The following is a 576,716-nucleotide window of genomic DNA, read 5'->3' on the forward strand; positions in this document are numbered from 1 at the left end:
CTCTACAGGATGCATTTCCCAAAGTACAGGAAGGGAGAGTGCAGGGTGAAACCCATCAAAACCGAGACAACATTCCGTAAGTTACAGAATTGTTTATTTATCAACAAAAAAAATGTTCATTTTGCATGCTATTGCACTATGGTGTCTTTACAATGAACAAAACAATAAATAAATGTACAATGAAATACTTTACAAACTATGTACATAGTTACAGAAGTGTTTGTGAAATATTGCACAGGGTATGTGGAACACTTGATGGGCTTCATCATGGGCGAGGTCTTTGTGGACCAAGAAGCATACAGGGAGGAACTCCTGAAAATAAGCATTCCTCCGGACCTGTCCTCAGAGTTTGAGCACCCAGAGAAGGAGGAGGTGATCGCCAACTATGTGTCTCGCTTCAATCCAGGGGAGGCAGTTTGAAGCCCACGTATTGTCCTTGGCTGTCAGGAAACTCCCGACGAACACGCAGGACCACACATGACTGATTGACGACCCTTATTCTGCGTCCAAGGAAACCCCAACACCAACTGACAAAGCTCCTGTAGGCAAGATACCTGTAACGACTAAAAAAAACATTGCATTAGTTAGCAGGTTACATAATCTGTCAGTTCTGTCAAAAATGCAAAGTGCAATTGTCATATTTCAAGGAAATATGTTTTATTTCTGTTTTCTGTAATAAATATATTTTGTAATGTATTGTGTGTATGTTTGATACCTGCTGAATTTGCAGACAATAGCCATACATAAAAAGAAAGACAACAACAATTGGGGCATGTGTTGGTGTGTAAGGCCATTAGTGACCTATGAACATAGACTAACATCTGCTTTTGCTGATAAAAACGGTAGCCTGTCACTTCTCATGAACCCTGGGAAAAACGAATAAGTAGCCTAATAAATAACACGTACTGCTCTATTCCCCGGAGCCGTAAGGCCCCATGGTCAGCTCTGTAGATGTTCAGTGCGTTCTGAAGAGAATAAACATTCAGGCACACCGGGTATAAACATGGATGATCAATTATGCATTGAGGGATCTCCTCCAGCTGCTGCAGACGTCGTGTGATCTATAATGGTAAGGTAAGGTGAGTGCTATGCTAGCACAGTCGCTAGCATTATTCGTAAATGAGTGAGTAATATGGCATACTCGCTAGCTCATTTGTAAATAAGTTAGTAACACGGTGACATATCTACAGGCCTTTCTGTAGCTTAGAAATGTTACCTGTGGAATCTCCTGGCAGCATACTCTGCCTCAGTTGGCATTGCCCCACAATTTCCACACGCACACCTATATAATTAATAATATAAGCTAATCAAGTGCTGTGAATCTAGTGAAGTTTTTAAATGCAAGCAAATGTTAAATATTGTAAAAAGACTGGCTTTATGTCACTAAAAATTACATTACGTTTACTTCGTAACAGGCTGAAAAGGGTCAAGGCTAATAGCCAAGCCTAATATGACACGTAGCACAGATGGAGGATAAATACATTGATTTAAAAAGTTAACAAACCATTCAGCAACTGCTTGCAGCATTCGTGGAGGTGTTTCTACAGGTGGCTCCTCTTCATCTTGATCTGGGTCAGACTCTGGGTCGAACATGTTGGGCTGGAGTGTGCCTCTGTAATCCGTCATTTTCACCCAAGTGGTGGAGGTTTTCACGTGAAGAAAACGAGCAGCGTAAACATCTGACAGGTGGGGCGTGGCCAGCAATAGCTTATTTGCATAAAAGTGACGGAGCCCTAAAACGGCTCATTCTGAAAAGGGACTGAAGCTGGCAAGAATTAGGCTGCAGAGATCTCTTTATGTGAGATTGATTTTGTGCAGAAAACTTTATGAACATGTTTTGTATGGCCCATAGACCTATTCTAACTTGTTTAAAAAGAGGTATAATATGTCTCCTTTAACATGTTACGGTGTAAAACTCTTTCCTCCCCTTTAGCCCCCTCTGACTTGACCACAGACAGGTATATCAACATTAGGCTGTGCAACAACCACATATGTGACATGCTCCCATTTATCCTCCAACTTCCTCCGTGCTCTAGATCTCTTATTCAACACAATCACCCTCTGACCTGGCAACAAGGGCTCCCCTCTAACCCTACGATCAAAACCTCTCTTCTGAGAGGCCTGGGCTTTAGTTATCTGTTCTTGAGCATGCTTATAAGCAGTAGCCAACCTTTTATGGTGGTGATGCACCCAGCTGCCAGTAGTCCCTGCAAACCCATCCCCATTGCCCAACATTACATCTAACGGCAGTTTAGCATGTCGACCAAACATCAAATGGTAAGGGCTGTAGCCTGTAGAAGGGTGGGGGGTGTTGTTATACGCCTGCACTAATTCAGCCACATGATGGTCCCAGTCTTCTTTCTGGACATTGCTTAATGTGCCCAACATGCCCAAGAGTGTCCGGTTAAAACGTTCACACTGGCCATTCCCAGCTGGATGGTAAGGGGTTGTGTGAGACTTATTGATACCATACAATGTGCATAATTCCTTGATGACACTAGATTCAAAATTGGGACCCTGGTCTGAATGTAGCTGATCAAAGCCCCCATATGGCTGAATGAAGTGCTTCCAAAGCACCTCGGCGGTTGTCACTGCAGTCTGATCTACTGTGGGTACAGCAACTGCGTACCGGGTGAAGTGGTCAACTATGACCAGCACATTGCTCATTCCACTTTGGGCAGCCTCTAGGGATAAAAAGTCAACTGACACAATTTGTAGAGGGTAGCTGGTTTGTATGGACACAAGAGGGGCACTTACTTTGGTGCTGGGAGTCTTGTGAAGGTTACACCTCATGCATTTGGCGCAGTACTCCTTTACGTCCATGGCCACACCCCGCCAGAAAAAGCGTCGACGGACCAGGCCCAGCACCTTCTCTGCTCCCAAGTGGCCTGCTTGGTCATGCAGCCACTCCAAGACCTGCGTCTGCAGACATTGCGGTACCACCACCTGCTTCACTTTTTCAAAGGTCTTAGCATCCCATATCCCTCTGCATAGCAGTCCTCGTTCCTGGCAGAGGCGATCCCATTCTCGTAGCAGGGCTTGGGTCCCCCGGCCTTCTGCTGCTCTCTCTTTTGGAGAGGGTGCTTTTCCTCTGTCCTGGTAGATCCATAGCCGGGAGACGTCCGGGTCAGCACGCTGGGCCCTCCTCCAATCTAAGAGCAAGCTAGGACCGAGCCAGTCGCCCCGCTCCATCTGCACTGGTGTTCCCGCACTTAAATCCTCCTTCAGCTCACCTCTCTCTGGAACAAAAGCATGCATACACGCCTGGACCACCTCAGGTTTCACACTCACCAGCCCATCTGCAGGAGCAGCCGTCTCTTGTTCTTCCCCATTTACAGTGTAATCCGTAGGCCACCGCGACAGGGCATCCGCATTCCCATTCATCCTTCCTGGTCTGTAGCGCACCCCAAACTGGAACCCCGCCAGCTGGGCCAACCAGCGTTGCTCAACTGCACCCAGGTTTGCAGTGTTCAAGTGGGCCAGGGGGTTATTGTCTGTGAAAACAGTGAAGGGAGACACAGCAAGATATTCTCTGAACTTTTCCACAATGGCCCATTTCAGGGCCAAAAGTTCTAATTTGAACGAGCTATAATTTTTGTCATTTTTCTCTGTTGGGCGGAGACTCCTACTTGCATATGCAATTACTCGCTCCTGACCATTCTGTACCTGAGCCAACACTGCCCCAAGTCCTGTATGGCTGGCATCAGTGTACAAAAGGAATGGCAGCTGAAAATCTGCATACGCCAGCACCGGTGCTTCCATTAGGGAGTCTTTCAGTTTCCGGAATGCGGTCTCTTGTGCCTCCCCCCATGCCCACAAGTTGTTACCTGAGCCAGCTCGGGTGCGCCGTTTTGATGTACCCCATAGCAAGGAATTCAATGGGGCTGCAAGGCTGGCGAAGTCTTTTATGAACCGTCTGTAATATCCAGCCAGGCCAAGAAATGCACGGAGCTGGGTAATATTCTTAGGAGCTGGCCAGGCCTCCACTGCTTGTAGTTTTCCCGGGTCTGGTGACACACCCCCTTCTGTAATTACATGCCCCAGGTAGTGGACTTTGCTCTGAAAAAGGCAACACTTATTAGGCTTTACCTTTAATCCATAGGTTCCAAGGCGACTAAAAACCAAGTCCAGATGGGAAATGTGGGCCTCAAATGTAGGGGAAAAAACAATTATGTCGTCCAAGTACAGTAATAAAGTCTCAAAGTTCTGATCACCTAGGCAACTTTCAACTAGTCTCTGAAATGTTTCAGGTGCATTACATAAACCCATGGGCATCCGATTAAATTCATATAGGCCCATTGGGGTCACAAAAGCAGTTTTTTCTTTATCAGCTGGGTGCACCCCCACCTGCCAATAGCCGTGTGCCAAATCTAATGTGGAGAAGACTTGAGATTTCTTTAATGATGCTAATGATTCCTCAATTCTAGGAAGGGGGTAGGCATCTTTATGAGTGACACTATTAAGCTTCCTGTAGTCCACGCAAAAACGAAGGGTGCCGTCCTTCTTTCGTACGAGTACTACAGGAGCTGCCCATGGACTACAACTCTCACTAATGATCCCGCCCTCAAGCATGTTACTCAAAAGCCCCCTCACTTCTTGATAAAGTTTTGGTGGAATTCGACTATAACGATCCCTGATTGGAGCTGAATCTCCTGTTGGAATAACATGCAAGACCTTATCAGTATACCCATAATCCTCATCATGTTTTGAAAAGACCTTTTCATGTTTATGAAGGAGCTGAATAATCTTTTGCTGTTGCTCAGAACTAAACTGTGATGGATCCAAGGGAACCTCTACAGGCCATGGGGATGTGCTTACGGATTCTTCTTGGACACTAGTTTGCCTAACCCCTACCTCCAAGGTGTCGTCATCAAGTGGCCTTAATTCTACCTCGCTGTGGAGAATAGGTGGACATAAGTCAACATGAAATACTTTGCCTATCAGACAACGTCGGAAAAGGGTCACTGGGAATGGTGCTAAATTTAAAACTCTGACCATGACCCTGCCATTAGCCACTGTACTCAGTGAGCGCGCCAAAAGTAGCTGCCCTGGCAGCCCGTTTTGTTGTATGGGTTCCACAAGGCCAGCATAGTCCTTACCATCTGGGCGTGGGCGTGCACAGGCCTCTAACACTACCTCTGACTGAGCAGGGATTGTCGTACGCTTACCTTGGGGCCAGTAGACAGTGCTCATCTGACCGGAGTCATCAGTGAACTTAAGTATACTGTCAACCATGGAGAATGTCTGACGCCAAACCTTGGCCTCGGCAGCACTAACCAGGTCTGCAGTGTCATTTTCAAATTGAGTCATTAGAAATTCTCGACAGTCTTTAATGACATTCATACCAATTAATAATTTGCTGCTACCAGATTAAATTTTTGAATTGGTGGGTATATTTCAGTCCCCTCAGAGGCAAAATGTTTCCTAAAATAGCTTTCAGTCAATGTAGTTACCTGTGATCCAGTGTCTAGCAGGCAAGGAGTCCTCACGCCCTGTATAAACACATCGACAACTGGGCACTTTCCAATTAAATGTTCTCTATTTTGTAATTGGCCACTAGAAAGTGAACCCACTGTTTGGGCCTGCACAGTGGGTGCCATCAGTTTAAATGATCCTGGGACCTTTCCTGGACTCTGCAGCGTCTCTCAATATGTCCAACCTTTCTGCATTGGCGGCAAATGGGTCTCCCTTGTTGGTCAAACTGGTCTGAACTTCGTCTTCCCCCAATAAAGTCATACTTTGGTCTTACATCAGTTTGTAATGAAGTCTGTGAGCTCTCTCGTATTTCCTGCAACATTTCCTTCATTTCCCCCTTTAATTTCATTAGCACCTCTCCCTTAATCTCTTCAGCTAGTTGTTTTGTATCCACTGGTAATCTATTTTGAGTCATCTGCACTGCTGCTGCCATTGCTTGTGTTGTATTGCTAGAATCATCTGCATGTAGTATGGCCTCTCTTTTAATGTCAGCAAAAGGCACATCAATTGATGCCCTCACCATGCCCCAAAGCTCTCTACGCAATCCCCCATCCAATAAACCTGAAATAAACTGATCGCGCAAAATATGCCCCCCAGTGGTGCCATCCCCCCTAGCTGCAAGACGATTACTCATTTCCTGCAGTACCAAAGCAAACTGGCGAACATTCTCATCTGTTCTCTGCTTACGAGTAAAGAATTTTGAACGGAGACTAGCAAGTGGTGTTGTATCCCCATAGATACCTTCTAAGAAGGATGTAATAAGACGTACTGTGGCTCGCTGAGATACTGGTAGGGCGAGGACCTCTCTTCTTGCTTCTCCTTCTAAATTACTTATTAAGGCAGACACCTTTTGCGCTTCTGAAAGAGGATACATGTTAAACATTGTTGTCTGTGCTGTGAGCCAATCTTGAAAAGTATGATCGGTATCCTGTTCTCCCTTAAACTTTGGGCACCATGGGGTCCCCATCATGACTGGAAACATAACCATATTTGCATTCTGGACTGTACTTGGTTCCTGTCTTGCAGGGCCAGGGGGTGGCTCAGTGACCTGTTCTGGGTTTGACATTTTATTTTGATCAGTGCCCAATGTCCAAACTGCCGAAGACTACGCCAAGTTGTAAAGGGGGCTACAGCGGAATACACTGCCCCCTGCAGGTTTCTTTATTTGAACACGGGCACTGAGCAAAGGAAAACACCAGTCTATTAGCTATATAGAAAATAGGTTTATTGTACAATTAATTTCACATAGAAAGTTAAAACATTTGGGGGGAGAGCAATAACTCCAGAACTCTGGCTGTTGTAAAGTGCTATGTGCGGAGTCATAAATAATTAGGCTACATGAATTTAAATAACAACTATGCCGGACCACCGGAATAAAACAGGTTATATAAGTTAGCAGATAATTACACATAGAAAGTGCACACGTGCTCAATGGAAATGACAGTTCATCTCATATCACAGTTCATCACAAATTCAATCATAAAAACGAAGGTACCGAAACCACTGTGCAAACACTGCAACAAGAAATACTTCACAAAGGCTACGTATATCACCCCCTCATTCCCGGCCACCGCCAAGGCTCAAATTAAATTATTCAGCACCAGAAGGAGCGTTTGTTTTCTCTCCACCCTCTCTCACACATATACCTGCCGGGGAGTAGGCCTACACTTTCCCGGAAAAAGTACACAAAGAACACAGGATTAATACATGAAATCACCAAATGACTGCTGACTCCGTCACCACTGCTGTCGGACGTGGGGTTCAACGAAGGACATAAAACAGAATAGCGATCGCACTAACAGGGCACAAACTCCCTAATTTAGGCCTAATGGCACTTACCCCGAATGATTGGTCAACCACACCGACGCTGAAAGGATTGCCCACGTCCCAGCACGGCAGCCGTTGGTTTTAAACTCAGCAGTACGCTGTCCCTTCCTCCTGTTCAACAAAGACCTTAGCCATTTATCCCATCCCTCATTAACAAATGCCGCACAGGTGCGCTGCTGCATCCACCCCAACACCACAGATCACGGGACTGGACCACGCCCTCATCCACAGCAACTATTGTTGCAACACACCCGCTTACAATAGCCTATCTGAGACGGTGGTCTGGTTCAAATGAGTCAAGTTGTGAAATTGAGAATGGCACTATGACTAAATCACTATTTCTTTGTATTGTGAAATTGAAATGAAATATGGACTATTGCAATCAATAATATGTTGAAATTAACTAAAAGGAATCAATTTCTATGAAAAATCTCTGTTGTGTGCGTGTGTCAAGTTATAGCCTAGGCCTACCATGCGCATACTGCGCAAAAGTGCCACTCGGGCCTATAATGTATCGCCTTTAGGCTATGCGCGGGATGTGCCAAGTTTTATGAGATAGAGAGACCCCCTTAAAGACAAGACCTTCAGATATGAGAGACCCCCTCAGATTTTTAACTTTGTTGTTTTCGTGGGAGCCAGTCCTCACTCTAAGGGAGCTCGGCTCCCTCTGGCTCCCACGTAATTTGAGCACTGGCGCAGCGACCGCGGCAGATCTTTCGCAGAGTAGCCTAGGTCAAGCTGTCCTGAGAAATCCCCTCGACCAGATGTCAGAGTCCCAGGGCAAAAGCTAGCCATAGCAAGCTCCCAATGGACAAACGTTAACGACATCAGCTGGCTTGAAAGCAGTAAAAATTACTTAGAATAACACAAAAACTATCAAAAATAACGTAAATAAAGAGAAAAAACATTTAACTAGACAAATCAATACAAAAAATAAACGTGACATTACATAAAATTACAAACATTACATAAAAACAAACAAAAACATGATGCCAGACGGAGCGGCGTGTCTCGCCAGCGTCCACATAATCTGTCAACATTGTTTCCTGGGTTACTCACCCAAAATATGGGGAAATTTCAACATTCATCTATCTGTTGCTATCCCTCTGCTGACAGCAAGAATTTGTACTACAAAACTGCTGCACTAACTGAGGTGTGAAGCAAGGTCTAACTTGACTTTGCTTACAGATTGGCATCAAATTGTGCTCTCACAACAACCACGCCGTTATCTTAAATAGTACAGAGACTGACAGGTCCGATGGTAGGGCTATTGTTATGAGAGCATTAAAATCCGGGATATTTTACGAGAAAATATTAAAACGGGAAGACAGCGGGGAAAAGGTTAAAATCTGGGAGAAACCCAGAAAAAAAACGGGAGGGTTGACAGGTAGCCTATACCTGATGGTGCGTTGAGGCAATGATGATAATTGTCTCATCGGCTAGTTTAACTTATTAAATTACATTACATACATACAATTACATTATCATTATTATTGGGGCAGCCGTGGCCTACTGGTTAGCGCTTTGGACTTGTATCCGGAGGGTTGCCGGTTTGAACCCCGACCAGTACAGCACGGCTGAAATGCCCTTGAGCAAGGCACCTAACCCCTGACTGCTCCCTGAGCGCCGCTGTTGTTGCAGGCAGCTCACTGTGCCGGGATAAGTGTGTGCTGAGTATGTTTCACTAAGGGCTTCTACACACAGTTGCGTTCCGTCAACGCATGCCAGTGGGTGTTCCCGATGGTAGCTATGCAAATGACTTGAAGTATAAGCTGGTGCCGTCCGTCCATTGGCTTGATTGGCCGGTGCCATCCATCGGTGCAGCAACAGCTGAACTAATCAATGCAAGCGACGGGAGCAACGTGACGCAACGGACCCACAATTCAGTTCGGCAACGGATGACGTAAGCCCATGTAAAGTGAACGGGATGCGTCTCCAGCACTGCTACTTATACTTATCTCGTGTCCTCTATGGTATGCTCGCAATTTATAAATGGTCAGTAGCGGGAACCGGATAACTCCGAAATCTCCTCTAGCCTTAGCTTTGTTTCCTTTATTATTTCCTTTAAAAAGCTTCAATTCAATTATTAACAATGACAAGGCACCTAGAACCTGCCACTTTCTCCCTCTCTCCTCTCGTGCATGCTCAAGATACGCTCCCAATTAAATGGAATAGCGTAACGTTCAAATTAGATCTGCTGCATAGTGGAGATTGAGAGGACCCATATCATCATTGCATGTAACATGCTGTTGCTGCATTTTTGATGTTGTAAATGTTCAGAAGAATGAAAAGCAGTTTTCACAAGTAAGTGATATGATGTTTAATTATTTGTGGAAAATCATGAACTTCTAACATCTAAAGACCATAAAGTTGAGAAAATGTCAACATCACAATAAATGGAGCACATGCAGGGGCAACAGTAAAACCGCATACATGTTTTATTATTTATCCCAATTCAGTTGCAGCATACTTCAACTTACAGGACCGGCTGGTAAGAGTCACCGTGGCTATAATGGCCCATTTCAGCAGATATCTAGACATGTAGTTGAACCTAACCTATCTAATCTGTGCAATTGCTTAATTCTATTTTGAGGTTTGGCTGGTTAGTGTTTGTCATCATGGCTTTAATGATAACATCATCTTTCTTGTAAGTCAGGCTAGAGCCATTGGCTTTACCTCTGATAAAATCTTCATGGTTATCTTTGTACATTTTACTATAAAGTTTATAGTCACAGTTTGTGTCCCTGTGAATGATTCCCACTGCATACCAGTTAGAGTAAAGATGAAATTCAAAGGGATTAGAGAACATGACGGCGATTTTCGTCTCAGCTTGCTTAGACGATTTACTCCGCAGATTGTAGGTGAAGACTCCAACAGACCCACCGGGTGTGTGAAGACTTTTGGTATACAGACCACTGCCGCTTTGAGAGGGTCCCAGTTTTGATGGCAAAGGAGTTTCACAGTATCCACTGTAGACATATTCTCTGGTCAGAAAAATAATGGAAACATTTCAGTTATAAAATAGAATATATTATAGTAGCACAAAACTAGGGGAAACGTTCCAATGTATCTTCAAACAACACTGACATCAACGTTCTCATCTGACTAAAGTGAGGCTACAGTACCTACCAAAACTCATGATTTTAATGTTATATTAAAATTTATTATTATTATAATTATTGATACACTGTGACAACAATCCATAATAGGCAACCTTGGTTCAGTCAGGGTGTAGGTGCTGTCATTTTTTATCTCAATGGTGCACTGGCTATGTGTTTGTGCTGCGCCCATGATGTCTTACTGCAATGTAGGAAAAGACAGAGAGAAAAAGAGAGAGAACCAGATTTACATTAGAGATTAAATAAATGATAAACTGCCTTGGATCTCCTGTTAAAAAAAAGATGGAATGAAGGTGTTATAAGCGGTGTAACATGGTTTCTAAGCTAAAACTTTTTTTGTCACATACGCTAGCGGATGGTGAGGTGATGTAGCTGTATGTGACAAAAAATGTTTTAGCTTAGAAACCGTGTTACATCGCTTATGGCACCTTTAAGGATACATTGTTTTATCTTTGAACAAATGTCCCCAGAACATTCCCTGAGGTCTTAATGCTTATTTTTGTCAAAATCACCTTTAGGGAACATTCCTTGAAGGTAACATTTTTGTATCACATATCAACATTAGTGAAGTAGATCTGTCATCGTGTCATAACAGAGCTGATTTTGATCTGACACGTGCCTTTTGATCTGACACTTTTTTTCATTAACGGTCAGTCCTCGTTCAGTGTTCCGCGGAGAAGCACTAGGGGGAGACGAAGCACCCGCCAAACGACCCAAAAAGTGTTGTAGAACCATCAGAACGACTCTCAACCTGCATAATTAAGGTCATTTTTACTAAAATGGTTCCATAGGGCTTCTTTAAGTTGCATATTTAACAATTCTGTGCTATTGGTCTGTATGCATATCCATGTTTGCATTGCACTGCTATACCCCCCCCCCCCCCAGAAAAAAAAAAGTATTTTTGTTGAACATATGAATTTCTTCAGAAAAATACTACTATTAAAATATTATTAGTTTGAAGTACTAGTATAAATGGTGCACTGTCACTTTAAGGGCATTGAGTCTACATTTACCTTTTTGCCAGCTCCATTCAAATATATGGCAGATAAACAAACTATTGTTTAAACAAGCATTGTTTGTGCTACATTTATAGCACTATATTAACAATGATATGCATAATATTAAGTTGGTATAAACAGCCTTCATTGCTTTGGAAATGGAGTATTTGATGATAATGCTCTCGTCGGCTATTTTGAATTGATAAATGAAACGAAACTTGATGCGACCATGTGACTGCAACTAGACTACGTGACACCTGACGGTGCGTTGAGGCAGGGATAATTGTCTCGTTGGTTCCCAATTTTTACTTAATAAATGAAACGAAACTTAAAGAAATAAATACCAGTGTCCTCTATGGTAAATACGGCCATGTGACTGCAACTAGGCTACGTGACATAAATTAAACGGAACTTGAAGAAAGAAATACCGAGGACATTATCTCGGTATCCTCTATGGTACGGCCATGCTCGCAGTTTATAGTCAGTAGTGGGAACCGGATAACTCCGAAATCTCCTTTAGCCTTATCTTTGTTGCCTTCATGATTTCCTTTAAAAAGTGTCTTATATCAAAAAGGAGATATCAATTAACAATTTCAAGGTAGCTGGAACCTGCCACTTTCTCTCTCTCCCCCTCTCTCTTCTCTCGTGCCCGCTCAAGATGCGTTTCCAATTAAATGGAGTACCATGACGTTCAAATTAGATCTACTGCATAGTGGAGATTGAGAGGACCCATATCATCATTGCATTGCATTGTTGCTGTATTTCGACATTGTAAATGTTCGGGAGAATGAAAAGCAGCTTGAAGTAAAGCTGCGGTACTTACTTATTGGCTAAATGTTGGTGCCTCCGACGCACCTTGGTGCCCTACACACAGTGCGTGATGTGCGTGGTAGTAGCGGCGGCACTGGTGGCGCGCAATTTTACGCACGGGGCGCACCTTGAAACAGTGTATACCCCTGCCCGAATTCAACCCTTCCCATAACGTGTAGGGTGCATTGTGCTTGCTAGATTAGTTTCTTTTAACTTGTCGGCCAGCCAGCCACGGTCATATGACCTATATTTCGAAGGAAAATTGACTGTGAACCACAAGTGTGAAATCATGTACGTCAGCCAATTAAAAATGGAGAGTGACGTCACCAGACGAAATAGCTGTACCCCCGAAGCTCAGTGTATAATTCGAACACTGGACATCAGTGCAAGTCTACTCTAAGCAATGACAAAATGCAAGCATGTGTAATGTTAAATGTGGGCTATGCCCTCCCAGAATTGTCACACCTCATTGTCAAGTTTAGGTTTCGCTTTGATATTTCTGCTCCCAAACATTCTCACCCTCTCAATAACTAGGCCTATCACACGTTTTTGTGAATGCAATTGAAGATAAACTGTCAAAATCTGTCAAATTTTGGGAGATCCATTGTCACATTCATCTACAGTGACTTTGCGAGAAGATAACTCGCATATTTTATTGCATTGGATCATTTAATTAATGGAAACATTGACCATAAGTGCTTTGTCGAAAATATATTGCTTTTATTTTGTGCAATGCTGTAATGGAAAATGTAATGGAAGCTATATATGATCAAACCACCCACATAGCCTACAAGTGTAGTCCCATTATGCCTGTCTGCGCTGTGTTTTAGAGTCTTATTTGTAGACTAGTTACTTCAGCAGTTAAAAATCAAACACCTATAAAATTCAACAGATATAAAATGAATGTTGAATACAACTCAGTAAAGAAACTCACCGTTTTTACTTTATGTTGCACGCTTTGAGGGAATTTCCTTGAAACTGAGGCACTGCCTGTAGAGAACTGCACTTGTCACAGGAGTTTGAACTTAGCATTCCAAAAGTGAGGTAGCTTATGTAAACGCTCGGGAAACAGTGAAGAGCAAGAGCCCTGGTGTGATAGGCTGGTTGCTGTCATGTAACACAAGCAACCAAATGAAAGCAACCACAAGAAAGCGGAACGCTGTTAAGAGCGAGAAACGAGAAAAGAGAACTCTATCCCTTCTATTTTCCCCACTACTAAAACATAACGTCCCTCTTTGTCCGTAAAGCAGTCTTCCATTTCAAAAGCTATGTGACCTTTAATTATTATTGCTACCCCCCTTTGTTTTGTGTTGTAAGTACTGAAATATACTTTACTATTTGTTATTTTCTTTAGTTTCTCATGTTCCTTTTCTTCCAGATGAGTTTCCTGCAAGTAGATTATGTCTGCATTCTCCTTTTGCATTTCTAACAAAATTTTCTTCCTCTTAATGACATTGTGTAGTCCGTTCACATTTAGTGACACTATTTTCAGATCATACATGATATAGCTTAGATGTTGAAATACGATTTCCAGTTTTCTCTACAGTATACTTTTTACCCCTGTCTTCCAATTTTTTACTCAATGAAAGGCTAAAATTGGAAGACAAAGTACTTTGTTTAACACTATTAGTATACAACAGACAAGGCCCCAAAATGTGGTGTTGATGTACGAGTCTATGTGTATGTGTGTGAGTATGTGTGTAAGGATGTGAAGGTTGAGCAAGTGCCAGTGTGCATGTGAATGTGAGTAAGCCATTAATAATAAAGCAAAAAAGGAAAAGGAAGATTGTGACAAAACAAATAAACAAGGACTTACATATAAAAATCAGGTTCCATCTGTACCCCCTCCGTGGAAGGCAGTAACTTGTGGTGATTGTTGTAGCAGATATCATTGGGATCAGGGTATCAGCTAACATTGTCAGCATATCCCAATTATGTCAGCTTGTGTATAGGTCCCCCACCCCCCTTAAAGTGTTAACAAATTAGGCTAATTTTGCAGGTTACCCAAATTTAACCTTTTCTGAATAGAATCAGAGCCCATCAAAACAAATTATGTAGCTTACCCAGATATACTGTTCTTTTGTCTTTATATCTCAAAGGCACAAACATCTCAGAGACACAATTTCAGTATCCAGCCATAATTAAAGTATAGAGTTATTTAAAGTAATATCAAACCAAAATATTTACCAAGCCAAACAGTGCCATACTATTTTCTTTTAGCCTCACACATTTTTATTATATATATATATATATTCAAATTATTATTATTAATTTTTACAGCAATAATCATTTACCTTCGAAACCATAGCATTCCCCTGTCCCCCGCCCTCCGCCCGTCACCCTCCCATCCCAGGTGAGATAGCAAAGAGAAAAAGAAAAAACGAAAGAAAGAAAGAAAAAGAGAGAGAAAGAGAAAGAGAGAGAAAGAAAGAAAGAAAGAAAGAGAGAAAGAAAGAAAGAGAGAGACAGAGATACACATCCAGTCACACACATTCTCACTCGCACAGTCTCACACAAAACAGATCACATACACACACACCATTTCAGTCATTTACCTTTGAAACTATACTAGTGCCCTTGCTTGCGTACCCCCCCATCTCATCACAGAAAGACTAGAGGAGAGAGGAAGGGAGACAGAGAGAAGGCTGCACACACACTCACACTAAACCACACAGTCACCCATGCACACACACAGCATTTGACAATGTTGTGTAACGCTACAGTCATGTTAATCAAACTGAATCTGAATCTGAGAGAAAGAAAAAAAAAAAAGAGATAAAGAAAGAGAGAGGGAGAGAGAGAGAAAAGCAGATCGAGCGAGAGAGCGAGCAGGCATTAACAGTAGCAACAACAAAAAGTTAGTGTAAACTACGTAGTCCCTCTCTTCTTTTGGGAAAATCAGTCCAAATCAACAGCCTTCTGCATAGTTCAATGTCCTTACTCTATTCTGTATAGTCCTCTCTCATTTAAGTCTTTAGCTGCTATGTCAGCATTTGAGAAGATTGTAGTTGTTCCGTCACTGTTAAAGATTTGCAGCTTTGCTGGTGCCAAAATATGGCTCTTGATTTGTTGTGCTTTCAGTTGTTGTCTGATGGGTTTATACAGCTGTCTCTGTTGCCTTACTTGATACGTGAAATCGTGGTCAAAGAAGATCCGCGCTCCATTACAAATAATTTCGTTCTTTCGCCATGCTGCTTTCAGGACCTGTATACTATCCCCCAGACATGGGTCTGGAATTCATGATCACATTAATAGATTTACTAGTTACAAAGACTAAGGGAATCGTAATTTTGGCAGGGGACTTAAACTTAGTTATGAATTCTAAACTAGACTCAACAAGCAACAGGCAACATAAAGCAGAAAAGAATGCTAGTTTATTGAGGAAAGCATGCTCCGAGTTGGGGCTTGTAGATGTGTGGAGAGAGCTCCATCTGAACAAAAAAGAATACACCTGCTACTCGGGAAGACACTCAGTTTACAATAGATTAGATTATTTTTTTATGTATAAAAACAATGTAACTTTAGTTAAATCATGTCAAATTAGTTCCATAAACATGTCAGATCATGCTGCCATCTCCCTGATATTGAAACTGCACTCTAATAAAGGTAAGTCTTTGTGGAAATTAAACAACTCACTTTTACAAGAAACAATATTCATAGAAAAAATTAAAAAGGAACTAAAACAATATGTGGAATTAAATGACACGAAGGATATAGACCCAATCATACTATGGGAAGGAGCAAAGGCAGTAATAAGAGGTATTATCATTTCTTACTCCTCATCAAGAAAAAAGGCAAGAGTTGCACTGGAGAAACAGTTAATTAAAGAAATTAAGATATTAGAGAATAGACACAGTATAACAAATAGTAAGAAGGACAGGTTGGAGTTGAAAGAGAAGCGAGTAAAATTAGACAAATTACGTATGTTTGAGATAGAGAAGTTAATGCAGTTCACACAACAAGAAAGATATGATGGTGGGCCAAAGTCTCTGAAAATTTTAGCTTATAAACTGAAGAAACAACAGAAGAGGGCACATATAACACAACTAAATACAGATCAAACTGGAATGGTAACTGATAAGGATGGGATCGCGGAAGAATTTGCTAAGTATTATGAAAAACTTTATAAATCAGAGACAAATGGAGATAAAGAATTTACGCAGACTTATTTAAAGAATCTTGAAATACCAAAAGTAACACAAATAAATAATTTTGAATTAATAAAGACAATTACAATTGAAGAGATAAATGAGCAAATACAAAGTTTAAAACTAGGAAAGTCTCCAGGAGATGATGGTTTTACAAACGAGTTTTATAAAGCTTTTTTCAAGATCAAATCAGTCCTCTACTTGTAAGAGCTTACAATTATGCATTGGCTACTGAAAAATGGGCACAAACGTGGACATCATCTATCATTACTTTGATACCTAAGGAAGGGAAAGACCTCACAAAATGTGCATCCTATAGGCCGATATCATTATTAAATACAGACCATAAAATAATTACATAAATTTTAGCTAATAGGTTAAAACACACTATTGCAGACATAATAAATACTGATCAGTGCGGTTTTATTCCAGGACGCCTCCTGACAGATAATGTAAGACGAACACTGAACATAATTGATTACGCGAATCAAAAAGAGAATGAAGAACTCCTTCTGATGACTTTAGATGCTGAAAAAGCTTTTGATTTAGTTAGTTGGCCTTTTATGTTTGCTGCAATGAGGAGCTTTGGATTAGATGATAAGTTCTGTCGATGGATAAAAGCAATGTACACCAGCCCTGTTTCTTTAGTAAAAACAAATGGTACACTATCAAGACGGTTTCCAATTCAAAGAGGCACAAGACAAGACCCTCTCTCTCCACTCCTCTTTACGATATACATTGAAGTTCTTGCAATAGCCATAAGACAAAATAAAAACATTACAGGGATAGTAATAGGGAAGGAAATGCATAAATTAGCACTTTACGCAGATGACATAATACTTTACTTGACCTCGCCAGAAAACTCAATACAACATTTGATGGGAGTGATTGAAGAATATAGTAAAACCTCAGGATATAGAATAAATAAAAGTAAATGTGAAGCTTTAACTATAGGAATGCAAATGAATCAATGGTTGAAAGATAGCTATAACATTAAATGGGAAACAAAAACTATAAAGTATTTAGGTATTTATATAAGTAATGATTTGAATGATTTATATAAAAACAACTATGCTTCTTTGGAATTAAAGATAAGACAGGACCTAAATAGATGGAAATTAATTCCTGATGGAATATACAGTAGAGTTGAGACAATTAAGATGATGGTACTCCCACAATTACTTTTTTTATTTCAAGCACTACCAATCACACTTCCACCAACATTCTTCACTACATGGACTAAGATGATTGCAAATTTCATTTGGAATGATAAAAAACATAGAATCAACTTTCAGCTATTAACACAACCAAAAGAGAAAGGAGGTTTAGGGACTCCACATATACAAAACTACTTTTTTGCGACACAAATTTTAACAATGAGGAAATGGATGAGCAGTAGCACTGAAATAAAATGGATTAATATTGAGAAAGAGCTGACAAATGGAGTAATTGGAACTCTGCCTTTTCTAGGAAAAGAGACACAAAAACAATACATACAGTCATTCTGCATTGGAAATACCATAAGGAATTGGAAACAAATGAGCAAACGTTTAAAATTTCAGACTGAAAGTATACAACTTAGACAAATGACACAAGATCCAGACTTTATAGCGCATAAAACAGATAACATTTTAGAATCATGGGCCAATAAAGGACTAACATTATTTGCACAGCTTTTTGAAAAAAATACAGTTGACACATTTGAAGCTCTATCGGCAAGATATAGCTTACAGCAAAAACATTTCTTCAAATACTTACAAGTTAGAAGTTATATTAAACAAAATGCAGAAAAGGAAACCAGAAATGAGGTATTAACTTTTTTATTAGAAACCAGAAACAAAAGTAGTGATGGACTCGCAAGTGCTTATAAGATATTGCAAAAAATGACAAATGTAGAATATAAAGCAAAAGAAAAATGGGGAAAAGAGCTATCTGTAAACATATCAGATGAGGCCTGGAGTGACTCTTTAAAAGAAAACTTTAAAACAACACAGTCAAAACACTGGAAAGAGTTTGCATGGAAAATAAGCCAGAGGTACTTCACTACACCTGACCAATGTGGAAAACACATTTCAGGAACAGCTTGTTGGAGAGGATGTGGTGAAGGTAAGGCAAATCACACTCATATTTTTTTCTCATGTCCGGTAATAAGGTCCTTCTGGGAAGAGGTAGGAAGAGCTGTTTTACACATCTTTGATTTAAAAGAACCCCTTACACTAGAAAACTTTTTAGGCATTGGCATAAAATCCAAGATTAAAGCAAAGTACTGCAAACTCTTTAATATCCTGAGATTAACAGCACTTAAGCAACTCACAAGGCTATGGAAACAACCAAAACAACCTGTAATACTTATATGGTACAATACAATAGAAAAAGTTTTGGAAATGGAGAAAATGATACTAAAAACTAGAAACCGTTCAGAAATACCGAATAAAACTTATCCAGAACCTATACTTAACAAAATAAATAACTACTTTGAAAATATATGTGTATAACAGATCTGCCTCTACAATGACACTCATACATACTGACACTCTACTATGACACTCATACAGGCGCACACTCATGCACACATGCATACACTTACATACATGACCACAGGTAAGCCAATACATTTATGTTTATTATTTAATTACTTATGTTTCGTATTTATGTCTTTGTCTCTGTCATATGTTGTGGATGCTTTTCTTTTGTTGTGATGTTCCTTTTGTTTTGTTTATGTTTTGTTTTTGTTTTTTTCCTTGTTAATGTACTGTAATGTCTGTCAATGATTGTTTGTCAATGTTCTGTTTTTTGTGTTTTGTTTCTGTTGGTGATTGTCTATTTTTTGAAGGGCAAAATGTAAAAATGTTAAATAGTAGTGCAGTAGAAGAAGATCTGTCATAATGATTTGATTGTAAATGAAAGCACTACATTTAAATAAAGTAATAAAAAAAAAAAAGAGCACGTCATGTGGAGAAAGTTAAGCAACGTCAATTTTGGAAATAATTATGCTGTTTTTTGTTGCTGTTGCGAACAAAATATAGGCCTACTTATCCTGACCAACACTCCTTCACGGTGTACAAAGCCTAGAATCGCGCAAGTTTAGTGCAATTTCTCAATATATGTGTAAGACGTGGACAAATACGTGATAATTAGGTAAATAAATCATTGTTGACAACACGTTGGTTATATTATCGAAATGAGTGCATGATGACATGTTGTTTGACATTAAATTGCCTAGTTTTAAGCAGTGGGGTATAGTACTACGGAGCTCGATTAGGGTTAGCGAGGTAGCCTATGTTGCACTCAAAGCCAGGGTATGCTGTGACATGAAAGTGTCTCTGTTTTAGCGTCGCTGTATCACCATGGTGTCATGCTGTCAACCAAACCTGAGGGGTATTTCACAAAACCTAGATAAGGGATTTTTTGGTTATCCTGGATGAATTTGGGGCAGCCGTGGCCTACTGGTTAGCGCTTTGGACTTAGCCGGAGGGTTGCCGGTTCGAACCCCAACTAGTAGGAATGGCTGAAGTGCCCTTGAGCAAGGCACCTAACCCCTCACTGCTCCCCGAGCGCCACTGTTGTAGCAGGCAGCTCACTGCTCCGGGATTAGTGTGTGCTTCACCTCACTGTGTGTTCACTGTATGCTGAATGTGTTTCACTAATTCACGGATTAGGATAAATGCAGAGACCAAATTTCCCTCACGGCATAAAACGAGTATATAAACTTATACTTAATTTAGCCTTGACGCGGTTTCACAAAAGAGATGGCACATAAGTTACCATGGGGATTTAGGGGCCGTCTACACCACTCCGGTTTTTGTGAAACCGGTGAGTTTTTGTTATCAGTTACGCCTTGCGTGTACACGACCCTGGCAGTTTAGGAGACTGTAACCGGAATTAACTTGTGTGTATCCCACTACAAACCACAGCATTCCCAATAAGAATCACAGCAGCAAGGCGGTCACCTTATCACATCCGAGAAGTGCCCGCTGTCCACCTCAGATCCCGACCCAGATAGCAAAACCACACTGGGGTGGATCTGGCCCACACCTACCGGAGATGGGTCAGCGCTGGCCCACTCTCGTACCAAAACAGTAAAACCACACTGGGGTGGAGCTGGCCCACACCTAACATTCCATCCGCGTCTGATCCGTTAAACGGCCCAGTCCCGTACAGGAGCGGCTTAGATCCGCGTACCAGATCGATGCCAGCTATATGCCTTATTTCGGCATTTATAGTTAGCCTATGTTTAGTCTATCATTTAGGCTACCTTATATTTAATTACCCTACAGCCAGAAGCAATAATCATAGGCCATCCACAAAGTATACATTTCAGAATATAGGGCAATGGAAAATTATTTTTTTGTAACATCTATAACGCCAATAAAATGTGATGGTAGGCCTATGATGTGAATGATTGCATGAAATTTGAGCATTTGCTATTTTTGGCTGAAGAATGTAAATGAGAAAAAAATGCACAAAAAATTAATGTTATCATTCACATCATACAAATGTCAAGGTTTGGAATTGCCCTATAACAATCATAGCACGTGTTGCTTGCTGTAGGCTTGCTGCATAGCCCAATACCCCATCAGAATCGAAGAAAATGTTTACATTTAAAAAAAAATCTTTATTTAAAACATCACATGAACATAGAACAATTATTCCAACATTTAGCTGGCTTCTTTCATCGTGCTGGCGCTTGCTACGCCCCCCTCCATTCAAAACATGAACAAAAAACATAAAATCCAAAATGTAGCTTCTTCTTGTTCTTCACGCTGGCGCTGGCGCTTGCTACGGCCCCCCTCCCGGTCATGCGCCAGTGCGAACCAGCGTATGGCGCACTGGTGGATGTCAAGTCAAGTCAAGTCAGTTTTATTTGTATAGCGCATTTAACGTTCACAGAGTGCAACCCAAAGCGCTCCACATATAAGACATTGTCATTGACACATAGACTAACAAAGACAATAGCGGACGGAGCGGCGTAGTCGCCAGCGTACCCGTGACACCAAGACAGAACTACATTTAAGAAATAACAAACGCAAAAGATGCCGGACGGAGCGGCGTAGTCGCCAGCGTACCCGTGACACCAAAACATACAAGACAGACAACAAACAAATTAATAAATAAATAAAAATGAAAAATAAAAATTAGTCCAATTTCCAACCGGCTGAAAATGTCAAAGGGCAATGATGACTCGCGTGAAACTGCGCACAGCTGTGTCTCCACAACCGATGCATGCAACGCCAACAAAGTTCTTCATCTCACTGGTAGTCTGGAGATAACGTGAACGTTAGGCCTTGTTAGTCTGGAGATCACTGGAAGCATAACAGTCCGAAGTCATGGGCGATCTTGTAGATCAGCAACTCGGTGGACTTTTAACAGCGACGTAGTTGGTCCGTAATGCAGAGTCATTCAACGTTAACGTTAGTCTGCTCAATCCAGACTCCAGGCAGTTGGCATGGCAGCTCACTGGTCAGAAACAGCTCGGCGGCCTCGGCAGATCTTTCGCAGAGTAGCTCCAGCTGCTGTCCCGATGTCTGGATGTCTGTGTCTGTTGCCTGGGCCGTCACTGGACACTTGCGTACCGCTCTTATGGAACAAGATTATACGTTAGTGTGCACTGTACTGTAGGGCATCCTATGGGCAGGCAATATCGGTTTACATTATGCTAAATATAATTTATTATTCACCCTTTCTTTATTTTCAATCAGTGATGAAATGTTGATCGGTAAAAAATAACCGAATGTGGGCTTAAACTAGGCTAATTGTATTGTTAGACCATGAAACATGACACCCCTATCGTGAAGCATAGTCACATCGTATAAAAACCACAGGTAGGCCCTAAACGGTAAAAAAAAAAAGATCATCCAAAAGCTCGGGCGCAAGTAATTTTCGGCTGGAATATTCTAACATACAACATAGGCTAAGTGTTAATAGAGCGGTTCCCATGGTAATACTTCATTCACAAGTGCACATTAAAGGAGCTATTTACAAGAATCTCCCTGCTCGAGATTCAGAGATCATTTTATAGCCGGATAGAAAAGTAAATGATAATCTTTTGACTGATTGATCCCGCTCGACACATAGATTAGGAAACTAGTTTTAATTATAGCTCAGTTATCATATAGTTGCATCATTGATTGATTGTTCGTAACCTAGCATAGGCCTAGGCTATAGGCTAGCCTACTTAATGAATTATGTGTCACGAAATGCATTATAGAATCACGAAATTAGTTTTGTGACCTGCTAAAATATATTTTCGTCAGCAGTTTGCGGAATTAACTGGCCAGTGGGTAGCATTTAGAAGTGGCCACTTCATTCGCGCCTCCCGTTAATCACAGAGATCCGTGAAAACAAAGGAAAGCCCTCTATTTTGACGGGCAAGTAGGCATAGGCCTATGCGCGCACTCCAGCGAGGCGAGTGATATGAGCTAGGCCAACAAGTCGCGATTTATTAGGCTATCCAATCGCTATACTGTTTTCATGAACATAACAGGAATTCACTTCATTCATTGTTTTAAATATCGTTGCTTAGCCTACACACGAGTTTGTCAGTTTCACTTGCACAGACGCGCATAGACTTTGAATGCGCACTCATTGCCAATCACTGCCGTTGCAAAGCCTCTGAATGCAGTCAGCAGCCCTGTTTACCGGCAATGCTACAGCGGACCTCGTGGCGAAAAATTGCAATATATTTCACGCAGCTCTGTGAATGAAGTGTCACTTCTAAATGGACCCACTGGCTAATTCATTCCGCAAACTGGTGACTCACGAAATGTATTAGCAGGTCACAAAACTGATTTCGTGATTTCAAAATCGGATATTTCAGGCAGTAAAAAGTCCCGGTAAGAACCAAACTAGATTTTGTTCAAATCTACACACCTATGGCTACTGAAAAATGTAAGATTCATTTAGCAAATGTTCTTTTGAAGTATTAAAAAAACATCGTTGTTTTAAGAATTTTCGAACGAAATGATTGGTAATTAGCACGTTTACAATAGCTGCTAGCAGCAAATAGTGGCATGTGGCAAACAAAAACTTAAAGCAGAAACTTTCATAGTCCCATTTCACACTATATTCACCATAATCACACAATTGACAACGAAATATAGTATTAAAAAGCAATATACGTACCCCCCCCCCCACAACGTTTTTTTCCCACGATGGAAATACCATTGTTCCTGGATAGTGGACAGTTGCTAATGTATTTTTTTTAGTTATGTGGTGAATCTTCCATTTTAAGACAAGCCTATACTTTGTTAGTGAATTAACCATTTTTGTGTAAGCTACTTGGGTGTGTTCAATTGTAAGATTTAACAAATCAGGATTTAATAAGGAAATTGGCAATGGGCACCCCCACAAAAGTTTTATTTGCTCTTTTCCAACGGTTTCTGGTGCCTGTGGCTGTAATCCGTGGTACTGATGAGGGCCAAATCAGCATCATGTTTCTCAAACGGACGGACCTCACTCACTTGGCGCGTTCGGCTCTGTTCAGTAAACCAGCGTGAGAAATATGCATATTCTAGAACGTTAGCAACAAGTCCAAGTTTAGAGGTGGTCTGGGTCCGTATTACAGATGTGGGCCACATCAGTGAACTGTCTTTGTGGAAGCTTTGGTTCTGATATGGTAAGTGGATCTGGGCCAAATCTGCTGACTGTTAGAAAACTTCACTACGGTCTAAAAAAGGAATGATCACCTTCGTTATGCCTATCACCGAGACCATATGTCAACAAAGTCATGCCCATGACCTCCGGAAGCAGAACGACTCGAGCTTGTAAATAGCGGAGATTGCTCCCGGTTCAGTCTCCTACCTTGAGCGCCTCAGGATGGTCCGAGCGACAAGGATAGTGACGGTCATCCCTCGGTCTCACAGATCCATAGTTACATGCGTAACTTACGATCTGTTTCGACCTCACTCTGACCGTCACTACGGTCTAAAAAAGGGATGACACATACCAAAAAAGTCGCGAGGAGCTCTAAGCTAACCATTAAAACCTCGCTCGGTCACGGACATGAGGGCAGCGTCGCCAACTGGAGCTGGGCGAGTGACGTCCACCCTATAAAACCTGGTAAAAGTGCAAGGCGTCGCCCATGAAGCCGCTGCACAGATATCGCTTGCTGGTACTCCCCTAAGGGCAGCCCAAGATGTAGCCATACTCCTGGTGGAGTGAGCCCTTGTACCCGAAGGGGCTGGCATTCCCAGAGCCCGGTAGGCATGGGAAATAACCTCAACCAGCCAATGTGACAGCCGCTGTTTGGAAAGCGGTAGCCCCTGCTTCGCCGCTCCATAACAGACAAAAAGTTGAGTGTTCCCTCCTCAACGACTGTGTACGGGCCAGATAAGCTCCCAAAGCCCTGACTGGGCACAGAGTTAGCAACTTGTCGCGCTCTGCCTGTGAGGCAGCAGACGGCTGGAATTGGGTCAGCTCCAGAACCTTGTTGATAGACTGCTGACTTAGAACCTTAGGCAGGAAGGCTGGATTAGGCCAAAGCGACACGCCAGTGCCCCCTGCCTGCCACCTCAGGCAGTCTTCGCTGATGGAGAGGGCGCACAGCTCCCCGACGCGCCTGGCCGAACAAAGAGCCAGGAGAAAGCAAGTCTTCAGAGACAAAGATCGCAGATCTGCATCTAAAATGGGCTCATACGGGCCTTCAGTAAGAGACATTAAAACAGTGGGCAAATCCCAGTTTGGTGCCCGCAAAGTGCGAACTGGACGCAACCGGCGGGCCCCTTTTAAAAGCTGACCAATCAGTGGATGCCTACCCAAGGGCCTGTTATCCGCATCCTGGTGAAAGGCTGAAATGGCAGAGGCATAAACCTTCACAGTACTGACCGCCTTGCCTTGATCCAAATAGGACTGCAAGAAGCGCAAAACTTGAGGCACAGGGCAAACCGCTGGCTCAAGACCCAAGCTGGCACACCAATCCGAAAAGATCCTCCACCTGAGTGCATAGCAAGCTCTAGTAGAAGGAGCCCTGGCGTTCAGAGTCTCCTGCACAGACTCAGCTAGCTGTTCAATGACGGAGTCTGCAGGGGCCAAACCCACAGGCGCAGGGCACCTGGGTTCGGATGTCAGATCTGCCCATCTGCTTGGGACAGAAGATCCGCCCGGCAGGGTAACTGCCATGGCTGACCCTGCAGGAGCCTGAGAAGGTCTGGGAACCAAGGCCTCGCCGGCCACCGTGGAGCAACCAGCAGAACTGTGTGTTGGCCCTCCCTGATCCTCCGCAGGACCTGAGGTACAAGAGGGGATGGAGGAAAAGCGTACAACAAGCCTGTCGGCCAGTCTTGTGACAGAGCATCCAGGCCCAAACTGCCTCCCTGTCCCACGAGAGAGTACCACTCTGGGCAGTGAGTCGTTTCCGCTGACGCAAACAGGTCCACTTGTGCAGTCCCATACTGAGCCCAGACCTGGCTGACCACCTCTGGGTTCAATCTCCATTCCCCCGGGAGTGGCCCGGTCCTGGAGAGAATGTCGGCCGCCCTGTCCTCCACGCTCGGAATGTGTACTGCCCTCACTGAAGCCAGACGCGGCCATGCCCATGACAGCAACTCCTCCGCCACCTGGAGGCACCGCCGGGACCTCGTGCCGCCTTGGTGATTGACATGGTACACCGCCGAGGTGCTGTCCGACCTCACCAGAACATGTTGGCTTCGCAACCCTGGCAGGAACCTCTGCAGGGCGAGATGGATGGCCTTCAGCTCGAGGACGTTGATGTGCTCTGATGTCCAGGAGGGCGGCCACACGCCCCTCGCTGACAGCCCTTCCCAGACAGCTCCCCAGCCTGTCAGAGAAGCGTCTGTCGAGACGACTTGCCTCTTGTGAGGAAGGCCCCCCAGTGGAACCCCCTGGAGTAAGAACCTCCTGTCCCTCCAAGGACGCAGGGCTCGGATGCAAGCAGGAGACACCCGCAACTTCACATGCCTGTCGTCCCTCGGGTGGAGCTGAAAGGCATTGAACCAACACTGCAGGGGGCGTGCCTTCAGCAGGCCCAATGGCAGTACCGCAGCTGTCGCGGCCAGTAAGCCCAACAGCCTCTGGACTTTGTGGGCGGTGACCAGTCTGCCCAGCCGAAAGCCTGTCAGAGCCTCGGTCAAGCTGTCTGCCCTCCGTGGAGTGAGAGACGCCGTCATGCTGACCGAGTCGAGGAGGACACCAAGGAAGTCCGCCTGCTGGCGGGGCTGCAAGTTGCTCTTTTTCCAGTTGACCGTGAAACCCAGGGCCTGGATATGGGTCAGAACTGTGTTGGTGTCGTGCACCACCTGCGCTTGAGATGGGGCACAAATTAGCCAGTCGTCCAGGTACGGTAGGATCTTTAGGCCCCGGACCTGGAGGGGGGCTAGCGCGGCTGCCACCACGCGAGTAAAAATTCTGGGGGCCAGTGAAAGGCCAAATGGGAGGACCTGAAACTGGAACACCCTGCCTTGGAAGGTGAAGCGGAGGAAGGACCTGTGTGCTGGGCAGATAGGGACGTGGAAGTACGCGTCTTTTAGATCCAGAGACGTAAACCACTCCCCTTCCTGGATGGAACGAATCACTATTCCAACGTGGACCATTTTGAATGGCAGCACTTTGAGGTACTGGTTCAAGGGCCTGAGGTCGAGGACTGGCCGGTAACCTCCGTCTTTTTTGGGCACAATAAAATATTTGGAATAAAACCCAGTGTGCTGTGCGTGCGGCGGTACTTCTGAGATGGCCCCTTTCAGAAGCAACTCCTGGACCTCCTTGACAAGCACGGAATTTAAAAGGGGGTCTTTCACAGACGTCATCTTGACCCCTGAAAACGTAGGGGGCCACCGTCGAAACTGTAGGCGGTAACCGTGAGTCACCGTAGCCACAACCCAAGAGTCTGGCACAATCCCTTCCCAGGAGGTCCTGGACAGCTGGGAAGGGCAATCGACGGGCAGCCCCGGATCCCTAGGCAGGACCGCCACTGTGGCCTGCACCTCTGCCTGCGCCCCGTCGAGGTCTTCGCTGTCCTCTGGGCCAGGGAGTTGGGGCTGAGCTCTGGTCTGGTGCACGAAAGCGCCGGTCCCGCGGGGCAGCATAGTTGATACCTACCTGTGGTGTTCGGGCGGGCTGCCACCGCCCATACTAACCTGATGCTGCCCTGTGGGGAACCGGAGCCCGCCTGTGGCACACACGCTGACCAGTTTCTCTAGAAGCGCCAGCCTGTTCCACTCTGTCCAGCACCCCCTGGGAGTCTGGATGGAACACATGCCCAGGCACCACGGGGAGACCTAACAGGTCTGTCCTGATGGCATCAGGGAGAGAGGTTTGGGCAAGCCACACCTGTCTACGGCACAGCACCGCAGAGGCCATAGCACTCCCCACATCACGCGTCAGCTGGGAGTGCGCTGACAGTGCGGCATCCACCAGGGCCCTTGCATCGTGATCCTCCGGGCTCATCGTTTTTCGCAGAGCCGCCAGAGTGATAGCCAGGGCGTTGCCCATACGGGCTGCCCGTGCTGATGCGTCAAAGCAGTGAGTGATGAGACGGTCCGTCTTGGCACACTCCTTACGCGGGCAGCGTGGATTGGGAGATGCATTGGCAGGCCCCAGGGAAGTCCAGGCGGCGATGGACTGCTCGACCGGTGGCATATCCCCCAGCCCTGAGTCGGCCGGATAGGCAGCCTTCGCCAGCTGACGGCAACCTGGATTGAATTGGGGGCGCTGTAGCGACTTACCCCATGCTGTCCGCAGCACCTTCGTGTAATCCTCTGCCACGGGTATACAGGGTGGTGGGCTGCTGTGCGAGACGCCTTCCCAGACGCCCCCAAGGGAAGCCATGTCTGGCATAGGGGCCTGAAGACCCAGGATCTTGGAGGCACTCAACACCCGTGACATCAGGGAGCCGACAGGGACCTCCCCCGGCACCGTGGATTCATCAGTTGGCTCCACCATGTCTGAATGCAGCTCATCCAGGAGGCCGTCCCCGCTTACGTCCTCGATCGTAGAACGAGGGGCATGGAGTGACAGCACATCCACATCGCCCAGATCAACATCCGCACCATGGCTCTCAGGCCTGGACGGGGAGAGACCTCCCTGGCCAGGGGGCAGAGAAGAGGATGACGTGCCCTGGAGACCCTCCAGCCTGTCCATCCTCCTAGCCAGAGCCTGGAGAGCTGAGAGGATCTGAAGCGACTCCGTGCCATCACCCTCGGTCACGGCAGCTGGAGCCGGGCGCTTAGCAGGTCCAGGAACCTCCACCTGATCATGCCCGGAAGGGGACTCATGTTGCCGTTTATGCTTACGGCCATGCCTATGAGAGTGGGATGGTCGGTCGGGTGAGCGCCGCCTGTCCCGTCCACGCACGTGGCCACATGCCTGGTCAGCCCGGCGGAGCCGTTCCTCCCTAGGAAGGAAAGCTGCGCTGCAGGGGCTGTCGACATCCTCCAGGAGGTGGGCGGCCCCAAGGCAAGCGGGACACTCTCTGTGCCCGTCATTGGGGGCCATCGTGGCCCTACAGACTCTGCAGTAGTGTGCCGCCATAGCCTACCACAGAAAAACACAATGCAATACAACACAATACAATACAATACAATAAGGCACTTACCTTGGCCGTACAACGCACTGGGTCTGCAAGCAGCAGCCCGTAAAGAGATACAGCAGTGGTGTAATACAGTACACGGGTGGCCTGAAGCAGCGTGCGGACACGCTTAGCAGGCTCACACTGGCCCAGCTAGCTGCGGACAGCAGCGACGGGGTACACAACAGATACACAAAGAAGGCAGCCACCAGTGCGCGAACGCACGCGCCGACGTACACCAGTACCAGACAACTGGAAAAAAGACACACAGCAGCCCGCACCTCGTGCAAGACTGCACCTAGCAGACACAAACAGCTAAACTTACCTTTTGCAAGTAGCCTAGCACACAACAACAAAGCTAACAAGAAGCACACAGTAACATTAGCGCCTAAGCGGCCGAGCACATACGCGCTGATCAGGCCCACACAGGTTCCGGCTGCCAGAGCAGTAAACAGAAAAAATAACGGTGGCCCACGCCAGTGCGCGAACGCACCCAGCAGGCTCACACCAAGCCCAACTAGCCACGAACAGCCAGATAAGGTACACAGTAGTTAACAAAAAACAACCCGGAAACCTGGCACACACAAAGGAAATAACACTGAAATGCAGGCTCACACTAGCCCCTCCGTCGTGCGGTATGGGGCGAACTCAGGAAAGGCGTCAACAAGTTAACAAAGTTAAACAAAGTTTCCTGAACACACAAGGTTACTGCACATGCAGACTAACAAACACAGTCAAGCAAGAAAGCAGTGAAAGTACGTACTCACGTATCACAGGTCTCAGATGAGGCGATCAAGGTGAGAGACTGTACCGGGAGCAATCTCCGCTATTTACAAGCTTGAGTCGTTCTGCTTCCGGAGGTCATGGGTATGACTTTGTTGACATATGGTCTCGGTGATAGGCAGAACGAAGGTGATCATTCCTTTTTTAGACCGTAGTGACGGTCAGAGTGAGGTCGAAACAGATACAGCACTGCTTGGATTGGAATGCTAAGCTGAAAAGTCTAACTGGCACAGATCTGGTCCATAGCCAGAAACCGTGTGTAAGCTACGCCCGGATCTAGAGGCTTTTATGCAGATCCGGTCCAAAGGTAATTCCTATCTGGGGAGAAACGCATAGGCTAGAATTTGCACATTGTATACAAATAAATTAACGTTCCACATGCATAATAAAAGAGTAGGTTTCGCTGCTGATTACCTCGCCAAATTGCACAATGTCCAATCCCAAAAGAGAAGGGAAACCCTTCACAAATGCCCTCTTAAAAAGAGGAAATGCACTTCTGTCCCGACACTAATAATTCATAGACACGGCATGATACAAAAGCTAAAACACATGATAATTCACAGTATGGGAAAACAGTGGCTGCGACGTCCTACAAAATCCGCAATCAATCAACGGCCCTCGAGGCCAAAGGGCTTCTAAGTGCACTAAGGTGCCTGTGAACTAACCCCGCATGTACTCGCTGAAAATCGTGTATCCACTCTTGTCCACTCCCCCTGCCTGACAGCTGATTCCAATGCGCATTCTACCCCAGCGGATGTCATCATTTATGCTGCGTGACTCTGGGTAATGAAGTCCCACTGGCTACACGTAGGCTGCACATTTGAAATTTCACATAGCAGTCACATACCTTGAAAATGAACTTTATTACTTTAACAGATTAATTGAAAACTGAATTGTCTGTAGTCAACTTATTTCATGTGACTGCTTAACAAACTGTTTCAACAATGTTTTCTTCTACGCAATTCATGCAAATTAAACGTGAAGCCTCTGCACGGCCGGCGCCATCGACTGGTCTGGCATATGCACTACTGCACATTTAGCCGGTTACACCTCTGTGTGTGCACGCAAGGTTTTTCTTTACCGGTGTCGTTAAAGGTGTGAAAGCGGTAAGAGAAAATTCACCCGGCGGTTTCTTGTAGATGTACGTACCCTTATTCTCTGCACCTAGCCTGGTCCCGACCAGTGGGCTATACTACAAATCTCGAATAGTGGGTTAGCGAGGTATGTTGTGCTCAAAGCCAGGGTATGCTGTGACACGAAAGTGGCTCTGTTTTAGCGTCGCTGTATCACCATGGTGTCTTATGCTGTCATCCAAACCTGGTCGGGAGCAGGTTATGTACTAAGTTATAGCTCAAATCGTGTAAAACTACAACCCACTGACCAATCAATTATCTTGAAAAACAAAGCTATCTCACGTGTAGGATTCTGTCATATATCTTACAGGTGGAGCTCCTCCTCTATAAACATTTTGGATCTTGCATGCACTTTAATAGTGTTGTGCGTGCAAATATGCCACTATGGACGTGCATACCATACAACATCTGATGATGACAATCGATTTATTTGATGTTATAGGCTAGACACTAAAAATGACCGCAGTGTAGATTACGCTATCGTTCATTAATGCGGAAGTAATTGTTTTTTAGTATAGGCGGTCTTGTGCGTCTCCACGTTCCACGATTGGCCAACATCATCCCAATACCGAGAACGCGCACAGATCTCAGCTGAAAGCCTAGTTTGACAAATATATCACATAACTGCTATAGTACAGTAGTATCACTTAACTTATACCCCTGAGTCAAGGCTTTGTGTAGCCTCGATATGTCTAGATAGCTTAGATATGTCTAACATGCTCCGTAGTATACCCTACAGCAGCGGTTCCCAAACTTTTTCCCCCGCGGACCACCTTCTACATCCTGACTCGGCTCGCGTACCCCCACCATCCAACACATAAAAAGTAACACATTCTATTGACGCATTCCAGGCATCGTTGTTTAATTAGCCGCCCTACATGATAACATAATCAAAATGTGCAACTGGTGTATGAGCTCTCACGTTAAAAAAAACAGTGTGGAGAACCACATTAGAATGGTTAGGTAGCATCTCACTGCAAACCACGTACTGTGGCTTTGGGCAGTCTGTCTCCCAATCCACGTGAAGCCTATGCTATATGCCTCATCATACTTTTGTTTTCTTCGCGCAGTCTTTTCTGTCTCGTTCTTTCTTTTATCCCCCTGCGCTCCATCTCCACCTTCATTAGTCTGCCCCCCATCCCATTCCATCGTTACCTGTGTCCTGCTCTGTTTCTCTCGCTTCTCCTCTTCGATCGCTTTAATTAGGCCTTTTGGACAGTGTCCCTGTTTTTAGCCAGTTTTCCATGTTTACACAGCCTTCTACCTAGCCTATACTTCAACGAAACTAACACGCCAGATATTCTGGCTGCCCGCAGGAAATCACGTGTAGCCTATTGTGTGTAGCTTATTTTTTAAATGAAAACATACCCTATTATAGAGTTTACAAATGATTTCCTTTAATTTCACGTTTCCATATCATTATAACCTGATTCGAAATTATATATTATTTATGAATTAAATATAATATTAATTAATTAATCATTTTTAACTCCTTTCCGCCATTGCCCTTTTCATCTCGCGTACCCCCTAGTGGCAGCTCGCGTACCACCGGGGGTACGCGTACCACAGTTTGGGAATCCCTGCCCTACAGGTCAGTCTCATGTTATAAGCTATTTGTTTCTTTGAGTCTGGGTAACTCATGGCATAAAATACAAACAAATACGTGATAATTAGGTAGGCTCTACGGGGGGGCAGCTGCCATCCCTGGGACACAGTCTTGCCACCCCTGTTGCCACCCCATTTATAAATCAGATAATATTTTTTTAAAGTAGATTATATTTTATGTTCATACTGTTGAATGTTGAAGGTCAATGAGACCCGCACCACACTCCTCTCAAACAGAAATCGCTGATTTAGAATCCCCTGACAATAGTTCCACCCATCACCATCAGCGCAGCGACCCCCGCGAAATTTCACAAGAAACAGCAGGCTGCACAACCATGTCAGCTATCTGTACAAGTAGGCATGCCGGCGGCACGGGGGATATGACACCTGCAGTTTTGAAGAGAAGGCTATCGTCCCCCTCACTTTTGATAAGGAAAAAAAGCTAGGCCTACACGCTAAATTATAGCACATTAACAGCTGTAGCTTACTACAAATCACAACCATCTCTAGACTGCACAAGCTCACTTTCACTCTGCTAGTAACAGTTGGATGTCTTAAATGTTTGATCAGTTGTATTGTCTTAACCATCATAAATTAAACGGCTACTTGCTTCTATATCCTGCTCTTATTTTGTAGGCCTACTTCTACCTGAAATGTTTGATCAGTTTGTTTGAACAACCATCATAAACTAAACGGCTATCAAGCATACAGTAGGCCTACTTGCTTCTATATCCTGCTCCTCCCGACGTTAGCTATTATTATAGTGCATGAAAATGCACTGTACTGTTCTACCTAGGCATTTTCTTCTTCTTCTTCTTCTTCTAACGCAGTTAATGCAGCTTCAACCGTTTAACGTAGAAACTTCATTCAAACTATGTTACGTAGGTCTTACTTAGGACATGTGGGCTATGTATTTTTCATCTTTGTAACTTTTATACTTTTTCAACTATTAATTAAAAACTACTCAAAATTTCCCCATAGACATAACATGGGCTGATGACATCACAATAGAGCCGTTAAAGGAGAATTCCGGTGTGATTTTGACCTAAAGTGTTTTGAAACATGATACCAAGTGTGAACGTATGTCTCATAGCCCATCTCGGCTTGTCCCCTGCACTCCGAAATCTGGTGCTAGTTAGCCGATGCTACCAACAAGGCGGTCAATGGTGGTGCCTCGGCATCGGCATAGCCATGCAAATAAATCACTGTTTTACACCATTTACGAGGCTCAATGTATCTCCACACTTCATCGGTAGACTTCCAAGGGCCCTGACATTTAAAACGAGACATTGAGAACTTCGAAAAAGCACTGGTAGTTTACTTACAAGACGATTTATACAGACAGTATCTTCTCGAAGTTTAGCGTTTGCAGCCATCTTGAATTTAGTCACGATAAGTCGAGCGACGAGTAAGAATGAACAGGTATGATAAGGGATCAGATTCCAAAAATAATTCCGTGGAAATGCATGGATTCCAGTTGCTGCTACTGGAAGAAACTGTAATCCATGCATTTCCACAGAATTATTTTTGGAATCTGATCCCTTATCATACCTGTTCATTCTTACTCATAGCTTGACTTATCGTGACTAAATTCAAGATGGCTGCAAACGCTAAACTTCGTGAAGGTACTGTCTGTATAAATCGTCTTGTAAGTAAACTACCAGTGCTTTTTCAAAGTTCTCAATGTCTCGTTTTAAATGTCAGGGCCCTCAGAAGTCTACCAATGAAGTGTGGAGATACATTGAGCCTCGTAAATGGTGTAAAACAGTGATTTATTTGCATGGCTATGCCGATGCCGAGGCACCACCATTGACCGCCTTGTTGGTAGCATCGGCTAACTAGCGCCAGATTTCGGAGTGCAGGGGACAAGCCGAGATGGGCTATGAGACATACGTTCACACTCGGTATCATGTTTCAAAACACTTTAGGTCAAAATCACACCGGAATTCTCCTTTAAGCAATTAGAATTCTATGGCAGGTGTTCGGGCCAGCTGCATCAACTGCCATTCTCAGGCTTTAAGCATACAAACTGGCCCTATTAAGACTACACACCCTATTCAACTGCTTCCTCTGCCAAAAACTGTTTCAAACTGTTTCAGTCCTCACTACAATATTTCACTGTTAAACAATTTAACCCTTTAAACTACTGAACTTTTTAACTGTTCAGCCATTGTAACTGTTACTTGTCATCAACTATGACTCCTACCCACTGTAGCTAGTTAGCATGGTTAGCATAGTTAGCATGTTAGCATTGCTAACATTTTTAGCAAAACTGCTAAAAATGATTAGCTAAGTTAGCTAAGTAACATGGTTAACATAATTAGCATGCTAACATGTTAGTTAGCATTTTTAGCAAAACAGCTAAAAATGATTAGCTAAGTTAGCTAAGTAACATGGTTAGCATAGTTAGCATGCTAGTTAGCATAGTTAGCATAACTGCTAAAAATGATTAGCTAAGTTAGCTAAGTAACATAGTTAGCATGTTAGTTAGAATAGTTAGCATAACTACTAAAAATGAAAACATTAGCTAAGTTAACTAAGTTAAGTAACTTGGTTAATATTATTATCTTTGATAACATAGTTAGCATAACTGCTAGCAAACATTAGAGCCATTCCAACTGTCAGTTATCGTCAATTATCTACCTAAATAATTTAACCATTTAAATTATCCACCTATTTAACCGTTCAATCATTCCAACTATATTAAACCTTATCTACCAAGCAAATCATTTAACTATATAAACTATCCACCTATTTAACTGTTCAGTCATTCCAACTATATATTAAACCTCATCTACCTAGCAACCAATATAGTTTGTTTTTACTCTGTATGATATTTTACATCATATTTTTTGCATTTTCATGCACTATATTTCCTTCAGGAAATGCTTTTCTAGTTATAGTGCATGAAAATGCACTATACTGTTCTTCCAAGGCTTTTTCTTCTTCTTATAACGCACTTAATGCAACTTCAACCGTTTAACGTAGAAACTTCATTCAAACTATGTTACGTAGGTCTTACTTAGGACATGGGTGCTATTAATTAACTATTAATTAAAAACTAATCAAAATTTCCCCATTGACTTAACATTATGATTATGACATCACAATACGGCCGTTAAGCAATTAGAATCCTATGGCAGGTGTTCGGGCCACCTGCATCAACTGCCAGTCTCAGGCTTTAAGCATACAAACTGGCCCTATTAAGACTACACATCCTGTTCAACTGCTTCCTCTGCCAAAAACTGTTTCAAAATCCTCACTACAATATTTCACTGTTAAACAATTTAACCCTTTAAACTTACTGAACTTTTTAACTGTTCAGCCATTGTAACTGTTACTTGTCATCAACTATGACTCCTACCGACTGTAGCTAGTTAGCATGGTTAGCATAGTTAGCATGTTAACATTTTTAGCAAAACTGCTAAAAAATGATTAGCTAAGTCACATGGTTAGCATAGTTAGCATGTTAACATGTTAGTTAGCATAGTTAGCATAACTGCTAAAAATGATTAGCTAAGTTAATAAGTCACATGGTTAGCATAGTTAGCATAACTGCTAAAACTTATTAGCTAGGTTAGCTAAGTCACATGGCTAGCATAGTTAACATGTTAACATGCTAATTAGCATAGTTAGCATAACTACTAAAAACTAGAAAAGCATTTCCTGAAGGAAATACAGTGCATGAAAATGCAAAAATATGATGAGTTCATATGGTTAAATTATTTGCTTGGTAGATAAGGTTTAATATAGTTGGAATGACTAAACAGTTAAATAGGTTGATAATTGAAATGGTTAAATTATTTAGGCAGATAGTTGACGATAACTAACAGTTGGAATGGCTCCAATGTTTGCTAGTAGTTATGCTAACTATGTTAAAGATAATAATGTTAACCAAGTAACTACGCTAACTAGCATGCTAACAATATTAAAATGTTAACTATGCTAACCATATGACTTAGCTAACCTAGCTAATAATTTGTATTAGTTATGATAACTATGCTAATTAGCATGCTAACATGCTAATTATGTTAACCATGTGACTTAGTTAACTTCGCTAATAATTTTTAACAGTAATGCTAACTAGCATGCTAACATGCTAGCATGCTAACTATGCTAACCATGTGACTTAGCTAACTTAGCTAATCATTTTTAGCAGTTTTGTAAAAAATGTTAACTAGCATGCTAACATGCTAGCATGCTAACTATGCTAACCATGTGACTTAGCTAACTTAGCTAATCATTTTTAGCAGTTTTGCAAAAAATGCTAACTAGCATGCTAACATGCTAACTATGCTAACCATGTGACTTAGCTAACTTAGCTAATCATTTTTAGCAGTTTTATAAAAAATGCTAACTAGCATGCTAACATGTTAGCATGCTAACTATGCTAACCATGTGACTTAGCTAACTTAGCTAATCATTTTTAGCAGTTTTGCAAAAAATGCTAACTAGCATGCTAACATGCTAACTATGCTAACCATGTGACTTAGCTAACTTAGCTAATTGTTTTTAGCAGTTTTGCTAAAAATGCTAACTAGCATGCTAACTAGCATGCTAACATGCTAGCATGCTAACTATGCTAACCAAGTTACTTAGCTAACTTAGCTAACTAGCTACAGTGGGTAGGAGTCATAGTTGATGACAAGTAACAGTTACAATGGCTGAACAGTTAAAAAGTTCAGTAGTTTAAAGGGTTACATTGTTTAACAGTGAAATATTGTAGTGAGGACTTTTATTTTGAAACAGTTTTTGGCAGAGGAAGCAGTTGAACAGGATGTGTAGTCTTAATAGGTCCAGTTTGTATGCTTAAAGCCTGAGACTGGCAGTTGATGCAGCTGGCCCGAACACCTGCCATAGGATTCTAATTGCTTAACGGCTCTATTGTGATGTCATCAGCCCATGTTAAGTCTATGGGGAAATTTTGAACAGTTTTTAATTAATAGTTTAAAAAGTATAAAAGTTACAAAGCTGAAAAATACATAGCAGGCATGTCCTAAGTAAGACCTACGTAACATAGTTTGAATGAAGTTTCTACGTTAAACGGTTGAAGCTGCATTAAGTGCGTTAGAAGAAGAATAAGAATCAGAAGAAGCCTAGGAAGAACAGTACAGTGCATTTTCATGCACTGTAATAAGAAGAATCATAAGAATAAGAAGCCTAGGAAGAACAGTACAGTGCATTTTCATGCACTGTAATGATTAGCTAGGTTAGCTAAGTCACATGGTTAGCATAGTTAACATTTTAACATTGTTAACATGCTAGTTAGCATAGTAACTTGGTTAACATTATTATCTTTGTTAACATATTTGCAAACATTAGAGCCATTCCAACTGTCAGTTATTGTCAACTATCTACCTAAATAATTTAACCATTTAAACTATCCACCTATTTAACTGTTCAGTCATTCTAACAATATTAAACCTCATCTACTTAGCAACCAATATAGTTTATTTTTACTCTGTATGATATTTTACATCATATTTTTTGCATTTTCATGCACTGTATTTCCTTCAGGAAATGCTTTTCTAGTTGTAGTGCATGAAAACTTTTCTAGTTTATGTTTAATAACCAACTAGCCCTCGCTACTGCTTCAACTCGTTTTCACTCATGAGTAGCTCTTACACCACATTTAACACACTATCCTAGCCAGGGGGTCCTAAACAAACTGGGAATTTAGCTATCTTACCATTTCTTGCCTTGTTTAGCTGTATGTTTTGGATCATTGTGTGGTTTAATGGTCCAATGCCGCCTATTGGGGCAGGTCTCTCGGCAGACAGCCTGATCTTCTCCAAAATTCTCAATTTGCCCCTTGTTTTAGTGTTACCGTTTACTTTAAGAAGTTCACTAGGTCCCATTGTCTGAAAAACGCCCAAAACTAATACATTTCTATAGCTATTCTCCACATTGTGGATGGTGTTTTGATGGTTGAAATGTTGTCTTCATCTCAAAATGGATCACTTGGTCATCTTGGATGCTGATCATGGATCACTCTTCTCCAAACATGCACAACTCAGCTAAACCTTTATAAGGGGACACATGGACAAAGAATTTAGCTTTCGCTGATTTTTTTTGACCCATGGCCTGAGATTGGCATAAAAAAGAGGCATTCAATTCCAATGACACCATGTCCATTTCAATTGTGGGGGTTAGAAAAGTAATCTTTTGGGATGTTTTTCAACTAGGGGGACCTGGTGACCAGTGGCGTCATGCCCATTGACATTAAGGGGGCACGTGCCCCCTCGGATTTTTCCTCCCTGATCATTTTTTTGATCATAACTTTGTTCCTATTATGCTCCATAATAAGCCAGAGCCTGTAACGACTCAAATGTGTTCTTCTGGATGTGTAATAAAGACCGATCAGCAGCCCTTTTCCTACAATTGGTGTCTGTGTATGTTGTACGTACAGTTACAGTTAACTTTAGGCTACAGTTTGAACAGTTGAACTGTTACAGTTTAAACCACAATCAATGGTGTTGAAGTGGTAAGTAGGCTAAGCAATAAAAAGTAGTGGAATTATTTGTGGTTGACCTGGAAATTTTGACTTGTTGATCAAAAAGATAGAACTATGGATTTGATGTTGGCAGCGAATTCAGAGCATTAGAAGCTATGTTAACGTTAGCCAACTTTGTATCAGTGTAACGTAGCCTATAGGCTACTTTTACAAATATTATATTTGGCTAATATAGACATATGCTCTGTTTTGTCTTGTACGTGACAAAGTCTCCCGGTTCAATTGTTTCCAGTTTCATAGAAACGAGGGTGTTAATTTTGCAGTAACTACAAAATCCAACCAAGTATAGGCCTACCAAGGCGCGTGTTGATCAGAGGCGATTGCTCTAAGACCACAGGGGCAGCCTCCTCTAAATTATCACGGAAAATTGCATCAAATAACACTATTACATTAGCTTCTAGCCTACTATTCGAACTAGAACATGCTGAAAACATGTTCATCTTCATGGCTAGTTTGTTCAGCAATAAGGTTTTGTCGGTCATTTATCGTGATTTCGCACCCGTAATACATTGCTGTGACGACACGATCCATCAAAAAACCATGCAAAAAACCCATAGACGCTCGGCTTCACTGGACTTTCAATGGCACTTACAGAGTGGGCTGATCTCAGTGCAGAAAAGCTACACGTTTATTGGACAAGCGCCACAAAATCGTCATTTCCAGGGAAGCCAGGCGTCTCTGGGAGTGAATAGAGCTGCACAGTCCCGCCCACAGCCGATGCCGGATGTAAAAAGTCAATGCAATTTCTCCATTGACAATTGCGGTGTAAGCCATAAAAACTTAACTGCACGTGGTAGACTTAAAACCAGCTACAGTTGTACTAAGCGATTGTATATGCTCCTATAGACACCAAGAGTTCGTGGGGCACTAACCTTGTTTTGAGATAAATGCCTTTTATTCGCGATCTCTTGGATAAGTACTTCATTACCCACAATCCTGAACAATCCCACAATTCCACAGTGATGCCTCTGATTGGTGGAAAGGCCGTTATGGTCATAGTCGGTCATAGTTTGAAACTTTCTCAGCGGAAAAATATTGACAAAGATGGCGGAGTTTTTTACTGCCTATGGCGAAAATCTTTCTTGACGAATATTGGTACTTGTATCAACAAGGATTGGGGTTTATACATCACACGAACTTAGTCAGGGCCAATACACTATCAAATAGACCACTGTAAATGTTAGTTTAAACACTCAAACTTTTCAGGTAGGCTAGCACTAGCCGACAGGCTAACCTTTAGCATTTCCGACATTGTATGTCATTACATAATGCAGCTAACATTAGCCTACATGCTGCAACACAGGTATGAATATTATGTTTTAGTGAGTGTCCAAAGGGGTGAAAGCCACTTTAAATCGGGTCACATTATTGACTGTTGTGTGTCCGAGAGTCAGTTTGTGGGTTTTGTAAGGGTCAGCAGCATTAGGGACAAGACCTACAAAGTTGTGGCGAGTTAAGCAGGGAGGTTGGTAACGTTAATGCTGCTAGCAGTGCTAGTTAACATTAGCTAGGCTACTGTAGCCTTCATACTGTATGATTCATATTAATCATTAACCTAGGAATACTTTGTGCATTTAATGAACATTTTTGTAATAATTCACGGCAAATTAATAAACTGAATATGGTGGTCCAAGAGCAGACCATGCATCAGCCCGACTGAGCAGTGATGACAGCATAGGATGAGTCAGGTAGCTAACGTTACGAAGCACTGCCGTTACCGCTTTCACACACACAATATAAAATACACGATGATAAATATAAAATTCAATATCAAAACACTATTATTTACACGATTACTCCTGAAATAACTGCTATTAACTGCACATTCACTATATAAAAATCACTGTTTGGAGGAAAGGGTTTGCATACTGTCGCCGGTTTTGAAATGATTTCGCGCTGGTTCGTGCATTGCTTATATATTATTCAGTGAGGCGCGGTGGTTTATGGGATGAGTAGTTCCTTCGCTCGGAAATGAAAATATGTACACAGTCTTGTACCTTTGACTTTTTTGGATTTTCTCTTCGTTTTTTCACTCGAAATGATATGTTGTATGCTTATGAGTTTTGCCGTAGCTGGTTAGCCTAAGACATGCTGTAAAACTCTTTAGATACGGATTTTTCCAAACGTCAATGGGACAAATGAATGGAAATCTTACATCCGGCACCTAACCGCGTTTTGGCTGTGGGCGGGACTGTGCAGCTCTATGGGACAGTGGGATGGCCTGGACGCCGAGCTTCTGTATGATGATTGGAGGAACCGTCATAGCTGGACTCTTTTTGATTGACAGCATATGTCGCGATCTGACAGGAAGTGGTTCAAGTTCAAGGGATGCGTTATCGTTAGTGTTGACAGGTGAAGTCGAGAGGCAAGGCAAGTTGCAGCTCAAATTCTCATAATTTGGGAGCAATACAGTCGGTTTCTATTTGTCTTTGTAAATAGCATACTGTAATGTACTCAATATAATGTAAATAAAACCGTAATGTGGAGTTGCAGAGTTTGTGACTTACTTTTGTTTCAGTTGTGTATTTAGGCTGTTAGATAGCGCCAGAGCCATATAAAGGTACCTTTATATGGCTCTGGGTAGCCATGGTGTATAATGGTGTAGGCTACATGATGCCATGCCAACTCTATAGCCTACTGTTTGGCCTATTCTGGGTTTTGGGATCATTTTTGCCCTCAAAGAACAATATAGCACCTTAATAATATTAATTTAATAATTGACCAGTTTTATCAGAGCTTCCCCTGTTCCAAAGAGCAGCAATCGCCACTGGTGTTGATGTTTCTCCACTTGTTCTCTTCACGTATCTGGCAGCTAATCCATGTAGTGAAAAGGGATAGGCTACCCGTTCAAAAGGAGGCCTCAGTTGTTTTATATAAATAGGATCGCTATGACCGTGATGTAGAGGGACAAGAAAATAATAGCAGTCTCTCATGTATCAGGTCAAAATTGCTCATGATTTGCAGGTACCAACTTACAAATGAGGTAGCTATTGCTTGCCATACTGGTAATGAAAAATATATTACTAGTAGTAAAATATTCAAATATTTAGTGTTAACCTTACTCAGCACTGAAACCTGTCAAACTTCTTTCAAAGTCCTTCATCATGTGAATTAAGATTAAAATAATTTAATTTCTGAGCACCACAAAGTCAGACCTCAACACCTTTTTTAATGTAAGCCCCCCCCCCCCAGAAAGAAATCCTGATTGTGCCCCCCAAGAATTTTGGCTTGCATGATGCCCCTGCTGGTGACCTTCTCAAAGTAAACGGTAACATTAAAGCAAGAGGCTACAATGAGATTCTGGAGGACAAGATCAGGCAGTGTGCAAGTCAAGAAATGGTTAACAGAGAACAATGTAATATTTTAGAAGGGTATGAATAATTGTGGACACGCCATTTTTTATAAAAATGTAAAAAAAAGATACAAATGCTTATTTGTTTTATTGTTATTTAATAGAATTGTTCTATTCCATGTTTCTACCACATTGTCTTACAACCTATTGGCATGTGGCAGTGTCAGATCAAACATATTGGTCAAGAGAAAATCAACATTAAATCAATATTTGCCAGGTGTATGAATAATTTTGTTCTTAACTGTACATGTCTGATTTGCCTCTCATCCTGTGTAATGTAGTGTAGAGAACAGAACACATTCAATGAAATCCGTAGAATTTTCAAAGGGGTGAATTCCTAGAACCTCATTCACCCCTTTGCCACCCCAGGAAAAAATCTCTAGATCCACCACTGCTTGACAGGGATAATTCATCAAAATGACCTTGTGACTTTCAAACCATGAAGGGGTAATAATTGACATATATCATGAAGCAATACAGAGATAAAAAAATATGAACTAGTTTACTGAGTGTAATAAACCTATGTCGTTGTCCACCTTACAAGTAAATCCCCGTGTTCATAGTTTACGCAACCTTGTTTCACTTGGATCTCTGTTACCAGTATATGATACCGTGAAAAAAGAAGAATGTAGTTGACTAAGATTTGGCAGTACATTCGAAAAGTTTTCAGGGTAAGGTAACAAAATCTGATCAGATCTGGTGTAGGTAACAAAATAATTTCTGTAGGATTGACAGTGCCCAAGAGCACGGTAGCCTCCATCATACTTTAATGGAAATATTTGGAACAACCAAGTCTTCCTACATGTAGATCTGGACGCCCAGCCCAACTGAGTAATCAAGGACAAAGGGCCTTGGTCAGACAGGTAACCAAGGACCTAATCAGAGACCGTTGATAAAGCGAGATGATTCATAACAGATTAATTTCCTGCATTGTCCGCCGTCACCAGTATTGCCACAGGAATAAAGCATTTAATTGCAGTATTGCCTGGCAACTAGTTTTCATACATGACATTACCTAAGATTAGCCTACATTAGCTTATCGTCATGACTTGGTGAACTGTGTTTTTCCTACAGTATGTGTTTTTCCTGATGCATTCTACTGTCAGGGACTGACGCAAGAGAATAGTTAGATGTTATTAGGGCCCGTCCAGTTTCACTCCACATATTGTGTTGATGTAGCCTAGTTTATTGTAAAAGCATTAACTTTCTTTCACAGTGTTTCCTCTTCATTTTTTAGTGGCAGCCACTGCTTCAGAATTAGGACAGGCACACAATATTGTCAGGGTGCATCAGGATATACGTGCCCTCAGCTAGCTGGTGCTCACATCATTGCAATTTAACAGTAATCAGCAATACCAATCAGCGGTACCTGTCCTTTTATTCCAAAAACATTGTTTTTATAGATCTCAGACTTGTCTCCACAGATCATTTTATCCAGAGTGCTAAATTTAGTGGTATTTGAGTAGTGGTATTTTCCACAACATGCCATCAAGAGCTTCCATTTACTGTACCATAGGCTATGGTGCGGTATGTTTGTCAACAATATCGCAAAAACTACAGCTACAGTGTTCGCAAAACTTGGTGGAAAGGTGTAGTCCAGCTTTGTGCAAACCAAAAGCATACGTGACATTGATCAGTCAGCCAGCCAGAGTAGGTAGGAGACGCGGCAGGGACCAGTAAACCAGTGGTTTCCTGTGTAGAGAGTTTGTTTCAGTCACTGAAAGGATATGAAAATGCAAAACATGTGATGTTAAATAATAAAATAGTTAAAACAGATAATGCAAAAGTTAGGGCTGCATGATTATGGCCAAAATGATAATCACAAATATTTTGATCAATATTGAGATCACGGTTATTTATCACGATTATTCATTAATTTTTTAGTGACATATATTTTTTCCCTAAACACATTGGACTTGCTATCTGGCACAACCATTTACTCCCCTAAATTACTGCAAATATAGACTTGGCTGCGACTTTTGAACAGTTTTTGTGCGTGCTACTTTGTTAATATTTGGGGAGACTGTGGGTGAGGGGCTGCGACTGCACAGCCCAGGCTGAAGTGCTGTGAGCAAATGAAGGGCAAATGAAGGGCAAAAACAATATATTTAAGGCCGTCACACACGGCCGGTATTCTTTCAAACTGGGCTACCAGTCCAGTTATGCTACCACGCAAGCGCAGTGGAAAAGGAAACTCACAATCCACTGTTAGAACTAGAAGTTACCACTTACTGTAATTCATATTTCACATTTGACCTATGAACAAAAAAAACTAATTTTAAAACAAACTCATTAGTAAAACAAGCACACATTTTCTTGATATACATCTTGCAACACACACACACTTGATATACATCTTGCAACACACACACACACAATACCCCCCCACCCCCCCAAGTGTAAGCAGTTGTACTGAGGTGGTATTAATTTTTCACCTCCACAACAAAAACATTTTCATTCATTTTCATCAAACATTGTGTACAGACCAGGGGGAACAAGTCACAAGAAGTTTGCTATTTGCAACAGCAGACTATATTGCGATATATTGTGTATTTTTGGACAGTAGCCAAAAATACATAAACATGCATAGTGTAGGCCTACCTTTAAGTGATGTTCCGAAATAAAAGATGAACTTTGCACTGACAGAAATTTAAACTGTAACTGAGATCGAGTGGAACCTAGCATAGGCCTACTTCACTTTGTGGTGGCACTGGCAGACAAGCGAGCGGGTGTGTTGGAGAGGCCAGTATCAGGGCTGTCTTTCAATACATAACCCAAAAAGGCCAGTGTAAAACATTTCATTCCCTTTGCCCTTCAGCAAATACATTTTGCCCCTTTTTGTGCGTTGTAGATCAGCTATGCCACCAAAGAAGAAAAGGGACATACAAAGCTTTTTCATTATGCAAAGTCTAAGCTAGGCAAAGTAACCACACAAATAAACTGGCAACTACAACTGGTAGCCTTACATGACCAGGCTTTCAAATGTGGATTCTACTGTGAAAAAGAAACAAAATTTAACACAAAATTTGTATCTATGTCAAACCTAAGTGCACGGACAAAGTTAAGTGTTGATTTACACGGACAAAGTTAAGTGTTGATTTATACGGACAAAGTTAAGTGTTGATTTACAGACGATCATTTTTTGTTCAGTGTAACTTGTATTCAAGCATGCACAATTGAAATGTCCAATATATTTCTTTCAAAGCTCATAGTCACTTCATGTCTATACAATTCAGATCAGAAATAGCTTTTAAAAAGGCAAAACATCATCTGCTGATGGAAGAATATACTCTTTGCAACTCTGCGCACTCTCCTAGTGTGCCGTTACAGAGGGTTTAACCTTTTGGGTTCCACACCTGACATAGTAGAGGAATAAGGGCCGAACAGCATTGTCTCTCAGGCCGTAGATCAGGGGGCTCAGGCACCGAGGCAGAATGAGAACAAAGAGAAAGTTCACGTAGCGCAGGTCCATGAATAGACGACTGCTGCTGCTGGCCATAGCCAAGGCTCTTTCTATGGTTCCAAACAACAAACTGTTGAGACAAAGAACTAACTGACCAAGGTGCAGAAGGACTGTTCTCTGAGCTTTCTTAGCAGACTCTTTATCTGCTGAGGCAGATCGAGCTGCCACTATAACACTGATATATGTGAAGACGATAATGGCTGTCACAGCGACAAAGAAAAACCCATTGAGCCCTTCAAACACATCTCTCTGCCATGGTGCGAAAATAAACCTCTCTCGAGTACAGTACATGGAGTCTTTAAAAGATGCGGGACTCACTATCAGTGCATATAAGATATCTATCGCAGGACTTATGCAGCCTAAAACCCAGATTATGGCAATCGATACACCTGTCATTTTCTGTGTTGCCATCTCGCTGTGGCGTAAAGGGAAACAAATTGCCACATACCGCTCAAGAGACATCAAACCAAGGTTTAAAACAGAAACACGGGCTGTAGTTGCAGATATGACAACGAACAGTGAACAAACAGCCTTAGGAATCTTTTGCACATTTAAAGACAAAATATAGAGCAGTGATACAATCCACAATTGAACTGTGTCATTGCAGAGCATGTGGGCAAAGAGGATATAGCGAGGCAGCTCTCTAAACACAGGCTTACTCATGAGAGTGTGAAACATGATACTGTTGATGCAGATGAAAAGCAGGGACATGAGAATGGCCACAACAAGTTTAGACAGCGGCCCCTCATTCAGTTCCACCTTAAACATCTGCTGATGCACCAGGGAAGAGCCTTCACTGGACTGATTGGTCGAAGCCATGGCTGTATATCACTGACAATCTATGCAGACTAATTAAACAAAACAGTGTTTCCCACAGAATTGAATTATATTTGTGGTGGTAGGTTTGCAGAATTAACTTGAATGCAACAGTTTTTAACAAATTAGTGCAGTGTGGTTATGATGCTAACCAGATTTAAGCACAATTAAGTACAACCTGGAAAATCATTGTGTGGTGGTCAATGTTGATATTGTGGTGGGCTGCCACAAATCAGTCAATGTATGGGAAACACTGCAAAATATATCTTAAATAGCTATCAGTATTTGACATTGAGGTTGGACAACCAATTAAAGGAAAGGAGTCCTGGAAATGTAATTAGTTAAAACAAGCTCTATCTTAAATAGACATAAGCTCTATATTAAATAGACATAATGGCATAACATTGCAGTGGTGTCTTTTGTAATTAACAATATATTTGTTCTCAATGATTTTTGTTTATCTTGCTTACTTTGTACGAAAATGTTCTACTACCTAACACAGTAGTCCTCTGAGGGATATCAAATCGTGTCGCATTATGCATGATTTCTGATACAACAGTAGAACAAATTACAGACTGAAAATGAACAAAGTGGAATATTAAAAAGCCATCTAATAAGAAAACTAAATTCAAATATCTAGATGATCCGTGTTTCTACGGAAAGATCTTAAACAGTATTATGCATAGCTTTTCATACAATGAGGCATCAAAGCATTCCAACTGACAAATGTGGCTTAATGTGAAATGTCAAAAGCCACCAGATTAAACACTCTAAAACTGTGGTGAAAATATCATACATGCCCACATTCATAATGCTAAAATTGCCAATTGTTCCCACAACCCTGAGAATGATTAGAGTACCAGACATCATCCAACCCAACCCACCTGGTGAGTCCTTCTGTGTTCATTTACTTTTATAGGTATCTGAGGTGTGATGCTGGAGGAGTGGGTCTTACTATCTGCATCCCAGAGGTCTTTGTAATCATAGATTATATATTACATAGATTGTGTTTACATGCACATCAGTATCCCAGTTATGAGGCTTATCCCGGCTTTGGTCATACTCAGCATATGGTGCTTACATGAATATCAGTATAGGCCTATCTGTTGTAAGGCTTATCCCGGCTTTGGTCATACTCAGCATATGGTGCTTACATGAATATCAGTATAGGCCTATCTGTTGTAAGGCTTATCCCGGCTTTGGTCATACTCAGCATATATGTGTTTACATGAATATCAGTATAGGCCTATCTGTTGTAAGGCTTATCCTGGCTTTGGTCATACTCAGGATATAGTGTATACAGGATCGATAACTTTTTTTCAGTCAGCTAGGATAAGATGTACTGTATCTCCTCCTACACCGTTGTTCCGATTCCTACAGAATTCAGAACATATCATCTACAGACCAAGTATAACAGATTGGATCTTTCTGACATTTGATTTTTCGCCCAGTTTTAAGTTTTTAAGTGTCAATTAACATTTGGGGAGTGGCCTATAATGATTTTTTGCCTTTATCTGAACTTAAACCTCCAGTCCTATTCAAACTTGGTACACATAATCATTACGACATTCTTTGGACACACTGAATTTTGTGAAATTCTGTCCACAGGGGCGCTGTCAATTTCTCCAATATGTCCAATCTTATCCAAACTTGGTACAGACAATCAATGTGACATTCCTTGCATGGCCACAACATTTCAACATTTCATGAAATTATGAGGGGGGGGGGGGGTGCAACAGCCACCGCACCAAAACAATGCAGCCATAACCGTATAGACACCACATTTTCACACACATTTTCACTATAGGTCCACAATCAATGCATGATCTCACAAAACAAAACAACAGACCCATTTCTAACCATAGGGGGCCCTATAATAAGCAAATTTACGTTTTTGCTCATATAGATAGATAGATAGATAGATAGATAGATAGATAGATACTTTAGTGGTCCCCAGGGGAAATTTAAGGTCTCAGCAGCATACAGACTGTAACGCCGGTTCAGCCTGCGCAGCCCTCTCTGTCCCGTCGGCTGCGTCGACCACGCCCACTCCAGTCCTGCTCCGCTTCGCCAGAGTTCTAACCACCTGCAGTCTATCACCTAATTAGCCACTGGCTTTAAAATGACTCTGTCTCCCTTGCCTCAGCATGAGGTATTGTTTCTCTTGGAACTTACTAAGCTGTGTGTATATAGCAGTATTGCGAGATTTGTGACTCTATTGTTCTTTGACCTTGTTCCGTACCCCGACTACGATTCTTGGACCTGCGATTTTGGATTATTTGCCTTACCTGTGAAACCGTGTATGACCTGGACTGTACCTTCTGACCCCGACTCTTGGACTTGTGTTTATTGGATTGTTAGCCCTTTACCTGTGAAACTGTGTATGACCTGGATTGTGTTACTGGATTTTGCCACTGGATTTGCCCTTTGCCTATAAAAAGTCTTCTCCGCATCTGAGTCTCCCTCGTATTCATCACACAGACAACACAAATACATTCTTCAACAGCAGAAAGAGTAATTAAAGTATATAATATAAAAACACAACTAAGCAATAAGGACAGTAGAAGATAAAGAATATGCTAAATATACTAAAATACAAATTATACTAACACTTAATCTAAATCAATTCTAAAAACAGTATCCACATAGTGGTGATTAATCAATCAGAGGCGCTTGCAATGACTGAGGCAGGGACTGAGCCTGTGATTCTCTGTGCATAGTAAAGTAAGGTAAGGTGCTCTGTGTGAGTGAGTGTCATGGTGATAGTGCAAATGAGTAAGTCCAACAGTGCAACAGTGCAAGAATAAAGTCTATATATCTATATATATATAACTATTTTAAGAAAAGGTATAAGTGTGGCCACAGTTCGGCTGTGGCATGGAGGGAGGGGTTATGCATATGTGCTAATGTGCTAATATAGCACGCAAACAGTGAGGCAGAAAGACAGTGGTAAAAAGTGGCTAGTGGACAGACAGTATCCAAACATGGAGGGGGTGAAGAGGCAGACAGACTATGCAGAGCAGTCTATCTCTCCTCTTTCCTTAACAATGGCCCTGGGGACAAATGACTTCCTCAGTCTGTCTGTTGTGCAAGGCAGTGAGCGAAGTCTCCAGCTGATCAGGCTCTTGCTTAACAATAGTGCTGTGGAGTGGGTGACACTCATTGTCCAAGATGTTGATCAGTTTGTTCAGGGTCCTTTTGTCAGATATTGAAGTGATGCACTCCAGTTCAGCTCCCACTACAGAGCCAGCTTTCCTTACCAGCCTGTCAAGTCGCCCCGCATCCTTCTTCTTTGTGCTTCCTCCCCAACATACCACTGCATAGAAGAGGACGCTGGCAACAACAGACTGGTAGAACATCCTGAGGAGCTTGCTGCACACATTGAAGTACAGCCTGCTCTGCCCTTTCTTGTAGAGTGCATCAGTGTTGGCTGACCAGTCCAGTTTATTGTCCAGGTGGAGACCCAGATACTTGTAGGTGCTTACCACCTCCACATTGACCCCATCAATGGGGACTGGTAGCAGAGTGGGCCTAGACCTGCGGAAATCCACCACCATCTCCTTGGTCTTTGAAGTGTTGAGTTGAAGATGATTGAGTTTGCACCATTGCACAAAGTCCTCCACCAGGCTCCTGTACTCCTCCTCCTGCCCGTTCCTGATACACCCCACAATTGCAGTATCGTCAGAAAACTTCTGCATGTGTCATGACTCGGTGATGTAGCAGAAGTCAGATGTTACAGGGTGAACAGGACTGGAGAGAGCACAGTTCCCTGTGGCGCACAGGTCTGACAAACTGTGGTCGCTCGGTCAGGTAATCTGTAATCCAGGTTACCAGGTGAGCGTCCACACCCATCTGCAAGAGCTTGTCTCCCAGTCTGAGGGGTTGGATGGTGTTAAAAGCACTTGAGAAATCAAAGAGGTTTAACCCTTAGAACCCGATTGACGCAAAGTGCGTCAAAAAACACACCCTTTCTTCTCTGTTACATTGCTCCGGAACGGTTCATCGCAGCGAGATGAAACCTTTATTGCACGACAGAGCAGAAGTGGGGCTTTCCAACGAGACTAAACACTTGTCTGTACGATCAAGTATGAAAATTTAAAAAAATCATGAAATTAAATCAAATTGCATCATATTTACAGTCTATACTTCTCTGCATTCACCTGCACAAACATTACTCTAGTTTGAATTACTCGCGAACCCGTGATCGCCTCGATATGGCAAGCATATCAGATGAAAGAGGGGGCACAGGGCTATCCATTGGTACCATGTTTATCGATCCTTCTGGCTTATAAAACCAGACGAAGTGACTGCAAAATAATAACGTCATGTACACAAACCAACGCTGCACACTCATTACTCTCGTTTGAATTACTCGCGCACCCATGATCGCATAGATATGCCACGCATGTCAGATGAAAGAGGAGACTCAGAGCTATAATTTGATACCAAGTACATCCTTCTGGGTTATAAAACAGATGAAGTGCGAGCAAAATAATAACTTCACATAGCTGGACTTACCCCACGTTTTTGTCTGTTCTTGTGTCTGCATGGCATCCAATTCAAGGCTCACATTGCATCCTAATTTGTTCAACAAATAAACACCTTTTTTGCCTTTACTTTGTTCATGGCAATACAGTAAAGAGTTGAGAATTATTATGACTGCATAGACACAGGCACGCAGGCTAACACGCAACCTCGGGTCAAGTCAGGTCAGATCAGTTCGTGTCACAGATATGGAGCGCAGAAAGGTCATTTTTCATCACTAAATAAAAAATGGCATTTATTTCCGTAAATCACACAGCAAATATTTCTGTAAATTGCTCAGCCCCAGAGTATCCCTCCAACATGGCAATTATATTGCCCGATTCAGGACAGTCTGCCCTACACACACATGAAATGCATGTAGAGCTGTGAGCTTGCTGTGGTGAGATACATGTCGAAATATAAGAATTTTTATAATACACTTTTTATATTTTAATTCTTTAAAAATCTAAATAAAATCAATGCTAGTATTAATACATGAAATGATGGCAGATCTGAATAGCCTAAACTCTCCTGAAAAAAACAATATATAATATATGTGTGTGGCACTTACAATGACCAGAATAAATCCTTATGAATAAAGGTAGTGAAAATGCCCTAAAAACAGCTTAGGGTTCTAAGGGTTAATGGTCCAATGCCGCCTATTGGGGCAGGTCTCTCGGCAGACAGCCTGATCTTCAACTCCACCCCTTGTTTTAGTGTTACCGTTTACTTTGAGAAGTTCACTAGGTCCCATTGTCTGAAAAACACCCAAAACTAATACATTTATATTCTCCACATTGTGGATGGTGTTTTGATGGTTGAAATGTTCACTTCATCTCAAAATGGATCACTTGGTCATCTTGGATGCTGATCATGGATCACTCTTCTCCAAACATGCACAACTCAGCTAAACCTTTATAAGGGGACACATGGACAAAGAATTTCGCTTTTACCCAGGGACATGGCCTGAGATTGGCATAAGCATTAAATTCCAATGACACCATGTCCATTTCAAATGTGGGGGTTAGAAGTATTCTTTTTGTTTTTCAACTAGGGGGACCTGGTGACCTTCTCAAAGTGAACAGTAACACTAAAGCAAGAGGCTACAATGAGATTCTGAAGGAGACCTGCCCCAATAGGCATCATTGGGCCATAAAACCATACAATGATCCAAAACATACAGCCAAACAGGTCAAGAAATGGTTAACAGAGAACAATGTCATATTTCAGAAGGGTATGAATAATTGTGGACACACCATTTTTTATAAAAATTTAAAAAAAGATAAAAACGCTTATTTGTTTTAATTCCATGTTTCTACCACATTGTCTTACATCCTATGTAATGTAGTGTAGAGAACAAAACACATTCAATGAAATCTGTAGAATTTTAAGTTTTGAATCATGTCCATGCCCCCCCTCCTGGAACCTCATTCACCCCTTTGCCACCCCAGGAAAAAATCTCTAGATCCACCACTGCTTGGCAGGGATAATTCATCAAAATGACCTTGTGACTTTGAAACCATGAAGGGGTAATAATTGGCATATATCATAAAGCAATACAGAGATAAAAAATATGAACTAGTTTACTGAGTGTAATGAACCTATGTCATTGTCCTCCTTACAAGTAAATTCCCATGTTCATAGTTTACGCAACCCAGTTTCACTTGAATCTCTGTTATCAGTATATGATACCGTGAAAAAAGAAGAATGTACTTGACTATGATTTGGCAGTACATTTGAAAAGTTTTCAGGGTAAGGTAACAAAATCTGATCAGATCTGGTGTAGGTAAGAATTTCTGCAGGATTGACAGTGCCCAAGAGCACGGTAGCCTCCATCATACTTTAATGGAAAAGATTTGGAACAACCAAGTCTTCCTAGATCTGGACGTCCAGCCAAACTGAGTAATCAAGGACAAAGGGCCTTGGTCAGACAGGTAACCAAGGACCCAATCAGAGACCATTGATAAAGCGAGATGATTCATAACAGATTAATTTCCTGCAGTCCGCCGTCACCAGTATTGCCACAGGAATAAAGCATTTCATTGCAGTATTGCCTGGCAATACTAGTTTTCATACATGACATGACCTAAGATTAGCCTACATTAGCTTATCGTCATGACTTGGTGAACTGTGTTTTTCCTACAGTATGTGTTTTTCCTGATGCATTCTACTGTCAGGGACTGACGCAAGAGAATAGTTAGATGTTATTAGGGCCCGTCCAGTTTCACTCCACATATTGTGTTGATGTAGCCTAGTTTATTGTAAAAGCATTAACTTTCTTTCACAGTGTTCATTTTTTAGTGGCAGCCGCTGCTTCAGAATTAGGACAGGCACACAATATTGTCAGGGTGCATCATGATATACGTGCCCTCAGCTAGCTGGTGCTCACATCATTGCAATTTAACAGTAATCAGCAATAGCAATCAGCGGTACCTGTCTTTTTATTCCAAAAACATTGTTTTTATAGATCTCAGACTTGTCTCCACAGATCATTTTATCCAGAGTGCTAAATTTAGTGGTATTTGAGTAGTGGTATTTTCACAACATGTCATCAAGAGCTTCCATGTACTGTACCATAGGCTATGGTGCGATATGCTTGTCAACAATATCGCAAAAACTACAGCTACAGCAGTGTTTCTCAAACTTTTTTTCTGGGGACCCACTTTTTAAAAATGACAGACTATCGCGACCCAACTCGTGACTGTGGTAGTTAACAAACTTTTTCTTTCATTCCCCACTTTGATCAAGGGGGCATTCTCGAGCCCCACCTGTCCCTCATCGCTCTAAGAAAGTGGTAGGTCAAGCTTAAAATTGTCAAATGTATTGAAATAATGACAAGTTCTAAATATATCCTCTTCAACAGAGTTAAAATCAGCTGGTGCTGCAGATATAATAATAAATAAATACATAACACACATATTTCTGTTTTCCAGCAACATATTAGGAAGCATAGGCCATTTTACAGCATTGTACAATATATTCAATGAAATACCAACATGCTGCATTAAATGGATCCATAATCCAGTCATACTGAGCACTGCTGGTTGGGAAATATTTTTGAAATAAACTTTGCAGGGATTTGATGTAAGCCTACTGTCTCAAAGGCATAATACTGTCGCGATCGAGGCGCCTGTACCATACTCAAGTTTTTTTGGTGAATGCAGTAATCTTATTTGCTAGGTGAGGTAGGTGCTTGTCTTCGCCTTGTAACTGGACATTTAACTCAAATGTATCGCTAAGATATATCAAATATATCGCTAAAATAGGCCAGCTTCGTCAAGAAATGTTCATTAGTGAACGTGCTTGCAGATTCAAACATGCGCTCTTCCTCCAAGAAGAGGCGACTCGGAGCTCAAACACGCGCGACAGCACTTTACCTCGGTGTTTTTGGCCACTAGCTTGGATGCGTGTGTGAGATGCCTCATTAAATAAGAGTTGCTCACAACGGATGTCGACAAAGTCTTCGCTTCTGGACATAATGTAGCCTACACATTACATGAACGTTCTTGCCTTTGACCACAATGAATTTGAAGTAGTGCTTATATCTCCACCTTGAAAATGCCAACTTTTCATCGGATTGCTCCTGACCTCTGCTGTTTCATCGAATCTCTACTTTAGCTGTTGCGTGTGTGTGTGGCGCGTGTGCTGGCAAGTGTGTAAAAACACTGGCTCTGATTGGCTATCATGAAACACGACTCTGCCTTAGCCAATCATAATCGCTTACGCCGTTATTAACCCACCTCCTCACTAGCTGTGAGCCAGGGGTGCGTTCGGATTACACAGTTTATTTAATTAATGCAAAGTAAGTAACGCACCGCATTTAACGTCCAGTAACGTTAACGGCGTTGTAACGTTGTAAAAAGTAATTAATTAGATTAGCCTACTCCGTTATTGACAAATTAACGCTGTTAGTAACGCCGTTATACTTAAACGCCGTTACTCCCAACACTGAAAATAACTCATTCTATTGAAGCATGATAACAAAATCAAAATGTGCAACTGGTCTATGAGCTCTCACGCTAAAAAAAAAAAACAGTGTGGAGAACCACATTAGAATGGTTAGATAGCATCTCACTGCAGACCACGCACTGTGGCTTTGGGCAGTCTGTCTCCCAATCCACGTGAAGCCTAGGGCTATATGCCTCATCATACTTTCGTTTTCTTCGCACAGTCTTTTCTGTCTCGTTCTTTCTTTTATCCTCCTGCGCTCCACCTCCACCTTCATTAGTCTGCCCCCCATCCCATCGTTACCTGTGTCCTGCTCTGTTTCTCTCGCTTCTCCTCTTTGATCGCTTTAATTTTGCCTTTTGGACAGTGTCCCTGTTTTTAGCCAGTTTTCCATGTTTACGCAGCCTTCTACATAGCCTATACTTCAACGAAACTAACGCGCCAGATATTCTGGCTGCCCGCAGGAAATCACGTGTATTGTGTGTAGCTTATTTTGAATGAATACATAGCCTATTATAGAGTTTACAAATTATTTCCTTTAATTTCACGGTTCCATATCATTTCATTAATAATGATCATATCATTATGATTGAAATTTCAAATTAACACTGTAGGTCCCAGGCGCGCCTGCAGGTGTACGTCCGTACGCACTGTGCGTACCATCAGGCTCAACAGCGAGAGAAAATTTCCCTTGTGTGTGTGTGTATTCACACCAAATTGGCCTACCATACCTTCCCAAATATGCACAGTATCCCATTAGTTGCATGCCATCAGGCTATTTACCATTTTCTATTACGTAAAGTTAGTGAACACGTTATCGAAATTAACGTGCACACATTTTGTTTGAGCAGGAGAGAGAATACGCACGCAGGCATGCAATAAGCTACTTGTTTTCTTTTACTCGGCTATCTATATACAGTATGGTTATCAGCACACAATGTTGAGCTAATTCACTAACTCAATACTCATCATGGATATCACAAGTTTTAAACAACGAAAACAGAAAGGATGGAGGCAGCAAAGCTAGGAGTTATTCCAGATGGACAAGAACAAGGTAGGCAATCGGTGTGCTTGTCAGAACGTTAGACTGCACTAAAGCCAGACGTCACGTTACTAGAACAAAACTAAAGGTAACTTTAGCCTGTATAGGGCTGTATCAAGTTGTCCAAATGAATAGGTCATTGTAGACGTTGTCGTTGTATTATTGCATGTGGATGTTATGCTATGTAGGCTACTTTTTTGCTGACTGACCAATGCACGGACCAATATTGTTCACGAGTGTTTTTTTTTTTTTTTTTGCGGGGGGTTGGGGTGATGGGTGTGCGTACCATAGCATTAATTCCTGCAGGCGCCCCTGGTAGGTCCTACACCTCTCCTCCTAAAATAAATGGTAGGCTCTACCTGTTTTATGCTACTGGGCCAGGATTGTGTAGGCTACAACACTAGTTTTACAAGCGCACACACTAAATGGAGAGCTAGGGTTAAAATGCAGACTGTGCCTTTAAATTAGCTACTTTTTATCTATCAGCACAATGCTACAGTAGGCTATTTCCACTAAATATTCAGCTCAATATTATGTGCAAGACTAATGTTTACTAAGTATGCCAAAGCTTTGATCTCTTAGCACTGTCACCATAATGTTACGTTTTGTCATGGTGAGATGGCATCCCGAAATATGTTTTAGATGACATGGGGTGCAAGGTTCATGGAGGTCAACGGTTGGACAAACGCGAAATGACAAGGTGTTAACTAAAAATTTTTTTTTTTTTTAAGTATTTTTTTTTTTTTTGGGGGGGGGACTTTTTATGCCTTTAATTAGATAGGATAGGATAGTGGAGACTGACAGGAAGTGAGTGGGAGAGAGAGTCGGGGTGGGATCCAGAAAGGACCACGGGGCGGGAATCGAACCCGGGTCGCCGACGTACGGTGCAGGTGCCCCAGCCAGTCACGCCACTGCTGGGGCCTAACTAAACAATTTAGTAGGCATAAGCCTAAGAGACAGGCTTTGTGGTTAAAACTATGAAAACCAGTAACGTCACTGACCAATGATATACTTCCTTGTTCAACTTTCATTTTCAAAGTTAAAGGAACCATATGTAAGATTGTGGCCAAAACTGGTACTGCAATCACTTTCAAATTACTGTAGAGCGGTGTATCCCCTCCCCCTCCCCCCTGACACGAGGTTGCCAACACACTACTGAGGATGCCAAAACACTACTGACTTTGTGATTAGTAGATAGGTAGAGGGTGGCGCATCAGGCCAAAACACAACACAACATGACAAAACACAACATCAACATCAGTTGAGGGCTGCAACTTCACTTTTTAAATGACAATATCCTGGCCGGACTACTGTTGTCAGTGATATAAGTATTTGAAATGAACATGATTTCTTAATGTCTAGTGACATATCAGGGCCATTTTATGATTAATTGAAATACATTTCTTACATATGGTTCCTTTAAGAATAGCACAAGGTTACGAGTCTGTGCACTCAATTTCATTGTACTTGAACAATGATATAACGAAACATCCCGAAAATGGGTTTTCCCATTGTTGAATATGAATCGTGCACATGAATTATACTTTAGCCACTGACTGTTAGTTATTTAGGCTACCTTAAGTTAGTATCTTGTAGTCACAACAAACAAACAATCTGAGACATTTTCCTGTTTCTATAGTCTGTTTATGTTGGCTATTTGTGAATGTATCTGCACAATGCAAATTAAAAAAAGATAAACTATGGTACATTTCAATACTCTTCATCTAATGACATAGAAAACATGATGAATTGAATCCACATCCTTTCACTATGTGCAACTTTATCCATTTACCTAAACCCGTGAGACTGAAAGCTAATTTCGTTCACATTCTTCTGAAAGTGACAGGCACTCAATTAGACATAGCCTATACACCACTAATGTGATGAAATTAAAGAATGAAAGTGTATCATAATAATTTAAATATCAGTATGATATATGTAATATGTAAATATGTTTAGCTATTAGTAATTAAATGCAGATCATAAAATAATATACATTATTAACAAAATATATAAAGTATATGAATTCCAAAATAGGAAATAGGAACTTATGACATAAGCCATCACTTTCTATGTGTGTGTGTGGAAGGTCAATCAAAGTCTAGGATCACCACTGATGTGAATGATCACACAATATTCAATATTTATTTCATGATGCTGATATCATGAAATAAAGCTCAATCTAAAAAATAATAATAATATGGAACCTATATCATCAAATAACACTACATTTCACATATAACTACATCTTATTGTGTGTGAGTGTGTGTATATACTGTATGTATATAGATCACCACTCAGGTGTAATATAAGGCAAGAGTATACTGTAGGCTGATTAAGTATGCATAAACAGAACAAAAACATGATCATGCACTTGCCCAAAACAGCCTGCTCTGTCCCTGGGCCATGATCTGTTTTATGGGATCATATTGGGATGCCAGACACTACTGTTGAGCCTTCTGGAGGTGTTGCAGGCCTTAATTCAACTAAACACAGATGATGGAAGGTGCCTGCTTGGTAACCCCAGTGAAAGGCTCTCAGTGATGCGTTGGTTCTTTGGTTGGGCATCCAGGCTACTGGCAGCGCATGTGGTACAGTGAAGGAGGGCCGTTACAGAGACTAGGTACAACACGCAGCGCATTTGTGACTGCCGCAAGCCAATGTCGTTGTATCCTGCGCCATGTTGTGTAATGTTAGATAGACTTGGTTGTTGACTGGCCCCTATGGGATATCCCATACCAACAGCACAAGGAGTGTAACACCTCTCCTGTGTATGTTTCTATTATATCATAAGTCCATCTGCTAATAGAAGGATATACTATATTTTATTGAAACAGTCTCCTAGTGTGCAGTTACAGAGGGTTTGACCTTTTGGGTTCTACACCTGACATAGTAGAGGAATAAGGGCCAAACAGCATCGTCTCAGGCCGTAGATCAGGGGGCTTAGGCACCGAGGCAGAATGAGAACAAAGAGATAATTCAGGTAGCGCAGGTCCATGAACAGACGACTGCTGCTGGTCATAGCCAAGGCCCTCTCTATAGTTCCATACAACAAACTGTTGAGACAAAGTACTAACTGACCAAGGTGCAGTAGGACTGTTCTCTGAGCTTTCTTAGTCGAGTCTTTTTCTGCTGAGGCAGATCGTGCTGCCACTATAACACTGATATATGTGAAGAAGATGATGGCTGTCACAGCCACAAAGAAAAACCCATTGAGCCCTTGAAAGAGAGTAACTTGCCATGGTGCCATAAAAAACACCTGCTGAGTGCAGAACATTGAGTCTTTAAAAGATGCGGGACTCTGTACCAGTGCATATAAAATAGCTATCGCAGGACTTATGCAACATAATACCCACATTACAGCAATTGAAACAACTGTCATTTTCTGTGTTGCCATCTCACTGTGGCGTAAAGGGAAACAAATAGCCACATAGCATTCAAGCGACATCACACCCAGGTTTACAGCAGAAATGCGAACCATGGTCGCCGACATGAGAACGATCAGCGAACAAACAGCCTTAGGAATCTTCTGCAAATTTAAAGATAAGACGTAGAGCACGGAGACAAGCAGCATCAGAACCGTGTCATTGCAGAGCATGTGGGCAAACAGGATATAGCGAGGCAGCTCTCTAAACACAGGCTTACTCATGAGAGTGTGAAACATGATGCTGTTGATGCACATGAAAAGCAGGGACATGAGAATGGACACAACAAGTTTAGACAGCGGCCCCTCATTCAGTTCCACCTTAAACATCTGCTGATGTACCACGGCAGAGCCTTCACTTGATTGATTGGTCGAAGCCATGGCTGTATATGATTTACAATCTATACAGACTAATTAAACAAAATATATCTTAAATAGACATCAACATTTGACAGAGGTTGAACAACAATGAAAGGAAATCTCAGAGTCCTGGAAATGCATTGAAATGCACCAAATGCACTTTAACAAGAAGTTACAACAGCCTATTGTATGTTTACACACACTTAAAGATTATATATCAGTAGCTTTTTCTAAATTATGTGTAATAGTACCCTCAGACATGAACATAAAACACCAAAACCTCATAGATCAATGAGTCATGCATAATGTAAATCATTCTGAGAGTTTTCCTCTTAGTCTGTTAAAGTTTTCCTCTATGTAAAGATGTGTGTATCTCATAGGCTGCTCCCAAAGACACCATGGGCTGGCCAGACGGCACCAGTCATCCTCTGAATAAAGGACACATCCAGTCTTCAGGTGGCAGTGTTCACCCGGTCCTAATCATGAGCATCTGTGGTGAATCTGATTATTGTCAGTGTTAAAATCCCAACCTGGGCCTAGGCCCTGCCCTACACATACTTCCTCCGCCCCCAATCAGGGACGCACGTTGGGCTTCTAAAAAAATATCCCCCTTTTAAGATATTAGTTATGCAGTGGCTCAACTACCAGGTGCCATGATTGATGTGCCTTTGAAGCGGCAGAGGTCTCCACTGACAGTTTTAACCTTTCCTCGCTCCTCAGTCAGTAACGGCTCCTACACACAGTTGCGTGCGTTGCAGTGCTGGAGATGCATCCCATTCACTTTACATGGGCTCACGCAGGGGCGTAGCACCAAATTCTGGGCCCTATGCACAAGTGGTGGCCATGGGCCCCCCCCCCCAACCAACCAACCACCGGCTGTAAGCATGAAGGTAGTTAGGAAATGGTTTCCCTTCCCTGTCTTTTGCTGTGATTTTATTTGTTTTTTCTTTGCTCGCCAATCTGCGTACTATTGTGTCTCTCTCTTCATTCGTCAACTTCTCTGGCCATAGTGCTGGATCCTCAGGCAATGGCATACTCCTTAGCACTGCCCTGACTGCTTTCTGACCTCTCTTCATCTCTTTCACTTTTTTCAGAACCTTCTCTGCTTTCACTTCCTTCATCCTCTATCACATCTTCTCTATCTACCTGGACAGACCCCTCTACAAGCATAAGCATATAGATATATTAGCAGGCAATTCTATGGATGTGACTGAACATGCTTAATATTTAAATATTCTGTGTAAAATTTCCTAAAATTTCATTTTTCATTTGCTTCATAAAAACATAAGAACATTTTATTTTTCTGATGGTTGTGGCAAAAAAATGGTCTATTCTAGACTAGACTACAGTGAAAGACAGAGCATGACAGTGTTGCTAAATATACATTGCAGTAGGCCCCTATAGCCTTTCGTGTGATTTCATTTTAAACTATAGGCTCACCTTGTCTCAAGTCCACATCAGATGATGAGAGGTCTGCTGCTGCTGCATCACCCTCTGTGACAGTTTCTGAAACTGAGTGTGATGTGTTTCACAAGTTAGCTTTGCTACTGATTTGACAGCCTTTCCTCATGAACCTATATAACATTGAGCCTACTAAGTTAAGCTATTAGCTCATACTAATTTTCGAATTAGTAGGCTATTGAAATGTTGTGGTAGGCTATAAATCAGGCATCATTTTATTTCTAATTTTGTGTTAATGCTGTTTTAGCACTGATAATCGCGGATTCGCGGTGGTATTGAAGTGTTTTGTAACCTTCAGGAGTTCATTTCATTTGTAGACTATTGCTTTCACATTGGGCTCACCTTTCTTGGGAAAGAAGGCTGTTAACACTTGTTTTCCCTCATTTCTTTTTTTCTCCCTTTCTTGCCTCTCTTTTCTTTTCTGGGAACCGGATTTAGCTTTCTTAGACTTTCTTAGACATCTTCACACCGTGACCGTCTGCATTGCCGCTTCGGCAGAATGAACGTTACTTCAAAAATGCGCCTAGCAGGGGAAGGCGGACTGAACCATTTCGTGCAAGGGAGAGGGTGCCTGCCCTCAAACAATGTTGGCTTGGACACAATTTAATACATCAATCAACTGAGGCATTTACCCGAAATATTTGCATCTATATTAGTAAATAACATTTATTAAGATCTTTAAATTAAGGAAATTATTTATTATTAAGGAAAATAAAATTCAACTCCTTAGGGGCCCTCCCCCCACTTGGGGCCCGGGTAATTTATTCCCACTTGTCCCCCCACTACGACGCCCTTGGGCTCACGTCATCCGTTGCCGAACTGAATTGTGGGTCTGTTGCGTTGCGTTTCTCCCGTCGCTCGCGTTGAGAAGTTCAGCTGTTGCTGCACCGATAGACGGCACCGGCCAATCAAGCCAATCGACGGACGGCACCAACCAATCAAATTACGGTTATACTTCAAGTCATTTGCATAGCTACCGTCGGGAACACCCGCTGGCATGCGTTAATGGAACGCAACTGTCTGTAGGAGACGTAATACTCACAAGCAACAAGAAGAGCACAGCCATCCCAGTCCCAGAGAAACCTAAATGGCTGTCACCTGCTTGCACTCACCTCGTTATTAAGTGCTTTGAGTGGATAAGCAAAGCTCATATGACATCCTTCCAGCCCAGCCCGACACCTTTAGACTCACTCCAGTTCACCTACAGGCCAAACAGGTCCCCATGCAATAGCATTTGCACTCCACCCTCCCACCTGCCAAAGAAAAGCCTTTATGTGTGGAGGCTGCTCATAGAATACAGCTTATGGCCTCCTTACACCAAACAACTTTGACAAGATTTGGGAAAGATTTTTGAAAGTAGCTTGTCCTGGCTACTAGCGCCCGTTCACAGAGTGTCCCATTGCAAACAACTCCCCATCCCGTAGTGGAGCCCATAGGGTCCCCTGCGCAAAAAAATTGGGGGGACCTTTTCTAGAGACAAATACTGTATTTGAAATGGCTGTATGAGCAACAGCCCCTGTGGTAATGACTGCCACAGATGCCATTATGCCTAAAGACCTCTGGCAAACAAGAGAAGTCATCCTCTAACCTAACCTGAACTGGGCAACACAAGACCTGATGGTCTTCACCCTCTGTTGACCTGCATTCTCTGTCCCACAGGGGACTACCTGAATAGCACCATTTTGTAAGAGAGAGTTTGTCTCCATTTGCAAAAGGGGAATTTCCTCGTGTGGGACTACAGACAATATTGTCGTCAAGGGTAGATGGTGAGCAGCTGAGTGAGCAGCTTGGCCTGGTACCTCTGAAGCAGTGGCGCAGTGTTGATGGAGTATGATGGAGTATGCTGAACCCTGCAAGTATGCTGAACCCTGCGAGTATGCTGAACCCTGCGAGTATGCTGAACCCTACAAGTATGCTGAACCCTGCAAGTATGCTAAACCCTGCGAGTATGCTGAACCCTGTGAGTATGCAGAAAACCCTGCGAGTATGGAGAAAACCCTACAAGTATGCTAAACCCTGCGAGTATGCTGAACCCTGTGAGTATGCAGAAAACCCTGCGAGTATGGAGAAAACCCTACAAGTATGCTAAACCCTGCGAGTATGCAGAAACCCCTGCGAGTATGCTGAACCCTGCGAGTAGCTCCACTTCTGCCTCACGTTTAGTTATCCTTGGCATCATTACAGCAGAAAACTTGTTTAGTTATCCTCGGCATCGTTACAGCACAAAACTCGTTTAGTTATCCTCGGCATCGTTACCGCACAAAACTCGTTTAGTTATCCTCGGCATCGTTACAGCACAAAACTCACAGGAGGGACTTCCAGTCAATCCTGCCTCTGCATGTTCTCTGCTCAGGCAAACAATGCATCGTCAGCGTCATTCTCCTTTCTCCCTGTGCCTACATTCCAGGTACATCTGTCTCAACATGCTGAGAAAATTAAAAGAAGGTTAGAAGATAAAATACAGACCAAGTTCGCTCTACCGAGACCGTAAAAAGACCAAAGCGAACAGTTAACTCACATTAGCTAATCAGGCCATCAGTAGACTTGCTAAGAACTGGCAAGATGGCTACAACCTTGGTAATTAACTTCCAAAGTTTGCTCCAACTCGTGGCAGAAGTTAAGCAACGAATGTCTCGAAACTGAGAAAGAAAAAGGCTGTAAAAAATAATTGGGTGAAAAGTATGGCGTCAGTCATGACTATGGGTCAGGCTTCCCATGTGTTAGACTCTGTGAAAGCGACATTCTGAATGCAGCTCAGGAGAGGTGTATGAGGATATGGGGCACTTAGGCCCTGTCCCCATCTCAGCTTGTTTGTTGAGGTGAACTTCATGAAAGATGCGTCTTACAATAGGCTTGATATTATAATAAATTAGGAGATGTAAACGGAACAGTTCTAAAAAAACACCACTGCTCAAAGTCATCTCCTCCTAGACTACGGAAAAGCGGCCTTTTTATCCCAAACAGACAAGCCTCCACCAGGTGTTTCCCAAGTCCAATTAGGGATGTTAGCGCCTGAGGGAAACGAAACATAAAAACAAGCCGAGAGAGCACACTCTTCATACCAGGACTCCAGTCTGGCCAACTATGCATATGACAATGTTATAAGAACTGTCCCTCATATAGGAGCCAGACCCATGATAAACCTGAGGGATTACTATACTTTAAGCAATGTTGTAGTTAAGAATCTGGTGTAAAGGTTCCATGTTTATTGTGTTTTATTTTATTTTTTTCAAACCTAACATTCAACCCCACAGACATATGTATACCCACTCAGTAACAGACAATAAAGCCCTAATCAGTCTTTTAGCAGTGCTTGTGCATGAACTAATTCTAGATCATGAGGTGTTTTGGAGCATTGGTGAGTGCAACAGAAACCTAATGTCTTTAATTGTATTTTCCCTGGGAAGGTGCTCTAAGCGATGTTGGGTAACCTCACTCCTGTTGCAAGCAAAACAGAGAGCTAGCTCGCTACTCCCCCCATTTCCGTCCCGTGTAATTGAAACTCTCCTAAACATGCATCTCATTGGCAATTGGCTGGAACAGTTTGTTATGTTTTTATGGTCCAGGCTAGGGTGGTTCACAAAATTAATTTTCACCTAATTTTGCCAGATCGCGTTTTGTCTTGTTCCAATTGGCATTGTAAGCATCTGTACCAAAAGTGGAGTCAATTGCTGCACATTTAGGGGTGGCACACGTTTTCACAATATTGACACACACACAATACATGATGTATTGGTATCCGGATAAAACCATTGCAGATGCTGCATTGAAGAGCATTGGATGACATTTGTGGTATCTGTCAGAAGAACTCGTCGCCCTGGCATTTTTTGATGCTCAGCTCACCACCATTGGTGGTGGTTAGTGAGGTTCCCCCTTCCCTGTGAAGCGCTTTGAGTGTTGAGAAAAGCGCTAAATAAATGTAACCTGTTGTTGTTGTTGTGTTGATGTTGAAGAAAAAGAGACAATGCTGAGAAATCTTGAAAGACGCCCTGGGAAGATGCTCAAAAACTTGATGCCAAGTCTTTCTTCCACAAGAGCAGTACAGCTACCATCTCTGGCCTCGTCACTCGCTGCTCAATCCACTTCTTTGAGGTTCTTACTTAAGGCCAAATGGATGGCAGAAGTAACCCTGATGATGTGAGGTCCATTCTCACAGATGAGAATCTGCGTCAAATAGTTAATTCCTTGAAGTTCATCAATGACAGCGCAGAGAGAGGTATTGCCCTTATTAAATGCTGTCAACAATCTGTGCGAAACGAAGTCCAAAAGCAATTTTTGCTCCGTGTTGTGCAAGGACACAGAGATAAAGTGTCAAAGAGAACAAAGTCATCATACAACGAATAGTGTTTTAACTGTTCTAATGTTACTCATTTAGTATAAGTACAGGGAGAGATTATTAATGACCATACTTATCTTTTATTTTGTTCATGTTTCTGGTTCCTGCGAAAGTTATGCATTCTTAGGTTGAGCAATTGTGAAAAAGTGTGCCACCCATTACTGGCGTCCTATTGGCTCAATTTTTGGTACAGCTGTTCAAAATGTCAATAGGAACAAGGCAAAATGTGATCTGGCAAAATTTGGAAAACTTTTACTCATACCATTATATTGTGAACCACCCTAGTCCAGACTGGACCAAAGTTTTTGTTGCCGTTTTTGGAGCCTGGGCTATCCACAGAGACTGTGTTTTTTTACAGTGTCAGGGCAGGCAGCTAGCGGATGGTGAAGTGATGTTTGCTGTATGTGACAAAAAATGTTTTACTTTAGAAACCGCGTAACTCACTTAGAGCACCTTTAAATATCACATCACTTAGAGCACCTTTAAATATCGTTTGTTTCAATCACAATGATTTACATTACATAACATTACATTACATTTGGCTGACGCATTTTAAACCAAAGCGACTCAATTTCAATTCAATTTCACAATTTCTGGCAGTGTGTAACAATTATGTATCACCTACAAACCTCCTTTCAGTGGTTTTGTAGTCAACCACTGCGTTTTCACAAAATACCTACATGTAGAGCATATTTGAATGTCATTATTATTAATAGTATTTTGTATTGAACGATGCATCTCAAGACATACATTTAACATAAAACATAGTGAAATATGTAATTTTACAACAGAATAACACTTAAAAAAACATTTATGAAGAAATATCACACTTATTCATATGAACATCCAATTATTAGCATGAAATCCTACAACTATACCAAATTGCAGACTCAATAATAAAACCCTATATTATCAGTCTTTGATATGATAACTGCCAAGTCATTTTTGGCTGAGGACAAATAAAGTGAAATATATATATATTATTATGATTATTAAAAACTCATACATACTATAATCCAATTTATCTACAGTACATAGGTAGGATGAAGAATGAAATGATATTAAACCAGAACACAGCAAGAGGATAAAAGATAAAGGATAGTATCACCTCAAGCTGCTGAAAGCCCTTCTTAGTGTGCAGTTACTGAAGGCTTCACCTTTTGAAATCCACCCCTGACATAGTAGAGGAATAAGGGCCGAATAGCATCGTCTCTCAGGCCGTAGATTAGGGGGCTCAGGCACCGAGGCACCATGAGTATCAAGAGGAAGTTTATGAAGCGCACATCATGGATAAGCGTACTGTTAGATAACCTGGTTAACAACGTGTTGATGGTGCCGTACATTAGACTGAGCAGACAGAAGATGAGCTGAATGAGGTGCAGTAGGACTGTTTTGAGAGCCTTCTGGGCCGAGTCTTTGTCTCCAGACATAGTACGCGCTGCCACTATAACATTGATGTAAGTGAAGACAATGATTAATGTGACTCCTGCAAAGGATACTCCATTTGCCGCCTGGAACATCTCTATTTGCCATTTATTTCTTACGAACATCTCTCGATAGCAAAACATTTGTCCACTGTAAAACATGGGATCCATGATCATCCCGTAAAATATGTCTATCACTGGGCAAATTGAGGATAGCAACCACATGACACCAATGGCAACAGCGGTGCCATTCTGTGTTGCCATCGCACTGTGGCTCAGTGGAAAGCAAAAGGCTACGTAACGCTCAAGCGACATCACGGCAATGTTCAAAGCAGAATTGCGATAGGTGACCGTTGATGCGTAAATGATCAGTGCGCAGGCGGCTTTGGTGACCTGCACGAGATGCAGCACCATGAAAAAAAGCAGGACAGTGAGGGCCATCTGGACGGTGTCGTTACAGAGCATGTGGGCAAAGAGGATGTAGCGAGGCAGCTCTCTAAACACAGGCTTACACATAATGGTGTAAAACATGATGCTGTTGATGTAGATGAACAGCAGAGAGACCAGCGTGACCACGGACAGTTTTGTCGCCACACCATCGCTCATAAGCTCCTTGAAGATCAGCTGCTCTAGGAGTTGGACTTCCTTATTGGTCTGGTTATCCATGAGGCCTCGCAAGTAAAGACGCAGATTTAGAACTGATTATCCAGTAGGTCTGACAAGCGAACACAATACTCAGGTGTAGGACAGTTTCCAAATGGTTGTTACTTTGATATTGTCCCAGTCACACAGATTTATGAGTTTCATAGTGGCGTATGGTGCAGTGTTCAATAGATCTTTGGACAAACATAGAAAATGTGTACAGAGTATTTTTTGCAAATATACTGATAACAATTCTAGCCACCCTGCAGGTAACATTGATCAGTAACACCACATATACTCTTATAACAATTTGAATTAACATGGCAAAAGTTTGGTTTGACCTGAAATCCAAACAGTGATGAAAGTGTCACTATTTACAATTTAAAATAAACATAAAATAAACATTTTCAGACAGCGTTCAGTACTTTTACAGTCAGCGCAGTGAAAAGACGTCAATATGCTGCACATTTGGTCCAGTAAGTAATAGAAGTTGTCCTGTATGTAAGTAGTGGGAGTGAAATGGACGACCGTTGCGGCCTGCCAGAGAGATAGAGAGGTCTGTTTTATCTGTGCTGCCCTCTGAAATTTATAGGCAGCTGGTACTGTACATGTCTATGAGTGTGTGTGGGTGTGTGTTTGCATGGTTGTGTGTACGTGTGTGTTTGTGTGTAAGTGTGTGTGTGTGAAATCACATCCTGTTAAGTGTCCATGTGTCTTTCAGCGGCCTCTTTAGCAGGTGCATGGGTCTACTGAGGGGTTTAAGGAATCCTTAGAGGGCATGATAAAAAAGCCCTATCTATCAATCTTTCTGTCTGTCTTTCTGTTTATCTATCTTTCTATCTACAACCCAAATTCCGAAAAAGTTGGGACACTTTGTGAAATGTGAATAAAAAAAGAATGCTATGATTTACAAATCATGTCAACCCTATATTGAGAATAGTTCTAAGACAACATATCAGCTGTTGAAGGAGAGAAATGTAGCCATGTCATGGAAAATATAAGCACATTTGGAATTATACGTCTCAAAAAAGTTGGGACTATGACAAAAAAGGCTGGTAAAGTGGTGTAATGATGAAGACAACATAATTCTAAATTATACATCATAAAATCTGTAATTCTACAACAGAATAACATTTTGTGTCTTCAGGCATACATTTCTAATAGCATTTATGAAGACATAATAAAATATAGCCGCAAACGGCAATAGCAGGCCCGAGCACCTGCGGTCCGCAACACATGGTATTTCGGAATCCAACAATGCACTCACATGTGGTGCATGCGTCAAATGCACGTATCTGATTTGTGTGCTATTTGTTTTTGCACGTTTTATACATTGGAAACACTTACTCACTTCCTGTTGGATGTGATGTTTTACACTAATGATATTCACTAGGTGGCGCTATACACAAATATGTGGGGTACAATAATGTGCTTCCAAGTAACCAATTTATGACAACATTTTCTGATATGCTGTGCAACAACTGACAAGCTATCCTAAAAACTCCGTCAGCCTACCCACTGGGGTGGGGGGGGGGGGGGGGGCATGACCCCCCTCCCCTTATATTCATCTTAGGGAGGTCCATATCCCTACCAACTGTTGTGTGTGTGTGTGTGAAACTATTTGCTGACCACAAGACTCAATTACATAAGGGGGCACTATGGAGTCCCTGGGACACTTGGGGCCAAATCTCTGTCCCAGAGTAGGGGAGATATGAGGGATGATGTGGTTGCCAAATTTCATGATTTAATGCCAGTGGGAACCATTTTGACACATTTTGTGTTTATTCAGCGAAATATTTAAATTCATTGTGTCACCATTTCGACACATTTCAACATCAACAATCCCTTCTCTAATTATCATCAACAACATCTTGACATCATGTATTCTAATTTTGATATGGTTCTGATCAGGGCTTGAAAACGAAATTATTTTTCAAACGTTCCGTTCGGAACGGTTCAGGTAGGCCTATGTTTAACGTTTTCGTTCTTGCATGTGTTCCACCACCAACATATCGGTCCTGAACCGGTTCGGAACGCAAAATATCGTTCGTTCTTAAAGTTCCGGTAGTGTTTAGCGGGCCTATCAAGTCTAGTTATATGGACTTTACCTTAGAATAGACCAATGGCATCAAAAAGGTGCGAGAGTGCTACACGGGCCTCATACCGACCTAATTTGGCCCAGGATGAGTTAGCTCTGATACATGCAATACACATTAAGGGTGAATTCAATTGTTTACGCAAAAGGCCTGAGGCACCGAAGTAGTTTAATAGTTACAGATTACAATTTCAAATAAAAAACACACGACTACATAGCATCCATTACATGTGAAAACATTAAAAATAATTTTATTAACAGCCTGCAGACCAGGGTAATCTAATATTACTGCATTAACATCAACTCGCATGGAATTATGGGAACACTCAATGCGCCTCTTCAACCCTCTGCTGAAACTGCAAGCGTAGATTGCTTGCTTATAAACTCGCACTGCGCAGAAACAAAACTTAATGTAGCCTAACTTATTTAACCGTGCAGAAACCAAATAAAATCATTCATATGCATACAATCCCCAATATGCGTGAATTAGGGCATTAGAAGAAGGCCATCTTACGAGCCTTTCGTTGTGCAAAATCGTCAACGATATTCCCAATATTTAATGCTCTGGCTCTCGTATTTTCAATGGACAGGATAGTTAACCCACTGAGCCTCTCCTGCCCCATGCTGCTCCTTAGGTAGGTCTTAATAAGTTTGAGTTTGGAAAAAGATCGTTCAGCTGTTGCCACAGTCACAGGCAATGTCAGAAACAACATGAGAGCAGTACACACTTCCCCGAATGTGGATGTTACACTGTCATAATCTACCGCAGCATTTTGGCAAGTTGAAAAATAGATGACTTCTGATCTCTGCTTTAAAGCAAGACCTGAATGAGAGGAGTTGTGTTGGGAATGTCGGTGCAATGTCCCTGCTATAATGGTCTGACAAACGTCTTCCCCACTAACACAAAACGTTAAGGGAACGTTCGGTAACGTTAGTGTATGGTTCCCTAAAGGGTAGTTCGAACCAAACCAAAAACTAACGGTTAGGGAACGTTACCTAAGGGTTCCTTAACGTTCCTAAACGTTAAGGGAACCAACCAACCAAAACGTTCTCCTGTGGTTGCACAGTACCTTCACACAACGTTCCCGTTTGGTTGTTATTGGTTGTTTTTGGTTGTTCTGAGTGCTGTTTTGACATGTTTATTTTAACCAGCTCCGTTTAAGTTTTTGAAGTAGGCCTATACAAGGTTTGCAGTCACTTGATATTCACTAAAAATGATTGGCCTTATGTAATCAAATTAAGATAAGGAGTAAGAGAATATATTTATTTTTAGGCTGATATCAATTTTGCTATAAACAATACGTTTGTGCTTGATTTCAGTTTTGTAACCGTATGAAGTGAAAATGCTTAAAACACGAATCTATCAATAAAACAATTTTCACTTCTACATTTCACATTTCTCAATATAAAAGTCCAACCGTTACACACCCACGCCAGTAGGGGGAAGACAACGCCTGGTCTGCATTCAGAACCGATTGCAGTTTCACGTTGGATTAAACAAACAATAATACTTCGGTAAATAAAATATAAAATATTTTTATAATAGTTTTGTGCTATCACTAGAATACATTCAGAACATGTTTCATTTGTTCCTGTAGCCTACCATTACCATTTTACATTCACACATTTTACGTTATTTGCATTCGATATTTGCATGGATTACACTCGTCTTGAATTCGATCTCACGAAAGTAAGTGAAATATGTTACAGTTTCATGATGTAGGCCTAGTGGTTGTAATGCAAGGGTTTGAGGTTTAACCTTAAGTCCTTTCACTTGTAGGGCTTTGTTATATTCTGATTCTGCCAAGTTTGTAATTTACCAGAGCACATTGCTCGTTCGTCTTTGTTTGGACTGTTCTCAACGTGTTATGTTTCGCAGCATTGTATGATTTGTGTCATTGTGTTAACCTGCTCGCGTTGATGTTACAAATAATAGCACTAGGCTACCGTTTCTTTTAATTAGTTTTAGTGTACAGTCAGTCCTTTTAGCCAAGTCACTCGGCAGCAGTGGTGTAGGCTAGTGGATATAGGCCTACTGTATGTAGCTGGATCTAGGCTACTGTGATGTAGGCTAGTAGTTAGCTGTAGTGGGTAGGCTATACTGTGATCAACCCCAAATGTATCCTAGTATATTATAAGTGGGTATACTGAGATGGTGATGCTTTTTAAGTGGGTATAACCTACTGAACAGTCCTGCATATGTAGGCTACACTAGAGCCATAGAGATGGCTATAGATAATGTGTACACTGTCGGCGGCCATCTTGTAGCACAGTTGATCGGATAGACGATTCAAGTGAATAGACCTCTGAATTTTGCCTTCAAAAAGCTGAGATCCGGTAGCCTATCTTTCAATTTTTGCTATGGGAAAATAACATGGGGAGAGAATTATTGCACTCTCCCGGGGACGAAGAAGTCTGAAATGCAGACATTTTGCTCAACACACGTTTGTCCTCTGCCTTCGAGTGGTAGGCTAACTGTGATCTTCAACAGGCCTACGTTAAGACAGCAGCTTAGATTTTTGCTACCCCAGACCTAACTTGCAATGTAACTTGTCATAGGTAGTTAGGTTAAATTAACACCCTGATCTCCTTATAGGCAAAGATGGCAGTTTTGATTCCTTTTTGTAGGCGAACTTCAGAGGTCTGTTGGGAAGCATACAGGAAGGGGCGGAATGTGTGTAGTAGGCTATACACAGCTGCCATACTGGCTTTACAAACTAAGCCCATGCATTTCTATGGATGCTGTGTCTCCCCATTAGAAATTCTCTGGGCTACAATACAAAAATCAAGTCAAAAGCTGGGCCAAATATCCAGTCAAGAAAATCTGGTTGTGTACAGATGACTGATTGCTGCAATACTATCAATAATAGTTTTCTCTATATGGAAATACTGCTTTGCTCTACTACTGGCTCACAAAAACTTTGTTCTCTTAACGTAGATTCATACACCAAAGCTATGGAAAAATGTCAGCGGCTGATGGACACTTCTAGCATTGAGGCGGAAGAAGATGCGAGCGTCCACAAAAGGCAGTGCATGGTCACGTGATGGTAAGACCTCTTAAATACAGACTACATTATTTGCACAATTCAAATATTCTTTTTGCAATCAGTGCAGATTGTATGGTCTTTTATTTCAGATGAATCCATTCCGCAAGCAAGAAAGCATTCCAGGATGGTGCGTGTGCCTGGAAGCCCTGTCTGTAAGTTAACATTTATACATGTATTATTTAAGAAAACCAGTTGAGTCATATTTCCTACCATGGAACTACTGACATTCATGTTTATTAACCTGGTGCATATCATGTGACTGTTCTGATGTATTTGTCTCTTCCTGCCTTTTTTTAGGTCAGCAGATGTCACTGCCTCCACCACCTGCATGTGAGTGTTTCTTTTTAGCGATTGTTTAATGTAACAGCATAGGTTTATCTTTTGCAAATGTCATGTGCAAGAAACCTACCATAAATTAACTGACCAATATTCATATTTACCTTCTTTTTAGATGAGTCAACACCACACAGGCAACCAGCTCATTGCCCAGAGCTGGATGGGTCTATTATAACGCCTGCCACTTTATCTTGGGAGTTGAAGGTACAGTGTCTTTGAATTTTCCATTTCCAAGTAAATACAATTTCATGACCAGGAACTTGAGAGTAACTAACTTTTTTTTGGTCATATTTCCTACCATGGAACTACTGACATTCATGTTTATTAACCTGGTGCATATCATGTTACTGTTCTGATGTATTTGTCTCTTCCTGCCTTTTATTAGGTCAGCAGATGTCACTGCCTCCACCACCTGCATTTGAGTTTTTCTTTTTAGCGATTGTTTAATGTAACAGCATAGGTTTATCTTTTGCAAATGTCATGTGCAAGAAACCTACCATAAATTAACTGACCAATATTCATATTTACTTTCTTTTTAGATGAGTCAACACCACACAGGCAACCAGCTCATTGCCCAGAGCTGGATGGGTCTATTATAACGCCTGCCACTTCATCTTGGGACCCAGTTGAAGGTACAGTGTCTTTGTATTTACTTGGAAATGGAAAATTCAATTTCATGACAAGGAACTTGAGAGTAACTAACTTTTTTTTGTTGTAAACAGCACAAGTGACTCATCACACAGAGGGAGGTGGCTTGGCCATGGAGACGGAAATAAGAGGTAAGAAGACTCACTTAATTTGTTCACATATGCAGGTATATAATGTATTTAACAACTAAAACTAACACCATCCATTTTTCCATAGCAATAAGGACAACCATTACCGCATGGCACAGCGAATGGACGCATTTGAGGAGAAGATGGATGAGCTGCTCATGCTCTTAAGGAGCTCCCAGTCACCTCCCTCTGCTCCAGTCGATGACATATTGCTGTCGTCCTGTTTGACAGTCACTGAGCTGCAGGAGAGGTGGAACAAAATGCCCTCCCTCCAGCACTTGTACTCTGGGACCTAAGCGGGCAGAGACCATCACCAAAGACTCCACAAATCCTGCACACACACTCTTTAACTTCCTCCCCTCTGGCAGGCGCTACAGATCCCTGCACACAAAAACAACCAGACACAAGAACAACTCTTTTCCCACTGCCGTCACTCTCCTGAACTGCAGATAAGTGGGGTCATCCCCACTTTGACCGTTTACCTGCCCATTACATACTTTATCATTCCAATATGTGTCTTGCACACTACATTTGCACTATTACTTTGCACTCTACATCACACTCCATGTGTACTTATATTGGTATTATGTCTTATTTGTATAGTTGTTTTGTATATTGTGTTGGTATCTGCCACAATGTATATTGTTGTCTCTATTGTACAGTATGTCTGTCTATTTGTTGAATGTATAGAGCACCTACCAAATCAGTCAAATGCCTTATGTTAATATACTTAGCTAACACTAAGTCTAATTTATATTGTTAGGCCTTTTATATTGTTTTTTTTTTGTCTTTTGATAATTTTATATTAAAGTTATAAGTTCCATCGATTTTGCCTGTTCATTCTTTCCTGCTAATATATAATAATGCATTCCTGCTCATGCTGTTTAAAGTAATAATACAATTGGTATGCAAAGGTTGAAATGTTAGGGCAAGGTTCCCTAAAGGTTGCAATATTTAGGGAAGGGAACGTTCCCTAAATGTTACAACGTTTAGGGAACGTTATGGGAACAGTTAGGGAAAGGTTTCTAAAGGTTGCAACGGTTAGGGAACGTTAGGGGAAGGTTTTTTAAAGTTTGCAACGGTTGGGGAACGTTAGGGGAAGGTTCAGGGAACGTTTTATATAACCACGTTGTATAACCAACTAACGTTTCCGGAACGTTCAGCAAACTTTCCATGGGAACCAAAACTTACTCAAAAACTAACCTTCGGGGAACTTTTGGGAACCAAAAACTAACGTTTCCGAAACCAAAAACTATGGTTCCCAGAACGTTTTGGAAACCATAAATTGTTAGCTGGGTTGCCTTAGTTCATCATCACCTGCGAGTTGAAGGGTCATAGGACGTAAAGACTCAAACACATGACAAGTTTCCCGCATACTTGCAAATCTTTGGGAGAGCCGACTGATTATGATGTCCAGAGTTGCGTTAAATACCTGCACTTTGAAGTATCTCTCTGCATCGGTTAAGCGCTCATCTTCCGATAGTTCGTCAAAGTGACGCTTCACTTTCCGTGCTCTAACATTTTCAAATGTACTCTGAACCCCCCATTTATTTGCGAGCGTCTGCGCTGTAGCCTTGGCCTGATCAAAGGCACGCCGGTAGTCAGAAAGCCAGAAAAATATTTCTGGATACGTGCTAAACTCCTTACCTGGTTGTAGCCTAAGTTTTATGGAGATCTTCAAAGGCTTACGCTATAATTCCAACCCTGTTTATAAACGAACCTGTCTGTTGCTGACAAGGCCTATCTCAAATTTCCCGTTTAACTCTTCTACATAGAATAGGATATAATTGCGCAAACATTTAAAATCCCGACTTTAAAACGACAAGGCGTGGACAGGCAAAATAGGCTATTACGCATAGGCTACAAACAATTTCCAAATCAGTTTCAGTAGCCTAGGCCTACACTACGAGCTGGCCTAAGATCCGAAAGTGGCAGACGGATAGGTTACATTACTACAGCAAGACAAAATATACACATTTGGACCAAAGGTCCATTTATTAACAGTGTAGATGCGGGCTTGTTTTTCGCACAACCGGAAATAGTCTCCCTGACATAGGATATGCTTTTGTGAAATTTTATAACAGAGAACGAAAAAAAAACGTTATTAACCGGTTTTGTGGATTTCAGAATAACGTTTCTGTTCCGAAACAGTTGAAGACCATTTTGTTTTCGTTTCCGTTTCCGCTCCTCGTAAAATTCCGTTTGTTTTCGGTTTTCGTTTTCGTTCCTTGAACCGGTTCGGAGCCCTGGTTCTGATGAACCACCTAGGAGAAGTGTGTCAAAATGTATCATGTGCCAATAAAACAGATCTATGAGTCTCCCAGTCATAGTGATATATTGTGCAATACATAAAAGATTAACAGTAAATTATTACATTTGGACAAAAACAGATCTTACGTAAAGCGATTTTTTTATGAATATGCTAATAACAATCCAAGCCTCCTGACAGGCAACTTTAATCAACAACACCACATATACTATTATTACAATTTGCATCAACATGTCAGACCAAAAATGGTTCCCCAAAAGTGTTGAAAGTGTCACTATTTGCAATCTAAAATAAACATAAGTGTCCAGACAGTAGTTAGTACTTATGAAAAGAGCTCAAGCTTCTGCACATTTGATCCAGTATGTAAGTAATAACAGTGAGATTGCCTGCTATTTTAGTCCGCCAGAGAGACAGAGGGGTCTGTCTTCACCCACACTGCCTAGGATGTTTATAGACAGTTGTTACGTGTGTATGTATATGTCTGTGTGTGTATGCGCAAGTGAGCGTGTGTTTCTGTGTGAAATCATACCCTGCTATTTGTCTGTGTGTGTGTGTGTGTGTGTGTCTGGTGCCCCCTCCTGGAGGAGTAAGGTTATGGCTGGGACTGCTGAGGGCCTGTGCAGGTTTCATCTTCTGAGGGCATGTGCTCCTTACAAACCTTTGAGAGATCCCTCCACCACCCTACAGGCACTCCATGTCCTAACTGCACGTGATGGAGGCGAGTGTTAGCAACAAAATCGTCTTGAATACATTGTTTTCAACTGAAATATCCAAAGTGGACGTGACGCGTGCAACTCAATGCGCAATGTTCTGAGCAGAACTTTTGTGGAACACCCCATTGTTTTCCTTTTCTGTCACTCATGCTGTTCTGCTATTTTGAAGGAGAAGTATGATGCAATAGAACTGCATGTATAATGGATTGAGTTTGGACAGAGAGCACTCAATGCTACGCCATAGTCGGATGCTTGTATGCAGTTAGAATAAGATGACAGACTTTAGGGCCCCAGCGGCCACCAGCAGCTTTCTCCACAGCTGTTCAATAGACCTCTAAAGTTTGCCTACAACCCAAAGCTACCATCTTTGTCCATACAAGGAGATCTGGTATCTTGAGATTTTTCCTATGGGAAAATAATATGGGGATTTTGAATTACCGCACCTGTTAAAGCTACATTGTGTACTTTTTTGAGTTAATTCTTAGCAAAAACCCATTTGTTCTTTCAAAAATATGTGCTCATTCATGGGTAATTATTTCCACTTACTAATCAAAGTATTCTCGTAAGTGTAGAATCTGCTATTCCAAATACCTACGCGCGAGTCGCGCAAATGGCTGAATCCATGTTGCGCCTCCATCTTTGAAATACATTCGCCAACGAGGGACATTCCTGGAAATTCAGCTCCGCCTTTCGCGCTTGTAGGCAACACTCATTGCATGATCAGTCTACTCGCGACTGCCGGCAGATTTGAAAGTCTGTTGAAAATGGAGGATTACAACTATTCTCGAGGACATGAAAAGGAGTCGCCAAGGAAGCGAAAAAGAGAATTAAAACGCCAACGCGACCGGAAAAACAACAGACCAAAGTCAATATTGGAGTGGCTTTTCTAAGATGGAAAGAGCTCGTGAGGAGCAAGGATTTTAAAAGGGACGCCGAAATTGCCTGCTTTCTCCTCGACAGGTAATTTGGCCTATTCGTGTAAACCAGTGGTCGCCAAACTACGGCCCGCCACCTCATTTTGGGTGGCCCCCCAAAACATGTCCGTGGTATAAAGCATCTGCCCCGCATGGGAGTATGACATCGTCAAACTATAACCTCCGTATAATTTCCCCCATTCATTCTCTATAGCGAGTCTTAACAGTACACATGTAATACTCTTTTTGTCCACTGGTGGTTGTTTTGGCGCTGTTTCGCGCTTGCCATCAAAAACGGAATGAAATGTAGGCCTACTTGCAAACAATGTAAGAGGCCTATGCTGACTGAATCAGTGCTCAAAGTATTCTAAAAGTTTATCAATTAATTGCTAATAACTAACTTACTTCTATTCAAGTCATATTTCTGGGACTTTCTGGGATAATTATTTCTATTTTTTTATCCACTCGTTCAAATGTTCATACAAATTCACAATTCACAAAGTTCTCATAGGTGAGTGAAAGTGGTCATTTCAGATGTTTTTGCCAGCACTTCATAAAACTCTCATAGTTTGAGAACTTTAAATTATTTGTAGGATATTGCTTGTTCACAATTTGAGCTGTGTATGCAAAGACACAGAGTTCAGAGTTCACACATTTTGAATATTTCATTTGAGCTACATTTTACACTGATATGGCATGATGGCAATATAAACACAGCTAGCAATGGTATTAAATTACAGTAGCCTATGATAAAATGTAATGGAATATTCAACTAAGGTAGACTGTTCACAGCACTAAGCTATTTATGGTTACTGATATACTCCGAGTCTCTGGCCCTCTATTAGAGCGAGGCATTTTGAGCTGGCCCTCGAAAGAAAAAGTTTGGGGACCACTGGTGTAAACATACAGTCTATGGTGTAAATTCGAAGTTTTATAGTTGCTTGGCTTAGTATAGCATCCCAGCTAACAATTTATGGTTTCCAAAACGTTCTGGGAACCATAGTTTTTGGTTTCGGAAACGTTAGTTTTTGGTTCCCAAACGTTACCCTAAGGTTAGTTTTTGAGCAAGTTTTGGTTCCCATGGAAAGTTTGCTGAACGTTCCGGAAACGTTAGTTCTTGGTTATATAAAACGTTCCCTGAACGTTCCCCTAACGTTATCTAAAGGTTGCAAACTTTAGAGAACCTTCCCCTAACGTTCCCTAACCGTTGCAAACTTTAGAAACCTTCCCCTAACGTTCCCTAACTGTTCCCATAACGTTCCCTAACATTTAGGGAACGTTCCCTTCCCTAAATATTGCAACCTTTAGGGAACCCTCCCCTAACATTGCAACCTTTGCATACCAATTACTTTAAACAGCACGAGCAGTAATGCATTATTATATATTAGCAGGAAAGAATGAACAGGCAAAATCGATGGAACTTATAACTTTAAAATAAAATTATCAAAAGACAAAAAAAACAATATAAAAGGCCTCACTGTTTATATATATATATATATATAAATTAGACTTAGTGTTAGCTAAGTATATTAACATAAGGCATTTGACTTTGGTAGGTGCTACATTCAACAAATAGACACACTGTACAATAGACAACAATATACATTGTGGCAGATACCAACACAATATACAAAGACATAATACCAATACAAGTACACATGGAGTGGGCTGTTGAGTGCAAAGTAATAGTGCAAATGTAGAGTGCAAGACGTATATTGGAATGATAAAGTATGTAATGGGCAGGTAAACGGTCAAAGAGTTGTTCTTGTGTCTGGTTGTTTTTGTGTGCAGGGATCTGTAGCGCCTGCCAGAGGGGAGGAAGTTAAAGAGTGTGTGTGCAGGATATGTGGAGTCTTTGGTGATGGTCTCTGCCCGCTTAGGTCCCAGAGTACAAGTCCTGGAGGGAGGGCATTTTGTTCCTCCTCTCCTGCAGCTCAGTGACTGTCGAGCAGGACGACAGCAATATGTCATCGACTGGAGCAGAGGGAGGTGACTGGGAGCTCCTTAAGAGCACGAGCAGCTCATCCATCTTCTCCTCAAATGCGTCCATTCGCTGTGCCATGCGGTAATGGTTGTCCTTATTGCTATGGAAAATGGATGGTGTTAGTTTTAGTTGTTAAATACATTATATACCTGCATATGTGAACAAATTAAGTGAGTGTTCTTACCTCTTATTTCCGTCTCCATGGCCAAGCCACCTCCCTCTGTGTGATGAGTCACTTGTGCTGTTTACAACAACAAAAAAGTTACTTACTCTCAAGTTCCTTGTCATGAAATTGTATTTACTTGGAAATGGAAAATTCAAAGACACTGTACCTTCAACTGGGTCCCAAGATGAAGTGGCAGGCGTTATAATAGACCCATCCAGCTCTGGGCAATGAGCTGGTTGCCTGTGTGGTGTTGACTCATCTAAAAAGAAATTAAATATGAATATTGGTCAGTTAATTTATGGTAGGTTTCTTGCACATGACATTTGCAAAAGATAAACCTATGCTGTTACATTAAACAATCGCTAAAAAGAAAAACTCACATGCAGGTGGTGGAGGCAGTGACATCTGCTGACCTAATAAAAGGCAGGAAGAGACAAATACATCAGAACAGTAACATGATATGCACTAGGTTAATAAACATGAATGTCAGTAGTTCCATGGTAGGAAATATGACTCAACTGGTTTTCTTAAATAATACATGTATAAATGTTAACTTACAGACAGGGCTTCCAGGCACACGCACCATCCTGGAATGCTTTCTTGCTTGCGGAACGGATTCATCTGAAATAAAAGACCATGCAATCTGCACTGATTGCAAAAAGAATATTTGAATTGTGCAAATAATGTAGTCTGTATTTAAGAGGTCTTACCATCACGTGACCATGCACTGCCTTTTGTGGACGCTCGCATCTTCTTCCGCCTCAATGCTAGAAGTGTCCATCAGCCGCTGACATTTTTCCATAGCTTTGGTGTATGAATCTACGTTAAGAGAACAACGTTTTTGTGAGCCAGTAGTAGAGCAAAGCAGTATTTCCATAAAGAGAAAACTATTATTGATAGTATTGCAGCAATCAGTCATCTGTACACAACCAGATTTTCTTAACTGGATATTTGGCCCAGCTTTTGACTTGATTTTTGTATTGTAGCCCAGAGAATTTCTAATGGGGAGACACAGCATCCATAGAAATGCATGGGCGTAGACCTCAGACCTCTGAAGTTCGCCTACAAAAAGGAACCAAAACTGCCATCTTTGCCTATAAGGAGATCAGGGTGTTAATTTAACCTAACTACCTATGACAAGTTACATTGCAAGTTAGGTCTGGGGTAGCAAAAATCTAAGTTGCTGTCTTAACGTAGGCCTGTTGAAGATCACAGTTAGCCTACCACTCGAAGGCAGAGGACAAACGTGTGTTGAGCAAAATGTCTGCATTTCAGACTTCTTCGTCCACGGGAGAGTGCAATAATTCTCTCCCCATGTTATTTTCCCATAGCAAAAATTGCAAGATAGGCTACCGGATCTCAGCTTTTTGAAGGCAAAATTCAGAGGTCTATTCACTTGAATCGTCTATCCGATCAACTGTGTTGCAAAATGGCCGCCGACAGTGTAGCCTACTATAGCCATGTAATGCCGAAGAGTAGTTAGGAGACGGGGAGGCTGGGATATCGTTCCAAACTCCGGTTATTTATTTCTCAAAAGGATGTACAGGCTAAGGTACGGGTAGCAGGAGGTGTCCACTACAAAATAACAAACTGATATTGATAAATTACGTCTCAATCTCTTGCCATTCACTCTCATCGGCAGACAACACAACGCAACACAACTCACTCGCACGTAATTCACTTCTACTCTGACTAAACTTACTAGACGTCTTAGAACCCCCTATTCTATTCCCTCCCCTTATCAATCGCTAACCTATCCGAACCCCTAAATATTCCCTCCCGGACACCTCCCCCCAATCAAAACACATCAGAACTTATTGACACATTCTATGACACAGAAGGGAGAGGGAGACACAGACACTCTCGCACGCACACACACACACACGCGCACACGCCGGGAAAACAGAAGACACAGGGGAACACAGGGGAAAGTCCAACACGGGGCAAATAGCCTCGGCGCTACACTGCCCCCCCCCCCTTTAAGTTCCTCGCCCTCGAGGAAAGATGGCCTCATCAAAGCGTCGAGGCGGGCGAAGCCCTCTCCTGGGCCTCAAGCTATACGCAGGCTGATGTTGCTGGAGCCGCTGCGGTGATGTCCCCGGAAGCACAGCACCAAGGGGCGACACAGGAATGTCGTCCGGTGCTGCCGGTCTTCGGTGGGCGCGTGATCCCACGTCCGCGAGCCGGTGAGCTGAGCGCCTACGAGCCCTCTCCTCCCTGTGGTTGTCAGGCGCAGGCGAGAAGGAGCACGCTGCCGCTGGAAGGCCCTCACCTGCTGGTCTCCGCTGGGGCCGACGCCCGTGGGCCCTCTCCTCCCTGTGGTCGTCAGGCACAGGCGAGGAGGAGCACGCTGCCGCTGGACGGCCCTCACCTGCTGGTCTCCGCTGGGGCCGACGCCCGTGGGCCCTCTCCCCCCTGTGGTCGTCAAGCACAGGCGAAGCGGGGTTTGGCCAGCACAATCCCAAGCCTGGTTGAACCTGGTTGCCTCCAGGTCCACCTGGCGCTGCGTGTTCAGCTCCTCCAGGTGTTCCTGGAACACTCCCAGGGACCAGGGCAACGGGATGACAGACCTCGCCCTCCTCTGAGGTTCCCCACCCATCCCCTGGCGCTGCGTGTCCAGCTCCTCCAGGTTCAGGGCAGTTCACCCCAGGGGAACGACGCGGACTTCCACGGACAAAGGGATTACGATCCCCTCGGTACGGAGCCAGCCTATCACGGTGGAGGACCACACACCGCGCTCCAGGTCTTTTACGGATGCGATATGTCACCTCCCCAACTCTCTCTACCACGTACGCAGGCCCGTCCCACGCTGAGTCGAGCTTGGGCGACCGTCCTTTTTTCCGTTTTGGCCCATACACCCAGACCAACTCACCCACAGTAAAGTCACGTCCTGCACTATGGTGGTCATATGCTCTCTTCTGCCGAATTCCAGCTTGAATGGCTTGATGGCGTGCAAAGTCGTGAGCTAGCTGGAGTCGGTCCTGCAGTTGGTGTGCATACCCAAGCCCTGCAGGGGCATCTGGAGCATCTGGGGGTAGGCCCATGAGGAGTGAGGGTGGGGTCCGCAGCTCTCTACCAAGCATCAACAGCGCTGGAGTACAACCTGTGGACTCTTGGACTGCAGTGCGGCTTGCCATGAGGACCAGAGGAATCTGCAGGTCCCAATCTCTCTGATCCTGCTGCACACACAAGGCTAGCTGTTCAGCAAGGGTGCGGTTGTACCTCTCGACTAGGCCGTCACTTTGAGGGTGGAGAGCAGTGGTTCGAGTCTTCCGAATACCCATCCGCTGACAAAAATCTGCAAAGGTGCGGGACTCAAAGTTCCGCCCTTGATCCGTATGGAGTTCTGCAGGCACTCCGAACCGAGCAAACATGCCTCCAAGGAGCACCTCAGCTGTAGTACACGCGTCTTGATTGGACACAGCGTACGCCTCGGGCCACTTGGTGAAATAATCCACAGCCACGATGATGTAACGGTTTCCCCGGGGTGTCAACGGTAAGGGCCCCATCACATCCACAGCTATACGGTCCATCGGATAGCCTACCCTCCTCTGCTGAAGTGGAGCATGGGAACGGCCCACGGGTCCCTTACGGGCAGTGCATGCGTCACACCGGCGGCAGTAGGACTCTACATCCCTCCTGCACGTGCTCCAATAGAACTGTTGCCGCACACGCTTCAGTGTCTTTTTCACCCCAAAGTGACCCACTCCAGGTTGCCCATGCATGGCTGCGAAGACCAATCCGCAGCTAAACATCGGGACAACAGTCTGCCATTTAGGTAAACCTGTTGCAGGCTCCACCCAGCGTCTCTTCAGCACCCCGTCATGTAGGGCCAACCCATCCCTCATGGACCACAGGCCCCTCACTGTGAGTCCATGAGCAGCTACATCTTCCCAGGATGGGCGCTGTCCAGCCTCCACCCAGCTGATCACAACCTGGAGCTCTGGATCTTTACGTTGTTCGGTAGCCCAGGACATGTTGGAGGCCGGTAGTATGGCTCGGCACTGAATGGCTAGCAGTTCATCCTCTAACACGTCAGGCAACGTGCCCTCAGCGCTACCAGGTAGACGACTGCACTGTGGACACGCAGCTGAACAGCTCCTCCTGGACAGCCCATCAGCATTCTGGTGGTTTTCTCCCTTCCGGTGCTGAATCTCAAACTGAAACTCCTGTAGCTGTTCTATCCAACGGGCAACCTGACCCTCTGGCTCACTGAAAGAGAGGAGCCAACGCAGGGAGGCATGGTCAGTCCGGACCACGAAAGGAAGGCCACACAGGTAATGCTTGAAATGACGAACAGCTTCGACAACGGCTAACAGTTCTCTCCGGGTCACACAGTAGTTGCGTTCAGCTCTGTTGAAGGACCGACTGTAATACTCGATGACCCTCTCTCCATCTGCAGTCACCTGGGATAGGACGGCCCCGAGGCCTACATTGCTGGCATCCGTGTCCAGGATGAAAGGGAGCTTCGGGTCTGGCGCCACAAGGATTGGTGCACTACAAAGAGCCAGCTTCAGATTGTCAAAAGCACGTTGTTGCTCAGGCCCCCAATGAAATTTCTGTTCCCTCCGAGACAACTGGTGGAGTGGGGCAGCCACAGTGGCAAAGCTTGGAACGAAGCGGCGGTAGTATGAAGCCAGACCCAAGAAAGACCTTAACTGTCGTAGGTTGCAGGGGGCTGGCCAGTCACGAACAGCTTCGGTCTTCCGGTGTTCAGTAGCAACCCCCTCTCCAGTCACGTGGTGTCCAAGGAAGGTGACAGCGCGTTGCATCAGACTGCATTTCTCTGGGTGTAGCTTCAGGCCGGCTTGGGCTATTCTTGTGATGACTGCATCTAGATGACGCAATGCAGACTCAAAGTCTTTGCCATGTATGAGCAGGTCATCAAGATACACAAGACACCTTTCTTTGGGAATTCCCTGCAGCACACGCTCCATCAGCCGCTCGAATGTTGCGGGCGCATTACAAAGCCCAAATGGCATGGTGTTAAACTGCCACAACCCTGTCCCCGTAGTGAACGCTGTCTTTGGTCTGGCATCAGCAGCGAGGGGCACCTGCCAGTAACCAGACCGGAGGTCCAACGACGAGAACCACTTCGACCCACCCACCTGATCCAGGGACTCGTCCAATCCGGGGTAGTGGATATGAGTCCTTAACAGTCACCTCGTTGAGCCGCCGAAAGTCGATACAAAACCGCCAGCTGCCATCCTTTTTTGGGACCAATACAACCGGAGAAGCCCAGGGGCTGTCAGAGGGCTCGATGACTCCAGCAGCCTTCATTTCCTCCAGACACTGTTCTGCAGCCAGCTGTCGAGAATGGGGCAAGCGACGTGCACGTTGACGGATAGGGGTTGCATCACCAGTGTCAATGCTGTGCTGAATCAACGGGGTCCTACCAACATCACCGGGGGTTGCAGCAAAAACAGCACGATGATGGTCCAGCACAGCCCATAGCATCTGTTTTTGTGACTCATCAAGGCCTACGCTGTTGTCCTCCCACAACTGATGGATGGTGTGTCTCTGTGTTGGTGCATCAGTGACCAGTGCTGGAGGCTCAGGTTCCACTACAGCAGGAAAGGGGCATAGGGGAAGTGGAGTCTCGGACCCAGAGCAGGCTGCTGAAAACGGCACAGGAAGGTCTGGGGTAGTGGTTATGGTCTCAGGTGCTGGCGGGTCAGGATTCTCAGCCGCATGGAGCACGCCAACACAGTTTAACAGTGGTCGAAGGGGTGAGGGGCTGAAACAGATGGGCGCAGTGTTTGACTCTCCAAGTCTGAGGCATGCTGCCCCTAGGTCAATGACAGCCGCTGCAGCATGAAGGAAGTCAATGCCAAGGATACAGTGCTCAGGAAGTTCAGCAACCCAGACGCGTATGAAAAAGCATTGTCCAGCCACCTGGATCTCCGCCTCACACTGGCCGACCATAGGCACATGCTCGCCGGTGACGGTAGTTAAAGGGACACTGGGGGGTTGTAGTGCATGGTTCACTAACAAGCTGGGGTGGACTAGAGTGACGGTGGAACCAGTGTCTATTAAAGCTTTAACTGGATGACTATTTACAACAGCAGATACATGACAGCACTCGACTAGGCCACAATCAGATGAAACAACACTGACGGGAGACTCTACACTGCACACAGGACCAGGAGACACTCCCATTACTACGGGCCCTTCCCGTTTCCCTGCTGTAAAGAGCCAACAGCTGAGTCCAGTGTGGTGCAGTCCCGGCGCAGGTGGCCTCTCTTGCCACAGCGCCAGCAGACGGCAGAGTCATGGTCAAAAGAGGTAGGCCTACGAGCAGATGGAGGATGGCTACCATCACCTGGATAAACGGCAAAGGCCCTAGGACGGCTACCCCAGCTGTTCGCGGTTCTTGCTGGCTGTTCGTCAAAAATCCCCTCAATGGCATGGGCCTGCTGAAGCGCCTCTTCGAGAGTGGTGGGTTGCTGCAGCCGCAGTTGTTGCCTAAGCCTCTCGGGTGTCAGACCACGAATAAATGCATCCAAGGTGAGGGCATCTCTCACTTCCACATTAAAAGATGGATAGCTGCACTGAGCTAAGTGCTGTAGGTCAGCCATGAAAACACCCAGTGTCTCCTTGTCCTGCCGCACACGTTCCTGGAACTGCTGACGGCGTGACACAGTGGGAGTGGTGTCACCGAACCGACGAGACAATGCCCTGTGTAGAACATCTGCCTGGGTCACCTGGCTGCCGCGGACGTCAAGAAAAACCTGCAGCGCATCCCCCTCCAATGCAGCTGCCAACTGCCCCACTCTATCCTCTTCACTCCAGCCATTAGAGTTAGCCATTAGCTCAAACTTTTCACGAAAGGCTTCATAAGAGGTACGGCCATCGTATCTGCCCAACTTCAGGAAACTTCTATTACGCACAGGTTCAGGTGCAACCAGAGGGGTCAGGGGGACAGACGGCCCAGTCTCTGTGGCTGTAGCATGCCCGCCGGTAGAATGACTGACCCCCCAGTGAGGCCCAGTCACTGGGGAGTGAGCACACTGATGGGGTGAAGGTCGAGTGTCTGGCAACTGTGTGGTGTTCTCTCTATGTGTATAAAATAGACGGGTTGCCTCGCCGGAGCCTTTTTGCAGAGTGTTTGCCGCAATGCTAGTGTGTTCGGATGGGAAATTAGCATGCATGCTAAGGGGCTCAATATCAAGGAGCTGATGGGAGTTGCAGGCGTTTGGTATTGGACACATAAAACTGGGTGGTGTGGGAAGTGAAGGAGCAAAAAGTGCTTCTGTAGAAGAGGACTCGACTTTATTTAGAAGGCAATTGGGATGTGAATCAATTAAGCAAACAGTATTGCTGCTACCGGAGTAGCGACTAGCTTCTCCCGCTAGCCAGTTAGCTTCCGACAGCGCAGGGCAGCCACCACTAGCGCCGCTAGCCACTATTGGCGTACTAGCGAACCGGATGTTTTTATTGAATACTTTCCGGTTGATCTCTTCGCCGTTGCCAGTAGCAACAGGAAAACGAACGTGAGTGTCACTGTCAGGGGCACGAGCGTTAGAGTCAGGGCTTAATGAACATTCGGTTCGTAGTAATGGCAGAAAGGGGTTATTGTGAGACCATCTAGCAATAGCTCTCTGTCCCTCCGGACCTCGGTGGTCCTGCCCATGTCGGGGCACATCCTTATCAGGGTCCCTAGTCTGTCCAAGTAAAGGGAACGACCTTACCAGCCCAGCGATGTCATCCATTTTCGGCAGAGGTAACGATCCCACTTCCAGACACCAGTGTAATGCCGAAGAGTAGTTAGGAGACGGGGAGGCTGGGATATCGTTCCAAACTCCGGTTATTTATTTCTCAAAAGGATGTACAGGCTAAGGTACGGGTAGCAGGAGGTGTCCACTACAAAATAACAAACTGATATTGATAAATTACGTCTCAATCTCTTGTCATTCACTCTCATCGGCAGACAACACAACGCAACACAACTCACTCGCACGTAATTCACTTCTACTCTGACTAAACTTACTAGACGTCTTAGAACCCCCTATTCTATTCCCTCCCCTTATCAATCGCTAACCTATCCGAACCCCTAAATATTCCCTCCCGGACACCTCCCCCCAATCAAAACACATCAGAACTTATTGACACATTCTATGACACAGAAGGGAGAGGGAGACACAGACACTCTCGCACGCACACACACACACACGCGCACACGCCGGGAAAACAGAAGACACAGGGGAACACAGGGGAAAGTCCAACACGGGGCAAATAGCCTCGGCGCTACAGCCATCTCTATGGCTCTAGTGTAGCCTACATATGCAGGACTGTTCAGTAGGTTATACCAACTTAAAAAGCCTCACCATCTCAGTATACCCACTTAAAATAGACTAGGATACATTTGGGGTTGATCACAGTATAGCCTACCCACTACAGCTAACTAGCCTACATCACAGTAGCCTAGATCCAGCTACATACAGTAGGCCTATATCCACTAGCCTACACCACTGCTGCCGAGTGACTTGCCTAAAAGGACTGACTGTACACTAAAACTAATTAAAAGAAACGGTAGCCTAGTGCTATTATTTGTAACATCAACGTGAGCAGGTTAACACGATGACACAACACATACAATGCTGCAAAACATAACACGTTGAGAACAGCTCAAACAAAGACGAACGAGCAATGTGCTCTGGTAAATTACAAACTTGGCAGAATCGGAATATAACAAAGCCCTACAAGTGAAAGGACTTAAGGTTAAACCTCAAACCCTTGCATTACAACCACTAGGCCTACATCATGAAACTGTAACATATTTCACTTACTTTCGTGAGATCGAATTCAAGACGAGTGTAATCCATTCCAAGACTTCTTCCAGCGGTGTTGAAGAAACACGGAATTCAAACAGAGACCGTTTACGGAAGTCAGGACAAGACTTCAATCGATCACCTGAAAGCAGAGGCGCTGTCTTCCCCCTACTGGCGTGGGGGTAGGCCTACGTGTAAGGGAGAGCCTGTCTGATTGAACTGAAGTGAATTGTGAAATGAAATAAGTGAATTTTCTTAGTTGTGAAAAGTGTTCTATTGATAGATTTTTGTTTAAAGTTCACCTAATACGTAAAAAAAAGCACAAAAGTATATATTTTTTATTTAGTAAAATTGATATTAGCCTAAAATAAATATTATCTTGATATGATGTTTACCTTACTTAGATTTTATAAGACCAATCATTTGAGTGGATCTAAATCAAGTGTTGTATGTTTGTATGTTACTTCAAAAACTGAAATGGAGCTTGTGTTGTTATTGTCTCCAGTTTCTAACGCTGATAGAGGCGCAATCAATCACACAATGCTATATAACACATTTAACACGGCATGGAATTGGAATGAATAGAGACGCATTACCATTGACGTCATTGCCACCTAATCAGAAGCCTCGAATGCAAATAATGTAACATGTGTGAATGTAAAATGGTAATGGTAGGCTACAGGAACAAATGAAACATGTTCTGAATGTATTCTAGTGATAGCAGAAAACTATTATAAAAATATTTTATATTTTATTTACCGAAGTATTATTGTTTGTTTAATCCAACGTGAAACTGCAATCGGTTCTGAATGCAGACCAGGCGTTGTCTTCCCCCTACTGGCGTGGGGGTGTAACGGTTGGACTTTTATATTGAGCTAAGTGAAATGTGAAATGTAGAAGTGAAAATTGTTTTATTGATAGATTCGTGTTTTAAGCATTTTCACTTCATACGGTTACAAAACTGAAATCAAGCACAAAAGTATTGTTTATAGCAAAATTGATATCAGCCTAAAAATAAATATATTCTCTTACTCCTTATCTTAATTTGATTACATAAGGCCAATCATTTTTAGTGAATATCAAGTGACTGCAAACCTTGTATATGCTAGGCCTACTTCAAAAACTTAAATGGAGCTGGTTAAAATAAACATGTCAAAACAGCACTCAGAACAACCAAAAACAACCAATAACAACCAAACGGGAACGTTGTGTGAAGGTACTGTGCAACCATAGGAGAACGTTTTGGTTGGTTGGTTCCCTTAACGTTTAGGAACGTTAAGGAACCCTTAGGTAACGTTCCCTAACCGTTAGTTTTTGGTTTGGTTCGAACTACCCTTTAGGGAACCATACACTAACGTTCCCGAACGTTCCCTTAACGTTTTGTGTTAGTGGGGATGGTTGTCCATAACGCTAGAATGACGTCTGGGATACTTTTCCTCGCGTCGATGAAAAAGGATTGTAACATAAATCTGCTATGACGGATCACAGGCAAAGGGCACTAAATTGTAGTTATTTTTCATTGCTTTTGCTTTGTAGCCTAAATATATCCTAATCTGATAATGCTAGTGTAGCCAATTTCAAGGGTGACGTTCACATCCTGAGGCCTGTCCTGTAGTCTTATTAATTGTAGACGTAGCCTACTAAATTGTCTGAACGTTTTTCACTGCATGAAAACAATTGTTGATTCTATGTGATTGTTGTTTGATAATAACTGAAAGTATATTTTTAATATCTTGGTGTTTACCATTTTATGTACTGTTATATGTTGTGAAACGCTCTGCTTATTCATTTCAGATTAGCATCTTGGCGCAATTGCAGAAGCCCCTGAAATTGAGAACCTTGAACAGAGGTAACCCATCAATGCTCATAATGTCTATACCCGATGACATTCTCTATTGTATATTTTCATGATATAAGCATTTATATATATTTTTTACAAAGCCTACATGACATGAGCATCGTGGAGGAGGATGTGGACGAAATTCAATGGTCTTATGTGATGCACGTGCATGCCTTCATTGTAACCTTGCCTGTAACTCAGTCTAGGCAAAATAGCACTATACAGATTAGTAACAATATGTTAAACTATATAAAATGGCATGTATGTCTAACGACACTGCATGTCTTCCACAGGATCAGCTTTCCAGGAGACTGCAAATTTAGAATGATGGCCCATGTTGCTTCAAAGGCACCATACAAAAAGGAAGGGTTCATGTGTAAATACCATAATTTGTTAATTTCTGTAAATAAATATATTGCAAATAACATTGTTGACCATGTTACTGTCATTTGGTGTTTCAAAATGGTAAATTACCACAACTCCTTTTTTAATTATAAGTTTGTGGATGTAATGTATGAGGTACAGCATGAACAGTCTCTTATCAATTCTAAAAGTTTTTATTTTCATGAAAGCAAAATATAGCGATGTACCGGTGTAAAATAAATTAAATACAGTTTTAAAAGGAACAGGCAGTACAAGAACACTAATACAAAACTATTTACAATAACAACATTACAACATTATAGGAAGGTGAAATAAATTCCAGAGATGTCCCTGAGGGTCAGGGAATGTATCCCTTATCCTACACACACAGCTTGGGATCACTCTTCTATTACCCTGTCCTAGAGACCCATGCTGCCAGAAAATGAAATGTCTGTAGGTAGCATATCTGAACTCTATTGTCATCACCTGGCTCTCTTACATGGCCTAATGCTGTGATGTCTGTGATGTACTGCCTGTGAATCTGGAGAAAACCTTCATCTAGGCAGTGCTGTGTGTAGTGAGGCAGAAGGCTCACACAGGTGGCAGGGTTTTGTCCACAGCATTTTCTCTTCTGATCGATTGGCATGTCTCTGCAGTGTGTACAACTACACCAAGGCATCCCTGGCACAGGTGGGGGGACGACATGTCTGCACTGATGCATCAAACACCAGACCTGGCTGCCTCACTATAGCAACTGTGTGGTGAGGTTCCTGTGCTCTTGCAGGCTCATTCCATCCACAAGTCTGAAGAAATAAGACAAGAAATAAGATCAGATAGGCTTGTTTAGGTAGCAAAGTTAGATTGTTAGCAGAGTAGTAGTAATAGTAGCCTACTCTGTGTCATTTTTCAAGTGTTCACACAAAATGATGAATACTATGTATGTGTATGGACAATGAAAAGGTGAAAATGTTGTGTAACATTTTCTATAGACCATAACGTAATTATGTGTCGTGATTTCACTGGGAGACAACTCGCATCATGCAGTTGACTGGCAACAGCTAGAAATTGCTACAAACAATTGAGATACAAACAGGCAGGGAAGCTACATCAAGCGCGTGACTGAAGCGTTCCGTTCACAACGCGTAAAATCAATTTTAGATGAATGGTCTATTTTTTTTCTGCAGCAGACGCAACGCAAACGAACGTGCCTGGTGCAGCTTCCGAGCTAATTTCGGTGTCATTGACATTGATACTGTTCAGAGAAATATATTAAAAACACAAACCTCCGTTGCTTCTCTCCTTTGTCTTTGAAGTTCTTCCAGTCTCTCCTCGTCATCTTTTGGAGTCTTACTTTTTCTTTGCCTAGGAGGTCTCATCGATCCTCTGCCACCGGCTCTTGGCTTTTCTTTACCTTTCCCTCTTCCTTTACCTTTCCCTTGCACCTCCGTTGCATCGACTGATCTCTGACTCTGCTCACTGAGAAAAATAGTAGGCTACGCTGTAAACATTGCCTTTACACTATTAATCTCGCACATACAGAATAACGATAGCACTGAATCTACTGTACTATAACATTAGCATGCATTCGTTTGGGAACCTGATAGCTGATGCTAGCAATGAAATAGTAGCCTACCAAAATAATGAAAACGTAAAACTAGGCTATTCACTTTACATAGAGGTCATACCCAACATGTTTACTGGCTATATAACTAAATGCAATGTGTAATTGTTTTCTAAAGTAACCTTATAACTGGAAGGAACACCGGACGAAGTCGTAGTACTGGAAGCAATGTTAACTTTGGCATGAAACGGCCACCGTAGGAGTTAAAATGCGCTCGGAATGGGAGGGGCTAGAAAGTAATATTCAGTTGGTTGTCATATAGAATTTCACCGCTAGATGGGAGAAGTTCTTACACAAGGTAGCTTTAAACTCCCGCGGGAATGAACAAATTGGAAATGCAAACGTTTTCCTCTACACACTTTTGTCCTCTGCCTTCGAGTGGATACTGTGATCTCCGGTAGGTCAATACGACACACTCTGATTTTTGCTACCTCAGAGCTGACTTGCAATGCAACTTACCATAGGTAGTTAGCTTCAATTAACACCCGGATCTCCTTATATGAGCAAAGATGACAGCTTTGGGTGCTTTTTGTAGACGAACTTCAGAGGTCTATGGAACATGCCGCTGCGAGGTGACTTATGACCTTTGACAGACACTTGGTGCTAGGGGACACTGGATTGATAATCACTTTCCAAAATGACTTGGTAACCAGCCAATTTAAAGTAAAAAAATAGTGCCATTTGTTATGATTATGGTTGTGGTTACACTTGTTGCCCTGACCCTACACTGGGGAAAGCTCTAAAGCGCCTGGCACCAAAATCACTGATGCTAAATGGCTGAAATGTTGGAAGAAGCAGGTGTTTTGGGATGCTGCTGTAGGCCTTGTTATTATTATGGGATAGAACTTGCATCCTCCCCAAGCAGCATGTCTGCATTTGACCTCACTCAAACTGTACTCAACAGATGAAATTAAACACAAGTAAAGCTGCCCATGTATCACCAAACTACAATAAAGTCATAATTCAGCCACATCTTAACACAAAGTTTGCAATTTGACATCAAACCATTGAATACATTTTTTTTTTGTTTTAGTATAACTTACATTATTGTGTGACAATGAAGAATTGTGATTTATTTCTTAATTTATCTATTCAAATGTTTAAATAAAATAAAGTTGTTTTGCCAATCAAGACATCCTCACAGGCCCGTTACAGAGTGTCTGTGGCATATCCACAGCTGACAGCAGACTTGCCTGTACTGTTCGTTCTGCTCCTGGGGCTTTGGGAAGTCTGGAATGACCCCGTCTGCTTAAAGCCACAACACATTTAGGCCATCAAGGGTTTTAGAATTATACTTTATTTTCAAACAAGAGACCAAATACGCACCAGAGGAATCAGCTCTGATAGTGTAACAGCAAGCAGAGTGAAACAGTTTGAGTGTATAGATGTGTAATGCTGTGTTCTGTGCACACTGTGAAGCGCTTTGAGTGTTGAGAAAAGCGCTATATGAATGTAACGTGTTGTTGTTGTTGTTGTTGGAATGCTGTGTTGTGTGTACACTGTGTAATGATGTGCTTCAGTGCACTTCTTATTGTTTGGGTATGTTAAACTACACCACACTCAGAGAAGAGGGAGGTTGTCATGTGGGTAACTACATGAGTAAGAGTGTTAAGTTCATGTGCAGAGGAACAAAGAAAGCCCTGTAGGCCATCATGCAGAGAGACACTTCTAATCTAAACGATAAATCACACGTCTAAATTATAGGATTGTTGAACTAAAGAATAACTTCAGTGGTAAACTAATCTCCAAATATTCCTCTGAGAGACACATCAGTGGCCGTCAAGCTATATAACTGTTCCCCTCTTTGCCGCAGTGATGTGGCTGAAGGATGTGATTTACCTTTTTTTTTACTTCTTTTACTTTTATGTGTGTTTGTTTACATGCACAGGACGGTGCTGTTGTGTATTGCTTATCTTATCAGCCAACATTTTGATATTTACTAGAATTGTATTTTTAATATGCGAGTACTCCAAGAATTCAAAACAGAGGCAGCAATGACACGCATGATCTCCATAACAGTTGCTCAGTAACATTATCTCATCTCAGTGTGCAGTTACAGAGGGCTTGACCTTTTGGGTTCCACACCTGACATAGTAGAGGAATAAGGGCCGAACAGCATCGTCTCTCAGGCCGTAGATCAGGGGGCTCAGGCACCGAGGCAGAATGAGAACAAAGAGATAATTCAGGTAGCGCAGGTCCATGAACAGACGACTGCTGCTGGTCATAGCCAGGGCTCTCTCTATACTGCCATACAGAAATGAGTTCAGGCACAGGCCCAGCTGGATGAGGTGCAGCAGGAGCGTCCTGTGCGCTCTCTTAGCCGACTCTTTATCACTGGAGGCAGAGCGAGCCACAAGCATCACACTGATGTAGGTGAAGACGATGATCACCGTCACAATCACAAAATAGAAGCCGTTAAAGCCCTGGAACACGTCTGCCTGCCACGGGGCCATGAAGATGCGCTCGCGCGTGCAGAACATGCGCTCGCTGAAGAAACGGCCGTCTCTGGCCACCGCATACAGGATGTCGATCACCACGTTCACGCCCCCGAGGAACCATATGAGCAGGATGCCGACGGCGGTGGCGCCGGGCGTGGCGACGGTCGCGTGGCGCAGCGGGAAGCAGATGGCCACGTAGCGCTCGAGCGACATGAGCGCCAGGTTGAGCGGCGCGTTGAAGAAGGTCGAGCTGGACACGAAGAGCGCCACCGAGCAGGCGGCCTTGTGCACCTGCACGTAGGACATGGACAGGATGTAGAGCAGCGAGGTGGACACTAGCTGGACGGAGTCGTTGCAGAGCATGTGGGAGAAGAGGACGTAGCGCGGCGTCTCGCGGAACACCGGCTTGCGGCTCAGCGTGAACAGCAGCAGGCAGTTGACCCAGACGAAGAGCATCGACATGACGATGGACACCACCAGCTTGGTCAGTGGGCCCTCGTTCAGCTGCACCTGGAACATCTGCTGGTGGACAAAAAGAGCCTGCTGGGAGGACGAGTTTGCGTCCGCCATCACCACACAATATGGATATCACCGCACAATATGGATATCAACACACAATATGGATATCAACACGATATGGATATCCCCGGTGATATCACCACACAATATGGATATCAAAACTAACACAACAGACAAGGTCAGGACACATACCAAGGCAAATATCAGGACAAATAACAAGACAAATATCAGGACAAATATGAATACAAATATGGTGGCAAATGTATAAAACTATTTTTAAAGAAATATTACACAGAAACTAGGTTACACATCTAATTATCAAACTACAAATGGGATACAAACAAACATAACATATTAAATGTACTGAAACCTGTGAAGCTGTATTACTTCCTCAATGTACAACATTAAGAGGACCACAGTTATTCAGTAAGCATAAGCATGTAATATAAATATCAACAAGCTAACATTCACAATAATTCACATTTAAAATGCACAGCAGGTATTTAAAGATGCTCCACTATAAAGACAGATACTGAGGTTATTTAGAGCATAGAGAGTACAACTATATCAGTTCTGTTACTTCAACACACACAACTGACAAAATTATAGCTGTTTAAATTAAACAAAAACAAACTGAGATAGAAGTAGAGTGTGTTGACACCAATCTGTGTCTCGGTATGATTTCCAGTTCAGTGTTCAGTGACGTGTGTTACAGCGTGTATATGTGCCAATGAGAATCCTAAGTGTCTGTTCAGAGATCAGTCATTACTCCCATCTGGAAGATTAAGCCACTGACCTGCCAGGTCATCTGTGAGATTGGGACCCCACTGCCTGGGTTTTATGGGATGGACGTCACCATAGCAATCCTGTGAGGGTGGGTAGGGTGTGTCTTGTGATGGTTTCTCTGCACTCAGACACCGATGTCTGTCTTTCCCTTACCTTTTTATTTTCCTGTATTTCTCTCTATCTCTCCTTTCCTGCATCTCTCCCTCTCTCTCTCTCTGTATCTCTCTCTCTTTTCCTGCTTCTGTCTGCCTGGTCTGTTTCTCGTTCTGCTTCACATATGGTGCAACTGTTCCACAGTACACACATGATCAGCATTAAGCACGTGTGGTCGGTATATTGGAGTCTAAGTTTACTTAAATCTGTGGATATGTTGGACTCTTTGGAAAGTTTGTCCTTCCAGAGTTCTCTGTTTAACCAGGGGGTCATGTGGCCAAAACTATCCTTATCTTTTCCTCTCCCTCTTTCCATTTCTCCTTCTCCCATTTGGGTCTGTCTTACTTACTTTAGGCCTGTCTCACACCTACTTACCTTAGGCCTGTCTCACTCTTACCTCAGACCTGTCTCACTCTTACTTACTTTAGGCCTGTCTCACACCTACTTACCTTAGGCCTGTCTCACTCTTACCTCAGACCTGTCTAACTCTTAATTACTTTAGGCCTGTCTCACTCTTACCTCAGACCTGTCTCACTCCTACTTACTTTAGGCCTGTCTCACTCTTACTTACTTTAGGCCTGTCCCACTCTTACTTACCTCAGGCCTGTCTCCCCCTTCTTCATTTTAGGTCTGTTTCACTCTACTTTAGGTCTGTCTAACTCTTACTTACTTTAGACTTGTCTCACTCTTACTTTAGGCCTGTCTCACTTTTACTTACTCTAGGCCTGTCTCACGTTTACTTACTTTAGGTCTATCTCACTCTTACTTTAGGCCTGTCTCACGTTTACTTACTTTAGGTCTATCTCACTCTCACTGACCTTAGGCCTGTCTCACTCTCACTGACCTTAGGCCTGTCTCACTCTCACTTACCTTAGGCCTGTCTCACTTTTACTTACTCTAGGCCTGTCTCACTCTTACTTTAGGCCTGTCTCATTTACCTCAGGCCTATCTCACTCTTATTTACTTTAGGCCTGTCTCACTCTCACTTTAGGCCTGTCTCATTTACCTCAGGCCTATCTCACTCTTATTTACTTTAGGCCTGTCTCACTCTCACTTTAGGTCTGTCTCACTCTCACTTTAGGTCTGTCTCACTCTAATTTACTGTAGGCCTGTCTCACTCTTACTTTAGGCCTGTCTCACTCTTACTTAATATAGCCTTATGTTACTTATGCTTATAGCCTTATGCCACAGGTTTTAGGTTACAGAGGGCTCCCATCAGATGCCTTTTTGACATATTTTGATTAATGAAAATGGTTCACTTTCTCAAAGTCTGTTACTGTTCATACTGAAGTGACCTGAAAAGGATTTGGCCTCACAATGTAAACAATCCCAAATGAAGGTGTGGACCAGCTGTAGAGTTATACTGTCATACAGATATCTGCCCACCGGAGGCCAGTATTGAGTGAGGAGTCAATCATCTCTGCTCCTGCCCAGATTTTCTTACAACCTCACCTGTTCCATCAGTTTTGTTTTACCCACACTTTGTTAGTTCACATTACATATATTTGTGTTTTGGCATTACTTCATTGATTGTATTTCTACATATACACCACAATGTCTTCCTATTCTGACTATTATCTTGTTGTTGTTTTTTTTTTTAGTTTCAGATTTGTGATTGTTATTTGTGACACAGGAAATGTTTCCAAAGTTTAAATAAATGTACATCTGGCATGCATATCTGGCTTTGACTTCTCTGTTGCTAGCCATTTCATATCGGGGATTTTCCTGAATGCTAGGCCTGTTATATATAGAATTCTGGCTGCATCTCTGACATTGACCTAACCTTTCATTTCAACATATTAATATAACCTATCTGGCAACTTCTCCCAAATTGAATGAAAGCAGGTCTAGACTGTGTCTCAAAAATAGCCAAATGCCAGAACAGTACAATGGGCAACAGCACGCAGCACAACCACAGGCGTCCATCTTGCCTGAGTTCCAGGGCTAAGGAGCTGACCCACAAGGCCAAGGGCAAAAGGGCACTAGTCAGTGACTCAGAAATCTCAATCTGGAAAAGGTTCCCAAAGACTGATGATCGGATGAAATGAAAGTACAGAAAATAGAATAAGAATATGGTGTAAGTAGCCCCAACTGTGTGTGTTTCTCTTTTCCTTTCATGAGTCAACTGTATCTGCTTCCTGATTTTTTTTTGTCTCAGTTGAAAGTAGCACTGATATGCATCTGTATTGGTGAATCAAATAGAAAACCACAGAGCATAGAGAACCACTTCAACCCTGAAATCAAATACTGTGTCAAGAAATTACCTCAGACTCCTGACTTGGACCTGGGTAATGGAAACATGTATGGGATAGGATACTGTCGCTTGTGCCACAGATTTTTTTTTATCCATTTTATGTAAGTTATGTAAGTCTTTTCCCCTTTTTGTGGCATATTTTAGTTTCAGTGGAAATACCCCAGACTGTGCTTCTATTCTGTTTTGGGGTATCAAATAGACAACCATTCAGACCCTAACATTGAATACTGAGGTAGGCCTACACATTGAGGACTTTTCTCTAACCATAAAGCCAGATTTAAAAATAATAAGATCCCGTTCAGGGCTCTCTAACTGTGTAATCGGCTGTGTTTGCAAGGTGATGGATTAAATTATGTCACCATTTGGCCACTGGTGGATTCTGGGAAATTGGCCATTGGTGCATTCTGGTATCAGAGGTATCATTATCATCTCTGGAGTCATTAGTGCTATGACCCCCCCCCCCCCCACCACCACCACCACCACCACACACACACACACAGACACACCACCATCTCCCAGGCCCGGCGACTTGAGTCTCTATCTCTGGAAAACAAGCCACTGGTGACTGGCTGAGGCACAGAGGACGCGTCCCACACAAACAAAGTGCTAATCGCCCCTTTAAAAGTCACTTTTGTTTTTCCAGCCGCCATGCTCTCCTGATGCTGAGGGTCATGAATCATAGATGAGCCTCCCTGTCTGTCACTGCTGCTGTTACTGTGTATTCCAGGTCCATCAGCGATGTTTACACACTACTGAATGCTCATTAAAACTCATTACTGTGGCCTCCATAAAGTAGCCTAGAGGAAGGAGGTGTGGAGATTTGGGTAAAAAATATGGGGTTCTCTTTCATGACAAAAGAACTATGTACCCAAATTACAGTGTATAAATGTAAACACTAAAATCAGCAGAGGCCTTGTGGAGAGTGTCTGTCAGTGGACCATGCGTTTACCCGGGACGATCTGTTTACCCATTGTGATGTTGCTGAATCCTACTCGGGTAAACATTCAAAGAGGTCCTTACGCTTTGAGCGGTCACATGTCCTTGTTGTTGTACCATGCTTTGACCAGTGATGGGCAAGCTACTTGATATGTGTAGTGTGCTAAGCTACCAGATACTCGACAATAAATTCAGCTTCGCTACACAGAAGCTACCACCCATAAAAATGTAGCAAGCTAAGTTACAAACAGTCAAAAGTAGCTTGACAGGCTACATTAGTAGCTACTTTCAGTTAATTAATCTCCATGCCAAGTCAATGCAAATTTAGTGATCAACACAACTGTTAGTCAGATAAAGGCAAAAACTATGATTTATTCATTGAACAATACCCAATACACAAAATATAAATACAAATCAGAGCACGAACGTGTGTTCGTATGTTTGTGTTGGATGTCGTTGACATCGACAGGAACTTTTTCTTTGGATTAAACAGAAGTCATCTGAAAATATATTTATTTTCGCTGGTCTCGACTAAAGTACTTTTGAAGGTATGGCCACGGTGTAACACAGGGCCGGAGTGGGACCACTTTTCAGCCCGGGAGTTTCAGGCCCAAGACCGGCCCACGTTTTCCATAGTGGTGGAAATTGAATAAATGAAGCAACATTTCAGCTCTTACTATCCTGTAGTTTTTACTAGTACCATGGTTCAACAAATGTGTAAAGGTTATATAATAATTCACTTCACAACTGAGAAGTTAACAAAAAATATTCCACTATTCCACAAGTTAACAAAAAAAGAAAGAAAGAAAGCATTTTAAATGTAGCCCACGCTTCCACAAAGAGGCATATTGAACTAATGTTTAAGCTACATATTTTTTGCATGGGTAGGCTATATTGTTGTTTGGTGATTTAGCCTACTCCTTTACTACACCCTCTTCTGAGCAAACAAGGCATATAGGTTTATCATGTAGCATAGCGGTAATTGCTCTTTCTTACATTAAATAACTTTAATTTATCATCTCTACTTGTCCCTGTAGTCATGGCCTCCTCATCACTAATTCCGGGCTCATCATTTTCAGTGGTCGACTGGTTGATCTGCTGCTCAGAGGCTTCAATTTTTACCGCATAGGCCTACACAGATCAAGCTTCAGTTTTGTTATCAATATTTGTATACTGCAAAGTCTATGAATCAGATACAAAAGGCTAATATTTTAAGTAATTTAATATGTTGCTTGCGAATAACTTGACAACGTCCAATATTTGGCCAATAATTTCATTGCTAATAATCATTGCCTGTAGGCTATCTCTCTTTACCAGTTGCCACTTTTGTCTGTAATCTGGAAGCTTGGCACATTTAGCAGCATTCTACCTGGCCGATTCAGTCCCTCCTGGCCTCTTTCTACCATCCATCCTTCCTGACGTTTATGGCTACTGTAGGGCCGGCCCGGCTATCCGTATCTGAGAAAACATTTTGGAAAAGACGGGCTATATGGACCCAACCAACTCTTTTTGGGAGGGGAGAACTCCCTCACACGGTAGACTACAACCCATGCAGAGGCAATGGTGTCATGCACAGAATGCGGAATGTGTATAGCCTACTTTAAGAGAAGATAGACTAACGTGACAAATGTCAATATTTTTTCCTCGACCGGCCCAAAAGTGAAGCGGCCCACCGGGAATTCTCCCATTAGGGCCTGGTGTAACATGTTCATGCTCTTCAACGGATCTTGGGCTCTATGCCATTCTGTCTTTCCCTCCAGTGTCTGTATGTGTGTGTGTGTGTGTGTGTGTCGCTTACTGTCTATGGTGTGTCGTCACCGTGAACATTAGTCTGTAGGCCTACGCATGCGTTTGTACCCGGCATGTTGTCGTTGACACAGAAACATCCTGTTTTCCTAATTTATATGTTTGATGGCTGCAGGGAAACGCTATTATGTGTAAAATGTCCATGAGAAATTAGCTTTCGAGACGCTACTGTGCTACTTGATCAATAAAAGAGCTACTGAAAAGTTACTTGTTTTTGTAAATAATGACGTTACTGTCAAGCTACTGACAAATGTAGTTAAGCTAGTAGCGTTGCTACTGTCCATCACTGGCTTTGACAGCAGACCTCACACAACCTCAAGCTCTCTCAGAAGAAATTACACTTTTTGCTTAAATCTGTGAGTGCCGTGTCTGTCGATCAGGAAAAAGTTGATGTCATTTCTAGCTTCACCACACAAGACCTTATGATGGGGGACGGTTGCACACCTTCTCAGAAGAGAGTTCACTCCTTCCTGGGAATGGTGATGTATTATCAACATTTTATCCCTGGCTGTTCGTCCATCGCCAAGCCACTGTTTGCGCTGACTGCTGGCCAGAAGCATAGAGGTAGGCATGACAGGAAGCTCAGGAGACCTGGCACCTACCGTGAGCTGACTCCAGGGGACTGGACTCCAGCCTGTAAGACAGCTTTTGAAGACCTCAGGAGAGCGCTGATGACCAGTGCAGTTTTGGCTCATCCGAACTTGTGCACTGACGCTTCACTTGATGGCTTAGGAGCTGTTTTATCTCAGGTTCAAGATGGTGAAGAGAGGGCCAGACTTATAGCATTCGCCAGCAAATCCCTCAGTCGGAGCCAGGCCAACTATCCAGCACATAGGCTTAAGTTTTTTGCTTTGAAGTGGGCTGTGTGTGAGAAGTTTAGTCACTGGCTCAAGGGCCACACTATCACCGTCTGGACGGACAACAACCCACTCACGTACATTCTGACGAAGCCAAAGTTGGATGCATGTGAGCAGCGGTGGGTTTCCAAGCTGGCTCCATATACCTTTGATATTAAGCATGTCCCTGGGACCAAGAACGTAGTGGCTGATGCTCTGAGTTGTGACCCCTTCGTGAAGCCTGTCAGCCAGCGGCTCCTGTCTGAGTCATACACGGATCTGTTGCAGCAAGCCTCTGACGTGGACAACAGTTGTGTTCAGGAAGTATTTCTCACTTGTCATCCTCAGGCCATGACTCACTCCTCCCTCAGTGCTATTCATGTCAGGTGATGATGTGTCAGCTGCTTTGGACACACAGGATGCCAATCCCCCACGCAACACTGTCACTGACAATACTGACTACGTTCATCCCCTTCCTACATGTATAGGTTTGGAAGAGTTATTCGTCCTGTATGTAGATTGATAGAATCTATGGCTCAGTTGCAAAGCATCCTGGGTGGGGATGAGCCTGTACAGTAGGTCATGTTATAATTCACCACAGGAGTTGGGGGAAGGAAAACCTACTGCCTGCTTCACTGTACATTGTCCCTATTGTTTTGCAGGTGTGTCATTGTTTTTCTCTTTGTTTACCGCTTTGCCATGGTGTTATTTTGCTTGTGACCTTGTGCAGCTAATTGGCATGCTAGCTCCCGCTAGCATAGTTGCTCAAAGCAGCAAATCTCAAAACAGAGTGTATTCCACTGGTCACACCGGCAACCCTCCGGTTACAAGTCCGAAGCGCTAACCAGTAGGCCACATCTGCGGCTGGTCTGAGGTCTCTAAATGACTTAACCCCTACTGCACAATACACCAATCCACAAGACAAATAAACACATACAAATACAAAAAAACTGCCCACATGGCAACACACCACAACTGACTTTAATAGCACAACACCCAGACACTGCTGCCACTCCTGCAAATTCTTTATATATTCACAATCATACTCACAGAAATACTCTGTTAACATCATCGTAAATAACAACACACTAACAACCTGGGGCCCATTGCACAAAACTAGGATAAGGGATTAAGCCGGGATATCTTGGTTATCCTGGCTCAATTTATCCGTGATCCAGTTGCACAAAAGCGGGATAGGGGGCAGCAGGATATGTTATGGTATAAATCACCATGGCGATTTATTCTGTGGAGCTAGCCTGCTCCAGACCAGTGGGGTATACTACGAAGCACGTTAGACATATCTAGGCTATGTAGACATATCGAGGCTTGACAAAGCCTTGACTCAGGGGCAGGGTTCTAAATTAACTTTTTTGATCACCAGACAATGTGGCTGGTAACTTTCTAAAGTTACTAGCCAATCAGAATTTCTATTAGCCATTTTTTTTTTCGGTGAAAATAAGAGAATTATGAGTTTATGAGATGAGTGTCACTGAATGCATTTGGTCATTGTATTAACATTGTTGGCATGAATACATACCACAAAATATACACAGAAAGTGCACTTCACTTCATTTCATGTTTGGGATCTATCTATATTTCTCTGTCGATATCCTCGCCCCCATCAGTCTGTACCAACCACTGCCGCATTTAGTTTAATCTTAACTTAATAAAAAGGAGATATCAATTATCATCAACAATGACAAGCCAGCTAGAACCTGCCACTCGTTTTCTCTCCCTCTCCTGCTCACGCGTTCTCAATTAAATAGAGTAGCATAGGGCCTATGTTCAAGTTGGATCTTTATAGAGAGGACCCGAAAAGTATCATCTTTATGTAACATGCTGTTGGTGCATGTTGACATTGTATACTTTCTCTAACAAGAGTGAAAAACAGTTTGCAGTACAGCTACTATTTATTGGCTAAATGTTGGTCCCTCCTCTGTCTCTTGGTGCCCTATGCACAGTGCGTGATGCGTGTGGTGGTGGTGATAACTGATCAGGCTACCTTTTTAAAACTGAAAATGTTCGCCTACAAGCTCCTCACTCCATCTTCAGCTAACTCCATAGACAATAAAATAAACGATCTTGCTGCTTCAGGTTTTGCGGCCTCCGTTACATGACATCAGCCCCCCACAAAGGAAATAGGTAAACACAATGCGTTAATTGCGTTAATATTTCGTAATGCATTATGCATTTGTGTTATGTACATGTTTTAGGTACTTTTTACTTTACTTTACTGGTTAACTCCCTCCTCTTTCAGTCTATGCTCCCTGCTCTGGCTCCGTTCGTTCTTCTAATTCCTTGTGTTTTCTGGTAGACGCTCCGTTCGTTTCCATGGTCTCTCGCGCTGGTTTCACTGCAAACTGCGTGCAGCCGACGTAGCATTATGGCACAGTGGTCATGGGAAATGTAGGAAGTAGGCCTACTGCCGGGGGATATATGACCGAAAACAGAGCCTTATGTATCATGCATGTAATGCCTCATTCATCACCGGCCAAACTGGCTAGTAAGTTTTTATTAACACCCGCCAAAATTAATTTTAACCCGCATTTGGCGGGTGTTAATTTAGAACCCTGCTCAGGGGTATACGTTAAGTGATACTACGATTGCAGTTATGTGATATATTTGTCAAACTAGGCTTTCAGCTCAGGGGCCTGTACTACGAAGGGAGCTTAACCTACCCAGATGTAACCAGGGGCCTGTACTACGAAGCGGGGTTACTGGCTTATCTGGGTAACTTCGAGAGTAACTTGATCACGTGTGGCGTAACTTCCCGATTAACCCGTGCTACGAAAGGTGGATAGGTTTTAACCGAGGTATGCTGCCATGGCAATTTATGCTGCATCTCAAACCTGCTCCGACCAGGTTATGTTCTTGGTTAACCCGAGGTTTCTGTTAACCACACCCTTTATAAGTACCACCCCTCCACTAACAATTTCTCCCGAGACATGTCGGCGTACCTGGATGATCCATACGACATTGGAGCGCAAATCGTGAGGGACTCTCTTCGCAGGGCGAGGGGTTTTAGAGACCGCCAGAAAATATATATAGCCTACCCGGACGATATTCTCTATGAAGATATAGATTGTCAGCCGAGGGAATTCGTTATCTTTGTCAGATGATCTAGGAAGACGTCTCATAGCATGTACGTGGACATTCATGTATTCCATTGGTTATGCTGAACATCTGAGCAAGAATAGCCTACTGTATGTCCGAAAATAAATCGGACATAGGCCTACAGTATGCTGAACATCTGAGCAAGAATAAATCGGACATATAGTAGGCCTAATAAATTAAAATCACAATTTTTACAAACGTATTGAATTGAATGTCATATTACTGTACCCTGCACATAAAGGCTACACATTTCCACAGCACCAGAATCCGACCGAATGCCTCCCTCAACCCCCTCCATAATCAGCCTTCCACTATTATTTGCGATGGCCAACTCCTCTGCTACTGTAAAACACTCTGGTGCCTTACAGTAGTGTTCAAAGACACCTTTTTCTTGTTAGCTGTAAAACAGAGGCCAAGTGAAGGCTATAAGCATAGGCCTACATGTTTTCATAATTAAGAAATATTAATGCAAGCTATGACTATATGAACCACTATTCTGAATAATGTGTTTGTGTTTCATTTTCACCTGCTGCCATGTGCGTTTGGCAATGGTGTTGCATCTGAAATGTTCACAGGATTAGGCATACACTAAATCAGTCAATGGGGCTACTTAAACATTCAATTATCCTTATTACTGTAATCTATATGCCCACTTCTAAATTGTGTTGGATCTGTAGGCATTTCTATGAACTCAAAATAAATAAGCAATTTAATTATTTAAACTCATTAAAGACATTCCGCAAGCTATTAATCCTCCGTATTTGAAGAACATGTGGACATAAAACTTTACTTTTAGGCATTTAGGCTACCCGATCTGCAATACGTTGCCAACAGCCTTGCCTTGCTTTGTTCACTGCCGACGTATTTGATTTTTGTCGTAGAGTGGGTTTTAATTCCTCATAACTTGTCATAATAATTGTGCATTCCTCATCTGTAAAATAAGGTGAACGCGTCAACAAATCAACTTCATAATCAGCGTCGTAGTACCGATTAACACCACTAAAGATAACCAGGTTTTGTCAACCCTGGTTTAACAAAGTAACCCTGGGTTACATCTGGGTAGGTTAAGCTCCCTTCGTAGTACAGGCCCCAGGTTACTTTGTTAAACCGGGGTTGACAAAACCTGGTTATCTTTAGTGGTGTTAATCGGTACTACGACGCTGATTATGAAGTTGATTTGTTGAGCTGGGGTTAACCCCATTGGAGTTTGTGCGCGTTCACATAAAAGGGGCGGGTTGCAGCGCAAATCACCACTTTCAGTGATGACGCGTTCACCTTATTTTACAGATGAGGAATGCACAATTATTATGACAAGTTACGAGGAATTAAAACCCACTCTACGACAAAAATCAAATACGTCGGCAGTGAACAAAGCAAGGCAAGGCTGTTGGCAACGTATTGCAGATCGGGTAGCCTAAATGCCTAAAAGTAAAGTTTTATTCCCACATGTTCTTCAAATATGTGTTACGGAGGATTAGTAGCTTACGGAATGTCTAAAATGAGTTGAAATAATTAAATAGCCTAATTTGAGTTCATAGAAAGGCCTACAGATGCAACCCAATTCAGAAGCTTGGGATGCTGTTAGGATGCTGTTAGGATGCTGAACTCTCTCCCTCCTCTCCCCCCTCCACCCTCAGCTACATAACATCCTGGACATTGGACCCACAATGGCCGCCTGCACCACTCCACTTGCACACTTGTACACTTTGCAACTTGTTGTTGTTGTCCTGAAAACACAACACTTCTGCTGCTCTTACATAACTTGCACCACTATGCCACTTTATTTCTTACTTAGGTCAAACAGAACTACCTCAGCCACTTATTGGCCTGACTTTGCACTAGTATTTTATTTTATTGACTGTCTATGCACAATTTCAACCAAATTTTGCTGCTCTTATTTTTTCATTATATGTGCCCTCTTATTTACTTATTTACTTACTTTTTTGTTTACTTGAATGTTATGTTTGTCTGTGGACTTAAAATTGGTAAAATATGTCTTGTCTCCACCGTGGGATAGTGAGAAACGTAATTTCGATCTCTTTGTATGTCTGGAACATGTGAAGAAATTGACAATAAAGCTGACTTTGACTTTGACTTTGACTTTGAAGTGGGCATATAGATTACAGTAATAAGGATAATTGAATGTTTAAGTAGCCCCCATTGACTGATTTAGTGTATGCCTAATCCTGTGAACATTTCAGATGCAACACCATTGCCAAACGCACATGGCAGCAGGTGAAAATGAAACACTAAAACATTATTCAGAATAGTAGGTTTATATAGTTATAGCTTGCATTAATATTTCTTACATTAATATTTCTTAATTATGAAAACATGTAGGCCTAGCTTATAACCTTCACTTGGCCTCTGTTTTACAGCTAACAAGAAACAGGTGTCTTCGAACACTGTAGGAGGAAAGGCACCAGAGTGTTTTACAGTAGCAGAGGAGTTGGCCATCGCAAATAATAGTGGAAGGCCGATTATGGAGGGGGTTGAGGGAGGCATTCGGTCGGATTCTGGTGCTGTGGAAATGTGTAGCCTTTATGAGCAGGGTACAGTAATATGACATTCAATTCAACAAGTTTGTTAAAATGGTGATTTTTATTTATTAGGCCTACTGTAGGCTATGTCCGATTTATTTTAGGCTATTCTTGCTCAGATGTTCAGCATACTGTAGGCCTATGTCCGATTTATTTTAGGACATAGCCTACAGTATTCTTGCATCACCGATTGAATACATGAATGTCCACGTACGGGCATTGCTATGAGACGTCTTCCTAGATCATCTGACAAAGATAACGAATTCCCTCGGCTGACAATCTATATCTTCATAGAGAATATCGTCCGGGTAGGCTATATATATTTTCTGGCGGTCTCTAAAACCCCTCGCCCTGCGAAGAGAGTCCCTCACGATTTGCGCTCCAATGTCGTATGGATCATCCAGGTACGCCGACATGTCTCGGGAGAAATTGTTAGTGGAGGGGTGGTAGCCTACTTATAAAGGGTGTGGTTAACGGAAACCTCGGGTTAACCAAGAACATAACCAGTGGGGTGTACTACGAATCTCGATTAGTGGGTTAGCGAGGTATGTTGCAAAGCCAGGCTATGCTGTGACACGAAAGTGTATCTGTTTTAGTGTCGCTATATCACCATGGTATCTTATGCTGTCAACCAAACCTGGTCGGGAGGAGGTTATGTGCAAAATTATAGCTCAAATCGTGTAATCTACCGCACACTGACCAATCAATTGTCTTAAAAACGAAGTTATCTCACGTGTAGGATTCTGTCATATATCTTACAGGTGGAGCTCCGCCTCTACTAACATTTTGGATCTCGAATGTGCTTTAATAGTGCTGTGCGTGCAAATATCCCACTTTGGACGTGCATACCATACAACAGCTGATGACAATTGATTTATTTGATGTTATAGGTTAGACACAAAAAATCACCGCAGTGTAGATTAAGCTATCGCTCATGAATGCGGAAGTAATTGTTTTTAAATAGAGGCGGTCTTGTGCGTCTCCACGTTACACGATTGGCCAAAGTCATCCCAACACCGAGAACGCGCACAGATCTGAGCTGAAAGCCTAGTTTGACAAATATATCACATAACTGCAATCGTACTATCACTTAACGTATACCCCTGAGTCAAGGCTTTGTCAAGCTTCGATATGTCTACATAGCCTAGATATGTCTAACGTGCTTCGTAGTATACCCCCCTGGTCGGAGGAGGTTTGAGATGCAGCGTAAATTGCCATGGCAGCATAGGCTACCTCGGTTAAAACCTATCCACCTTTCATAGTACGGGTTAATCGGGAAGTTACGCCACACGTGATCAAGTTACTCTCGAAGTTACCCAGATAAGCCAGTAACCCCGCTTCGTAGTACAGGCCCCTGATCTGTGCGCGTTCTCGGTGTTGGGATGACTTTGGCCAATTGTGTAACGTGGAGACGCACAAGGGTGTCGTAGTGGGGGGACAAGTGGGAATAAATTACCCGGGCCCCAAGTGGGGGGAGGGCCCCTAAGGAGTTGAATTTTATTTTCCTTAATAATAAATAATTTCCTTAATTTAAAGATCTTAATAAATGTTAACTAATATAGATGCAAATATTTCGGGTAAATGCATCAGTTGATTGATGTATTAAATTGTATCCAAGCCAACATTGTTTGAGGGCAGGCACCCTCTCCCTTGCACGAAATGGTTCAGTCCGCCTTCCCCTGCTAGGCGCATTTTTGAAGTAACGTTCATTTTGCCGAAGCGGCAATGCAGACGGTCACGGTGTGAAGATGTCTAAGTCTAAGAAAGCTAAATCCGGTTCACAGAAAAGAAAAGAGAGGCAAGAAAGGGAGTAAAAAAGAAAAGAGGGAAAACAAGTGTTAACAGCCTTCTTTCCCAATAAAGGTGAGCCCAATGTGAAAGCAATAGTCTACAAATGAAATGAACTCCTGAAGGTTACAAAACACTTCAATACCACCGCGAATCCGCGATTATCAGTGCTAAAACAGCATTAACACAAAATTAGAAATAACATGATGCCTGATTTATAGCCTACCACAACATTTCAATAGCCTACTAATTCGAAAATTATTATGAGCTAATAGCTTAACTTAGTAGGCTCAATGTTATATAGGTTCATGAGGAAAGGCTGTCAAATTAGTAGCAAAGCTAACTTGTGAAACGCATCACACTCAGTTTCAGAAACTGTCACAGAGGGTGATGCAGCAGCAGCAGACCTCTCACCATCTGATGTGGACTTGAGACAAGGTGAGCCTATAGGCTAGTTTGAAATGAAATCACACGAAAGGCTATACTGCAATGTATATTTAGCAACACTGTCTTTCACTGTAGTCTAGTCTAATTAGAATAGACCATTTTTTTTGCCACAACCATCAGAAAAATAAAATGTTCTCATGTTTTTATGAAGCAAATGAAAAATGAAATTTGAGGAAATTTAACACAGAATATTTAAATATTAAGCATGTTCAGTCACTAGGCTACATTGGAATTTCCTGCTAATATATCTATATGCCTATATGCTTGTAGAGGGGTCTGTCCAGGTAGATAGAGAAGATGTGATAGAGGATGAAGGAAGTGAAAGCAGAGAAGGTTCTGAAAAAAGTGAAAGAGATGAAGAGAGGTCAGAAAGCAGTCAGGGCAGTGCTAAGGAGTATATGCCATTGCCTGGGGATCCAGCACCATGGCCAGAGAAGTTGACGAATGAAGAGAGAGACACAATAGTACGCAGATTGGCGAGCAGAGAAAAAACAAATAAAATCACAGCAAAAGACAGGGAAGGGAAACCATTACCATTATAAGAGTTGTTTGATTAATTCAATGTGTGATTAGATAGTAGTTAGTTGTGAACCTCATGCTTCATGCTTACAGCCGGTGGTTGGTTGGTTGAGGGGGGGGGGGGGGGGGGGCATGGCCACCACTTGTGCATAGGGCCCAGAATTTGGTGCTACGCCCCTGGAGACGCACAAAACCGCCTCTATTTACAAAAAACAATTACTTCCGCATTCTTGAGCGATAGCTTAATCTACACTGCGGTCATATTTTGTGTTTAACCTATAACATCAAATAAATCAATTGTGATCTGTTGTTGTATGCAGGCGCGTAGCAAGCGTGGGGGATGTGGGTGTTATAACGTACACACTTTTGCTGGAACATGATTCTATCCCCCACACTTTTTGTCAGATTAAAATGAAAGTAAAATATGGAAATAAACGCTCCCGTAAAGAGTTGGAACCGTATCTACCATAACGCACACACAAAGAGACACAAATAGGTCTGTTGATTTGATTGAATGGTCATCCAGCCAATCACATCAAGTTAGCCAGTGAAGAACCAGAGCCGCTCTGATCAAATTCAAAGTGTGCATCTTTCAAGGTGCTGCTACTTGGGTCGGCATTATAACGTCTGCAGTGAGCAGATTTCAGGTAGAATTGAAATGATAATTGTTAGGCTACTGCATTATGCTAATTTAGTAAACCAAAATTCACTGTCTGTCTGACAGTTTTTGTCACAATGTATAAATGCAGAGAGTCAAAGTGAAAGCGGGGGTGCGCGCACCAAGGCACTTGTTTGTGCAGAAAGACCTTGCTACTATACTGTTCTCAGAGCATTTTGCTTTCTCTGTCTATGATCTGCAGCTTTTCTCAAACTATGGGCCTCCTCAACAATTAACCTACTGGTCGTAGCCGCGACATTAAGTTATGGCCGGTGCTGGAGATCTTAAATACGATCGCGTTCCATTTAGAACATCTTATTTTGATCTTACAAACGGAGGCGTCAAAACACATTTGAGTTCTACATCTGAGAACTAAGATTTCCAGCATGTAGAACTCAAATAGAACGCTTATGAGCGCTCATGCAATGTGTGTGTCCCTGCAGCAAGTGAAACTAGTGGGGTGTACTACGAATCTCGATTAGTGGGTTAGCGAGGTATGTTGCGCTCAAAGCCAGGCTATGCTGTGACATGAAAGTGGATCTGTTTTAGTGTCGCTATATCACCATGGTATCTTATGCTGTCAACCAAACCTGGTCGGGAGGAGGTTATGTGCTAAGTTATAGCTCAAATCGTGTAATCTACCGCACACTGACCAATCAATTGTCTTACTGTAAAAACGAAGTTATCTCACGTGTAGGATTCTGTCATATATCTCACAGGTGGAGCTCCGCCGCTACTAACATTTTGGATCTCGAATGCGCTTTAATAGTGCTGTGCGTGCAAATATCCCACTATGGACGTGCATACCATACAACAACTGATGACAATTGATTTATTTGATGTTATAGGTTAGACACAAAAATCACCGCAGTGTAGATTAAGCTATCGCTCATGAATGCGGAAGTAATTGTTTTAAATAGAGGCGGTCTTGTGCGTCTCCACGTTTCACGATTGGCCAACGTCATCCCAACACCAAGAACGCGCACAGATCTGAACTGAAAGCCTAGTTTGACAAATATATCACATAACTGCAATCGTAGTATCACTTAACGTATACCCCTGAGTCAAGGCTTTGTCAAGCCTCGATATGTCTACATAGCCTAGATATGTCTAACGTGCTTCGTAGTATACCCCATAGGTAACGTGGGCTAGAAGCAACAATAGCTTAAACAACAACGTGGCTTCCTGTAACTATTAATGGAAAAAGAAACTGCTAATCATAATCTTTAAATTGACATTAATTAAGCTGGCTATATGCAACACAATTTATTTATATTCCCTTTGCATATGTTTGGGTAGACTTCAAACGTTGTTGAATTTGAGCTTACAGTTCTGCATTCTTTATTATTATATTTATTTAGGTATTAGTGATACCTCGAAATTAGGCTGCTGTCTGTTAGGGCAATTTATTGTAGCCTGCTAACCCATATGCACAAAACATAATTTCTGAAATGATTTCTTGATTTATAACATGATATATGTCTCCATGTAGGGTAGTGTCAAATAGTGAAGTGATAGGTAGATCATGTAGGCCTACATGTCACATGAGCCACACATATGAGGGGCGCTGCTTCTTCTGTCCCTCCCAAACTGCATTAAAATGGTGTGCAATCAGAATTTCATTTTTTTTCGGGGTAGAAACTGCCGGACACCAATATAGTCCGCACCCCTCTCAGAAAATACTTACAACGTCCCTGTAGAGAGTTATTTATAATTTGGCAAGATTGTTTCATTTTCCTATCCCACAACCCCCACACTTTTAAAAAGCTTGATACGCCCCTGCACTCACCTGGGGCCTGTACTACGAAGCGGGGTTTCTGGCTTATCTGGGTAACTTCGAGAATAACTTGATCACGCGTGGCGTAACTTCCCGATTAACCCGTACTACGAAAGGTGGATTTGGTTTTAACCGAGGTATGCTGCCATGGCAATTTACGCTGCATCTCAAACCTGCTCCGACCAGTGGGGTGTACTACGAATCTCGATTAGTGGGTTAGCGAGGTATGTTGCGCTCAAAGCCAGGCTATGCTGTGACACGAAAGTGGATCTGTTTTAGTGTCGCTATATCACCATGGTATCTTATGCTGTCAACCAAACCTGGTCGGGAGGAGGTTATGTGCTAAGTTATAGCTCAAATCGTGTAATCTACCGCACACTGACCAATCAATTGTCTTAAAAACGAAGTTATCTCACGTGTAGGATTCTGTCATATATCTTACAGGTGGAGCTCCGCCTCTACTAACATTTTGGGTCTCGAATGCGCTTTAATAGTGCTGTGCGTGCACATATCCCACTATGGACGTGCATACCATACAACAACTGATGACAATTGATTTATTTGATGTTAAAGGTTAGACACAAAAAATCACCGCAGTGTAGATTAAGCTATCGCTCATGAATGCGGAAGTAATTGTTTTTAAATAGAGGCGGTCTTGTGCGTCTCCACGTTACACGACTGGCCAAAGTCATCCCAACACCGAGAACGCGCACAGATCTGAGCTGAAAGCCTAGTTTGACAAATATATCACATAACTGCAATCGTAGTATCACTTAACGTATACCCCTGAGTCAAGGCTTTGTCAAGCCTCGATATGTCTACATAGCCTAGATATGTCTAACGTGCTTCGTAGTATAGCCCACAGGTTATGTTCTTGGTTAACCCGAGGTTTCCGTTAACCACACCCTTTATAAGTACCACCCCTCCACTAACAATTTCTCCCGAGACATGTCGGCGTACCTGGATGATCCGACATTGGAGCGCAAATCGTGAGGGACTCTCTTCGCAGGGCGAGGGGTTTTAGAGACCGCCAAAAAATATATATAGCCTACCTGGACGATATTCTCTATAAAGATATAGATTGTCAGCCGAGGGAATTCGTTATCTTTGTCAGATGATCTAGGAAGACGTCTCATAGCAATGCCCGTACGTGGACATTAATGTGGTGATGCTGAACATCTGACCAAGAATACTGTATGTCCGAAAATAAATCGGACATAGGCCTACAGTATGCTGAACATCTGAGCAAGAATAAATCGGACATAGCCTACAGTAGGCCTAGGCCTAATAAATTAAAATCACCATTTTAACAAACGTATTGAATTGAATGTCATATTACTGTACCCTGCACATAAAGGCTACACATTTCCACACCAGAATCCGACCGAATGCCTCCCTCAACCCCCTCCATAATCGGCCTTCCACTATTATTTGCGATGGCCAACTCCTCTGCTATTGTAAAACACTCTGGTGCCTTACAGTAGTGTTCAAAGACACCTTTTTCTTGTTAAGCCCTCCTTACACTGACAGACTTTGGAAAGATTTGCAAAGATTTGGAAAAGATTTTTGAAAGACTATAGTCTCAGACCCTCTCACATCTAAAGACAAGTAGTAGAGGTTTTAAGTCACAGACTATGATTTTGCAACGACTAGGGATCTTGCAGGGTCACTATTTACAAGACTGCAACTAGATTCCTTTAAATTATTACCCATCGTGCAATAGATAAACAGGAGCTGAAATGATAGCCTATTAAACTCAAAGTTGTATTTTCGTGTTTCTGCAGCATTGTTTCATGCGTGACATCCCTAACCGATATAGAGTTGTTCTGTCACGTGGAAGAGCCGACTAAATATGTATAAGAAATGACAAATATTGTAAGAATAACAAATAATTATAGGCTACAGCTGTCGCCTATACTTTGCCCCTTCCTGTTTGGTGTTGGAGAGAGGTCACTATTGGTTTTTATAGTTCACGTCACTATTTGCATGAGCCACGACTAGAAAGACTTGCGATAATATCAAACATGTTTGATATTGTCGTAACGGCAAAACTAGAAAAGGACTGACTCCGACTGACTTAAAACCGCTAAGATTGGCACCTTACACTTAACGATCTAGTTGACGGGAGCGCGCCGCGATTCCAGTAGCCTACAACTCCCATGATTTCTGTCCGACTTTGGAAATTTAGTCGCCGACTGTGAAAACAGGCCAAAATCGTACAATGTAAGGCCGCCATTAGCTGTAAAACAGAGGCCAAGTGAAGGCTATAACCTATAAGCATACTAGGCCTGCATGTTTTCATGACTATATAAACTACTATTCTGAATAATGTGTTTGTGTTTCATTTTCACCTGCTGCCATGTGCGTTTGGCAATGGTGTTGCATCTGAAATGTTCACAGGATTAGGCATACACCAAATCAGTCAATGGGGGCTACTTAAACATTCAATTATCCTTATTACTGTAATCTATATGCCCACTTCTAAATTGTGTTGCATCTGTAGGCATTTCTATGAACTCAAAATAGGCAATTTAATTATTTCAACTCATTAAATACATTCCGCAAGCTATTAATCCTCCGTATTTGAAGAACATGTGGAAGTAAAACTTTACTTTTAGGCATTTAGGCTACCCGATCTGCAATACGTTGCCAACAGCCTTGCCTTGCTTTGTTCACTGCCGACGTATTTGATTTTTGTCGTAGAGTGGGTTTTAAGGGTGCATTCAGAGCACCTCGGAATGACAAGGACCGCCCCCATGGCTACTTTGTTTTTCCGACTGCAAGTGATCAAGTGCTTAGCCATCGAATGTGTGACAAACACGGATGCCACAACAAAGGTTAAAACATACACTCACTAATCCTAAACAAACAACTGTATTTGCTTAAAATACAGCGGGGAAAATAAGTATTGAACACGTCAACATTTTTTTCAGTAAGTATACTTCCAATGAGGCTATTTGCATGAAATTTTCACCAGACATTAGTATTAATTTAGGTAATCCACACATATATATAAAATCCAAACATTATTGTCTTAAAGTAGAGTTATGAGTAAAAAAGTGAAATGGCACAGGGAAAAAGTATTGAACACACTAAGAAAAAGCAGTACACAAACGCAAGGAATGGCAAGGAACAAACTGGAATCTATAAGTATTTAGAGAAATTATCCCTCCTATCTGTGCAAATTGATATAAACTGGGTTAGTACATACTGGTGGGCTATAAAAAGGTTTTTTGTTACCAAGGTGTCACACAAGAAACATTTCATGATGGGCAAAAGCAAAGAGCCCTCCCAAGACCTTTGCAACCTTATTGTTGCAAAACATATCAATGGAACTGGTTACAGATGCACTTCAAAACATCTGAATCATCCAGCAAGCAGTATTGGAGCCATTATCTGCAAGTGGAAGGAACATCAATGCATCATCAACTGGCCATGCACAGGATCTCCTTGCAAGATTTCTGACCAGGAAGTCAGAAGGATAGTCAGAAGTGTAGCCGAAGATCCAAGGACCACTCAGAGAAAGCTCCAGAAAGACTTGGAGGCAGCAGGTACAATTTTTACAGAGAAAATCATAGGTAATGCACTCCACCACCATGGCCTCTACGCACGCTCATCCCGCATGACTCTTTTGCTGAAGAAAAACATGTCAAACCTCGTTGAAAGTTTGCTACACAACATTTGGACAATCCTATGCAATACTGAGAGAATGTATTCTGGTTAAAAATGTAACTTTTCGGATGTCATACTATACACCATATTTGGAGGAGAAATGGCACTGTGCATCACCCTAAAAATACCCTACCAACAGTGAGGTTTGGAGGTGGTGGCATCATGGTGTGGGCTGTTTTTCATTTCATGGTACTAGCAGACTTCATACAGTTGAAGGAATGATGAATGGAGTAATTTTTTTCTGGGAGAATCTTTACATCCACCAGGATGATGAGGATGAGACATGGCTAGACCTTCCAGCAGGACAATGATCCTAACCATTCAGCAAAGGAAACTCTCAATTGGTTTTTAGAGAAAGGAAATCAAGGCCCTGACTTCAATTCAATTGAACAGTTTTGGAAGTTAACTAAAAATCAGGATTTACAAGAGGGACCCCTGAAATCTTCAATATTAAAGGACTATCTGTTTAAAAGAATGGGCCAAACTCACACCAGAATACTCTGACTGATTAGTTTCATCATACAGGAAATACCTTGAAGCTGTCATTACTGTTGGATTCACGATCGTTTTGCGTTGTGTTTTAGTTCTGATGTCTGTATTGAAGATGGTCAATAAAGCTTGACGGCTGGATCAGGATCGGTGATCAAAAGAATTTATTGTAGATGGTACAACACTCAGTAACCGAGCACAGGCTAAGTCTCAAACAGTAAAACGGCACAGAGTCTAACAGGTGTGGTAGTTAGTAGAAGCGGGCTGCTGCTGAGCGTCTTGGCATAAGATGCTCCCCGAGTCGCTTCCTCGATCCGTCTCGAAGTCCAAACCTGAGACAAAGCCTGTTATACTAAAATCATATCAACGTAAATCATGCCAACGTGGAAGGTACCAACCACTGTACAAAACCCGGCCCTGGCCAGATGGAGATACTAGCCCGAATAGGCAGACATGCTGTCTCCCTCGGCCCATGTTATCACTGATGTTCCTCAGATGTTCCTAAACATCGGCCTGTATGACCTTCCTGCTGGTACACAGGCCTAAGGCACAGTTATGTACAATAATATGAACCTCTCCCTGTTGTATACTACACACAGTAACACAAAAGTAACACAGATGAACACATCAGAATACATACAGAAATACCCCAGATTTCTACAGTCCCCCCTCTTGATCAATTAAAAAACACAGATTTTTATAGATCATACAAAACAAATAAAAGGAGTCTGATGTGGTCTAAAGAACAGAGGACAAACCAAGACAAGATTACTTCTCTAGCACTTTGAAAAAGGAAAAAGTGCCGGTGTCTTAAAAGAAAACATAATAACTGATTTCGTTCCGGAGGATTGTCTCACACATAAAAAGAAATTAAAAAGGAAAGGAATCAAACCCACATCCCCGGTTCATCCCGAGGCTGGGCAGGAGGTACTCTAACAGGGGCCAATCTTGGAGTGGTAGTGGTGGCACGCTTGATGATACACAACACAACTTGGATAGCTAAGTAGATGACAAAGATGGGAATGAGCAGGGGCAAAATGAACTGGACAATCTGAGCAAACAGGGACCCACCCCAGCTACTCAACCAACCTCCCAGGGACCAGCTACCATTATCCCGCTTAAGCTGCTGCACGTTGGCGTAAATATCTTTGATGTAATTGGAGACATTAACGGTCGAGTCAGGCACATAAGTACAGCATTCCTGTCCAATCAGAGCACAAGCACCTCCCTTACTGGCCAAAACCACGTCCAGGCAGAGCCTGTTCTGAAGGGCAACCTGTCTTACTGCATACAGTTCCCGGTTAATGTCTGAAAGAGCGCGTGCAGTGTCATTAGCTACTACATCAACAATGTGTACCAGATCTCTAATCTCATCAAGCGCCACAGTTAGGCCATAAGTTGGAATTAAAGCGGCAAAGAATCTCTGTGTCGGGGTTGCAACAATACTGTGACCCCCAGAAGCGTCACGCTTAGTCCTAGGGTGTATGGATGTTGACTCACCCACCAAATATTCCCTATCCACGATCCTCACAGCTGGAACAACATAAGCTAAATAACAGGAGCCTTGCCAATTAGGGGGAAGATAGGAATATGCATCCTGTCCACACACAAACATGGAACCACGTACAGGGGCTAGTGCATTAGTGACGACCGTGCTTCCTGGTGTTACACCTGGAACACGCATCATCGGGGGAAGGGGAATAAGGACCACTTCACCTGACTGTTCAATGGAAACCTCAGTCTGTCCAACCGGAACTTCATATGGGCAGATGCTCTGACCTACCACCGACCGTCCACTCTTGTCGGCCACCCAACAGATCACACCACGTGGGGCATAACTCAATTTAAGCTTAGTAGGGGGCCCTCCGACCCATGGAGGATTTGGAAAGATGTCATCAGGGGAACCATTTGTAGTACTGTTAAAGGCTGCTACATACTCTGGGATGGTAAAGGGGATGGCTATGTAAGGATACACTTCAGAGGCAGATGGCATTAACCCGCATACCCAACACGAATGCTTACGCTTGGCCTGGGCCAACCCATGAGCCGTCTTCAGGAAAGTGTTGTCCTTGTGCACATCATGATGGCTGTCATACAGAGTATCAGTAACAATAACCAGGTGACACAGGATAACAGCACAACAAAACAACATTCTCGGTGACATTTTCAGATGATAAAGGAGACACACAACAACAGTTACACAACACAGAATTCAGTGAGCTGATCGCTGTTAGAGAATGATGGAGTTGAGGATTCCTTCGGGAAACAGAGTCTTTTTGGGGAGAAGTGCAGGAGACCGGCAGACAACAGTTCAGTTCAGAGGCAAAGTCTCTGTCCCAGATGTTGTCTGTGGCTCCCGGCAACCTCATAGGCACATGTGGAGTGAAAAGAAAGAGCAGTATCAGTTGAAGGATAGTCATGAAAACAATAGTATATATAATCATCTATTATAGGGGTGTAGCAACCTCCCAACCCTGGTCCCCCAGTGAGTCCCCGGTTAACCCGTTGCTGCGTGTTCAGCTCCCTTACGGGTGTCCCCAGAAACCAACCTCTAGAACCAGGACTACAGGATTACTCCCCCCTCTTGATCTAGCTTAACTGTAATCATTCTCAAAAATCGGCAATTGTAATTGTATCCTCAGATTAAACATTTCATATATCAGTAATCACACATATTTAATCATCAAAATCAATTATAAGACTTATCTAAGTCTATAACTTTTCATAACATGAGTTTGTGTCAAGAAGAGTCCACTACCACAACACTCTGAGCATGTTCGGATTCTCAAAGGAAAGATTCTACCCTCGGATCCCTAACCTTTCATTTCTCCTGACGTCATAAATTCCTGGTCAAAATGAAAGTCTCCCATGAATCTTCCCCCCTCTAGTTCACACCTCACCCCTAAAAGAAGATCGGCGGAACCTCAGATAGAATTCGTACCCTACCCAAGCGCGTCATGTTTCAGGCGGTTCTATTAGTTTGCAATGGCTCGCATGTATCCACTTTTCTCTCACCCTGGACCTTCACTGCCAACTGTGTTATCAACAAAATCTGATCTGAGCCGATCTGTTCTGGCAAACGGTATCGGGGAATGATGTCTTTCACAAGGACTTTGGCAGTGTGTAGTGCAGTTCCGGATCGTGCAGGGAACGCCTCGATCCACCTAGAGAACTTGCACAGAACAATCAGAACGTCGCGATAGCCTTTGCACTTTGGAAGAGTGATGTAATCTATCTGAAGAACTCTGAAAGGCCCTGGTGGAGCAGGTGTTTTCAATGTTGGCAGCTTGACCTTTCTGTCGTGGTTGTTTTGCCGACAGGTGGCACACCGCTTGACGATGTCCCTGGCCGTTGCTGTGAACTTTGGGGCCCACCAGACCTGTATGAATCTGTTCCTCATCTTCTCCACTCCCACGTGTCCAAGTGAATGAATTTGCGTCGCCAGGTATGGCAGAAGACTTTCTGGAGCCACTGTTCGTGTTCCAAACCTCCACAGGTTGTCGTCATGGAGCTTCGCCGCATTTTCAATCCAAGTCCACTTCTCTTCTCGGCTAGCGCTGTTCTGCATGTCTTTGATGTTGGCCAAACTTTCCTGTTTCCCTTCTTCCTTGACCTTCTTTGTCACTCTCATCATGCATTTCTCGTCGTCATTTTCAAAAATTTTCCTGTTACCGTTAGATCCGTCCGTGTTTCCATTTCCGTGTCCATTCTCGTTAGTCGTTTCGTCATCCCCCCCCTCTCTTTTTCTTGCGGCTGTTCTTGACACCGCATCCGCCATTGCATTGCCTCTTGCTTCAATGGTGTCTTGCCTTGTATGTGACTTTACTTTGATCACTGCCAGGTCTTTTGGCAGCTGCATTGCATCCAACAATTCTGCCACAAGCTGTCCATTCTTGATGGGACTTTGTTTCACACACGGAGGTGGTTTTCCAGTCAGTCTGACAGGTTCCATTTCCAACAGTCCACAGTCATTCTTTCCCTTAGCCCATGCTGGATGTTCCAGGAGATCCTCTCTTTTTAGCCTTCTCAGGTTCCACAAGACTTCTCCATCTCCTTCTCCAATGGCTATGGTGACTGGGGCTGTCTGCTTCAGACTGAATTTTTCTCCGGTTGGTCCACCAGCTGTCTTGATGATGCCTGACAGAGGTATTTTGTGTTTCTCCAATAGGTCGGATGAAAAGACTGTAAGTTCAGCACCAGTATCAATCAGAGTTGACAGGTGGGGGTGGGGGTGGTGGTTGTGGTCGGGTGGGGAAAGAGTTGACAGGTGGGTGAGGTGGGTAAGGGCTTGTAGCCAGTGGCATTGGTAACAACAATGGGGGAGGAGGAGGTACTGAAGCTATGGCTAGTGGCTGTGGATAGCCATACTGGAGTGGAGCAGTTTGATGATGGTTGGTTGCAGACGTTCTTCCTTGTCTTCGTGGATTGTAGAAAGCATTGGCTGCTGATGGGGCCAGAATGATTTGTTTCGTGTCACCTGCTGGCTGTTGATCAGGTGGGGTTCCCATAACAGCAGCATTCTGTCCAATGAAGCTGTCTTTATCAATGTCCACTGCACTTCTAGATGTCTCCACCATGGCATATGGCGCTGTTGAGTCCAAGTCAGGCAGAGTCGGTTTGAGGCGGGTGCTTGGTTGCCTGTTGCGACCCCCGCCCACAATAGGTGCCGGGGTGTATGGGAGGAGTTGGCTCCTCCCCATTGAGTGGGCCTCTGAGACTACTCCTCTTCGCCTCATTTCACTCTGTTCTGGCAACACATCCGCTTCCATGAGTTGTTCCTCCAAATCACGTCTGTCTATCTCTGTTCTCCAAATCCTGCCTCGGATCTCTAATTCCAACTTCTCTATTTTTCTTTGTAATTTTTTCTCAAATTTGCCCAATTGTAATTTCACTGCCATCCAATCTGACACATAGTCGTGTATCTCAGCTAAGGCCTGCAACTTAGTTTTCCTACCAAGAACCATATCTGGATTGTGCTGATATCAAATCATTAAATATTAAATTGTACTATGTGTTTCGTGCAGTGACGTGATCCTTTTAAATATATTTCTTTATATTTTTCCGTGATGTGGTAGTGATATAGTGACAACTTTGCACTTTGAAAATTTGGTTAGTAATTTTTTCGCCTCTCAATTGTTCACAAGTTGTCTATCTCTTATTTTGTTTTTATTTTTTTTTCCACACTCACACACACGCTTGCTGCTCCCGCCAGGGAAAAGAAAACACTCTCTCTTTATCTCTCTCGCTCCGTAACCTGGCACTTGGTAAATTATTTTACTCACAGCATGAAGCCACAACAATAAATTTCACCAGTGTCAGTTCCAGTTAACTCAGACTATTTCCTTTCTCCCAAAAACGGCTGGACAACGACAAAAATTAATGTCTCATTCACACCTTTAACGATCTCTCGTTAAATTCACAGTTGACCAAGTCAACAAAAACATAGGTTGGAAACCCTATCCCACTTTTCAATTACTGCACAACCAAAACACCCCCCCTCTGGTGATTTCGTGTCCTCTCTGTATAACTGTAACGCTAAGTTTAGTCTTAGGCCATTAAACTAAACAAAGACCTTGAGAAACAACCACACAGTTCACTTCAGCAACAATAATAACTGTAGCAACCGTAACTCCTTCTATTTTCTCTTCGGCACCCGCACAGCATTTATCACAAAACCCACACAGCTTTTTATCACAAAACCCACACAGCTTGGCATGTAATGGCAGTACAGAAAAAGAAAAGCTTTAATCCCCCAAGCTTGTCCGTAGTTAATCGATTACTTCTTTTAATTCGTTCACGAATCTATTCCAATTACCCAAAATATGTGTACACTTTACCCGTTTACTTTAGCAGAAAACTTCTTATATCAAATGACATGTAGCGCTCATCAATCATTGATATAGGCATATAGTTATGTTACTTGTCAAAACACTTAATGACACAAACTTCAATACTCTCATTAATGTGCAGCTTTAAATCAAAAAAATTCTAATTTACTCCCTAAATTATGTTTATTTTTTTAACTTTACTCTTGGTTCTTTTCACGCACAGAGGAGAAAAAACTCTTTGCTTTCACCTGGTCAGAGTTTCTTCACTGTGGCGGGTGCACACGCACACAGCGTCCTCCCTCTTGGTAGGCTTCCAGCTGGGGTTGGTCACGTCAGCCCGGGCCCCAAAATAGACTCTTCTTACAGATGTGAAGTTTCAAGATCTGCCCTCGAAGTCTGTTTGAACCCGAAGACTCAGTCTGACCTCGCCGAATGGATGTTCTCGTCTTCCCCCTCCTCTTGCGTTCGGGTCACGGAAACCAAATGTTGGATTCACGATCGTTTTGCGTTGTGTTTTAGTTCTGATGTCTGTATTGAAGATGGTCAATAAAGCTTGACGGCTGGATCAGGATCGGTGATCAAAAGAATTTATTGTAGATGGTACAACACTCAGTAACCGAGCACAGGCTAAGTCTCAAACAGTAAAACTGCACAGAGTCTAACAGGTGTGGTAGTTAGTAGAAGCGGGCTGCTGCTGAGCGTCTTGGCATAAGATGCTCCCCGAGTCGCTTCCTCGATCCGTCTCGAAGTCCAAACCTGAGACAAAGCCTGTTATACTAAAATCATATCAACGTAAATCATGCCAACGTGGAAGGTACCAACCACTGTACAAAACCCGGCCCTGGCCAGATGGAGATACTAGCCCGAATAGGCAGACATGCTGTCTCCCTCGGCCCATGTTATCACTGATGTTCCTCAGATGTTCCTAAACATCGGCCTGTATGACCTTCCTGCTGGTACACAGGCCTAAGGCACAGTTATGTACAATAATATGAACCTCTCCCTGTTGTATACTACACACAGTAACACAAAAGTAACACAGATGAACACATCAGAATACATACAGAAATACCCCAGATTTCTACATTACGAATAAAGGCTTTTCCACAAAGTATTTAAGAAATTTCAGCAGGCGTGTTCAATACTTTTTTCCTGTGTCATTCCACTTTATTGCACATAACTCTACCTATGGACTTTAATGTTTGGATTTTTTTATATGGGTGGATTATTTGAGTTAATACTAATGTCTGGTGAAAATTTCATGCAAATAGCCTCATTGGAAGTATACTTACTGAAAAAAATGTTGACGTGTTCAATACTTATTTTCCCCGCTGTATAGTGTAAGATGCTCGTGAAAGAAAGATATGCAGCTTTTCAAGTGATAAAAAGGGCAAATTCCCAAGTTCACATTAAAACTGTTGGACATGAAAGGCCACATGGACTACAAACGAACTACAACGTGACGACAAAAGTGTTGACGAGCCCCTAACTGGGCAACTCTGTTAGCAAAATCTAGCCCCAGTTTCCGACCTCTGACTCACACATTAAGTGACGTGAATGACGCGGAATGATGATGTTTTCACTCGGAGAAAGGTTTTTACGAAGCCCATGAACGCTAGGTAATTCCTCATAACTTGTCATAATAATTTTGCATTCCTCATCCGTAAAATAAGGTGAACGCGTCATCACTGAAAGTGGTGATTTGCGCTGCAACCCGCCCCTTTTATGTGAATGCGCACAAACTCCAATGAGGTTAACCCCGGCTCAACAAATCAACTTCATAATCAGCGTCGTAGTACCGATTAACACCACTTAAGATAACCAGGTTTTGTCAACCCAGGTTTAACAAAGTAACCCTGGGTTACATCTGGGTAGGTTAAGCTCCCTTCGTAGTACAGGCCCCTGCACTCAGTTTGTTTTATTGCTGTTTATGTCTTGTGTATGTAGGTGTATGCATGTGTCTTTATACTGGGAGATTTTAACTGTGTGGGCATTATGGTATAGACCTTCACCCCTCTACAATGGTTTAGCCCGACATACTGATTGGGGTAATTGCCTAGCCTATTTAAAGGCAGGTTTTTTTCCCACGGGGGAGAGACACGATAGACTGGAAACACAGGAGAACCAGGAAGACACGCGGAAGAGCTTGAGGTCCAGAACTCAGGGAAGTCGTAGAGAGTAATGTTTGTTTGTTTAAATGTAAAGTTAACCTTGCTTGCTGTGAGGCAAGGATTAAGTGAGATCCAAAGTTACAAGGTCGCCTTGTTTGGACAGGGAGCCTAGAAAGAGTAGGTTCCTGGTGCCTAGTTTTATGGCACGGTACATGTTTGTAGACTGAAGAACCCTGCATTTCATGTTTGGACTCCAATTGTGCTCCTGGATCTGCCTGTTTGTGTGGACAATAAATGACTATTTTTGTACGGAACTGCTGTCTCCTGCTTTCCCTCAACACAGTCAACAGTTTTCAGGCTTTATTGAGAAATCTGATTTCTCTTCTAATACAAGAACAAGGTCATTCAAGGAGTGGATGATTGGATTGATTTAGACTTTATTTTTAGACAGAAATTAAAAGAACAATATGTTATTCTTTATGGGTTCTAAACAGATCAAAGTTATGAAACCAATCTTAAAACATACTTTGGTCCATGAACACTACTTACCAGTTTTGAATTTAGTGAACACCTTTTCTAGAAATCCAGAGAACAATGTTTTATGTTACAGTACACTTTACTTGAAGGTATCTACATAAGAGTTACATGGAACTGTCATGAACGTGTCATAAACATTATAAACAAGTCAACGTTTATGAAATAACGCTTCTGTTATTAAGTGTCATTTGCTTTTTGTCATGACAAGTTAGGGTTAGGGTTCATGTGTCATGACACTCTTAGATACATTCAAGTAAAAAATAAAAATTGCTGGAAAATATATATATAAGTGATACAAGTGAATAACTAAAATAGATCATACTTCTGCTCATTCATTCAATTTGATCTCATGTGTCACAGAACTTGAAGGCAAATGGGTTTAAAACATATTAGTTATGCGGCCACTCTTAAAAACACTTTTCTAGAAATCTGATCTGAATGTAGTACAAAGTGGGTCACTTTAAAATAAATGCTTCCTGTAAATAAAGAAATCATATAAAAGCACATACCAAAGAAGCTAAAAATAATCAAAGAATATGTGATCATTATGAAAAAAGGTTAATAAATGTGCACATATTTGGAAAAGAAACAAACTCCAAACGGAAAAACACCCAAGACGTTCAGACTCAAACATCCGGATTCCATCAGATGGATTATGCCTAGTCCTGGACTAAAAAGAGAACTTCGATATAGAAAAAGCTTAATCCATGTTTGGGAAAATCAACATTATCGGAGATAAAAGTGAATATGAATCAGAGATAATAATAAATGTGTATCAGAGATAATAATCAACGTGAATTAGAGATAATAATAATAATTAACGCTTCCTGCCATGAATGAATGGTTCTCTGTTTCGTCTTCCTCTTGTCCGGTGACTTGTCATTGACCTCTCACTGGCCTACAGTTTTTTACTGCTAGTATGCCTTTTTCTTACACTTGTTCAAAACACATTTCATTTAACATAACACACTTTGAATCTAAAACAAAAATCTAATCAAAAACACACGTTTTAAACAAACATTCTTTAAGTCTAAGCAAAACACTTCTAAGTCTAATTTGTTCCACACAGGTTATCTATTATTGCAGCATTCGCACATTTTTATTTCTTTTGGAGCAAGCTGAATTAAAGCAGTTATATGATCAGTATACGTTATATGAGCAAATCTTTTTTGCATACTACTAAACTTCCCACGGTTCACTTTTTCTGCCCCATTCTACACAGTAATTACTATGCAATTCTTTCGCTATTCCTACATTATCTCTGTGCTGCCACTCTTCCATCATTCTAGTTCTACACAGACCTCACATGGGCAGCTCTTCTCTGCACTGCCAGCTTCCACAGAGCAATAACATTTTTCATCTCCAGTTCTTCGCCAAAAGGTTTTATCAGGCTTCTAAAGGAGTCTTCATCAAGTTCTTTTTCATCTGATAGTACATATTCAAAAGTCGAACTGAACCTATGTGAAACACAAAGAAAAAAGAACATTTAATTTAATATAAAACAATCCTTTGATATGCATTAATTATGAACCTACTGGTTTAACTGCAGGATTTTATTATTTCATGTGCCAAGAATTCAGAGGTTTCTGACACATTTATTCTATGAGCAATAAACATGATGAACCACTAATCACTCAAGATTATTTAAAGCAACAGGAAGTTGAAACGGGGAAAACCCTTACGGCCACCATGGCTGAAACTCTCTGGCCTTCATGTTCATGATGAGATCATGCAGTTCAGTGAGGAACATGTCCATGTTTTTAATCTCTGCCAATTTGCTGACCAAATCTCTCTCTCCATCTTCACTCAGTTCTTCATGGAATTCTAGGTCGACCATGAAGAATGGATCCTAAAACAAAGACATGTACACTTATACATTGCACAATCTATACAACTATACATTATAATGCTGGCTGTTTATTATCACGTCATTTTAGTGCCAAATGTTGAGAGCTCAGTGAAACATGGGGGCACTCTCGAAGCCATTGGGAAAGCCCAGGAAGATCTTCAGCTCACAGTTCCATAGAAATGCATTGGAAGATGTGTTTTTTTTTATCTGGTTTTATGGGATTTCAGTTGAAAAGGATGGCCAAACAATGTATATGGGATTACTGCAACACCAATACATGTAATAATGGCCTTCAATATTGTATGCTCTCTGTAATTATGTTAAATTACATTAAAAATTCTCTACTCCTGGCGTAAGCAAAGGGTCTCTCCTTGTACACAAACCACAACGACAGAGCTCCACCACATCAATGGATTAAGCCACATAGTCAACTCAATGTAGGCTAAACAAGCTAGACAAGCACGGTTATTGTTCTAATGTTACATTACATTACATTTAACAGACACTTTTTGACCAAAGTGACTTACATATGTTAGCTATATTACAAGGGATTACATTGTCCCCGGAGCAACTTGGGGTTAAGTGCCTTGCTCAAGGGCACACCGGTGGAAGCCGGGAATTGAACCGCCACTTGAGCAAGGCACCTAACCCCTCACTGCTCCCCGAGCGCCGCTGTTGATGCAGGCAGCTCACTGCGCCGGGATTAGTGTGTGCTTCACCTCACTGTGTGTTCACTGTGTGCTGAGTGTGTTTCACTAATTCACGGATTGGGATAAATGCAGAGACCAAATTTCCCTCACAGGATCAAAACAGTATATATACTTAATGCGATAGTTTATGGTGTTTCTTAAGACTCACACAGGTTGAAGGTGGTGTCTTGGTCATATATGTTTCATGATGCCTACCAAACCATATCATCACATCGTAGTATCGTCACAAACTCAAAAAATCCAGCACCATGAAAGTATGGTCCACAGATGCCATGGAAACTTAAAGGTTGTTTTGAATGCACTGACTGGGACACCTTCAAAACCTGCGTGACAGCTTGGACGAGTGCACAGGAGCAGTGACGTCATACGTCTGGTTTTGCGTGGATGAATGCGTCACAACCGAAAAGCTGAAGCCATTTTGGAATTTGCGCCACATTTATTGCATAATATGCATTGCATACATTAAGTTATCATGAGCAGTCGTCATTGCTTTGGCAATGAGAGGATGTAATGACCTGTTGCTATATTGGCATTTGTGTTATTGTGCTATTGAAAACAAACTATAGCCTAGCCAGCTAGCAGAGTGTAATACGTTTTAATTAGCAAAGATGCATATCATATGGTTCATGTTATGCTTATGCTTATGGAGAACGAATCATTGAAGACTCACCAATTTGATTCTACAAAGGCAAAGTAAGGCCAGCACTGCTTGGCCATGCTTCAATCTATAGGCTAGGGAGTGCAGGACAGGCTCATAACGCTATTTAACAAACCTGAATAATACGCGGCATTCTGGGCGCATAAGCAGCGCCCCAATACTGGCAATATGAAACAACATAAAAAAGGCATCACTGCAAAAACCGCGTCCTGTCTGATCGTTCCCTAACTCTGCCACCTCCTTGTCCTTGTTGCCTTTACAGTATGATTTCCTTATTACTTTCTTATACCAAATAAGAAATGCAAACAATCAAATGCCCTGGTACTGGCTCTTTCTCTCTCTCTCTCTGTCGCTCTCTCTCTATCTCTTGTGCGCACTCAAAATAGTTCCAAATTATGCTGTAGGCCTATAGTAAAGTATCGTTCAAGTTAGATCTGCTGCATGAAGGAGAGTGAGAGGATACCCATATCCTACTTCTACTGTATGTTTGATAAATAGATTCATCTCATCTCAAGGTTTTAATGCACGAGCGGAATATTAGCTATAAATATATTAGATAGATAGATAGATAGATACTTTATTGATCCCCAATATTATTGTGTTAGTTGCTCTTTTTTTGAAAATAAGTGTTGTGAAAGATCCAGGGCTGATAAAAAACATCCGGGGCTATAGCCCGATGCCGCTGCTTACCAGGCAAAAAATTCTGTGGAATATGCCTTCTACCTGACTGTTCACTCTGCAACACCTCAAAACGAGCAACAGATGCACATATCTTGTTCATTGACTTCAGCTTCAATACAATCAATCCTCTCATACTTTATTTCCAGGCTTCAAGGCATGGATATTAATACAGCACTGTGTCATTGGATACTGGACTTCCTAAGGAACAAAATTCAATCAGTCAAGATTAATAATGCTATATCATGCCCTCTGACTCTCAACACTGGTGCTCTACAAGGCTGTGTGCTATCTCCTCTACTTTTCTTCATCTACACTAATGACTTGATATGTCACCACCACTTAGTCAAAATGTTCAAATATGCAGATGAAACCACCATCATTGGCCGCATAAGTGATAATGATGAGTCTCAATATCGCAGAGGTCAAATGGGCTGTAGACTGGTGCAGCAACAACAAGCTCCATCTCAACACCTTAAAGACTAAGAAAATACTAATAGACTAAGGATTTGAGGAGGAATCCTAACACCAATGCCCCAGTTATTATATGTGACCAGCCCATAACCTTGACAGACTCCCTTTAAATTCTTTGGCTCATACATCAGCAAGAATTTGAATTGGGGAATTAACACCACTCACATAATCAAGAAGGCTCAACCAAGACTATACTTCCTTAAGCAACTGAAGAAGTTTGCAACCATGTGAGCAAACACCTGTTGGTGCAGTTCTACAAAGCCACCATAGAGAGCATCATCACATCATCCATCACTGTGTTGTATGGGAGTTCAGACTGTCACACATAAAGGAAATTAGAGAGGGTTGTCACTAAAGCCTCTGACATAATTGGGGGTAACCTCCCTATAGTCCACGCTCTGTACTCTAAGCGCACCTTAAACCGCGCTTCCAGAATAATCAAAGATCCCTCTCAACCAAACCACCTTTTTCCAGCTTCTCCTCTCTCGAAGACATTACAGATCTATAAGAACTGAAACCACACGTTTCAAAAACAGCCCTTCAGCAATAAGACTTTTGAACACAACTAAACTGAAATGAACATTTCTTTCCTTTGTATTATTTATTTATTTATTTATTTATTTAGTATTATTATTGTGTATTTCTTTATTTTCTTCTTCACTGGTTTGAGATACTGTAACAAAAACACAACCATTGTTGTGTGGCAATAGAAGTATCAATTTGATGAATGAATTTAGTCATATTCAAAATTAAGAGACCACTGCAAATTTGAATATGACCGTCAACTCATTCGTATGTCACTCAGCAACAGTAGGATGACATCAGAAAAATGTGCAGCAGTCTCAATGTGCAGTGGTTTTTCCAGAGCTGTCTCTATCTCTCTCTATCTCTCCATCTCTCTCTATCCATCTATCCATCTATCTATCCATCTATCCATCCATCCATCCATCCGTATCTAGCACTGTATTGAGTTGACATTTACTATAAAGTTGATTGTTAATGATCTAACACACAGGGGGCACTAGAGAGGTCCAGTAATGTGTGGGTACACTTACAAATTAACCATTGATCAGACTGTGCACTCACTGTTTGTGTGTGATATTTACGGAGGTGACATGAAAAAAAAAAAAACAAAGGTAAAAAAAAAAAAAAAACTGAGAAAAGGTATGTACTTAGGACAAACACTCACTAGGTTTGCGAGATCTTGAGTTTGTTTTGCGAGATCTCGAGTTTCTTTTGCGAGATCTCGAGTTTCTTTTGCGAGATATTGAGTTTGTTTTGCGAGATCTCGAGTTTCTTTTGCGAGATATTGACTTTCTTTTGCGAGATCTCGAGTTTCTTTTGCGAGATCTTGACTTTCTTTTGCGAGTCTTGCAAATCCATCAATGCATATGAGAGCCATTAGAAATGTTCCGGAGAGCTTTAGCCACTGGAATTAGGTTGCAGTTCCTTATTTTGGCATCTGCTTTGGTCTGAGGTTGCGTTCCACACTGACTGACAAGCCAACCTAGTCAGGGTGAGATTTGTGAAAAAAGCCGAGGGGGGGCGGGGGCGTCATCGCTCCTACACATCACTCCATCCTAAACCTCGATTTCAATAGTCAATTTGATTTTAGAGGCTTTACAAATATGAAGTTTCGTTTCCCTTTCTTTAACTTGTTTAGCTGTATTCTCCAGTGCAGTGAACAAGCCGCTGCATTCTGCAGTGAGTCAAGACCAGAAGTTAACGTTACCACACACGCAGTGATAGTCTTTTGATTTTAGACAGGGCCGGTCCTACGTTATTCTGTGCCTGGGAGCAACACGCCCACGACCGCAACAGCCATTATGGCCTAGGTATACGCACGCAGCACAGGCGAGCACAGGCTACCAGGAGAAACATCAACCAATTCAGATCAATTAGTTAAAGTACTCGAGTCTAAAGACCTCGAACTCGTCTGTTGCCCGAACGTGAAGCCAAGAACCATAGGCCTACCTTCTTTGCGTTCTCTCCCTCCTTTTTTTGTATTTTCTATCCTCTGTTTATGTTCTTTTTTCTGGCTACCAAATTTGTTTACAGACATTTTCCCACTAGTTTTGCCTACCAAGCATACGCGTAGCCATGGCCGGGCCTGTCTACTTGTCAGTCTTGCCCGTCCAATTAGAGGGCTTTCCTTCGTTTACGTTCACCATCTAAAACAGACGGGCAAGTCAACACTGCGCTGATAGTTCAAGAATCAGTAAAATCACGTAGGCTACAGCCGCTAGCTCCGTAATTGTCAGGTGTGATGAAATGCGTTCATATTCCACTTTTTATGTCATAAACGCTGCATGCCTATGAAAAGGCTTTGCAGTAGGATTGTCCGATGGTCAAGCTGTTGCTTCAATTTGTGTTTTAATTTATGCGACGCACCGATGCTGGGTTCATGCAGTTTTGCGCAAGTTTAAAATGTTTAGCCGACAGCATAATGTGTCATTTTTGTACAATAAGTTCCACTTTTCATGTCATGAATGTAACATGCCTATGATAAGGCTTTGAAGTTGTCCAATATGGTCAATCTATTGTCTCAATTGATAGATAGATAGATAGATATATAGATAGAAAGATAGAAAGATAGATACTTTATTGATCCCCAGGGGAAATTCAAGAATTGTGTTTCATGTGACGCACCGAAGCTACATTCATGCATTGTTTTGCTCCAGTTGAAAATGTTTCTGCGTAATTTGTCAGCTGTGATCAAATGCCTTCAATAAATTCCACTTTTATGTCATAAATATAACATGCCTATGATTAATGTTTGTATGGCCACCCATTTGAACATTTCTGGCTACGCTACCGAGCATTGATGGATTTGCGAGATCTCGTAAAACAAACTCAATATCTCGCAAAACAAACTCAAGATCTCGCAAAACAAACTCGAGATCTCGCAAAAGAAAGTCAATATCTCGCAAAAGAAACTCGAGATCTCGCAAAAGAAACTCGAGATCTCGCAAAACAAACTCAATATCTTGCAAAAGAAAGTCAAGATCTCGCAAAACAAACTCGAGATCTCGCAAAACAAACTCAAGATCTCGCAAAAACAAACTCAAGATCTCGCAAACCTAGTCAGTGTTTGTCCCAAGGACATACCTTTTCTCAGTATTTTTTTTTTTCATGTCACCTCACGGGCTCCGTAGATATTAGTAAACTTAAAATATAAAAAAAGTAAAACATAAAAGTATGTTAATGCTATGGGGCCACACACCTGATTCATCTCAGTCAGCAGAGCTGAGCGTCTGGTGGACAGAGTTTCCCATAGAGACTGAATATGCTTCACTTGGCTGGTTTCCAAAACCTGAATAACACAAGAATGGAAGTTTCTCTAATGTGGATCACTAACCCACAATAAGCAATGACATGACATAAATAGTGCTACTTAAATGTGTTATGTTTTACACACACACACACACACACAGAGAGAGAGAGAGAGAGAGAGAGAGAGAGAAAGACACACGCAGAGAGACACAGACAATGATACCATACCGGCAGCTCTAGGTGCTTGGCTCTGTCCTCCATTCTCAGCTCAGTTTTCATATAGTCCACTAACGGCATGTCTTTGGAGCTGAAGGACAACTCCAGGAACCCGATGGCGATTCTCAGGGTGGACAGAGCAGCAGAGATTTCATGGAGGAATCTCATTTCATTCATGATGTAACTCTTGTCTTGTACTGACAAGGGCTCCTGTAGAGGGCCAGAAACAATCTTTTATACCAAAGCATAAACGGCACAAACACAACTAGGGCTGGCAAATGATACTGTGTGTGTATATATATATATATATATATATATATATATATATATATATATATATATATATACACACACAGTATATATATTTACCGCATAATTTACCGCATAATTTGATGATTGCATTCATTTTGACAGCACTGAAAATGGCAAAGAAAAATATACTCATACCAGATCAGATTTCACTTTTTTGAAGAAAGACTGCAAAGTTGGCACAGAATTGCTTTCCATTAAAGGTAATGTCTGAAATAAATAAAAGTAATCAAATTAAGGACATATCAGAACTTAGAAGACAGATCAACAAAATGAATTGTTATTCCCAGACAGCATTTGAGCATTTAATTTCAGCCACTGAATACATTCTCTAGAGAAAACTTATTTGATACGTACAGAGATGTCAATGAGTGGCTTCTCACTGATGAAGCGACTGATCAACTGATTCTCCAGGGTTTTGAAATTGTAGTTGGTGGTCTCTGTGCCGTCCTCATTCACAATGTATCCAAAGTTGGTAATGGCCATTGGGAGAAAATCCTCCTCCAAGTCACATGTGATTACATGGGAGTGTTTGAGGTCTTCAGCATTCATTGTTCTGCATGTATCCAATATTTAATATTTGAAGATGAAAACATTTAAAACACATACATACATAGAGTTAGAATAATGTGCCTATATATAATACCTATATATAATACTAATAAGATAAGAATGTCAAGTTGCTGACTTACTCAAGGATCACAAAAGTTAAAAAGATTCTTTGGATATCATCATCCTTTACCCAACACAGGAATTAAAGGTGCAGTCAGCGATCATACGTGATTTGAAGCCCATAACATCTTCACATTCAGCAATAATTTCCTCACGACTGTTACAGTAGCTGCCCATTCTGTGAGTACACTATAAAAATCCAGGCTTCCAAAACAGGAGGCAAACAAAGTGGGGGCAGGCTATCCCCCAAACAAACGAAACCCTATGTGGAGTTTCTCTGGGAATACTGAAGAGAGGGGTGAGCTATCTCTCTGGCGTGTTTTGTTTGGTCCATGGTTAAAATATGATGTACAGTGTTTTGAACAAAAGCGTCAGTTGATAAATTTAAACATAAACATACACACAAACAAACACAATTTACTGCACAATAGCTGTCTGCACCTTTAAAGCAAGGGAATAATATTTTTTGCCTGAATTTACAGTACATATAAGATATTTTATATTTGCTGTTATACAGTATATAAGCTATTTTCAACTTAAAGGAGAATTCCGGCGAGTTTTTACATAGATCTCTGCTTGTCGAGGTCATAATGAATACTGCGCTACACTCTATGGGCATGTAAATGGTAAATGGGAGCTCACACACATGCCCCCAGAGTGCAGTTCTGTAGCTGCCTGGCTGCATTAGCTGCTGGATATCTATTTGAAAACACCCCGGATGTTCCAGATAAAAAAAAAATCAGGCACAGTGCCAGAGAACTTTAGGCCCTGCAAACAATAATCAGATGAGTTATTTTTGCTAAATTAACTTGCAGATCACATTATTTAGAGCTACTGTACAAAAGTATGTTCTATGTTTTTAGAACATATATAAGCCATTGTGATTGTAATTTCAAGCACAGTAATTAAGTTGCCATACTGTAGGAGGCCTACCCGCTTTCTTTCATCTTGGTGCTATTAATGCAGTCATTCTGCATTTTGGCAAGATATTTTGTGATTATTTGAGTTAAAGAGTTTTCTCTAGGCAAAAAATCAGGAATCTTTATGCTGTCTTCCTCCTTCTGTCTCAAGTCAGGTGAAATCTCAAGATCTATAAAACAAACACATTCATGTTATTATGCGCATATATTATTTAGTTTTTCCTCAAAAATGACTTTTCCTATGTTGAATTTTATGACCAAATGGTCAAAAATGCTTACATGGCAAGTCCTTCACATGTTTCCACACACTCATCAGCTTCTTAAAACCCTCTTCTAGTAGGAGGCTCTCAGCTAGAAAATAGATATGAAATCATTACTAGAAAAAAATCTGTAACAGTTTATTTTAGCAAACACCAGTGGTGGACATTACTTGAGTATATTTACTCAATTACTGTACTTAAGTCGCTTTTTCATGTATCTGTACTTTACTTCAGTATTTCCATTTTGTTAAACTTTTTACTTTTACTCCAGTACATTTCGAGGCCAAATATCTTACTTTTCACTCCACTACATTTTGTGACAGCTGAAGTACAGCTGAAGTTCCTTTTGGAAAAAAGACTGTAAAATGGTGTTGCCTAACCTATGTTATTGTTATATCCACTATTTACTGTACCTTGTTGACCCCTTTTCACAATATTGATGTTACCATAACTAGCCTCTTGACGCCATCGAGCAAATGATAGACAATGATAGACAATCTGACACTATCAAACACAAAAGGGAACATCTTGATTTAGTCCGAAAGTGTAAAGCATTCAACAAAGAAAAATGTGGTTACTTTGAAGTATCTAAGATACGATATCACATTAGTTTGTTTTTAGTTCTTTCTACAATTATTAGCTGATTTTGTCCTTGAATGGAGGAGAAAGGCTCAATGAATGCCTATGTCTGTGCCGAATCATTTCAACAATAGTAAATGCAACTGTATTAGTCATAATACATTTCAGGACTTTTTACTTTCGATACTTAAGTACATTTGAAGGCAAGTACTTTTGTACTTCCACTCAAGTAGAAATGTAAAAGGAGGACTTTTTACTTTTACTGGAGTAACATTTGACCATGTGTATCTCTACTTTCACTCAAGTACAGGATTTGTGTACTTCGTCCACCACTGGCAAACACATGTTAGCCATTAATATATAACTAATATGTGTATGTATCAGTGCTCAATAACGTCTGTATTAAGTAAGGCAGTGTTCAACCACTGTTCTGCAGCACACCAGTGTGCCGTGAGAGATCATCTGGTGTGCCGTCGGAAATTGTCCAATTTCACTTAATCGGTCCAAAAACATGTACAGTATTATTAAGTTGTTGCAAATAGTAGGCTATGTCATTGTTGAGCACCTGTGCCTGCAATGTAGTGACTTGCTAAGTGAAAAGTAGATATTAGGCTCCAGAAAAGAACGTACATAAATAGCGCTACCATCATGGTGGGGGAAACAATCACCGGAGGTCAATGGAGAAACAGGTCTCTGATTGGAAATCAGACAGGTGTCTCTGATTGTCAGCAAGTGTTGTCCAGTAGCCTAAGGTGTTTGCCCCCAGCAATGTTTTAATGTAAAAAATGTACTGTGGCTCAAAAAAGGTTGAAAAACACTGAAGTAAGGGATAATGGACAACACGGCATTTGGTTCACAGAAATACAGCCATTACACCTAGAATGTGCATTACTTTTTGTGAACTAAACGCCGTGGAGTCAATTATCTCGCTTATACCACCGTTGCCTCTGGCATTGTGTTCATTTACTGTTATAGTTTAAACTAATATAACTAATATAATTTTTACAATAATAACAAGCTTTATTTGTATAGCACCTTTCATACACAGACTGTATGATGTGGCAGGAGGGGATCATTTAGATGTGGTCACCCTGGGGCACCACACTGTGTACAATATGTCCAGAACTCAGCTGCCAGGGTCCTAACACGCACAAAACCTTGGCAGCATGTCACCCCCATCCTCATCCAGCATCACTGGCTGCCAGTCAAGTCACGCATCACCTTTAAAATTCTTCTCCTTACCTACAAATCCATCCATGTACTTTGACCTCAGTATTTTACTGATCTCCTTCACCCTTACATTAAGTCACAGCCTCTGTTGTCCTCTGACAAGGATCAGTTTGCCATCCCCGCACTAGACTTCGGACCTTTGGGGGCAGAGCCTTCTGTGTTGCTGTGTCTCCTCCCACTCTATGGAACAATCTATCCCTCTTTTGGCCTTTGGCCTCTAACCCTCCTCCCCTATCCCTCCTTTTTTGTTAAGTGACCTTGAGTATCTTGAAAGGCGCTATATAAAACTAAGTTGTTGTTGTTATTATTATTATTATTATTATTATTATTACTAGTGCAGTGCCTGTAGAAAAGCCGTAGCCCACAGGTAGGCCCCCTCTAAAAATAGGATGATAGGGATATCCAATAATGCAATAACCAATTATGAATAGTAAATACTGTTATATAATATTATAATAAACATGCAGTAGCCTGAGCAGAATTTAAGCATGGCTGCATTTGACTGGTGTTTTACAGATAAAAATGACATAAGTCTGACAGTTGTTTTGCGTTAAGGCTATGTTTAGCCTAATTGCATAACTTGATACAGAAGACAAACACCATTTTGTTGATTGATCCATGGTCATATGAAATTTCCACCATTGTAACTACAAAAACAGTCTCTAGTATAAGTGATGACACACTCTGCCAATCTGTGTCTGCCCTTGGTCATGCTTTTTATGAATGGCATTCTGAAACTGTTTTTAAATTTGGTAGACAGCAGTCGAATTATCGCTTGTTTCGATTCAGGACTGTGCAGTCGGAATTGTCGTTTGTTTATTCAATGTCCAAAGACAGTAACATACCATTCTTTACGTCGTTAGCCACTGCAAATATATAGCAACGTCACATATTACCAACCGTCACGTATGTCCAACCTCTTACGTGTATGTGTCACTTAATATTAATTTCTATACAAACCAAGACGGCGGATTCCTAAAGAAACGCAAGCACCAACACCATAAGTTTATCTAAATAAACTGCATGTACAAATCCGCTTGGAACTCCAGTGGAATTTTTAATTGCGACAACCAGAATTCTCGGGCTAACCGTTGATGTGCCGTGAAAAAGGTTGGGAATAAGTACCCACCAGCCCAGCACTAAACTCAGAGCGTGGTAAACAAAATCGGATATTTCAGGCAGTAAAAGCCCCGGTAAGAACCAAACTAGATTTGGACCCTGAACAAACTGATCAACATCTTGGACAATGAGTGTCACCCACTCCACAGCACTATTGTTAAGCAGAAGAGCCTGATCAGCTGGAGACTTCGCTCACTGCCTTGCACAACTGACAGACTGAGAAAGTCATTTGTCCCCAGGGCCATTGAACTGTTCAATGCCTCACTTAAGGGAAGAGGAGAGATAGACTTCTCTGCATAGTCTGTCTGCCTCTTCACCCCCTCCATGTTTGGTACTGTCTGTCCACTAGCCACTTGTACCACTGTCTTTCTGCCTCACTGTTTGCGTGCTATATTAGCACATTAGCACATATGCATAACCCCCCCCTCCATGCCACAGCCGAACTGTGGCCACACTTATACATTTTCTTAAATAGTTAAATATATAGATATATAGACTTTACTTTACTTTATTTCTGCATTGTTGCACTGTTGACTTACTCATTTGCACTATCACCATGACCACTATCACCATTGCACTACCACCATGACACTCATTCACACAGAGCACCTTAGAGCACCTTACCATACCTTACTATGCACAGAGAATCACAGGCTCAGTCCCTGCCTCAGTCATTGCAAGCGCCTCTGATTTATTAATCACCACTATGTGGATACCGTTTTTAGAATTGATTTAGATTAAGTGTTAGTATAATTTGTATTTTTGTAATTTGTATTTTAGTATATTTTTATATATTGTATTAAGTGTTAGTATAATTTGTATTTTAGTATATTTAGCATATTCTTTATCTTCTACTGTCCTTACTGCTTAGTTGTGTTTTTATATTATATACTTTAATTACTCTTTCTGCTGTTAAAGAATGTGTTTGTGTTGTATGTATGCTGCTGAGCCCTTGAATTTCCCCCGGGGATCAATAAAGTATCTATCTATCTATCTATCTAGATTTTGTTCAAATCTACACACCTATGGCTACTGAAAAATGTAAGTTTCATTTAGCAAATGTTATTTTTAAGTATTAACAAACATCCTCTTTTGATCCCGTGAGGGAAATTTGGTCTCTGCATTTATCCCAATCCGTGAATTAGTGAAACACACACAGCACACAGTGTACACACAATTGGTCTCTGCAGTGAGGTGAAGCACACACTAATCCCGGCGCAGTGAGCTGCCTGCAGCAGCGGCGCTCGGGGAGCAGTGAGGGGTTAGGTGCCTTGCTCAAGGGCACTTCAGCCGTGCCTACTGGTCGGGGTTCGAACCGGCAACCCTCCGGTTACAGGTCCGAAGGGCTAACCAGTAGGCCACGGCTGCCCCCAAATATAATACTTGTGAAGGTTGGCGTGTTGTTGCAAAATCCGCAGAATAATTCTTTGCAAGCAAACCGCACCAGTGGTGGTCTTTATATTATTGAGGTGATGATAATCATCCAAACACCTTAGCCTGTTCTATAGAGCAGCACTCGCTTGACTTCCCACCATGTGCACTGCTTCAGTATTGCACTGTGCTGTGTGAGAGAGGGAGTGGCTACAGTGGCTAGAGCGGCTAGTGCTTCTTTTACCGATATTTAACTATATATTTTGCATTTCTTATCCAAACAACCTAAAACTTGGCATTGCACTTACCAGAGCTAGTGAGCGGAGCGCGAGCGAGCGAGGATCGGAGCGGATGGAATTTTGGTAGAGCGCGGAGCACTTATTAATTTCAAGGCCGGAGCGGCCGCTTCGTTACGCTTCAATTTCGCTCCGATACCGCTCACACCACAAGTCTGAGGCATGCCCGAATCCACCCAGACTTCCTGTCTTTACAATGTAACCAGGATTGTTGCATTTTCGAACAACGATATTGGCCATAGTAATGTAACGGAATAGGCTTAGCCAGAGCTTGGGCTAGCATTCAGAAACAGGGGTAGGAACGCAGCTCACGAAGACTACGAATACACACTAGGCAAGTCAAAGACATACACACACTACACATACAGGGGTGGGCGCAGCCCCCCCACACAAAAAGGATCACACACGAGGAAGACCTAAAAGGGTAACACGCTACACTAAATCACAGACATTAAAACAGTAAATAAAGGCGGTAACACTTTATTTTAATGTGTCGCTGTTACAGTGTACCTACCTAATTAGGTACAGTGGTACAACCTGTGTAACAACATGTACTATAAGGTACTATCATTGTACTTGCATTATGTATTTGTGGGTACCTACATATAGTTGTTACATTGTAATACTGAGTGCTTTTACAAAACTTTGCCAATTTGCCTAAATTTTCATCAGAGGCAAAGAGCTGACCTGAGACCTGCTGGATGGGGTAAATCTGGTCATGATAGATTTGATATACAAACCATTCTTAGCTCCAGTCAAGGCCTCATTGTCTTCAGTGTACATGTAACAGCTGTGCTGCTACAACCTTGTTACTCTTTGATACAGTGGAATAAACCTATTAAGTGTACCAGTTAATTACTTACATGTACATATGACATGTATGTTATGTCTTCAATGTCTTGGAACAGGTCTACTAATTCACTACATAGTACATATATCAACTGTGTTGGTACACACTTATTGCTCTTTGATACAGTGGCATAAACCCATTAAAATGAAGTGTACCAGTTAAGTACTTACAATTACATATTACATGTATGTAGTGTCATTGTTGTTTTGGAACATGTCTGCCATTGCCCTACATACCGTAGTACATGTATCAACTGTGTTGGTACACATTTATTACTCTTTTGATACAGTGGAATAAACCCATTAAAATAAAGTGTACCAGTTAAGTACTTACATGTACATATTATATACATCCTGTCAATGATATCATGCATCCTGAAATTGATGTGTTGAAACGTGTCTGCTGTTACACCACACAGTAGATGTGAATTAGTAGACCTGTTCCAAGACATCGAAGACACAACATACATGTCATATGTACATGTAAGTAATTAACTGGTACACTTAATAGGTTTATTCCACTATATCAAAGAGTAACAAGGTTGTAGCAGCACAGCTTTTACATATACACTGAAGACAATGAGGCCTTGACTGGAGCTAAGAATGGTTTGTCTATCAAATCTATCATGACCAGATTTACCCCATCCAGCAGGTCTCAGGTCAGCTCTTTGCCTCTGATGAAAATTTAGGCAAATTGGCAACGTTTTGTAAAAGCACTCAGTATTACAATGTAACAACTATATGTAGGTACCCACACATACATAATGGAAGTACAATGATAGTATCTGATAGTACATGTTGTTACACAGGTTATACCACTGTACCTAATTAGGTAGGTACACTGTAACAGCGACACATTAAAATAAAGTGTTACCATAAAGGCATTAACACACACAAACAACCCCCAGAGATCTCCCCCGTATCCCAGAATGCATTGTCCCAGAGTCCGTAGCACATAGTCCAGCGTGCCGACGTTACAGTAAGTTCGTTGGGGATGAAGTCGCTAAATATTTTAGAAAGGAAACTGAAAGTCATAGGGCTTACAAGCGTACTATTCCTACAAAACAACTAGATACTAACAATGCTAGAGCAAGAACAACTATGTGGTGACACTGTTCCTGTGAGATTTATTTTGGAATTTAAGAAGACACATTTCGCGGAAACATGAGTGTGCTACGGAGAGCAAAGAAAAACCTGAGCAATTTGAATAGCCTATGCTTGAAGTAAGGCTGAAGTAAAACTTGGATGCTAAACCTGTGTTATTTAGGCAATTAATCCCACTGAACTCTAGTTTTAGGCTTATAGGCCTATGTATTGATGTTGCCAAGCTTGTTCGTTGCCAAGCTTGTTCCTAACACATGTGTCTTTTATACCTGGTGGGGCTTTTGTCAGGAACTCTTCCACTGACAAGTCTTTCAGGTCGACTAAATCAGTATAGCGAAAGTGGAGCATGAGTTTCAGCTGAAGACTCAGGATCTGAGGTAAATGTCTGATGTGCTGAATGTCGCCATGCTGTGAACAATACATACAAATATTTTAGTTCAATTTGCACTTTATATATTGTCCTCACACATGGTAACAAATATCTGGTATGTGTGTACAGTAAAATTGTAACTCATAATGCATTCTAAACCAACCAGTATTTTAACATATTCTAGCTGTTCTAAACTCACTGGAACCTACATCTGACAGCATTAAAACAAAGAGAGGTATATGTTTTAGAGCTGCCTACTTTTCTGAGAAGTTCTAAAAGAACGGGATACTCTTCATTTCCATCTCCCAGTTCCACCAAGTGAGTGAGGCGTTGAATGGTCATTCTCTGCTCATATCTCCACATGAGCGGGAGGTTGAATATGCCTTTGGTTGGCAGATCTGTCAGCTGTGGTGTTTTGCTGTACAGAATATTTACTAATATGTCTCCTTCATTATTGAGCAGAATATCATTGTGCATCTTTGAGAGGTTTTGATCAAATTCCTGTATTGAAAAATGAAATATTTAGGTTTTTGTTTTCTTCAATATTTTCTTACATTTCATGTTTACATTTACAACTTGCTGCAAACTAACAGACACTGCAGACTGCATTTCATGTAGGAACTAATACAATCCATAGCTGATTTTTTTAATTACCAAAAAGAAAGCCCTTGTCTTTGTTTGCATATGGTTTTCCCATTGATCTCTCTTCTCTCTTGCATCAGTTTTGTGAATATCAAAGCCAGGGCCAACTGAAATGATGAGAAAAAAGTTTAGTCATATATTTCAAGTGACAAAGGAAAAAAATACAGTGGAGACAAAGGATGCAAAACTGGATAAAGGAAAAACAATACATACACCTGACTCGAATATGTTACGGATGCTGCAACCAATATCTTATAGATCCTGGGCTCATAGAAAATGTTCATAGAAAGTGGAAAATATTGATAAAACTTTACTATATTATACTATACTTTAACATGATGTCTGTTTGTGGGCACTAATTTGTTCCCACAACGTAGAATGCACAGCTACTATGCTGCTGTTCTCATGCAATAAGAAAAAGCTTAAAATGCGGATATTTGCTCATTTACAGTATATAAACATGACGTGGATCGTCTTTAGAGTAACGTGTTGTGTTGTGCATACCACATTACACAATAGACCCATATCCTTTAAAGTTGTTTTTTTCCCTAGTAGTATTTTCTGATTTATGATAGAAGATCCTGGTACTTGCAATTTTTCCTATGGGAAAATAAAATAGGGCCCTATCGTGCATCCAGCGCAAGCAGGGCGGTTGCTGCTCTTTGGAATAGGGGAAGCTCTGATAAAAAATGGCCAATTATTAAATTATTATTATTATTATTATTATTATTAAGGTACTATATTGTTCTTTGAGGGCAAAAATGAACCCAAAACCCAGAATAGACCAAACAGTATACGTTAGAGTTCTGAAACATGGCAGCTGGCTTAGCTACATTTTACCAGTTTAAATAGGCTATTTGGTAGTCTACTAGATATTTCTCTGTGACTATTTTATATGTTCATCTGCCTTCCTGTTTTATTTTAAATCTCCCCTGGTGGGGAAGACTATTTACTCATTGAGTGCCAGAAACTTAATATTACGTTTTTCCTTCCCATGCGTTGAGTGCCAAAAACGTAATATTACGTTTTTAGCTTTTTTTTTAAATTACGAAACTAGACACTCTAACACACCTTATATGTGATTTTGAACTCTGTGATGAATGGAAATGAAATATATGACGATCAAAAACTCATGAAAACGCACAATCTGGACATTTTATCTGGACATTTTATCATAACTCGGTTGCCGCTTTGGGTCGAATCAGTGACGCGTGCACGTCATCTCAAAACCAGGCCATTTTCGTGGGTCTATCACTAGGTGGCAGTCTCGCCAGGTCTCGCTGATCACTTCCCGGAAAGTTTACAGGCAACACTTCATATTTCATGAAAGACGTTATATCTCCATTTCTAGAAAAAATGAAATGAAAACTAGCCACTGTTTAGCTTGGGATTTCTCAGGAACAGAGGCGTCTAGAAATACACGGTTTGCACCCACTGAGAGCTTAAAGTCTCACCTTTTAAACGAGCCATTGTATGTGTTCATAGCTATAACACAGAATATGCTGTGGCTGTACAAAAATCATCAACAATGGTCTAGATTGCTGGCACTCTAGGACAAAGCTTCCGAAAACAGCTTGGCATTCAATGAGTTAAATGGCTTTTAAAATTCAAGTAAACATTAGCATAATGTAGTCAGGCTACACAGTTATATAGCGAGCTATCTGGCTACAACTTAGCTTTTTTTCCGATTTGTTGTCGATTATATTCCCTTACCAGTTAACAGAGAAAGTAAACGAGTTCTAGCAAATAAAGCTGTTTTAGCAAAGCAAGCTGTAGTGGAATTCTGCTGTTGCATATACAAGCTCTTGCATGCAAGCAGATTCCTTCTCACTCATTTTCAAAATACCAACATGCTGTCTGTTTTTGCGATTCTTGCTCTGAAAGTGAATGGCAGATGTCAAAGTCATTGGTTTAATGAATGTGATGCCCAAAACACAACCATGACTAAGAAACATAAGAACAGTCGGTAACGCTTTAGAATAACATGTTCTTATTAGGTATTAACAGTGCATAATAAGCAGTTAACAATTCATTACTAACAGTTAGTTAACTGTTGTTATCCTTTAATAATATTAACTAACTGTTAACATGCAGCTTGTATAAGCAGCCTTTTAAGTTACTTACAAGCATATTTGTTAACAAGTGTTAACAAGCAGCTTGTTAATGCTTGTTAATGGTGTATAACACAAAGAGGTGGATAACTAATACGCTTATAAGACCTTTCTTACCTATTTGTAGTAAATTTTGCAGCACCCCAATCTAAAGCGAGGACCATGTAGCCTATAGTTCCACAAGCCCAACCTTCTATCTCTCTATCTAGCTTGGTTTAGCTGTGAGAAATGCACCTTCAAAATTGTTGCAGTGAGCAGGAATCAAACCCCGGTCTCCTGCATTAGAGAGTGCATCGCTACTTATTGAGCTACTGTACACTACTTTTCTTATACCGCTGATGACATTGTTTATGTTGATTCTATATTCCGAAGTGTTATATCACACTAGCTATACTTTTTACAAATATGTTTCTGATGGAAAAGTGGTGTTTAATTAATGCAGAAACAGACCACGAATGTTCGCCTCTGTTCAAGGCAAACTGAAACATGTTTCAAATCGATCACGAACGTTCGCCTATGTTTGCAACTTTGAACCAGAGCTTTGAACACACCCACTTTTTTGTATATATCTTTTGGGGGAAAACAAAGCAAATTCCTGTTATTGTGTTTTTTAAACAGTGTAATACCTGAGGGACTTTCCATGAGGTATCTCAAAAACATGTGGACTGCAATTTCAGCATCCTCTGTACTTTTTCCCAGGACACTAGCAAGCAACTCAATGTCCTTCTGAAGATGATCACACAGATAACCCCCAACAATGCAGTCTGGTTTAGAGATGAGCTCCTTAACGCCCTGTAGACAAATTAAAACACTATATCAGTTCATCAGTTACATAAAACATTTTCAGAGCGGTAATCAGGGTCTGCCAAAGATTAAGACGTGAAAACAGTTCATTTCTCTAGAAATGTACAATGAAGCTATTAAAAGACAATAGAACAATACAAAACTGACAAGAAATTTGAAGCTCTATGATATGACTCATTAAAGCTCTAAAGAACTGTTAAAGCAGGAGAGAACTCACAGAGTTAATTTACTGGACTTAATTTACTTTTGGAGTGCCAGATTCATAACATTTTGATATGATTGAAGCTGTACCTCAGGTTCATCTATTGCTGCCCATAGCATGCAGGAGTGTAGGAGTGCTCTAACAAGGCACAGCGATGCTCCTGACAAACTCCTCTCACAGCCTGGGTATGTACGGCTGCTTGGATCTCCCAGGATATGGCCCATCTGATCAGCATCAGTCACTCTAACCACCATAGGAAAATGTATGTGTGAAAAAGCATATGCATAATGCACTACTGGGCAAAGGTTTAGGGTCACTTAGAAATTTCCATTACACTCCATTCTAGTAGGAATACCAGCTGAAATCAGTTGCATTGTTTTTTTTTAATCAGGGCAGCAGTTTTCACATAATTGCAAAAGGGTTATTGACTGTTGTAGAAAGAAATGGCTGATCTTTAAGTAAGGGATAATGGACGACACGGTGGTCTGTTCACAGAAGTTAATGCACGGTCGAGGTTGTAAAACGGCCCCGACGCGAAGCGGAGGGCCGTTTAAACCTCGTAGTGCATTAACTTTGTTTGTTGTGTTCATTTCCTGTTACAATTTAAACGTTTTAATCGCTAAAACTGTCTTGTTTGTAGAACTAATTTCTTCCGACACATATCAACTAATTTCTCAACTCACAGGACAAACTGCCGTTACTAGTTCTAAATGGATGGTTGCTACGGCCAAAGGCCAGTCGTTAGTTCTATCTCTCCCATTGTCAAGCGGGCGTATCCCAAGATTCTGATGAACTTTAGCTTTGAAACATCGCTATTTTACTTAGCCTGCTGTCATCCATCTAGCTAAAAGCCACCTCCGTCATATGCTACAATGTTGCAATGTTCTGAATGTATGCATTTTACAGCTCGGATGCAACGTGACCGTTCATTTAAACTTCACAACGAGTTCGGCGAATTAATATACAAGTGTGATACGGCCAAAAAATGGATCTACTTCATAGGTGTGCAGATAACATACGGTTAATGGTCGTTCTAAATTACGTAGGACAATGGGAAATTCAACCAAGCAGTGGAATAATATAATATATTGCCCATTATCAGCAACCATTCATCCAATGTTCCATAGGCACATTCTGTTTACTAATCTGATATCATTTTAAAAGGCTAACTGACAAAACATTGGAGAACCCTTTTGCACCGTAAATAAACAATAATAATAATCCGGAATTACACTTACAATTACACTAAGTTAACCCAATAACTTAACCCTAACTTAACCCAACTTAACACTAAGTTAAACCAATAACTTAACCACTAACTTAACCCATTTCATATGCACACATGTGCATAAACAGATATTCACACACACACATTCACAGTAATAATACGTATGACACATACACACACAGTAGACATATGTACGCATGCATGCACATGCACACACACCAGGGTTTCCGTTGTCCGGTAATTACCGGACATTGGCCGGGAAAAAAATGAAATGTCCGACAAAATTAAATCTCTCCGGTCAAATTGTCCGATTGAAATTGGCTAATAATCCCGTCCCCTAACGCAATCTGAATTTGAGAATAAGCCTTAATATGTAACCCTATATTATAGGTCCTCTGGCTATGTTTTTAAATGAACAGGCTCTACCGTTTGAAAGTAAGCTATTAAACAACACGCATAGCCTATGCTGCATTTCAAATAGGAAGCGCTCGCTTAAAACGTCCATGTTAAACAACGAACATGAGTGAGGCGATTCAAACATGGCCAGGCCCAGGCAGACTAGCCTTAAAAGTTTTTTCAGAGGCCAGACGCGATGGATGATGATAAATTGGTAACGTCAGAAGCCTCAGATGTCCGGTCAACTCCACCACCACCAGATAAAAAGCAGAAGTGTCGGGCGTATCTGTCGGAATCAGTGACATTGGAAGTGGAGTTGCGGGGGGTGCGGCCGCTCCGAGACACTAAGCGCTTTCAGATATAACCTCCGGAGTACATGCGGAGGTTTGTCAAATGGAGGTCCTACCCTTCGGATGATTCAGATATGATGCTAACCTGCGGACCTAATACTGACCTTATACGGACGTATGTGTGAACGACATACACGCACATTACAGAATCTCTGTGTGGTTGTCGAGTGAGGGGTGGGGGCTTGTAGAGTTCACAAGATGCGAGATATGACGCAGAATATATGCGGCCGCTGCCTGTCACAGCTGCTTTTTGTTTACAACGTGTAGCCTATGCATTATGTAGGCTAAAGAAGACAAATCTATTGTGCGTAGGCTAATACTTGAAGTAGGCTAGTCAAGTAAGCAAACAGTATTTGTGCTTCGAATAAACACATTTATCTGTTTTCAACGTTATGTACCAGAATTACTTGGCTATAGAACCCCACATCTGGTTTGCTTTGGAGAGAGAGCATGCACAAACTTTATGGTAGGCTACCAGCCAATTCAGTAGGCTAACTCAAGACTGCAAGGCCATCATAGGCTACAACGTTTTTAAGCAATAAACAAAATACTAACATATCAGTGAAGTTGTTCGTTTTTTCATGGTTTATTTTTTCCAAAAGCATCCTCTCCCCATGTGTCTATTGCTTTTACATAAGGAGCTTGTAACAAAGTTGGCTTTTCTTCGTTTTCATTTTCTCTAGGCATATATGCTCAACAAATATCAGCGAGCTCTGCGAGGTATCAATGAACAGAAAACCGTGTTGGCTAACAATTTATTAAATACTCCTGTTATTGTCGTCAACGACGTCGCTGTAGGCTACTGCCTTTTCAGCGCCTTCTGCTTGGTGATTCAGTCTTTTGAATTCGTTTGGCCTTGCCATGCAGTTGTAGGCTACAACGTCTCTTGCCGTTCCCTTCATGTGTTCTATCAAAATGTTGTATGCCCTCATGGACAGTAGCTCCGTAATGTCTGCATCTTTCCAGGTCGGATATTTTCTGGACAGCATTATGCCACTCCATCATAACACTGGCATTTAAGTCAGATCTAACCACATGGACGCACGAAAGAAACGTCACCAACACGCCCTCTCCCTAGGTGTGATCTTAACCGCATGTTCTACGCTTCATTCAGACACAGCACATTTACATAATGTCCGGAGGAAATACTAGGGGGGGAGTAGTATAAACACCGGGTGAATTCGGACTTCCACATGACCGGTTATGTCGTTCAGATATACGGCCCCACCGTTTAACATCGGCAGAACCTCCGGTCTTACACGTATATCTGAAAGCGCTTACTGTCATTCTCCGTGTACACTGGACATGCAAAGTGTTCTTTACCCAAAGCATACAGTAGGCCTATGCGTTCTCTGTCTATGATCTGCAGGGCCTCCTCGACGAGGCGATTACTGGTCCGCGGAACATTTCTGGCACAATTAAACGGTATCATTGAACCGCGGCCGAAAGAAAAATAAACTAAACATTTCCCAGAATAGGAAACATTTCTTAATGTATTGTTATCAAATAAAGAGGCATAGCATTAGGGGGTAGTGGTGTGAGCGCTCATTCTTGTGTGTGCGCATCAGTGTAAGTTAAACAGTCATCACTGGAGATAACGTGGGTAGCAGCAACAAACAACGTAGGCTAGCCTTTTTAAAACAACGAACGAAGCGCACTCTTGCTGTCCATGAAAATATACTGGCTAGATCTTTAAGTTAGGCTAATGAACATGTTGCATTCTATACAGCCTGATTATGTCATTCTTTAAGCTACATAGCCTGTCTCCAGTTTTCCTCAATTTGACTAATTAAGAAGGGATAATAGGATATTTGACCGGCATATCATCAAAATGTCTGGAAAACGAAACCTCTGCCGGTCACTTTGACCGGCACCATTTTTTTCTAGCGGAAACTCTGACACACACACATAAACATAAACATGTACACGCACACATGCACACAATTCAAGAATTTCTCTGAATTATGAACAGGCAAGATGGGGGTGGGGTTGTATAAAAATGTATTTTACATGTGTAATCTATGAACTAATCATGTTTTGGTACTTGTTGTCTAGCAGATACCAGTGAGACTGAGAATTGAGTGTGCATAATGCAATTCAGTGAGACAGTTAGAATCATATATGCCTTTCACTTTTGTTTTTAGCCAGCAGCCAGTTCAGCAGATACCCTGACTTTGCTGAATTACTGAAGCTAAGCAGGCTTAGTTAGTACTCCTAAGAAACCTCCTTGGAAGAGTAGGTTCCTGCTGGAAGTGGTGTTGGTGGCTGGCCAGTAGGTGGCACTCTTCCCTGTGGCCAAAAGCCAAACAAATATCAATCCCAATGTCATATTGCAGTGACGGGAACACTGTACTGCAGGAGATGTTTTCCTTTGCATGAATGTTAAATTGAGGTCCTGACTCACCATGGTTGTTAAAGATCCCATGGCACTTATCGCAAGTAGTAGGTGTAGGTGGTTCCCTGATTTGCTTTATTTATGTACACATACATAAAGAGACACACACACATGCACACACACACACACACAAACACTTTTTTATAGACGGTTATGAGGAGCAATATGAGTTGTGTCATTCAGACTCAACCCTCTTGTTGCTTTGATATCTTTTTCGTTGTCGTTTGAACGTCGGCAAGCAGGCATGTTGCGGTTGCAATATAAGTGAAATTTCTCCAGTAGGCCTACAACATGCAACATGCTTGTTAGGCTGGGCTACTGTCAATGTACTTGTACAGGTAAATGTTCAACAATTGCTGGTGTATAGGCTATAATCAATTAGCTAAATCATTTGTCTAGCTGTTTTAAAAAACATCGTGCTACATTCAAACGCAAAAGGTGCTTTGATATCTTTTTCGTTTGAACGTCGGCAAGCAGGCATGCTGCGGTTGCAATGAATGAGGATAATTGGTTTTATCTGCGGATTTATTTTTTGCATTATTTTGAATATGACTCGCTCCAGTCTCAACAGCACGTCTACTTTTTCCACACGCATCTAGTTCTAACACACATCCCCTCTCGCTTTCTCTTTCTCCATCCCTGCGCACGATGCTTTCTTAAAGGAGCTGCACCATCTTACAACAATTGCATCTACATTTTCATATTAAAATGTTTTGTCAAGTGTAAGCTTAAACTACCGTGATCAATTTAAGTTCCCGTGCCCCCGCTGAAAGTCTCATGCGCTTATCGTTACACTATCAAATCTATAAGTAACCGTGACAAATAGGGTATAAGATATATAAACTCACGCTATTGTATTATCATATATGTTTGGTAATGGTTCAGCTTTCTCTGATTGTTCTACTGACTTGGAAACTGCATCATGGAAGCAGTAAGTCAAGTCGCATCAAAAATAGTAGTGTCAGAACTCCAAAGTGACACCTTGTGGTTGTTTGTGTCAACTGCAGTTTGTGCCATTTCTGCTGAGAAAATGGGGTGCGTGATTCCTGAAGGAACCCGTCCAAACTTAACTGGGACCCACTGTACACACAAACATAAAAACACACACACACATAGACACGTAAACACACACACACTACACATGCACACACACATACATGCATACACACGACACACACAAACACGCACACAAACACATAAACACACATACACACACACACCCTCACACACATGCACCCACACATACAAACACACATACAGTACATACACAAACACACACACACACACACACAAAACACACACAAAACACATACACATACACACAAAAACAACCACACACTCTGCAAACACTCAATTACAAACACACAAAAAAGGAACAAAGTAGGAAATGAACACAATTTGACAAGCGTGACTTATTTTTGTGGAAAAAATGTGCTGGACTGGGCGGCGGTCATATTTTGTACCGCTCTGCGGTACATCTAGTTTATCTTTTGCTTTACTGTAGCTGCACCATAGGTGAGCTGTACAGTATAAAGTCGAGTACAGTATGCTCTAAAAAGAGCTGTTCTGTATTCTTCAGTGCAATTTGCGTGCCAGCATATTTGCTTGTCCATATCATTTACAGCACTGGTTTTGTATGTTATCATCGTCACAGAAATCATCCCTGATGATGTGGCCCAGGTATTTTGAACCACGATTAGCTCTTGCCCTGTCAAGTAAAGAGGGAAACGTTGCTTCCTATCCTCCTTAGTTCTGGTAATCATTTTTTTCATTAAATTTTATATCATATTGTATACAAACACACACATACAGACAGACAGAATGCCAAATGGTACCTGGTTCCAGTGATAACCTGCCTAACAATGTCCGTAAGTAGATGATACTTACTCTTTAAAGCCTTCCACTGGTCTATGTGATGCACCACCAATTTCCCCATTACAGTTTGGACATTTTGCTGTGACCCATGGTCTCCCACACTGTTAGGGTAACATTCAGTCAATACAATCAAAGGAAATACACGACTCTTATTGATTTAGAGAGGTAGGAATCTTATGCTTACATCTTCAAGCACAACTGGTTGTCCACATTTGCACTCTGAATACAAAATGTAAGGAAAGTACAAAATTAAAATGTGTATGTGTGTGTGTGTAAAGAATTTGAACTAAGCGTATAATTTTGGTCAATAAAATCACAGACTTACTCCACAACTTTCCTTCACCTCCAGCTCCCAATTCTAACTTGTTACGTTGAATATCAGGCATAGTTGGTAAGAAGGTTTGCTATCAACAATAAAAGAACATTCTTTATCCTCTTAACTGCTCACACAGTTTCCCCCACAGACACAGCTCTCAACTGTAGTACTTGAGGAATAGGAAAAGTTAACATGCTGTTTTCATATTTCCAGCCCGATTGCATTTAAATTCAAATCATCTTAATTTGTCAATGTTTATGAGATTATATAAAGTAACATTTGTTTTATTTGAACTGTGCTGTTCAATGCAAATATTGTTAATACTCATAGGTGATTATGCTTACATATGAACTATACAGGATGACCGTACACATCTAATCACAATGATTCTCATACAACATACAACAGTGTGTAGCTGTTATGAACAAAACTATTATTTTTAGGAATAAAACTAAATATTATTAATATTACTAATGATTCCAACGTTTTTTTTATCAAAGCTCTACACATTTGTAAAATCAGATTGTGATACCTTAAAAGTATAGTGATCATAAAATTAGTGAAAAGAACCGAATTAAACAGAAATCTTCATAAAGCATAAACAAATCTGTGTATTACTTTTTTATTTTGTTGCTTAATATTGACCATTTCATTACATCACAGATGGTTAAAAATGAAGAAGCCTACCATGACACTTTTGGGCTGTGTACAAAGAGTCTTGAGGAGTTCCATTTCAGGGGCTGTGGACTGATACACCACTGCTGCTGTGTGGATGACTATTGGTGTTAAACTGGAGTCGTGAGAAAAGCTGAGCTTTTCTGACAGTTGAGCGAGGCTCTTCTGAGATATCCTCTGGCAGACCACAGACATGTTTTTCCAGTTTCTCTGTGTAGCCTCTTTATAGACTTGTGCAATCTGAAGGGGGAAAAAAATCCATTTTCATTTTGTATCCATACACATAAGTAGGCTACACATAAATGTGTTTAATCTGTGTCTCTGCGCCATGACCACCTGAATTTCCCCTCTTCCGGATAATAAAATTAACTTTTAAGGTCCAGTATGTAGGAAATAATGGAAAATAAATGGTAACCATTCCAAAAATGATCACCATATGTTGTCAGAGAGTAAGGAAACACGATGAATTGAAGTAATGGCTTATTTGACAACATTACTATAACCTGTAAAACCCCGTAAAACCCATGAAAAAAATGAGGTATGGGGCGGAATCTCTTGGAATTTTCGTTTATGTTTTGAACGATTAATTCTAGAATAGCGTATTAATAATGGGCTGGCGAGTCCTCCTATTTGTGTTGCCAAATTAGCAATGGCCAACTGTCAACTTGCTGTCAGTTGTAGTCATGAACGCCTACGAGAGGCTGGCAAATTTACAAAATTAAAACAAGAAACAAATTAAGTGGACATCGGAGGAGCTTACTGATATGGTGACGTCTTCGTCAAATGAAGAATATCAAGTCTGACGCAGAGCTGGCCATATTTCTCCACGACAGGTAGCCTAGGCTAAACTTCATCTGCATCGCTAACTTCAGCTAAATATGTTACGTTGGTTAGAGAGGTATTTTTTTGTTTTCACTGTTTCCGTAATGTGTAGCTGGGTCATGGTTGGAGAAACGTTAAAGCAGCTGCAGGTCAACTAACGTCATTAGCTAAGTCTTAATTACATCTGGCAACCCAGAAGAGGCTCGCGTCTGGTAGTCTTGAGAACGTTCACCAGTGTTTTGATTTTGGCCTACAGAACGTTCGGTAACAATCCTACAAATCGCTCCTTTAACTTTGAAGACATCTTAGTAGCTATTAATGTACATATCTAATAAGTAAAACAACTCCACAGTATGTTTTTACAACAATAAGTGTTCTCCTGAAAGGTCTATACTATTCAAAAATATTGGTACATCTTTGGAGTGATGTGAATGGATGGAACAGTTAGGGCTGGTAAAACAAGACTAAGATAGGAAGTATTTTTTGGGGTTGGAGGAAGAATGAACAAAAATCTAAATCAAATATAAATTTAGAAAACTTTATATTAAACAATTAGTTAGTAAAACTGTTGGTAGTAGAACTGTTGTATAAAGCAATATGGCATTTACTTATGGCCATAATTTTGGATATCCTTACCAACCCCACTCTGACTCATGACTTAAGTATGTCAGTTTGAAATGGCTATTATCTGACTGTTTGGATAAAACTAGTTCTTATTATTATCAATAAAACGTGTGAATCCATTGAGAGTTACAAAGCAAAGTTCAAAATTCACAAGACAATGTCCATGGATTAGGTTCTTACAAGAGAGCTTTGATCTGTGATAGATGTATTGTTGTGAACAAACTGTCTGAATGCTGCCAGGACTGCACAGACAGGATACATCACTTCAGTCTCCCCATCAGCCTGAGGAAAACAAACACACTCAGATTAGTCCTTTTGACAATGCTAACATCATTACAACTTGTGTTTTTTTTTTTTAAAAATCGAACAGTTCCCTGGTGTAAAGTAAGGTTATAGAGTTGCCTCACACACCATATAATCAAATATGTCATTGAGGGAACGTGAACACAAACTCTTTTTACATAAAGGCAGGACTATCTGTACTTCCCATGTAAATCGCTGTCAACTGATGAATTAATTTATATGCTGTGAAACAATATGATTTTATGATATATGTGTCCAGTGTTGTTCTGGCACAGAAAGTACGGCAACACTGGACACATACAGTATATCATAAAATCATATTGTTTCACAGCATATAAATTAAGCCTAGGCTACAGTTTGTTATTTTGATTGTATTGAACAGCACTGCCTTTGTCATATGTTATTAACATGTATCAATATTAGTTATGACATAAAAAAAAAATTAGTCATCCACTCGTTATGGAGCATAACACTCACCTCATTTTTGAGTTCCTCCCCAGGAATAATCTTTTTAAACATTTCTCCATATACAGCAAACCTTCCACAGGTACATGTAGGGTCATCCTGGGTAGGAAGCATAAAAGCAAACTGTTAATTAGCCATGGTTGATCTTCCAGTTCTGAAAAACAGTATCACTCCACCAGTGTACAGCAATCCTTTTGATGAGAAATGGAATTGGGGGTGGTGGTCTGTTGGTTAAGGTTCTGGGCAAATGGAACATCAAAAGTTTGGTATCCCAGGAACTGACCAAAACACAATTTAATTGCCCCTGGGGGACTATCCCTCAAATTGGTTCACTGCAAGACACTCTGGAGCACTACGGGCATCAGCTAAATAATAATGCAGTCTAATAATGAGTTGCACTGTAAACCGATACTACAAAGGTAGCTTCACAATAACTTATTTTATTAGTAGGCCTATCGATACTTTCAAGGGTAGAAATAGGCTTTGCAACCTATTAGCAAATGTTTACATCTGGAGAGAGCTCCTTCTAGCCCTTTAGGTGCTCACGTCATGTCTGTCTTTTGTGTAGTGTACCAAAATAATAGAAATGAACTTAAATATTGGGTTATTCATTGTCTCACTGTCTCCCCTAGAGTTAGATAAGTGAGCAAAAACATTTTTGTCTTGGGACAAAAGCACAGGCGAATCACTGCTACTTGGATGCAGAGATACTGTATCATGCAACACATCAGTTCTACATCTCTGCGTCCATGTAGAAGTGCTTCGTCTGTGCTTCGCCCCAATATAGTCCCAAATCAATACCTGCCTAGGAGATCGCCTAGTCTTAATCTGCATTGCCATTTGTACTCATTGTGAAGACGGAGGTCACAAGAGGTAATTAGGAATATTTTTTTTTTGTTGGCTCACTTTTACTCACAACATGGTACGTGGCTACAAAGGATTCCATTCACTATGCTAAGCTAACCTAGCGGGGCGCTGCCGGACTATGGAAATGCATGCACGGAGACAAAAATGTTTCTGCTCACTTATCTAACTCTAGGGGAGACGGTGAAAAACGTAGTTTTATAAAACGGTGGCATGTTCCTTTAAAAAATCAATATGAAGTATTCAAATTACTAAATATTTTAGCTATTAGTAATCATGCAAATCATAAAATACTATAAATGTTAATTAACAAAATAAATTACGTTTATGAATTTCCAAAAAATATGAAATAGAACCATGACATAAGCCATCATTTCCCATGTTTGTGTGTGTGTGTGTGTGTGTGTGTGTGTGTGTGTGTGTGCGTGTGTGTTGGGTAGAGTCTTGGTTAGTCACTGGTGTGAACGATCACACAATATTCAGTATTACTGATGGTGTCAAGGTTGTGGGGGCCCCCAAATGATAAAAAGTATCTTCTTTTATTCTTTCTATTCTTAACCTGGTATCGGTATTGAAACAATAATTTTGGTATTGTGACAGCACTATAAAGCAGTCATGTACCTTTTTATCATGGAGCTCCTTTGGAAGAATCCAGTGCAAGTTTTTATTCTGGAGAATGTGTTTAATGATTTTAAAACCAAAGACGTTGCACAAGTTTCGAATCAGGAATATCTGGATCCACTGGTTCTTCATAGCAATCTCCTTAAGCCTTTGCACTACAACAGATGCATCACCGTGGTTGCCTGCAGAGAGTTTAAGTCATGGAAACCTTAATGATACTCATCATTTAATTGTTGATTGTAAACTTTTAACATTCAGGCTGACAAAGAGAAAGAAATGTCACCATTCAAACCAAGAAAAAAAGAATAAATGTATCACCTTCATCTAGCACGTCCTCTGATTTCAAGCCTCCAATGATATCTGAGGCAACAGTGACAGCAAAACGTATTTTGGCAATGCAGTGCAAATCCTCAAACGTCACATCTATTCCTGGGCTAGAAAGAATGGAGATGTCGAAGCTCAGATATTCTATGGCTTTCTGGACCATAGCCTCATGGGAAGATGTCTGTATCTGATCCTAGATAAATAACATAAACAAAATAAGAGTGAAGACAATGAAAAGAGTCACAATGTCAAAACCTGAATCTAAACAAGACGTGACACGTGAGCGGCAACTCATCACTCATTTAGTAAGTCCATTCCCAAAGGAGAAGCTGGCTCAGTGAAAGTTAAGTGTACATATATACTAGGGCAGAACGATTTTGGAAAATAATCTAATTGCGACCCCCCCCCCCCATTGTTCCTATTTCATGTAGATATGATCTTCTTTCGTTAGTTAACAGTTACATGTAGTGGCACTGACACGCACGGCTTCTCCTTGTCCCACTCTCTCTCATACACACTGTCAAGTTGTCTTGGTGCTGCAATCAGTACAGCTCTGCCCAAATTTGAAAATGGCTTGTTCAACACATGAAGGATGCAAAGTGATGTGTAGTAGTGATGTGCCCAATGAAGCAAGGCTTCGGAGCTTGTGTCGAGCAGAAAGGGGCGTGCCAGATGAAGCCCCGGTTCGAGGCTTGTGTTGTTTCCATAAATATCACAAAAAAAAACATTAAAAAAAAAAAAGTGACTGATGACAAACGAGGCCTCGGTTTATGAGTGTGACGTCTGAAGCTTCGTTTGGGACACACACCCAGGTGACTGCTTCGGAATCTGATTCAAAGGGTTTGAATTGCGCAAACCAGGGCACCCGTTCTAGTGTCGGAATGTGTTGTGTTGTGTTGTATTGCAAGGCGAAATTTGTGTTTCTATAGGGTAGCCCTGTTTTATATAGGATGCTTTCTCCATTTGTGATTTTACATTCTTTTCTTTCCGGAAAGTGTCCATAATCCATAATGTCTTGCACATAGAAATAAAGACGAAATAGGCCTAGCCTAAAGCTTTGCAATTTAGAATGACAATAAAATGTGTCTGTGTTGCAATCTTGTTTCAACGTCAATCATGTAATTTCAAAGCAATACAGGCTAATCATTTCTATGTAGGCTAGCAATGATGGCTGACATAATATTTTCCTTTATTAAAGGTTGATTTATGAATCGTCAAAACATGTCGGGCAATAGGGTATGGTTTAATTAGGCGCCTGGTCGTTTCCTTTTCACTCTCGTCCATAGCCTGTTGAGGTTAATAATACTTCGTCCTGCTTCAGAAGCTAAGTAGTGTCTACTGCGGTCGTTAAGTGGATGGGAGACCAATTGGATCATCGACTGGAATAACACATAATTTCACGTCTCCAAACCACCAGATGTCGCTGTGTTTTTCATGTCTTCCATGTTTCGAAGCTTCGGCACATTAGTCGGCACATTACTCGGCACATTGCAGTGCTCAAGGCTTCATTTACCCATCACTACAACATAGTGTAGTAAATCATTCCAAACATTACATACCAGTTGCGTCTTTAGGGTTGAACTATGAGCTGTGTGTGTCTTTTTTTCAGGTTCAGGAATCCAAGCAAAAGGGTGGCCAAACTAACCCCAAACATTTTATACCCATGCTTATCGGTTGTGGCTAGATGGGATACAGCTAAGAACGGAAGTTACGTAACAGACAGTGAAATATCGCAAAATCTCGACGATACCAGAGCGGCTCTGTTGTTACTATAACGATGGCAGCTTTCTTCTCGTCGTACAGGAGTTTTGAGAAGTACCTCAGTGATTACAAGGAAGAAACCATGACTAAGTTTACAGTCTTAACTAAAGACCGCAGTTTTGGTCAGGACGGTGAGTTCAACTAAAAAAAAATGTCCATTTTTAAATCGATAGTCTAGCTGTTAGCTTAGAATTGTATGCGCAAGTTTGTGTGTGTGTATGTGTGTGTGTGTGCGCGCGTCTCCCTCTCCTTCCTGTGTCATATAATGTGTCATATAAAGGCCAATGTTATTATGTAAGCAACCTAAAAACTTAAAATTCAGATTGACAGAATCTCCTGTTTTCCCGGGGAGTGCGCGAGTGTGTTTGTGTTTTTTTAGAAGTGGGGTTTGTTGGTTTGTAGTGGACACCTTCTGCTAACCAGTGCCTAAGGCTGCAGATTAACTGTAACTCTTTTCTGTGAGGATGGACACTGGTTTTCAGCAGCCCTCACAACCCCACACCACCACCCCACCCCTTCCTGTGAGGATGGACACTGGTTTGCAGCGGCCCTCACAAACCCACACCACCACCCCACCCCTTCCTGTGAGGATGGACACTGGTTTTCAGCGGCCCTCACAACCCCCCCACACCACCACCCCACCCCTTTCAAGTGTGCATATTGTATATAGTTCTCTGCAAACCTATGGTGGCATCATTCCTTCAGTGTGCATATTGTATATAGTTATCTGCAAACCTACTGTATGGTGGCATCATGCCTTCAGTGTGCATATTGTATATAGTTCTTTGCAAACCTATGGTGGCATCATGCCTTCAGTGTGTCTTAAACAACCACACAAAGAATGTATTATATTATATTGATATTTTATTGTATTTCTCTAAATGCATACTTGACTGTAGATAGATTTATGAGTAAAGTTACCAACACAGGAAATGTTCTATTTTGTCTTTATTATTTTGTCAGAATGCACCAGAATGCTTTGTTTGTATGTGAAAATCACAAACCCCACCCCCCTAAAATTAAATGAAATCATATTGGACATATTGTGACTCTCTAACTCTTATCTTATGTAGCTGTAGAAGCAAGTCTCTCTGATGTTTATGTTTCTGTTTCTGCACTACAATGGTACTGTTACCACACTGCACATAACTGTACTGTACATATATGGTTCATACCATATTTATTCAGTTTTTATTATAATATATTCTGTTCACTGCATATATCTATATGATTCATAATGGTACTGCCAATACATTGCACATATATGTAAGCCTACATGTTGTGTTCTCTACAGATGGAGTCGAGTCTCCGTGCAGAAGTAGATATTGCATGCCAGGTTTCAAAAGTTACGATCTCAGTCCAATCGTTAGCAGCTCCATCACAGCAAGTTATGGTCCATCCCCAAAGGGAAATGACAGTGTTTGTTGTGAAATTGAAGCAACTCTTTCACAACGATCCATAAAAATAGTTTTAAAAATAGTTTTCATTTATGACACGGATATCCATGGCTGAGACGTCTTTAGATCGTCTTTAATTATAAGTTCTCGTAACGCAGGGTAAAGTTAAACTTACGTGTCCATATATATTATACTTCTTTGGGACACCCGTGATCATAACTAAACTATTTTATTTTGTAATAGTATTTATAACATGAATTTATAACATAAAAGTGATGTTAATGTTCGCAAAATAGCTATTTTTCTTGTTTCCTTTGGAATATCCACGATCGCTTCCTACTTCCTGTCCTGAGCGGCGAGATTTCACTATCTGTTACGTAACTTCCGTTCTTAGCTGTATCCCATCTAGCCACAACCATGCTTATCTGGCAGGTGCGCAGGTAAAAGCAGTCCCTCCATCAGTGCTGACTAAATCGCATGCATTTGGGTTCTCTGCCCTCTTCAGGCCTGGAGTTGGAAAAGCTGCGGTTGCGCTCATGCTTAGTGTGGTTAGGTTATTCTCTCCTTTGACGAAATACACACTGACACACACAGACCCGCTCCTCTCCTCTGTACTTGAATCGGAACAAACTACATTGTTGCAGCACAAAATACAGCCAAATGACCGTTCAGCTCTAACTCTAGCACTTCAAACCATCCTCAGGAGGAAAGATGCAGAAAAGTGGTTTGATGCAGTGACAATTACATTATGTTGGTGTAGCCTTATACTGCTAGTGCTAGTAAATGAATGACATGGAAGGTAGGTCATTTCAAAGAAGAAAAAGCAGTATTTAACAGCAGAACATGATTAACCTATAGGTCTTGTTTGCTGATAAGTGCTCCTGCGCCAAATGTGCAACCTATGCTTACATTTTCATTTAACTATGGTGATCATGGATGCATTCAGAGTAGCAGTCACATTTATGTTGATGCAAACCCTTTTCATCTGTTTGCATTATAGTTCAGAAAGAGGAAGGGATTCATTGCTGTTGTTTCTATTTTCGGGATTCTGATTGGCTTAATTGGGCTTGAGCTTCTTGTTACACTGCCAACTACAGGTTTGGTATGGCATGCTCTTGACAGCATATACACGGGTTAGTGTAAACGTAAACTTTTCTGAAAACTGACAGGTGTGCACAATGTTATTTTTGAAAACAGAGAGGATGAAAATAGCCGGCCACGTGTAAACATACAGTGTAGCTGTGAGATTATGAGATTATTTTGCACGCAGGGATGTGGGAAGGAGAGGTGTGGTAATCTCATTGTTATGGGTCCCAGCTCATATAGGTATCTCAAAAAATTAGTGGGTTGACAAGTTGGCTTAGGAAGCTGTGCAAAGGGAAACAACTGATGTCAACATAAACCTCTCCAAGGCTGAAGGTAAAAGTATTATGTGGCAGACAATTGTTTCCAAGTGGCAACAGTTCTGGAAACAAGAAAGCAAAGTGAGGCACCTATTCTCACTTTCTGGTAGAGTTAACAATTCAGTTAAAAGTTGTAGAAGAGGGGGGTTTAAACGTAAAGAAAAGGTTATTATTTCAAGAATGAGAATAGGTCATACGTTAATAGCACAGACAGGTCCTACAATGAATCAAAACATGATGCACTATGTCAACCAAAGACAGGAATTACTGAGAGAACTGAAAGGAATAGGTTTGGAAGAAATGTCTATGAAAAGTATTTTAGAATTAGGGTCAAGCAGGAGGGCTAGTAATATCTCAAAAGTAATTGGAATAAAGAAATGACTATTAACAATGGCAAAAGAAAACTTTTGAGTGAGGAAAAGAAGGGTTCGATTCTGGCTTTACTGGCAGAGGGATACAGTGAGCATCAGGTTGCTTCCATCCTTAACATTTTTATGATGGCGGTTCATAAGAAGAAGGTCAAGCAGTAGACATTGGGGACAACAAACTGCAGACCGGCAGAGGGTGAAAACGACTCTTCACTGACAGGGATGACCGGCAGCTGGGGTTAAGTGAACAACGAGAACAGTTCGAAACAGGCTCTTAGGGGCAGGACTCAAGTTGTGTAAAGCTAGAAAAAAACCTTCATCAATGAGAAGAAAAGAAGAGCCAGTCTGAGTTTTGCAAAAGACCATAAGGGTTGGACCATAGAGCACTGGAGTAAGGTCATCTTCTCTGATGAGTCCAATTTTCAGCAACACCTGGTCATCTAATGGTTAGATTAAGACCTGGCCTACAAGCCACTCACCCACTGTGAAAACTGGTGGAGGATTGGTTATGATCTGAGGGTGCTTCAGCAAGGCTGGAATCGAGTAGATTCATCTTTGCGAAGAACGCATGAATCAAGCCACGTACAAGGTTATCCTGGAAGAAAGCTTCCTTCTGCTCTGACAATATTTCCCAACAAACTCTGAGTCCTGCTTGTTTTATCCAACAGGACAATGCTCCATGCCACACAGCTAAGTCAATTAAGGTGTGGATGAAGGACCACCAGAACAAGACCCTGTCATGGCCAGCCCAATCTCCAGACCTGAACCCCATTGAAAACCTCTGGAATGTGATTAAGAGGAAGATGGATGTCACATAATTTGAAACAAGTGTTATCAATTTTGAGTAGTTGTGTTTACCTTTTGCCACTTGTGGTTACCACTATGCATCACAATGCAAAATGTGTTTAATTGCATGTGAATTGGTTTAGAGTGTATGAGATCTGCAAATTGTATTTGCCAAAAGGGTGATCGATTCAAGAAATGTGTTCAGGGAACTGAAAATTTGGTTCAGAGAATGGAGTTTAGTGTTTTAGCAATTATGAAAAACTGTATTGACATTCCCGTAGCGCATTATTTCTCCCTTGTGGCTCTCTTACGCAATGATAACCCACTACCTGAAATAGGGGAGCAGTTACTCCACTTTCTGTTTGACAGTGGGACAGCGTGAACCCCCTCCACAGTTTGGTTATCCTTCTTTTGTGAAGTATTTCTATTATTCCCACGCTTCAACTTATGCACACAATGATACAATAAACACGTAAATTTTGATGTTATATGTATTGTGATGTTAAATACACCATTGCTGGTATGCCTTCCCCAACAAAGTTGAACAAACATCTAGCAAACAAACAAACAAATGACAAACAGCACAACTGCGCACATAGCAAACAGAACAAACAACTTATCGACTTATACAACATATTCCAATATCACATTGTAATTATGCTGGCATTTATGTGGAACAAAGCTGAATGAATGTTGCGTGTTTCGCTTGTCATGTGTGTGCGTGCGTTTGTGAATTAAAAAATGTCCACTGGCACGGACCCGGGCTGTGACAGTTAATTACATAGATTACATGCGGGTAAGGTATTCTCAATACTGAAATAGTACTCTGTCACTTTACCTCTGTGCTGCGGACAACCATCAAATAGAACTCTTCAGGGTTGTTCTCATTGCATTTCACAGCCTCCTCGATGTATCTCTGCAAGTGTTTTCCCATTTCATCCAGCCTATTCACATACAGAAATTGAGTGGAGAATATATGTTGTGATTTAAGTAACATTTGGTTTCAAAATGCCAGTGAAAGAACCATTGACAAATCAAGGGTATCACATTTGAGCAAATTGTACATTTTAATGTTATTTACTTGTATATTTACTTGTTTCCTAGCAACTTCCATGTTATTCTTGCTATAGTACAGTACACTGTGTTTGGAAAATAGGCTCCCGCTGAATTTTCATGTGAAAATTGATTTTTTTGCATACTTTGCTAATATAGAGTCTAAGGAACACAATTTATTTTGTCTTCAAATTTTCACGATCCATATTTAGTGTTTTTATCTCTATGTTTTAAAATAACATTTTAACAAATTTTTGACAATTATTTCCACTTTTTGCACACAAAACCCCCAGTTAATGTAGAGAGGTTGTTGGTTCTAAAACAATATCCATAGCTTTCAAACTTTTAGTGTCTGAAAAGTGTAAAAACACCTCCTCCCTTGTTGCCTATGTCAAAAACGACTTCTTAATCTTTGCTTTTCTTGATGCTTTCCTTGACCGGTCATGTCATTCTATTGTCTACTTTAAGAGAAATTTGTCTTGTAATAGTATAGGCAACACAGTACACCACTAGGTGTCATAGGCATGGGTAGTTAAGTAGCAGTAGGCAAAATGAACAAACAAATGAATATAAGTTACAAACAAACAAACAGACAAACCACGGATATAAGTTACAAACAAACAAACAAACAGACAAACCACGGATGGCCCTCTCACAGCCTGAACTAATACAAAAAAAACAAATAACTCAAATAAACATTGGCCAGATTCTAAACCATGTGCATTTGCTCTCTTTTAAAAACAATGGGTTATCCACAGCCAACAGTGCGAGAGAAGCAATTAGGTCTTAGAATAAAGAATAAAGCCATGTTCTTCCACCGACAACAACCACAAGCACCCATGCGCCAGACAATTCAAATGACCGGCATTGTTCTCCCAGAGAGGAAGCTACGTATATGATCACCACCCATGGGTGGGCGTGTGCACCAGCGCTGCAGGTCAGCCTTTCCACATACACCTCTGGCTTTAAAGTTCACCATCCCGGTAGCATACCTATCTACTGCCAAGGGGACGGGGGAAACATTTACTTCTCCTACACTGGCAGAGAACTCATGTGAAACAGATTGTGGGAGGTGGAAGGGGTTTGAATGCTGTCCGGCAGTATTATGAGTGGAACGTCGGAAGGATAGAACTGGATCAGGGTTCAGACCCAACTCCTCCAGGGGGCGCATGATTGGAAAATCTTCACCTGCTGCTATGCTTGGGGCCAGCTCTGGTTCTTCCAAAGTGTCTGTGCTAAATGGTGCCGCTGCTGGGTGGCTGGCGCTGTTTGTGGGGGGTTGGACATCTGGTACGTCCTCCAAATGAGCCTGGGACAGTTGGTCAAGGCTAAAGTTAACACCACTGCGATGCTAAGCACTAGTCGTGGTATGGACTATGGCTACCCTCAACGGGTCTCCAACTGAAGGGTTACTGGGGCCCGGCTCCCTCCCGATACCCCCATGAGGCTGTGGAGCAGCCAGTGCTAGTGGGCTGGATGAATCTTGACCAGTGGGAACAAGTTTACCTTGGAGTGATGCATGGTCTTAAGTGCCAATTCCATCCAGACACTCTACAATGAAATACTTGGTGGACGCCCATGTATCCTGGATTTTGTGGTGACCGTGAAAATGGTTCTTGCAAAAGAGTGTACATGTACGGAGCCCGGGAGGTCACATAAAAAAAAAAACTGAGAAAAGGTATGTACTTGGGACAAACACTGACTAGGTTTGTGAGATCTTAAGTTTGTTTTGCGAGATCTCGAGTTTCTTTTGCGGGATCTCGAGTTTCTTTTGCAAGATCTTGACTTTCTTTTGCGAGATACTGAGTTTGTTTTGCGAGATCTCGAGTTTCTTTTGCGAGATCTTGACTTTCTTTTGCGAGATCTCGAGTTTCTTTTGCGAGATATTAACTTTCTTTTGCGAGATATTAACTTTCTTTTGCGAGATATTGACTTTCTTTTGCGAGACCTCGAGTTTCTTTTGCGAGTCTCGCAAATCCATCAATGCATATGAGAACCACTAGAAATATTGGAGAGCTTTAGCCACTGGAATTAGGTTGCAGTTCCTTATTTTGGCATCTGCATTGGTCTGAGGTTGCATTCCACACTGACTGACAAGCCAACCTAGTCAGGGTGTGATTTGTAAAAAAATCCAAGGGGGGATGCGTCATCGCTCCTACACATCACTCCATCTTAAACCTTGATTTCAAAAGTCAATTTGATTTTAGAGGCTTTAAAAATATGAAGTTTCGTTTCCCTTTTTTTAACTTGTTTAGCTGTATTCTCCAGTGCAGTGAACAAGCCGCTGCATTCTGCAGTGAGTCAAGACAAGAAGTTAACGTTACCACACACGCACAGTCATAGTCTTTTGATTTTAGACAGGGCCGGTCCTACGTTATTCTGGGCCAGGGAGCAACACGCCCACGACCGCAACAGCCATATGGCCTAGGTATACGCACGCAGCACAGGCTACCAGGAAAAACATCAACCAATTCAGATCAATTAGTTAAAATAATATAGATCAACCATACAATTGCAAGCGACCATGCCACAGCGGGCTACTGTATTAATGTTATCATTGTCCTACCGTACCGTATCGAACTCTTCTGTTGCCTGAATGTGAAGCCAAGAACCATAGGCCTACCTTCTTTGCGTTCTCTCCCTCCTTTTTTGTATTTTCTATCCTCTGTTTATGTTCTTTTTTTCTGGCTACCAAATTTGTTTACAGACATTTTTCCACCAGTTTAGCCTACCAAGCATACGCGGAGCCACGGCCAGGCCTGTCTACTTGTCAGTCTTAGAGGGCTTTCCTTCGTTTACGTTCACCATCTAAAAAAGACATGCAAGTCAACACTGCGCTGAAAGCTCAAGAATCAGTCAAATCGCGTACAGCCGGAAGCTCCGTAATTGTCAGGTGTGATGAAATGCGTTCATATTACACTTTTTATGTCATAAACGTTGCATGCCTATGAAAAAACTTTGCAGTAGGATTGTCCGATGGTCAAGCTATTGCTTCAATTTGTGTTTTAATTTATGCAACGCACCAATGCTGACCCACAGAAACCGTTTATTTGATTATTTATTTTTCTCCTCCTGGGCTCCATATACATGTACATTACTTTCTTGACCAAAGTGACTTACATATGTCAGCTATATTACAAGGGATCACATTGTCCCTGAAGCAACTTGGGGTTAAGTGCCTTGCTCAAGGCATTACAGTGGAGGCCAGGAATTGCACCTACAACTTTCAGGCTACTGCACACTAGTCCAGCTCCTTAACCACTACACTACCACCACCCACTAGAAAAAGACTAGAGTGCCAGTTGGTTTTATGGGTACGGTGTCAGGACCACCATGCCTACGATATGCCGCAGCCTCTTATAAGTGTCCTAGCACTAGCATAGACAGAAGTCAGGTACTCTTGATGTTGCACCACCCAATCAGTCAGTGGACTGTCCCTGTGGTCACCTCCAGTATTTCCAACTAGGTGGTCGACTGGTAACTGTGGCTTCTGACCGAACATCAGCCCATATGGGGAGTGCTGTGTGGACTTTCCTTGGTTCACTCCACTTGTCTTAATGGGTAGGTGGTCGTCCCTGTCGCCAAAACCACAGAAATCTGGAAATACAGGGATCAGTCCCTTGCAGATCTTTTAGGTTGGTTCGACCAGGGATGGTGTCCACCATACAAGATTCTGTCACCCAAGAGTCTTGGATAGGTGCACTCAAGACTTGCATGTTGGCTATGGCAATCGGCAGGGGGACGTCCAGGCCATGGGACACAGATCGCAAAGTGTTAGTGGGGCTTGTGGGAAGCCTAGAAAGGGCATCGGCATTGCGATTAGCTGTCCCAGGACGATATTTGATGTTGTAATCAAAGAGGGCAAGCTGAGAAACCCAGCACTGTTCCAGAGAGCCCAGTTTCGCTGACTGCAGATATTGGAGGGGATTGTTGTCAGTGTACACGGTGAACTTGTTGTCCAGGAGATACTCATTTTTTTTTCTGTGATTGCCCACTTGACTGCAAGGAGTTTGAATTTCATGGCACTATAATTTAACATGTTCCTCTCACTTGGCCGCAAGCCCCGGCTAGCAAAGGCTTTTGGTCGCCGTAACCAGGGACGTGCACAGGGGGGTTGCTCTGGTTGCCCGGGCAACTGCCCATATGGCCTTTTCGACTCACGTTGCCCTTCCGAGGGGAAAATAAATAAATAAATAAATCGTACAATGGATGCAGAATTTCACGTATAGGCCTAGATAAAAAAAAAATTGCAATGCCTCATTCACTTCCATTCGGGCACCGAAAGTGAAAGTCAGTAGGGGAAGGGCAAACTGTTTACGTGGCTGAAGCGCTGCACGCGACCGGCACCTGAGCTGAGCCTGCATGAGCGGCCTTATATTAGAAGGAGATTGTCGCGAAACCACGTTGTCGGAAAAAGTGAGTTTGTGATGTATAACAAACGAACGATCATCATCAAGTTTTATGAAATGAATTCAAATCTTCATAAATCCAGGCTGAGTTTTCCACGTTTAGCCTAAATAATCAGACAGATAGCTCGCAGACAAGCAGTCCGTTACCACATAGCCAGTTTTGGTAGGCATTAGGCCAGGGGTAGGCAAACTGCGGCCCGCGCACCAAGCACTTTCATCCGGCCCGCCGAGGAGGAGGAGGCACATAGGGCAGGTAGGCCTGAGTGATGATCACCAAATAGAGGACCATGCTAGAAAGTACAGGGTTAACCATATACAGACTTACGAAGATGATTAATTAACACGAAAACGTTGCCTGGTGTCTCTTTATAGAGCTGCATGCTAAATAATTGTAATCTAAAAAAACATAGGCTATCATTTCAAAGATCTTGCCTGAGCAGAACATAAATACCACTAGTGGGCATTAAAATAATAATGATAATGGCAATAACAATAATATGTAATTGGTCAGATGATGAGCCCACATTTGGAGAAACCTATCAGTGACTTGATAGGATATTGATAGGGATATTGATGTTGGTGATTTTCATGACTCAAGTCATGTTTTTCTGTGTTATTAGTTAAGGTGATTGAGTGCTGTATTTCAGTGTTTTACTTCTATATATATGTAGAAGTGTATATATATTTTAAAAGACCCTGTTATTCTCAGTCCTTCATATAGCCCGTGAGTTTTTTTTTTTTTTTTTTGGGGGGGGGGGGGGGGGGGGGGTGCCCTTTTTTCAGGTCAGAGCAACTGCCCCTCAAAATTCCTGTGCACGTCCCTGGCCGTAACCGTTTCGAAGAGTGGGTGCGCACATCCAAAGTAAAGTTTTTTTGCAGGTGCCAGACAATAGTATCATACAGTAGAAATGCCTGACGAAGATCCAAGGGGATCGAAACGTTGCTTTTAAATTAATAAAGTTTATATTTTGGAGCAGTTGCAGTATGCAGACCACACTTTTTCTTTTGGTCGCCGTAACCCATCCTTCTCCTGTGACAGAACTGCCCCCAATCCTGCATGGCTTGCATCCGTCTCTAAGATAAAGGGACGACTGAAATCGGCATAACCGAGGACTGCCACTTGAACAAGTCGTTCTTTTAAGTCTCTGAATCCAGAAAAAGTTCTGAAGGCAACCTGAACCTTACTACATTCAATGTTAACTATCCAATATTCAGATGTCTGTAATTGAAATGTATGCAAATTAGTGCATAATTAATGAGATAGTGTTTAATTACATCCATAAACATATATTTTCAGAAAACTTGTAAAGTTTCATAAGAATATCAAGGAGTTATTTTTTTTACCCTATTCACCCGTACTAAGTTGCCTATGGAGGCCAATTTTAGGGTGCAAATGTTAATTAGCAGGTTTAAAACTAAAACATCAGCTAAGTAAATATGATATTCATAATCAGCACCCAAAAATTAGGCAAAATACTCTCTTTACCAGTATTTTCTCACATTTGACCCCCAAGTGATAGGAGTCCCGGTCTTGATTATGCATTATATAAATGATGATGTCATCTAAGTGTGAATGGATCGTGAAAATTTGAAGACAAAAAAATCTTCACAAGAAAATCCAGTGGGATTACACAAGACACTGTACTACTAGTTCTAAACGACTGCAATGCATGTTATGATGATAACCCCAGCAATATAACACACGTACCGGCCTCTGAGGAGTATTTTCAGCACCAAAGACTGGACAGCTGGACTTGGATCCATGCATTCATGAAACGGAGAGAGCTCAGAAGTCCTACTGGAGGATGTGGCTGTAATAGAAACAGGTAAGACACCATTAAAAAAAAATTATGCTGTCAGAAACTGAACACAAGAAAATGAATTTTAAACACAAGCTCCTGTTAGTTGGCAGGAATGATTCAGCAGTTATGTGTTTGGGAGGGGAGGGTTCTCCTATTCAACAAGATTTTGACAAAAGAAACATAAATTCATCAGAGACATGTGTCATATCCACACCAAAGATATAGTTTATACCTTGTTTATTGGGGTTCCCTCTGACAAAGTCCAACAATAAATTCACCACTCCATCAGGCACACAGATATCTTCGCCAACACAGCACTTCAGGATGAATTCCACAAAAAAAGAGTTGCAATGGCTCCTGAATTTAATCAGCTTAAGGATTGCTTTCCTGATGTGGAGGGGGAAAACATTATTAATTTAAAAAATATATATTTTATGAAGCTTATTTAATATTGATCTATGTTGGGTCATATTTTCAGAAAGCAAATATCACTGTTAATGGCATACCTCTTAACTGGCTCACATGGTTTGTAATTAGCATTTATTGGTTCATTACATTCAAAACACTTCTTGGCATCTACTGAATCTATGCAATGTTTGCAGAAAATATGTCCACATGGCAGTTCAACTGGGTCAGTGAATTCCTTTCCACAAGACTTACAGTCAATGGTTCCTTTCCTTTAAATACAAGAGGGGAAAAAGAGAAAGATCGCTCACTTTTCAAGTAGTGTCTTGGCATTCCACAGGGCCATATTCCTGTAGTCCAAAACTACTAATATGAGTAGCAGTATCTCAATGAACTTGGATACCAACAAGGGAAGTTTTGATTCCAGATAGATCTCCAGAACTCAAGCATGAAATGACTCGTCGTGACAATTCTTGTCTTGACTGTGCAATAGGTCTTCTTTGAGTAATAATACAATTCTCTGAATATTGAAGTCAGATGAAGTTTAATCTGATACAGATCTGGAAAAAATTAAGACAATTTTCTGATGTCATCCTACGGTTGTTGAGTGACATTCAAATGAGTTGACGGTCATATTCAAAATGAAGAGACCACTGCAAATTTGAATATAACTGTCAACTCATTCAAACTTGTCTTTCAATTTTTTCCAGAAGTGTATATTGTGGTTTTTTTGACACATTCATTTTAAATATGTGTTCAGCTGTTGTTAGAAAGTATGTTTGCCTTCAATGACTCATAACTACATTGCTGTAGATGAATAATTGCTGTAGCATGCTGTGGGAAGTTTGCTTCATGTTAATTCCATGACAAGGACAAGGTATTCACAATATATTTTAAATGGAATTTTGATATCAAACTCAATATCTTTTAAAGTTCAATGAACATACAGGTAGATGTTGCAGGCATTGTTGTTGCATTGCTTCAGCATTCGGGTCACCTCTTTGAATGTCTGCTCCATATCCATATTTTTCTTTGCAATCATCTAAAAACAGAGATTGAAAATGTATCCATACCAAACACTGACAATATATTGCAATTTAAAAACAACTAGTTAACTGGAATGAGCAAAACTTTCACATACTTCTTGGCTTAATAACACTCCCCCACCTGTGGTTTGATCCATTAGGAGTTGACAAATTAATCATGACCAGGGTACTAAAAAGTGCTCATTGTGCAAATACTACTCATGACAGCTGTTACTGTGTGCACTTGAGAATTACCTTCCAAAGCAATATGAAATTCTTTGTGACAATTCTGAGCAGTTTGTCTTCCATGACAGTTTCATCTTGCAAGAGATTATCCATAAGTAGATAGACTATTTGTGTCCTGTGCCACAGCATTCTTCAAAGAAAGAGAAAAAAAAAACAGTTACATTTACAAATGTTTTGATGATTACCACAATATCTTTTTCAAAACACAATACAAATATCTTATTCTAATAGGAGATCACGTGACCTGCACATGGAGATGCAACACTATCAGCTCCGCTGGTATTCCGCATATTTCATTTATTTTTTCGATAGCAAACTTAATCCTGCAGTGTTTAGTTATACATTATGTCCAGGCAGACTAAATTAGTTAACTTGCGGGAGGAAGAAAGTTACCCAACTAAAAAGAAGTTCAAAGAAACCATGTTGATGTCAAAAGAGGAACTGGACACTGCTGTACGTTCTGCAGCTAAGCTAGCTCTCAGCGAGCAAAGGCTAGAACTGCAAGAGCTAGTCAAGGCATCTGTTGGAGAGGCTATAGAGAACATACTAACACCCCAGATGAACGAGCTAAAACGTAAAGATGAACTGAACTGAAAGAATCAACATTGATAATGTGTTGATTATGACAATTAAAAATAAATTACACAAAAAAAATAATTAAAAAAATCAATACGTAGCCTTTTTTAAGCAACACCAAAATTGCGTTTGTTAGAACGCTGCCAGTTTCAATGACGTCACTGGCATGGTAGGACCTGAGAAGTTCTATAGACCGGTTTCAGGTCCCTAACAACCGTCGTTAAGGACGAACTCGGAGGACAAGCAAACCCAGAGCCGTATAGCAATACATTGAGAGAAAGACGCAAGGAGGTTGAAAATTGTTAACTTTTGGCAGAGAAAAGCAGACGGAAATTCCCCTGTGTGGTACAGGAGACATTTCATATTTTGTGATGTGTCCGTTCAAAGCTAAAAAAAAATAAAACGCCAATAAAGTAGGCAGGCCTAGGTGCTAGACATTTGAATACGAAGCATGCATTATGGTTATGGTTATGGTTATGGTTATGGATTTAGCAGACGCCTTTGTCCAAAGCGACATATAAATACAAAACAACATAATAATATTTAAAAATGAACAGGGAACAGATTAAAATCTAGGTCAAATATAGTAAGGAGAATAGTTGTAGTACACAATAATATCAATTCAATCAATAGCCTAATAAAAAAAGCAATGTAAAAAAAGGGGAAAGGCAATAATAAAACAATAATGTCAATTCAATCAATAATATAAAAACAATAACATGCTAAGACTACATTAAGGAGAATATCAATAATAAACAATAATGTCAAATTAATTAACAGCCCAATTAAAATAAAAACAACATTATATAAACCATAACACATAAGCGCTTAAACAACTAAGTATATGTTGAATAGGAATGTCTTTAGACCCCTCTTAAACGACCCAAAACTACCACAGGAACGGAGAGCACTGGGCAGTTCATTCCACCAACATGGAACCACTGAAGAAAAGAGTCTGGAATTAGACCCAGTTTTTATGACTGGTCGACACAACATACGCTCACCAGAAGACCGCAGTGGGCGGTTGGGCATGTAAGGCTTGATTATTGAATTAAAATAACTAGGAGCAGATCTAGTTAGTGTCCTATAGGCCAAAGTGAGAGATTTAAATTTAATTCTGGCTACTATAGGGAGCCAATGGAGAGTAACTAGGAGAGGAGTTACATGTGTCCTCTTTGGCTGATTGAAGACCAGGCGTGCTCCAGCATTTTGAATCAGCTGTAATGATCTTGTTACACAAGCGGGTAAGCCAGCTAATAGTGAATTACAATAGTCCAGCTTAGAGATGACCATGGTCTGAACAAGAAGTTGTGTGGAATCTTGTGTCAGATAAGGTCTGATCTTCCTAATGTTGTAAAGCATAAACCGGCATGATTTTGCAATAGAAGCTATATGCTCAGAGAAGTTAAGTCGGTCATCAATTACAACGCCCAAGTTTCGTGCCGATCTAGTTGGGGTCAGTGAAGTTGAGTCAAGCTGGATGTTAATCTGTTGGGGAATAGCTGTTTTAGCTGGAAACACCAAAAACTCTGTTTTTGAGAGATTAAGCTGAAGGTGCCGATCTTTCATCCAGGCTGAAATATCCTTAAGGCATGCAGAAATCCGGTGGGAAACACTAGAGTCATCAGGTGGGAAAGTATAATCAGGTAAAGTTGAGTGTCGTCTGCATAACAGTGATAGTCAAATCCATGGGAGCGAATGGTATCACCTAAGGAAGTGGTGTAAATAGAGAAAAGCAAGGGTCCTAATACTGATCCCTGAGGCACACCTGTGGTGAGGGCATGAGACTTAGATACCTGTCCCTGCCAAGACACGTTGAAAGAACGCGCTTTAAGGTAAGATTCAAACCAGTCAAGAGCTTTTCCAGAAATTCCCAGTTCAGATAGTATAGATAGGAGAATGTCATGGTTAACAGTATCAAAGGCTGCAGATAAATCTAGTAGAATTAATACTGATGACTGAGCAGAGGACTTAGCTACTCTCAATGCTTCAGTCACAGACAGAAGAGCAGTTTCAGTAGAATGACCACTCTTGAAACCAGACTGCATAGGGTCTAGTAGATTATTCTGATGAAGAAAGTCACAAACTTGCTTGAAGACCACTTTCTCCAAAACCTTTGACAAGAAAGGAAGAAGGGAGACAGGTCTGTAGTTCTTCACCTCAGTTGGATTAAGTGTACTTTTCTTTAGCAGAGGTGTAACCCTAGCCTGTTTAAAAGAATAAGGAACTATTCCAGAACTGAGAGAAGCATTAAATACATGTGTGACTGCTGGTAGAACAGCGGGTGAGATAGACTGTAGAAGAGTGGACGGGACAGGATCTAATGGGCATGTTGTTGGACGACATCGCTGAAGCAATTGAGAGACTGCTTCCTCATCAAGAGGAGAGAAAGAGTCAAATGATGGGGTCGTACTAACACAAGGCAAAGCCCTCCTTATAGGAGCATCAAACTGAGCACTTATTTTAGCAACTTTTTCAGTGAAAAATGTTGCAAAGTCATTTGCTGACAGTGAAGTAGTTGATGGTGGTGGTGGAGGATTGAGGAGAGATTTGAAAGTAGAAAAAAGTTGTCTACTGTCAGTGGCGCTCTCAATCTTGCTTTGATAGAATGCCTTTTTTGCAAGTGTAACAGTGGATGAAAAGGATGACAGCAAAGACTGGTAGTTACTAAGATCATTTCCATCTTTGGATTTACGCCATTTCCTCTCAGCAGCTCTAAGTTCCTTTCGTACTGAGACTATACTGTTCGTCAGCCATGGATGGCGAGGTTTAGAACGAGTAGGTCTTGAGGAAAGAGGACATGCTGCATTCAGACAAGATGCCAGTGTAGAGCAGAGAGTCTTTGTAGCGTCATTAACCTCAAGTGTCAAGAATGAGCTAGGAGTAGGTAAAGCAGATGTTACTAAAGTTGCAAAATGGTCACTTGAGAGGCTTCTGAGATTACGCCGGAACGAAATTATCGGAGGAGGAGCTGCTGGGTTATCCAGGAGACGCACAGAGAATCTGATAAAGTGATGATCCGATACATGTAATGGATTAACCAAAACGTTGTCTGTATTACAGTTACGTACCAGAATTAAATCAAGATCTTTACCAGCCTTGTGAGTAGGAGGACTGTGGACACGTGTGATATTAAATGAGGAGAGTAAGGACAGGAAGTCAATTGCAGACGAGTTATCCAAATGAATATTAAAATCGCCAAGGATTAATAATGGGCATGCATCCATTGGAATAGCAGACAGTAGAATGTCCAACTCGTTCACAAAGTTCCCAAGTTGTCCTGGAGGGCGATAAATAACCACCAAGTATAATTTGTATGGTTCAGTTATCATGATGGCATGATATTCAAACGAGTTGTGGACCTGAGCAGGCAGCAACTGTGTAAACCTCCAATCATCAGAGACGAGAAAGCCTGTCCCGCCTCCTCTACCAGACGAACGACTGGTATGCGAAAAAGCATAACTGGTCGACAACGCTGCAGGCGTGGCAGTATTCTCCGGCCTAATCCACGTCTCTGTAAGCGCAAGCAATTGAAGAGATAACTGTGAGGCCAGAGCAGGAATGAAGTCCGCTTTATTCACTGCAGATTGGCAATTCCACAACCCTACAGAAAAAGTAGGACAAGCCTGCTGAACTGATTGTTGCCTTTCAACATCAGTGCGCTTATTAACCTGACCGGGTACAGGGATATGTTGAAGGCACATTATTAGAAGGATTGTCAGATAACAAAACAAGGTGAGACAAGAGTGAAACTTATCTGAGAGGTGCCTTGCTTGTGACCTTGCTCGGTGGACTCGTCGCAGGTAGACTCGATTCGTCTTGACACGAGTAAGTCTTCACACGAGGACGGCTGCACACGAGCGCTGACGCTCCAGCACAATAAACACTTTAAAATGCTAGTCCTAATTGATCACGCGGAAAACCACCCCCTCTAAAAACTCACGACACCAAGGCCAGTCTAAGCGCAATTAAACAGACAGCCGTAATGAAAACAATATCAACTACCACTACCCACTACGGCTAATAACTAGTTTACCAACTTGTAACTATGACAACTACATAAATTATGAAGCTACGAAGTTATGCCACAAATGTTATCTTCATGCTCAAGAGGAAAAACTCAAGTCATGTAGGCTAAATAACATAGGGTAGTGACGTTAACAAAGTTTTTTTTTTTAATCATATTCCTCAGCATATCATTTTAATTAGAGACTTATGATCCATGAGAACGGAGGGTAACGTTAGCCTACATTTCACGCAAATGACAATATGCAGGGTAGCCTAAAGTTAAAGTTGACACTCCATTTCAGTTGTTTGTTTTAGAAAAGAAGACATGGGCTTGCAAGTAACGTTATTGCATAGGCCTACTATAAGGTAGCCTAGTTTATAGCTAATCCGTATTAGGCTCCTGTCCTGTCAGTTAACATCCAGCACAATGCATTTTGTGCATTGTAACGTTATTTCAGTCAATCGTTCAATGTGTGGCCAGCATAGGCTACTTTATCAAAGTAATTATACTCTGACCTCAGGGGGAAATTATTGTCCACCCCTGTCATTATGTACCCTTTGAGTAGGTAATGTTCTCACTAAATCTAAACTAATTGTTTCTGCAGTCGAAGCCCTAACGTTAACATTAGCTTAAGCCTAACCTAACTTTACAGTGACTGGCCACATGTTTAGCCTACCTTGCGTAAAATCCGTTGCTTTTTCATAGGTAAATCCATAGCTACACCTCTAGATGAAAACAATCCAGACTCGGCTACACCGAAATATTTCGGCAATATGTTTTTATTCTTCATCTTATATCAAGTTCAGCCAGCTTGTTTTCTATGCGCTGTCAGTGTAACAACTAGTGCTTGTCCTCCGAGTTCGTTCTTGACTACGGTTGTTAGGGACCTGAAACCGGTCTATAGGCAACAGCTGCAGCATATTATGTATACACGAAAATTAGTAATTTTAATGCCATGGGTTACAAATTTGAGCCTGTGAGGGACAGGCCTAGTGTCTTGACTACCACTAGATGGGTTTCAGGCTCCAGCTCAACCTTCAGTAGGATCATTTGGGTGAAAATGACTGTGTGGGCGCTGCCGGTTACGCTGCCGGAGCATGGACACTGGAATCTATCTGTTGCAAAGCAGTGGCGAAACGTAGGGAAAATGTTCAAGGAAGCCAAAGTGACGGGGAAAATATGTTTATTTATGTATGTGTTTATTTCAGGGGGTATACATTTTGTGCAATGTACAACATAGATACATTTTGTGCGGCACAACATAGGCTACTGTAGACCTAGCCTACAGGTCATGTAGAAAACTGGACGAGGGGCGCTTGAGACAGCAACGCACGCTGTCTCTCTGTCTCCCTCCATCCCTCACACACACACATTGCCTACTGTACATCCTCCACACAACTGCATACTCACTCACTGCCACTACATTAGGCCTATGCGAAGGCTACGGTGCATATACAAATAATCTATAGTATAACACGCATTGTCACGGCAATGTAGGCTAACGCAGTATGGACTACTCCTAACAGCAACTCACACGGGCTCTCTCTCCCTCCCTTGAAACTGTTAAAAACTTCGTTACCACAAGTTGACCCCAGATACACGGAGGATACACGAGTTTGCCGTTTATTTTAGGCTAACGTTAGTGGAGAGTTTGCCGATTTTTACCTTGTGGATGTTGATATTGCACGAGTCTCTTGGATAGCAGCACTGCGAGTTAAACTCCCTCGCATCAACAATCTGCCCTGAGACGGTGAACAACTGGCTTCAGGGTGAGTAGAACGGGACATTGGATTCTGTTTACAGACCCGCTGTCATGGTTTATACTCTCTATGGTCGGAGTGCTAGCTTGTGGAGTTTGACAGTGTTTCCAAGGTAGCTGCTAGCCCTTTCCTAGGTTAGGTCGTATGCTAGCCTAACACTGGACCTCATCTGAGGCTACTTCGAGATATTATTCCAAAGGGGACAGATAGGCTACTGCACTTAAAACTTTAAACCAGCCATCACCAAATGGCGGACCGCGGTCCGAGTCCGGACCGTGACGTGATCCTATCCGGACCCAGACCATAATAGCCTAATTTAGATTTTCACGTAAGATTTCAAAGCTGCTCTAAATGTTTCGTTGGTTAGGATAACAGCATTTACTTCAGGAGCTTCAGGAACCATCATTTCGCTTGCTGCTACTCAGCCAGTGAAATCTGTGAATTCTGAGTCAGTGAGTAAAGTAGCCTACTATGGAGAGGAGACTGATAGCCTAAAACGAGCGAGGAGAGGAGACGGGACGAGAAACAATCAGATGGATACCTAAGTTAACGATAAGTAAGTTATTTTCAAATCATCGATTGCTCAAAGAGGAGAAAGCTAGACAGCGAGAACAGAGCTTTATAACGATACGGGGGCAATAGCCTACCACGCAAAACTGTCACGCGTCCGTAACGCCAAGGATGTGACAGTTTTGCGCGGAATTGCCCTGGACCTCTTTTTTAAGCGCCAATTTGAAGCACCTCTACTAGACAAAGCATATTTTTTGAGCAAGCATAGGGTAGGCTAGGCCCATTCAACAGTGAACTGAGACCACAGAATATTTTACGATTTAAGAAGGCAATATGATTGATCCACCACAATCTAGTTAAGCCTACATGCACTGCCCAACAACGTGATATTCCTGGGTTTCCAGGATTTCGGGTCAACATAAAACAACTAAAAAAAATAAATTAAACTTGCTGATTAATGGGTTCAAGGAACCAGCTGTGGAATATCCATCCTTGTCTCAGCTCAAATTTTATTTTAAGTTCACGTTAAGATCTTAAAAATAGCCAAGGCTACTCAGTTTTTCTCCCCAATTAGGCTACTCTTATCTTGCCTTATTTCTCCTCATTTCGAATGTTGCCTTTTAGGCTACTTATTTTATTTCACATTAAACATTAGGCCTAGGCCTACAATCTTCTATTTCTTGAATTTCCCCTTGGGGCAGGGCTGTACGTTAACTTTTTTTGCAAGTAGCACTGGTGCTACAGAGGTTAAAAGTTTTGTAGCACCAGCCACAAATTCTGTAGCATCGATATAAAACCTCTAAAATCTCTAAAAACAGTTCATCACAGTTCATCAATTGTGGTTGGGATCTAGGCCTACTGCAACTGGATTGATAAAAGATCATACTTGTAAACATCTCACCTGGCTACATTGTGTTTGAGATGAACAAAAGCTATCAGCATGATATGTTATTTAGTTGTTGTGTTTTTGTAAAAACAAAAAAACAATCCCTGACAGTTCCATGCAGTTAGACGTTTCAATGGGTATCAGGAAGACAGGTCATGCCATTGATTTTTTGTTAATTTTTCTTATTCATGGAAGTCCATTAATTTATTTTTGAATAAGTAAAAGATATGCTGAAGATTTTATTCCACTAAGATTTAATTCACGTTTAGTTCATATTTCTAAGTTTTTAGATTAGTGTAACCCTACATTCAACCTTATTGTCATTGCACGAGTGAAATACCGTAATTACAGTGGTGCAAATGAGTAGGCTAACTGACATGTCAAATGCATCCCTAGACTGTTCCATACACATAAGCTACAGTAGGTAGCCTAGATAGCTGAAGGTCTGTGGCTAACGCAGTCGTAATTAAAGTGTCGTGAAGGTTTTTTCGGAACCGATCTTGTATAGGTTATTAAGCACTACTAAACGAGACTGTTGCGCATGAAGTGGGCTCATATTTGACAGATAGAAGCGAACGTCCCGGTGGACTTTTTTCTTCTAAGTTTTAGATCTGAATGGTGTTGTTTGGATACGTTGTTCGTTTTAAACTGAACTAAAAATGCAAAGCAACAAGGCGATTGCCACAAACTTCTACCTCTGCTTGCCTAATCTAATCACCTCAGCCCGGCCCGGTCGGAAGATACTTTCGCTTTAGGCTAAACATATCTATCACTTGTTTGCAAGGTGTTGTTTGTTTTGGAGTTGGATTGTCTGGATACTAGGCCTACAAACAAGTAGACATAGTTTTTAATCGTGTAGACTGCAACTAAGTTGAAATCAAAGTAGCCTACATCGATTTCCCTCTCACAGAAGTAGTCTAAACATACGCACTTTAAACAAACAAACGTTTCACCGGGAGCCTACACCGGGCTCGTAACGAAGAGCTCCGTTCGCGACGCGCAAAAACAGAAGACGGGTCTATTTTTTTTTTAACGTAGCCTACGCGCCGCTATCACATCTGGTGTAGCCAGTTGCACTGATCACAGTAGAAGGTAATTGCTGTAGCCTCCCTGTCAGTCTCACACGCATGCATTGTATTGCCATAAGCAAAACTATACTGTAGCACCAGTGCTACGTTGGTAAATTATCCATCGCACAAACTATTTTTTTTGTAGCATGTGCGACATATATGTCGCACTGTACAGCCCTGCCTTGGGGATCAATAAAGTATCTATCTATCTATTTGTCTATCCATCCATGTTCTGTCCCTGGGTTTTGTAGTGAATACTTCCTGTTTCTAAGTAGATGCTGCCACCTAGTGGTGGTTTCCGTTTCTGAGTGAGATTAAGCACACGTAAACCAATGTTAGTCATTGTTGTAAGTGCATTTGAAGTGGAAAGACGGTGGAATTCGTGTGCATGTCTTTGTTTATATTACGCCCTCAACACGGGACAATCTGTAAGTTTGGATGATATAATTTAGTTAAGCTATGTGTTTAGCCTTACTTTGCATATGTATTTTGCGTTTGTATATGATAGTAAAAAACCTTTACTAGCGTCCTAGGCTAGTTCATAGCTAACTTGGTACTGTTCAGAAATAGCTAATGCTGTTTGACCCGTAGTAGCGGAATAATGTGTTTGTCATTTGTATGTATGCACAAAATGATAGCTTTATTAATTGAAATCTCCTTTATTTTTGTATTTTCAGTTTTACAAATTGTGGTTTCCAAGTAAACACTCTCAAACGGCATCAGTGTCTTGAGCACTTACTGGACCCTTGTTTAGCTCGCTGTCTAGCCTGTGTAGAGCCACATAGCTGAGGGCAGAAGAGTAAAAAGATTCGTCAAGACCTCGAGTGCATTGACAAGGACTTCATCTCCAACGATAGCTGAGATGTTCAACACAGCAGATACTCCCCCCCTTTCCCAGATGGAATTCAGGTCAGAGTGCGGATCTCTTTTATCGTCTGCTTCACGGCGATCAAAAGGCTCAAGTGAGAGTCAGGCTGCAGCACAAGCACGAGCTAACGCTGAGGCTGCCCGTACCAGAGCTGAGTTTGCCAAACGGCAAATCGACATTGAGGTCGAGAGAGCACGCATCGAGGCAAGACTAAATGCTCTAAAGCAGGAGGGTGAAGCTGAAGCAGCTCTCGCTGCTGCGAGGGTCCTAGAGGCAGCAGCTGAAGACCCAACTGAACATATCGAGTTGCCTATCCCAGGTATTCCAGTTTCAACACCTGGGCCTATCAAACGCATTGAAGAATATATCAAAACCCACTTCAATAGTGAACATGATATAAAAAAGGAGAAAAAAGACATTAGGGAATCTCAATGGGAGTTCAAGGATTCACATGACCTGGATCATCATGTGCCACAACCAACCACTCAGTATGTACCCAGGTATGCTACAGAAACTCCCGCCAGATGGCAGCCTGAGCAGGCTCCACCCACCTTTAACCGAACAGACAACACCCACATGCGAAGGAAATCAACATCCAGAGCGACAGAAATGTCTGATCTTGCTACCTACCTTGCACGTCGTGATCTGCTGACATCTGGGTTCAAAGTATTCGACAATAGGCCAGAGACCTACATATCCTGGAAGTCTATGTTTCGCAATGGCATAGAAGGTCTAAACCTAAAAGCCAGCGAAGAGCTCGATCTACTCACAAAGTGGCTTGACGGGGAGTCTCTTCAACACGCCATTAGGATTAGAGCAGTCCACGTAGGGCTGGGCGATATAAACGGTATAAGCGGTATGCGATAAAAATTTGGCCAACGATAGAGATTTTTGTTATACCGTCATATTGCGATAGGTCATTATGTCATCAAATTGCAACACGCTTGGCCTTGGCCCACTGGTTAGCACTCTGGACTTGTAACCGGAGGGTTGCCGGTTCGAGCCCCGACCAGTGGGCCGTGGCTGAAGTGCCCTTGAGCAAGGCACCTAACCCCTCACTGCTCCCCGAGCGCCGCCACTGTAGCAGGCAGCTCACTGCGCCGGGATTAGTGTGTGCTTCACCTCACTGTGTGTTCACTGTGTGCTGTTTGTGTTTCACTAATTCACGATTGGGTTAAATGCAGAGACCAAATTTCCCTCACGGGATCAAAAAAGTATATATACTTATACTATACATACCTGCCGGGACCGGCAGCAACCACGAGGAGGCCACAGGTGTGGAAAAATGGCAGCGAGCAGTGAAGGTATTGTAACGATTTGATAGCGACACAGACAGTTGTCCAATCAAAAGGTTTATTAGCTGAGAACGAGAGCAGGGACACAGACCCAGAACACAATACACACGGAGCAGGTCAAGTACACACACACGCTACACATACAGGGGTGGACGCAGCCCCCCACACAAAAAGGATCACACACGAGGGAGAACTAAAAGGGAAACATGTCACGATAAAGACGCTAACTTTAGACTTATAACTTAGGAGAAATACAGACATAAACCCCCAAACAGGGTAGGAATTTCACGGCGGCCACGTCGTTGCCTCTTGCGTTGGCCGTGAGGCCCCTTTGAAAATCAGAGGTTTACAGGCCACGGTGGCCTTGGTGCCCCCTTCTTTCAATATTCTGCTTTGCGTCCTACTAATAGCGATTTTTATTTAGTCTGTGTGGCCTGTCAAAATAATCTAAGCATTCACAGTGCAAATTAATTGAGTATTTTACGCAGTGGAGAAAGTGACAGCGCAAGAAAGAAAGTGCGTCCAAATTCCATTCATCTCAGTTGAACTACTCGCAAAGTAGCCTATTCATCACACAGACATCACAAGTATCACATGAAAGAGCTTTTTCTCAGCTTTTAAACGATGTTACCCGATAATTGCTTAGTTGAACGGTTCGCGAGAAAAGTAAATAATATAATTCAATTTAATCATACATTCTACTGAAGGTTTTGTCCCATGATCTCCCAACCCATTCATCTCGGATACTTCACGAACCCTTCTTTTAACACACGACAAACCGTATATCAAAATAAACAGCAGACCTTACCGAACACAAAGGTGTAAAGTCCCCTGTACAGTTAGCCGTTCCAGAGTAATCCAGTTTTGAATTTGCAGTAAATTTCGACATGCATGGATGTCTCCAAATTTGGGCTTTAAGTTTTACAATGTGTTTAAATTGTTCCACATGATTTCATAACGGGCCAAATACAAAATAAATGTTACAAATATCGCCTAGATATTGGTAAATCAGAGGACAGCTGACTGAGTTTGTGAAAGTAGCCTTAGCCTAATGATCACAAAATGCTAAGCATGCATCTAGGCTATTTGAGTTTCTTAAAGCTGAGCTGTGGTTAAATTGTTCAATACATGATTTTATAACAGGCCAAATATAAAATAAATGTTATAGCCTAGATATCTGTAAATATTAGATGATCAGATGATTTACAGTTCTATGTAATATGTCATGTTTCATGTTTTTGTAATGTTTCATACAGTGATGTCTACTGCAGTGAATAGGCTAAATAAAACTTTGATCATTTGTATAGCCAATACATTTTTAAATAAGTAACAATCTTGACTATTTTATGCAAGAACCTGCTAGACCTATATTGAAATTCACACACCAAATTATACCGCAATATATACCGTTTACCGTATGTGTCCCAAATTATACCGCAATATGAATTTTAGGCCATATCGCCCACCCCTAAGTCCACGTGAACAATCCAGAGACAGGCCTTCGACGTTTATGGCAACGGTTGGACAAGAATTACGGCTCATCAGAGGTCATTGAAGCATCTCTATTTAAGCGTCTGGAGAATTTCCCCAGGGTCTCCTACAAGGACAACCACCTTTTGCAAGAACTCGCAGATCTTCTTCTCGAGCTGCAAGCAGCAAAGAATGAAGGTTATCTACCGGGCCTCAGTTATCTTGATACGTCGAGAGGCATAAACCCCATAGCAGAGAAGCTTCCCCATAACCTCCAAGAGGCATGGATCAAACAAGGAACAAGGTACAAGAATGAACATAATGGTCTTTATCCACCTTTTTCTTATTTTGTCAAGTTTGTTAACAGCCATGCTGAAATGAAAACAGACCCCAGCTTTACATTGCAAGGCTCTAACATGCTCCCCCTCAAAGCAGAAAAGACACTAGTAAAGCAAGCAAAATTCAGAACTCCCATCACAGCAAACAAAACACAGGTTGAGACGACACACACCAGCACTGATACTCCCCCTGCTGGCCCAGATAAACAATGTCCCATTCACAAGAAGCCACATTCACTAGCTGAATGTAGGGGCTTTAGAATGAAGACATTGGATGAGAGGAGAAATTTGCTGAAAGAGCACTCAATCTGCTACAAATGTTGCATGTCTACAGAACACAGGGCCAAAGACTGTAAAGCCGTGATTCACTGTATAGAGTGCAATAGCAATGGTCATGTTTCAGCATTGCATGCTGGACCACCCCCATGGTCAATTAAAGAGCCTAACACATCCACAGGGGGTCAAGGCGGGGAGCAAGACAACCCAGACTCCACTGTGACCACATCCAGCTGCACAGAGGTATGTGGGAAAGGGCTCCAAGGAAAGTCGTGTTCTAAAATCTGCCTGGTCAACATCTATCACAAAGCGTTTCCTGATAAGAAGAGAAAAATGTATGCAATGTTAGATGACCAAAGTAATGTATCGCTGGCAAGGACAACCCTTTTTGACATCTTTGGTGTACAGAGTGAAGCACTACCGTACACAATGAAGACATGCTCTGGCATAACAAACACTAGTGGGAGAAGAGCCAATGGATTCATTGTTGAGGGGATCGATGGAAAGGTGTCTATGCCATTGCCGACACTCACCGAATGCAACCAGATTCCTGATAATAGGTGGGAGATCCCGACTCCAGAGGCAGCGGCACACCACCCTCATCTCCAGGCCATCGCATCCCAGATACCCCCATTGGATCCTTCAGCAGAAATCCTTCTCCTCCTAGGCAGGGACATCGTTCGGGCTCACATGGTGCGCAGTCAGCTTAACGGGCCACATGACGCTCCTTACGCTCAATGTCTTGTCCTGGGGTGGGTGATCATAGGGGATGTTTGCCTCACAGGAGCTCATAAATCCACTGTGAGCTCTTTCAAGACAAACATACTTCAAAATGGGCGACCCAGTTTTTTCTCCCCCTGTGAAAACAGAATCCATGTTAGGGAAAGGTTTACAGACACTAGCCCCCTCTTAAGAAAAAACGCAGCCTAAAGACGATATAGGCAAACTCATCTTCAAGCAAACAGAGCAGGATGATAAGCTGGCACTATCTGCAGAAGATGAATTGTTCCTAAATATCATGAGCAAAGAATTCTGCAAAGATGAGGCAAACAGTTGGGTAGCACCACTCCCTTTTCGTTTCCCTCGACAACGCCTACCCAACAACAGAGACCAAGCTCTCCATCGGCTGATGTCACTCCGTCGCACATTAACTAAGAAGCCTGCGATGAAGGACCATTATGTGGAGTTCATGGAGAAGATGTTAATCAAGGAACACGCCGAAATTGCCCCTCCCATCACAGCTGGTCAAGAATGTTGGTATCTCCCAAGCTTCAGGATTTACCACCCTCAGAAGCCGGGCAAGATCAGGATAGTCTTTGATTCGAGTGCCCAGTGCAACAACATCTCTCTCAATGAAGTGCTGCTCAAGGGCCCAGATCTCAACAACACTCTGGTTGGGGTGCTCATCCGTTTCAGACTTGAGCAATATGCTGTAATGGCAGACGTGGAGCAAATGTTCCACAACTTCATCGTTAAAGAAGAGCATTGTGATTACCTTCGGTTCCTGTGGTTCCAGAACCACAACATGGATGGAGAAATTGCAGAGTTTCGAATGAGGGTCCATGTGTTCGGAAATTGTCCATCACCATCAGTTGCTATCTACGGGCTAAAAAGGACTGCGATTGAAGCTGAGGAAGAGTATGGTAGGGACACAAGGCTATTCATCGAACGCCACTTTTATGTGGATGATGGATTGAAATCCTTTTCTTCTGAGACTGAGGCCATTGATGTGCTGCACAGAACGCAGAAAATGCTCGCACAGTCAAACATACGCCTGCACAAGATCTCATCCAACAGCCCCACCATCACAAGCGCCTTCCCTGACGAAGATCTCGCTACTGGCCTGCAGGGCCTTGACCTTGGGCAAAGCTCACCACCTGTACAGTGCAGCTTAGGTTTGGGGTGGGACCTTTCCACAGACCTGTTCATGTTTCAGGTGACAATCAGTGAAAAGCCATACACTAAACGTGGAGTGCTATCAGTCATCAACAGCCTCTACGACCCCCTTGGCTTCGCGGTGCCTGTAAGCATTGAAGGTCGCTTTATTTTGAGAGAGATCTCCTCTGATGTGTGTGACTGGGATGCTGAACTGCCAAAAGACAAACAGGCCCAGTGGGAAAGATGGAAAGACTCTCTGAAGCACTTACAGCAGTTGAACATCCCAAGAATGTACACTTCAATTCCTTCATCAGCAGCACAAAGGAAAGAGATAAACATTTTCTGTGACGCGTCCACAAAAGCTGTAGGGGCTGTTGCCTATCTGAAGATTACAAATGCCGATGGCTATAGTGAAGTGGGCTTCCTTCTCGGTAAAGCAAGGCTTGCTCCAAAACCAGACATCACCATTCCGAGACTGGAGCTCTGCGCGGCAGTGCTGGCCGTTGAAGTAGCAGAGTTAGTCCAAGAAGAACTGGACATCGACGTGGACGATGTGAACTTTTTCACAGACTCAAAGGTCGTGCTGGGTTACATCTTCAATGAGAAGAGACGTTTTTACATCTATGTTCATAACCGCGTGGAACGTATCAGGCGATCTACGAGAGCAAATCAGTGGCATTATGTGCCCACTCATTTAAATCCAGCTGACCATGCCACAAGAGCGCTGCCTGCTGAACAGCTGTGTTTCTCCACATGGCTAAGTGGACCTCCTTTCCTCACTGACTCAAAGCAAGGTGAAATACAAGAGAAGCCTTTCAACCTGGTTGACCCTGTAACTGATCCAGAACCGGAACCTGCTGGTGAGGGCAGTAGCTAGGCTGCAACACATTGCCAAGTCCTTCAAGCACAGACCAGGGAGTGCCTGTCATCACTGGCATGTATGTAGTTTGCACCTTGATGAAGACCAGCTTCAACAGGCAAGAGCCACAATCATTTGTGCTGTTCAAAGTGAGGTCTTTGCTGAAGATTTCAAACAAAAGACATCTGTCAAAAGATCAAGCCCACTCAGCAAGTTATGTCCATTTGTGGATGAAAGTGGACTTCTCAGTCGGAGGTAGGCTGGCAAGATCACAGTTACCTACAGGTGAAACACATCCTATCCTCATTCCGGGAAGACATCATGTGACTGAGCTATTAGTCAGACATTTTCATGAAAGGGTGTACCACCAGGGTAGACATTTCACTGAAGGGGCTGTTAGAGCTGCAGGATTTTGGATTGTGGGAGGAAAGAGAGCGGTCAGCAGTATGATCTACAACTGTGTCACTTGTCGCAGGCTGAGAGGCAGACAACAAGAACAGATCATGGCGGACCTGCCTGAGGACAGATTAAGCACAGACCCACCGTTCACATATGTGGGCCTAGACGTGTTTGGGCCTTGGCATGTCATGGTCAGGAAAACAAGGGGAGGTCAAGCAGAGGCCAAGAGATGGGCTGTCATCTTCACGTGCATGAGTGTGCGTGCCATACATATCGAAATCATAGAATCAGTGGACACATCATCATTCATCAATGCCCTGCGTCGTTTTTTTGCCATCAGAGGTGCTGCAAAACTGCTCAGATCGGATTGTGGGACCAACTTTGTGAGTGCCTGCAAGGAGCTGCAAATTGACAAGAAGGGTTGCCACAACAGCGAAATTGATACTTACCTCAAAAACCACGGTTGCCAGTGGCAGTTCAATCCTCCTCATGCTTCACACATGGGCGGATCCTGGGAGCGCATGATAGGGGTTTCCTGTCGGATCTTGGACGTAATGCTACTGCAACATGGATATGCTAATCTCACTCATGAAGTGTTGGTAACATTCATGGCTGAGGTAACTGCAATAGTAAATGCACGGCCTATCACAACAGTTTCCACAGATCCAGAGCATCCTGCGATTCTTACCCCTGCCATGCTGCTCACACAGAAGTCTGGCACACCGCCGGTACCACCAGGGCAGTTTGAAGGACGCGACCTCTTCAGGGCACAGTGGCGACGTGTGCAGCACTTGGCCAATGTCTTCTGGGTTCGATGGAGGAAAGAATACATCAGCGGGCTCCAAGATCGGCGCATATGGCGGACGGCGAGACCAAATCTACAAGAAGGAGATGTGGTCCTGCTTAAAGAGGGCCAGGAGAAGAGGAATGATTGGCCAGTCGGGCTCATCACTAAAGCCTTTCCCAGTGAGGACGGCAGAGTGAGGAAGATTGAGGTGAAGGTTGTTCGTGGCGGCGAGCAAAGACTTTACCTGCGCCCCATCAATGAGGTCGTCCTGTTGGTGTCTAAGGACACTGTTTAAGAGACTGGATTGTCTTGATATCCTTTTGGAACTGTTTGCATAGGTTTGTTTGGGTGACATCCTTAAGATGTCAGACGGGGAGTGTTCTGTCCCTGGGTTTTGTAGTGAATACTTCCTGTTTCTAAGTAGATGCTGCCACCTAGTGGTGGTTTCCGTTTCTGAGTGAGATTAAGCACACGTAAACCAATGTTAGTCATTGTTGTAAGTGCATTTGAAGTGGAAAGACGGTGGAATTCGTGTGCATGTCTTTGTTTATATTACGCCTTCGACACGGGACAATCTGTAAGTTTGGATGATATAATTTAGTTAAGCTATGTGTTTAGCCTTACTTTGCATATGTATTTTGCGTTTGTATTGCTATATGGTAGTAAAAAACCTTTACTAGCGTCCTAAGCTAGTTCATAGCTAACTTGGTACTGTTCAGAAATAGCTAACGCTGTTTGACCCGTATGTATGCACAAAATGATAGCTTTATTAATTGAAATCTCCTTTATTTTTGTATTTTCAGTTTTACAAATTGTGGTTACAAATTGTGGACCCTTGTTTAGCTCGCTGTCTAGGCTGTGTAGAGCCACATAGCTGAGGGCAGAAGAATCTATCTACCTACAACTAGGCTCCATCCATCCATCCTAAACACGCACGTTAAACATTATGATGCTCCGGACCTTTGCTTGAGGAAATTTTCCGTAACTGGACCTCGCTGAAGATTAATTGAATACCCCTGCTTTAAACGATTGAACGAACCTTCCCGGACTTTGTAATTGCGACCAGTGACTGCATTGGGTGAACGAAGCCGAAGTTGAAACTTAGGCTCCATGGCACATAGACTGCAGGGCTCGCCCTTCTATGAATTGAAAAAGACTACAAGCTGCCCCACCGAGTTTGCGATAAAGTAAGCAAGAAAAGGGTTTTTTAAGTCAGGATATGGCAAGTCAATGGCATTTATTCGTCCAAAGTTACAGACCAGTTTCCATAGTGCACATCTTATCAATAGTTTGAATGTCGTGTGTTTCTGCTCATTGACAAAATAGCGTTCAGTATGATTCATGCCCAATTAATTTCCTCTGTTAAAGTGTTCGCCTTTGTGTCACTAGTTTGGTTTCATTTTGTATGAGATTTTGTGATGTAGGCTAGCCTATGATAAATGACTAATGGCCAATATGTAACTCAGCTAGGCCTAATGTTAGTTTCCTCAGCCATGTCAGCTAGCCTCAGACTCATTATCTGCTATGGCTGCTAGTGCTAGTGCAGAGTAGCTTACCATGCCAGTGACGTAGCCGATTGTTGAAATCCAACATGGCGGCGCCCGTGTAACAACAACACCACTTTCAACGTACAATTTCATCCCTTTTAATAAATTCAGCCATTTTAATCATTATACCAATGAGAAGAAATAAAATACATCTGTTATATCACCTTTACTTCAAATTCCAGTTCAGTTCATCTTTAAAGTTGAGGCTGCAAGTGACAAAATCTCCTCCATTGGCCACCAGATGGAACAACAAGATCAATCTATCAAATTGCTGGAATCCAGATGCGACAACAGGCAGGCTTCAGTTCGCTCCGACAAAACAACTATCCGAACCCTACAAGCAACAGTAAGAACACTATCCACCAAGATCGCTGACATGGAGAACAGAAGCCGCCGATCCCATCTCTGCTTAGTTGGTCTAAAAGAGGGGGCTGAGGGAGGTGATGCTGTTTCATTCTTAGAAACCAACATTCCGAAGTGGCTCCCATCACTGACTGAATGCCACATTAGCATAGAGAGGGCGCATCACATTTACTCTCGCTCCAATCTGAGCAGTACACCATGCACACTAATTTTTAAACTGCTGAACTACAAGGACAGGCAAAAAATTCTAAACGCTGCGAGAGCTGTTGAGTCACTCCACTACTGTGAGAACAAAATCAGCTTCTTCCCCGACTACAGCCTGGAGACCACAAAGAAAAGGAAAGCATTCTCCGATGTTAAGAAGAAACTTAATTCTCAAGGGATACAGTCGTTTCTACGTTTCCCAGCTATACTGAAAGTGACTCATGACCGCCGACAGATTGAATTCAACACCCCAGAGGAGGCCGAGCTGTTCTTACACTCCATCAGACCAGCATCACAGTTTGCCGACACAACTGGTGCCCAACTGGAGAATGTTAACCCTCCAATGGATGTAAACCACTCCAGTATGGATATTACATCTCCACAAGCCGCACTTCAATATCCTTCTTCCTGAACAAAACTTGTTTTTCTTTTTTGGACATTGAGGTATGCCAGCTTCCAGTTAAGTTTACTGCACTTTTACTGCCGTTTAACAAAATAGGCTAGCATACACAAGCTTTAAGTTAGCCAACGTTCAAGGCTACAGGCTCCTGATTATCCGTTGATTTTATATTATTTTGTTTGCTTAATATCCGCTTTACTGCGAGTTGTGAGTGGAAATGCTGCATTGCTATATGAGAGTCACGTCTCTTGTGTTTCTTTATGGTTACCTAGCCAAAGGGATTGCTATTCCCTTGTGGTTTCTTTACTTTGTGTTCATAGTTACAGCCCAGATAGCAAGGTGACATTGATATGATGTTGATTTTCCATCCAAATCATCATTTTGGTTGAGATTGAAACCTCAATGGTAAATAGACATTGAATCAGCATTCCTGACAAAAACCCGACAGTGCATGAATATCGATAAGAGAGATATCGAAACAACATTGGTTTATAGTTTATGTTGCCATAATCGATAGAGCATCGATACATAGTTCACTAAAAGATATTGAAAAGTCATGGATTTGTGGTTGACTGGGAAATCTTAACGTGGTGATTGAAAAGTAGTGGATTTATAGTTGACTGCGCGACGACGTTTGAACTGTCCAGCAGGAGATCATTTTCAGCAACAGTTCAGTCAGACCAACCGGGTGTTCAGCTCTCTGTCAAGTTCACTCCTCCTTAATGGTAAGCAAGCATTTATTTATCAAACGATAATGTTTTATTGTAAAAGTGTACTACATTAAATTCGGTCATGTTTACAGTCTATGTACATCGTACTGTCTGACTTACAAACTCATTCAAATGCTAGGCTAGCTAAATTTACTTGCTGTTGTCAAATTAATGTTTAGGCTAACTTACGTTATGGCAGTTCATCATAATGTTAGGTTAACGTTACTAGGCAGTCTGATTTATAATTAGGTCCAACCTTTGTTGTCAGTAAGTTACAGTTTATTATACTCATGATAATAAAATATGAAGTAGTGCTAGGCCTACTGGTAACGTTAGCTTCTAGGCTACTGTCAAAATTATAGGCTGAAGATGTGCTGCTGGTTAACGTGGAGATTTAGCTAACATCTATCTATAAAGCAAGAAGCGTCTGTGTGTGTGTCTGTGGCACGCATATCTCGCTGACTGTTTGTCAGACTGACCTAAGATTTCGTATGTGGCTTGCACGTGGCACGTGGTGTGCACTCTCGATTTTGAAGATTTTTGAATGCATATTTCAAAATATGCTTATTTACGTAGGACGTTTATCGCTGCACTGCACTGTTTACAAGGGGACCAGTTTCAGGGGAGCTCCACCCCATGGATCGTGTACTGACAGTAGCTAGGTCCAGAGAACGGGCTCTGCTAGGTCTCACTTTGATGATAGTCAGTCGCAATTTAAACGGATTACTCGGGAACCGCTTGTGGGTTAAGATGCAAGATGATTATCATGTCTGACCTCAACAATAAAGACTCCCTGTATGCAGTTTGCTTGCATAAAATGATTACTTGCAACACGCCAACAAACACGGGTATGTAGTGACCACTCGAATAGCCCAGGCTACTTTGGACTTTCAAGAGACTTTGACTAAAACGACAATTCCGACTGCAAGGTCCCAAATTGAAACGAGCGATAGGCTAATGCCACATAGCTAACGTTAGACAAGTTGCAGAATGAGCGACGGCACTTATCACGCCATTAAACACGGGTATGTAGTGACCACTCAAAATAAAAGTATGTGCAAGCTTCGAATAGCATTATGAAGTTATTCAGTAAGCTATAGCCTACATTTAGCCTTAACTCAAAACAGTTGTCATTATGTCATTCTGATCTGTAGAAATGTCACATGCTGCATGTGGGTGACCAGACGTCCCGGTTTAACCGGGACAGTCCCGATTTTGAGATGCGTGTCCCAAGTCCCGACAAAAGCCTGTCGGGACGCTAAAATATCCCGGTTTTCACCAACCACTATTAAAGTGTCCCGGGTTTTCAGAGATTACATAGCCGGCATGGTCTTATTATAGCCCGATCATTAACTAAACCCATGTAGAAAGACTAGCGGCGTATGATTTCGATAATGTGTGCGTGCATGAGTGTGTCAGTCAATCGTAGCAGTCGATCTTTGCAACCAACGTTACAATGTATCCGTAAACAGTGCTGCATGCCTCTTCATATCTGCCTCGTTTTAACAGTTAGGCTACGCTACGACAATGTTGAAGAGAAAGTTATCATTCTCAAAATTACTGTGAGTTAAATGTTTTCATGCATGTCTGGCACTCGTTAGGCATACAGTACAGGACCTTTTTCTCTGACTGAAAGTGCGCAGAACTTGTGTGTTTGCATACAATATTTCATAAATTGATACCCCCGAACCCCCTATACCTTCTGGGCTTAAAGAAAAAATGTCTGTGTCTCATGTTCACGTTAAACGCGGTCACGCACTAAGTGTCCCGGTTTTAGTTCCGACAAATCTGGTCACCCTACACATGCAGCCATGCCTAAATTTATTAGAGGCCACATTAATTATAGGCTAATATATTATAATATTCAGTATTCATTATTGAATGCTTAGCTGGAATGATGTTTCCCTATCATCCTATTTTTAAAGCAGGCATACATGTGGGCATGTAATTGAGCTACGGGTTTTCTTCAGGAATGGCATGTTTGAACGGGCACTGCACTAGTTTATGTAACTCCTGGTGATCATATTTTTGTGAGTTTAATAGGCTAACTTTAGCAATACTGATATAAGTTAACTTTAAGTCATATCTGACTAGACTGCTATCATTAACCGTTCATTGGGCAGCAAAATTGTTCGGACGAACAGAGCTGCCCGAATGGCTGGTGCTGGTAGCAAACACGACACGTTCAATGAGCTCACCCAGCTTGCGAAACTGAATTATTCTAACACTATCTTCAGCCTGGCATTTTGACAGCAAACTCAACAAACATATAGAATATATATTCTATGATTATTCTAAAGTTTCAATTATAAGTAGCCTTCAGTTTCAGTTGAACATAGCCTATTTATCTAACACTGTCTATCTCTTTTTCTTCTGTTTCTGTTAAGTGCCACTTCACTCTGCTACTGGATGGTGGAGGGCTGACTGTGAACGGGTGGTCTATGAATGCTATACTGAATGGATGGCAGGGAAGCACAACACACGTGAATTTCTAAATGAAGAAGAGTTAATAAATGCACTTGATTTTCAAACTGATAAGTTGTCAATGGTTATTTATGCACGATTGTGTAGCCTAAACCAGCCATACTAGGCCTATAGTCAAATTTATCCTGGCTGTATATAAAGCAGGATGTGAATTTCCCAATATTTTTCCAAATTAAAAGTGGTTTACTGAGGTTTAATATCAATTGAAATACCATTGAAATCGCATTGATCTTTAGTTTGGTTGTAATTTCAATGTTGTTTCAATATTCATTTTAATTGAAATACCATTGGAATTCCGTTGATCTGTAGTCGGAATTTCAACATTGCTTCAATATTAATAGAGGGTGCAAAATGTTATAGGATCAATGTTGAAGTGCGACGTTGACTCAATGATTTTAACGTTGACAAAATAATGTTGATTTAACATAGATTCAATGAGTAATTGCTATCTGGGAGTGTTTGATGTAATTTTATGTCTTGTGGCAGATCGTAAACGTGTGTTCAGTTTTAAGAGCAATGCATCATTGTCTGTGATAGTACTGTGGAATTCTTTGGTAGGAGTTGCCTGTTTTCTTGGCATTACATGAGCATTATGGTAGAAACGTCTCAGATGGTTGACCTGAATATAATTAGTTGGAATGCGTGTGGCTTGAACAACCCCGTTAAACGAACACGGTGCCTTGAATTTTTACACCGCACTAATGCAGACGTCGTATTAATTCAAGAATCTCATTTAAAACAACAGGATCATCGCTTTCAAAATAGACAATAGTAAAACGTTGCCTGCTAATGTGCTAGTAATAAATACAAGGGCGTTCTAATAGTAGTGAAAAGATCCACACAGATAGTGCATTTCACGGCAAATGACGCGAGTGGTCGGTTCGCTTATGCTGTCATTAGTGTCAACAGTAGGCCTACAAAGATTCTTTTGGCATCTATCTACTCCCCAAACGATTTCTCTGATGATATCACAAATGCGCTGCTGTCATTTCACAATTGTCAGTTGTTGATAGGTGGGGATTTTAATGCAACAGTTAATCCCTTGCTAGACCGATCGCCAGCGTCTATTTCCTTTCCTCCTTCCACCGTCGCCCTAAATCATTTTATTACGGAAGTGAACGTGGTGGATGTCTTGAGAGCTAGGAATGAAAGTGCTAAGGACTTTACTTTTTATTCTTTTAGGCATAAATCAATGTCTAGAAATGATTATTTTCATTAGCCCTGGCCTACTGGATCAAATCTATGAAATAGACATACTGCCAAGATTGATATCTGATCACTCTCCAATCCAGTGTCATGTTAAACCATCTTATTCGCTGCCAAAGTTCCGTAGATGGCATTTTAATGACACACTCTTGTATAATTCCGACTTTATGGATACACTTAAAAAACAGTGACATGAATTTATCAATTTAAACAAACATGGCTCTTCCGGTTGGGCTCCAGCTAAGATGGCCGCCTAAACTTGACCTTGCAAAGCATGGAGGTATTATATATAACTGGAGAGAGTGACTAAGTCCCGCCCTCCATACAAATGAATGGTGGAGGCTAGGCTAGTAAATCCGGCCAATTCATAGTCAACGCCATCTTGAACACTGGGGTTCGGATTCAGCGCCAGTCGGCTCTGACCATGCGCCAAGTTACAAAGCTGGAAATGACGCATGGACCAACGTCGATTTTTATTGGATATTCTGTAAAAAGAGAGTCGTCCTCCAGTAAGAGGGTGGTGATAATGCACATAAAGTTCTTGCCTCATAACAAGAAGAAGAAAAAGTTGCTCGGGAACGCGCATGGAGTCCGAGTGGAGTCGCCCTGAAGCGCAACTTAATTTCATTGGATAACACAGCGGCTCTAACTAAGAGCGGTCTGCCTGCTGTCCTGCTGCAAATATGCATTCGAACATGACGTGAAATATCCGTAGTCGAACTATAAATAAACTATTCGGTTTTTAGTGCCAGGTGTAGCGCATTTTTACAGTCTATGATTAGTTTGTTTTTTATTTTATTGTTTGCCATCTCATAGCGGGTGCTCTAAACGTATTCTAGCGTTGGCCCATGACCAAATCAAGCCAATAATAGCCAGTAGCCACAATAATGACTGGAGCCAGAGCCCTCAATAGCCACCCTGTTTTGAAAAGAATATTGAAGATACAGGTGTAGCGCATTTTTACAGTCTATGATTAGTTTGTTTTTTATTTTATTGTTTGCCATCTCATAGCGGGTGCTCTAAACGTATTCTAGCGTTGGCCCATGACCAAATCAAGCCAATAATAGCCAGTAGCCACAATAATGACTGGAGCCAGAGCCCTCAATAGCCACCCTGTTTTGAAAAGAATATTGAAGATATTCAATATTATTGAAGATATAGTATTGAAGATAACGCAGAACGGTCAGCCTGAGCGGACAATTACGTCCCCAACTCATCTAAAATGTGGTGTCTTTACTTTGAGTTGTACAACGCAGATGGTAAAGTAACGGTTAAAGAGAATGTTGTCTGCGGACTCAAACAGTTTACTTACGCATCCACGACATCCAATCTTCGCGCTCACCTGTGGAGTTACCATCCAAATGAGGCAGCGGTGTCAGAGGCACAGTAGACGGCCAGAGCATCGCCAGGCGTCCAACACCGTATGAATGCATACTTTCCGTAAATCCTAAATTATGTCCAGGGTCTGCTATTTACTTAGGCTGCAAAGCACAGGTACTATTTATTTGAGGTAGGCTTATTCGAGGCAGACCTTTATTTCTTACATTGTAGGCCTACGCTATTGTGAGACATGCGTTTTGTTTGGAGCGGCATACCAGGATATCAAACGCAGACGATTTTCGGTTTTGGTATGGGATTTAATTTACTTTTTGACTTTTATTAGTTAAATGTTGAGACTGATGGGCATTTAAATCTAGAGGGTATTTGATGATCACTGTAAAGTTTCGTGTAGTTGAAAAAGTGTTGGAATTTCCAGCTGTTTATTGCGAGACAAGGCCATTCCTTCATTCATTGAACGTGCGCTGTGCTCTAATGGAAACCTTATTGCATAGCGTAGTAGCCTAAATTTAGTTGTTTTTTTTTAATTATGCATGGTTTACTTTTTATTAAATTCGTAGGCTGGAATGCCTCGCGGCAATAATTGTGTTTAAATGTAGTAGCCTAGTGCTTCAGCCTCTGGCAAGCTCCAAAGGGGGGCGGCTATAGGTTGAGAGCTGTTGGAGACCCATGGTGTAACGAGACAAGGTCTTTATGCCGCTGTTGTGTAATTTATTGTCTTTAATCATGTTTAGGCTATGTTTGTTCGGGACAAACAACAACGAAACAAGATCAATACAATTTTCTTTATTTGTCATATGATGGATAAACAACCATAATATGCACATCTTCTCATAGGCTCCTCAAAAAATACGCACTGAATAACGTTTGGCTGTAGCCGCCGGATAGGTACCCGCCCACCAACATGTACGCGCATGAGAGTTCGTGCCCAACACGGATTTTCATGCATGGAGCTGGTTCCAAACATAGACAGTAAAAGATATGGACAGAGTCATCACGTAGACGTCAATCGAGGCGGGTGAAGCAAATTTCAACCGTTTCCTGTTGGTCGACGAGGCTTTCTGCGCAGGCTCAGGGGACGTAAATGTAACGCAGGCACGTAGTCTGACTTGTGTAACTCTTGTGATAGCTGCACCGAGAGATTGGGTATGTAGCCACTTACTTCGTTACCACCATGTCTACATTACTGTTCTAAATGTCCTAGTTGTTCGTAGATAAATGTGATTTAATATAAACAGCACTCGCCACATTCATAGCCTAGGCTACTGTCAATCCATCAAAACTTAGCTGAAATGTTGTGCTCCGATGCTTTCGTTCTTATCCAGAGAATACGGTTATTTTGCTCCTGTGCGACGCTTTCACCCGCTCTGGCTATATGCTTATTACGTCACTTTAGCATTGATTTCGGAAAAAAGTTTATTACTCAGTCTGTAAGTCAGTTATGAGGTTATGACGTTAATCACACAATGTTGTATTACTCCGGAAATAGAAAAGGTTCATATAAAGGCTTAAAACGCTTCAGCTGTAACGTTATTTGATGTCAAAGTGGCGCCTAAATCGAATTGTCTTCAATGGGGATGGCTAGGTGAACTGGTCTACTATTTAGCCTCAGATCCGCCATAGTGTCTACGCTCTCCGAACGTTCGCCTGCCCCCTTGGTTCCAAATGCTCCATGCAGCGCCATATTTGAAAATGGCGTATGCTAACATGCCGAAGCTAATCTGCACGCTCTTGACCCCCTGTTGCAAAGCCACCTTCGATATATTTGCTCTCAAACTGAGTCAAACTTGCTTTAACGTCAGTTTTGTTTGTTGACAATTACAATGAAATCTGCAGAGAAGAGAACTATGCCCCCTTACCCCCTTCGCCGCTATCTAAATCGGCAAAGAAGAGAGCCAAGAAACAGCTGTTTGATGAGAACGCGGATTCCATCTTGGAGTGCAGCGCTGAGGGCCCTGTCTTAGCCACGCTATATGAGATGCGGGGGACTCTACGCAAACTTTACCTGGATGTGAAAGCTATACTGGGCGATATGGACGCTTTTCAAAAGAAACTCTCCAATGTGGAGACTGAGGTCTTAGCACTGAACGCCTCTCTAATGACTTTGAACAAGCGTACTGACATTATCCAAGCTGCTCAGCGAGAGGACAGGCTACAAGTTAGGGAAGCTACTTCTGCGATTGCTAAGTTACAATCGAGCGTGGCAGAAATCGCTGAAATAACCTGTGCCTTGTTAACCTTCCAGAGAATGAAGAGGGGGACGACGCTATTGCTTTTCTACAATGCCAGCTTTCTATCTGATTCCCTTCACTGGCTGATCGAGGGATAATCGAAATTGAAAGAGCTCATCGAGTCTACAAAAAAGGTGAAAATTCATCAAGCAAGCCCAGAACCCTCATCTTCAAACTTCTGAGGTACAACGATCGCCAGGCTATCATGAAGGCATACAGACTAGCAGGCACGAAGGCACATGGTCAGTCCCAGCTCTTGATATTTGCCGACTACTCCAACGCAACCGTCCTGAAACGCAAAGCTTTCTCATCATGCATTGCTTCGCTCAAACAGAAAGGGATCCAGTTTTTCCTTCTCTACCCTGCCAGCCTGAAGGTAACATTTGACTCGAACAACACAGGCATTTTTTCTTCTCCCGAGGAGGCTCAGCATTACATTAAAGACATTTAATTTCAGCAGTAGCCTCTCCTTATTAAACGATAAGATCTGTTATTGCACTGGTTAGTGACCTGACTACACTGTGGTATCAACGCGAGAGTATCTTAAACCTTGATTGTCAGTTATGTGTTTTTTTTTTCTTTTAATGGGTAATTTCTGTCATAACAAAGACTCATGTTAAAACAACTGAATTGAACGTGGTCTTAGCTCGAATCCAAGGAATGGTGATTACTTTTGTTCTAGCTAGCTCATGCAGGGGTGTTAGCGTTTTTCCCTGGCGGGCTAGCAACGTTCTGGTTCTTTTTTTAAAGCAGTGCTTCAAGTCTGGGGGGGCTTTGGCTGCTTGTTTTTACGTTAGTCGCATGGCTGCATATTTTTACATGGCTACAATTTTTGTGTCTTCACGCTGTTTTTGCAATCTACCACTATGTATGGTCATTACAGTTAATGATTGACAACTATAATTGCATTTCTTGGAATGTGCAGGGAGTTAATGAGCCTGTTCAGAGGGTTAGGTGCCTTGATTTTCTACGTAAAAACAGAATACACATTGCAATCTTGCAGGAAACGCGTTTAAAAAAACAGGATGTTCATAGATTTCAAAATAAGTTTTATAAAATCCTTTCTTTTTCATGTGCCCCAAATTAAACAAAGGGTGTTCTACTCTTAGCTGATAGAAAGTTGACTCTGCATGTTGATGAGCTAGGCAGTGATTTTGGTGGTCGATTTTGTTTTGCTTTGATTACCTTAAATTCAGTCAAATATTGTCGAGTCTCCATATATGCACCAAATATTTTTGAGCCACAGTTTTTTGATGATATCAAAGTCAGACTCCTATACTTAAAAGTTCCTATAATCTTAGGTGGTGATCTGAATTTAACAATTGATATCCTGGATAGGTCTACAGTAGCACCACTCATCCTACTTCCAACCAGCTTTTACACATTTTTTTTTCACACCATAAAACATTTTCTAGAATTGATTACATTTTCATTTCAGCTGCCTTACTAGAGTCTGTTTTGAACACAGAAATCCTACCCATGCTCATTTCCGACCATTCTCCTGTCAAAATCACCTTATCTAAAGCCTACTCATCTGCTCGTTTTAAACGTTGGCGCTTCAATGTGTACCTGCTACAAGATGAAAGATTTCTAGAACATATTAGGAAGTGTTTAGACAAATTTATCTCATTAAACAATTCAGATGATGTAAACCCTCACACTCTACTACAAAATGTGCAATCAGAGGAAGCTGTATATCATATGCCTCTAAAATAGCCGCAGACCGCAAGAAAAAAATTTGTGACCTAAAAGAAGAAATTCAGCAAATAGGAATATTGCAGACAAAAATATGTATGATACTGCCAGAGCTATAACATTGAGATCCTTAAAGGATGTAGCATAAGGGCTTAGTTTAATCTACTTAGAACTAGACAACTTTATTACGAGCAATCAGATAGACCAAACAGACTTCTTGCATTGCGCTTTAAACAGTTAGAACGTCTTGCCTCAGTGGATGCAGTTAAAGACTCCTATGGCATAGTCTGTACCCAGCCACCTCTAGTGAATAATGTTTAGAGAATTTTATTCTGAACTTTACAAGTCTGAAACACCGAATGACTTTACAGATATGCATGCTTTTTTAGGTCCTTTAGAGCTCCCATCTCTTTCAGCAGAACAAGCTGACCAATTAGATGCCCCACTGCCCTTATGGCCACCTTACACCAAACAACTTTGACAAGATTTGGGAAAGATTCTTGAAAGATTGTAGTTTTTTTTAACTAATGCCCCCCTTTCAAGCCTTCAAGCTTGGAGTCTTTTGAGGAAAGCTTACCCTTGAAAGCTTAAATTCCTTGATACTAATCTTGTACTAGATCCTTGTCTCTGTTTATTGAATGATGATTCTTCACTTGAGCTCCCATTACGGTAAAAGCGTTTGGCATTTGCAGGTTTTACTGCTGCCAAAAAATCAATCCTTCAGCTGTGGTTTAAACCAGATACAAACCTCAAATGCTACCGGACTTATTCCTTGCTTAATATTGCAGCATTAGAAGAGACTACTGCTAGACTGAGTAAAGCTAGCTAATCCACAGTTAATGCATTTACTGTTTGTACCCTTTTTGCAGAAAATGTGAATAAAAACCATAATCACTAAATAAAATGCAGAAATAAACATACAGTTGCAGACAATAATAGCTTATTTCAGTAATGTTCTTCACCTTATGTTCTCAATCATTTTCTCTCCCTCTGAACAGTAAAGTTTGATCACAGAATCCTCAGAAAGAATGAGCTCTACCGTCGTTGACACCATCTTTACCCTCTTCAGCCAGTCCTTACAACTTGAGTAATCCTTCAGGAGCTCATCGCTGGGCTGAAGTTTTTCCAGTAAAAGTTGTGTTGCCTTTAGAGAAAAGCAAATGTGTCAGTCAACTAAAAGAAAACTGAATGGACAACATGGTGAAGGTGCACGATGAGTGTGCAATAGCAAAAGCAGCCAATTTTACAAGAGAGAAACAACTAAGATGTATCACATAGCGGTACAAAATAAAATTGCCGCTCAGTCCTGCACATTCTCTCTGCAAAAAATAAATAAAATCACATTACATTACATTACATTTGGCTGACACTTTTTAACCAAAGTGACTCTCATGGTAACATGGTAAACAATTTAAGGTAGCATGTTCCCCCAACAGGGAACAACAGATGAGAAAAGTTTGGATTTGCCTGAGCGTATCAGTGGCAGAGCTAGACGTTTGTATGAGGAGTGCAACGGTCGGTAGGCAGCATATGCCTGTATGAGGGCATTCAAGTAGGTGGGAGCAGAACCAGAGACTACTTTGTAGGCAATCGTGAGAGACTTGAATTTAATGCGGGCGGCCATAGGTAACCAGTGTAGCTGGATGAGCATCAGAAGGGATTTCACTGTGCAGGCTGGGAGACCTGTCAGGAGGGCATTACAGTAATTAAGTTGTCAGATGATGATGGCCTGTACCAGGAGTTGGGTAGCATATTGAGTCAGGTAAGGCCTGATTTTTCGTATGTTCGTATATAAAGTGCGAAACGGTACAACCGGGTGATCGAGGCAACATGATCGGAGAAGGTCAATTGGTTATTGAGCATGACTCCTACATTTCTTGCAGCCCTGGTAGGTGCACCAGACAGGGAGTCAATTTTGATGTTAATGTGATGGTGGTGTATACACCATGTTCCAAATAATTATGCAAATTGGATTTAAGTGTGATAAACATTTCTTTTTTTTTTTCAATTAAACTTATGGATGGTATTGTGTCTCAGGTCTCTTTGGATCATTGAAATCAATCTCAGACACCTGTGACAATTAGTTTGCCAGGTGAGCCCAATCAAAGGAAAACTACTTAAGAAGGATGTTCCACATTATTAAGACCCCGTTTACACAAGCATGTGTATTTTCATAAACGAAGACATTTCCCTACGTTTGAGCCTTTCATTTAGACGCAAATGGAGAATTCGCCCCGTAAAACGGTTATCCAAAAAAACTCCGGCCAAAGTGTTTTTTTTTTTAAAACTCCGTTTATGCGTTTGGTTCTAAACTGTGGTAAACGGAGTTTTGGGCAGCCAACGTCACAGTATGCGACAGAAGTACACCAAATGTGCGACCAATGTTTACATTTACATGTTCTCACGTGCGACTTTTCAGGGTTCTGATTGGTTAAATGTGAGCTTGAGCTTATCGTTAGACTGCCACTGTGGTTTGGCGTGCTCATGGCAGCATGTATGTACACGGGTTTGTGTAAACACATTTAAAAAATAAACGGTCTTGTGTAAATGCAGTTTTATTTGCAAACGTAGATGGCCAGATATTCGTTTAGGAAAATACCCTGCTTCGTATAAACGTAGTCTAAGCATGCCACAGGTTTCAAGCAATATGAGAAAGAAAAAGGATCTCTCTGCTGCTGAAAAGCGTGAAATTGTGCACTACCTTGGATAAGGTATGAAAACATTGGTTATTTCCTGAAAACTTATGCGTGATCATCGTACTGTGAAGAAGTTTGTTGCTGATTCAGAGCACAGGCTGGTTTGTGCAGACAAAGGCATAATAAGGAAGGTTTCTGCCAGACAATTTCATAGGAATAAGAGAGCAGCTGCTAAAATGCCATTGCAAAGCAGCAAACAGGTATTTGAAGCCGCTGGTGCCCCGCGAACCTCAAGGTGTAGGATCCTCGAGAAGTTTGCAAGTGTTGGGTTTTGGGGTTGTGTGTGCATACATTTTGCTGTGTATCAATTCTTGTATGTAATAAAATATTGGTATTTTTTGGACTCACGTCTCTGGTTTGCTTCGTGGTCACGAACCTGTGTTCCCCGGTAGAGCTTTAGATTGTTATTAAAACTCCTTATCTACTAGACCTAAATTGGTAGAATATTCCTGTGGTGTAAGTCCTCAGGTGGCGTAGTCGGTTATAAACAATTGCTATCTCCCCTCCATGCCACACTGAGCAGAATGTTTTCTACAGCTCTTTGGATATTCTGAATTTGTTCAGCTTTCTAAGATGGTACAAACGCTCTTGCTTTTTTCACTTGGTTGGAGATGTGTGATGTTCATGAAAGGTCCTCAGAGATGACTACTCCAAGATATTTAAAGTGGCTCGCTGTCTCCACCAGGGCACCATGGATGTCCATTGGTGTGTGATGTAGCCTTTGGTTGTCCCTTCTGAAGTCAACCACCAATTCCTTGGTTTTGGCAATGTTTAGTACAAGGCTGTTGTCATTGCACCATGATGTCAGCATAATAATAATAGGAATAATAATAGGGGCAGCCGTGGCCTACTGGTTAGCGCTTTGGACTTGTAACCGGAGGGTTGCCAGTTCGAACCCCGACTAGTAGGCACGGCTGAAGTGCCCTTGAGCAAGGCACCTAACCCCTCACTGCTCCCCGAGCGCCTCTGTTGTTGCAGCCAGCTCACTGCGCCGGGATTAGTGTGTGCTTCACCTCACTGTGTGTTCACTGTGTGCTGAGTGTGTTTCACTAATTCAAGGATTGGGATAAATGCAGAGACCAAATTTTCCTCACGTGATCAAAAGAGTATATATACTTATACTTATAATGGTGGATCTTTTTAGGCACCTAGGAACTACAGATTGGGCTAGAGACGAATTGAAGATTGTTGTTAACACTGGTGCAAGCTGGTCACCAGATGACAGGCCATTGTTGTATGCAGATGTTTGTGCGTTCAAAGCCTCTCAGATAGATCTATCAACCAAAGGTTTCTGATTTGGGTACACTTTCACAGTTACCTTGGGGATAATTTCATCAGTCAGCTGCGAAATGAAACTTCCGTCACGACATTGGTGAACTCATCGATGTTGTCAGAGCTCAACCTAAACATGTCCCAGTCAACATTAGTCAACGCGTTTTGCAGCATGACCTCTGATTAGTGGTCAGTCCACCATCTCGCTTCTCTCACAGCCGGAGCTTCCTGCTTTAGACGTTGTTTATACTTTGGGAGAAGAAGGATGGCAGCGTGGTCGGACTTCCCAAACGCCGGGAGACGGGTGGCTTTGTATCCATCTTTAAATGGAGAGTAGCAGTGGTCCAGTGTGTTTTCACCCCTAGTTGGACAGGAGATGTGTTGGAAAAAGATCGGCAGAACTAGCTTGAGGTTCGCCTCGTTGAAGTCCCCTGCCACTATCAAGGCAGCATCTGGATGCACTGCAAGGTGTCTGCTTATTGTGTCATGAAGAGCTGAGAGAGCAGTGACTGTATCTGCCTGTGGTGGGATGTAGACGGCAATGGTGATTATAGCAGAAAACTCACGGGGCAGGTAGAAGGGACGGCACAGAATCGCCAGATGTTCCAGATCAGGTGAGCATCTCCTCTGCATTAACCTCCAGAGGAGAATGTTCTGAGTGGAGACCAGAGGCGACAACAGAAAAGTGGGTTGGAGACAGGTTGCAGATGTTGCGGAGGAGCGTGACCATATGCAGAGGCGCCAGAGGTTGCTCTGTCAGGCTGACATTGTACTGGTTGAAGAAGTGGTCTGAAATAAAGTGTGGCTATCCGACCCGAGCCCGACGGGACCCGACTGGTATTTGGACAAATATTTAGAAATTACACTCGGGTTCGGACATATGGAGGCGATATGCATTGGACGCTTTACATTTAAAGAAGCCCTATGCAGGTCTGGTTATTCCTTCGCTGTTTCTGGGTTTTCGCCGGATTTGGGCTCGCTTTTTTCACGACATAGCTCCCCCTGCAGCTTCGGTAGCAAGTGACTGCTACGCTAAACCCCCACTAGCTAGCAAGCTAGCCATCAAGAAACCAAGCTAAACACAAGGGCTCACAATAAAACGGTCGAGCAAACACATTGTTTAAGAGACTATCAAACCACATTACAAAAACGAAGTTCACCCAAGGGTAGGCTACTTACAATTTCAACAACAACAAAGCCAAGTCAGCGTCCGTTTTGCAGTCTTCTTAGAAACTACAATCTGACTACATTTTCGAGGCGCGATTGGATCATTCCGCTGAGTCACATCCGGATTTACCCGGTCCGGGTTCAGAAAGTTGCATATTCGTTTTTTCCGCGGAGAAGCGATAGAGGAAGACGAAGCACCCACCAAACAACCCAGAAAGTGTTGTAGAGCCATCAGAACGACTCTCAACCTGTCATGAGCACTCTCTCTCCCTGGTAACACCTTAATTGAATTCAATTCTCTGCCACTCTGCTCACTCTCTCTCTACTCTGCCTAACGAGCTCCACCTGGCTCCGCCCTGCTCTGCTCTTGTTACCTGGCCAGCTGCGCTGCATTTCCCACTCACCATCCTCACCTTGCCCCACTCTGCTCTAATTACTCTGCCAGCTGCACTGCATTTCTCCACTAACCTCTCCCAGTATATAAAGCCCTGTTTTTCAGCCAAGCCCTGTCAGATCGTCTTCAAACCTGGACCAGTAACCTGCCTGTCTGTCTACTCTCTGACTCCTACTTGTGATTCGGATCCTTTCTTGACTGCCTCCCTGTTCTACTGCCCCGGTTATCCCGACGTGCCTTCCGGATCTTCTCGATTACTCTCCGATCTTCAGCCCCCCCGGCCTCCGACCACCAGACGAGCGAGCCCAGACGCGTCACCACCCTCAGCCCGAGACGCCGCTCGATCACTGGGGGACACACACACTCAGCACCTTGGACTGGAACCCCTGACACCCCTGGCACTCCTAGCACCCCTGGAACCGGAACCTCCAAGACCTCACGATTCTCTCACTCCTCTTCCCCCCTGAACCCTTCAATAAAAGACTGAATTTGAACTTGCGCTCTTGGGTCGTCTTCTGTCCGTGACAGAACGATCTGACCATCATGGACCCAGCGCACTCCCTGACCACTATGGAGGAAGAGCCCGAGATGACTGCCCTACAGCGACTGGAACGCACTGAGGGAGACATCAATCGGATGGCTGGCGACATCGCTTCCCTTCTCCAGCTAGGCAACCAACAACAACAGCAATCCAACCAGCAGCAACAACAGATCCAGCAGCAACAGCAACAGCTTCAACAGCAGCAGCAACAGTTTCAGCTACAACAGCAACAGTTCCAACTGCAGCAACAACTGCTAGCCCAAGCCCTGCAACTACTCTCAAACCCGGCTACTCCACCTGCACCCACCCCTGGTTCTTCTGTTCCTGTACCACCGTCAGGGCTGCCACCAGATTCCCACGCTCCTGAACCAAAGATTGGGAACCCGGAACGTTTCGATGGAAACCAAAAGCAAGTAAGACCATTCTTGAGCAGCTGCCGAATCCAGTTTGCACTACAGCCCAGGACCTTCTCAACGGAGGGAGCCAAGGTGGGGTATGTCATCACCCATCTCACCGGCCGAGCTCGGTTGTGGGGAACGGCGGAATTCGACCGGCAAACCCCAGCCTGTACCTCCTTCAGTGCCTTTGAGGAGGAGATGTTAAAGGTCTTTGATCTAGGCTCGCCAACAGCCGAAGCGTCACAAGCTCTGCTCACCATCCGTCAGGGCAATCGGACAGTGGCAGACTTCTCCATTGACTTTCGTACCCTGGCCAGTCAAAGCTCGTTTAACTCAGAGGCACTGGTGCAAGCCTTCCTCCACAGCTTGGCGGACTATATCAAAGACGAGCTTGTTTCTCATGACCCGCCCTCAACGCTTGATGCCGCCATTGACCTTGCCGTCCGCATTGACCGCCGTATACAGACCCGGAGGAGGGAGAAGGGGCGTCTCAGTCAACCTGCCATCCGCACTCGGGTCGATACCTCCTCTGTCCAGCCCCTGCCTGTCAAGTCCCAAGGCCAACTCAATCAGCCTGAGGCCATGGAGATTGGCCGTGCCTCTCTGACTCCCGAGGAGCGTCGGCGCCGTCTAACCTCCAACCTTTGCCTCTACTGTGGTGGTGAAAATCACCGTGTCGCCACCTGCCCGGCAAAAGCCGCAGCTCACCAGGTGTAGGGGAGATCCGGGTGAGCTCAACAAATCTTCAGTCTCCCTCCATCCGAAAACCCCTGCTTCATCTCCGCCTTCAGCTTTCCGACACGACTCATACATTGGCCGCCCTTGTGGATTCTGGAGCCGAAGCAAACATCATGGACCCTGAGCTTGCACGGCAACTGGACGTGAACCATCATCAACTGACACAACCCATTCCTGCACGAGCCCTGGATGGGCATCATCTGGGCACGGTCACTCACATCTCAGCCCCTGTGACAATTCTGCTGTCAGGAAACCACCAGGAGTCCATCCAGTTTCACCTCCTACACTCACCTGGCCAACCACTCATTCTCGGATACCCGTGGCTCCGTCAGCACAACCCCCACATCGACTGGGAGACAGGAACAGTCCGTGCGTGGGGAAGGAGTTGTCACCAGACCTGTTTAAGGGGGGCCACCCTGCCCGTTCACCGGGAGATATCTAGCGCTACCCCCGACATATCCAATGTTCCGACCTGTTACCACAGCCTGAAAGAGGTGTTCAACAAATCCAAGGCGACATCTCTACCCCCACACAGACCCTATGACTGCGCGATTGATCTCCTGCCTGGCACAGCACCTCCCAAGGGTCGTCTTTATTCACTGTCAGCCCCGGAAAGAAAGGCCATGGAAGACTACATTAATGACTCTCTTGCCGCCGGGATAATCAGACCGTCTTCTTCCCCCGCAGGAGCGGGATTCTTCTTCGTCGGTAAGAAGGACGGTTCTCTTCGTCCATGCATAGATTACCGGGGTCTGAACGACATCACGGTTAAGAATCGCTACCCACTGCCCTTACTTTCGTCTGCCTTCGAACTGCTGCAGGGAGCCACCGTATTCACGAAGCTGGACCTTCGCAATGCCTACCATCTGGTGCGGGTGAGAGAAGGAGACGAATGGAAGACTGCGTTCAACACATCAACCGGCCACTATGAATACCTCGTCATGCCATTTGGCCTCACCAATGCCCCAGCAGTTTTTCAAGCCCTAGTGAATGATATCCTCAGGGACATGCTAAATACATTCGTTTTTGTGTACCTTGACGATATTTTAATATTCTCAAAGACTCTGTCAGAACACACGCACCATGTCCAGTTGGTCCTGCGCCGCCTGCTGGAGAACTCTCTTTTCGTGAAGGCAGAGAAGTGCGAGTTCCATGCCAAGACCGTTTCATTCCTGGGGTATGTGGTGACCGAGGGCAGCATTCAGATGGATCTCACGAAGGTGTCGGCTGTCACGTCCTGGCCAGTCCCTGAGTCTCGGAAAAAGTTGCAACAGTTCCTGGGCTTTGCGAACTTTTATAGGAGGTTCATCCGAAACTTTAGCACAGTGGCTGCACCACTCACGGCGCTAACCAGCACTAAACAACCGTACCAATGGACAGCAGCTGCTGATAAGGCCTTCAATAGCCTCAAGACACGTTTCACTTCCGCTCCCATCCTCCAGATGCCAGATGCAGCAAGGCAGTTTGTGGTGGAGGTAGATGCTTCGGACGTGGGAGTGGGTGCAGTGCTTTCTCAGAGAGCAGCCGAGGATGGCAAGATGCACCCCTGTGCCTTCTACTCCCGTCGGCTAACCCCAGCCGAATGCAACTACGACATTGGGAACCGCGAGCTGCTGGCCGTCAAGCTCGCCCTTGAAGAATGGCGGCACTGGTTAGAGGGGTCAAAGGAACCATTCGTAGTGTGGACAGACCACAAAAACCTGGAGTATATCCAAACAGCCAGGAGGCTGAACTCCCGTCAACAGCGGTGGTCTCTGTTCTTTACCCGCTTCAATTTCACGCTCTCCTACCGCCCGGGATCTCGCAACATCAAACCTGATGCCCTTTCCCGGATGTTTCAGAAGGACGAGACCACCGCCATGCCAGCCCCCATTCTTCCCAGCCACTTTGTCGTAGCGGCCCTCACCTGGGAGATCGAGAAGCAGGTCATGGAGGCTCTTCGGAACCAGCCAGGCCCAAGCACCAGCGCCCCCAACCGTCTGTTTGTTCCAGCAAATCTCAGGTCACCTGTGATTCAGTGGGGGCACGAATCCCGTCTGGCCTGTCATCCCGGCATCACTCGCACCCTTCATCTGGTCCGCCAGCGGTTCTGGTGGCGGCGGATGAGACGGGATGTCCAAGAATTCATCCGAGCTTGTCCCACTTGTAACCGAAACAAGACCCCCAACCAGCCTCCTGCTGGGTTGCTACAACCCCTACTCGTACCCAAGCGGCCCTGGTCCCACGTCTCACTGGACTTTGTTACGGGTCTTCCGCCCTCTGACGGACACACAGTCATCCTTACCATTGTTGACCGCTTTAGTAAGATGACCCACTTCGTGCCTCTTCCTAAACTACCCTCTGCTAAGGAGACCGCCCAGGTGGTCCTGGAACATGTGTTTCGTATCCATGGCCTACCCCAGGATATAGTGTCAGACCGGGGGCCGCAATTCTCAGCAACCTTTTGGAAGGAGTTCTGTCATCTCCTTGGGGCCACCACCAGCCTATCATCTGGATTCCACCCGCAGTCAAACGGCCAAACTGAACGCATGAACCAGGAGCTGGAGAAGGCACTGAGGTGCGTGGTCTCCCAAAATCCCCGGGCCTGGGCTCAACACCTGCTCTGGGTGGAATATGCCCATAATTCGCTCACCAGTTCCGCCACCGGGCTCTCCCCCTTTCAGTGTGTCTACGGGTATCAACCCCCACTGTTTGCCAGCCAGGAAGCGGATGCCACCTGTCCGTCTGCTCTTGCGTATGCCCGCCGCTGCCGCCGCACTTGGGCCCAGGCGCGCACTATGCTCCTGAAGTCTGGAACCAGCTACGCCGTCGGTGCCAACCGACGGAGGGCCCCAGCACCTACTTACCGGGTTGGTCAGAAGGTCTGGCTGTCTGCCCGGGATCTGCCGCTGCGGGTTGAATCACGAAAGCTGGCCCCTCGCTTCATTGGTCCTTTTCCTGTGCAGAAAGTCATCAGTCCAACGGCGGTTCGGCTTCAGTTGCCCACTTCCATGCGGGTCCATCCCACCTTCCACGTCTCCAAGGTCAAGCCGGTCCATGAAAGTCCCCTGGTCCCCGCAGCTCCGCCGCCGCCTCCTCCGCGCCTCTTAGATGGCGGTCCTGTCTTCACCGTCCGGCGGCTGCTCCGCTCTAGGCGACGGGGTAGGGGTCTCCAGTACCTCGTTGACTGGGAGGGATATGGTCCGGAGGAGAGGACCTGGATCCCGGCCAGGAGGATAGTGGACCGGACCCTCATCACTGACTTCCACCGACTACATCCTGATCAGCCTGCGATCCGTAGGGGCCGTCCCAGAGGGGTCCCTAGCCGTCCTGCCCGCCCGGCTTCCTGTCCTGTGCCTGACCCTGATCCTGTCTCAGTACCTGTCCTGTCTCCTGACCGTGACCCTCCAGCTCCTTCTGAGGATGACTATGTTCACTCGGACCGCTCGGAGGAGTTCTGACCCGCCGCCTGCTCCCCTCCACCCTCCCGGCATGATGTTGTTCTTGGGACTTCTGGGGCCGTCCCTTAGGGGGGGGGTCCTGTCATGAGCACTCTCTCTCCCTGGTAACACCTTAATTGAATTCAATTCTCTGCCACTCTGCTCACTCTCTCTCTACTCTGCCTAACGAGCTCCACCTGGCTCCGCCCTGCTCTGCTCTTGTTACCTGGCCAGCTGCGCTGCATTTCCCACTCACCATCCTCACCTTGCCCCACTCTGCTCTAATTACTCTGCCAGCTGCACTGCATTTCTCCACTAACCTCTCCCAGTATATAAAGCCCTGTTTTTCAGCCAAGCCCTGTCAGATCGTCTTCAAACCTGGACCAGTAACCTGCCTGTCTGTCTACTCTCTGACTCCTACTTGTGATTCGGATCCTTTCTTGACTGCCTCCCTGTTCTACTGCCCCGGTTATCCCGACGTGCCTTCCGGATCTTCTCGATTACTCTCCGATCTTCAGCCCCCCCGGCCTCCGACCACCAGACGAGCGAGCCCAGACGCGTCACCACCCTCAGCCCGAGACGCCGCTCGATCACTGGGGGACACACACACTCAGCACCTTGGACTGGAACCCCTGACACCCCTGGCACTCCTAGCACCCCTGGAACCGGAACCTCCAAGACCTCACGATTCTCTCACTCCTCTTCCCCCCTGAACCCTTCAATAAAAGACTGAATTTGAACTTGCGCTCTTGGGTCGTCTTCTGTCCGTGACACAACCTGCATAATTAAGGTCATTTTTGCTAAAATTGTTGCATAGGGCTTCTTTAAAATAGCTTATTATGTTGGGTAACCAACAGGTCTACTTCACATGATGCAAACATTTGTTTTTTGAGAATAAAATTAAATGTAAAAAAAGGCCTGTGTGCAAGATTTGTTTATCTTACCCAACCCAAAACCATACTTGCTACCCTGTTAGCAACTTAGTTGGTTGGCAATGGGAAATTGCATTGCAACCAACAAGGTTGCTAACTTAGTTTGCAACTATGGTTTTGGGAAATGCGCACCAGGTTGTCTTCTTGGGTGATGTTAAAAAAGGAAGTTGTTAGCCTATCGGGAGATTTTAAGACCAATGAAAACGAAGCAAATTAAGTCTAGGACTACTATGTGGAGCATGATGCAAACTTCTGGGTACTCAGATTATGTGGAGGTAAGCCTATTTGCGTTGCATACCGTGGTAAAGACATAGGCTACCGGTATTGGGTTGTCTCGTTCAATTTGGAGGAGAGGATTTCCTTGAGTTGTCCCAATTAACGTCGATGCTGCATATGGATCAGTGACAGAAGGACTGTAGTTTCAAAGACTACAACTGTTGTTGCAGTTCATTTCAAGACTTTTCGTCAATGGTAAGACTAGAATTCTATTTCAATAGGTTATGCTTGCTTGGGCCTCTTGTGTTAATGTGCGATGTGTGTGAGCTGCGTAAGAATTCCATTGTTGTTTATTCCGTTTAATGGGCTAAAGACAGACTATCCACAAATGTGAATGTTTAATCCAGTGTTTCTCAAACTTTTTTTCTGGGGACCCACTTTTTAAAAATGACAGACTATCGCGACCCAACTCGTGACTGCGGTAGTTAACAAACTAGATCAGTGGTTTTCAAACTTTTTCTTTCATTCCCCACTTTGAGGGGGCATTCTCGAGCCCCACCTGTCCCTCATCGCTCTAAGAAAGTGGTAGGTCAAGCTTAAAATTGTCAAATTTATTGAAATAATGACAAGTTCTAAATATATCCTCTTCAACAGAGTTAAAATCAGCTGGTGCTGCAGATATAATAATAAATAAATACATAACACACATATTTCTGTTTTCCAGCAACATATTAGGAAGCATAGGCCATTATACAGCATTGTAGCCTACAATATATTTAATGAAATGCCAACATGCTGCATTAAATGGATCCATAATCCAGTCATACTGAGCACTGCTGGTTGGGAAATATTTTTGAAATAAACTTTGCAGGGATGTGATGTAGGCCTACTGTTTAATACATGGGATCACAAGAGTGCCTCCCAATCAGACGTTTCAGCTATTTCGCTCAGAAATCTCAAAGGCATAATACTGTCGCGATCGAGGCGCCTGTCCCATACTCAAGTTTTTTTGGTGAATGCAGTAATCTTATTTGCTAGGTGAGGTAGGTGCTTGTCTTTTCCTTGTAACTGGACATTTAACTCAAATGTATCGCTAAGATATATCAAATATATCGTTAAAGATAGGCCAGCTTCGTCAAGAAATGTTCATTAGTGAACGTGCTTGCAGATTCAAACATGCGTTCTTCCTCCAAGAAGAGGCGACTCGGAGCTCAAACACGCACAGCACTTTACCTCGGGAAAGCCACCTTGCCTCGCTGTGAAACAGTACAGCCTTTTGGTCAGCTACCATCTCTTCGCAAAGTGCGGAGAATAGACGTGCTTTTAAGGGCCGGGTTTTGATGAAATTCACCACTCTCACAACAACGTTCAAAATCTCATGTAGGTCGGGACTAACTAAGCTGCCTTGACACGAGCGCTTCCCTGTGAATAACACAGTGCGTCCATTGCGCATTGGGTGCTACCTGGGCCCAGGCTACAGATAAAAAATAAATTAAAAAAACTCCTGTTTTTCACGTCAGTTCGCGCCCCACCTGGCATGTCTCCTGGGTCGCGACCCACAGTTTGAGAAATGCTGGTTTAATCACTGACATGGGAATAACTGAGGCATCGTTCAGAAATTTCAGCCCGAACCGCACTTTAGTCTGAAAAATGGAGAGGCATCACAATGAGGGTGTCTGTGGTGCAGTTCCGAATCGACCAAAAAGTTGACCGAAAAAAAATATAATAGCTTTGACAACTCTGATATGAGCTAGCGTGGTCATAATATCGGGGTCATCCCTATGTTCCCCGGGTCCTATATTCCCCGCTACCGGGGAACATACAGTAGGACCCTTTTTTGAAAAAAGGGTCCTATGTTCCCCGCTGCTTCCAAGTAGACTGCAGCCGCACGTCAAGACGCGGGTTGGTAAAGTGCTGTCGCGCGTGTTTGAGCTCCAAGTCGCCTCTTCGTGGAGGAAGAGCGCATGTTTGAATCTGCAAGCACGTTCACTAATGAAAATTTCTTGACGAAGCTGGCCTATCTTAGCGATACATTTGAGTTAAATGTCTAGTTACAAGGCAAAGACAAGCACCTACCTCACCGAGCAAATAAAATTAGGGCCTACTGCATTCACCAAAAAAAACTTGAGTATGGGACAGGCGCCTCGATCGCGAGATTTCTGAGCGAAATCGCTGAAACGTCTGATTGGGAGGCACTCTTATGATCCCATGTATTAAACAGTAGGCCTACATCACATCCCTGCAAAATTTATTTCAAAAATATTTCCCAACCAGCAGTGCTCAGTGTAGCCGGGGGCTACGCCCCCAACTAGATTACGCAGCACTACTCAATCAACGTAATGCACTTCCGCATTTGAGCTTGGCTTTAAATAGCAGCCATTGTCGGCTTCTTTGCGGCCTGACTTCTTGGAGTGTACCCCCCTATAGATCACTGGTTGTTGGCAGGTAAGCTTGGGTTTTTGGCCATATAATGGGTCCTTATTTAGCAGAATGTAATGTTTCATTGGTTTATGTAATAGGTTCCTATTGTCGGCGCTGAACCCCAGGCAAACATTCCGCCGCTTCCCCCTGTTTAAGCCTTGGTTGTCCTGATCAGGTGCGTTTTATCTTGCATGCACGCACTGCTTTCTTGTGTTTTGATGGTTTTAATATTTTAATATGCCGGTCGTTAACAGGAAGGCTTGGTGCGACGATGACTGGGTGAAAGACGAGCTTTCTTAGAGTTGGTAGCCTACAAGGTAATATTCACCCATTGTTATGAAACGCACTGAATGCCTGTTCTATGTATTTACTGCATGTCATGTTAATATTGGCTCCGTTTGCTTTTAGGAAGAACTCCCGTTAATGCCACTGCTATTTTGCCATATGTATTTTGTTTTCTGTGATTGGTGTAACTTGTTTGTGTTGTCTGCGATAAACTGGCTGCCTGGTTAACGCTGTCGCTAGTTAGGCTACACGGTGTAGGCTACACTTGGCTTGTCCTGTCGCCTATGAATGTATGTCCGTGTCCTTGGTTTTTTTTGGGTACATGTGCTGTTTCTTTGTTTTGTTTGTCAAACCAACTGTGTTCGTTCAATCCCTCCTAAAAATAGTATTTAACAACAGTCTCTTTCTCTCGTAGCCTATTAGTCCTGTTGTTGGAGAGGTTATACGCATCAGGCCCACGGATGGTGCAAGCCCTTTTTCTTCCTCCCTTATGTTCACTGCATGCTTAGCGAGGCTTTCTGGTGTTCACCCATAAACGTGTGCCTGCACTATTTGCTTGCTGTGAGTGTAGATAACCGTGTGTTTGGTGTGTGTGTGAATATTTTCTCTTGCACAGGTGAGGGGTGTCTTGGGGTCCTTCTTTGCCCTCCAGTGGCTCACCTGATGCTCTCTCTCTCTCCACAGCGGTATTGACTAGAACATCCATATCTACAACTAAGCTATCTAGTTTATTAGGTGTGATTGATATGATATCAGTAGCTCCATTTATTGTTACATATTTATTGGACCTGTAATAAAATATATATTTTTACTAATTGGCTTCCTTCCCCAGCTTATTGTCCCACTAAAGGTCAATAAAGTACTGAACTTGAGAATCTGATCTCTGCTCTTTTCTGTTTTACTTACGAACTTGTTAAACTAGCTTAGAACTGTCAGGTGGGATTTCCTCCCCTCTTTTTGTCCCTCTGGGTGGCGTAGTCGGGTCATTGTAATTTCGGGGCTGGTGTTGGCCCCGGTCACAATCTGGCGTAGTCGGCAGGATCGTGTAAAGCAGAGATTTGATTCTTGAGTCTGGACTTTCACAGTTGGTTGGTTTTGGTTATTTTCTATGTGTGTTTATTGTAAAATTGTATTGCATTGTTTGTTTCTAAGGCAAAACAGCAGTTGGCAGCACAGCATCCCTGACGGATCCATCCTCCCTGCCAGGACTTTGCAAGCTGCGCCATTGGTTGAAGTGACTTTTAAACCTGTCTTGTAGATATGGAAACTGAACTGCAGGAGTTACAAGACCTGGTGACAAAGTTGCGAGCTGAAAATGAACAGTTTAAACGAGACCAAACGAGGGCAACACACCCGCAGCCCTCTGGTTCTGCATCTGTTAATCTCCCTGGTGGTCCTAGGTTAGTGACTGACAACCTAACGACCCCATAAAAATATATTTTATATGTACCCAGGGAACGGAAATGTCCTGTGTTTCGGGGTAAGGGTGGTATGGGTGTTTTGGAGTGGATTGAGGAAGTCCAAGCCAGTATGAGGGTTCGACATTTGGCTCCTATAGATCAGGCTTATTTCATTTTTGACCATCTTGAAGGAGAAGCGAAGGACGAAATAAAGTATAGGCCTAGGGAGGATAGGGAAAATCCAACTAAAGTGCTATCTATTTTACAGGAGCTGTATGGCTGTGCTGAGTCCTATGTTGCCCTCCAAAAAGATTTCTTCTCTAGGAGACAGTTGGAGGGCGAGTCTCTCCAAGAATACTCACATGCGTTATTTGACTTGATGGAAAGAGTGCTGAAGGCTGCTCCTGATAATGTACCTAATTCTGCTATTTTATTAAGAGATCAGTTTGTGGAACATGTTTATGACCCAGATCTCCGCAGAGCATTGAAACAGTGGGGCCGCACCCAGCCAGATGCCACCCTGCTAGACGTAAGGAGCGAAGCCATCAGGTGGGAAAGGGAAGGTAGGCCAGCTGAAGGTAGGGTAAGGAGTTTCTCAGTTCCATCTATTTGTGCTACCCAGATATCAAACGTCCCTAGAGAAGCAGGGGTCTTACCTAAACAAACTTCAGAGCTTACTGAGCTGAAAGTAATGCTAAAGAGGCAACAAGAACAGCTTGACAAACTTACAGAGAGTGTATCACTTTTGCAAAACCCTTCTAGACGACCTCAATCCATTCGTCCTGGTCCTGTTATCTGTAGGAGATGTCAACAACCTGGGCATTATGCACGCAACTGTGACAATGCACGGGTAACCCAGAGTACTGGTTCTCTGCCATATGATAGGTTGGGGGAGAGTGCCCAAAGGCAGCGTCCGGAAAACTAGCTCCCTCTGTGTTGATGAGCCACGACACAGAAGGGGGCAGTATTGGCTCAGGTAATGGGGCTGAGGTGCTTAGACAAGAATTTTCACAAATTGTGGGGTCATGTCCTAACATCACTGTAAACATGGGAGGGGTAAATGTGAAATGTTTACTGGATACAGGGTCAATGGTTTCCACAGTCAGAGAGGACTTTTTCAATGCAAATTTTTGTGATTCTCCAAGAGAATGCCAATGGTTACAGCTCCGTGCAGCAAATGGGCTAGATATCCCATATTTAGGTTATGTGGAACTTGATGTTGATGTTTTGGGTACCTCTATCCCCAAGAGGGGTATCTTGGTGGTGAAGGGGTCGGGGTCTGCGGCTATGGCAGGGGTCCCTGGGGTGTTAGGCATGAATATCATACGTGCATGTTACGATAATTTGTTCCGACAGCACGGCCCCGCCCTTTTTGATCAGCCCTCTGTGCAACAGGCCCCGAGGGCTTTCCAGCATGCTCTACAATCATGCCATCAAGCTCAGCCAGGAGACCAGAGTCACCGACATGGTATTGCTAAGGTGAGGGGCAGGTATCCTGTCTACATACCAGGGGGAACTATTAAGCTGGTGGCTGCTACTTGCTCTCAGAAAATCCTCTCTCCATTTGGTACGGTAATGTTTGAACCATTTGCCAATCATGACTCCTTGCCTGCAGGCTTATTAGCCTCCCCATCCATGGTTAAAATATTTCGGGGTACGGTTTATGTCCCCATGGTAAATGTGGGGCAAGTAGATGTTAAATTGTACCCTCACTGTGCTCTAGGCACTCTGACGCCTGCTCAACTTATAACCTTGCCATCTGGGGTCACTGAGGTTCGAGGGGTTTTGGGGAGACCGGAAGCAGCCACCACTATTAATGTCCAGTCTGTTCAGGCCAGTACAGTGGTAGATCCGTTCAGGTCTTTGAATCTGGGTGCCCTTTCAGAGTCAGAACAAGCTAGCATTAAAAGTCTGTTACAGAAACACCAGGATGTTTTTTCAACTCACGAAGGGGACTTGGGGTGCACTGACCTCCAAGCACACGAGATTCCTTTAGTTGATGAGACCCCAGTAAGACAACGGTTTCGCCGTATTCCCCCATCCGACTATGAAGCCGTAAAAGCCCACATTAATCAACTTTTGGAGGCCCAGGTGATTCGCGAGAGCTGTAGCCCTTACGCATCCCCCATTGTCCTTGTACGCAAAAAGGATGGCAGCCTTCGAATGTGCGTCGACTATCGCCAGCTTAATGCAAAGACACGGCGCGATGCATTCCCACTACCCCGTATAGAAGAGTCATTGGATGCGTTATCGGGGGCTCACTGGTTTTCAACACTTGACTTGGCAAGTGGCTACAACCAGGTGCCGGTGGCCGAGAAGGATAAAGCAAAGACAGCTTTTTGTACTCCCTTTGGCCTTTTTGAGTTCAATCGTATGCCCTTTGGGCTCTGCAACGCGCCCAGTACCTTCCAGCGACTAATGGAGCGAATTTTTGGCGCTCAACACTTTCAGACCTTGCTGTTGTACTTGGATGATGTAATTGTTTTTTCATCCACAGTAGAAGACCACCTACAGCGGCTGGATTCGGTACTGGCCAGGTTGCATTATGAGGGCCTGAAGGTGAAACTTGAAAAGTGCTGTTTTTTTAGAACTGAGGTAAAGTACTTGGGCTATGTTATCTCCAAGGATGGGGTAGCTACAGACCCTGACAAAATAAACGCTGTTGCAAAGTGGGTTCGTCCCTCGACTGTGTCAGAACTACGGTCCTTCTTAGGCTTTGCAAGCTATTATCGGAGATTTGTGGGGGGGTTTTCCCAGATGGCTGCCCCCCTTCATCGCGTAGTGGCCGAACTGACAAAGACTCAGACTAAAAAGGGAGCAGGGAAGTTACTCGGTGATGCATGGACAAATCAGTGTGAACAAAGCTTTCAGGATCTTAAATCTAGGCTTGTTACGGCTCCAGTGTTGGCATATGCTGATTTCTCTTTACCTTTTATTTTAGAAATCGACGCCAGCTTGAGCGGCTTGGGGGCCGTTTTGTCCCAAGATCAAGGAGGGCAGGTGAGACCAGTGGCCTATGCTAGCCGGACATTGAGCAGGGCAGAAAAGAACATGCCCAATTACAGCTCCATGAAATTGGAATTCTTGGCCCTGAAATGGGCCATGAGCGAAAAATTCAGAGAGTACCTGCTTGGCCAGAAGTGTATAGTGTGGACTGATAATAACCCCGAGTCACTTAAATACCGCAAAGTTGGGGGCAACAGAACAACGTTGGGCCGCTCAGTTAGCAGCATTTGATTTCACTATCAAGTATAGATCTGGCCGCTCCAATACTAACGCGGATGCCCTTTCGAGGCCACCTAGCATCAGACACCCTGTACTTGAATCTGCACTGCCGGGAACTTTGCTCCCTGAAGGTCTACAACAACCAGCCACCCTCTTGTCCTTTGAGGCAACTCAGTCCATTATTACTGCTCTGCCTACTTACTCCATGAATCAGCTTGCCACGTTGCAAAAGGAGGATGCTGTCATAGGTCCCTTCCTGTCATTCTGGCGACAGAAAAGAATCCCCACTCGCCCAGAGCGGGCTGCTCTTTCACGGCCCACACTCGAATTGGTCCGACAGTGGGGGCGGATCCTAGAACAGGATGGCCTCCTATACAGAAGGATGTTCCGATCGGATGGAGGGGAGGAAGTGATCCAACTACTTCTCCCAACGGTATTACAGGAAGAGGTCCTTCAGCAGCTTCACCAAGGCCACGGGCATCAAGGTGTGGAAAGGACAACCGAATTGGTCAGACAACGTTGCTACTGGCCAGGGTTGTACGCAGATGTAAAAAGGTGGTGTCAGAAATGTGAGCGCTGTGTACTAGCCAAATCTGTGCAGCCTGCAGTGAAAACTGCTATGGGTCATCTGATTAGTTCCAGGCCCAATCATATTTTGGCTATTGACTTTACCTTACTAGAGCGCTCCCGAGGTGGTTTGGAAAATGTGTTATGTTATTATGACTGATGTTTTTTCCAAGTTTACCCAGGCTGTACCAACAAGAGACCAACGGGCATCCACTGTTGCAGGCGTCCTGGTGAAGGAATGGTTCTACCGGTTTGGGGTCCCAGCGCGGAGCCACTCCGATCAAGGACGGAACATTGACTTCCTTCTCGGCAGAGTCCACGAACCATCTTCGGGCTCCGTTAATGACTGGTTGCGGGAACATCAGCAGCGACTCCAGACTGCCTTTGATGGTGCCAAAGAGCGGCTACGGGAAGCTGCCCGCATCCGGAAGGAACGGAACGATCAGCACCTGACCAGTGAGGACCTTCAAGAGGGGGACCTGGTGTATCTTCAGAATAAGGCATTTCAGGGGCGGGCCAAGATTCAAGATACATGGGGCCCCAGGAAGTATCAGATAATCAAGGCTCCGTCCAATGGTAGTGCAGTGTATTCCATTGCCCCAGTGGACGATGAGGGTAACCTAGGTCCTGTAAAGACTGTCCATCGAATGCTGCTTAGACCTGTCCCTATTAATCATGTCTGTTCTTCTAGGCCAAGGCGGGACCCACCCGTGGACATCCCTCCTGATGCAGACGACCCAGAGAGTGAGTTGTGGGTCATACTTCCGCCCCAACCTGAAGTAACCACCACTGCTTCACATGACTCATTAGATCTACCTCATTCGCTTGAACCTGTGGTGCCTGGTACATCTGCCGCCTCCTCTTTAAGGGGAATGGTTTCTACTAGCGACCAAGTGGACAACAGTACCACTACCTCCTGTGGTCAACCAACTCTCCTTCCTCCCTTGTTTGAGCCTATGGTACCTGATACGGCGGGAACCTCCTCACTACGGGAAATGGATTCTAGTAGTGAGGATTCGCAGGACAGTGAGATCTCCCTCCGAAGGACTCAACGGAAGACTGCTGGAAAGCATACCAATCCACATCATCTCCCCAAGCCAACGGGGACTGGGGGAGGTGGGGGTGCTGCAGCGTCTCAGTCACCTGGGTCCAGTAACGTAATTATTGCACTCGCATATCGGGACGCCGATATCAAGTGGGGGGGGTAGATTGTAGCCGGGGGCTACGCCCCCAACTAGATTACGCAGCACTACTCAATCAACGTAATGCACTTCCGCATTTGAGCTTGGCTTTAAATAGCAGCCATTGTCGGCTTCTTTGCGGCCTGACTTCTTGGAGTGTACCCCCCTATAGATCACTGGTTGTTGGCAGGTAAGCTTGGGTTTTTGGCCATATAATGGGTCCTTATTTAGCAGAATGTAATGTTTCATTGGTTTATGTAATAGGTTCCTATTGTCGGCGCTGAACCCCAGGCAAACATTCCGCCGCTTCCCCCTGTTTAAGCCTTGGTTGTCCTGATCAGGTGCGTTTTATCTTGCATGCACGCACTGCTTTCTTGTGTTTTGATGGTTTTAATATTTTAATATGCCGGTCGTTAACAGGAAGGCTTGGTGCGACGATGACTGGGTGAAAGACGAGCTTTCTTACAGTTGGTAGCCTACAAGGTAATATTCACCCATTGTTATGAAACGCACTGAATGCCTGTTCTATGTATTTACTGCATGTCATGTTAATATTGGCTCCGTTTGCTTTTAGGAAGAACTCCCGTTAATGCCACTGCTGTTTTGCCATATGTATTTTGTTTTCTGTGATTGGTGTAACTTGTTTGTGTTGTCTGCGATAAACTGGCTGCCTGGTTAACGCTGTCGCTAGTTAGGCTACACGGTGTAGGCTACGCTTGGCTTGTCCTGTCGCCTATGAATGTATGTCCGTGTCCTTGGTTTTTTTTTGGGTACATGTGCTGTTTCTTTGTTTTGTTTGTCAAACCAACTGTGTTCGTTCAATCCCTCCTAAAAATAGTATTTAACAACAGTCTCTTTCTCTCGTAGCCTATTAGTCCTGTTGTTGGAGAGGTTATACGCATCAGGCCCACTGATGGTGCAAGCCCTTTTTCTTCCTCCCTTATGTTCACTGCATGCTTAGCGAGGCTTTCTGGTGTTCACCCATAAACGTGTGCCTGCACTATTTGCTTGCTGTGAGTGTAGATAACCGTGTGTTTGGTGTGTGTGTGAATATTTTCTCTTGCACAGGTGAGGGGTGTCTTGGGGTCCTTCTTCGCCCTCCAGTGGCTCACCTGATGCTCTCTCTCTCTCCACAGCGGTATTGACTAGAACATCCATATCTACAACTAAGCTATCTAGTTTATTAGGTGTGATTGATATGATATCAGTAGCTCCATTTATTGTTACATATTTATTGGACCTGTAATAAAATATATATTTTTACTAATTGGCTTCCTTCCCCAGCTTATTGTCCCACTAAAGGTCAATAAAGTACTGAACTTGAGAATCTGATCTCTGCTCTTTTCTGTTTTACTTACGAACTTGTTAAACTAGCTTAGAACTGTCAGGTGGGATTTCCTCCCCTCTTTTTGTCCCTCTGGGTGGCGTAGTCGGGTCATTGTAATTTCGGGGCTGGTGTTGGCCCCGGTCACATCAGTATGACTGGATTATGGATCCATTTAATGCAGCATGTTGGCATTTCATTGAATATATTGTACAATGCTGTATAATGGCCTATGCTTCCTAATATGTTGCTGGAAAACAGAAATATGTGTGTTATGTATTTATTTATTATTATATCTGCAGCACCAGCTGATTTTAACTTTGTTGAAGAGGATATATTTAGAACTTGTCATTATTTCAATAAATTTGACAATTTTAAGCTTGACCTACCACTTTCTTAGAGCGATGAGGGACAGGTGGGGCTCGAGAATGCCCCCTCAAAGTGGGGAATGAAAGAAAAAGTTTGAGAACCACGTGATCTAGTTTGTTAACTACCACAGTCACGAGTTGGGTCGCGATAGTCTGTCATTTTTTTGTCATTGTCTTTGCACTTGGCATGTCATTGTTGATTCTTACTGTACAAGAGGTGAAGGAGGTGATCTAAAATAGCCTTTGGTTGAGCTGTCGGAAGAATGGGATTAATTTTAATGGAACAAAGAGATATCAAACTACTGGGCTGTAGACCCAAAGGGACATTTTTGGATTATTGACGAGTGAACAAAACAAACCAAATGAACAAAACAAACCAATTAAATATCAACTTAAAAAGGCATGTAGTTGTAGCGCGTTTCTTCTGTGAGAGGTGCAGCTCGTGTGTGTTGCTGTCCTCAATTTAGTGCTGAAGCGGACAATGCGAAGTTACCTAGAATGTTAACTTTGAACTCGTTATATTCAGTAAAGAAGCACTACACAAGTAAAACCATTGTAGGCCTATGTATGGAGTGGGATAGCTGTCAAAATATTCGTGTCCATAGATTTGATACACGTGCGTATTTGTCTGTAGTTGTGCATAAAATAAATATTTGTGAATTCTCGAATGAGTCCAGTCGTGCATAAAATATATTGTGTGTATTTTATCCACCAGAATACGGATGGAAAAAAAATATGAATTCAAAATTACAAGTACGAAATCAAACTTTACAGTTAGGCTTTCTTTGGTACGAGTACGACTTCGCACAAGTGACTCAACTGTCAAAATACGTCATCACCGCATTCACAGGCATTACTTGTTGAGAAAAGAAACATAGATCGAGATCAAGACTGCGCATGCGCTGAGACGAATCCGGCGGGGGCAGTGCCATTACTGCGGGGCACTCGGCGCTAATGTTTGTGATAGCTGATAGCTACCTGTGGAGTTGAACAAATCGTCTTTTTCCCCCCTTCGTTTATTGTCTTACGATGTCGGGAAGAACCTGTTGTGTGTTCGGCTGTTACAACAGCAGTGGGAAAATACAGATATGGAACAAAAAGTTCCCCCGCCGTTATTATACAGCCTGCCCCTGTGTAACACCATACATAAGCACTACACAGATTCCCAGGGCGAGCCGAAGACCAAGCTGTTCGTCAGAAGTGGATTGTGAACATCAACCGAAAGGATTTTGTTCCGAACAAACATATCACGGTAAGTTTTGTTTAACAGTATTAATCTTAAATCTTGCCAGTTGCCACAATGACTAGCATGCTGTTTAGTCTTGCATGGCGATACTTTAACGCTATCTATTGGTGTGTTAAGACATGGTACCAAATATTTGACGTAGAAGCAAAACTGTAAAGTAAGTGTGTGCTAGGAACTTCGGTAGTCGCCAGAATAATTATCTCCATCAACTAAATGGCACTATTGAAAAATGATTCGCTTTAACTACTAACGTTAGGGCAGCCATGGTGGCCATCAAATCAACATGATTTGGCATTACAAACAGAAAACGTATGGAGTTCGGGGGCAGGCGACACTATGCTAGTTGCAAGATTGCTTTCCTTCTTTGGTAACGTTAGGCTAACCATGAAAACATCAGTCATTTGGAAAGATCTTAGTGCCTTTTTCCTCCGATTCAGTATTGTAATAAACAGTTTTTGGGTAACACTCACATTTAAAACTCACTTGGATATTTGATGTAGATGTTTGTTTTTGGGTTAAATTTGTTGTGTTGAGTTATAGTCTACATGTAAGTCAATGTCCTTTTCTCTATATTTGTATTTTATCAGGGGTCAATGTCATCTGGAAGAGCACCTCCCAAAAGATGTCTTCAGCCCTCACAAGAGGACACATGTGCTTGGAACTTGTGCACAATGGAATAAAGAACAGTTGTTGATGTATTAATAATTACAGTTTATTTGAACTTGACACTTCATTTAATTTATACAATACATGTATCACACATACTAATTGTTGTTATATTATTATTACTACAATTACATTACATTAGGCTGACGCTTTTTAGCCAAAGCGACTTGCAACATGGTAAAAACATTTAAAGCTTTTAAGAGCAATTCTAACAATAAAAAAAAAAACACAATAAGTGCATCAATGGGTGCAATTGTCTGTAGTAGTGCTATGAGAGGAGATGATCTCTGAAGACCTGGGTTTTCAGACATTTTTGAAGATGTCGAGGGATGTCCCTGCTCTAGTAGGAACAGGTAGTGCGTTCCATCAACGAGGGACGACAGATGAGAAAAGTTTGTATCGGCCATATGTACAAAAAGGTTCAAATATGCTACTAGGCCGAGGTCAAATAGACTGGACCAGGTCAGTCTCTGTGGAAAATATTTAGACAGGATATCAACAGTAATGGCTCAAATTTAAAGTAATGATTCAAATATAAATATAATTCTCTGTGTAGGTAGGCATAGATTAATCAATAAATCCCTGTGTGGAAGTATGTGCAAAAAAGACACTAAACAGTAGTTATTCAAAAGGTAAGAATAGATTAATGAATAAATCCCTGTGTGGAAATATGGGTAAAAAGACACACTAAACAGTAGTAATTCAAAAGGTAAGTATAGATTTATCAACAAATCCCTATGTGGAAGTATGGACGGAGCCTCATTAGAACAAGCAACAGTTGTTCAGGGACAGCTAACTTGATGGTCCTTAGTTGTGAGTGAAAATCCATAATGGCGTACAAAAATTGCCAAAAACTGTCCATGCCCAAGCCTGTGTAAATTCTGAGTCTTTGTCATCCAAATCATAGGCCTACACTGATCAGTTTGTGTCACAGTCTTTTGTTGACTTAAAACTGTAGTTGTGGTCTGCAGTATCTGGACACTGGATGCCATCTTCTTTTGGGAGGTGCCATTGAGGTTTGGGAGATGACATTGACCCCTGATAAAATACAAATAGAAAAGGACATTGACTTACATGTAGACTATAACTCAGCACAGCAACAAATTTAACCCAAAAACAATCATGAACATTTTGCACAACATCTACATCAAATATCCAAGTGAGTTTTAAATGTGAGTGCTACCCAAAAACTGTTTATTACAATACTGAATCGGAGGAAAACACAATAAGATCTTTCCAAATGACTGATGTTTTCATGGTTAACGTTACCAAAGAAGGAAAGCAATCTTGCAACTAGCATAATGTCGCCTGCCCCCTAACTCCATCATACGTTTTCTGTTTGTAATGCCAATCATGTTGATTTGATGGCCACCATGGCTGCCCTAACGTTAGTAGTTAAAGCGAATCATTTTTCAATAGTGCCATTTAGTTGATGGAGATAATTATTCTGGCGACTACTGAAGTTCCTAGCACACACTTACTTTACAGTTTTGCTTCTACGTCAAATATTTGGTGCCATGTCTTAACACACCAATAGATAGCGTTAAAGTATCGCCATGCAAGACTAGACAACAGCATGCTAGTCATTGTGGCAACTGGCAAGATTTAAGATTAATACTGTTAAACAAAACTTACCGCGATATGTTTGTTCGGAACAAAATCCTTTCGGTTGATGTTCACAATCCACTTCTGACGAACAGCTTGGTCTTCGGCTCGCCCTGGGAATCTGTGTAGTGCTTATGTATGGTGTTACACAGGGGCAGGCTGTATAATAACGGCGGGGGAACTTTTTGTTCCATATCTGTATTTTCCCACTGCTGTTGTAACAGCCGAACACACAACAGGTTCTTCCCGACATCGTAAGACAATAAACGAAGGGGGGAAAAAGACGATTTGTTCAACTCCACAGGTAGCTATCAGCTATCACAAACATTAGCGCCGACGTGCCTAACCCGCAGTAATGGCACTGCCCCCGCCGGATTCGTCTCAGCGCATGCGCAGTCTTGATCTCGATCTATGTTTCTTTTCTCAACAAGTAATGCCTGTGAATGCGGTGATGACGTATTTTGACAGTTGAGTCACTTGTGCGAAGTCATACTCGTACCAAAGAAAGCCTAACTGTAAAGTTTGATTTCGTACTTGTAATTTTGAATTCATATTTTTTTTCCATCCGTATTCTGGTGGATAAAATACACACAATATATTTTATGCACGACTGGACTCATTCGAGAATTCACAAATATTTATTTTATGCATAACTACAGACAAATACGCACGTGTATCAAATCTATGGACACGAATATTTTGACAGCTATCCCACTCCATACCTATGTTATAAAAAATGTTCTTCATCTATTCTTTTACTCCGCTATACTCAACGTGGAAGTTAGGAAAATCGCCCTTCTGGCTTGTGTCAATATTGCACCGTGCGCGTATGTGTAGGTCTACCTGGTGTGCTACGACAAGCAACATTGATAGAAAAATACACTTTGCTACCGTTTGTGCACGAAATGTGCACTCGCAAGCATATCCCATGCAATTTCTGTGGTCAGATACAAGGCGGGGAACATACAAATAGCGGGGAACATAGGACCCGGGGAACATAGGACCCGGGGAACATAGGTACGCTCCCATAATATCAACATATCAGTTTTCTATCTGCTTCACTGAAGTTGTCTTCATAAAATTATCATGGGACTGCAACCTCCTGTTGTATAAAATTATCCTATGGGTTGTAGACATCATGATGAGAGAACGAGTTTGAAACTGTAAAGCATGTATTCATATAACCTTAATCATAATCAAGTAATACACTGAAGTTATTCCTAACCATAATACTCTTATAACATTTTAAATAACAAGTTTAACTAATACTATTAACATACTGAAGCTATTCTACCAGAATTCCCCCTACGTGCGCTCTGTATCCCTATGTCTCTTTTTGCTGCCCTGTGTCTCATTTTGTTGCACTGTGTCTCATGCTGCCTTAGCCTAGGCCTTTTGAGTCGGCCTTGAGGCTGCAAGATAACGCTTACACAGGGCGAGCTCTACTCATAACAACCAGTAGGAGAGTGCAGGGGGCGAACGATATTTAACCCATGCACAATGTATGACCTGTGATCACTCTATACTGTACACCCCTGAACTTTCCATAAACTTAAGGTGAAAAGTTCGTTCGGGGTAGTGTTGTGTCAGCATTTTGGAGGGGTATAAGTAAGAGAGTTCTACCTTTGTTCGGGAGTGCGATCGTGCGATCCACTCAGGCTTTGCGCTATGTAGTCATTAAAGGAATTTTTGCACGGAACTCTGCCGGACTTTTGCGCCTTCTTTTTGGGACAAGTTTTTGACTTCAGCACTTATAATGGTGTATTTTTGTTACGTTGTGGGCAAAATGTTTGGACTTAATTTCTGGCCCGAGTCTGAATATCTGCCACGACACTCCTTTTCTCAAAATGTCTGCCAAAGTCCAACACATTTAGCTTAGTGAGTCAAAATCTTTGTTTCGAATGTGTTCCTTCAAAAAAAATAAAGAGCACAGAGGACCTGATGGCATTACACAATATTAACAATCTGTGGATATTGCCAACATTTACACACCTCAGTGGCTTCACTAGCCTCACTGATGTCAAACTGGTCACTGCATTGCTGTGAGAGTCTGTAGAGTATCTGATGATTGTCATGCATTTTCTCATAGGTGACATGGAGCCAAAGCAGAGTGACGTTCTCTGGATCATCCATTGTCAGGTCTTTGTACATGTTAGCAGCCAGTTCAACAAGGACAACTGAAAATGACTGGGAAAATATACAGTGAGTGAAAGACATGATCAATCTCACCAACAACTACCTGGGACACAACAGATGCATTAATTTCCTGTTTACAGTTTTTTCTGAATGCTTAAACACAACTGTGATTCTTATAGCACAATTCCTAAAACTATTAATACTTATAGCAAAACCACTCACTGAGTTTGCACAACTGAAAGCACAAACACTGCTTTGCACACAGTTTGCAATTTTGTAACACACACTTTGCACAACTGTAGGCACAATTCACTGCACAGCACTCTTTGCAGAACTGTAAACACAACTCATGCTTTACACTCAATTTCCAAATGATCAACACACTCCTAGCAAATCTATACACATGTATGGCTATTATTTTCACTATTTTGCCAACTCTCTGGCACACTTTCTCATGTGAAAACTGTTTTAGATAATTAGTTAACTTTGCAATCAGCCTAAGCACTATAAATAAGCCACAGGTAATGTACAATGAGTACAATAGAGGGAGCAGGAAGAGTGAGAAAAGTAAGAATTAGAGGAGGCTGAAGAATAGGATGTGGAGGTGAAGAAGTAGGAGGAAGAAGATGAGGAAGAGGATGTGAAGAAGTGAGAGGGAGAGAATGACAAGGACAAGGAGGTAAAGTTAGAGGAAGAGGACAAGAAGGAGCAAGAGGAGGATGGGGAGGGGGAAGAGGAAGGGTAAAAAAAGTAAGAAATAACCCTTTACAGGCAAAAAAATCAGTCTACATGTGGGGATATTGTCATGTCAGGCCTGGATACGGCATTCCAGAATATATTTACCCCGGTGCCTTGGACTAGGACATTGCATGTGATATAGACAACATTTTGAGAGAGACGACCCGATGTAGACTGATTTGTTTTGTCTCAGTGAAATGCTATTTTGTGTTTCGACTTTTGACTTTAAAAACACACTTGTGTTTGTTTTGATGTGTGTAAATAAACACTAATACAGTACTTGAAGTTTGGATCCCTGTATGTTTACAGAACTATGATCTCAAACTGACATAGTCTACCTTGTGCATAGAGAAAGCAAAAGCCAGATGTGTTTTTTATTCATACCATCAGTGTGTTGTTGGCACATTGTGTGCTTACTATTGTGATGGCTTGTGTTTACTGTTAGATTCGAAAACACAATTTTTACGAAGGTGTGAAGAGTTAAGCAAGGTGTGTTAGCTTTTGCAAGAGAACTACAATGTTTTGCTGATTGGGTGAGAGGTTTTGCCATTTGTGTGTAGAGTTTTGCAAAAAAAGCCATAGTTACAAAAAATATGTTTAAGCAATCAGTAAAAACTGTATTAAATGCAACTAATTTATGGTAAACGTTAGCATTCCCAAGTCTAAAGCTTGTCAGACACTTTTGATTGTATGAGTGCATTTACTACAACTGTGAACACAAGCACAACAAAAATAGTGAGGACTGATTTGCTTAGATGATGTAAACAAGTTCATACATTCACTATTCCTGAAACAGAGTCCCTATGTGGGTGTAAAAGCCTGAAGTGATGAATATAATATATAACATGTATGGTGAAATAGACCAATGCATACTGACCTGATTGAGCTTCTGTGGGCACTCTGGCATGTGCATTTTGGCAAGATCCTCTGCATACAATCCAAACAGTGAATTTGTTTTTCTCATGCCAAACAACCAGGGGAATTTGATAAATTCTTCACATTTCTGTATTTGCTTCAGTGGTGATCTTATTGATTCTGAACAACAAAATATTGTAAAAATGTAAAACAAGGTTTTGTTTCCTCTGCCATTTTTCAGGTTGTCTGTAGGATTATGACAAGATTAACAGCCCGATTTTCATGAAAAGGCGAGAAGGCAGCCCATGGGCCAAGGAAGAACCCATTCCATTTTTGAGTAGATCCAAATCACTGGATCCACAAGTTCCATTTCACTTGTTTATTTTAGCATGACGGCCTGCCATGGTTTCAATTATTATCGCCACTGTATCAGAATCAGGGCAGACACACAATGTAGTTGCAGTTGCTTTTTAAAATATAGCTGCAAGCAGCAATGTGGGGGCCTAGCAGAGCGTTAGCAGGAATGGCATTGCCATGGCATGAGCAAGCACTCACAGCAAGTTTGATGGCAATCGGGTAAAGAATGGCTGAGAAATAAGCTCATTTACTTTGTTACAGCACCCCTAGAGGCCAAATTACACCAATGTCCTTGTGTGTTCTCACAATCAGCTACCATGTACCTCTACCAAGTTTGGACTTCATACACTGAAGATCATCTCCGCCAAGTTCAGCAAAAATTGGATGAAATTTGTAATCGCTGAAACTTTTCATAGAGTTTGTACTGAATCCAAGATGGCAGAGGTCCAATATGCCGGAAAGTGACGGGATAGGGGTCGATGAACTCGGGATGGTCCAAGGATTCAGATGCTACCTCAATTGTGAAAATCAGACAAAAGAGTCAAGGATCACGCGCATGAACGCATGTCCAAGATTGAACTGGTGGTGGCGCTAGAGAGTTCAATGCATGCATAAAAATTGTTGTGAGTGATTGGGACAGTGTCCTGATTAATGGTATTGAGCTTTGTTATGTTAACTCAAAGGGTCACCGAGATAACGAGACAAGTATCGTTTGTGTGGCTTAGTCTGAAGATCATCTCTGCCAAGTTCCGTGAAAATCGGATGAAATTTATAACCGCTAAAACTTTTCGTAGAGTTTGGACTAAATCCAATATGGTGGAGGTCCAATATGGCGGAAAGTGACATAATAGGCGTCATTGAACTTGGTCGGTCCAGGGATTCCAACAATGGTTGATTTGTGATAATCAGACGCACTGTTCAGTGGTCACATGTGTGAATGCGTGTCCAGTTTGGACCCATTGGTGGCGCTAGAGTGTTGGGCATAGAGTTCTGTAAATTGGTGTGATCATAGGACGGTCCTGAATTAATGCACCGAATTTCAGAACTTTCAACCCAGCGGTTCAATTTTCGGCCAAATTTTGAGCCGTTGGTGGCGCTAGATGGCTGGGTTTAGAGAGTGTGAGTGGCAAGGGCGTAGATAAGCCACTCAACTCTTTCACCAGCCACTATAGATATATAAAATGATTAAAATGTGCTACTGTACAACTACTATCCATGATTAAAATGTGCTACTGTCCAACTTGATCTACTGTGTAGCCTACATAATCTGATTTAAATATGTACAGATATTTAACATTTATTTTCTATTTGGTCTGTTATGAAATCATTCATTGACCCATTTAAGCACAGCTCAGTTTTAAGAAACTTAAATACATGCATGTAGCATTTTGTGAAAAGAAATCATTAAGGCTACATTGACAAACTCTTAACCGTGAGCTACCTGTATATTCTCTGATTCTAATATTTAAAGATATCTAGGCGATGTAAGCACAGCTCAGTTTTAAGAAATGCTTAAAGCCAAAAGACCATTTGTGGGGAGTCCCGAAACTTTCTGCCAAATTTCAGCACTTTTTACCAAGGCGTTCTATTGGCTGCCATAGACTCCAATGGCAGAATAATAATAGGAAAAGCTAGTAACTAACTGGGTGCCTTCGCTGCTAGGCCCCCAATTATCCTGCCGACGTATCCTCCCCTGCTGGCTGCCGCTCACATTGCAACTTAAAAATAAGTAGCCTAAAACTAGTCAGAGGTTATGGCCCGTCCAGTTTCACTTCACATATATATTGTATTGATGTAGCCTATTTAAAACATTAACTTTCTTCTCAATGTTTTCTCTTCATTTAGCGGCTGCTTCAGAATTAGTGGAGACACAATATTTTTCGACGCATAGTAGGCTAAATGCCCTCTGCTGGCTGCAGAAAATTGCAGTTTAACAATAAACAGCAATGCTAATCTGAGGTACCTGTCTAGTTTTATTCCATAATTTCTTTATATAAATATATTGTTTTATAGACGTTAGTGGCATGCGCTATCAAGAGCTTCCATGTACTACATATGTTTGTCAACATTGCAAAAACTACAATTTTCGCACAACTTGGTGGAAAGGTGTAGCACAGGCTAATAGACAGGTCATCTGCTCAAACATTAGGCCTATTTTTTGGTCAAAGTTTTCTCCATGGATTCCTGGTCAGAACCCCTATTGGAACAGATTAAAACTTGGGGCATGTTTAATTTTGTCCAAAAATCCAATATGGTCGCCGTATTCCAAAATGGCACATTTTTACACACTTTTTCCTATGCTATGGGGACATTTCCGGTAAAAACAGTGTCATTTTAGCAAATAACTGTCCTTTTCTATCATATTTACAGAGGTTAACTGATGATTTTAAAACTCTAAGTATTTTTCTAACAATTTTAAATCATTAAAAAAATCATAATTTTGTCAGATATTTGTCAAATATCAGAAATCATCAAATTTCCTTTAAACATAAACAGGTTAAATACAGTTAAAATAAATTGGGTACCTTAACTTAAATGGATTAAAACATATGGCATTTAGACATTTTTCCAAAAACTCAATATAAATTCAATAATATCCAAAAATGGGGGATTTTTGGGCCTACACTTTTGGCTAAGATAGATATCTTGGACAAGATAGCTCCATAAAGGTGATGGAATTACAAAAAAATACTACATGTATTTTATCACTCGGCTATAGATAATATTGTTACTATTACTATAATTACGATGGAAATTATCTTACCAGTATTTTGTACCAGTACCTACCAGTCTTTGCTATCATCTTTTTCATGCACTGTCGGCAGTGCGCAAACTAAAAGGACTTCATGTTGCCCCTCATCTACTCCTACTACTGTATACCAGCATTGTCCAACCCATCCTTTTATACTGTTCCACCTGCTTCTTCAACATCCTTACTGTAAAAAACTGTAACAAACTCACCCAACTAACCAATACTGCCACCAAAATAATAGGTCTACATACCCCAAACCTACAAGAAATAAACACTAAGGCCATCGCACGTATTGCTCATTCAATATCCCTAGACATTACCCACCCACTCAACCGCTACTTCTCACCCCTACCCTCTGGCAGGAGGTAGCATAAGGTGCAATAAAGCCCTCTTCAGCAGAAGCCTAATCCCCATAGGAATCCAAACACTCAACAACACAAAGACCCACAGATAAATATATGCAGTGCAAAAATGCCCATGAAAACCCCAATATTTTATGTAAAGGTATGTGGCAATTGCCTGTGATGTATGTAAGGTGTATGTCAGTATGTCATTCCCATGTATGTGTTCATGTATGTGCCTTTCTGTGCCGTGACCATGCAGGATGAAAAAGCTGTATGGAAAATGTGAAAAAGAATTTCCCCAAGGGGACAACTAATAAACTAACTAACATTCACTGTTACACTTGCAAAAAAGACATTCTATCAGAGCAAGATTGAGAGCGCAACTGACAGTAGAAAACTCTTTTCAACTTTCAAGTCTCTTCGCAATCCTCCACCACTGCCATCAGCTACTTCACTGTCAGCAGATGATTTTGCAACATTTTCCCGCTGCATTATAACTTGTTATAAATCCACAGTAACACACATATTATCATCTAATGTTGTGATAGACTTTTGTATCAACTTGTGTTCTATAACCAGTTTTAAACTTCCATTTGATATTTATGGCCTGCAGGCCTCACTGACCTGAGCTCATGCAAGTCAAAAAGGGGAAGATTCTATTGGGGAAAGGTCCCAATGGGGGCTGGCATAGAAGCAAAGAGAGGGAGTGAGGGTGTGTTTGTGTGTATGTTTTAATGTACAGAAGCGGTATACAGTCCATCTGATCAATAAGTACAGTATGTGCCTGGACTCAATTTTATACACTGACCTTTTTTTCACCCATTCATTTCTAATGGCCGGTCATTTTTGACCGGAAATACACATGGGTGTTCTATAAAACAGTTAAAAGTTAAATAAAACACTCATTGTTATAAAAAAAATATCAAAATTTGTTTTGTGTGTTCAGATGCCCTGTGTTAACAAAGTCAAGAAGCATCATGGTAGTGAGATTAAGTTAACAATATTTTTTAGAGAAGAATTGTCAATCGGTCATATTTGATCGCAAACACAACAGGATACATGCTCAGTTTGATGAGTCCATTAGGAGAGCTTTGCCCCGTCAATTGTTGGACTCTTTACCTCCTCGGTAACACTCCATAATAAGGTGCCATAATAAATAGCAAACTAGTAATTACCTAACCCTTTGTTAATATTTGTTAATTGTTACTAACATATCTATTTGGCACAAGTTAATAGTTTTTTAATCATTAATTAAATATTAGTTGTTTGCATAAAATCTGTATGTTAATGTTTTAGCAAATCTATTAACTAATATTGTATTAATATGTGTTAATAGTTAACTAAATGTCTTTTTGACACTAATTAACAGTTATTTCTTGCATCATTTAAATGTTAAATGTTTATTTGCAAACTATATGTTAATAGAAAAGTTAATTACTTATTATTATTTAACTAATTGTTATTAAACTGTGCTTCTGCCTATCCCAATATGAACCGCTCTCCATAGGACCCTTACAATAGATAGATAGATAGATAGATACTTTATTGATCCCCAAGGGGAAATTCAAGAAAAAAACACGGAGCTACCTTGACATGCTGCCACTGTTGTCGGCGCCGGAACCACTTGCAATAAAGTTGGTTAAGCTTAATTAATATATTAGTAGTATATAGCTATAAGTGTGGGGCCCCTTATAATAAAGTTGGTTAAGCTTAATTAATATATTAGTAGTATATAGCTATCAGTGTGGAGCCCCTTATAATAAAGTTGGTTAAGCTTAATTAATATATTAGTAATATATAACTATAAGTATGGGGGACCCTTATAATAAAGTTGGTTAAGCTTTATTAATATATTAGTAATATATAACTAGTCAGACGGTGAAGGGACTGAGACCAAAACTGGCTTATCACATTTATTCCTTTAGGAAAAGTAAAAACAAAACAAGTTCAATGGGCTATATTACATACATCATTCCTATACCATCACTGTCAGCCCTACTAGCAAGGGAGACATGCGACATGGAATGTTCAGGTGCACAGAACGAGTTTATTAATATTCTGAGACTCACTAAACACTCACAGACGTAGACCATACGGAGGTAATGCATAAACACAATGCTAAACTAAATGTACATTCATTTCCTGCTAGACTGAATTGCACTTTCCATGCACACTAAGCTAAACTACACTGAATGCATGGAAAGTTGCTAGCAGAGTTTACAGCTAGTCACGTTAGACTCAGTGTGTATGAACTCGTGGTCATAATGAAAACATTAATAAACGTTCTCTAAGTTGCTAGAATTGCACCCAAATCTTAACAATACATGTAAAGTAACATAATACAGGTGGTATATCAAAGTTTTCAACTTAAAACAACATTTTACAGTTACAAAATTAAAACAAAGTGGGGAGAGCTTTATACAGTCAACCTATGCAATGCAGAGCATACCGCTTCTGATCGGCTATGGCAACAATACAAGGACAAAACGCAGCAGAGCTGCAGTATAGCGTTTCTCCAAAGGGGGCTCCAAAACACCAATCTCAATAAAGCTGCTTAATTACGGCGAAAATCCCATACAAACACTAAACTACATTTCTAACTCTGTTACACCCCCCTCCCCTGAATTTCACCAAATTCAAGCAGCAACCAAATAGTACTTCCAAAGGCAAAGAGTACACTACTTTCAAAGACTAGACAGAGGGTCACCAATTACAGGACAGCCAACCACAGAAGTATCCAATAAGGATGAAGTGGAAGAAGAGGAGCGCAAACTCTCACACAAGCAACCACTGGCAGTAGGGTGCCGTATGCACCCCACAAGACCATAAAGCCAATATCCATAAATTCCATAAATTATCCACGAAGCTAATCAGAAAAGCTAGATAAATAATAATATGTCATTAACTTTTATAGCATATAGTTTGTAAACTAACATTTAACATTTAAATTATGTAAGAAATAACTGTTAATTAGTGCCAAAAATATATTTAGTTAACTATTAACATATATTAATACAATATTAGTTAATAGATTTGTTAAAACATTAACATACAGATTTTATGCAAACAACTAATATTTAATTAATGATGAAAAAACGATTAACTTGTGCCAAATAGATATTTTAGTAACAATTAACAAATATTAACAAAGGGTTAGGTAATTACTAGTTTGCTATTTATTATGGCACCTTATTATGGAGTGTTACCCTCTCCTCTTGATGAAGAAGAGGTTTCTCTACTGCTTCAGCAAAGTCATCCAACAACATGCCCTTTGGATCCTGTCCCGTCTATTCTTCTGCAGTCTATCACACCTGCTGTTCTGCCAGCAGTCATGCATGTGTTTAATACTACTACACTCAGTTCTGGAATATTCTTTCTTTTAAACAGGCAAGGGTCATGTCTTTGCTAAAAAAAGTACACTTAATACAATTGATGAAGAACTACAGACCAGTCTCCTTTCTTGTTGGCTTTGGAGGAAGTGTTCTTCAAGCAAGTATATGACTTATTGTATCAGAACAAACTGCTAGACCGTATGCAGTTTGGTTTCAAGAGTGGTCATTCTACTGAAATTGCTCTGTCTGTGACTGAAGCATTGGGAGTAGCTAATGTAACCTATTTACATTTACTGTTACTGTTTAATTTGCGTGGTTCAGCCCTGCACACGCCCGGACTCAAACCATAAACAGCAGCACGTCAAATTAGCAATCTGCTCAGTCATCAGTATTAATTCTACTAGACTTGGTCTGCAGCCTTTGATACTGTAAACCATGACATTCTCCTTTCTACACTGTCTGAACAGGGAATTTCTGGGAAAGATCTTGACTGGATTGAATCCTACCTTAAAGGGCGTTCTTTCAGTGTGTCTTGGATCAAAGTATCATGACCTCACCACAGGTGTGCCATAAGGATCAGTATTAGGGCACTATTTACACCACTTCCTTGGGTGAGACCATTCGCTCCCATGGATTTGACTCACTGCTATGCGGACGACTAAACCTGTCTTTACCACCTGAGGACTGTTACCCATCATATTTCTGCATGCCTGATATTTCAGTCTGGATGACAGACCGACACCTTCAATTTAATCTCTCAAAAACTGAACTTTTGGTGTTTCCAGCTAAAACAGCTATTCCCCAACAGATTACCATCCAGCTTGATTCCTCTTCACTGACCCCAACTAGATTGACACATAACTTTGGCGTCATAATTGATGACAGACTTAATTTCTTTGAGTATGTAGCCTGAATTGCAAAATCATGTTGGTTTGTCCTTTACAACATTAGGAAGATCAGACCTTATCTGATACAAGATTCCACACAACTTCTTGTGCAGGCCATGGTTATCTCCAAACTGGACTACTGTATTTCACAGCTGGCCTGCCTGATTGTGTAGCAAGATCGTTGCAGCACGCCAGGTCTTCAAGCAGCCAAAGAGGACACATGTAACTCCTCTCCTACTCTACATTGACTCCCTATAATAGACCTTGGCCTATAGGAATTCTATGATCCAGCTGTACATCCCCAACCACTCACTGTGGTCATCTGATGAGCATCTGTTGTGTCGACCAGCCATAAGACTTTCAAGACTCTTTTCCTCAGTGGTAACTCGTTGGTGGAATAAGTAGCCCAGTGCTCTCCTTCCTGTGATAGTTTAGGCCCAAAAATCCCCCATTTTGGGGATATTATTGAATTTATATTGAGTTTTTGGGAAAACGTCTAAATGCTGTAATGTCTGTAATGTTTTAATCTGTTTAAGTTAAGGTACCCAATTTATTTGAACTATATTTTACCTGTAAGAGGTTTATGTTTGAAGGAAATTTGATGATTTCTGATATTTGACAAATATCTGACAAAATTATGATTTTTTTTAATGATTTAAAATTGTAAGAAAAATACTAATTTTGCTCAAATGACACTGTTTTTACTGGAAATGTCCCCATAGCATAGGAAAAAGTGTGTAAAAATTTGCCATTTTGGAATATGGCGGCCATATTGGATTTTTGGACAAAATTCAACATGCCCCAAGTTTTAATCTGTTCCAATAGGGGTTCTGACCAGGAATCCATGGAGAAAACTTTGACCAAAAAATAGGCCTAATGTTTCCAGCAGATGACCTGTCTATAAGGAAAGCCCATTCATTTCTGGAGCTGATCCTATTGAAAGTGTTTCCCATGTTGTAGCCTGTTAGCTCGCTCGCAACAACAGCAAAAATGAAACATGAAGAGTGGATGTCTCCGCGGAGACTAGAGTTGGATGTCTCGAGACCGGTCTTGGTCTCGAGACCGGTCTCGAGACCACTTTTACGTGGTCTCGGTCTTGTCACAGTCTCGACCGTCTTTGGTCTTGGTCTTGTCTTGGTCTCGGATCCCTCGGTCTTGTCTTGGTCTCATTGTCTTGGTCTTGCGGTCTCGGGTCGACATAGTGGTCGGGAGATTTGCAACAAATATGTCCATGATACAAAACATAACATTCGATAATGCAACATTAAATTATTTCGCCTTTCACGCCCTTCAAATGCAACCTTTCAAATGCAACCAATCAATGACATACATGTATTTTGTTGTGATTAAGAAACTGGCGCTCATCCAATCTAAAGACGCAAGTGTAGCCAGCGCGAAACGTTAGGTTTACGTCGTAGCTGTCAGTCTCAGTCAGACCTAGTAATAATAATGTCAGCGAATTCCGCCATCATTAAATTTGCATTCACGGAACATAAAGAAATTTGCAGTCCAGGGGCAAGAAAGAAGCATTCTGCAAAATGCAAGTTTTGCAAAGTCTCTCTCTATCATCATTGTCATGCAATTGCTATAGCCTACATAGTTTATCTCACCCAGTCTATGAAAACATTTACAGTAAGTGAGCTCACAGTCACACACATTCATGACATGCTCTGTCTCTGCATTGTTCTGTCTGTAGTTGAAATAATACCTTCTTAAATTTAATTTAAACTGGGACTGAACCTCTTACCCCAGCAGGGTTCTCAAGTCTCACGCAATGGGCGTGAGACACACGCAATTCAACAAGTTCACATGCTCACACACCACACCTTGCATTTCTCACGCAGAAATATTACTAGGGATGTCAAGGCATCTGCATAATTATTAGAGGATGCGCAGGGATACGAGAGGATTTCTCGCAGGGTTCAGAACTAGCGCACCACTCACCAGCAAAATCAAAAAAATAAATAGCCACCGACATCCAATCAAAAAATAGTAGGCTATTCGTTGTATCCGGGTAAAATTCCAAAATAGCACATCCCCTCCCTACAACCATGTTATGCTTGTGTGGGGTTACACGTTTAAGATTTCAAAACTGCACCAAGATTCTTTTTATTCAGAAATTCAACTGTCTGTCATTTGGTAAACCAGCCTACTTATGGTACTTTACAGGGTGTGTACATCAAGCCTTTTCACAAACATTTGGCCTAGCCTACTTTATGGCAAAATTATTTCTTATCTATAAACTAAACTAAACTGTCGGTCATTAAGAAAACCTAATGATTGTGTCGTTATAGCTTTGTGTAAGCCAGACATCAGCAACGTTCATTTTACACGACCAATCACTCTCGTGGCTGCCTGCACTTTCCCTGTCGTCACGGCTGCAACTTTCGCACTCGTTTGTGCTTTTTAGCGGCGTGTTCATCAGGTCCCGGGACACCCATCTGATCGATCCTCCATGGACCATGTCAACAATGAATGAAAATTAGCTTATTATTAACGAGTGTTATCAATTTGAGCGAGTATGCTACACATAGGCCTACATTTATTTCTAAACATACAGGACTGCTGCAGACAATGACCTGCCAACCACCATAATGTATAATGAACTTGCTGTCCTCGGTTTCGGCATGCACATGCTTAGTCTAATGATTCAGTGACAATATAGGCTACTCAAGTGAATAAAGCAATTAGCCTAATAAATAAAATATTTGTCTCACTCAGTACATATAGGCCTACATCTCGTAAATGGGTGAGCCATAGAATATCCCAGCGTCACGATTATTATATTTCAAGATTCCAATCTATCCCACCTAAATATGAAAAGTTATTTCTACTGACATGCTTCCTGGTGACATAAAAAAACAAATGGTTTCCCTTGATAAGGCTGACATAAGAGACATAGGCTATGCATTATACTTTCCCAGACAAAAACAAGATATAGGATGTATAGATTACAATGACAAATTCAAGGTCTCAAAGGGTTAATGCTTCTTTCCAATTTTTTTTTATAATTAGTGAGTGAGTGCAATCCCCCCCCCCCCCCCAATCTCACTCCAAGCTGAGCTCAAAACTTGAGAACCCTGCCCCAGTATGCTGCTCTTATTCAATTGATGCAAGTTATGGTGTAACACCAGAGACTTTCTAATGTGGAGACACAGCACTCAAAAAATGCTCCATAGAAATGCATGGGGCTAGTTTGCAACGCCAATATGGCCGTTGTCTACACATATCCCACCCCTTCCTCGGCAAAATGTCGACATGTGTATACATTGAGCGAATCATGTGGTGTGAGTTGACTACTTTGAGCCAATTATGTGCTGTGTTGTGCAGACATTGTGCCAATCATGTGTTGTGAACTCGACACTGGAGCACGGTTGGTGTGGTGAAGCCTTGCGCACGAGCATTACTGCTGAATAGGATGCCCGATGAGTACCCAAAAAGCGTTGCAATATGACCGCCGAGTGGAGGGACATGCCTAAAAGGACTTTGGTAACACTAGCTCGCTAGCTGTTTTTTTTTTTTTTTTTTGGTCTCGGTCTTGGTCTCGGTCTCGTCTCGACTTTGTCTTGGTCTTGACTCAGTCTGTCTTGGCCTTGGTCTCGTCTTGGTCTCGGTCTTGATACCCTCTGGTCTTGGTAGTGTCTTGGTCTCGGTTTAGGCGGTCTTGACTACAAGTCTAGCGGAGACACAACTGTTACATTAGATGCGCACTCAATCGCGATTCGATGCATGAAAAAAGCATCGACTGGTAGTAACGAAGGCGGGGTGGATGGCCTGCCGCCACGGTTAAAAAAACATCTAGGGGAAACACTGAGCTGCAGCATACAGCATTTGGTCTTGACAGAGGCCTGCCTTCTCCAAAGTGCCTGTTTTTTGTGAATGACATACTTACAGCTGCAGATAAAATGTATGATATTGATTTTATCATCTTAACATGTTAACTCCACTGAGAATGCAACAATGATGGTTTTGAGCATTTAGAATGAGAGTTAGAAGCATTAGAAATGTCATTCCAGTCAATAAAACTCAAGTCATTCAAATGTATTACTCCACTGAAATATGCATAAAAACATAGGACATGGACATAGCAACAAAACAATACAAAATACCTGGTAGGTCATGGACCTGCTTCCAGATCTGGTCAAACCTTGCCTTCACAACCCAGCTGAATGGAAAACTGAAGGACAACGATTTGTCTTGTGACTTGCTTGTGGACAGCACAGAATACGATTCTGTCGATCTGAGAGAAGAACAAACAGCAGTAGAGATTTATTGGTAGAAATCACAGTACAGTCAAAGTAAAAACATTTAGCTTAATCTCAGCTGTTTAGAATATTCTGAATAAAATGTTCTTACTTTGACAGAACTGGAATAGACAAGAGATCTTCACTCTGGAAGATCTCTAGCCACAGATCAGTTTTGTCTGAGGGCTGCCCAATGGCAACATGATCCAAGTTATTGTCTCCATCAGCTGTTGCTAAGACTTGAGCCATGGCAGATGCAACTGTGTCTTCCAGTTGGATCCACAAGGCATGGCTGAAGAGAAATGGTTAAAGAAATGTAACCATGTCATGGGCACATAGGACCAAAGAAACATGTCCTTGGTACATAGGAAACAACAGTATTCTGAGAAAATAAGCAAAGTAAGCAGTTAATGTGAATGTCTGGGAGACATTACCGAAATGATGTCCCTTCAACTACAAAACTTTTGGACATGGCTTGAGCAATGACCCAGTTTGATTCTTGATTCTTTGACTCTGTCTCTTGGATAGTCAGTACAGTTGAGATTCTCTTCTCCAGGGCTCTATAAAACCCTTTTGAGGCTTTCAAGCAAGCAAACACATTACATCTTAGACAGGTTTGTATTTCTGAAGCAGAATGATACATTCAAGATAATTTGACAAAATTGTGTGTAAAATTAACAATTACAATTATAGTGTTGTCATTTGGGATTGTATTCTTAGCCCCATAGTTTAATATTGCTACTGCTGATTATGATCAACTACATATGAAGTTCACCATTACTGCAGATATCAAATAAATCCTGAAGAATGTCAATTCTTTTTTTCGCTCTGTGACAATTATCTGTTTTGTCTCGCAGCTTCACGATGGCCTTTTGGATGGACATCTTGATCAAGAGCCATGTGGCAACCATCTCCTGTAAAAGATAGATAGATAGATAGATAGATAGATAGATAGATAGATAGATAGATAGATGGTTGGATAGATACAGTACCCTCCAGAATTATTGTTACCTCATGCTAAAGTTGACTAAAATCTGGTATAAAAAAAATAATCTGTAGGTGATTTATTGCAATCTCACAATGAAAACAAATAGAAAATATCCAATCTTGAAGGGAAGCAAATTTGTTTTGAGAAAAAGGAAAATATCATAAAGAAATTTAAATAAATAAATATTTTTTTAACAAAAACACATTGCTCACAATTATTGGCACCCGTGCTTATAATACCTTCTTAAGCCTCCCATTGCCAATAGAACAGCTTGTAATATTCACCTATGACACAACCATAGAGTTGGAGAATACAAAGCAAGAGATTTAAGACTGTTCGTCTTTTTACGAAATCTCCCTAGATCGTCCAGATTCCTAGGTCCACACTTGTGCGTTTCTCCTCTTTGACTCACCCCACTGTTTTTCTATGGAGTTTAAGTCAGGGGACTGAGATGGCAATGGCCGAAGCTTGATTTTGCGTTCAGTAAACCATATTTGTTTTGACAAATTTATGTAGGCCTAGTCTAGTCAATTACAGTACTTCGTCTCAGCCCTAGTTATTTTACTTTGAGCCATGCACTTCCTTACTTGAAATACCTTTGAAAATAGAGGATTGAAGTAGCGGTGTTTGGGAATGAACGTTAGCTCAGATGCTTTTTGAGACTTTTTGTGGTCTTAAAGGAAAATTCCGGTTTTTAGCACTTTAAGGCCCTTTTCTGGTTTGTTTTGGATGAACTAGTGGTGGACACCGAAATGTTGACGATTGGTCCTGTCTCGACTTTTCTGACTCTCTTTTGAATCGCCTTTGACTGCTCAGGGTGGCTGCCGACAGGCATACTGTAGTAGGCTACTTAAACATGTCCTAAAACAACACTTAACGCTCGTTTTCAAAACTGTGCAACTCACCGAGTGGTTGTCTGTGGTGTGTGTGTCTGTCTGTGTATGTGTATGTGTGCATGTGTACTGTATGTGTGTGAGTGTGTGTGTTGATGTACAGTGGGCAGTGCTTCGACTTGGCCAGCTTCCCTCACGGTCCGCACGCGGGATCACGCGACTTTAATTTGTATTTTTCCAGTGACGCTGCAACGCCGCTGCAACAACCCAAACAACCGGCAGATGTCTCAAGTGAGCAGGGTGTCTCGTAAAAAGAAATGGAGCCTGGAAAACCCTACACAGACTTCACTACAGACTTTAGCAGACTGGTTTAGAAATAATTTAATAGCCAGAAATATGCCTGCCCTGCCCTAATAAAGAAATATTTGGTTAACTGCGAGTGAATCCCGTTTGCAGCCGTAGAAGAAACGCAGGACAAATTAAACATTCTGGTTTTCTCTGAGTGCAACGATGATAGACAGACATCATTTGGACAAAATATAGAGCACATTAACCTCCGTTGCTCAGCCAAATGCCTTCCTGTTACGTCCTGTTATCACGGAGTTACAGGCAATAAACGATTTTTGATGGTCACAAGTTTACTTCATTAGCGATTTATTTTTTGATTATTAAAGAGTGTTTTTCATTTAAAGGTTTGACTTTGTGCTTATTCAGTAGAGCATTTAGTGCTCTCCCCAATCCCAGACGTTCACATTGCATGTTTGTTTGTAATGGATGCAACCGCGAGATACGCGTTTGACGGCAATGAGTTGTTAACATACATGAACCAAGACATATAGCCCAGCAGCAATATAGGGACTGTTCGTTATTTATTGAAGGGGCCACCGGAGCAATTTTGAGTGCTTCAGTCAAACGTTGCATGACCCTCCCTTGCCTGCTAGAAATTGTTCAATGACCCTCCGACCAGAATTGTTAAAAAAGACATGACCCTCCCCTGCCAATTGTCGCTGTCTTCCGCCCGCGCTGCTTTGCGCCACAGCCACATACTCTGATAACGTTCTTAAATCAATCTTTCCCGTGAGCTTGCATGCTACCTACCAGTCCTTCCTTTTCAAATGTGTTGCACCTGTTTGCACAATTTCACAAATAATTATGTGATTAATAATATGACAAATAATCCCTGTGCACGGGGACCGAAACAATGCATGCCAACTTTTTCCGTGTTTATCACTTATTTTAACTTTCCCCCGCTACCATATGGCCTACCATAACTTACCAACTCTGCACTGTAGACCCTAAACTGGCTATTTATATTTTTCTGTGAAATAAGCTATATTTGTTCAACTTTATGAAGCAGAATTACACACTAGGCTACTTGGAACGTAACACATTTGACAAAGGACAGTAACAAAATATTAACTTTCAGTGTTTTTTACGATGTCTTTGTCATGGGGAAGTGTTTTTCCCCATGCATTTATTCTAGGCTACTGTCAGTGACTGCCGCGAGAGAAGCGGGGTCTGTGTTGTGTTGCGTTAATTTATTTTGATTGGGCATGCCCTGCAGTGCCGTCCACAGCTCTTCAGTTCCGACAAAGAAAACAATTTTGAAACAATGAGTGCAGGCCGCGCGTTTGGTTATATTGCTTGACGGGGGAATCCCAAGCAGCTTTCAGCCATAAGGCTACTTTGAGAACATTTCCTAATTCACCTGACACTAATATTCAAAATGTTGAAAACTATTTTGGCATAGCCTATAAGCAGTTTAATTAAATGTAATGTTAGTTGTAAACAAACGGGCTACTTGGTGAGGCTTGACCTCACAGATGCGCTCGTGCCTTAGAAAAATCTTCACGATATAGGCCTATTAATTGACCACCCGATTCACGTTGGCTGAGGGGCAGGGGGGGGCCATCAGACATTTGTGCCCAGTTAATCCGGCCCTGCCCCTAACTAATCACACCTTCCCACCTCTGTGACAGCTTAAAAGAAGTCGAGAGGACTCCTAACTCACAGACCTATTCACAAACCGGTTTTGTGGCATTTCGCCGTCTTTTGAAATCCTATGCAGCTACAGGAGCTTCCAATCGTGAGGAAGCAATTTTGCATTGTAGGCATAACTAACATGCAATAACGCCACCAACAACAACCAAAACTAGGCTACTCATTGTCAACATGTAGGCTAAATTAAATGTAACATTATTGTGAATCAAATTAAAATGTTCTCTTTTGCAAATGTAGGCATAGTAACAGATTAATTTAATAATGTTACAAAGATACTACATCAATCCCTATGTTTCATTAGGCTATTAGGCTATTTGTTTTGCCTTACTCTTGATTCATTTAGGCTAGGCCTTTTTATTCAGGGGCCGTATTCACAAAGAATTTTAAGGCTAAAAGTAGCTCCTAACTGGCGAATTTAGGAGCAACTCTAAACAACTAAAAATAATGGGCGTGTCACTCCTAACTTTAGGACTCCTAATTGTTTTCACTAAAAGTAATTCACGAAGCATTTTAGACCTAAAAGTAGCACCTAAGTCTGGGACAGCTTAAAAGAAGTCGAGAGGACTCCTAACTCACTAAGACCTATTTATAAACAGCTTTTTGTGGCATTTTACGTTGCAATGTTTTGAAATGCGTAGCCTATGCGGCAACAGGAGCTTCCAATCGTGAGGGAACAATTTTGCATTCATAAAAGGGATCCAATAACGCCACCAACAACAACCAAAACTACTCATTGTTAACATGTAAATTAAATGTAACGTTTCATTGTGAATCAAATTAAAATGTTCTCCTCTTTGCAAACGTAGGCATATGGTGACAGATTAATTTAATAATGTTGCAAAGATACTGCATCAATCCATAGGACTATGTTTCATTAGGCTATAGGCTATTTGTTTTGCCTTACTCTTTATTCATTTAGGCTAGGCCTTTTTATTCAGTTATTAATCATCTTCCGTCCTTCGCACTACTTGTGTAGCGCACGCATTCTCAGACCTATCACCTGTCATTCATCATCGTAAGGGAGGTGTTTGGAATCATTCCCGCGTTACAATCGTCAGCCAATCAAGGTGGTCACTTCAGTCAAGCTTGTGCATGAGTAATGACGTCATCCATAGCAACGAAGACTCACTCCTAGTTTAGGAGTTGTCATTTTTCGAGGCAGGCCTTCTGTTGAAGAATTTTAAAGCCTGCGCTAACAGTAATCCTCCTGCCCCCGATACCACAGCTATGGATAGTGTGGAATGTTCAAGTAGCCTAATAACACAATCCAATGCTGACCACCTCACACATTTCTCTAGATTTTGCAACGATCTTACATGACACAATGCCATAAAATATGCCAGTTTTTAGGACACAGAATAATGTTTGTAATGATACCATTTAGGCCTACGTTTAACAGTAGCCTAACAAGTGTAATGAGCTATTTATTGTCGAAGGTGCATGGTGAAGTAATTACTTTGGAAAACAAACATTTGCAGATATCATCGCCGATATCATCAGAATATTATAATATAATATGGGGAGGGAAGTGGCGCGTCTGCAGAAGTCAACCAAATATGAATGTAATTATGCGGCATAAAGCAGATATATTTGTTTATTGTACAGAAAAATAAAAATTACATGTCAAGCAGTCAATTGACTACATTGCAGTCAAGAAGTAGGGCAAATTAACGTGGGTCAGTTGTCTAGCCTGTTAAAAACGTTGATAGTATTAAATAGCCAATAACATTGTTTTCTGCAGAAGCCTACCCAAGGCTACAGATTAATTCTGAACAGTTATTTCTCTACTGGCTCAATTATCACACAATACACTGTTTTGATTTGCATAGTTGCGTTACCCCCAACACTGACAATAACGTAGACAGCAAATTAAGATATTTTTTCGTTTTGTGGAGCGGCACCTGTAGGCTATCAAAAGCAGATTTCGATGTTCGTTACCACCGTGTAGTCAAGCCTTAAGCCATACCCAAGTAGCCTGAGGGGCGGCAGGCAGAGCGATGTACAGTGGCAGAGCGACGCACAGTGGCTGAAAGTGGTACTAAAGCTTCACGCAGCTTCACGCCTCGTAATGCGCGACTGAAGTGGCCATTTGAAAGCGATGCCCACTGTATGTATGTGTGTTTGCGAAAAAGAGTGTGTGTGAGCCAATATCCTCTTCCAGCAACCCTTAGGCTCAACACCACCATCTACAGGCCAATGAGTGTACAGTCACTAAATGTACACATAACTTAATTTCTAAACCCCCCCCATGGATGAAATTCTACGAAACTTGGCATACCCCCAGAGAATGAGAATCAAAATGAGTGATTATGGGCTAGGTTGATGTGGGCCCTTAAGAGCAACATACCATTAGGGACCCAGGGACCAAACAAAATTTTTCCGTAAAAGTGTAGTGGAGCTACATACCCACCAAATTTCATGTGCCCCGGTGTTTCGGTGTCCCGGGTGTCGTTGACCAAAAATTCAGGAAGTAGATGACTTCATCAAAAACTTTGACAATCCCTATATGACCGCTTCGCTAGCGGTGGTCATAATAATATGCATTTTCCATATGGGGTCTTAGAAGCCATCTGTCTCCTTCTAGCCACAGCGTTTTTGTTGCAAACATAATCAACCTAAGCATGCTCAGATGACATGATAGACGAGGCGCTGTTGCTCACCTTCCATCATCGGAAAGCCCGATTTGATTGGTCCGCTAGATTTGGGGCGAGCATAGTAGCTCCACAATGGAGCAATGCCAGACCGAACTTCCCGACCTCAGATGTTGTAGGCGGGACTAAGTTCGACTGGCCCCCTGGCTAGTTCTTTTCAGTATAGTCATTCTTCTATGCACTGTACGCCAAACACACCTAAAGTGTTCCTAGCCAAAGAGCGCAATTTTCATTTCACCTGACAATAGACCACACTTCCAGACAAAGTCACCGCGCTGAAATGTAGGCCCTGGTTTTAAATGCACATCTTTTTTTCTCACGCTCCCTCGGAGGTGGCCAGCGAACATCTGTTGCATGCTTGTGCCAAAATATCGTCGAACATGCTCGATTGCATTGCATTCTCCACATTTTTAGCTAAATTTTCATGTACCACATCAGCATTTTTGTTCAGTGAATCTTTTGTAAATTGCTTTACAATAGCGTCGGGCCCTTGTCAGCAGCCTTCGGCTTGCTTCTTGCCACTATTCACTCCTTCATCTTCAACATTCCCTGTAGAATTCTCAATATTTTGGCCTCAATGTGTCCAGTTACATAGTCTGTCTGTTCTTAGTCTAAATATCACCTGCTTGCTGCAGCTTCGGTCGGCACGTCCTTTTTAAACGCATCTTTTTCTCTCTCAAGCAATTATTCTGCTGCCGGCTTGTATCTCCACATCGTCCAAAATGCATTACATTCTCCACATTTTTAGCTAAATTTTCATGTATCATATCAGCATTTTTGTTCAGTGAATCTTTTGTAAATTGCTTTACAATTACCGTCGGGCCTATAGGCCTATCGCCTGGCTTGCTTCAGTCACGTCTAAAAATGCATCTTTTTCTCTCTCATGAGCATTTAATCTGCTGCCAGCTTGTGACTCCACATTGCCCAAAATGCTTGATTGCATTGTATTCTCCGCATTTTAAATACATTTTGGTGTACCACATTGCATTTTCTTTCAGTGATTTTTTTGCTTTGCAATTACCTTGCCCTCCTCTTGGCTGCCTTCACTCCTTCGTCTTCATTAACATTAATCTTTTTGGCCTCAATAATCCAGTTACATAGTCTCTGTTTTTGGTTTTGGATTTTGTGAAATACTTTTCTAAATAAATGTGACTTATAGTCCGGTGCGACTTATATGTTTTTTTCCTGTTCATGACACATTTTTTGACTGATGCGACTTATACTCAGGTGCGACTTATAGTCCGGAAAATACGGTAATCTGTATGAAAACACGTACATTCGCAAAAAGCAGAACATTTTTTAATTTGATTTAGCCTACAATGAAACTTACATTTAGTTCCTACATGCAATGAAGGTTTTGGTTGTTGGTGGCGTTAGTGCATCCTTTAGTTACAATTCACAATTATTCCCTTACAATTGAGAGCTCCGCATGTTCATTTCAAAACATTGTGTCATGAAATGCCACAAAAAGCGGCTTAGGATTGTTTGTGAATAGGTAATAATATAATAGGTAAATAATTGCTGAAAGATACTGCTTACCTCTCCATTTTGTTTTGAGGCATCCAAACCAACGTCACAGTCTATAAAAAAGGAGCTTGATTTGTTATTTAGAATCATTTAAACCATACTTTGTAAATTCGCATGAATGTCTTTACAGGTTAAAGGAGAATTCCGGCCAATTTTAACACAGAGCTCAGTTGATCATGTTCATGGAATACTGTCAGTCAGGAAAAACATGAAAAAAATCGGTGCTGTGCAACATGAACAGGGTCCTTAAATGACACCACTGTGAGTGTTCAACCCAATAATTGTGAAAGGACAGTATAAATGCTGTTTTTGTAGCCTATCCAGCAAACACTCAACGTTCCAGGAACGTTCCCATAAGGTTCCCTGAAGGTCACAAAAAATAAACCCTTAAAAGACGTTACCTAAAGATACCTTTGGAGAATGTTCCCTGATGGTTATGTTAAGGATATGCAGTATTTTTCATCCATTAACGTCCCCTGAAGGTATAGTGTTGTGCAACTATTAGGGAACCTTTAGGGAACGTTCCCTGAATGATTAATTAAGGTCGAATTTTTGTGTAATCAGTGGAGTAGATCTCATTGTGTCATACGGAGCTGATTTTGCCTAATGTGCCTATGTTTGTGTGTGTGAGAGAGACTCGTCGTGGGGGGAGCCCTGGCAACTCTAAACTTTTAGCTCGCCCTAAGTTTCAACCAAATTTAGGCTAGCATTATACTTTTAGCTCTCCGGTTCGACCACGGATTCAATAAACAGCACTAGAGCTGTGCTGATTTGCAAAGCTTTCATGTTGAGGTTGCAACACTTCATGTTGAGGTTGCAACACTTCATAATTTAGCTTTAGTTAGTTCCCAGCATGCATTGAAAGTCAGTGGCCGCATTTATTATTGTTTTGATTTTAAACAATCTGGTTGAAACAGTTTAGCCTTCTCTTGCTGGTGTTTTGAATAATGGCATGACAGATATGCCCATTGAAAATGGTTTAGTTAGGCTAGTTCATTGTTTATTATTTATTTTGAGACACCGTAAACATGAAAGTACTAGGTATAACCCAGTATATATACAGCTGATTGTTGGCGGTGTCATGAAGGACAGCTGGTGCAGGCATGAGGTAAGTACCAATGATTACATGCAGGAGGCATGATGAATGTATATGATGAATGACTATTAGATTTGATACATGCACTTGAACCCTCTACTATCGTGAGCTGATCTCAGTGTCCGCTTAGAAGGCTTCGACTTTTCTCTGCTAGAGTTTTAAACATGATTCAAACAACGTTCCGCGAACGTTCCTGGAACCAAAGATTTAACAATGAAGGAACGCTGTCAAGAAAACTTTCCTGAACGACTGTGAGGGAACGTTAGCAGCGAACGCATCCTTCCGGAAATGTCCGCGGAACATTCCCCGAACTGAAAATTGTTTGCTGGGTAGGCACCCTACCTGTTTCCCTCCATTGATTCCTGTAGCCTAAAATCCATACCGAAGTCAATCTCATGCCTTTTCCTATTTCCAAGGACACCAAACATGATGTTTATTTCCAAAATAATGATGATTCAGCATTGCAATGTTTATATATTAATATGAATGACAGCAACAACATGGAAGCTCAAGATGAGAGCTGCAGCTGCACACTACTGAATGGAATATGGAGGACCAAAGATGACAGGATAAATAAATAAATGCAGAAATACATTAGATATGTAGGCTACGAATAAATAAATGTATCTACAGTTTGGTCAAACTGGTAGGTCTAATTCATGTTTGCAATTACCGAATTGCTATCTCATTTATGTACAGTAAATATTTACAGTAAATAGATTAAACAATGTGGAAATACATAATTAAATCAATGAAACAATGTAGAAACAGTCTAGGCTACATAAATAGCCTGTATAAATGAAGCAATGTGGAAATGGAAAAATAGATAAAAATAATGTGGAAATACATAGCCTACATACATAAATAGAAAGACAGAAATAAATAAATGAAGAAATACATAATTGAATGTATTAATAACTAGTTTTATGACCAAATGTAGCTTATATTCATGACCGAATGTAGCCTACATATATATACAGAAAGAGTATACTTATACATTCATCTATTCATTTGTAAGATCTCATAATTTATGTCTGCATTTTATTTATTTATCATTATTAAACATTGCAATGCTAAATCATCGTTATTTTGGACATAAGCTTCATTTTGGTCTCCGTGGAAATGAGGAAAAGCATGAGATCGACTTCGGTATGGATTTTAGGCTACAGGAAGCAATGGAGGGAAACAGGTAGGCAGACAGCCTAGGCTACAAACACAGGATTTATACTGTTCCTTCACAATTATTGGGTTAAAAATGCACAGTGGTGTCATGTAAGGACCCTGTTCATGTTGCACAGCACTTATCATGACATTTTGAGTCCGTTAGGAGGCACAAAGGTATAGTTTAGAACATGCCCTTATAGCACAGCTTATAGGCACTTTGGTTGCTTTAGCCGCTAGCCGGCTAACTCGCGTCAGAGAGCACAGATTTTTTTCACATTTTTCCCAACCGACAGTATTCCGTGAACATGAGCTCTGTTAAAATTGGCCGGATTTCTCCTTTAAAAAGCCTATTCAAGATTGGTGGCAAAAATAAGTGACACGTAGCTAAAACCTTACCTTCACTGCTTTCCATACTCTCCTTAAAGATTTCAGGTATTGACATTTTACACAGTTTGTCCATATCTGATGTGAGCCCTTTTGTGGGGATGAGTTCGTCCAAATGGGCACAGTCCCAGTCATCTTACAAAACAACACAGATTTTCTTAATTTATATTTGACAGCAACAAGTTCTAAATAAGCTCCAGAACTCTGCTGCGCACCTGCTCACTAACTACCAGCTATAAATGACTGATTCATGTTGTTTGTTATATGAATTGTATTGATTTGTATTCTTATTTCAAAACATTGTGTCTGAATACTCTGTGAAGCACACTAATTGTTATAATAAATAGAAGATAACATAAGAAGAGAACATAATGCTACATTAGTTTGTACTTTGTATGTAAAAAAGAAAACATTTCAAAAGGTTTTAAATATAGAAGCTGCAGACACAGAGAGCTAAAGCTGAAAATAGTGAGCTACCTCCAATAAGAGCAGTGTATCCACATCCTCCTGATATTCTAGGAATTCTTATTAGCAAGATAACATCAAGTGGGGTCTTTTCCTGGAATTCTCTCACAAGTTTTGAAATGCAGTACCTTTAGGAACATATAACTGAATGTCAACATAAAGAAATCACAAGAAACCAAACATAATGGATGTTTGTAGCCTTCCTTGATGTCTATATTTCATTCATTACCTAGCACAAGACAGGAGTCGTTGACTCAGTTTCGGATTTTCGAAGTAGAACTGAATCAAAGTGAGCAATCTTCCCTCTGCACTTGATTGGAACCACTTTCTAAAACAACAGACAAACAAAAATGAAGGTTATAACTGTGCCTGCATTCATAATCAATCATGACATCTTATCTAATATTCTTACATGATGCAAAAAAAGTTGATTGCTAATGGCTTTTAGTAAAAACACAGGTGATTATCCAAATTCTGAGAGAAGGTCTGAGCTTGAAAATTATTTACATGTATCCTTATCTATTCGTACATAATTGCAAAAAGGTTCTTAACTGTTGTAGAAAGAAATGGCTGATCTTTAATGCAATATCTACATTGCCAGCAAACATTCATCCAATGTTCCAAAGGCACATTCTGTTTACGAATACGATATCCTTTAGGCGAACTGAGAAAACATTGGAGAAGCCTTTTGCTATTATTTTTTGCTATAATGTAATCTGAAAACTGCTGCACTGATGACACTGTGCCTAGGAACAAGCTCTTCCCTGTTCGCTGCCATGTTGTTTGTGTGTGGGAACTGGGAAGCCGTGAGCCCACTCTGAACTACGGGAGCCCAAGAGGCTAATTAAAATAAATGGACCTGAACGTCAAATTCGAATTAATCGATAAAAGCGATTTATTACCCAGCCCTACATTGGAGTTTGCTTTAGTCTAGGACTAGGCTTTATCTACTATAAGTGGCCCTTTAGGAATAAGCTCTAAGATAACATTTTGTCAATCAGTATTGTCAATCACAATCACAAGTCATGAAATGAAAGTTAGCACTTTCACTTACATCTTATTTTGCACACACCTTTCCTAAAAAGAAATGCCAATTTGTAATGACAATAAAAATCAGAACAAAAATGTCAAGAATAGCTTTTGTCTCAATTGACGTTATCATTGAGTATGCCTTGGTGTGATTGATTTTGGAGCACACAAGCATTTCACATGTAACACATCTAAATGTCATCATACAAAGCTGAAATTGTAAAGAATTTAAATTTGTAGGCTAATCATTTGATTGATTTTGTAACACAAACATTTCACATGTGACTAGTGGCGGACCCCATGCTATAGCACGCCCAGGCCCAGAATTTTTCCTGAAATCATGTATGTTGGTCACCTATTAGTATTTGTATCAGTGGAGGACCGTCAGGGCCTTCAAGGCCTTCTCTGAAGGCCTAACTATTTCAAACAAAAGAAAAATAATAGTGTCTTTAAAGCGATGGTTCGGAGTAATTTCACCCTAGGGTCCTTTGCACCATGACCCCGAGCCAAACACCCTCCCAGAACCTGTTTTCCCTTGGTCAAACCCTGGTCGAGTAGCGCTGTCAGAAACGAATGAGTTTCTGCAGTCATAATGGTACAAACTTTTATCTCGTAAATTACCCCACTAATAATGCTCTGAATGGTACGAAACTTCTACAGTAGTACAACTATGTTCTTTACTCATAAAACGAGGCATTGAAAGTTTGTAAATACACCAGGAGTTTATTTAAATAACACTTGCCTGATGGATGCTACTATACCGCTGCGTCGACATTACTTCCGTGATTTGGGAAAAGCCTGTAAAAGTCCTGGCAGGAAGCATGCATAAGGATGTAGATCCAGGAATGCACTAATATTTTGTTCGTAGTAACAATTATTAGTTAACACTAAGTTGTAAACACTTCGGAAAAAAATATATAAAAAACTGGGTATACCAAAAAACGTTGATGTAATCGCTTCCTGCCAGGACTTATAGCAACATGCTAACACATTCGCGCCGCGCACCAGAGCGTTTGAGTGCACATACCGACACAGGAGAGGTATTACTCAACTCATGAAAGTTAAGGTAAGAACAAGGGCGTAGGTTTGGTCTGAGCTTTGGTGGGGACACTACCCACTACCCCCCCAGTATATAAAATGATTAAAATGTGCTACTGTCCAACTACTATCCATGATTAAAATGTGCTACTGTCCAACTTGATCTAACTACACTGTGTAGCCTACATAATCTGATTTTAATATGTTGGCTACAGATATGTAGGCTATATTTAACATTTATTTTCTATTTGGTCTGTTATGAAAACATGCCCATTTAAGCACAGCTCAGTTTTAAGAAACTTAAATACATGCATGCTTAGCATTTTGTGAAAAGAAATCATTAAGGCTACATTGACAAACATGAGCTGCCTGTATATTCTCTGATTCTAATATTTACAGATATCTAGGCCAGTGTTTTTCAACCTTTTTAGTGCCACGGCACACTTTTGACACTTAAAATGTCCCACGGCACACTAACATCCTGTGTGAAGAAAAAAATAAACATACCATAGCCTAAAATTTCAAATAATACACAGATATGGCCTTATTATGGCTTCTATGCAAGACCTGCTCAATAAAACAAGCGCCCTCTGTTTCATTTGTAGGTGACTATATCTAATTTAATTGTTGTTATGAACTGGATATGTGATGATTTTGTGAATACTGGATATGGGGCCCCCGTTGTACAATGCCTGCATACCACAAATAGTGCAATCATACAATCAATGAGAGCATGTGGTTATAAATTCTTTGATGCAACAGTTACTTTTCTGGACCAGTGAGTGACATTTGGGTAATTTTCTGCGGCACACCTGATGATCTCTCATGGCACACTAGTGTGCCCCGGCACAGTGGTTGAAAAACACTGATCTAGGCGATGTAAGCACAGCTCAGTTTTAAGAAATGCAGCCGAAAGACCATGTTGAATTTTTCTATAATTTATTTCAAAACCGGATTACTCTGGAACAGCTAACTATACACGGGAATGCATTACACCTTTGTGTTCGGTAAGGTCTGCTGTTTATTCTGATATATGGTTTGTCATGTGTTGCGTGAAGAGTGTGTAGGCCTACGATATTCCACCGAGACGAATGGATGTGGAGATGGGCGCAGAGAATAATTATTAAATCTCTTGAAGTTATTTTTCTCGCGAACTGTTTATTACAGTTTATTACACTGTTTAAACAGTGGCTAGCTAGCACCGTTTAAAAGCTGAGAAAAGGCTCTTTCATGTGACACATGTGTGATGAGTAGCCTACTTCTCGAGGAGTTCAACAGAGAAGAATGGGTGAATTTGGACGCACTTCATGCTTGTAGTGAAGTAAAGATGAAGCGCTGCATGCTGCGCAGGAGACTGCGGCTCACTGGTAGTTATTATAGGTAACTTCAAATCAGCGCGATTTACCCTTATAGGCTACTGCACATTACAAGATCTGTACGAGATGATCCGCAGCACTGAAGTGAGAAATGATTTAACTCTTTGTGTAGCGCATGTGAGCGCTTTTCCCCCCATTTCAACCTGAATATTGGTGGGGACATTTCAGTCGTAATTTGACATTGGTGGGGACACGTCCTTTGGTCCCCACGCAAATCTACGCCCCTGGGTAAGAACATATATTACTACTGACATTGGGTGGCGTGTTCCTTTAAGCAAAATTATATCATGTAACGTTACTGTGTCAACTGGACTACATGTTAGCAAGATGCACATAATGTCAGCTAGCTCTGCACGTAGCTGGTCAGAAGCCTATGCAGGAATTGGTAACTTTTGTTTCATGTTTATTTGATAACATAGACTTGTAATACATGCTTATAATCTGGCCCTTTTCTATATAAAAAAGTGTTTTTGTGCTGCTTGCAAACCGCAGTGCTTGGTTACTAGATTGTATGCTAGCTTGAAGTTGTGTGTGAGTTGATGTGGCTTTGGTGAAGCTGTCTGGATCGGCATCTATGTGAAAATTGTCATTTGCCTTGGTTTCCTGCCCTGCTAGTTAGTCTGACTTTTTATATATCTGTGTTTTGTGGACATTATTGGTGAAATCCATGGCGTGGCCATCAGACATTATAAAATAGGCAACAAGCAATAGGGCAATACATTTTCTGACTTTTATGTTTAATATCATGGTGGTGTGCTGAGACACTTTCTCATAAATACGCTTGGCAAACACTGTAGGAGCCTACTGTAGTTCCACATTAGCTTTGAGTAATCAGAGCAGCAGCACAACCTAAAACAGTTCCAACGTTAACGTTAAAGTTACAGCTAAGTAGGAGAGCCCTACAAACAGTCTAAAGCAAGTTTGCTGATGTCAGATTAAACTATTAAATGATGTGGACACATCATTGTAGACCTGTGGCAGTGCCATATGTGTGTGCAAGTCATGAACATACATGTAAGTTAGGCAACCGATAGCCTAAATATTTCAAAATAGTCTGCACAAACCCATACTTGAGCGCACTTGGTGTTCACTTTCAATATGACATGGACTAAATTGCACGTCTTCACCGGACAGTAGCAGGCACCAGATTGTAATGAATATGGGTGATAAATAAGTAGCCTAGCCTAGCAGCCTATTCACTTTGCTGCTGATAAGGATGATGGCCGGGAGCTATTGACCTAATAAAGATACGGAATTGACCGTTCGCAAAACCCCGCCCATCGAACGCAGTAGCTCCGTGCAGGCAGACATGGCCCGTCAACTTCACCTTACGGCTCCATAGAAATGTATTGGGAGCCTTGATATTTGTCCAGTTTTATGGGATTTTATAGTGATATGAGTTGAAAAGGACAGTCAAATGACATATGTGGGATTAACACAACACCGATACACAGAAAAATGCCTTTCAATCTTGATTACGTTTTCTGTAATTAGGCCTATGTTAAATTAGATTAAATTCTCTCGTCCCAGATCTCCACTATTTTAAAGCAAAGGGTTAGCCTACTCCTTAGCAAATCATAACAAAACAGTGCTCTACCACATCTGTGGATTAAGCCACACAGTCAACTCAATGTAAGTAAGATACATACGGATGTTAATTGTTTTCAGCATTGCCAGCATTGTATATAAAATTATTGTCACTTGGAGGAGACTTGTAGATAACTAACGTTAGCATAGTTAGCTAACCACTGCTAATAACGTGTTATTTTCGTCATATCAGAGAAGCATGGGGCTGTGCCACTGATCTTTATAGATCAGTGTGCTGTGCACAGTAGTGTAACATTTATTCACTATATAATAATAAAGTTGAAGTGGCTCTGCAATGTAGGCTATGTTTCCGTTTTTTTGGCAGCACCATGTTCCTTACATGACATGGCCCAGTGTCCTTGTAACATGCATGCAAGTCTATCTAGCACAGCTAGCAGCTAACGTTAATATCAGTGAATCACACTCGCCTCCCGTTTAAGTTTGTCACCCAACAAAGCTAGATATGAGTTTTTATACATGTGTCTCCATGTCATACTGCAGTCTTTCAATGGATTGTAAATGATTGTAAATGAATTTAGGTCCGTGGCTCTCTAAAAGAGTCTCTTGTGCTGTAACTGTTACAGTCTTAACAGCTACTGTACCATTGAATTTCTAGACAACTCCGTTCTGAGCAAAGATTCTAGAGCGGAGCGCTCTAGAATCTTTGGTTCTGAGTTTGACGGTCGTAGTAACAATAACTAGGGGGCGTGGCTTTTGTGAACGGTCAATTGAGCTCGGAACATTACTTGTTTGTCTAACGAAGATTCTAGAGTGCTACACAGATTTGCGTGAGAAGGAGAAAGCATTTCCGCTTTCCCTCCCCGGCCAATTGTCGACGTGTTCCGCCCACGCTCTTACATGCTATACTATGATAACACATCAACATATACTACCGTCCTAAAATCAACCTCTGCTTTCTGATCTTACACATCACACTTCACCAAGATGGTGGCCATTTCGGTAGATTTACTCTTAGGCTACTAGAGGAGTAACTTTTCAAGTAGGCTAATGCAGTTGTAGGAAGTGTGCATTTAGTTTCCATGCTTATTGTGTTTCCACAACAATGTTAGGGTATTCACATGAAATAAAACAATAAAGCATTGAGACCATTCAACAAAGCACACTGGGTAATAACTAATTCAACACATGAACTTGTTGCTATGGACTCGTCTCTAGGCTTCCTCAGTCATTGTAAAGCTGCCGAAGCTGAACATTATCCAAAACTCAATTTCTCAGACGAGCGTCAATTTGGGAGCTTGCTACACTCCTTCCTTCTCAAATGACTTGAAAAGGCCGTTTGCACAATTTCACAAATAATCACAGGGACCGAAAAATACCTAACATGCCAACTTTTTCCGGGTTTATCATTTTAACGTTTCCCTGCTGTCTTGCCGTTTTATATTTTCCCGTAGAATATCCCATATTAGGCCTACTGTAATACTCATAACATTATTAGTCCTGCATTCTGGCCTGTCTCTGTGTTGTCCTGTTGTTACCCCTTGCCCTTCCAGTGAAACAGATGTATTCAAATCATCGTTTTGCTTGCTGAAGCAGATTACGCACTGCTACTTGGAACGTAGGCCTAACACATTTTTGTTGGCAGGAGAGAGGATGCCAGCGATTAACAAATTGCACTTGTTGCTGGTTATCAATAAATACTGTATATTTTTTGCAAACAACAAAAACAGAAAGGATGGAGACAGCAAAGCTAGAGATGGGCAGGAACAAGGTCAATTGGTAGAAATGCTTGTCAAATGTTAGGAGCTGGATGTGTGGATGAATGAAGCACAAGTATGCTTTGTGTTAAGCATGCACACTGTTTAAAGTTAGGCTACACGGTAAACTACAAGTAAACCAAAGTTAAATTTAGCTTTTTTAGGGCTGGATAAAGTTGACCAAATGGATATAGGCTGTTAGGCGTGAATAAAGTAGGCTACTTTGTTGCTCCAACCCTTCCAACGTTAATGGGGACGAATGTTGACATTTTCCGTATTTTGCGTGAGAAACCCGGGAAATCTCCCTTATTTTCATTGTTCAATGTTGACAGAGCTATGGAACGAAAGAGAACGTTATATGGCGACAGAAATCAACAATCAAACAAGCCACTTTGATTTTTTGCTGTTTTCATTAATACAAAAGATGGGTGACCCTCCCTCCTAGACAAAAAAAAGTTAGGTGACCCTCCCCTCAACAAAGAATAAAAAGACATGACCCTCCCCTATTTCCCTCCGGTGACCCCGTTTATAAATAACGAACGGTCCCTTATTATTTTTTGTCAAAAAATAGTCATCATTGAAGGCCTAACCACTGAACGCACGGTCCGCCACTGATTTGTATGGTATAGTTATCATCACCATTGAAGCATGGAGGCGTTAGCAGCTAGAAACAAAATGTATTTATTAATGGTGGAATTACTGCTAGTGTGCAAAAACATGAAGTTATGCTGTATTTAAATTTGTAGGCTAATTTGCCGTTCAGCCTAACAGTCAGATTGTAAATTGTGTTCGTGCTGCATTTGTGTAACTACTGTAAGGATGTTGTGGATGCTTCAAGTAGGCTAGGCTGTCTTATATGACGTAGGCACAAAAGAGAATTCTGTTCTTCTGTTTCTATTGTTCTCTTCAGTACAATAGCAATGTTTGTTGTAAGGATGTACAAATGAATATGCACCAGGTCACTGTAATAAAAAAGCAGGTTGGGTATAATTCTCTTCAATAATATTAACAATTTAAGTCACAGGTTGAATTATAACATTGGGGGAGTTTGGGTGGGGTCATCCCTATGTTCCCCGGGTCCTATGTTCCCCAGAAAAAGGGTCCTATGTTCCCCCGTTTTCCCCCAAAAGGGTCCTATGTTCCCCGCTAATTTTCGGGGAACATAGAACCCATTTTTTGAAAAAGTGTTCTATGTTCCCCGCAATTCCTTAACAGGTCCTAATATTACTATAGTGCCGATGAAAAATCTCTACCGACACTGTACAAACTAGTACGGTCAGTAGGAGGTGTAAACTACAATAAACGTCTTAGAACTCATTATTCTAATCCCACCCCTTATCAATCACTGACCTATCTAAATCCCTAAATATTCCCTCCCGGACACCTCCCCCCAATCATAACACATCAAAACTGATTGACACATTCTATGACACATAAGGGAGAGGGAGAAACACTCCTAGGTGTAACTCCTTATTCTACCCTTACTAGACCCTTAATTAAGAATAGGGTCCTATGTTCCCCGGTCCCATACAAAACGGGGAACATAGGACCCGGGGAACATAGGTACGCTCCCGTTTGGGTCGCCCATGAATGGACCTGAGCATCATTGATCTCCTGCTCTGTCTGCCTTTCAGGCTTCTGTCACAGACAACAGAGGCATTTCAGTGGAGTGGCCATTTTAAAGCCTGAGTCATGAGTGAATAATTAATGTTGACCCATGTCCCAGTGTCAAAACACTGCATACAAACAGTAGATTCTAAGGGCGATTTAAACACATGGTCACTAGCGAATACATAGAGGGCTCTATGTTAATGATCAATAACGCAGCACAAAGCATATTCTCATGCAAAAGCAAAGTTTATTCCTATCTTACACTCGAATGCGCCATGAGCTTCACTTTAATTAAGCCTTGCACCCAGGGGTGTGTCAATAAAGACATAAGGTGTGGTCTGGCGCATGATCTAAAAATCGCTATCTTACACCATCTAAAAAGCATTACGCCTCTGACCAAGAAAAACCTGGTCCATAGCGAAAGGCTTATAAGAAGCACAGCTGAAGACGCACTGTCACAAGATGTAAGCAGCAACTCCTCTGCTATATCTCCTCTGCTATATTTTCAGGTATTTCATTCAGTCATTCGAACAGTATTGCTTTTTTCAGGCTATGTTTTCAATGGTAACCCCTTATCAGTCAATAGTGAAAGTAATTAACTGTTTTGTCATTGACTATGAAACCACAGTGAAGTTAGTTTCACTTTGCCTGATTTCAAATAATAGACGAGTGCAGATGTGTGTAGCCTATACTCTGCTAGGTTTTAGTAAAACATGGTTTACTGGAATACCTGTGCCATACAGTCTCGCATGCAAGCAGATTCCTTCAAATATGCCGCTCACTATCAAAATACCGATGCGTTGTTTGAAGTTGCGCTGCATGCTGTTAAAGGGAAGGACAGATGTCATTCTCATTGGTTTAAAGGACAATTCCGGCGCGAAATGAACCTAAGGGTTAATAACACATGTGTACCGAGTTTATCCGTTCTCTGGGATATGTATTCATGCTAATTGAATGTAACCAGTTTTATCACAAACCGCTAATTTGCTTATAACGCTACTCTTCAGGGTACACGTAAAAAAGGTAAAAAGAAATCACTATTTCTATACCACTAACAAGTCTCAAAATAGCACCACACTTACACGGTAGCATAATGAGGGGCCCTACATGTAAACCGAAGCATTGAGAACTTTGTAAGTGACAGTGCAGACAGTTTATTAAAAGGATAGTTTAGAAACAGTACCGTCCACGTATACAGGCTGGCTGAAAACAGTGCCGTGACAATTCAGCTCACGTTGCACAGCGTTGGACTGGAGCAGCGCGAGCTGAACTGTCACGCGACTGTGTGCCCTGAAGACTAGCGTTATAAGCTAATTAGCGGTTTGTGATAAAACTGGTCACGTTCGATTAGCATGAAAACATATCCCAGAGAACGGACAAACTCGGTACATGTGTTATTAACTGGACAAACCCCTTAATGTATTTACGCTATCCGCCAGTGACCATGCGTTTTAGATCGCTAAGATAGAGCCCTTAAGCGTTTGTCCACCCCTATAATACGCTTTGCGCCGGGTTTCTGTTCATTAAAATAGGGTCCTAAGTGTCAGTTTAAAAATGCTGATGCACAAGAAGGAAACAGCTTATACAAATGTTTCACTTTTCCACACCAACAAATTAGTGGAAATTGGCAATGTTCTTTTTATTTTACAACAAATCGTGTTTCTTAGCTTTATTTCAGAGTATTTACCTCAGTGCGTCACAGAAAGCCTGTTCTGTTTGAAACTCTTGAAGTCGAAACAGATTGGATTGGTTTTGGGAAACGTTCAATTCCGTGTTCAGTGACTTCAAATCTATTTGATTTAGGAGTCGAGAATATGTTGACATCTGAAATAAAAAACGTAAATTAGTCAAAATTCAAGATATGAGATAAGTATAAGATAAGTATGAATAAACTCAAAAAGCTAAAGAGAATATATAAAACAATACATGTTTAAAATGGAATAAAACTCATTTGTGTGTAGGTACCTCCAGACAAAAGCCTTTGTCACTAGTGCTCCTATGTTTCTTGATTACATCAGTCAGATTGATATGAGTCTGATGATTGAAGTACAGCTCCTGAACAGCTTCTTTGTCTTGAGTCACTCTTAGAATGGAATCTAGAGTTGCACACTGTATTGCTTTTTCCTTTGCTTGTTGAATGATATCATTTTTCTTTGTTGACTCCCACTCAGGGGGAGATTGAGGACAGCACTGCAATAGTACTGATGCCATGGAGTCACCAGTGAACCCAATCAAAATATCACAAAGTGTTGGACAGTCTTCACTTTCACTCGAAAACATTGTCTCAACTTGCTTTTCTAAGTCTCCAAGCATTTCCCTGGTATCTTCCAAGAGAATTGTAGACATTTCCAAACAATGCTTTTCAAGCCTACTAAGGAGCGGGGCTGGAAACTGTGAATACACAACACTTTTCTCCTCAATGACAATAAGGCGGAATTCATCCCTGACTTTGCATTTCACACGGTGAGACCCAAGTCCAATGTCAACATAATTACTCCCACCTAGTTTGACATAGCACTGGTTTAAGGCATCATACAGACTCTCATAGAGACTCTGAATATTCAGCAGCACAACATGCCTTCCTGTCTCCATGCATGTCTTCACTCTGTTCACTGTCCTGCAAACCTGTGAATACTCTTGGTCAAGTGGAAATCCAGACCCAAAGATGATTTCTGTGTCATTTTTGTCAATAGTGTTCAGGCTCCGCAAGATTGAAAGGGCAGCATTGTTACTTGTGAGAAGCAAAAGATACCTTGTTTCTAGGCCTGTCCTCTTTTCTGTGTCAAGATTCTCCTTCACCAGGTCAATGGTTTTGGTTGCCTTGCATGTGGTTTGAAAAACTCTGTTAAATATTTCCAAAGCTTTAACTTCAGAATCCAGACCTCCAAAGTTTCTTTGAACAGCTTTTGCAAGAGCGTCCATGGATAGTTCACTGTCTGACATTCGTGCATAGGTCACAATCACCTTGATGAGACTGTAATAGTCTCTAAGCCCATAGAAGTCACTGGGGCTTTGTGCCATTTTCAAAATGACAGAATAAACCTTAGTGAGTTTGGGAATATTTTCCTCAATGTCTGCAGTAGAAGGCTTGCAAATTTCCTGGGCTGTTTTGATCAGTTCATCTTTTCCTGGAGATGTTTTAAGCAGAAGTATACCACGGTTCATCTTAGCTGGGTCCAGTGACCAGTTGGAAATCCCAATGAATCCGACTTTCATGGGAACTTCTTGTTCCTCATCATCAATGTATCCACCTTCAAGGAGAGGATGTAACGTTTTCAGTGGCATTGTGGGAGAGTCTTCTGCTAATCCAATCTCATCCAGCACAACTACTGAGACATATTCATCCAGATTCTGCTTTAACTGGAGCTGGGCACACTGTCTGAAAGTGGAGATAATCCCATCAGATGTTGAATATGCACTACACTGGAATGAGAGGAGTTGAACTTGTTTGTATCTTTTGAAGAGATCGCTACGTGAGGACTTCCCTTGCAGAGCATCTGCAGCTATTGTTTTTGAGAGTGACTTAGAACTTCCTGGTTTTCCAACAAGAAACAGAGGCAATCTCAGATTCATGCTGACTATCATCATGAAGACGTTCTCCTTCAGGGCATCGTTCTTTGCTGTTGCACTTGGGAAATCCACATTATCAATGAAGACCTCTTGGCAGAGATCTATTTCTTTCATCATGTCGATGGTTTTCAAGGAAAGGACCTTTGCAACCTCTTCAATGTATTTCTCACGGTGCTCTAGTGATGCACTGTAACACACTCCAACTGCAAGAATCAAGGAGCGTATGATGTCATCAATCTCCATGTTCTCAACTTCCCTCACGTCTTTCTTCCGGTCAATAAGAGGGTACAAAGTGGTCCTTTGCTGATAAAACCACATGACTGTTTTCATGCATCGCTCAATGTCTCTGAGGCTCACCATTCGGCATTCATTGGCTAAACTAGCTATGTGCCTCTGGGATACAGAGATCACTTTTATGAACATGGTTGCATATTTCTTCGAGAGATTTTCCTTTTTGAAGAAAGAATGAACCATCTGTGTGATGTAGAGTTCTTGAGTGTGCTCATTCAACTTGCCAAAGTCCCAGACAAGTGGTGACAGACTGGGTGGCAATGGCTGAACTCTGTACACAAGCTGCCTCATTGGAATGCGACCCAGCTTCTCCTTTGTGTCTTCAGCACGGACCCTGTAACCCAGTCCAGCTCTCTCTAGCTGTTCTATTGTCTGTTGGGTATGCTTTCTGTAAGGGTTACATGCAGCAACAAATTTGAGCTGTGGGGCATCAATTTTGCATCCGTTGGCTGTCCTATCACAGATCACTTCCTTGATAGCGTAGACAGCCTCTGTTGAATTTGCTTCATCAAAAAAGAGGACAGTGTCCATGCCAAGTTTTTCATTTTCTTTTGAAACCTGAATGGCCTTTTCAACCTTCTTGTAGATTTGCTCAGATGTTGTGCCTCCATGGACTCTGACCACAATCAAGTTTGTCTTCTCTTTTTCTGTTTTCAACAAATCACACATAAACTGGACCAACCGAGTTTTACCACATCCAGTTTCTCCCATAATTATCACAGGAATGTTGCACTGAAATCGCATGTGAATGGCAAGAATTTTCAAGATGTTGTCTAGTGTTAGCTGGTAAGACTCATCTGGGTCTTTCACACTGTTGACACCAAGAACTCTGCATAAAATCTCAAGCTGATCAGATCGAGCCATATTGTTGAAGTCAGTGTTCATTTGAACTCCTTGAAATGTCAGTTGTGATAGTAACTGTTTAGTAATTATCTTATGCTCAATTACTTTTTTAGAATGGATATCAACAGCATTCAGATTTTGGATGTGGAACCCCAAGAAGGACATAGACACTCCATCAGCATTAAACATAATGTATGGGTGAGAATGCTGTTCCCATCGTCTCTCTATCTGATATTCACTGAGAATGTCTTCATCTCCATTTCTTCCAGATAGGTCACTCTCATCAGATGTCCTCAATGACGGCATAGTGAAATCTCGAGACATTGTAATCATAAATTTAACCACAAAGGTCCTAAATCCAGTCAGGTCATTTCTAAGCATGTCACTGCAGAACACAGACTTCTCACATTTCTCCAGCTGCACATTAAGGAAGTGGGTGAAATTGCGAAGCTCCATCCAGGATGGGTCCTTAATCTCACAATAAAGCAAAATGCATTCCAACCACTCCATAGGAGAATCGTCACATGTATTGGGGTCATATATGAATTGTTCAAGTTTACTCTGTTGGAACCGTTTCAGGTACTGGTAAGGTCTTTGAAACACCTCACTCCTGAACTCACTGTCATCCATGGTTTGAAATTCATTATGTGTAGAAATTGTTCTATCGTTTGCACTCAAATGTTTTTTGGTGTCATTTGGTGACAAACATCTGACTGTCGTAAACATTTCCAATAAACTGCTCATCATCTCTGTGGACATCTACAAGAGGGAGAAGAGTAGTTACAAAGTGAGCTGGATCAGTGAGAACTATTATGTCACATGATTCATAATTACAAACTGACAAAAATTGTGTTCTCATATGCAAGAGACCTTGACTATCAGAGACGTCTCAATATACTCTAGCCAGTACATTAGTTATCAGAATTTGTTATGGTTCAGATTTGATCACTTTCCCTTGTAGCAGAAAAAACAATATGGAAGAGGGATATATATATATATATATATATATATATATATATATATATATATGTGTGTGTGTGTGTATCTCAATGAACCTCTGCATGTTCCCTTTGTGTAGCTTTCCTCTCTGTAAACTCCACTAAGTAGAGGTGGCAGTCTTTGCATCTCCAGATTGATCCATCTGTGCTCTGGAAACATCTCAGCACGAACAGTTGAACAAGGAATGAGTAGAGTCCTTTACACACCTAAAAGGTAAAGAGTCATGAAGTAGTCATTCATAGAGGAGCCTCACAAATGAACAAGTGTTCACTAGTGCCTTTCAATGTAATGAATGGCCACATGGCAGAAGCTACACTCCTGAGCTGTTTTCATTAAACAAATAGCAGACAAATATTTTTCATTCCTGTGTTACCTGCATAATGCATGTGTTGGCCTTCGAGGAAATGTTTTATGTTTCTGAAGTGTCCATGTATTTCAGGTTAGTCTATTCAAATGATTATGCAAATGATTATAGAAACATACCACTGGAGGCACATCAAAATGGAAGAGTCTTGGAACTTTATCCTCTGGCTTGTCTTCATATTGTCTCAGCTGTTCAAAAATGTACCCTGGTTTTATCTCTGATTCATTGAGACTGATGGTTTTGTGTGTGAATTCCTGGCCTTTCAGTTTCTCCACTGATCGTTTCACAAGGTTGTTCACAAACAGTGTTTTTCCTAATGCATAAACAAACAATGTTGCATTCAATGTTAACATTTTCATTGTGTGTAACTTTAAAGTAATAATATTTTATTTTGTCTGTATATTTTCATTGATTCTAAACATTGCTTTTAGAAAGACATTCTTTTTTTGGAGATGTCATACTTAACATTTTACAAGCGACCTTGTACATCAGAGATTCATTATTGGTGATTATTTTTTTTCATGAACTTTCTATTATGCTCCCTGTCCCCCTACTTACCCATACCAGCTCTGGCGGACACAATCATTTTGATGCTTTGATGAAACTGCTCTTGGATGATGGATGTAAATCCAACTTCACTTGAAAGTGTATGCTTCTCCCTCAGCAGCTTTTGAATTTCTCCATAGCTCTGGGATGGCACTGCTCTTCTGTACTCATCAAAAGCTGTTAGAACATAGCTGAAATGGGCTTTTGCATTGCAAAATATGACAAAGTTGAAATCTTTTGCCATAGGGAGATCTTGACTCTGGGAGAAGTGGTAAAAAGACAACTCTAATGTTCTAGACACCTCATGATTCAGTTTGTCAGCATTCAATAGCGAGTAGATTTTCTCGTGTCTGCTCCCTGGTTGCACTGCTCTGCGGATGATCAACTCTACATCCTCTGCTGTCGTCTCAGAGGTGCAGATCAGAATTTCATCAAAGGTTGGCAGAGGTTGCTCCTCACTGATGTAAAGAGACAGGCATTGGGGCAACATCTCAACATCCCTACAAGGTACGAGATTTGCTCTGCCTCTTTCTAGATGGCGTGTAAGTTTCCTCTGAACTGTGTCTTCCTCGGTTTCTGCCAACTGCTTCAGGGTTTCCCCTACCAGATCCAGCCCTGCATATTTATCTGACACAAGTCCTGATAGTTTTCCACTGTAGGTCTCCCACAGTATAGTGATCTTATCTTTACAGGAAGTGAAGTTCTTAAATAAATCGTTAATTTCTTCCTTTGAAAATGTTGTTTGCATTTGTTCTGGAGAGCAACCCCCGCTGAATTTCATCTGGTTCTGAAAAACATTTTCTCGTTCTTCCTCATAGTCTTTACTGTATGTTTTTACCCAGTCATCATCAATGCTGTATTCATAAACACATTCCATCACAGCTTCTTCATCCACTTGAAAATCTTCCACATCTTTCTCCTCTCTTTTGCAATGCATGACTGCTGCTTTGGCAGCATCCTCAGTGTACCCAGCTTGAACAACATATTCAATAAGTTCTGGGAATTTAACCAGATAATCTTGAATCTGGGGTGATCGCAGATTCAACCTGTCTGAACATAGCAATGGCGCTTTGAGTGCTGCAGCAAAAGCATCTCTCAGGTCCTTTTCGGTGACATTCTTCTTTATGAAGGACAGCATATTCAGTACTCCTGTAGCGACTTCTTCATCTTTTCGCAAATTTGCCACTGAACAACACAGTGTCACAAGCTGTTTGGCTGTGAAGTAATTGAGGAAGTAATACTCATCTCTGTGTTTTGTTGTGTAGGTTAGCCACTTCTCAAGGCAATCCTGCATACTTTTACATACACCAGTGAGCTCCTCAAGCAATTTCCCATGTCCTGTGATTGTCATGCCAGTAAGTCCAAAGTCAATACGTACTTTGACTTCATGTTTTTCAAAACAATAAGCTGTAAGAGCCCAGTCTGTGAACAGAATATGGCCTGCTTCAGTCAGTTTAATTAGCAGCTCTCCAGCATGTAGTATTTGTTCCAAGACCTGAAAGTAGAATGTTATGTTGATAACAAAGTAATTCTTATTTTGAATAGCTTTATTTTTTATTCCTTTAACCAGCATCACTTTTGTGTAGACTAAACACAGTCTCATATTAACTGTCATAACTTAACAGAGGGATATTGTTCTACAGATACAGCTACACGGCTGTGACATGAAATAGTACTAGCCAGAGTATTGACATTGCAGCTGCATTAGAACTATAAAATATCCAGCCTCTAAAAAGGAGTGCAAGAAAGATTTGTCAGAAAAAGAACTGGAATGAAGTGTCATGCTAGGCGCTGTAAAATAGAACCAGTTGCTATGCTCACATTCCGATGTGTCCTCCTAGCACTCCTTTTCTGCACAATAGGCTGCAAGTTTCCTTTTTGAACTGCCTGCATGGGGCTGGATACTTTGCACTTCTAATGTCAAATACTCTTGTTACTATTACTGTATGTGTCACAACAAACTGCCCGGGGCACTATTGTATATTACTTTGAAGTTAAACATAGCACAACACATCAATGAATATATCAGGGGAGATTAGACTTGTAGGTAACACTTTATAATAACTACACACAATTCATTATTTGGAAACTATAAGTAAATGGTTTGTTGTTATTATTATTTCTCATTAGTAAAGCATTTGTACACACAGTTATGAATAGTTTATTCATAGTAAATAAGCCTATACTGTATCTACAATATGTTCATAAACATAGTTAATAATTAATTATGATGCAATTATATTTTGTTGATGAAGTAATATTTTCATTATTTAACAGTTGTTATATATTATGCACTAATGATTAGTTAGGATTTGGATACATATTTTATAAACCACTTCCTAGTACTATAATTCATAATTAACTCAGGAGTTGCAAGTGGTTAGTTAATGATATTTTGTGAGCTCATCTAAAGCGAGGACTTTCTATGCCTCGCAACACATTTTCAAATGAGTTGTAAAGATTACATTTACATTCATTCATTTAGCAGACAATTGTATCCAAAGCAACTTACATATGTCAATTAAATTAATTAATGGGTGCTTTGAAAGGCGCTATGTAACAAATGAAATGTATTATTATTACAGTGCATGAAAATGCACTGTACTGTTTTTCCTAGGCTTCTTATTACAGTGCATGAAAATGCACTGTACTGTTCTTCCTAGGCTTCTTCTTATTATTATTATTATTATTACAGTGCAGTTCTTCCTAGGCTTTTTCTTCTTCTTCTAACATATTTAATGCAGCTTCAACCGTTTAACGTAGAAACTTCATTCAAAACTATGTTACGTAGGTCTTAATTAGGACATGCTTTGTACGGTAGAAGCTATAACGTTATGACCATCGACAATGAGTAACGTAACGCACCATGCAGTCTGCATTCATAATCTAAGCTTATTCTAGGTGCTTGATTCTATACACCTGTGGAAAGTGACGATGTTGAATAGGGTAGGGCTAACTACAACCACTCAAGCAAGTAATAATGGGAAAAAGTAATTCTAAAACTGATAGTTCCGGTCCTTGATTGTGATTGGCTGAATCCTGTTTGATGCGTTGTAAAATCCAGCATAAACATACACCTTGACCGCATTTCATTCTATATTACAGCGCTACCACAACTTGATACAAAAGTTAAAGTAGCTGCATCTCAATGTTGCTTGGCAACCATTCAGATAGAGGAAATATATTTCTTGGCAGAAGAATGATTATCTAGGAATAACTTGTTATATTTCTAGTTGCTGTACGAACTTTGCCAGGTATTATAGTAACAGTTTTAGAAAAGCAATAAGCCACTCGAGTCCGTAGGTTACACTGATTCTACAACAGCCAAGGGGGCCAATTGGAAACAGTGCAGTGCAGCGATAAACGTCCTACGTAAATAAGCATATTTTGAAATATGCGTTCAAAATCGAGAGTGCACACCTTTATGCCACGCGCGAGCCACATATGAAATCTTAGGTCAGTCTGACAAACGGTCAGCAAGACACAAAGACGCTTCTTGCTTTATAGATAGAATAGATAGATGTTTGCTGATAATGAGCATCTGTATACTTACGTAGTAGATATTGCATTAAAGATCAGCCACAGTCATTTACAACATTAATGATGAAAACAAGGACATTTCTAAGTGACTCCAAACTTTTGAATGGTAGTGTGTGTGTATATATAATATATACTGTATATAGTATTAGTTCACACATCTCATCTTGAATCTGAAGTTAATCTTACCTCCACATACTGAGAGATGGAGGCAGTCTGTTCATCAGTTGCAGTGATTAGCATCAGCTTGTTTTGAAGCTCTTGAAGCTGTGACAGGTTGTATATTTTATACTGAACACCCTGGTTTTCTGAAGATTTTTCTCCAATATGTAAGGAAATACTGTCATCCAGTTTCACCTGAAATTAATTTCATCAATGAAGATCTTTTATTTGACTGAATCATCCTTGCACTCACAAGTGTTCACAAGAGATAAAAAAAGAATTTAACAAAGGTTCCTCAGGGTTATACATAGGGTCGTTTACATCTGAAGAGACTTGGTTTTGCAAACCCCTCAATCCACAGGGGTTTAAGTATTCCGGTACGATGCGGATCTCTGGCATGCGGGGCATAGGCTGTGATAAAAATAAGTCAATACAGTTGGGAACTTCTTGTAGATGAGTTTTATCCAATTCGAGTCAATTGAGATCTGTTTCGACTGCAGTCAGACCGTCACCACGGTCTTCACTTATATATTGACTCTGTTCAACTTGCAATTGATAATCTCCAGCTTTCATTTAATGTTCTTCAAGAAGCTCTCATTAATCTTAAATTAGTTCTAAATGAGAAGAAAACCAAATTTATGTTATTTAGTAGAGCAAGGAACACCGAGGTTAATGGCATGCAAATAACTACGGTAACTGGTTCAAGGATTGATAGAGTCTCTGAATACAAATATCTTGGTATCTGGCTGGATGAAAAATTCACATTTACCTACCATATAGCCATCCTAGCAAAAACACTGAGAAAAAAAATAGGTTTCTTCTACAGAAACAAAGCCAGCCTCCCTATGGAAAGTAGGAAACAAGTTGTTGAAGCAGTTTTCATGTCAGTTTTAGACTATGGTGATGTGATATATAAAAATGCTACTGCTTGTTCACTTAAAGCCCTGGACTCAGTCTACCATTCTGCCCTGAGATTCATTACTGGTGATGGCTATAGCACTCATCATTGTGTCCTTTATGGTAAGGTGGGTTGGTCATCTTTGACAGAGAGGAGACAAAATCATTGGCATCTGTTTATTTACAAAGGTATTGTTGGGAAATTACCAGGTTATATTTCAGACATGCTTGTGTGGAATTCTGGTCCCTATCAGACCAGATCAAATGACTGTTTGATGCTCAAGGTTCCTCGTATCCACTCTGAGTTGGGAAAGTCGGCCTTTTGTTATAGTGCCCCTACTTCCTGGAATAATATTCAGTGTAATATAAAAATGAGCTCTATACTTTCCTATAATCAGTTCAGATCTGTAATCACAAACCTTCCTATGTCAATTTGTACCTGTTTTAAGTAAATGTCTTTATTATTATTATTATTATTATTTTTTTTTTTTTATTATTATTATTATTAAGATTTTATGTATTTTTCCCCTCCCTCCTCTATAATGTATATCTTATTATTTATTTATTTTACTTTGTTTTATTTTATTTATAGGCCTAGACCTATACCTATACTTTTTTTCTCTCTCTCTCTTTTTACATTTTGTTACTTCATTGTTTCTGTTATCTCGGCTTCATTGAAAATGAGGGCTTCCCTCAATGACCCTCCGAGAATAAATAAAGGTTGAATGAATATGATGCCATCCTTCTACCTATCCTTGAGACAATGGCTGAATCCTGGTCTCAGCCATAAGTCTAATCCTTGAACCCACAAAGGCTTAAATGACATCCGTCGTAAGTGATCAAATTTGCGAGGGTGTAAGGGCTGAGCTACACCAGGCACGTAACTGAAGCGTTCCGTTCACGTTGCATCTGCTGCAACAATTAGCTTTCACTATAATCAATGGAAGTAGCTACACCAGACGTGATAGCGGCGCGTACGTTCGAAAAAAAATAGACCATTCATCTAAAATGGATTTTACGTGTCGCGAACACAACGCTTCAGTTACGCGCCTGGTGTAGCTTCGCTGTTAGGGTTCAAAAAGCTAGTAACAGGAATGGGACAGTACCTGTGACTTATCATTAAATTGACAACTCCAAAAACGAATTGCAGACACATTTCTGTTTTCGTTTAACCCTTGTAAGGTGTTCGGGTCTGTGGGACCTGTTTTCAATGTTTGCTAAAAGAAAAATTATGCTATTTATTATTTATTTTAACTCAAATTCATTGGCCTTGGCTCATTTTCCATGAAGAACATAAAAAATAACTTATTTTCAATGACTGCACACGGTACACCCCCTACACATAACTATTACATACTGTATGAGGTGTTCAGGGTCTACTGGACCCGAGTGTAATAACTGTAGGTGCTATGTTCCTTAACTTTGTCCTCATCCTAACTGGGCCTGCTGTGTATGTGTGTGTCTGTCTGTGTATGTGTGCATGTCTCTCTGAGTGTAGGTGTCTGTGTACAGGAATGTTGTCTTTCTGCACATGCTATTCCCACACAAAGTTACATGTCAATCACTTTCACCTGTTCTGATTAAGTTCTAAGAAATAAACACCAATAATGATCAATAATCTTTTTTTTCACCTTTTTACAGTAATTTCCTGTGTATTAGCTGCATTGTGTATAAGCCGCAAGATAGTGTTTTATGCAAGTTAAAAAAAAAAAAACATATTAAAACCATATTAACTGTATTAACCATATATCTGAAGAAATTTAGCAAAATCAATGTATACGCCGTGGCTAGTTGGGAAATTACGGTATAATGGAATTTCCTAATTTTCTCACAAAAAACAAAGATGATCATATCTTCACTAACATTTTTTTCCAGGAGCACTTGTGCGCCTAAGTTAAGAAATTTAGGAGCACAGACAAAAATCTGGGGGCACAGTCAGTTCTGTACTTAACTTACATAATGTATCTTTACACTGCTGTTCCTCATATATCCGATGAATTCGGTGGATTGAAGAAATTAGTTCCTCTTTGCATCTTGGCTGGCTAGTCTAACTTTCTGCTTTTTCTGCGCACCCTTGAATTTGATAGAAGCAACTAGCAAGTCACAACGGTAAACTGTTAACGTTGATGGGAGATGTAGTTTTTATGTTGCATTGGCGACGTGATTTTATGGTTCGCACCAGTAATGTTTCGCAATGTTGCAGTGTATTTCGTAGACAAACATTGACTTTAGAAGTCATTCGCACTAGTGCGCCTAAATATTTTTTTGCACTCGCACCGCATTATTTTTACTCACATATGCGAGTGAAATGGGCGCACTGTAGAGCCCTGATCATAAATGTGATCTCACAGGGGTAAATGGCAAGTATGAACCATAAATTATGTCTATATCATTGGTAATTGAGCAAAATATGTTAAGTATTTTTACATAAATTGTTATGGCTGTATTGATTTCAAAGCCTATTAATGTGGTGGGTTCACCAGACCTGGGACCATTAGGAACACCTTACAAAGGGTTAATGGCAGTTGTTTACTGATTTTTTTTTTTTAACCTTCCAACCGTGTTTCACGTCACAATGCTATTAGTTGTAGGTAATTCCCTTGCCGACTTACTGAAAGTGCACAGACTGGGTGCGAGTGTGCCCTAATGTAGAGCCCTGCACTCCCGCGGGAGTCCCGCGGGACTCGCGGGACCCAACGCAAAGCAGTGCGACGCGGGACAAATATTGAAAGCTCCTTGCGGGAGCGGGCGGGAGGGAGAGCGCACAGCGCGGGTGCGGGCGGGAGCAGTGATAAGCGGCAGTCCCGCGAATTAAAAAAGTGTTTTAAAATGTAAAATAAAATCATAAATTACCTATTGGTCAATGTATATCATATATATAACACAATGTGCTGGATATTATATTTGGTAGCCTATCTATTAATAAACATTTTTGAATGTAGATTTGCAGATGTGTAATCTCGCACACATTTCCGATTCCGTTCTGCTCTTCCGTATCAAGCTACCATTCCTATTGCTATTATTAAGCTATAGACACTGGCAAAGGCAACAGCCACGATGTTTCTCCTACTGCTAAAAACAACGGAGAAGGAGGTTCTGTAGCGCGATCCATGTCTTTTCTCCCTCACGGGCGACAGGCCATGGTTAGCCTAAATAATAATAATTAAGATTATGTTATATTTTCAATATTCTGGATTCAGAAAAGGTAGGCTAATATTTTCTCCATTTCACTTGTTTGCATTTAAGCCTAAATCAATTGTAATGTGAGCTGGCTATGCTCAAATGCTCGAGGGGGCAGGGCATTATGCGGTGTTTAAAATTATAACATCACTTCTTATATTTTTATTTCTTATGTAAACGTAATGAAGCATATAAAGAATGTATTATTCTTAATATCACTGTAGATTAAATTGGTAGGTTTGCTGGGTATTGCTGTGAAACCTAAGCAGCTGGTGCCACCGAAGGCGCTTCATGCACTTTGGAGAAGGATCCGTCAGTGATGCGCTCAGCTTAGCGCAGCGTGTTTAATTCCTCAAACCAATGTCAATAACTGTCTTGAGCAGTAGGTGAACGTCGGAATCATGCGGGAATTGCGGGCGGGAGCGGGACAATGTATTACAGTTGCGGGCGGGAGCGGGACTGAAAATCATAATTCTTTGCGGGAGCGGGCGGGAGCGGGACTGAACACTGCGGGAGCGGGCGGGCGCGGGACTGGAAAATCTGTCCCGCGCAGGCCTCTACCCTAATGCACTTCAAAATTTTGCCGTAGGACAGTCCTAAGCCCTCAAAAAGTTCACGGGGATGCACATCAAAGTGTATGAGTCTGTGAGGGGAGAGATTGAGATTGAGATTCAGCCGATATGTCAAAAAAGTAATGTGACTGACACCAGGAGGCTTGGCTCAACTCCAACATGCCTCTTTCACCTTGCCTGACTCACCGCCTCATTTATAAAGGCTGCCATGCACAAAAAAGTTGCATGAACGGGGCTGATCTGTGCGCATACATCTTTCACGATATTGATATAGCTTAGACCAGGGCTGCCCAATTTGGTGCCTGCGGGCCAAAGTTGGCCCACCATCGTTCTATTGACTCTGACTGGTTGCAGTTCACACCAGAGCTAGTGAGCGGAGCGTGAGGAGCGGAGCGGATGGAATTTTGTTGGAGCGCTGAGCTCTTTATAATTTAGAGTCCGGAGCGGCCGCTCTGTTCAGCTCCAATTTCGCCTCGGCACCCCTCACACCACTAGTCTGAGGCATGCCCAATTCCACCCAGAAGTCATGTCTTCATAATGAAACCAAGACCGTTATATTTCAAAACAAAGACACTTGCCATAGTAATGTTACGGATTAGGCTTAGCCGCAGCTAGGTGCGGAGGCCGCTTTCAGTGGCTAGCACTCAGAAACAGGGGCAGGGACGCAGGCCACAAAATCAGCACACACTAGGCATGTCAAACGCACACACACACACTACACATACAGGGGTGGACGCAGCCCCCCACACAAAAAGGATCACACAACCTCGCTAAAGGCCAAACCTGGCTTATTTCGATAAGTCTCGCTAATTTTAGTGAGAATTCCGTTCCATTAATGAGGTTAACGTGAATCCCAGCTTGGTAACCATGGGAATTTATGCCACAGAACTAACCTGCTCCGTAGCAGGTTAACTTTCAAGCTAAATTTAGCTGTGTTGCAAAAAAAAACAATCAGTCGGAAAACGAGTCGAAAAAGATGGTTCTGTCAACCTGTGCTCTCGTTACCTGTAGCCTACAACTTCAAAAATAGAAGTAGGCCTATAGAAATGTTTTTTCCGACAGTGCACCAAGCATGGATTTACACATTCACTAGCTCCAAAGAATGTATGAAGATTATACGATTAAAAATGTTTTAACTTCACATGCGTGTGGTTCTAGGAATCGTGCTACTCTGCGTCACTTATGGTGGTGTTGTAACATGCAGCGAGACGGCATAGGAAAGGAATTACATTCCTGCGTGTTCGCAGGTTCGCTTCCCATACGAAGTATTAAGGCTACATTGTTTATCACCTTGATAATGGCATTTTTAGTTATAATCTTTGATGAAAGACATATGTCTACTGCTGATAAAAGGTCATGCACATTTGGTAGGCTGTTCAGTGACAGCTTTGCCAGTGGGCTATATTATATCTGGGATAATGGATTATATTATACACTGCTCAAAAAAATTGAGCAGGAGAAACCCAAGTCCCACTGCACCAGTACAGGGTCAGAATATTTCATCCCGATACCTAAGAGCAGTGAGGGTGCCGTTGTCCTGCCCACAGAGGTCTGTGCATCCCTCCAAGGGTATGCCTCCCCAGACCATCACTGAGCCACCACCAATCCGGTCATGCTGAATGATGTTGCAGGCAGCATCATGTTCTCCACGACATCTCCAGACCCTTTCATGTCTGTCACATGTGCTCAGGGTGAACCTGCTCTCATCTGTGAAAAGCACAGGGTGCTAGTGGCAGACCTGCCAATTTTGTATTCTATGGCAAATGTCAAATGAGCTCCACGGTGCTGGGCAGTGAGCACAGGTCCCTCTAGAGGCCATCGGCCCTCAGGCCACCTTCATGAAGTCTGTTTCTGACAGTGTGGCCAGAGACATTCACACCAGTGACCTGCTGGAGGTCATTCTGTAGGGCTCTAGCAGGGCTCCTACTGTTCCTCCTTGCATAAAGGAGCAGATACTGGTCCTGCTACTGGGTTAAGGACCTTCTACCACCCTGCCCTGCTCTCCTAGAGCAACTGCCTGTCTCCTGGAATCTCTTCCATGCTCTTGAGACTACGCTGGGAGACACAGCAATCTTTCTGCCAATGGAACATATTGGTGTGCCATTCTGGAGGAGTTGGACTACCTGTGCAACCTCTGTAGGCTCCAGATACTGGCTTATGCTACCAGTAGTAACACTGACACTATCCAAATGCAACACTAGTGAAAAATCAGTCAAGAAGGATAAAGATGGAAAAATTACCAGTTGCCACCACCTGTAAAACCATTCCTGTTTTGGGGGTCGTCTCATAGTTGGCCCTCTAGTACACCTGTAGTAAATTTCGTTGACATCAAAGCAGGTGAACCTGATTCACAACCACCTCTGTTGCATAACTGGCCAGATCAATATCCCACAAGTGTGACTGACTTGATGCTATACTCATATGACCAAGTGTTCCCTTTATTTTTTTGAGCAGTGTATATTATACATTATCTATATTATATCTGGGCCAAAGGATAATTATTCTGTAGCCTGGGCAGCTAATAATTAAAACTGCTTCACGTGTCAACGATTGTTCATGAATGTCAAATCAACTGTGTGCTACACAGATTAAATACTAGGCATAAATTGAATTGAAAGACTTTGCATTTCAGATAATTTTGAAACACTTTGGGACTTATGGCAATAGGCTATCATGTTGATACTAATTTATTTTATGACCACCTACACCTAGACAATAATTTGGAGTGAATTCTTTTAATCTAAGAACGTAGGCTATAGATAGTTTTGAATATATGTCAAAGTTGTTTTTGAGTTTATACTATTTATTCATTCTCGTTTTGTTCAAGCATAGACTGTATAGTCTATGTGTTCAAGAGTGAAGCCAATCAAACTCGGAATTGATTTCAAACCATTAGCATTGTTGTTTTAAATATATGCTTTCAATATTCTCCAATTTCTGTAGGCAATCTATTTTACAGGAATCGTCTAGTATTGTCTTAATTTTACGACATATATCCTCTTTTCGTCACTGTTTTGGTCTACTGTTCTACCTTTTGCATGAGCAGAGATGAAGCTGAACTAAACCTCGCTTGAATAAACGAGGCCAAGATGCCGCTAACATGAGTTAATGGAACGCCTAAGTGAAAGTCTACGCTAGTTCAAGCCAGGCTATTTCTGTTAAGCGCCGCCTTCATTAGCGAAACAGTAAATTAATACATTAACACACACAAACAACCCCCAGAGTTCTCCCCCGTATCCCAGAATGCATTGTCCCAGAGTCCGTAGCACATAGTCCAGGGTGCCCACGTTACAGTGAGTTTGTTGGGGATGAAGTCAGTAAATATTTTAGAAAGGAAACTGAAAGTCATAGGGCTTACAAGCGTACCATTCCTACAAAACAACTAGATACAAACAATATAGAGCAAGAAAAACTATGTGGTGACACTGTTCCAGTGAGATTTATTTTGGAATTTAAGAAGACACATTTTGCGGAAACATGAGTGTGCTACGGAGAGCAAAGGAAAACGTGAGTTTAAATCGACTATGCTTTAAGTAAGGCTGAAGTAAAACTTGGATGCTAAACCTGTATTATTTAGGCAATTAATCCCACTGATCCCTTTAGTTTTAGGCTTATGTGTACGTTGCCAAGCTTGTTCGTTGTTGCACTGTCGGTGTTACATTAGGCTATCTTTTACAATATATGTTCTATGAGTGACATTGCCGTTTCTCTTAGTTCTTTGGGATTTAAGTTTTCTAAGGTGACAATTCGGCTTGAGCCACCTGAGCGAGGAGCGGGACATTCGCACCGCTCAGCTCCGCTCACTAGCACAGATAACAGTGCATTTCACAGGAAATGAGGCGAGTGGCCGGTTCGCTTATGCGGTCATTAGTGTCAACAGTAGGCCTACAAAGATTATTTTGGCATCTGTCTATTCCCCAAACGATTTCGATGCAGCGTTTCTTGTTGATATTACAAATGCACTGCTGTCCTTTCCCAATTGTCAGTTGTTGATAGGTGGGGATTCCCACCTATCAACAACTGACAATTGGGAAAGGACAGCAGTGCATTTGTAATATGCAACAGTTAACCCCTTGCTAGACCGATCGCCAGTGTCCAATTCCTGTCCTCCTTCCACTGTCGCCCTAAATCAGTTTATTACTGAAGTGAAAGTGGTGGATGTCTGGCGAGCTAGGAATGACAGTACTAAGGACTATACTTTTTATTCTTCTAGGCATAAATCAATGTCTAGAATTTGCATTAGCCCTGGTCTACTGAATCAAATCTATCAAGTAGACATACTGCCCAGGCGTTTTAATTATACTCTCTTGTATAATTCCGAATTTATGGACACACTTAAAAAAGAATTACATGAATTTACCAATTTAAACAAACATGAGTGCTCCAATCCACAAATCTTATGGGAGACCACAAAATGGTTTTTGAGGGGTTTTACCATTTTTTTCAGTATTCATAGTATTGTCACATTTGGAATCTCAAATCCAGGCATTGGAAAAACAGTAGTCTGAGCAATTCAGCGAGGATAGAAACCTTTCTCTTTCTGCACGTGGAGAATATAATAGACTGTCTATTTCTAAAGCCTCTTTTAATGTTAAGAGAGAATGTAATAGCCCATCAGCGCATCTCTAGTGTGTGTGCCTCTCTCTCGCTCAGAGGGGAGGGGGAGGCTGAGGGGTCGATCAAGCATGGATTCTAAACTCTGTGGTGGATAGGATCTACAATTAGGTGTTAATTAATATTACTACCTAGGTTGAAGTACTCCCAGTGCTATTGCGCCACACATTGTAGTTCTCCTGTTTATTCGCTTGGAAAATCATCACGTTTCATGTTGTGTGACCTTACACATTTTTATCAACTACTTGTGCAACTGTATTTAAGTAGGGAAAACGTGGCTGTGTTTGATTAATGCCATCTTACTCCCTCTACGGCTACGGCAGAGCCTGCTAGCATAGCAACATTCGCGCCGCACGCCAGAGCGTTTGAGTGCACATACCGACGCGGTAGAGGTATGACTCAACTTGTGAAAGTTAAGGTAAGAACATATTACTACTGATTTTGGGTGGCGTGTTCCTTTAAGTGAAGCCTGTGTGCTTTTGTTTAGTTTCTTGGAGAATTAACTCTGTTGAAACCTTATTCCTGTGGTCTCTTGCAATTGTGCTCACCCAGTATTGTAACAAAATTTGCTGGGCCTTATTCTAGTTTCCGACAAGTTTCGGAGTGTGACTACCCATTTCTTACCCCCGACAGGAAAATACCCACCCAGTTATGTGACCTTAACTTGCTTGAGTCTCACGTTTCGCCAGGTCGCAGTTTTGGTCTGGTTTGTGTGGATGTGTCATCTGCTGCGGTGGCTGTGGGGGGGTCAACAGTGCGATTCCTAGTCATCCGATGGTGGCAGCAGAGCTTGACCATGGTGGCACTGATGACCCAGTACTGCAGCCGAGGCTTGACATTTCAGAAATATTGGCTAATTTGGATAGCCTGGTCTTTCAGAGGAAAGCTCAGAACTCAAGTTTTTGAGTCATTTTCGGTCATTTTGTGCTTCGTTTTCAGATACGTTTACTTGTACTGACACCATAGAAAACAATATAGATGTTGGTGGTCCACCAGTTCGGTATTTGGATCATGGTTAACCCTGTTGTTTAACTGCACACACTATACATCTCCAACTTGCCTTGTTCCTGCAACCCTACCACATACGTCACATCAGGGGCGTGGACAATATGATTGCTAGTGCATTGTCCCGCTCCTGTGGCAGTGTTGAATAATTGTTCTGTCATGTCTTTTGTCCCTCCTGTTCCTTTTCCTCCTGGTCTCTCCTTAAAATGCTTTCCAAGGGCCCTGGACATGGGATATGTGAGCCGCGGTGGGCGCGATTGTGGACACGTACCAAATGCGTCATGTGAAACGCCTGTGGGCGCATTGGAGAAAGCCATGAGCGTCCCTCTCGCACGATAAAGGTGTTGAAAACGGCCAATAAACTCCTCTAAGCGGACAATAGATGGCATGGGCATGTCACATATTATTGTCTTTTTGATTAGGCCTACCAAGCACATATTCACGTTTAAATGAAGGTTACTGGATAATTTAAAACAAAAGCAAATTGTCCTGAAAGCATCCGATATGTCGCCCTTGGATTGAAAGTCAAAACTTTGAATGCGTCCTATGAAGCGCCTGTGTGTTGCATTGGAGAAAGCCATGAGCGTCTCTCTCGCAAAATAAGTATAAGTATATATACTCTTTTGATCCTGTGAGGTAAATTTGGTCTCTGCCTTTATCCCAATCCGTGAATTAGTGAAACACACTCAGCACACAGTGAGGTGAAGCACACACTAACTACCTGCAACAACAGCTGGAAAAACATGGGAACTAAACGTGCATTACGAATATAATCAGTGGGAGCCCTGCTTGTTTCCCTGCAACAAGAAGCTTCCATCTGGGGGTGATGGAAGACAGTGACACCCTCAGTGTGTTTGAAATGTCCAGTCGATTGCGCAATTTGGTCTTATAGTTGCAGTCATTGCCGAAAACCCGGCCTCGCATTGATACGTGGTGGGAAACGTTTTCAGCGCTTTTACGGCTATCTCGGGATATTCTGCTTTGGTTTTGATCCAAAAACCCGCCAGAGAGGTATCCTTATACAAGACTACCGTCATTTGCAATTTCGATCAACTGCTCTTCCTCCTGCGCTGACAAGTTAGGACTATTCGGGATATTGACAAATGGGTTGCGGACCCACTCATTGGTTTGCCGTGGATCTTTGGAGGATGGGAAGTAACGCTCAAACTCATTTGAAAGCGCAACAAGGTGATCGCGCACCAGCTTCGAGAGAAAGGGCCCTGCCTCAGTCTCTCCCAAAACCCCCACTACTGTTTGGAACATATCAAATACACCCCGGTTCACTCGTCATCCCCACAAATCAAGCTTGGCTTTAAATGCAGCCAATGTCGTCATTCTCCCCTGGAGTGACAGGTTGAGGTCATTAAGCAACCCGAATATGTCACACAGGTAAGCAAGTTTTGACACCCAGTCCTCATCACTAAAATGTGCAGCTAACGGTGACTTTTTTTCTGAAAGAAATCTCTGCAGCGGCTCTCGCAACTCAAACACTCTTGCCAGTGACCTGCTAAAGATGCTTGTTTTTTGTTGCTCATTCTAGCAGTTTAGCTAACTTCGTGTGACACTACCGTTCGCCAAGAACTGATCAAGTGAAGTGAGCTGACCTGAAGCTGCGCAGCGCTGAAGGCAATACTGTATGTAAAAGTGTTGAAGGCGGGACAGACAGACGTAAGAAAATAGACCTTGCAAAATGCAAACATGCGTCCAATCAAACAACTGCATATAGGCCTATGCCATGTAAAAACGTGACATTATTGCGAATTAAATTTAGTTTAGTTTGCATGCATTTTTTTTTTAAACTCATGTCGTAGGCTACGGCCCGGTTAGGAATGTCCTGCAGCCCGGGGACCGCTGGTTTAGGGTATTTAATCTGTTTTCCATAGACAGTATAGCCTAAAATGCAGAGATGTATAGTCTCTATTGTCTGCGGTTCATGACATGCTGCAGTGTTCACTTAACATTAACTAGATTCTACCTGGCTATCATAAAGGCTGCCTACTGTTGCTAAATATAAATCGTAGACCATGCCTCTTTTCGTGCTGCCTATAGAGTTAAGGTCAGAGGCAGCCGTGGGTTGGGTTGCCGGTTCGATCCCCGACCAGTAGGAACGGCTGAAGTGCCCTTGAGCAAGGCACCTAACCCCTCATTGCTCCTGCTGTAGCAGGCAGCTCACTGCGTCGGGATTAGTGTGTGCTTCACCTCACTGTGTGTTCACTGTGTGCTGAGTGTGTTTCACTAATTCACGGATTGGGATAACTGCAGAGACCAAATTTCCCTCACAGGATCAAAAGAGTATACAGTATATACAGGGTTCTAAATTAACTTTTTTGATCACCAGCCAATGTGGCTGGTAACTTTATAAAGTTACTAGCCAATCAGAATTTCTACTAGCCACATTTTTTCCGGTGAAATTAAGAAAATTATGAGTTTATGAGATGAGTGTCACTGAATGCATTTGATCATTTTATTAACATTGTTGGCATGAATACCACAACATATACACAGAAAGTGTAAACACTTCATTTCATGTTTGGGATCTCTATCTATCTATCTATCTATAACTATCTAACTATCTATTTATAGGGGATATCCTCATCCCCTGCTTCATTCCTCTTCTCACCCCCATAAGTCTGTCCCACCACTGCCGCATTTAGTTTAATCTTAACTTAATAATAATTGAGATATCAATTATTATCAACAATGACAAGCCAGCCGGAACCTGCCACTTATTTTCTCTCCCTCTCGTGCGCGATTAAATAGAGTAGCATAGGGCCTACGTTCAAGTTGGATCTTTATAGAGAGGACCCGAAAAGTATAATCTTTATGTAACATGTTGTTGGTGCATGTTGACATTGTATACGTTGTATTCTCTAACAAGAGTGAAAAACAGTTTGCAGTACAGCTACTATTTATTGGCTTAATGTTGGTCCCTCCTCACAACTCTGATAATGTTACTGTTTCTGCACTGCAATGGTACTGTTACCACACTGCACATATCTTGTCTATATGGTCCATACTAAATATCCATATTTATTCTGTTTTCTTAGAATATATATATACTGTTAATACCCTGCATATATAGATATCATTCTTACTACTCTTATAATGTTACTGCTACTACACTACATATCTGTACATGTTGTTCATACATTGTTCATACTGCATAGCCATATATATTCTGCTGTTATAAGGTTACTGGTAATACACTGCACATATTTATATTTCATTTATATTACTGTAAACCATACCACCTTTTTAACTGTATACTACTGTCTACATTGCACTATATATAACTTATACAAAGTATAGGCAGGTGGTGCAGGTGGATATTATTTGTGTGGTTGTCTTTGGTGCAAACATCAAACAAATCATTAAGCAGATATAGAAAAAAAATACTCACTATGCCTTTTGTAGAGGACTGCTTGATCATGTAGACTCCATTTGTGTTGATCTCAGTAGCCTGCAGCAGAGATGTTTTAGCGATCGAGCCATCTGCAGAATGGGCCGCCTCCAGCCATGGTTTATGGACACAGGAGTCCCGCTGTTAAAAGTGTTATGACAAATGAGATTACCTGATAGACTGAGACTAACCGCCGGCACACCCCAAATTGAAAATGTATAGTACAGTCTGGCAATTTTTCTAAATCCAAACAACTGTTAAGCTACTAATCAAAATCATGTCACTAATCATGTTACATAACTACAGGCCCATATCTAATTGATTAATCAATCAACTACCTTTTTAACATCAAACCGTGGTCTAGTTTTACGTGCAAAACTAACCCTGCCCCTTACCCCTTAGTTTTACACATTCACGTGAGAGGAAGGGGTATCCCAATAGAGTATTTATCTATCTATTTATCTATTCATTTATTTTAGTTAATCTTATTTTATATGACTATGACCTATGACTATGACCTTTTATTATTACATTACATTACATTTACAGTAGCAGACACTTCTTGACCAAAGTGACTTACATATGTCAGCTATATTACAAGGGATCACATTGTCCCCGGAGCAACTTGGGGTTAAGTGCCTTGCTCAAGGGCACAACGGTGGAAGCTGGGAATTGAACCGACAACTTTCAGGCTACTGCACGCTACAGCCCAGCTCCTTAACCACTACACTACCACCGCCCCTATTATGTACTTCTATGACTTTATTCTATTTTACTGTATTTGACCTTCTTCTGGATTTTACTTGATCTCAGCTGCACTCTACGTTCTTGACTCTTCTATATGCATATTACGACCTTAAATGTTCTATTCTATAAACAGAAGGTAGGCCTAATTGTAAAGCAAAACGGGGCAACCGTGGCCTACTGGTTAGCGCTTCACACTTGTAACCGGAGGGTTGCCGATTCGAACCCCGACCAGTAGGCACGACTGAAGTGCCCTTGAGCAAGGCACCTAACCCCTCACTGCTCCCCGAGCACCGCTGTTGTTGCAGGCAGCTCACTGCGGTGTGCTTCACCTCACTGTGTGTTCACTGTGTGCTGAGTGTGTTTCACTGGCAGCAGATTAAATGCTCATGAGAGAAGAAAAAGATGGTTTTAAAAGGACATGACTGAAGCTGAGGCAAGCCAGGCGATAGGCCTATAGGCCCAACAGTAATTGTAAAGCAATTTATAAAAAGATTCACTGGACAAAAATGCTGATGTGGTACATGAACATGTAGGAGAACGAAATGACACGAAAAATGTGGAGAAAGCAATGCAATCAAGCATTTTGGACGATGTGGAGAGACAAGCCGGCAGCAGATTAAATGCTTGAGAGAGAAAAAGATGCGGTTTTAAAAGGACTTGCAGACCGAAGCTGCTGCAAGCAGGTGATATTTAGAAATTTATTTCACAAAATCCAAGAACAAGAACAGACATATGTAACTGGACACGTTGGGCTCTTGAGACCAACATACCATCATCATCCTCGGTGCCACGGTTCAGGTAGTTATTTAGGAAAAACTGCATTTTTTGAGTTTCCGGAGGCCCAGTGCGGGGGGGGGGGGGGACCCCGGGGACCAAACAAACATTTTCCGTAAAGGTCTAGTGGGGCTACATGCCCATCAAGTTGCATGTGCCCCGGTGTTTCGGTGTCCCAGGAATCGTTGACCAAAAATTCAGGAAGTACATGACGGGGGAAAAAAACATCTTTGACAATCCCTATATGACCGCTACAAAAAAAACATTCACGATTGTGAAAGCAAGGACGCATAGAAGACAACTAGCTAAATTGTTATTAAATCAGATTAGCATCATTAGCACGCTGCTGCTGCAAATTTATTTAAAACTCTTGCATTCAAGTAGGCTGGGTGAACTCATCCTGATCTGACGGTGGTTTATTTTTCCGCCCTGCAACTCAGGCTGGAAACCTGTACATCTCTTTCTCCTGCTTCTGTTACACTTTTGCAGGGGCCAATCACAAATTGGCTTATCTACCTGGCGCGCTAATGGCAGGTTTAAAACGATAGCAGGAGAGCCTGGAGTTTCCGCGTCACTCTGCAAACGTCACCCGGTTCGTTGGTCAGAGTCATTTGAACTATGCCTGTTGATCACGCCTCTTGTGCAGTAGAAAATACATAGCGGACTCCCCAGACTAATGTTCAATCTTAAAAGATTTAGCTTGGTCTGGTGAAAGCCAGACTAGCATTAAAATTCACTGATCATCTCAATGCCGATGTTTTCCAAGACTCAAAAGGGCCTGTCCCAAGGAGAAAAAGTATTACCTTGAAACTTAAACACACCTGGGGAAACTGAACAGTCCAACCATATATTATTTTCATATACTATTGTATATTATACAATGTATTGTATGTGTATATTTAGGCTATATTCAGTGTTCAAATCAGTCCAGTTTATACAGGTTTTCAAATATTCTAATCCTCTTGTTCCAAATTATTGAAATGTTATTTACTAAAATGTTATTTAATAAACTAACATTTCCAAACACACACACACAAAATCGAGGTATGTATCGAACCCTGGGTCAAAAATCATGATATAAACCAAATTGTGACTGCTGTATGTTACAGCCCTTCTAGATACTATCCAAAAATAGACCCTAGTTTATTTAAACACCAGAGGGTTCCTAACATCCTGGATTTTTCACACAACGATCAGGATGACAACAACAATAAGTGCCTCACCAGTTTATGCTGAAGATCAACATCCTTATCAGTGGACTCCTTAAGGATTGTGATCTTTTCCATTAGTTCATGAAATCCTGCATGTTCATCAAGATCATAGATGATTGGAGCACAAGCAAAGACAGCATCTCTGAAGTTTCGGACCTTGTCAATGTCCATTGTGTTTTCTCCAGCAAAGGCAGAGGCCAGTTCCACAAATACAGTGAGCTCTTTTTGATCTAAGAGTAAGGAAGCAAAATGTGTAGAGTTATTTGATTCCAGACTTCCAAGTGATTCTCAGGGAGTGTTTTGTAGGGAGTGTGTTTTTACAGTTTCACTGAATTTGTGTGGATAACTGTCTTGAATATCAAAATTCCAATCTACCTACTTAAATTATATGATGTGTTGATCCATCCTCTATAGACCTCTGGAGCGCATCTACAAAAAGACCCCACCATCTTTTGCCCATATATCGAGATCTGTGTCAATGCAAATGTTTCCTTTGGAAAAATAACTAACCGAAGCTAACTACTCAACAAATGTCCTGCATTTAGGAGTTGGCTTTGGTTAGCTCCCATGTAGCAAAACTCGTGACCTCGAAAAAAACAGAGATCTACAGTATGTGAAAACTAGCCGAATTTCTCCTTTAAGAGTAGCTTATAGAGCAGCTTGTAGCTTAGCTCACTACATTTTGCCCATCAGTGTTGTGTTATCTGGAGAGGTATATGTCAATTCGTAGGGCTGTGGGGATGTTATGTATGTGTGGTATGAATGTGTGGATGTTATGAATGTGTGGTATTCAAAATAGCTTTACACACTGTACTTGGTGGCTGTGTATAAGAACCAATGGGGACATATTTTTAATTAGAGCCCATGACAAGTATATTCTATTTATATTCTGTACTTAAGGCAGTGATAACATAAACAGTATTCAAGTCCATGTTTATGTAGTGTTGTATGAAGTTTTACATTACCTTTTATAATCGACCTAATCCAGTCAATGAAGTCCTTCTTCGCACAGCTAAGCAACTCATTCAACAGGGAAACAACCCTGTTATCAAGAACTTTGAGTTTGGAGCCAGTGGTCTCCATTTCCTCAGTGAAATCCTTTAAGCATTTCACGTTAAAGCAGTGATCCTGTTAAAAAGTGATGCTAATTGTTAAAGGAACACGTCAACTTTTTCAGCAAAATCAGAAAAACTTGCTCTGCAGGTCAATCTGCTAGGGAGGCCATTAGGCCCTATTTAAGTGTTCTAAGTGCATAGTCTGAAGCGAGATGAGTGGGGGCGTGCCTGATTTCTTTTTTGCTATTTTAACCCCCTTTAAAATCTTCTCTGCACCAGGCGCATAGTTCCAAAAGGTTGTTCTTAAGTTTCTTAATTGTTATAACACCTTGACATTCGACATGGCTCTTCATGGCTTTGCCAGTTTGCAAACAAATCCATACAGTATGTACCATGTACTGGGGGAATGGTGCAAGCTGTGAGTAGTATTTACGACTTTTTCTGAAACCTACCTACATGCAATCATTCTTTCAACAATATCCTACTGTCTCTCAATCTGGTCTCTTTCCACAAAGAATTAATATGAAGACTATACAACAGAGCCTATACACAATCCATAGTAATCTCCCTAATTGGACTCATACACTCAAATGCACTGTACTCACAGTCAATTGCCATGACTTCTCAGAACTACATAAACAACCATGCTATTACATTATTTTTTCAGATTCAATATAACAGCCCCTCACCGACTCTTACTAGCGCATTACCAGATCAGTCACACAAGCACTTCTTCCAACTCCTGCCTACAAAAACAACTATGGTCAGAGATTCTTTTTCCATTCATACACCAACATCTGGAATGAGATCCCCTATTACATCAGAACCATACTATCTATCACACATTTCAAAGGCACACAAACCTTCTCTCTAGAGAAGACCAAATTGTGGCGGCAAAAAACAAGGATAAGTTACACTGACAAGACAAGTGACAAAACTTGTTATCTCACTAGTTATCTTGTAATTCCATAAACAGTGCTTGAAGTGGGCCGTTATGCACCGGTATGCATTACCGGCACTTCTACACTTTACTCTTAAAGGGATACTCCACCATTTGGGGAATTATGGTAATTAAGGTAAAAAATCAACTGTTTAACCCTTAGATGCATAAGCGGGGTCAAAAAAGACCCCAGCGGTTGTTTTTTTGGTCATTTACATTTTTTATTGTTTAATCTTCCATGTATTCCTCAAATACGATTTGTATCTAATTGGTATATTTTTTAAGTAATTGCATATTATTAATTCCATACGTGGAGTCAAAAATGACCCCAAGCATTTTCTATGGAATTTCAAAGGTTAACCTTTGAACTGTGACTATCAGGTATACATTTACTGATGTATTATCAACAACTTTTCATAACATATCAATGTAGGTGTCATAGGAAATTACAAAAAACTGCATGTTGCCCTGAGTCAACATTGAACCATAACGGACTTGCATATGGCCATACCAAATATACTAAGTGAAGGACCTGTATATGTGAAATGCATGAGTGTGCTTCATGAAGTTTTATAGAATGCCATCACTATAGTTGAGTATGTGCCCTGACTACCATACCAACATCCAAGGCTTTTTGGTGTTGTGGTGAAGCTGCAGACGTGCTACCCTGTAAACTGTAGCTCCAAGTTTGAGGCCTGACTGATCCCTCTATTTGCTATAGGCCTATCCCCCTCTTTTGAGACAAATTGCTTACTAAACTTTCAAAAAGTCAGGTGCAGGTCTCAGAGGGAAAGTGGATGTTGTAATGTGTGTGTGCATGAGTGTGCATCAGTAGCCTGAGTATGCATGGGTGTAAGTGTGCAAACTCATGGATGTGTGTGTGGTTGTGTGTGTATACTGTACCTGAGAATGTTTGGGGAGATTTATGGAGCTTTTAACTAGTAAATAACAGTGATTTGGATGATTTCATATGATAATATGTATTATCATAACTTCATATCTGTAAAATATTGATTTTCATTCAGCAATGGTACAATGTTGCCTTGACTTTAAAATGTGATTTTTGTTACGTATGATACTTGTAATGCATTGAAAACCAGATAAATAATTTTGTGTTAGTGTTATGTTATAAGGATAGGTGTTTTAAATGAATAAGTTGGCTTTAATTCTTAAAGGTATTATCCGGAGTAAAATGCACTTTAGATCAATTTACGGATGATTGGGAGTACATACGTTGAGTTGACATCAAAATCATGTCATTCGGATGTGTTTTGAGAAAGTTCTATTTTACCGTTATTAGTCAAAACTTGTTAGCCTGGAAGTGACCCGGGCATGTCATTTCGCCGCTACAAAACACTATTTTTATACCTCTTCTACAGTTCCAAACAACATTACACTTACGTGGTAGTGAGTAGAGGGTCCCTAAAGCCAAACCGAAGTATCCCGAGGTCTTTATGTGGTCAGATAGAGAGTCCAGAATGAATTTCATCAAGCCAGTACCTTTCCGGAAATGTTGCTGTTGCAGCTGCCATCTTTAGGGGAAAGTCCGTAGGAGTCGATTGCGCAGTGTGAAGTAACACGCTTTGGAAATTCACAATTTCGTCGCCGTTTAAAAAAAAAAAAAAAAAACATAGTCCAGTATTTCTTTCGAAATTGAAATGAAGTTGTATGTAACAGCAAACCCTAGCTTACTAACAGGTTGGAATTTTGAAATGTCACGTGACGGCAATCGACTTGTAACTGTTGCCATTATGTTGAGTTTATAAGATAATTTGTTTAGGTTTTATTTTGTAATTTTACATTGATTTATCTGGTAAGACAGAAGAGACTTTTATTTTGAAACCTCTACTGAGCTGCTATAACGTGAGTGAATGAGAGAGAAGTATGCAGGCACCCTATGCGTTGCTGTTGAGTTTAAGGTCACGCAGTTGAAAGTATTACAGTACATGCTTTAAATTAACTGAAGTTAAGAAGAACAGTTTAATGTTGAAGATAGGAAGGCTTCAAGATGATTTCCTTTCGTAGCATGCAGCCAACGAGGTAATTTGTCTGTCTGTATTTTATTTTCTATACGTGTTATTTTACTGCTGTGTGTGCTAATAAGCTAACATGAGTTTATGTGTTTAATACTGTGTATTATTAGTTTTCACGGTTTGACTATGGAGAAGACTTCATTAAAACCAGTAAAAGGAAACCACTTGTGTCTGCCCGTGCTTGAGAGGGAGTTACAGTGAAAACTCGGACTGTTCATTGACGCGAGTGGGTGATGCAGCAAGCTGAAGGACTAGCGAGCTAATCTCAACGTGGTGGCTACGGTGCATCGAATGGTCGTCGAAGGACTGGCAGATGAGTAAAAAACACGTACTTGTAACACGTAGTTAAAACACACACACGGGCTGGAAGAGCAACGTTTCAAGGCAAAGCCATAACGAACTTGGACACTAACAAGAGTGGGCTAAGAGGGCTTTATAAGAGGTTGCTGTTAAAGTTCATGTGAATGATAGCTGATTTAATTATTGTGCTGTATGTGGTTACAACTTTTCTGCTTAGCTAAAGGTTTAACTGAAGCTTGCCATTTAGTTTATGGTCAAATTCAATGCTATATGCAAATTTAAAGTGTGGGGCAGTTCCAGCGTTATGGATGTGACAGTTGGACTCATATTGGTAAACAAAATGCCTTAGAGTGGGGGCAAAATTAGTATCAGTGAATTAATTTGCATAACTTTTAATGCAACCTCTGTCCTCTGAATACTGAGAAATCCTCAAATTTCATATAATCAATTTCATCCTAAGAATACAAGGCATTTTATCAGCGTTATGGATGTGACATGAAATGGACACACTTTTGTGAGAGATTACAGGTTTTCTACAAACTCTGTGAATTTTGAAGGAAACTGCTGAAACTATGATATATGTACCATGAAGGAGACTTGAATGAACACAAAAAGTGTGTTTTTGAAACTATGCGTCATTTTCGTAATGCATTATGTAGGAAAAACTGGCGTTATGGATGTGACGGTTTTACGTTATGGATGTGACGTGTCTGAACCAGTCCTCGACAAACTACATAAAACACATAATTAAGTAGTGAATTTTGATATGAAACAATTGAAATAGTAATCATGAAAAACTAGCGATGAAATTATTGCTTCCTCAGTGCCCACTAAGATCCACAGGAAATATCCGGACAACAAGTCATTTAAAATATAAAAAAGAAATTTATTTTTTTCTTTTTACTGTCATCAATTTTGGTCAGTGATTCCTGGGTTACTGAAACACCAGGGAACATGAAACTTGGTGGCCACTCCCCTAAATAACTAGCCCTACCTGAACCGTTGCACCCAAGATGACAAAATATTTATGGTATGTTAGTCTCAAGAGCCTGCATCAACCTAACCCATACCTCATTTGTGATTTGCACACATAAAGTACATGCACGCGCACACATGCACACACACGCACATGTGCACACACACGCACACACACGCACGTACACTTGCACACATACAGACAGGCAAGCACACACACATACATAAACACATAGAGACAGGCAAGCACACACACACACACACACACCCACATGAATGCAGATACATAAACACACACACACAGGCATGCATACGCATGTGGGCATGCAAACACACACGCACACACATAAACACACAAACACAGGCACGCATACGCACATGCACACACACAGACACACACACACACTCTTATAAACAAAAGCAAACTCACATATGCACACATTTACATGCACATGAGTTGCAGGAGTAGGAGATGGAGACAAATTGACTAGCGTGATTTATTTTTGCGAAGAGAATCTGAGAGGCGGTCATATTTTGTACCGCTATGCGGTACATCTAGTTTATTGCTGCCCTTACTCATGTTACTCTGTGGGTAGCTGTAGCTACAGAGGACCTGACACTTGAAATGCTGTCATATCGCGTCACATTTAAAATTAAACTGTGTTAAGCAGACGTGAACGGCAAGCTGAACAGATCTGCAACAAAAGGATGTTGCTATGTTAACTCCAGCTGCAAAGTCAGCCATCTTCACCAGCTAAAACGATAATCCAGTTACTGTACAACATTAGTATGACAGTTACAGGAAGATAATTGCTCAGATTTTCGTGATTAGGCCACTTGAAAATAGGCTATGGCTAGGCTAATCACTGGAGGTATTTTAATACTATGTTTGTTTTGCTAATGGTTAGGCAAGGCCTCCCTGTGGTTTTGATCAACCTAATAATCTTTGAAATGTCAATTGTAAACACTAAGTAGAAATGCGTTGAAACTGACATGCCACCAGAACAGACGTTTTATCGGCTTTGAGGTATAATAAAGTCCCCAGTCTTGTAAATTCACATTATGTAACATCCATAACGTCACATCCATAACGCACCATTAAAGGTTTTAAAAGTAAGAAAGGGGCACAATTTGGTCATGACACTTTACATTGATATAAATCAGCTTTGCACAGACACTATGGACATTGTCGCATCAACACTGTATGTGTAGCATAAACTTTTCCTATAAAACGTTATGGATGTGACATGGCCATGGAACTTGCTGACTTAAAAACAAAAGCCTTACAAATGTAAGGAGTTGTGGTCTTAAAGGCAAGCTGAGCATAGACATTACTCTACCATTCCCTTGTCAATTTGGAATTTGTCAAATGACACAATTTGTTTGAACATTGGGTCCATTTATCCACTTTTGAAATATGTATAATATTACCATGTGAAATATCTTATTTCTGTATGGTTGCACACCATATTTATGACGTAAAAAGAGTGTCATTCACCATCAAATTCAATCAGATCAGTTACAAACAATCAAATATAGACCTAAATGAAGATTTTAACAACAGTTCTATTTGCGTATGCACAACTTTTTTTTTCCATGGTAAGGATGACCTTTGCATGGAATTGCCCTGTGAGTTTTTGGTAATGTTAAGTGAAGGCTATTTGCTATTTCATATTTGAGTTCTCCAGAAGTGGTCTAATTGAATTGATATTTTGTTTATACATTTTCAAGTTTCTAAGTGCCTTTTGAAGTAGGGCCTACTTCAGTGAAATATTGCTATTGACAATCATAGCTTATGATAATAATTTTATGTTTAAACGTACACACTTACATTTAAGAGACATTTATATTTAGCAATTGGTAGCAGGTAATGTTGAGATTAGCCTAGCTACATTTTCTGTTTAAGTTACATTTACAGTACATTTATATTGACATTTATGTAGTCAGTTTAAGAAAGTTATTCAACTATGGCAGAGTCTAGTGAGTCTACAGCTCAGGTAAGGGACAGTGTTGGGGATGATGTAAATCAAGACCCTTTAGCTCAAGCTGAAGTCCAGCAAGAGGACGTGGAGCAGCCAAGACGTGGTGAACGAATCCGTACTTTAATAGACAAGGGTAAAGAAATGCAAGACAACAAAATTAAAGCACTTCAACTAAAGTTCAACTATATTTACAGCAAATGGAGAACACAAGTTAAATTCTCTAAACAGCCATTATCACAAGCATCAGAGCCTTTATCAGATACTCTCCTTAATGACATTATTGGTGATGTCAGAGGCCTTTCTGCAGATATCCAGCGAGTGTATGATGAACTACGCAGTGTTTCAACTCCAGACCAAGACACTCGCCGGAGAGTGGATCTGTGTGTAGAGATTTCGAACTTCATTGTTTCCAGAGCCTCAAGTCGTCTGAGTGGAAAGGTTCCAGAAGAAGAACAGCATGATTGGCCAGAAGCAGGTTCTCTTTAGAACTCAAAGAAAAGTGAAGTTGGTTCTGTCACCTCGATCTTGAAAGCTGCATCGGAGCAATCAAGCAAGTCTTCTGTGAAACGGCAAGAAGCTGCTGCTGACGCTGCAGCAAGCCAAGCTGTTCTGAAGGTGTTGCAAGAACAAGAAAGAGAGCAATTGGAAATACAGCGCCTAGAAGCAGAAGCTAAAAGAAAGATAGCTGCTCAAGAGGCAGCAGTTGTAAAGCGCCGTCTAGAACTAGAAGCAGAAGAGGTAAGGAGAAGAATAAAGAAAGAGGAAGAGGAAGCTGAAATGAAAGCTCAACTAGAAGAAGAACATGCAGCTCTTCAAAGGACTCTGGAGGAAAAACGGAGAAAGATAAAGCATTTGGAGGCGGTAAAAGAGCTCAGTGCAGCGCAGGCAAGAATGCAGGTGTATGATCAGGGGTTTGCCATAAAGGAAGAGCCGAAAGACATACTGAGCCATGAGATGGTAGCAGATAACCAGCTGCTAGGTCCCACAAGCCGTCTGCCCCAGTTTGTATCTCCTGTCCCACAAGCTGTGACAATCTCCTCAAATGAAAGTACAGCTGAGCTTGTCAAGCTACTGGCAGATGCTTTAAGCGCCAACAGAATCCCAGTTCCTGAGCCTTCAATATTCAGTGGGGATCCATTGAAGTACAGCGACTGGAAACTCTCATTTGAAACACTCATTGACCAGAAGAATATCCAAGACAAAGAGAAGATATACTATCTCCGTAGATATGTAAGTGGACAAGCTAAGACTGCACTTGATGGCTATTTCCTACTTGGAACCGAATCTGCCTATGTTGCTGCATGGAAGATTTTGGAAGAGAGATATGGAAACCCATTCACAATCGCAAAGGAATACAGAGACAAACTCCAAGCATGGCCCAAGATGGGATCTAAAGACAGCTTTGAGCTCAGAGAGTTTGTTGATTTTCTCCGTAGTTGTGAGGCCGCCATGGTCCACATCCAGGCATTGCAAATCTTGAACGACTGTAATGAAAACAGAAAGATTCTTTCAAAGTTACCTGATTGGCTAACTGCGAGATGGAACAGGAAAGTCATTGAAGTAGAAGAACAGAGCAGCCAGTTCCCCTCCTTTAGCCAGTTTGTGAAATTTCTGACAAGAGAAGCGAAAATTGCCTGTAATCCGGTTACATCATTGCAATCACTAAAGCAAAGTGAAACTGACAAGCCAAAATACCAAAGACATCAAAATGTTAAAGCAAAGACACTGACTACAAGTTCTAATGAAGAGACTATCAAGACATGCATTTTCTGTAAGAAGACTGGGCATGCTTTACACAAATGCAGGAAGTTTGTGGAGAATTCAGTCACTGATAGAGTGAAATTTGTTCAAGCTGAAAGGCTATGCTTTGGTTGCCTCAAGTCTGGTCACCTCTCAAAGAGCTGCAACAATAGGAGTGTTTGCGATGCATGCCACAAGCGGCATCCTACTTGTCTGCATGAGGAGAGACACAAAGAAGAACAAAGACTACCACGAACCAAGCAAAATCCAAGTCAAGAGAAATCAAGTACAACTCAAGAAAAGAACAAAGAAAGGCCTCAAGTAACACAACATAAAGAAATAGTCACAGTTGCTACTTCAAATAGAGTTATCCTGGATGAAGCTAATACACAGACCTCTGCAATAATTCCTGTCTGGCTTTCATCTGCAACTCGACCAGCACAAGAAGTCCTTGTATATGCTCTCTTGGATTCTCAAAGCGACACAACTTTTGTTCTAAGTGAAGTAGCCGAAGCTTTGGAGGCCAACAAAGAGCAAGTCAAGTTAAAACTCTCTACTATGACATCAAGAACTACCGTAGTAAGTTCTCAAAGAGTGAACAACTTACAAGTCCGTGGCTTTTACTCCGGTAAGAAGATCTCTTTACCACCAACCTACACACGTGAATTTATTCCCGCTAACAGAACTCACATACCAACTGATGAAACTGCAAAGGCTTGGTCCCATCTAGAGCACCTCCAAGAAGATATAGCACCTTTGCAAGACTGTGAAGTAGGTCTGCTCATTGGTTACAACTGCTCACAAGCCCTTCTGCCACGAGAAGTTGTGTCCGGCAAAGAAAATCAGCCTTACGCACAACGCACGGATCTTGGATGGAGTATTGTCAGCCATGGGAATCCCTGTGTAGATTATGGTGATGCCTTCGGAATCAGCCATCGCATAGTAGTGAGACAGGTGACACCAGGTGTTGAGCCCTCTGTCAATCTCAAAACAGAAGTGCACTATGTGAACAGATCCAAAGTTAAAGAAATTACCCCTTTAGACATCATAAAGGTCCTCGAATCAGACTTCTCAGAAAGAGCTGGAGAAGAGGATCCTGTGTCTCAGGATGACCTCAAGTTCCTGTCAAAGATGAGAGAAGGCATAACACAAAAGGACAATGGTCATTATGAAATGCCATTACCGTTCAAAGAGGAAAGACCAAAACTACCAAACAATAAGATATGTGCAATACATTGCCTAAATTGTCTTGAAAGGAGGCTAAAAAAGAATGAAACATACTACAAAGACTATGTAAACTTTATGGATGACATCATTTCACGTGGTGATGCAGAGAAGGTCCCTGAGGAAGAAATTGACAACAGTCCGGCTTGGTATATTCCACACCATGGAGTTTATCATCCACAAAAACCCGGGAAAATACGTGTAGTGTTTGACTGTTCTGCCAAGTTCCAAGAAACATCTCTCAATGACCATCTGCTCACTGGACCTGACCTGACAAATACACTGGTGGGTGTCCTGTGCAGATTCAGAAAAGGCTCCATAGCAGTGATGTGTGACATCGAAAGGATGTTTCATCAGTTTCATGTGAAAAGAGAAGACCAAGATTACTTACGATTCCTTTGGTGGGAGAATGGCAATTTGGAAACCACACCATCAACCTACAGGATGAAAGTCCACCTGTTTGGAGCGTCTTCGTCTCCTGGCTGTGCCAACTTTGGCCTGAAACATCTGGCAGCACAAGGGCAAGATCAATACAGTGAAGATACGATACGCTTCATACAAATAAATTTTTATGTAGACGATGGTCTGGCAAGTGTCCAAACTGAGGAGGAAGCCATCCAGCTTCAGCCATCAAGATAACTTTGTTGCACTGGCAAGTTAAAACTCCATAAGTTCATTTCCAATAACAACAATGTGATGGTATCCATCCCAGAGGAGGGACGTGCCACAATCAAAGATCAAGATATGGCCTTAAGCCTACCACATATGGAGAGAGCGCTTGGAGTAGAGTGGTGCATCACATGTGACTCATTCAAGTTCAGAGTTCAAGTAAAGTCCAATCCATTAACAAGAAGAGGTGTGCTCTCTACTGTAGCCTCGATGTACGATCCATTAGGATTCATGGCACCTTTCGAAGAAGCATTCCCAGATGAGATAAAGAGCTTGAAAGTAAGGAATGTTGTCGCCAAGACCAAACATAGTACGCTGTACAAGTTAAGTCCAATTTTGGATGAAGAAGGTACCTTAAGAGTGGGAGGACGCCTAAGTCAAGCCTCGTTACATCCACACGTCAAGCATCCAGCGATACTTCCCAAGAATAGTCACATATCAGCCTTACTTATCAAGCACTTTCATGAAAGGGTTCATCATCAGGGACGTGGAATAACCGTGAACGAACTGCGAGCTAATGGATGGTGGATCCTAGGATGCAGCAGCGCAGTATCGTCACACATTTTCAAATGTGTCAAGTGTCGGAAGTACAGAAGACGTACTGAAGTACAAAAAATGGGTAACTTACCTCAAGATAGAATGGAAACGACTCCACCATTCACTTACGCCGGCATAGACTGTTTTGGTCTTATCTATGTTAAACAAGGAAGAAAACATGTTAAAAGATATGGTCTCTTACTTACCTGTCTATGTTCGAGAGCCATACACATAGAAATGCTTGATGACATGACAACTGACGCATTTATCAATTCCTTGAGAGCGTTCATTGCCATGAGAGGCAATGTGCGTCAGCTACGAAGCGACCAAGGAACCAATTTTATTGGTGCAAGGAGAGTTTGCAGAACTCATGAAAGGAATGGATGAAGAGAGAGTGAAGGCTCTAGGATGTGAATTTCTAATGAATCCTCCAGCGGCAAGTCATATGGGCGGCGTCTGGGAGAGACAAATTAGAACTATAAGGAGTGTTCTTACTGCAATTCTCGACCAGTCAGCGCAAAGACTTGACAGCTCCTCTTTAAGGACATTCTTATATGAGGTAATGGCAATTGTTAATAGCAGACCACTTACCGCTGAACATTTGAATGACCCATCCGCACCTGAACCTTTGACTCCAAACCACATTCTTACGATGAAGTCCACCATAATGCTTCCTCCACCTGGACAGTTTGTGAGAGAAGATCTGTATCTTCAAAAAAGGTGGCGTCGAGTTCAATATTTGGCCAATGAATTTTGGATTCGATGGAAAAGGGAATATCTATTGAGTTTACAACCAAGACAGAAGTGGCAGAAGAATAGAAGAAACCTGAAGGTGAATGACATTGTACTTTTACAAGAAGATCACGCACCACGCAATGAATGGAAGCTGGCCAGAATAACAGAAGTTTATCCAGGGTCAGATGATAGGGTGAGAAAGGTCAGATTGTTGGTTAGTGACACCTCATTTGATGATAAAGGTAATTCCACAACAAAGACAGTGTTTCTTGAAAGACCTGTACACAAGCTTGTTACTTTGCTTGAAGCAGAATAATATGTTTAATGTTTAGCCTGACATTCCATACTGGTTGATAACAGGAAATGTTTTATTGAATGTTTGAAGTGTTCAATTGCAACTGTTGTGTTTAGAGAAATCCCACATAAAGACTGGTGTGATTTGGTGGGAGTGTAACTGTTGCCATTATGTTGAGTTTATAAGATAATTTGTTTAGGTTTTATTTTGTAATTTTACATTGATTTATCTGGTAAGACAGAAGAGACTTTTATTTTGAAACCTCTACTGAGCTGCTATAACGTGAGTGAATGAGAGAGAAGTATGCAGGCACCGTATGCGTTGCTGTTGAGTTTAAGGTCACGCAGTTGAAAGTATTACAGTACATGCTTTAAATTAACTGAAGTTAAGAAGAACAGTTTAATGTTGAAGATAGGAAGGCTTCAAGATGATTTCCTTTCGTAGCATGCAGCCAACGAGGTAATTTGTCTGTCTGTATTTTATTTTCTATACGTGTTATTTTACTGCTGTGTGTGCTAATAAGCTAACATGAGTTTATGTGTTTAATACTGTGTATTATTAGTTTTCACGGTTTGACTATGGAGAAGACTTCATTAAAACCAGTAAAAGGGAACCACTTGTGTCTGCCCGTGCTTGAGAGGGAGTTACACGACTCCTACGAACTTTTCCCCCACTTATTATTGTTCTCATCATTATCATCAAATCATTTCATTTTTTAACCAAAATGAAAGAATTTTTTTAAGTTTACAGCATAAAACGCATTCATTCTAATTGGGTTCATTTTTGACCCCACTCATGGAAGAGTGTAGGTGTTGGTAGGGCAGCATCTAAGGGTTGGGTGGAGGTGGAAAATGAGCGTAATTCCCCAAATGGTGGAGTATCCCTTTAAGCGGCCTGCACTTTTCTTGAGTATCGACAGTTCTCCTAAGTTGCCGGTACTCCTTTCTGTCATCTCCAGTTCAGGTTCTGCGTGCGCTAAGGGGCTAATTAAATAAACTACATTATCCAGTGATGTGGCACTAGGCCTACGTGTCACTCGCCTGTTACCCCAAACTAATGGAGCAGCTAATCAAGCTGCTCTGACAGGAGCTAATGCTAGAGCATGTTAAAATGCCTACTAGCCTAGAATTGTGAATCGAAACACTTGCAACACCGGCATATGTAGCATGTTTAAAAACTATTACTATTGTATTAGTGTTACTATTGTAACATCAGACGTAAATCTCCAGTGCCGTGAATAAAGCTCTCCAAAATTTCTGACCAATCACCGACTTTGGCTGAGAACTTTTTTGACCAACTCCTTAATTTTAGTACCGTCAAAACATTATTTTCAATATCAACCGGATTTAAATAACCAGTTAATAACATAATTTATCGTTCCGATTAACCTTTGTTTGAACATTATTCAAAAGTCCATATGCTTGGCAAGTCACCTGCCCACACAGTGTTCCCCAGACCTCTTATAGGATGAATTTAGTCAGATTTTATAAACCAGTGTCTCCCCTGTATAATAAGCTAGAACTACTAGTTGATAAAAAGGATTTTCATATCCAACACTATCTAACTGCCTTTTCCAAGTATGTAGCCTAAATTACAGAAACATTGTGTGAAATAAATAACATTGGCTACCAGAGACACTAGGGAAATATCTATGGGCCTGTCATGCAGCTGGTAGCACCACACATAGGTTATGCTATTACAGGGCTCAGGGCCTAAATTTCACTGTGGGATTGCACATAATTTGTTCAAGTCCCGCAACTCTAGCCATCATAATGCTAGAAATTCCTGCATACACTTTACAGCCTGTCTGATGACGTTAATCTAATCATGAAGTGGCGTGAATGCGGGGCTATTGACCAGACGGATCAACTACCGAATTGAATTGAACATAGCTTCACGCAGAGAGAACCACTTTGCGCTTACGCAAATAGACTACTCAACCATGGCAAACTTTTACATCTGGAGGGAGCTCCTTGCTAACTGTCCCACTAGCTCAGGTCACGTTGTAGTGCTTACTAAAATCATTAATAAACATTGCAAGACACTTATCTCTTCTATGATCCCAGAAAGATTTTCTTCGACTTGTTAGTTTTTTGAACATTTATTTTAGAATTACATAGAAAACATAATGAATTGCATCCACATATCCTTATGCACTATGCGCAAATTGTATTCACTAGCCTAAAACCGTGAGGCTAATTACTCTCACGTATTTCTTAAAGTGACAGGCACTCAATTACACCTACACATCACCAATATGCACTCAATTAGACCTACACACCACATTCAAGATATGGTTAAGTGTAATAGTTTAACATATGACATACTGTAAGCAATCATTTTCCTTGTGTGTGTGTGGAGAGTCAAGCAGAATCTAGGATGGCCACTGGTGTGAATGATCACACTACAGTATTCAATATTACTGATGACGATGATGTCACTGATGACGCCCCCCCCCCCCCAATTGTGTAAATAAATCCCCCCTACATGAAGAACCTAAGGGGGGAATTCCCCTCCATTTTGGGGTTTAAAGCAAGGACATTTTCTGTGCCTGACATTCTGTGCCAGACATTTATTTATTATATAGGCCTACTTGCCTACTTTCAAATCTAGCCCCACGCCTGAATTCATGCACAATGTTTTTAATTTTTTTTAACAGTTTAACATAAATCAATTTGTAAAGACAATGTCACTAATAAAGGAACGTTATTACCGTTCTTCTATAACATTATATCCGGTTACCATTTAGAGGAGAGGCTTCGGGACACTGGAACAGGAACGAAAAAATCATGTTTTTGCTCAGAACGAACCAAAATAAAAATCATTCTTTTTTTCAGTCCTTGATTTTGGCATTTACTTGTAGAAACATTTTTGCTCTCACTAATGAACTAGTGCAGAAAATGTGGTTCAGTAGTTAATTCCCTTACCAAAAAGTATACTTAAAGTTCACTGAAGTATAATGGACCTTTCTGGCCTGTCAATCATAGTATTTTTTTTTTTTTAAATCAAATTCTCCTGAAGCTCCTCCTTTTGTCCCAAAAACAAATGGTGGCTCTGCTGGTGAGTAGATATCAGTAACATGTGGGCAATAAGTTTTACATTTCAGGAAACTTTCTGGAAACTTTCAATGGGACGTTAAGATGGGGAATTCTGGAAATATTCCATGTTGGAAACCTTCATTAAAATAAAGGAAATTATGAGAATTAATGGCCATTCACGGGAATTAAAGGAGAAACCTGGCCGATTTGTACATGGATCTTGATCGCTAGACGTCGCCGAGTACTGTAGATAGGGAAAAAAACGACCAAAATGCTACCGAACTGGAGTACCTGCAGCTAATGGCCAGGGGCCGGTTCCTCCTAAAACGTTCTTATCGCTATGTAGTTCTTAACCTATTCCTTAATCTCTCTCTTAACGGGCACGATTCCCGACGCGTTCGTACGCTAAGTATATCTTCTGTAAGTCACACGTTCGTAAGGTTGGTCTGGACCATTCGTAAGCTCTCTCTTAGCATTGTTCGAGCTCAAGATGCTAGTCGCCGCCACTGTGCAGCAGTCTTTAGAAATCAGCACAGCGCAGTACAAGTCAAACTATGGTATGTTGACAATGTTGTGGCTCAACGATGATTTTATAGGACATTTTAAAGGACATTTTAAGACTAATAAAATATGTTCGCAATGGATACAGGCCTACTTATGAAGTTTACTTTATTTGGTATCAGAACTAATATGGTGGTAATTAGACTAGGCTATTTCATAATGTCATTAAAGCGTTTAAATTGGCAATCACTTTTGATAATTAAAAGCTGGCAAACAATTTGGCTCTAAATGGCTAAGATCTATAAATGGGTAAGCATGGTGGTGTCCAGTAAGCGACTAACTAAGGCAGCGATCCAACGTGTCCTTGTATTGAATCAAAGACGGCGCCGGCCGCGGAGCCATCTAGTCCATGTTAATTTTATTCGGCAAAACTTAAGCCTGACGTTTTGCCTGACGTGGCTATATTAAAAAAAATCCCTAGACAACTCATTATGGAACTGCTGGATCCATAGCTCTTTTTTGTTGCTGTTGCACAAGTTATTCCGAAAGGAAAACAGTGTCACCTTGTGCAAGCTCACCTCGTCCAGCAAAACTTCAAGTTCCTCTGACGAGTTGTTGCCCTTTTTTTACGTTGCTTCCCCACCATATTCTGTATCTAACTTTATCTCTCTGATCATTGAAGAACTGTCTCTCTGACACTGTGATCAGCAGCACCGGAGCGCCACAGGGAACTGTGCTCTCTCCAGTCCTGTTCACCTTGTACACTTCTGACTTCTGCTACAACACTGAGTCATGCCACATGCAGAAGTTTTTTGACGATACTGCAATTGTGGGGTGTATCAGGAACGGGCAGGAGGAGGAGTATAGGAGCCTGGTGGAGGACTTTGTGCAATGGAGCAAACTCAATCATCTCCAACTCAACACTTCAAAGACCGAGGAGATGGTGGTGGATTTCCGCAGGTCTAAGCCCACTCTGCTACCAGTCTCCGTTGATGGGGTCAATGTCGAGGTGGTAAGCACCTACAAGTACCTGGGTCTCCACCTGGACAATAAACTGGACTGGTCAGCCAACACTGACGCACTCTACAAGAAAGGGCAGAGCAGGCTGTACTTCCTGAGGAGGCTGCGTTCCTTCAATGTGTGCAGCAGTCTGTTGTTGCCAGCGTCCTCTTCTATACAGTGGTATGTTGGGGAGGAAGCACAAAGAAGAAGGATGCGGGGCGACTTGACAGGCTGGTAAGGAAAGCTGCCTCTGTAGTGGGAGCTGAACTGGAGTGCATCACTTCAATATCTGACAAAAGGACCCTGAACAAACTGATCAACATCTTGGATAATGAGTGTCATCCACTCCACAGCACTATTGTTAAGCAGAAGAGCCTGATCAGCTGGCTCGCTCACTGCCTTGCACAACAGACAGACTGTAGAAGTCATTCATTCCCAGGGTCATTGAACTGTTCAATGCATCACTTAAGGGAAGAGGAGAAATAGACTTCTCCGCATAGTCTGTCTGTCTCTTCACCACCTCCATGTCTTGAACTGTCTGTCCACTAGCCACTTTACCATTGTCTTCTGCCTCACTGTTTGCGTGCTTTATTAGCACATATATGCACAACCCCTCCCTCCATGCCACAGCCGAACTGTGACCACACTTTCTTAATATAGTTATTTATATATATATATATAGACTTTATTCTTGCACTGTTGCACTGTTTGACTTACTCATTTGCACCATCACCATGACACTCATTCACAAAGAGCACCTTACCTTACCTTATGCACAGAGGACCACATGCTCAGTCCCTGCTTCAGTCATTGCAAGCGCACCTGATTGATTAATCACCCACTATGTGGATACTGTTTTTTAGAATTGATTTAGATTAAGTTTTATTTAGTATAATTTGTATTTTAGTATATTTAGTATATTCTTTATCTTCTACAGTCCTTATTGCTTAGTTGTGTTTTGCATATTATATACTTTTAATTACTTTTTCTGCTGTTAGTGAATGTGTGTGTCTATGTTGTCTGTATGCTACTGTGACCTTGAATTTCCCCTAGGGATCAATAAAGTATCTATCTATCTATCTAGATAGGTTGCTTTTTATTGAAAACATTAACCAATGGCAATCAATACCGCATTAAACAGAAATGCAGAATTAACTGCAGCTGCTTGCCAATCAATTCTGATTGTAAAGTACCTTAAAATTAATATAAAAGTGTATTACATAATTCATAAAAGTCATAAAAGTCGTTAAACCCATGTCAAGAAGCGGCACAAGTGGCACAACGGGATAAGGAGGGTGGATGGGGGATACCCGGTTCGTCTACCCGTCACAACTTATCGTGTGAACATATTACTGACAATTCGTTTAATAGTCTATATTTTACTGGTAACTTAAACTAAGTTAAAATAAATGTTACTGGATAGTTTGAGGAATGTTTCATTTGCATAGAACGTGTTGTCTTTCTTAACGCCGTCATGCACCTTCGCGTGAAGTGGAAACTGGATTCCTGAGCAATCGATGCCAACTAATTCAGCACCTTCACTTGGGACAGGGCTTTTGTAACGTCGAACGTAAGAGGCAGTGTGTTAAGAAGCTTCCTAAGGGACACTTCGGGAACACACTTAGGAACATAAGCAACTTTGGTAAGATATATCTTTCGAGTCTTCTTAGTGCGCTAAGAGTGAGCGTTATCGGGGAACCGGCCCCAGTACTCTCAGTCAGCTACAATGCTAGGTCTGGGGGCATAATCTAAACGTGCCTTTTTTGCCTATTAACTTTTAAATGTTCTGTGCAACACGAACAAGCCCCTTACATGACAAAACGATGCGTTTTCAACTCATTAATTGTGAAGAAGTTGGCCAAAGCAAATCACTAGAAACAAGCTAAAACCACTGAACTGTCCAAGGTAGGCCACTCAACAGCAAACAACAATTGGTTGGAACATTGATTGACTATGGCTTTGTCCAGAATCCTAGAACTAAATAAAATAATTATAAATTACAATAACACCACAACATATCACCCCAAACCTCATAGATTATGATTATTTATAAAGTGTACACAAATCTCTCCACAATCTGGCCCCTCTCAATCTTTCAAATCTCCTAACCCCGTACACAGCATCCCACACTCTATGTTCCACAGATGCCCCTGCCACTAACGCTGTGCATTTGTACAATACTCTCTACCTTCAAAACCATGCTTAAAACACATCTATTCAGAATAGCTTTCCCCTCCACCTCCTGACCCATTTCACTGCTTCATAGCTGTTTTTTATGTTTCTCATTTTCATTTTATTTTTCTTACAATGTCTTCTTATCACTTTGCCCTGTGTCTGTGTATTGTTGTTCTCTGGTGTGCAGTGTCATCTGTGTCTGTGCCTCTGTTTTTATGCAGTGTGTAGCGTCTTCAACTTTTAATTGTACAATGTCCCCTGTGTTTGTCTGTCTGTATGTACTGTTTAACATAATTAACCTTTTAATTTTACAGTGTCCTTGGGTGACTTGAAAGGCGCTTATGAATAAAATGTATTATTATTATTATTATTATGTGTCAAGCTAAATCAGACCCGTTAGAGCTTATGTGAAATTACGTACTCCTGTTGACTTTGAATGAGGACAATAGTGACAACAAGCCCACAACTGGGCAACTCTGTTAGCAGACTTCCCCCATGTTTACCACCAGTTATTCCAACATGAGATGATTTTCACAATGACGTTTTCACTGGAAATGCTGATGTTGTATCAAATCCAGCAACACACATGAGGATGTACGGTAAGCTTAAAATGGGACTATTTACCTGAAAATCACTTTGGGGGCTGAAGTCTCCTGTCAGCTTGAGGCCTTCCTGCAATGCAAATATTATCTTTGCTGGTTCCACGGCATCCTGCAGTGTTCGATACCGTTTGATATGGACACAAGTGTCTGTGATCCACTCAGTCTGGGCACTGTCTCCTAATGATTTTTGCATTACTTTTAGCTCATCTTCTATCAAGTCCACCTTATATTCCTTAAATATTTTATCAAATTCTTCCACCTGCATGGACCTGGTTCTGAGAGCTTCATAGGTCTTGGTGAATTTGTCTATGGTGTGTGTGTAAATCTCATGTAGTTTGTGCAGTGATATTGGAGGAGGATTGGGAACTGTTTCTCTTTGCATATTACAGTCCCACAGCTTTTTGAAGACTCTACTCTGGAAAGCAACTTCGATCTTCTTAAATGCTTGAATGCTAATACATTGTTTAGCTTTTTTCCCCTCATCCACCCATAGTTCCATCAAAAGGTCAAGAGGCTTTTCATCATTAGTCAGGTCAACTTTTAAGGCCTCTTTGATTTTCCTTGCATCAACTGAAAAGTATTGAACAAAGAGATAAACAAATGGTTAGTATTCATAGTTAAAAATAATGATATCGATACCAATTCCATACTTACTATTTTAAGGAATCTTACCATCAACACCACTACATAGTTTAAGAAGTGCCTTGCTTTGATTCTGTCTTTGCATAAATGTTTCAAATTTAGCTTTTGCACTTTCCAAAGCATTGTCAAAGCCTGACCTATCTCCTGGAATGCAATGACATAAGGCATCATTTAGTTTTAGTTTATATACATGCACATAAATTAGTAATCTACCCAAAACTTGAAATTTATTCAACCACCCACTCACCACAATGTAATCTACATGTGCTTAAAAGAGACCCATTATGCAAAAGACGATGTATCAGTTTGGATGGCAGCGCATGAAGATCACAAGGCAACTTCCTCAGCAGGTCTTTGGTGTTGTTCACCAGTGCCTGTGCTTGGGCAGTCAGTTTGCTCTCAAAGGGCAGTTTATCCTTTTGATGTGCTCCTGCACATTATGAAACAGATGAAACAAAAAAAGGGTGGCAGGTTTAAAAAAAAATGTGTTTTAGCAATTGTGAAAATTTCTTTGCTTTCATTTGATTCCCAATATATCTATCTATAAAGCAAGAAGCGTCTGTGTGTCTGTATGTCTGTGTGTCTGTGGCACGCATATCTCGCTGACCGTTTGTCAGACTGACCTAAGATTTCGTATGTGGCTCGCACGTGGCACAAAGGTGTGCACTCTCGATTTGGAATATTTTTGAATGCATATTTCAAAATATGCTTATTTACGTAGGACATTTATCGCTGCACTGCACTGTTTCCAAGGGAACCCGTTTCAGGGGAGCTTCACCCCATGGATCGTGTACTGACAGGTCTCACTTTGATGATAGTCAGTCGCAATTTAAAAAACGGATTACTCGGGAACCGCTTGTGGGTTAAGATGCAAGATGATTATCATGTCTGACCTCAACAATAAAGACTCCCTGTATGCAGTTTGCTTGCATAAAATGATTATGCGGATTTTGCAACAACACCCCAACAAACACGAGTATATAGTGACCACTCAAAATAAAAGTATGTGCAAAAAACTGACGCTTCGAATAGCCCAGGCTACTTTGGACTTGAGACTTGGACTTGAGACTTTGACTAAACAAACGACAATTCCAACTGCAAGGTCCCAAATTGAAACGAGCGATAGGCTAATGCCACATAGCTAAACAACAACAAGTGGCAGACTGAGCGACGTCACTTATCACGGCATCAAACACGGGTATGTAGTGACCATTCAAAATAAAAGTATGTGCAATAAACTGACGCTTCGAATAGCATTAGGAAGCTATTCAGTAAGCTTAATACACATTTAGCCTTAACTCAAAACAGTGACTTCCCTCGCGGTCCGCGCAACTTTAATTTGTATTTTTCCAGTGACGCTGCAACAACCCAAACAACCGGCAGATGTCTCAAGTGAGCAGGGTGTCTCATAAAAAGAATTGGAGCCTGGAAACCCCTACACAGACTTAACTACAGACTTTAGCAGACTGGTTTAAAAATAATTTAATAGCCAGAAATATGCCTGCCCTGCCCTAATAAAGAAATATTTGGTTAACTGCGAGTGAATCCCGTTTGCAGCCGTAGAAGAAACGCAGGACAAATTAAACATTCTGGTTTTCTCCGAGTGCAACGATGATAGACAGACATCATTTGGACAAAATATAGAGCATATTAACCTCCGTTGCTCAGCCAAATGCCTTCCTGTAACGTCCTGTTATCACAGAGTTACAGCGATAAACGATTTTTGATGGTCACAAGTTTACTTCATTAGCGGTTTATTTTTTAGATTATTAAAGAGTGTTTTTCATTTAAAGGTTTGACTTTGTGCTTATTCAGTAGAGCATTTAGTGCTCTCCCCAATCCCAGACGTTCACATTGCATGTTTGTTTGTAATGGATGCAACCGCGAGATACGCGTTTGACGGCAATGAGTTGTTAACAGACATGAACCAAGACATATAGCCCAGCAGCAATCTAGGGACTGTTCGTTATTTATTGAAGGGGCCACCAATGAAATTTTGAGTGCTTCAGTCAAAAGTTGCATGACCCTCCCTTGCCTGCTAGAAATTGTTCAATGACCCTCCGACAGAATTGTCAAAAAAGACATGACCCTCCCCTGCCAATTGTCGCTGTCTTCCGCCCGCGCTGTTTTGCGCCACGAAGACACACTGTGATAACGTTCTTAAATCAATCTTTCCCGGGAGCTTGCATGCTACCAGTCCTTCCTTTTCAAATGTGTTGCACCTGTTTGCACAATTTCACAAATAATCATATGTGGTTAATAATATGACAAATAATCCCTGTGCACGGGGACCGAAACAATGCATGCCAACTTTTTCCCGTGTTTATCACGTATTTTAACTTTCCCCCGCTGTCTTGCCGTTTTAATGTTTTCCCGTAGAATATCCCATATTTTAATACTCTCATAACATTAGCCCTGCCATCGGGCCTGTCTCTGTGTTGCCCTGTTGCTACCCCCTTGCCCTTCCAACGAAACAGATGTCTTCAAATCATCGTTTTCCTTGCTTGAAGGCGAACTTAGAGTGATGTTAACCTATTTAAGTTTAACGGCGTGATTGTCGTAAGAGCATGATTCATTGGCGCTTGCATGTTTGGCCGTATGTCTACGAGCGCACCTGCCTACCATCAGGCTCAGCTACTAGAGAACTCCAAGTTGGCCTACCATAACTTACCAAATCTGCACTGTAGACCCTAAACTGGCTATTTATATTTTTCTGTGAAATAAGCAAATGTATTCAAAAGAAAAGGGAGTCCAAGGCACTCTTCTTCAAAAGGTTATAAAAAGCCTTTATTTAAACATGGCTATTTTTTAAAAAAACATGATCTGGGCAGACACCCACGCATAGCGGCACAGAGCCTTCTTCAGGGTATACTGCACAAACAAACAATTGCCTCTTTTGAGGTTATCTAATGACATACTGAATTCACATAGTTCTCAGGTAAACACTACATACAAGGGCCAGTAGGTGGCCCCACTGGTGTCACAAGGCAGTGAATAGCCAGGTAAAGAAGAAAAGAAGAAAAGAACCACTAGGTGGCAGCAGATTTAGGTTAGGACAGACATCAATACTTGAAAGTGAAAAGTCATTACAGATAAGGACTAAAATCTATCTCCTCATTTAATCCAGGGTATGTCATGGCCTGCAGAATATATATGTAGAAAGTTTCCCTTTGCAATAATGATTTTAACCTATCACCACCCCTGATATTCTTTTTTATTGTTTCTAGACCTTCAAGCTTGGTATCACCACCATAGCCAAAGAAGAGTTTCAACTGTCCAAAGCTCCCATTTCAGACCAAAATCACATTTTATGCCCCCAGCTTCTAATGCCACTTTAACTGCCTTTACAAAAAAAGTGGATTATGAAATTGAAGAACTTTTCAACACCTCTGCTCAGAAGGTCAGGGAGAATCTGACTAAATCAGAAAAACTGGCCATTGATCACTTAGCAAAAAATGACTCAATAATCATAAAGCCAGCAGATAAGGGGGGCGCAGTTGTGGTGCTGGACAAAGAAAAATACATTGAAGAAGCCCTACGACAATTGAACAACTCAGATTTTTACAAAAAACTGTCTTTTAACCCAACGGACCGCACAAAAGAGAGACTGAATGAATTTTTGTCCACAGCCATGGTGGCTGGATGGATTTCAAAACAAGAACATGACTTCCTCTTATGTGAACATCCCCGCACACCTACATTTTACATGCTCCCTAAAGTGCACAAGTCCCTTGAATGTCCACCAGGAAGGCCCATTATATCCTCAAATGGGTCTCTCACAGAACCTGCCTCCCAATTTAAAGACTTTCATATAAAACCTCTTGCCCAACAGCTCCCTTCTTATATACAGGACACTACCCATGTCTTAAAGATTTTGAATGATATGACTTTCTGATGATTCTTATCTGGTCACTATGGATGTAGAATCTTTATACACAAATATTACTCATGACGATGGACTGAAAGCTTTAAACTACTTCTTAACCAACAGGTCTGCAGACTGCTTACCTCCATCTGATTTCCTAATTAAACTCACTGAATGGACATTGAAAAATAACATCTTTTTGTTTCAAGACCAATTATATATTCAGGTATGTGGCACTGCCATGGGGGCATGTTTTGCCCCTAATTATGCCAATCTTTTCCTAGGCCTATGGGAGAAGGAATATGTTTACAACAATGTCTACAGTGATAAGATAAAATGGTATGGGAGGTACATTGATGATGTTTGCCTAATTTGGACTGGTTCTGAAGACGAGTTGTTTATGTTTCATGATATGTTGAATAATAATGACAGAAATGTTAAACTGTCGATGGAACATTCGAAGACAACTATTAACTTTTTAGATTTAACTATCTCAAAAGGACAGGATGGCCGGCTCCATACTACAGTTTTTCGCAAAATCACTGATAGAAACACTATATTAAGAGCAGATAGTTTTCACCCAGTCTGGTTAAAAAACAACATACCTTTTGGACAATTCCAACGTCTGAGACGTATATGCGATTCAGACCAAGAGTATGAGAAGCAGGCCAAAATCATGTCTCATCGCTTTATACAGAGGGGCTACCAAACTGATGTTGTACAGTCTGCTAATGAAAAAGCTCTCTCCAAACAGAGGACAGATTTGTTTAAAAAGAAGAAAAAAAAGTCATCTAGTCAAGAACAAGTTTACTTTGTAACAAAATATAGCAGCCTTGCCAATCCGATTAAAAAGATAATTCTGTCTAATTGGAACCTGTTGAAAAGTGACTCTATTTTGAGAGAAGTGTTTCCAGTCCCCCCAAAAATTACGTTTAGGAGGGCCCCCACCCTTCGAGACAAACTAGTACCTAGCCACCTTAGTGTGAATAAAAAGACTACCTGGCTTCATAGACAGAAAACCGGTACATACAAATGTGGTTTTTGCAACCATTGTTCTAACATAAAAGAATGTAAACAATTTGTTGATTTCAAATCTAACAAAACATACAACATACAATCATTCATCAACTGCAATACCACCTTTGTGGTGTACCGTTTATCATGTATATGTGGCTGTTTCTATATAGGCCGAACCAAGAGGCGTCTAAAAGATAGTCTCTGAACATAAAAATGCCATCAGAAAGGTAAATTTGGATTATCCAATGGCGAAACATTTTCACACAGTACATAACAGCAATCCAGATGGTCTAATGGTTGAAGGTCTAGAAACAATAAAAAAGAATATCAGGGGTGGTGATAGGTTAAAATCATTATTGCAAAGGGAAACTTTCTACATATATATTCTGCAGGCCATGACATACCCTGGATTAAATGAGGAGATAGATTTTAGTCCTTATCTGTAATGACTTTTCACTTTCAAGTATTGATGTCTGTCCTAACCTAAATCTGCTGCCACCTAGTGGTTCTTTTCTTCTTTTCTTCTTTACCTGGCTATTCACTGCCTTGTGACACCAGTGGGGCCACCTACTGGCCCTTGTATGTAGTGTTTACCTGAGAACTATGTGAATTCATTACCTGTGATGTCCAGGTGTATGTCATTAGATAACCTCAAAAGAGGCAATTGTTTGTTCGTGCAGTATACCCTGAAGAAGGCTCTGTGCCGCTACGCGTGGGTGTCTGCCCAGATCATGTTTTTTTAAAAAATAGCCATGTTTAAATAAAGGCTTTTTATAACCTTTTGAAGAAGAGTGCCTTGGACTCCCTTTTCTTTTGATGACATTTTCGTGTTTTTTCCCCACACCAAAGAGCACCTTCAAGATCTTTTTCTACAATTCCTGAGCACTTTGGAGTTTTTCTTTATTTCAAGAAGCAAATGTATTTGTTCGACTTTATGAAGCAGAATTATGCACTAGGCTACTTGGAACGTAACACATTTGACAATGGACAGATGTATGTTGCTAGTGACAAAATATTAACTTTCAGTGTTTTACGATGTCTTTGTCATGGGGAAGTGTTTTTCCCCATGCATTTATTTTAGGCTACTGTCAGTGTCTGTCGCGAGAGAAGCAGGTACTGTGTTTCGTTCATTTCAGTGACTGACGCGAGAGAAGCAGGGTCTGTGTTGTGTTGCGTTATTTTATTTTCATTCCACAGCTCTTCAGTTCCGACAAAGCCGAAATTACTCCTTTTGAAACAATGAGTGCGCGCGTTTGTATGGTTATATTGCTTGACAGGGGGGGATCCCAAGGCTACTTTGAGAACATTTCCTAATTCACCCGACACTAATATTCAAAATGTTGAAAACTATTTCGGCATAGCCTATAAGCAGTTTAATTAAATGTTATGTTAGTTGTAAACAAACGGGCTACTTGGTGAGGCTTGGCCTCACCGATGTGCTCGTGCCTTAGATGGCAAGAAAAATCTTCACAATATAGGCCTATTAACTGACCACCCGATTCACGTTGGCTGGGGGGCAGGGGGGGTCATCAGACATTTGTGCCCAGTTAATCCGGCCCTGCCCCCAACAAATCACACCTTCCCACCAGCTGTGAAAGCTTAAAAGAAGTCGAGAGGACTCCTAACTCACAGACCTATTCACAAACCGGTTTTGTGGCATTTCGCCTGTTTTGAAATCCTATGCGGCTACAGGAGCTTCCAATCCTGAGGAAGCAATTTTGCATTGTAGGCATAACTAACATGCAATAACGCCACCAACAACAACCAAAACTAGGCTACTCATTGTCAACATGTAAATTAAATGTAACATTATTGTGAATCAAATTAAAATGTTCTCTTTTTCAAACGTAGGCATAGGCATAGTAACAGATTCATTTAATAATGTTACAAAGATACTACATCAATCCGTATGTTTCATTAGGCTACTATAGGCTATTTGTTTTGCCTTACTCCTGATTCATTTAGGCTAGGCCTTTTTATTCAGTTATTCATCATCTTCCATCCTTGTGTAGCGCACACATTCTCAGACCTGTCACCTGCCACTCATCGTAAGGGAGGTGTTTGGAATCATTCCCGCGTTACAATCATCAGCCAATCAAGGTGAACCACAGGCCTTTATTTTGGGCAAGCCTGCATTCGAGGCAGGCCTTCTGTTGAAGAATTTTATATAAAGCCTGCGCTAACAGTAATCCTCCTGCCCCCGATACCACAGCTGTGGATAGTGTGGAATGTTCAAGTAATAACACAATCCAATGTGTGTCTCAATTGTCCCCCGCTGACCACCTCACACATTTCTCTAGATTTTGCAACGACCTTACATGACACAATGCCATAAAATGCCAGTTTTTAGGACACAAAAGAATGTTTGTAATGATACCAGTTAGGCCTACGTTCAACAGTAACATAAGTGTAATGAGCTATTCATTGTCGAAGGTGCATGGTGAAGTGAAATTCTTATTTTGGAAAACAAACAAACAACAGTATTTTACTTCTTATGGAATATTTTCACTTTTATAAAGGCTTTGTTTGAATGCTGTTGGAACAAATAGTTGATTATAAAGGCAACTTTCTGTTGCAATATTCTGTGTGTTCTAGACTGCAGGTAACTTGTTAAGCCAGTGGTTCTCAAACTTTTTCTTTCATTCCCCACTTTGATCAAGGGCATTGACTGATGATAGTGATGATAGAGATAACATATTATCCCGAGGCCTTTGCCAGTCAGCATCTCCGACGGTAGTCTACCCTATTAAAAAGTTTTCGATGTCCCAAACGGAGAGCCATACTTTATTGTTTTAACGATCTCTATGCTACTCACCAAAATGTAGGCATGGGAACATGATGAAGTATCCAACTGTCGTGTGTTAAATTATTGTGATGACGAGCCAGTTGTTTTCAAACATTATGCGTGACTTGGACATCTAACGAAATGCAACAGACTCATATCGTCCTCGCATTCGCAAAATGAGGACATACAGACTGCTCAGATAACAGGTGTACTTCCAGTTATGCACGGTTTTAGTCAAGTCCTTTAAATGTGCTGGTGAAACAGTTGTTTACTCTATTGTTATTTATCCCCTATTCATTCACGCCGTCAATTCTGTGGCGCAGTGTGTTAAGGCCGGCTGATGTCAGCCACCGTTACGCAGCAGTTATCAGTCCCCTGTCCAAGAGTTCGAATCTGGGTTAAGCCCATATTTTGAGAAATGCTGAATAGACCTCAACCAATTTCAATTCTTCAACACGGTCACCGTTAGACTAGAGGGGAGAAAGAATGGGAAAAGATCTGGGCACAGTTCTTTCAGAGCTTCGTGCCAAGTAATAAGTGTTGAGTCGAGATGTTTGTGTGAATGAAACGAAGCGTATAGGCCATAGTATGACATGCGTAAACCAATGGTGTAGAGATGACGCCACAGGGTTTTATTTAAGAGATCCTACGTTTGTATGTAGGCAATTTATATTCACAATACTTAGGCCTACTAAAATAAATAGCATTTTATTTGTATTGGTTGTTTAGAGTAAAAAAAAATTGGTCGGTCTTAACTCAAGTTTACAACCGGCAAGTCGGTCGGACTAAAAGGGGAAAAAAATAAATATTTGGGTCAGTTCTAAATTGACAGGGTCGGTTGGGTTACGGCAAACAAAAATATTTTTTAAGGATGGCCTGGCAGTGTTTTTTTGCGCGTCTGTAGAAGTCAGCCAAATATGAACGTAATTCTTCGGCATAAAGCAGATGTATTTGTTTATTGTACAGAAAAATAAAAATGACATGTCAAGCAGTCAATTGACTACATTGCATAGGGCAAATTAATTTATGAAACCAAAACGTGGGTCATAGTTGTCTAAGCCTCTATTGCGTAGCCTGTTAAAAAACGTCGCCAGATAGTATTAAATCGGCAACAACATTGTTTTCTGCAGAAGCCTACCCAAGGCTACAGATTAATTCTGAACAGTTATTCTCTACTGGCTCAATTATCACACAAGACACTGTTTTGATTTGCGTAGGCCTAGTTGCGTTACCCCCAACACTGACAATAATGTAGACAGCAAATTTAGATTTCGATTTTCGTTACCACCGTGTAGTCAAGCCTTAGAGAGGCCCTATGCAACAATTTTAGCAAAAATGACCTTAATTATGCAGGTTGAGAGTCGTTCTGATGGTTCTACAACACTTTTTGGGTCGTTTGGTGGGTGCTTCGTCTCCCCCTAGTGCTTCTCCGCGGAAAAACCGAATATGCAACAAGAATATGCAACAAAAAATCCGGATGTGACTCGGCGGAAGGCCTCGAAAATGTAGTAAGATTGTAGTTTCTAAGAAGACAGCTATACGGACTCCGACTTGGCTTTGTTGCTGCTGAAATTGTAAGTAGCCTACCCTTGGGTGAACTTCGTTTTTGTAATGTGGTTTGATAGTCTCTTGAACAATGTGTTTGCTCGACCGTTTTATTGTGAGCCCTGTATGTGTTTAGCTTGGTTTCTTGATGGCTAGCTCGCTAGCTAGTGGGGGTTTAGCGTAGCAGTCACTTGCTACCGAAGCTGCATGGGGAGCTATGTCGTGAAAAATGCAAGCCAAAATCAGGCAAAAACCCAGAAACAGCGAAGGAATAACCAGACTTGCATAGGGCTTCTTAAAGCCATACCCAAGTAGCCTAAATCGAGGTAATGTTTAATTATGCATGATTTATTTTGTCATTGAGTTCGTAGGCTGGGATTACTCTCGGCAACAATTATGTTTAATGGTAGCCTCCTTATTTTTCAGAAGGGGCGGCAGGCAGAGCGATGTACAGTGGCAGAGCGACGCACAGTGGCTGAAAGTGGTACTAAAGCTTCACGCAGTGTCACGCCTCGTAATGCGCGACTGAAGTGGTCATTTGAAAGGGATGCCCACTGTAGAACCCACTGTAAGGCTATACATCATCTTACCCCTCCCCCACTGAATGACTTTTTTCAAAGAATTGAAAGTGGTTGTAGTAGGCTACAAGGGCCTCTACCAAAGGGGACTGTGTAATAGGCTACCTTTTAGGCGCACCACATTTGGACAAACTGTTTTGTCAGTAAGGGGAAATAAAATAACCTGCCCCCCACAATAAGGGACCGTCCCACATACATTCATTTTAAAACTCATTTAAAATTCTGGCTTTTAGAAAATCAAAGCTACACTCACTTTTAAACCGCCTCACACATTTCACTATGTGTGACAATCACATGTTCACATTTTGTCTTGATTGTTGTTGTTAGTGTTTTGTCTTGTCTCTCAAACTATGAGGGTGTTGTATGCTTGTTACTTGTTTTTATGTTGTTTTTTTATTTATCTGTCTATAGGGACAATAGAAGAAAATTAGCTACCCAGACAGCACGTTCGGTCTTACCGACGTTGGCAATGGGAGGGCACCAGCGGCAAAGTATCGGAAGGGTTTTTTCCCCTGCATGCCAAATAAAACTTGTCAGTTTAGGTGGGTAAACCATCGGCGGGATGAGTCTACAGCCACTCCAACATGCATGCACACTCCGTAGATCAGCAGAGGAACCGTGAGGAACCATTTTGCCGATCCCGCTTTTTTTCCCCCCAAAAGTGCTGCTGGCTGCCAAAATGCATCCTAGGGTGTTTTTGTGAATGTACCTGAATCAAACTTTCGTTTAAAACCATAATTACGTCCGAGGCATCACTTTTAAGCTTCTCTGAGTTGTCGTTTTCGGGTGAGTTGGCCCTTTGAATGCACTACTATTTTGATACATGATCGTGTCAAAATCGCTATTTTTAAAACACTAAGAAGGCTCGACACAACTTGAAACTTTGACCGAAGTATCATCAGTGTCTCTACACATGAACTCGAGCATTGAGAACATTGTTCGTGTACACATAGTTTACTAAAAAGAAAGGGTTTGGACTTTGATTAAAGTTTCATGTTGTGTCCAGCCTGCTTAGTGTTTTTAATATAGTGATTTGACACGATCATGTATCAAAATAGTAGTACCCCTAGCATCAAAAGGCCATTTCACCTGAAAACGACAACGCAACGCAATCTTAAAAGTGGCGCTTCGGACGTAATTATGCTTTTCAGCGAAAGTTTGACTCGGTACATTCACAAAACATCCTCTACATTCACATTGCACAGTAGCCTAGATCACAACCTGGTCTAATACATATTTGTCATATTATGTATTGATTGCAAGATCCTCAAATTGTCTATAAACTAATGCTCCCTACATGATTATCTGTTCCACAGGCAATGTTCAGCCCCACTCATATTCCAGATCCTGCCCAGTTTACAGCTGTAACACAGGTACACAGTAAAACCTTGACCATCATCACCCTAACATGTAATCTATAATTTGGTTCTTAGCTGAAGTTCACTTTGGTCTCAGTCATGTGAAGTTTGTCATCAGGAACACAATATATGAGCAGATGGATCTAACTAGCCTAGCCTACTACACAAACATTACCTTACATACTGAAATCCACTGCTTCATCAATCCCTTATTTAATCAAAATGTATATCCCTGTTTGTTCCCTACATTTACTATGTGTGTCTGTTTCACAGCAATGTACAGTTACTCCCAACAGCAATTGTTTTTTACTGGATGTATTGTAGCCTACAGCTCAGCTGTGCTGTTGGCGTTTTCGTTGCTGTGCTGCTCAATAATGGAATAATAACCATAATTTAGGTCAAAATTGAAATCACAATTATTTAGCCTAAACCAGGGGTTCTCAACATTTTCTATCCCATGGCTCACCTAGACATACTTGTAACAAAACAGGCCCGGTAAATAGCCTATTGTTAACATACTGTATGTGAATGTTAGCCTCTTATATTGACCTCGGTTAAGATGAGTTGCTGCTTATAGAAATGTGTGGCAATTACTCAGCCCACTGACGTTAGTTTATCTAATTGTTATCTAAACTTGACTTACTGTTCGCTCCAATAATTGAGTTTTTCTGTATTTTCTAGTGACATCAGATAATAACGAAGGACTGTTGCAGCAGCCTCCACACCCTCTTCCAGAGCTCCTTCAGAGGACTAACGATAGTAAGATATTTTACATGTAATGTATGATACTGCACTTCTTACTCAGAATATCTTGAATTTCCCCTTGGGGATCAATAAAGTATCTATCTATCTATCTATCTATCTATCTATCTATCTATCTATCAGACTGAGGTAGTAAAAGTTTCAGAGCAATTCAATAGCAAATGGTTTAGGGTCAGATTTTAAAATTAAGCTTGATCTGGGCCATTTGAGGCCAGTCAGCAGGAGGAAACCTACACCAATATGCAGGGAAAGCAGTATGCAAGGAAAGCAGAATCCAAACTGTGTGTAACCAACATTAATGTATTTTTCCATTTAAGTGATTACATCAGTGAATGAGGACCTTCTTACTGAATGTAAGTTTCTGTTAAATATGTGATGTATTGGGTCTTTAAACTTGAGGCTGTAAGCACACTTGAAAAGTTTGAGAGCAAAAAGCCTACTTCCTGTTTGGCAGTTTCACAATCTAATGTTATCATTTCATAGTGACACCTGTTAATTGGCAGAAGGAAGCCAAATATGAAGGGCTGGGCTCTCCTGAACATAAGCTATTTAGCATGCAGATGGAGAACACACTGACACAGGCACACACACACACACACACACACACACACACACATAAAATACACAGCACAGTCCTATTCAAAATGGAGAATGACAAAAATGACAGAAAAAGTTTGAGAACCACTGGTGTTGGGTCACTCGTTCAGCTCTGTTAGTTGGACCTGGGTGATGCTGTTATTTGTATTTCCTAGTGCCACAGGATGATTGGCAGCAAGAGACACCAAGTGATGAAGGGATGTGCTCTCCTGAATGTACTGTAAGTTAATTAACACGCAGACACAGAACAGAGTCTGTAAAGCAACTTTGTAAGCAATTAAAGCTGTGTCACTCACAGACACTCAGTGTGGTTACATGACCTGTACATCTAGTCTGTTCTCCTGCAATCAGACTAGCTGTCTTAGTCTAAAACTACATACAGTCAAGTTAGTTTGACCCGAGAGCATGGTGGCTAGCTAGCAGGTATCTTTAGATTAAAGACAATGTTTCTACTACTAGGCTGATAGAGATTGAACTTGATAGTCACTAGAGGAAGAAAAGTCGCTCTCTCTCTCTCTCACTCTCGTGTAAGCTAGGCTGTGCAGAGTGCAAAAAGGCCTCATTCATACGTCATTCTGACTGAATCCGATATGATCTGACACTGATTACCTGCAAGAATCATTAATCTTTGTTTTAACCTTTTTAATCTTTGTGTTTCAAGTGTCCCCTCTATCCTGTCCAGACCTTCCACACAGGATCCCTCAAAGTAAGACATATTTTAGTGTATGATGTGTTTTATGTGTCTATACTTTTTACTCTGTGTTATGGTAGGCTAGAGGCTGAGGCAGAGTAGTCACTAGAGTAGTTGGCTGTCTGTTTCGGTTTTAATTTAGGTAGGAAGTCTCTTTCTCTCACACACACATTTTTATATTTTAAAAAACAAGACACATTTCATACATTGTATTTTTGTTAACACCTATATTTTTTCTGTTTTCCACAGGTCAAAGATTTCCCAGATCAGCTCCTGCTGGATGCACAGGTATTTTGGACAGGTTCTCTCTACTGTTGTCAGTACACTACTGTATTATGAGCATTGCATGTTAATTGTTTTTTTTGTATAATTTTGTATATTTTTTTAGTTTTTTTTTTGTAAAATGCTTTGACTTTTCTGAATTGTCTTTATAGAAACAATCAAACGAAGATATAGACTTTTGTGCTACTGTCTTATTTTTCCCCCTGTTGCTTTATTTTTTTTGTTTAGGTGCTGTGTTAAAAATTCCTGCCCAACAAAACTCCACTGAGGCTGATGTAGAAATGACAGTGAGAAACTGGCTGCGGCTGAGCAGGGACAGAAATGGGGGACGGCAAAGGCGGGCGAGCAAGCATCTTAAATGAACTAATTGACTGGACTGTACTGAACTGACTTACTGACTGACTATTTTTCTTTTAAACTGACTGACTATTTTCTTTTAGACTGACTGACTATTTTGGAGGGAATTTCTTATTTGTGTTGTAGTGTTCTATGTGTGAGTGTGTTAAAATAAATGTTTTGTTACTACTTTTGTAAAAACAAAGTAAAAATAAATGTTCACGGTCATCTCGGTGCCCTCCTGTTTTGTTATTTCTCCCGGAAATCTCCTGTAGCCTAATTTGCATGACCATCAAACTTAATTTTAAAATCACTGATCCATTCTTTTTTTTCTGTTAAACTGACATTTCCCAGGTTGTCAGATTGTGTATGAAATGATCTGATAGCAGCTAGCCTAAACAAATCAATAAGACCTAATATAACGGTGGGATCCTACTAGAGCGGCGAAAAGCATTCAGATGCCTCTGCCCCTTTGACTTAACTTTGGAAGGGCTGATTTTCATAACCTGACTCTCGCCAGATGAATTTCGTTCCGCCTAACTCCACTCATCCATCTGGGACCAATCCATTGGAGTGTTGCTTCAGAAAGCTGGGCCTAATCAAAAAATGCTTGCATATGATTGAATAAGCCACTTGTCCGTCATCTATTGACGTGCTACTTCAACCACTCACATCGAAGCCAACCCGTGACGCTGATAACAGTCTCACAGTCGCTTCTATGCTATGTCACATCTATAAAACTATAAATCCCGCCCTGCGTCCTGATTGGCTCTAACATAAAATCTGGTGCAGAAATCACTCTCAATGGAAGAGGTCCCAGATGGATGTGAGTGAATCTAGGCGGAGCTAAGCGGAACGAAATTCATCTGGCGAGAGTCAGGTTATGATTTTCAAGCATGCTGTGGCGTTTCCAGCAATGCAGCCGAAAATCAGCTGTTCCAGTGTTAAAGCAACACCAAAGAACTTTTCCTCTGTCGCACGCACTATTTGTTTATCCAGCACCGGCTTTGGAAATAACGATGTCCACAGACAAGGTAGAATATGTTGCATGATTTTATAAAAAGGTACGATGTATTGCGACATCAAATGCAAGTCAAATTTGTAGCTTCTTATGTCTCATTCCATCGAACTACAGATCCGCTACCCGATCTGGCAAACTTACATAGTGCGGTTATAGCCAATAGAGGGCAGCGAAGCGAATGCAGAAGTGCCGTTTACCCTGTTACGAGTTGATGAACCACTGAAACGATTTTGGAAACATTATTTTAAGGTACAAAAAACTCTCTGGTGTTGCTTTAAGTCAATGGGAGAGCGAGGCGACCGAATGCTTTCCTCGCTCTAGTGGGATCACGCCGCATAGGTCATAATAATTATTTCAGGTTTACGTTGGCTCACGGTCGCGATCATTTGGTTTACGTTGGCTCACGGTCGGTGATAATTCTAATGCCGACATCTTCCCGATATCTTGCCGATTAGCTACCGATCTCCATAAGACATCTCACCGTGGCACTTTATGTTGGGCAGGCACACGCGCCCCGACGTCGGCAAGACCTAATTTGTTGTCTGGGTATGGTACTAACTACAGCATAATTACATTGTGTACTTGTACTGATGTCCATTAACACCCCCCCACACACACCGGCACGCACATACTGTACTATCAGTATCTGCAATTATAACGGCCAACAATTAATTACAAATTCAGTAAAGGGAAACTGAATATCCTTCATTTAGACTGCATTTCCAGTATTGGTGTTACATAGTTTGTCCACCACATGGCGCAGTGTCTTGCTGCAAGACTCATGCATCACTACAACTGGTTACTCACCTGCTCCCTACAAGAGTAGCTTACAGCAGAGAATGTCTAATAAGGGTAGGATGATTTTCACATGAAATTTCTTCTTAAAGCCGAAATAAACCTGAGAATGTTTATCGGACATTTTTTGGACATGGTTTTTACTGCAGGTATGTTAATCTTACACCAGCTTAAAGGAACCGTATGTAAGAAAAATATTTCAATTAATCATAAAATGGCCCTGATATGTCACTAGATATTAAGAAATCATGTTTATTTCAAATACTTATATCACTGACAACAGTAGTCCGGCCAGGATATTGTCATTTAAAAAGTGAAGTTGCAGCCCTCAACTGATGTTGTGTTTTGTCATGTCATGTTGTGTTTTGGCCTGATGCGCCACCCTCCACCTATCTACTAATCACAAAGTCAGTAGTGTTTCACCATCCGAGTCAGGGGGGAGGGATACACCGCTCTTCAATATTTTGAAAGTGAGTGCAGTACCAGTTTTGGCCACAATCTTACATATGGTTCCTTTAATGTTATATCCATAGGTAAAATGATGTTACCGTTAGCATTGGTTGAGTGATGGAGGCTAGGTTGATTGTTGGTGTATTTGTGAAACATAAACGCGGTTATACCAAGCAAATTGATAACAGCAGTGTAATTGTCTCTTTTGACTGTCATTTCATTTTATTCTGACCATACTGACAGGAACTAAGTTAGTTATCCACAAGCTATCATTCGCTAACGCGATGGTTTGCTAATGGAAGATATACACCCAGGTAAAAAAGTAGTATACTTTAGTGTGTTAGAAATATGATTAAAGTACATGAAGTATAAAGCAAGTATGCTTACACTTTTTGTACTTTATGTAAAGTATGTTTAATGTGTACTTTTAGAAAGTATACTTCAAAGTAGATGTTATTAAGTTCAACTTCAGTGTACTAAAATTAAATATACTTATTGTGCAATATTCAAAGTGTTTTGGTAATGTACTTTTTAAAAGTGTACTTTGTTGTTAGTGTATTTTAAATGGTAAAGAAGTTTATTTAGTTTAAGTGTATTAAATTGCTAATACTTAGAGTTGTAATATAGTGTACTTATGGAAAGTATATTTTAATAAAATACTAATGTGTGTAGCTTTTAGGCCTGATACGTCAGCCGCATGGATGGCAATGTGCAATAACCTAGCCTAGACACACTGATCTATCAGTTTTGGTCCTCAAATAATATTTTTTCTTTTGTTGATTTTGTGTCTTAGCAAGGAAGTAGCCTATACGTTTGTGATGTAGTAGAGGTTGTGAGAGGATGAATGTGGCATTTTGTTAAATTTATAGGCAACACAGTTAAATGTATAGGCAGTCCAGTTGACCAATAACATGGTTGTTTGAATTTGAAATGGAGTGGGCGGATCTGTGCAGCTTTCGAGCAAAACGTGGTGTGAGCAAACATTAACGTTATTTTATACAGTCTATGCTTGTAACTTTATTTGCAAGACAGATGGACTGTAGAGACCAGAAAATGCATACGTTTACCGTCCGTATAAGGTTACAGGTTTGTCCAAATTAAAGATACCATAAATTCTAGTCATGCCAGAGACGTTGGTCCTACAGAGCCAGAAGGACTCATCATATGAGATAACAAGGGCTGAAGCCAGTTGGATCTAAAGTGCCAAGTTATTTGTTATCAGGCAGGGCCGTAGTCACCATAGACATTGAGGGGGACGTGTCCCCCCCAATATTCAAATATGACCAAAATGTCCCCCCCAATATTCGGATATAGAAAAATAAAAAAAGAATAAAGCGCTATAGGCCTACAGGAAACCAACACGTATCTGAAATGTAATCAAACATAAATAACGCACAAATTAGTGACCTATGGTTGCAGAGTAGCCTACACCCCTGAGTGGTTTGTCCTGGTGATTTTCCGTTTTTCGTTAGTGGCGTGCGCTAATAAAAGCTTCCATTTACTGCACCCTACTGAGGTGAGGTAGGGCTGTCAACAATATCGCAAAAGCTACCGGAACAATTTTCACAAAACTTCTCGGAAAGGTGTAGCCCAGGCTAAGGAAATCTCATACATGTTTGGAGCCGATCAGACTGAAAGGGAACATTTTCCATATTGTATCCTATTCTCGCAATGATAGCGAAAGTGAAACGTTTTATTTTAAATAATGAATTTGTGCAAGCCTGTGTCATTTCTTTCACGTCTTTCAACATAAATAATGCATTCATATGCTAGTAGTAATGCCAGAAATTACCGTGTATAGGCCTCTTAGAAATGATTGTTGCATCTTGCATATTATTTAGATGCGTCCTCAATCGCGCATCCATGCAGGCAAAACGTGATCAAATGTGGCGACGTTTACAATACAGCCTAGTTAATGTGAATCGCGGACAATAACCAAAGAAAGGAATTTGCACCTCCATTCACCAATTAAAGGCTGTAGTAGGCCTTCTACATGTACATGTTGGCACAAAACGTAATTTCTGTCAGAAGCCAGTCTATAATGCATACAGGGGTAACATGAGGTGAGTCAGACAGAAGAGCGGCCTGTCTTAGTAGCCTATTCCTGAATCCTGTCCCTTTCAAACTACGTTAAAATTGTGTGATTAGCTGCCAGCATAATAAAATCTAAATTAAAAGACAAAATCTTAGGCTCCAAACCTCTAAGCCTTAGTTTAAAAAAATCTTCAGGTGTAAGTAATAAGTCAAAGAACCACATTCTGTGTAATATAGAGGTTATCAAAAGATACTCTAGTTTGTAATTTCTTAGTAAGTATACATTTTGAACACAAATGGAGTCACGGGTCCAGGGATGGACCATTGAAGTTGCTTCTTCTCCACCCTTCTCTTTTCACAAAACTCTCCGGGGGGGGGGGGGGGGGAGTCTGGGGGTCCCTCAGACCCCATCACAGATTTGGTCCCCCCCAATGTTGACATCATGACTACGGCCTTGTTATCAGGTGAGTCCCAAAGCATATTGTTAAATGATTCTGATGTAGCTTACTCTTTATGACCTTCGGTAGTCTTTGGAGAAGTTAAATTGATGGCTTAGCAATCTTTCAAGAGTTTGTTTTTATCCTTGCTAGTACAAGCTAGCAATGCCAGATCACGTTAGCTAATTTAGCTAACGTTAACGTCATACAAGTCGACCCAGATCCCTATCAAGAAGAAAACTACATTAGCCTGCTTTGTGTTTGTGGGATTATTGACAAGCGTCGGCTAGCACTAACGTTAGACAAACTATGATGGAAGAAAGGGTGTTCTTTATTAAGCAACGTTTGCCTAAAGTTCACCAATGTTCTTTAATATTATGTGTGGTGTAGGCTACCTCACAGAAAGGAGGATAGTCACACTTCACAGGCTAGGCTAGTCACACTTCACATTCATTAGGCATGCTAATGACATTGTAGCTGTTTTTTCTTTAATCGTGGAGACATCTTTTAAAATGAGTCTACAGGACAAATTGCATGCATTTTATGAAGTAGAACGTTTTTTTCCACCATTGATATTAGAGGGGGAATTAAACCTGGTGTTCTACTAAGTTAGTGCTATGAAGCTTAGGCTACATGATTGATATTATGCCTTGGTTTATGCGATAGATTTAGATTTTTTTAAATTATTTGTGTTTGACAGAGCATTCAAGTTCATTTCATGGTAGTGTTTGTAATTTACCTAGTTTTAATCTGTAGCCTAACTATGTTTTTACAGGTGTTCCTGGACAGTTTTGAAACCGAGATGTCTGAACGCCTCAAATAATCAGCAGTAAAGGTAAATATTCTTCATCCAGGACCTTGTCCCATTACTCTTAAAGCATAACTCAAGCCAAAATGCAATCTAGGGTCTTTTTGTGAATGTACCTGAGTCAAACTTGTTTGAAAGCATAATTAAGTCAGAAGCGCCACCATTAAGCTTGACTGTATTGTTGTTTCTGGGTCAAATGCCATTTTGAATGGGAGTCGTAGGGGCAGAACTATTTGATGATATTGATTCATGCATCAAAATAATAGGCTAGTGCCCCTACGACTCCCATTTAAAATGCCATTTGACCCGAAAACGATAATACGGTTGTATTGGAAACAAAGGAATCTAAGGTAATCAAATGCAGAAAACAGGGTGGTTGCACTGATATCGGTGCCAAGGTGCACAACGCTTTAAGGATAGACTACCTGGCCAGGTCTACCCATACCAGGATGGCAAACAGATGGTGTCAATACCAATTTGACCCATAAAAAGTAAATGGCAAATAGGTACAGATAATCTGTATTAATCTCATCATTGCCAATGGATTTCTGTGTAAAATATTGTTTATCTTGTAAAATGTTGTCCATCTTCTTTCTGTTCACAGACAACAGAGATAAATTCTCTAATACCAAGGTCAATGCATTTGACTGCTGTCCAGCCCTGGGTTGCCACCGAAAACTTTATGCATCTTGGACTGGAAAATGGTGTGCTAGTAAGGAAGCTAGCTACCACAGCCTTTGCCACCACATCTCAGTGTTGGGAGGGAAGTTCACTCACTGCACAACTCTACCAGCTGTACCTTTCCTCCTCAGCCATGATCCGTAACCACCATGGTTTTCTTTCTGGGCCAGAAGACTTTGCAAACAAATAAGCAATAAATGATCATGCATTACAAATTTAGCCATGTTAGACTGTTAAGTTGTTGGCTTGTTCAAGCTTAGAGGGCAAATTCTCTCACCTAGGAGGGTAAACAACTTTTGTTTTTCATGAAATCTGCATTTTGAATTGATGGTCTATCGCGACACAATAGTGGCAAAAAGCACTTGCGCGATGAAACATGCATTCGGGTGTATTATATTATATATTATTTCACACACGTAGATATTAAATGTGTGCACACAAATTCTCTCTGCGCGTGCACACTCAGAGGAAACTGCTCCCCAAGCATGGAAGAAAATGCTGCGAGCGAGGAGGAATCTGACCAGCGCTCCAAACAGCCACTCGAAAAATCTATGCATGTAAAATAATATAATACGCCCAAATGCATGTTTTATCGCGTTACCACATCCAACTTGAAAAGATATGCTCAAGAGATCCATAACTTTCAGAAAAATGTTTTACTTTTGTTATGGATGAATATTATGTTTTGTTTTCATTCATGTCAATAAAATGTTTTTCTCATAATCAAAGTGTCATTTGTCATGTAACAGAATAGGTAGGAGAGTACTAATAGTACAATTGTAAATGTAGAAATACAGGGAGTAAAAGAGGTTGAAAGCGGATGTGTGACTTGTTGTTTCTGTGTAGACAGGCCCTTGGCTACACTTGACACGCAACTGTGTTCTGTTCTCAGAGCATATGCTTCCTTTGTCTATGATGCACTGCTCCATGTGTTTGGGGCTATCGGGATACTGAACTGGCTTAACTGGCTTTGGAAACATGGCCGTAGATTTGCGTGGGGACCGAAAGACGTGTTCACACCAATATCAAATAATGACAGAAATGTCCCCACCAATATTCACGTTGAAACGGGGAAAAAAACTCCTCATGCGGTACACAAAAGGTTAAATAATTTCCAATTTCAGTACCGCCCCCCCAAAATACATCTTTGAGACAGGTCTGTTTTTTGATTGGCTTAGCTCCCTGTAGCCTATGCTGTCGCTTAGAAGTTTTTGGCACACTTGGCTGCAAAGATCTTAGCTCTATAATCTTTGCTTGGCTGTCGATTCGAGGATGTCGGGCAAGAAAAGAAAGGTGGAGACATCAGAAGCTATTACAAACAAAGTGTAGGCCTAGTCATAATATTATGCCATTAATATTATTCGTTTTTTTGGTACACAATTAGTTGACAGTGCTATACATGTATGTGTATAGCCTATTAAATGGACGTTGGAATCAACCAAATACGAGCTAGTTCAGCTATATCGCGCTAGCAGATTTGTGTACTATGACAATGGTTACTAAGGGACTGTTCGTTATTTATTGAAGGGGCCATGTCTTTTTATTCTTTGCTGAGGGGAGGGTCACCCAACTTTTTTTTCTCTAGGAGGGGGGGTCACCCAACTTTTGCATTCATGAAAACAGCAAAATTTCGGGCACCCCTCTGCACACCACGTTTACCCCTCATTTCCTTCTTTCTTGCAGAGTAGGAGTAAAGCGGTACAAAATATGACCACCGCTCAATCAATTTGTATCTTCTACTCCATCCCCCACTCTTGAAACTTTTGTGCATGTGTGTGTGTGTGTGTGCGGGCCGCACAGCAAGTAGCCTACTGGCGCTGTAAAGGTGAATAGATTTGTAGCACTAGCCAAAACCACAGACCGCAGACCACTGGTTGAAAACCCCTGGCTTACAGTAGCAAGCGGACTTAAGCTGCCACCTCTTGGCGAAAAGTTGTAATAGCCTACATTTCACGCAGCTGCGTGAATTAAGCGAATGAAGTGGCCACTTCTAAATGGGACCCAGTGCATCTGTCTGTGGGTCTGTGGCTAAGATAGATAGATAGATAGATAGATACTTTATTGATCCCCAGGGGAAATTCAAGGTCTCAGCAGCATACATACAACACAACCACATTCTTTAACATCAGAAAGAGTAATGTTAAAGAATGTGGTTGTGTTGTATGTATGCTGCTGAGACCTTGAATTTCCCCTGGGGATCAATAAAGTATCTATCTATCTATCTATCAGAAATAAAGTATCTATCTATCTATCAGAAAGAGTAATGTTAAAGAATGTGGTTGTGTTGTATGTATGCTGCTGAGACCTTGAATTTCCCCTGGGGATCAATAAAGTATCTATCTATCTATCTATCTGGCTAAAGCAGCCATAATGAAATTGTTATCATTTTTTGGATACTTCACACACACACAGGCTTTTTAATCGCATAGACTACAACTACCAAGCTGGAATCAAGCACATTGATTCCCCTCTCACACCCTAAACACGCACTTCAAACAAACGAACAAGCGTCTCAGTCTCACGCATGTATAGCCATAGGCAAAACTGTATTAGACATAATGTTGGTAAATCATCCATCGCACAGAATGATTTTTGTAGCACGTGCAACATTTGGTTTAAATGGAGATGTAGATCATCACTGGTGCAGTAATAAATCTACATTGTGACGAGTTGACACAAATGATTCACTTTGACAAATTTATGTAGGGCCTAGTAGATAGATAGATAGATAGATAGATACTTTATTGATCCCCAGGGGAAGTAGTAAATAAAGTAGTAATAAAGAGCCTCCTCAGGAAGTACAGCCTGCTCTGCCCTTTCTTGTAGAGTGCATCAGTGTTGGCTGACCAGTCCAGTTTATTGTCCAGGTGGAGACCCAGATATTTGTATGTGCTAACCACCTCCACATTGACCCCATCAATGTGGACTGGTAGCAGAGCAGTAGTCTAGTCAATTAGCCTACATCGTCTCAGCACTAGTTACTTTACATTGAGCCATGCTCTTCCTTACTTGAAACACCTTTGAAAATAGAGGATTGAAGCGGTGTTTGAGAATGAACGTTAGCTCAGATGCTTTTTGAGACTGTTTGTGGTCTTAATGCAACATTTTACAAAGCACTGACAAGGCCACAAAGGACTGTGAGCGAATCGACAGCAGAAAAACCTATTTAGCAAGCAGAAATGTCCCAGCCTGTTTAGGATGCTTCATAGACAGGTTTTCTATAAAAATATATCTTTCAGGTATATTTTCCATTAGAAAACCATCACGTTAGCGAATGCATTGTGGCTAGCTTCTGTTAGTAGGCTGGTCAGAAAAGAATGAGATGACAGTCAAAAGATACAATTACAGTGCTGATATCAATTTGCTTGGTAACCGCATTTATGGTTTTCTACAAATACACCAATAATCAAATTGGCCTCCATCACTCAACCAATGCTAACGGTCCTAGGCTATTGATATAACTTGTATAAGATTAATGTACCTGCAGTAAAAACCAAGCATGTCCGATAAACATTCTCAGATTTATTTCGGCTTCAAGAAGAAATGGGAATTACATTTCATGTGAAAATCATCCTTAATCATCCATATCAATATTAGACGTTCTCTGCGGTAAACTCTGTGTTGTCGTTGTAGGAAGCGTCTATTGTCTTTCCAACCCACTTTAGATTAACTTCCATCAAAATTACGTCTCATTGCAACGATGCGCCATCTGGTGGACAAACTACTACGTAATGCCAATACTGGAAATGCATGCGTGATTATGGGCTGGGTTGATGTGGGCCCTTGAGACCAACATACCATAAAAATGTCTTCATCCTCTGTGCCACGGTTCAGGTACTTATTAAGGAAAAACTGCATTTTTTGGATTTCGGGGGGCCTAGCGCGGGGGGGTATGGGCCCCCCGAAACCAAAAAAATGCAGTTTTTTTTATCTTTGACCAAAAATTCAGGAAGTAGATTGCTAGCGGTGGTCATAATAAAGGCCTCACGCTGTGGCTTTCGAAGAGACTCAGTGGAGACTGAGGGTCATAGGCACTAGATTGTGATGTGATTTCTGGCGCCATATAATGTTTTCTTTCGTTCCATAGCTGTCAACATTGAACATTGAAAATAAGTGAGATTTCCAGGGTTTCTAGATAGATAGATAGATTTATTTATTTATTTATTGATCCCCAGGGGAAATTCAAGAATTGGGTGAATTCTCACCCAAAATACGGGAAAATGTCAACATTCGGCCCCATTAACTTTGGAAGGGTTGCAGTAGTAGCAACAAAGTAGTCTACTTTATTCACGCCTAACAGCCTATATTCATTTTGTCAACTTTATACAGCCCTAAAAAGACAAAATTTACCTTTGGTTTACTTTTAGTTTACCGTGTAACTTTAAACAGTGTGCATGCTAAACATTAGTAAAGCATACTTGTGCTTCATTCATCCAGCTCCTAAAGTTTTGACAAGCATATCTACTTGTTCCTGCCCATCTCTAGCTTTGCTGTCTCCATCCTTTCTGTTTTTGTTGTTTGCAAAAAATATATAGTAGGCCTATTTATTGGTAACCAGCCACAACTGCAATTTGTTAATCGCTGTCATTCTCTCTCCTGCGCAAACAAAAATGTGTTACGTTCAAAGTAGCCTACTGCGTAATTCTTCTTCATAAAGTTGAACAAATACATTTGGTTATAGCCAGTTTATGGTCTACACTGTAGAGATGGTAAGTTATGGTAGGCCAACTTGGAGTGAATATACAAACAGGGGAAATTCTTTCTCTACTCGTAGCTGAGTAGCTGAGCTGAGCGGCAGGTGCACACGTACGGCTGAACACTATGCAAGCGCCAATGAATCGTGCTCTCATGACAACCACACCGTTAACTTAAATAGGTTAAAATCACTCTAAGTTCGCCTTCAAGCAAGCAGAACGATCAGTTGAAGAGATCTGTTTCGCTGGAAGGGCAAGGGGGTAACAACAGGACAACACAGACAGGCCTGATGGCAGGGCTAATGTTATGAGAGAATTGATATATTCTACGGGAAAATGGAAAGACAGCGGGGGGAAAGTAAAAATATGCGATAAACCCAGAAAAAAATGGCATGTTAGGTACATTTCGGTCCCTGTGATTATTTGTGAAATTGTGCAAACAACATTTTCAAGTCATTTGAGAAGGAAGGAGTGGTAGTTTGCAAGCTCCCAAATTGACGCTCGTCTGAGAAATGGAGTTTTGGATAATGTTCAGCTTCGGCAACTTTACCTCTATGCTAAAATATACAATGACTGAGGAAGCCTAGAGACGAGTCCATAGCAACCAGTTCATGTGTTGAATTTGTTATTACCCAGTGTGCTTTGTTGAATGGTCTCAATGTTTTATTGTTTTATTTCATGTGAATACTAGTTTATTAAGGAGTAACTTAGTATTTGAAGTAATGCAGTTATGCATGAAGTGCATTTAGTTTCCATGCTTATTGTGTTTCCACAACAATGTTAGTGAGTAAATCTACTGAAATGGTCACCATCTTGGTGTAGTGTGATGTGTAAGATCAGAAAGCAGAGGTTGAGTCCAGAACAATATGACCGAGTGTCTTCAAAGCGCAAATCAGCGAGTGCGGAAGACATCAACAGTTGTTAGGGGAAGGTCATGGCTTTTTTGAAAAATCTGTTGGAGGGTCATTGAAAAATATCTTGCAGGCAAGGGAGGGTCATGCAACTTATGACTGACGCACTAAAAATCCCTCTGGTGGCCCCTTCAATAAATAACGAACAGTCCCTAAGGAAAGGAAATGCATGCTTTTAACCAGCAATGATATAAATGTTTGCTAAAATGAATGAAAATGGCACGAGGATGTCAGTGAAAACAAATGCATTTGTATAGGCTTGACGTGCTGGAGGTAGAACACGAATGCAAAACATTGTTTCCAATCGTTTTCTCACTCATAATGGCAATCAATTTGTTACTTTGTCAGATGACAGAAAAAGCAACCCAGCCGCTCCCTTTATCAGACAGCGGTAGTGTGGCAGGGTCACTCACAGCAGCAGGTGAACTTGAATAAGGACATGGTGTTTTTTTTAGTGTTAGCTAGTTATAGACCTAGTGAATACTACTGGTCTTCTTCGAGATTTGAGTCGTGCTATGTCACTGCTCATGACATCAATATTTTATTTATAAAGTGACAGAGGAACCCCGGCCAGGTTGTTGCTCAGATAGGGGAGATTCAGGGCTATAGGTCAATTTGACATGGTGTTTTGACTAAATGTTTTACTGCATATGCATCAGTTTTTTTTTTTGGGGGGGGGGGGGGGTAGTGGCCCCACCAAAGCTCAGACCAAACATCCGCCCCCGTTTTTTGAAACATAACTTTCGACTTCAGTTGAGATTAAAGGAAGCTATGGTTAGTATTAAATTAATTATTCATTTGGATGTCCAGATGTTGCTGTTGCTTTGGATAAACGAATCTGCCAAATTAATACATGTAAATGTAATGTAAAACATCTGTTTTATCTGAAAACTGAGTTACGCTACAGCTTAACATTGGTCCGAACCAACCGTATGAACATACAGTATATATTACAGAAAGTATACCTAACTACAAATGTTTCAGGGAACTCTTCAAAACGTGAAGGTAGAGCTTATGTATAGGCATAACTTAGTTATGCATTACTTACAAACTTTGTAGTGTTACGAGGGTTTCGCAATACAAGTAACAACAACAACAAAAACATTTTACTTGTAAGCTAAAATAATTCAGTGCTGATGAAATATCTTTTGTTGTTTCATTTCTCAATAAATGTGAAAAGTGTCTCATTGTCATAGCAAAGACACTTCTAAGCAACATCACTCAAACAATAGCAAACAGCTACATGTCACATAATTTTGAAACATGCACAGCTGATCATGATTATGCGTTGAATAAGTAAACAATTTACACAAACAATGGATCACTATTGTTTGTGGAAATTGTTTACTTATTCAACGCATAATCATGATCAGCTGTGCATGTTTCAAGGTGTGACATGTCTCATCCAGTTGCTTCATTGAAAGGATTGAAAGGAAATTGTTATTTTACCAAGAATTCTGAGAAGCTCAAAAGAATGAGGATCAGTGAGGAGATATTCCCAGTCTATAGTCTTTTCTTTCAGGTATTTCCAGGTGTGACAGATTATAGCAGACATTGGTTTTCCATATTTCTTGCTTTGTGAGATCACTTTAAGATTCTCTGCCTTTGAAAGAAAAAAAAGTGACAGAGGTAGGCCTATAACATATTTTCAAGTAACAGAGACTATAGAGACGGTTAAATTATAGTCTGCGGAATGAAGATTCCTGTTTGAAAACTGGTCACCTTACCATGTCTTTGACAGACTCTACAGCACACTGAAATAGACATTCTTCCATCACAGAGTCAATATCACTAATGTTACAGTAGTAATTCACTTGTTCCTTGGGATTAGCCTGTTAGAAACAGAAAAGTGTTTCATCATGTTTAAAATCACAGCACTAAACCAAACACAGTAGAAGGCTGGGGAATGAAGCTAACTTCAAGATATCTCATAACTGAACTATAGATAGATACTGTGCCAGCATTGTTTGTTAATGTCAATTATGAATCAAAATATATGGCCTTCTTCTGTGATGACATAACTTATATATATTATGTAAAACTTTCACTCAAAATCTTACCTTTTTTATTGTCTCAGAAAACAGCCTGCTCAATGTTTCCTCCCAGCTCTGTTGCCATGGGGCAGGTATTCTGAGCCCAAAGATCTCTTTCCAAAACTTAAAAAAGAAATGAGATATAGTATTTTATCCATACTGCATGTATACATATGAATATGCCTTTTATTAACACTGAAATGTACAGTAAGAACTAAAGGGAAAAACAGCCCATGACAAAAAAAAATCTGACACACTTTATGTGACACATCCACACATCACCCAGCAAAACAAATATAATTTCAGTTCTTAGACGTTAGCCAATGGGAAGTCATCTTTAATGACATCATCAATCTGAACCAATCTTCACCAACCCTTTTTAGGGATTTTCTCATGGGTGCACGAGGAAGTCATCCTCACTAATACTTCTGAAGTGATCCTTTGGACCAGGTCCAGATTGCAATAAGGTATGAAAGGGATAACGTCTCATGTTCTCCTTCAGCGAACTCTTCCAGTTGAGTTTTAACATTAACCAATGGGAACACTTATACCACAGCACCTAATTGGCGACAATGGAGAAGTGTTCAGCGCCAAAAGCCAACGGCACCGCCAAAACTGTGCCGTTCTGCACTGTTTATCCACTGTCCTGAGAGGGGTGGACATGTTTGAAACTTCCTCATGTGGACTGACCAAGGCTGTGGTCAGTAGGCTCAGAAAGTGGAAGTGCACACTGACAGGGTCTCGTCGTTTGGAGTAGAAATTGAATCCAAGAAACGCCCACCTTTGAGGGGACGTAAGAGAACACAAGCCTGATGACTGTGACTGTTAGGCGATTCTGACTGCAAAATGTAATTTTGAATTCAAAACTTGTGTCTATGCACTTTTCCATTGTGCACTTCAGGTGAGCTCCAGGTTGAGTTCTGAAGAAACACCTATCTATCCTGTTTTCAGTCATCTGTGATATGTCAAATGGCGTGAAGGGGATGTGAAGGGTAGGGTAGTGCAGGGTATGCACTGATTGTGCCCATCCATGTCAGTGATGGTTGTGGAACATGGTTAGTAGTGTTTAAAAAACAGTAGAGGCTTGGCAGCTGCTGTAAGAGGAAGCCAGCAAGGCTCAGAACAGTGTATGGAGGAATCGGTCGCTCGTGGGTTAGAGGCTTCGTTCTCGAGTGATGGTTTGGAACAAGGATGACTTTCTTGCTTTGTACACTTCAATAGGCACTGGCCCACAAACAAAAAATCCCTAAAAAGGGGTTGTTGGAAATTCAGATTGATGACATCACCTGAAGATGACTCCTCATTGGTTAACGTAAGTGAACTCGATTGAAAAATATTTAAGATATGAGATGTATTCTCTCTTCATATCTAATCAACATGTGGATTTCAAAGAATGAAAAATAGCTTAACAAAAAGCACTGAGACATACATCAACTTGTAATTCTTTAGGTTTGGTTGCGTCCTGAATACTTCTCTCAATGTCCCTTTTCACTTCTTGAATTGTTGTCTGGTTGATCACAGCTAGTTCCTTAAAAAAGGAAAAGGGAAAGTATTCATTTATTTTCCCATTAGACACTGTCAGATCCTCTCCTCTATGGTTTTAAGTCAAACCCATGAGTACATAATATAGGAACATAAAATACAATAAAATAGGAATGGTAGCTCTGTGAAAGAAAAATAATATATGTGATTGTGTATGGGTTAGAAAAGATGGGCAATGTAGCACCCCTGCCCCGTTAGCATCACTGTAAAGCCCATTCAGTGAACTGATGTTCTATGACTACTACTGTAAATAGCACTGCCATTGAAATGTGTCCATGGTTCAATTATTTCTTTTTTGTTGAGGGCAAGTCATACAAGTAGACAGTGACATGCATTGATTAAGGGACCAGCTGCAGATTTAGTACATTCAACTAAAAGGATACAAGGATACAAGGATACAAGGAAGTTTATTGTCACATGCATATAGTTACTGGAAGTAAGAAATGCAGTGAAATTAAGTATGGTGTCAGCCTATTTGTGCATTTATGGGGGGGTAAAAAGTGCAGTAGAAGAGGGGTTTAGTAGATTAAGTGGCAAGGGCTGCATAAGAAAGGTGGGGGAGGATTGCGATTGGGGGGGGGCACCAACAAGGAGCACCCAAGAGCAACAGGGGCAAGGAAAAACTCCCTTACCAAGGAAGAAACCTTGGGCATATCCACGGCTCAAGGGGCTAACCCAACTGCCAAGGGTCTTGGTGTGTGTGTTGGGGGGGATGACAAGGGAGATGGGATAGTGTGCTGTGTATGTGGGGAGAGGGCAGTGTGCAATATGTGTGTTGGAGAAGCTTCCTCATGAGACAATGTGCTGTGTATTGGGGGGCGGGGGCAGTGTGCTGTAAGTATGTTGGGGATGTGTGTTGGAGAAGCTTCCTGATGAAATAATGTGCTGTGTATGTAGGGGAGAGGGGGGGGGGGCAGTGTACTGCAAGTATGATGTATGTGAGTGATGACAGTGAAGATGTGTGTGTGGGCGGGAGGGGAGTGGAGCAGTGACTGTGTGTGTGTGTGTGTGTAGTGTGTGTGTGGGTAGGTGGGGGCAGTATGCTGTAAGTATGTAGAGGATGTGTGTTGGAGAAGATCCTGAAGACAATGTGCTGAGTATGTGGGGGGGGGGGGGGGGGGCGGGGGCAGTGTGCTGTAAGTATGTTGGGGATGTGTGTTGGAGAAGCTTCCTGATGAAATAATGTGCTGTGTATGTATGGGAGAGGGGGGGGCAGTGTACTGCAAGTATGATGTATGTGAGTGATGACAGTGAAGATGTGTGTGTGGGCGGGAGGGGAGTGAAGCAGTGACTGTGTGTGTGTGTGTGTATAGTGTGTGTGTGGGTAGGTGGGGGCAGTATGCTGTAAGTAAGTAGAGGATGTGTGTTGGAGAAGATCCTGAAGACAATGTGCTGTGTATGTAGGGAGGGGGGGGGGGGCAGTGTGCAGCAAGTATGTAGAGGAGGCTTACTGTAGCAAGCAGTGTGCTGTATGTATGTGAGGTGATGACAGTGATGATGTAAGAGTGTGTGTTTTTTTGTGTGTGTGTGTGTTGGGGATGGGGACATAAATAATAAAAGACACAGACACAGCATACACTTTCAGCTGTTTTTTTGTAATAACATGCTCCCTATGTTAACACCTGCCTCTCAGATTCAGTGAATCAACAAAAAAACATTATATGACCTCATTGTGTTGTAAGTGCTCCAAAGTCCCCGAGAAAGAGTTTAAGAGCTCCAGTGCTTTCAGGGCTCTTAATGATGGGTCATTTGATTTTGTTGCATCAGTAAATTTCTTAATGATGGCAATGGTTAGACTGAGACAACTCATAGTCTCCTCCTCTGAGATCTCAGATCTGAAATACACACACATACACAGAAATACATGTGTACACATGAACACACACATATACTAACAAACACGCACACACAGACATACACAGTTGCTGAGAAAATCCTGAGTACATGAGTTGAGCTCATAATTTATTGATCAGGTTTTTTTTTGTGATGATGTTCCCTTGATTTTAGTTAATAAATAAATAAGTGAATTAGTTAATTCAGTATATTGAAAATATAAGATAACCAATGAGGTGGCAAATTATTTTCTCCTCATTGGTTTATAAGAAGTTAATTTTGCAAAATTGGAAAAATAAAGATGCACCATCCTTCGAAAATTGGAAAAGATTAATGAAATATTATTTTAATATCGAAAGGACAATGTCGGAAGACAGCAATAAAGAAAAACAATTTGATAATGTATGGAGTACAATTTATGAACCTTTATAAAGAGTGGAGCCATGAGATCGACCAGCTATCAAGGAAAGACACTGTAGCATGTGTGATGACCAATGAGTGTGGGCGTGTGTATGGGTGGGTGGGTGGAAGTATGTAGGAAGAACGATTGGATAGGGTGTGTGCATGAGGGGTGTGTGTCTGAGAACAGGAGTATGAATGAAGGGGAAAAAAATAAAAAGGCCAAAGATCATGAGTAATACCGTATGTTGCAATGTTAGACCTAAATATACAAATGATTTGATGTAAAGCCATGATCTGGTCATATGCTTTGTGAGTTTGTGTGGTAAAAATAATAACAAATATAGCCGCAAGCGGAAATGGCAGGCCCGAGCACCTGCGGGCCGCAACCCTTGACATGTCGGAATTCAACAAAGCACCGACGTGGTGCGTTTGTGAAATGTACATATTTGATGTGTGGGTTATTTGCTTTTGTATTTTATTTTCTGCCACATTTACTCGCTTGGCCAGGTGGGGGCATAATGCAAGGCAGGCCCATTGGGTGTCATCATAATCATAATATATATTAACCTGAGAAATTTCAGACCATTCATTTCAAGCAAAGAACATTTCTGATACACTTTTTGGTTGGCCAGATAATGGCGCTATGTTAGGCATTGAAATTACACATGTGAATATCATCACAAAAATTATATCCAAAATGTGTGTAAACTTTCAGATCAATCATTTAAGGCATTGCCAATTTCTGGCACATGTTCCTGCTTGGCCAGGTGGTGGCGCTATGCCAGGCAGGCCCATTGGGTGTCTGGATATCATCATAACCATAATATCTATTAACCTGAGAAGTTTCAGACGATTCATTCAAAGCATAGAACATTTCTGGCAAATTTCCAGCTTGGCCAGATGGTGGCGCTATGCTAGGCATGTGAATTACACATGTGAATATCATCACAATAGTATCCAATATTTTCCAAAATGTGTGTAAACTTTCAGATCAATCATTTAAGGCATTGCCAATTTCTGGCACATGTTCCTGCTTGGCCAGGTGGTGGCGCTATGCCAGGCAGGCCCATTGGGTGTCTGGATATCATCATAATCATAATATCTGTTAACCTGAGAAGTTTCAGACCATTCATTCAATGCACTGTGACTTTATGACACATTTCCTGTTTATGTGGTGAGATATTAAAACCATAATATATTTCAACATATCAAAAATTCCTTCAAAATTTAACATCAGCAACATCTTGGCATGATGTTCGGCAAATTTCACATGAATCTGACAAACCGTCTAGGAGCAGTATGTTAAAATTGATCATGTGACATCAGTATAATTGTTATTCTTTCTGTTGCCAGTTGGTGGCGCTATGCCAAACATGCATTATGGGCATGTGAATATTATCATTAACATGGTCTTCAATGACCTGTGAAATTTAAAACATTTCAAGCCATGCATGGTGAATTATGACACATTTATTGTTTATGTGGAAGGGTATTAAAATTAATAATTTCGCCATTTCGGCAAATTACAACATATCAAAAAAAAGCTTCACAATTTATAATCAGGAACATCTCGGCGTCATGTATACCAACTTTGACATGAATCGGATCAACCGTCTAGGAGGAGTACGTTAAAATTGATCATGTCCACAACGCACAAAATCTCAATTACCTCACTTCCTGTGGGCGTGGCTAATGGCATGTTAATACAAAAGTTGTTTGTTTTTTGGAGTTACATACACCCACCAAATTTGGTGTGTGTATCTAAAACTATATGCCAACCATAAGTCACAGTGGCATAAGGGGGCGCTATGGAGTTCCTGGGCAACGCCCGGTGCCAAGCTTTTATCCCTGTCTATTCACTGTATCACTTGATGTGTGTGCCAAATTTCATGCGTTTTCACCCATGGGAAGCACCTCCTTTGGCATCATGATTCATCACATATTTCATCACATATTAGTCTGCACAAAATCCCAAATACCTCACTTCCTGTTGGGCGTGGCTAATGCATTGTACATACGAAAGTTGTTCATCTTGGGGAGATACAAACACCTACCAAATTTGGTGTGTGTAGCTGAAAGTATATGCCCACCACGGGATCAGTCATCTAAGGGGGCGTAAGGGGGCGCTAGCGAGTCTCTGGGCCATGCCCGGGGCCAAGCTTTTTTTACCTAGCTGCTTTGTGTGACACCTGATGTGTGTGCCAAATTTCAAGACTTTTCGACTATGTTAACCACCTCAGAAACAGGAAAGCAAAAAAGTAGAATAACAATAATAATAATAAATATAGCCGCAAGCGGCAATGGCGGGCCCGAGCACCTGCGGGCCGCAACCCGTGACATGCCGGAATCCAACAAAGCACAGACGTGGTGAGTTTCTGAAATGTACATATTTGATGCGTGTGCTATTTGTTTTTGTATTTAATTTTCTGCCACATTTACTCGCTTGACCAGGTGGGGGCTTAATGCAATGCAGGCCCATTGGGTGTCATCATAATCATAATATATATTAACCTGAGAAATTTCAGACCATTCATTTTAAGCAAAGAACATTTCTGATACACTTTTTGGTTGGCCAGATGGTGGCGCTGTGTTAGGCATTGAAATTACACATGTGAATATCATCACAATAATGATATCCAAAATGTTTGTAAACTTTCAGATCAATCACTTAAGGTATTGTCCATTTCTGGCACATTTCCTGCTTGACCAGGTGGTGGCGCTATGCCAGGCAGGCCCATTGGGTGTCTGGATATCATTATAATCATAATATCTATTAACCTGAGAAGTTTCAGACCATTTATTCAAAGCATAGAGCATTTCTGGCACATTTCCTGCTTGGCCAGATGGTGGCGCTATGCTAGGCCTGTGAATTACGCATGTGAATATCATCACAATAATGATATCCAATATTTTATAAAGTTTCAGATCAATCACTTAAGGCATTTTCCATTTCTGGCACATTTCCTGCTTGGCCAGGTGGTGGCGCTATGCCAGGCAGGCCCATTGGGTGTCTGGATATCATCATAATCATGATATCTATTAACCTGAGAAGTTTCAGACCATTCATTCAATGCACTGTGATTTATGACACATTTCCTGTTTATGTGGTGAGATATTAAAATCATATCAAATATATTACAACATTCAAAAATACCTTCACAATTTAACATCAGCAACATCTTGGCATAATGTTTGCCAAATTTCAAATGAATCTGACAAACCGTCTAGGAGGAGTATGTTCAAATTGATCATATGACATCAGTATAATTGTCATTCTTTCGGTTGCCAGTTGGTGGCGCTATGCCAAACATGCATTATGGGCATGTGAATATTATCATTAAAATGGTCTTCCATGACCTGTGAAATTTAAAACATTTCAAGCCATGCATGGTGAATTATGACACATTTATTGTTTATGTGGAAGGGTATTAAAATTAATAATTTCGCCATTTCGTCAAATTACAACATATCAAAAAAACGCTTCACAATTTATCATCAGGAACATCTCGGCGTCATGTATACCAACTTTGACATGAATCGGATCAACCGTCTAGGAGGAGTACGTTAAAATTGATCATGTCCACAACGCACAAAATCTCAATTACTTCACTTCCTGTGGGCGTGGCTAATGGCATGTTAATACAAAAGTTGTTTGTTTTTTGGAGTTACATACACCCACCAAATTTGGTGTGTGTATCTAAAACTATATGCCAACCACAAGTCACAGTGACATAAGGGGGCGCTAGCGAGTCTCTGGGCCATGCCCGGGGCCAAGCTTTTTTACCTAGCTGCTTTGTATGACACCTGATGTGTGTGCCAAATTTCAAGACTTTTCGATTATGTTAACCACCTCAAAATATTTGCCAACCACGGGATCAGTCACCTGAGGTGGCGCTAGCGAGTCCCTGGGCCACGCCCGGGGTCAATCTCTTGTTCCTAACTGTGATGCGTAACACTTGACGTGTGTGCCAAATTTCAAGAGTTTTCGACCATGTTAACCACCTCAAAAACAGGAAAGCAAAAAAGTAGAATAACAATAATAATATAGAAAAATAATAATAAATATAGCCGCAAGCGGCAATGGCGGGCCCGAGCACCTGCGGGCCGCAACCCGTGACATGTCGGAATCCAACAAAGCACCGATGTGGTGCGTTTGTGAAATGTACATATTTGATGCGTGTGATACTTGTTTTTGTATTTTATTTTCTGCCACATGTACTTGCTTGGCCAGGTGGGGGCGCAATGCAAGGCAGGCCCATTGGGTGTCATCATAATCATAATATATATTAACCTGAGAAATTTCAGACCATTCATTTTAAGCAAAGAACATTTCTGATACACTTTTTGGTTGGCCAGATGGTGGCGCTATGTTAGGCATTGAAATTACACATGTGAATATCATCACAATAATGATATCCAAAATGTTTGTACACTTTCAGATCAATCACTTAAGGCATTGTCCATTTCTGGCACATTTCCTGCTTGACCAGGTGGTGGCGCTATGCCAGGCAGGCCCATTGGGTGTCTGGATATCATCATAATCATAATATCTATTAACCTGAGAAGTTTCAGACCATTTATTCAAAGCATAGAGCATTTCTGGCACATTTCCTGCTTGGCCAGAAGGTGGCGCTATGCTAGGCCTGTGAATTACGCATGTGAATATCATCACAATAATGATATCCAATATTTTATAAAGTTTCAGATCAATCACTTAAGGCATTGTCCATTTCTGGCACATTTCCTGCTTGGCCAGGTGGTGGCGCTATGCCAGGCAGGCCCATTTGGTGTCTGGATATCATCATAATCATGATATCTATTAACCTGAGAAGTTTCAGACCATTCATTCAATGCACTGTGATTTATGACACATTTCCTGTTTATGTGGTGAGATATTAAAATCATATCAAATATATTACAACATTCAAAAATACCTTCACAATTTAACATCAGCGACATCTTGGCATAATGTTTGCCAAATTTCAAATGAATCTGACAAACCGTCTAGGAGGAGTATGTTCAAATTGATCATATGACATCAGTATAATTGTCATTCTTTCTGTTGCCAGTTGGTGGCGCTATGCCAAACATGCATTATGGGCATGTGAATAATATCATTAACATGGTCTTCCATGACCTGTGAAATTTAAAACATTTCAAGCCATGCATGGTTAATTATGACACATTTATTGTTTATGTGGAAGGGTATTAAAATTAATAATTTCGCCATTTTGTCAAATTACAACATATCAAAAAAATGCTTCACAATTTATAATCAGGAACATCTCGGCGTCATGTATACCAACTTTGACATGAATTGGATCAACCGTCTAGGAGGAGTACGTTAAAATTGATCATGTCCACAACGCACAAAATCTCAATGACCTCACTTCCTGTGGGCGTGGCTAATGGCATGTTAATACAAAAGTTGTTTGTTTTTGGGAGTTACATACACCTACCAAATTTGGTGTGTGTATCTAAAACTATATGCCAACCACAAGTCACAGTGACATAAGGGGGCGCTATGGAGTTGCTGGGCAACGCCTAGTGCCAAGCTTTTATCCCTGTCTATTCACTGTATCACTAGATGTGTGTGCCAAATTTCAAGACTTTTCGATTATGTTAACCACCTCAAAATATTTGCCAACCACGGGATCAGTCAAATAAGGGGGCGCTAGCGAGTCCCTGGGCCACGCCCGGGGTCAAACTCTTGTACCTAACTGGGATGTGTGACACCTGACGTGTGTGCCAAATTTCAAGAGTTTTCGACCATGTTAACCACCTCAAAAACAGGAAAGCAAAAAAGTAGAATAACAATAATAATACTCAATAATAATAATAATAATAATAATAATCCTTACAAAAACAATAGGGCCTTGCGCCCTTCGGTGCTCGGGCCCTAAATATAGCCGCAAGCGGCAATGGCGGGCCCGAGCACCTGCGGGCCGCAACCCGTGACATGTCGGAATCCAACAAAGCACCGACGTGGTGCGTGTGTGAAATTTACATATTTGATGCGTGGGCTATTTGCTTTTGTATTTTATTTTCTGCCACATTTACTCGCTTGGCCAGGTGGGGGCGTAATGCAAGGTAGGCCCATTGGGTGTCATCATAATCATATTAACCTGAGAAATTTCAGACAATTCATTTTAAGCAAAGAACATTTCTGATACAGTTTTTGGTTGGCCAGATGGTGGCGCTATGTTAGGCATTGAAATTACACATGTGAATATAATCACAATAATGATATCCAAAATGTTTGTACACTTTCAGATCAATCACTTAAGGCATTGTCCATTCCTGGCACATTTCCTGCTTGACCAGGTGGTGGCGCTATGCCAGGCAGGCCCATTGGGTGTCTGGATATCATCATAATCATAATATCTATTAACCTGAGAAGTTTCAGACCATTTATTCAAAGCATAGAGCATTTCTGGCACATTTCCTGCTTGGCCAGAGGGTGGCGCTATGCTAGGCCTGTGAATTACACATGTGAATATCATCACAATAATGATATCCAATATTTTATAAAGTTTCAGATCAATCACTTAAGGCATTTTCCATTTCTGGCACATTTCCTTCTTGGCCAGGTGGTGGCGCTATGCCAGGCAAGCCCATTGGGTGTCTGGATATCATCATAATCATGATATCTATTAACCTGAGAAGTTTCAGACCATTCATTCAATGCATTGTGATTTGTGACACATTTCCTGTTTATGTGGTGAGATATTAAAATCATATCAAATATATTACAACATTCAAAAATCCCTTCACAATTTAACATCAGCGACATCTTGGCATAATGTTTGCCAAATTTCAAATGAATCTGACAAACCGTCTAGGAGGAGTATGTTCAAATTGATCATGTGAAATCAGCATAATTGCCATTCTTTCTGTTGCCAGTTGGTGGCGCTATGCCAAACATGCATTATGGGCATGTGAATATTATCATTAACATGGTTTTTAATGACCTGTGAAATGTAAAACATTTCAAGCCATGCATGGTGAATTATGACACATTTATTGTTTGTGTGGAACGGTATTAAAATTAACAATTTCGCCATTTTGTCAAATTACAACATATCAAAAAAAGGCTTCACAATTTAGAATCAGGAACATCTCGGCGTCATGTATACCAACTTTGACATGAATCGGATCAACCGTGTAGGAGGAGTATGTTAAAATTGATCATGTCCACAACGCACAAATTCTCAATTACCTCACTTCCTGTGGGCGTGGCTAATGGCATGTTAATACAAAAGTTGTTTTATTTTTGGGAGTTACATACACCCCCCAAATTTGGTGTGTGTATCTAAAACTATATGCCAACCACAAGTCACAGTGACGTAAGGGGGCGCTATCGAGTCTCTGGGCCATACCCGGGGCCAAGCTTTTTTACCTAGCTGCTTTGTGTGACACCTGATGTTTGTGTCAAATTTCAAGACTTTTCAACCATGTTAACCACCTCAAAATATATGTCAACCACGGGATCAGTCACCTAAGGGGGCGCTAGCGAGTCCCTGGGCCACGCCCGGGGTCAAGCTCTTGTACCTACCTGCGTTGCGTGACACCTGACGTGTGTGCCAAATTTCAAGACTTTTCGACCATGTTAACCACCTCAAAAACAGGAAAGCAAAAAAGTAGAATAACAATAATAATACTCAATAATAATAATAATAATAATAATCCTTACAAAAACAATAGGGCCTTGCGCCCTTCGGTGCTCGGGCCCTAATAATAATAATAATAATAATAATAATAATAATAATAATAATAATCCTTACAAAAACAATAGGGCCTTGCGCCCTTCGGTGCTCGGGCCCTAATAATAATAAATATAGCCGCAAGCGGCAATGGCGGGCCCGAGCACCTGCGGGCCGCAACCCGTGACATGTCGGAATCCAACAAAGCACCGACGTGGTGCGTTTGTGAAATGTACATATTTGATGCGTGTGCTATTTGTTTTTGAATTTTATTTTCTGCCACATGTACTTGCTTGGCCAGGTGGGGGCGAAATGCAAGGCAGGCCCATTGGGTGTCATCATAATCATAATATATATTAACCTGAGAAATTTCAGACCATTCATTTTAAGCAAAGAACATTTCTGATACACTTTTTGGTTGGCCAGATGGTGGCGGTATGTTAGGCATGGAAATTACACATGTGAATATCGTCACAATAATGATATCCACATTTTTTGTAAACAGATCAATCACTTAAGGCATTGTCCATTTTCTGGCACATTTCCTGCTTGACCAGGTGGTGGCGCTATGCCAGGCAGGCTCATTGGGTGTCTGGATATCATCATAATTATAATATCTATTACCATGAGAAGTGTCAGACCATTTATTCGAAGCATAGAGCATTTCTGGCACATTTCCTGCTTGGCCAGATGGTGGCGCTATGCTAGGCCTGTGAATTACGAATGTGAATATCATCACAATAATGATGTCTGATATTTTATAAAGTTTCAGATCAATCACTTAAGGCATTGTCCATTTCTGGCACATTTCCTGCTTGGCCAGGTGGTGGCGCTATGTCAGGAAGGCCCATTGGGTGTCTGGATATCATCATAATCATGATATCTATTAACCTGAGAAGTTTCAGATCATTCATTCAATGCACTGTGATTTATGACACATTTCCTGTTTATGTGGTGAGATATTAAAATCATATAAAATATATAAGTTATCAAAAATCCCTTCACAATTTAACATCAGCGACATCTTGGCATAATATTCGCCACATTTCAAATGAATCTGACAAACCGTCTAGGAGGAATATGTTGAAATTGATCATGTGAAATCAGTATAATTGTCATTCTTTCTGTTGCCAGGTGGTGGCGCTATGCCAAACATGCATTATGGGCATGTGAATATTATCATTAACATGGTCTTTAATGACCTGTGAAATTTAAAACATTTCAAGCCATGCATGGTGAATTATGACACATTTATTGTTTATGTGGAAGGGTATTAAAATTAATAATTTCGCCATTTTGTCAAATTACAACATATCAAAAAAACGCTTCACAATTTATCATCAGGAACATCTCGGCGTCATGTATACCAACTTTGACATGAATTGGATCAACCGTCTAGGAGGAGTACGTTAAAATTGATCATGTCCACAACGCACAAAATCTCAATTACCTCACTTCCTGTGGGTGTGGCTAATGGCATGTTAATACAGAAGTTGTTTGTTTTTGGGAGTTACATACACCCACCAAATTTGGTGTGTGTATCTAAAACTATATGCCAACCACAAGTCACAGTGACATAAGGGGGCGCTATGGAGTTGCTGGGCAACGCCCAGTGCCAAGCTTTTATCCCTGTCTATTCACTGTATCACTAGATGTGTGTGCCAAATTTCAAGACTTTTCGATTATGTTAACCACCTCAAAATATTTGCCAACCACGGGATCAGTCACCTAAGGGGGCGCTAGCGAGTCCCTGGGCCACGCCCTGGGTCAAGCTCTTGTACCTAACTGCGATGTGTGACACCTGACGTGTGTGCCAAATTTCAAGAGTTTTCGACCATGTTAACCACCTCAAAAACAGGAAAGCAAAAAAGTAGAATAACAATAATACTCAATAATAATAATAATAATAATAATCCTTACAAAAACAATAGGGCCTTGCGCCCTTCGGTGCTCGGGCCCTAATAAATATAGCCGCAAGCGGCAATGGCGGGCCCGAGCACCTGCGGGCCACAACCCGTGACATGTCGGAATCCAACAAAGCACCGACGTGGTGCATTTGTGAAATGTACATATTTGATGCGTGTGCTACTTGTTTTTGTATTTTATTTTCTGCCACATGTACTTGCTTGGCCAGGTGGGGCGCAATGCATTGGGTGTCATCATAATCATAGTATATATTAACCTGAGAAATTTCAGACCATTCATTTTAAGCAAAGAACATTTCTGATACACTTTTTGGTTGGCCAGATGGTGGCGCTATGTTAGGCATGGAAATTACACATGTGAATATCATCACAATAATGATATCCAAATTTTTTGTAAACTTTCAGATCAATCACTTAAGGCATTGTCCATTTTCTGGCACATTTCCTGCTTGACCAGGTGGTGGCGCTATGCCAGGCAGGCCCATTGGGTGTCTGGATACCATCATAATTATAATATCTATTAACATTAGAAGTTTCAGACCATTTATTCAAAGCATAGAGCATTTCTGGCACATTTCCTGCTTGGCCAGATGGTGGCGCTGTGCTAGGCCTGTGAATTACGAATGTGAATATCATCACAATAATGATATCTGATATTTTATAAAGTTTCAGATCAATCACTTAAGGCATTGTCCATTTCTGGCACATTTCCTGCTTGACCAGGTGGTGGCGCTATGCCAGGCAGGCCCATTGGGTGTCTGGATATCATCATAATCATGATATCTATTAACCTGAGAAGTTTCAGACCATTCATTCAATGCACTGTGATTTATGACACATTTCCTGATTATGTTAACCACCTCAAAATATTTGCCAACCACGGGATCAGTCACCTAAGGGGGCGCTAGCGAGTCCCTGGGCCACGCCGGGGTCAAGCTCTTGTACCTAACTGCGATGTGTGACACCTGACGTGTGTGCCAAATTTCAAGAGTTTTCGACCATGTTAACCACCTCAAAAACAGGAAAGCAAAAAAGTAGAATAACAATAATAATACTCAATAATAATAATAATAATAATAATCCTTACAAAAACAATAGGGCCTTGCGCCCTTCGGTGCTCGGGCCCTAATAATAATCCTTACAAAAACAATAGGGCCTTGCGCCCTTCGGTGCTCGGGCCCTAATAATCCTTACAAACACAATAGGGCCTTGCGCCTTTCGGTGCTCGGGCCCTAATAATAATAATAATAATCCTTACAAAAACAATAGGGCCTTGCGCCCTTCGGTGCTCGGGCCCTAATAAAAATAAATTTAAAAAAGAACATTTAAACATTTAAACAAAAAATTACCTTGATTTGAGTGAGTCCTTCAGCACTTTAGCAACAGTCGATATCACCCATTTCAGTTTCTGAAGACAGAGGGAGATAATAATAGAATTATGCTATTTGATACATCTTCTGAACATGTACAGATACTCATTTTACACAAAAATATGAATATTGACTGAGTGTAAAATGAATATTTGACAAAGCAATTTGATTATGTTAGCAATCACCTCAATGGGATATGTTTGTATCCATTCAAGAGTTTTAATCAAAAGCACTTTTGGTTCAAGGCACAGGTGTTCCAATAAATGATAATATCCAGTCGTCACAGAGAACATGTCAAAGAGCACAGTTTCTGCAAAAGTAGGATGTTGGCCAAGCTGTTCTTGATGCTTTTGTACCATGTATAAAAGTTCACTAAAAGAGATGTGAAAATAATTTGACATGGGTTATATATACATGTATCTAACCATACATCCACACACACACGAACACACACGAACACACACGAACACACACACACACACACATTTGATTTCTTTATTTGAATCCGCCAATACAATTTCTAACAGAAAGGATTCAAATATTCTCAGAGATGACACAGCTTTGACATTCAAGGGTACATAAAGCATCGCTTACGCCACACAGCAAGACTGTCTATCACAGCTGATATGGAGCAGAATTTTGCCAGCTGTTTAGACTTTCCTTTTGGTAGCCCTGCCAGTCTTAGTCCACTAACAGTCAGTTTGTGGACATGTCTCAAACGTACATGCATAGCCTAATTCAAGCGATGCGATGTTCACGCACGGTACTGCGGGTCGAGCACGCACACACACACACACACACACACACACACACACACACACAAACACACACGTATCCAAATATCCAATATAATTCAGTTACAGTTACCGTATTTTACCGTATTTTCCGGACTATAAGTCGATCCGGAGTATAAGTCGCATCAGTCAAAAAATGCGTCATGAACAGGGAAAAACATATAAGTCGCACCGGACTATAAGTCACATTTATTTAGAAATGTATTTCACAAAATCCAAAACCAAAAACAGAGACTATGTAACTGGACTATTGAGGCCAAAAAGATTCATGTTAATGAAGACGAAGGAGTGAAGGCAGCCAAGAGGAGGGCCGGAAGGTAATTGTAAAGCAAAAGATTCACTGAAAGAAAATGCCATGTGGTACACTGAAATTTAGCTAAAATGTGGAGAATGCAAAGCAATGAAGCTTTTTGGGCGATGTGGAGTCACAAGCTGGCAGCAGATTAAATGCTCAGAAGAGGGAGAGAAAAAGATGCGGTTTTAAAAGGACGTGACCGAAGCAAGCCAGGCGATAGGCCTATAGGCCCGATGGTAATTGTAAAGCAATTTACAAAAGATTCACTGAACAAAAATGCTGATGTGGTACATGAAAATTTAGCTAAAAATGTGGAGAATGCAATAATAATAATAATAATAAAATTAATACCTTCAACTTATATAGCGCCTTTCATGGTACCCAAGGTCGCTTTACAACACATGGATGGGGGGACCTCACTAGTAACCACCACCAATGTGTAGCACCCACCTGGGTGATGCACGGCAGCCATTATGCGCCAGAACGCTCACCACACACCAGCTTGAGGTGGAAAGTGAGGGAGTGAATGAGCCAATTACAGTGGGGGATGATTAGGGGGCCAGATTGAATGAGCCAGGTTGGGAATTTAGCCAGGACACCGGGGAACCCCCTACTCTTAGCGATAAGTGCCATGGGATCTTTAATGACCACAGTGAGTCAGGACCTCAGTTTAACGTCTCATCCGAAGGACGTAAATGCAATGCAATGAAACTTTTTGGGCGATGTGGAGTCACAAGCTGGCAGCAGATTAAATGCTCACGAGAGAGAGAAAAAGATGCGATTTTAAAGGATGTGACCGAAGCTGAGGCAAGCTAGGCGAAAGGCCTATAGGCCCGACGGTAATTGTAAAGCAATTTAAAATATAGCCGCAAGCGGCAATGGCCGTGACATGTCGGAATCCAACAAAGCACCGACGTGGTGCATTTGTGAAAGGTACATATTTGATGCGTGTGCTATTTGTTTTTGTATTTTATTTTCTGCCACATGTACTTGCTTGGCCAGGTGGGGGCGCAATGCAAGGCAGGCCCATTGGGTGTCATCATAATCATAATATTAACCTGAGAAATTTCAGACCATTCATTTTAAGCAAAGAACATTTCTGATACACTTTTTGGTTGGCCAGATGGTGGCGGTATGTTAGGCATGGAAATTACACATGTGAATATCGTCACAATAATGATATCCACATTTTTTGTAAACTTTCAGATCAATCACTTAAGGCATTGTCCATTTTTTGGCACATTTCCTGCTTGACCAGGTGGTGGCGCTATGCCAGGCAGGCCCATTGGGTGTCTGGATATCATCATAATTATAATATCTATTAACATGAGAAGTTTCAGACCATTTATTTAAAGCATAGAGCATTTCTGGCACATTTCCTGCTTGGCCAGATGGTGGCGCTATGCTAGGCCTGTTAATTGCGAATGTGAATATTATCACAATAATGATATCCGATATTTTATAAAGTTTCAGATCAACCACTTAAAGCATTGTCCATTTCTGGCACATTTCCTGCTTGGCCAGGTGGTGGCGCTATGTCAGGCAGGCCCATTGGGTGTCTGGATATCATCATAATCATGATATTAACCTGAGAAGTTTCAGACCATTCATTCAATGCACTGTGATTTATAACACATTTCCTGTTTATGTGGTGAGATATTAAAATCATATCAAATATACAACTTATCAAAAATCCCTTCACAATTTAACATCAGCGACATCTTGGCATATTTGCCAAATTTCAAATGAATCTGACAAACCGTCTAGGAGGAGTATGTTCAAATTGATCATATGACATCAGTGTAATTGTCATTCTTTCTGTTGCCAGTTGGTGGCGCTATGCCAAACATGCATTATGGGCATGTGAATATTATCATTAACATGGTCTTCAATGACCTGTGAAATTTAAAACATTTCAAGGAATGCATGGTGAATTATGACACATTTATTTTTTGTGTGGAAGGGTATTAAAATTAATAATTTTGCCATTTCGTCAAATTACAACATATCAAAAAAAAGCTTCACAATTTATAATCAGGAAAATCGCGGCGTCATGTATACCAACGTTGACATGAATCGGATCAACCGTCTAGGAGGAGTATGTTAAAATTGATCATGTCCACAACGCACAAAATCTCAATTACCTCACGTCCTGTGGGCGTGGCTAATGGCATGGTAATACAAAAGCTGTTTGTCTTTGGGAGTTACATACACCCACCAAATTTGGTGTGTGTATCTAAAACTATATGCCAACCATAAGTCACAGTGACATAAGGGGGCGCTATGGAGTTCCTGGGCAACGCCCGGTGCCAAACTTTTATCCCTGTCTATTCACTGTATCACTTGATATGTGTGACAAATTTCATGCGTTTTCACCCATGGGAAGCACCTCTTTTGGCATCATGATTCATCACATATTTCATCACATATTAGTCTGCACAAAATCCCAAATACCTCACTTCCTGTTGGGCGTGGCTAATGCATTGTACATACGAAAGTCGTTCATCTTGGGGAGATACAGACACCTACCAAATTTGGTGTGTGTAGCTGAAAGTATATGCCCACCACGGGATCAGTCATCTAAGGGGGCGTAAGGGGGCGCTAGCGAGTCTCTGGGCCATACCCGGGGCCAAGCTTTTTTACCTAGCTGCTTTGTATGACACCTGATGTGTGTGCCAAATTTCAAGACTTTTCGATTATGTTAACCACCTCAAAATATTTGCCAACCATGGGATCAGTCACCTAAGGGGGCGCTAGCGAGTCCCTGGGCCATGCCCAGGGTCAAGAAGCTCTTGTACCTAACTGCGATATGTGACACCTGACGTGTGTGCCAAATTTCAAGAGTTTTCGACCATGTTAACCACCTCAAAAACAGGACAGCAAAAAAGTAGAATAACAATAATAATACTCAAAAATATAGCCGCAAGCGGCAATGGCGGGCCCGAGCACCTGCGGGCCACAACCCGTGACATGTCGGAATCCAACAAAGCACCAACATGGTGCATTTGTGAAATGTACATATTTGATGCGTGTGCTATTTGTTTTGGCATTTTATTTTCTGGCACATTTTCCTGCTTGGCCAGGTGGTGGCGCTATGCCAGGCAGGCCCATTGGGTGTCTGGATATCATCATAATTATAATATCTATTAACCTGAGAAGTTTCAGACCATTTATTCAAAGTATAGAGCATTTCTTGCACATTTCCTGCTTGGCCAGATGGTGGCGCTATGCTAGGCATGTGAATTACACATGTGAATATCATTACAATAATGATATCCAATATGTTGTAAAGTTACAGATCAATCACTCAAGGCATTGTCTATTTCTGCCACATTTACTGCTTGACCAGGTGGTGGCGCTATGCCAGGCAGGCCCATTGGGTGTCTGGATATCATCATAATCATAATATCTATTAACCTGAGAAGTTTTAGACCATTTATTCAAAGCATAGAGCATTTCTGGCACATTTCCTGCTTGGCCAGATGGTGGCACTATGCTAGGCATGTGAATTACACATGTGAATATCATCACAATAATATCCAATATTTTATAAAGTTGCAGATTAATCAGTTAAGGCATCGTCCATTTCTGGCACATTTCCTGCTTGGCCAGGTGGTGGCGTTATGCCAGGCAGGCCCATTGGGTGTCTGGATATCATCATAATCATAATATCTATTAACCTGAGAAGTTTCAGATCATTCATTCAATGCACTGTGACTTTATGACACATTTCCTGTTTATGTGGTGAGATATTAAAACCATAATATATTACAACATATCAAAAATCCCTTCACAATTTAACATCAGCAACATCTTGGCATCATATTTGCCAAATTTCAAATGAATCTGACAAACCGTCTAGGAGGAGTATGTTAAAATTGATCATATGACATCAGTGTAATTGCCATTCTTTCTGTTGCCAGGTGGTGGCGCTATGCCAAATATGCATTATGGGCATGTCAATATCATCACTCCCATGGTATTCAAAGACCTGTGAAATTTAAAAATTTCAAGCCATGCATGGTGAATTAAGACACATTTATTGTTTATGTGGAAGGGTATTAAAATTCAGAGTTTTGCCATTTCGTCAAATTACAACATATCAAAAAAATCTTCACAATTTAGAATCAGAAGCATATTGGCATCATGTATACCAACTTTCACATGAATCGGATCAACTGTCTAGGAGGAGTATGTTAAAATTGATCATGTCCACAATGCACAAAATCCCAATTACCTCACTTCCTGTGGGCGTGGCTAATGGCATGTTAATACAAAAGTTGTTTGTTTTTGGGAGTTACACACACCCACCAAATTTGGTGTGTGTATCTAAAACTATATGCCAACCACAAGTCACAGTGACATAAGGGGGCGCTAACGAGTCTCTGGGCCATACCCGGGGCCAAGCTTTTTTACCTAGCTGCTTTGTGTGACACCTGATGTGTGTGCCAAATTTCAAGACTTTTCGATTATGTTAACCACCTCAAAATGTTTGCCAACCACGGGATCAGTCACCTAAGGGGGCACTACCGAGTCCCTGGGCCACGCCCGGGGTCAAGCTCTTGTACCTAACTGCGATGCGTGACACCTGACGTGTGTGCCAAATTTCAAGAGTTTTCGACCATGTTAACCACCTCAAAAACAGCAAAAAAGCAAAAAAGTGAAATAACAATAATAGTGAAAAACTAGAATTGCGGTTCCGAGGAACTGCAAGAGTGGGTTTGATCAGGGGCATGGAACTCGGCCTCATCCAAGGATTCCAACGGTACTTCATTTATGAAAATCGGGCATACGGGTCAAAAGTTACATGCACACACCTTCATTATACACAGACAGCCCAGCCCAGCCCATTAGACATTGCCAGGTGGCTTAGAACTCTTCCAGGTGCAAGCTTAAACAATTAGAGCTGTGATGTCACAATCGGAATTAGAATCCTTGAACATTCCGCCATTCATTTCAATGGGCCCAAAAAACGCTGAAAAACGGGAATAACGCGAAAACTACAAGGACCAGCGACACAAAAGTAACACGCGCACTACACCGGTTCGGGCCTGATTTTTTGGAGTTTGAACCGCGTCGATAGCTTAAACGGTCTAGGAGCAGTAGTGAGTACAAAAAGTGGGTGAACAGGAATAACTAGAATTGCGGTTCCGAGGAACTGCAAGAGTGGGTTTGATCAGGGGCATGGAACTCGGCCTCATCCAAGGATTCCGACGGTACCTCATTTATGAAAATCGGACATACGGGTCAAAAGTTACATGCACACACCTTCATATACACAGACAGCCCAGCCCAGCCCATTAGAGCTCTGCCAGGTGGCTTAGAACTCTGCCAGGTGCAAGCTTAAACAATTAGAGCTGTGATGTCACAATCGGAATTAGAATCCTTGAACATTCCGCCATTCATTTCAATGGGCCCAAAAAACGCCGAAAAACGGGAATAACGCGAAAACGACAAGGACCAGCGACACGAAAGTAACACGCGCACTACACCGGTTCGGGCCTGAATTTTTGGAGTTTGAACCGCGTCGATAGCTCAAAAGTGGGTGAAAAAGAAGATATAAGTACACTTAAGCATGCTGTGGTCTTGCTGGATCAAACCCACTAATAAATAAATAAATAAATAAAGTAAACTTAAGAAGAACAATAGTGGGCTTGCTCCAATTACAATTACAACTACAACTGCAGTTCATCCAAAAGAACTGGAACGCTCGTTGCAACATTGTCACATTCAAATTATGTTTATTTTAATTTAGTTTTCGTTACCGGCTTAGAGCGTCTTAACAGGTACTTCTCACTGAGGTCACCAACAGGACATACAGAGGAATTACAACTTAGTATACATTATCCAACTATGTTCCCATTCTTGATTGTGTTTACTTCAGATTGTAGCGTGCAAAATAGCATACATTTAATGGTCATAATAATTTGACAAAAATGCAATCAAATTATGAAACGTGACGTTGCCAGAATAGTTTGCCATTAGCCTATCTTTGCTAAGTGAAGGCTATATTTTTATTAGCAAAATGAGGTAAAAGCAGAGAAAGGAACATGTGGTTTAGTCTGTGCTGCGCCATAATCTAAGCCTAGGCTTATATGTTATTTAAGCCTACACATTTACTCACTTTCTTACTGACCTCTTTCTTATCTTCAAATGTCTTCTTAAGTGACACAGACATAAACGGTGCAACAATCTAATCTTAAATAATTATTATTTATGTCTCTGTGTGGTACATAGCCTACTTGGGATGCTTACATGCTACATTACAAGTTTTTCTATTTTCGTATTGATGTAAATTAATGTGTAGATCCAAATTTTAATCGGTGGGCCTATGCAGTCACCTGACATCACCATCAAATTAGAGGATATTTCAGAACTATTAACATGGACAGCTCCCCTTAAGAGCATCTTAACCCTTTAGGCGCCAGAGGTTTTTTTTCGAAACGTTCGATTTTGACATTTTTATTTCAAAAGGCTATATCTTAAAAGTGATAAGAGATAGAGACTTTCTGTAAATTAGAGAACTATTAAGGATGACCCAAAGTTTATGTAGAGATTAAATGTTTATATCTAATTTGCATATTATGACGTCATATGGTGGCGGCCATCTTGGATTATAGAATTTTCATGAAAAGTTGCATGTTTGAATGATAAAATGCACCACTTATTTTCCCCCAAAATGTCCCTCACCTTCTGTATGCTATATTGCACAATACTGAATGCTCAGGTAAATAGTAAGTAGTAAACAAACTGTATAAATCATTACTAATAAATGGCAGAAACAAACCAAATGCATGTAGCGGTAGGCTGGCCTTTTGCTGTAGAGATTTTCCATTTACTACATACAGTAGGCACTATGATTCTATGTATGGGGCACATATATATTATTCAGATGACACACAAACACAAGTAGACAAGACCCGTTTAGTTCAAAAGCTCACTTGCCACGGCAAGGCACAGATCAGGAGTGAGATGACGAGACAAGACAAGAGACAATATTAGTATTTTTTTTCTTTTTGTTGTTTTTGTTGATGTTTTTTTGTTTGTTTTTTTCTTAGCTGACAAAGACACACACATCACAAGGACATGAAGACACAAAAAAAAAACACATAGGCCTAGTGTATGTCCTAAATGGTCAGGGAAATAGGTAGCAAATCAACAGTGTAAATCATTACTAATAAATGGCTGACTTTTTTTATGTAGCAGGCCTTTTGCTGTAGAGATAATGACTCCCTATCCCTATCCATACAGGGCCGGCATTCCCATCATCTTGTGATAGACTATGCATAGCCTAATGGCTCCCCTGCCCCGTGTCACCACCTCTGCTCCTGCTGCGAGCGCGCCGAGTGGAGAGAATTTGCGCAGCTCGGACTAGGCCTACTGTCATTCTCATTGCGACTCCCCACACTGCCTCTACGTTCCCCCCTAACTATCCTATGAGCACTTCGACCTCGTCTAACATACCCAGTGGCATTAGACAAAGGCTCCACCACGTTACTGTCGCCGCGATTGCGGAGAAGCACACGGTCAGAAGACAGAAGCTAGCGCTACATGGACATTACCTCCAGCCTCGTTCGCCACACCACTAACACCCTGCTAACTTCCCGATGAACACTCCAACCCCGTGAAACATTATTTCCACCACTGACATTGGGCAAACGATTCAACGTTTGTGCTTGATGTAAGCTAAACTCTCACTTTGTCCAGCTGCATCATTGCAAGGCAGGGACGCATCTGAAGCCTCACTAAACGAATCACCGTCATTTTCTGAAGGCAGATATTCCCCTTCAGAATCAAGGTCCGCGAATAGAAGACCCAACACTTCATTTCGGGTAAACTTTTTTGATGCCATTAGACGATAATCTAATGCAAATACTCGCTGACGTTGACAATATCGCTCTGATAAAGTGGCTCACACGCACACTAGCTCCGGTATTGCACGCACTGATTCAATGCGCTGTAGCTAGAAAGTTTTGTTTAAAGCATAACCTTTTTTGGACTCGGGGATGACGTATGACATGTCTGCCATCTAGTGGAGTGGAGGTCGAACGAAATATGACACCCTATTTGACTAAATCGGCCGTTTTATTCAGTACCGCATCTTGTCGAGTAAACTCGACCGTGGCGCCTAGAGGGTTAAGAGCAGTGCATGCGCGTTCACCGCTACCAGCATGTTCGGGAAACAGTTGGAAAAACCAAACGAACGATCGTAAGATGAATCGTAGAAAAAAACCCTTGTAAGAGCGTGGCTCCGTCGTTTTCAGGAAACTGGGCCCTGGTGTACAACAGCGATTTTTAGACAATGCGCTAAGCCACTCCCTAAGTTGTTAATTGCCACACCCCTGGGCGCATTGTTTAAAAAATAAATGTGCAAAATAAGAAAATACACTTTGCCCCGGGTGGAAAATGAGTTTTACGCCATGCGCCAGGGTGCAAAATATTGCCCTGCGAGTGTTTTCACAATGCTCTTAAGATACGATGGTTTCGGGAAACAGTCGGCAAATCTTAAAGGCACAATGTGTCTTTTTTATGAACTTTTGAAGTGTAATGCATTCAAAAATCAACAATACATATCAATAGAATGTGAAGAAATAACACTACTGACATTTTCTAATCGAAGAATATGCATAGCATTGCAGAGATCTCCTCCAGAATTAGCGTGCTAACCGACTAGCCCCGGGTCGTCCAGTCTTGCAATACCAGTTTATGTCTGACGTGGCGACAGGGAGTAACATACCGGCCAAACCGTCTTCAGTGCAGCCCAGAGCAGTCGAGAAAGAGACAATGCACGCTCTGCTCCCACCCCCTCCTGCTCCTCCCCTCCCCCACGGAGTTCAAGTTCTACAGTGAAGTGTACTGCGAGAATGGCCGAAAGTTCTAGGAAGAGACCTCCATCGCCTCCAGCTAAAAAAAACTCGATCTGAGGCGAAAAGAATATCAGATGGGAAACAAGCAAATACACGTTAATCTAGGGAGTGCTTTCCACCGATGGAGACAGCTTGGATAGCAAGGAGATGCAGTTTGATTCTGAACTTTCGACATTTCTTCTTGACTGGTAAGTAAACATCTGTTAAACATAATTCATAATTTTGATTAAGCAAAGGAGATATTGTAGAATTAGCTCTCGAGCCACTAGGTAATGTTTGTCAGCTGTAGATCGCGGTAAATTGACTTCGTTCGACCGCCATTGCTAACGTTACCAACCTAGCGATAGCGTCCTTGCTGCATATGCTAAGCAGTTTGCCAAATACTATTATTTGTACGTGACAAGTTTTGTGTCCTACACAATACATAGAGTGTATGTTCCAATATGCAATAAATACATTTTGATATTGGTGAATGTTCACTGGCTTGTGGTCTCGCTAACGAATGATGTTGGCAGCATAAGATACTAAAATTACAACTAATGCTAGCTCTACACGATTAGGATAACTTTCAGATACGTTAGAATACTATCCTCTATCTCCGGTAACGTTATAAATTCCTTAGATAGTGTCGGGCCTGTTGCAAAATAGCATCACAATTTTCCTTTGAAGCTCTTCAAACATGTCTTTATCACAATATACCCATGTGTGTGTTTGTATCTGTTTTCACAGGATCAGAATTCCAGTCCAGTCCTCCCCTATGAAGGTGTAACGATTACATTGCTGTTGCCCAACAGGTAGGGAAATGTAATATCATCTAATTTCAGTAATGCGGCAAAATGCTTAGCTAATGCCCAGGTAGTAATTTGTTTCCTGCTGCAGAGGTTCCTAAAAAGTTGGTCAAGCAAACCCTGTTCCCCAGACAGATGCAAGTCTTGCTGTTTCATAAGCTGTTTGTAATATTTAGAGGAATCTAGTTATCTTTGTAAGTAGGCTTTAAAAAACAGTAGAAACAGTGACTAGTGACACAGTAGCTTTATGTTTAAGAACTAATTCCAGCAGTTTTCAATCACAATGGGGTCCCAACCCCCAGATTAAGAGGTCCTGTCTCTGATTTGTTCATGTTCTTTCATTCAGGTTGAATTTCCTGCTGCAGATCACCTCTTCATTTCCTGTGGCTCATCAACATGAAGCCTGACTCGTTAGCCCAACTTCTTGCTGTTGAAGACTGCTAAGGACTATCCATGTGCCCAGCTGCTTCCCTCCTGCCTCATATAGTCCAAAAGTTACATTTCTATTCATGTTGTTGCACTTGGTATATGTAAAGTGTATTCCTGTCTTGTAGTTTTATAATAAATACCAAGAATCAGGATTGGTGAAACATTGGTTGTGCCTGAAAGTGTTCTTTGATCAAGATTGGTATACTAACATCATGCTTTTATCTCCTGTTCCTGACTTCTTAGAATCTATTTGTTGTTAAAGAGTTGTTTAAACTAATGTAATTTCAAGTGGTAGCTTTGGCTCTTGACATTTGTGCCCATAGTTTTAAATATGAACTCATAGCCTAAAGGTGCAAAGGAAAAGATGAACATACCATTTTAGTCATAATTCAGGTATTCTTTATGTTACATGAAATGTAGCCATGTGCTCTTAGAATGGGAAGTTGTATTGTTAGTTGTAGAGGATGATTGTGTAAGGAATAACGTTCTGTAAGGCGGTCATTATCGTGGCATATCTCCCGACAGTGATGCAGCACTGGCCGTGGCCTGCCGAGTTTCACTTTCCTTGACATTCTCTGGTTATACTTAGCAACGGTCCGGTATTAAAAATTATCAGACCGTAGGATGTTTGGAAGTCCCATCGGAGTGCAATGGAGCATTCTACAGCATTATAAAGAGCCGTGTAATAAATGGTAATAATAATGACCTCTAATAGTAAACAGAACGATAGGCTGTAACCACTGACTACATGGAGCATTTTAGTTACTGGCTACGTAGCAAGAACACCTGTGTTGCTGCCAGACTCTCACGGTGACTGTTCTCCAAACGCCTCTGCTGGTCAGCGCGCTCTCTGGCTGCTCTGACAGCTCGAGCCGTCCCTGTAGCCTACTGTTCTCTCCAGGTCTGGGACTGACACTAGACACCCAGGCCTTTTCTTCTTTGCCTGGCCCTTACGTTTGCTCACTCTTGTCTGACTCGATGCAGGGGGGATGTAAACTTCGTCGTCAGTCTCCACCCGAAAAAAATACCTTATTACTATTTTCAGTTTTATCCATCCATACAATCGCTACTACACGCAGGCTAGGCCTAGCCTTTGCTAAGACTAGCTTGCCAAATGCCGCTAGCAAATTTGTATTTATTTCTCAAATGTCTCATTACCAACAATACCAGTGTGAAAAGCAAAACGTTAATAAAAACTGTTATATGTCGGGTAAGGGTGAGACGCTTGAAGAAGACATTTTCCGGATTTAGGAGTTTTTCTTTTTCTAGGCGGCGACCATAGACACAGAGACATTCTCTGATAGACACATAGGGATAGACAGTAGCGAAAACGGAGACGGGGGAGGGAGGAGGAGGGCATGGGCAATGTGCGTTTCGTCGTTTCTACCACTAGCAAATCATTGTGACAAATCATTGTTTTCCTACATGCTGCCCCCAACTGGATTGGCGTGTGGAGTGTGAATTAAATAAAACGAAATCCTGACGGATTGTGCCTTTAAAGGGACACCAGGCAACGTTTTCGTGTTAATTACTCATCTTCGTAAGTCAGTATATGGTTAAATGACTCATTACAGGGCGAACAAAGACTCTCTCGCCCGCCCCTACTGCCTGTAGGAAGAATATCCCGCTTGCAAGTTCAGTGTATCGTACCCGCCGAGCGAAGCAGAATCATTTTACATCCTGCATCCACAGCACAGAGGCAGGCTAATGAAACGCTAGCGATAGTTGCAAACGTGTGTATAATGGCAGAGCCGGCGAAGAAGCAGCGAAAACCCTTGATGGAAGATGCAAAGAAAAGGAAAAGAGCTTCAGACCGAGCGAGGGGGAGTTTCGTTAAGACATTCGTAAGAGGGACTTTACGAAGCTCTTAGGCTTACGATGCTTCCGGGGAACTGGGCCCTTGTCGGGAGCAGGCTATGTGCTAAGTTATAGCTCAAATCGTGTAAAACTACCGCCCATTGACCAATCAATTATCTTGAAAAATGAAGTTCTCTCACGTGTAGGATTCTGTCATATGTCTTACAGGTGGAGCTCCGCCTCTACAAACATTTTGGATCTCGTATGAGCTTTAATAGTGTTGTGCGTGCAAATATGGCACTATGGACGTGCATACCATACAACAAATGATGACAATCGATTTATTTGATGTTGTAGGCTACACACTAAAAATGACCGTAGTGTAGATTACGCTATCGCTCATAAATCAGGGTTCCCGCGGATCCTTAAAAAGTCTTAAAAAGTCTTAAATATAATTTTCGGTTTTTAAGGCCTAAAAAAGTCTTAAATAACCTGGAATGTCTTGAATTTTCGAAAGGGAGGTATTAAATTTCGTATGGGACCGAGCGAGTGAAATGTCTCCATCCGGTTTTGTGTATTTATTCAACCGCAATTTTATAAGTGACCAGCGTAGGCTACCTTTTGGCATTCCGTAGATCAAGAACTAGAGGAGTGTAGTAGTTGCAGTCAGAGCGGTACAGCGGGCGGGAGAAAGTTGGTAAGCCAGTTACAGTAGCTTAGTGAAATTATGGGCAAATGTCTGTTTAACGATAAGTGGTTGGAGGATGGTAAATATAAGGGTTGGTTGAAGAAAACTGACAACAAGAAGGAGGCCCGATGTGATCTCTGCAAAAAAAATATACAGTTGGGGACAATGGGTCAAACAGCCTTAGATTCCCACGCGAAAAGCGAGAAACACAAGCGCTACATTGTGGATCAGTCGGGTAGTTTATCTATTCAAATATTTACAACACCATCACCCAGTGCTCAGCCAACTACATCTGCTACTGGTAGGCCTATAGCGTCTACCTCCAGTGCGTCTACCTCTGCCTTCAGTACGTTCTCTAACACAGCCACGTTAAAGGCAGAAGTGCTTTGGGTTTTACGCACAGTTAGCCGCCACCAATCTTACTCGTCAAACGATGAGATTCACACCGTCTTCCAGGCGATGTTCCCGGACTCCGAGTGTGCGAGCGCTTTTAGTTGTGGCAGAGACAAGACGGCCTATCTTGCGCGATTTGGCATTGCTCCATATGTGAAAAAGGAGCTTGTGGCACGGATAAACCAAGGAGACTTTGTTATCATGTTTGACGAAAGTATGAACAGAGCAACAAAAAGTAAACAGTTGGACCTGCATGTCAGACATTGGGTAACTGACGAGACTGGCACTCATCACGTTCAATCCCGTTATCTTGGGTCTCAATTCATGGGCCATTCTACAGCAGAGGATTTGCTGGAACATTTTAAGGTAAGCCATTCCTCTCCTATCCTACCACTAACCAAAATGACCTTTGCGTAGACACAGTGTTTTTGTATATGTACCATGCTCTTTGCTACTGAATGTTTGTCTTGAATTCATTCTTAGTGTAGAAAAAAATTCCCGCTGTAATCAAGCATTTTCCTTGCAATGAATTTGTGGAAGTGTAATATCTAGTGGATGAAAGGGAAGTAAGCCAGTAGTATCCTGCAAATAAGTAAAATGGTTCGTTTATCACAATCATACTTTTATTTTAAGAATCTCAAGTCATTTTGACACAAAAGCATATCACATAGATTATGGGCAAGACATGTTAGCCTATCTTAAGATAGCAATTCTCCTGTACTAACATATGCTAATATATTGTTATAAACCATATCTGTAAACACATAAATGAAAACATTAATAAAATAACATAGTGGTTATTGTTAAAATTAAAGTTAAAGTTGTTAAAGCGATTATTGTTAAAGTTAAAGTTGTTAAAGCGGTTTTATTTATATTGTACTTTTATTTTTCGTGATTTCAGGAGTGTACCAAAGACCTCAACTTGAGGAAGATGATCTCTTTGTCAATGGATGGACCCTCTGTAAATTGGAAATTTGTGAACCTCCTACAGCAGGAGCATGCCGTACAATTTGGGGGGGTTCAACTCGAAATTGTTGGAAGTTGTGGTCTACATACCCTCCATAACGCTTTCAAGAGTGGATTTGAGGTGTGGCAGGTAGAGAAGGTACTTAAATCTCTGCACTATCTCTTTCACAATGCCCCAGCCAGGAGAGAGGATTTCACATTATCAACATCCTCAACAACATTCCCCTTACCCTTCTGCGGTCATCGGTGGCTTGAGAACTTGTCAACTGTGCAAAGAGCATTAGAAATTTGGCCCTCCATTGAGAAGTTTGTGGACCAGGTGAAGGCAAAGAAGGTGAAGAACCCAGGGACATCATCATTTGACACCCTCTCTGAGGCTCGACAGGATCCTCTTTTGCAGGGCAAGCTCCATTTCTTTATGGCTTTATCGAGAGCTTTCCAGCCGTTTTTGGAGAAATACCAGACAGATGCTCCAATGATGCCGTTCTTGTGGAAAGATCTGGAGGATTTGATCAGGGTAATTATCCATCGTAAAATACACAACACACTTATATGGTCAGGACACAGGACAGGTTTAACTTTAATTATTATTTTTAGAGTCTTCTGAAACGATTCATTAAGCGAGAAGCACTGCCAAGTACTCCTTATAAGCTGGTGAGACTGGAAGTCACCGACCAGAAGCTTTGGCTTAGTCCGAAGGATGTCGATATAGGCATGGGTGCAACAGCTATCATCAAGGTGGGACATCCAGTATATTCAGTCCATTAACCATTCAGAGAAATGACTCATCTTCGGATGTATGACAGGGAAATGTGAGGTCAAGTCAAAGATGTCAGGCTAATTGAGAATGCTTTATAGCTGTGTTTAGAATGTCTTGCAAATAGTTTAATCTGGACAGTTGAGTTCATGCTAACGTACTGCTGAGCATCTAGAGAAATGTTGGAGATTTGACAAACTATCTTTCTTTGTCAGGAACTCACAAAAGCAGGGGCCAAAAGCAGTGTAAGCGAGCTTGGTGTCCTGCAGTTTAAGAAAGACTGCCAGAATGCACTTTCAAGTATGTGCAAGAAGGCCCTTGATAAGTGCCCCCTGAAGTACGCCATTGTCCACAATATGACGTGCTTGGATCCAGGCAAAATGTGCACCAACCCCGATGAGTGCCTTCAGAAAATGAAGCGCCTCATTGAGAAGTTTGTGCAAGACAAACAACTGTCAGGCGGAATATCTGCTGGTAAATGATAGGAATAAGAATAGAATGGAATGGAATAGATTGTTATCTTAATATGACACCTCCTCTCATTTGTATGGACATCGTGGTATGAACATTAACACATCACCACTAGTACATGGTTTAAAAGGGTGTATTAGGTCAACATATTCAGGTTGTGATTTCAGTGATCAGAGATACTTGATATGCTGTACACTGACTTCAAATTATGGTTAATTTCTGATACAATGGGACAGTTACAGTTTTAACAAGAAAAATAACTTTGCCTTTTAATATTGTGATGCTGTTTATCATATACTTTTCTTCAAATGTACTGAAAATATTTGTTTGTGCATTATTACAGGTGATGTGATTGCACAGCAATTTGAAAAGGTCCTTTTCAATGAGGCCAAAGCTGTGGAATTCATGTCCTTCAGGCCCTCGGACAAGTCCAGAGTGGATGTATTTTTGCGGCAGTATCTTCAGTCCTACCCAGAACTCTGGACATTTTGTCAGTCACTTCTTCTTCTGTCCCATGGACAGGCAGAAGTTGAGCGGGGGTTTTCCACCAATAAAGAGGTGGAAACATGTAATATGGCAGAGGACACAGTGATCACCCAGAGGCTGATTTGTGATCATGTTAAAGTTTGTGGGGGGGTAGCGAAGGTGCCTCTGACCAAGGAGCTCATCAGTTACTGTGCTTCGGCACGCAGTCGCTACAGGGAGCACTTAGAGGAGGAAAGACGTAAAAAGGAAAAAGAGGAACAGTCCAAGAAGAGGAAAAACATTGAAGACGATCTGGAAGGGCTGAAGAAAAAGAAAAGGTCCATTGAGGAGGTGTGTAAGTCACTTGAAAGTGACGCAGATCGAATGGCAGAACAGGCAGAAAATTCTGCAGGCTCCAAAATGGCCACACTGATTACAAAGTCTAACACAATGAGAAGACGGGCCAAAGAAAAGCAGGAGGAATTGAAGGGAGTAAATGGACAAATTGAGGACAAACTCTCTGAGCTCAAAAAAATGTAACACTTCAATCTTATTTGTTATTTTTTAAATGGCACTCTGTTATTTTTTTTTATCTTTATAATTTTTTATACTGATTTTGTAACTTATTTTGTTTCTATTTGCAGTGGATATTTTATGTTATTTATGTACTTTGAGGTGTACATTCTAAGGTGATTTGAGGTGCCGGGGGGGGGGGGGGGGCTCTCTAGGGCTCGTCTTATACAGTTTTAATTTCTCAGATGATGCCAGCTGTGGTTGGTCAGCTGGTACTATTTGCCGTTTATTGCTTCATTTTTGAAATGTTTCAAGGTGTTTGCTCCAGTAACTCAGTTTTCTCCTTGCTGCTAGTGGCAACTGCAGAACCAAAACACAAGACTTGGATTAACTAAGCAGTTTGCATGTTTGCATGTCTAACAGTTGACATTAATGCACCCTGTTGTTCACTAAATGTGTGCGAAAGTTAGTAATAAAAACTATTACATAAAACATTTTTTAGTTGTCGTATTTATCTTTTTTGCCGTGGTATATAGTCTTAATTTTTCCATTTAGAGGTCTTGAAAAGGTCTTAAAAGTCTTTAAATTTGCACTTGAAAAATGTGCAGATACCCTGATAAATGCGGAAGTAATTGTTTTTATAGGCGGTCTTGTGCGTCCCCACGTTTCACGATTGGCCAGCATCATCCCAACACCGAGAACACACACAGATCTGAACTGAAAGCCTAGTTTGACAAATATATCACATAACTGCTATCGTAGTATCACTTAACTTATACCCCTGAGTCAAGGCTTTGTGTAGCCTGGATATGTCTAGATCAGTGTTTTTCAACCACTGTGCCGGAGCACACTAGTGTGCCGTGAGAGATCATCGGGTGTGTCGCAACTGTTGCATCAAAGAATTTATAACCACATGCTCTCATTGATTGTATGATTGCACTATTTGTGGTATGCAGGCATTGTACAACGGGGGCCCCATATCCAGTATACACAGAATCATCACATATCCAGTTCATAACAACAATTAAATTAGATATAGTCACCTACAAATGAAACAGAGGGCGCTTGTTTTATTGAGCAGGTCTTGCATAGAAGCCATAACAAGGCCATATCTGTGTATTATTTGAAATTTTAGGCTATGGTATGTTTATTTTTTCTTCACACAGGATGTAAGTGTGCCGTGGGACATTTTAAGTGTCAAAAGTGTGCCGTGGCACAAAAAAGGTTGAAAAACACTGGTCTAGATAGCCTAGATATGTCTAACATGCTTCGTAGTATACCCCACAGCTCACCAAGCGTAGCCGCCAACACAAGGCAACGTAAACATTGATGTTGGCAAATTTAATGTACGGCTGTAGCCTAATGTCGTGAGTCGAAATGATGTTAATGATGTTGTCGAAATTTTAAGTAGTAAACTAATGCATGTAAGTGAGCATTGCAAGTGAGCAATACACTAAAAACTCATCTGCTACTACCTACCGCTGCGTCGACGTTACTTCCGTGATTTGGGAAAAGCCCATAAAAGTCCTGGCAGGAAGCGATTACATCAAAGTTTTTTGGTATATCCAGTTTTTAATATTTTTTTTCCGAAGTGTTTACAACTTAGTGTTAACTCATTGAATGCCAAGCTGTTTTCGGGAGCTTTGTCCTAGAGTGCCAGCAATCTAGACCATTGTTGATGATTTTTGTACAGCCACAGCATATTCTGTGTTATAGTTATGAACATGTAGAATAGCTTGATTAAAAGGTGAGACTTTAAGCTCTCGGTGGGTGCAAACCGTGTATTTCTACACGCCTCTGTTCTTGAGAAATCCCAAGCTAAACAGTGGCTAGTTTTCATCAAAATCGCTGTTTTTTTAAACCCATGTGTAATAAAATGACTTTTCATACTTCTTTTTGAGTTACTCAAATGCTTCAATAGTTTAGGCCAGGGGTTCCCAAACTTTTCCACGACAAGGCCCCCCAAATACCACTAGGTTCTGGCCAAGGACCCCCGTGATGTGTTATTAAACCCATCGAGAATACTACGGCAAATGTAAAGATACATTAAGCTAATCCTAATAATTATTTTAGCCACAAACACTTCGCGATGGAGCATACAGTGTGTAAAAATTGTATTTGGGGCTTTCTGCTATATGAGAGCTATCACTCTGCTATTATTCCCATTTTTTTTATTTTTCCTTCCAACTTGCTGAGGCCCCCCTGGCACCCCCTCGCGGCCCCCACTTTGAAAACCACTGGTTTAGGCTACCTCTTCTTGTGTATGTATGTGCACACACGCACGCATCTGTAGTTTTGTGATTTTATTTTTTAAATTAATAAACGTATTACATTTGTATGATTTTACTGTTGTTTCAGATGGAGGATGACAAGACCTACACAGACCTCCTTGCAGGCCTGAAGAGGTAGCTGACTGCTGATGAGCTTGCGCTCACAATGTGAGGATGGAGGAAGAAGGTATAGATTTAGGTGGCGTGCGTAGGGTGGTGTAGACTGCCACTAAAACACTGTGAAATAGACTTGTTATGTTGATTTTTATGTTGTTGTCTCAGGCATATGTGGTTTTACCAACCGGAACGGGTGGGAGGTTGTGCTTAGTAGGCCGTCGTATGCAAACACACAGTACAGAGGCATGGGACGAAGAGACCCCAGAAGAGTTTCACAGTTTTCTGGGATTGATCATTGACATGGGACTTCACTTCCCTCCCTAATATCCATTGCTACTGGGGAACCAAGTCTCTGAAGGGATCAGGGAGCGTTGTCCAAATGAGAAATACATATTGTGTACACTTTTTCTCCATTGACATTGCTGTTGTCAGTAGTTTCTTATTATTTCAAGTTTGGCAATGCAGAATCTGGTGTTGAACCTAGGTTTGGTAGCTACAGCCAGAAAGACTTTGGCGAAAATCTATCACAACAGCTGGCAGGCATTTCCGTCAAAATTTCAGCCTCGCCTTCAGCTGCTCCAACTACTACTCTGTCGTCTTTTCATCAAGTACATATTCCTGTACAGCAGGAGCCAAAGAAAAATGTTGTCTTTGTTATAAAAACAATACATAATAACACTAAAGTAGCTTGTATGGCCTGGAGTTTAGCGGTAGGTGACTGTTTTTTTGGTAAACAAAATTGCTGTCATATTTGGCATTCTACAGAAGGGGATGCGTTTCGTTATGAGTCATAGGTCTTCTGTGTTTAACCTTCAGGTTCCCCATCCCACTTTTCCCTATCCTCCTCTGTGTGTGTGTGTGTGTGAGAGTTTGTGTGTATGTGTGTATGTGTTTATTCTCAACAGACTTGTTCTATGTAATCCACTTTCAAATGTTTAGACACATTGATTTTTGAGTGATGTTGAAGTTGATTGTATTCCTAGCTTTTCATAAATAATATAATTTTCATATTACACTAATTTATATAAGGAAGTTGTATCTGTTGAATCAAATGTATTATATGTCTCTATTCAGAATTGATCTTCAATAAATATACAGTATACCTACTTCCTGTATTACTGTATTTTTGTTAAATAGCCCACAACTTGCTGAACATGTCATACACTCTATATTTTTCTCTATCTCGTATAGAAATATGATGAAAATTCATTTTTATGCGAATGAAATTCATTTTTTAACGAATTTTGGTATACATTTGCAGAGGATTTTCAAAGACTGTTCATTACTATATCAACATTACCATATGTATTTTACATCATTTGATAGAACTGACCCTTATGATTACAATGGTATGTATATCCCATTGATGGTATGTATTATACTCAAGAAATTTGTGTAAGGAGGTCATCCAGCACTAAAAATGAAATGTTCGGCACGGGCATGAAAGGGTTAAACAATTGAACCCTTTAAACTACTGAACTTTTTAACTGTTCAGCCAATGTAACTGTTACTTGTCATCAACTATGACTCCTACCCACTGTAGCTAGTTAGCATGGTTAGCATAGTTAGCATTGCTAACATTGTTAGCATTTTTAACAAAACTGCTAAAAATGATTAGCTAAGTTAGCTAAGTAACATGGTTAACATAGTTAGCATGTTAGCATTGCTAGCATGCTAGTTAGCATAGTTAGCTAAGTTAGCTAAATCACATGTTGTAATAGTTAACATTATTATCTTTGATAACATAGTTAGCATAACTGCTAGCAAACATTAGAGCCATTCCAACTGTCAGTTATCGTCAATTATCTACCTAAATAATTTAACCATTTAAATTATCCACCTATTTAACCGTTCAATTATTCCAACTATATTAAACCTTATCTACCAAGCAAATCATTTAACTATATAAACTATCCACCTATTTAACTGTTCAGTCATTCCAACTATATTAAACCTCATCTACCTAGCAACCAATATAGTTTGTTTTTACTCTGTATGATATTTTACATCATATTTTTTGCATTTTCATGCACCTTCAGGAAATGCTTTTCTAGTTCATATTGGTTTTCCTGAAATATTCAAGGTCTTCCCTGAAAAAAGACACCGTCTGGATGGTAGTACAGTAAACCTCTGTACATCATTTAGAAATGATTGTGCCTTGCCAGATGTGCAAGAGGCCCATGCCGTAGGCACTAATGCACCTCCACACCATCATAGATGCTTACGTTTGAACTGAGCACTATAACAAGTTGGATAATTCCTAGTCAAAATAGCACATTTTGATTGGCCTAACAGAGATGTTCCACTTTACCTCAGTCCATCTCAAATGAGCTCGGTCCCACATACATATGGGTTTATGAGATTTGCAGATTAGCATATTCTTTTTTTATTTGTTTTTTACACAATGTCCCCAATTATTTGGATTTTTTTTGTGAACATGACATTAAATAGCCAATTATCAAATAATGCCAATGGACAGCTGAACCTATACAGAGAAAGAGTTTATATCTTGTGAAAGTTGGAGGGAGGGACCAAGAGAAGAGCCCACAAAAGATGCCTGGAAAAGACAGTTATGTAGGATCATCCTGACAGCTTCTGGTCATGTGTTATATATATAGGGTTATGGGTACCCTCTTCTCTGTACATCAGCAATACAGCACATTCAAAGTTATATGAGCTGACAGACAGACAGATGGATGGTCAGATATGATTAATACCCTCTTCCTCACACCAAGGGGGTGGGGGAAAAATAAATACCTCACCACTATTATGTAAGAAAACATTGATTACCTTTGACATGTCTTGTCAGCAGAAATCCAGTTTAGGCTGTCTGAGCCACATAAAGGCAGTAATGTATTTCTTGAACTGACATCATGTGGAAGTAGTTTATAAAATAGTCCCATCAGCCACACTGCTGACACACATTGGTGGACACATCCTTTTAGAAAGAGTGTCTTCACTGCACTGCAGATCTTTCTGGAAATTAAAGAACAATATATTAAAAGTCACTGGCGACAGGGATCAGTCAGTCACATTTCTCCATCTAAGAGATGCTCTTATCCAAGTAGACTTCCAATACAGACCATGTATATGGTTGTACATGGTTGTTTATGCATATGACCATTTACTTATCTATCTTTAACTATGGAGGGCATTTAGCTAGTTCTATGTAGAGACTTTATTTTCCATTTTGTGTAAAATTCCTGAGCATAACAGTGTCTGAACGCCATTCGGTAAGGGAAAGTTTGACTAATAACTGAAAAAAATATAAAACTTACACTTTTGTGGGCTCTGTAATCTGAGGAATTGTAAACTCCACAGAGTATCTCTTTGCAATTGATGCAAGCTTTTCAACTGAGGACATGGATAATTCTGCCCCTGTTAATTCAATGAACAATGCTGCTGCAAAGGCAAATGATATTGGACTGTTTTCGCTGATGTTTTTGATCACAACCTCTAAGGATTCCTGGATCTTCACTGTAGACTGTAGGGAGAATGAAAAGTTATTAACAATTTAAGAGGAAATAAGATATAAACTGAATTTCATAGTCAGGTAAACAAACAAAAGTAGAGAGACATGCCATATGTTTTTTTATCACATCACTGTAACACCAACATAATAACTTCCCACCAACGTAATAAACCACCAACGTAATAAAAATCTGCACAACATCTGCATCTGTATTTTAAACTTAATTATCCCACCAACGTAATAGTTTGTTTGCCCGCCAATCAAATATGGCAACAAAGCCGCCAAACAGGAAGTGGACTAACATCCACGGCGACGCTTTGCGTTAACATAACAAAACTAGATACCATTAGTTTGGACACTGTCTCAATCACTCACAGCAATTTTTATGCATATATATTGAACGCTCTAGCGCCACCGCCAGTTCAATGTTGGACATGCGTTCATGCATGTGATCCTTGATTCTTTTGTCTGATTTTCACAATTGAGGAAGCGTCTGAATCCTTGAACCATACCGAGTTCATCGACCCCTATCCCGTCACTTTCCACCATATTGGACCTCCGCCATATTGGATTTAGTCAAAACTCTACGAAAAGTTTCAGCGGTTACATATTTCATCCGATTGTCACAGAACTTTGCGGAAATGATCTTCAGACCGAGCCGCACAAACGATACCTGTCAGATTTTTCAATTTCAAGTTTATTTGCCCGTGACATCCAATCAAACATGGCGATGAAGGCGCCAAACAGGAAGTAAGCTCTTATCTCAGCAAAGCTTTGATGTATAAAGTCCAAACTTGGTAAGGGGACTTGTCAACTGATTGTGATGATGCATTAGGATATTGGCATCATTTGGCCTCTATAGGGGGCGCTAAAATACAGGAAGTGAGCTCATATCTCAGCAACACTTTGATGTACAAAATCCAAAGTAAGGACTTGGTACCTGATTGTGAGGACGCACTAGGAAATTGGCATCATTTGGCTTCTATAGGGGGTGCTGCAATACAGGAAGTGAGCTTGTATCTCAGCAACAATTTGATGTAACAAGTCCAAACTTGTTACAGGGACTTCGTACCTGATTGTGAGGACGCACTAGGAAATTGGCATCATTTGGCCTCTATAGGGGGTGCTGTAATACAGGAAGTGAGCTCTTATCTCAGCAACGCTTTGATGTATGAAGCCAAAACTTGATACAGGGACATAGTAGCTGATTGTGAGGACATGCAAGGAAAGTGGTCTTTTTTGGCCTCTAGGGGTGCTGTAATAAAGAAAGTGAGCTCACATCTCAGCAACTCTTTGGTGTATGAAGTCCAAACTTGGTAGAGGGACATGGTAGCTGATTGTGAGAACGCACAAGGATATTGGTGTAATTTGGCCTCTAGGGGCACTGTAACAAAGTAAATGAGCTTATTTCTCAGCCATTCTTTATCCAATTGCCATCAAACTTGTTGTGAGTACTTGCTCATGCAGCCCATAGAACCGTACAGTAAAAAGTTGTGAAATTTGGCACACTTATTCTATTCATGGCACTGATCACTTTCACCAATGTACAGACCCCAGACCCCAAAACTCTAGCGCCACCAACAGGTCAAAACTCATCAATTTTTTAACAGCATTAATGTTTCATCAAGCTGAAACTTGCACAGTGGATTAAGGCAAAAGGTACAGCCCCACCCACCAATTTACAAGACTTTACCATGCTTGCTGTAGCGCCACCAACAGGCCAAGGTGAAAACGTTCCAAAAGCTTCACAGGTCTCAAATTTTGTCCGTTTCTCACGAAACTTGACATACATGATCTTCGGACCAAGCCTCACAAAAGTTATGCAACAGATTTTTCAATTTCAAAAGCATCTGCCCGTTAGCCTCGTGAGACCATCCTGATCTCGCGAGCTTCAGGGTTTCACTCGCAGATCAGTCTGGATACTTTCCGTTACAGAGAATTTGGAGCAGTTCACCAAACGAACGTCCAATCAGCGTTGGCTTTGAGGCGGGTTGAGGTGTGACGCAACAAACAACATGACGGCATCCACAGAGATGAGCATAGCTATCGCGCAAGTTTTATTCAAATTAGAAAGTATTCCTGGGTAAGCTGTGAAGCTATGAGTCTCAGCCATGCAGCTGGGAGGAATGAAAGACACAGACATCCTCCACAGCTGATTCCAGTCCACAATGGAGGAATATACTTTCTTCAGAAGTGTAGGGCCTACCGTGAAAACTTGATGGGAGTTGATTAGGTTCATGTCACATACAAATGGTAAGTTAAAACATCTTAACGTTAGTCACGTTACCTAACTTAATTGTATGTTAAACGAAGGCATTAGAAGAACACTTTGTTCATCTAATTGGTTGATTTGGCCCGTCGATAACCAACAAAGGTAGTGATAGACAGATGGTTTATCCAATCAGCTAACCAGTATTTCCGCCCCTTCCCAAAAGTTCTTCAATGAAAAGTTCCCAGATGGATATGCGGAGCAAATCCATCTGGCGGAGTCAGGTTATCTGCCCGTGAGAGCCAATCAAAAATGGCGGCAAAGCCACCAAACAGGAAATCAGCTCATATCTCTTAGTGTCTAATTATATAAATTCCAAACTTGGTTCATGCCATCTGGGTATGGCCCTGACCACACACACCAGCCTACATGCCACTAAGTCTTACCCTCTAGTGCCATCAACAGTTCAATCTGCTCAACTGCTTCAACAGTTTTCTAATGCAAGAAAAGCTTCAGAGGCTACAAACTTAAACCGATCTTGGCATGGCGATGACCACACACCAATTTCCACACATTTAGGTCTAAGCCTTTAGCGCCACCAACAGGTCAAAATTCATCATTTTCATCAGAGTAACAGGAAATGAGCTCATATCTCAGCAACCCTTTCAAGTATCGAAACCAATCTTGGTACAGTATATGGACTTGAGACCACATCCTGAGGACGCACAATAAATGAAGTGACCGATGACCACAAGGGGCGCTATAATTTGCACTTTCTTGTATTGACACCAAATTTGGTACATGGACTTGGGACACCATCTTGAGGACACAAAAAAAATCTTTCGACCACTATGGGAGTGCTAAAGTTACAGGAAATGAGCTAATATCTCGGCAAGGCTTTCAGATATCGAAAGCAAACTTGTTTCATGGACTTGAGACCACATCCTGAGGACACACAATAAATGAAGTGACCGATGACCACAAGGGGCGCTATAATTTGCAACACTTTCTTGTATCGACACCAAATTTGGTACATGGACTTGGGACACCGTCTTGAGGACACAAAAAAAATCTTTTGACCACTATGGGAGTGCTAAAGTTACAGGAAATGAGCTAATATCTCGGCAAGGCTTTCAGATATCGAAAGCAAACTTGTTTCATGGACTCGGGACCACATCTTAAGGACGCACAATAAATTTAGTCATTGTTGACCACAAGGGGCGCTATAATTAGACACACTTTCTCGTATCGACACCAAACTTGGTACGTAGACTCGGGACCACATCCTGAGGACACACAATAAATTTAGTCACAATTGACCACAAGGGGCACTATAATTAGCAACACTTTCTCGTATCTACACCAAACTTGGTACATTGACCTGTGACCACATCCTGAGGACGCACAGTACATTTAGTGACGTTTGGCCACTAGGGCGGCGCTATTCTAACCTGACAATAGCCAGATGAATGTCGTTCCGCTTAGCTCCGCCTAGCTTCACTCACATCCAACTGGGACCTCTTCCATTGAGAGTGATTTCTGCAACCAACGTTATGGTTCAGCCAATCAGGACGCAGGGCGGGAGTTTCATAGATGTGACATAGCGTAGAAGCGACTGTGAGACTGTTATTAGCGTCACGGGTTGGCTTCGATGTGAGTGGTTGAAGTAGCACGTCATTGACGTCAATAGATAACGGACAAGTGGCTTATTCAATCATATGCAAGCATTTTTTGATTAGGCCCAGCCTTCTGAAGCAACACTTCAATGGATCGGTTCCAGATGGATGAGTGGAGCTAGGTGGAGCGAAATTCATCTGGCTATTGTCAGGTTAGCGCTATTCAGCTATCAAGCTGAAACTGGCTCGGTGGATTGGGGCAAAAGGTTAGGCCCCACTCACCAATTTACAATACTTTACCTGTAGCGCCACCAACAAGCCAATGTTAAAACATTCAAAGGCTTGGGCAATGGACAGACAGCATGGTGGAGGTACCCTGGGTAGGCAGTGCAGTTGAGAGACCCTGGGCAATGGGCAAGTGGTGCAGTAGAGACCTTTAAGCAATTGGCAGGCGATGCAGCAGAGACCTTGGCAATGTCAAATTTATCTGCCATCTCAGCAGCTCAATTATCTGCAACCTGCTTGGCCCCATCATTGCTGCTTTGCAGCTATATTTATTATTATTTTTCCCTGGTCCCTAATTTTTGGCCAGCTGCCTCTAGGGCCTTTGACATAGAGACACCATTCCAACTTTAAAACGTCCGGTCAGTACCAGTGTAAGTTGCTAGAGAAGATGGCGCCATGGGGCCTTGTCGTTCTTCCGCCATATTGGACTTAATAGAAAGCGAAACTAAATTTTCACAGGTCACAAATTTGGTCTGAACTTCACGAAACTTGACGTACATGATCCTTGGACCAAGCCATACAAAAGTTACTAGAAGGATTTTTGATTTTCAGAAGCATTTGCCCGTCACAGCCAAACAAATTTGCCAGTGTAGACGGCAAACAGGAAGTGGTTCATATTTCAGGAAAGCTTTCACGAATCGAAACCAAACTTTGTACATGAACTCGGGATTCCAATGTGAAGATACACTACCCTGGAAATCCAGAGTTCTCATGAGAGTACAATGGAATTGTCTCTGCGAGACACTCTGGCAATGAGCAATGATGCACGTTACTTTTACCCCTTGCATCCTGTGGAACCAATCAAATCGGCGTATCTGATATAGGCAGCCCAGAGGCGAGCTAAACTGATGACGACAGCGCTGCAACGTTGGAGGTCAGTAAACATTGATTGTACAGAATTGGGTCAGTAATCATTGAACTACAGAAAACACTCAAACTGCAGTGTCTAATTTCCTTAAATGATTTTAAAGGTGTTGTTAAAGCCATAGAACATGAGTCCATCCAGTGCAAATGTTTTAATTAATGGCATTTTTATTTATCTGGAATGCACTTGAGTTGTCTTTGCCTCTTTTGTGTTTGTTTTGTGATTGTAATATGTAACTATTTGTTCTGCTATCTTGGCCAGGTCTCTCTTGAAAAAGAGATGTTATATCTCAATGAGACTAACCTGGTTAAATAAAGGTTATAATAATAACTAGACTGCATTTCCGGTGGGAACTGCTAAGTGTGCTTGCACTGGTGCGGTCACCAACGTGAGCAGACAGTGGAATATGCTATGCTGAACCTGGCCTGCACTCTAACAGTGCCTTTCAGTGTTGGAGCAGTGGAATATGCTATGCTGAACCTGGCTTGATCCAAGCATTCTAACAGTGCCTTTCAGTGTTGGAGCAGTGGCAATATCTCAAAAGGTCTAGGAGAGGGCTATTCAACTATTATCAACTACTATCTTAGTCATCGTCTTGCGCCTCTCAAACTGGGCTATCAGGTAACCTACAGAAGAATTGAAATTATGAAATATGACCAAGGCATTAAAATGCTACTTGTTTGTCAGGATACTTTTTCACTGATTGATTGTAAAAAGATGAGCTATGAGTGTGAATGTTATATATTCTATCCCCTAATTCTGTTTTAATGGTTTATTTGACAAATAATCTATATGGATTTGCTCTATAAAGACCTTATGTCTGTTTGGGATTGTTTTGAGACCCTATTGATGTATCTCAGAATAAAGGAATGTCCACAACATTAGTGATGTTTTTTTTTGTGTGTGAATGTATTTTACTTTACATTAAATGTAGCTGGATACTCATGAACGCATGTCTCTAATAGCCACAATAGGAGTAATTTTAGCAACACCATAACAACTATTTTGAGTGGCCCATAACGACCCAGTGGATCATGAAAACGTGCCAAAATTCACATTCCTTGCTTGTTGATGGTACATTAATCCCATTCAGATTGCCACTTATCTGTGATGTAAGAGTTCAATATAGGTTTAAGGTCTGGGGCAGGGATTTGACATTCTGTGACTTCTTCATTGAGGGCCAGCACTGTCCGCTTTTTCATTTCCCCTCAGACCAACATGGCCTGGGACCCAGCAAAAAACTACACTCAAGTTCTGGTTCTTTAGACGTTCTAGTTTATCAAGCTCAGCTTTGGTTGTATACTTTTTGCGTGACATTATAGCCTACTGGAAAGATTTTTAATTGCAATTTAATTTAATGCAATTTACTTTTACGATTAAATGAGATTAATTTATCCCTTTCACCCATAGTGTTCTATTTATTTACAAATGTACATAGGCCTACTGTAATTATTTTTTTAATCATTTATACATAGTTATTCTACTGATCTTCATACTATTCATCCTGCACATAGACTTATTCTTACTACTCTTATAATGTTGTTTCTGCACTACAATGACACTGTTACCACACTGCACATAGCTGTATGTTATGTACATATCTGTTATATATTTGTCATATTGAATATCCATATTTATTCTGTTTTATTATATTCTGTTAATACACTGCATATATCTATATTATTCTTTCTACTATTATAATTTTACTGCTACATCTACATACATTATTCTACTTATTGTATAAGGTAACTGCTAATTACTGCACATATTTATTTCATATTACTCTAAACCACCTTCTGTAAATCAACTGTATACTACTGTCTACATTGCACTATATTTCTTGACCTGTCTCTGTATATTTCATCACCTTTCTATACTTTGCATCACATTGCATGCATACTGTACATGAATCACAGCTAAGATCTTTGGTTGTTATGAAGGCCAGTTGTTCTAAATGGATGGTTGCTATGGCCAAAGGCCAGTTCTATCTCTGCCGTTGTCAAGCGGGCATATCCTAGAATTCTAATTAACTTTATCTTATTTGAAACATGTCTATTTTACTTAGCCTACTTCCATACAGTGGGTCCCATTAAAAAGTGGCCACTTCATTCGCGTTTGATTCACACAGCAACATTATTAAATTAATCTGTCACCATATGTCTATGCCTACGTTTGCAAAGAGGAGAGCATTTAACAACGTTACATTTAATGTACATGTTGACAATGAGTAGGCTAGTTTTGGTTGTTGTTGGTGATGTTAGGCTGCATCCCTTAGTAATGCCTACCATGCAAAATTGTTCCCTCGCGATTGGAAGCAAAGATTCTAGAGCGCTGTTCTAGAATCTTTGATTGGAAGCTCCTGTAGACACATTTCAAAATAGATTATCAGGGTCTGGATTTTCCAGGCTAATTTCACAACATTGCAATGTGAAATCAAAGATCCTTGATTACTAGCTCCGCTTTAACACTCTGGTGAAATGCCACAAAAAGCAATGCCCACTCAGGAGATAAAAACATACTAAATTAATCATAACCGTGATGTCAATTTTCACCGCTATACTGACTATCATACTAGATAATATCAAAAACATAGTGGAAAATAAAGACTTAGACTCTGTCTCAAATCGCGTACTTCTGCACTTACAATACCTAATTTGAGTGCATGAGGGTGTTCACACTGACAATTCCAACGACACGAAGGGCGCTGCAAGTTCCCGGATGGTGCACTCATAACGGTCAAAAAGCTGAGTGTGCAACCATAGACAGTAAAAGAAATGGACGAACAGACTCCGTCGTTTTCAATGGGAGGGCACTAAGTCAAATAGAACGATTTTTCAGTTGGTCCCCCCAGTACTGCGCAGACTCACACTTAACTTCGTGACGTTAGCCATCGAACTGAATCTTGTAACTCATATGATAGATACACAGAAATTCTTCTCACACTTCTTTCGCCTTCAAAGTCATCAAAGTTAAACATTTATTTATGTATTATTATCAATATCATCCTCACCAAGTCGTGTTAATGTTGAAGCTACCATACATGATCATCTTCAAAAACAGTCATGCTAAAACAAAACAAAAAAGTTATAGCCTTGAAGCTAATCTTCTTTCCACTTTTCCGACCTACGGTCAATCCATCGAAAACCTCTGAAATGATTAGTGCCGTTTTTAAAAAAATTAGGTTTACTTTTTTATTATTATAAGGTTGCCTCTGTGTAATGCTTTACCTTAACATACGGTCGTGTATGCTAGGTTTTGCTTATGAGTTACTGTCAGACAGTAAGGTGGACTGAGCTTCTTATCCAAACAATACGGTTATCTCCCTACGGCGCGAAAGAGAGATTACGTCAAAGCTAGCTTCCCTCCAACCGAACAAGCTAACCATTCTTCTTACAGGTAACCAACGTTACGGACGAGGTGATGGAGTCTGTTTTGCCTTTGTAGTGTTTATGTAGATTACACAGAAGCTACAATATCGGCACAGGATATATGTTATATGAAGTTATGGTATTTCAAAAAAATCCTAGAATGAATAGACTTCTATGGGAATTAGCAGAGAGGTGGTCCCTCCAGCCTACGTCGATTCTTCTACTTCCGGGAATTCGCCTGCCCCCTTGTGTGCAACGCTGGACACTTTTCGCCCTTAACGGACGCCATCTTGGCCAAATAGCGGAAGGGGAGGGAGCGTTTTCAAACAAGTGGAAATCGCGGTTGAGAAAGCTGAAGCAGCAGCAGTGGAAAACAGACTATACGGAGGTACAAGCAAGTTATAACATAAACGGTTCATGTTTTGACACAGTATGACCATGTCACTGTCGTGTTGAGGACGCCAATAAAGTTATGTTAAAATGTTTGCGATCGTCATTTCCGTGAAGTGCACGGAGTTAGTGTTTGATATGAGACAATACTATTTTGTTAAAATTTGCGCACTCCGCCAGTAAGCACACAGTGCACATAGTGTACTACACAAAAGTGTACTCACGTAAGTACACCATTTGAGACAGACTCAAAAGTTCGTTGGCAGACTTAGCTAGCAGTCTAAAAACAAAGTAAACATATGCTAACATTCAGTTCCTCGTTGGCATTCATTAAACTCTTCATTCAAGTAGCCTAGGCCTACAACTGGTAGGCTACGTAATTAAAAGGTTCACGTCTAACTTACTTGGTTCATCAACGCACACCTTCACAAACTGTATTCCCGTCGTAGGCTACTGATATTGCAGTCATGAACAGCCACAATGCAAACTCATTACCCCAGAAATAAAACAATGTGCCTTCTCACGTTGGTCACAGTGCCACCTAGTGTATTGCATTAACATTAAAAGTGTGAAATGGCCGCTGTCTACCCAGAATGCATTTCAAGTCTTTAAACACCACAAAACAACTTAATATTACATACAGTAATCTTCCCTAAATATATTAATTTGCATACTTATGTACATGTAAAAATTACAATAATAATCTCCCTTCAACTTTTGTACTTGTAACATTTAGAATAATACTCTCATATAATGATAATTAGGCAAGTTATTTTTGAACACCATTACAGTGTACTGCAAAGTATTGCTGGTATAGACATCACATGGTTCCACTTCAGAGTCATCTGTAATTCCATAAACACCCATGGCATGATACTGAATTGAAGTGCATGGCAAGGCTGTAATGATAGTGTCTGAAGCTGAACAGTGTGGAAATGGTGGAGAAACAGGATTCGATGGCTGTAGTCTGAGCGAATTAGGGTTGAAGGTGGAAGTAAATACAGCAAAAGGATATTTGGTATCAATCGAACCGTAATTTCGTGTAGATTAAGAATTTCAGGTGCCTACAGTGCAGATTTGTACCAGAAAGAAGATATACAGCTTTGAATGGACCATGGTATAATGATTATTGGGCCAAAATCGCATATTATCACATATAGATATTAGCTGATATCTCCCATACTGGTAAGGATCTTTACCAAACTTGGTGTACTTACTCACCATAAGTTCTTGATGAAATTAGTAGGTGTTTAATGTCTTGGGGTCAAAGGTCAAGGTCACGTGAGGTCATACTTGAAATGCAATGTTTGTTTTATACCTCTCAAGCAGATTGAAGGATCCTCATTAAACCCAACACAGTTAATTAAGCCTAAATTAACTGATAAGGCATTAAAGATCATGGGGTCACAGGTAGAGGTTAAAGGTCATGAGTCTATAGGTGGTTGAGGCATAGAATCAACTATCTGAATTGACATTAAAAAACATTAAGACATTTATTAAAGCAAAACAAACTTTATTTTCTGTATAAAAACAGTTGTTTCAACCTCCACCTTATTTTAGTATTGTAGTAGTAGCCTCTCTGAAACCAGGGGAAATCAAAATAATTTGCTGTTTTAAAATGCAAACATCTAACTGTTTCAGTTCATAAATACTCTACATCTACTAGGGATTATGGTGGGTTTTCAGGATGTGAAGGGATGTAATCATGGATTTCATAAAGGTTTATACTATTGCATGGGTTTTCATGTTTTAGAAGAATGTAGTCATGAGTGTCATAAGTCTTAATGCCACTGCATTTGCTGTGAGCAGTGTGAGGTCATTGTATCTTATGTAGGCTAGATAGATAGATAGATAGATAGATAGATAGATAGATAGATAGATACTTTATTGATCCCCAAGGGGGCTAGACCAACTGTCAGAGGAGTCGGGTGAGTGGAAAAGTACTGGAGGTACCAGGATGAGAGGATCTCCTCCTTGCATGGTTAAGGGAGAGGGGGTGTTATCAAGCTGGTGAGGACTGGACAGGACAGGGATGAGAAGGCCACTGTGCCTCATGAGTTGGGGCCTGTCTAGCTAGGAAGAGAATAAGATAAGAAGGCCACCAAACTGGAAGGAACCAGAAAAACGTAGGGTTACACTATTCTACATATGTAACCTATGCATTACATGTTTTGCATATAGTTTTATGCATGATGGGGATGGTTTCCACGAATGTAAGCGACCCTGCTTGGTACTGATTGGTGAAGGGTGTTGATGGAGATGGCGTGAGAGGGTGGCACTTCTCAAGGGCTGAGGAGTATAAAATATAGTGTATAGCCATCCGTAGGGGAGATCTTGTCGGGGGCCCCAGCTGATGACATCTCCTCCCTATTGCTTTGATGGTTGGTCTGGACTTTGGTTGGGCTGTACTATCATTGCAATACGGTGAATAAAGATCAACAGTCTTCGGAAAATCTTCTATCTACATTGTCTCCTTCGGACGCCTTGTTCCAGAATGCTAAATTACTAAATAGTCAAGTGGTAATTGTTAATTGGACAATTGGATTTGGAAGTGGACATTTTCTAGCCTGGAAAATCCAGACCCTGGTAATCTAGAAAGAAATCTCACTGCACGCAATTGGATAACACTAGACCAATGTTTACTCTGAATGATTCCGGACTTCGACACAATTGGATAACACTATGACCAATGTTTACTGACCTCCAACGTTGCAGCACTGTCGTCATCAGTTTAGCTCGCCTCTGGCCCGCATATATCAGATACGCCGATTTGATTGGTTCCCGGGATGCAAGGGGTAAAAGTAACGTGCATCATTGCTCATTCCATTGTGCTCTCGTGAGAACTCTGGATTTCCAGGGTAGACATTTTCCACGACAGTATCCTGATTGGAGTGCGCTTCTCTGTTTACTTTTCGGCACAGTACTACTAACCACTGCTAAGAAACTAGTCCCTCAAAATGTTATGCAATCATTGAAATGCAAGGATAGAATAATGTTAGAAATAAAACTATCAACACAGACATTTACATCGACAGTCTTTTGTTATAATTTATTTGTTTGCCATTATAATGTATTTGCCTGGGTGTACTGTGGAGTGGGTAAGGCTGTTTTTAGTGGCAGGCTAACACATACTGATGACTTGCGCTAGCTTAGCACCTGCGAACTCTGCAACTAGGACTGGATGAAACGTGTTGAAAACGGTCTCCACTGATAAATATCACACATGCTAACTTGGAAATGAGGTCCTTTGTCTAAAATCCTGAACAACCCCTTTAAAAATGTGTTGGTGCCTATAGCAATGCTATGCCTATAGTAAATCAGCTTTTGCAAGCCAGTGCTACAAGATGACAGCTCACCTCCACATTGGCAGATGACGCAAAGATCTGCGCATATGCCAGGTTCCTCTTCAAGTGCTGTCTCATCATCCATTGCAGTGAAATGGAAAATAATGAATCAAGACAGTACTGAGCACAACTAAATACTGATATTCATCCCAGGGGAAAATATTGCTTCTTACAACAGTCTCATCTTTTAGAAACAAAATTTAGAAAATGCTTATGCAAAGTATGCTAATACTTTGTGTCCCTTAATGTGCTTTGTAAGAAATTATAAGGTGGCTTGTAACAATACAATACAATTAAATCCCATTTTTAAGAGATTGACAAATTCGTATTTAATTATATTATTGATATCTACCGTCAAAATCTTAGATTTAGATAGTATTTTTTGCCCACCCGTAACTTCAACTGAACAGATAACAACGGACATTACTGACATCAAATAGGGAAGACAATGCTAGTCTTCAGGGTCACAGAAATTGCCAGGAGAAAGTGGACAACACCTTGTCCATTAAGGGAAAAATAGCAAGGGCCACAGTTAACAGTCATACTAACTTATGGAAAGTCACAACAGCACAGAAAGCTATAATTTACAGCTGAAAGTAGCACTGCTTGTACTGTGGAAAGGACTGCATGGGCAATATTGAAAGAGATATTGGTCAGGTCATGACTATGCTAGTGGTAGTATTTCACTGTTATTTACTGCTAAGCACATTTGCCTACAGTAATCGCAATCAGATTCTTGATTCTTATATACAAAGGAGGGATATTAAACTCATTGTGCTGTAGATAGGGACTCCTCATGTCAAAAAACAACCAAGTCTATGTTAAATAAACATAAGTTAACATAAAAAATGGCTATATTTACAGTAATTCAATTGAACATGGCATGTTGATTAGCATGTCTCCACCGTCTATAACCTTGTATGTCAGGGGATGAAACTGACCTTAACCTTTGACCCCATGGCCCTGAGTCCCTAAGTTCATCTAACTTGTATATACAATAAATGTACTAGAGTTAATGAAGATCCATCAGTCTGCTTTGGAGATATGAACCAAATACTGCATGTGAGTTATTTGTGTGACCCCTTGTAACCTTGACCTTTGACCTCAAGACATAAATTGTCTTGCCAGCTCTTTGACAACTTATAGTGGGTAAGTAGACCAAGTTTGATGAATATCTTTCAATTGGCTTAAGAGATATCAGCTAATATCAAATTGTACTAACATACGTTTTGGCCCAAAATTCATTGTGCCATGCTCCATTCAAAGCCCTATATATTTTTTTCGGTACAAATCTGCGCTGTAGGCACCACAAATTCTTCATCTACAGAAAATTACGATTCAAATGATACCAAATATGCTTTTGCTGTATTTACTTCCACCTTTGACCCTTTTCTAGGCTAATTCGCTCAGACTACTGGGGCTGGTAAAGCATAGGCATACTGTACATAAATGGCTATGCCAATTAATCTGAAATTTTAAGTATTTCTTTTTTTTTTCAGATCTTGTGCATCTTCACATTGGGGTCCTGAGTTCATGTACAAAGTTTGGTTTCGATATGTGAAAGCGTTCCTGAGATAATGACGACTTCCTGTTTGGCAGCTACGCCACCGATTTCGTTTGGCTGTGACGGGCAAACGCTTCCAAAAATCAAAAATCCTTCTAGTAACTTTTGTGAGGCTTGGTCCAAGGATCATGTACGTCAAGTTTTGTGAAGTTCGGACCAAATTTGTGACCTGTGAAAATGTTGTTTCGCTTTCTATTAAGTCCGATATGGCGGAGGAACGATAACGCCGCATGACGCCATCTTCTCGAGCAAGTCCGGACGTTTTAAAGTTGGAATGGTGTCTCTGTCTCAAGGGCCTAGGCGCAGGAGCTGGCCAAAAATTAGGGAGACGGGAATAATAATAAAATTTAAGAACAATAAGTGTGCTGCTTTGCAAGCACACGTAATAATAAAGTGTTATCCAATTTTGTTAAATTCCGGAATCATTCAGAGTAAACTTTGGTCTCGTGTTATCCAATTGCGTGCGAGTACAGTGAGATTTTCAAATGCATGCTTGGTGCCGTGGTGCCATTACATTGTTCGTGGCCAGACCCTTAATCTTTCTAGATTACCAGAGTCTGGATTTTCCAGGCTAAAGATGCACACAATTTGAAAAATATATATAAACATTTGACAAACATACAACTGACAAAGCCATTTATCTAAGTCTTTGCATCTTCAACCCCAGTGGTACTGTCTCACCATCACTTCCATGCAGTTCAACTGTACACAGTATCATCCCAGCCTTGCCACACACTTCAATTCAGTATCACGCCATGGGTTTGTATGGGCTTATAGATGACACTGAAATGGAACTATGTGATATTTATACCAGCAATACTTTGTAGTTCACAGCCATGGTGTTCAAATCTAACTTGTTTAATTCTCATGATATGAGAGTATTGATCTATATTTTGTACCACTATGCGGTACATCTAGTTTATTGCTGTCCTTACTCATGTTACTCTGTGGGTATTAGCTACAGAGGACCTGACACTTCAAATGCTGTCATATCGCGTCACATTTAAAATTAAACTGTGTTAAGCAGACGTGAACGGCAGGCTGAACAGATCTGCAACAGAAGGAGGTTGCTATGTTATCTCCAGCTGCAAAGTCAGCCATCTTCACCAGCTAACACGATAATCCAGTTACTGTACAACAACAGTATGACAGTTACAGGAAGATAATCGCTCAGATTTTTGTTATTAGGCCACTTGAAAATAGGCTATGGCTAGGCTAATCACTGGAGGTATTTTAATATTATGTTTTTTTTGCTAATGGTTAGGCAAGGCCTCCCTGTGGTTTTGATCAACCTAATAATCTTTAAAATATCAATTGTAAACACTAAGTTGAAATGCGTTGAAACTGACATGCCACCAGAACAGACGTTTTATCGGCTTTGAGGTATAATAAAGTCCCCAGTCTTGTAAATTATAACGCACCATTAAAGGTTTTAAAAGTAAGAAAGGGGCACAATTTGGTCATCACACTTTACATTAATATAAATCAGCTTTGCACAGACACTATGGACATTGTCGCATCAACACTGTATGTGTAGCATAAACTTTTCCTATAAAACGTTATGGATGTGACATGGCCATGGAACTTGCTGACTTAAAAACAAAAGCCTTACAAATGTAAGGAGTTGTGCTCTTAAAGGCAAGCTGAGCATAGACATTGCTCTACCATTCCCTTGTCAATCTGGAATTTGTCAAATGACACAATTTGTTTGAACCTTGGGTCCATTTATCCACTTTTTAAATATGTATAATATTACCATGTGAAAAATGTTGTTTCTGTATGGTTGCACACCATATTTATGATGTAAAAAGAGTGTCATTCTCCATCAAATTCAATCAGATCAGTTACAAACAATAAAATATAGACCTAAATGAAGATTTTAACAACAGTTCTATTTGCGTATGCACAACTTTTTTTCCATGGTAAGGATGACCTTTGCATGGAATTGCCCTTAAGTTAATTAAAGTGAACTTTCAGAGGTAGTTCATTACTTTGTTTTTCACTAGGTATGAAAATAAACTGACACAGAGGCTAAATCCTCTTGTCATTTTTCAACATCAGAAAGACAAGAGAATACACTAAATTTAAATAAAAAGAAAGTGTGTTGACATTTGTAAGTCAGTGAATGTCTATAAATAGGTACTTTGTTGAAAATGCCTATATTTACAGTTAAAACAATGATTAAAAGTTAATCAACTGGAAATGTAACAAACATGCTTGGACAAAGACCCATGGTTATCTCGCCCCCACGTACAGAATGGAGGATGGTAAGATTCCAAAAAATTCCATAAGGACCACTACTGGAGAGTTACAGACGAAGGTGTGATCTTGGGGTCACCAAGTCCCCCAAACAATCTTCAAAAGTGTCCTCACTGCTAATAGCTTATTTAGAGGGCATGCTAGGTAAACGCCTGTCCAGTCACTTAATTACCAATGTAAACGGCAGGAGTTACTGAATGGTACAGTGACTTTGTCTGGAAGTGTGGTCTATTGTCAGATGACATGAACATTGCTCCCTTTGGCTAGGAGCACTTTAGGTGTGTTTGGCGTACATAGAAGAATGACTATACTGAAAAGAACCCCATACCTAATGAGAATTATGGTGGAGAGGCTGTGCTATTGTGGGGCTGTTTTTATTCCCAAAGGCCTTGGGAATCTAATTAAGGTGTCATGGTATCACGAACAACATGAAAAACCTGAACATTTTTAAAGGAAATCTGCCAAGATGCTAAACATTGGTCATGATTGGATCATTCATCAGGTCAATGAACCACAACAAACGTCCAGATCAAAACAAATATGGTTTACTGAACGCAAAATCAAGCTTCGGCCATTGCCATCTCAGTCCCCTGATTTAAACTCCATAGAAAAACAGTGGGGTGAGTCAAAGAGGAGAATGCACAAGTGTGGCCCTAGGAATCAGGACGATCTGGGGAGATTTTGTAAAGACCAACAGTCTTAAATCTCTTGCTTTGTATTCTCCTAATCTATGGGGTGTCATAGGTGAATATTACAAGCTGTTTTATTGGAAAAGGGAGGCTTAAGAAGGTATTATACGCAGGGGTGCCAATAATTGTGAGCAATGTGTTTTTGTTAAAAATATTTATTTCTTTGATATTTTCCTTTTTCTCAAAACAAATTTGCTTCCCTTCAAGCTTGTATTTTTCTATTTGTTTTCATTGTGAGATTACAATAAATCACCAACAGATTATTTTTTATACCAGATTTTAGTCAACTTTAGCATGGGGTGCCAATAATTCTGAAGGGTACTGTATGTATGTGATATTATTTGGCTTTATTACACATGTTTCTGGCGATTTATACCATGTGCAAAGACGTGGCATGTTCATAATTAGCCTAGATGTGACGTTGTTGAAAATATTTCCCCCAGCACTTTTAATGTTAATGCAATTAAGGTAATTGTATTACATTTCCCATTTAAATATGGTTAAATCGTTAGGAGATTGTATGGTATAGAAATGTGAGTTTCACAAGTACTAATGTAAGGAAGGTACAAATTTATGGGAAATGAATGGAAATGTTATTTCTTGTTTATTCTCATTTCAAACCACACACATCCATTCGTAATCACGCATATACACATTTATACCTAAATACTAAAGGTTTCATACCAAATAGTGTGACCTTACCTCCCAATACCTCAAGTAAAGTTCCAGATTGGTTTTCATTTACTCTTTGAGTTCTGATCGACACCCATCATACGTTATTCCTAATGCTGCACCCATTTCACAGCGAGAGTGTAGGCTCTGTATCCTGTCTTACCTTGCTTATGAGATCGAGATTCATTGTGTTTGTGAATGGTCAAATCCTCAAACCCTGATTATTTCTGACATAGTTCACAATTAAAAATCTATCCAGTACTGTAGGCTATATTTAATGTCATGCAAATAGGATACATCCTCATGTACAACCCCACACCAGAAAAAGTTGGGACGTTGTGTAAAATGTGAATAAAAACAGACTGTTATAATCTGCAAATCACTTAAACTCATATTTAGTTGCAAAAAGGACACAGACAACATATCAAATGTTGACAATGACAAATTCGACTATTTCATGGAAAATATATGTTCATTTTGAATTTGATACCAGCAACATGTTTCAAAAAAAGTTGGGACCGGGGTAACAAAATGCTGGAAAGGTTGTGTAATGATAAAGAAAACAAAAGAAGGAATGTTTCACAACTAATTAGGATAACTGGCAACACGATTGGGTATGAAAAAGAGCATCCCAGAGAGGCAGGGTCTCTTAGAAGTAAAGATGTAGGTGTATTCATCACTCTGTGTAAACCTGTGTGCACAAATGATGAAACAATGTCATTTTAATGCTTCTTAACATGAAATTGTGAAATATTTGGGGAGTTCATCATCTACAGGACATAATATTATTAAAACATTCAGAGAATCCAGAGAAATCTTTGGAAACAAGGGAAAGAGCTGAAAAACAAATAGGATGGCTGTGGTCTTTTGGACCTCAGATGGCACTGCATCAACACCAGACCTGTTTCCTGACCCGTCGTTGTATGGGCTCAGGCAAACCCTCTTGAATTTCCCCTTGGGGATCTATCCATCTATTTATCTATCTGTCTATGTGCATAGTTTGATACTTAATTCTAAAACTGCAGCCAAAATAGTAACAGCTAAAATTGTATTGAGACATGATACAGAAAATACCACCGTCTTATCTGGGCCTGAGCTTGTTTAAAATGGACTGAGGTAACATGGAACAAGGCCCTGTGGTTAGACCAATCAAAATGTGCCATTCCTTTTGGACTCATCTGGGCTAAAGAGGAGAGGGCCTATCCAAGTATCAAACCTATCCAACTTGTTTTAGTGCTCAGTTCGAAACCCAACATCTATGATGGTGTGAAGGAGCGCTTGCACATTTGGCAAAGCACAATCAATTCTGAATGATGTATACAGGTTTTGAGCAACATATACTGCCATCCGGACAATGTCTTTTCCAGGTAGGATCTTGAATATTTCAGGAAATCAATGGCAAAATGAATTCTGCACATATTTAAATAGTATTTCTCCATAGAGGAAGAGTCCAGGTGCTAAGATGGCCTGTCTGCAGTCCAGAATAGGGCTTTGACTCCGAACTTCGTTATTCGAATATAATTCGATTATTTTAAAAATTAAAGATATTCGAACGAATTTTAGGGATCTCTTAATATTCGAACCTGTAGCCTATGGAGATCATTTCTATAAATGTATTTGGTTGTAAACGTTGTTTTCAATTCAGATTCCGAGGTTTTTTTCACGCCTGGTGAAGTAAAATTGTGAGCTCATTAGCAAGGCTATTGAGTGAAAAACACTCAAATAAATAAATGTGCAGATAAGTCTGAATGAAAAGCAGCACTGGTTGAAGCCTGGAAATATTGTAAACAAAGTAGGCTAACGTTAGCTTAATTTGCTAGTGATTTTTGGGCAAAAGTCAAAGCCCTAGTCCAGAATGGTCAAATTAGGTGCATAATGGAATGGAAAACATGACTAAGAATACCCCATACTGTTGAGCAACTGAAATCTTATATTGGGGAGTAATGGGACAACATTTCATTCTCATAACTCTAGCAAATGATCTCCTCAGTTCCTAAACATTTACAGAATTTTGTTAAAGGGACACCAGGCAACGTTTTCATGTTAATTACTCATCTTCGTAAGTCGGTATATGGTATATGGTGAATGAAGACTCTCTCGCCCGCCCCTACTGCCTGTAGGAGGAATATCCCGCTTGCAAGTTCAGTGTATCGTACCCGCCGACCAAAGCAGGATCAGTTTACATCCTGCATCCACAGCACAGAGGCAGGCTAACGAAACGCTAGCGATTGTTGCCAACGTGTGTATAATGGCAGAGCCAGCGAAGAAGCAGCAAAACCCTTGACGGAAGATGCAAAGAAAAGGAAAAGAGCTTCAGACTGAGCGAGGGGGAGTTTCGTAGAGAAAAAGCATCAGGCTTGCCTGGTGTCCCTTTAAATGAAGAGGTGAAGCAGCACAGTGGTAAAAATGCTCCCTTCCCAACTTTTTTGAAACATGGAAACTGGCATCAAATTCAAAATTAACATATATTTTCCATGAAATAGTCCAAATGTTCATTTCCAACATTTAAAATGTTGTCTATGTCCTTTTTGCTGCTAAATATAGGTTTAGAAGACGTCTATACTATCACATTCTGTTTTTATTTGCATTTTACACAATGTCCCAACTTTTTCTGTTTTTGGGTTGTATGCCTACATATAAAAAGTTAAAGCCATGTCCTTGAAATGGATTAAAATCACTTGAAAATGTTGTGTAAATGACAGCTTGTGTAGACAAAATGCATCTGACCAGCGTTAACTGCAACCTCAAATTTAGAGGTTATAACAATTTCTCTCCAATTATTACCTGCTCCTAGAGCTGGGCTATTCACCTTCATTACCAAGTGGGCCAGACAGGGAAACCACTGGGTTGTCGTGGGCCACCCAAAATACGGTGTTGCTAAAATTGCTCCTATTGTGTGTTTTATGGTCATGAGATAGTTAAACTTTACATGGTGACAATTTTGACAAGTAGTACCCTTACAACTGATAAAAGATAAAATATCACTAAATCAGTGATTTACATTAGTGTAATAACTTTTTTAACTTCCCACCAACATAAAAACTTCCTGCAAACATAATAATTATTACGTTGGTGGGAAATTGGGTTATTACGTTCGCTGTTGGCAACAGTTATTATGTTGGTGGGAAATTATTTAAATTGCCAGAATTACATTTAAAATGTGCAGATGTGTATTACGTTGGTGGGAAGTTATTACATTGGTGGGTGTTACATGTCATTTCAGAGCTATCAATACATTAAAACGTTTAGTAATTTACTTACAAAGTCACACTGAACTTTTTCCTCCTGTTTGGTCTGTAGATCAAAAATGTGTCTCTTGTTTATGCTCTGTAGGACATCATGAAATTTCTCTAGAAGGTATGGCAGTTCATCATCCTGACATCTCAGAGAGTAGTAAAGGACAGTGTTGAGGAATTTGGGGCGAACATCATCAATCTCTGTTTTGTGGTTGCCAAAATAATGTCTTTCAGATTTCATACAGATGTCATCAAACTGTCGCAGCACTAAAAGAAGAGAAATGGTTACAATTAGCAGTAGGAATATTAATGAACTGGTTATGATTAGGAAGTAGAAATATTATCTATCTTCATATATTCATAGTAATAGAATGCAGTAGAACCTAATACAAACTGCAAAATATCCTCCTAAGATTAAAGTGTAATTCCAACGCAAATTGACCCCAGAGTGTTTTTCTGCATTAAAACACATCAAATAAGCCGTGGAGACAGTATTTTTCGTTGATCAAGCACTACAGAGCTTGGCCTGGTATATGCGGTGCCATGCCATTTCTCCGCCGCTCCTTTGTTCTGGCCTCTCAATAGCCTGAAACATTTCCTTTGGTCCTACAGTCCACTAGTTCGACATCCCTTTGTTTCGAAAAAAAAAAAATCTCTGTTCCGACATCCCATTATTCCGACCATATAGGCTTTTGTGGATCACCTCCCAACATTACAAGCGAAATGACTTTTCTCTAGCTTATTAACACATTTAAATGCATGCTCTCAGCGTGCATGCAAACAAATGTGGATGCAGACCTAACCTATTATAGGCTCTGGACTATTTTCTGCTTTGTCTACCAGCAGTAGGCTTAACAACGACTTCCTGCAAAAAATCGCTGTCTGTTCACTATTCTCTTCTGCTCAAAAAAACTGCCGAACAGGCGAGCAGTGCGCTAGTAGGCTAGCCTAATTGCAAAACATTACAGATTCCCTTAGCCTAAAATGTCCATGCTAATTCTTGGTTGGGAAACAGCATGAGTTTATTTGGATAGACTAGGATGGATTGGATTATTTTCTTGTTCTGTTCATAGCCTAAACTAGCATGAACTCCATGTTCAAACATGTTGTTTGGTTAACATAAAAAATCGGTAGGTAACACTCCATAATAAGGTGCCATAATAAATAGCAAACTAGTAATTACCTAACCCTTTGTTAATATTTGTTAATTGTTACTAACATATCTATTTGGCACAAGTTAATAGTTTTTTCATCATCAATTAAATATTTGTTGTTTGCATAAAATCTGTATGTTAATGTTTTAGCAAATCTATTAACTAATATTGTATTAATATGTGTTAATAGTTAACTAAATGTATTGTTGGCACTAATTAACAGTTATTTCTTACATTATTTAAATGTTAAATGTTTATTTACAAAAGATATGGTAATAGAAAAGTTAATGACTTATTATTATTTAACTAATTGATATTAGTTGTGCTTCTGCCTATCCCAATATGAACCACTCCCCATAGGACCCTTACAATAGATAGACAGATAGATACTTTATTGATCCCGAAGGGGAAATTCAAGAAAAAAACACGGAGCTACCTTGACATGCCGCCACTCTTGTCGGCGCCAGAAACGCTTGCAATAAAGTTGGTTAAGCTTAATTAATATATTAGTAGTGTAGAATTCTGGGGTATCCTTACTGTATTCTGATGTGTTCATATATTACTTCTGTGTGTAGTATACAACGGGGAGAGGTCCATACTATTGTACATAACATAACTGTGCCTTAGGCCTGTGCACCAGCAGGAAGGTCAGAGAGGCCGATGTTTGGGAACATCCGAGGAACATCTGACATAACATGGGCCATTCGGGCTGGTATCCATCCGGCCAGAGCCTGGTTTTGTACACCTGTGGGCATCTGCCACGTTGGCATGATTTTCGTTTGTATGTTTTAGTATAACAGGCTTTGTCTTAGGTTTTGACTCTGAGACGGATCGAGGAAGCGACCAAGGAGCATCTTCTGTCGGAAGGCTCAGCCGCCGCTTCTAATAACAACCACAACTGTTAGACTCTGCACAGTTTTACTGTTCGAGACTTAGCCTGTGTTCTGTTATTCATTATTGTACCATCCACAATAAATCATCATCTAATCGCCGATCCTGATTCCGCCGTCAAGCTTTATTGACCATCTTCAGTACAACCATTAGAACTAAAACACAACGCAACAACCAGAGAATCCTACATTTGGTGCCGTGACCCTTCTCGCAAAAGGAGAAGAAAGACGAGAACATCCAACGGGTTCAAAGAGACTTCGGGGGCAGATTTTGGATCTTGAACATCTGTAAGAAGAGTCCATCTTGGCACCCTGATTGACGCGACTGAATCCCAGCTGGAAGCCTGCCAAGAGGGGAAACACTGCTGCATTGCGCGCACCCTGCATGCAGTGAAGACATTCTGACCAGGTGAAAGCAAAAAGTCTTTACTCCTTTATGTGGGAAAAAGAACCAAAGTAAAGCTAATTTATTTGATGAATTAGAAATTAAAAGCTGCATTTTAATGAGAGTGTTGAAGTTTGTGTCATTAAGAGTGTTGATATGCCTATATCAATGACTGTGACGTCTATAGGTCATTGGATGTAGAGGAGGAAAAGTGTTCACTTAAAATGGTATGACAGATTTGTGAACGAATTAAAAGAAGTAATCGATTAAATGTACAAGTACTTGGGGAACTTATTTTCTTTGCTGTGATATTAATACATGTTAAGCTGTGTTGTGTTTGTTTCATGCGATGATGCTGGGTGTGTGCCAATGAGAAAATAGGAGGCTGTGCGGTGTTTATGTTTTCTCAACGGTCTTTGTTTGGTGACGACTAAACTTAGTGCTACAGTGTTAACAAACGGAATAACAACCACCAGTTTGGGTGTCTTGGTTTTGCAGTTATTGGAAAGTTGGATAGGCCCACCACCTAGGTTTTGGTTGACTAGGTCAACAGGGGTTATGTAATTGTTTATGTAATTGTTGTTTTATCACTGTCCAGCTGAAAGGGAGGGGAAAAGGGAAAAGAAAGGGGACTAAGCTAGATATAACTTATCTTATCTAGATAACACTTGCTGCGGGCTGCGGGTACAGTAAAGTAACTGGTAAGGTGTCTGGTTTGAGAGCGGGAGAGTCTGTTTTTTTTTGGCCCTTGTTTCCTTGCCCTTGAGGGAGAGTGAATATGTGTGTGTGTGAGTGCGCACGTTGTTCTGCTGTGGAGGGGAGAGAGAGACAGAGCTAGATATCTCTGACCTGGGTTGAATTTATAGTGGCAGCCTCGGGCTGCGGGTACAATAAATTGCATGGAAAGGGTCTGAAGGAGATACGTCTAGGGTGTTGTCTTTCCTTTTCTCTGTGGGGACGAAGTGTGAGTGTTGTTCCGCTGTGGGGGGGGAGGAGAGAGACAAAGCTGGAGATCTCTGATCTGTGTTGAATTTATAGTGGCAGCCTCGGGCTGTGGGTACAATAAATTGCATGAAAAGGGTCCGAAGGAGATACGTCTGGGGTTGTCTTTCCTTTTCTTCTGTGGGGACTAAGAGAGCGAGAGTGTGTGGGTGTGAGTGTGAAATAAAAAGAAAGACAACGTGTGAACAATTGAGGGGCGAATTACTGACCAAATTTTCAAAGTACAAAGTTGTCACTATATCACTACCACATCACGGAAAAATATAAAAAAATATATTTAAAAGGATCACGTCACTGCACGAAACACATAGTACAATTTGAAATCTAATATTAATTGATATTAGCACAATCCAGATATGGGTCTTGGTAGGAAAACTAAGTTGTCAGATTGGATGGCAGTGAAATTACAATTTGGCAAATTTGAGAAAAAATTACAAAGGAAATTAGAGAAGTTGGAATTAGAGATCCGAGACAGGATTTGCAGACATGAGACTGAGAGACGTGATTTGGAGGAACAACTCATGGAAGCGGATGTGTTGCCAGAACAGAGTGGAATGAGGCGAAGAGGAGTAGTCTCAGAGGCCCACTCAATGAGGAGGAGCCAACTCCTCCCATACACACCGACACCTAGTGTGGGCGGGGGGCGCAACAGGCAACCAAGCACCCGCCTCAATCCGACTCTGCCTGACTTGGACTCAACAGCGCCATATGCCATGGTGGAGACATCGAGAAGTGCAGTGGACATTGATAAAGGCAGCTTCATTGGACAGAATGCTGCTGTTATGGGAACCCCACATGGGCCAAGAAACCGCACCCCACCTGATCAACAGCCAGCAGGTGACGCAAAACAAATCATTCTGGCCCCATCAGCAGCCACTGCTTTCTACAATCCACAAAGACAAGGAATAACGTCTGCAACCAACCATCATCAAACTGCTCCACTCCAGTATGGCTATCCACAGCCACTAGCCATAGCTTCAGTACCACCTCCTGCCCCATTGTTGTTACCAATGCCACTGGCTACAAGCCCTTACCCACCTTACCCACCTGTCAACTCTTTCCCTACCCCACCACCACCACCCCCGCCCCCACCTGTCAACTCCTTACCTCAACCACCCCCACCTCTCCAACCCCCACCCACACCAGTGAATGACGGGGCATCTACATCCGATGCTGCACAGGGAGTGACTGCTCCGGTAACAAGGCCAAAGACAAAGAAAACCAGGCCAGCGATGGAGGACTGGGATGCCTGGGATGAGTCAGCTGACGAGGCACTCATATGCCCTGTGTGCACAGTAGCCACCGCCGACGGCGTGTCTGTGCTTTACCAACCAGCGAGAACAGACAACACCCTCTATGCTACTGCCTTGCTTGAAGAACACATTATTGAAACTGGTGCTGAACTTACAGTCTTTTCATCCAGCCTATTGAAGAAACACAAAATACCTCTGTCAGGTGTCATCAAGACAGCTGGTGGACCAACCGGAGAAAAATGCAGTCTGAAGCAGACCCAGTCACCATAGCCATTGGAGGAGGAGATGGAGAAGTTTTGTGGAACCTGAGAAGGCTAAAAAGAGAGGATCTCCTGGAACATCCTGCATGGGCTAAGGGAAAGAATGACTGTGGACTGTTGGAAATGGAACCTGTCAGACTGACTGGAAAACCACCTCCGTGTGTGAAACAAAGTCCCATCAAGAATGGACAGCTTGTGACAGAATTGTTGGATGCAATGCAGCTGCCAGAGGAACTGGCAGTGATCAAAGTAAAGGCACATACAAGGCAAGACACCATTGAAGCAAGAGGCAATGCATTGGCGGATGCGGCGTCAAGAACAGCAGCAAGAAAAAGAGAGGGAGGGGATAACGAAACGACTAACGAGAATGGACACGGAAATGGAAACACGGACGGATCTAACGGTAACAGGAACATTTTTGAAAATGACCATGAGAAATGCATGATGAGAGTGACAAAGAAGGTCAAGAAAACATCTGAAGAGGGAAAACGGGAAAGTTTGGCCAACATCATGGACATGCAGAACAGCTCGAGCCAAGAGGAAAAGTGGACTTGAATTGAAAATGCGGCGAAGCTCCATGATGACAACTTGTGGAGGTTTGGAACACGAACAGTGGCTCCAGAAAGTCTTCTGCCCTATCTGACGGTGCAAATTCATTCGCTTGGACACGTGGGAGTGGAGAAGATGAGGAACAGATTCGTACAGGTCTGGTGGTCACCGAAGTTCACAGCAACGGCCAAAGACGTCGTCAAGCGGTGTGTCACCTGTCAGCAAAACAATCACGACAAGAAGGTTAAGTTGCCCATGCTGAAGACACCAGCTCCACCAGGACCATTCAGAGTTCTCTAAATAGATTACATCACTCTTCCCAAATGCAAAGGCTACCGAGATGTTCTGATTGTCCTGTGCAAGTTCTCCAGGTGGATTGAGGCATTCCCTGCACGATCTGGAACTGTAAGGGATAATGGCCGCCGAGGTGTCCTGTTATACGGAATTAATGGACGAGGGCGAGGGGCAAAAACTCCCTGACGTGCAAGTCCATTAATTCTGTATAACTGGACACACCTCGAAGGCCGTTATCCCGCTTATCACCCGGTTGCCACTGTAAAGCAAAGGAAACACACGGTTCCGTTTAAAAAGAAGCTCACTAGTTTAGCTTGTTGTACAACTTTAGCATGGACAGTTAGCTTGTTTACAGTTGATTCCATTATTGCGAAGCCTGCAACCAAAGATTCTAGAGCACTGCAACCGTCGTCCTACTATGGTTGTTATAGTTACCATTCATAAGCATTGATATGGAACGGTGTCCTGTTATTCAGAATTAATAGCCACCCCACCAGCCAATCAGAAAAGAGTATTTCTTCTCTCCGGGTGATACAGAACAGAAAGCTGTTTAAAGCCAGACGTCACGGTACGCTAGAACAAAACTAAAGGTAACTGTATCAAGTTGTCCAATGCACGGACCTAAAACCGGGAAACGGACAAATATTGTACACACGTGATTTTTTTTTTTTTTTTGCAGGGATGGGGGTGGATGGGTGTGCGTACCATAGCTCTCTCTTTCTCTCTCTCTGTCTCTCTCTCTCTCTCACACACACACACACAAACACACACACACAGTACCTTTCTTAGCCACAGTTTCTTTTAGTGGTGAGCACAAACAAGTGTTATGGACATACACATTATTGACTGCAGTTTAATGTAATATCAATGTAAGTCCATGAATGAATATTGATCAGTTGTTAACTAATAGGCCTAGAAGTTGCATTTGAAAATGTTACTGTTGTAAGCTATGTTTGTTTTTTATTTCAGCCACTGTTGTAAAGTGGTTAGGACCATTATTTCACACCAATTTTGAATAAACCATACTGCAATACAGATTTCATGGTTGCACCATGCATATGTTCGCCAATTATGTGGCCCTCAGTAACCTATAAATTCAATGGTGTGGCCCTCTATGAAAATGAGTTTGACACCCCTGATCTAAACCGTAAGGCTACAGGAGTGCAGTATGGAAGCCTAACCTAAGGAAAGCATGAAAACATATCCCAGAGAACGGACGAACCCGGTACACATGTGCTATTAACCCCTAGTATACAGTAGGTTAATTTTGCACGGGAATTGTCCTTGGTTTTCGCCCCGTGCTTGCCCCTTGTCGGACACCATATATTACCACTGAAAAACACAAAAATGTCATGACCCATTTACAAAGCATATTACATGCAGACTGATCTGAGTACATTTTAGATTATAACAGATAGGTCCACATCAACAAGATAAATGAAAATGTACCTTTGAGACTTGATCGCTTTTCCAAAATGAACTTTCTATAGTTGCTGTCTTTCTGTCTTATTTTCTCTTGTGATCTTATGTTTTCCTTGTTAAAGATGATGTATTTGTACACCCAGTGTTGCAGTTTTGATGACGGTAATTTGAAGGAAGCACTGAAAAATTTGGAACTGCAAAAAAAAAAACAATTTAAAAATTAGTAATAGACAAAGTAGAATTATTTGAAACACGTATCAGACTATAACAGGGATGCAAACAGCGCGCTTTTCGGCGCCTCCCGCTTTTTTCATGTCAGTTTGGGTGACTTTGTGAATCGTGCAGATCCGGATAGCTTACCAATGGTCCCTGGACCACACTTTGAGAAACACTGGTTTAAACCATGTTAAATATGAAAGCATCTAGCTAGTGACAGGAGGTTTTGGGGGGGGGGGGTAGATTCCACAGTCAATGTTCAGCATTTGGCCTATAATATTTGGCATTTTGAATCCATGAAAATTAACCAAAATCTATCATTTCCTATCGACAACAGACCCCAGTAATGCATTGAATGGCTACAAATTTTGAAGTACCAAAAATAATCAAATCGTTGGCTTAAAGAATCGATATTGTATCGAATCGTGATGAAACTTCAACAAATCAGACAGAGGGCTGTATTTTGCACCCTGGCCCATGGCGTAAAACTCGTTTTCCAATTATATATTTATTCAGATTTTTTTGCAAAAGATAAAGCAATACAAAAGAAAGAGAGAGAGAAAAAAAAAAGCAATACACATACACAGAACAAAACAAAACATAACAAAGCAAAACAAAACAAAACAAAACAAAACAAAACAAAACAGTGCTGGGTGAGTATGAAAAATAACAGTACAGTTGTGCATCAAAGGTATCGGTATTCACACACACAAAAAAGAGGTAAACGGTACATTCATTCTTGACTGCAGTCACTATCATCCTCGGTAAGGTGGTCTAGGATGGGCTGCCAGATCCTATGGAATGTTTTCAGTCTGTTTGACAAGTCATATCTGAGTCTCTCCAGATGTAATACACCTGTCAGTTCTGACAGCCAATCCTTAAATGTTGGAACAGATTCTGACTTCCACAGTCTTAATATTAATCTTTTAGCAATGACCATACCATACATGAGAGTGTTTTGAACAGAGAGGCTTTGGTCCAGTAGTTAGAGAGAGTAACCAAAAAGTGCAAGTCTAGGATCAGGTTTAAATTCCTTATCGTATATTTCAGAGAGCCATTTGAAAATTTCACACCAGAAGTTATACAGGTTAGGGCATGACCAAAACAGATGGGCAAGAGAGCCCTCAGCAGACTTACATCGATCACATAAGGGAGAGATAGTGGGATAAATTCTATGCAACTTGGTTTTTGAGTAATGAAGCCTATGTATTACCTTAAATTGAATTAACTGATGTCTTGCATTAACAGAACATGCCTGGATCCTGTTGAGGCCCTCATCCCAAGTAATATTATCGATTTGTAGACCCAGCTCCGCCTCCCAAGATGTCTTAATAAATTGTGAGTCAACATTAAACTGTTCCAAAAATATTTTGACAAAATCAGAAATCAAGTATTTGGAGTCAGGACGGCCCAGCAAGAGTGTGTAGCACCTTTGTTCTTCAGGAAGCTGCTCAAAGTTAGATATATTCTGACGGATATAGTTCCTGATTTGTAAATACCTAAAGAAATGTGTTGATGGAATAGAAAACTTTTCTTGTAATTGAGAGAAACTAGCAAACTGCTTATTAATATATAGTTCTTTTAAAGTAACAATGCCCTTTTTCCTTCAGTCATCAAAGACCCTGTCAAAGAGAGATGGAAGGAAGGCATGTGTAGATGACCACTAGCAGTTTTATTATGATATACTTTTTGACTGATTTTATGTGACTTTTATTTTGACATCACGCTATCTGCATGATGAACTAATCTCTTACGCTCACACTCGTTCAAAGAAAAACACAAGAAGGCACGTTACAAGTCTAGAGCCAGAGATCGGAAAATATTACTATAACCTTTAACTAAAGTGTTCTTTGAAGTGTTGTACCACTTTGCAGCATTCCTGGTCACCCTTTTGAGTCAATGCTTGATTTGCTTTGGCAGTAATAATTTAAGAACATTTATGAAGTTGCTAGCTAAGTAGTTAAGTTAATGGCGGTAGCCTTCCCTGGATCACCACTCTTTAGCACCCCTTGATACGCGGAGCGAGGTATGTGGTTCATTGTAATGTACTGTACTATGTATTTCATATTAATTCATTTCATATGTTCATGTAAAATGTAATGAGATTCATTTCTTATAATGGTTGTTGCCTGCCAATGCTGTTATCAATGTGATGCTAGCTTGCTGAAGTGCATTTGTCAAAGGACTATTTTGTATCTGGCTAAATTGCCTTTGTTATTTTCCTTTCAAGTTTTTACGGTGTTGGTGCTATGCACACTCGTCTGAATTAAAGTACACCCGTATGGAAACACTCCCAAGCCTGTTTATTCCAAGTTGAGGGGCTGCTACAGTAAAAACTCGTCGCTGGATGTGGAGTGAAAGCTCAACTCGACGTTAGAAGGACTGCCATCCACCTCCGTGAAGCTGGCCCCCCATGTTACTCAAAAATGATTAAAAACACTGCTATTCGTTTGTGCTACGTTTGTGCCGGTTTGTGCCGTAAAAATTATCGTTTGTGCTGTTAAGGGTTTTAAGTAATTAAACTTTACATTTTTCTGGCCAGTGACGTCACTTAGCCCCCCGTACTTGTCCAAATTTCCCCAAAATAGTCTCAATCGTTTGTGCTACGCTTGTGCTCATTTGTGCCGTTAAAAGTAACATTTGTGCTACTATGTTTTTTAAGATATTCCACGTTATTTGTTACACGTGTGACGTCACTCAGCCCCCCATCAATGTCGAAATCTTTCCAAAATGGTCTCAATCGTTTGTGCTAGGTTTGTGCTGATTTGTGCCGTTAAAATAAAAATTTGTGCTACTATGTTTTCTAAGTTAACACGCTTTGTTACATGTGTGACGTCATTCAGCCCATCATCAGTGTCCAAATCTCCTCAAAATAGCCGCTGATTTGTGCCATTTAAATAAACGTTTGTAGGGTAGGCTACTATGTAAATTGTCCAGCGGCCTTGTCCAGCAATTGTAGCCTAGCTCATCACCCAGCCCCTCCATCAATGTCCAAACCAAGGCCTATAGCCTACCCAATCGTTTGTGCTGATTGCGCCGACATTTCTCCTATGTTTATTAGGCTACACGTGATGCCCAGCCCATCAATGTGTTTTCTGTAACTATATTTTTACATTAGCCTACCAAGTTCTATCTGCTATGCGCATGACATCAGTCTCACACACACTGGCCAAATCGTCCCAAACTGTAGCCTACCAAATGTTTCTCCTGATCTGAGCAGAAAACACAAGTGCAAGGAAGCTGTTTCTTAGGTTTAAAGCTAAAGAGTAGCCTAATAATTTAGTCAACTTTATAAAGTGCTAAAAAGGCTACAAATGTACCTTTAGTTTTAGTATAGCCTACTGTCGTATGACTTTAATGTTTAAACATTATTTTGACAAACTTACCCATTTAGCCTACCTTCTTGTCCATCTAAAATAACTCCTAGCTTTGCTGCCTCCTTCCTTTCTGTTTTTGCTGTTTGCAAAGTTTCATGTATCCACGGTGGCCTTGGAGACTTGGGTCAGCAACAAAGCCTAAGTGCTGCTTGTGTGCACAATCCACTGTAATTCTGATGCATACAATTATTGAAGAATACATTTGTTTATCTTAGAGAATATAGGTTACAGTGCAGTGATGAGTTATAGTAGGCCAACTTGGAGTGAATATACACACACAGGGGAAATGATCTCTCGTAAGTCTCTCGTAGCCCACTCCGTAGCTGCGTGATAGTAGGCCTACGCACACTGCTGTGCACACCTGCAGACGCTACTGGCCGGAGAATGGAGTGGTGTTTCTCCACAGCTGAGTAATGGCCTGCAGGTTTATTCTGGTAGTGGTTGCAGTAATTCTGACGTTATGCACAAGCAACTGGTGTAGGCTACTATAGAACCTTTGGCAGCACAAACAGCCACGTAAATAGTAGCACGTCTTCTTTTCTCGGTTAAGGTCAGCACGATATAGCTTTGTAAACAACACAAATGTTTCTTTTTTCCTTTTGTTTCTTTTTTTAACAGCACAATCAGCACAAACGATTAGGACTACCATTGGGCATTGATGAAGGGGGGGGGGGGGGGGGTGCTGCTGGGTGATGTCTAGCATACGCTACAACTGCTGAGCAACTTCTGCATAGTACACACACGTTTCTTTAAATGGCACAAATCAGCACGCAGTAGCCAAAGCCATCACAACTATTTTGAGGAGATTTGGACACTGATAAGGGGCTGGATGACGTCACACCTGTAACAAAGCGTGATAACTTTAAAAACATAGCTACACAAATGTTATTTTTAACGGCACAAATCAGCACAAACATAGCACAAACGATTGAGACAATTTTGGTGTGTTTTGGACATTGACGAGGGGCTGGTGACGTCACGCGAGTAATAAATAAACCATAATAACATAGTAGCACAAATGTTTATTTTAACGGCACAAATCAGCACAAACCTAGCACAAACGATTGAGACTATTTTGGAAAGATTTCGACATTGATGGGGGGCTGAGTGACGTCACACGTGTAACAAATAGCGTGGAATATCTTAAAAAACATAGTAGCACAAATGTTACTTTTAACGGCACAAATGAGCACAAACGTAGCACAAACGATTGAGACTATTTTGGGGAAATTTGGACAAGTATGGGGGGCTGAGTGACGTCACTGGCCAGAAAAATGTAAAGTTTAATTACTTAAAACCCTTAACAGCACAAACGATAATTTTTACGGCACAAACCGGCACAAACGTAGCACAAACGAATACCAGTGTTTTTAATAATTTTTGAGTAACATGGGGGGCCAGCTTCACGCAGGTCTGCCATCCGCCACTCTGTGTACAACACTGCCATCTTCTGTTCAAAGCCCTCACTTCAACCGGCACCCAGGCAAGATTCGTAAATGCTGATTGCTGCATAAAACCACAGGGACACTTTGATTGCGAACAGTGATATTTATGTAATGGACTTTAGTCACCTTTATAAACAATATACTGTACATGTTTGGTGCTCTGCTCCAATTTAATCATACATTTGAAAGGTGAATTTAAAGATACAGAAAGTTAATAAAAAAAAAAATTTGAACTAGATGCTAATTGAATCTGTTAAATGTAAATTCATTCTCGGGAAAATCTGTATGTTAGCATTCATTGCTGAGCTGTGCGCGTATTAGCCTACATTTTGTTGATGATAATCGCCCAGTGCATGTTTGATATTAAGTCAAGGATTAAAGTTCTCCGTCGTAGGACGGATTTCCGTCAATTTGATTTTAGAAATGTCATATTTGAGATCGATGCAGATCCGATGAGAAAAAAAAATAGGAGGGGGGGGGGGACTGTCACCTTTGCTTTTCCTTTTTTAAGGCAACTACAAATATTAGGTAAATGTTTAAAGACCGAATAGTGTTCTTGAGAACGTTCTGTGTCTCAATCAGTGACCGCTCAAGAAGATAGCCTACGTCAGCCATGAGTTTCGCTTTGTTTATGTTGTAGCTACACACTTGTCTCAAGCGTTTGCTTAAAAAAAAAGAACACGTATGGAGGACTATAACGGTCTAAAAGTTGGATTATAGTGACACAATCGAGACAGCTGATGAGGTTGGCCAATCCGTTTAACTTTTTTGGATATGAGAAGCGTAGGCTGTGTTCTTTCCGTGCATCAATGTAGACAATTTCTTACTATCGCGAACTCTTGTCAGGGGAGGTCATTCATTTTGGATGTCACCTATGACTTGAACAGATAGCCTGCTATGCCACCCGTAGGCTACTATTATTGTTACAGTTTTTAATCAATGCAACTAACATTATGTGTAAAGCGACGCAATATAAACCGTAGCCTATGCAATTTATTATCCCGTCTGTTATGACAACAATGTTTTTCACAATTTGCGACGGAAGGTTTTGACTGGGCGTGTCAACATAAAATAATAATAATATTGTCATCATCGCGAACTGTCGAGTAAGGGGGTCAGTCGTGTTTGTGACGCACAGACAGCCTTAGCCTATTTTGCTTAGGCCTCACTTTTAACGACAGTAGGTTGTCAGTGTATGTTGACAAAAAATAACCATGCAATTAAAATAGTCAACTTAAAACTTTTCTATAAAATATTATTAATTTATAGCACAAAACCATAACCAGTAGGCCTACCAGAACCTGGCATATTAGCGTCATGATTTGTGTGCGTCTATTTGGCAAGGCCACTAGCTGTCATGGATGCGTTGTTGCTAAAGGAAGGCAGGTGTCAAAAGTTAAAAAATAAATGGAGATGGGCAGCTGTTGGAAACTGAGGAGAACTAACAAGCCATGGTGTAAAGAAATTAAAGTGCCAGGGGTTTGCTTTTGCGCGGTTCGCTGCAAGACAATTGTTTATGGATGCAATAGGAAAACGTTTTAGCACGCCACCAATCAGAAGACCGCCATAAGGTTAACATTCGTGCACTTCAGGACATCTTCCCTACCTGGTGCAACTAGCCACCACGACAGAGGTAGGCTAAGTTTATCTATGGCTGACCGTTTTTACTTTTAGAAAGTAGGCTACGCATGTTCTTTCATAGCGCAACACGACCTGTCCTTCACCATATCGCAACCTCTTGTCAACCTTATATAATCTGCTGTTAAAATAATTCAGTGGAAATGCATGGATTCCAGTTTCTTCCAGTAGCAGCAACTGGAATCCATGCATTTCCACGGAATTATTTTTGGAATCTGATCCCTTATCATACCTGTTCATTCTTACTCGTCGCTCTACTTATCGTGACTAAATTCAAGATGGCTGCAAACGCTAAACTTCGTGAAGATACTGTCTGTATAAATCGTCTTGTAAGTAAACTACCAGTGCTTTTTAAAAGTTCTCAATGTCTCGTTTTAAATGTCAGGGACTTCGGTAGTCTACCAATGAAGTGTGGAGATACATTGAGCCTCGTAAGTGGTGTAAAACAGTGATTTATTTGCATGGCTAGCCCGATGCCGAAGCACCACAACTGAAAAAGCTGTTGGTAGCATCGGCTAACTAGCGCCAGATTTTGGAGTGCAGGGGACAAGCCGAGATGGGCTATGAGACATACGTTCACACTCGGTATCATGTTTCAACACACTTTAGGTCAATATCACACCGGAATTCTCCTTTAAAGCCTTTCTACAATATTGCTGCAGTAGAAAAGAACAGCAATGGCTAATCAGCAATGGTCAGGGATGGTACTAAAATATATTTTTGTTCATCAGGAAAACTCAATCTCAATCAAGAACACTCTCAATTCGCCTTATTCACATGGTGGCCATTGGTGGCTAAAACGAGGCTATAGGGTACACAAACCATAGGATTGTTATGTTCTATGCATTCACCTGTAGGTGGCATTAATTATATAGTAAGTGTACCCTGTAGCCTCGTTTTGGTTTAAACCAGGGGTTCTCAAAGTTTTGATTGGTGAGGGCCAATTCAGGAACCCAACATTGAACTGAGGGCCGCCAAAGGGGCGGGAGGAGAAAAAGAAAAAAATAAACTGGAAAAAAAAATCCCATTTGTAATCATTTTAATGACCAGTTTGCATCTCTACAGTTTATATTTATTGCATTAAACACATTTTAATTCATACTGTAACTGAGGCTAAACCTGGCAAAACTTGTGAAAAACTTGCAATGCACACACAATCCCTGCGGTTCTCTACCCTCAACAGACAAATTTGGGATATAACAGTTCAGGTTGCAGTCCATTTCAAGTACAGATCATTTCAAGATCCATTCTTTTCAAAGCACACAGTACATTTGTACATTTTTAACAGTTTTACAGATGTTATCAGATGTTATCGCGGGCCGCCAGAAATGTTTCCGCGGGCCGCCATTGGCCCCCGGGCCGCACTTTGAGAACCTATGGTTTAAAAAATGGCCGCCGTGTGAATAAGGCGAATACTCCCTTTACTTTGCTGTTTGCATCTTTTTGTACATTAAAAACCAATAGGTCGCGACCGCAAAAGGGGTGCTATCTCTATAGGTAGATATGAACAACGTATGACTTATGGCCTGAAAAAAGTTCAGTCAAACTATTTTTTTTCACTTTAATCCCTGTATTAAGTATTTGTTGAGTTATTGAGCTATATTTCAGTAATTGAACTGTAGTTCAGTAGTTCAGTATAACCAAACAGCAACACAACTTTAACAAAATGTCACTTAGTGGAGAAGAAGTAGCTAGCACACAGGACCCACCCATGAAAACAGATAACCCACAACCAGTCAGGTCTAGTTCACGTGAAAGAACATTTACAGAAAAGGGATTAGAGATGCACAAACAGGAAGCCATTAAACACAAGAAAGAATTCATGAGAGCGTATGGCTCCTGGAAAGAGATGACAGGAAAGGTTAGGACCACACTAAAATCATTCTGTTCTCAAGATGAACTAAATAAAATCAGAGAAGAAATCCAAATTCTACACAGTGCAGTAAGTGAATGTTATGAGCCCATTCACCGCAACCACAATGCCACTCCAGACATTGTACCGAAAATGGATGCTTGTATAGCACTCACTGCAGAGATCAGCGAAATAATAGAGAAGCGGCTAGAAACTGTAGAAGAGGTCTTCAATCCAGAACTTGAGAAAGTACGAGTGAGGATGGCACTTAAGAAGGATGAGTATGGATCTATCTTCGGACACACAAATACAGATACTGTACTCTCTCTAGCAGAAAATTCAATCCACTCACAGGGCTCAAGCAAACATGTAGATGCGGGAGCAGAACTCGCAGCTCAACAAGAAAAGGTTAAAGCAGTGTATCAAATACAAGCTCAAGAAGAAGTTCTTAGCAAGTTAGGAGAAGAGAAGCAGCTAGTTCTTAAAAGGTTGGAAGAAGAAAAGCAAGTAGCTATTAAAAGGATAGAGGCGTGCGTCAGGAAAAGAAAAGACTACAGCAAATTCAAGCAGAGTCAGAAGTAAGAATAGCAGAGGCGAGAGTAAACGCATAGTTGAATTCAAAGGCCAGCTTAATCCAAAGGCCAACGCATACCAGCCTCCACAAGCACACGCCAATGCGCTAGCATCTCCTGAGAAAGATGGCCTTACCCAAGCACTCATTAATTCACTCAGTATGAATCGCCTGCCTGCTCCTGAGCCACCAAAATTCTCTGGTGAAGCCCTAAAGTATGTAGACTGGAAGATGTCCTTCATGGCCCTCATAGACCGCCAGCCTCTCCCAGCTCATGAAAAAATGTTCTATTTAAAAAACTATCTGTGTGGAGAAGCACGTAAAGCTGTAGAGGGATTCTTCTATAGAAATTCAGAAGAAGCCTATCAAGGGGCCTTGAAGGTCCTGGAAGAAAGGTACGGAAACCACTTCATCGTGCAAAAGGCCTTTAGAGACAAGCTCATGAAATGGCCCAAAGTTGGTACCAGTGATCCTGCTGCACTTCGAGAGTTTGCTGACTTCCTGCAACGATGCGTTGAAGCGATGCCTCATGTGAAAGGATTGGCCATCTTAGACGACTGTGAAGAGAACCACAAGTTGTTGAAGAAATGACCAGACTGGATCACACGAAGATGGAGCAGAGTCGTTACAGAAAGGTTGGACGAATCCGGGGATTACCCAAGCTTTTCCTGTTTCACAAGGTTCATTCAAAAGGAGGCTCGGATAGCCTGTAACCCTGTCGCCTCTCCACTTCTGATCAAGGCCACAGATGACAGGCAGCCCAAGAGAGCTAGAGCACTTCAAACAAACACTAAAGGGAACAATCCCACAGAAAAGGTTGAGAAAGTGTTCATCACCAAGTCAAAGCCACCTTGTCCTATCTGCAAAGATGAGACGCACAGCGTCGTAAAGTGCCCTACCTTTGCAGCAAAATCTTTGGAAGATAAGAAGGCCTTCATACGGGAAAACAATTTGTGCTACGGATGTTTGAGAAAGGGACACAACAGTAAGGACTGCAAAACACGACACACTTGTGGCACATGCAGCAGACGTCACCCCACCTGCCTACATGAAGAGAGAGAGAACCGATTTGTGGAAGCAAAAGAGAAACAGTCCACTTCCACAGACAAAGGCACTAGTCAGGAGGAGATCAAAGTGATGTCCCATGCAGTGACACAGCGCGTCTTTGCCACATCAAGCATCGTCCCTGTTTTCATGTCATCTGCAAATGAACCACAGAAAGAAGTCATAATGTATGCTCTTCTGGATACGCAGAGTGATTCGACATTCGTCTTGAAAGACCTACTCGAAGAGCTGAACGTGGAGACTAAACCAGTACAGCTCAAACTGAGCACCATGACGGCTGTTGACACACCCATAGCAAGTAAAAGTGTCTACGGTCTACAAGTTCGAGGACTACCGTCTGAAAAACAGATTCAGCTACGCCAAGCCTACACTCGTGGCTTCATTCCGGTCGACAAGTCCTACATCCCGACTTCCAAAACAGCTCTACTCTGGCCTCATCTTAAGCATCTAGCAAACAAACTTCCGCTGCTGAAGGACTGTGAGGTGGGACTGTTAATTGGAAGTGATTGCCCGTTGGCGTTAGCCCCCCTGGAAGTCGTCATAGGAGGCGAAAATGATCCATTCGCCCAGAGAACAAAACTCGGCTGGAGCATCGTAGGCTCATCCAATCCACATCTGGATCGCCAGGGAAACCAGAGGTTCGTCCATCGAGTAACAGTGAAGGAAATACCAGCGCCATCAACCACTGACGTGCTGAAGGTCTTGGAATCAGACTTCAACGAAAGGAAGTATACAGACAAAGACAAGTATGTGTCACAAGACGACGTTCGCTTCATTCAACTCCTGAGTGACAACATAACTCTTCCTTTGAGATGGACACTATGAAATGCCCCTCCCTTTCAAGAGCACCGAGCCTCCTCTGCTACCAGACAACAAGAAGCTGGCTACAGTTCGACTGCAGCACCTAAAGAAAAGATTGAAAATTAATGAGCGGTATAAAGAACAGTACAAGGCCTTCATGAAAGATATGATAAAGAAAGGCGACGCAGAGCCAGCCTCTCCTGCGACGGGACAGCAGACGACGTGGTACATACCACACCATGGGGTGTTCCACCCCAAGAAGCCAGAGAAGCTAAGGGTCGTTTTTGACTGTTCAGCGAAGTTCCGTGGTGTCTCACTAAATGATACACTGCTAACAGGTCCTGACCTGATCAACTCTCTCCTTGGAGTTCTCTGTCGTTTCAGGAAAGAGGCTGTAGCAATCATATGCGACATCGAGAAAATGTTCCACCAGTTTTATGTTTCTCCTGAACTACGGAACTACTTACGGTTTCTCTGGTGGGAGGATGGAGACCTCGAAGCAGAGCCTCAAGAGTATCAAATGGCTGTTCACCTATTCGGCGCCGCTTCGTCACCTGGATGTGCCAACTTCGGTCTGAAGTACTTGGCACGCCAATACAAAGAAGAGTACCCATCAGCGTCAGCCTTCGTTGAAAGGAACTTCTACGTCGACGATGGGCTCATCAGCGTCCCCTCCGTAGAAGAAGCAAAGGAATTGATTGCTGAAGCACGAGCGTTGTGCAAGAGAGGAGGCCTGCGTCTACACAAGTTCAACTCAAATGAAAGGTCAGTTCTGGACTCTGTGGATCCAACTGAGAGAGCAGTTACATCTGAACCTCTCAATCTGGATCTAAATGCAGCTCCAGCAGAACGTGCTCTCGGTATCCAGTGGTCCCTTGAACATGACACCTTCAGCTTCAATGTAAACCCACAGACCAAACCCTTAACACGTCGCGGCATCCTATCCGTCATTGCTTCTTTGTACGATCCAGTCGGATTCGTGGCTCCGTTTATCCTAACTGGAAAGTGCATCCTCCAGGAGCTGTGCCGTCGAGGCATTGGATGGGATGACCCACTTCCTGAAGACTTAAGTCCACGGTGGGAGAGATGGAAGAACGACCTACAAAGGCTGAAGGAAGTCTCAATACCGAGATGCTACCAACCACAAGGCTTCTGCAACACTGTCACGAGGGAACTACACCACTTCTCAGATGCCAGCAATATAGGATATGGCTCGTGTTCCTATCTGAGAAGCAAGAATGAAGATGGTGAAGTTCACTGCAGCCTTGTGATGGCAAAGGCTAGAGTTGCACCTACAAAACTCACAAGCATTCCAAGATTGGAACTTTCAGCAGCAGTGGTCGCTGCAAGATCAAGTGTCATGCTGAGAAACGAGCTTGAAATGCCGATCCATGCAGATTTTTTCTGGACTGACTCCCAAGTTGTCCTGGCTTATATCAACAATGAAGCAAGAAGGTTTCATGTCTTCGTTGCCAATCGTGTGCAAATTATCAGAGAACACACCAGCCCCAGCCAGTGGCACTACATAGACACAACAGAAAACCCTGCTGACCATGCGTTGAGAGGTCTCAATGCAGTCGACATCTCCTCAACAAACTGGCTACCAGGACCCAAATTCCTGTGGGAGCAAGAAATACATCCAGAGTCTCACCTTACTCCAGAGTTGCTTGTCGGTGATCCTGAGGTCAGGTCAATGCAGGCGTTTGCAACCAAAGTTGAACCTTCCAAGTCAGACATTCTTACCCGTCTAAATCGATTCTCCTCCTGGTCAAAACTCCTCAAAGTCATTGCAAGAATCAAGAGGTTGAATTCAAAGCAAGCACATCCTGGCAAACCTGTGAGTGTGGAAGAACGCGAGAGAGCTGCCGAATCAGTGATGAGGCTCGCACAAGAAGAAGCATTCTCCCAAGAGATGAAGATACTTCAGAGGGAAGAAAGTCTTCAAAACTCCAGCCGTCTGTTTCGCTGGGATCCCATCTTAGAAGGAGGAGCACTTCGTGTCGGTGGTAGACTAGATCAGTCATCCTTAAGCCTAGAAGTCAAACACCCCTTGATTCTACCCAAAGAAGGACATATTACCAAGCTGATCTTGACCCACTGCCACGAGAAGATCTGTCACCAAGGACGGAATCAAACACTAACAGAACTTCGAGCCAATGGGTTTTGGGTCATCGGTGGAAGTAAGTCAGTCGCTAAGCTGATACACAGATGTGTGAAGTGCAGAAGACTGAGACGGCCTGCAGAAGAACAACGCATGGCAGAGCTTCCTAAGGAACGTGTGGAAGTGTCTGCTCCCTTCACTTACTGTGGCATTGATTGCTTCGGCCCATTCATCACTAAGAAAGCCCGCAAAGAGCAAAAGCGCTATGGCTTAATCTTCACTTGCCTTGCCTCTCGATCTGTTCACATTGAGATGCTTGAGGACTTATCCACAGATGCATTTATCAACGCCTTAAGATGCTTCATCAGTCTCAGAGGAGCTGTTCGTCAACTCCATTGCGATCAAGGAACGAATTTTGTGGGAGCTAAAAATGAGTTCAAAGAAGCACTGAAGCAATGCGACACCAAAACAATCGAGAGATTCCTCGCAGAAAGGCAATGTGAGTTTATCTTTAATGCTCCCTCAGCAAGTCACGCTGGCGGCATCTGGGAGCGCCAGATTCGGACTGTCCGTAATGTCCTAAATGCCACACTCTGTCAATACTCAGGCAGACTCGACGACTCTTCCCTTCGAACTCTGTTCTACGAAGCAATGGCCATCGTGAACAGCTGTCCGTTAACCGTAAACGGGGTAAACGATCCTACCTCGCTCGAGCCGTTAACTCCAAACCATCTCATATTGATGAAGTCCAAGATTGCCCTTCCACCGCTTGGCAAATTTGAGGAGGATGTCTATGAGGTGGGGTGAGGAACTAAAAGGTGGCGAAGAGTCCAGTACCTCGTCGAACAGTTCTGGAGCCGAAGGAAGAGAGAATATCTCATGAACATCTCCACACGCCAAAAGTGGCACATGACTCGACGCAACCTTAAGGTGGATGACTTAGTCATTATAAAGGAAGACACCCCTAGAAATCAGTGGCATCTGGGACGAGTGGTTGAAACCACAAAGGAGAGCGATGGACTAGTGCGTCGTGTCAAGGTGTTAGTAGGAGAAAGGACGTCAGTGAAACAAGATCGCCCTACCAAACCTTTGATTATAGAAAGGCCCATTCAGAAACTAGTTCTCCTCCTCAAGAGTGAGTGATCAGTTTAGTTCTCTACACCTTTATCCCTCTTATGACATAGGTTACCTTCTCTTAGTTATTAAGTAGTACTCACCTGCACATATCTAGAAACACTGATGCAGACATAGGACTCAAGTATGAGCCGTTCAGCCAGGTTGATCCTTGTCTTCACTCTTCATAACATGAGTGGTGGGAGTGTAGATGACCACTAGCAGTGTTTTATTATGATATACTTTTTGACTGATTTTATGTGACTTTTATTTTGACATCACGCTATCTGCATGATGAACTAATCTCTTACGCTCACACTCGTTCAAAGAAAAACACAAGAAGGCACGTTACAAGTCTAGAGCCAGAGATCGGAAAATATTGCTATAACCTTTAACTAAAGTGTTCTTTGAAGTGTTGTACCACTTTGCAGCATTCCTGGTCACCCTTTTGAGTCAATGCTTGATTTGCTTTGGCAGTAATAATTTAAGAACATTTATGAAGTTGCTAGCTAAGTAGTTAAGTTAATGGCGGTAGCCTTCCCTGGATCACCACTCTTTAGAACCCCTTGATACGCGGAGCGAGGTATGTGGTTCATTGTAATGTACTGTACTATGTATTTTATATTAATTAATTTCATACGTTCATGTAAAATGTAATGAGATTCATTTCTTATAATGGTTGTTGCCTGCCAATGCTGTTATCAATGTGATGCTAGCTTGCTGAAGTGCATTTGTCAAAGGACTATTTTGTATCTGGCTAAATTGCCTTTGTTATTTTCCTTTCAAGTTTTTACGGTGTTGGTGCTATGCACACTCGTCTGAATTAAAGTACACCCGTATGGAAACACTCCCAAGCCTGTTTATTCCAAGTTGAGGGGCTGCTACAGCATGATTACGATGAACTGGAGTGTATATGATGGTATTGGGCAGTTTACAGTTCTTCCTGATTTGCTGCCAAATTTTCACACTGTTAAGCACCATTCTGTTGTGTAGCTTTGTGCTTTTAGGGAGACCGGGAGCAGAAAAGAGGAGTGCTGGAAGAGAGCTATTTGTAACACTACTTTTTTCAATTGCAACCCAAGCAGGAGTATCCTCTGAGACCTCCACTGAATAATCAAACTGCCAATAGACCAAGGCTCTTAGATTAGCTGCCCAATAGTAGTGCAGAAAACATGGTAGACCTAGCCCACCCTTCTCTCTAGATTTATGTAAATTAGTTTTTGATATTCTGTGGGATTTGAAATTCCAAATAAAAGGAATGATTATAGAATCTATGGTTTTAAAAAAAGACTTGGTGAGAAAAACAGGAAGACATTGAAAAATATATAAGAATCGCGGCAGGGAGACCATTTTAATTGCATTTACACGACCTATCATGGAGATGGGGAGATTGCGCCACCTACCTATGTCTTCCTTCATCTTTTCTAACTTGACAAGAAAATTTAATTTAAAGATTAACTTAGGGTCTTTTGGTAAAACAACCCCAAGATACTTACATTTATCTGTGATTTTAAATGGTAAATTGTGCAGAAAGTTACTATCCAGGTCCTCATTCAATGGCATGAATTCACTTTTCTGCCAATTAATTGTATAGCCAGAAACCTCACCAAAGGACTTAATAAGATCCAATAGAATAGGGACGGTCTGCACAGGCTGGGACATAAAAATGGCCACATCACCTGCATACAGTGAAAGATGATTATCCATATTCCCAAGGCGTATTGGTTTGAGAGCTGGGTGTTGCCTGATACTAATAGCAAGTGGTTCAATTGCAATTGCAAAGAGTAAGGGACTCAGAGGACAGCCCTGTCGTGTCCCTCTACACTGCAAAAACTGCTTATCTAACAAAATCTCACCAAGTGTTATTAATCTTATATCAAGATAAAAAAAACTAGTTGGTATTGTTTTCAGTATAAAGAGACTTACCTAGCGCTTCCTTGTGAAAACATTTGACTTAATTTAAAAAAAGTTTGACTTATTTTAAGACATCTCATCCTGAAAACAAGCAAATTTGGCTGCCAGTGCGTTAAGCAAATGTGTCCTAAAAACAAGCAAATTTGGCTGCCAGTGCGTTGAGCAAATTTGTCTTGATAAGACTCCTTAAAATAAGTCAAAATCTTCTTAAATTAAGTCAAAATGTTCTTTTGAGAAGGTGCTAGGTAAGTCTTTTCATACTAAAAACAATACCAAATAGATTTTTTAATCTTAATATAAGATTAATAACACTTGGTTAGATTTCATTTTTTGCAGTGTATGTAGTAAGAAAGGAGTGGACTTATCTTGATTAGTTAGGGTACATGAAGACGGGTGGGCGTACAGTATTTCAATCCATGAGATAAACTTATCGCCAAATCCAATGTCAGCATCCATCGCCAACCTTGCTTCATCGTTCAATTTAGGAATGTCTAAACGTGCCATCCAGTCAGCGATGTTCCCCTTGGCTTTTGATTCATAAAGTTCTCTGTAATATTCCATAAAGGACTCATTTATGCTCTTAGGGTCGGTTATTATCTCCCCAGTTTTTGATCTGATTTGATATATGGCCCTATCAGCCTGTAAACTCCTCAGCTGTCTGGCGAGAAGCCTTTGGGGTTTATCTCCTAATTCAAAATATCTTTGTTTCAGTTTCAGCAACTGGCCCTTAACTTGATCAGATAAAATGTTATTATATTCATACTTAAGCTTAAGAATCTTTTGCAGAATGGAAGAGTCAGTAGTGGCAGATTTATAGATGGCTTCCAGTTGTGTTACGTCCCTTTCAATGTCCTTAAGCCGTTTTTGCTTTTCTCTTCTCGTTGCGGATTCAAAAGAAATGATATGTCCCCTGAGTACGACCTTAAACGTCTCCCATAAAGTAGAGTCTGTTACTTCTGCATTATCATTGGTGTCCATGAATTCAGAAATTTTAGAAAGAATGAACACCTCAAATGAAGGATCAGAGAGCAGTGAGGGGTGAAAGCGCCATCTGCAGTGTTGTTGTTTATGATTGAGATTAAGAACCAGTGAAACAGGAGCGTGGTCAGAAATGAGAATATTATGATATTTGGAGGAGAGCACGTTCGCTATTAGGTTGGAATCTAATAAGAAATAATCAATTCTTGAGAACGATGCATGTCTCTGAGAAAAACATGAATAGTCCCTGTCTGTGGGGTGTTGCAGCCTCCATATATCTACTAAGTTTGTGGAGGTTGCTAGACTCTGCAAGACCTTAGATGCAGCTGAAGAAGGCTGAATTGTCTGGGCCGACCTATCCAAAAAATAATCAAGTACACAGTTGAAATCACCGCCTATAATTACATGTGTATCAGAAACACTGGGGATCAAATTAAATAATTTAGAAAAAAAATCAGGGTCATCAAAATTTGGACCATATATATTCAAAAGTGTACCATGAAATGAGTATATATGGCCATATATCTGCCATTTGGGTCACATAAAGTGGAAATATGTCTGAATGGTATTGTTTTACGGATCAAAATTGCCACTCCCCTGGCATTACTAGAAAAAGTTGACTGAAATATCTGGTTAACCCAACTGCACCTCAGCAATTTTGCTCCACAGGGCCTAATGTGCGTTTCCTGTAAGAATAAGATATCTGCAGCCAAAGATTTTAAATGTGAAAAAACTTTGGCACGTTTAAGAACATGACCCAATCCACAGACATTCCAGCTGACAAATGTTATGCCGCCACCTCGTGGAGAAGTATTAGGATGCATCACTAATCGGAATAATAAATTGTGCACACGACTCACCCAGCAAAACTAAAAGAAAACAATACACAAAACATTTAAGATGGAACATTAAGAAAACCCTCCACCCCCCTTCCCACTTTCCCAAACAAAGTGAGAGTCTCATCCCTACAAGCATACAAAGAGGGAGCCTGACCAAAGAAAGTTCTAAACCTAAGGTAACTAGGCTACGCCTAAGTCCCTCTCCAACAGTTCAAAATCAAACATTTCGGTCATGAAAATGTCCAAACCCAAACAAACGGTTAAGATCACATACCAAGCATTGATTATCCCCAGTGAAAGTTAATTGGAAGATATAGTCCCTGCAAGCGCCCTTGCTTCTTGAGGAGTCGCGCATATTGTCTCCTTTCCATTCACCGTCACCCGCAGCCGAGCTGGGTAGAGAAAACCAACCCTCGCACCAGCATCCTTGAGCTTCTCCCGGATATCGTCGAATGCTTGCCTTTTCTTCATTACCTCCACTGGCAAGTCGGGGAAGATGTGAATCGCGTTGTCCTTGTAGCTCAGTGGAAACTGTTGACGTGCAAGCGGCAAAATCTTTTCTTTTGTTTGATAGTGGTGAATCCGGGCAATCATCACACGGGATCGAGCTGTAGCCCTCTCGCTCTCATCAGTGAGCAGGCTCCCAAGACGGTGAGCTCGGTCCACTACGATTGGCTTAGGGAAATTGCTAGCCCCTAGCAGGTTAGGCAAAAACTCTGTCAAAAATTCACACGGACGTCCGTTCTCAATTCTCTCGGGCAGACCAACGATTTTAATGTTCTGGCGCCTTGAGCGTGCTTCCAGATCTACCACTTTAATGCGGAGTTTTTCATTCTCTGCTTTCAGTTCAGTGCCTATCTGCTCAAGACGAGAGAGGCGGGCGTCCAAGTTAGAGGTAGCATCTTCCACTTCTGTCACACGATTCCCGAGACTTTGCAGGGACGCCTGGGTAGACATTAAAGTTGCCTCCAACACGTCAAAGCGATCTGTCATTGTCCTGCTCATATTTTGAATGGCCACAAGGATTTTTGCTGGGTCTGAAGGATCAGCCGTATCCAGTGATGCCTCGTGCGCAGCTAGCTCCGAGTTAGCTACTGCGGCTTCAGGAACTTTTTCTGGCTGTCCCCCACGATCTGGCTTTGCTGTAGCATTGGGTTTCTGTGTTTTCCCCATCCTCAATCCTTCAATAAGTGGCAAATGATCGAGAAAACTGACCATTTTTAACGTAAAGACCGAATTATTTCAGATATTGGAGAGGAGCTCCTGAGAAACACGTCTATTCCATTCGGTGCTCACTAGCGCCCCCCTAAAACTCGTTTTCCACCCGCGCAAAGTTTAATTCGGTGTTTTGCATGTTTATTTTTTAAACAATGCGCCCAGGGGTGTGGCAATTAACAACCTAGGGAGTGGCCTGGCGCACTGTCTAAAAATCGCTATTGTACACCTGGTCAGAAGTCTATGGCGAGTTGTTAATATGTTATTTTAAGAGCGCATTGTCAACAGTCATATTGGCAGGTGCACGCACCATCCTTCTATCATTCATGAACGCACACCAGCGCACGTCTATGCAAAACATTACAAATTGCACGATTACAATGGGAAACATAATTATGCAAATGCGTGAAGGCTATGCTAGGTTTTAGTAATGCATGGTTTAAGAATGACTATTTCATACGGTCTCGCAAGCAGCCTCCTTCAAATGCGCCGTTGAATGCCAAAATACCGATGCATTTATTTGACATATCGCGCTTTGCGCCGTTAAAGGGAATGACAGATGTCACTCTCATTGGTTTAAATGAATGTTACGCCCCAAATACACCCATATGACTGATTAAAAGACCTAGGAACACCTTGTTGCGCCATGCGCACCACGTTTGATAACGAAACCCCTCCTAATGTAAACTGGACATCCTACTAAATTTGAATAGACTTTTGACGAGTGACGATGTACTTTAGAATGTCATGATAGGGCCCCATGTCTCCGCGGACTAGCAGTCTCCACGTTGCGGACCGGCCCATAGTTTGAAAAACACTGCTTTAGGGTCTCACTAGCCTAGCCACGCCTACTAGATCTCCTTTCAGGAAGATACTAGTCTGGAACACAATAGGTCACTAGCATTTCCGTCAGTCGGCAGACTGCCCAATCAGCAACGAGAGGGGATGACAAAACCGAAATGGCTATAGTAGGAGCAACACCTGCAAACATCAAATAATGCAATTGGAGAAATGCAGAAATGTACAGCAAAGCTAGCCCCTAATACATTGTTTTCCGAATTTGTATGCTGTTTATTGTCAGTTTGTAAAGTTTAGGTGAAGTAGGAAGTAATGTTAGGAATCTCTGATCAATGTGATTGGTCCAGCCAAACCAAAGTTCTATGCCCGTCATCATGTAAACAAATCACGAGTGATCAGACTCTATTCACTTTGTGAATTAGTCTTGCTTCTGCCAGGCTAGGGTCTCACTTTGAATGAACTAAAACCTGAAAATGAATGAAAATGAATTAAAAAGTCCATTAAAATGTATTTATACTATAAATGTAGCTATAATCTACTTACTTGATGTCTGCATTCGGAAGGGACCTAGGTGGAATGAATAGAAAGTTACAAAATACAAATCAGTCCTTCTTTTAATATGATATATAGATAATCATCATATTGATAGTTCAATATGTTATTTCATTGCTCTGTCATACATTCACAAAGACTTTTTCCATACCCAGCATATGTCATTTTTTTTAGTTGATGAGTATTGCAAATCCATAACTCATCGTCTTGTTTGAAACTGGCACTATTGCGTAGGAAAGCATTTAACTCCACAGTGACCATGTCTTCATCAGGTCCAGGTTCTGTCTGCTGGGGTCTGTAAAGCAAATTATGAAAAATTATAACAAATTACTTCTGACCTCCAAATGATACAAGTATGGGACTAAAACTAACAAAAATTCTGTAGATGATGGCTGAGGCTAAAGCAAATTACATAATTATACCTTAAGGCCTTCCAGTTCTGTGGCCCTGTGTAATTACTTTCAACTGCCACTAGAGCAATGCACAATGCAACAATGCACCTAGACATATTTGCCTTTGTGAATCAAATGTGGTAATGTTTTAAACATGCTGTAATCATCACTGCCTTGCTGATGTCACACTTTCACCCACACAGTGTAGACTTAGGGCACCTCAAAACCATGCCTTGCGGCTTCCTTGTGTTGCCATGGATGGTCACAAATATAAGTGAAAATATGGCAAGCAGCAATGAGGGAGCCAAGCAGACAGTTCAGCAGTCCAGATTTGCCATGTAACTCAATGCTGTTGCATCAGACATATAGCATTAAGCAGTTACAGCAAGTTCCATGCCAAACAGCCCAAGATTGGCTGAGTTGGGGCAGCCGTGGCCTACTGGTTAGCACTTTGGACTTGTAACCGGAGGGTTGCCGACCAGTAGGAATGGCTCAAGTGCCCTTGAACACATGTCCAACTTTGGCCTGTTGGTGGCGCTAGAGGGTTTGAGGTGCTGGCATGAAACTTGCTGAAATTAATTATTGAACCAGACGGTTCTATGGGCTACCATTGACTTCCATTGCAGAATTATACATATTAGCAACTACAGGCCAAAATGCATTTTTGCCAATTACAGAGCCCCCTAGAGGTCAAAGGTCACCAAATTTCTTGAGCGTCCTCCCAATGCGGTCATGATACATGACAAGGTAGCTGAGATATGAGCTCACTTCCTGTTTGACGGTTTCGCCACCAATTTCGATTGACTGTTACGGGCCATGCTTTAGCCAATTGTTCCAGTTGCTGGAATGTTGCTGAGATATGAGCTCACTTCCTGTTTGGCAGCTTTGCTGCCAAATTCGATTGGCTAACGCGGCCAAACGGTTATGAATTTGAAAAATCTGTTGCATAACTTTTGTGCGGCTTGGTCTGAAGATCATATGTACTAAGTTTCGTGAAAATCGGGCAAACTATGTGAGGCGTGAAACTTTAGTTTCACTTTCGATAAAATCCAATATGGCGGAAAATCCATCATGGTGGAAATTGACGTCATAGGATGCGGTGAACTCGGCTTCGTCCAAGGATTCCAACGATACCTCATTTTTTAACGAATTATCATGGGACTGTGCCTAATTAGTGTGCCAAGTTTCACAACTTTTTACCAGACGGTTCTATGGGCTGCCATTGACTTCAATTTGATTAGATTGGACTGGATTGGATTAGATTGGGTCTTGAATCCATATACAAAATTTGGGTTCTATATGTAAAAACATTTCTGAGATATGAGCCTACTTCCTGTGATTATAGTTTGGATTGGACTGGATTGGATGGGAATGGAATGGAATGGATTGGATTGGACGTGACTTGATTGGATTGGATTGGACTGGACTGGATTGGATTAGATTGGACTGGGCAGGATTGGATTGGGATTGCTGAGATATGAGCCTACTTCCTGTGATTATAGATTGGATTGGACTGGTCTGGATTGGATGAATTGGACTGGACTGGACTAGACTGGATTGGATTGGACTGGACTGGATTGAATAGGATTGGGATTGGGTCTTGAGTCAATGCACTAGGATGGGATCCCAAGTCCATATAGCAAGTTTGGTTTCAATACAGTGGGCACTACTTTGAAATGGCCACTTCAGTCGCACATTACGCGGCGTGAAGCTGCGTGAAACTTTAGTACCACTTTCTGCCACTGTACATCGCTCTGTCAGTAGTCTGCCTGCCGCCCCTTCTGAAAACGCAGGAGGCTACCTTTAAACATAATTGTTGCCGAGAGGAATCCCAGCCTACGAATTCAATAACAAAATAAATCATGCATAATTAAAAATTACCTCGATTTAGGCTACTTGGGTATGGCATAAGGCTTGGCTACACAGTGGTAACGAAAATCGAAATCTGCTTTTGATAGCCTACCGGTGCCGCTCCACAAAACAAAAAAATATCTTAATTTGCTGTCTACGTTATTGTCAGTGTTGGGGGTAACGCGTTACAAAGTACAATTCAAATTTCACTAATTCGTTACAGATATTGAATAGCTGTAACGTCCATTCCTGCGTTACTCTTGATATCTCTAATATATTGACTTATTGTTTCCATATGCATGGAGTGATTGCTTATTGAAAATATAGATTAGCCTAGACTCATTACTTCATTGTAGAGATATGCGCAGGACAGAGCACACATTCTCTCCTTGCACCGCTCTCCCTCAAACAGGTTGGCTTCAGCTCTCACCTCCCCTACGCAAATCAAAACAGTGTCTTGTGCAAGAACTGTTCATGCAGACTACAACTGGCGCGGTGTAGCCTACACAACTTTGTTCAAAATTGATGCATTCAAGTTAACTTTGCAAAGTTAGTGTTATAGCCTACTTATCACAACGTTGTAAATCGCAAACACTTATTTATTCTAATGTCTCTATAGGGATGGTGGCTTTAACCACGTAAAATCAGAGTGAAATAACATTTTGTACTATAGAAACATCATATAATTCGAAACATGAATTATTCTAGCTATATTAATGGCATAGTGCATGCTATTTCCCTAACCGCGAGATACAGTGGGCATCGCTTTCAAATGACCACTTCAGTCGCGCATTACGAGGCGTGAAGCTGCGTGAAGCTTTAGTACCACTTTCAGCCACTGTGCGTCGCTCTGCCACTGTACATCGCTCTGCCTGCCGCCCCTACTGAAAAAGCAGGAGACTTGCCGAGAGTAATCCCAGCCTATGAATTCAATAACAAAATAAATCATGCATAATTAAACATTACCTCGATTTAGGCTACTTGGTCTTGGTCTTAAGGCTTGACTACACGGTGGTAACGAAAATCAAATTCGAAATTTGCTGACTACATTATATTGTCAGTGTTGGGGGTAACGCACGCAAATCAAAACAGTGGTGTAATAATTGAGCCAGTAGAGAAATAACTGTTTATTAATCTGTAGCCTTGGGTAGGCTTCTGCAGAAAACAATGTTGTTGCCGATTTAATACTATCTGGCGACGTTTTTAACAGGCTACACAATAGAGGCTTAGACAACTATGACCCACGTTTTGGTTTCGTATATGGATTTGCCCTACTTCTTGACTGCAATGTAGTCAATTGACTGCTTGACATGTCATTTTTATTTTTCTGTACAATAAACAAATACATCTGCTTTATGCCGAAGAATTACGTTCATATTTGGCTGACTTCTACAGACGCGCAAAAAAACACTGCCAGGCCATCCTTAAAAAATATTTTTGTTTGCCGTAACCCAACCGACCCTGTCAATTTAGAACTGACCCAAATATTTATTTTTTTCCCCTTTTAGTCCGACCGACTTGCCGGTTGTAAACTTGAGTTAAGACCGACCAATTTTTTTTTACTCTAAACAACCAATACAAATAAAATGCTATTTATTTTAGTAGGCCTAAGTATTGTGAATATAAATTGCCTACATACAAACGTAGACTCTCTTAAATAAAACCCTGTGGCGTCGTTTCATTCACACAAACATCTCGACTCAACGCTTATTACTAGGCACGAAGCTCTGGAAGAAATGTGCCCAGAACTGTGCCCAGAGTACACAACTGTTTCACCAGCACATTTAAATGACTTGACTAAAACCGTACATAACTGGAGGTACACCTGTTATCTCAATCAGTCTGTATGTAGTGTTAATTTTGTCACCTATTTTTAATTTAGTCTTAGTCTTAGTCTTGTGACGAAATTTCCTTTTTAGTCTTTGTCATATTTAGTCATTCAAATATCATTTTTGTTAGTCAAGTTTTAGTCGACTAAAAGTCTCGTCATTTTAGTCTAGTTTTAGTCAAAAGAAAACTAAAGGTATCTTAGTCTTAGTCAGTTTTAGTCAACACATTATAGTCTTTTTTTAATAACAAATTATTTCTGATTACCATTTGAGTCAAATAGTGTTTCACACATCTCAATTTTCCAACAATATTGTGTGTCCACAGGGCTACTCGTCTGTTATAATTATTCATTCTTATTTTTTGTCAGTCAGTATGTTTACATGCACAGGTAAGTCGAGCTACAGTTATAGTTCGGCTGGGATTTGACCATAGACAGTAAAAGATTTGACTGGACCACTGTCATATTTGTAGACCAGTGTTTCTCAAAGTGTGGTCAGGGGATTACTGGTGGTCCGCAAGCTATCCCAAGTGGTCCACGAGCAGACGTGGTAAAATATAATATAGATGAGTTGTTTGCAATATTGAACTAACTTGTATGTAAAAACAGTTCTGCAACACTGTCTATGTAAGATATGCCAGTTTAAATCATACAGTATGAATCCACACAACAAGCAAAGTGCAAAGACAATAAGCAAGGTGGTTCAGTGAGTAGGCCTATTGTGTAGACTAATTATAGGCTACTGTTGAAGTAGGTCTAATTTTTTTTTTTAGCTAGGGTTAGTTAAGTGGTCCTGAAACTGAAAAAGTTTGAGAAACACTGTCGTAGGCCAAAGTATTAATGTTTTACTCCGCCTCGCTAGATGGCGATATGCGCCCAAACACAACACATTCCCCAAACAGACTCTCCATCTTAGCCATAGCTAACTTTCTAGCGAACTTTCCATATTAGCTTACTTGCTAGCAAACTTTGCATCATCAGTCTAACTAGTTAAATAGTTGATATTACATGATGAGCATTTTCGTATGGACATTCTGGGGGATGTTAATTTGTATGAGAGAAGCTTCAACTTCTGGGTATGTAGCATTGTGGCATAAAGCTTAGGTAGTTAGCTTGCTAACTCTGGCATAAATCTCCAGTGTTCTTGTTCCATGTAGTTTCGTGTTGCAGCCACAGGGTTGCAGCAACAGCACGTAGACTAGCCTACAGGAAAGCTGTTGCGTATGAACTCATTCGGAATATTTTGAAAACGTAACAGCTAGATATTCTGTCTTCTCATTTTGTAGACGAAAATGAAGAGAGATTTTATCTTAGTTTTTATTTCATGCAAAACATTTTAGTCTCGTCTTTTTTCGTCAACAATAATGCATCTTAAGATAGTCTTAGTCAGTGTTTCAGGACATTACTGCCGTCTCGTCATCGTCTCGTCTTAGTCATGAAAAAAAAGGTCGTTGACGAACATATTTCCTTTCGTCTGGTCTGACGAAATTAACACTATCTGTATGTCCTCATTTTGTGAATGCGAGGACGATATGAGTCTGTTGCATAGATGTCCGAGTCACGCATAATGTTTGAAAACCACTGGCTCGTAATCACAATAATTTAACACACGACAGTTGGATACTTCGTCATGTTCCCCTTGGGACATCGAAAACTTATTTTTAATAGGGTAGACTACCGTCGGAGATGCTGACTTGCAAAGGCCTCGGGATAACACCATATCTCCACTATCATCAGTCAATGCCTCCGTGATCAAAGTGGGGAATGAAAGAAAAAGTTTGAGAACCACTGGCTTAACAAGTTAGGCCTACCTGCAGTCCAGAACACACATTGCAAGCCTTTATAATCAACTACTATTTGTTCCAACAGCATTCAAACAAAGCCTTTATAAAAGTGAAAAAAATATATATTCCATAATATTCCAAAATAAAATACTGTTACTGTAGTAACTGTATCCCAAGCTTCAGCTCCCCACGTCTGTGACAGGCAGACGTGACACCGCTAAATTCTCAGCTTGTTTATACCCCACACTAAGACCACTAGGCCCATCACTGTGGGGTGCGGTAGCCTAGCCTACTCTCTGGGATTTAAGTCAAGCAATATAACCATACAAATGTTTCAAAATGAGTTATTTCGGCTTTGTCTGAACTGGCCATTGTAGGCTACGTAAAAAAAATAAACAAGTAGGCCTATTCCCTATCCAATGATATCGGCAAATGTTTGTTTTCCAAAGTATGAATTTCACTTCACCATGCACCTTCGACAATGAATAGCTCATTACACTTATGTTACTGTTGAACGTAGGCTTAACTGGTATCATTACAAACATTATTCGGTGTCCTAAACACTGGCATTTTATGGCATTGTGTCATGTAAGGTCGTTGCAAAATCTAGAGAAATGTGTGAGGTGGTCAGCGGGGGACAATTGAGACACACATTGGATTGTGTTATTACTTGCATTCCACACTATCCACAGCTGTGGTATTGGGGGCAGGAGGATTACTGTTGCAGGCTTTATACAATTCTTCAACAGAAGGCCTGCCTCGAATGCAGGCTTGCCCAAAATAAAGGCCTGTGGTTTGCGCAGCCTACAGTAAGTAGGTTAAATAACAGACCCGCCACAATGTGCGGTATGATGATTTTTTACGAGCAAGATGTTTTTGGTGCTCTGCATGTTCTTAAATAACAATGATCATCAGTAGCCTAATATTCGACCATTATTTAAATGGGCTATGCATTGGGTTAGACACCAGGGGCCATATTCACAAAGCATTTTATCTTACCACTAGGAGTAGGCTACTCCTAAATAGCAATAAAATATTTTAGCTATAGGAGTTTCTCTTATTAAGTTATTCACAAAGCCTTTCAGACCTAGGCTACTCTTCGTAAGGGAAAATGACAACTCCTGAACAGATTCTGGAGCTGAGCGCTCTAGAATCTTTGACTAACAGTCTAAGAGTGAGTGAGTCTTCGTTGCTATGGATGACGTTATTACTCATGCACGAGCTTGACTGAAGTGACCACCTTGATTGGCTGATGATTGTAACACGGGAATGATTCCAAACACCTCCCTTACGATGGAAGATGATGAATAACTGAATAAAAACGCCTAACCTAAATGAATCAAGAGTAAGGCAAAACAAATAGCATACTAGCCTAATGAAACATACGGATTGATGTAGTATCTTTGTAACATTATTAAATTAATCTGTTACTATGCCTATGCCTATGTTTGCAAAAGAGAACATTTTAATTTGATTCACAATAATGTTACATTTAATTTACATGTTGACAATGAGTAGCCTAGTGGTGGTTGTTGTTGGTGGCGTTATTGCATGTTAGTTATGCCTACAATGCAAAATTGCTTCCTTACGATTGGAAGCTCCTGTAGCCGCATAGGATTTCAAAACAGGCGAAATGCCACAAAACCGGTTTGTGAATAGGTCTGTGAGTTAGGAGTCCTATTGACTTCTTAGCTGTCACAGCTGGTGGGAAGGTGTGATTTGTTGGGGGCAGGGCCGGATTAACTGGGCACAAATGTCTGATGACCCCCCTGCCCCCCAGTCAACGTGAATCGGGTGGTCAGTTAATAGGCTATGCCGAAATAGTTTTCAACATTTTGAATATTAGTGTCGGGTGAATTAGGAAATGTTCTCAAAGTAGCCTTATGGCTGAAAGCTGCTTGGGATCCCCCCTGTCAAGCAATATAACCATACAAACGCGCGCACTCATTGTTTCAAAAGGAGTAAATTCGGCTTTGTCAGAGCTCAGCTGTGGACGACACGACACGGCATGCCCAATTGAAAATAAATTAACGCAACGCAACACAGACCCCGCTTCTCTCGCGTCAGTCACTGACATGAACGAAACACAGAACCCGCTTCTCTCACGGCAGTCACTGACAGTAGCCTAGAATAAATGCATGGGGAAAAAACTTCCCCATGACAAAGACATCGTAAAACACTGAAAGTTAATATTTTGTCACTATAACATACATCTGTCCTTTGTCAAATGTGTTATGTTCCAAGTAGCCTAGTGCGTAATTCTGCTTCATAAAGTTGAACAAATACATTTGCTTATTTCACAGAAAAATATAAATAGCAGTTAGGGTCTACAGTGCAGAGTTGGTAAGTTATGGTAGGCCAACTTGGAGTGAACATACAAACAGGGGAAATTCTTTCTCTAGTAGCTGAGTAGCCTCAGGTGCGCACGTTAGACATAAGGCCGAACATGCAAGCGCCAATGAATCGTGCTCTCACGACAATCATGCCGTTAATCTAACTCTGAGTTCGCCTTCAAGCAAGGAAAACGATGATTTGAAGACATCTGTTTCGTTGGAAGGGCAAGGGGTAGCAACAGGGCAACACAGAGACAGGCCCGATGGCAGGGCTGTTATGAGAGTATTAAAATATGGGATATTCTACGGGAAAACATTAAAACGGCAAGACAGCGGGGGGAAGTTAAAATACGTGAGAAACACGGAAAAATTTGGCATGCATTGTTTCGGTCCCCGTGCACAGGGATTTGTCATATTATTGATCACATATGATTTTTTTTTTTTTTTTTTTTTTGCCCCACCACCACCCCCCCTCTTCGGAGGACAACTTTATTTTTATTTAAGTAACATATTTTTCAAAGTGCAAATACAATTGTCCTACCTCAACCATTTATGTCTGAAATCTTATCATATAGCACCACGTGAATTGAAACATAAAAACACATGAAACGCAATAAGGTAACATAGACAAGTGAGACAGATAGACAGACAGATAGACAGACAAACAAACAGACAGACATACAGACAGACAGACAGACAGACACGCAGACAGACATACAGACAGACAGACACGCAGAGGGACAGGACGATGACAGAGCTGACAGGATGGGACTCAGTTTTTTTGTAATTGAATGGAGTGGTCATGTAAAGGGCTTTGGTAACATGCTATGTTTGGGTGTTGCTAGTGTGTGTCTATATGTAAAGTGGTGAATGTAGGGGGGAAAGGAGGAAATAAGGTTAAATAAAATAAATTCATTTTAATTAATCAAACAATCAACATATCAAATCAAATAGACAGATAGATAAAGATAGAGAAGGGGGCAAGGAAAGGGGGGAGAGTTTGGGGTTATGGTTTTGTTGAATTTAAAAATGATAGAAAGGGAGACCAGGTGTTTTCAAAGGCTGACATTTGCTTCTCTTTATGTGCATGATGTTTTTCTATTGTAATATATTCTGTGATTAGGTTTTTCCAGTGATTGATATGGCATGATTTCTTTGATTTCCAGTTTTGGAGGACTACTTTCTTAGCGACAGTTAGAGAGATGAGCAAGGGTTTTTTGAAGTGTTGCGTAATGTGTATTTCAGAAATGTCATTAAGAAGACAGAGTGTTGGAGATGATGGGATTCTGGAGTCCAGGATTGTAGAGAGTGCCTCAGTGATTGTGACCCAAAAAGAGTGGACAGGTTGACATAGCCACATGGCGTGCAGATAGTCGTCTGTGCTACCTAAAGCCCTCCTTATACTGACAGACTTTGGAAAGATTTGCAAAGATTTGGAAAAGATTTTTGAAAGACTACAGTTTCAGACCCTCTCACATCTAAAGACAAGTAGTAGAGTTTTAAGTCACAGACTATGATTTTGCAATGACTAGGGATCTTGCAGGGTCACTATTTACAAGACTGCAACTAGATTCAATTATTACCCATCGTAGATAAACAGGAACTGAAATGATAGCCTACTAAACTCAAAGTTGTATTTTCGTGTTTCTGCAGCATTGTTTCACATGTGTGACATCCCTAACCGCTATAGAGTTGTTCTGTCACGTGGAAGAGCCGACTAAATATGTATAAGAAATGACAAATATTGTAAGAATAACAAATAATCATATAGGCTACAGCTGTCGCCTACTTTGCCCCTTCCTGTTTTGTGTTGGAGAGAGGTCACTATTGGTTTTTATAGTTCACGTCACTATTTGCATGAGCCACGACTAGAAAGACTTGCGATAATATCAAACATGTTTGCATTGTGAACAAATATCTGTGTTTGTTAAGCCCATTTTAAACATTTTACTTTGAGTGATGTGAGATCTATGAATGACTTTATACTGTATAAGCTGTAGATTTGTGTTAGTGGTCATGGAAAATGTGTTATTGCAGATTTGTTCCCAATAATCAGGGTTGGGAGAGAACGCCAAGTCATTTTCCCACTTAGTTATTGGGAGTGTTATTGTTGTTTTTAGATTTGTGATCAGTGTATATAGCTGGGAGGTTAATTTTTTGTAAGTTATTCATTTTCATAATTTTTTCTACAAGTTCAGATGGTTGTAATGTGTTGTTGGTGAGGCTTGTTTTATCTTTAATTTTAAGTTTAAGCTGTTGATATTGAAGGAATTGTTCTCTCCCAACCCCATATTTCTGTGTCAGTGTATCGAATGACATGAATTGGTGGCTGTCAAACATGTGGTGAAGATGTGAGATTCCTTTTTGTGCCCATGTGGAGAAGTGGAAAGGTTTATTCTGTAGTGTGAACACTGGATTGTGCCAGAGTGGGGTGTACCTGTTTAGAGCTAGTGATGATTTTGTGATTTGGTTTGTTTTCCACCAGGCTGTCAGAGTTGAATTGATGGTAATGCATTGGCGGAAGTTGGATTTTTTGATTGATTCTGAGTAGAAGGGGAGGTCTGCTATTCTGATATCTGTACATTGGTTTTGTTCTAGTTCAAGCCATGGGTAATTGTGATTTTGTATGTTGATCCATTTAACTAGGTATTGTAACTGATTTGCCAGGAAGTAGTGATGGAAGTTTGGTGCCTCAAGGCCGCCATGTGATTTTTTATTTTGCAGTGTTGAGAGTGATATTCTGGGTTTTTTTCCTTTCCAATAGAATTGCGTTGTTAATGAATTGAGAGTTTTAAACCAATTGTCTGTGGGAGTAGTGGGGATCACGGGAAAGATTGATTTAAGAACGTTATCACAGTGTGTGGCTGTGGCGCAAAGCAGCGCGGGCGGAAGACAGCAACAATTGGCAGGGGAGGGTCATGTCTTTTTTAACAATCATTCATTGAACAATTTCTAGCAGGCAAGGGAGGGTCATGCAACTTTTGACTGAAGCACTCAAAATTCCTCCGGTGGCCCCTTCAATAAATAACGAACAGTCCCTAGATTGCTGCTGGGCTATATGTCTTGGTTCATGTCTGTTAACAACTCATTGCCGTCAAACGCGTAGCCTATCTCGCGGTTGCATCCATTACAAACAAACATGCAATGTGAACGTCTGGGATTGGGAAGAGCACTAAATGCTCTACTGAATAAGCATGAAGTCAAACCTTTAAATGAAAAAATAAACCGCTAATGAAGTAAACTTGTGACCATCAAAAATTGTTTATCGCCTGTAACTCCGTGATAACAGGATGTAACAGGAAGGCATTTGGCTGAGCAACGGAGGTTAATATGCTCTATATTTTGTCCAAATGATGTCTGTCTATCATCGTTGCACTCGGAGAAAACCAGAATGTTTCATTTGTCCTGCGTTTCTTCTACGACTGCAAACGGGATTCACTCGCAGTTAACCAAATATTTCTTTATTAGGGCAGGGCAGGCATATTTCTGGCTATTAAATTATTTCTAAACCAGTCTGCTAAAGTCTGTAGTGAAGTCTGTGTAGGGTTTTCCAGGCTCCATTTCTTTTTACGAGACACCCTGCTCACTTGAGCCATCTACCGATTGTTTGGGTTGTTGCAGCGTCTCACTGGGAAAATACAAATTGATACCGCGTGATCCCACGCGCGGACCGCTAGTGAAGCTGGCCAAGTCGAAGCACTGCCCACTGTATGCGCTTCACCATGACGGCAATAAGTTGTAAACAGACATGAACCAAGACATATAGCCCAGCAGCAATCTATCTAAAATAACACATACTTGAAGTACCATTCAGGTTATGTTGTCAATAAGGGTGTCACGATTTCGATTTTATATCGAAATCGATCGAAATTACATCCCAATCTCGAACTTCGAACTTAAAAGTAGAATCGACGATGCAGCCACACCCCCAATGTCACGTCCAGCATGTATGCCAAGACGCACAAACACACACGCACGTGCTGAACTGCAGCGTCAACACTCCTCTAATTTTAGGCTGCAGCCAGTTAAAATATACACATCAACCTACCGAAATCAAAGCCCCTCTTGCTACTTTGAAATCACCGGTGTGGAAGTATTCATTCATTCACGTCAATTAAAACTAACTTAGCCTACTCAACTAAGCAAGTGAAAAAGTGATCTAGTTACAGTCCAAAGTTACTTTAAGGCTTAAAATGCACATTGATAAGTACATATTCCATGAACACTAACCTTGGGTCTCTTCGCAGTGTGCTGAAACAATCAAATTATCATTCTGTGTTGTTTCATTTCACTATGTTCACGTCTCTGTTTTAGCCTAATGTAAGTTCTGTTTACATTACAACTTCAGGGTTGGAACGGTTTCAAAATAAAAAGCGGTTTCAAAATAAAAGCCCCCCGAAACAGAAAAGGAAAAGGCCAAAAAGAGTAAATAACATATAAGAAATGCATTAATAGTAATATTTAAAAAAAGATCGAAAATCGAATCGAATCGTGACTTTAAAATCGAAAATTACATCGAATCAAGGATTTGGAGAATCGTGACACCCCTAGTTGTCAAATATTGAAGTTGTGGGAAGTTTACATAATTTAAGCTGTATGTTTCATTCGTCCCCCATGCTGTTTCATTTGTCCCAGCCAGGAGGGACGAATGAAAGAAAACGCACGTTCGACTTCTCCTTAAATAACTCTTGAACTGTTTTGTTCAGAGCTGTAAATGCAACTGTATGACAGAGGACAGATGTAGGTTGCTAGTGACAAAATGTTAACTTTCAGTGTTTTACGATGTCTTTGTAAATTACGTTTAATTAAAAAGTGTTTCATTCGTCCCGGTTCTCCCATACTCTTCGTAAGGAAAAATGACAACTCCTAAACTAAGAGTTTACAACAAATTGGTGAGTAAAGCACGTTTTGCTAGTTTCTTACTAGCCATCTAGGAAAGGATGTAATTCATAAAAAACAATCGGAGTATGAGTGAGACGATGCTCAATGTTTGTATGAAACCTTGGTATGCCATATCATAGTTAAATAGAATGTTTAATCTCTGACGAGAATCTTAATGTTCCTGCCACTTTGGTACAAGCCGTGTCATTGTGCTCAATGTTAAATCCTAGCTAACGCCCTAACTAGCTGGCGCAGCATGGTAGCCTAGTCAGCCGAGCCGTTAGTAGTGTTTTGAACCATGCGAGATGCGTGGTGCTTAACTTGTTTACATTTTAGCATTCAGTTGATGCAATAGCGGATGCTAATGAGTTATAATACAGATGCATTAGAAATGCATAGCTTTTGAGTTTCACATGTATATTTTGAATAAGTTAGTTGTAATATTTAATTCATAGTCATGTTACAATGCAATATGTTAAAATAGTCCTTGAAAAGGTTAAAAAGGAAAATGTTTTAGTGAAAAATAGATAAGCACACTGCTTAATGATGTTAAAAACATTATTGTTATTTCATCTATGCAATTCATTGAATTGTACTGAAAGTACATGCTTATAAGTAATGTATTTGCTTATATTTCATTTGTATTGTTTATTGTGATGTAAGTCAGTCATCTCAATGTAATCTTAAGTGCATCCTTAGTTATTGGTTACACATTAGAAGGTGTTCTAAAAGAAAGAAAGAAGTTAATGAGGTCTCATGTTGAAGAATAGAAATAGAACAGAATTCTTATTATTCTGCACTTTGTGTAGATTGGTTTTTTTGAACGACCAGATCAGATTTGGATCCCAGATGGCGAGCCCAGCCCAGTGAGACTGAGAACGATCGTGGATGCGGTGTGGCCAACCGTACAATTTGTCTCAGAGAAACCCAAGATTTGTTCATTCGTTCATCGAACACCAGATAATATTTTCCACACTGTTGACTCAACACAGTAGTCATATCCGCACACATTCAAGGAACTGAACTTTGGGAATGGATACACACACACACGTTCAAGGAACTGAACTTTGGGAATCAATACACTTTTCATACAGGAACTGATATACACTTTTCATACAGGAACTGATACACACTTTTCATACAGGAACTGAACTCTTTCTTGAATCAGTACATACAGGAATAAGAGGCTTGAATTCTAAGTTTCCTTTGATTTTCATATTTTATTTGTTTAAAGAGCTCTTCCTTATCATTTCATTTATATTTTGCCCATTCAATGCTGTGTACCCGCACTGCTGTCTTGGAGGCAATAAAACGGTCAATTGTTCAACTTATTAATTCCTATTGTGAGTTAGTCCATTTAAGCATACCCCTCTTCCGAGCCTAGGTTGATGTTTAGTGCTTGAATTACTGGTCCAGGTCTACGAGCGCTACATATGGATGACGTCATTACTCATGCTCAAGCTTGACTGAAGTGACCACCTTGATTGGCTGATGATTGTAACGCGGGAATGATTCCAAACACCTCCCTTACGATGATGAGTGACAGGTGACAGGTCTGAGAATGCGTGCGCTACACAAGGACGGAAGATGATGAATAACTGAATAAAAAGGCCTAGCCTAAATGAATCAAGAGTAAGGATAAACAAATAGCCTAGTAGCCTAATGAAACATACAGATTGATGCAGTATCTTTGTAACATTATTAAATTAATCTGTTACTATGCCTATGCCTACGTTTGCAAAGAGGAGAACATTTTAATTTGATTCACAATAACGTTACATTTAATTTACATGTTGACAATGAGTAGCCTAGTTTTGGTTGTTGTTGGTGGCGTTATTGCATGTTAGTTATGCCTACAATGCAATATTGCTTCCTCACGATTGGAAGCTCCTGTAGCCGCATAGGATTTCAAGACATGGTGAAATGCCAAAAAAGCAGTTTGTGAATAGGTCTGTGAGTTAGGAGTCCTCTCGACTTCTTCTAAGCTGTCACAGAGGTGGAAAGGTGTGATTTGTTGGGGGCAGGGCCGGATTAACAATTCATAGACCCCTGGGCACAAATGTCTGATGGCCCCCCCTGCCCCCCAGCCAACGTGAAACGGGCGGTCAGTTAATAGGCCTATATCTAAGGCACGAGCGCATCTGTGAGGCCAAGCCTCACCAAGTAGCCTGTTTGTTTACAACTAACATTACATTTAATTAAACTGCTTATAGGCTATGCCGAAATAGTTTTCAACATTTTGAATATTAGTGTCGGGTGAATTTGGAAATGTTCTCAAAGTAGCCTTATGGCTGAAAGCTGCTTGGGATCCCCCAGCAATATACAGTAACCATACAAACGCGCGGCCTGCACTCATTGTTTCAAAAGGAGAAATTTCGGTTTTGTCGTAACTGGCCATTGTAGGCTACGTAAAAAAAATAAAAAAAACTTCCAAAACTAACAAAAATATTTATCTTCTTTCAGTTAATTCAAAAGTTTCCAAAAAGTTAAAAACTGATGACATGATGCGCGTCATTGACATAATGCGCAAATAATATAGCCTAGATATTCCAATATATTCGAATACATGTGTTTATTTTAGAGGGAAAATTCAAATGTCATTTTTGAGCAATTTTGACAGCCCTAGTCCACTGTAGGCTACGCCAATCGCCTAACACCTTCCACCTAGCCCCGATGAGTGGGGGTCGCTATAATGCGTGTGAAATAGCACCATTGAGTAGCCTATGCGAATAGCCTTAAAATCCTTAAACCTGAGAGAGGAGGAAAAGGGCGCGCCCCGAAACGTTAGGAAATCGATTAAAAATAGGATTTCGGTCCCTTCCAGTAAAAAAAGTCATCCAATGCAGATGTAAATTAGGTAAATAATGCAACCTTAACGAAACCGAACTCTGGGATTTATTTGAACGTTTATTTTGAAGTGTTTCAGTTGATTTGATGTCAGATTTACATGATTCAAACGTCCCTACCAAGGCAGGCTACTTGCTGTAGGGTTTAATTTTTTTTTTGCTTCCTAAGCCCAAGTAATGTATCCATAGCCTACCATTCAAATATGTGTTTCGTTCGAAAACCCAAACTTATTTTTTAATCACTAGTAAAACAAAAGCAAACAGTTTATGTCTATGAACACCGTTTGTAATGATCAATTCTGAGCTGTGTGACATCTGCTGCAGCTCTAATTATGAAAAGCCAAGTGGATTGTATGTGACTTGTCTGTTCTGAAAACCTATATAACCCTTATGAAAAACAATTCAAAGACCTGTTATTTTCATTTTTGGATTAGACTAGCCAGTCTCTATGCTGTTTTCATGGACAGCAAGACCCGCTTCATTCATTGTAGGGCAAGCACACTTTCGCAGTTCCCGCCGGAAATGCAGTCTAGTTATTAATATTATTAAGTGTGCTTGCAAAGCAGCACACTTATTGTTCTTCTTAAGTTTTCTTATTATTATTGGGGGCCAAGCAGCGAAGCTGCGAAGGCACCCATTGAGTTACTAGCTTTTCCTATTATTATTCTTCTGCCATTGGAGTCTATGGCAGCCCATAGAACGCCTGGCTAAAAAGTTCAGGACACTCCAAGTTTCGGGACACTCCACTGACCATTCACACTCATTTACGGACCTCTAAACCCAGCCATCTAGCGCCACTAACAGGTCAAAATCTGGCCGAAAATTGAACCGCTGGGTCTAAAGTTATGAAATTTGGCACACTGATTCAGCACTGTCCCATGATCACTCTCACCAATTTCCAGAACTCTATGCCCAACACTGCGCCACCAACGGGTCGAACCTGGATTGCATTCACGCATGTGACCATTGAATGGTGCGTCCGATTTTCACATATCAGGCACCGTTGGAATCCCTGGACCGACCTAAGTTCAATGACCCCTATTACGTCACTTTCTGCCATTTTGGACCTCCGCCATATTAGATTTAGTCCAAACTCTACGAAAAGTTTCAGCGGTCAGAAATTTCATCCGATTTTCATGGAACTTGGCGGAGATGATTTTCTTCCCAAACTGCACAAACGATACTTGTCAGATTTTTCAATTTCATTTTTGTTTGCCCGTGACAGCCAATCAAATATGGTGATGAAGCCGCCAAACAGGAAGTGGACAAACATCTAGGTGACGCTTTGAGTTAACATAACAAGACTTGATACCATTAGTCAGGACACTGTCCCAATCACTGACAGCAATTTTCATGCATATACATTGAACACTCTAGCGCCACCACCAGTTCAAAGCTGGACATGCGTTCATGCGTGTGATCCTTGACTCTTTTGTCTGATTTTCACAATTGAGGTAGCGTCTGAATCTTTGAACAATCTCGAGTTCATCGACCCCTATCCCGTCACTTTCCGCCATATTGGACCTCCGCCATATTGGATTTAGTCCAAACACTACGAAAAGTTTCAGCGGTTACAAATTTCATCCAATTTTCACAGAACTTGACGGAGATGATCTTCAGACCGAGCCGCAGAAACGATACTTGTCAGATTTTTTCATTTCAAGTTTATTATCCCGTGACAGCCAATCACACATGGCGACGATGCCGCCTAACAGGAAGTGGGCTGACATCTCGGCTATGCTTTAATGTATGAAGTCCAAAGTTGGTACAGGGACTTGGTATCTGATTGTGAGGACGCACTACGAAATTGGCATCATGTGGCCTCTATAGGGGGCGCTGTAATACAGTAAGTGAGCTTGTATCTCAGCAACGCTTCGGTGTAAAAAGTCCAAACTTGGTATAAGGACCTGTTACCTGATTATGATGACGCACTAGGAAATTGGAATCATTTGGCCTCTATAGGGGGCGCTGCAATACAGGAAGTGAGCTCCTATCTTAGCAACGCTTTGATGTATGAAGTCCAATTTGGTACAGGGACTTGGTACCTCATTGTGAGGACACAGTAGGAAATTGGCATCATTTGGCCTCTATAGGGGGCACTGTAATACAAGAAGTGGGCTCATATCTCAGCAATGCTTCGTTGTATGAAGTCCAAACTTGATACATGGACATATTAGCTGATTGTGAGGACATGCAAGGAAAGTGGTCTCATTTGACCTTTAGGGGTGCTGTAATAAAGAAAGTGAGCTCACATCTCAGCAACACTTTGGTGTATGAAGTCCAAACTTGGTAGAGGGACATGGTAGCTGATTGTGAGAACGCACAAGGACATTGGTGTAATTTGGCCTCTAGGGGCACTGTAACAAAGTAAATGAGCTTATTTCTCAGACATTCTTTATCCAATTGCAATCAAACTTGCTGTGAGTGCTTGCTCATGGCATGGCAATGCCATTCCTGCTATAGCGCACTGCTTGGCCCCCACATTGCTGCTTGCAGCTATATTTATTATTAATATTATTATTCCCGTCTCCCTAATTTTTTTCCAGCTCCTGTGCCTAGGCCCTTTGAGACAGAGACACCGTTCCAACTTTAAAACGTCTGGGCAGTACCGGTGTAACTTGCTCGAGAAGATGACGTCAAGTGGCCGTGTCGTTCGTCCGCCATATTGGATTGAATAGAAAGCTAAACTAAATTTTCACAGGTCACAAATTTGGTCCGAACGCCACGAAACTTGACGTACATTATCATTGGACCAAGCCTCACAAAAGTTACTAGAAGGATTTTTGATTTTCGAAAGCGTTTGCCCGTCACAGCCAAACGAAATCGGCGGCGAAGCTCAGAAACAGGAAGTCGTCCATATCTCAGGAACACTGTCACATATCGATACCAAATTTTGTATATGAACTGGGGACTCCAGTGTGAGGGTGCATAAGCTAAAAAAAAAAAGAAATATTCCAAAAGTCTCCATCATTTGGCAAACCACCTACAGGTATTTGGTAACTCTCACCATTCACCTTTGCACCATTCACCTTCTATCACAATGCCTTCCAAGTATGCTCAACGTCTCTGGGTAGCCACAATGTCTCCGGGCAACCTTGCCCAATCATGAAATCCTTGCTCTGCCATGGGATAGTATGGACTTACGAACTGAAATGGCAAGGAGAACAGTAGCTATATATAGCTTACATAATAGAGTTGTTTTCACATTGACGGTATTCAAATTAAATTTTTCCTTATTGTTAAATATCATGATGGGAGAGTATTATTAAAAATGTTACAAGTATGCAAATTCATATGTTTACGGGAAATTAGGTTTTACTGGGTTTTTTTTGTTGTAAAGACATGCAAGGCATTCTGGGCCATGTAATAGACAAACAGTGGTCGGCAGCGTTAACTTGATTTCCATACGTATTAATATGAATAGGTGTTTCTGTAAACCTAGGGACAATAAACAGCCATCTCTGTTACAAAAACGACTAGGTAATCGCTCACTGAAGAGGAAACTATGATAAAAACATTGTTTTCCTCAAAGCATGGATTTGACGACAGTACAAGCCGGACATGTCATGTTAATGTTAAATACATCCGAACGCTAGGTGGCAACGTTGTATTACATTTCACATACATATGGTGACATCATTAGAATTATGTGAGTTTCACAATTAAGGAAGTTGCAAATATTATGTAATTTATAATGGGAAATTATTGGAAATGTTATTTCTTGTTTATTCTAATTGCAAACCACACACATCCATTCGTAATCACACGTACACATTTAATACTGAAAGACCCTAATTTCGTTTATTTGATGTTGCCCCTAGCAACCCTGGTGGGTGCAGCCTACAGTAGTCCAGTTTCAGAGTGACGAGTTCGTGGCCAAACAAGTGCCCAAAATATCGGTTTCCATGTGTAGAACTGTGCTGGATGGTGTGCGTCCTTTAAGTAAGTGTTTTATAGAGTTACAGACATGAGTCATGTTGTAGTGGTCAACATAAATGTGCCCCTTCTGTTATTAGAATGCTAAGCGGAGAAGCATGCTAAGCAGAGATTAAGTATCATTATTTTTCTTGTGTGGCTAGCGTAATGTCATGGTCATTTAATATGAGATGCTTGCACTCGTAACTTCGTCACTTGTAACTTTAGGACTGCTATTTTTTTTACTAACAGTAATTCACGAAGCACTTTAGCCCTAAAAGTAGCACATAAGTCTGTGAAAGCTTGAAAGAAGTGGCGAGGACTCCTAACGCGATGTTTTGAAATGCGTCGATATTGTCTACAGGAGCTAACAATCGCGAGGGAACTTGCATTGTAGGCATAACTAAGGGATGCAATAACACCATCAACAACCAAAACTAGCCTACTCATTGTCAACATGTACATTAAATGTAACGTTTCATGTGAGTCAAATTAAAATGTTTTCATAGGCATATGGTGACAGATTAATTTAATAATGCTGCTGTGTGAATCACGGTAAGCACGAATGAAGTGGCCACTTCTTAATGGGACCCATGGAAGCGTATGGAAGTGGGCTGCCTGATTTACAGACGGTGGTTTAGAGTAATATGAAGTATTCCTTTATTCTGAGATACATCTGAGATAGGCTACATCAATAGGCTCTCAAAACAACCCCAGGCTCACAAAACAATCCCAAACAGACATAAGGTCTTTATAGAGCAAATCCATATAGATTATTTGTAATAAACCAGTAAAACATAATTTGTCGGATGGAATATATAACATTCACACTCATAGCTCATATTTTTTTAAATAAATCAGTGAAAAAGTATCCTGACAAACAAGCAGCTTTTTAATGCCTTGGTCATATTTCATAATTTCAATTCCTCTGTAGGTTACCTGATAGCCCAGTTTGAGAGGCGCAAGACGCGTGACATTATTTATTTTTGCAGCCAATCACTGCTGTCATTTTATTTTATTGATTTGATCTCAGTCATAGAAGCTAAATTCGAAGGCAGGCCAAAGGTGAAATCCAACGAACCGCATTCACCCCGCAAGGCAATAGTTGAATAGAGCTTTTGAGGTATTGCCACTGCTCCAACACTGAAAGGCACTGTTAGAATGCTTGGATCAAGCCAGGTTCAGCATAGCGTATGTCACTGTCTGCTCACGTTGGTGACCGGACCAGGGCAAGCACACTTTCGCAGTTCCCGCCGGAAATGCAGTCTAGTTAAACACAAAGAAGTAAAAATGAGGTGTTGTAATCGCAGGTATCTGTGACCTAACATAGTCAAAACTGCACGAAATTAGAAGTGTAGGATCATGATGACACCCTCTGAATGCACGCCAAGTTTCGTGAACTTTCGTTCATGGGGGGCCTTACAATAAAATAATTTATGTGTACATTTAGTGGCCATACACCAAAAGAGTTTTCTGTGAATATCTTGAGAACCGTAGGCCTAGGATGACCAATTTTTTGCATATGTTTGCCTCCAGGGGTCATGTTAACCCATTCCATATGCACACATGTGCATAAACAGATACACTGCAGAATGCAGCGGCTTGTTCATTGTACTGGAGAATCCAGCTAAACAAGTTAAAGAAAAGGAAACGAAACTTCATATTTTTAGAATCATATTTTAAATCAAATTGACTATTGAAATCGAGGCTTAGGATGGAGTGATGTGTAGGAGCGATGAGGCATCCCCCCTCAGAGAAGGAACTGCAACCTAATATCAGTGGCTAAAGCTCTCCGGAACATTTCTAGTGGTTCTCATATGCATTGATGGATTTGCGAGATCTCGTAAAACAAACTCAAGATCTCGCAAAAGAAACTCGAGATCTCGCAAAAGAAAGTCAATATCTCGCAAAAGAAACTCGAGATCACGCAAAAGAAAGTCAATATCTCGCAAAAGAAACTCAAACTCACAAAATAAAGTCAAGAAGATAAGTATAAGTATAAGTATATATACTTTTTTGATCCCGTGAGGGAAATTTGGTCTCTGCATTTAACCCAATCGTGAATTAGTGAAACACAAACAGCACACAGTGTACACACAGTGAGGTGAAGCACACACTAATCCCGGCGCAGTGAGCTGCCTGCTACAGTGGCGGCGCTCGGGGAGCAGTGAGGGGTTAGGTGCCTTGCTCAAGGGCACTTTCAGCCGCGGCCCACTGGTCGGGGCTCGAACCGGCAACCCTCCGGTTACAAGTCCAGAGTGCTAACCAGTGGGCCCCAGCTGCCCCACAAAGATCTCGCAAAATAAAGTCAAGATCTCGCAAAAGAAACTCGAGATCTCGCAAAAACAAACTCAAGATCTCGCAAACCTAGTCAGTGTTTGTCCCCAGTACATACCTTTTCTCATTTTTTTTCTCAGTTTTGCTCACTCCGTCTCAAAATGACTTAACTCCCTCTCCGTGGAACGCCACAGCGGACTTATGCTGCCCCAAAGCGGCTGCAGTTGTACTTACATTTCACGTAGCTGCATTTTTAACTAGTACACACTGTACATGACAATCTTTCTCTCGCAGAGACAATTCAAATTGTGCTCTTGCGAGAACTCTGGATTTTCCAGGGTAGATCTAAAGTCCTAACGGAGACATACACGCTGATTTTGCTGACTTTCTGCTGACTTTGTCGGCAGTCATGAGAAGTTCGCTTGCTAACAGAACATACATATGCTGCCCAGAAACCTTGTGAATAGTTCTGAATTTATTTTACTACACTAACAAGGTTGAAATATAGCCTTTGCCTACAGCATCTCCTTAACAGTAATGATAACAAAATGACAGCATTCATATGACAAAAGAAAACAAATTCGGTCACTCAAGGCTGTGCCACAGCAACCAGTCTACAGTCCTACCCAATACTCGATGCAGCTAGTGTTGTCTAACGGTCGAGTGGGTTAATGCACGTATTTCCAGAACAGGTCTACAACTTTCAGGCAGTCCTGAGTTCGAATCCAGGCAGGAGTAATGATGCAACTTGTTTCTTTAGAAATCTTTAAATTGAATCGAAGTTGTAGCTTACTACAGACAGCCGATGAGGTGTTCTGAAGTAGGCTTAGGCTGGGTGTAGGCTACTTTGAAACTTCTGCGGGGTAACGGGAGCATTTGTTTTTAAAACATAACTTGCATCTTTCCATTCCAACCATTATTAGGCCTAGGCCTATTTTGCAAGGTGTTGCTCCTGACAAGACTTGTTTATAAGACGTTTGGTGATTAATTGATAGCTGTTTTTTGGTACACGTTAAACTTTCTTTATAATGAGCGCATACGGGGAGTAAAACGACTTGTTGCCATTTAGGGACATTAAAGCCTGTGTTGCAGGTTAACCACCACTGTTGATTAATGGGTACATAAAGCACTCAATATATGTATATCATTTTTAAAAATGTCTCCAAATGGTGTTAAATGCCAGTTTTTGTTGTTTTTAGCATTAGCGATTGTTTTTTTATGCAATCCGGTGATGACGTCACGTTGGGGACTTAGGCGGGTCAATATAGGGTTCAACGTCAAAACAATTCATACAAAAGGTTTTTTTATGGATTCTGGTACTGTTGGACATGCTAAATAACATACAAAAAATCTAGTAAAATCTGACCTTGGGAAAGGGGTCATTTTCAAAATGGCCGCCAAAATGGCTGTCAACAGGTTAGAATGGCTATATCTCAATTACTATTCAGCCTACAGGGGTGAAATTGATATCAAATGATGGTGAAATTAAACAAGAATAGGATTTTAAATGTTAAAATTGAAAATGTTTCAATGTGTTTTAATACAGAGCAAATGCAATACAGGATTATTAACCATCTCCATGGCATGGAGGAAGATAAGACATGTCTTAACTGGTGTTATATCTCATCTAGAGGTTATATGCTTTTAGAAAATATATGGTTTTGGGTGTTTAATCTGTTTTGCCTGGACAATATAGGCTAAAATGTATCCCCTTTACACTAGATTCGCCTATACAGAATAAAGGGCAATGCGTCGTCCATGGCATGGAGGAAGATGGGACATGTTTTAAATCGTGCTATATCTTATCTACAGATTATATACTTTCAGAAAATATATATTTTAGGGTGTTTCATTTGTTTTCCCTGGACTGTATGCCAAAATGTATCGGCTTTACACTATATTTGCCTATACAGAATAGAGTATGTATTATGCTTGGTGTGGAGGAAGATGGAAATGTTATTTTGTTGATTAATGTTATATTTCATGTACAGGGTATATGCTTTTACAATATGTAGAGTAGAGTTTGCGAGTAAGTGGCTGTTTTATGACTTTAATGAACCATGACCCATGTACTGTTTAGGCATGCATTGTATATTTGTGTAGATCAATAATTGTTGGCATCTATCATTAGGGGGGAGTTAAACTGAATCTTAAACTATATGCATAAGTAGATCAGAACTTATATCATTATTCATCATCCTCTGACTCCTCTGAAAGGAACTTGTGTGGATTGTCACATTGTTCATTTTGACACGTTCCACAGGCAGCAGTGCAAGGTAATCCATATCTTCTACACAAACAGCGGAGTGTCTTGCAGAAATGCACACAATTAAGAACAGTTGACTGTCTCTGTACCTGGATCTAACATGAAAGAGTATTTGATTGAGGTTGATTCCATTCCATTCGGTAATCAGTATCTGAAAGCTAAACTGAGGGAGCGGTATGGGAATGACATATGTTTCACAGAAGGGAAAGGTTTTGAAGGCATGGTGACACTGAGAGAGAAAACATCATGCATCCTCAGGTCCTACTATAAGAACACTAAAAAAGGTGGAGATGAAGAGTCATCAGTGACCTCTTAATCTGATAAAACATGAAAAACACTTTCCTAGGCTGAATAATGCGTCAGATATAGCCAAAATTAGCTTCCGGTGGCCATCTTGGACGCCATCTTGAAAATTCTAAGTCTTTGAAAATGATGATCTGATACTTTAGTGTGACATATATGATTCAGTGACCGCTAAATCTGATTAAACATGAAAAACACTTTCCTAAGCTGAATAATGCTTCATAGTCAAAATTAGCTTCTGGTGGCCATCTTGGATGCCATCTTGAAAATGACAAGTCTTAGAAAATGATGAACTGATACTTTAGTCTGACGTATATGAATCAGTGACCTCTAAATCGGATTAAACACGAAAAACACTTTCCTAGGCTGAATAATGCGTCAGATATAGCCAAAATTAGCTTCTGGTGGCCATCTTGGACGACATCTTGAAAATGACAAGTCTTTGAAAATTATGAACTGATACTTTAGTGTGACATATATGAATCAGTGATTAAATCATCTGATTAAACACGAAAAACACTTTCCTAGGCTGATTAATGCTTCAGACCCCGTTTACACGAGCATGTGTATTTTTATAAACGAAGACATTTCCCTACGTTTGAGCCTTTCATTTAGACGCAAACGGAGAATTCGCCCCGTAAAACGGTTATCCAAAAAAACTCCGGCCAAAGTGTTTTTTTGGGAAAACTCTGTTTATGCGTTTGGTTCTAAACTGTGGTAAACGGAGTTTTGGGCAGCCAACGTCACAGTATGCAACAGAAGTACACCAAATGTGCGACCAATGTTTACATTTACATGTTCTCACGTGCGACTTTTCAGGGTTCTGATTGGTTAATGTGAGCTTGAGGCTATCGTTAGACTGCCACTGTGGTTTGGTGTGCTCATGACAGCATGTATGTACACGGGTTCGTGAAAACACATTTTTTTTAAAAACGGTCTCGTGTACATGCAGTTTTATTTGCAAACGTAGATGGCCAGATATTCGTTTAGGAAAATACCCTGCTTCGTGTAAATGTACTCTTAGATATCCCAAATTAGCTTCTGGTGGCCATCTTGGACGCCATCTTGAAAATGACCCCTTTAGTGGGGTCAGATTTTACTAGATTTTTAATATGTTATTAAGTACATCTAAAGGTATCATAATCAGTTGAAAAACCTTTTGTATCAATTTTTTTGAACTTAGGTGTTTTTTTCATATATTGACCCGCCTAACTACATGATCTGCGCTTCATTCATTTCAATGCATTTCAATGGACATCGCGGTTACACTTTCAACATAAAGTTTGTTTATTTACACTTCGAATTTCGTCACAGCATTTATATCACAGCTACCCTATGATCTACCAATGGTAATAACGGTGCCTGATATCAATTTAGTAATTTTTTCTGAATTTCGGGAGGTCTCGTTTTGGAGGGTATGTTTTACATTCATTCCTATGGGAAACGGTCGAGGTTACACTTTCAACATAAAGTTTGTATATTTACACTTCGAATTTCATTACAGCATTTATATGACAACGACCCTATGGTCTAACAAAGATAACAATGTCTTCCGATTTTAGTTTAATGCAATTTTCTGAATTTGAGAGGCCTTGTTATGAGGCTACATAATGCACCTATTCAGTTCAATGCATTATGCTTATAACGTTACGACACTTTTTTTGTTACTGTCAGTGAACAGCACCGAGTGAAAGTCAACATTTTCTTTATATGTAATGATAGTGATCATGTCGTTAGATAGATAGACAGATAGATAGATACTTGATTGATCCTCAAGGGGAAATTCAAGATAGTTAGTTAGTTCAGATAAGTAGGCTACCGGGCAAACTTAGTCAGAAGATCAGAATATAAAGCATCATGATAGCTAGCTATGGGCTAACTTTTTAGTCCCACCTGTGAGCCAGCCCTGTTGTTGCAAACTTAGCTACTAGCCGCCGCCGATTAGGCTGGTCGTGTCTTCAGCATGAATATTTTCGATAACTACTGTTCGTGATTGATTGCCATTGACATCGTCAGGGTACGGCTTACCAAAGAGGGAGAAAATATGGGCAAGTCGCAGTTTTGCAGGTGCTTGTGTGGGCTGTGCCTTCCCGATGGAAACTGTGGTGGAGAGCTGCAGTAACTAGGGAAGCGAGTGCATTTTGGCCGCTGGTCGAGGAGCTCCCCCCGTGACCAGCATATGTCATGATCTATCTAGCTATCTACCTGTCTATATACATATCTAGGCTATCTATAGCCTATCTATTTATCTATAATCTGCGCTATCTACTGCTGAACAATCCCTTACTCGTCTCTCTTTACTCCTCTCTCGTTACTCTCAAGGGTCTCAAGGTGGGCTTTGGTCTGTAGCCTCCCCAAGGTGACGTAATGCAATGCATTGTGGGGGAATGGAGAATCACTTCAAACGCTGTGAAATAGTACCTGCTTTTTCGTATTATATTCCGTTTTGTGATAACCAACAACATCAAATACAATGGATAACAGTTTAACCCTTAGAACCCTAAGCTGTTTTTAGGGCATTTTCACTACCTTTATTCATAAGGATTTATTCTGGTCATTGTAAGTGCCACACACATATATTATATATTGTTTTTTTCAGGAGAGTCTAGGCTATTCATCATTTCATGTATTAATACTAGCATTGATTTTATTTTGATTTTTAAAGAATTAAAATATAAAAAGTGTATTATAATGTTATATATGTAAATTATATATGTATCTCACCACAGCAAGCTCACAGCTCTACATGCATTTCATGTGTGTGTAGGGCAGACTGTCCTGAATCGGGCAATATAATTGCCATGTTGGAGGGATACTCTGGGGCTGAGCAATTTACAGAAATATTGCTGTGTGATATACGGAAATAAATGGCATTTTTTATTTAGTGATGAAAAATGACCTTTCTGCGCTCCATATTGGTGACACGAACTGATCTGACCTGACTTCACCCGAGGTTGCGTGTTAGCCTGCGTGCCTGTGTGTATGCAGTCATAATAATTCTCAACTTTTTACTGCATTGCCATGAACAAAGTAAAGGCAAAAAAGGTGTTTATTTGTTGAACAAATTGGGATGCAATGTGAGCCTTGAATTGGATGCCATGCAGGAATTTGCTAGGATCTCAAAACCGGAATATGAACATGCTTTGCCATAGAGAAACACATGATAGCATTGGATTATAAACATGCTTTGCCACAAGAACAGACAAAAACGTGGGGTAAGTCCAGCTATATGAAGTTATTATTTTGCTGTCACTTAGTCTGTTTTATAACCCAGAAGGATGTACTTGGTATCAAATGATAGCTCTGAGTCTCCTCTTTCATCTGACATGCGTGGCATATCTATGCGATCACGGGTCCGCGAGTAATTCAAACGAGAGTAATGAGTGTGCAGCGTTGGTTTGTGTACATGACGTTATTATTTTGCAGTCACTTCGTCTGGTTTTATAAGCCAGAAGGATCGATAAACATGGTACCAATGGATAGCCCTGTGCCCCCTCTTTCATCTGATATGCTTGCCATATCGATGCGATTACGGGTTAGCGAGTTATTCAAACTAGAGTAATGTGTGTGCAGGTGAACGCAGAGAAGTATAGACTGTAAATATGATGCAATTTGATTTAATTTCATGATTTTTTTTAATTTTCATACTTGATCGTACAGACAAGTGTGTAGTCTCGTTGGAAAGCCCCACTTCTGCTCTGTCGTGCAATAAAGATTTCATTCGCTGCGATGAACCTTTCCGGAGCAATGTAACAGAGAAGAAAGGGTGTGTTTTTTGACGCACTTTGCGTCAATCGGGTTCTAAGGGTTAAATGTTTATTACCAACAAGCAAATTGTGCAAATTTGTTGGAAAATGAACCCTGCAACACGGCCTTTAAGCTACGTTAAGCTTTTTCATGTTTAGGATTTTATGTCCTTAATTTATTTATATATTTAGGCTACTTGTGCAAACCCTGGATACTTTTATTGCTACACAACAATATTGGTGGTATTGTTACATTAGCTTCAGAAAGCACCGCTTCAGAAAGCTGCACTGCTTGTGAAAGAAGGGGGTGGGGGAAGTGTTGGAAAAATGCATGCGAGCACAAACCGAGAGAACAGTAAAGGAGTGGCCGATCCTGGAGCTCCGTACAGAAAAATGTGAGCTCAAATCTGGCACAAACCGAGAAAACAGCGAAGGAATTGTCAATCCATTTATTCATGCCCATTACAACTATAGACTATATTACTACGATATAGATAGCCTAAAATATAATAGAGAAATATAAAGTCAGCAAAGTGTTTCAGAGAATTTTGCCATTTTATCCATTGGAGACATAGGCGGCAACGAAAGTTTCCTGCTATGGGGAGGAGTGACATGAAGGACTGCATCAACAAGATCAACCAATTCCTCCGCACAACACGCAGATCTTCCCAGGAATCAAACGTGCTTCAAATGTAGACAGTAGAATGTAGAATGTTCATTATTTCAATAAACACGTTTTCTCTGAAGCACTTTCCCGACTTGGTCTTTCTATAAGCCTATTATGGAAATAGAGGTAGAAAACTGGATTTAACTATACACAAATTTAACTACCGTAAAACTTCAAATAATAGCCGAGTCCCAAAGAGACGCCCGACTCTTTTAAACGCCTGGCGTGGCTACAGGTTTGGGTTAAAGGCCAGTCTCCAGTAGAGGCCTGGTCTGTTTTTTTAGTTTCAGGTTGTATTTAATCTTCTAAAACCCGTCAGATCGTCTGTTTAAAGCCCAATTCACACCAAAGATTCGCAATGACACGAAACCGTTACAGAAAGGAGGTTACAGCGGTGTGAATTAGATGTTGCACGTCGTTGCAAGTCGTCGCAAAGCATTCACCTGTCTGGTCACAGTTGCAAGGTTTTAAAATGTTGCATCAAGTTGCTGGTTAATAGAATGTTGCAGCTCATCTCGTCGCGAATCTTGGGTGTGATTTGGGCTTAAGTATGGAGCAGACTGCGCACGTTATGATTAGATGGCATTAAAAGACTGCGGTGGGGAAAAGCTAGAGTTCCAAATTGTATAACTTTTTTTCAATATGAACTATGCCTATATGTCCGACTTCGTCATCGTCCAATTCATCCCTTGTGTTTAAAATGTGCGGATAGGCCGATGGTCAGCTTGTTTTTATGCTGGCAACAAAACCAGAAGGGTTCGCGAAGGTTATTCTTTATTCTAAATGCCATGGTGATAAAGATAAACAAGTCAGAAAAGGAATTTACCTTAGACTAGGCTATATCAGAGCCCGTCTACGGACAGTCTCTGGCTATATACTGAAATAGGTTAATGATGTAAAGTCAAGTGCGCTTCTATGGGACTGGTGTGTGCGCGCACAGTTTTTATTGATGAGTCGGAGTGGCAAGTGCTGCGCATAGTTGCAGTGGAATGTGGCTGCCCAGGGCATTATAAAACTTCTCACTCTTAGACCTATTCATACACAGCACAGAAATGGCGTATTTAGCTGTCTAAATTAAAATCATATGCTGGGGGAGAAATCGCCGGACATCCATGATTATTTTGTTATTCAGCACCCCTGGTCAAAAATATGTTCCCGCGCGCCTGGAAGTAGGCAATGATTTGAAATGTAGACTGTTGTCAAATTTGCCAAATACAATACGGGGGAAACTATATGGTTCATGCTCTCTCATGCTGTTTCATTCGTGCCGAAAAGGAGGGAGAATGAAACATTAGCACGTTCCACTTTTGCATAAATAATTACTGAACGGTTTTGGTCAGGGCTGATCATGTATTTGACAAAGGACCGATATAGGCTATTTGCTAGTGACAAAATATGAGCTTGCAGTGTGATTCGATCTCTTTGTAAATTAAGTTTAATTAAAACGTGTTTCATCTGTTCTGGCTATCCCCGCTATTTGGATCTTACTGTATCTCACTCAATGAACAACATCTCAACACTAAATGAATCTTGGGATACGCCCGTTTGACAATGGAAGAGATAGAACTAACGACTGGCCTTTAGCCGTAGCAACCATCCATTTAGAACTAGTAAAGGCAGTTTGTCCTGCAAGTTGAGAAATTAGTTGATATGTGTCGGAAGAAAGTAGTTCTACAAACAAGACAGTTTAAGCGATTAAAACGGTTAAATTGTAACAGGAAATGAACACAACGCAAGGGGCAACAGTGGAATAAGTGGGATAATGGACTCCATGGTGGTCTGTTCACAGAAATGAATGCACTTACGAGGTTTAAATGGCCCTCCGCTTCGCATCGGGGTCGTTTTACAACCTCGACCGTGCATTAATTTCTGTGAACAGACCACCGTGTCGTCCATTATACCTTACGTATTCTATTACTATATTTTTTCCCGGAAGGTTCATAGACCTCTGAAGTTAGTCTACAAAAAAGCTGCCATCTTTGACATCCGATATCTGGGATCCGGGATGAAAAAGTCTGAAATGCAGACGTTTTCCTGAACACACTTTTGTCCTCTGCCTTCGAGTGGATACTGTGATCTCCGGTACGTGAAGGCGGCACGCTTAGATTTTTGCTACCCCAGAGCTAACTTGCAATGCAACTTGCTATAGGTAGTTAGCTTCAATTAACAACCGGATCTCCTTATATGGGCAAAGATGGCCGTTTTGGTTCTTTTTTGTAGGCGAACTTCAGAGGTCTATTGATGTAAGCAGGGATTAAAGTGAAAAAAAATAGTTTGACTGAACTTTTTTCAGGCCATAAGTCATACGTTGTTCATATCTACCTATAGAGATAGCACCCCTTTTGCGGTCGCGACCTATTGGTTTTTAATGTACAAAAAGATGCAAACAGCAAAGTAAAGGGAGTATTCGCCTTATTCACACGGCGGCCATTTTTTAAACCATAGGTTCTCAAAGTGCGGCCCGGGGGCCAATGGCGGCCCGCGGAAACATTTCTGGCGGCCCGCGATAACATCTGATAACATCTGTAAAACTGTTAAAAATGTACAAATGTACTGTGTGCTTTGAAAAGAATGGATCTTGAAATGATCTGTACTTGAAATGGACTGCAACCTGAACTGTTATATCCCAAATTTGTCTGTTGAGGGTAGAGAACCGCAGGGATTGTGTGTGCATTGCAAGTTTTTCACAAGTTTTGCCAGGTTTAGCCTCAGTTACAGTATGAATTAAAATGTGTTTAATGCAATAAATATAAACTGTAGAGATGCAAACTGGTCATTAAAATGATTACAAATGGGATTTTTTTTTCCAGTTTATTTTTTTCTTTTTCTCCTCCCGCCCCTTTGGCGGCCCTCAGTTCAATGTTGGGTTCCTGAATTGGCCCTCACCAATCAAAACTTTGAGAACCCCTGGTTTAAACCAAAACGAGGCTACAGGGTACACTTACTATATAATTAATGCCACCTACAGGTGAATGCATAGAACATAACAATCCTATGGTTTGTGTACCCTATAGCCTCGTTTTAGCCACCAATGGCCACCATGTGAATAAGGCGAATTGAGAGTGTTCTTGATTGAGATTGAGTTTTCCTGATGAACAAAAATATATTTTAGTACCATCCCTGACCATTGCTGATTAGCCATTGCTGTTCTTTTCTACTGCAGCAATATTGTAGAAAGGCTTTAAAGGAGAATTCCGGTGTGATATTGACCTAAAGTGTGTTGAAACATGATACCGAGTGTGAACGTATGTCTCATAGCCCATCTCGGCTTGTCCCCTGCACTCCAAAATCTGGCGCTAGTTAGCCGATGCTACCAACAGCTTTTTCAGTTGTGGTGCTTCGGCATCGGGCTAGCCATGCAAATAAATCACTGTTTTACACCACTTACGAGGCTCAATGTATCTCCACACTTCATTGGTAGACTACCGAAGTCCCTGACATTTAAAACGAGACATTGAGAACTTTTAAAAAGCACTGGTAGTTTACTTACAAGACGATTTATACAGACAGTATCTTCACGAAGTTTAGCGTTTGCAGCCATCTTGAATTTAGTCACGATAAGTAGAGCGACGAGTAAGAATGAACAGGTATGATAAGGGATCAGATTCCAAAAATAATTCCGTGGAAATGCATGGATTCCAGTTGCTGCTACTGGAAGAAACTGGAATCCATGCATTTCCACTGAATTATTTTAACAGCAGATTATATAAGGTTGACAAGAGGTTGCGATATGGTGAAGGACAGGTCGTGTTGCGCTATGAAAGAACATGCGTAGCCTACTTTCTAAAAGTAAAAACGGTCAGCCATAGATAAACTTAGCCTACCTCTGTCGTGGTGGCTAGTTGCACCAGGTAGGGAAGATGTCCTGAAGTGCACGAATGTTAACCTTATGGCGGTCTTCTGATTGGTGGCGTGCTAAAACGTTTTCCTATTGCATCCATAAACAATTGTCTTGCAGCGAACCGCGCAAAAGCAAACCCCTGGCACTTTAATTTCTTTACACCATGGCTTGTTAGTTCTCCTCAGTTTCCAACAGCTGCCCATCTCCATTTATTTTTTAACTTTTGACACCTGCCTTCCTTTAGCAACAACGCATCCATGACAGCTAGTGGCCTTGCCAAATAGACGCACACAAATCATGACGCTAATATGCCAGGTTCTGGTAGGCCTACTGGTTATGGTTTTGTGCTATAAATTAATAATATTTTATAGAAAAGTTTTAAGTTGACTATTTTAATTGCATGGTTATTTTTTGTCAACATACACTGACAACCTACTGTCGTTAAAAGTGAGGCCTAAGCAAAATAGGCTAAGGCTGTCTGTGCGTCACAAACACGACTGACCCCCTTACTCGACAGTTCGCGATGATGACAATATTATTATTATTTTATGTTGACACGCCCAGTCAAAACCTTCCGTCGCAAATTGTGAAAAACATTGTTGTCATAACAGACGGGATAATAAATTGCATAGGCTACGGTTTATATTGCGTCGCTTTACACATAATGTTAGTTGCATTGATTAAAAACTGTAACAATAATAGTAGCCTACGGGTGGCATAGCAGGCTATCTGTTCAAGTCATAGGTGACATCCAAAATGAATGACCTCCCCTGACAAGAGTTCGCGATAGTAAGAAATTGTCTACATTGATGCACGGAAAGAACACAGCCTACGCTTCTCATATCCAAAAAAGTTAAACGGATTGGCCAACCTCATCAGCTGTCTCGATTGTGTCACTATAATCCAACTTTTAGACCGTTATAGTCCTCCATACGTGTTCTTTTTTTTTAAGCAAACGCTTGAGACAAGTGTGTAGCTACAACATAAACAAAGCGAAACTCATGGCTGACGTAGGCTATCTTCTTGAGCGGTCACTGATTGAGACACAGAACGTTCTCAAGAACACTATTCGGTCTTTAAACATTTACCTAATATTTGTAGTTGCCTTAAAAAAGGAAAAGCAAAGGTGACAGTCCCCCCCCCCCTCCTATTTTTTTTTCTCATCGGATCTGCATCGATCTCAAATATGACATTTCTAAAATCAAATTGACGGAAATCCGTCCTACGACGGAGAACTTTAATCCTTGTGTAAGTGCGGTACTCAGAGCCTCTGGCTAGACCTGCCCATTGGGAGGTTTATCTTCTGTTACTACAATTAAATGAAATGTGAGTCCCAAGCCGCTGCAGAGCGTTTAAGGCATCAATGAGGGGCTTGGGGAGGGCAATCATTCATTGTTACCTTGTATTTTAATATGTGAGTTTGTAAAGTTATGTACAGTAGGGCTATTCATTTAAATTTGGTTTGAATGTTTGAGGATGGCCCTACATTTTCTCAATGGACAAGCCTCCATATGTACTTTTTAGTGTAATTTCACTTTTTCAGCCAAGTATACACATGGGAATACATATTGTTGAATACATTTTCAGAAATACTGTATCAATAATTCATATTCATAAGTAAACAACACAAAAACAAAAACAGACATGTACAAGTTTGTTACAGACATGGTACAAGTTTGATTTTGGACATCTGACTTCTTTAAGTACTGTAATATTTGTAATACAATAAATTGTAACAAATAATAATAAAGAAATAATAATAAATGTAACATAATAATTTGTATAATATATCTAAATTAATTTACCTGGAAAAATGTTCATTTTCTACTGGCAGACTGTCATTGTCAAAACATGTTGCTGCTGTTCCAAGAAAAAAAATGTTACATTATTTAATCATTATCTTTGCACAATAAAACCCATGTGTTATGTAATAAGAATGTGTAAGTGATATCAAACCACAGTTTTTAACTGTAAAGTGATTTTCTCACTTTTATATTTTCATTAGAAACAACAGATTTTGTCTGAGTGATACTATGCTGTGAAAACAGTAAATAAGACCACAGTTTATTCATTAATGTTATTGTTATTATTATTATGGAGTCAGATAGCTGCCTTTATTATGTGAGCGCATAAATAATGAAAACAAGCGCAGATTCAGGAATCGAGAACGTAAATACAGAAACTGAGGGGTGAAACATAAGCTTGTGGTGAATAAAACTGTTATCACAACTGTAACAATTATGATTGAGAGCACAGAAATGACGTTCGCATCGGGCCGCTCACGACTCTGTCTTCTGCTCGCTCTCGCTTTCAAAACTTCTACGCTCTCGGTGTAATTTTTCCAACCTGAAACACGTCATGGATTAAGGCTCGATCAGACGAAGCCGCCAAACAGGAAGCAAAGTGATATCTCAGCAAGGCTTTGGCGTATCAACACCAAACACAGTACATGGTCTCAGGACCCAATTAGGAGGATGCTCAATAAATGTGATGACTTTTGACCAATAGGTGGCGCTATAATTACCAAAATTACGTTTTAGCCTGTAACGGGTCATAGGCGGGTCAATATAGGGTTCATTGTCAAAAAAATTGATACAAAAGGTTTTTTTATGGATTCTGGTACTGTTGGACATGCTAAATAACATACTAAAAATCTAGTAAAATCTGACCTTGGGAAAGGGGTCATTTTCAAAATGGCCGCCAAAATGGCTGTCAACAGGTTAGAATGGCTATATCTCAATTACTATTCAGCCTACAGGGGTGAAATTGATATCAAATGATGGTCAAATTAAACAAGAATAGGATTTTAAATGTTACAATTGAAAATGTTTCAATGCTCTACCTTTTTAAGCCATAAATTAAAATCAATGTGTTTTAATACAGAACAAATGCAATACAGGATTATTAACCATCTCCATGGCATGGAGGAAGATAAGACACGTCTTAACTGGTGTTCTCATCTAGAGGTTATATGCTTTTAGAAAATATATTGTTTGGGGTGTTTAATCTGTTTTGCCTGGACAATATAGGCTAAAACGTATCCCCTACACTAGATTCGCCTATACATAATAGAGGGCAATGCATTGTTCATTGCATGGAGGAAGATGGGACATGTCTTAACTGGTGTTATATCTCATCTGCAGGTTATATGCTTTCAGAAAATATGTAGTTTAGGGTGTTTGATTTGTTTTCCCTGGACTGTACATGCCAAAATGTATCTGCTTTAAACTAGATTCACCAATACAGAATAGAGGGCAATGTATTGTTCATGGCATGGAGGAAGATGGGACATGTCTTAACTGGTGTTATATCTCATCTGCAGGTTAAATGCTTTCAGAAAATATATAGTTTAGGATGTTTAATCTGTTTTCCCTGGACAAAAGAGGCCAACATGTATCCGCTTTACACTAGATTCGCCTATACAGAATAGAGGGCAATGTATTGTGCATTCATGGAGGAAGATGGGACATGTTTTAAATGGTTTTATATCTTATCTATAGATTATATGCTTTCAGAAAATATATATTTTAGGGTGTTTAATTTGTTTTCCCTGGACTGTACATGCCAACATATATCCCCTTTACACTAGATTCGCCTATACAGAATAGAGTATGTATTATGCTTGGTGTGGAGGAAGATGGAAATGTTATTTGGTTGATTAATGTTATATTTCATGTACAGGGTATATGCTTTTACAATATGTAGAGTAGAGTTTGCGAGTAAGTGGCTGTTTTATGACTTTAATGAACCATGACCCATGTACTGTAGGCATGCATTGTATATTTGTGTAGATCAATAATTGTTGGCATCTATCATTAGGGGGGAGCTAATTAAACTGAATCTTAAACGATATGCATAAGTAGATCAGAAATAATTATTATATCATTATTCATCATCCTCTGACTCCTCTGAAAGGAACTTGTGTGGATTGTCACATTGTTCATTTTGACACGTTCCACAGGCAGCAGTGCAAGGTAATCCATATCTTCTACACGAACAGCGGAGTGTCTTGGAGAAATGCACACAATTAAGAACAGTTGACTGTCTCTGTACTTGGATCTAACATGAAAGAGTATTTGATTGAGGTTGATTCCATTCCATTCGGTAATCAGTATCTGAAAGCTAAACTGAGGGAGCTGTACGGGAATGACATGTTTCACAGAAGGGAAAGGTTTTGAAGGCATGGTGACACTGAGAGAGAAAACATCATGCATCCTCAGGTCCTACTATAAGAACACTAAAATAGGTGATGAAGAGTCATCAGTGACCTCTTAATCTGATAAAAAAAAAAAACTTTCCTAGGCTGAATAATGCGTCAGATATAGCCAAAATTAGCTTCCGATGTCAGTTTGGTTCTGGCTCAGTAGCTAGCGCTATATCAGTAGGGAATTTATACAAATAAGATGGCCGGTGGCCATCTTGGACGCCATCTTGAAAATTCTAAGTCTTTGAAAATGATGATCTGATACTTTAGTGTGACATATATGACTCAGTGACCGCTAAATCTGATTAAACATGAAAAACACTTTCCTAGGCTGAATAATGCTTCATAGACAGGTTGCTATGCTAGTTGTCAGTTTGGTTCTGGCTCAGTAGCTAGCGCTATATCAGTAGGGAATTTATACAAATAAGATGGCCGGTGGCCATCTTGGACGCCATCTTGAAAATTCTAAGTCTTTGAAAATGATGATCTGATACTTTAGTGTGACATATATGACTCAGTGACCGCTAAATCTGATTAAACATGAAAAACACTTTCCTAGGCTGAATAATGCTTCATAGACAGGTTGCTATGCTAGTTGTCAGTTTGGTTCTGGCTCAGTAGCTAGCACTATATCAGTAGGGAATTTATACAAATAAGATGGCCGGTGGCCATCTTGGACGCCATCTTGAAAATTCTAAGTCTTTGAAAATGATGATCTGATACTTTAGTGTGACATATATGACTCAGTGACCGCTAAATCTGATTAAACATGAAAAACACTTTCCTAGGCTGAATAATGCTTCATAGCCAAAATTAGCTTCTGGTGGCCATCTTGGATGCCATCTTGAAAATGACAAGTCTTTGAAAATGATGAACTGATACTTTAGTCTGACGTATATGAATCAGTGACCTCTAAATCTGATTAAACACAAAAAACACTTTCCTAAGCTGAATAATGTGTCAGATATAGCCAAAATTAGCTTCTGGTGGCCATCTTGGACGCCATCTTGAAAATTCTAAGTCTTTGAAAATTATGAACTGATACTTTAGTGTGACATATATGAATCAGTTACCTCTAAATCTGATTAAACACGAAAAACACTTTCCTAGGCTGATTAATGCTTCAGATATCCCAAATTAGCTTCTGGTGGCCATCTTGGACACCATCTTGAAAATGACCCCTTTACTGGGGTCAGATTTTAATAGATTTTTAATATGTTATTAAGTACATCTGAAGGTATCATAATCAGTTGAAAAATCTTTTGTATCAATTTTTTTTAGGTTAGGTTGACCCGCCTATCATGTGTTTGGAATTAAAACATATTAGTGATGTCTGTTAATACCTTAAGAGGTCCTTATGGTGCGTTCATGGCACTTCGGAATGACAAGGACCGCCCCCGTGGCTACTTTATTTTTCCGACAGCAAGTGTTCATGTGCTTTGCCGTCGGAATGTGTGACAAACACGGATGCCACAACAAAGGTTAAAACATACACTCACTAATCCTAAATAAACAACTGTATTTGCTTAAAATATAGTGTAAGACGCTTGTGAAAGAAAGATATGCAGCTTTCAAGTGACAAAAACGGCAAATTCCCAAGTTCACATTAAAACTGTTGGACATGAAAGGCCACATGGACTACAGTACAAACGAACTACAACGTGACGACAAAAGTGATGACGAGCCCCTAACTGGGCAACTCTTAGCAAAATCTAGCCCCAGTTTCCGACCTCTGACTCATACATTACGTGACGTGAATGATGCGAAATTATGATGTTTTCACTGGGAAAAAGGTTTTTCCGAAGCCCATGAACGCTAGGTTAGGCCGACACATGCCAACTTGGTATAAGGACTTGTTACCTGATTGTGAGGACACACTAGGAAATTGGCATCATAGGAAATTGGCATCATTTGGCCTCTATAGGGGGCGCAATTTTTTTTTTTTGTAGGGTGGTAGCGGAAGACTGTCTGTGATTGGCCAATATCGCCCTACTCTGTCTGTGATTGGCTGGGATATGCATGAGAATACGCCCTACTCTGTCTGTGATTGGCTGGGGTTATGCATGATTGACTGCCTCTCTGGCTAAATCGGACGAGAACGTTAAAAAATCAAAAGACAAAACTGATGGGCTTCTATCACTAGTATCAGCCATTGGGAATTAAAAAAATATCCCACCTAAATGTCTGACTATGGCATGTTTTAAGCCTGCAGCAAATATACAGTCGTAAACTCCTGTTAATAAATTATGTCAGTTCAATTTTATATTACCCTGATAACCTAGTTACCTTAATGCTATCCCTGCTATCTAGCACTACAGGTTGCTATGCTAGTTGTCAGTTTGGTTCTGGCTCAGTAGCTAGCGCTATATCAGTAGGGAATTTATACAAATAAGTTGGGGGGAAACCCCCCAAACCCCCTTAAATACCGTAACACTTATTCATCATGTTGACAACATAGACTGTAAACAAGCTATTTTACAGTATTTGGTTGACAACTTCAACCCTAACCTTAATCAATGCAATCCTTGTTAGCTACAGGTTATGCTAGTTGTCAGTTAGACTCTGGCTCACGAAGTTTAGATAGCAGTACTACTACCCATAGATATATATATATATAGAACACCTATCAGTAGGGCATTTAACAAAATAAGTTGGGGGGTAACCCCCCAAACCCCCCTAATACAAAAAAACTATTTTACAGTCTTTGACAACTTCAACTATCAGTTGCGTTAAAATTGTCTCAACGTCCACCACCAGAATGATGATTTGATTACTACCCATCTCCATAGAAACGGACGCGGTAGTAGCCTTCTAGCCTCAGCTGGCCAATCACAGGGCGAGTAGGGCGGGACTCTTCCCCTACCACCCTACAAAAAAAAAATGTGCATAGGGGGCGCTGCAATACAGGAAATGAGCTCTTATCTCAGCAACGCTTTGATGTATGATATCCAAACTTGATACAGGGACTTAATAGCTGATTGTGAGGACATGCAAGGAAATTGGTACTTTTTGGCCTCTAGGGTTGCTGTAATAAAGGAAGTGAGCTCGTATCTCAGCATCGGTTTGATGTATGAAGTCCAAACTTAATACAGGGACAAAGTAGCTGATTGTGAGGACATGCAAGGAAAGTGGTCTCATTTGATCTCTAGGGGTGCTGTAATAAAGAAAGTGAGCTCACATCTCAGCAACTCTGGTGTATGAAGTCCAAACTTGGTAGAATGACATGGTAGCTGATTGTGAGAATGCACAAGGACATTGGTGTAATTTGGCCTCTAGGGGCACTGTAACAAAGTAAATGAGCTTATTTCTTAGCCATTCTTTATCCAATTGCCATCAAACTTGCTGTGACTGCTTGCTCATGCCATGGCAACACCATTCCTGCTAGCACTCTGCTAGGCCCCCACATTGCTGCTTGCAGCTATATTTATTATTCCTCTGCCATAGGAGTCTATGGCAGCCCATAGAACCATCAAAAAGTAAAAGTAAAAAGTTGTACAATTTGGCACACTGAATGGGGACAGCCCCGTGATTAATTTCACCAAGTTTCATGCCGGCACCTCGAGTGCTCTAGCGACACCAACAGGGCAAAGTTAGACGTGCGTTCATGAACGTAACTTTTGACCCATTGACCCGATTGTCAAAAATGAGGTATCGTTGGAATCCTTGGACCAAGCCGAGTTCAACGCATCATGACGTCAATTTCCGCTATTCTGGATTTTCCACCATATTGGATTTTAGCGAAAGTGAAACTAAATTTTCACAGGTCACAATTTTTTTCCAATTGACACCAAACTTGTCACACATAATCTTCATCTAAGCCTCAAAAAAGTTATCCCTTATTTGTCTTCAAAACTAAAACCGTTCGTCCGTAACAGCCAATCAAAATTGGCAGCAAATCCGCCACACAGGAAGTGAACTCATATCTCGGCAAATCTTTCACGTATCAACACCATACTTAGTACATAGGTACAGGACCCAATTAGGAAGAGGCTCAAGAAATTTGGTGACCTTAGACCAAGTATGTGGCGCTAAAATCATAGGAAGTAGGCTCATATCTCAGCAACACTTTCACCTATTGAAACCAAACTTGTTACATGGACTAAACATCCAGTTAGAAGGAGGCTTAAGAAATTTGGTGACCTTAGACCACTATGTGGCGCTATAATCACAGAAAGTGGGCTCATATTCCACCAATGCTTTCACGTATCAAAACCAAACTTAGTATTATGGACTTGGGACCTTATCCTGAGGACACACAATAAATTTGGTGACCTTCAACCACTAGAGGCGCACAAGAGTAACAGAAGATTAGCTCATATCTCAGCAATGCTTTCACGTATCGAAACCAAACTTGGTTCATGAACTAGGGACCACATCCTGGAGACGCACAATATATAAAGTGACCTTTGACCACTAGGGGCGCTATCATTTTCAACACTTTCTTGTATCGACACCAAACTTGGTACGTGGTCTCGGGACCACATTCTGAAGATGCACAAGAAATGTATTGACCTTTGACCACTAGGGGCGCTATAATTAGCACCACTTTCTCCTATCAACACCAAACTTGGTCGTGGACTGGGGACCACATCCTGAAGATGCACAATATATGTAGTGATCTTTGACCACTAGGGGCGCTATAATTTGTAACACTTTCTTGTAGGGGTGTAACGGTACATGTATTCGTATTGAACCGAAATGGTACGGGTGTCACGGTTTGGTGCATGAATTTACACGGAGAATACACAGTATAAAAATGAATAAAACTTGTGCTTGAATTAATTAATGCAATGCGGAACTACTGTTCGATACGCAAGTTCATTAGGGACACCTAATCTGTAGTCCCGCTTTAGCTCTGTGAAGGGGGCAGATGAATTCCCGGAAGTTGAACCACCCATGGAGCTGTGGTTATCAACTCTCTGCTAACCCCATAGAACGCCCATTCATTTAGGATTTTTTTGAAATCCCATAACTTCATATAACATATATCCTGTGCCGACATTGTAGTTTCTGTATAGCTACATAAACAATAGAAGGCAAAACAGGCTCAACGACCTTGTATGTAACATTGGGTTCCCGTAAGAATAATAGTTAGCATGTCCGGTTGTAGGGAAGCTAACTTTTGACGTAATTTGACGCAATTATGCCTGCGTTTTTCTGTCGCACAGTAGGGAGATAACCATATTGTTTGGATAAGAAGTCCAGCCAGCACGGAAACTCATGAACAAATCTATGTAGCCTACAATACCATTGTATGTTAAGGTAAAGCATTACATAGAGGCAAGTAAACCTAATAAAAACGGCACTAACGTTAATCATTACAGAGGTTTTCGATGGATTGACAGTAGGTCGGAAAAGTTGAAAGAAGATTAGGCTATAACTTTTTTGTTTTGTTTTACCATGACTGTGTTTGAAGATGATCATGTCTGGTAGTTTCAACATGAACACGACTTGATATCACTTGTGAGGATGATATTAATAATAATAATACATAAATTAATGTTTAACTTTGATGACTTTGAAGGCGAAGGAAGTGTGAGAAGAATTTCTGCGTGAACCATCTATCAGATGAGTTACAAGATTTAGTTTGATGGCTAACGTCACGAAGTTAAGTGCCAGTCTGCGCAGTACGATGGGAAGCTAACTGAAAAAAACTTTTTTTACTGTCTATGGTGCCTTCCCATTGAAAATGACGGAGTCAGTTCGTCCATTTCTTTTACTGTCTATGTGACAGCCGAGGTCCACCTACGTAGGTCACAGTTTTTTGTCAGGTCGACGTCGAGTAGGCCTAGCAGCAGCACTAAGGATGGGTATGGCGAGTGGTGGCGACCCACAAGAGAGGTCTCTTTAAGATCGCAAGTTTGGGAAAACTTTGGTTTCCCAGTCAGTTACAGTAGTACAGGAGAGAGAGTGGTGGATAAGACTGTGTCGGCATTGTTTCATCAGTTGTCGGGTATGTGAGTGGAAATACATTGAACATGCTAACGCACATACGACTCCATCACCCAGATGTAGGTCTACCAATCACTCGACAAAAAACGTCTCCCTGCATTTCTTACCAGCCTTTAGATACATATACATACAAATAGGGCCAAAACCAAAACGCTTAAAATGATTTTGTAATGATGGAAAGAGGTGTAAACCGTGTGGTGATCACCTTTATGTTAGGGTAACTTGTGTTGACCCTTCCATATACAACCAAACACGGATGTTGAAAGTCTCACCTAAGTGGATTTTAAAAAAAATCATTATTCTATGTAATTTACACTTTCATAAATAAGAGATGCTGTAGGCCTATTTTCAGTTTTATACTGTAGCTGATTGTGTTATTTTGTTTACAAGTTACAGATTGAGTCTGTAGATGATGTGGGGTACTTGTTTACTGTTTACATCTGCACACTTCAGGCTGTTCCAGCTAGCTCAGGGGAGCGATTTTATCACTAGGCCCTACAGCCTGAGACATTCACAATAAAAAAAATTGCCTTCTGCATTTCTGATTTTCTTGAATTTCCCCTGGGGATCAATAAAGTATCTATCTATCTATCTATCTATCTATCTATTTGCTTTTCCCTCCATTGTACCGAACTGTGATGTCTGAACCGAGGTATGAACCGAACCGTGACTTCTGTGTACCGTTACACCCCTACTTTCTTGTATCGACACGAAACTTGGTGCGTAAACTCGGGACCACATCCTGAAGACGCACAATAAATTTAGTGACCTTTGGCCACTAGGGGCGCTGGGTGTCAACTACAACTTCAAAATAAAATCAACTCAATTTATAAAGTAAGATGAACTTTTCATCATAAACTTCTGAAAGTGAGTGAATGCAAAAAACTTACTAAGTTGAACAATTTTGAGTTGTCATTTTTACAGTGTATCTGACTCCATATATTATTATTATTTATTTCTACAAGTGCTTCACAACATGGCTTTAGGTTATAATAGGTTGTAAATATAGATAGGCCTAATACAGGCTAGATCCATACATGTTGTCTTAAACATATGACTGAAATTCTGAAATCATTCTGAAAATGTCCATTTTTTCACCCTTACTTAATGTCCTCTTAAAATATCCCTGATTGTTGTTTTCATGTTATATTTAAATGTGTGAAAATCTGTCATAATTCAAATTTAGAACAACAGTATTTCAAAGATTTATTTACCATCTTCCCCTTCTGTCCAGCCTTCAGCTTGTGTCGTGGTAGCTGGCTCCATTGTGTTACTTTGAATAATCCCTGTAAGAGCAGTTAGATGATGGTGAGGTGAACAGCTGTGGTCGTTGTACAGTACTCACTTGTCATCATTAACCTTACTTACCAGCATGGATCCTTTTCTGACAGGTTGGGCAGGCATAGCCCTCGAAGTCTGCTTGGCATTCGGGGCACCACATTCTACTAAAATGGAAAATAAATAACATGAATATAGAACGTGTTGACCAAACCAATGAAACCTAATAACATAAAATTACATTCATAGGCTATTTTTCTAATAGCCTAACTCTTAACTGTGATACTACTTATCTTATCAAATTAACTTTTCAAAAATAAGAAATCTTACATTGAATTTAAATTGAACAAATGTTCCTACAAGCGTAAAGGTTTTCACAGAATTCACACATTGTTTCCTTTTACATTTGTTGAGTGTCAAGTAAGGTTTTTGCACCACTAGGTTAATGGTTTCAATAGAGAAGGCTGACTAGGTTGCGAGTCAGGCATTTTCTTTGCGGTTGGGATATAGGAGGCAAAGTGAAACCCACGAGGGGTGCTGGTTTCGTTCCTATCAGAGAGCAATTGCAATATTAAACGGGCGATAGAATGAATGAACTGAACAGCATTTCTTGGACTGGCCTGAGTTGCATACCTTCTAAGATGTTTCACAATCCCAGTTACAGAATAAGACGGTCTGCTTGAGCAGAACATCCACATGAATAATGAATTACCTTGCAGGCAATGACCACTTACTTCAAGATCTGCTTACGTTATGATCCAAAGACAGTTTTGCTTACTGTAGCAATAGCTCCATGGCAATACAAATTGAGTCATGCATGATTGAGCCAGAACTGGAGAAGGAGTCAGATACTGAAGAAGAACTAGACCCTCAAAGAATGGAATTAAATGTTTCTGACTGTCAAGTATTATTCTTTTGTAGGCCTACGTTTTCTCTACTGGAACTTCAGCCTATAGACACAAAGCATAACCCTCAAACACTCACTACCAGTAGACTAGAACTGTCATGAAAAAAAAACATAACCTCCCCCCCCCCATTAAATAAATAAATGCTGTCCAACAACATGTCTCATAAATGAGGTAATGAATTGGGTGCTGTTTCAAACTTCAGCATCAACTTATTCAGCCAAGACTAAAGTAAGATTATAGAGCGCTCTGCTCTAAGATCTTTGGGTATACTCTCTTTTAGCAGTTCATACTATGTACTATGTACATGTACTAATACATGTGTTATATTTAGCTCGGCTCCGGCCAGCATTCATAAAAGTGATCTCATATGGAGATGGAGGGAATATGAGACTCTGCAAGCATCTTATACAATCACTATGTGTAATTAGGTCCTTAAAGGATAATTCCGGTATTTAGCACTTTGAGTCCCTTGCAGACAATGCAGACAGATATAAATGGCCTAGTCTAGGGGTGGGCGTAAGTACACCCTTGTGGAGTAAGGCTTCTGCAGGAGAAAAGAGGAAAATGGTAGTGGAGGAAATGCATAGACAGGAGGAGGCTGTAAGATGTACTAAGGCAGTGTCGCAGGCAAAACAAGGGCAGTGGGTGAACTGGGAAGGGGTGGAAAAAAGACGGGTTAAATGGAAAGATCTATGGGCCATGGAAGCTGGTAGGATCAGATTTATGTTAGGTGCTACATACGATGTGCTCCCTCCCATCTCCCAAGAATTTAAGTCAATGGTTTGGTGAGGATGATAAATGCATACTTTGCTCGTGTGTGGGCAGTCTCCACCATATCATATCAGGGTGCAAGGTAAGTCTCACCCAGGGGCGTGGCGTCATAACCAGGTATTGAAATGTGTGGCAGCGGCAATAGAGGATAAAAGGAGAGAAGTCAATTCATTAGCAGCTAGTAAAGGGGTAAGGCAAATACATTTTGTACGTCAGGGGGATAAACCTTGTTCCGCGAAGGCCAGGTGTAAAACCGGCCAGTTGAAAAATGGGGTGGGCTGGGAAATGAAGGTTGATCTTGGCCAGCAGATGGCGGTACCTCCACATATGTGAGTACTAAACTACGACCCGACGTAATTCTATGGTCGGATTCAGAGAAGATAGTTAAGGGGCAGCTGTGGCCTACTGGTTAGCACTTCGGACCTGTAACCGGAGGGTTGCCAGTTCGAACCCTGACCAGTAGGCGGGGCTGAAATGCCCTTGAGCAAGGCACCTAACCCCTCACTGCTCCCCGAGCGCCGCTGTTGATGCAGGCAGCTCACTGCGCCGGGATTAGTGTGTGCTTCACCTCACTGTGTGTACACTGTGTGCTGTGTGTGTTTCACTAATTCACGGATTGGGATAAATGCAGAGACCAAATTTCCCTCACGGGATCAAAAGAGTATATATACTTATACTATACTTAGTTTACTTCATTGAACTCACTGTTCCTTGGGAAGACAGAGTGGAAGAGGCCAATGAGCTGAAGAGAGCTAAATACACTGAAATAGCAGAGGAGGCAGCCAAGCAAGGTTGGAGTGCAAGATTAAAGCCTATTGAAATCGGTGCACGTGGGTTTGTGGCCAGATCTGCTATTGGCTTGCTGTCTGAATTGGGCATTTGTGGTCGAAGTCTAAGGCTGGTGGTTAGTAACATGTCTTTAGCAGCAGAATGGGCAAGCGAATGGTTGTGGGTAAGGAGAAGTTACCTTTCCTGGGGCGCAAGCTAAGGTAAGTTAACTGGCTCATTTGTTTCGTGTTTGTGATGGACTGTGCCTAGGTTGATGGTACTTGGCTAAGGTTTTTTATGGTTATGGTTCAGTCCAGGCGCGCCTGCAGGTGTACGTCCGTACGCACTGTGCGTACCATCAGGCTACTCAACAGCAAGAGGAAATTTCCCTTGTGTGTGCATTCACACCAAATTGGCCCACCATACCTTCCCAACTATGGACCGTATCCCATTAGCTGCATGCCATCAGGCTGCAATTTACAATTTTCTATTACATAAAGTTAGTGAACACGTTGTCAAAATTAACGCGCACACATTTTGTTTGAGCAGGAGAGAGAGAATACGCACGCAGGCACGCAACTAGGCAACTTGTTGTTTTCTTTTACTCGGCTATCTATATATGGTTATCAGCACACAATGTTGAGCTAATTCACTAACTCAATACTCCATCGATGGATATCATATTTAAATAAGTTTAAACAACAAAAACAGAAAGGATGGATGCAGCACAGCTAGGAGTTATTCCAGATGGGCAAGAACAGGCAATTGCTTGTCAGAACCTTAGACTGCATTAGACAGCTGTTTAAAACCAGACGTCACGGTAAGCTAGAACAAAACTAAAGGTAACTTTAGCCTGTATAGGACTGTATCAAGTTGTCCAAATGAATAGGTCATTGTATACGTTGTTGTATTATTGCATGTGAATGTTGCTGTGCTATGTAGGCTACTATTTTGCTGACCAATGCACGGACCTAAAACCGGGAAACGGACAAATATTGTCCACGCGTGAATTTTTTTTTTTTATGATGGGTGTGCGTACCATACCATTAATTCCTGCAGGCGCCCCTGGTTCAGTCCGCATCAACGGGACGGACCAACCTAGCCAACTTAGACCATGCCTAGGTTGGTTAAGGGTATTTCAATGTTTGTTGTGGTTATATGGTGGCAGCATGGGGCATAAGCTAACTGGCTAATTTGTTTTGAGTTTGTGATGGGCTGTGCCTGGGTTGATGGCGGTTGGCTAGCGTTTGTTATGGTTATGGTTCAGTCCGCATCAACGGGACGGACCAACCTAGCCAACCTAGACCATGCCCAGTTTGGTTAAGGGTATTTGTTTATTGTGGTAATGTGGTGGCAACATGGGGCGTAAGCTAACTGGCTAATTTGTTTTGTGTTTGCGATGGGGCCTAAGCTAACTGGCTAAGCTAACTGGCTAATTTGTTTTGTGTTTGTGATGGGCTGTGCCTAGGTTGATGGTTGGTTGGCCAGGGTTTTTATGGCTAAGGTTCAGTCCACATCAACGGGACGGACCAACCTAGCCAACCTTGACCATGCCTGGGCTGGTTAAGAGTATTTTGGGTATTGGATATTTCAATGTGGTAATATGGTGGCAGCATGGAGGGGAGTGTCTCCAGGACGCTGGTTTCACTGTTAAGCCTTCATGAGGTGTTGTGGGCCTAACTTAACGAAACATCAGTGAATGAGGTTGCCCACTTGATAACCCCAATGACATGCCGCATACTATATACTGCAATTTACAAAAGATTCACTGAACAAAAATGCTGATGTGGTACATAAAAATGTAGCTAAAAATGTGGAGAATGCAATGCAATCAAGCATTTTGGACGATATATTGTCACAAGCTGGCAGTATAGGCAACAGGCCGATGTGCGTTTTATTTGGAGACTGTTTTGCGAGACAGAGACTGAGTTTGCTGCTGATATTCTGGGGATAGGCTACAACATAGCCAATGTACGACTTTAGCCTTTTAATATATTTGCTGCATTGGATCAGTCTTCCTAGAACAGGCAAGGGCTTTCTAGCCTCACGTCAGCAGCGCTGCATCACCCATATAGCCTACATTAAAACAACCAGCGGATGGTGGGCGGGTGCCGTTTCGAAAATTGGTCAAAAAACTTTGATGCTGATGGATGGCTGATGGATGATAAGTTTTGCTATGCAGTTATGGTTGAAATAATAGCCCATCAGCGCATCTCTAGTGTGTGCCTATTCTCGCTCAGAGGGGAGGGAGAGGCTGAGGGTCGATCCAGCATGGATTCTAAACTCTGTGGTGGATAGGATCTACAATTAGGTGTTAACAATACTACTACGCTAGGTCGAAGTACTCCCAAGTGCTATTGCGCCACACATTGTAGTTCTCCGGTTTATTCGCTTGGAAAATCGCCACGTTTCATGTTGCGTGGCCGTAGCATTTCTATCAACTACTCGTGCAACTGTATTTAAGTCGGTAAAACGTGGATGTTTTTGATTACTTCTACGCTTAGTTGCCGTCAAAGCCCGCTAGCATAGCAACATGCTAACACAGTCCAGCCGCGCACCAGAGCGTTTGAGTACGGACACGGGAGAGGTATGACTCAACTCGTGAAAGTTAAGGTAAGAACATATATTACTACTGACATTGGGTGGCGTGTTCCTTTAAGCACAAAATCATGTTCCCATTTACCCATGTATAGCCCTGCATAGGAGGGACTGTAGCAAGCTCCCATTGCACATCCTTTAGCTTGCTTGAAAAGGCGGTCTTGAAAAATAAAGATATTATTATTTAGTGTCCATTTTGTTAATTTTAAAAGAAAATGTGCAGGAGGAGTTTCTGTTTGTAGCTGGTCTTGTAGAAAAAACTCCAGTGCTGCTAGCCCTTCTTCATGTACAATTGAGGTGTAAAGTGAGGCCAACTCTTAACATGCCTCAAATCTGACGGTACCGATCCACTTGCACGACCCGACATACGCATGGTGTCGCGCTGCCTCCCCTCGTTCACGGTACCGATCCACTTGCACGACACTTCTTTTTGTCGTGTCGCATTCCACTCTAGTCCTATGGGTGACGTCAAGCGACTTTAACGCGCCCGCAAAGCATTCCGGGAAGGCAGCGCTGCATTTGAAATAATGTCGCGCGTCAAAAAGCTGGCCGATGCCCAGCTTTATGCAAATGAATCCATTGAACGCGAGGCGACTCTCCAATGAAAGGAGACTAATTTCGGATGAAAATCACGGTGGTTATGTCGCTATTTTTCACACTTGCAGACTGCTGTTCATTTCCCCTTTGACTTGTCAGATACATAATCTGTGAAGCCAAACATTATTATGTTTTGGTATAAACGTAGAGCCTTCCATATTTGCAAGTGCCTACCTCAGTCTGTCTCATTTGATCTGGCATTTGCTGTTGGTCTGTCGCGTCACTTGGTACAATGACAGGTTCGCTCGCGTGACGCATGCAACAGCACCTAAGCAGATTTTCTAAAATCGTAAAGTTAACTCCTTAATATCTATGAAAAAATAAAAAGTCAAGTCATTTCAAGTCATTTGTCTCAAGTCATGAATAGCAAGTCAAAGTCAAGTCGAGTCTTTTATACATGTTGATCAATCAAGTCTCACGTCTTAGAAAATGTGACTCGAGTCAAGTCATGTGACTCGAGTCCCCCATGTCTGCTGACAATAGGTGTTGTAGAAGTTCATACTTGGCCTATTTTGTAAGATGTAGCTTTAGTGTGGATCATTAAAGGGGGGTTGTGAGAGGGTCCAGGGAATTTAAACAAAACAAAAAATGTCTACCTGTTAAATAGGCTAGGCTACCGATTGACCAAAAGGGGAGCGTACCTATGTTCCCCGGGTCCTATGTTCCCCGCTCTTTGTATGGGACCGGGGAACATAGGACCCTTTTTGTAGAAAAGGGTCCTGTGTTCCCCGCCTTGTATCTGACCACGGAAATTGCATGAGATATGCTTGCGAGTGCACATTTCGTGCACAAACGGTAGCAAAGTGTATTTTTCTATCAATGTTGCTTGCCGTAGCACACTAGGTAGACCACACATACGCGCACGGTGCAATATTGACACAAGCCAAAAGGGCGTTTTTCCTACTTTCCACGTTAAGTATAGCGGAGTAAAAGAATAGATGAAGAACATTTTTTATAACATAGGCCTACAATGGTTTTACTTGTGCTTCTTTACTGAATATAACGAGTTCAAAGTTAACATTCTAACTTCGCATTGTCCACTTCAGCACTAAATTGAGGACAGCAACGTACACGAGCTGCACCTCTCACAGAAGAAACTACATGCCTTTTTAAGTTGATATTTAATTGGTTTGTTTTGTTCATTTTTCCGTTCGCTGGCACGCTGCAGGGGGGACTGCGCGTTGCTCCGAAGCCCCTTTGGTCTGACTCGTCAATAATCCAAAAATGTCCCTTTGGGTCTACAGCCCAGTATAATTTGATATCTCTTTGTTCAATAAAATTAATCCCATTTACCTGTCCCTCATCGCTCTAAGAAAGTGGTAGGTCAAGCTTTAAATTGTCAAATTTATTGAAATAATAACAAGTTCTAAATATATCCTCTTCAACAGAGTTAAAATCAGCTGGTGCTGCAGATATAATAATAAATAAATAGCCTACATAACACACATATTTCTGTTTTCCAGCAACATATTAGGAAGCATTGGCCATTATACAGCATTGTACAATATATTCAATGAAATGCCAACATGCTGCATTAAATGGATCCATAATCCAGTCATACTGAGCACTGCTGGTTGGGAAATATTTTTGAAATAAACTTTGCAGGGATGTGATGTAGGCCTACTGTTTAATACATGGGATCACGGGAGTGCCTCCCAATCAGACGTTTCAGCGATTTCGCTCAGAAATCTCAAAGGCATAATACTGTCGCGATCGAGGCGCCTGTCCTACTCAAGTTTTTTTGGTGAATGCAGTAATCTTATTTGCTAGGTGAGGTGCTTGTCTTTGCCTTGTAACTGGACATTTAACTCAAATGTATCGCTAAGATATATCAAATATATCGCTAAGATAGGCCAGCTTCGTCAAGAAATGTTCATTAGCGAACGTGCTTGCAGATTCAAACATGCGCTCTTCCTCCAGGAAGAGGCGACTCGGAGCTCAAACACGCGCGACTATGGCAAGCGATTTTAACATTTTCCCGCTAGACTGGATATGTATTGCAGATATCTGTAATTCAGTTTTGCCTAGTCAAAACGAACATTTTAGATATCCGCAATTGAATTCTTCGTATCCATAATTGTCATTTCAGATATCCACAAAGACATTCTTCCTAGGACAAATGACGCCACATTTGCCATTCATTTCTATGGGGTTTATCATTACGGATATCTACAATTCAGTTGCAGATATCCACTATGTGAATTACGGATATCTGCAACTGAATTGTAGATATCTGTAATTCCAGTTAGAGATATCTACAATTTGATTCTGACTATAGTCATAACTCCAGTTGAAGATATCTTTAATTCACTTCAATTCAAGATATCTACATGTTCCTTTTCAGATATCTTGAATTAAGTTTTGACTAGGCGAAATGACATTGTAGATATCTGTAAATGGAATTTTGACTAGTCAAAATGACGTTGTAGATATCTCAGACTGGAGTTAGGGATAGTCATAATTTGATTGTAGATATCTATTATCAAGTTATAGATATCTTGAATGAGTTTTGATTAGAGATATCTGAAATTGGAGATATCTATAACTTTCATTCTGCCTAGTCAAAATGTAATTATAGATATCTTGAATTAGAGTTTTGACTAGGCGAAATGACGTTAGAGATATCTGTATTACTATGCAAATTAGGCCCGCATCCCACTTTAGGCGGGAGAACAGCGTGTTGTTGTTCAAATCATCAAATCACATAGCACCTGTTAACTGTTAACTTTGTAATTAGCACTAATTAGTACCATGTCAGACCAGCCAGAGGGCGAAGGAGTTTTTAATCATCTTTTTAATGCTGCCGCATGCAAGACAGGAGCTGGCAGCAAGAATTGATGATTCAATGTTGCTTTGATTTTTTCGATTACAGCCAACACCATTATGAATGGAATTTCCTGTAGCCTAGATGGTGCTGGTGCATTTAGTAGCCTAGGCCTACTAATTTATGTAGGCTACGACATTACAGCCTGCATATTCTTCTTCCATTCATAGAAATAAGGAAATAAGCCCACTTTTTCTTCGATTATGTTGGGGAGGGGAAATTAGCTGACAGAATGTCTAAGTAGATGGGCTAGCCTAGAAATGACGGGCTCTGCTACGGAACTAAAGAGCAACGTCTTGCACAATAATTTGCACTAGTCATAATGACGTTTGAGATATCTTCACCTTTCATTCTGCCTAGTCAAAACTGAATTAAAGATATCTTCAATTGCCATTTAAGATGTGTGACGAGTTGAATGTTGTTTTCAATGACGTGATGACAGATATCTGTAATTCAGTTTTGCCTAGTCAAAACTAAATTACAGATATCTCTATCTGACGTTTCGACTAGTCACAATTACGTTACAGATATCTTGAATGACAATTCCAACTATCCAAAATGTAATTGCGACTAGTCGTTGTTGATATCTACAATGTTAATTCCAGATAGTCAAACTTAGTGGGTAAATGATAAAATCGCTTGCCATACGCGACAGCACTTTACCAACCCGCGCCTTGCCGTGCAGCTGCAGTCTACTTGGAAGCAGCGGGGAACATAGGACCCTTTTTTCAAAAAAGGGTCCGGGAACTAGGACCCGGGGAACATAGGACCCGAGGAACATAGGGATGACCCCGACCAAAAGTAGGGGGTATTTTGTAGCCTACAATTTTACATAGCCTAGTCCATTAACAAAAGGAACTCTTACCTGTCAGTAGAGCAACAAGTGAGATGTTGCTTCTTCGGTCATTGCTGATGACTGTTCCATGCGAGACTGTGCTCGGTACACTGTGTACTCTGTACACTCTAAATAAGTGAAAGTGAAAGTATTGGTATTTGTATGTTTTGTTGCATCATTTCTACAATAATAGTGCTGACAAGGAGCACTATTAAACAAAACATCTCATTGATACATTATGAACATACATGACAAAGTACAAGCAAAAATAGGATATGCAGAATAAATTCTAAGCAGGGGGAAGGCAAAATAAGATAAAGGAAAATAACAAAGGCAACCGTTGCAACCCAACGAGGCAACCACAAAGGAAGTCATGTGATTTCTCAGAAACAGAATAGGCTAGGCCTACTGCTTCCCTTAACCCATTGGTTCCCAAAGACTGGGTCGCGACCCACAGGTGGGTCGCAGGAGATTTTATTTGGGTCGCCAGCACAATTTATGTTGTGTAATAGGCCTAACTTATACCATTTAGCCATGCAGGAAAGCTAACAGTTTTCTATTAGGATCTAGTTTGTTAACTACAGTCACGGCCCTCTGTGCAATTTTGTATTTAGAATAGCTCTGAAACTGGGGGCGAACACGTCGCAGAGGGGACAGCGTGGACATCTCACTTGCAAAATGAAAAATTTTTGTGGGGCGCCTGCCATGGACCTCACAGTTGCAAAATTCAAGGGACATGAATCAGCCTTTTTGCACAAACATTAACAGGGCATCGAAAAGTTTGAGAACCTATGGCCTAACACAATATTGGTGGTTGGTTGCATGTTTGCTCTGAAGTGAAATGGGTCACAATGGTGTCATTTTTAAAAAGTGGGTCCCCAGAAAAAAGGTTTGGGAAACACTGCCTTAACCTATCAATCTGAGAAAGGTTAAGGGAAGGTCAGTTCAGATAGAGGACAGATTGGCTTGTTCATTAAGCATTTCAAACAAATGGGCACATTACTGCCTGCTAGTTGTAAAATCGTTGTGATAAGGTTAGGGCAGAGTGTCCGCGGGGTTGTAAAAGGTATTAACTCATTGAATGCCAAGCTGTTTTCGGGAGCTTTGTCCTAGAGTGCCAGCAATCTAGACCATTGTTGATGATTTTTGTACAGCCACAGCATATTCTGTGTTATAGCTATGAACACATGCAATAGCTTGATTAAAAGGTGAGACTTTAAGCTCTCGGTGGGTGCAAACCGTGTATTTCTACACGCCTCTGTTCCTGAGAAAATCCCAAGCTAAACAGTGGCTAGTTTTCACCAAAATCGCTGTTTTTTTCTAGAAATTGAGATATAACGTCTTTCATGAAATATGAAGTGTTGCCTGTTACTTACTTGTGTGACTTTCCGGGAAGTGATCAGCGAGACCTGGCGAGACTGCCACCTAGTGATAGACCCACGAAAATGGCCTGGTTTTGACCTGACGTGCATGCGTCATTGATTCGACCAAAAGCGGCAACCGAGTTATGATAATGTCCAGATAAAATGTCCAGATTGTGCGTTTTCATGAGTTTCACGATCGCCATATATTTCATTTCCATTCATCACAGAGTTCCCAAAATCACATATAAGGTGTGTTAGAATGTCTAGTTTCGTAATTAAAAAAAAAAAAAGCTAAAAACGTAATATTAAGTTTTTGGCACACTCAATGAGTTAAAAGGTAGTAAATTAATTTAGCCAAATTTAAGGCCATTTAAAAATATTAAAAAGTAATAAATGTCATCTGATGAGGTATTACATTTTCGAAGCACTAACTATGAGGTTTTCCATTTGTGTTAAGTGCAGGCCTATCTCCTAAAATTCGTGTGAATTTATTTATATTATATTAATTATATGTGCGAGTAGGACCTGAGCGATATGTCAGTGTGCGTTTGCGGTAAAAACTTTTAGCGCCCCCGCAAACTCTATGCTCAAACTGGATATACGGCTACCTTGCTGCCAAACCAAAAGTTCATGGGAAAATGTAATGTTTCGGACATTTGGTTAGAGGACTAACCAAATGTCCAAACTGGCTCAAAGACTGGTTTAGGCTAGTTGGCAACAGCCAAGAGGCTTATTGCCACGTCTGTAAAAAGACAATAAATGTCACCTGGATGGGAGTGAATGCCGTCAGGTCACATAATGGAGTCTACTAGCCAGCAAACAAGGATGTGCAGACGTAGTCAGAGGTGGAAGAGTTGACTGCCTGGCTCAGTGGCTCATCGGCCACGTAGGGACTGTCTCTCCACATAAATACTGTATGCGTCATTGCATTAGGAGTGGTGTGAGCGCTCATTCAATGTGTGTGCGCATCTGCGCAAGTGAAACTGTTGAACCACTGGAGATAACGTGGGTAGCAGCAACAAACAACGTAGCCTATATTTCAAAACAATGAATGAAGCGGATTCTTGCTGCATGGCTAGATCTTTAAATCGACACTAGTTAAGCATGTTTAAGTTTGGCTAATGAACATGTTGCATTCTATACGGTCTGATTGTGTCACTCTTTAAAGTGATGGTTCTGAGTAATTTCACCCTAGGGTCATTTTCACACATTTACCATGTCTAGGTTATGTCAGTAAATGTTTTCATGCAGTCAAAAATCCGCTTAGAATAGGGGAGAGTCTGGAGGAAGGAATTTAATTTGGGGCAGCCGTGGCCAACTGGTTAGGGCTTCGGGCTTGAAAAAGGGTTGAAAGGGTTGCCGGTTCGATCACCAACCAATAGGAAAAAATGTGGGCGGGGGAAGTGCTTGAGCACTGCTCTCCCATGCTCATATCCACAGCTGAAGTGCTCTTGAGCAAGGCACCTAACCCCTCACTGCTCCCCGAGTGCCACTGTAGCAGGCGGCTCACTGTGTTACTGAGTTAGTGAGTGAGGCTCACTGAGTTAGTGTGTGATTCACCTCACTGTGTGCTCTCTCTGTCTGTTTCACTAATTCATGGATGGGATAAATGCAGAGACCAAATTTCACTCACGGGATCAAAAGAGTATCTATCTATCTAATTGAACATAGGCCTAATTTACAGAGAGATCATACAAGACTGAAAGCAAACATTACACGTATCAGTGTTGCATTAATATGCATATTGTTTTCAACTTACATCTCTATATAATCATCTCTATTTACCTTATTCACACGGCGGCCATTGTAAACCAAAACTAGGCTATGGGGTACGCAAACCATTTCATTGTTGTGTTCTACGCATCTGCCAGTAATTGCTGAGAATGTGTTAATGATAGTCAGTGTACCCCATAGCAGGGCTGTACAGTGCGACATATATGTCGCACATGCTACAAAAAAAATAGTTTGTGCGATGGATAATTTACCAACGTAGCACTGGTGCTACAGTATAGTTTTGCTTATGGCAATACAATGCATGCGTGTGAGACTGACAGGGAGGCTACAGCAATTACCTTCTACTGTGATCAGTGCAACTGGCTACACCAGATGTGATAGCGGCGCGTAGGCTACGTTAAAAAAAAAATAGACCCGTCTTCTGTTTTTGCGCGTCGCGAACGGAGCTCTTCGTTACGAGCCCGGTGTAGGCTCCCGGTGAAACGTTTGTTTGTTTAAAGTGCGTATGTTTAGACTACTTCTGTGAGAGGGAAATCGATGTAGGCTACTTTGATTTCAACTTAGTTGCAGTCTACACGATTAAAAACTATGTCTACTTGTTTGTAGGCCTAGTATCCAGACAATCCAACTCCAAAACAAACAACACCTTGCAAACAAGTGATAGATATGTTTAGCCTAAAGCGAAAGTATCTTCCGACCGGGCCGGGCTGAGGTGATTAGATTAGGCAAGCAGAGGTAGAAGTTTGTGGCAATCGCCTTGTTGCTTTGCATTTTTAGTTCAGTTTAAAACGAACAACGTATCCAAACAACACCATTCAGATCTAAAACTTAGAAGAAAAAAGTCCACCGGGACGTTCGCTTCTATCTGTCAAATATGAGCCCACTTCATGCGCAACAGTCTCGTTTAGTAGTGCTTAATAACCTATACAAGATCGGTTCCGAAAAAACCTTCACGACACTTTAATTACGACTGCGTTAGCCACAGACCTTCAGCTATCTAGGCTACCTACTGTAGCTTATGTGTATGGAACAGTCTAGGGATGCATTTGACATGTCAGTTAGCCTACTCATTTGCACCACTGTAATTACGGTATTTCACTCGTGCAATGACAATAAGGTTGAATGTAGGGTTACACTAATCTAAAAACTTAGAAATATGAACTAAACGTGAATTAAATCTTAGTGGAATAAAATCTTCAGCATATCTTTTACTTATTCAAAAATAAATTAATGGACTTCCATGAATAAGAAAAATTAACAAAAAATCAATGGCATGACCTGTCTTCCTGATACCCATTGAAACGTCTAACTGCATGGAACTGTCAGGGATTGTTTTTTTGTTTTTACAAAAACACAACAACTAAATAACATATCATGCTGATAGCTTTTGTTCATCTCAAACACAATGTAGCCAGGTGAGATGTTTACAAGTATGATCTTTTATCAATCCAGTTGCAGTAGGCCTAGATCCCAACCACAATTGATGAACTGTGATGAACTGTTTTTAGAGATTTTAGAGGTTTTATATCGATGCTACAGAATTTGTGGCTGGTGCTACAAAACTTTTAACCTCTGTAGCACCAGTGCTACTTGCAAAAAAAGTTAACGTACAGCCCTGCCCATAGCCTCCTTTTGGTATACACATGGCCGCTGCGTGAATGAGGCAAATAAAAAGGCTGAAGATGTCTGCATGCGGCTGTTATATCTGCGTTCGATGGACAGGGCTTAGCTAATAGCAATAGGTCTTTTGTTTTTTTCAAAGACTTATGATGGTCTTGGCTCTGTATCTAAATGAATGATCCAAATAGCTTCAGGCAGTCTAACTGAAATGTCAAATGAAACTCGGGCCTAGCCCAATAACTAAAAACAGCCCAAACAAGATTGTCCGATACTCGAAATCTCAACAACAGAGAAATGAAACTGCTGCAACCGGTCTCAGATATGTGGGAATTGTGTAGCACATGTTAATGTAGTGAGTGTGTGTAGTGTGGGCACACTGAAAAAAAAGTACTAGAGGCACAGACAACGGCAACCAGTGCTATTGCCTCTATGCCAATCCTTAATAGAAAGAAATGACATACTGTATGCCAGTGAACCACAATTACATCAACAGATGGTAAATTGTTGGGTGTGTTTGAATTCCCATCCTTGTAGCATCTATATTTCTGCATTTCACAGTGGGGAGAAGTTCACCTTGTCTAAATAACAATTTTATTTCCTTATTAGCTGCATACTTGAGGTTGAAGATATATTGTATACATTTGTTATTTTTAACTATTTAAAAATAATATGTAATGTTTATGAGCGTGTGAAGAATGACAAAGATTTATGGTCAAATATGTAACTGTATTAGTTGCTTTCAATCCCTTTTTCACCACTGCTAATGCTTGGAAAACACTGTAGTCTCAGCTTCTCTGTGATAGCCTTTGCTTGAGCATTTACAAGATGTATGTCAATCTCCTACAAAGAATGTGTATTTACCCATCTAGGTAGCACACAAAATCTCCTTCAATAAAAAAAACAGCCTCATACATACATACTATTCTTACAAGGCAGCATAACTGTAATGTCATATTTAAGAATGCAGTGGAAGTATGACCGCCTAAAGCAGGGGTGTCAAACTCATTTTCATAGAGGGCCACATCATTGAATTTATAGGTTACTGAGGGCCACATAATCTGCGAACATGTGCATGGTGCAACCATGAAATCTGTATTACAGTATGGTTTATTTAAAATTGGTGTGAAATAATGGTCCTAACCACTTTAAAACAGTGGGGCTGAAATAAAAAACAAACATAGCATAAATGTTAGCCAACAGTAACATTTTCAAATGCAACTTCTAGGCCTATTAGTTAACAACTGATCAATATTCATTCATGGACTGACATTGATGAGAATAAACTGCAATAATGTGCATAACAATGTCCATAACACTTGTTTTTGCTTACCACTAAAAGAAACTGTGGCTAAGAAAGGTACTGTGTGTGTGTGTGTGTGTGTGTGTGAGAGAGAGAGAGAGAGAGAGAGAGAGAGAGTTATGGTACGCACACCCATCCAACCCCACATCCGCAAAAAAACTCATGCGTGGACAATATTTGTCTGTTTCCCGGTTTTAGGTCCGTGCGTTGCAAAAAAGTAGCCGGCTACATAGCATAACCATATCCACATACAATAATACAACAACAACGTCTGCGATGACCTATTCATTTGGACAAATTGATAAAGCCCTATAGCTAAAGTTACCTTTAGTTTTGTTCTAGCGTACCGTGGCGTTTGGTTTTAAACAGCTGTAATGCAGTCTAACGTTCTGACAAGCACACCTATTGCCTACCTTGTTCACATCTGGAATAACTCCTCTAGCTTTGCTGCCTCCATCCTTTCTGTTTTCGTTGTTTAAACTTATGATATCCATGATGAGTAGCCTATTGAGTTAGTGAATTAGCTCAACATTGTGTGCTGATAACCATATATAGATAGCCGAGTAAAAGAAAACAAGTAGCCTAGCTAGTTGCGTGTCTCCTGTTCAAACAAAATGTGTGCGTGTTAATTTTGATAACGTGTTCACTAACTTTACGTGATAGAAAATTGTAAATAGCCTGATGGCTATGCAAGCACGCCTGTTTTGAACAATATGCTACGGGATATGCCCTAGACAGGTTGACACAAAAAAACAGGGACTGACGTGCGGGCCGTTTAAAATCATTGTGCGGGCTGTACATGTCCCGTGTGTGTTTGACACCCCTGGCCTAAAGAAAAGAATTCAAAATATTAGGGGCAATGTATGCTCTTTTTCCCATGGTGTTGTCACATTCACACATGCCAAGTTGCCAAATTATATTGTGATTTTAAAAAATATATATTTAAAACAGAATTGCACTAAGCCCACCTTCTGAATTCAATCTAGTTCCACTGGGACTTGGATATTGATGCCCACCACCAACCCCCAGCAACTCTTCTGTGAGGCAGTGAAGGCTTACTTTATCTGTTGATCTTAAAGATAAAAACACACAGAAATCCAGGAAGTAATCATGCTTCAATGACTACCGTCCTGTAGCACTCACGCCCATAATCATGAAGTGCTTCGAACGGCTAGTCATGTCACACATCAAAGCCACCCTACCCCCCACCCTGGACCCCTTCCAGTTTGCATACCGAGCCAAACGATCCACAGAGGATGCAATCTGCTCTGCCCTCCATCCAGCCCTCACCCACTTGGACAATAAAGACTCATATGTGAGAATGCTGTTCATAGACTTCAGTTCAGCATTCAATACCATAATACCACAACAACTCATCAGCAAACTGGACAAGCTAGGATTCAGTACCTCCCTCTGCAACTGGCTGCTGGACTTCCTGTTGCAGAGACCACAAGCAGTACGTGTCGGAAACAACACATCACACTGCTAACACATGACTGTACAACCACTCACAGCTCCAACCATCTGGTGAAGTTTGCGGACGACACAACACTGGTGGGCCTCATCACTAAGGGCGATGAGGCTCACTACAGAGAAGAAGTAGACCTGCTGGCTAAATGGTGCAAAGACAACAACCTCCTGCTGAATGTCAGCAAGACCAAGGAGATTGTTGTCAACTTTCAGAAAGGCCACAAACAACTGCCACCACTGTCCATCGACGGAGATGCTGTGGAGAGAGTGTGCAGCACAAAATTCCTGGGGGTGCACATCAGTGACGACCTCTCCTGGACCACCAACACAGCATCACTGGCGAAGAAAGCCCAGCAGCGCCTCTACTTCTTGCGCAAATTGAAGAAGGTAAGTGCCATGCCTCCCGTCATGACCACATTCTACAGAGGGACCATCGAGAGCATTGTGTCCAGCTGCATCACAGTGTGGGGCGGAAGCTGCACAGATCAGAACAGGAAGACCCTCCAGCGCATTGTTAACACAGCTAAGAGGATCATTGGAGCACCACTCCCATTCCCTGCAGGACATTTACACCACCCGCCTCACCCGCAAAGCACTAATGATTGTCAAGGACACAACCCACCCTGCACACGAACAGTTCAGCCTCCTGCCCTCTGGAAAGAGGTACTGGAGCCTCCGCTCCCGCACCACCAGGTTTGCAAGTAGCTTCATCCATTAAGCAATCAGGATACTGAACACTCTACCCACTCTCCCATCACTCCCATCACCAAGCAATCTCCCATCACCAAGCAATCAGGATGCTGAACACTCTACCCACTCTCCCATCACTAACAGCCCCCCCACCCACCAGCCAGCCAGGAACCCAGGAACCTAGGATCCAAAATTTCAATTCTTTGTATGACCAGTGCATGTAAAGAAATTGACAATAAAAGCCGACTTGACTTGACTTGACTTAAATGCATTAATCAAGAAAATAGCTACACTTTAAGTTACCACACTCTCACTTGTCACGTTGCCAAATGAGATATGTCCATTTTGCCCAACCTACGCCGTTGTTCCAAACCTCCTTAGATTCTTAACTGCTAATGTTAATGGACATTGGCCGGAAAAAAAATAAATGTCCGACAAAATTAAATCTCAATCTGAATTTGAGAAGCCTAAAATGTAGGCCTATACTAAAGCAAGAGTATGTCCTTTGGCTATGTTTTAAAGGCACAGGCTCTACCGCACCCATGACCCAGACCCATGACTACACTGGACATGCAACTGTGTTCTGTTCCCAGAGCATGCTTTCTCTGTCTATGATCTGCAGGGTTAGGGCTAGGGGTGGGCGATATGGACAAAAAATAATATCTCGATATTTTTTGTGATTTTGACGATAACAATAATTAGTCGATATCCTTTAAAACATTTTTTGTAAAAGTCTGAGTTACTTTACAGCTCATTATCTATGAATAACATCAATACAATAATAACCAGTAACCTAACCTGTGACTTTTTAACCAAATCAACCAATGAATTGGAAACCACTATAAAATATGAAAACGTAGCATTGTCATGACATGATAACGATTGACCTGTTAGTTGGGTCATCTATAGCAGTTCCGTGACCGTGGAGAGCGAAGGTTCGTTTCTCACTAGATTTGTCATCTATAAAGGTTAAAGAAAAAAATTAGCCGGGGTGCCCCTCACAAAAATGTGGGGAAATTTTGTGAGAGCCCTATTAAAAAATTAACTTTTTAATGGTTTGCCCACAGTGCTGCATTACACATGGTTTCTGAGACTATTTGGGTTACAAAATTCAAAAATGATGTAGACTTATTGATTTGACCTATTTCTGACCTTCAAATTCAAGATGGCCGCCAATTTTTGGCTCTTTTAATGTCAATTTTTCAAAATTGTCATAGAGCTGTAATATTGGGCTCAAATGCTCTGCTCAAACCAATTATTTATTTGAATTAACTAAAAAGACTCTCCATCTGAATCTGTTGAATCTCCACACTGACTCATTACATTACATTACATTACATTACATTTGGCAGACACTTTTTTACAACATGGTAAACAGTTTAAAGCTTTAGAACAATTCTCTCAACAATACTAGAACAATTTAAAAGAATGTAAAAAGGTAGAGCACAATAAGAAAAAGTGCATCAGTGAGTGCAGTTTTTTATACAGTCAAGTGTCAGTTATAGTCCAGTGGTAAGTGCTAGAATTAGCTAGTTGTAAGTAGTGCTACGAGAGGAGATATTCTCTGAAGAGCTGGGTCTTCAGGAGTTTTTTAAAGATGGAGAGGGATGTCCCTGCTCTAGTAGGAACTGGTAGTGCGTTCCACCAACAAGGAACAACAAATGTAAAAAGTTTGGATTGACCTGAGCGTACTGGTGGCAGAGCTAGACGTCATAAGTCTGAGGAGCTCAGCGGTCAGGAGGCAGCTATGAGGGCATTCAAGTAGGTGGAAGCAGAACCAGAGACTACTTTGTAGGCAAGCCTTAGAGACTAATTTGATGTGGGCGGCCATAGGTAGCCAGTGTAGATGGATGAGCAGCGGGGTAACATGTGCCCTTTTGGGTTGTTTGTAGACCAGACGCGCCACCGCATTCTGGATCATCTGAAGGGGTTTCACTGTGCAGGCTGGGAGACCTGTCAGGAGGGCGGTACAGTAGTCGAATCGTGACTATTGCCTGTACCAGGAGTTGGGTAGCATCTTGAGTCAAGTAAGTCTTGATATTCTGTATGTTGTAGAGTGCGAAACGGCTAGTTGGTTGTCGAGAACGACTCCTAAATTTCTTGCAGCCCTGGTAGGTGTAACAGACAGGGAGTCAATTTTGATGTTGATGCCATGGTTTAGCCGGGAGGACCAGCAGTTCAGTCTTTGAGAGGTTTAGCTGGAGTTGGTTTGCCTTCATCCATGTAGATATGTCTGAGAGGCAATCCAAGATCCATGCTGAGGCCAAGGGGTCATCAGGTGGAAAGGACATATACAGCTGTGTGTCATCTGCATAGCAGTGGTATGAGAAGCCATGCAAACAGATAATCTGTCCCAAAGAGGTGGTGTAGATAGCAAAGAGAAGAGGGCCCATCACTGAGCCCTAGGGGACCCCTGTGGTGAGATAGTTTGCCATTTGGAAACTCTGGCCTGGCCTGCTGAATAAGTGTACAATCCATGTCCCATCTGATGATGACTCTTTGAATCTTCATATGGAAAGGACAAACTACCTTACATATTTCCAGCTCCATTACAACCTGCAAGAGCATCCTCCTCCCATTGGTCACAGCTGGGATCTAGTGAACGGAAAGTGTCGACCAGTGCGTCACACCCCCTTGCCCCAGCAGCTCACACCTCATGAAAGCTCAGATGAGAGTAGCAGTGATGAACATACATCTGTTCTTTTGTCAAACACAGTTGCATGTATAGCTCTGAACAAAACCGTTCAAGAGTTATTTAAGGAGAAGTCGAACGTGTGTTTTGTTTCATTCGTCCCTCCTGGCTGGGACAAATGAAACAGCATGGGGGACGAATGAAACATCCCACAGCTTAAATTATGTAAACTTCCCACGACTTCAATATTTGACAACATATCATGAATGGTACTTCAAGTATGTGTTATTTTAGATAGATTGCTGCTGGGCTATATGTCTTGATTCATGTCTGTTAACAACTCATTGCTGTCAAGCGCGTATCTCGCGGTTGCATCCATTACAAACAAACATGCAATGTGAACGTCTGGGATTGGGGAGAGCACTAAATGCTCTACTGAATAAGCACAAAGTCAAACCTTTAAATGAAAAACACTCTTTAATAATCCAAAAAAATAAACCGTGAAGTGAACTTGTGACCATCAAAAATCGTTTATCGCCTGTAACTCCGTGATAACTGGACTTAACAGGAAGGCATTTGGCTGAGCAACGGAGGTTAATATGCTCTATATTTTGTCCAAATTATGTCTGTCTATCATCATTGCACTCAGAGAAAACCGGAATGTTTCATTCATCCTGCGTTTTTTCTACGGCTGCAAACGGGATTCACTCGCAGTTAACCAAATATTTCTTTATTAGGGCAGGGCAGGCATATTTCTGGCTATTAAATTATTTCTAAACCAGTCTGCAAGTGAAGTCTGTGTAGGGTTTTCCAGGCTCCATTTCTACGAGACACCCTGCTCACAAGAGACATCTGCCGGTTGTTTGGGTTGTTGCAGCGTCGTTGCAGCTTAACTGGAAAAATACAAATTAAAGTCGCGTGATCCCGCGTGATGTTACGCACGGACCGCGAGGGAAGCTGGCCAATTTGAAGTAATGCCCACTGTATGTTGGTCTTAAAGGGCCATGTCAACCCATCCCATAACCATTAATTTCATGTAGTGCCACCTAGTAAAAAATGAAAAAGCAAAAATTAAGTGTTGTAATCACAATATCACTGGCTGACATGGTCAAAACTGCACGGAATTGAAAGTGTAGGATCATTATGACATCCTCTGAATGGACTTCCGTTCATTGGGGGGCATACAATAAATTAATTTATGTGTACATTTAGTGACTGTACACCAACAGAGTTTTGAGAACCGTAGGGCCTAGGATGTAGGCCCTACGGTTCTCAAAACTCATACCCATTCCATATGCACACATGTGCATAAACAGATACACACACACACACATACATTCACAGTAATCATACGTATGACACATACACACACAATAGACATATGTAAGCATGCATGCACATGCACACACACAGGCGCATACACAGGCACACACACAAGCACATGCACGCACACATACACACACACACATAAACATAAACACGTACACGCACACATGCACACAATTCAAGAATTTCTCATAATTATGAACAGGCAAGATGGGGGTGGGGTTGTATAAAATGTAATTTACATGTGAAATCTATGAACTAATCTTTTGCTTGTTATCTAGCAGATAAGTGAAAATTGAGTGTGCATAATGCACATGCACACAAACACATAAACACACATACATACACACACCCTCACACACATGCACCCACACATGCAAACACACACACAAAAACACACACACACACACACACACACACACACACACACACACACACAAAAAGGCACACACACACTCAATAAACACACACAGAAGCACACAAACAACCACATACTCTGCACACACTCAATTACAAACACAAAAAAAGGAACAAAGTAGGAAATGAACAAAATTTGACAAGTGTGATTCATTTTTGTGGTAAAAAAAAAATTGCTGGACTGGGCGGTGGTCATATTTAGTACCGCTCTGCGGTACATCTAGTTATATTTAATCTTAAACCTCAGTCTATACTGATATTGCACTATTCCCACTCTCTTTTCAATTGTATATTGCATCTTGCCTGTGCCTGTTGAGGTGTCCACGACTATGGGCTGTATTTTGCACCCTGGCACATGGCGTAAAAGTCGTTTTCCACCCGGCGCCAAGTTTAATTCGGTATTTTGCAGGTTTATTTTTTAAACAATGCACCCAGGGGTGTGGCAATTAACAACCTGGCGCATTGTCTAAAAATCGCTATTGTACACCTGGTCAGAAGTCTATGGCGAGTTGTTATATGTTATTTGTCAACAGTCATATTGGCAGGTGCACGCACCATCCTTCTATCATTCATGAACGCACACCAGCGCACGTCCATGCAAAACATTACAAATTGCACGATTACAATAGGAAACATAATTAGAATAAAGATATTACAAAATACTGTACATCTCATGATGAGTAGTTATTCACCATCATTTGCAAATTGTTAAGACCCAAGTATTGGACGTTTTTACTATAGGTTGCAGGGACCTCTTGACAGGTGAGGCCGTACGTCCTACCTATTTGTCACAAGTAACCTATTCTATACCCCTAACTTTTCAGGCTGATTTTCCCTTCGAAGTTGGTCAGGCTTTCGAGGAGAGTTTGGTACGAATTTTTAGAGGTTACTTTTTATGACTACTGTAGGTCCCATCAAAGTGGCTCAGGCATGGATTGCTTGAGGTGCGCGGGAACATATTTTTGACCAGGGGTGCTGAATAACCAAATAATGGATGTCCGGCAATTTCCCCTCCAGGATGTTTTGAATTTTGACAGCTATGTTATTTTAGCATAGCGTATGAGTGAGAGTGAGACATTTTAGAATCGCCCTGGGCAGCCACACATTCCACTGTTCCACAACTATGCGACAGCATAGAAAGCATACAAACATGCAAAGCTCTGAATGGCATAGCACCTTCATATATCTCTGAGCTTTTAATATCTTATCAACCACAAAGGAAACTTAGATCATCCAATTCTAATCTTTTAATTGTACCCAAAGTGCTCCACAAGCAAAGTGGATAAGCTGCTTTTATCCATTATGCCCCAAAACTATGGAACACCCTACCTCTGTACATCAAGCAGGTGAGTTCAGTAAAGTTTTTTAAAAAGATCTGAAAACATACCTGTATAAGAAAGCCTTTAGTTAACTCATCTTATCTTGTAGACTACTTTTTCAGATTATTCTACATCTGCTGCCATTGGAGGGCACAGCCAGCCATAAGCAGATGGGCTCCCCCTATTAAGTAAGGTTCTTCTCAAGGTTTCTTCCTGGAATATGGGAGTTTTTCCTTGCCACAGTTGCCATATGGCGTGCTTGTGGGGGGTAAAGGGTTAAGGCTGCCAGTCTTTAATGTCTGTGTGTAAAGTCAAATTATTGCGACATATGCTAAGAACATGCTAAGGCTGGCTGCTTGGAGTCCGCATCAACGGGGCCTAAGAATTTGTTAGCCTAAACATTTGTTAGCAAAGCTGTTATATATCTATAGTAGTATAATATTTCTGATATGTTGCTGATTGGATCATAAACGGCCACAGCAACAAAGGGGAATGACTGACTCTTCTATAATTGTGGTACATGTTATTTTCTATATTTCTGATATGTTGCTGATTGGATCATAAACGGCCACAGCAATGAAGAAAAGTGAAAGTGATTGATAATGACCGACTGACTCTATTATTGTGTTACATGCTCCAAATGTAAAGCACTTTGAGCTGCATTCTGTGTATGAAAGGTGCTATACAAATTAAGCTTATTATTATTATTATTATTAGCACTCGCCACTCATCAATAAAAACTGCGTACACACCAGACCCATACATAAACACACTTGACATCATAGCCTATTTCAGTATTGCCTGTTTACAAGGTAAATTACTTTTCTGATTGTCAAAACCACAGCAGGGGGTGCTGGAGCGCCCTCAGCACCCACCCTCCCACGCCCTTGGATAGGTATGGCCCCAGAGGTTGTCTGGGGACACGGGTTATTAACGCCGCTACTAAGGTTAAGGAGCGGATTTAGAGTACCGACATGCAGTGTTAAAAGTCTGTCAAGAGAAGAATAAAGGACCACAGTAGAGTTAGGTTATCTAACCCTCCTGTTTGAGCACCACAATAATTCACTGTTAAACAATTTAACCATTTAATCCATATCCACCTATTTAACTGTTCAGCCATTCCAACTAGATATTCAACCACCACCTACCTAGCAACCAACATAGCAACCATCTCAAGTACCCTAGCAGCAGCCTAGCAACCATGTCAAATACCCTAGTAACAGCCTAGCAACCACTTCCACAGTTACAACCTAGCAACCAATATAGCAACCAGTGAGTTTAACCTAGCAACCAACATAGCAGCCACCACAACTAACGTAGCAACAACCTCAAGTACCATAGCAACAGCCTAGCAACCATGTCAAATACCCTAGCAACAGCCTAGAAACCACTTCCACAGTTATAACCTAGCAACCAATATAGCAACCAATGAGTTTAACCTAGCAACCAGCATAGCAACCACCACAACTAACCTAGCAACAGCCTAGCAACCACCTCAAGTACCATAGCAACAGCATAGCAACCATGTCAAATACCCTCGCAACAGCCTAGCTACCATGTCAAATACACTAGCAACAGCCTAGCAACCACTTCCACAGTTACAACCTAGCAACCAATAAGTTTAACCTAGCAACAAGCATAGCAACCACCACAACTAACCTAGCAACAGCCTAGCAACCACCTCAAGTACCCTAGCAACAGCCTAGCAACCACCTCAAGTACCCTAGCAACCAAGCTAAGCAACATGGTTAGCATAGCTAACATGGTTAACATTGTTAGCATAACTGCTAGAAAACATTAGCTGAGTTAGCTAAGTAACATGGTTAGCATGGTTAACATAGTTAACATTGTTAGCAAACATTAGCCAAGTTAGCTAAGTAACATGGTTAGCATAGTTAACATAGTTAACATTATTAGCATAACTGCTAGAAAACATTAGCTAAGTTAGCTAAGTAACATGGTGACCTAAAGTGTATTGAAACATGATACCGAGTGTGAACGTATGTCTCATAGCCCATCTCGGCTTGTCCCCTGCGCTCCAAAATCTGGCACTAGTTAGCCGATGCTACCAACAGCTTTTTCAATTGTGGTGCTTCGGCATCGGGCTAGCCATGCAAATAAATCACTGTTTTACACCATTTACGAGGCTCAATGTATCTCCACACTTCATTGGTAGACTTCCGAGGGCCCTGACATTTAAAACGAGACATTGAGAACTTTGAAAAAGCACTGGTAGTTTACTTACAAGACGATTTATACAGACAGTATCTTCACGAAGTTTAGCGTTTGCAGCTATCTTGAATTTAGTCACGATAAGTCGAGCGACGATTAAGAATGAACAGGTATGATAAGGGATCAGATTCCAAAAATAATTTAGTGGAAATGCATGGATTCCAGTTGCTGTTACTGGAATCCATCCATGAATTATTTTTGGAATCTGATCCCTTATCATACCTGTTCATTCTTACTCGTCGCTCGACTTATCGTGACTAAATTCAAGATGGCTGCAAACGCTAAACTTCGTGAAGATACTGTCAGTATAAATCGTCTTGTAAGTAAACTACCAGTGCTTTTTCAAAGTTCTCAATGTCTCGTTTTAAATGTCAGGGCCCTCGGAAGTCTACCAATGAAGTGTGGGGATACATTTAGCCTCGTAAATGGTGTAAAACAGTGATTTATTTGCATGGCTAGCCCGATGCCGAAGCACCACAATTGAAAAAGCTGTTGGTAGCATCGGCTAACTAGCGCCAGATTTTGGAGTGCAGGGGACAAGCCGAGATGGGCTATGAGACATACGTTCACACTCGGTATCATGTTTCAATACACTTTAGGTCAATATCACACCGGAATTCTCCTTTAACTGGTTTACATTGTTAACATAGTTAACCAATTAGCACATCATCTGTTTTAACAATAATTCACACCATATGTTTTGCATTTCCATGCACTGGTAATTCCCTGGAATTACGTTTTCTAGTTATTATTATTATTATTTTGTTATATGCAAGTTATCTTACCGTTTTATGCAATTCAAATGAATTCAAAGGGGGCATGTTTATGTCTGAATCTTGATGATAAGGATCTACATAGTAGGCTAACATGTGACAGAAAGAAGAAGAGTTGGAGGTGACATTATGAATGTCTGCTTAGCAGAGCATTTGAGAGGCTGAGAGTAAGTAGAGTGTGCTGCGTATTCAGAGGAAGCAGCTCAGAGGGGTGCCAAAGCCTACGCCCCATAGCCTACAGCCATGTTAAAATACCCCACAACACATAGTCATCGAGTTAGTCAGGCTGCCAAGTAGAGAAAGAGAAAGAAACTTCTACTATCTGGACATAATCATATCCAGGGTGGTTCAAAATTATATCCAGTCACAAGGCATTTGAGAAGCTGAGAGGGAGTGAGGAGCAATGTGCTACGTCTTCAGAGGGAGCAGTTCAGACATGATAAGAAAAAATGCTGATGCCAACAAGCCAACGCCCCATATCCAACCCCCGTGACACATAGACACAGAATTAGTCAGGGTGCAAAGTAGCCTGCTACCCTGGTTTACAACAGTGCCGCAGTTTCACTAATTAATTTCATTTTTCACCAGCAGCCAGCAAAGCAATAACTATGCCAGCACCTGGGCCCAGTAGCTTTTCAGCAGACCCTAAAGAATGGAAATGGGATACTAAGTCAATCTGTGCATATTTAAAGGAAAAACTGGACTGTTTCTCTGATTCGGATGCCAAAGTATTCAAAGGTACAAAATGTCACATCTATATTTGCTGTAATGTCTCCTAAAAGTTTATGACTTTCCTCTCTATTCTAGCCTACATGTTTGTCTGCTTTCATGGTTGAAGACATTTTGAAAATAATCAAAGAATGCCAGGTGTATTGATAATAAGGTTTAGTGTATTTTTAACTGCTTATAGACAATATACTTACATGTCAATATGACAATATTATTACATGATTTCTGAAACCTGCCACTCAAAGAACAAAACCCCACACCAAACATGGTGTGATGACAATGCATAAACAATGACAGCACTTGTAATATATTGTAGCTTCACAAACATTTGGAAAGACATAATCATTGATATAAATCAACAGATTTGAAGTTGCAGATTGTGTTGGACAGTGAGGCGTCTGATGATGGAAAGGTGTCATTCTATATGGAAGGGGTCCGTAAATGCCGATCAGGGATGGAGGAAAATCTCCAGCAAAAAGGAATAGGGTAAGTGCAGACTTTTTATTTAATTGTTTTATCCTAGGGTATCTTTAGGGGGCTGCCGTTGCCTATTGGCTAGGGCTTCGGGCTTGGAACTGAAGGGTTGCCGGTTAAGCAATGCTCTCCCACATCCACAGCTGAAATGCCCTTGAGCAAGGCACCTAACCCCTCACTGCTCCCCAAGCGCCACTGTAGCAAGGCAGCTCACTGCTCCGGGTTAGTGTGTGCTTCACCTCACTGTGTGCTCATTGTGTGCTTCACCTCACCAGGGCTGGACTGGGACTAAAAAATGGCCCGGGCATTTTTGGCCATGGCAGCCCACCATGATTATTTATACGATATGCTGAAGCACACGACTTACCAGAGGATAAATGCACAAATGTATCATCCATTTCGGGAAAGCAATGTTTCACTAATATTACATGATAATAATAACTGTAAGCTGTATCACCTGCAAACTATAACTTTATGGCAAGCTAAAATAACACTGTAAGTTGGACACACACACACACACACACACACACACTAGGGTGACTACCTCCAAACCAGCAAGGACGAGGTTGTGCACAAAACTCTAAATAAAATGAGTCCTGTAATTATTTCCTATGTTGAGCATTTACACGCTTTTAGCATACAATCTCCCCAGATAGGCCTACTAAGTGAAGATACACACATCCCAAAACATTTTCATTGTTACCGGCTATCATAATTTCTGTCATTCTAGTGTCTTTCTGAGTGCGCGCGTGTGTAGCCTACGTGTGCGTACCTGCCTGTATGCGCACAGAAATGTGATAGGGTTGCTTGTTATACTGCGTCAAGATTGACAACAATTTCGACCAATTATGACTGACTTCAGATCTCAAAAAGTTGAGTGCGTTCTGAGGCCGACCACTCGTTGAATTGTTGTGGATAACTTATTTAATTTTTTCTACTCTCGCGTCGACGACAATCGAATAGCGCGCAGGTGGTCACCCAGCCCTCCACACACACACAACAGCCCTCCCTGCAACCCCTGCAAACGTCCCTCTTCATTCTGCTAACATTTACAGTAGCTACAGATTTTGACACATTTTGCTGCGTCCACTTGTAGGCTTTTTAGCCATTTGTCTCGCAGCTTCTGTGCGCCCCCCTTGCGCTTTTGTGGTTAGGCCTACTATCCATTTTCACAATTTCACAGACGGAAACTCACTTCTCTCCGCGGTCAGACAGCTCAAATGGCAAAATTGTGATAACCCTGGGAGGGGAGGGGGTGGGCTGAGAGATGTCATTGGACTAGCCCGTCCATCAAGAAAATCAATGGGCCGCGTTTCGTGTCTTAAATACCGTCGCAGTGGATATTTTTTAAATTATTATTAAATTGACAGCCCCGGCCCAAAAATGTGTGTCGGCCCACCGGGTGCCCAGTACGCCTGATGGCCAGTCCATGCCTGCACCTCACTGTGGGCCAGATGTACTAACGCGTTTGCGCCCACTTCAGGCGTATTTGTTTCGCAACGTGCGTGTAAAATCATTGCGAGGTATGTACAAACATGTAAAAGCGCAAACTGCCAGTCGCGGGAGATGAACATGGCTAATTGCGTTTTTCGTGTCATGCATATGCATTCATGGGAGGATCCAGGGGAAAGTGGGAGTTTAGCGTAAAAGGATGGGAGGGGAAGCGTAAAGAGCGCTTAATTATGTAGCCTATTCCGCGGTATGTACAAAGACTGCTCCTGAAAGCGCACGTCTATTATGCGCCTAAATAGGCTACTTCCGCCTTGTAAAAGCAGGTGTTAATCCAAATTGCAGTTCAATGGGTCAATAAGAGAACCTTTCAAAGACAACAGAATCGCTATTTAGAGCACCAGTTTTGTAAGTATTTGTACTATCAAAAGCAACCTTAACTTTCGTTGGCCTTTTGAATGTCTTACTTTCACTTTCACGTCATTCACTTAAACTTTCCTACTTGCTAGATTTGACCAATTTTCCATAGCCTACGTGCACAAGTAGGCTACTTTGAGTAAAACTACTGATCTTCATTATCTCCTTGCTTGTTGACATCTTATCATGTATGGTATAATTTCATGATCGCTAAACGTTTGATTCTTTTTAATGTTGTCATCAGTTAACTTCATTCAACTGCGCTTGTATAGGATCTGCCATTCAGTTGGACGTTCGTAAATTGCGTTTATGGGCGGAGAAAGGCAGAGAAAGGCGCAGTTTACACTAGTTTGATAAATACGACGGAAACTTGGGTCTGACAGCATTCGCAATCTGCGGTTTGTCCATAACGCTACGTTCGCAAATGTACGTGGGCTACATCTGGCCCTGTGTGTTCACTGTGTGCTCTGTGTTCACTAATTCAGGGATGGGATAAATGCAGAGACCAAATTCTTTATATACGCAAGTATACTTAGCCTATAAACCTGATTTACATTTACATCTTATATTTTTTATTTTCTTTTATATTGGTATTTTTATTCTTCTCTTCATTTTTTAGACTTGCTGCCTGTCTGTTTGTTTTAAATTGTAGTGTTTTCTGAGTCCATGGTTAATGGTAAAATTGCACTTTAAATTGCACTTCTAAATGTAATTAAATTACACAATACATAGACTGTAGGAATGAAGAATGAAGAATGAAGGAACTGGTTGTACCATTTAAACTGGCTGAACTGTTCAAACTGGTTCATGGAGCAAACAAATTTTAAAAACTTGATGGTGTCATTCACAGAGCTGGGCATGGGTAAATGTACTGTATATTCTTAGTATGTATACAGTTTCCTAACAATGTTTACATGTGGCCCACTGCACACTTAGATAGAAGATCTAGATAGAAGATAGAAATATCTTTTCAGGTTGGACGGATAAAAGGAATTATGTTGTTAAATTTCAATATAAACCTGTCCTTTACAGAGCTGAGGCATCTTATGAGATCATACACTGCCTTCAAAGACGAAAGACCAAAAAAGCCTAAGGTATGAGGCCCATGTTTAAAGTAAGGGTTAGAGAAACATGATTGCCTAAATACAAATACATACATGCATTAAAATGCATACACATACATACATACATTCTATTAGGAATATCCAGTTATTCAAAGGGATAATATCTGTATCCCCCACCCCCAGGTGTTCAATGACCCTATACATGGCCACATTGAGATCCCTGCTTTGCTGGTCCGCATCATCGACACTCCTGAGTTCCAGAGGTTGCGCAACATCAAGCAACTGGGTGGAACCTACATGGTGTTTCCTGGTGCTTCCCACAACCGCTTTGAACATTCTCTCGGGTACACAATAATAATAACAAATAACTGTAGTAGTAACATTTATTTGTTTGTTTCCTACTGTTACATACGTTCATATACACTGCTCAAAAAAAATTAAGGGAACACTTACAGTTTTCCACAATTCTTAAAACCCATTTTTTGAAACCTTCCACCCTTTTCTCCATTCTCAAACTACATTCACAGAGTGTCTGACAGTTCTTGCAAAATAAAACACTCGCCTCAAAAGTTTTACCTGTGCTCAGAACCAAACTGTGTCAGAGTACCGACCAAGTGTATGATTAAAGTGTTCCCTTAATGTTTTTGAGCAGTATAGTTTGGAAGTATTCCTAGTCCAAGCCCCACTTGGCCTAATCTTAGTATGTTACTGCTACCTTGACTTTCTCTGCTATTTAATAGGGTGGCTTATCTAGCAGGGGAACTGGTTAGAACCCTTCAAGAACAACAGCCGGAGCTAGACATAGACAAGCGAGACATCCTCTGTGTCCAAATCGCTGGACTCTGCCATGACCTAGGTGAGCTTGGCTGTGATGGGAGAAGTATTTATGATTTATGTAGCGCTTTACTTGGTATTGGACAATATAAATATGAATATAAATATGCTGCGCGTCGGGGTCCGGTTCGCCCTGTCGAGACTTATTTTCCCAGTAATGACCGGCGTTCTATACATTATCCCTTACATAATGCATTAAGAAGAATTAGTTTAAGGAGTCTGTTTATTTGCCACAAATGAGGTTGAGCGTCCCAATGCTCAGATATCTAAGTGTACAGGAAATAGAAACCAGTAGCAGAGGCCGGTTTCAATTACAAAAGTATTTATTTATTTTATAACAGAATGGCTCGCAAACATTTGTAAAAACTTCTATTCATTGTTCATTGTTGTCATTATTGTTGTTGTTATGGAGGTTTGGCTGTTGATTGCCACTGTGGGAAATCCCCTACCTGTAGGGAACTTAAAGGTTGTATCAGCGATTGCAGGCCCAAATATAAATGATCACATTAATCTAATCTTTCTTCATGATCCGCTAGCTGCCCGCCCCATAAGCAGGCTGTCAAAAAAAAAAAACACATCTCTGTAGGCAGCCTAGGCTCCGAGATCTGCACACAAAAACAGTTGGTGCTATACCAACCACTCAAAACCAAAATAAATAGTGTTCCAACCAATCACCAACGAGATGCGCATTTAGGAGAGTTTCAATTGCACAGAACAGAGGGGGAGGGAGTGGCGAGCTACCTCTATATTTTGTTTGAACGTGACGTTACCCGCAATCGCTGATACAACCTTTAACATCTTTCCTGTATATATATTTGAAATCACATCACCTATAGCAACAGACAGAGATCAAACCCCATGAGAGGGGGAACAAACACAAACTGGAGCTTGACAAGCTTTCACCAACAGGAAACACTTAGTTTTGGTAGATTCTCTATCTCACTGAACAATAGGTGCAGAGAAAAAAAAAGGTGAGAGTATTTATTGGAATGTTAATAAGGTGCTTTGGAAAGTCCTGGGACTTTCATCTGAAAACACCTTCATGTGTAAAGAGAATATTATGTTGAGCATTTTTCATTTTAAGTGTGTTGTTGGCCTATAAATTGTCTATGATCACGTACATAAGCTTTGTATATGTAGAAAGAAAAGAAGCTTTGCTGCAAAGAAGCTTTGCTGCCTTGTTTAAAGTCCTTATAATAGCTGACACATGCTACAGCGATTTAATACTGTAATTGCAATGCAAATAGTTGCCAGCTATGTTTTTTTTTTTTTGCAGGACATGGACCTTTCTCTCATCTCTATGATGGTTTGTTTATGGACTTGCTAAAAGAACAAGGACATCACACGACAGGATGGCAGGTAGGGTCTAATGCAGGGGTTCCCAAAAGTTTTTTCCCGCGGACCACCTTTTACATCCTGACTCGGCTCGCGTACCCCCACCATCTGACACATAATAACGTAACACATTCTATTGACGCATTCCAGGCATCATGTTTAATTAGCCACCTTACATGATAACAAATAACAAAATCAAAATGTGCAACTGGTCTATGAGCTCTCACGCTAAAAACAGTGTGGAGAAAACATTAGACTGGTTAGATAAATCCACGTCCTAGCGACGCATTTCATGAAGGCCCTTTTGGACATGTCAGTTTGTACCACTGGTTAGATGTAAAACTGCATTTCATTTTAGACTATTGGTATTTAATTTGTGCATTGATAATAAAGTTGAATATCATATGAACTAAAGATGACTAAAATCGTGCATATGTAGAAGAAGAAACATTCACAAAAATCCATGGCATGACCTCTCTTCTTGATAGCTGTTGAAAACTGCAGCATGGAAATGACAGGGATTGTTTTGTTTGTTAATAAATAAATAAATAAATGTAAAACTGATACCTTCTGCTTTCCCCAAATACAATGTAGTCTACAGGTGTACATGACCTTTCATCAGTCCAGTTACAATGGATGAACTGTGATGAACCTCCCTACTTGTGATTGTTTAGAGATTTTAAAGGTTTTATTAGCCTGGCTAGCGCCACCACTTCTCAATGAGACGTGGTCTGGGAACCAAACGTTAATTTTCTCGTATTTGAAAAAAATGCCCAGATCCGTTTATTGGGTGCCACGGATGTCTATCAAATGTGTCTGTGCATAGCTCATCATCGTCTTGCTTTCCCCCTTGTTCTGTGATTGAAAATTTGCTCCATGGTCTCCAGGCTGCCTTAGCAGCGTGAATCAAATCGCACGCAAGGCAGCATGGGAACACCCAGGCTAAGGTTTTATAACAATGTTTATACAAATTTTTTGGATAGTGCTACAAATCTATTCACCTTCGCAGCACCAGTAGGCTACTTGCTGTGCGGCCCGCACACACACACATAGGCATGCCAAACAAGCATACACAAAAGTTTTAAGAGTGGGGTATGGAGTAGAAGATGGATACAAATTGATTAGTGTGATTTATGTTCACGGAACGGATGTACAGGACTGAGCAGCGGTCATATTTTGTACCGCTATGCGGTACATTTAGTTTAGTTTGTGGTAGAATTGTTGTATAAAAGCAATATAGCACTCGTGATCGTGCTTGGTACTGGATATTCCCACAGCTGTTGTTGCCTGCGCCACTTGGCCTCCGGCCTCGTGGCTACGGCCGAACAACACCCGTGGGAATATCCATGACCAATCCCACTCTCACTCGTGCTATGTTGCTTAATTACAGTGCATGAAAATGCACTGTTCTGTTATGCAAAGTCTTCTTCTTATTATTATTATTATTATTATTACAGTGCATGAAAATGCACTGTTCTGTTATCCGAAGTCGTCTTCTTCTTCTTTTTCTTATTCTTCCCACCAAATTTCTGCGTCTAATTCAGATTCAACCGTTTAACGTAGAAACTTTGTTCAAACTTTGTAACGTAGGTCTTGAAAAGGACACTTGAGGATTGTATTTTTCACTTTTGTAAACTTTATACTTTTTGAGATATTAACAAAAAACAAGCTTATTTTTCTCCATAGACTTTGCATTGGCACTATGACATCACAATGGGCTAATTAACTTGATCTGCACCTGTATCAACTTCCAGCTGCTCAACTACGCCCCATCAAAGAGCCAGTTAAACTGATTGCACCTGTATCAACTGCTTTCAACTGCTCAACTAGGACAACTCTCTCTGGGCTGTATTTTGGGTCACCAGCGCATGGCGTAAAGTTCGTTATTCACCGGCGCAAAGTTGAATTCGTTATTTTGCACCTTTATTTTTTAAGCATTGCGCCCAGGGGTGTGGCAATTAACAACCTAGGGAGGGACCTGGCGCATTGTCTAAAAATCGCTATCATACACCACCTAAACCTGGTCAGAAGTCAATGGCGAGTTGTTCATATGCTATTTTAAGAGCGCATGTCAACAGTCATATTGGCAGGTGCACGCACCATCCTTCTATCATTCATGAACGCACACCAGCGTTCATGAATGATGAGTACTCATGATGAGTAGTTATTCACCATCATTTGCAAATTGGTAATGACGGTTAAAAGTGATTAGGGGAGAGGCGAGAGACACGTATGGAGCACAGCTGAAGACGCACTGTCACGAGATATAAGCAACTCCTCTGCAGGATAAATGTTGTTTTATTCAGTCATTTGAGCAACATTAGGGTAAGTGTTGCTTTTTCCAGCCTATGTTTTCGATGGTAACCCATTGTCAGTCAATAGTGAAAGTAACTGCATATAACTGTCTTGTCGTTGACTGACTCCTTGGTGAAGTTAGTTTCACTTTGCCAATGAGTTCAAATAATAGACGAGTGCAAATGCGTGAAGGCTATGCTAGGTTTTAGTAAAGCATGGTTTAAGAATGACTATTCCATACGGTCTCGCAAGCAGCCTCCTTCAAATGCGCCGTTGAATGCCAAAATACCGATGCATTTATTTGACATATCGTGCGTTGCGCCGTTAAAGGGAATGACAGATGTCATTCTCATTGGTTTAAAATTATGTTACGCCCCAAACACACCCATATGACTGATTAAAAGACCTAGGAACACCTTGTTACGCCATGCGCTCCACTTTTGAGAACGAAACCCCTCCCAATGTGAACTGGACATCCTACTAAATTTGAATAGACTTTTGACGAGTGACGATGCACTTTAGAATGTCATGATAGGGCCCTCTGTCTCTCCATTCTACATATAAGGATAAGGATATAAGGCTCTTCAAACCATTCACTCATCCACCCATTAAACTATCCCATCAACATCCATTAAACAATCTGCCGATCAACATCCATCCAACTTTCTGTCTATCAACATCCATCTACATTTAACTTTTAGGGCTGTATTTTGGTCCACCAGCGCATGGCGTAATACTCGTTATTCACATGCAGAAAGTTGAATTCGGTATTTTGCACGTTTATTTTTTAAGCATTGCGCCCAGGGGTGTGGCAATTAACAACCTAGGGAGGGAACTAGCGCTTTGTCTAAAAATCGCTATCATACACCACCTAAACCTGGTCAGAAGGCAATGGTGAGTTGTTCATATGCTATTTTAAGAGCGCATGTCAACAGTCATATTGGCAGGTGCACGCACCATCCTTCTATCATTCAAGAACGCACACCAGCGCACGTCCATGCAAAGCATTACAAATTGCACGATTACAATGGGAAACATAATTAGAATAAATATATTACGAAATACTGTACATCTCATGATGAGTAGTTATTCACCATCATTTGCAAATTGGTAATGACGGTTAAAAGTGATTAGGGGAGAGGCGAGAGACACGTATGGAGCACAGCTGAAGACGCACTGTCACGAGATATAAGCAACTCCTCTGCAGGATAAATGTTGTTTTATTCAGTCATTTGAGCAACATTAGGGTAAGTGTTGCTTTTTCCAGCCTATGTTTTCGGTGGTAACCCATTGTCAGTCAATAGTGAAAGTAACTGCATATAACTGTCTTGTCGTTGACTGACTCCTTGGTGAAGTTAGTTTCACTTTGCCAATGAGTTCAAATAATAGACGAGTGCAAATGCGTGAAGGCTATGCTAGGTTTTAGTAAAGCATGGTTTAAGAATGACTATTCCATACGGTCTCGCAAGCAGCCTCCTTCAAATGCGCCGTTGAATGCCAAAATACCGATGCATTTATTTGACATATCACGCGTTGCGCCGTTAAAGGGAATGACAGATGTCATTCTCATTGGTTTAAAATGATGTTACGCCCCAAACACACCCATATGACTGATTAAAAGACCTAGGAACACCTTGTTACGCCATGCGCTCCACTTTTGATAACAAAACCCCTCCCAATGTGAACTGGTAATCCTACTAAATTTGAATAGACTTTTGACGAGTGACGATGCACTTTAGAATGTCATGATAGGGCCCCTGAACTATATACTCTATATACGATCCTGTTCAACTATTTCCTCTGCCCACAACTGTTTCAAAATAATGTCCTCACTACAATAATTCACTATTAAATAATTTAACTATTTAAACTACTCAACTATTTAACTGTTCCTGTAACATTTCAACTGTCAGTTGTTATCCACTATGACTCCTGCCAACTGTTTCCAAATAAAGTTTTGTTTTGCATTTTATGTTAATATACAGTATGTTTATATTTTCATGCACTGGTAATTTCCTCGAAATTACATTTTCTAGTTATTCTTCCCACCAAATTTCTGCGCCTAATTCAGCTTCAACCATTTAACGTAGAAACTTCATTCAAACTTTGCAACGCAGGTCTTGAAAAGGACACTTGAGGAATGTATTTTTCACTTTTGTAAACGTTATACTTTTTGAGATATTAAGAAAAAAACAAGCTTGTTTTTCCCCATAGACTTTGCATTGGCACTATGGCATCACAATGGGCTAATTAACTTGATTTGAACCTGTATCAACTTCCAGCTGCTCAACTAGGCCCCATCAAAGAGCCAGTTAAACTGATTGCACCTGTATCAACTGCTTTCTGCTTAACTAGGCCAACTCTCTCTGACCCCGTTTACACGAGCATGTGTATTTTTATAAACAAAGACATTTCCCTACGTTTGAGCCTTTCATTTAGACGCAAACGGAGAATTCGCCCCGTAAAACGGTTATCCAAAAAAACTCCGGCTAAAGTGTTTTTTTTGGAAAACTCCGTTTATGCGTTTGGTTCTAAACTGTGGTAAACAGAGTTTTGGGCAGCCAACGTCACAGTATGCGACAGAAGTACACCAAATGTGCGACCAATGTTTACATTTACATGTTCTCACGTGCGACTTTTCAGGGTTCTGGTTGGTTAATGTGAGCTTGAGCTTATCGTTAGACTGCCACTGTGGTTTGGCGTGCTCATGACAGCATGTATGTACACGGGTTCGTGTAAACACATTTTAAAAATAAACGGCCTTGTGTACATGCAGTTTTATTTGCAAACATAGATAGCCAGATATTCGTTTAGGAAAATACCCTGCTTCGTGTAAACTTAGTCTCTGTGTCTCTCCATTCTACAAGGATATAAGGCACATTCCATCCAACTTTCTATCCATTCATCCTCTTCAAACCATTCCTCATCCACCCATTAAACTATCCATCAACATCCATTAAACAATCTGCCCATCAACATCCATTCAACGTTCTGTCTATCAACATCCATTACACTATCTACAGTCAACTTTTAAACTATATACTCTGTCTCAGGCTGTAAGCATAGAATCTGGCTCTCTTAAGACTACAGATTCTGTTCAACTATTTCCTCCGCTCACAACTGTTTCAAAATAAATGTCCTCACTACAATAATTCACTATTAAATAATTTATCTATTTAAACTACTCAGCCATGAACTATGACTCTATGAACTATGACACGATGACACTATGAACTATGACTCCTGCCAACTGTTTCCAAATAAAAGTTTGTTTTGCATTTTATGTTACTATACAGTATGTTTTGCATTTTCATGCACTGGTAATTTCCTAAATAAAATATCACACACACACACAGAGAGAGAGAGAAACATATTAATTTCAAACGTCAGACAGTCTTGTATTTTAATTGCAGAAATAAATCAGCTTTTGTTAGATTATAGACATTAGGCATTAATTATGGCCTACACGTAAGCCTAAAACACGCTCAGACTATAGCAATAGCAGTTGTAATCAGCATTGCGATTGGTTGGCTGTAATTGACTGATGTTAGAAAGGGAGTTCAATCAGATGTTTCTCTGTACTGAAGGGGTTTTGTGATTGATAATAAAATTTGATCGAAATTGCAGGCTATGGAATTATATGTTTGTATGTTACTTCTGAACCTAGACTATGTTTGGGTGGGTAAGACCTGCCCATGCTTTGTTACCTTTTTCCTTTCTTCCCTCCCATATAAAAAGCACACAGGGGATTTTCTAGTTAGGCAGACCTGAAACCAGCTGCTGATTTGTTGTTGACTGTGTTTGTGTGTGTGTGTGTGTGTGTGTGTGTGTTGTAGCATGAAGATGCTTCCATTGATATGTTAGAACACCTGGTGAAGAAGAACTGTCTGCAGGGAGTATTTTTGCTGAGTGGCCTAAGTGATTTCCAGGATGCTCTTGACTTCATTGGAAGCCTGATCAAAGGAGTGCCTATAAAAAAAGGCGTAAGTTCTTACATCAGCATTAACAAGCTTGTAGCGCATAGGAGTTTGTCTTTCTAACCCTTACAAATCGGTTATGTAGGAGAAGGACTTCCTGTATCAGATTGTGGCAAACAAAGACAGTGGTGTTGATGTGGACAAATGGGACTACTTTGCACGGTAGGTCACAAACCCTCAGTATTTAGGCCTGACAAGAGGATATCAGCAAAAACTGAGGAGACATTTACTGATTATTTCCTACGAGTTATGATGATATTTTATATTTATTAGTTACCATGAAAAACATAATATTGAAAATAATACTGAGAGCAAACTGAGTGATCTGACATACACTACATTCAAGGGAGACAGAGTGATTAATGATGCACACACACACAGGCACACACGCTAACCACTAATCCCATCTGTGTGTACAGGGACAGTTATTACCTTGGCATTGGCACAAGCTTTGACCACCACCGTTTATTGAAGTTTGTCCGTGTCTGTAGCAATCAACACATCTGCTTCAGAGAGAAGGTACGGAGTATTTCTAAGTCTGCCCATGGTGTGTTAATAGAGTATTTAATAGTCTGTTTGATGTGCATTGCATGTTGATGTGTAATTCGAGAGCATTAAAGGGGAATTTCGGCGATTTTCACATAGATCTCCGTTTCTCGAGGTCACAGAGGAGTACTGTTGGTACGAACAATAAACGCAAAACAATTGGTTTCACCAGAGAATGTCTAATAAGGGGAGAACCTTATTACGCTTCCGGTGTGGTACTGCATCTAGGGGCGCTCGCGGGCGAGTCCAGAATGAATGGAGGTCTATGGAGCTGTACCCCTCAAAATCCACTTTTCTCTGGATATACATTTTTTTCAAGTAATTTGAATATTGTATTCGAAAGGGGAGGCAAAGACAATACACTTGGTTGAGTATTATATTTTTTAAAGTCACTTAATTGTTCTAAAAAGCCTTTCAAACGTGTCAATGACGTCATTCATTAGCATGATCATAGCATAGCATAGCATCAATGCTAGCGTGTTATGGGCAACAACGACCCATTCTGTAAGAAAACTAAAGGACATGACTCCAGGATTATTTCACTTTTGATTGATAATCCATATCCATTTTGCGAAAAATAAAATAAAATCTGAGGGTTTCAGTTGTTAAATAGGTGAAAACAATAAATGTAGCCATGTAGCTCCATAGGACCCCATGTATTTTGGACTCGCCCGCGATCGCCATCTAGGTGAACTCTGGTGAACTGCAGCCAAGTTCGGTTTGTATGGGATTAATAGAGAGTGGGGAGGCTCTCCTTAGACGGGCTCTGGTTTCACCTAGCTCGAGTTGCTACAGCTACAGTGGTTAGCGTGGTCAGCTAACAGCTAAAGTAGCCAAGCAGCTACTGCGCTACATTCTGGGGACGTGATGGGGGTTCAATGCCTATCTATGCCTCAAGAGTGTAGCGCTGTAGCTGCATGTCTATCTGTGAAATCTATGTGCTTGTCTATCTAAAAATCGCCGGAATTTTACCTTTAAGTAAGTCGTCTTGGCTCTGAATATATAATTAATGAGATGAAACATTTTGTTCCAGGAGGCTGGCAACCTGTACAATATGTTTTACACAAGACACCTCCTGCATTGTAGAGCATATCAGCATCCTGTCAAAAATATTATTGATTACATGTAAGCCTTACAGAACTACTAATAATGGCTTATTTTGACATGGTGCTTTCATCATGGAAATTAAACTGAGTGTTTCCTTTGTATCAGGATAGCAGAAGCCTTTGTAGCAGCGAATGACCACCACATCATCAAGGGAAGCCAGGAAAGCCCGGGAAGCCAAAACCACAAAACATTCAAACTCTCCACAGCCATGAATGACATGGAGGCCTATGCTAAACTCACAGGTCAGATGGCTTTGAAAAAAACAAACTACTGGAGTCGATCATAACCTTTATTTGATCAGTAGTGACTCCTAGTTGAAGCACTTTAGGTATAGACTTTCTAATGAGACACAGCACTCAAAGAATCCTCCATAGAAATGTATGGGGTTAGTTTGAAACGTCAACGCCAATATGGCAGTTGTCTACACATACCTCTTCCTGCATTTTTGGAAACGGCATGATGGATGTTTTTACCGACTGTTTACTTCCCTGTCATCATGCAGAGCCTGTTTAAAACTTATCTAGCCATGCCGTGAGTGTGTGTGCATGTGCAGTGAGCAAGTTAGCGTAAAGAAGTCTTTTTTAGCCTTATTTTAGCAATTTTGGGGGAGATATTTATATTGTTAAATTCAGATTTAAATGCGGATTTGCCTGTTGTTCCTTTATGTCAATATTACCTCCCTTACATATGGAAAATAGCTGCCCAAAATAACTGCCTGAAGCTGTTACCAAGATGGCTGCTGAGTAGTGGGACTTGCCTATAAGGAATAGGTTACTTGAGAAATTAACTTGAATGAAACTCTTAAAGGAACACGCTACCATTTTATGAAATTGGGTTATTCACTGTCTCCCCTAGAGTTAGATAAGTGAGCAACAACTTTTTTTCTCTCCGTGCATGCATTGTCTTAGTCCGGCAGTGCCACCACTATAGCTTAGCTTAACATAGTGAATGGAATCTCTCGTCGCTGAATAGCATGTTGTGAGTAAAAGTGAGCCAACAAAAACAAAAAAAATCCCTAATTACTTGTACAAATGGCAATGCATTTTTTTGTTGGCAGCAATTGGAAGAAGAATATAGGTAATGCCCTGACCGGACAAACAGTCCTCTTTATATTCTGTGTGTACACTTAGAAAACCACTCCCTGATTTGTCTGCAGTGACCCTCCCCACAGTAGCTGTGTTTATATGTTTTCCTTTAGACTCAGTCTTGGACCATATTCTACAGTCTGATCACATAGACCTGAAACCAGCAAAGAAAATCATCCAAAGAATCACTTGCAGAGAGTTGTATGATTTCATCGGCCAGAGTCCACCTCTCACACCAAATGCCATCTCTAAGGTTTGTAACCATAGTGTTTAAATACATCCAGCATTTTCAACACTGTAATATCTCAATGAATGGGAAACAGAAGCTCAAATTGCAAGAGAACAAAATCATGTGTAACAAATGTGGTGGTCTCTCACAGGATGAACTGGTGAAAAAGATAGTGTCCGGAGTTCAGTCCAAACTGGAATTCAGTTCCGAGGACATTGTTGTGAATGTGAGTGTTTTTTTATTATTATTTATTTAGGGTGAATAAGAAAGCTCTGAAACTGTCACTTCTGAACCAACACTATTAACATTATCTCTTTTTTCCCCCAAGGTGGTCACAGTAACCTACGGCAAAAAGAGTGCAGATCCACTCAAAAATGTTTTTTTCTACAACAAAAAGGACTCAAACAAGCCTTTGCAGCTGGAAAAGGACATGGTACTTTGCCAAATGTTATGAAAATGACACAGAGAAACCATATGCAGAAGCGCTAAGAGCTCACTAGTTGGGTTAATTTCTAAATGTTTAGGTTTAAGTCCTTTATAATAATAAAACAATAACTTTAGGGTCACTACCCAACCCCCAATTTCCTGCAAACATTAAATTAAACACAAGCAGGCCAATACATTATTTTCACCAATCAATGGCCTACTTTCACTATGTGCACATCAGAACAACGTTGTCGTCTTGATGTTTGAAAACAGTGGGGGTCATTTAATAAAATGATTATGAAATTAAAGGTACAATCAAATGATATGCGTTTGCAGTCAAGACTGACGCTTTTAGAACGCCTGCGTATTACATTACATTACATTACATTACATTACATTTGGCTGACGCATTTTTAACCAAAGCGACTAACAACATGGTAAACAGTAAACAGTATTAGGAACGTTTCGATGAGTAGGATTCGACAGAACACCCTCAAGGCTATGCTTAGTATGCTATATGCAATTTTGCTATATGCGTATTCCAGTCTTATTCAAAATTACCCCATTAACATCCTTTTGGTCCCCAATGAAAATTCCACTCATTATCACCCAAATACAAACCCTTGCTATATATTGGATTTCCCCTTTAAATTGGACATGGCCTGACACAAGAGGAGAGCTCAGCTGTGAGGTCCAATTTAAGTTAAATTGATCTCAAAATGTTTCACAACTAATTAGGGTAAGTGGCAACACGATTGGGTATGAAAAAGAGTATCCCAGAGAGGCAGGGTCCCTTAGAAGTAAAGATGTAGGGGTATTCATAACTCTGTGTAAACTTGTGCGCACAAATGATGAAACAATGTCTTTCTAATGCTTCTTAAAATGGAATTGTGACATATTTGGGGAGTTAGACCCCATTTACACGAGCATGTGTATTTTTATAAACGAAGACATTTCCCTACGTTTGAGCCTTTCATTTAGACGCAAACGCAGAATTCACCCCGTAAAACGGTTATCCAAAAAACTTTGGCTAAAGTGATTGTTTTGGAAAACTTTGTTTATGCGTTTGGTTGTAAACTGTGGTAAATGGAGTTTTGGGCAGCCAACGTCACAGTATGCGACAGAAGTACACCAAATGTGCGACCAATGTTTACATTTACATGTTCTCACGTGTGACTTTTCAGGGTTCTGATTGGTTAATGTGAGCTTGAGCTTATCGTTAGACTGCCACTGTGGTTTGGCGTGCTCATGACAGCATGTATGTACACGGGTTCTCTGTAAACACATTTAAAAAAAAAAACGGTCTCATGTAAATGCAGTTTTATTTGCAAACGTAGATGGCCAGATATTCGTTTAGGAAAATACCCTGCTTCGTGTAAACGTAATCTTAATCATCTACAGGACATAATATTATTAAAACATTCAGAGAATCCAGAGAAAGAGCTGAAAAACAAATTGGATGTCCGAGGTCTTTTGGACCTCAGATGGCATTGCATCAATACTAGACCTGTTTCCAGACCTGACATTGTATGGGCTCAGGAAAACCTCTGATAACCATTGTCTATGTGCACAGTTTGATACTCAATTCAAAAACTGCAGCCAAAAATACCACCCTCTTATCTGGGCCTGAGCTTGTTTAAAATGGACTGAGGTCACGTGGAAAATGGTCCTGTGGTTATATCAATCAAAGTTTGCCATTCCTTTTGCAAATCATGGACTCATCTGGGCTAAAGAGGTGAGGGCATATCCAAGTATCCAATCTATCCAACTTGTGTTAGTGCTCAGTTCGAAACCCAGCATCTATGTTGTAGTGCCTACAGCATGGGGATCTTGCACATTTGGCAAAGCACAATCAATTCTGAATTATGTATATAGGTTTTGAGCAACATATTGTAATGAAATGACGTTGGATGAATGTAATGACGTTGGATGAATGTATTGTTATGACTGTCGTATGTGGGGGGAGGGATCTGAGGGAAGAGTGGGTTGAGTTGATTGATTGCTCGCACCTGACCACTGATGAGCATGAATGAGCAGGAACTTTGGAGCAGTGATTATCGTTGAGTATCGTAGAGGCATAGCCATAAAAGGACGAGCACAGCGAAGGGTGAGTTGAACTGGGAAGTGGCGTGTGGTTGCTAACGCCGAGCTGCACTCAAGGTTTGGGGGTGGGTGCCGTTCGTATGCTATTTAGGGCTGCCGGCGGCGAAGATAGTTTAGCGGGCTAACCTGTAGATAAGGCCGGGCATAGGAGTGCGTAGGCGTTGCTGCTTCTCAAGAAAGAGGCGTTCCGGTTCCGTTATTGTTCGGAGGCCTCACGAGCGCTGGACTGGCGTCTGTTTTCTCCCTGTGCCAACCAGCGCCAAAGCCTAGACCCCGGGGGAGGGTCTTGTATCCCGGGAGAGTTAAGTGTTTATTAACTTTTCGTGTGTGTGTGTGTGTGTGTGTGTGTGTGTAACTTATTTTAAACCTGGCAGTAGCCATTTCATGATTGGGTGGGAGGGTTGTGATGATCTAAATCCGATGTTGTAGTCTGACGCCGTCTTTGGTATGAATCTTAAAGTGCAGTGTGAACCTGTGCAGTGCCCTATGGGGGTGGTGTGTGCTATAGCTTTTGCCTATTTATTGTGTGTGTGATCGCTTTTGTATGGTCTCTTTATTGCGGTGTCTTCTGTGTAGCAGGCTTCATAGTGGTGTGTTGTTCGCCCAGGTTGATAGCATTTGGTTTTAGGACTTCATGAATCCCAGTCTGACATGTTTGGTAGCTGCATGAATTGTGTTAAATAAAGATTACTGTTTATACATCTGTGCTACTTTTTCTGTAGAGCCTTCCTCTAGTTACAACAGTCTGACCTCACATTCTAGGTTTATTACAATATATTCTGCCATCCAGGCAATGTCTTTTCCAGGGACGACCTTGCATATTTCAGGAAAACAATGCCAAAAGGAATTCTGCACATATTTAAACAGTATTTCTCCATAGAGGAAGTGTCCAGGTGCTAAAATGGCCTGTCTGCAGTCCAGATTTGTCAAATTAGGTGCATAATGGAATAAAATACATGGCTAAGAATACCCCATACTGTTGAGCAACTGAAATCCTATATCGGGGAGTAATGGGACAACATTTCATTCTCAAAACTCTAGCAAATGGTCTCTTCAGTTCCTAAACATTTACAGAATGCTGTTAAATGAAAGGTAAAGCAGTACAGTGGTAAACATGCTCCCGTCCAGGCTTGGAATTTCACTATTCTGGGGGCAAGGCCACTTGGCCTTCAGTTGGGCATATTTGGTGGGGGGCACAAAGGCCACACGTCAGGGCACCAAGGCCAAAGTTAACTATACAGTAGTTGGCTATAAAAATGATCAAAGTTGTATTTAGCCTATTCACTGCAGTAGACCTGCATCATTGTGTGAAACATTACAAAAACATGAAACATGACATATTACATAGAACTGTAAATCATCTGATCATCTAATATTTACAGATATCTAGGCTATATATAACATTTATTTTATATTTGGCCTGTTGTCCTCATATATGTATTGAACAATTTAAGCACAGCTCAGCTTAAGAAACTCAAATAGCCTAGATGCATGCTTAGCATTTTGTGATCATTAAGGCTACTTTCACAAACTCTTAGTCAGCTGCCCTCTGATTTACCAATATCTAGGCGATATTTGTAACATTTATTTTGTATTTGGCCCGTTATGAAATCATGTGGAACAATTTAAACACGTTGTAAAACTTAAAGTCCAAATTTGGAGACATCCATGTATGTCGAACTTTACTGCAAATTCAAAACTGGTTTACTCTGGAACGGCTAACTGTACAGGGGACTGCTTTACATCTTTGTGTTCGGTAAGGTCTCCTGTTTATTCTGATATATGGTTTGTCATGTGTTAAAAGAAGGGTTCGTAAAGTATTCCACCGAGATGAATGGGTAGGGAGATCATGGGACGCAAAACCTTCAGTAGAATGTATGATTAAATTGAATTATATTATTTACTTTTCTCGCGAACCGTTCAACACAGCAATTATCGGCTAACATCGTTTAAAAGCTGAGAAAAAGCTCTTTCATGTGATACTTGTGATGTCTGTGTGATGAATAGGCTACTTCGCGAGTAGTTCAACTGAGAATGGGTGAATTTGGACGCACTTTCATTTTTGCGCTGTCACTTTCTCCACTGCGTAAAATACTAAATTAATTTGCGCTGTGAATGCTAAGATAATTTTGACAGGCCACAGGCTAAATAAAAATCGCTATTAGTAGGACGCAAAGCAGAATATTGAAAGAAGGGGGCACCAAGGCCACCGTGGCCTGTAAACCTCTGATTTTCAAAGGGGCCTCACGGCCAACCCAAGGGGCTACGACGGCCATGGCCGTCGTGGCCGCTGTGAAATTCCTACCCTGCTCCCGTCCCAACTTTTTTTGAAACATGTTGCTGGCATCAAATTAAAAATTAACATATTAACATATTTAATTCCCTCAAATAGTCCAAATTTTCATTTTCAACATTTGATGTGTTGCCTATGTCCTTTTTGCTGCTAAATATGGGTTTACGAGACTTGTATATTATCACATTCTGTTTTTATTAGCATTTTACACAACGTCCCAACTTATAGTTGTGTAAGGGTTGTAGTTGTGTAGGGTTGTAGTTCTAGCAAAAATATGTTATGATAGTTTATCAAAATGGGTTCATAACATACATCGCTAAATGCAGGGCTAATGGTCATACTAATCGGAGATAACGTTTAGTCAAGGGCTAGCACTCCACCAATCAGATTGGTCATTGAGGCCGACTGCCACTGGGCAATTCGACATGTCAAATCAACGCCGACGGCTCCTCCAACTGACGACGGCACAGGACACACCAAATAGACTTGAGTCCCCACCCGAGACTTCGCCCGATAATCTGCTTGGTGTGACCTGGCCTTTATAAGGAATTATTCACTGCGCGTTGGGGAGCTCTTTAGCTCTGCCTCGGCCTCGTCCATTTATTCCGTATAACTCCTCGGCGGCCTTACGCCCCCTTCACATTAGCACAGTAGATACGGCTGCGAAACGACCGGAAGTCATTTAGTTCCTATGGAGATTCGCAGACCTCATGCAAATGGTTCCGAATCAATGCAAACAAGTGCGGTGCGAAAAAATTTGGATCCGTTGGTTATCCGGATGTGTTAAAAAGTTTCACTCACACAACAGTTAATGGACGGTTCATATTCAAAAATAATCTGTAAATTCAGAGTGTGGATGGAATTATTGTTATTGTAATTATTATTATTATACACTCCGGAGCGTATCAGATTGAATTTGCGAATGTACCCTTATTTTCAGTTAAGGGGGTTTAGGAGACACAGGTCAGATCTTTTTTTCCAAAATGTGCATTTCTGTGGGTTAAGAGGGACAAGAGAAAAGCAACTAAAACTCTGATCGTCTTGGCAGGTCTCTCTTCTCCTTCCACAGACGTTTGGTGAGCAGGTGTTCCGGCTGTACTGCAAGAAGAGAGCCAGTCTAGAAGCAGTGCAGAAGGCCTGGGAAGATGTGCAAAACGAATTAAAATGGAAATCTATACAGGTACCCTTGTGGCGTTTGTGTCTCCCTTTTGTCAGTTTATTTTACTATTCATCAGGTACAACAGAAGCCCAATAGGAAAGTCTGAAACATGTATTGTCTTTGTCTCACAAAAAAAATAAATAGGCTTAATAAGATCTCACCTGTTTACTCCAAACCACCATTAGGAGAAATAAGGAGCAATAAGAATAGATTGAGTGAAAAAACAGATTATTTTGAGATTGTAAGAAACTTAAATTCAGCTGAGCCCTCCTCTTTTTAATGTCCAATTTAAGAAGTTTATGTACACCTTGACATCTCAAAATCAACTAGAAAAGCATTTCATGAAGGAAAGACAGTACATGAAAATGCAAAAATTAAGTGGTTGCTATGCTGGTTGCTTGGGTAATCCTGTTGGTTGCTATGGTGGTTGCTAGGTTGACATTGTGGTGGTTGCTAGGCTATTGCTAGGGTATTTGTCATGGTTGCTAGGCTGTTGCTAGGGTACTTCAGGTTGTTGTTAGGCTGTTGCTAGGTTAGTTGTGGTGGTTTCTATGCTGGTTGCTAGGTTAAACTCATTGGTTGCTATGTTGGTTGCTAGGTTGTAACTGTGGAAGTGGTTGGTTGCTAGGCTATTGCTAGGGTATTTGACATGGTTGCTAGGCTGTTGCTAGCGTATTTATGGTGGTTGCTAGGCTGTTGCTAGGGTAGTTATGGTGGTTGCTATGCTTTTGCTAGGTTAGTTCTGCCCTACTAAGGCAAAAGACCTTAACTCACCAGAGTGTGAAACTGAGAAAAATGACTTTAAAGTTATCTTAATGTCCTGACAATTGAGTAATAGGTATAATATTGTAATTTTCACATTTTGTAGTGTTTACCTGTATTAATCTATCTACAAAAAAAAATTGAACTCAAATTTGACCTTTGACCCTTTTTTGGAAGTTACTGTATTCTGCCTTAGTATTGCCCACAAAATGACAATCGGTCATACTAAGGCAAAATACCTTAACTTCTATTTTATAGCACAATGTTATGATAACAATGATAACTTTCACTTAAAATGTAAGCAATGTTAACCCTATTGGACTAACTATGATAAAATGGCTTCACATTTATCAACATCATATGAAAATGATAGTTTTTTCATTTTTTTCTGTATTTCATAGTAGCGTACCACACTGACGGTCACTTCTGGCAGATGTCAGAATTAAGAATGAGTGTTTTGATGTTTTAATATATATAAAGCATATTTTTCTGTTTGGATATGAGGCACTAATTTAGACTCATTGGCTTGTTTATTTTGATAACCAGCCTAAAATAGCAAAAATATTTCAGAATCATCCCATTGTAGCATCTTAATGTCTGCTGAAAAGTTTCAGTGAAAACATAGGAATTCATATTTCTTGGGATTTTACTTGCAGTATTTGCATTATTATAATGAAATCAGGAAAACATTTTGATAATGTGTGTAGGTCTTTTCAAAATTATGATTAAACACTGTAGCCTGGGCCTATACATTTTCCTGGATAGAATGGAAACTTAACCAAATGCAGATGATAAAACAAAGTTCTCCCACACAAATTAGGTAGATTAGGATGTGATCGGTTGCCTTTATTTGGTAATTTTATATTACTGCAATTTAAAGCTGCCTGCTTTGCAACTAGCTTTAATTTCCCAACTAACCTGCAGCTACACTAAACTTTAGGATTGCATTGATAGAAATGACAGCCTGTAACAACTTGAGAGTTTTGACTAGCCGGCAACAAGTTTTAAAAACTCGTGGCAGATTTAATGGATTTTGCTTTCTCGTCGGTTGTTTGGTATGGATTTTAACCAGGGTTCAACTAAAGGTAGGCTCTAAATTACTACATTCCTGCTGCTGATGTGTGTGTGTGTGAAAGGTGTGTCGTTGCGGCTCCAACAAACTCGTGTAGTTTTCAGTCAATGACTATCATTTGCTGGCGAAAGCTAAAATTTTTTTGCAGTTGGCATGTAGCATTGTATTACGGGCTGTGATGTGAATTAAGATATCCTAGGCTACAAGCCATGCTCTAATGCACCGCTTGTTACTGAATATGTTGTTGAGTTTAGGCTTTTAAGTTAGGCTAGCTATCAAGATTAGCCTATGCCCTATCTTTAATGCACCAGCATAATTCCTTGTCCTTGGCATTTAGGCGAGGCTACGTTTCAAAGCCATCAATCTAACAAAAAGCAAGCACTGCAAAACATGTAGGCTACTCTATACACTTTATTGAAGTTAGTGTATGTCTGAGGTGATGTAATTGAATAATGCATAGCCTAGACATAACGCCAGCCGGCAATACAACTTCACGTTGATGATCGGTCAGAAGGCAGCTTGCCATAACTTCGCACCGTAACTTCAATCGAGTGTTCAGTAGCAGCGTGAAAGGAAGGCATAAAGCCGTATCTGATGTTACGGGCTTCTGCCACAGTTTCCCCTAGGCTTTTTGAAGTTACGGCAAAAATATAATCTTATTTCTCCCAAAAAACAACCGAATTGAAACTTGATGTTTGTCTACATGATAAAACGTATGTTTATTGTCCTAATAATGACAAAAACTCATTTTCGCCAAAATCGAAGTTACGGCCTTCTGCCTTAGTGCGGCAGAGTTGTGGTGGTTGCTATGCTGGTTGCTAGATTAAACTCATTGGTTGCTATATTGGTTGCTAGGTTGTAACTGTTGAAGTGGTTAATAGGCTGTTGTTAGGGTATTTGACATGGTTGCTAGGCTGTTGCTAGGGTACTTGAGGTGATTGCTAGGCTGTTGCTAGGTTAGTTGTGGTGGTTGCTATGCTGGTTGCTAGGTTAAACTCAATGGTTGCTATATTGATTGATAGGTTGTAACTGTGGAAGTGGTTGCTAGGCTGTTGCTAGGGTATTTGACATGGTAACTAGGCTGTTGCTAGGGTTTTTGACATGGCTGCTAGGCTGTTGCTAGGGTACTTGAGGTGGTTGCTAGGCTGTTGCTAGGTTAGTTGTGGTGGTTGCTATGCTGGTTGTTAGGTTAAACTCATTGGTTGCTATGTTGGTTGCTAGGTTGTAACTGTGGAAGTGGTTGCTAGGCTGTTGCTAGGGTATTGGACATGGTTGCTAGGCTGTTGCTATGGTACTTGAGGTGGTTGCTAGGTTAGTCGTGGTGGTTGCTATGCTGGTTGTTAGGTTAAACTCATTGGTTGCTATATTGGTTGCTAGGTTGTAACTGTGGAAGTGGTTGCTAGGCTGTTGCTAGGGTATTTGACATGGTTGCTAGGCTGTTGCTAGGGTACTTGAGGTGGTTGCTATGTTGGTTGCTAGGTAGATGAGGTTTAATATAGTTGGAATGACTGAACAGTTAAATAGGTGGATAGTTAAATTCTTTAATAGGGAATGATTGTAGTGAGGACTTTTGAAACAGTTGTGGACAGAGGAAACAGTTGAACAGTGTAGTCTTAAGAGAATGAGACTGTATGCTTAAGGCCTGAGAAACTGTGTCGGTGCATGTGGCCTGGCCCCCTGGCCCAAGGTTAGGGTGACCAGATTAGATTGGCTGAAATTCGGGACGCTTTTTTCTTACGCGGGGGGTGGGGGGGGGGGGGGGGGTTGGTAGACCTGTACCAAAACACATTTTTATTCAAACATCAAGTCTGCCTCAAAATACAACAGAGAAATCATGAACTCAAAATGTCATTGTGGGGGGAAAAAAACAACAATGACTGCGTAACAGTGCAAATCAGACCTTTCAGAATAAGGATAATATCCTAACGCTAATAACAAGCCTTGCCAAAATTATGGGTCATTAAGTAAGAATACAAAATAATTGTAATAATTGTTAGATTAAGTAGATTATGTTAAAGCGGCATGGACATTAGGCCGAACTGCCGACGTATTTTTTTTTTGCACACACGCTGGCTCTGCCTGCTGCGTGCCTGCACATTCAATGTCCTCAGCTTCGCGAAATCAGTGCATATAGAACGTCAAAAAGAAACAAAGTAGCCGAGGCTGCATCCAGACACTTAGCTGTCGTCGGGGGCTGCATGCAGTCGACTCAACCTCTCTACGGACAGTTTTTAATGTTTATCAGAAAATAACTACTCAGTATTCTGAGTGAGTATAATTTTCGGGACAATTAGGGCAGGATTCGGGATTCGGGACAACTGCTTGGATATCGGGACTGTCCCGAATTTTTCGGGACGTCTGGTCACCCTACCCAAGATTCTAATTGCTTAACGGCTCTATTGTGATGTCATCAGCCCAATGTTAAGTCTACGGGGAAATTTTGAGTAGTTTTTAATTAATAGTTTAAAAAGTATAAAAGTTACAAAGATGAAAAATACAAAGCCCGGATGTCACAAGTAAGACCTACGTAACAAAGTTTGAATGAAGTTTCAACGTTAAACGGTTGAAGCTGAATTATTTGCGTTAGAAGAAGAGGAAAAATAACTAGAAAAGCATTTCCTGAAGGAAATACAGTGCATGAAAATGCAAAAAATATAATGTAAAATATCATACAGAGTAAAAACAAATTATATTGGTTGCTAGGTAGATGAGGTTTAATATAGTTGGAATGACTGAACAGTTAAATAGGTGGATAGTTTAAATGGTTAAATTATTTAGGTAGATAGTTGACAATAACTGACAGTTGGAATGGCTCTAATGTTTGCTAGTAGTTATGCTAACTATGTTAACAAAGATAATAATGTTAACCAAGTTACTATGCTAACTAGCATGCTAACAATGTTAAAATGCTAACTATGCTAACCATGTGACTTAGCTAATCTAGCTAATCATTTTTAGTAGTCATGCTAACTATGTAAACCATGTGACTTAGCTAACTTAGCTAATCATTTTTAGCAGTTTTGTTAAAAATGCTAACTAGCATGCTAACATGCTAACTATGCTAACCATGTTACTTAGCTAACTTAGCTAATCATTTTTAGCAGTTTTGTAAAAAATGCTAACTAGCATGCTAACATGCTAGTATGCTAACATGCTAGTATGCTAACTATGCTAACCATGCTAACTAGCTACAGTGGGTAGGAGTCATAGTTGATGACAAGTAACAGTTACAATGGCTGAACAGTTAAAAAGTTCAGTAGTTTAAAGGGATAAATTGTTTAACAGTGAAATATTGTAGTGAGGACTTTTATTTTGAAACAGTTTTTGGCAGAGGAAGCAGTTGAACAGGATGTGTAGTCTTAATAGGGCCAGTTTGTATGCTTAAAGCCTGAGACTGGCAGTTGATGCAGCTGGCCCGAACACCTGCCATAGGATTCTAATTGCTTAACGGCAGTCTTAATAGAGCCATATTGTATGCTTAAAGCCTGAGACGGAGTATATAGTTTAAAAGTTAAATGTAGATAGTGTAATGGATGTTGATAGACAGAAAGTTGAATGGATGTTGATAGGCAGATTGTTTAATGGATGTTGATGGATAGTTTAATGGGTGGATGAGAGAATGGTTTGAAGAGGATGAATGGATAGAAAGTTGGAGGAAATGTGTCTTATATCCTTGTAGAATGGAGAGACAGAGAGAGTTGGTCTAGTTCAGTAGAAAGCAGTTGATACAGGTGCAATCAGTTGAACTGATTCTTTGATGGGGCCTAGATGAGCAGCTGGAAGATGATACCAGGTGCAAATCAAGTTAATTAGTCCATTGTGATGTCATCAGCCCATGTTAAGTCTATGGGGAAATTTTGAGCAGTTTTTAATTAATAGTTTAAAAAGTATAAAAGTTACAAAGATGAAAAATACAAAGCCCACATGTCATAAGTAAGACCTACGCAACGCAGTTTGAATGAAGTTTCTACGTTAAACGGTTGAAGCTGCATTAACTGCTTTAGAAGAAGAAGAATAATAACTAGAGAATGTAATTCCAGGGAATTACGAGTGCATGAAAATGAAGCTAGGACAGATATAGCATAGCTTAATAAAAAGTTGATAGTTTAGACGTAGACAGTTTAAAAGTTGAATGTAGATAGTTTAAAAGTTGTTGACAGACTAATAGTTTAAGGGCTCTATATAGGTAGAGAGTTGACGATAACTAACAGTTGGAATGACCCTAATGTTTACTAGCAGTTATGCTAACAAAGCTAATTATTCTGACCAAGTTACTTAGCTAACTTAGCTCATGTTTTCTAGCAGTTTTGGAAAAATGCTAACATGCTAACCATGTGACGTCAGCGGAATAATAACATACTAGAAAAGCATTTCCTGAAGGAAATACAGTGCATGAAGATGCAAAAATAGCATGCTAACAATGCTAAAATGCTAACAATGTTAACCATGTGACTTAGCTAACCTAGCTAATCATTTTTAGCAGTTATGCTAACTATGCTAATTAGCATGCTAACTATGCTAACCACGTGACTTAGCTAACTTAGCTAATCATTTTTAGCAGTTTTGCTAAAAATGCTAACTAGCATGTTAGCATGCTAACTACGTAAACCATGTTACTTAGTTAACTTAGCTAATCATTTTAGCAGTTTTGCTAAAAATGCTAACTAGCATGTTAACACGTTAGCATGCTAACTATGCTAACCACGTTACTTAGCTAACTTAGCTAATCATTTTTAGCAGTTTTGCTAAAAATGCTAACTAGCATGCTAACACGTTAGCATGCTAAGTATGTAAACCACGTTACTTAGCTAACTTAGCTAATCATTTTTAGCAGTTTTGCTAAAAATGTTAACTAGCATGCTAACACGTTAGCATGCTAACTATGCTAACCACGTTACTTAGCTAACTTAGCTAATCATTTTTAGCAGTTTTGCTAAAAATGCTAACTAGCATGCTAACATGCTAGCATGCTAACTATGCTAACCATGTGACTTAGCTAACTAGCTACAGTGGGTAGGAGTCATAGTTGATGACAAGTAACAGTTACAATGGCTGAACAGTTAAAAAGTTCAGTAGTTTAAAGGGTTAAATTGTTTAACAGTGAAATATTGTAGTGAGGACTTTTATTTTGAAACAGTTTTTGGCAGAGGAAGCAGTTGAACAGGATGTGTAGTCTTAATAGGGCCAGTTTGTATGCTTAAAGCCTGAGACTGGCAGTTGATGCAGGTGGCCCGAACACCTGCCATAGGATTCTAATTGCTTAACGGCCGTATTGTGATGTCATAATCTAATGTTAAGTCAATGGGGAAATTTGAGTAGTTTTTCATTAATAGTTTAAAAAGTATAAAAGTTACAAAGTTGAAAAATACATAGCTGAAGTCACATAAGTAAGACCTACGCAACGCAGTTTGAATGAAGTTTCTACGTTAAACGGTTGAAGCCGCATTAAGCGCACAAAAAGTGTTGAAGAAGAAGCAGAATAATAAGAACTAGAAAAGCATTTCCTGAAGGAAATACAGTGCATGAAAATGCAAAAATATGATGAGTTCATATGCTTAAATTATTTGCTTGGTAGATAAGGTTTATTATAGTTGGAATGACTGAACAGTTAAATAGGTTGATAATTGAAATGGTTAAATTATTTAGGCAGATAGTTGACGATAACTAACAGTTGGAATGGCTCCAATGTTTGCTAGCAGTTATGCTAACTATGTTAACAAAGATAATAATGTTAACCAAGATACTATGCTAACTAGCATGGTAACAATGTTAAAATGTTAACTATGCTAACCATATGACTTAGCTAACTTCGCTAATCATTTTTAACAGTTATGCTAACTATGCTAACTAACATGCTAGCATGTTAACTATGCTAACCATGTGACTTAGCTAACTTAGCTAATCATTTTTAGTAGTTTTGCTAAAAATGCTAACTAGCATGCTAACATGCTAGCATGCTAACTATGCTAACCATGTGACTTAGCTAACTTAGCTAATCATTTTTAGCAGTTTTGCTAAAAATGCTAACTAGCATGCTAACATGCTAACTATGCTAACCATGTGACTTAGCTAACTTAGCTAATCATTTTTAGCAGTTTTATAAAAAATGCTAACTAACATGCTAACATGTTAGCATGCTAACTATGCTAACCATGTGACTTAGCTAACTTAGCTAATCATTTTTAGCAGTTTTGCAAAAAATGCTAACTAGCATGTTAACATGCTAACTATGCTAACCATGTGACTTAGCTAACTTAGCTAATCATTTTTAGCAGTTTTGCTAAAAATGCTAACTAGCATGCTAACATGTTAGCATGCTAACTATGCTAACCATGCTAACTAGCTACAGTGGGTAGGAGTCATAGTTGATGACAAGTAACAGTTACAATGGCTGAACAGTTAAAAAGTTCAGTAGTTTAAAGGGTTAAATTGTTTAACAGTGAAATATTGTAGTGAGGACTTTTATTTTGAAACAGTTTTTGGCAGAGGAAGCAGTTGAACAGGATGTGTAGTCTTAATAGGTCCAGTTTGTATGCTTAAAGCCTGAGACTGGCAGTTGATGCAGCTGGCCCGAACACCTGCCATAGGATTCTAATTGCTTAACGGCTCTATTGTGATGTCATCAGCCCATGTTAAGTCTATGGGGAAATTTTGATTAGTTTTTAATTAATAGTTTAAAAAGTATAAAAGTTACAAAGCTGAAAAATACATAGCACCCATGTCCTAAGTAAGACCTACGTAACATAGTTTGAATGAAGTTTCTACGTTAAACGGTTGAAGCTGCATTAAGCGCGTTAGAAGAAGAATAAGAATAAGAAGAACTAGAAAAGCATTTCCTGAAGGAAATACAGTGCATGAAAATGCAAAAATATGATGAGTTCATTTGGTTAAATTATTTGCTTGGTAGATAAGGTTTAATATAGTTGGAATGACTGAACAGTTAAATAGGTTGATAATTGAAATTGTTAAATTATTTAGGCAGATGGTTGACGATAACTGACAGTTGGAATGGCTCTAATGTTTGCTAGCAGTTATGCTAACTATGTTATCAAAGATAATAATGTTAACTAAGTTACTTAACTTAGTTAACTTAGCTAATGTTTTCATTTTTAGTAGTTATGCTAACTATTCTAACTAGCATGCTAACATGCTAACTATGCTAACCATGTTACTTAGCTAACTTAACTAATCATTTTTAGCAGTTTTGTTAAAAATGCTAACTAGCATGCTAACATGCTAGCATGTTAACTATGATAACTATGTTACTTAGCTAACTAAGCTAATTATTTTTAGTAGTTTTGCTAAAAAATTTAATTAGCATGCTAACATGCTAGTATGCTAACTATGCTAGCATACTAACCATGTTACTTAGTTAACTTAGCTAATCATTTTTAGCAGTTTTGCTAAAAATGCTAACTAGCATGTTAACATGCTAGCATGCTAACTATGTTAACCACGTTACTTAGCTAACTTAGCTAATCATTTTTAGCAGTTTTCCTAAAAATGCTAACTAGCATGTTAACATGCTAGCATGCTAACTATGCTAACCATGTGACTTAGCTAACTTAGCTAATCATTTTTAGCAGTTTTCCTAAAAATGCTAACTAGCATGCTAACATGCTAGCATGCTAACTATGCTAACCATGTGACTTAGCTAACTTAGCTAATCGTTTTTAGCAGTTTTGCAAAAAATGCTAACTAGCATGCTAACATGCTAGCATGCTAACTATGCTAACCATGTGACTTAGCTAACTTAGCTAATCGTTTTTAGCAGTTTTCCTAAAAATGCTAACTAGCATGCTAACATGCTAGCATGCTAACTATGCTAACCATGTGACTTAGCTAACTTAGCTAATCGTTTTTAGCAGTTTTGCAAAAAATGCTAACTAGCATGCTAACATGCTAGCATGCTAACTATGCTAACCATGTGACTTAGCTAACTTAGCTAATCATTTTTAGCAGTTTTGCTAAAAATGCTAACTAGCATGTTAACATGCTAGCATGCTAACTATGCTAACCAAGTTACTTAGCTAACTTAGCTAACTAGCTACAGTGGGTAGGAGTCATAGTTGATGACAAGTAACAGTTACAATGGCTGAACAGTTAAAAAGTTCAGTAGTTTAAAGGGTTAAATTGTTTAACAGTGAAATATTGTAGTGAGGACTTTTATTTTGAAACAGGTTTTGTCAGAGGAAGCAGTTGAACAGGATGTGTAGTCTTAATAGGGCCAGTTTGTATGCTTAAAGCCTGAGACTGGCAGTTGATGCAGGTGGCCCGAACACCTGCCATAGGATTCTAATTGCTTAACGGCCGTATTGTGATGTCATAATCATAATGTTAAGTCAATGGGGAAATTTTGATTCGTTTTTAATTAATAGTTTAAAAAGTATAAAAGTTACAAAGCTGAAAAATACAAAGCACCCATGTCCTAAGTAAGACCTACGTAACATAGTTTGAATGAAGTTTCTACGTTAAACGGTTGAAGCTGCATTAAGTGCGTTAGAAGAAGAATAAGAATAAGAAGAATAAGAAGCCTAGGAAGAACAGTACAGTGCATTTTCATGCACTGTAATAAGAAGCCTAGGAAGAACAGTACAGTGCATTTTCATGCACTGTAATAAATCGGATAACAATAGAGTGCATTTTCATGCACTCTAACTAGAAAAGCATTTCCTGAAGGAAATACAGTGCATGAAAATGCAAAAATATGATTAGTTCATATGGTTAAATTATTTGCTTGGTAGATAAGGTTTAATATAGTTGGAATGACTAAACAGTTAAATAGGTTGATAATTGAAATGGTTAAATTATTTAGGCAGATAGTTGATGATAACTAACAGTTGGAATGGCTCCAATGTTTTCTAGTAGTTATGCTAACTATGTTAACAAAGATAATAATGTTAACCAAGTTACTATGCTAACTAACATGTTACCAATGTTAAAATGTTAACTATGCCAATCATATGACTTAGCTAACCTAGCTAACCATTTTTATTAGTTATGATAACTATGTTCATTAGCATGCTAACTATGCTAACCATGTGACTTAGCTAACTTAGCTAATCATTTTTAGCAGTTTTGCTAATAATGCTAACTAGCATGTTAACATGCTAGCATGCTAACTATGTGATTTAGCTAACTTAGCTAATCATTTTTAGCAGTTTTGCAAAAAATGCTAACTAGCATGCTAACATGTTAGCATGCTAACTATGCTAACCATGTGACTTAGCTAACTTAGCTAATCATTTTTAGCAGTTTTGCTAAAAATGCTAACTAGCATGCTAACATGTTAGCATGCTAACTATGCTAACCATGTGACTTAGCTAACTTAGCTAATCATTTTTAGCAGTTTTGCTAAAAATGCTAACTAGCATGCTAACATGCTAGCATGCTAACTATGCTAACCACGTTACGTAGCTAACTTAGCTAATCATTTTTAGCAGTTTTGCTAAAAATGCTAACTAACATGTTAATATGCTAGCATGCTAATTATGCTAACCATGCTAACTAACTACAGTGGGTAGGAGTCATAGTTGATGACAAGTAACAGTTACAATGGCTGAACAGTTAAAAAGTTCAGTAGTTTAAAGGGTTAAATTGTTTAACAGTGAAATATTGTGGTGAGGACTTTTATTTTGAAACAGTTTTTGGCAGAGGAAGCAGTTGAACAGGATGTGTAGTCTTAATAGGGCCAGTTTGTATGCTTAAAGCCTGAGAATGGCAGTTGAAACAGGTGGCCCGAACACCTGCCACAGGATTCTAATTGCTGTGATGTCATAAAGGGCAATGTTAAGTCAATGGGGAAATTTTGATAGTTTTTAATTAATAGTTTAAAAAGTATAAAAGTTACAAAGATGAAAAATACATAGCACTCTTGTCCTAAGTAAGACCTACGTAACAAAGTTTGAATGAAGTTTCTACGTTAAACGGTTGAAGCTGCATTAAACGCGTTAGAAGAAGAAGAATAAGAAGAACTAGAAAAGCATTTCCTGAAGGAAATACAGTGCATGAAAATGCAAAAATATGATGAGTTCATATGGTTAAATGATTTGCTTGGTAGATAAGGTTTACTATAGTTGGAATGACTGAACAGTTAAATAGGTTGATAACTGAAATGGTTAAATTATTTAGGCAGATAGTTGAAGATAACTAACAGTTGGAATGGCTCCAATGTTTGCTAGTAGTTATGCTAACTATGTTAAAGATAATAATGCTAACCAAATAACTACGCTAACTAGCATGCTAACAATATTAAAATGTTAACTATGCTAACCATATGACTTAGCTAACCTAGCTAATAATTTGTATTAGTTATGATAACTATGCTAATTAGCATGCTAACATGCTAATTATGTTAACCATGTGACTTAGCTAACTTCGCTAATCATTTTTAACAGTAATGCTGACTAGCATGCTAACATGCTAGCATGCTAACTATGCTAACCATGTGACTTAGCCAACTTAGCTAATCATTTTTAGCAGTTTTGTAAAAAATGCTAACTAGCATGCTAACATGCTAGCATGCTAACTATGCTAACCATGTGACTTAGCTAACTTAGCTAATCATTTTTAGTAGTTTTGCTAAAAATGCTAACTAGCATGCTAACATGCTAACTATGCTAACCATGCTAACTAGCTACAGTGGGTAGGAGTCATAGTTGATGACAAGTAACAGTTACAATGGCTGAACAGTTAAAAAGTTCAGTAGTTTAAAGGGTTAAATTGTTTAACAGTGAAATATTGCGGTGAGGACTTTTATTTTGAAACAGTTTTTGGCAGAGGAAGCAGTGGAACAGGATGTGTAGTCTTAATAGGGCCAGTTTGTATGCTTAAAGCCTGAGAATGGCAGTTGAAACAGGTGGCCCGAACACCTGCCACAGGATTCTAATTGCTGTGATGTCATAAAGGGCAATGTTAAGTCAATGGGGAAATTTTGATAGTTTTTAATTAATAGTTTAAAAAGTATAAAAGTTACAAAGATGAAAAATACATAGCACTCTTGTCCTAAGTAAGACCTACGTAACAAAGTTTGAATGAAGTTTCTACGTTAAACGGTTGAAGCTGCATTAAACGCGTTAGAAGAAGAAGAATAAGAAGAACTAGAAAAGCATTTCCTGAAGGAAATACAGTGCATGAAAATGCAAAAATATGATGAGTTCATATTGTTAAATTATTTGCTTGGTAGATAAGGTTTAATATAGTTGGAATGACTGAACAGTTAAATAGGTTGATAATTGAAATGGTTAAATTATTTAGGCAGATAGTTGACGATAACTAACAGTTGGAATGGCTCCAATGTTTGCTAGTAGTTATGCTAACTATGTTAATTAAGATAATAATGTTTACCAAGTTACTATGCTAACTAGCATGCTAACAATGTTAAAATGTTAACTATGCTAACCATATGACTTAGCTAACCTAGCTAATCATTGTTATTAGTTATGATAACTATGTTAATTAGCATGTTAACATGCTAACTATGCTAACCATGTGACTTAGCTAACTTAGCTAATAATTTTTAGCATTTTTGTAAAAATGCTAACTAGCATGCTAACATGCTAGCATGCTAACTATACTAACCATGTGACTTAGCTAACTTAGCTAATCATTTTTAGCAGTTTTATAAAAAATGCTAACTAGCATGTTAACATGCTAGCATGCTAACTATGCTAACCATGTGACTTAGCTAGCTTAGCTAATCATTTTTAGCAGTTTTGTAAAAAATGCTAACTAGCATGCTAGCATGCTAACTATGTTAACCATGTGACTTAGCTAACTTAGCTAATCATTTTTAGCAGTTTTGCAAAAAATGCTAACTAGCATGCTAACTATGCTAACCAAGTTACTTAGCTAACTTAGCTAACTAGCTACAGTGGGTAGGAGTCATAGTTGATGACAAGTAACAGTTACAATGGCTGAACAGTTAAAAAGTTCAGTAGTTTAAAGGGTTAAATTGTTTAACAGTGAAATATTGTAGTGAGGACTTTTATTTTGAAACAGTTTTTGGCAGAGGAAGCAGTTGAACAGGATGTGTAGTCTTCATAGGGCCAGTTTGTATGCTTAAAGCCTGAGACTGGCAGTTGATGCAGGTGGCCCGAACACCTGCCATAGGATTCAAATGGTTAAATGATTTGCTAGGTAGATGAGGTTTAATATAGTTGGAATGACTGAACTAGGTAGATGAGGTTTAATATAGGAATGACTGAACTAGGTAGATGAGGTTTAATATAGTTGGAATGACTGAACTAGGTAGATGAGGTTTAATATAGTTGGACTGACTGAACAGTCAAATAGCTGGATAGTTTAAAAGGTTAGCCTGAGAAACTGATAGGGTGCAGGTGGCCTGGCCACCTGGCCTAGGATTCTAATTGCTTAACGGCAGTCTTAATAGAGCCATATTGTATTCTTAAAGCCTGAGACAGAGTATATAGTTTGAAAGTTAAATGTAGATAGTGTAATGGATGTTGATAGACAGAAAGTTGAATGGATGTTGATAGGCAGATTGTTTAATGGATGTTGATGGATAGTTTAATGGGTGGATGAGTGAATGGTTTGAAGAGGATGAATGGATAGAAAGTTGGAGGAAATGTGTCTTATATCCTTGTAGAATGGAGAGACAGAGAGAGTTGGTCTAGTTCTGTAGAAAGCAGTTGATACAGGTGCAATCAGTTGAACTGATTCTTTGATGGGGCCTAGATGAGCAGCTGGAAGATGATACCAGGTGCAAATCAAGTTAATTAGTCCATTGTGATGTCATCAGCCCATGTTAAGTCTATGGGGAAATTTTGAGCAGTTTTTAATTAATAGTTTAAAAAGTATAAAAGTTACAAAGATGAAAAATACAAAGCCCACATGTCATAAGTAAGACCTACGCAACGCAGTTTGAATGAAGTTTCTACGTTAAACGGTTGAAGCTGCATTAACTGCGTTAGAAGAAGAAGAATAATAACTAGAAAAGCATTTCCTGAAGGAAATACAGTGCATGAAAATGCAAAAATATGATGCGTTCATATGGTTAAATTATTTGCTTGGTAGATAAGGTTTAATATAGTTGGAATGACTGAACAGTTAAATAGGTTGACAATTGAAATGGTTAAATTATTTAGGCAGATAGTTGATGATAACTAACAGTTGGAATGGCTCCAATGTTTGCTAGCAGTTATGCTAACTATGTTAACAAAGATAATAATGTTAACCAAGTTACTATGCTAACTAGCATGCTAACAATGTTAAAATGTTAACTATGCTAACCATATGACTTAGCCAACCTAGCTAATAATTTTTATTAGTTATGCTAACTATGCTAACTACCATGCTAACATGCTAATTATGTTAACCATGTGACTTAGCTAACTTCACTAATCATTTTTAGCAATTATGCTAACTATGCTAACTACCATGTTAACTATGCTAACCATGTGACTTAGCTAACTTAGGTAATCATTTTTAGCAGTTTTGAAAAAAATGCTAACTAACATGCTAACTATGCTAACCATGTTACTTAGCTAACTTAGCTAATCATTTTTAGCAGTTTTGCAAAAAATGCTAACTAGCATGCTAACATGCTAGCATGCTAACTATGCTAACCATGTGACTTAGCTAACTTAGCTAATCATTTTTAGCATTTTTGCTAAAATGCTAATTAGCATGCTAACATGTTAGCATGCTAACATGCTAGTATGCTAAACTATGCTAACTAGCTACAGTGGGTAGGAGTCATAGTTGATGACAAGTAACAGTTACAATGGCTAAACGGTTAAAAAGTTAAGTAGTTTAAAGGGTTAAATTGTTTAACAGTGAAATATTGTAGTGAGGACTTTTATTTTGAAACAGTTTTTGGCAGAGGAAGCAGTTGAACAGGATGTGTAGTCTTAATAGGGCCAGTTTGTATGCTTAAAGCCTGAGACTGGCAGTTGATGCAGGTGGCCCGAACACCTGCCATAGGATTCAAATGGTTAAATTATTTGCTAGGTAGATGAGGTTTAATATAGTTGGAATGACTGAACTAGGTAGATGAGGTTTAATATAGTTGGAATGACTGAACTAGGTAGATGAGGTTTAATATAGTTGGAATGACTGAACGGTTAAATAGGTGGATAGTGTAAAAGGTTAAATTATTTGCTAGGTAGATGAGGTTTAATATAGTTGGAATGACTGAACTAGGTAGATGAGGTTTAATATAGTTGGACTGACTGAACAGTCAAATAGCTGGATAGTTTAAAAGGTTAGCCTGAGAAACTGATAGGGTGCAGGTGGCCTGGCCACCTGGCCTAGGATTCTAATTGCTTAACGGCAGTCTTAATAGAGCCATATTGTATGCTTAAAGCCTGAGACAGAGTATATAGTTTAAAAGTTAAATGTAGATAGTGTAATGGATGTTGATAGACAGAAAGTTGAATGGATGTTGATAGGCAGATTGTTTAATGGATGTTGATGGATAGTTTAATGGGTGGATGAGTAAATGGTTTGAAGAGGATGAATGGATAGAAAGTTGGATGAAATGTGTCTTATATCCTTGTAGAATGTAGAGACACAGAAAGAGTTGGTCTAGTTCAGTAGAAAGCAGTTGATACAGGTGCAATCAGTTGAACTGATTCTTTGATGGGGCCTAGATGAGCAGCTGGAAGAAGATACAGGTGCAAATCAAGTTAATTAGTCCATTGTGATGTCATTAGCCCATGTTAAGTCTATGGGGATTTTATAAAAGTTAATAATTAATAGTTTAAAAAGTATAAAAGTTACAAAGATGAAAAATACAAAGCCTACATGTCCTAAGTAAGACCTACGTAACATAGTTTGAATGAAGTTTCTACGTTAAATGGTTGAAGCTGCATTAGCTACGTTAGAAGAAGAATAATAAGAATAAGAAGACTTGGAAGAACAATATAGTGCATTTTCATGCACTATAACTAGAAAAGCATTTCCTGAAGGAAATACAGTGCATGAAAATGCAAAAAATATGATGTAAAATATCATACAGAGTAAAAACAAACTATATTGGTTGCTAGGTAGACGAGGTTTAATATAGTTGGAATGACTGAACAGTTAAATAGGTGGATAGTTTATATAGTTAAATGATTTGCTTGGTAGATAAGGTTTAATATAGTTGGAATGATTGAACGGTTAAACAGGTGGATAATACTTAACTTAGTTAACTTAGCTAATGTTTTCATTTTTAGTAGTTATGCTAACTAGCATGTTAGCAATGTTAACTATGCTAACCATGTGACTTAGCTAACTTAGCTAATCATTTTTAGTAGTTTTGTAAAAAATGCTAACTAGCATGCTAACATGCTAGCATGCTAACTATGCTAACCATGTGACTTAGCTAACTTAGCTAATCATTTTTAGTAGTTTTGCTAAAAATTCTAACTAGCATGCTAACATGCTAACTATGCTAACCATGTGACTTAGCTAATCATTTTTAGCAGTTTTGCTAAAAATGCTAACTAGCATGCTAACTATGCTAACCATGTGACTTAGCTAACTTAGCTAATAATTTTTAGCAGTTTTACTAAAAATGCTAACTAGCATGCTAACATGCTAGCATGCTAACTATGCTAACCATGTGACTTAGCTAACTTAGCTAATCATTTTTAGCAGTTTTGCTAAAAATGCTAACTAGCATGTTAACATGCTAGCATGCTAACTATGCTAACCAAGTTACTTAGCTAACTTAGCTAACTAGCTACAGTGGGTAGGAGTCATAGTTGATGACAAGTAACAGTTACAATGGCTGAACAGTTAAAAAGTTCAGTAGTTTAAAGGGTTAAATTGTTTAACAGTGAAATATTGTAGTGAGGACTTTTATTTTGAAACAGTTTTTGGCAGAGGAAGCAGTTGGACAGGATGTGTAGTCTTAATAGGTCCAGTTTGTATGCTTAAAGCCGGAGACTGGCAGTTGATGCAGCTGGCCCGAACACCTGCCATAGGATTCTAATTGCTTAACGGCTCTATTGTGATGTCATCAGCCCATGTTAAGTCTATGGGGAAATTTTGAACAGTTTTTAATTAATAGTTTAAAAAGTATAAAAGTTACAAAGCTGAAAAATACATAGCAGGCATGTCCTAAGTAAGACCTACGTAACATAGTTTGAATGAAGTTTCTACGTTAAACGGTTGAAGCTGCATTAAGTGCGTTAGAAGAAGAAGAAGAACTAGAAAAGCATTTCCTGAAGGAAATACAGTGCATGAAAATGCAAAAATATGATGAGTTCATATGGTTAAATTATTTGCTTGGTAGATAAGGTTTACTATAGTTGGAATGACTGAACAGTTAAATAGGTTGATAATTGAAATGGTTAAATTATTTAGGCACATAGTTGACGATAACTAACAGTTGGAATGGCTCCAATGTTTGCTAGTAGTTATGCTAACTATGTTAAAGATAATAATGTTAACCAAGTAACTATGCTAACTAGCATGCTAACAATATTAAAATGTTAACTATGCTAACCATATGACTTAGCTAACCTAGCTAATATTTTTATTAGTTATGATAACTATGCTAATTAGCATGTTAACATGCTAATTATGTTAACCATGTGACTTAGCTAACTTCTGCTAATCATTTTTAACAGTAATGCTAACTATGCTAACTAACATGCTAACATGCTAACATGCTAACTATGCTAACCATGTGACTTAGCTAATCATTTTTAGCAGTTTTGCAAAAAATGCTAACTAGCATGCTAGCATGTTAGCATGCTAACTATGCTAACCATGTGACTTAGCTAACTTAGCTAATCATTTTTAGTAGTTTTGCTAAAAATGCTAACTAGCATGCTAACATGCTAACTATGCTAACCATGTGACTTAGCTAATCATTTTTAGCAGTTTTGCTAAAAATGCTAACTAGCATGCTAACTATGCTAACCATGTGACTTAGCTAACTTAGCTAATAATTTTTAGCAGTTTTACTAAAAATGCTAACTAGCATGCTAACATGCTAGCATGCTAACTATGCTAACCATGTGACTTAGCTAACTTAGCTAATCATTTTTAGCAGTTTTGCTAAAAATGCTAACTAGCTACTTAGCTAACTTAGCTAACTAGCTACAGTGGGTAGGAGTCATAGTTGATGACAAGTAACAGTTACAATGGCTGAACAGTTAAAAAGTTCAGTAGTTTAAAGGGTTAAATTGTTTAACAGTGAAATATTGTAGTGAGGACTTTTATTTTGAAACAGATTTTGGCAGAGGAAGCAGTTGAACAGGATGTGTAGTCTTAATAGGTCCAGTTTGTATGCTTAAAGCCTGAGACTGGCAGTTGATGCAGCTGGCCCGAACACCTGCCATAGGATTCTAATTGCTTAACGGCTCTATTGTGATGTCATCAGCCCATGTTAAGTCTATGGGGAAATTTTGAACAGTTTTTAATTAATAGTTTAAAAAGTATAAAAGTTACAAAGCTGAAAAATACATAGCAGGCATGTCCTAAGTAAGACCTACGTAACATAGTTTGAATGAAGTTTCTACGTTAAACGGTTGAAGCTGCATTAAGTGCGTTAGAAGAAGAATAAGAACTAGAAAAGCATTTCCTGAAGGAAATACAGTGCATGAAAATGCAAAAATATGATGAGTTCATATGGTTAAATTATTTGCTTGGTAGATAAGGTTTACTATAGTTGGAATGACTGAACAGTTAAATAGGTTGATAATTGAAATGGTTAAATTATTTAGGCACATAGTTGACGATAACTAACAGTTGGAATGGCTCCAATGTTTGCTAGTAGTTATGCTAACTATGTTAAAGATAATAATGTTAACCAAGTAACTATGCTAACTAGCATGCTAACAATATTAAAATGTTAACTATGCTAACCATATGACTTAGCTAACCTAGCTAATATTTTTATTAGTTATGATAACTATGCTAATTAGCATGTTAACATGCTAATTATGTTAACCATGTGACTTAGCTAACTTCTGCTAATCATTTTTAACAGTAATGCTAACTATGCTAACTAACATGCTAACATGCTAGCATGCTAACTATGCTAACCATGTAACTTAGCTAATCATTTTTAGCAGTTTTACAAAAAATGCTAACTAGCATGCTAACATGTTAGCATGCTAACTATGCTAACCATGTGACTTAGCTAACCTAGCTAATCATTTTTAGCAGTTTTGAAAAAAATGCTAACTAGCATGCTAACATGCTAGCATGCTAACTATGCTAACCATGTGACTTAGCTAACTTAGCTAATCATTTTTAGCAGTTTTGCTAAAAATGCTAACTAGCATGCTAACTAGCATGCTAACTATGATAACCAAGTTACTCATAGATATATACACTAGATGTCGCCTTCTGCTTCTCAGCATGCGTCAACACCGCCGCCATCATGGTACAGGGATCTGAAGCGCTAAACTAGTTCTCCTGTATTGTCAGCGTTACCTATTTAGCGACGTTTGGCCATCCCCAGCGATAGAAAACCTTTTTAGCGATTAGCGACAAATTTGGGAACTTCTCACAATAATGGCAGATCGGCTTCTTTGTTGTTTAAACGTAAGAAAATCACCTTTCTCATGGCTTTGTCATTTATGAATTCAGCTACATCTCGTTTGCCCATGGCACTGACCCATGCATATAAAAGTAACGACTGGCGTATGTAGTAGCAGAGGTAAATGTTCTACAGATCTACAGCAACTTCTGGTGAGATTACAACTTACATGAGTAAACGAGACGAGGGGTATGTGGCCTCAACCAGAGCCTGTCTACGAAGAGCCTGTTTACTTTCATTGTATCGAACCTGGTTGCAGTTTACTCATTGTTCCTCTAGGGGCCGCCGCTAGCTAGTGCAGAATGAATGGGAGTCTATGGGGCTAGACGGGTAAAATGTATCTTTATTATCGTCTTAAGCTTAGTTTTCTCTAGACTCAACCATAAATACATGCCTGTCAGTTGGAACAACCCAAAAAACTAGATAATTGCTTGAGATTTTGACGATTTATGGTGATTTTATTTTCGCTAGATCTTTGCCCAGATTGACGCTAATGCATTATAGAGGAGTGGACCACTGAAGCAAGATGGCGTCTCGATTGACGCATTCGTTCCAATGAACAGCAGTAGTCAAGGCGACATCTAGTGTATATATCTATGCAAGTTACTTATCTAACTTAGCTAACTAGCTACAGTGGGTAGGAGTCATAGTTGATGACAAGTAACAGTTACAATGGCTGAACAGTTAAAAAGTTCAGTAGTTTAAAGGGTTAAATTGTTTAACAGTGAAATATTGTAGTGAGGACTTTTATTTTGAAACAGTTTTTGGCAGAGGAAGCAGTTGAACAGGATGTGTATTCTTAATAGGGCCAGTTTGTATGCTTAAAGCCTGAGACTGGCAGTTGATGCAGGTGGCCCGAACACCTGCCATAGGATTCAAATGGTTAAATTATTTGCTAGGTAGATGAGGTTTAATATAGTTGGAATGACTGAACTAGGTAGATGAGGTTTAATATAGGAATGACTGAACTAGGTAGATGAGGTTTAATATAGTTGGAATGACTGAACGGTTAAATAGGTGGATAGTGTAAAAGGTTAAATTATTTGCTAGGTAAATGAGGTTTAATATAGTTGGAATGACTGAACTAGGTAGATGAGGTTTAATATAGTTGGACTGACTGAACAGTCAAATAGCTGGATAGTTTAAAAGGTTAGCCTGAGAAACTGATAGGGTGCAGGTGGCCTGGGCACCTGGCCTAGGATTCTAATTGCTTAACGGCAGTCTTAATAGAGCCATATTGTATGCTTAAAGCCTGAGACAGAGTATATAGTTTAAAAGTTAAATGTAGATAGTGTAATGGATGTTGATAGACAGAAAGTTGAATGGATGTTGATAGGCAGATTGTTTAATGGATGTTGGTGGATGAGTGAATGGTTTGAAGAGGATGAATGGATAGAAAGTTGGAGGAAATGTGTCTTATATCCTTGTAGAATGGAGAGACAGAGAGAGTTGGTCTAGTTCAGTAGAAAGCAGTTGATACAGGTGCAATCAGTTGAACAGATTCTTTGATGGGGCCTAGATGAGCAGCTGGAAGATGATACCAGGTGCAAATCAAGTTAATTAGTCCATTGTGATGTCATCAGCCCATGTTAAGTCTATGGGGAAATTTTGAGTAGTTTTTAATTAATAGTTTAAAAAGTATAAAAGTTACAAAGCTGAAAAATACATAGCCCACATGTCATAAGTAAGACCTACGCAACATAGTTTGAGTGAAGTTTCTACGTTAAACGGTTGAAGCTGCATTAACTGCGTTAGAAGAAGACGAATAATAAGAACTAGAAAAGCATTTCCTGAAGGAAATACAGTGCATGAAAATGCAAAAATATGATGAGTTCATATGGTTAAATTATTTGCCTTGTAGATAAGGTTTACTATAGTTGGAATGACTGAACAGTTAAATAGGTTGATAATTGAAATGGTTAAATTATTTAGGCAGATAGTTGACGATAACTAACAGTTGGAATGGCTCCAATGTTTGCTAGTAGTTATGCTAACTATATTAAAGATAATAATGTTAACCAAGTAACTATGCTAACTAGCATGCTAACAATGTCAAAATGTTAACTATGCTAACCATATGACTTAGCTAACCTAGCTAATCATTTTTATTAGTTATGATAACTATGCTCATTAGCATGCTAACATGTTAATTATGTTAACCATGTGACTTAGCTAACTTTGCTAATCATTTTTAACAGTTATGCTAACTATGCTAACTAACATGCTAACATGTTAACTATGCTAACCATGTGACTTAGCTAACTTAGCTAATCATTTTTAGCAGTTTTGCAAAAAATGCTAACTAGCATGTTAACATGTTAGCATGCTAACTATGCTAACCATGTGACTTAGCTAACTTAGCTAATCATTTTTAGCAGTTTTGATAAAAATGCTAACTACCATGCTAACATGCTAGCATGCTAACTATGCTAACCATGTGACTTAGCTAACTTAGCTAATCATTTTTAGCAGTTTTGCTAAAAATGCTAACTAGCATGCTAACATGTTAGTATGTTAACATGCTAGCATGCTAACCATGCTAACTAGCTACAGTGGGTAGGAGTCATAGTTGATGACAAGTAACAGTTACAATGGCTGAACAGTTAAAAAGTTCAGTAGTTTAAAGGGTTAAATTGTTTAACAGTGAAATATTGTAGTGAGGACTTTTATTTTGAAACAGTTTTTGGCAGAGGAAGCAGTTGGACAGGATGTGTAGTCTTAATAGGGCCAGTTTGTATGCTTAAAGCCTGAGACTGGCAGTTGATGCAGCTGGCCCGAACACCTGCCATAGGATTCTAATTGCTTAACGGCAGTCTTAATAGAGCCATATTGTATGCTTAAAGCCTGAGACAGAGTATATAGTTTAAAAGTTAAATGTAGATAGTGTAATGGATGTTGATAGACAGAAAGTTGAATGGATGTTGATAGGCAGATTGTTTAATGGATGTTGATGGATAGTTTAATGGGTGGATGAGTGAATGGTTTGAAGAGGATGAATGGATAGAAAGTTGGAGGAAATGTGTCTTATATTACATTACATTACATTACATTACATTACATTACATTTGGCTGACGCATTTTTGGCCAAAGCGACTAACAACATGGTAAACAGTTTAAGTTTAGAGCAATTCTCAACAATATTAGGACAATTTAAAAAAACATTAGAGTACAGTAAGAATAAGTGCATCAGTGAGTGCTGTTTTTAACAGTTACGTGTCAGTTTAAGACGGCTGGTGAGTGCTAGGATCAGCAAGACTTGTTGTAAGTGTTGCTATGAGAGGAGATGTTCTCTAAAGAGCTGGGTCTTCAGGAGTTTTTTGAAAATGGGGAGGGATGTCCCTGCCCTTGTAGGAGCTGGCAGTGTGTTCCACCAGCGAGGAACAACAGATGAGAAAAGTTTGGATTGGCCTGAGCGTACCGGAGGTAGAGCTAGACGTCGTTCGTCTGAGGAGCGCAGCGGTCTGGAGGTAGCGTATGTCTGTATGAAGGCATTCAAGTAGGTGGGAGCAGAACCGGAGACTACTTTGTAGGCAATCGTTAGAGCCTTGAATTTGATGCGGGCCGCCATAGGTAGCCAATGTAGCTGGATGAGTAGCGGGGTAACATGTGCCCTCTTGGGTTGGTTGTAGACCAGGCGCGCCGCCGCGTTCTGGATCATCTGAAGTGGTTTCACTGCGCAGGCTGGGAGACCTGTCAGGAGGGCGTTGCAGTAGTCGAGTCGTGAGATGACTATTGCCTGAACCAGAAGTTGGGTGGCATCTTGATTTAAGTAAGTCCTGATTTTCCGTATATTGTAGAGTGCGAAACGGCATGACCGGGCGACTGAGGCAACATGATCTGAGAAGTTTAGTTGGTTGTCGAGAACAACTCCTAGATTTCTTGCAGTCCTGGTAGGTGAAACAGACAGAGAGTCAAATTTGATGTTGATGTCGTGGTGTATGGTAGGTTTAGCTGGGAGGACCAGCAGTTCAGTCTTTGAGAGGTTCAGCTGGAGGTGGTGTGCCTTCATCCATGTAGCTATGTCTGAGAGGCAATCCGAGATCCGTGCTGAAACCAAGGGGTCATCAGGTGGAAAGGACAGATAGAGCTGTGTGTCGTCTGCATAGCAGTGGTATGAGAAGCCATGCGAACGGATAATCTGTCCCAAGGAGGTGGTGTAGATAGCAAACTGTAGAATGGAGAGACAGAGAGAGTTGGTCTAGTTCAGTAGAAAGCAGTTGATACAGGTGCAATCAGTTGAACTGATTCTTTGATGGGGCCTAGATGAGCAGCTGGAAGATGATACCAGGTGCAAATCAAGTTAATTAGTCCATTGTGATGTCATCAGCCCATGTTAAGTCTATGGGGAAATTTTGAGCAGTTTTTAATTAATAATTTAAAAAGTATAAAAGTTACAAAGATGAAAAATACAAAGCCCACATGTCATAAGTAAGACCTACGCAACGCAGTTTGAATGAAGTTTCTACGTTAAACGGTTGAAGCTGCATTAACTGCGTTAGAAGAAGAAGAATAATAACTAGAAAAGCATTTCCTGAAGGAAATACAGTGCATGAAAATGCAAAAAATATGATGTAAAATATCATACAGAGTAAAAACAAACTATATTGGTTGCTAGGTATATGAGGTTTAATATAGTTGGAGGGACTGAACAGTTAAATAGGTGGATAGTTTATATGGTTAAATGATTTGCTTGGTAGATAAGGTTTAATATAGTTGGAATGATTGAACGGTTAAATAGGTGGATAATACTTAACCTAGTTAACTTAGCTAATGTTTTCATTTTTAGTATGTTAACCATGTGACTTAGCTAACCTAGCTAATCATTTTTAGCAGTTTTGCTAACTATGCTAACTAGCATGGTAACATGCTAGCATGCTAACTATGTTAACCATGTGACTTAGCTAACTTAGCTAATCATTTTTAGCAGTTTTGCTAAAATGCTAACTAGCATGCTAATTATGCTAACCATGTGACTTAGCTAACTTAGCTAATCGTTTTTAGCAGTTTTGCTAAAAATGCTAACTAGCATGCTAACTATGCTAACCATATGACTTAGCTAACTTAGCTAATCATTTTTAGCAGTTTTGCTAAAAATGCTAACTAGCATGTTAACATGCTAGCATGCTAACTATGCTAACCATGTGACTTAGCTAACTTAGCTAATCGTTTTTAACAGTTTTGCTAAAAATGCTAACTAGCATGCTAACATGCTAACTATGCTAACAATGTTACTTAGCTAACTTAGCTAACTAACTACAGTGGGTAGGAGTCATAGTTGATGACAAGTAACAGTTACAATGGCTGAACAGTTGAAAAGTTCAGTAGTTTAAAGGGTTAAATTGTTTAACAGTGAAATATTGTAGTGAGGACTTTTATTTTAAAACAGGTTTTGGCAGAGGAAGCAGTTGAACAGGATGTGTAGTCTTAATAGGGCCAGTTTGTATGCTTAAAGCCTGAGACTGGCAGTTGATGCAGGTGGCCTGGCCACCTGGCCTAGGATTCTAATTGCTTAACGGCAGTCTTAATAGAGCCATATTGTATGCTTAAAGCCTGAGACAGAGTATATAGTTTAAAAGTTAAATGTAGATAGTGTAATGGATGTTGATAGACAGAAAGTTGAATGGATGTTGATAGGCAGATTGTTTAATGGATGTTGATAGATAGTTTAATGGGTGGATGAGTGAATGGTTTGAAGAGGATGAATGGATAGAAAGTTGGATGAAATGTGTCTGATATCCTTGTAGAATGGAGAGACAGAGAGAGTTGGTCTAGTTCAGTAGAATGCAGTTGATACAGGTGCAATCAGTTGAACTGATTCTTTGATGGGGCCTAGATGAGCAGCTGGAAGATGATACCAGGTGCAAATCAAGTTAATTAGTCCATTGTGATGTCATCAGCCCATGTTAAGTCTATGGGGAAATTTTGAGTAGTTTTTAATTAATAGTTTAAAAAGTATAAAAGTTACAAAGATGAAAAATACAAAGCCCACATGTCATAAGTAAGACCTACGCAACGCAGTTTGAATGAAGTTTCTACGTTAAACGGTTGAAGCTGCATTAACTGCGTTAGAAGAAGAAGAATAACTAGAAAAGCATTTCCTGAAGGAAATACAGTGCATGAAAATGCAAAAATATGATGAGTTCATATGGTTAAATTATTTGCTTGGTAGATAAGGTTTACTATAGTTGGAATGACTGAACAGTTAAATAGGTTGATAATTGAAATGGTTAAATTATTTAGGCAGATAGTTGACAATAACTAACAGTTGGAATGGCTCCAATGTTTGCTAGTAGTTATGCTAACTATGTTAAAGATAATAATGTTAACCAAGTAACTATGCTAACTAGGATGCTAACAATGTTAAAATGTTAACTATGTTAACCATATGACTTAGCTAACCTAGCTAATAATTTTTATTAGTTATGATAACTATGCTAATTAGCATGTTAACATGCTAACTATGCTAACCATGTGACTTAGCTAACTTAGCTAATCATTTTTAGCAGTTTTGCAAAAAATGCTAACTAGCATGCTAACATATTAGCATGCTAACCATGTGACTTAGCTAACTTAGCTAATCATTTTTAGCAGTTTTGTAAAAAATGCTAACTAGCATGCTAACATGCTAGCATGCTAACTATGCTAACCATGTGACTTAGCTAACTTAGCTAATCATTTTTAGCAGTTTTGCTAAAAATGCTAACTAGCATGCTAACATGCTAGCATGCTAACATGCTAGTATGCTAACTATGCTAACCATGCTAACTAGCTACAGTGGGTAGGAGTCATAGTTGATGACAAGTAACAGTTACAATGGCTGAACAGTTAAAAAGTTCAGTAGTTTAAAGGGTTAAATTGTTTAACAGTGAAATATTGTAGTGAGGACTTTTATTTTGAAACAGTTTCTGGCAGAGGAAGCAGTTGAACAGGATGTGTAGTCTTAATAGGGCCAGTTTGTATGCTTAAAGCCTGAGAATGGCAGTTGAAACAGGTGGCCCGAACACCTGCCATAGGATTCAAATGGTTAAATGATTTGCTTGGTAGATGAGGTTTAATATAGTTGGAATGACAACTAGGTAGATGAGGTTTAATATAGTTGGAATGACTGAACTAGGTAGATGAGGTTTAATATAGTTGGAATGACTGAACGGTTAAATAGGTGGATAGTGTAAAAGGTTAAATTATTTGCTAGGTAGATGAGGTTTAATATAGTTGGAATGACTGAACTAGGTAGATGAGGTTTAATATAGTTGGACTGACTGAACAGTCAAATAGCTGGATAGTTTAAAAGGTTAGCCTGAGAAACTGATAGGGTGCAGGTGGCCTGGCCACCTGGCCTAGGATTCTAATTGCTTAACGGCAGTCTTAATAGAGCCATATTGTATGCTTAAAGCCTGAGACAGAGTATATAGTTTAAAAGTTAAATGTAGATAGTGTAATGGATGTTGATAGACAGAAAGTTGAATGGATGTTGATAGGCAGATTGTTTAATGGATGTTGATGGATAGTTTAATTTGTGGATGAGTGAATGGTTTGAAGAGGATGAATGGATAGAAAGTTGGATGAAATGTGTCTTATATCCTTGTAGAATGTAGAGACACAGAGAGAGTTGGTCTAGTTCAGTAGAAAGCAGTTGATACAGGTGCAATCAGTTGAACTGATTCTTTGATGGGGCCTAGATGAGCAGCTGGAAGAAGATACAGGTGCAAATCAAGTTAATTAGTCCATTGTGATGTCATCAGCCCATGTTAAGTCTATGGGGATTTTATAAAAGTTAATAATTAATAGTTTAAAAAGTATAAAAGTTACAAAGATGAAAAATACAAAGCCTACATGTCCTAAGTAAGACCTACGTAACATAGTTTGAATGAAGTTTCTACGTTAAATGGTTGAAGCTGCATTAGCTACGTTAGAAGAAGAATAATAAGAACTAGAAAAGCATTTCCTGAAGGAAATACAGTGCATGAAAATGCAAAAAATATGATGTAAAATATCATACAGAGTAAAAACAAACTATATTGGTTGCTAGGTAGATGAGGTTTAATATAGTTGGAGTGACTGAACAGTTAAATAGGTGGATAGTTTATATGGTTAAATGATTTGCTTGGTAGATAAGGTTTAATATAGTTGGAATGATTGAACGGTTAAATAGGTGGATAATACTTAACTTAGTTAACTTAGCTAATGTTTTAATTTTTAGTAGTTATGCTAACTAGCATGTTAGCAATGCTAACATGTTAACTATGTTAACCATGTTACCTAGCTAACTTAGCTAATATTTTTTAACAGTTTTGCTAAAAATGTTAACTAGCATGCTAACATGTTAGCATGCTAACTATGCTAACCATGTGACTTAGCTAACTTAGCTAATCATTTTTAGCAGTTTTGCTAAAAATGCTAACTAGCATGTTAGCATGCTAACTATGCTAACCATGTGACTTAGCTAATCATTTTTAGCAGTTTTGCTAAAAATGCTAACTAGCATGCTAACATGTTAGCATGCTAACTATGCTAACCATGTGACTTAGCTGACTTAGCTAATCATTTTTAGCAGTTTTGCTAAAAATGCTAACTAGCATGCTAACTATGCTAACTAGCTACAGTGGGTAGGAGTCATAGTTGATGACAAGTAACAGTTACAATGGCTGAACAGTTAAAAAGTTCAGTAGTTTAAAGGGTTAAATTGTTTAACAGTGAAATATTGTAGTGAGGACTTTTATTTTGGAACAGTTTTTGGCAGAGGAAGCAGTTGGACAGGATGTGTAGTCTCAATAGGGCCAGTTTGTATGCTTAAAGCCTGAGACTGGCAGTTGATGCAGCTGGCCCGAACACCTGCCATAGGATTCTAATTGCTTAACGGCAGTCTTAATAGAGCCATATTGTATGCTTAAAGCCTGAGACAGAGTATATAGTTTAAAAGTTAAATGTAGATAGTGTAATGGATGTTGATAGACAGAAAGTTGAATGGATGTTGATAGGCAGATTGTTTAATGGATGTTGATGGATAGTTTAATGGGTGGATGAGTGAATGGTTTGAAGAGGATGAATGGATAGAAAGTTGGAGGAAATGTGTCTTATATCCTTGTAGAATGGAGAGACAGAGAGAGTTGGTCTAGTTCAGTAGAAAGCAGTTGATACAGGTGCAATCAGTTGAACTGATTCTTTGATGGGGCCTAGATGAGCAGCTGGAAGATGATACCAGGTGCAAATGAAGTTAATTAGTCCATTGTGATGTCATCAGCCCATGTTAAGTCTATGGGGAAATTTTGAGCAGTTTTTAATTAATAGTTTAAAAAGTATAAAAGTTACAAAGATGAAAAATACAAAGCCCACATGTCATAAGTAAGACCTACGCAACGCAGTTTGAATGAAGTTTCTACGTTAAACGGTTGAAGCTGCATTAACTACGTTAGAAGAAGAAAAATAATAAGAACTAGAGAATGTAATTCCAGGGAATTACGAGTGCATGAAAATGAAGCTAGGACAGACATAGCATAGCTTAATAAAAGTTGATAGTTTAGAAGTGGACAGTTTAAAAGTTGAATGTAGATAGTTTAAAAGTTGTTAATAGACAGATAGTTTAATGGAAGTTGATACACATAGTTTAATAAATGTTGAAAGTGTTTAAAAGGTTAAATGATTTGCTAGGTAGATGAGTTTTAATATAGTAGGAATGACTGAACAGTTAAATAGGTGGATAGTTTAAATGGTTAAATTATTTGCTAGGTAGATGAGTTTTAATATAGTTGGAATGACTGAACTAGGTAGACGAGGTTTAATATAGTTGGAATGACTGAACAGTTAAAATAGGTGAATGGTTTAAAAGGTTAAATTATTTGCTAGGTAGATGATGTTTAATATAGTTGGAATGACTGAACTAGGTAGATGAGGTTTAATATAGTTGGAATGACTGAACAGTTAAATAGGTGGATGGTTTAAAAGGTTAAATTATTTGCTAGGTAGATGATGTTTAATACAGTTGGAATGACTGAACTAGGTAGATGAGGTTTAATATAGTTGGAATGACTGAACAGTTAAATAGCTGGATAGTTTAAAAGGTTAGCCTGAGAAACTGATAGGGTGCAGGTGGCCTGGCCACCTGGCCTAGGATTCTAATTGCTTAACGGCAGTCTTAATAGAGCCATATTGTATGCTTAAAGCCTGAGACAGAGTATATAGTTTAAAAGTTAAATGTAGATAGTGTAATGGATGTAGATAGACAGAAAGTTGAATGGATGTTGATAGGCAGATTGTTTAATGGATGTTGATGGATAGTTTAATGGGTGGATGAGTGATTGGTTTAAAGAGGATGAATGGATAGAAAGTTGGATGAAATGTGTCTTATATCCTTGTAGAATGTAGAGACACAGAGAGAGTTGGTCTAGTTCAGTAGAAAGCAGTTGATACAGGTGCAATCAGTTGAACTGATTCTTTGATGGGGCCTAGATGAGCAGCTGGAAGAAGATACAGGTGCAAATCAAGTTAATTAGTCCATTGTGATGTCATCAGCCCATGTTAAGTCTATGGGGATTTTATAAAAGTTAATAATTAATAGTTTAAAAAGTATAAAAGTTACAAAGATGAAAAATACAAAGCCTACTTGTCCTAAGTAAGACCTACGTAACATAGTTTGAATGAAGTTTCTACGTTAAATGGTTGAAGCTGCATTAGCTACGTTAGAAGAAGAATAATAAGAACTAGAAAAGCATTTCCTGAAGGAAATACAGTGCATGAAAATGCAAAAAATATGATGTAAAATATCATACAGCGTAAAAACAAACTATATTGGTTGCTAGGTAGATGAGGTTTAATATAGTTGGAGTGACTGAACAGTTAAATAGGTGGATAGTTTATATGGTTAAATGATTTGCTTGGTAGATAAGGTTTAATATAGTTGGAATGATTGAACGGTTAAATAGGTGGATAATACTTAACTTAGTTAACTTAGCTAATGTTTTCATTTTTAGTAGTTATGCTAACTAGCATGTTAGCAATGCTAACATGTTAACTATGTTAACCATATGACTTAGCTAACCTAGCTAATCTTTTTTAGCAGTTTTGCTAACTATGCTAACTAACATGTTAGCATGCTAGCATGCTAACCATTTTACTTAGCTAACTTAGCTAATCATTTTTAGCAGTTTTGTTAAAAATGCTAACTAGCATGCTAACATGTTAGCATGCTAACTATGCTAACCATGTGACTTAGCTAACTTAGCTAATCGTTTTTAGCAGTTTTGCTAAAAATGCTAACTAGCATGCTAACATGCTAACTATGCTAACCAAGTTACTTAGCTAACTAGCTACAGTGGGTAGGAGTCATAGTTGATGACAAGTAACAGTTACAATGGCTGAACAGTTAAAAAGTTCAGTAGTTTAAAGGGTTAAATTGTTTAACAGTGAAATATTGTAGTGAGGACTTTTATTTTGAAACAGGTTTTGGCAGAGGAAGCAGTTGAACAGGATGTGTAGTCTTAATAGGGCCAGTTTGTATGCTTAAAGCCTGAGACTGGCAGTTGATGCAGGTGGCCCGAACACCTGCCATAGGATTCAAATGGTTAAATTATTTGCTAGGTAGATGAGGTTTAATATAGTTGGAATGACTGAACTAGGTAGATGAGGTTTAATATAGTTGGAATGACTGAACGGTTAAATAGGTGGATAGTGTAAAAGGTTAAATTATTTGCTAGGTAGATGAGGTTTAATATAGTTGGAATGACTGAACTAGGTAGATGAGGTTTAATATAGTTGGACTGACTGAACAGTCAAATAGGTGGATAGTGTAAAAGGTTAGCCTGAGAAACTAATAGGGTGCAGGTGGCCTGGCCACCTGGCCTAGGATTCTAATTGCTTAACGGCAGTCTTAATAGAGCCATATTGTATGCTTAAAGCCTGAGACAGAGTATATAGTTTAAAAGTTAAATGTAGATAGTGTAATGAATGTTGATAGACAGAAAGTTGAATGGATGTTGATAGGCAGATTGTTTAATGGATGTTGATGGATAGTTTAATGGGTGGATGAGTGAATGGTTTGAAGAGGATGAATGGATATAAAGTTGGAGGAAATGTGTCTTATATCCTTGTAGAATGGAGAGACAGAGAGAGTTGGTCTAGTTCAGTAGAAAGCAGTTGATACAGGTGCAATCAGTTGAACTGATTCTTTGATGGGGCCTAGATGAGCAGCTGGAAGATGATACCAGGTGCAAATCAAGTTAATTAGTCCATTGTGATGTCATCAGCCCATGTTAAGTCTATGGGGAAATTTTGAGCAGTTTTTAATTAATAGTTTAAAAAGTATAAAAGTTACAAAGATGAAAAATACAAAGCCCACATGTCATAAGTAAGACCTACGCAACGCAGTTTGAATGAAGTTTCTACGTTAAACGGTTGAAGCTGCATTAACTGCGTTAGAAGAAGAAGAATAATAAGAAGAAGAAGAAGAAGAAGAAGAAGAAGCCTAGGAAGAACAGTAGAGTGCATTTTCATGCACTCTAATAAGAAGACTTGGAAGAACAATATAGTGCATTTTCATGCACTATAATAATAAGAAGAAGAAGCCTAGGAAGAACAGTAGAGTGCATTTTCATGCACTCTAATAAGAAGACTTGGAAGAACAATATAGTGCATTTTCATGCACTATAATAAGAAGAAGAAGCCTAGGAAGAACAGTAGAGTGCATTTTCATGCACTCTAATAAGAATAATAAGAAGAAGAAGCCTAGGAAGAACAGTAGAGTGCATTTTCATGCACTCTAATAAGAAGAAGAAGAAGAAGAAGAAGAAGCCTAGGAAGAACAGTACAGTGCATTTTCATGCACTGTAACTAGAAAAGCATTTCCTGAAGGAAATACAGTGCATGAAAATGCAAAAATATGATGAGTTCATATGGTTAAATTATTTGCTTGGTAGATAAGGTTTAATATAGTTGGAATGACTGAACAGTTAAATAGGTTGATAATTGAAATGGTTAAATGATTTAGGCAGATAGTTGATGATAACTAACAGTTGGAATGGCTCCAATGTTTGCTAGCAGTTATGCTAACTATGTTAACAAAGATAATAATGTTAACCAAGTTACTATGCTAACTAGCATGCTAACAATGTTAAAATGTTAACTATGCTAACCATATGACTTAGCTAACCTAGCTAATCATTTTTATTAGTTATGCTAAATATGCTAACTAGCATGCTAACATGCTAATTATGCTAACCATTTGACTTAGTTAACTTAGCTAATCATTTTTAGCAGTTTTGCTAAAAATGCTAACTAGCATGCTAACATGCTAGCATGCTAACTATGCTAACCATGTGACTTAGCTAACTTAGCTAATCGTTTTTAGCAGTTTTTCTAAAAATGCTAATTAACATGATAGCATGCTAACTATGCTAACCATGTGACTTAGCTAACTTAGCTAATAATTTTTAGCAGTTTTGCTAAAAATGCTAACTAGCATGTTAATATGCTAGCATGCTAACTATGCTAACCATGTGACTTAGCTAACTTAGCTAATTGTTTTTAGCAGTTTTGTTAAAAATGCTAACTAGCATGCTAACATGCTAGCATGCTAACTATGCTAACCAAGTTACTTAGCTAACTTAGCTAACTAGCTACAGTGGGTAAGAGTCATAGTTGATGACAAGTAACAGTTACAATGGCTTAACAGTTAAAAAGTTCAGTAGTTTAAAGGGTTAAATAAGCCTATTTCACGCCGCCATTTTGAATATCGATAAGCCGTATACTCACTTCCGGTTAACGATGTCTTATGGAGAAACTAACGTTATCAGAGCTATCTACAAGTTTACAAGGAATTTGCGGCATCTGCCAAATATTAATCTATCACAGGTGGCAGATATTGTGGAACATCACACGAAAACTAAGCGATCCAAACTGGATCGGGGATATAAATTGTTCCATGAACAATTTTTAGATAAATATGAAGGTAAAGTCAGTCAGCTAGATGGCTAATACCAGATTGCTAGATGGATAATACTAGATAAGACACAACAGCTTGTAAATGCACTTCAATAAAGCAGTGTAACAAAATTATCCTGTAACCTTTTTCTACTAAACCATCAGAATTGGATTGTAGATATAGAATGTTCCATGATCAGTTTATGTTTTGTGAAGGTAATGTTGATGTCAGCTAGCTAGAAGCTAGGTGGCTAACGTCAGATCCAAACACAGCTTGTAAATGCACTTCAATAAAGCTGTGTAACAAAATGATCCAGTATTTTATTTTGAAATTATTACGTGCATGTTGTTTTTGTATAGTCTCCAACGTAGTAGGCCTAGATGGTAGTGTCGTTGTGAGATCACTGTGCTACCCATCTCTTAGAAAAAACGAGGAGCCGCACAAACGAGGTGTAGTGAACATTGAATCTGTCAGGGGCAAAAGGAACAAGTACGCCGAAATAGCTATTGTTTACAACAGTCTTTTTGAAGGGGGTGCGTTGGCCAAATAATATTAAAAAGATGCAACACAAATGGCTATGGTTTGTCAACAAAAACGTTGTCTAGAGTATGCATCAATAATTGACAAACAAACGCTACCTACCCTGTTTTTCGTGCTAAACGTCACTGAAGCCTAGTTGATTGAAGGATGACATCTTACTTGCAACAGTGTCGATGTCTGAGACCTGGGCGATGTTTGAGCATCTTGCAATGTTAATAACAAATGCACCTTCCTGTGTAGACTACAGTAAGGAGCCTAACTTGTGAAAGTTAGGTGTGTTTTATGGGGAAATGTTTTGGATATCATACAAATGATGGTCATATGAAGGACAGATATACACATGAGGCATTTAATAAATGATATACCAGCTTGGCTTTTTATGTAAGATTGCCTTTTATGTAGGTACATTGTAAAAGGCAATCTTACATAAAAAGCCAAGCTGATATATCATTGATTAAATGCCTTGTGTGTATGTCTCCGTCATATGACCATAATGTGTATGATATCCAAAACATTTCCCCATAGAAAAACACCTAAGTAGCAAATTGTTGCAACACTATGGAAGACAAAGCTCTTATTTCTTTCCCAAAAGTTTTAGTTGTTGTTCCACGAGTTAAGGTTCAGAAACTTTTGCTAATATGTTCCACTCACCGTGCTATTACTAACACTACTTCGGCCAGCAAGACTGCGGGGATATGCTGTTTTGTGTGTTGGTAGACTCTAATCACATTGTTGCACAAGCCACGCACTCAAGTAAACGTAACCTAACCAGTTGGTCATTTAAAAAACAAAAACATTGGGACGCTGCAGAGTGAAATCCACATTATATATGCCCTATAAAAGGTTAATGTCAAAGTAACAAGTAAACAAGAAACATATTTTATTGAAAAACTTGTGGACATCAAAAATACACAACATGGAACAATACATGAACACCTATAAACCAATTATTATATATATATATATATGTACACCCGGAGCCACCTGTGGAGAGCAGGCTCACAGCAAGCCATGAGGTCCTTGCTGCCAGGAGAGATGAGACCCAGCAGTGGTTGGCAGGGAGGATCCTCAAGGGAACGTGGCAAACCGCAGATATGCGGCAGGGGCTGGAGCCAGAAGTGCTCCACCACTACGTGGATCTCTGGTAGGTCAAGGTCTCCCACTGCAGCATCGTTATGATACATCTGGGTGCGAGCCTAGATTGTCAGGTGGTTGATCCTTTGCAGGTTCCCCACTTTGTACTGATCTGACATTTCCGTGTAGAGGAGAGGATTTGGTGAGACGAGTCCTTCATTGAAGTTCTGAAAGACAAATAAGATATTTTTTATCATTCCACATTTATGGACGTATTTCTTCAATAGTGTGTGTGTGTGTGTGTGTGTGTGTGTGTGTGTGTGTGTGCATGCGTGCTTTGTTAAATTTTCAATTTGTCTGTTTTACAATTATTCTGTTGATCAGCATGTGGGCGTACATGTGTGTGTGACATATTTCTCGATGTATTTTCTTGATTTCGGATTCAGTGATTATTACTAACAACTTAGCATGTGGGAGTGTATGGGTGCGTGTGTATGCATGTAGAAGAGCAGGGAAGTGAAAATACTCACGTGACAACACCAGCACCTCCAGTTCCACTATCCTCGTGTGAGCTGCATCCAATGCACCTACCTGATGCAAACAAATAGAGAAAAAGTAGAGAAATAATGAAACAGATCACAGCACCTCTTTAAACTCAGTCCATATCAAGAATAGCTTATTTCCCTGATGCTGACATCCTGCTAAACTGTAAACAACAAATGCTTATTAATTAATTACGGTACACTACAATTACTTTAGTGTGCAATGATGACATACTGTAGTAACTTATGAGTGCTGTGACACAAAATAGCATCACAATAATCTGTGTTTCAGTAAAAGGTGTATGAAATATAAATGTATGAAATAATCTCTTGTTTAGTTTAAAACAGACACAGACACACGAACACAATTTGCTGTCTAAACCTAGCTAACATTACTATCTATATCTTTGCTTTGTTACCTAGGGTTATTGGCTCTGTGCAGCACTAGGTAGAGACAAACTCCACGTAGTGCACGTAGGCGGGGGGAAGCTAAAAACACGTAAATATCTACTTGAAACAGAGCAGACTGGCACACAGCAGTGCTCCTTGGAGCTGCCCACGGGTTTAAGAAGCGTAAAACACTTGCATAAATTGTATTTCATACATTTTGGCACAACTGAAGCAATCATCTTTAGGTGCTTTTTAAAAGCGATTACAACGAACGAGAAACGTGTGCCGTTCACCCACCATAACACAAACACGAAGTTCGTCTTTCATATCATGCCGTAGGCTGGTGTATTTAGGAAAAAGGTGGAAGCTAAAATTGCGTTTAAATATCTACTTGAAACCGAGCAGACTGACACACAGCAGTAATCCTTGGAGCTGCCCACGGGTTTAAGAAAACACTTGCATAAATTGTATTTCATACATTTTTGCACAACTGAAGCATTCATCTTTAGGTGCTTTTTAAAAGCGATTACAACGAGCGAGAAACGTGTGCCGTTCACCCACCATAACACAAACACGAAGTTCGTCTTTCATATCATACCGTAGGCTGGTGTATTTAGGAAAAAGGTGGAAGCTACAATTGCGTTTAAATATCGACTTGAAACCGAGCAGACTGCAGTCAGGCTAGCATCAGTGCTCATCAGTCACCCATGGTTTTAAGAAGCTTAACACTTGCACATTGTAGGCTAATGTTATTTCTTATGTTTTAGTACAATTTAAGTACTAATTATGTAGTGCACAGAGCCAGTAAAATCCTCCAAATAAACATAATGTATATGCAAATGTACACCTAGCTATTTATCTCCTTGCCAGTTAATATACTCGGATCAAATCTTACCTGGGGATGGTCGTGCGTCGTAGTTATGGTCCGTAGCTAGGCTAGCTAGCTAAGCTAAGATAGCTAGCAACATCAACATCTTCTTTCCACAAGGTTGTTGGACTTCATGAACATCAAACCCCAGTCTCTCAGTTGTCCTTTCAAAAACAGACTTCCTGGCTTGGGTTGTGTCAGAGACCTCTGGTTTGTTAAAACCACTAGGTGTTTTGTACAGGTCACTGCTACGGAAATGCATACTAGAAAGGACTGTGCTATTAGAGACGTTAAACAGTGGGCCTTCCTCTCTCCTGATGGCTTGAATCCATTTTCTTCGACGGTCCACATCGCGGGGAAAATTTTGAAAGCTCAAATATGGTTGTTTTGGTCTGCTGTTGGTACACAGAGGCACACAATACCGCCTTGTGCAAATCATCTGTGCCATTGCCATTCACCGTGAATGGTGTTCCGTATGACCGGAAGTAGCGATACGTCTTAATGTAGCAAAACGGAAGAGACGCCATTTTTAGATGAGATAGGCTTATTGTTTAACAGTAAAATATTGTAGTGAGGACTTTTATTTTGAAACAGTTTTTGGCAGAGGAAGCAGTTGAATAGGGTGTGTAGTCTTAATAGGGCCAGTTTGTATGCTTAAAGCCTGAGAATGGCAGTTGATGCAGGTGGCCCGAACACCTGCCATAGGATTCTAATTGCTTAACGGCTCTATTGTGATGTCATCAGCCCATGTTAAGTCTATGGGGAAATTTTGAATAGTTATAGTGCATGAAAATGCACTATACTGTTCTTCCGAAATTTCTTATTAGAGTGCATGAAAATGCACTCTACTGTTCTTCCTAGGCTTCTTCTTCTTCTTCTTATTCTTCTTCTTCTAACGCAGTTAATGCAGCTTCAACCGTTTAACGTAGAAACTTCATTCAAACTGCGTTGCGTAGGTCTTACTTATGACATGTGGGCTTTGTATTTTTCATCTTTGTAACTTTTATACTTTTTAAACTATTAATTAAAAACTACTCAAAATTTCCCCATAGACTTAACATGGGCTGATGACATCACAATGGACTAATTAACTTGATTTGCACCTGGTATCATCTTCCAGCTGCTCATCTAGGCCCCATCAAAGAATCAGTTCAACTGATTGCACCTGTATCAACTGCTTTCTACTGAACTAGACCAACTCTCTCTGTCTCTCCATTCTACAAGGATATAAGACACATTTCATCCAACTTTCTATCCATTCATCCTCTTCAAACCATTCACTCATCCACCCATTAAACTATCCATCAACATCCATTAAACAATCTGCCTATCAACATCCATTACACTTTCTGTCTATCAACATCCATTACACTATCTACATTTAACTTTTAAACTATATACTCTGTCTCAGGCTTTAAGCATACAATATGGCTCTATTAAGACTGCCGTTAAGCAATTAGAATCCTAGGCCAGGTGGCCAGGCCACCAGCATCAACTGCCAGTCTCAGGCTTTAAGCATACAAACTGGCCCTATTAAGACTACACATCCTGTTCAACTGCTTCCTCTGCCGAAAACTGTTTCAAAATAAAAGTCCTTACTACAATATTTCACTGTTATACAATTTAACCCTTTAAACTACTGAACTTTTTAACTGTTCAGCCATTGTAACTGTTACTTGCCATCAACTATGACTCCTACCCACTTTAGCTAGTTAGCTAAGTTAGCTAAGTAACTTGGTTAGCATAGTTAGCATGCTAGCATGTTAACATGCTAGTTAGCATTTTTAGCAAAACTGCTAAAAATGATTAGCTAAGTTAGCTAAGTCACATGGTTAGCATAGTTAGCATGCTAGCATGTTAGCATGCTAGTTAGCATGCTAGTTAGCATTTTTAGCAAAACTACTAAAAATGATTAGCTAAGTTAGCTAAGTCACATGGTTAGCATAGTTAGCATGCTAACATGTTAGCATGCTAGTTAGCATTTTTAATAAAACTACTAAAAATGATTAGCTAAGTTAGCTAAGTCACATGGTTAGCATAGTTAGCATGCTAACATGCTAGTTAGCATAACTACTAAAAATGAAAACATTAGCTAAGTTAAGTAACTTGGTTAACATTATTATCTCTGATAACATAGTTAGCATAACTGCTAGCAAACATTAGAGCCATTCCAACTGTCAGTTATCGTCAATTATCTACCTAAATAATTTAACCATTTAAATGATCCACCTATTTAACCGTTCAATCATTCCAACTATATTAAACCTTATCTACCAAGTAAATCATTTAACTATATAAACTATCCACCTATTTAACTGTTCAGTCATTCCAACTATATTAAACCTCATCTACCTAGCAACCAATATAGTTTGTTTTTACTCTGTATGATATTTTACATCATATTTCTTGCATTTTCATGCACTGTATTTCCTTCAGGAAATGCTTTTCTAGTTCTTATTTTTCTTCTTCTAACGCGTTTAATGCAGCTTCAACCGTTAGACGTAGAAACTTCATTCAAACTTTGTTACGTAGGTCTTACTTAGGACATTTGGGCTATGTATTTTTCAACTTTGTAACTTTTATACTTTTTAAACTATTAATTAAAAACTATCAAAATTTCCCCATTGACTTAACATTATGATTATGACATCACAATACGGCCGTTAAGCAATTAGAATCCTATGGCAGGTGTTCGGGCCACCTGTTTCAACTGCCAGTCTCAGGCTTTAAGCATACAAACTGGCCCTATTAAGACTACACATCCTGTTCAACTGCTTCCTCTGCCAAAAACTGTTTCAAAATAAAAGTCCTCACTACAATATTTCACTGTTAAACAATTTAACCCTTTAAACTACTGAACTTTTTAACTGTTCAGCCATTGTAACTGTTACTTGTCATCAACTATGACTCCTACCCACTGTAGCTAGTTAGCATGGTTAGCATAGTTAGCATGCTAACATGTTAGCATGCTAGTTAGCATTTTTTGCAAAACTGCTAAAAATGATTAGCTAAGTTAGCTAAGTCACATGGTTAGCATAGTTAGCATGTTAGCATGCTAGTTAGCATTTTTTGCAAAACTGCTAAAAATGATTAGCTAAGTTAGCTAAGTCACATGGTTAGCATAGTTAGCATGCTAACATGTTAGCATGCTAGTTAGCATTTTTTATAAAACTGCTAAAAATGATTAGCTAAGTTAGCTAAGTCACATGGTTAGCATAGTTAGCATGCTAGCATGTTAGCATGTTAGTTAGCATTACTATTAAAAATGATTAGCGAAGTTAGCTAAGTCACATGGTTAACATAATTAGCATGTTAGCATGCTAATTAGCATAGTTATCATAACTAATACAAATTATTAGCTAGGTTAGCTAAGTCATATGGTTAGCATAGTTAACATTTTAATATTGTTAGCATGCTAGTTAGCGTAGTTACTTGGTTAACATTATTATCTTTAACATAGTTAGCATAACTACTAGCAAACATTGGAGCCATTCCAATTGTTAGTTATCGTCAACTATCTGCCTAAATAATTTAACCATTTCAATTATCAACCTATTCAACTGTTCAGTCATTCCAACTATAGTAAACCTTATCTACCAAGCAAATAATTTAACCATATGACCTCATCATATTTTTGCATTTTCATGCACTGTATTTCCTTCAGGAAATGCTTTTCTAGTTTTTAATTAATAGTTTAAAAAGTATAAAAGTTACAAAGCTGAAAAATACATAGCCCACATGTCCTAAGTAAGACCTACGCAACGCAGTTTGAATGAAGTTTCTACGTTAAATGGTTGAAGCTGCATTAACTGCGTTAGAAGAAGAAGAAGAAGAAGCCTAGGAAGAACAGTACAGTGCATTTTCATGCACTGTAAAAAGCCTTGGAATAACAGTACAGTGCATTTTCATGCACTGTAATAAGAATCCTAGGAAGAACAGTACAGTGCATTTTCATGCACTGTAAAAAGCCTTGGAATAACAGTACAGTGCATTTTCATGCACTGTAATAAGAATCCTAGGAAGAACAGTATAGTGCATTTTCATGCACTATAATAATAATAAGAAGAAGCCTAGGAAGAACAGTACAGTGCATTTTCATGCACTGTAACTACCACTTTTCCTTCTCAATCTCCTCTTATTCCTCATTATGTCACCAAAGGTTGTTTTAAGAGAAACAGGTCAGGTCTCATTTTAAAGCTCTCCTATAAGAGGGTATTTAATAATAATATAATAAGGCTGATTTTTCATGAAATCTTCCAGGAGAATGATGCACAACATTCCTCACACCTCCTAAAATCACCATCATCCACGTGCTATTAATCTGTGCATTATTTTTGAATGGGCAGTATTAATTTGTGACTGTGCATATTTAAAATGTATTCTGATATTGGTAATGTTTTTACCTTTTAGGGCTCATCTGAGAATACACCTGGGAAGCCTGAAAAACGCCCCAGTTCTAATGTAAAGGAGGAGAATATACCAAAAAAAGCTAAAACGGCTGCTTGCAACCTCTCAGAGAAATTGTGAAGTATAATCTCACAACTATAAATGCTGTTCTTGTTTTTTTTTTGCAATGTATTGGGCAAAGCTACATTGTGAGCAGCAACTCTTATTTTTGTATCAATTTGTGGTGGCACAGTAATATAGAAAGGATCAACAGATGTTCATAAACAGGAGGGGGTGTAATATACATTATTTTAATAATTGTACTTTATGTACTTTACTTTCTTTTCATTATTATGTTCATATCTAATTTTTAACTTCTTTTTGCCAGAGCGGTAAAGAAAACAGTGTGCCGACTAGGGCTGTCACTTTACGTTCGAAAATCAATTGCACAATCGATTGGACCAAACAACACAAGTTTCGAAAACTAAAATAGGGAATCGATTTTAACCAAATATGTACACTATTAATTTTAAACGAATTAAACAAATAAAAAGGATAGATGTAACAAAATTCACAAACAAGAATATAAGAATATAAAAGAATTCCGAAGTGCAGTAAGCATTGCTATGCAGGCTATGCAAACTGTGCAATCGAGTTCTACGTAGGCGAAATTTGTTTGACATTTCTAATCGTAAACACAGACACAGGTACGTTGAAGCCTGCAGCCACGAAACTTCACGCCAATAAATCATCAGAAATATTGCTGGCTTGCGTCTACAACCGCCCTCTTTACGTTCGTCCTAATGCCTGTTAGTTGTTTGTGAATTGGCCTATATTTGCCGTTGAAAATGGAAACGTCTTTTGACATAAAAAATCGATTTTACAATCGATTCAATTCACACTTATGTCTTAAAAATCGAACAGGATTTTTTCACCAAAGTGACAGCCCTAGTGCCGACACTCCTATAAGGCCCCTAACGGCGTTACTTCTGATAACGCCGTTAATGTGTTGTCATGTCAACTGGGAGAAACAGGATTTTAGGTTTTCAAACGTCACATTACCCGCCGGAAAATGTTTAAAGGTGCCATGTGTAAGAATTGAGGTAAAAATATCCAAAAAATGAGCTACATGCATCAAAAGAATGTGAAGAAATAAGGGCGATGATGTCATTAAAAAATGAACAAGGTATAGTGCTGCAGAGATATCAACCTGAATTAGCATGCTAAATTACTAGCCACAGCCCGACAGGTGTCATAATGGCAGTTTCGGCAATAGGAGGCGGTATGCGGGCAACATAACCGCCAGCCAAACTGCAATACACGTTTCTCGCTTGTTACTCTAGGGTAGACCAACTCACTTTCTGGAGGTATACTGCCCCCATCTTTTATTGAATGTGGAGTATGAATTGATTTTTTGGCGGACATTACACATGGCACCTTTAATGTCACGTGAGCGCCCTATGTTTACAGTTTGTTTGGCTACTGATCATGAATGCTATTAAGGTGGTACACATTTTTACGTTTGTGCAAACACTTTTGGCCTGTTTGCATTCGCAAATACAGTTCAAAAGAGAAATAGGAAGTGATTTGTTGCTGTTGTTGGTATTTTCGGGATTCTGATTGGCTAACGTGGGATTGAGCTTCTCCTTACACTGCCACCGACAGGTTTGGCATGCTCTTGACCGCATATATACACGGAGAAACTTCTCTGAAAACTGACAGGTGTGCACAATGCTATTTTTGAAAACGGAGAGGGTGAAATGTCCATTTATGAAAATAGCTGGCCATGTACAAACGTAGCCTAAGAGACAGTGGGGAAACCATGCCAGTTTCCGGGTTATGGAGACGGTAAAAGTTCCAAAACGGCCAATCACTTTGTCAGTAGCCAATGAGTTACTAGATTCTGCCCTCATCCAGAAATATATCACACCTTCCTTCAATATAGCCATTCAGGTTTTTTAAACTATTGATTGTGTGGCGATCAATCAAAAGTGTCACAACTCTCTTTCTATGGCTCTACTTTTTGGTTTTATTCATGTAAAGCATTTACTGCCTCTGTGTATGAAATATAAGAAATAAACTTGCCTCGCCTTGACTTGCATGTTGTCTTGAATGTCTTCATCCATAAATCAAGGAGAAAAATAGATTAACTGTATATATCTTGGGCTGTACTTTCTGCCTGCATTTTTCTAGTATTAGGGCCCAAGTTTGAGAACAGAATCTCCCTATGATAACGGAAATGCATGCACACTGGGTGCAAGGTGTGGCCAGAGGGGTATTTCACAAAGGCAGAATTACAGTTTTTTTTCTGAATGCTTAAACACAACCGTGATTCTTATAGCACAATTTCTAAAACTATTAAAGCAAAACCACTCATTGAGTTCGCAAAACTAAAAGCGCAAACACTGCTTTGCACTCAGTTTGCAATTTTGTAACACACACTTTGCACAACTGTAGGTACAATCCACTGCACAGCACACTTTTTGCGGAACTGTAAACACAACTCACTGCTTTACACTCAATTTCCAAATGATCAACACACTCCTAGCAAATCTATACACATGTATGGCTATTATTTACACTATTTTGCCTACTCTCTGGCACACTTTCTCATGTGAAAACTGTTTTAGATAATTAGTTCACTTTGCAATCAGCCTAAGCACTATAAGCCACAGGTAATGTACAATGGGTACAATGGAGGGAGCAGGAAGAGTGAGAAGAGTAAGAATTAGAGGAGGGCGAAGAATTGGAGGAAGAAGACGTGGAGGTGAAGAATTAGGAGGAAGAGGACGCAGGGGTGAAGAAGTGAGAGAGAGGATGACAAGGACAAGGATGTGAAGATAGAGGAAGAGGACAAGGAGGAGCAAGAGGAGGATGAGGAGGGGGAATAGGAAGGGTAAGAAGAGTAAGAAATAGCCCTTTTACAGGCAAAAAAAATCAGTTTACATGTGGGGATATTGACCAGGCATCATGTCAGGCCTAGATACGGCATTCCAGAATATATTTTCCCCGGTGCCTTGGACTAGAGGACATTGCATGTGATGTAGACGAAATTTTGAGACTACACAATGTAGACTGATTTTTTTTTCTCAGTGAAATTGCTATTTTGTGTTTTGAAAAACACACATTGATGTGTTTGTTTTGATGTGTGTAAATAAACACCAATACTTGATGTTTGGACCCCTGTATGTTTACAGAACTATGACAAAAGTATTAGCCTACCTCAAACTGACATAGCCTACCCTGTGCACAGAGAAAGCAAAAGCCAGATGTGTTTTTATTCATACCATCAGTGTAGTTTTCACATTGTGTCTTTTTCTCTCTCTCTCTCTCTCTCTCTCTCACTGTGTCGGGATTAGTGTGTGCTTAAATGCAGAGACCAAATTCTTGTATACCTGGCCTAGAAGCCTGATTTACATTTTACATGCATTGCATACATGCACACACACTCATGCACACACAGACACACACACATACACACACACACACACACACAGCACCAGGGGCGCAGGAGGCACGGGGGATGTGGGGGATATGTCCCCCGCAGTGCTGAAGAGGCCGTCGTCCCCCTCACTTTTGATAAAAAAAGCCTTATAGGTACGCTAAATAAATAATAACCTATAGGGTTTGCGCTAAGGGACCGTTCGTTATTTATAAACGGGGCCACCGGAGGAAAATAGGGGAGGGTCATGTCTTTTTATTCTTTGCTGAGGGGAGGGTCACCTAACTTTTTTTTGTCTAGGAGGGGGGGTCACCCATCTTTTGTATTAATGAAAACAGCAAAAAATCAAAGTGGCTTGTTTGATTGTTGATTTCTGTCGCCATATAACGTTCTCTTTCGTTCCATAGCTCTGTCAACATTGAATAATGAAAATAAGGGAGATTTCCCGGGTTTCTCACGCAAAATACGGAAAATGTCAACATCCGTCCCCATTAACGTTGGAAGGGTTGGAGCAACAAAGTAGCCTACTTTATTCACGCCTAACAGCCTATATCCATTTGGTCAACTTTATCCAGCCCTAAACAAGCTAAATTTAACTTTGGTTTACTTGTAGTTTACCATGTAGCCTAACTTTAAACAGTGTGCATGCTTATAAAGCATACTTGTGCTTCATTCATCCACACATCCAGCTCCTAACGTTTTGACAAGCATTTCTACCAATTGACCTTGTTTCTGCCCATCTCTAGCTTTGCTGTCTCCATCCTTTCTGTTTTTGTTGTTTGCAAAAAAATATATAGTAGGCCCTATTTATTGGAAACCAGCAACAAGTGCAATTTGTTAATCGCTGTCATTCTCTCTCCTGCCAACAAAAATGTGTTACGTTCCAAGTAGCAGTGCTTAATTCTGCTTCATACAGTTGAACAAATACATTGGTCATATAAATAGCCAGTTTATGGTCTACAGTGTTGAGTTGGTAAGTTATGGTAGGCCAACTTGGAGTGAATATACAGGGGGATTTCTTTGGCTCTTAGCCTGGCAGGTGCGCGCGTAGAGCCTACGGCCGAACACTGCAAGCGCCAATGAATCGTGCTCTCACGACAACCACGTTGTTAACTTAAATAGGCCTACTGTAGGTTAACATCACTCTGAGTTCGCATTCAAGCAAGCAAAACGATGATTTGAATACATCTGTTTCTCTGGAAGGGCAAGGGGTAACAACAGGACAACACAGAGACAGGCCAGAATGCAGGACTAATGTTATGAGAGTATTACAGTAATATGGGATATTCTACGGGAAAATATTAAAACGGCAACGGGGAAAAGTTAATATGATAGGCCTAAACCCGGAAAAAGTTGGCATGTTAGGTATTTTTCGGTCCCTGTGATAATGTGTGAAATTGTGCAAACGGCCTTTTCAAGTCATTTGAGAAGGAAGGAGTGTAGCAAGCTCCCAAATTGAAGCTCTTCTGAGAAATTGAGTTTTGGATAATGTTCAGCTTCGGCAGCTTTACAATGACCGAGGAAGCCTAGAGACGAGTCCATAACAACAAGTTCATGTGTTGAATTTGTTATTACCCAGTGTGCTCTGTTGAATGGTCTCAATTTTTTATTGTTTTATTTCATGTGAATACTTACTAGAGGAGTAACTTATTTCAAGTACGCTAATGCAGTTGCAGGAAGTGTGCATTTAGTTTCCATGCTTATTGTGTTTCCACAACAATGTTAGTGAGTAACTCTACTGAAATGGCCACCATCTTGGTGAAGTGTGATGTGTAAGATCAGAAAGCAGAGGGTTAGTTTAGAACGATTGCTTAAGTCGATGTGTTATCATAGCATAGCATAGCGCTTTACAGCGTGGGCGGAAGGTATCGACAATTAGCCGAGGAGGGTCATGTCTTTTTTGAAAAGACTGCTGAAGGGTCGTTGAAAATTATCTTGCAGGCAGGGGAGGGTCATGCAACTTTCGATTGAAGCACTCAAAATCCCTCCGGTGACCCCGTTTATAAATAACGAATGGTCCCTAACCCATTAACAGCATCACATCACTAACCACAGCCATCTACAGTACTGTAAGACTGCACAATCTCATATTCACTCTGTTGGATATCTGAAGCCAGTTTGTCTAACCATCATTAAAGATGCGTTTCGTTTGGAGCGGCATACTGGTAGGCTATCAAAAGCATAACATTTTCGGTTTGGTTTGGGATCTAATTTACTTTTGGACTGTTTGATTATATTGCTAAATGTTGGGACTGATGTGCACTGAACTCTGGGAGATATTTGATGGTTCAATGTTATGTTTCATGCAGTTGAAAAAGTGTTGGGATTGAATAGGGGGGCAGTTCCAGCGTTATGGATGTGACAATTGGACTCATATTGGTAAACAAAATGCCTTGGGGGCAAAATTAGTATCAGTGAATTAATTTGCATAACTTTTAATGTAACCTCTGTCCTCTGAATACTGAAAAAATCCTCAAATTTCATATAATCAATTTCATCCTAAGAATACAAGGCATTTTATCAGCGTTATGGATGTGACATGAAATGGACACACTTTTGTGAGAGATTACAGGTTTTCTACAAACTCTGTGAATTTTGAAGGAAACTGCCGAAACTATGATATATGTAGCATGGAGGAGACTTGAATGAACACAAAAAGTGTGTTTTTAAAACTATGCGTCATTTTCGTAATGCATTATGTAGGAAAAACTGGCGTTATGGATGTGACGGTTTCACGTTATGGATGTGACGTGTCTGAACCAGTCCTCGACAAACTACATAAAACACATAATTAGGGCCCGAGCACCGACGGTGCCGCACGGCCTTGCGCACCGAGAGGTGCGAAGCCCTATTGTTTTTGAAAGGATTATTAGGGCCCGAGCACCGAAGGGCGCAAGGCCCTATTGTTTTTGTAAGGATTATTATTATTATTATTATTATTTTTCACTATTATTATTGTTATTCCACTTTTTTGCTTTCCTGTTTTTGAGGTGGTTAACATGGTTGAAAACTCTTGAAATTTGGCACACACGTCAGGTGTCACGCATCGCTGATAGGTACAAGAGCTTGACCCCGGGCGTGGCCCAGGGACTCGCTAGCGCCCCCTTAGGTGACTGATCCCATGGTTGGCAAATATTTTGAGGTGGTTAACATAATCGAAAAGTCTTGAAATTTGGCACACACATCAGGTGTCACACAAAGCAGCTAGGTAAAAAAGCTTGGCCCCGGGTATGGCCCAGAGACTCGCTAGCGCCCCCTTACGCCCCCTTAGATGACTGATCCCGTGGTGGGCATATACTTTCAGCTACGCACACCAAATTTGGTAGGTGTTTGTATTTCCCCAAGATGAACGACCTTCGTATGTACAATGCATTAGCCACGCCCAACAGGAAGTGAGGTATTTGGGATTTTGTGCAGACTAATATGTGATGAAATATGTGATGAATCATGATGCCAAAAGAGGTGCTTCTCATGGGTGAAAACGCATGAAATTTGGCACACACATCAAGTGATACAGTGAATAGACAGGGATAACAGCTTGGCACCGGGCGTTGCCCAGGAACTCCATAGCGCCCCCTTACGTCACAGTGACTTGTGGTTGGCATATAGTTTTAGATACACACACCAAATTTGGTGGGTGTATGTAACTCCCAAAAACAAACAACTTTTGTATTAACATGCCATTAGCCACGCCCACAGGAAGTGAGCTAATTGAGATTTTGTGCGTTGTGGACATGATCAATTTTAACGTACTCCTCCTAGACGGTTGATCCGATTAGTGTCAAAGTTGGTATACATGATGCCGAGATGTTCCTGATTATAAATTGTGAAGCCTTTTTTTGATATGTTGTAATTTGACGAAATGGCGAAATTATTAATTTTAATACCCTTCCACATGAACAATAAATGTGTCATAATTCACCATGCATGGCTTGAAATGTTTTAAATTTCACAGGTCATTAAAGACCATGTTAATGATAATATTCAAATGCCCATAATGCATGTTTGGCATAGCGCCACCACCTGGCAACAGAAAGAATGACAATTATACTGATTTCATATGATCAATTTGAACATACTCCTCCTAGACGGTTTGTCAGATTCACTTGAAATTTGGCAAACATTATGCCAAGATGTCGCTGATGTTAAATTGTGAAGGGATTTTTGAATGTTGTAATATATTTCATATGATTTTAATATCTCACCAAATAAACAGGAAATATGTCATAAATCACAGTGCATTGAATGAATGGTCTGAAACTTTTCAGGTTAATAGATATCATGATTATGAGGATATCCAGACACCCAATGGGCCTGCCTGGCATAGCGCCACCACCTGGCCAAGCAGGAAATGTGCCAGAAATGGACAATGCCTTAAGTGATTGATCTGAAACTTTATAAAATATTGGATATCATTATTGTGATGATATTCACGTGCGTAATTCACAGGCCTAGCATAGCGCCACCTTCTGGCCAAGCAGGAAATGTGCCATAAATGCTCTATGCTTTGAATAAATGGTCTGAAACTTTTCAGGTTAATAGATATTATGATTATGATGATATCCAGACACCCAATGGGCCTGCCTGGCATAGCGCCACCACCTGGTCAAGCAGGAAATGTGCCAGAAATGGACAATGCCTTAAGTGATTGATCTGAAAGTTTACAAACATTTTGGATATCATTATTGTGATGATATTCACATGTGTAATTTTCATGCCTAACATAGCGCCACCATCTGGCCAACCAAAAAGTGTATCAGAAATGTTCTTTGCTTAAAATGAATGGTCTGAAATTTCTCAGGTTAATATATATTATGATTATGATGACACCCAATGGGCCTGCCTTGCATTACGCTCCCACCTGGCCAAGCGAGTAAATGTGGCAGAAAATAAAATACAAAAACAAATAGCACATGCATCAAATATGTACATATCACAAACGCACCACGTCGGTGCTTTGTTGGATTCCGACATGTCACGGGTTGCGGCCCGCAGGTGCTCGGGCCCGCCATTGCCGCTTGCGGCTATATTTAGGGCCCGAGCACCGAAGGGCGCAAGGCCCTATTGTTTTTGTAAGGATTATTATTATTAGGGCCCGAGCACCGAAGGGCGCAAGGCCCTATTGTTTTTGTAAGGATTATTATTATTATTATTGTTATTCTACTTTTTTGCTGTCCTGTTTTTGAGGTAGTTAACATGGTCGAATACTCTTGAAATTTGGCACACACGTCAGGTGTCACGCAACGCAGTTAGGTACAAGAGCTTGACCCCGGGCGTGGCCCAGGGACTCGCTAGCGCCCCCTTAGGTGACTGATCCCGTGGTTGGCAAATATTTTGAGGTGGTTAACATGGTGGAAAAGTCTTGAAATTTGGCACACACATCAGGTGTCACACAAAGCAGCTAGGTAAAAAAGCTTGGCCCCGGGCATGGCCCAGATACTCGCTAGCGCCCCCTTACGCCCCCTTAGATGCCTGATCCCGTGGTGGGCATATACTTTCAGCTACACACACCAAATTTGGTAGGTGTTTGTATCTCCCCAAGATGAACAACTTTCGTATGTACAATGCATTAGCCACGCCCAACAGGAAGTGAGGTATTTGGGATTTTGTGCAGACTAATATGTGATGAAATATGTGATGAATCATGATGCTAAAGGAGGTGCTTCCCATGGGTGAAAACGCATGAAATTTGGCACACACATCACGTGGTACAGTGAATAGACAGGGATAAAAGCTTGGCACCGGGCGTTGCCCAGGAACTCCATAGCGCCCCCTTATGTCACTGTGACTTGTGGTTGGCATATAGTTTTAGATACACACACCAAATTTGGTGGGTGTATGTAACTCCCAAAAACAAACAACTTTTGTATTAACATGCCATTAGCCACGCCCACAGGAAGTGAAGTAATTGAGATTTTGTGCATTTTGGACATGATCAATTTTAACGTACTCCTCCTAGACGGTTGATCCGATTCATGTCAAAGTTGGTATACATGACGCCGAGATGTTCCTGATTATAAATTGTGAAGCCTTTTTTTGATATGTTGTAATTTGACGAAATGGCGAAATTATTAATTTTAAAACCCTTCCACATAAACAATAAATGTGTCTTAATTCACCATGCATGGCTTGAAATGTTTTAAATTTCACAGGTCTTTGAATACCATGGGAGTGATGATATTCACATGCCCATAATGCATATTTGGCATAGCGCCACCACCTGGCAACAGAAAGAATGGCAATTACACTGATGTCACGTGATCAATTTTAACATACTCCTCCTAGACAGTTTGTCAGATTCATGTGAAATTTGGCAAATATGATGCCAAGATGTTGCTGATGTTAAATTGCGAAGGGATTTTTGATATGTTGTAATATGTCATGATTTTAATATCTCACCATATAAACAGGAAATGTGTCATAAAGTCACAGTGCATTGAATGAATGGTCTGAAACTTCTCAGGTTAATAGATATTATGATTATGATGATATCCAGACACCCAATGGGCCTGCCTGGCATAGCGCCACCACCTGGCCAAGTAGGAAATGTGCCAGAAATGGACAATGCCTTAAGTGATTGATCTGAAACTTTATAAAATATTGGATATCATTATTGTGATGATATTCACACATATAATTCACATGCCTAGCATAGCGCCACCATCTGGCCAAACAGGAAATATGCCAGAAATGCTCTATGCTTTGAATGAATGGTCTGAAACTTCTCAGGTTAATTGATATTATGATTATGATTATATCCAGACACCCAATGGGCCTGCCTGGCATAGCGCCACCACTTGGTCAAGCAGGAAATGTGCCAGAAATGGACAATGCCTTAAGTGATTGATCTGAAAGTTTTCAAACATTTTGGATATCATTATTGTGATGATATTCACATGTGTCATTTCAATACCTAACATAGCGCCACCATCTGGCCAACCAAAAAGTGTATCAGAAATGTTCTTTGCTTAAAATGAATGGTCTGAAATTTCTCAGGTTAATATATATTATGATTATGATGACACTCATTGGGCCTGCCTTGCATTACGCCCCCACCTGGCCAAGCGAGTAAATGTGGCAGAAAATAAAATACAAAAGCAAATAGCACACGCATGAAAAATGTACATTTCACAAACGCACGACGTCGGTGCTTTGTTGGATTCCGACATGTCACGGGTTGCGGCCCGCAGGTGCTCGGGCCCGCCATTGCCGCTTGCGGCTATATTTCATTATTGTTATTCTACTTTTTTGCTTTCCTGTTTTTGAGGTAGTTAACATGGTCAAAAATTCTTGAAATTTGGCACACACGTCAGGTGTCACGCAACGCAGTTAGGTACAAGAGCTTGACCCCGGGCGTGGCCCAGGGACTCGCTAGCGCCCCCTTAGGTGACTGATCCCGTGATTGACATATATTTTGAGGTGGTTAACATGGTTGAAAAGTCTTGAAATTTGACACACACATCAGGTGTCACACAAAGCAGCTAGGTAAAAAAGCTTGGCCCCGGGTGTTGCCCAGGAACTACATAGCGCCCCCTTATGTCACTGTGACTTGTGGTTGGCATATAGTTTTAGATACACACACCAAATTTGGTGGGTGTGTGTAACTCCCAAAAACAATCAACTTTTGCATTAACATGCCATTAGCCACGCCCACAGGAAGTGAGGTAATTGGGATTTTGTGCATTGTGGACATGATCAATTTTAACGTACTCCTCCTAGACGATTGATCCGATTCATGTGAAAGTTGGTATACATGATGCCAATATGCTTCTGATTCTAAATTGTGAAGCTTTTTTTGATATGTTGTAATTTGACGAAATGGCGAAACTATGAATTTTAATACCCTTCCACGTTAACAATAAATGTGTCTTAATTCACCATGCATGGCTTGAAATGTTTTAAATTTCACAGGTCTTTGAATACCATGGTAGTGATGATATTCACATGCCCATAATGTATATTTGGCATAGCGCCACCCCCTGGCAACAGAAAGAATGGCAATTACACTGATGTTACATGATCGATCAATTTTAACATACTCCTCCTAGACGGTTTGTCGGATTCATGTGAAATTTGGCTAACATTATGCCAAGATGTTGCTGATGTTAAATTGCGAAGGGATTTTTGATATGTTGTAATATGTCATGATTTTAATATCTCACCATATAAACTGGAAATGTGTCATATAGTCACAGTGCATTGAATGAATGGTCTGAAACTTATCAGGTTAATAGATATTAGGATTATGATGATATCCAGACACCCAATGTGCCTGCCTGGCATAGCGCCACCACCTGGCCAAGTAGAAAATGTGCCAGAAATGGACAATGCCTTAAGTGATTGATCTGAAACTTTATAAAATATTGGATATCATTATTGTGATGATATTCACACATATAATTCACATGCCTAGCATAGCGCCACCATCTGGCCAAACAGGAAATATGCCAGAAATGCTCTATGCTTTGAATGAATGTTCTGAAACTTCTCAGGTTAATAGATATTATGATTATGATTATATCCAGACACCCAATGGGCCTGCCTGGCATAGCGCCACCACTTGGTCAAGCAGGAAATGTGCCAGAAATGGACAATGCCTTAAGTGATTGATCTGAAAGTTTTCTAACATTTTGGATATCATTATTGTCATGATATTCACATGTGTCATTTCAATGCCTAACATAGCGCCACCATCTGGCCAACCAAAAAGTGTATCAGAAATGTTCTTTGCTTAAAACGAATGGTCTGAAATTTCTCAGGTTAATATATATTATGATTATGATGACACTCATTGGGCCTGCCTTGCATTACGCCCCCACCTGGCCAAGCGAGTAAATGTGGCAGAAAATAAAATACAAAAGCAAATAGCACACGCATGAAATATGTACATTTCACAAACGCACCACGTCGGTGCTTTGTTGGATTCCGACATGTCACGGGTTGCGGCCCGCAGGTGCTCGGGCCCGCCATTGCCGCTTGCGGCTATATTTAGGGCCCGAGCACCGAAGGGCGCAAGGCCCTATTGTTTTTGTAAGGATTATTATTTTTCACTATTATTATTATTATTATTGTTATTCCACTTTTTTGCTTTCCTGTTTTTGAGGTGGTTAACATGGTCGAAAACTCTTGAAATTTGGCACACACGTCAGGTGTCACGCATCGCAGTTAGGTACAAGAGCTTGACCCCGGGCGTGGCCCAGGGACTCGCTAGCGCCCCCTTAGGTGACTGATCCCGTGGTTGGCAAATATTTTGAGGTGGTTAACATAATCGAAAAGTCTTGAAATTTATCACACACATCAGGTGTCACACAAAGCAGCTAGGTAAAAAAGCTTGGCCCCGGGTATGGCCCAGAGACTCGCTAGCGCCCCCTTATGTCACTGTGACTTGTGGTTGGCATATAGTTTTAGATACACACACCAAATTTGGTGGGTGTGTGTAACTCCCAAAAACAATCAACTTTTGTATTAACATTCCATTAGCCACGCCCACAGGAAGTGAGGTAATTGGGATTTTGTGCATTGTGGACATGATCGATCAATTTTAACGTACTCCTCCTAGACGATTGATCCGATTCATGTGAAAGTTGGTATACATGATGCCAATATGCTTCTGATTCTAAATTGTGAAGCTTTTTTTGATATGTTGTAATTTGACGAAATGGCGACACTATGAATTTTAATACCCTTCCACGTTAACAATAATTGTGTCTTAATTCACCATGCATGGCTTGAAATGTTTTAAATTTCACAGGTCTTTGAATACCATGGTAGTGATGATATTCACATGCCCATAATGTATATTTGGCATAGCGCCACCACCTGGCAACAGAAAGAATGGCAATTACATTGATGTTACATGATCAATTTTAACATACTCCTCCTAGACAATTTGTCGGATTCATGTGAAATTTGGCTAACATTATGCCAAGATGTTGCTGATGTTAAATTGCGAAGGGATTTTTGATATGTTGTAATATGTCATGATTTTAATATCTCACCATATAAACTGGAAATGTGTCATATAATCACAGTGCATTGAATGAATGGTCTGAAACTTCTCAGGTTAATAGATATTATGATTATGATGATATCCAGACACCCAATGGGCCTGCCTGACATAGCGCCACCACCTGGCCAAGTAGGAAATGTGCCAGAAATGGACAATGCCTTAAGTGATTGATCTGAAACTTTATAAAATATTGGATATCATTATTGTGATGATATTCACACATATAATTCACATGCCTAGCATAGCGCCACCATCTGGCCAAACAGGAAATATGCCAGAAATGCTCTATGCTTTGAATGAATGGTCTGAAACTTCTCAGGTTAATAGATATTATAATTATGATGATATCCAGACACCCTATGGGCCTGCCTGGCATAGCGTCACCACCTGGCCAAGCAGGAAAATGTGCCAGAAATTGGTAATGCCTTTATTGGTTGATCTGAAACTTTACAAAATATTGGATATCATTATTGTGATGATATTCACATGTGTAATTCACATGCCTAATATAGCGCCACCATCTGGCCAAAAAGTGTATCAAAAATGTTCTTTGCTTAAAATGAATAATCTGAAATTTCTCAGGTTAATATATATTATGATTATGATGACACACAATGGGCCTGCCTTGCATATTGCCCCAACTGGCCAAGCAAGTAAATGTGGCAGAAAATAACATGCAAAAACAAATAACACACACATCAAATATGTACATTTTACAAATGCACCACGTCGGTGCTTTGTTGGATTTTGAAATGTCATGGGTTGCGGCCCGCAGGTGCTCGGGCCCGCCATTGCCGCTTGCGGCTATATTTAGGGCCCGAGCACCGAAGGGCGCAAGGCCCTATTGTTTTTGTAAGGATTATTAGGGCCCGAGCACCGAAGGGCGCAAGGCCCTATTGTTTTTGTAAGGATTATTATTATTATTATTTTTCTATATTATTATTGTTATTCTACTTTTTTGCTTTCCTGTTTTTGAGGTGGTTAACATGGTCGAAAACTCTTCAAATTTGGCACACACGTCAGGTGTCACACATCACAGTTAGGTACAAGAGCTTGACCCCGGGCGTGGCCCAGGGCCTTGCTAGCGCCCCCTTAGGTGACTGATCCCGTGGTTGGCAAATATTTTGAGGTGGTTAACATAATCGAAAAGTCTTGAAATTTGGCACACACATCTAGTGATACAGTGAATAGACAGGGATAAAAGCTTGGCACTGGGCGTTGCCCAGCAACTCCATAGCGCCCCCTTATGTCACTGTGACTTGTGGTTGGCATATAGTTTTAGATACACACACCAAATTTGGTGGGTGTATGTAACTCCCAAAAACAAACAACTTTTGTATTAACATGCCATTAGCCACGCCCACAGGAAGTGAGGTAATTGAGATTTTGTGCGTTGTGGACATGATCAATTTTAACGTACTCCTCCTAGACGGTTGATCCGATTCATGTCAAAGTTGGTATACATGACGCCGAGATGTTCCTGATGATAAATTGTGAAGCGTTTTTTTGATATGTTGTAATTTGACGAAATGGCGAAATTATTAATTTTAATACCCTTCCACATAAACAATAAATGTGTCATAATTCACCATGCATGGCTTGAAATGTTTTAAATTTCACAGGTCATGGAAGACCATGTTAATGATAATATTCATATGCCCATAATGCATGTTTGGCATAGCGCCACCAACTGGCAACAGAAAGAATGACAATTATACTGATGTCATATGATCAATTTGAACATACTCCTCCTAGACGGTTTGTCAGATTCATTTGAAATTTGGCAAACATTATGCCAAGATGTCGCTGATGTTAAATTGTGAAGGTATTTTTGAATGTTGTAATATATTTGATATGATTTTAATATCTCACCACATAAACAGGAAATGTGTCATAAATCACAGTGCATTGAATGAATGGTCTGAAACTTCTCAGGTTAACAGATATTATGATTATGATGATATCCAGACACCCAATGGGCCTGCCTGGCATAGCGCCACCACCTGGTCAAGCAGGAAATGTGCTAGAAATGCACAATACCTTAAGTGATTGATCTGAAAGTTTACAAACATTTTGGATATCATTACTGTGATGATATTCACATGTGTAATTTCAATGCCTAACATAGCGCCACCATCTGGCCAACCAAAAAGTGTATCAGAAATGTTCTTTGCTTAAAATGAATGGTCTGAAATTTCTCAGGTTAATATATATTATGATTAGGATGACACCCAATGGGCCTGCCTTGCATTACGCCCCCACCTGGCCAAGCGAGTAAATGTGGCAGAAAATAAAATACAAAAACAAATAGCACACGCATCAAATATGTACATTTCACAAACGCACCACGTCGGTGCTTTGTTGCATTCCGACATGTCACGGGTTGCGGCCCCTAGGTGCTCGGGCCCGCCATTGCCGCTTGCGGCTATATTTATTATTATTATTTTTCACTATTATTGTTATTCCACTTTTTTGCTTTCCTGTTTTTGAGGTGGTTAACATGGTCGAAACCTCTTGAAATTTGGCACACACGTCAGGTGTCATGCATCGCAGTTAGGTACAAGAGCTTGACCCCGGGCGTGGCCCAGGGACTCGCTAGCGCCTCCTTAGGTGACTGCTCTCGTGGTTGGCAAATATTTTGAGGTGGTTGACATAGTCGAAAACGCATGAAATTTAGCACACACATCAAGTGGTACAGTGAATAGACAGGGATAAAAGCTTGGCACCGGGCGTTGCCCAGGAACTCCATAGCGCCCCCTTACGTCACAGTGACTTGTGGTTGGCATATAGTTTTAGATACACACACCAAATTTGGTGGGTGTATGTAACTCCCAAAAACAAACAACTTTTGTATTAACATGCCATTAGCCACGCCCACAGGAAGTGAGGTAATTGAGATTTTGTGCGTTGTGGACATGATCAATTTTAACGTACTCCTCCTAGACGGTTGATCCGATTCATGTCAAAGTTGGTATACATGATGCCGAGATGTTCCTGATTATAAATTGTGAAGTTTTTTTTTGATATGTTGTAATTTGACGAAATGGCGAAATTATTAATTTTAATACCCTTCCACATAAACAATAAATGTGTCATAATTCACCATGCATGGCTTGAAATGCTTTAAATTTCACAGGTCATTGAAGACCATGTTAATGATAATATTCACATGCCCATAATGCATGTTTGGCATAGCGCCACCAACTGGCAACAGAAAGAATGACAATTATACTGATGTCACATGATCAATTTGAACATACTCCTCCTAGACGGTTTGTCAGATTCATTTGAAATTTGGCAAACATTATGCCAAGATGTCGCTGATGTTAAATTGTGAATGGATTTTGGAATGTTGTAATATATTTGATATGATTTTAATATCTCACCACATCAACAGGAAATGTGTCATAAATCACAGTGCATTGAATGAATGGTCTGAAACTTCTCAGGTTAATAGATATCATGATTATGATGATATCCAGACACCCAATGGGCCTGCCTGGCATAGCGCCACCACCTGGCCAAGCAGGAAATGTGCCAGAAATGGACAATGCCTTAAGTGATTGATCTGAAACTTTATAAAATATTGGATATCATTATTGTGATGATATTCACGTGCGTAATTCACAGGCCTAGCATAGCGCCACCTTCTGGCCAAGCAGGAAATGTGCCAGAAATGCTCTATGCTTTGAATAAATGGTCTGAAACTTTTCAGGTTAATAGATATTATGATTATGATGATATCCAGACACCCAATGGGCCTGCCTGGCATAGCGCCACCCACCTGGTCAAGCAGTAAATGTGCCAGAAATGGACAATGCCTTAAGTGATTGATCTGAAAGTTTACAAACATTTTGGATATCATTATTGTGATGATATTCACATGTGTAATTTTCATGCCTAACATAGCGCCACCATCTGGCCAACCAAAAAGTGTATCAGAAATGTTCTTTGCTTAAAATGAATGGTCTGAAATTTCTCAGGTTAATATATATTGTGATTATGATGACACCCAATGGGCCTGCCTTGCATTACGCCCCCACCTGGCCAAGCGAGTAATTGTGACAGAAAATAAAATACAAAAACAACTAGCACACGCATTAAATATGTACATTTCACAAACGCACCACGTCGGTGCTTTGTTGGATTCCGACATGTCACGGGTTGCGGCCCGCAGGTGCTCGGGCCCGCCATCGCCGCTTGCGGCTATATTTATTATTATTATTGTTATTCCACTTTTTTGCTTTCCTGTTTTTGAGGTGGTTAACATGGTCGAAACCTATTGAAATTTGGCACACACGTCAGGTATCATGCATCGCAGTTAGGTACAAGAGCTTGACCCCGGGCGTGGCCCAGGGACTCGCTAGCGCCCCCTTAGGTGACTGATCGATCCCGTGGTTGGCAAATATTTTGAGGTGGTTAACATAGTCGAAAACGCATGAAATTTAGCACACACATCAAGTGGTACAGTGAATAGACAGGGATAAAAGCTTGGCACCGGGCGTTGCCCAGGAACTCCATAGCGCCCCCTTACGTCACAGTGACTTGTGGTTGGCATATAGTTTTAGATACACACACCAAATTTGATGGGTGTGTGTAACTCCCAAAAACAATCAACTTTTGTATTAACATGCCATTAGCCACGCCCACAGGAAGTGAGGTAATTGAGATTTTGTGCGTTGTGGGCATGATCAATTTTAACATACTCCTCCTAGACGGTTGATCCGATTCATGTCAAAGTTGGTATACATGACGCCGAGATGTTCCTGATTATAAATTGTGAAGCCTTTTTTTGATATGTTGTAATTTGACGAAATGGCGAAATTATTAATTTTAATACCATTCCACATGAACAATAAATGTGTCATAATTCACCATGCATGGCTTGAAATGTTTTAAATTTCACAGGTCATTAAAGACCATGTTAATGATAATATTCACATGCCCATAATGCATGTTTGGCATAGCGCCACCACCTGGCAACAGAAAGAATGACAATTATACTGATTTCACATGATCAATTTGAACATACTCCTCCTAGACGGTTTGTCAGATTCATTTGAAATTTGGCAAACATTATGCCAAGATGTCGCTGATGTTAAATTGTGAAGGGATTTTTGAATGTTGTAATATATTTGATATGATTTTAATATCTCACCACATAAACAGGAAATGTGTCATAAATCACAGTGCATTGAATGAATGGTCTGAAACTTTTCAGGTTAATAGATATCATGATTATGATGATATCCAGACACCCAATGGGCCTGCCTGGCATAGCGCCACCACCTGGCCAAGCAAGATATGTGCCAGAAATGGAAAATGCCTTAAGTGATTGATCTGAAACTTTATAAAATATTGGATAGCATTATTGTGATGATATTCACAAGCGTAATTCACAGGCCTAGCATAGCGCCACCATCTGGCCAAGCAGGAAATGTGCCAGAAATGCTCAATGCTTTGAATAAATGGTCTGAAACTTCTCAGGTTAATAGATATTATGATTATGATG

The 576,716-nt window shown here is 40.9% G+C and overlaps 6 protein-coding genes and 5 long non-coding RNA genes across 11 annotated transcripts; 3 read left to right on the forward strand and 8 right to left on the reverse strand.

The window, feature by feature from the left end:
• Nucleotides 1-45,597: 45,597 nt before the first annotated feature.
• Nucleotides 45,598-46,566, reverse strand: LOC143099432 (odorant receptor 131-2-like). The gene has a single exon (XM_076262424.1). The coding sequence runs from the start codon at nucleotides 46,564-46,566 to the stop codon at nucleotides 45,598-45,600; it is 969 nt and encodes a 322-aa protein (XP_076118539.1).
• A 12,389-nt stretch (nucleotides 46,567-58,955) lies between these two features.
• Nucleotides 58,956-59,882, reverse strand: LOC143099433 (odorant receptor 131-2-like). Its single transcript, XM_076262425.1, has one exon. The coding sequence runs from the start codon at nucleotides 59,880-59,882 to the stop codon at nucleotides 58,956-58,958; it is 927 nt and encodes a 308-aa protein (XP_076118540.1).
• Nucleotides 59,883-66,788: 6,906 nt separating this feature from the next.
• On the reverse strand, nucleotides 66,789-67,748 carry LOC143099420 (odorant receptor 131-2-like). The gene has a single exon (XM_076262415.1). It carries the CDS (start codon nucleotides 67,746-67,748, stop codon nucleotides 66,789-66,791), a length of 960 nt encoding a protein of 319 aa, XP_076118530.1.
• A 4,747-nt stretch (nucleotides 67,749-72,495) lies between these two features.
• Nucleotides 72,496-73,285, forward strand: LOC143099434 (uncharacterized). Its single transcript, XR_012981580.1, has 3 exons — nucleotides 72,496-72,866; nucleotides 72,956-73,018; nucleotides 73,164-73,285. It is a non-coding gene; the product is annotated as an uncharacterized LOC143099434 (long non-coding RNA).
• A 6,347-nt stretch (nucleotides 73,286-79,632) lies between these two features.
• LOC143099435 (uncharacterized) lies at nucleotides 79,633-80,388 on the reverse strand. Its single transcript, XR_012981581.1, has 3 exons — nucleotides 80,191-80,388; nucleotides 80,043-80,099; nucleotides 79,633-79,958 (listed from the first exon to the last, which is right to left on the reverse strand). It is a non-coding gene; the product is annotated as an uncharacterized LOC143099435 (long non-coding RNA).
• Nucleotides 80,389-80,577: 189 nt separating this feature from the next.
• On the reverse strand, nucleotides 80,578-88,878 carry LOC143099436 (uncharacterized). Its single transcript, XR_012981582.1, has 3 exons — nucleotides 88,814-88,878; nucleotides 80,735-80,843; nucleotides 80,578-80,645 (listed from the first exon to the last, which is right to left on the reverse strand). It is a non-coding gene; the product is annotated as an uncharacterized LOC143099436 (long non-coding RNA).
• A 5,783-nt stretch (nucleotides 88,879-94,661) lies between these two features.
• LOC143099437 (odorant receptor 131-2-like) lies at nucleotides 94,662-95,627 on the reverse strand. The gene has a single exon (XM_076262426.1). The coding sequence runs from the start codon at nucleotides 95,625-95,627 to the stop codon at nucleotides 94,662-94,664; it is 966 nt and encodes a 321-aa protein (XP_076118541.1).
• A 30,083-nt stretch (nucleotides 95,628-125,710) lies between these two features.
• LOC143099421 (E3 ubiquitin-protein ligase rnf213-alpha-like) lies at nucleotides 125,711-477,424 on the reverse strand. The gene is made up of 67 exons (XM_076262416.1): nucleotides 477,337-477,424; nucleotides 468,096-468,172; nucleotides 467,942-468,013; nucleotides 458,377-458,431; nucleotides 423,793-423,936; nucleotides 423,633-423,656; nucleotides 403,194-403,360; nucleotides 395,983-396,224; nucleotides 375,267-375,472; nucleotides 374,779-374,964; nucleotides 352,564-352,750; nucleotides 352,358-352,416; nucleotides 340,812-340,980; nucleotides 339,033-339,131; nucleotides 337,631-337,726; nucleotides 337,298-337,402; nucleotides 337,020-337,173; nucleotides 310,171-310,353; nucleotides 309,954-310,067; nucleotides 309,304-309,851; nucleotides 290,444-290,606; nucleotides 289,491-289,708; nucleotides 286,747-286,887; nucleotides 273,106-273,273; nucleotides 269,392-270,874; nucleotides 268,953-269,146; nucleotides 268,526-268,675; nucleotides 264,732-268,229; nucleotides 264,454-264,590; nucleotides 254,640-254,738; nucleotides 254,423-254,538; nucleotides 253,958-254,080; nucleotides 251,314-251,354; nucleotides 244,077-244,215; nucleotides 243,736-243,880; nucleotides 243,414-243,593; nucleotides 243,167-243,297; nucleotides 231,408-231,565; nucleotides 229,649-229,843; nucleotides 202,558-202,739; nucleotides 172,446-172,566; nucleotides 172,113-172,207; nucleotides 171,267-171,437; nucleotides 170,993-171,147; nucleotides 170,667-170,769; nucleotides 164,335-164,440; nucleotides 157,776-157,974; nucleotides 157,458-157,639; nucleotides 155,985-156,071; nucleotides 155,385-155,486; nucleotides 153,771-153,998; nucleotides 153,093-153,171; nucleotides 152,952-152,986; nucleotides 152,780-152,868; nucleotides 146,613-146,766; nucleotides 146,144-146,309; nucleotides 143,419-143,513; nucleotides 143,023-143,265; nucleotides 142,664-142,802; nucleotides 135,866-135,937; nucleotides 135,600-135,756; nucleotides 134,352-134,550; nucleotides 134,133-134,204; nucleotides 133,698-133,895; nucleotides 133,420-133,509; nucleotides 127,510-127,676; nucleotides 125,711-127,284 (listed from the first exon to the last, which is right to left on the reverse strand). Exons 2-67 carry the CDS (start codon nucleotides 468,166-468,168, stop codon nucleotides 127,119-127,121), a joined length of 14,214 nt encoding a protein of 4,737 aa, XP_076118531.1. The 5' UTR covers nucleotides 468,169-468,172; nucleotides 477,337-477,424; the 3' UTR covers nucleotides 125,711-127,118.
• Nucleotides 477,425-494,747: 17,323 nt separating this feature from the next.
• LOC143099439 (uncharacterized) lies at nucleotides 494,748-498,341 on the forward strand. The gene is made up of 3 exons (XR_012981583.1): nucleotides 494,748-494,921; nucleotides 495,275-495,398; nucleotides 498,285-498,341. It is a non-coding gene; the product is annotated as an uncharacterized LOC143099439 (long non-coding RNA).
• A 7-nt stretch (nucleotides 498,342-498,348) lies between these two features.
• On the forward strand, nucleotides 498,349-558,258 carry LOC143099422 (deoxynucleoside triphosphate triphosphohydrolase SAMHD1-like). The gene is made up of 14 exons (XM_076262417.1): nucleotides 498,349-498,366; nucleotides 498,500-498,660; nucleotides 499,057-499,172; nucleotides 500,427-500,509; nucleotides 506,617-506,763; nucleotides 506,843-506,919; nucleotides 507,177-507,276; nucleotides 508,337-508,428; nucleotides 508,516-508,652; nucleotides 509,609-509,748; nucleotides 509,876-509,950; nucleotides 510,053-510,157; nucleotides 515,595-515,726; nucleotides 557,778-558,258. The coding sequence occupies exons 1-14, from the start codon at nucleotides 498,349-498,351 to the stop codon at nucleotides 557,892-557,894; spliced, it is 1,500 nt and encodes a 499-aa protein (XP_076118532.1). The 3' UTR covers nucleotides 557,895-558,258.
• On the reverse strand, nucleotides 551,742-553,645 carry LOC143099440 (uncharacterized). Its single transcript, XR_012981584.1, has 3 exons — nucleotides 553,395-553,645; nucleotides 552,098-552,158; nucleotides 551,742-551,794 (listed from the first exon to the last, which is right to left on the reverse strand). It is a non-coding gene; the product is annotated as an uncharacterized LOC143099440 (long non-coding RNA).
• Nucleotides 558,259-576,716: the final 18,458 nt, after the last annotated feature.

This window comes from Alosa pseudoharengus, unplaced genomic scaffold, assembly GCF_046254945.1.
Source record: "Alosa pseudoharengus isolate Yale_2024_CS ecotype anadromous, Long Island Sound unplaced genomic scaffold, YU_APseudo_1.1 YU_APseudo_1.1_scf_28, whole genome shotgun sequence".
NCBI classification, from domain to species: domain Eukaryota; kingdom Metazoa; phylum Chordata; class Actinopteri; order Clupeiformes; family Clupeidae; genus Alosa; species Alosa pseudoharengus.

Bases quoted from the DNA above. Each gene is read 5' to 3' on its own strand.
- LOC143099432 (XM_076262424.1), bottom strand. From the start codon at position 46,566: ATGGCTTCGACCAATCAGTCCAGTGAAGGCTCTTCCCTGGTGCATCAG.
- LOC143099433 (XM_076262425.1), bottom strand. From the start codon at position 59,882: ATGGCTTCGACCAATCAATCAAGTGAAGGCTCTGCCGTGGTACATCAG.
- LOC143099420 (XM_076262415.1), bottom strand. From the start codon at position 67,748: ATGGATAACCAGACCAATAAGGAAGTCCAACTCCTAGAGCAGCTGATC.
- LOC143099437 (XM_076262426.1), bottom strand. From the start codon at position 95,627: ATGGCGGACGCAAACTCGTCCTCCCAGCAGGCTCTTTTTGTCCACCAG.
- LOC143099421 (XM_076262416.1), bottom strand. From the start codon at position 468,168: ATGTGGTGCCCCGAATGCCAAGCAGACTTCGAGGGCTATGCCTGCCCA. The intron at 243,298-243,413 runs GTAAGAACATTT...TTCTTCTCTCAG, and splicing joins TCTATTCCAGTTCTGTCAAA to ATCGACAGAATCGTATTCTG. The intron at 156,072-157,457 runs GTACATGACTGC...CTTCCTACCCAG, and splicing joins AGGAGCTCCATGATAAAAAG to GATGACCCTACATGTACCTG.
- LOC143099422 (XM_076262417.1), top strand. The intron at 509,951-510,052 runs GTGAGTGTTTTT...TTTTCCCCCAAG, and splicing joins CCGAGGACATTGTTGTGAAT to GTGGTCACAGTAACCTACGG. The intron at 510,158-515,594 runs GTACTTTGCCAA...TCGTCTTGGCAG, and splicing joins TGCAGCTGGAAAAGGACATG to GTCTCTCTTCTCCTTCCACA.